The sequence below is a fragment of the Ctenopharyngodon idella genome, chromosome 13 (genome assembly GCF_019924925.1).
Source record: "Ctenopharyngodon idella isolate HZGC_01 chromosome 13, HZGC01, whole genome shotgun sequence".
Classification (NCBI taxonomy): Eukaryota; Metazoa; Chordata; class Actinopteri; order Cypriniformes; family Xenocyprididae; genus Ctenopharyngodon; species Ctenopharyngodon idella.
Genome location: NC_067232.1, coordinates 324,475 through 885,911, shown reverse-complemented (window position 1 = coordinate 885,911; position 561,437 = coordinate 324,475). Strand labels below are relative to the sequence as shown.

At 37.2% G+C, this 561,437-nt stretch overlaps 14 protein-coding genes and 6 long non-coding RNA genes across 42 annotated transcripts in view; 8 read left to right on the top strand and 12 right to left on the bottom strand.

Moving 5' to 3' along the window:
* Window positions 1-72,142: 72,142 nt before the first annotated feature.
* On the bottom strand, window positions 72,143-81,769 carry LOC127525329 (uncharacterized). The gene is made up of 3 exons (XR_007933307.1): window positions 81,305-81,769; window positions 74,943-75,067; window positions 72,143-72,590 (listed from the first exon to the last, which is right to left on the bottom strand). It is a non-coding gene; the product is annotated as an uncharacterized LOC127525329 (long non-coding RNA).
* Window positions 81,770-178,555: 96,786 nt separating this feature from the next.
* Window positions 178,556-197,122, bottom strand: LOC127525561 (uncharacterized). Of its 3 annotated transcripts, XR_007933371.1 has the most exons (6): window positions 195,739-197,122; window positions 192,220-192,425; window positions 190,606-190,689; window positions 181,197-181,280; window positions 180,827-181,087; window positions 178,556-178,643 (listed from the first exon to the last, which is right to left on the bottom strand). It is a non-coding gene; the product is annotated as an uncharacterized LOC127525561 (long non-coding RNA). The 3 variants fall into 3 exon arrangements; XR_007933370.1 differs by lacking the exon at window positions 178,556-178,643 and having other exon boundaries at window positions 178,651-181,087; XR_007933372.1 differs by lacking the exon at window positions 178,556-178,643 and having other exon boundaries at window positions 178,651-181,087; window positions 192,220-192,378.
* Window positions 197,123-197,707: 585 nt separating this feature from the next.
* On the bottom strand, window positions 197,708-207,812 carry LOC127525048 (uncharacterized). Its single transcript, XR_007933237.1, has 3 exons — window positions 206,827-207,812; window positions 199,498-199,581; window positions 197,708-199,407 (listed from the first exon to the last, which is right to left on the bottom strand). It is a non-coding gene; the product is annotated as an uncharacterized LOC127525048 (long non-coding RNA).
* A 29,833-nt stretch (window positions 207,813-237,645) lies between these two features.
* On the bottom strand, window positions 237,646-245,655 carry LOC127525200 (uncharacterized). The gene is made up of 5 exons (XR_007933279.1): window positions 245,493-245,655; window positions 245,172-245,355; window positions 241,984-242,082; window positions 239,947-240,033; window positions 237,646-238,255 (listed from the first exon to the last, which is right to left on the bottom strand). It is a non-coding gene; the product is annotated as an uncharacterized LOC127525200 (long non-coding RNA).
* Window positions 245,656-265,328: 19,673 nt separating this feature from the next.
* LOC127525503 (uncharacterized) lies at window positions 265,329-289,342 on the bottom strand. Its single transcript, XR_007933357.1, has 3 exons — window positions 289,054-289,342; window positions 268,921-269,157; window positions 265,329-265,452 (listed from the first exon to the last, which is right to left on the bottom strand). It is a non-coding gene; the product is annotated as an uncharacterized LOC127525503 (long non-coding RNA).
* Window positions 289,343-289,737: 395 nt separating this feature from the next.
* On the top strand, window positions 289,738-290,552 carry LOC127524437 (uncharacterized). Its single transcript, XR_007933051.1, has 3 exons — window positions 289,738-290,025; window positions 290,125-290,339; window positions 290,435-290,552. It is a non-coding gene; the product is annotated as an uncharacterized LOC127524437 (long non-coding RNA).
* A 9,985-nt stretch (window positions 290,553-300,537) lies between these two features.
* Window positions 300,538-307,450, bottom strand: LOC127525045 (myogenesis-regulating glycosidase-like). The gene is made up of 3 exons (XM_051917231.1): window positions 307,336-307,450; window positions 304,444-304,941; window positions 300,538-304,359 (listed from the first exon to the last, which is right to left on the bottom strand). Exons 2-3 carry the CDS (start codon window positions 304,704-304,706, stop codon window positions 302,565-302,567), a joined length of 2,058 nt encoding a protein of 685 aa, XP_051773191.1. The 5' UTR covers window positions 304,707-304,941; window positions 307,336-307,450; the 3' UTR covers window positions 300,538-302,564.
* Window positions 307,451-308,075: 625 nt separating this feature from the next.
* LOC127525190 (nicalin-1-like) lies at window positions 308,076-326,846 on the bottom strand. 4 transcript variants are annotated; one of them, XR_007933277.1, is made up of 21 exons: window positions 326,774-326,846; window positions 326,380-326,490; window positions 323,859-324,042; window positions 322,453-322,643; window positions 322,121-322,265; window positions 321,143-321,240; window positions 320,953-321,030; window positions 319,698-319,801; window positions 319,514-319,602; window positions 318,895-319,034; window positions 318,609-318,787; window positions 318,005-318,092; window positions 317,854-317,892; window positions 317,147-317,319; window positions 316,825-316,878; window positions 314,617-314,695; window positions 314,373-314,494; window positions 309,936-310,053; window positions 309,643-309,802; window positions 309,212-309,346; window positions 308,076-308,499 (listed from the first exon to the last, which is right to left on the bottom strand). XR_007933277.1 is itself a non-coding variant. In XM_051917557.1 (16 exons), exons 2-16 carry the CDS (start codon window positions 324,013-324,015, stop codon window positions 314,438-314,440), a joined length of 1,671 nt encoding a protein of 556 aa, XP_051773517.1. In that variant the 5' UTR covers window positions 324,016-324,042; window positions 326,380-326,836; the 3' UTR covers window positions 313,298-314,437. The 4 variants fall into 4 exon arrangements, 1 of the variants encoding a protein (XP_051773517.1); XR_007933276.1 differs by having other exon boundaries at window positions 326,380-326,836; XM_051917557.1 differs by lacking the exons at window positions 308,076-308,499; window positions 309,212-309,346; window positions 309,643-309,802; window positions 309,936-310,053 and having other exon boundaries at window positions 313,298-314,494; window positions 326,380-326,836.
* A 149-nt stretch (window positions 326,847-326,995) lies between these two features.
* Window positions 326,996-349,398, bottom strand: fam219aa (family with sequence similarity 219 member Aa). Of its 2 annotated transcripts, none has more exons than XM_051917558.1 (6): window positions 349,151-349,398; window positions 342,003-342,102; window positions 339,053-339,155; window positions 337,304-337,384; window positions 333,321-333,396; window positions 326,996-333,012 (listed from the first exon to the last, which is right to left on the bottom strand). In XM_051917558.1, exons 1-6 carry the CDS (start codon window positions 349,208-349,210, stop codon window positions 332,854-332,856), a joined length of 579 nt encoding a protein of 192 aa, XP_051773518.1. In that variant the 5' UTR covers window positions 349,211-349,398; the 3' UTR covers window positions 326,996-332,853. The 2 variants fall into 2 exon arrangements, with proteins under 2 accessions (XP_051773518.1, XP_051773519.1); XM_051917559.1 differs by having other exon boundaries at window positions 333,342-333,396; window positions 349,151-349,394.
* An 862-nt stretch (window positions 349,399-350,260) lies between these two features.
* Window positions 350,261-361,609, top strand: LOC127525457 (outer dense fiber protein 2-like). 3 transcript variants are annotated; one of them, XM_051918015.1, is made up of 19 exons: window positions 350,261-350,710; window positions 351,447-351,563; window positions 351,728-351,832; window positions 351,984-352,157; window positions 353,295-353,482; window positions 353,569-353,701; window positions 353,835-353,966; window positions 354,078-354,152; window positions 355,190-355,261; window positions 355,408-355,524; window positions 355,685-355,879; window positions 356,534-356,643; window positions 356,754-356,889; window positions 357,060-357,170; window positions 358,053-358,316; window positions 359,566-359,666; window positions 359,938-360,100; window positions 360,201-360,326; window positions 360,406-361,609. In XM_051918015.1, exons 1-19 carry the CDS (start codon window positions 350,708-350,710, stop codon window positions 360,577-360,579), a joined length of 2,496 nt encoding a protein of 831 aa, XP_051773975.1. In that variant the 5' UTR covers window positions 350,261-350,707; the 3' UTR covers window positions 360,580-361,609. The 3 variants fall into 3 exon arrangements, with proteins under 3 accessions (XP_051773975.1, XP_051773976.1, XP_051773974.1); XM_051918016.1 differs by lacking the exon at window positions 350,261-350,710 and having other exon boundaries at window positions 351,441-351,563; window positions 355,685-355,870; XM_051918014.1 differs by lacking the exon at window positions 350,261-350,710 and having other exon boundaries at window positions 351,441-351,563.
* Window positions 361,610-361,715: 106 nt separating this feature from the next.
* LOC127525458 (THAP domain-containing protein 2-like) lies at window positions 361,716-363,385 on the bottom strand. Its single transcript, XM_051918017.1, has 3 exons — window positions 362,478-363,385; window positions 362,223-362,406; window positions 361,716-362,031 (listed from the first exon to the last, which is right to left on the bottom strand). Exons 1-3 carry the CDS (start codon window positions 362,627-362,629, stop codon window positions 361,717-361,719), a joined length of 651 nt encoding a protein of 216 aa, XP_051773977.1. The 5' UTR covers window positions 362,630-363,385; the 3' UTR covers window position 361,716.
* A 1,440-nt stretch (window positions 363,386-364,825) lies between these two features.
* On the top strand, window positions 364,826-399,430 carry LOC127524381 (spectrin alpha chain, non-erythrocytic 1-like). Its single transcript, XM_051915802.1, is given in 57 exon segments — window positions 364,826-364,973; window positions 374,649-374,888; window positions 375,946-376,071; window positions 376,501-376,641; window positions 376,753-377,033; window positions 377,341-377,485; window positions 377,683-377,837; window positions 377,950-378,085; window positions 378,181-378,282; window positions 378,390-378,527; window positions 378,665-378,775; window positions 378,874-378,951; window positions 379,086-379,241; window positions 379,336-379,540; window positions 379,753-379,934; window positions 380,747-380,990; window positions 381,115-381,237; window positions 381,375-381,592; window positions 381,866-381,958; window positions 382,070-382,204; window positions 382,284-382,432; window positions 382,893-382,952; window positions 383,404-383,602; window positions 383,691-383,795; window positions 385,316-385,351; window positions 385,615-385,662; window positions 386,331-386,422; window positions 386,550-386,694; window positions 386,788-386,969; window positions 387,091-387,190; window positions 387,331-387,528; window positions 387,626-387,772; window positions 387,877-387,980; window positions 388,091-388,253; window positions 388,497-388,511; window positions 390,464-390,595; window positions 390,685-390,822; window positions 391,092-391,196; window positions 391,282-391,490; window positions 391,591-391,711; window positions 391,832-391,953; window positions 392,121-392,253; window positions 392,421-392,519; window positions 392,651-392,810; window positions 392,928-393,004; window positions 393,191-393,400; window positions 393,491-393,787; window positions 393,983-394,095; window positions 394,548-394,565; window positions 394,881-394,943; window positions 395,918-395,972; window positions 398,107-398,303; window positions 398,386-398,439; window positions 398,515-398,661; window positions 398,741-398,888; window positions 398,972-398,978; window positions 398,981-399,430. Coding segments are annotated over 56 exon segments (7,497 nt in total). The 5' UTR covers window positions 364,826-364,973; window positions 374,649-374,651; the 3' UTR covers window positions 399,124-399,430.
* Window positions 399,418-404,533, bottom strand: LOC127524382 (cytoplasmic dynein 2 intermediate chain 2-like). The gene is made up of 9 exons (XM_051915803.1): window positions 404,113-404,533; window positions 403,751-404,002; window positions 402,844-402,953; window positions 402,597-402,754; window positions 402,056-402,165; window positions 401,807-401,974; window positions 401,368-401,600; window positions 401,102-401,259; window positions 399,418-399,793 (listed from the first exon to the last, which is right to left on the bottom strand). Exons 1-9 carry the CDS (start codon window positions 404,188-404,190, stop codon window positions 399,555-399,557), a joined length of 1,506 nt encoding a protein of 501 aa, XP_051771763.1. The 5' UTR covers window positions 404,191-404,533; the 3' UTR covers window positions 399,418-399,554.
* Window positions 404,534-405,843: 1,310 nt separating this feature from the next.
* Window positions 405,844-409,298, bottom strand: LOC127524384 (protein SET). 2 transcript variants are annotated; one of them, XM_051915805.1, is made up of 8 exons: window positions 408,976-409,298; window positions 407,980-408,037; window positions 407,753-407,895; window positions 407,545-407,648; window positions 407,350-407,463; window positions 407,075-407,245; window positions 406,854-406,992; window positions 405,844-406,695 (listed from the first exon to the last, which is right to left on the bottom strand). In XM_051915805.1, exons 1-8 carry the CDS (start codon window positions 409,046-409,048, stop codon window positions 406,691-406,693), a joined length of 807 nt encoding a protein of 268 aa, XP_051771765.1. In that variant the 5' UTR covers window positions 409,049-409,298; the 3' UTR covers window positions 405,844-406,690. The 2 variants fall into 2 exon arrangements, with proteins under 2 accessions (XP_051771765.1, XP_051771764.1); XM_051915804.1 differs by having other exon boundaries at window positions 406,849-406,992; window positions 408,976-409,297.
* Window positions 409,299-410,991: 1,693 nt separating this feature from the next.
* LOC127525122 (cytospin-A-like) lies at window positions 410,992-443,229 on the top strand. 5 transcript variants are annotated; one of them, XM_051917423.1, is made up of 17 exons: window positions 410,992-411,188; window positions 418,614-418,794; window positions 418,916-419,060; window positions 419,220-420,871; window positions 421,794-422,001; window positions 423,332-423,405; window positions 423,822-423,997; window positions 424,148-424,311; window positions 425,042-425,166; window positions 429,566-429,644; window positions 429,934-430,023; window positions 430,710-430,875; window positions 431,892-431,994; window positions 439,045-439,161; window positions 439,339-439,398; window positions 441,435-441,508; window positions 441,687-443,229. In XM_051917423.1, the coding sequence occupies exons 2-17, from the start codon at window positions 418,651-418,653 to the stop codon at window positions 441,733-441,735; spliced, it is 3,426 nt and encodes a 1,141-aa protein (XP_051773383.1). In that variant the 5' UTR covers window positions 410,992-411,188; window positions 418,614-418,650; the 3' UTR covers window positions 441,736-443,229. The 5 variants fall into 5 exon arrangements, with proteins under 5 accessions (XP_051773383.1, XP_051773380.1, XP_051773379.1 ...); XM_051917420.1 differs by lacking the exon at window positions 410,992-411,188 and adding an exon at window positions 418,105-418,277 and having other exon boundaries at window positions 429,937-430,023; XM_051917419.1 differs by lacking the exon at window positions 410,992-411,188 and adding an exon at window positions 418,105-418,277.
* Window positions 443,230-445,949: 2,720 nt separating this feature from the next.
* Window positions 445,950-456,814, top strand: LOC127525211 (adenosine receptor A2b-like). Of its 2 annotated transcripts, none has more exons than XM_051917602.1 (3): window positions 445,950-446,219; window positions 449,010-449,717; window positions 453,536-456,814. In XM_051917602.1, the coding sequence occupies exons 2-3, from the start codon at window positions 449,395-449,397 to the stop codon at window positions 454,542-454,544; spliced, it is 1,332 nt and encodes a 443-aa protein (XP_051773562.1). In that variant the 5' UTR covers window positions 445,950-446,219; window positions 449,010-449,394; the 3' UTR covers window positions 454,545-456,814. The 2 variants fall into 2 exon arrangements, with proteins under 2 accessions (XP_051773562.1, XP_051773561.1); XM_051917601.1 differs by having other exon boundaries at window positions 445,951-446,253.
* Window positions 456,815-460,329: 3,515 nt separating this feature from the next.
* LOC127524963 (small nuclear ribonucleoprotein Sm D3) lies at window positions 460,330-462,938 on the top strand. The gene is made up of 4 exons (XM_051917060.1): window positions 460,330-460,487; window positions 461,028-461,161; window positions 461,306-461,498; window positions 462,699-462,938. The coding sequence occupies exons 2-4, from the start codon at window positions 461,036-461,038 to the stop codon at window positions 462,764-462,766; spliced, it is 387 nt and encodes a 128-aa protein (XP_051773020.1). The 5' UTR covers window positions 460,330-460,487; window positions 461,028-461,035; the 3' UTR covers window positions 462,767-462,938.
* An 827-nt stretch (window positions 462,939-463,765) lies between these two features.
* LOC127524960 (calcium/calmodulin-dependent protein kinase kinase 2-like) lies at window positions 463,766-491,006 on the top strand. Of its 2 annotated transcripts, XM_051917056.1 has the most exons (17): window positions 463,766-463,913; window positions 473,916-474,546; window positions 475,899-475,946; window positions 477,860-477,913; window positions 479,170-479,221; window positions 479,383-479,516; window positions 480,984-481,020; window positions 481,168-481,189; window positions 481,287-481,375; window positions 482,476-482,675; window positions 482,766-482,819; window positions 482,957-483,030; window positions 483,111-483,198; window positions 483,907-484,038; window positions 484,220-484,320; window positions 486,737-486,787; window positions 487,578-491,006. In XM_051917056.1, exons 2-17 carry the CDS (start codon window positions 473,959-473,961, stop codon window positions 487,648-487,650), a joined length of 1,797 nt encoding a protein of 598 aa, XP_051773016.1. In that variant the 5' UTR covers window positions 463,766-463,913; window positions 473,916-473,958; the 3' UTR covers window positions 487,651-491,006. The 2 variants fall into 2 exon arrangements, with proteins under 2 accessions (XP_051773016.1, XP_051773017.1); XM_051917057.1 differs by lacking the exon at window positions 486,737-486,787.
* A 223-nt stretch (window positions 491,007-491,229) lies between these two features.
* On the top strand, window positions 491,230-516,998 carry LOC127524961 (dual specificity testis-specific protein kinase 2-like). 2 transcript variants are annotated; one of them, XM_051917058.1, is made up of 10 exons: window positions 491,230-491,982; window positions 492,611-492,677; window positions 503,794-503,987; window positions 504,997-505,118; window positions 507,565-507,613; window positions 507,883-508,032; window positions 513,512-513,685; window positions 514,017-514,100; window positions 515,609-515,695; window positions 515,874-516,998. In XM_051917058.1, the coding sequence occupies exons 2-10, from the start codon at window positions 492,644-492,646 to the stop codon at window positions 515,973-515,975; spliced, it is 996 nt and encodes a 331-aa protein (XP_051773018.1). In that variant the 5' UTR covers window positions 491,230-491,982; window positions 492,611-492,643; the 3' UTR covers window positions 515,976-516,998. The 2 variants fall into 2 exon arrangements, with proteins under 2 accessions (XP_051773018.1, XP_051773019.1); XM_051917059.1 differs by having other exon boundaries at window positions 492,608-492,677.
* Window positions 516,999-531,949: 14,951 nt separating this feature from the next.
* The window catches only part of LOC127525244 (NMDA receptor synaptonuclear signaling and neuronal migration factor-like), a 48,984-nt gene continuing 19,496 nt past the window's right edge, over window positions 531,950-561,437 (bottom strand). For 5 of the 7 annotated variants that reach the window (XM_051917656.1, XM_051917659.1, XM_051917658.1 and 2 more), the window contains exons 4-14: window positions 559,826-559,892; window positions 550,584-550,636; window positions 550,092-550,181; window positions 546,583-546,710; window positions 545,199-545,282; window positions 544,711-544,744; window positions 543,624-543,694; window positions 543,279-543,358; window positions 543,054-543,156; window positions 540,172-540,247; window positions 531,950-538,173 (exon numbers count right to left, since the gene is read on the bottom strand). In XM_051917656.1, coding sequence (XP_051773616.1) covers window positions 538,076-538,173; window positions 540,172-540,247; window positions 543,054-543,156; window positions 543,279-543,358; window positions 543,624-543,694; window positions 544,711-544,744; window positions 545,199-545,282; window positions 546,583-546,710; window positions 550,092-550,181; window positions 550,584-550,636; window positions 559,826-559,892 — 884 coding nt within the window. In that variant the 3' untranslated portion in view covers window positions 531,950-538,075. Of the gene's footprint in view, window positions 538,174-540,171; window positions 540,248-543,053; window positions 543,157-543,278; window positions 543,359-543,623; window positions 543,695-544,710; window positions 544,745-545,198; window positions 545,283-546,582; window positions 546,711-550,091; window positions 550,182-550,583; window positions 550,637-557,114; window positions 557,184-559,553; window positions 559,560-559,825; window positions 559,893-561,437 lie in introns of all 7 variants that reach the window. The other 2 variants (XM_051917662.1, XM_051917661.1) reach the window with 2 other exon arrangements.

The window sequence follows — 561,437 nt, the reverse complement described above, 5'->3', positions numbered from 1 at the left end:
TGAAAGGGTCATTTTACAAATAAACGACATGTTCTCACATAAATCTGGGTGATGCTGTGAACGTTAGCGAGGCTGCGGAGTGTCTGGGGGCGTAATTAACGCTTCCAGCGTGGTGTGCTTTACTTTGTGTTTGCATTAGTAATGTAACTTTGTCTTTTTAGGAGATCTCCCACTGTGCATTTACCCTGATTTGCCTGTGGCCATCAGGAACAGAGTCAGCACATGCAGCGGAAACACTATGAAAATCCTAGCATGCAGCTTTACCTTTACTAAACTGCTGATGTTGTTGCTAACCTGCCCCTTTAAGTGTCATTCAAAGTGCAAAAAGGAAAAATACAAAGAGGAAAAAAATATAAAGAGGAAATTTTTTTTTCAAATGTTTTGCATTTTTGTCACTTATATTGATAGAGGCTGGAAGTAAAGTGAGATCACAAACTTGGAAGGTTCATGTTGGATAACATGTAATCCACGGCTGTTTTAAGAAGAAAAGAAAATTATCTGGGCTATTGATTTTATACAACACTGTAAAAAAAGATTATTGTGATTTTAACAGTAAAAGACTGTAAAAATGCTACGGTAAAAAACTGTTAATTCATTAACAGAACGTTTCCGTACTATATACGGGGAATAACTGTAATAGATCTAACCGTACATTTAATGTAATATTACAGTAAAATACTGTTAAATTGACAGTTTTTGGAAGTGAAAAAGAACAAGTACTTGTATCATTTACAGTAAAAAAATGTAAATTGACATTCCCATAATTCCCTGCGTGACACTCTATGGTGAAACCAAAGCCACTGGAAGGCAAGCCTGCAACCTTTAGCCAAAAAAGCGTAACGGCTAATGCTAACTGGTGGTATGCATTAGCGGTATGCAGGGAGGAGTTTTGAACGACGACACGATAGGCTGAGAGGTGCTGCATGTGATTAAGTTATCCGTTACGCTTTCTCCAATGGTAAGAGATACAGACCCTCTTATCTCCCTATAATAATATGATCTCTGGTGACACTTCACGTTTCTTCTTACGAATCCTGAAAAGTGTAGCCAAAGCATCTCGATCGCCCCCAGGTGGCTGGATGCAGTATAGGTCATAAACACCGCCCTCTCCATGTAATGTAATGAACGTGAGACAAACTAAATTGTCAAATTATAGTCAAATATTTTTTCTTCCGAAAATGGTTTCTGTCATTTTAGACAGTTTTTATCATGCTTATGTTAGTTAAAGTGTTAGTTCTTTAAATAATTTGTTTTAAGTTAGTTATTTGATGCTATAAATATGCGGGTTTTGACGTCATGATTGACAGCTGAGATTACAGCTTCTCTGAGCGAAGTCATCACTGAATAGGGTGACTAGATTTCTCATGGTGGAATATGGGACGGGTGAGCAAGTGGTGGGCAATATGACCATTTTATTTGCAATATGAGAAATTATATTTCATGATTTTATATATATATATATATATATATATATAATTATTATTATAAATTTCTATAAAAAAGGACATTTACAAACAATACGACAAATACAATAGAGATACAAATTAAATAAACTTGTTTTTCAGATAGTTTTTTTTTTTTTTTTTTTTACCATGTACTATACGTTTATTTAACATATTTTGTTATTTGATTAACATTAATGACAGAAAAATATTTAATTAGGCTACTGTCCCTTTAAGACTGAATTCATGGAGGTAATATCTTGACACATATCTGGTTTTCACCCACCTGTTTACGTCCACTTGAGACATAACCGACAGTATCTACATTTTCTACATTTCCAGAACTGTTTATTTTACACCGACATAATGTGTTGTTCTGCAGTATTAACCGATTTTGCGGGAGTGTGGGACCTTGATATCGCGGCTCCACTTCGCGCTCACTACTGCGCAGATTCGGGCTCCAAGTTCATTATGCGCAGACTTGAGACTCAAGATGTCAGCGCCATATTGACACACTGGTAGCTTCAGTTACTACAATGGAAAAGAGTGAAGGTGCTTTGTACATCTTTTTTTACAGTCTATGGTTTTTTTCTAATCAGTTATGTAAATTAGGGTTTTATGTTACATCTAATGTTGTTAAATGAATGTTTATTGCATTTTTTAATTTCATGTGAGTTACCATGATGGTGTTTAGTGTTTGTATGAATGACACTGTGCACCTTCATATATTAGTGTTGTCTTTCTTAGCTGGCTGAAAAGCTGCTTGTGATGAACTTTGATTCATCATGTGACTCTCATTATCACTGTGTTTAGTGGTTGTCACTGTATTACAAAGGTACAAAACAGATATTAGTTCTTCAATAGGATGGTAAATTAGAATTATATCAGTTAATGAAATACAGTATTTTACTGTAAATTTAAGTTAAATTCCCATTCCTAAAACTTAAAATGTTGCTACCGTATTTTTTTACGGTAGATTTCTGGCGACCACAGCTGCCTGTTTTTTTACCGTAAATTTAACGTGAATGCAAAAATCATACAATGTTAATCAGTATTTTGTCGTGTTTTGCAGTAAAAAACATCGAAACATTTACACTATATAGAAGCAAAACTGCATAATATGTTGAAACTTGTTTTTGTCATGGCTAGTCTGGTTGATTTTATTTCTGACTCTTATTTTGTTCTATTTTTTTCCTGACCCTGTTCTAGTTTTCCTGTGTTTGTTTCCTGTTTTCTTTAGTTTCTAAGTTCTCATTTAGTTAAATCAATTATGTATATCCTTGTGTATTTATTCTCTTCAGTTTCTTTAGTTAGTTGTTTGGTTATTGTCTGTTGCGTTTGCCTGTACTGTTTGTATCATCTGGTTTATGTAATTAAAACTGTTGCAATCGATCCTCATCTTTACTCATCACTGCCAAGGCATAACAGTTTTCAGCAAATATATGCACCGCTGTTAAAAAGTTGGGAACAGTAAGATTTTGAAATGTTTTTTGAAAGTCTGTTTGGAAAGTCTCTTATGCAAACCAAAGCAACATTTATTTGATTGAAAATACAGTAAAAATCAGTAATATTGCTACAAATTAAAACTGGTTTGTCTGGAAATAAGAGCGATTGAACCTGTTGAAATGGATTCAAGTTTGGCATGAAGGGGTAAAACATGCTGTGGAACTGAATTAATTCGCCCTACTGTTGCATTTGCACAAGCAATATTTAATAGTCCTTTGCAATTCAAATGTGTCGACTCCTGAGTAGATGCATTGGACTGCAAAGAGAAACCAAATGTGTTGTTTTTACTTAATTGTATTTTCAGCCACAGCATTCATTTCCATTTCTCTTCTTGTTCTCACTCTATTCTCTATTGTCGAGTTCATTAGTATGCTTGTAAGCATGCACAATCAAAATGGAGAGAGAAAGAGAGAAAGTGTGGAAGACCTTTGCGTCCACCCCTCGCAGCGATGGAGGTGAAACGGGGTTCAAGGATGCTGGTGGGCGCAGCAGGTGAGTACGAGACCCCACCCATCCAAATCATCCACCACTCTTTTCAGCCATCCCTTGTCCGCCTTTTTGTCTATCTTTCTCTCTCCTGCATGTCTGCGTCCATCAGCGAAGCGTCCGCTGGGACCGACGTGTTTTGACAGATGCTCATTCTGTCTTGGCACATCTCACAGGATGGTATGGCACTTGTCATCCTGATAAGAGAGAGAGAGAGAGAGAGAGAGAGAGAGAGAGAGCAGAGAGAGAGAGCAGAGAGAGAGCAGAGAGATATGTGATTAAGAAAACAAAAGCTTTTCCTACTAACCAAGGCCAGATCTTTTTCCCTCTCTTGCATCCTCAGGGTTTATTAAATGTTAGCAGAATGGGAGAGATAATAAGGCCATAGTGCTAAAGAAATGGACAGTAGTATTTGTGATCCACCACTCTATGTTGCAGTTATAAATGTGAAATTGCAATTTTTGTGTGCGTATATATGTGCTCTTGTTTTTGTTATTACACAATCAAGGTGGATGGAAATGGTCTCATAATTATTCTAAGATGGTGGGATTTAAAGGGAGAGTTCATCCAATAATGAAATTGTTGTAATCATTTACTCACTGTCATGTTATATTGTTAAATATTGTCAAACAATATGATTTTTAAAGAACATTCTGAAAACTCTTTTTAGTAAAATTGTCAATTCTTTTATTGGTTGTCAAATAAAAAAAAAAAAGTCATAAAAGTAAAAGCATTAAACATAAACACTGCCATTCAAAAGTTTGGGGTTAGTAGTAGAAAAAAAAGAAGAACAATTATTACTTTTATTCTGTAAGGATGCATTAATATATATATATATATATTAATGCATCCTTACAGAATAAAAGTAATAATTGTTCTTCTTTTTTTTAAATATATATATATATATATATATATATATATATATATATATATATTTTATTAAAATAATATTTTACAATATTACTGTATTTACTGTATTTTTGATCAAATAAATGAAGCCTTGGTGAGCATAAGAGACTTTCCAAAATCATTACAAAATCTTACCAACTATATACTTTTGAACGGTAAAGTGTAGGCTAAAGACATGCAGTATGATTTGTGCGAGGACCAATCGGCTTGTGCCAGTAGTTAACACTGGGATATCATCAGTTTGCGTTAAGGACCCCCCAGCCTGCGCCATCTAGAGTCTCATGACAGAACTAGGCATTTGTCCATCTACTACCAGTCAAAAGTTTGTTGTCAGTAAGATTTTTTAATGTTTTTGATAGTATTTTATACTCACTAAGGCTGCATTATTTGATCAAAAATACAGTAAAATCAGCAATATTGTGAAATAGCCATTTTCTCTTTTTTTTTTTAAACATAAACTGAATTTAAGCATCATTACTCCAGTCTTCAGTGTCACATGATCCTTCAGAAATCATTCTAATATGCTGATTTGCTGTTCAAGAAACATTTCTCATTAATATCAACGTTGAAAACAGCTGTGCTGCTTTATTTTTTGTGAAAAACGTGATACATTTTTTTTCATGATTCTTTGATGAATATGAAGTTCAAAAGAACAGCTTTTATTTGAAATACAAATCTTTTGTAACAAACTAAAAGTCTTTATTGTTGCTTTTAATCAATGTAATGCATTCTTGCTGAATAAAATGTTAAAATGTCTTTTTAAAAATCGTGCTGACACCAAACTTTTGAACATAGCGTATTTTGGCTTATAACTCTGACTTTTGCTGTTGACACTAAAGCACTGCATTCAAACTGCACCCTTGGTGAGCATAAGAGACTTTCCAAAATCATTACAAAATCTTACCAACCTCAAACTTTTGAAAGGTAAAGTGTAGGCTAAAGACATGCAGTATGATTTGTGCAAGGATCTGACCAAATTTATGTCCAAAATGAAATGTCAGTGGCATGTACATGTATGCATGTGGCTTTATTCCAAGTGACTTTCATTGTATTTGTGGTAGACAACTTATAATTTTATGCATTCCCTTGGTGTTAAACGCATGATTTTCACTTTGTTAGCGCTATAAGCTACACAAACCTCATTTTGACACCATTGAAGTTAGACACAACTTGTAATTGATTTCAAACCTAAGTGTATCCAACACATTTAGAATATCCATGCAAAACTGTCACCATAACGGGTAAGCAAATGATTCTTTTTGGGTGAACTATGCCTTAAAATCAGTCTATGCTCTGTTTCACTTTCTGTCTTGCATGTCTTTTTCTACACTGTACCGTTGTGCATATGTATGTATGTGTGAACGCGTGTATATGTGACCTCCCCCCGGGTCAGAGTTGTCTGTGTTCTACCTGTTTGCGTGCACCACTTCTTCTAGCCCGAGGCCCATTCACACTCCCCACACAGGAGCATGTGACAGCCTGGCTATACCCGCCTCGACCAATCAGAGTTCTTCACCCGAAGGGCAATACAGGATGTGACAATAGAGTGAGCTGCAGGTCATGCAAGTAGTCTGCTGCATGCAGCCTCCTGACAGATCTAGTATACTGATGTACCTTGGCAGAATTGGGCTCCATCTCACTGAACACTTCCACCAGAATTTGATGAGTAGGCCCCTTATGCATGCAGAAAGCAGAAAGAGCTCTCTGGGCGATTGACCGTGGATTTTTTTTATTTATTTATTTTTAGAACGTGGAATCTTTAGAATGTTTGTTCCGTCTTGTAGTGGCTTTCTTTGCTGTCTTGCGAAAAACAAATACTTGCGTTCCACTTGACCTCAGGTGAAATTACAGTGTACGCAAGTCGGTGCTGTATTAAAATCCCTCCTACTTTCTTATTCTCTTTCTTCTCCCAGTTTTCTTCAATGAATTCCCCTTGAACCTCTAAGATGTTGTTTTGTAGATAATTTCATTCTTATGTGTGCTGTGTGCTATTGGATGAGAACTGAACTGAGCTGGACAATGACTTCACTGTTTTCTACAGAGCTGCTTTATAGCTGACTTGAACTGATTTCATATTTAATGATCTTGTTATTGAATGGAACTGAATCAACACTGAACTGACCTCAGCTGAACAATAACACTATTTTCTTTCTAGAACTGCTTTACAGCAAAATTAAACTCTGTTTGCGTCACTGAATCATTATTTGTGTGTTTATCCCTGACTGTAAAACTGCTTTGAAACAGAATAAAGTACTATAAATAAAGGTGTATAAAGCTTTATTTCTGTATAAAGCTCTATAAATAAAGGTGACTTGACCTGACTGTGTAAAAAAATATAAGAAAAGATAAACCACAATTTAATATGCAAAACTTACAATATCATCGCTGTCATTTAGATTTAAATGGCTGAATTTTATAAATCTAATATATGAAATATAACATTTGATATTCTTAGATTCTTGACTAAGATAATTAAATGTTCAGCATTCAAAACTGACAGTAATGTTGTCATATATCAAATAGTGAATAGTCTTCCTTACATTTATTTCTGTCATTACAACTCTCTGAAGATTTTTTAGCATGGTAATAGATATGTATTTGGTCTTGGTGGAATAGATCTGCTACAATGCTGCTGCTGTTGATTATTGCTGTTGTAGATTATTGCTGCTGCAGAGCAAGTACAGGAACTTGCTACTGCCAATAAATATGCCGATATGCTGCTGTGCATATGTAAGACATACTGCTGCTGCACATATAGCATACAGTATACAGTCAAACCAAAATTCATTCAGACACGTTAAACATTTCATTCATTAATACAGTTTATTCACTATAGTTTAAAAAAATGGTAATAAAATATGACAAGATCTCAGAGTTAAACTGTGTCCGAAAAAAATAATCTTAATTATGTAAGATAACACTTAAGCAAAACATGGTCAGGTCAAAGTGTCTGAATAATTTTTGGTTCCAAATTTTTAGCAATTTTACTGGTAGTGCACTGTAAATTATTTTTGGGTATAATATGTCACAGTTTACTTTATTTTGCTATCCTCACTTACATAAATGAACTATAGTGTCCTGCACCCACTAGGAAAAATATATCAAAAATGTCTGAATAATTTTTGGTTTGACTGTATATCAATAACCCATAGCAGATTTATACAGGTGGAGCTGGGGAAGGTGAAGGGTTTCGAGGAACTCTGAAGCGCACTGCAAACTGTTAGCGAATGCTAACCAGCCATATAATGTTGTGAGCAGCAAGCTCATTGGCTGCAGAAGTGACATGAACCAGTCAGCTTGTGCTAGTAGTTAACGCTGAGATATCATCAATTTGCGTTAAGGACCCCTCAGTCTGCGCCATCTAGAGTTTCATGACAGAACTAGGCATTTGTCCATCTACTACCAGTCAAAAGTTTGTGGTCAGTAAGATTTTTAATGTTTTTGATAGTATTTTATGCTCACTAAGGCTGCATTATTTGATCAAAAATATAGTAAAACCAGCAATGTTGTGAAATATAGCCATTTTCGTTCTTTCGTTTTTTTTTTTTTTTTGGTTTTTTACATAAACTGAATTTTCAGCATCATTACTCCAGTCTTCAGTGTCACATGATCTTTCAGAAATCATTTTAATATGCTGATTTGCTGCTCAAGAAACATTTCACACTAATATCAACATTGAAAACAGCTGTCCTGCTTTTTTGTGTGTGAAAAATTATAAATTTCTTCATGATTCTTTGATGAATATGAAGTTCAAAAGAGCAGCTTTTATTTGAAATAGAAATGTTTTGTAACAAAGTAAAAGTCTTTACTGTTGCTTTTAATCAATGTAATGCATTCTTGCTGAATAAAATGTTAATTTCTTTTTAAAAATCGTACTGACCCCAAGCTTTTGAACAATACCGTATTATGGCTTTTAACTCTGGCTTTTGCTGTTGACACCAAAGCACTGCATTCAAACTACCTCTTTTTTTCTGCTATAAATGTATCTTTCATTCAAATATAACTAATGCTAATTCAGTATTTGGCCTAATGTGTTAGGCTGGTTACAGTTCATCATTGTTACATGAATACTGTACATAACGGAATAAAATTATATATACAACTTACTGGGTCATCCAGTCAGCAATTACTATCTGGGACTGTGAAGCAAAACCAACTGAAAACCACATCTTTATGGAATGAGGATAACTGAGAGCTCAAGGAACCTGTGAAATGACGTAAAAACATTATGAGAGAGACTTTTTCATGGTGTGCAGTAAAGTGCTGTTGCCTGTTTAGTCAGGACCTTTGCCTTTTTTGAAAGGTTTTGTAAAAAACACATGCACTCTATTACATCATACATGCACACCCCCACACACTCTCTCATGTGCAATAGTGTCTCAAGGCGACATGGTCTTGGCTATGAATCAGGAAATCTGACTCACTCTGAATGGTCGACTTCTTCATGTACGTCAGTCCAGGGGCACAGAGGGCTCTTTATGCATCAACACACACACACACACACACACACACACACACACACACACATTGAGTTTTCATGTTTTATGGGGACATTCCATAGACATAATGATTTTTATACTGTACAAACTGTATATTCTATACCCCTAAACCTACTCCTACACCTACCCATTACAGAAAATTTGCTGCATTTTTACCTTTTTATTTATAAAGTTTGATTAGATTTGATTTGATAAGCTGTTTTCCTCATGGGAACCAAAAAAATGTCCCCACAAGGACAAGGATTTTGGATATTGCCATTTTGTGGAGGCATTTTGTCCCCATAATGTAGGGTTTACCAAGACCACACACACACAATCATACAGAGTAAGAAAGAGACAGAGATAGAGAAAGCAGAGAGAGACGGAGGATGAAAAGAGATATAGATGTAAAAAGACTAACTCTCAAGCTCAATGTTAAAAGTACATTTGCGGTGGCGGGACAAAAGGAAGTGCCGTCGAGATGGGAGGGATAAAAAGGTCAAGGTCAACCTCATCTCCACCTCATCCTCTAAAACCCATCTCACTTCAATCTCACCAATTCAAGCCGCAGGTCCCACACTTCCATTCAAATTCCAAAACCAATCTCCAATAGAGAATTCCATCTCCGCAGGTCCGACCGCCCACAAACAGGATTCCGCCTCACGGTGAGGCTCATGTTAAAGGTGGCCTTGAGGAGACGGGGTGAATCTTCAGTTTCATGCCACACCTCTGCCGAACAGGTGTGCAAAACGCAAGGGAAAATGAAAGGAAAATGAAAGAAAATGCATCTGAAATGAGGACGTGTGAAGGATAAATGAAGGTCTGAGTGGCAGAACACTGTTGGAATTATGTAACCCAGCCTTCAACTAATTTAGACTGATTTATATTAACATGTGGCCAAGGAAGAGTTTTGAAAGGTGGAGGTTGGGGACATGCTGATGTCATGAAATGACTTATGAATATTAATTAGATTAAGGTCAAGTATTAGAGTTTAGCTCTTTAATTGGAGAAGCTCATTTAAAAATTCAGAACTGCAGTAAGTGTAGTTTTTTTTTTTCTTAGTATGGATTACTCATTATTATTATTATGATTATAAGATCATAATAATACTTTTTTGAATGTATTAAATGATAAATAATTCAAATTTTGATGTCAATATTTATAATTTTAACATCTCAAAACAACGTGGCGGACATTTTGTGGTGCTATATGTCAAAATTAAAATATGATGTCTATGTTAATTGTTTTGACAGAATTATTAATAGTTTAGAGAAATAGGTCTGATTAGCAGAGAAAGAATGTATTCTACATATCATGGAATAAATAGGCATAATTAAATTTTTAATGCTGTTTATATGTCTATGTGGTGTTTTTAATATGCTTTAAGACAAACCAAGTGCAAATTCATAAGTCAATACCATTGCTGAGTATTTTTTCTTTAAAACTGCTGTGATCTAAAGACAGTTTCAAAAACGTGGTTAGAAATCGCTTCTTACATCACAAACTACCTTGTAACCAATCACGTCAACGTGCCGGCAGGCTTTAGAATATCATTAACTAACCTCTTTGAAGCAAGGGAGTCGTTTAACATTAGCACCACATTATTAGCTGTTTGATAACTAGTCAAGCAAAAGGCTAATCATATCAATTACCGTTATGTGTCCGACGTCGTAAAAAGCGATACCATTGTGCAGTGTTTACACAGTAAGTTAACTGAGTACTCGTGAGTGAGTGATTGGAGTGATTAAAATGAAGCAAGGGTGTAGAGTTACATTCAAGTAAGTTTAATTATTTTAAGTAATTTTTTTTTCATAGGCAAAAACGTTTACATGTGTCATTTTGGTGATCGATGAGTTTTAAGGTTATTTCACTCGGCGGCCATCTTTGAAACACCTCTCGGGCATTCAAGTGCAGCTCCTATCTCTTTGAATGGGGAAACATCACATTCTCCAAAGCTGTTTGCCAAGCTTTCGATTAAATTTTATATTTGAAATCACCAATGAAATCTGACAACAACTGTCTCATAAATTTTGTTTCTAAACGCTCAAATCATGACAAAAAAAACTGTATTTTTCAGGCTGGATCAGGCTAATGCGCATGCGCAGTCCTAAATGCGCGTTTCTTGTGCCTCATTTCGGAGGCGCGCGTCTGACTGTTTCTATAGGAACCGGAGCTTATAACGGCCGCTGCAGTGACGTGATGACTGTACCAATTGGCGATTGGCTCTTATTTAGAAGGCGGGACTTATTCCGCCATATTGCGCGTTGCACTTTCTCCCATTCAAAACAATACAAGTGATGCGTTTTGTGTTATTCTATAGTCTTTGGTATAAATCCCCGTTTCCTCGGTTTATCCAGTATTGTTTAATTAAAGTGAGTGTTCTGTTGAAAGACTATTAAAGATGATACTGAGTTCCATTCCTTCATCATGTACATTCAATACAGACCATTACAGCAAGAAAGCAAGCAAACAAACAAACAAATAACTACATTAATTCATTCATTCATGTATTAGTTCAAGGGTAGCTTAGTTTACCTATTTTATATCATGAGTAGTCTGGCAAGTCTCTCACATGCACAGGACCTTAGGTCACACAAACCCTGAAAATGTTAAGTTAGCACACAAACTAAACATATAAAACGTGTGGCATGCACATTCACACACATTCAAACACCGAAATGAATATTTGATACTCTGATGTATTCAGTAGTCTATGCTGTGCATATGATGTATAGCATGCAAAGAATATTGGCAGCATAACATGAATAGACATCAAAACAATGAGACTGAATAATTTTCCATATTCAATCATGGAGCTGCATTCAGTCACTCACCATCCAGAGACAGACAACAGAAGATGGGCAGCACCTCTGAATGTTTTTTTTTATTTTTTTTATTACCTTGTCTTTCCCAGTAACATTTTATGCCATTTTTTGGCCACTAATAAAATAATTCAGAGCTGCAATGCTGCTACATTTTTTATACCCAATCTTGCAAAACAGACTCTTGACTATTGGCATAAAATATGGCACATAGCTTATTCTGAAGAAAAGACGAAGCTGGCAGCACATTTAAATAACGGGGCAGCGGTCTGTTTTGCAAACAACAACTACAAAAAATTTCTTGGTCAACTGTGCGTATGTTTTAAGCACTAAATATTTTACAGATTTAACTCTGAAAGCAAAAAGGAATTTTGCACCTTTACTACCTGCACTTGTGCTCAAGAATTTTTTTTGGCAAACTGTAAAAACACCAGCCTGGCCATTTGTAGTTCTTGCTAAACTCTTTCATTAAGGCAGGGTGCCATAAGCCTTGAAAAGTTTGGCAAATCCATACTATTTTTTTTTTTTTCTCAAAGAAAAAAACAGCTTTTTGTGTTAGCTAGCTGTAACAGCTAGCTAACATTTAAATAGAACTGCAAAAACCTAACAATCCAATTATATTATAAAACTGCGTCCAATGCATATTGGTCAAAAAAGGCCAAAAGGATCTTCTAAATCAAAATTGCTTGTAACAACCCAGATTTTCAATTTTCCATACACACAGTGATAAAAAATGCACAAATTTTGTCCTTCAGGTGGGTTTGAGGCTGAGAAGGTTAGACAAATCTTTTTTAGTTTTTGCTCCTGTAATACTGAAAGATTTACTTCATAAAAAATGAAAAAGAAAGTGTATCATATTCCAATAATTCAAAGGATGACCCCATATGCACCCACAGATGTCTGAGCTGAGCCCCAAATACCTCCTGATCCTAGAACTTTCCTGCTGCTGAGCACTTTATATACCTAGTCAGTCAAACTTTTATGCATAAACTTGTTGAGAAAGAAAATAATCTTTCCTTCTTGTTCTGCTGTGCAGTGGACAGGGTGAGAGAGCAGTCAGATAGATGGACAGACAGTGGTTGAAGGCAATCTGAAAGCACTTGAGGACAAAATGAGGCTCAGTGAGGGCTGTAATCATGGTCAGTACTGAGCGTGCTCTGCTGTCCGTGGTGCTGAAATGCACAGTGAGGAAAAAAAGCCCTCTTCGCAACTGCAGAGTTCAGCATGTGTCATTTTCCTGGTGGTTATAGTGTGATGTGAGGATAAGAACAAGCGCACAGACTCATACACATAGTCATAGTCTACCTTCTGGTGCTGAAACCCCCTTAAATAGCGCTTAAGAGGACCGTTAAAGGGGTAGTTCACCCAAAAATAAATTCTGTCCTCATTTACTCACCCTCATGTTGTTGCAAGCCTGTATGAGTTTCTTTCTTGATGTGGAAAACAAAAGGAAATTTTGACAAATCTACCCTTTGTCACTCTTGGTATGTTTTTCCCATGCAATTTAAATTGGTCCATTCTACAGAATTGATGCAAACTGCTGTCCCACAACCAAAAAACAATTTTTAAATTTGAGATGTTTACTAAAATCCTTCTATTATCTGTTGAATACCACAATAGTATTTAAAATATCAGTAAGCTTAATATATATATATATATATATATATATAAAATCATCATTTATTACTTTCAATTGGGAGGTGGCTGTCCCGACCCTAACCCCTAAATTTCAACTTGTGAAAATACTGAAATAGTTTTTGCAATTTTATCCATTGTTGTTTTTAAAAATATTCTTTAAAAAAGTGAATTTCAAAAAAAAAAAAAAAAAAAAAAAAAAAAAAAATAATAATATAGATATATTTTATTTTTAAATCATGAAACTTTATGTAAAAAAATGTGTCCCGTATTTTCATGTCACTGCCGAAACAGTGTATGTTTTAGTCCATTGGCTGAGACTGATTTTAACCACACCCTATTTTTGATCAGGAAATATTCCTGTGTACCCCCTCTCATAGGCTGAATCCCAAATCGCACCCTAAACCCTCACGGTCTTCCTGAGTCCGCACTTTTGTGACGTAATGCCGCTTTGACTGCCAGGTAAAGTCCTCTGCGTAGCCTCAGCTGGAGTGCGCATCGGGCGCATAGCAGCCGCAAAGGGGTGCTTGTGACACCCTACGGTCTCTTGGACTTAACGGACACGCGCATGCGGCAGCTATTGTAAGTCCACAAGACTGAAAGAAAGTGCACAGAAGTGTGCCATTTTGGGATTCAGCCATAGCCTCTCATTCATAGTAGTTAAATTCATTTTGAGTTAAATGTGCTCAAAAGTCTGTGAGTAACTTTTAGAAAAGTCACTACCAAACACCTTTTTTTCTGCAATTAAGCAAACTTTTTTGGGTGTTATTCCATAAAATTTAGTTTTTATGTGTGTACAACTGTTCAGAACTGTGCTAGCTAACCATGTGCTGATTATCATCTTTGAGCTAGGCTCAAAAATATCTAAAATTGTAACTACCGAAACAGTCATGACCGAAACATGCCATCATTGTTTTGGTAGTGACAAAAGGAAACATAATCATTTATTTGGGGGAAATAAACAAAGTTTTAGTACAGCCATGCAAATCATTAGTATATTAATAGTGTTTTAGTATGTGAGTTAAAATTCTGTAATGTGATGTGGTCACTACCAAAACATTACTGTCACTACCGAAAATGTGCAGTCACGACCGAAACATGGGATATTTTACCAAAAATAAAGTATATTGAATTATCAACTAAGATGTTATTATAGTGTTTTTTTATGTATATTCATACTAATGAATCCTTAACTTTGAAATCAGTATGATAAACTTTATACCTTTTACAAAGAAAGACTGGATTCAAAATACAACAAATGTCATAGATTAAAATTTAAATGATGTTTTATTAACAAGATTCGGGAGGAGCAGGTTCAGATAATTAACCTAATTAGCACAGGTGGAGAGCATTCAGTTAATCAACTCAACCAATAACAAGAGGTATAAATACAGCAGACTTACCTCTGTTCATCTGAGAGTTTATCAGCATCCCTCCTCCACCCCATCTCCTCACTTCTAGTTCTATCTATTATTACCACACTGGGGGGAGTACTCTGGGTTCGGGCCAAGCTAAGAGTCCTCCCCCCTGGACAGCACGCCAAATTCGCATAACTTTTATTCTTTTGAATTATATGTACATGTGAACTCGTGAAATATTGTTAAAATTGTAATTGTTATCGATTTACCTGTAAAAACTCTTTTTTTTTAAATAGCAAAAAATATATTTACAAGGAAGACGTAAACAAAATCTTAATAGGTCAATGTAACCCTTTTTATTAAATTATTTATTATTGTGTTTCGGTAGTGACAAATTTGGGGGAGAGGAAAAATATTCCAAAACTTTCTGAAAATACAATATGAGAATTAACCGAACAATTACTAGAAATGTGTACCTTGGATACTATAAAATTTGCATACATACAAAATTTGTGGAAAATTCACATTTTCGACTCTGACTTTGAACCCATTCTTGTTTAAATGGCCCAATTATGGAGATTTCACTTTTTAAAAAGACACATAAGCAACTTAAAAGTCATAAGAAAGCTAAAAATAATAATTTATTAAAACAAATCAAATTCATCCTAGCTCTCCTTTGCAGGTCCATGAGAGTGCATCATTATTTTGAGTCAGATCTTTTTGGTGACTCAGTAATTCTGTTCACAAAGCTGGTCTGAATGATTCATACATGAATCAAAGTGATTCAGTTCAACAAATGACTGTGAAAAATGGCATACATTTTAATCTATTTCTCACACTATGACTTCATAGGACTTGGAATACGTTGCACTGCCTATGATGGTACTTTATGGAGATTTTGTATTTTTTTTTTAGGTTTGAAAGCTTCAATTGTTCACTATAAATGCATGAAAAAAAAGTATTTTGTGCTCCAAGCATCGTGCTTTATGGAATCAAGAAAATCTGAACTTTTGTACAAAGAAGTTCACATACTCAATGTCACAAATTAGCTTATTTACATAACATTTTTATTTTACATTTTTTCCAAACTCATATTAAGTCAAAATGGCTCCTTTCACAGCGATTTTGCATCCTTTTTAAAGCTTGAAAGCTTCAGTCCCCATTCATTGTAATTGCATGGATAAGAGCATGGAAAATTGTCTCCTTTTGTGCTGCCCAGAAGACAGAAAGTCATACGAGTTTGGAAACTCCGGACAGTTCCATTTCCTGTTTCTTTTCTGTTTGGAGAAAATATTGTATCTAATGCATCATCTATCTGTTATGCATCTGCCTATGCGTGTATGTGTGTTAAATAAACTGTTGCTGTGCCAACAGCATTGTTGCTTTTGATGAACTGTTGACACACATACACAAACCTCCTCATTCTGTTTCTCTCCCCCAGAGCTTCTGCTCCTCTGATAACATGTGCTAGTCTCTCTCTCTCTCTGATTCTTTTATCTCCTTCTTCTCCCTCTCTCTCCTTCACTAGCAGCGTGTGGGTGGCTGGTCTATGGCGCAGAGCTTAAAATAGATGTTCCCTCTTCGTAAATGGGGGCTGACAAACAGTTGTGGGTTCAAACAATAACGCATATGCATTTAAAGACGAATATTTTAGAGCTAGAGGATAAGGAAAGTGTGTAGTCGCACCGTGAATGGCAGCAACAAGACGTCCATGTTGACAGAATGATGCAGTATGGATGAGATCAGAAGCAGCTCCCTTAAGGGAAGCTCTCAGTTGAATCGTCGTGCAAACAGAGGAGAGGAGGGCTTTACGTTAGACTGAACGCAATCACGAAAATGAAAATGAGTATGACTGTTGCTATTGTTGAAGTCATTACCTATAATGCTCTCATCAACATTATCAAGAGATTGCGCGCGCTCCCTAAACCCCATCGGAAGGGAGGAGAGTGCACGTTATAATCCAGAATTCATTAAAAAAAAACTGTGCACTTTGTACATGTTCATTCACTATGAAAATTGAAAATTAATACTCTGAAGTGAGAAAGTTAAGTAAGAACCTAAAGTTAAAAATGGGAAGTAATAAATAATTAAATGTAATTAGTCGAGGCTGTGAGCGCAATACTTTCAGTGTAATTTGTCAAGCGCTCCAAATTCGCAAATGAAGAGTTGTAAGTGTTGATGCAGCTAATCAAGAACTTGGCACAAAGCTCAGTTTTCACTTCCCAAACATTTTTTTTTTTTTTTTGCAGAACTTGAAAGGCATTCATACTGTGATTCTAGATGTTTCGTCCCTGACGACCGTTCATGAATCCAAGCAGTCAGCGTTTTTCAGCCAGGCTCGGTGTTATCATCTCCTGACACATCTCTGCACTGCTTAAGATAAGTGACAAGACATCCCATCCAACGGTTCGTAATGCGGGAGAGCATCGTGCGCGCACTTGCGTTTGTGTGCATGTAGGTCATATTTCTCACCGGGTGACATCACCATGTCAGACTTCCCATCCACTTCCGACCCCAAGGAGTAAGTATTAATAAGTAGACTGGGCCGAGTTCCAACCCTTTACCATGTTGAAGCTTATTTTGTCTCTGTCACTGCCTCTCTGTCTTCAACACGCACTTACATTTTGCAGAAAATGTGCTTAGTCATCAACCTCTGACCAACTAGTTCATCCTTATCATACGGTATATATTCTCTCTCACGCTCGCTCATGCTCAGGGATGTAATCCACATATTTTTTGAAAAGTACATCAGAGGCAGCCCTGGATCATTTTTGCCATAAATGAGTTAAGATTAAATAAAAGAGAGAAAAAAGAAATTCACTCATTCACTCAAATGATTCATTCAAAACACTGATTCATTCTGGAATGAACAAGTGACTCGCTGTTTGTGAATATACTTCCGTACTATAGTACAGTAGTATATCTTAATTCATAGTATTCATAAAACAGTAGGTGAAAATACCCAGATGGCCTACTTCCGGTGAGATTCTTAAATGTGCATTTGACAGACACTTTACTAACCCATGAGGCCACGGGACAGGATTTGTGAATGGAAGTGAATGACGCAACTGTTGCCATATGTCACATGACAATGACAACATGGCGTAGTACCAAGCGGCAACCTTCCGGTCTCTCTCTTGAATCCAACATGGAAGTGACTTAAACTATAATTCATTGGCTGGCCACTAGAGACAGGCTCCAAAAGGGAGTCAGTCCCATAGACACCCTATGTTAAAATGCCCAACTTTACAGTAGAAAATAAATGTTTACAGACTGGTACAAAAAAGTGGTTTTGGTCTATATAGATAATTTTGCCCTTCATGACAACTGTGAGGGGGGTGAATTTTTTTATAACTCATCCGTTTAAATTATATTAAGCCTTAAAGTTCTGCATAATTAAGGGCGTGGCCACTTGACTGACAAGTGGATTGCCGCTGCTGTCACTACTAGCCATTTGTCTGCAGTATGTTAGCCGTTATGTCACCTCAGCTAATTCCAGCCGCTGAATTTGGCATCTCCGCCGTGTTTGTGCTTTTTTCGGGATTATTTCATTCAATTATCAAATAACCGCTTGCTGTGCGGTTAATTGTACTAACAGACCGTCCAAGAAGTCTGGGTCCCATTTTTTCCGGTGAGTGAAATTCTAATATAATTTTAATTATTAATTTATTTTAAATAATTTATTTATTATTTATAATTTTATTTAAAACTTTACTACACTCCAGAATCCGACAGACTGTGATTAGCTGTAGACTGTAACCATAGACTGTATAAAACAGTCTGAAACGTTGTCAAAAAATGTTACGCCTGCATTTCATAAATTGCGTAACATTTACTAACACAGACTATATTGGAAGTTTTTGTTTTAATTGTTGACATGTCCTCAAAAATATGTGTAGGAAATAGGCCTGTAATTACTCAAGAATAGACAGTACAACGAAACAGAATGAGGACTCTGATGTCCGCCACTTTTTTTTCAGCTAAAATACATTTATTATGACGTTTTGAACACTGTAGTACAATATCTTCCATCCCAACCACCAATGCCCCCAACTAGCCCCCAACCTCTATGTTACCAGTAGCATATAGCATTAGCTCCTTAGCCTGAGCTAACTTGATCACGTTGAGCTAGGCGGGCGAAGTTTCAGCAACCAGGCACATCAGTTCACATCCACATCCCACCTCTTTGCCCATTTTTGGTTATCCGAGAGTGACGCGCTGCCAAGATGGCGACGGCCGGCTCCGCCCACTTTGGGCTTCAAAAATGCTCTTCAGAAACCTACAGGTGATGTCACGGACACTACGTCCATTGTTTTATACAGTCTAAGCATAGTACGTCCGAATTTTTATTCATACAACACACATCCACACTATATAAAACATACTTTTTTTAACAGTCATGAGGTTTCAAACCAAATGTAGTACCTAGTATACAGTATGCAACTGTCTTTATGAACGAGTCATTGAATCATTTCCTTAACTGATTCATTCTGTGTTCCTTAGAGATGCATGACACTGAATTCTGCTAAATTCATGGAACTGTTGTGTCCAAAATGCAAAGTATTTAATGCAAATGCAAAATTTACCTTCGTTTGTTTTGAATAACTACAGCACTTTCACTCATGTAATATTTCTTAAAATATTGAATTCTAAAGCAACTGTTTATTTGATGCTTTTGTCTGCCACAATATTTATGTCCGAATTTTCCTCATTGTGGGATCATATAGCGATATGTGATTCATTTGGTTTATTAGTCTGCATATGATGTAATTAAGTCCAGTACAATTTTTAATCCATTAACAATATAAATAACTATAAATATGAATGAAGTTGGACAGTACAAAAAGCGTAGGCCTACACACATGGCTGTGAGACTATGATCTCCGACTCCATCAATAAAATCATTATGCCTGCTTTTGGGAGAACGAAAGACCATGATACACAAGTCTAAATTATAGCTAACTTCATCATTAAGAGCAGCGGCGTCTCCCCGGTGCAGCGTAAAGTGGCTCTTAATGGACATGTATTCTCGGCCCTCATAATGGGAGCTTGAAGCTCGGCTGGTCTGACTTAATTATGAATCAGTTTTTACTGTGTCATCAGCGATGCTCCCGTCCTGGGCTCTGCTCCGCTACAATGCTGAACTGACTTCGAGGGAAAAAAAAAAAATGCCGTTACTTGGACCTGGGTGATTTTTTTCCCTCGTTGTTTTTCAATGTCAGTGGTTTCTGTAAGGTGTCATCATGGTAGTGATGTGCAGCGTTCGCTTCTCTCTCGCAAAACTGCTGTGCTCGAGTTTTTTTTCTTTTCCTCGCCTTGCCTTGTCCATTATTCTCTATTGGAAATGTTACCTAATACAAAACATTTTCATTTGAATTATATAATCCATGACTAATGCTCCTCTTTCATGTGGAATATTAATACAGCATTTGCATTTTTCACAAATAGTGTTTGGGACTTTAAAAATTTAAATGGAAATGCCAATGTTGCAGTTTGGTGGGAGGCCTTGCATCACAGAATAGATTTTTTTTTTTTTTTTTTTATATTTTATGCATGCTTTTAACAAATACCCCCAAACAAATAACTGAATGCATTTTCATGGGGGATGAGGGGGGTCTCTTTGGGCCCTGCTGGAAATGAAAATGTTAAAGAGGGGAGGAAAGTATCGCTGTATGAGTTTCGCATTAAAATTCAACTGGTGAATTCACATGAGAGCTGGATATGAGATCGCAGTTCAGACGTATCACACGCCTTCCCTTTGATCCTCGTGACTGTATTGGGTCATGAAAGTTCTTTATAAATGACAAATAGAATGAAGTGAAGCGCGTGTACTCTAAATATATCTCTCACTGGAGGATCTGTGTCATTCATTACTTCAACAAAAGAAGCTGGAAACATGTTCATTACATTTATTCACTGATACTTCAGTAGTGCTGTTTGATTATTTACCTTGAATCAATTTAAAGCAATGTTTTGAGTTCAATACCAATAAGACTTTCACAGAAAAAAAAGAGTAGTACAAAAACTGTGTTTACAGTAATGAAAAACAAGCTGCACATTTCATTTAAACCCTTTGAAATGCCTTGCCCAGTAGACTTCCATTTAAAGCGCATTGCGGTAAATATGATTCATTTAAAATGATTAAAGGGATAGTTCACCCAAAAATATTTTCATTACTTACTCACCCTCAAGTTGTTCCAAACTTGTATGAGTTTCTTTCTTCTGTTGAACTAAAAAGATGATATTTTAAAGAATGTTGGTAACCAGACAGTTGATAAATAAACTGCCTGTTTACCAATATTCTTTAAAATATCTTATTTTGTGTTCAACAGAAGAATAAAACTCATACAGGTTTGGAACAACATGAGGGTGAGTAACTGTTGACAACATTTTCATTTTGGGTGAACTATCCTTATAAGTAATAATAATTATGTGGCAATCAGAAGCATATTTATATGTAGGCTATATCTAGTTCGGTCATGAAACTCTAGAGGGCGCAAGCTGATAAGTCCTTTACATCATTACCTCATGGCACAAGCTGATTGGCCTCTGCTGATCCTGCAGCCAATGAGATTGCTTGCTCAACAAATAGTCTGGTTCAATGTTTGCTGTAAGCTAGTCCTCTGAAACCCTTCCACCTCCCCCAGTTCCACCTGCCTAGATCTGCTACAAGGTTTATGTATGTCTATTTATGCAGCAGCAGCATATATTCCTTGCTCACAGCGGTGTTTCTGTGTATCTATTAGCAGTAGCAGATCCATACTTGCTCTGAAGCAGCAGCAGCAGCATAGCAGATCTAGTTCGCCAAGACCAAAAACATTAACATTGCCATATACAATGCTAAAACTATTCCAAGAGTTGTCTTATTGAAATATATTTTAGACAAACACTATTTGCCAGCAATAATCATTAATACAATAATCTTGGCACTTGGCACAAAACAGATTCTGTGCTTAGAGTTTAACCCAGAAAACCCTTTAGATATATATTTACAAAATGCAAAACCTAAATTTAAACTGAGGATATGACCTGCATGTTTGGTTAATGAAAAATTCCAGCTGAAAATGCCAGTGAAATTGGATACAAGTCAATGCTTTATTACTGAGGAAAATCAGCAACGTCTTCAAAAGCTTTCAAAATGGTTTAACAAATAGTTGGGCAATTTTCCTCTCCACCAAAACAAGCTATGGCAAAATTGTCCATTCTCCTTCTGAAATATTGATAAGGGAAATAGAGGAAGGGAAAAAGACAGCGAGAAAGAGACGGCAACCCAGAATGTAAGAGAAAAGCGCCGTGGTGATGGGGAAGAGACAGCAATTGACAGCACACCGGAACATTTCTCTATCCTTCAGATAATGACATCGCACCCTGTCAGACAAAGAACGACTCAGAAAAGAGTGAGGGTGGGGGGTTATGAAGAGACAGGACGGAAGCGGACGATATACAGGGGGAAAAAATTGAAGCTGAAATTGCTATTTTGTAGGTTATAATATTCTGCAAATGATGTGTGTACATGTGTGCACATACAATTCTTTGTCGTCACCACATTGTTATACATGTTTTCGACTATGTTGTGTGCAATGCTGGTAGGTACTAAGGTAATGTACAGAACAAAGATGTTACTAACTATGCCACATTTTCAGTATGGCAATTTTCAAAACAAAAATATTTTCATAATTTATCAACATTTTTTTCTATTGTCAAATCAACTTAATTAATGTGGTTCACATAACATAATATTTTGAGTTTCTGTTGATTAAACCAATCACCTTCATTGTATTAACTCAAATTTTTAATTTCAATGAACTCAAAATTTTAAGGCAACTTACTATTTTTTTTTTTAAGTTAAACCATCAATACTTTTTTACAGTGTAGCTTTTCCAGTAATTTTCTCCAATAATACAGTGCAAAGAAACTCTACATCTCTGTTTTTACTGCATGCTACTTTATAGCCATACGAACTGAAGATGTAATTAAAAGTGCTTGTGTAAAATGTCCATCCCTTTGCACCTAGCTCTGGGAAATCTGATTCATTTCAGAGAATCAGACAGGTCCAAAAATCAATTCACTGATTCATTTGCGGTCCCATGCATTTGTAGTGATAAACAAAATGAAATTAATTGCAACAATTGTATTAAATGATATAATATTCAGTTAAATTATTAACACTTCACAATAAAGTTCAATTTGTCAACATTAGTTAAAGGCACAATATGTAATTTTTTTATATTAAGATATCCAAAAACCACTTGCACAGTGTTATATATTGCGTTCAATTGTGTACTTACATTATCCTAAATGCTTCCAAGAATTTATAAATTCAGAAAAATTCACAATTTAAAAATAGTGGCCGTCCCTTGTCACTTGTCGCCTGTCAATGACGTAATATCTGCGTTATCCCTGGTTTCTGCTTGTACTGCATAGCAACTATGGCAACAGATGTGGACAGCTGCATAATGTGTAGCGGCACGCTGTTGTTGTTTTATTCAAACATTATGGACCATGGCAAGCAAACTTTGGGACAAAAGAAGAAATAAAATGAGGATCAATATCGGCGTGGAGTTTTCGAGATGGTGAGAGCTTTGCGACAAACTTTGACTTGACAGACGCCGCTCTTGCACGTTATTAGACAGGTAAGCAAATGCACATAAGACGAATCAATGTTATATAGCTAACATTATAACACGATGAAATGTTATAATATCATCAGTATGATATTCTAATGTTGATCTAGCTTACTGTTAGTCTCATACAGCCAACAAACTAATACACAGAATATCATTACAACTTTCAACGCACTCAAATGCAGTTTAGTATGATAGTGTAACGTGAGACCAAGTGAAACAGTGCTGCGTTACCTCACAATTTTAATTCGTCAAATAAACTGACCTGAATAAGTAGTATTTCAGCTTTGGGAGTAGTTCGGTATGAAATGTCCTCATTCCTTTTAAATCCCCCGGGACTCGCGTGTGGCACTGATATCTGTCTCTCCCGCGATTCTCGGCCACGCCCTGCTTCATACCACAGTCATGTTAAAAACATGAATGCATTCACTCATCCATAAAAATTATTTCCCCATAAAGATTATTAGATCCATTGGCATGAAGACAAGTTCACGCTCTTCACTGCGTAATCAATCTACGCCTTTGTTATTGTTTTGAAGAGGTTAGCGAAAAAATACAGATTGTGAATTATGTATCTTGAACTAACAATGAACATTTAAATACACAGTTCTTATAAGTAATAACTTGAAATGTTAAACATGTATTTGCATATGTATTAGCATGAACCAATATTAATAAATGCTGTATTGTTTATTCTTAGTTTATGTTAACAACTGTATTAACTAATATTAACAATATTAATAATTGTAATATGAGAAATATTTATATTATTAATACTAATATTGCCTCCTACCTATTGAAATGCAGTTAGCTACTCAGTTATACTTTATTATAGCATGTAGTTTCAATAACTACTTTTTCAAAAGGGTATAATTGAACTTTAAAAGTGTAGTTTGTGAAGTGATATGTGCCAGGATTTTATAACATAAATAAGCACATCAAGTTATGAACACTGTAGTGACTTCATGTGTTTGTGTGTGTGTGTTTGCTCTTATCTGTCTGTGTTAGTGTATGTGTATGCAATTGTCTGGCCTTGTGTGTGTGTGTGTTATGCAATAGCTGACCTCCTGTGTGTGCATTACTCATGTCGACCTGCTGTGTGCAGTCTGGTCAGGTTGGAGATTTGGCCCCAGACTGAAGAGAAGTAGAGCAGATGTTCCTGTGTCTGGAGTTCTGTCCAGTAAAACCACATGATCCTGCTCAAGGGAGGTGTGCGTCTGTGTTTATAAGTGGGCAGTAGAGATACACATAAGCATGTACATTGGTACATCTCACTAAAAAAATGTCCAGGTCATAGTAATGCATCATATTCGACTGCTCATTTTCTCAAGTTTTCTTTGTTAAAGAGGACCTATTATGCTTTTTTTTTTTTTTTTTTTTTTTTTACATTTTCAACTTTCTTTAGTGTGTAATGTTGCTGTTTGAGTGTGAAAAATGTCTACAAAGTTACAAAGTCACTCCAAAGGGAGTTATATCAGTAAGCACTGTTTCTGAACTCCCTGAAATGCCTCGATTGTAGTCTTGAGCTTTCTTCCAGGAATGTACACATCACAGCATTCCTCATTTAAAGTACCCCATTATGTTTTTAAATGTTAGACAGGAAATAACACATGCTATTATAACTATCAAAGAGACTGTCGTTATATACTTGCATGAATAAAATCAAACAACATACAGTATATATGGTCTTAAAAGTTTTGCAGCCCATCCTCAACCTAACCACAGGCTCTACTGTTCACCACAATGGTAACCCTACAAAACTAACATAACAAAACCCCCTGTAAATCCCAACATAACACTACATTAAACACTAACTTATGTATCCCTATGTTAATCTTGTGCAAAAATACACAAAATAACACTTAATTTCAACACGTATTTTCCTTAAACAGTTTGATGCAAAGCATGCTGGAAATTACAAATCTGCTGCAACTTAATCATGTTAAGTTGTATACTACATTGTGTACATATACTATATTGTATACTACAATCAAATTTTGAATTCACGCAACTTTTTTTTAAATTTTTCTATTAAGTACAATTAACTTTCATTATTATTTGAATGAAACAAACTCATTTTATTTAATTAATTTCACTGTTCGGTTTTACAGTGATATATATATATATATATATATATATATGAATGTTTGGAAATGAAAACTGATATTTCCTGCTGACACACTACAGCAAAATATATAAATAACTTAAATCCTTAAATAAGCTTAAATCCATTTTTTGGGGTGAAAATACTAATGTGCCTAAGACTTTTGCACAGTACTGTATATGTAAGCAATAAGGTACGAGAGGCTGTGCTGTATCCGCTTCGCGTCGTGCCTAATAACGCCCTTCGGCTGTGACTTATTCACGATACAGCACTAGCCCCGAGTACCCTATTGCTTTTATAAAATGGTTATTAAACAATACAAATATTAAAGCCAAAAATACATATCAGTGCAACTTTCATTAGGTAAACTTTCAATAAAAGCCTTCCTTCCACCGGAAAAAATAGTCCCTGACCGTGAATAGCAACAGAAGTTACATTATTACACCATTAGATGGCAGCAAAGACTGTCTTTATGAGTGTGTCAGTCAGTAGCAAAGACTTGAAAAGTACATTGAAAAGACTGAATTGTTGTGAACACGGAACAAGACGCAACTGACAAATGCTTTGACTAGCGCTGTCAGTCACGGGAAAACTCCTTAACTGTTAAAAGGACAAGATAATACATCGGACATTTAAACTGATTTTTTATTATGAACATAGGACAGACCTGAAGGAAAATGCTAAATCTGAATGCAGGTAATAAACTCGCTTACTCGATTTCTTTCTCACAATACTCTCCTACATAATACAGTACGTTTCAATGAACAATATCAATTGAGAACATACAGTTTACGTTGTTAAGAGTGGTTGTTAAGGGTGTTGTGTAGTGATACACAGAACTGTTGGGTGAAGCGGTCATAGCCATGTTTTATCGTGAATAAAACACAGCTATTGACCAATCAGAATCAAGGACAGGAACTAACCATTTTATAATAAGTTGCATACTACATTGTGTACATATACTATATTGTATACTACAATCAAATTTTGAGTTCATACAACTTTTTTCTATTAAGTACAATTAACTTTCATTATTGTTTGAGTGAAACGAACTCATTTCATTTAATTAATTTAATGAAATGTAAAAGCAAACAGTGATATATAAATATATATATATATATATATATATATATATATATATAAAATCCTTAAAATAGGCTTAATTTTCTTAATTTTGGGGTGACAAAATTATAAATTCATTTAAGCACTGCAGTCATTCATCAACGGCTCAGAAATACTTGATGTAGGAGTGCGCGTGTGTCAGCGTGAACTGAGTGAACTCGTTTAAACCCTGAGTCAGGCGTAAAGGTCTGAAATCCCGCAGAGGTAAAAACTCAATCAACACAGAACCTTCTTATCAGGGAACATTCAGACTATGTAGGAGGCAAAATGAAAAGCCACTAGAGAATCTGTTATTGAGCTGCAGATGGCGTGAACTGTAATAATGTTTGTTCTTAAGGCACATCGAAAGTGCAGATTACTCTTGAAGTATGAAAAACTTAAGATGCTGATGTACACTTCAGATGTGTACAAGTAGTACAACTTTGCCTTACATGCTTGCCTCTCTACAGTCAAAATATTAACCTTTTTTTTAACAGCCAAATATCCAGGAGGAAAGTCTTGCAATAATCTGTAGTTAAACATCATAGCAATGATACTAAATTAACACTGGTAAACACCGACAAATAACACTGGCAAATACTGCTTACTTTTGTGAATAGTGAACGTGATTTCACCAAGTACAACATGTTCGTGGATCAGCGTCTTTGTTGATCCTGGAACAACATTCCAATCAACCAATCAGATTTGAGGGGCAGGTTTACAGTTTATGTTAAGTTTAGACAAGGGTTAGGTGCTTCTACATCAGTGTTATTCACCTATATAATTTCTCTCTGATTTTAGGGATAAGTTATGGGTAGTGTTAGGTTTAGGGTTAGGGATAATGTTTAGACTTAAATTTCAGACAGGAATGTTGTTCCAGGATCAACAAAATAATTTAACCCATGGAACATGTCTTACTTGGCAAAATCAAGGTGACCTCACTTAATTTAAACACTCACAATGCTATCTAGTGCATTACGAGCATTGCATTGATTATTAAATACAACAGGTTTTTGCGCAGAAATACTGGCACAACTGTTTAGTGAATGGTGGGAAAACAATGCAAAAACCTGAGGACTAGATAAAGATATACTGTATGAAAATATCACAGAAAAAAAACTCAGTATATCGATGAATGTTAATCAAAGTAAATATGCCTAGAAGAAATGAGAAATGCATGAAAATGAAAAAAAATCAGTTTAAGGAGATGGTCCATAAATATCACAGACAATATAAGGTTGTTATGGAGACAGTTAGATCTTTATATTGAGAGGGTGGTCCACATCACCAAGACAACTAGCGCTGCACCCCCAGATCCTAGCTGAACTGCAGACTGCTTCATCTCGGTTTCTCCCTCTCTGCTGTGTTGTGAGTTCATTCCAAAGTGCTTAGCCTCTCGTTATAACGCTGTCATTAGGAGGGGCATTAGAGAATGCCTGCCAGGCATCTCTCTACAGAGGAATTGTACCCAAATAGTCAGAGTGCTTAGACTCACTCATGATCTAATGCTCCACTAGCACTGAAGATATTGTTATCTGAGAGGTCCCACAGAGTAGAGCGAGCATAATGGTTTTAGCTCTTTGGGTTGCAAACATCAGTTATCTTTATTAGGGACAGACAGGGAACTAAACTGCAGAGATGTTTATCATTTAATTGTCGCGTAGAAGGAAGAAGCCCGTTAAAAATCTTCAAAGTGGCTTCTTTGGGAGAAAAGAAGTAGTATTGTTTTCTTGTGTTGTGTTTGAAATGTTTTCTCCTCTGAGCATTTGCAATAATATGAGATGCCAATGTCGGAAGTATTCAATGTCTTTAAAATAAATGCATCACTAGTGACCAGCTTAAATATTTCATAGCCAATCACTAAAAAAGAAAAAAAGAAAAAATAATGATTGGAGTTATTAGTCTGAAATTAAACTACTCATTACATTTAATTGGTTAGGAATGAGTAGCAAATGTCTAATTAAAAAGCCTTCGCTTTTGTCAGGAGATAAAAATGCATGCGTGACCTACATGCTCCAAGAACTCAAAAGCATGATGCTCACAAAACTGGAAAGCATCTGGGAAGCTCTAATCTGATTGGCTGACTTTATGCAATTTCCGGGAAAACGTCTGGAATCAAAGACATGTTTACAAGGTACTGGGATGATACAACGAGCACTTTTGAAGAACTATTCACTAGATTTGCCAGAATTTACTAGTGACATAAAATCATAAAAGACAGTTAGGAAACTATGTCAATAGCTACACTCTAAAAAATGCTGGGTTAAAAACAACCCAAGTTGGGTTGAAAATGGACAAAACCAGCAAATGGGTTGTTTTATCCCACCGGTTGGGTTAAATGTTTGCCCAACCTGCTGGGTAGTTTTATTTAACTCAACTATTGTTTGAAAATTACGGTATAGCTTGCTTAAAATGAACCCAATGTATGTTGGAAATAAACATTTATTAAAAGTTTAATGAATAGTGATTAAACAATAAACATTTATTAAATTGCTTATTAATAAATGTTCACATTTTGATTATTATTGTTGCCTCAATTAATTATGTGTCTGATTTTTAATTTCCAACCTATTTTGATTTCATTTTAGGCCAGCCATATAGTAATTTTTAAATGACAGTTGGGTTAAATAAAACATTTAACCCAATCGCTGGGTTAAAACAACCCAGTCGACTGGATTGTCCATTTCTAAACCAAATTGGGTTGTTTTTAACCCAGCATTTGTGTGTTTCCATGCACCTATTTTAATGCACATTTTTGGAGCATGAGCATTAAACTATCGATGGAAACACATTTACCGAGTAAATCCCTCGTTGCGCAACAAAATCACGTGACTTTGCCTCATCAGTGGATGTAATTGGATAACTTGACTAACCAGCTGATCTGTTTCATTGCACAGCATCTCAAATGTTGGTTTGGTCATTCTGAAATGCCTAAGCCAAAGTCTGTCATCAAAATGGTTGGGTATAATGACCTCCCAGAAGCATCTAACACTAGGTTATTGCGTTCTCAAATACCAGGCATCCGCCTCCAAACGCAAGTTAACATGACAGCGATTATTATGTTTCATCTGCGCGCTCTGAGATGCAAGTCATTTATGATATAGGAAAAAAGAACAACGGTGCTTCCCCGATTGCAGCAACTTCCATTTATTACTGATATTTTGTGCCAAATTTCCCAGGAAGTGATGATTTTGTTCTCTTGAACACATGGGATGGAAACACTTTACTCACAAATGTTTTGTGATATTCCAATTTTGTGCAAGTTAAATTCACAAATTTGTATGGAAACATAGCTAATTATTACAATGACTTTAATATACAAATTTCTGAATATATATATATATATATATATATATATATATATATATATATATATATATGAAAAAACGTTGAAACTACAACTCAAAACAAACCATGAGTAGCTTGAAATGTCAGCCAGAGGGTCTCTTTTTGGCGGTTCTCGGTCAGAATCAGAACATTTAGCTGTTAAGTCAAAGGTCTGACTACACAAGACTATCAAACTCAGTGTCCTCATTCCAAAAAGATTCATCAAACCATGTGACACTTTCAGTTGACAAAGACAGCATTTACCGTGAGGCGGTGTTAAAGTACAATCCATAAAAACAGACCTAAAAGGCTTCGGTGACAAAAGTAGGAATGGTGCCCTCCGCTCAGTCGATAAAATCATCTTTTGCCTCCAGTCACTTTGTCAAATGGCAGCCATAAAGAGGGAATCTGCTCTGCTTTTTATTGTTTTTGAATTGTGGGCACTTTGCGAGCCCCCTGAACCCCCTGTGTCCTGGCTAATGTAAATATTTCAGAGATAGGTGCATAAAAACAGATATATAATTCTAATAAAGAGGCATAAATGTTTTGCGTGGCCCCACCGAGACCCCACTTCTGCCAATGGGAGAAAAGCATTGAAATCAGATGTGTATTACTCTAGCAGCCATGCAGGGAGGCATTTTATCCTTGTTTTTGCAATCTTCGGATAGAGGGACAACCTGCGTTCTCTATTGATAAAGAGACTATTGACTCAATCTAAATGTAAAATTGAAACCGAGAAAATTAACAGCGTAATTGACCTTTGAAACCACCATCTGTTTATTTTTCGTCGGGTAGATGAAATGGATTTGTCTTGTTCAATATTAACATTTCATAGCGCCTCATAAGCCAAGGATTTGCCTTGTTTATCATTAGCACCGGTGGTTATACATTATTATCGCCATTTCTTAAGGTCATCGAGAGGCTAAAGCAAATAATAAACCCAGAGAAAAGTTTGAAATCTGAAATAAAAGTTGACCATGTGGAAGACCAAAGCAATTTCTGATTATGAAAAAAAAAAAAAACTTTTATTAATAATAATATTAACAGTTAATACATATTAACAAAAAATATTCATAATTAATAAAATATTAAAATATTAATAAATAAAATTAATTTAATTAAAAATAAATGCAATTAATTTAATTTTAAAAAATATTAATGTTGTTTTTCAGCATAACATAGGAATAACTCACCCAAGAATGATAATTCTGTCTTTACTCACCCATATATCATTCTAAACCTCTATACTGCAGCAGAAAAAATAGACTCATATAAGTTTGGAATGACATGGTGAGTAATTAATGAAAGAATTTTAAATTTTTAGGTGAATGATTCCTTTAATGTGCATTATTCAACAACTACCAAACTTTAATTAATGTGTCCTTACCTCAAGTTCATCATAAAATATCTTTTTTCCTTTCAATTTTTTATCATGATTCATGTTGGGACTGTTATGTCCTTGAGGTGAGGGTCAGGGTGATTTCAGAGCCTTGCTGGGGTCGAGTGCCTCACATTTTATCTACTACAAACCGTCATTATAGGACACACCCTATGAGAGAATTACAGATGTTTATCAACGGTCCTTTCTGTCACTCCTGAAACAGCATCAGTTGAAGGCCTAAACATACAAATCTATTGCAGGTGTATATATACACTCACAGAACTGTTGTTTGGTCACACTACACCGCCACAGGTTGGAAAAGTAGCTTGTTACTGGAAAAGCTGCATTATTTTGAAAAGAAGCATCTGTAGTTAGTTACTCAGCAGTACTGGAACCATCCAGAAGTCTGGAGCACAATGACAAATAACAGATATCAATGTCCATTACATTAGTTGCCTTCAGTTTTCAGCTGATGAAGGGGAAAATGTGGATATTATGAGAATGATGATTGATTAGAGGATTATTATGAAAGACTGAAATGTCTAAACAAACATTATGAATGGGAAAAACAGGGCTAGGTTACAACACTTTTTTTCTCATCGTCTTTTTTTTTTTTTTTTTTTTTGGCAAAGTGTCCCATTTTGCTTGTTCTCCTTTGAGCAAACTGAATAAATTATGTACACTCTAACATCCATTACATCAGCTACATTAGAGGAAAAATGAGAGCAAGCAGATGCAAAAGCTGCATTTTTGATTGTTCACTGAGGCTTCATTTTTCAGCACATTCTGAAATTGAAACAAATGGGGCAAAATTTTTCATTGAGATTGATTGAACTTAAACATCTTTAACGATGAGATGAATTCATCTATCCAAATCTTTCAGTAAAAGAAAAACAGACAGTATAATTCAACAAAAAATTCAACCAAATTTAACAATAAAGGGCACAAAAAAATTTATCATATTCTTTCACCACCCATAATCCAACTTACAGTAAAAAGGCAATAATGCTGAGTACACATAGAACAGTGGTGTTGTTACCTAAAAAATGAAAATGAAAAAATGAAATGTAGAAATTAGAAATATTTCTAACTACTAAATCTAAAACTGAAATAGCTAATTAGAAATATTTAAAATATAACAAAATTACTAAAACTTAAACTAAAATCAAAATGAAAACTGAAAATATAAAAACATAAAAGCCAAATCAAAATAATAATAATAAACACTAATTAATATTTATAATAAAAACCAATACCCACTACGCCTGCCTCACTTGGCTGTGAATATGCACAAACATAGCATAAATTGTCTTCTCAGTTGGAGTCAGAAGCATGTCAACACCATAGGCCCATCCCATGTGACTCATTTATGGACGCTACTCCCTAAGCCAATACTGCCCGATATTAGGAAAGATGCCCAAGCTTCTATGCTTTTTAGAAAGGGAAGTCCCGGCTGTTACATATTCCTCCCTCTCTTGCAGGACAGGCCTCAGCCCTATATGGCACCAATAGCACCAGTGGGGAAAATACCCAATATAGACTCAACTATGTCAGGCATATCTCACCAGTATTTGAGAGGGCTCTTAGGGAGCAGCTTATCGCAGGGGAGCTTCTAAACGACCCTAGAGTGATCAGGGAGAATAGCTCATACTCTGACTTGAGAAAAGGCACTTCTCCAGGAATCACTATATAGTTAATGGCTAAACTATAGACTAATGCTACAATGATGAGGAGGGACACCATTGGCGATCCACCTCTACTCATCAGTTTGTACTCATCATCCCTATAGAAGCACCCCACCAATAGGGAGCATATATCCCTTCTTCAAGACCCAACAACAGTTGGGGAGGGAGGTAAAGGAAACAGAGTGACTCTTGTTAATTACTCATCATAGTTCTGTTCACCTTGCTCTACCCTAAGGGGTACTTGAGAGCTTGCAAGGTGCTAAAAAACATTGGTAATTAGCACCTCCCTTCTTCCCACTAATCCAAGGGAGAGCATACATTTTAACCCTTACTCAGAAAAGGGAGGCAAACGAGAGCAGGACATAATGCAGTTTGCCCAATAACTCTCATCACCCAGGCTCTAAACCCCAATGAAGCCACAGGGGTGGCCTAAGGTCTGCTTAAAGACCCCAGTGTATTTGGGGGAGAGCAGCTTATACTGTGCCTTGAGTCAAGACACTCTACCTAAGTCCCGCTATAGCATAGCGCTTCATCATTTTCTTTTAGCCCTAGAACATAGTATGCAACAGATAACAAGGAGGGATGCCCTGCAGGCAAACTTCCTCTACTTATTAGCATTGTTGAACAAGGGCTATAGTAGAGCGTCCATCAAAGCACCCATCCCAAAGGGGAGAATACTGTATATCCCTACTTCAAAACCCAACAGTAGTTGGGAAGGGAGGTAAATGAAGTAGAGGGAATCTATACATAACTGCGCACTTTGCATAAACACTAAGGGGCCCTCACAGACCTCCAGAAAGGGATATATCTCCTGAAAGCTGCTTGAGACCCCAGTTCTGTAAACCTCTGTACAATTGCCTCATTGGCAGACCGAAGAGGTCTGCCAAGAGATCAAAGCGTCAAGGAGAAAGATTTTCCCTTTCTCCTTATCACAGATGCCCCTCCGTGGCAATTATAGCAACCATAGAACGGCAGTGTGCTTTGTGGCATGGATGACTAGATCTGTGGCTCATGATCCTCCGGCAGTTATATGCAGTTAAATGCTAAGCAGAAATTGGGTGCTTTCTTGCCTCCACATATGCCTTGGCATGGGCCGCAAGGTCGTAGGCATAGGAGGCAGACTTATTGGATAACATCTGCCTCTACTCTATCGACCTGTGACCCCACGATCAAGGATGCCGCGCTGCTTCAGCAGACAACCACAAGGCCTGAACCACAAGGTGCAAACACCTGACTTTCATATCAAAAGAAAAAAGTAGAGTGAGAGGGGAGCTCCCTCACCACGGCTAATCACAGGGAATGCATTCAGTTTCATTGAGAGACTTGCGAGACTTGCGCCATCGGAAAGGCAGGCAAGTCTCCCACATGCAAGTAATTCGACTTCCAGAGAAACTATATGAGCCAAATATAAATTCCTCCATTATCTAGACACCTCAATGTGGAAGGAATAAAAGGCTCACAAACTTATATGCGGGACAGAGGAGGAGGCGGATTATTAATAACACCTGCCTCAACTCTCTCTGCATCTAATTCCTCAGAATTAGACACGTCACATTAATCAGACACGTCAGAAGCGGCCACAGAGCAGTTTCCTTAACCGACATAAAAGCAAAAGGGAAAAATTCCTCGGTGGCCACGAAACCCAAACTGCGAGGTGCAGATGCTCGACTCTCATCCCTCGAGAGAGATTCAAGCATGGGTGGAGCATCCCACAGCGAATACATCACATTGAATGCATTTAGCTCCCTCGAGAGGTGAACGTAGAAATGCTAGATTTTTATCCCTTGGGGAAAAAAAAATTAAACAAGAACAGAACTTTCTAAGGTGAATGCAATGTAATGAGTGCATCCAGCTCCCCTGAGAGTCGAACATGCTACAGCAGACTCTTATCTTACATACGTATACAAACAAGCGGCTCCTGAAGACAAAAAAGCTGATGACGTGTGACTCAGGCAGCCTTTTATACTCACAGGCACTCTGCGTGTGACGTCATGGACTGCCATCTGCCAATGACTTTTGGCATTTGTTTACATGTGCCTTAGACACCAGTCACGCTGATGGCATTCCCCATAGCGTCAATACCAAGACGCAGCTTCGAAGTTCCACTTCCAGGTAAACACAGTCCCGGGTTATCTTGCTTTACATTTCACACTGCTCATAATTTACCCGGGGTTAACAATTAATCCTGGTAATTCATAAACTACTGTTTCACACGGTACATTCCTAAACCCTGGTTTAACATCTTTATTTGCATGTTTGCGGTGTTAGTGTCAGTGTCATTGATTGTACGAGCACAGCACGTAAACAGTTTATATAAAAGCTCATTGCGCATCATCATATTATACATTGCCGACTGTACTATCATGTTTTTCCTGAATGGACTTGTCGGACTATAAAGTTAAGAATGAAACAGTCTACTCTTCACTCCAATTGACACGTTTTCTGTCAATCTTTGCCATTTTGTCCAATAAAACACTGAAACGACTGTTTATACAATGTGCTGTGTTTCCATGACTGTCCAAAGAATATGAATACGCGGCATGTGATTGGGTGTCAGTTTCTAAGCATCTAGTCGTATCATTCTAACACCGCATCATTTCACACCGCAATGCATGGTTAATAGTGCAAAGGCAGTGCTAACCCTGTGCTATCTAAATTTAAGTGTGAAATGTTCTTTTGCCTGGGGTTAAAAGCAGGGTTTAGAACGATGATAAACCGGGGTTAAGCACAGTGTGAAAAGCCTTAAAACAATGCATACAACATAAATTTTTCTGTGTGAAATTTCCTTTCATGCTGATAAAATATAGGCACCAAAGTTGAGCAATCTGATCCTTACCCATCCTAAATTCACTTTAAGAGAGATGAAACGATACTGTAAACCTCTGCTGACAGCGACTGGCTCATCATCCATCCCCTCTAAATCTTAGCCCTTGTTGTGTGTCTTAAATGATGAGGAAAAGGAAGACAAACAGGCAGGGGTGGATTTACAAGTGTATGACCTGACCTCCTCTTCGCTTTATCCAGCGTCCTGCCCCACTGCGACCCTGAAATTGGCAGTATTGGAGCTCGGCGGGGAGGTTGGGGGGGTTTTAGCAGAGGAACGGGCTCGGGAAAGCGAAACAGCAAACGCTTGTGTTCTTTTTCCCTCTGTGAAAAAGAGAAGAGAAAAAAAATCCTAATCTCACGCCGTCTGACGGGGGGCTTAAACGCTCGATTGCTTTGCTGCTCACGTCCCGCTCCCATCATCTTCCCCTCTGCATCTAAGAGAGAGGGAATCTGGGCGATGCAGGCACACACACACACACACACAAGCGCACATATAGGCCTCCGCGGCATCTCAGTGTTGATGAATGACGTCCCCGTCCCATTGGGTCCCTGTCGATGCATGTTCAAGTGGACAGGATTGAATTTAACCATAGAAATGACAGACCATTTTTTTTGGCAGGACCACATTACAAGAATGGGTTATGGTGACGAAGACTTTGTGATTTATGGCATTACGAAGCGTTAGGAGGGATTTGTAGGGAAAAATCATGGAGTAAGAGAGAGAGAGAGAGAAAGCTTGAGTCATAAAAAGGATCACACTGAATATCTGCAAACCTTCATTAAAAGGATGGCAAGATTCTTCTATAGCGCTTTACACACTCACATTTCATGTTTGCATGCTTGTCACATTCTCTGTCCACTGTATCAAATCCAGCAGAAAAATGCTATAAAGGAAGGAATGCTCAGAATGGTAATAAATCCGCCCGTGAAAACAAATTTACAACAATGTCGGTAATTGAGTATGATTTAGGCTGTACAGTGAAAAACTGCTTATTATGCATAGGTACTACACCAGTGGAAACAATGTTTTCTTTTTTTTTTTTTTTTTTAGACCACTAAACCACAAAAAACAAATGGCATAATAACATTTCACAATGCTAATTTGTCTTCCGGAGAAAATTCTCAGGAGAATGTGTAAACATATCTGAGAACATATCAATAAAACAAGGCAGGCGTGTTTTAATTTCCTTAAAATCTATGAAAATCATTAGGATTGACTACATAAATTAGATAGGGAATTACCCAGGTTAATGATGTATTTGTAGTAATAACTGAGGGAATCTCACAAAAACATGTCCAGGGCACAATTAATCCCACAATCCAATAAAATAAAACAAAATAAATAAACAACCAACCAAACAAATATGTTTTCTTTAATTATATTTGGGAATATAAATATAATTTATTATATTATATATAATAGGATGATTAAGTGTTTTCAATTTTCAATAGTGATTCTCATTACTGTAATACAGACACTTTATACAAAAATACTGCAATATAATTGTTTTTTAAGTCAGCATATATTTAAGGCAGTACAAAAATACTACTACAATGTAGAATTGCTGGTTTAACTTAAAAAAGTAAGTTACCTAGTTGGCTTAAAATGAGTTAACACAATGAAGGCAACTGGTTTAATCAACAGAAACTCAAATTATTATGTTATTTGAACTATATTCATTATCTAAGTTGATTTGACAAAAGAAAAAAAATGTTATAACAAATCATGAAAATATTTTTTACAGTGTATGATGTATAAATACTTTGTTTTATTGTATTACACTATTATGTTATTATGAAAATATTTACTAATTAAAAAAAAAAAAAAAAAAAAAAAATCTTTTGATTATGGGATGAAATATAACCTTGACAGGTTCTGTGAGATTCACCCAACCAGTAAAAACACACTTCAGGATATAGCTGAAAAGAAAAACGACAGGAGGGACGAATGAAAAAGTGGATCAAAAAAAGAGAAAAAGAATCTGACAGGCAGAGCCAACGTTTCAAAAGAAATCTGTCCTGAGAACATTGGACCCGGCCCTTTTGGAAAGGAGCGAATGATGCAATCATCCCTGCAGGAATTGGGTCGGCACTGTAAGCCATATTCAGCTCTCCAGATGCCCAGGCTAAGACCAAAAAGGGTTTAAACCATTCAATGGTGCCAGTGATTGAGGACCTAGAAGTGTCATTAGATCCACAGTAATCCTGAGGGGCGGAAGGAGGAACAACAGAACCCTGCCGTGGAATGGATTTAAGGGGAAAAAAATAAATAAATGAGATCAGAGTGCTTCGGATACAAATAAAGTGATAAAAGAAGTCCACTGGAGAGATGAAAAACGTATCACATTTGTCAGAATCTACCTGCTCCCATGCATCCCAGCCTGGGGCCATTTGTAAAATACAGTTTTTGAATGAAAACAGTGCTTTGTAAAGTCGCTTTAGAGAGAAAGTATCTGTAAAGAATGTGCATTTAAATGCAAATTTGAGTGATTTACATACACACAGATGCAAAGTGCAATAAAAATAGTTTGCCTGGTTATGTTTCAATGCTCAAGATATTATAATCATTAGAGACATACCAATATTTTAAAGTCCTCTGTGGTAAAAATCTAGTTTTTAATGTTGTTTATATGTCTATGTGGTGATTTTAATGTGCTTTAAGACAAACCATGTGCAAATTCAACATCATTGCTGAGTATTTTCTCCTTAAAACTGCAGTGAACCAAAGACAGTCTCAAAAACGCAGTTTGAAATGGCTGGTGTTTCTGTGACGTCACAAACTACTTTGTAACCAATCACGTCAATGTGTGATCATCAACATGTGGATCTCTGAGCTAGTGCGAGTGAGTGGAGGCGGGGCTAATTTGCATATTCATAGAACCACATATACTAAATGAAGCAAGGCTGTAGAGTTACATTCAAGCTATTTTAAGGCATGAAGAATTTTTTTTTCAAGGAAAAAACGTTTAAATATGTCAATTTTGGTGATCAAAGATGAGTTTTAAGGGATAAAATTATTGAATGGGGGATTAATATTTTGTATCATCAATATTTACGTTTGTTCTAATTAACTGGTTTTCAGTTCTTCAATGATAATTATTCAAATAATCAAAAATAAAAAGCAAATAAAAAACGAATAAATATTGTCGTGATTTTTTTCTTTATAAACGTTTTGTAATCATTAATAATAATAATTATTATTATTATAGCATTTATTATTATTATTATTATTATTATTATAAATTATTAAAAAATTTAAAAAGAAATAACAACAATTATTTATTTATGTTTATTAATGAATTATTGTGGAAGAACTGATATTATTATTGCTATTATTATTATTATAGCATTTATTATTGATTATTATAAATGATTACAAAATAAATCAATTTTAAATAAAGAATAACATTATTATTATTATTATTCAAAATGCAAGTTATGCTCATGACAACATGTATATCAGTTGATCTCGAATCATTTCCACGGATGATGAGATTACACGAAGGTGGTTCCTCTTCCTCCACCTTCCTGCATAATTTCCCTTTGAATTTATGGGATATCTGAAGCAAAGTCACTTTGAGCTCCATGTAATTTAATAGAGCCTGGAGAGAGAATCTGATGTACCGAAATGCTCAAGAAACAAAAGCCTCATGGTTTCAGCATTATATACTACGCACCTTCTCACCCACAATTCCCTTTCATCTGTCATACGCTTCGCATGCAGAAATCAAATCTCGAGATCTCACGGTGACACCCACTCTATTGTTCAATCTCTGGTACACGTCATCGGCTCGCGGATATGTCGGCGTGACGTGTTCATGTGAAATTAAGAGTGATGTTGCCGTGGCGGATCTGGGGCTTCTCCTTAAACGCTCCTGATGCAAAAGCCCGCGGCCCGATACAGATACAGAGCTGAAAGAGATTTCGGAGAGCAGGTTTGATGCAATAGAAAGTGATTTTAACATCAAGGTCACAGTTAATCACCTGATGCAGACATTTACAGTGCATTAATTAATGTGGTATAAAAGACAGAATGCCTTCGATGTTAAAAAAGCACAAATGAAAGATGTAGTCAATCGCTTTTAAACTTTCGGCCTTCGGACTGATATCTGACATCATTTGTCAGTGGTGAAAACTGCCTGGAAATATTGTATAAATGGGAATGAGGATTCAAGGCTGGTGTTCATGGTGAAAAGAATAATCCAGCAAGGCATTTAAAAAACATCAATGCGGCTTTGTTCGTTTTTTTTTTTTTTTCTGCACGGTAGCCAAAATAAACCCAGCTGCACGTCAGAAATCCTGCCGTCATTCTAACCATACACAGCCAGTAAATATGACTGAGCTTTTGTAACACTCATGGATGGAAGCAAACATTGCTCTATCTATCATTACCCATAAGCCTCTGAGAGGCTCTGATTTCAGAAACTCATTATTTTGAACGTTTCATAGCCAAGTGCCGATTTCTTTTTAGGTAGATTAATTTTATCAATATATAATGAGGGTCTTGATGTCAACTCAACAGGAAATGAGGATGTCAAGGCTGATTTTTCAGCAGCAGAGAAAAACTAATCTCTGATTTTATTTTATTGTCCCACTGGATGCGCAGCTCGAGTCGGCACGGTCATCCTTAGCCTTAAATCAAATCCTAGCAGCTCTGTGCAAGTGAATGAGCTTTGGGAGGGAATTAGACGGGACATTCTCGCTCTTTAAGCCTACTGGGTAAAAACTTGTTTGATTTTCATTGATTTCAGCGCTAGTTGTCAGCATGTTGTGACATGTAATCAATGTTCCTTGCCAAATTAATGATGAAAATCAGTAGGGTTGTGCGAAGCAAGCGTCAATTAGCTCCACGTTCTCTGAGGTGGCTGAAAATAGGTTCAAAAATTTCCAGGTTTTGGAAATGCAAATCAAATCTGACATACGGATTTGAGTAGATCAATCAAAAATCAATTTCACATGAGCAGTGAAGTTAAATTGCGCCAATGAGACTTTGACCTCTCTCGAGACGAGCGCCGCTCTCCATCCTTGTGCTGTTTGACTGAATAACCGTCAAATCCGCCGTTCTTGTCATCGTCATAATAACTTGTCTTACACGTCTCTCTTGACGTACCGCATCAGATGTGCCGCTCGTGTTTAAAAAGGATTTAACTGGAGAGAAGAATTTGATTAGATATATAATGCAGGATTACTTACTGTATGTCCATGCCAAATAAGTTAAATTGTAATGTGTTTAGCAGTCTAATATGCAGAGGCTTATAGGCAGATAGCATAGGCGGCATCCTTGGCAATGTGACAGAACCGAAGGGACAAAATCCTCCTCGAAATGAAGTACCTGGAACACAATGTACATCACGTATTATTTACAGAAGATTACACATGTAGAGAGGTAGATCCTGGGTTATCAGCACACAGCAGAATTTTGCTCGGAAAGGGAGAGGAAGAGAGCGAGAGTGAGAGAGAAATCGCATTGCTTCTGGCTCTGCCCAAACAAGCGGGCTCATGGGAACTTCCCACTGCTGGTGAGTGGGCTGAAATGAAAAGCTAAGAGAGCACTTTATCTCATATAGAGAATGTCACGAGTCCAAAAACACAGTTAAGATTAAGGCTGAAACAACTGAAAATGCTATCACTCCAATTGTTTACTTGAAAGGTCACAAAGTGTTGCCAGGCCCCTGAAGATATCTTTAATCCCACCGAGAAGGAAAACTACAAGATTACAGTACACCTGCAAAAGTTTCTCGGAGATGCTATCAAGCTAATACCCAAGTGCTGTATGTTTAATCTGAACTACTAAAATATAAAAAAATGATAATGATCGGGCACAGTCGGAAAACAGGAATGTATGGTCAATTACTTTTCTAAAGCTGTCATTCAAGCTTCTCTCACAAGCTTTTCAAAAAGTTCCCTTATGCTATTTTAAAGGTTCCTAATTTTGTTTTGGCGTCTCCAACTATAGGTTTACATGCATCCAATGTCAAAAAACACTTTTCTCATAAGATACATTGCACATTACCTGAGTCTGAAAATAATTAGTTCCTCCTTTCTGAGAGACTACTCTGCTCTGATTGGTCAGATGGCCAAGTCTGTTGTGATTGGTCGACCGCTTACAGCATGTGTCCTCATCCTTTTGAAGTGAATGCAAAGTGGATTTGCACCTCAGAAAACTGTCTTCTCAACATGTCGACAACATAAACCAAACTCTTCCAGTCTCAGCTACAACTGCAGTGTTTGAGGGCGGGTCAAAGTTGACGTTGTTGTTCGTGGGCAGCCAATGAGGACCGTAGACTGGCATTATGCAAATGTGTTACATTGTTATGTAGGTATGTAACAGAAAGTGAGGGGCGATTCACACAAAACGTGTTTTTCCATTCCATTGTGCGCTACTTTTCCTTTTTTTTTTTTATGTAAGCACGAGCTAGATGGACAGCTTTAACCACTGCGCTCGCATCTCGTCTCTTTTGCAATGTCTCGTCAAAGTCCCTTTTAAGGAAAGTCTGTTCAGTCGGCGGCCATATTTACAATGCCTCCAGGCAGCTATTTCAGGCATCCAAGACCAAGTCCTATGTATTTGAATAGGGGAATCCTGAAATCTCAAAAACTGCTTGGCAAACTCACAATTAAATAACATATTTCAAATCAGCAACAAAATCTGACATGTACTGTTCCATCTTATGCTCAAATAGCATTAAAAAGCTTATTTTTCAGGCTATACGAGCCAGTGAGCCTCTATCGACAGCTGCAGTGATGCAATGACTTTATAAATCAGTGATTGGCTCTTTTACTTAAAAGGCAGGACGTATTTTGCCATATTGCGCATTGCAGTTTCTCCCATTTATAACTTTGCGCATTGCAGTTTCTCCCATTTATAAGTGAACCGTTTTCACAAAGTCTTTCTATATTTATAGTCTTTGGTCTCGTGCAAGACACAGCATTCTAAAAATGTGATGCTCAAGTAAAGGGAAAATCAAGTAAAGAAACTTTTAACATCTCTAGACTTTGCACATTTTTTCGTTCCACTGACGTCTCTTGCTTTTAGCAGCAAAAACGTGTTCTGTGCGAACCGGCCCTGAGACTGGAGTTGCTGATGACTCATTTCGGCAGATCAGAATCGATTTTTTCTTTTAAGAGATACTAACTGAATTGATTTTTAAAACTTTGCAGACAGTTTTCATTTACAAACACCTATAGAGGGTATGCATAGACATCACTTTCCCGCCGGAACGCGCTCCCTCAGCTGGACTGAGTGGCAAAAGAACCTGCTGCATGACTGGATTTAATAGGGGAAACTGTGAAAACGCGAGTAAAACAAACGATTACAACTAAAGGTTGGGCTCGATAGTGTTCCTTATGACATGTCAAAGAAACCTAATCCATGGATATTGGCATGCAGCCAGGAATCATTTATATGTGCCTGATTTCGACACCAGGGAAATACATAAAGCAAATCTGCCAATGAAAGCCTTATATAACTACAATATAGGTAGGTCTAAATTGGAGTGATGACTTCTATCAATATTATATATTTCGTCATATCGTCCAGCCCTGAAACTTAGGTAGTTTTTGTCAGTGTTTATTTAAAAACACCCAATTATGCAGAATATAAGATGGTTAATATTTAATTGATGAGTTGTTAACACAATATATAACGATACAATATATAGGGTATGATTTTACCCCAAAATTCAACATTTTGACACAAAATGAAAACATGTTTCTTTGCCTGGAGTTCAGCTGTTTCTGTGAATTGCAGCGACCTATTTGCTTCTTTTTTCTGTAGCTTTCAGCAGTCTGTAAAAATATACCTCAGATTTTGTGTCAAAGCTATTTGTACAGTTAGTCGCAAAGCTTTTTTCCGTTTTGGATGTGTTTTGTGTGTTTTTTGCGGCATTCACACTAAAACAATGCAGCCACTCAGTCTTTTGCCACTTAGTGGGCGTAACCGCAGTCATAACGGTCGACGGTGACGTCACGTGCATACCCTCTATATTGTGAATTTAAAACATTTGAACAGGACCATTAAAGACCAAAATTGATTCACAAGAATGGATCGTATTTTCCAATTATACATCTCAGGGAAAAACATTGGTTTAGTAAAGCTGTGTGAGCAATACAATCTGACATTACAAGCCAATTTGACATTACAAACATCTACCACGCTGCACTGTTTTGAACAGCAGAACTACTGTCATACCACTGAAAAATATACTGAAGTTAGCAGTATCACTACTTTTAAACAGTTACTTTTACTACACTGCAAACCATGCCAAGATATGCTCTGTAATGGAGCCATGTTTTCACATTTGGTTCGACTGCTTGGCCAAAACCCAATTTCGATTCCACCCTCCTCCCCCGCAGGTCTCTTTTCACATTATATGATTTGGCTCCAAACCGTGGTACATTTGCGTCATCAATACCAACGTGAGTACTAGCAGCAGCTGTTTACCACTGCCTACTCAGAGGGAGAAGGCGTCAAAAATGTCTTTTATTCATGTAAATCTTCTGGGAAATGATGATTATGTGCCAGTCCAAAAAATGAAACATTATTATTAGCAGTTCACTTCTGCGAATCAGACCGGATTGGTTTCATACCAGTTGCTAACTGTACTGAGGTCCATGAACAGCACCCTAATACCCTGTTTTCAAGCATACTCAGGTTTGGTGCAAAGTCAAGTTCAGAAAATGAGTTTCACATATGAACCAAACTCTGATGTCAAACTCACAAGCCACTTCAAATACCTGATTTGACCACAACACAAGACGTCAAAGCTCCTCTTAAAGTGATAGTTCACCCCAAAATGAATCATTTAAATCATTTATTTACTCTCATGTTGTTCCAAACCTTTCTGTGGAATGCAAAAGAAGATTGTGAAATACACAATGAAAGTCAATGGGGTCAAAAACAACACTGGACCCTTTTGACTCATTATTTACTTAAAACTCATGTAATTTTAAAGCTGTGTTACATTCTTTTACCTGTGGAACAGAAAATATTTTGAAAAATGAATGGAGTCCAGTGTTGTTTTGGACCCCACTGACTTTCATACAAATAGTTATTCAAAAATATTTTCTTTTTGTGTTACATGAGGTGAGTAAATGATGATACAATTTTCATTTTTGGGTGAACTATCCCTTTAAGGTGCCTGTTAAATCTTTATATGTTTTTTTTTCACAACCAATAATTCTAAACTCCATCAATGCATCAATCAGCTTCCTTAATTGGTCTTCAATTCTATGACTTATATCTGTAATTCATGAAATTTAATTTTCCACCAGGACACATTAAGTTCCGTCAAATTTAGCTGCAATTAGATTGGCATCAACGGGCACCATAATTCTGCTAATTTGGAGGGAAAAAGAGAGCTTTGTGTTTTTGGCTGTGTCAGCACTTTTGAGTTAAGGCTTTTTTCTTCTTTTTTTTTTTCTCCTCACAGGGTGCCTCATTTAGCCTGCTTGATTGTATAGGGCCCCAGGAGCCCTCGGTCCATTTAACCATTCTGATTTTTCAGTGCATGAACCACAGGACAACTCTACTAATAAGGTATTTAGTCAAAGTGCATACACTTACTGACTGACAGACACACATGACCTGCTAATGTGCGTGATATTGCATCTGAGTTCCCTGACCTGATTTGAATATGAATAACCTGAGCTGAAACGGGTCACGCCACGGGATGGGCAGGAAGGCATGCAGCCGCTTTGGGAATTTATGTAAGTATGTTGGGGTTTAGACACAGATGTATAAGCGGGTAGATGATGAAGTATATGGAGTTGTTATCAGACAGTAAGGATGGGCTGACACTCATAACCTCTTATACAGACCATTTTTTGAATAAATCATTAATATTATGAGTAGATTGATTGATAATTTTCTGTCAAGAGTCAATTCCGGCTACATCACCACCTCAGAAAAATGCTGCAGGGAAAAACAATAAGACATCTAAGAAGAGAGATAAGCAATCAGTTGATGAAATAAAGAAAATCTTGATGCTATGCCAAGGAACAAGATAAAAGAGGGTTGATCTAAAGAAAAAGGAAAGATAGATTGTGCAGGCCGATGGCTGAGGGCAAAAACTGTCAAAGTAAGACCTTTAACTGGAGGCTGCCAAAACAACCAACAAACGCTCTGACATCTCGAGCCAGGACTGAAAATAAAGCTTCTGTACAAATAGCATTTCTTTACACACCTCATGAATCAGAGAATCACTGTTTCATCTCTGCTAAAAAAAGAAATGCATTAGTGTACACTATGCAATTTTTGGTATTATATCAATATATTTGGTAAAATATTTACAATTAAGACCCATTTTGTTTGTTCCATACACATTGCTTTTAATAAATAAATGAAAAAATTAAATCACATTATCAAAGATATCAAGCTACAACAAATGCCCTTATTTCTAATTATCAAAACTTAAGAGTGTAATTTCTGCCAATTAGCAGAAATAATTCTGGAATCAGTACTTTTGTCTTGTTGTCCAGTAAAAAAAATATCTAAACAACCTTAAAACAACCTAAAATCACACATCACATTTGGCTGAGAAATTACCCCCAAAAGATCATTTAAAGTCATCATTGTGTTAAATGAGAAAAGCTTCAAATAGACATTACAAAAGTAGCTTTAGAAAGAAATATTTTATTTGATTCAACATAGAATTTTTTACACATAAACTTTTAGGCTATATTGGCCGTGATTTATTTTATATAAATATAATTTTTTTCTTTTTTTTTTTTTTTTTTCTTTTCAGGATCTGAATTGGTATTTAGATATTACAGACTAGAGCCTGCACTATTCTGGATAATTAGAGAATAATGATTTTTTTTGTTGTTGTTGTTGTTGTTTCAAATAGAGATCACAATTCTGAACAGACAACTACAAAAAATAACATTTAACTTACTAGAGGTTCTGACAAAATATTAATTGCTGCAGTCTATTTAAAACAGTTGAATTAATTTGAATGAATTATTTTTTTTAAATTGGTTTGAATAAATGATTAATAAATACTTCACTTGTTTCATTAATGGATGAATCAGCGTTTTTGAACAAATCTCTTGAATGAATGATTCAATGTCAAATAATTTTATTTTTTTTTTAACAGTCACTTGTAACAATATAATCGATACAATCTTTATTTGAATCACCAAGCTACTTTCAAAAGGTGATTTGCTCTACACTGTAAAAAAGAATTGTTGGTTTAACTTAAAAAAGTAAGTTGCCTTAAAATTTTGAGTTCATTGAAATCAAAAATTTGAGTTAATACAATGAAGCGACTGATTTAATCAACAGAAACTCAAGATATTATGTTATCTGAGCCGCATTAATTATCTAAGTTGATTTGACAAAAGAAAAAATGTTGTGATAAATCATGAAAATAATTTCTACAGTGTATTTTGATCGCTATCGTAGACATCAGTGTTTATATCTGAACTATAAACTTTTATCTCAGTACTTCTGTGATAATATGAATATTTGTAACACAGAAATAACGATACTGTGTGGTTGAAAATACTGTTTGTGAAACTGTTTCATACCTAAACATGACAGCTGCTCCCTCTGAATCGAGATCGCAATCTTTTAACGATTAATCGTGCAGCTCTAATACAGACCATTTATTACAGCTCAGAGATGGCATAAATGCATACACTGCAATTACAATTGCATAAATAATGCAGTCACATTAATGGGTTTTAAAAAGTATTAAAAGTAGCCTATAGTTAACCCAAACATGAAAATTCTGTCATCATTTACTCTCCCTCATGTCGTTTTAAATCTGTATAACTTTCTTTTTTCTGTGGAACATAAAGAAGATAATTTGAGAAATGTCTCAGTATTTTGTTTGTTCATACAATGGAAGTTAATGGTAGCCAAAACAGTCTGGTTACCAACATTCTTCAAAATGTCTTCTTTTATCTTCCACAAAAGAAAGTCATACAAGTTCATTTTGATGTGTAAAATTTCCGTAATTAATTATTTAAATTAACATGTTAACTCATTTATTTATTATTACTCATTTATTTAACTCATTTATTCGTTATTAAGTAAATGAAATAGGTCTAACAACAAAAATACATGTCTTATGGTTTTTTTTGTTTTGTTTTTTTTTTATCGCAAGGAAAGACATGAAGACATGAACATGATAGGTTGAAGGTCTCTAATGAGCCAGATGATTCAAACTTGGTGAAACTCATGCAACTCATGCTCTTATACTTTACAGGGATTTAAAGAGAGATAATAATAAAAAAAAAAATAAAAAAAAAAACAGATTTAAACTTACATATTTCAAAATGTGTGTTTCACCAAGGTTTCATCAAGATCTACCAGGTAAAACATGAAAGAGATCAAAGTATTGGGTGCTTCAGATGAAAATATTTGTCTTGAGAAGTGTTACATAATATTAACACCATCATATCTATAAAAAAGGAATAATGAGAGGGAAAAAAACACTTTAAATAATACAAATTACTCAAAATATGTCCAAAACAAATATGTGTAAAAATGATTAATGAATGAGAACTTCTGAATCTATTATTAATGAAGCAGTTTGTCTATTTAAAAGGTGTCATAGTGCACAAAATTAGATAAATATCATAATCCAAAAAAGTGACAATTTCGCAAATCACCTATTTGACCTGAGACTGACCATGTGTATGCGCTGGGAAATTTGCCAATGCCCACCTGAAGCTCCAAAATGTATTGGCAAAATAATTTGTCCTTAGACAGACTGAAAATGCTAATGATCCACTGGAAATACACATAGTTTCTTTTTCAGAGAGGGAAATAAAGAGCCCTGGAAATGTCTGATAAGGTTCTATAATAACAATGACAACAGTTTTGGGAAGCTCATTAATTGAGAGTCTCAAAGTAATTGCTTTACATCCTGCGGGCTGACGCCATCGTTAATGCGGAGAGCTGTCAAACTGACAAACAGCAAGTTGTGGAATATGGATTTTTTGTGTGTTTTTGTGTTAATAACCATTATCAGAGTGTTGCCGAGGGAGACTGTCAAGATGGCACCCGTGATAAAACGGCAACACGTGACAGAAACACCTGCCTGCGAGAATGACTTATTTTATTGGGATGTGCACCGCTACAACTTTCACAAGGTTCTGTTTGGCTCACCCGGAAGGAGAACAATATTGATTGGTTGGAAAATTAGAATAATAATAATAATACCACTAATAAAATAGGTTGAAATATTTTATATTCCCTGCTATACATCCTTTCCCTCCAAAACCAGATGGGTTTTCCTTGTTATGTTGTACATTTTCATCGTAAATGTCTTAATTACACAAAACATAAATATATTTTATACATTTATACTACTTTTATAATATTAAACAATTTTATAAATTAATACAATCTATTTAAAGGGGACCTATAATGCCCCTTTTACAAGATGTAATATAAGCCTTTGGTGTCGCCAGAATGTGTCTGTGAAGTTCCAGCTCAAAAAACCCCACAGCACCAGAAGCTAATTATAATAGCTTGTATCAAATTTGCTCCTATTTGGGTGTGAACAAAAACACGCTGTTTTTGTGTGTGTCCCTTTAAATGCAAATGAGCTGCTGCTCCTCTTTCCAGAAGAGGGCGGAGCTTTAACAGCTCATGCTTCAGTTGCTCAACAACAACAAAGCTGGAGAATCTCACGCAGCCAAAATGACGATTTTCAGTAACAATGTTCAGGCTTACATTGTTCAAACCAGAGTCGGACACTGATGTAGAGACTCAGGAAGAAGTTACAACTTTAAAAAAATAAAAAAAAAATAAAAAATAATATATATATAATATTTATAATATTTTGTCCAATATATTTCTAACATGAAAAACAAGCAATATATTAGTACAATATAAAAAGTGTCTAAGATTGACTAGAGCTTATTTCCGAAAGTCTGCTGTAGTCTACACTTTTATAGAAATATATTCTTAAATTACAACTCGAGTATATTAAATTATTACAAGTTACAGAGTTCATAAGGCCCTGAAATGTCTGAGACCACAGAGAACGCTTTCCCAGAAACTCTTCCTCTGAGATATAACAACACTCAAGGGCATACAGTATAACTGTATAGTGCTCTTGGGTTTTCTGGAAATTTTATACACAGCCACTCACCATTTGCCCTTGTCTCTAAGATCTCAAATTAAAACAAAGCGCTCAGTCAAAACAAGACGAAGCGAACAATTCCACTGTCATAAAGAAACAGTCTAATGCCATTCTATTCTCAGACGTTTCTTTCACGGTGCACTCAAACCCCAGACACCAGGTGTTGTGGAGGCAAACCAGAGAATGCAAATAGGCCCAACAAATGCGCCGGATGCGAGCGTTCACCATTTGTCATAGAATATGTTCATTACCCACTGCTCTGGACCTAAAATTAGTGTCAGAACAAGACATCCTCACTGGGTGATGAATTTATTTGCAGCACGTGTTGCGAGCTTTCAGATTGAAGGCACAGATACCTCCTTTGCCCCCCTTCTTTCCCTCCATTCATCCCTCCTCTCCACCTTCCACACGTCCTTCACATCTCTATGCCTGTGTTCTATATTTTTCTTTGGAGAAATATTAGTCAACAGTGAAGCCCCGACCACACAGCAAAGGACGGCACCCACCAGATGGTGCGCTAATATTGCTCTCCGTATGAAGGTGTTTCATCTCATAATCCAAGGAGGAATATTCGGATCGGGTACCGTCCCGCTCTCTCACCTTGTCTCTGACACACAAAATAAAACAGCTCATTGTGATTTGAGATGGACAGACTGATATACTTAGAGACTTTATTAATTTAATATTTAAAAGGACATATTACCTGTTAAACCCAATAAACCCCAAACAATAAATTTCCTTAAAAAGTTAAAAGCTCCAAAAAGAACACATTAAACACAATACACATTAAAGATTTCACTTTAAATAAGTTTTAAGTGTTCTCAAAAAGAGACAGAGGTTTTGGAAAGTTTTGATTCTTCGACTAGAATGCCCTTAAAATACAATATATAAATATAATAAAAAGAAATATATATTTTTTCTTGTCTTTATACTTTCCTGTATATCATGTGTGACAAGTATTTATGAAGCATTGTCCCTCAAAAAACGTCTCCAATAAACACAAAGTCAAGCCGCCCAGATTGACTGTCGCATGAAGGCAGACGTCCCGCCTCCCCACTTTGGGCCATTCGCTAATGATATCAGTGACCTATGAGGGCACATTCTCACCTGCTTCCTTCTACATCACATATCCAACAGCCACACTAATCAAAGTATCCCAGCATCCATCAGTGCCACTGATGTCAGCTCAGAAAGAAAAAGAGAAAGGGAGGAAAATATAGCTATTTTTATTCAAAAGGAGTCCACACCCATTTTGCTTCTGTAATGTGATATAATTCCTAATTCACTGGGGGGGAATATGTAGGGTGGGACTTGACTAAAATAAAATAAAAGGCTTGGTGATAGACAGAATAAGTTTCTACATTATGATGAAAGATTAAAGAAGTCTTTTCTTTGGAATAATGTGCACAAATGAGACCAGGGATGTATATTAAGAAAGTAAATAGCATCAGTTTTGATTTCAAGTCAACTTAAGCAATTAAAACACCACAACAAAGCAGTTATGCCAAGAATTATTAACTCTGCAGACAAAAATGCAACATTGTACTGTGATTTCCAGAGGGAAATCAAAGTTCTTTTTTAAATTGACCATTCTCTAATTCACCAAAATATAGTCTCTGAACATTTGCCCAAAGATAATGTTAACCATTACATCTTAGCTGAAATAATAAGATGCTTAAAATAGTTTATCTGTGCTTTTCCTTGGTTCTTGGCAACAGTTTCCCTCCTCAATGATTGTTTTTGTTCCTTTTACTCTATTCCTGTCCCTTCGTTAATTATTAAAAGCCCATATCCCATGTCAGGGAGCAAATAACCACCAAACTCTGTGTCACTTTCCTGAGCACTTGGGCCAACTACCGTTTGCAAACACTTTTGTCCGTCTCAGATGTTTTTAAGGCCTTAGTATGGACTTGCACATGCAAAAATCATTATCTTAGCAGCTCTGGGGCTTATCTAGAAGAAGTTGCTCATATGAAGAATCAATAGAAATTTATTGCTGGCCAGGCTTCGGTAATAGTTTTCACCTTGAGTAAGTTCACGAGGATGTGCTTCCTTGTAGTTGGGACTGCACAAGTTCTTACATGTGTTTAATCTTGAAGACTTCGCATTATCCTCTGGGGGGTACGGAGCATGCCAAAATAGGCCCAAGAAAACTGGCTGTAGGCTCAATTGTCTCATAATTAATTCATTTATAATCACCTAGCATGGTTGTATGATTCAATAAAATTACTATTAATTACTAGGGCCTCGATTTAAGGAAGAGAACAATGGTCTATCTTAGTAGGGTTGCTTTTATGGGATCAAGTATTTTTGGACGCTCATCAGACCATTAAGTGAGGTCTATCTCAATGCCCGGTGAAGCATTCAAACAAATAAATCTACATTTGACCCTGCCATACCTTCAAAAGAAAGGCTCTGCTGCCCGGTATTATTGCAGTTAGATGCACGGCATTGTGATTTTACACTAAGTGATGACACGCACACACAGAGATTAGCGCTTACCGTTTTCCTCATTCATTTCCAATGACATGTTGGAGCCCTATGCTCTGCTACTTTCATTCCCGCTGAAGACCCTTATCCCTCCATTCAGCGGTGGGAGATGCTCCTCAATGGCTTCTTTCACACCTTTCGCCCTCTTGTCACTGTGTGAATGCCAGTCGGGCTCTGCCATTTCCACAGACCTTTATCTGGATGGCACAAAGTACGCTTTGCGTGGGTGTCTTTTGTCCTCTGCCGGGTGAATGGCTCTTTTTGATTTGTCCTTACAATCTCCAGTGCAAAAGAGATGGCTTTTCTGCTTGGGAGCCTTCGCCAGTATGGAAAAAGGCAATAGCCTACCAGTTGGGTCCACCGCACCTGCTACCTCAAATCAAAGTTCTGTGAAGAGTCAAGACTAAACCGTCAATGACTATTCATGCAATCTGAGACTGAAACCCTTTAGACTTATTAAAAACCAATTAAATATGGAGCAAAGGAATAGTTTACTCAAAAATGAAAATTCTGTCATGATGTACTCACCCTCATTCATTTTAAATCCATGTTACTTAATTTTTTTTCCATTGAGATCATTCACATGGCTTCTTACCTTACAACAAAAGGATAAAGTGACCAGGGATTGTCAAACTGGCCATATGTTATTCATAACACACAACCTTAAAGGGATAGTTCACCCAATAATGAATATTATCCCATGATTTACTCACCCTCAACCCATCCTAGGTATATGACTATCTTCTTTCAGACGAATACAATCGGAGATATATTTAAAAAATATCCTGGCTCTTCCAAGCTTTATAATGGTAGTGAATGGGGGGGGGGCATGATTTTGATGATCCATCATAAAAATAATCCATACAGCTTCAGGGGGTTAATAAAGACCTTCTGAAACAAAGCGATGGGATTTTGTAAGAAAAATATCCATATTTAAAACTTAATTAACTATAATAACTAGCTTCTGGCAGACGGACGTACTCTAACCTTAGACTAGCTTTTACATGTCAAACTCTTTGAGAGCTGACACAGGTCTGAGTCCTGATCCACTGAACTCTGAAGTGAGGAACACTTGAAATTCAAGCAATCTTGTTATGTCTACGGGCTCTTTTAGTGCTTTCTTTTTAGCCGTGGACATACCACACAAGCGCTTGCATGACAGGGTACATTAAGATCTACATCTACATCATCTTTTGAAGCAATTCTGCCTCACAATCCATGACTGAACTCAAAGATAAAAAAAGCTTTAATTCCAGGCGACTTGACGGAAGCGAGCGAACAAGCTTCTTTATTCCGGACCCAATTTTAGAAGTCACTGGCCTGGTGGTTGAGGAACAAGTCTAACATTGCAACTTCCATGCCTACTGTCTTCTGGAAAAGAGGCTTTTTAAAGAGGACCAGACAGCAATCTTCTCTGCCCCCAGTGAGCAGTAGAGGACAGGATCAGACTTTATATAGATTGTAATTGTTTCTCCACCTTCCATCTCTTTTTTCTTTTTGGGCTGGATTCAACGGTACAAGGTCATTGCTCTTAGGCAGCTCCAAACCTGCTTTATTGTTTCCCCAGGTCACAGGGGCTGACATGTATCACAGCTATTATTCCTCTCTAACAAATGGCTGTCTGCCGCTTTGATGTATGGCTCCCTTTTTGAGCCGCTTCCATAATACCCTTGACAGATTTTTTCTTCTCTTTTTGTGACGATCCATCTTCTTTTTCCGTCTTTTCTTTTCTTTTCTTTTCTGTCCGCTTCCCTTTAAATCTGGAAATTTTATGACGGCATCATGATGGATAATTGCAGTTTTGACAAAGAGTCTGTTTCAAATAGCAACCGAAATGCACATTGATCTTGCGCCTGGATAATCTGTTTTGGACAAGAAAACAATCTTGTTAGACGTCTCATTGCCATTAATAAGTGCAGAGATGCTTTTTCGTGGGCATTACCCAGTACAGTCAGCACCGTAGAGATGTGTTGGCACATTTTTGAAGCCTAAAAACTTGGCTTTCAATGTGCTACCATTGGGTAAAATGTTTCATTCATTAAAGGGCTGTTTCACCTCTGGCTAGGATTTGAGACCAGACCAAATTGCCACCGTGAGGGACATTGTGTGGCAGGCTCTTTAATGAGCTCCTCGTGGCGAGGTTGAGAGCGCCGTTGTCAGACTTTCGCTGCCACAGTTGAGTCGAGTCAGAGTTTTACATAAGAATTAGGGCTTTATCGGCAGCTGCACCGCAGGTAGCAGGCGTTTCGCATGGCTTATGTGGTGGGACAAACATTTGGAATCCTGTACCTTCCATGCCAAGGTTAGGCCTCTCTGATGAAGCGCTCGGACGAGTTTGTTTAGCTCCCCGCGGCTAGCTTTCAGCTCATTACAGAAAGCCCAAAACCGTACCTCAGCCTGTGAATTATTTATGCAGGGTGTTGCATGGTCGTGCTTCACTGTGTGTGTGTGGGTTTTAATTAAACGGAGCCACTCACCCTTAGACGGGCCACTAGGATGGGCAGATCTACTAAAATGCTACACACATATTCAGGGCACAGCTGACAACAGAGGAATACCGCTGGCCGAGGGCGTGCGTGGCATTCTAGAAAAGCTCAAGCTGGGTTAGTGTACGGCATATGGATATTTTCATGTAAATGCACTACAACAACATCCTTCACCAGTCGAGGACCTCCATCACTCGTGGTTGAGCAAAATATTGAAAAATATGAATGAGATTTACGCATTTGATAGTCGCTATAATTTACCCTATCCAGAGTGCTGCGTTCCCTCATTAGAAGCCATTCGTGAAGCTAACTATATAAATAAATGTAAAAGGAGCAACAAGTGATTAAATATTTATTGCTACAGTAATTGGCAAACATCTGAGATGCTCAGCCTTGGAGAAGCACAAAGACTTGTTTTACATTCAAACTATCATCTGGTAAATTACTGATGTCACTTAAGTCACCGCACTTGTTTGACAAATAAGGAGTAATAAAAATGCAAAAAGAACATCTGTTTTACCTGAGCTGAGAGCAAATCAGAAAAAAAAGGTTATGTTCTATTCAGAACTGAATTGCAAATTTCAAGGCAAAATTAAAATGATTTAAATGTAAGAAAATGCAAAGTTACGAGATGAATTTTGAGTGCTGATTTGACATATTTGAAAGTTTTGAAGTTTATAGGTTTGAAGAACGATAGATCGGGACTCAGTTCGATTCAAATTTCCACCTATGAGTTTTGCACAACCCTCAAAACCCTCACCCCCAAAGTGTGATAAGCAAAGGTACGGTATAAACTGGCAAATTCCAAAACTTACTAGAAGTTCCCTTGTCAAGATTATTGAAAAACACGACTTATATGATAGTCCATGCCATAACAGTGAGCTCTCAGAGCTCATCTATACACATTTAAAAACACTGAAAGTCACCAGAGAGGTTGTAACATTTGTTTAGCGCAGGGTGACGCTGAAGCCTGTTTGAAACTACCAGAGACCTTATCACCAGTCGCTCCCTTCACTCCCGCTTCACAGACCTCTAAGCATCTTTAATTCCATCTCCAGACAAAATATGCATACCATTACTCTACCACAGATAAGATCTTCAGAGACACTTCCATCTAAATTATTGCTGATAATTTTTTCATAGCAAGGCATGCCATGTGGCAGCAGGGTCACTTTCAAGTGTGGAAAAAGAGTTTAAACGGTATGTGCCCGAAAGGATCTGGTTTGAACCCAGCCTTCATTAAAATTCTCCTGACATCTGTCATGCGGCTCAGGGGCTGGACAGAGGGAAGGAGGCCAAGAAAGTGCCATTCTATTTCAATTGACTTTATTTACTCTATTAATATGTTTACCAAATGAGCCACACAAAATAAACACCAGGCATTCAAAGCTAAATTAAGATAAAACTTCATGACATAATTCATACATTTACATTTGATTTGAGGTACACAGGATGCATAATTGTAATATTTAGTATTATACATATTTTATTCAAATATGTTAATTATTTGTTTATTTAACATAATAAATGGCACTTAAAATATTAACATTGAATTACTTGTGAATTGAATTTCTTTGCAATTTAGTAAGTTCTTCTTCCTGTCATTGACAATTCAACATCCTGTGGGTGTGGCCAATTCACTTCGAATTGAAAGCAAGTCAATTCTTAAAGGGTTAGTTCACCCAAAAATGAAAATTCTTTCATTAATTACTCACCCTCATGTCGTGCCACACCTGTAAGACCTTCGTTCATTTTAAGAACACAAATTAAGATATTTTTGATGAAATCAGATGGATCAGTGAGGCCTCCATTGCCAGCAAGACAACACTTTCAATGCGCAGAAAGCTACTAAAGACGTATTTAAAACAGTTCATGTGACTACAGTAGTTCAACCTTAATGTTATGAAGCGACGAGAATACTTTTTGTGCATCAAAAAACAAAATAACGACTTTATTCAACAATAGTGATGGGTGATTTCAAAACACCACTTCATGAAGCTTCAAATCTTTTGTTTCGAATCAGTGGTTCGGAGCACTATCAAACTGCCAAAGCCACATGAGTCACATTGAAAGTGTTAAATGTCTTGCTGGCAATGCAGGCCTCACTGAGCCATCAGATTTTATGAAAAATATTGTGTTCCGAAGATGAGCGAAGGTCTTACGGGTGTGGAACGACATGAGGATGAGTAATTAATGACAAAATTTTCATTTTGCTTGAACTAACCCTTTAAATTCTGATTTTTGGCCGGCCCTCAAACACATCAGAGCGATAACATGCAGTGTGTGTGTCGAGCAAGTGCTTGCAATACTCACCCAAGGTTAACACTCTACACCAGAAATTCCAAGCCCATAAAGGAGGGTAAATGGAGATCAGAAGTCAAACGCTCACAAGCGTGCTAAATTATCTGCGGAAATCAACACAGTCCTCATTAATTACACAATAGGCCGTTCGTCATTTTCCCACTCCCTCTCCGCCGCCTCCCCTGCCACGTGTTGTGATGAAGAGGCCCTCAGGATAAAGGGAGGATGCGTCTTTGCCTCTGACATTGCTGCCAAACAAGCTCTGATAATGTAGGAGAATGACTCACGTTCACCTTCAGCTCTTCTGATCTCGACGGCGGGAGCGAGCGTCGCATATACACGAACGCAGGGATATTTGTTGCTGTCACCTTCCTCTTGATCATTGCAATAATTTTTAACGGTTAAAGGAAAGCGATGCGCTGTGCACTTAATTGTCTCGTGAGCACCTGCCGATGCCCTTTCGGTTACCCACACTGCCTGTGACATTCCCATTGATGCTGTTTTATGCCTAGGGGAGTATGACACTTCATCCATCTCATCGGCGAACTCTTTGTTAGACTTTCCCGCTCGCTCGAGAGAGGTACACTGAGAGGAAGTATGCAAATGCTAAGGAAGATTTATAGTGTAATCTCTGACTCTAAAGATTGATCTAACATTACCGCTGCAGCAATATAAAGTTGGCTTTTGTCTCGTTCTCCAGTGGAATACTCTGAAATAAGCCCGGAGACTATCCATTATTTCCCAGCAGAGGTGGATTACTCCTAGCCTGCCTCTGTTTGACATTTACAATATGCATTTTATTATTGGAACTGATCTGTGAATTAACGCTGGTATTGCAAGCCCCGCGCAAACCTTCACAATCGAGTCGAGCATCCGCCCTTTCTGCATCTCCTCTGACCTTTCTGCACTGCATTATTTAACACACACAAAACCGGCACACCGGCGCACGACGCTGGCAAATGGAATTGACAGTGACATATGGCAGCGGGTGGCTACCGTGCATAATTGACGACCTTAAAAAAAATGCGCAGTTCTCGGCCCGGCCTCTCCTCTCTCATGGTGCTCACCCTGTTGAAAAGACCAGCACATCTGGTCACCGGTATGCTGAGTTTTGGATGCTGGTACCTGATAAGTGGTTTTTGGTTGCCCACGTTACCAAAAAAAAAGTAGAAAAAGTTTTATATAATAAAACAACAACATTTAGATGTATGAATTTAGCTAGTTAAATTAGACGAAAACAGCCTATATTAGCAGTTGTCAAAAATGATGTGAAATTTTTTTTCTTCATTGTCTTTCAGCTTACTTTTGTGACTAAGTGACCATGATTTGAGAACCAATGGTTAACTAACTTGACTTCCTTGGTAAATAAGAATCATGAGAAAGTTAAAGGGGTCATGAACTGTGTTGTTTTGTTGTTTTATAATGTTTCCTGGGGTGCACTTATAATGTTAGTATGCCTTTTACATCAAAAATTGCCATAATTTAGAAATAAAAGGATTTTCCTACCTTGATTTTAGCCCTCTGATTTGAACGCTCTGTTTTAAGGGGCGTGTCTGCTGTGAGACTTCAGCAGGGTTGCCAGGTTTTCACAACAAAACCCGGCCAATTGCTCCTCAAAACTAGCCCAAAACTAGCCCAATCTCATATCAGGGCGGTCCCACAGTAAAAATCACGGTCTGGGGGGGTAAAATTCGCATTCCAGGGATTAAATATCACATTATTTGGGTCTATTCAACCCACGGACACGAAAAACAACCTGCGGCAACAGTGTAAAAGTATCTCAGTTCCGCGGGAAAACCATGGACTTGGCAACACTAGACTTCAGTGTAAACACCCACTGCTGTGATTGGCTAACATCTTTGCATATGAAATAGCTAAATGTTACTCTCTCGAAAACTTTTGTCACATTTTTACTATTACAGCTCTCAAGGTTAACTAATCATGAAAAGTGATGATTATAGCATTACATTTAGATGGCATTATATTTAGATTGTGGCATGAAAGATTGCATTGATGAACACTGTAGCCGATCACAGACATGTTGTTGAGCGCATGAAAGCAGTGATCTCGTCAAACACGATGTAACTAAGAGATTCGTTGAATAAAACGACAGTTTTGGCGAGCGTCCAGAACTCAGTCACTGATAAACTCACACTGTTTGATTGACAGCTCCAGCGATTGTAAAGGGAGCGTTCTTTGATCGCTTTCTATATATAATTTAATCAACGTTTAAATAACAGATTATTTTCATCCTACTAAGAGAAACAACGTGAAGTTGACCGTTTAGTCACTGGTTTGATTTACTGACACATAGACAAAGTACATCTGAATGCACATGAAACATTACATATCAGATCAGACATTAGAATTAACTCAGTTACTGACATGTTGTTGCATTACTGTCGAGTCCATATCGTAAAAGTCTGTTTGCAAAGCCTACGCTGAAATGCGACTGATTTACCAAAGAATCCACAGTGAAATGTACCAAATACAAATAAGTAATGCTCAACTGAGACATTCACATTGTTGAAAATAAATAACCATATTCCTAGCGTTAGGATCCTTTGAAAAATAATGTTATTTTTAGTCCTGTATCGCTCTTCTCTCCTCGTCATCTCACTAACACGCCAGTGGGCGGGCCTAATGTTGCCATGATGAAGTAGGCATCACCTATAGATAGGCACATTCCAGGACAAGTCGTTCGCTGGGCCTGGTGTCAATAAAAGCTTTTATTGGACTAACAAGGAAGTTTTCAGTTTTGAAACTTACAGGATATTTTTATTGTACGATGACCTCTTATATTTCAAAAGCTCAAGGAAAAGTTGATTTCTCAATTCATGACCCCTTTAATGCTGGTTGACCAAGTGTTCCAGCACCAGACATGCTAGTCAAAGGTCTTTTCAGCAGGCTAGTCTAAACCCTTCAATCAGAGCAAATATTGGAGATCAGTTTCATCTCAATTAAATTAGTACTCCAAGATCCTTTCAATAGAAGTGGAAAAATGAGGAAAGGAGAGATTCAAAAAGGCCCCTGTGGTCTATAGCAGGACAGTTTTGGCGATAAGATTGTACTTTTTAGTGCTGTAGAGCAAGAAAAGCAATCAAATTCAAGGCAGGTGGTGCTGGTACTCAATCAATGCATTACAAGGCAGCACATTTAATGTTCACGATGAAAAAGTGTCAGACTTCTCAAAAGTTGTTCCACTAAAGCTGCATTTACACTGTCAACCAATTCCAAAATTTTCAATGGCACAGATTGGATCTTGTTGTATGTGTGTAAACGGCAAAAACAAGACAGGATTTTCCCATCTTATTCAGCCTGTCTTTCAAATATATTTAATATATCTAACCGTCTAACACACTTGTACTTATTTTTTCTCTATTTAAATTTAAGTGTAAATCATGGAAGATATCAATATTAAATGCGTGTATAAAATGTACAGATTAAAAAAGATGTCTCTCACATCTGTATGTCATAAGTTAATGTAAACATATGAGACAAAAACAATTATTGGATCTGTGCATAAAGCCTTGCAGTGTAGATGTAGCTTAAGAGACATCTTCTGCTCCAAAAATCCAGGAATATTGGTTCCCAATGCAAATTCAAAGCACCCAGGCAATTTGTTAATGAATTGCGAGTATAAAGTACAAGAAACAAATATGAATGTTTACCTAATAAGCTTTAAACAAATCCAGCATGCGAGCTGATGCAACAGAAGGTAAACGCCACAGCTCAAACTGCCTCCTCATACCCTGTAATTCCAGAGCTTTCCACAGAAACTTCTGCTCCCCCTACAGCCATGATTAGTTTGCTGGGCTAACCGGCAAGATCACAGTCCAGTCAGTTCCTCACAAACGTAGCTCGTGCTCAAACATCAGGCTGATGTCATAAGAAGCAACGTCCTCTCAAGCAGGGAATGCTCTATGAACATTTCGATCCATTGTAGCACATCAATTTTGAAATTTGAGTCAAGAAAAACAGAACAGTGTTGAAATTTAATTTCCCAGCATGTAATGCTGTTCAAATGCTGAATGCTGTAATCCTGCAGTGGTGCAGTGCAAAATGAATCTTATATGTAACTGGCAGTAATACTTCTGATTATTCCCTCTACTCCTTTGCTCTGTCCAGCATCATACAGAAAGATCCGGATTCATGAATACAGTTAAAGTCAGCATGAAATGGAGGTTGCGATAGTCTTTTCTTCCCTATTGTGACGTGTAAGTGGCCCTGTCCCAAATGTCACACTTCATATGCAATTGTGGTCTTGTGGACTTAAAATGGCTGCCTCGTGATCGTGAAATCCACAAGACTGTAGGGCGTCCCATTTCTCATTTAAGGTTTCAGAAGTGTGCTTGTGAGCGCCCCCTTTGTACCCGGATGAACTACTACTCGGGGCGAGATTCTGAAGTGGGCATACGATGGACACTTTAGTATCCCATGAGGCCACAGGAGAGAAATTGTCAAAGGCAGTGAAGCGACGCAGTTGATGCTGATAGGTCATGTGATAATGACAACACGATGAGTGTAGTACATCCAACAAATTATATTCATACTTCACACATTCATACTATTTAGATCATACTTTTTGAACAGTCGTATCTATAAAGATAACAATAAAGATATAGTTCTAAAAATCATTCTAAATATACAAGAATAGCACTGTCCACACCACAATTATAACGATAACGATATAGAGAAACAATATCGTTGGGATCACTTTCGGAACAATTTTTTCCAGATGTTGAACGATAAAACACTGACAGCCAATTAGAATCCATTCTAATTTAAGGGCCCGTGCTTTTAAAATGGCAGACAACATTTCGGAGAAGTTAATCGCCGAGGTCCAGAAAAATCCACCACTGTTTGACAAGTCAAAAGCCGCTTTTCAAAGATACTTTAAAGAAAATGGATATACGGAAAACAATTGGTCATATCCTCGGAATAAATGGTGAGAAGTATTAACGATGAGATCATAATGTCAGGCTAGCAAACAGTGTAAAAATACATTTTCCTCAGGTATCCAGCGCTAGTTTCGACAACATTATTGTGTAGCTTCCTTTGAAGTTGCAGTGAAAAAGACTAGGCGTTGTTTTTGTTCCACTATATTGATTTCGTCAGCTAAATTCACTGTTAGATTAGATCGATTGCACGCTCGAACTGAAGTTTCTGGAGTTGAACAACATTTTAAACATAGAAAAAGTCAACATGAGATCAAAAGGGATCTCATTCACGTTTTGAATATACGTTCCTGGTCATATTTTGAGAAAATCACGCTTCACTGTAAAAAATTATTTTCATGATTTGTTATCACAACATTTTTTCTTTTGTCAAATCAACTTAGATAATTAATGTGGTTCAGATAACATATTTTAAGTTTCTGTTGATTAAACCAATCGCCTTCATTGTATTAACTCAAATTTTTAATTTCAATGAACTCAAAATTTTAAGGTAACTAGGTAACTTACTTTTTTAAGTTAAACCAACAATTCTTTTTTACAGTGTAGTCCAGAAAAATTGTATACCTCTTGCATACTGTATAGCCTGCTCTTCTCCAGAAAACTTTCATTTTCGGCTGATGTCACTTTCAACACTTCCAACACTCCAACAACCTATCATAGAGAGACTTTATGACTTTTCACAATCTAATCAACTCTTATGGTAGGAAAATTCCATATTATGAAATTTGCATATGGGTGCAATAAGCATGATTGTTTACATTTTTAATTGCATTATACTCTTATTATTATTATTATTTTTAGAATTAATCACACTAAATTATCATTCAAATCACTAGCTTAAGCTTGACATTTCTTAATATTCTTAGGATGTCTTGAATCGAAAAGCTATTGAGTCGTAAAATAAATGTGCACAATTTATGCACTTATAGATGTAACAGGCAGCGGCTTTAATTTCAGTCAGGACTGTATGAGAGCAGAAACAAAACTGGAGAATATAGAGATCAATGTTCTGCTTGGTATTCATTGCCCTCAGGACCACAGCTCCCTGTCCTCGCCTGTGAAACCCCTCTGATAGTTATCCACAAAGTGTCACCGAGGACAAAAAAAAAAAAAAAAAGAAGACATTTAATAATTAACAAGAGTATACAAGAACAGCAAAGAAAATAAATGATAGCGGTGAAAAGGAGGACAATGAGTCGACATTAACAATCAGGTCTGCGGGTGACTAACGAGCGAGCCCCACAACGTTTTAATTAGCAGCCTACTGGACGGCAGAGTGATTAATGAACACAATTTTATTTAAGCTTTGCTCTGAATTAATACCAAATTGACATTTAATGAAAATTACTTACCACCATCAGAATTAAAGCTGTTTTCAGCCTTGAAAACAATACCCTGCGAGGTAAGCGATCTCGCCACCATTAAAACGAGTAAAGAAATATACTAATGCACGTTAACCATGACAAACGTTTTCCGGCTGGATCTTATTCATGTTACCTAGGTTTTTATTAGAGCTATTTTTTTTCCTCCCTGCTAATGCATATGCATGATGTTTGAGAGTATGTAAATGCCTAGTAAATGCCTGCATAATTTTAATTGACATTGCACACACTCTGTTGCATGTGGTTCATAGAGTAATCACATATAGCAATTTCAGAGAGGTAGGACAGACTAGAATGAGATTTAGATATTGAGATGGTGCCGTCATGTCCTGTTTTTCGTTTAATCTTGCGCTTATTATTCATACCAGAGACCGTTTGAAGATAAAACACTTCATTTGTCTTGGTGGGGGTGCTGGCGTCCTGCAGCGTGTGCGAGGCCGAGCTATACCTCAACACACCTGGGCCACCTGTTGCTTTCACTGTAGTCTTAGGGAATTTTCCCTGCAGTTCTGAGGGTCCATGTGAACTGATGCCTTACGGCCCATACTTATTATGAATCACATTCTCTTTGGGGTTTTGCTCTAATCAGTAGCTTGATTACTCTTCTCAACTATCCTTTATTATGACTGTAGTGTTAAAGCTGCTGTGTGGAATTTTTCGATGTTAATACTTTCTCCTATCCCTACTTAATATGCAACTATAAGTCAAGCCCTCGGTATACTTTGTTTTTTTTTTACGTGTATGCTAGTAAACGCGCACAGTCGAGCGCACAGCCTTGCATTCTGGTCTGTTCTGTTTATGCAGTTTTTCTTTGACTACCTTGTGAATCTACGCCCCCAAGGCACGGTTGCCACCTTGTGGATAAACTAATTACTGCAAAAACAATTAAATGCGCGTGTGCGACCTGCACATACAAAGTGACAAAATTCTCGTCTCGCGCGCTGTACACTCTAAAAAATAATTGTAAAAAAAAATGAAACAAATTTACACAGTAAAATACCGTTTTTCATAGAAACAGTAATATACCATAAAACAATGCATTCTGGGTAATATTTGTCATTTTAAGAAAAGAGGCCTATAGGCTACTTTCTCGAAAATGACAAATAATATTACCCAGATTTTGACAGTATATTACTGTTTCAATAGAAAGTGGTATTTTACTGTGTAAATTTGTTTTGTTTTTTTACAGTTATTTTTTAAAGTGTATGCTGACCTTTGTGTACGCGTAAAAAGTAATCTATACTTTGGGCTTAAGCCATCTGGAGGTTGATTTCACTGAGGAAGCCTTTTCTTTCACTTTCTGGTTCAACAGCTTAACATAAACCCATGGAGAGTTTTAAAAAATAAAAAAAATAAAATAAGCATTGTAATATTTAAAGTGGATGTCATAACAAGTGTCAGTAGACCGGGAACATTTTAAAAAGAGCGGTACATTCATAAACCCGTAAGATCTTGCCTTCATGCTGTGGAAATACAAACCGGAAGACAGAACACAACAAGTGCAATGCTGAAAAGGGGTGGGGCTACATAAGGTCTATTGAGAAACGCACTTGTTTTGGGTTGGCGCATAGATCATCTCTTCTTCTGCTCCTTTTCCTGTTGTGGCGGTTAGCAAACAGCGTTGCATTACCGCGCGCACTTCCTTCTGGATTGGAGTGTGGATTGCCTGTGACTGACTGTGTTCTTCATCTGACTATATGCACCAAACCGTGATGTCTGTACCGTGACGAATACATGTACTGTTACAGCTCTAATATATATAATTTTCCCCACAGTTCTGAGGATTCAAGCAAACTGATGCCTTACGGCCCATGCTTATTATGAATCATACTCTCTGGGGTTTTGCTCTAATCAGTAGCTTGATTACTCTACCCAACTGTCTTTTTTTATGACGGTGGTGTTAAAGCTGCTGTGTGCAATTTTTTGATGTTAAAATACTTTCTCCTATCCCAGCTTAATAAGCAGAGACAACTATAAGTAAGGCATCCGTAGGATGATTTCCCTGAAGAATCTAACACTCTGTGGCACTGACAAAATATCGCTTATGTATATTTGTTTGAGTGGTCTGACTTGTCAACTTCTGCCTCAATCCAAGCCTTCTCTTTCACTTTCTGGTTCAACAGCTCATCATAAACCCATGGAGAGATTAAAAAATGAAATAATAAAATAAAATAAAATATTTAGCTTTTCAATATATATGTTATATATACATTATATATTATTTTAATATAGTATAACAACCAACAAAATGCATGCACATTGTGGGATATCATAGGTAGAAAAGGATACATCTATGCTGCCTTGAAACTTGATGGGGGAATCTCATTATGTAACCATTCAAATCAGACTTGTATCGAGGTCCTCCTCCCTCTGAATACTGTCTGATAAGGCGATTTTAACATTTCAGATGAATTCTTATTGTTAAATCTCCCCGAACTGTCTTGTCAGTAGTACATTCAACGGAGAGTGAATATTTTAGTGTGGGTTTAACCATCCTGTTTATGACCACATTACACCCATTACACGCTGATGACAACACCAGGAGCACCACTTAGCCCTCACATGTGCTTATCGCCGCTCTCTCTGTAATCAATAGAGAACTGTGGGGCAGAGTGGATGGAGGGAGAGGGCATCAAGAGATGGAAGCAACAAATCACGAGTGTTTATTCAGCTGCTGTTGTATATGTGTGAGTGTGTGCATGTGATAAAGCCTCTCGAGATGGCCGTTGATGACTGTGACCACAGGGTCATCCACACGCTCAGCTAAAGGATTGAAGGATTGTAAACGCTCATCATATTTGCACTGGCGAACTCTATTTGTGAGACTGACTGACAATATGAGCACATCAAGCACCAGCTAGCTCATGATTTGGTCTCACCCATTTTAGACATAATAAGCTCGGGGTTATAAACCAACATAAAGATGATAAATGGATAAAAACATAAACAAACATTTTCTCTTATCCCAAGTTAATATGCAGAAACAAGTATAAATCAGACATTTGTACAGTCTGACTTAGTGCCAATAAACAACACACCTCAAGAACATGCACAGGCATGCACTATATACTCTATACACACATACACAAACATTGGGCTAAACAAATATTGGCACTCTTGGTAAATATGAGCAAAACTGACTGAAAATTTATTGCAATTTCTCCTTTTAGTCTTTCATTTAAAATATGCACAAAAATCTAACCTTTAATTAAAGGCAAAACAGTTCAAAGAAAAAAATTCTTATCACAAAACATTTTTTTTTCCTGAAATATATGTATTCCACAATTATTGGCACCCCTTCATGTAATACTTTGTGCAACCTCCCTTTGCCAAAATAACAGCTCTGGATCTCCTATAATGCGTAATAAGGTTGACAAACATATGGCAAGAGATGTGAGACCATTCCTCCAGACAGAATCTGTAAAAGATCCTTCAGATATCAGAGGTCCATGCTTGTGGGCTCTTTTCTTCAGCTCATCCCATAGGTTTTTATATGGGATTTGGGTCAGGGGACTGGAATGCCATGGCAAAACCTTCATTCTGTGGTCAGTGAACTATTCTGCTGTTTATTTTGATATGTGCTTTGGATCATTGTCATGCTTGAAGATCCAACTACGGCCCAGTTTAAGCTTCCTGACAGGGTCAGCCAGGCATTGATTTAATATCTGCTGGTACTTGATGGAGTTTATGATGCCGTGTATCCTAAGTTGTCCAGATTGTCCAAAGTTGTCCTGGGTCTTTGGAAGAAAATTAGTCCCACAGCATTAAGGATCCACCACCACACTTCACAGTGGGGGTGAGGTACAGTACTTTTCTGTCTGACCATAAAACCCAGTGTTAATGCCTGGCAAACTGCAGGTGCGTGAGATTGAAAATTCTTAATTTTATGAAGCCACTAGAATACTTTTTGTGTGCAAAAACAAAACAGACGTTAGAACGCTGACTCGGTATTGGCCGACGCTGTTCACGTGAGCAGCACGAAACATGCGTGTGATGCTGATGCAGGAGCCGGCCAATAACGTCAAATAATAGCTTCATAAAATTAAGGTTGAACCCTCAGTCACATCGACTATTTTAACAATGTCTTTAGTACCTTTCTGGACCTTGAAAGTGGTGGTTAAATTGCTGTCTATGGGGATTTCATCAAAAATATCTTAATTTGTGTTCTGAAGATGAACGAAGGTCTTACGGGTTTGAAACGACATGAGGGTGAGTAATTAATGACAGAAATTTCATTTTTGGGTAAACTAACCCGATCACTAAGGTGAACTTAAAAACATACAGTATATACCTCATACTAGAATAGAATATACTTAAGTTAGATTTTTAACCATTAGAATTTGTAGGGAAGTTACAAAACATTTTTTTTTAAAACTATACTTGAACTTTGTTCAAATATATATCCTGAAAAAAAAAATGTATCACTGTTTCCACAAAATTATTAATGTATCCTGAGCACCAAATCATTATATTAGAATGATTTCTGAATGATCATGTGACACTGAAGTCTGGAGTAAAAAGGCCGAAGAACATTTCATCACAGAATTAAAATACATTTTAAATCGTATATATACATGTATTGCATGCTTTAAAAAAAAAAAAAAATAGTCACTGAAGATTAATGAACAATTAAATGTTTGCAATTTATTTTCTGGCATGTGACCCTCCGGAAGTACGCAACCTGCTTGCAGCCATTTATTTTTTAATAGTTTTAATTCTAGGAGATTAACGAACTGCTACTCCAGGGGGAAATCATTACGGTTTGCTCAAAAATATCCTTCGCAAGGTTGAGAAAAGGAAGTAGCAGTAACTATAACCAAAGTGTATCCAGACTTGAGCTTTACCATTACAAAATGTTCCAGTCGAGTAATTTCACTGAACCCATTTAGGCTCCAAGCTATTCTTTTTATTCCTTAATAAAAACACAAACAAAGGCTTTAATTAATTCCTAGTGAGGAGTTGAAAAAAATAGGACAGCTGGGATGCTACCTACTCTCGTAAAATATCTTGAGACGTGATGACTCGAAGTTAGCATGTTGAATGTAGCTCTCTTCCTGCCTGTCAAACCAGACCGCCTTCCTTTGAACTACAAATCTCTCTATTTTTATTAATCACTGGTGTCTTTTCGTCTCACATTGTAAGCTTCCGCACTTTCACTGTCATTTGTGACAAAGCCATGCTACTTTTTTTTGTGATATGCCATTTACCGGTGGATCAGGCCGCCATATGCAAAAGCGTCACTATCAGTAGTGGCCCTGGGGAGAGATGTTCCCCAGAATAACAAATTAGCCATTGAAATAAGACAACTCAATAATACCACAGACTAATTGCATACGCCTGGCAATGCCCATTAATTCCCTCACTGTAGAATCTTTAGCTTCATTGATCATCTCCTCCATTTGTTTAAATAAATGTGAATGGAAACGGAGAAGTGATGGTGGCTAGGCATTAGCCGCCTGTCCCTTGTCGCTAACCTGAGGCTAGCACTGCCGCATACAAATCAGCGGAAATGAGATAAACTACTGTGTAACAGCCTATGTTGAATTCGTGCTTTTACAGCGAGTAACAGCTGAATTATGCAAGCCATGTCTGATCAATATGGGCAGTGTTTACAAATGTTAATCGTGATTCACGTATGTGTACATCCATAAAATCGGATACTTAATTAGAATCTGTACCACTAACACAGAAGGAAAGTCATAGTATATAAAGAAATGCAACTATTAAGCTCTGAGGTGTTATACTGCCCACATAGGGAAGCTGCTTTCTAAGGCAGTACCCTAACCAGTGACGTACCACAAATCTATAAGTGTTTGATTTGGAACACTCTACATAGGCAGCAACTCTGCGTGCTACACAAAAAGTGCTCTACATGACCTCACAATTGATTTCACTAGACTTTGATGATAGCATGTTGCTATGCTAATGCCAGTAAACTCAAATAGGCAACTCACAGAAATACTAAGTAGAATAATCCATTTTTTCATTACACTAAACTATTTTCTAATCAATACTTATCAGTACTAAATGAAATATAATTCAAAGGTAAATGATTTTGAACACTACATAGGCATTAACTCTACACAAATACGCTCCACATGAGAGACGCATGTCACAACTGATTTCAACAGTTTGAGGTTTCATAAGTGAACAAATTTGAGCTTTCTACATAGCAACTGTGTGCACCACACAAATATAGTGTAATATGCATACAAATACACAACTGACAGAAATAGTGAGTAGAATAATCCATTTTTCATTACACTAAGCTATTTTTCTAATCAATGCTTCTCATTTCCATCTATGCATTTGGCAAAGACTTTTATCTAAAGCGCATTGAGGCATTCATGTTAATATTCAGGTGTATTTAAGGTGTACATGCATTCAACCCATGACCTTGGCATTGCTAGCACCATGCTCTACTGATTGAGCGATCAGCATGAAATAAAATAATTCATAAGTAAATGATTCTGAATGTACACTGGCAGCAAATCTACACAAATAGACTCCATATGAGAGACATACTTCATAACTGATTTCAAAAGAATTTGACTTACACATAGATAGCAACTACGCATGCCACACAAATAGTGCTACGATTGAACAATTCATTCATCAGTTTGATGATGGCATGTTGCATTAATAAGCATAAAAATCTTTAATTCAAACAAATAATGAGGAGAATAATAAATTTTTCAATTGAATAAACAGCCTTTTTTAAACATATTAGTAGTGAATGAAATATAGGTTGAAATATACAGAAAAAAATGTGTTGCAATTTGCACTATTTGCATTAAATTGTGTTTAAATAAAACAGAAAGTGCCCAGAAAGAGAAAATAAAGGTTCCAGTGATACTGTCAAAATTCCTGTCTCGTTTCCCGTGTCTCAACTCCACCCCCATAGGATGTGGGGGAGGATGCAAGGAAAGAAAACGAGGACGGAGGAATCGAAGGAAATGTTATTTGTATATTGGAATGTTCTTGATCACTCGAGCGTCACTTTAAAGCGTTTCGTTATTTAAAAAAAAAATCATAATAAATATTAATAATGCAAGATGTCCCGTTAAAATATGTGAGATGTAAAGTTTATTTAAACTGCAAAAGTAATTTATACGTGCGTCAGGTTTCTCGATGACAAAGACTTCTGCAAAGGTTACACCTGTGTATCCTCGCTCATAGCTCCTCAGGAAGCTTCCTCCTCCTTCCTCGCCTCCTCGCGGTGCAATTAGAGAATTGAGATGTCCTACAAGATGGCTGAGCTTGATCGGTTTCCGGGTCATAGGATGGAGGACGGAGGAGCGAGGAAACGAGGAGAGATATTGAGAAGCACCCCTTGTATCTCCCAATAATAAGACCATCTCTGTTCACTTCCTGTACTTAGTTCCTGTTTTCCTTTGTTTCCATTGTTCCCTTGTTTGTTACCATAGCGATTCATTTCTGACACCTGTGCCTTGTTTAGCCTCTTCTTATTCTGTGTACCCCTGTGTTTCAGTAGTCTGTTGTTGTTCGTTGTGTTTGCATGTTTGTAAAGCTGTTGTGTTATTCCCTGTCTTATTATTTTGTTCCTGTTCCTTGTTTGGATTATCTTTGTTGTGTTTTTGAATAAATTTATGCTGCACTTGGATGCCATAACAGATGCCATAGAAGAGCCATTTTTGGTTCCCCCAACCAACCTTTCAGTGAACAGTTCTTAAAAGAACCTTTTTTTCTTAGTGTGAAGAAGGGGACCTATAATTCCCCTTTTACAAGATGTAATATAAGTCTCTGGTGTCCCCAGAATGTGTCTGTGAAGTTTCAGTTCAAGATACCCCACAGATCATTTATTATAGCTTGTCAAATTTGCCCCTATTTGGGTGTGAGCAAAAACACACAATTTTGTGTGTGTCCCTTTAAATGCAAATGAGCTGCTGCTCCCGGCACGCTTTCCAAAAGAGGGTGGAGCTTTAACAGCTCGCGCTTCGGTTGCTCAACAACAACAATGCTGGATAATCTCACGCAGCCAAAATGACGATTGACAGTAACGGTGTTCAGCCTTACATTGTTCAAACCGGAGTCGGACACTGATGGAGAGACTCGGGAATAAGTTACAACTTTTAGAATGCATTTGGACATTTCTGAATCGTTAGTGGACAAATTTATGTAGTTGCTGTGGAGTTGATTCAACTCATCGACTAGCATGTGCCGTCATGTTAATCTTTTGTGCAAATCCAGCGTTGAATTGACCCTCGTTTGTGAAGCAGTCCGGTGTAAAATGACGGCAGGGCAATAACACTCTACTACAACAACTCTTCCTCTTCTCTAAAGCAGCCCAACATGGCCTCGCCCCCTTTGTTGCGTGTTCCCGGGGGCAGGGTTTATGTAAATTTTGGGGTTAGTGATGTCACCAACCCGGGAAGAAGCTCAGTGTAGTCCCTACCAGCCGTTTGTTGTAGTCCTTAAAAAGTGATTTCTGTAAAAGAAAATATCTCCCTTTGCTTTGAACTTCGCAACTTTGCAGATGTTGTTTATCCTCAAACAGCAACATTACACACTAACTAAAGTTAAAAAAGTGAAATCAGTGAAAAAAGCAAAAAGTCTATTGAACATTTTGAACATTTTGAATATTTTCTTGCTTTTTCTGCCATCTTTAATATATTTATTAATAGGCGTACTGAACTATGGGATTGTCTTCAATTTGCACAAAAGAAGTGTTTAGATAAAAAAAAGCTTAATAATTAAACTATTTTTAATTAATTGTCAGTATTGAATGAATTAGTGACATTGAATGTACAGTATAATTAACATTTCTCTGCACTGGATAGCCCCGCCCACAATGAAATCTCATTGGCCCGCTTCACATAGCTGTACATTGAGCATCAAATATCTTATGATTGGCTGTGACTATGCCGCATCATATAGCAGTTTCGCTTTCAGTATGAGAAACAAATTGCTTGTCGCCGGAACAGTCACATCTTGCCTGGTTAGGACACGGTGAAAGTCTGCTGCATTTTGTGTACATGAGTGAGAAAGAGAGAGAGGGGGAGAGAGCAACACCTCTGACAGTAATTTATTTGGAGCGAGATCTGCCAGCGGCAGTAACGCCCCCCTCTGCATGCCTGGCATCTGTGCTGCCACCCAAAATGTCAGCACACAGAAGCGGGCACTCACGGGTCATTAGGGAAAGCTGTCACAGCCCACTGTCACCCCATCCCTGCAGAAAGATAGAGAGAGACACACTTGTTAGAGTAAGCAGCGCCCAAAACAGCCTCCTTCACCTCAACTACTCATAATGGAAACAAACTCAGGGGAAACTGCGCCCACCAAACACATACCTGTCATAAAACATAAGGAGGTATGCTCAAAGAGAAACTCTTGCATGGATTTTCCTTGCCTACGGTGATCAATGCAGATAATGTATACATTTTATGATGATCCAAGTACTTGTGCAGACAGGTAGGTGTAGTAAGGAAGAGACTAGATGGTGTGTTTCGACACTAGCTGCTCTGTTTCAGTGCCGTGCAAATACACATCTATAGCTCTGATCCAAACCCTAGTGAGCAGCCTCACTGCCTATAGGTAAAGCTATAGCAGCATCTTCACTAAATGGCTGATTTGAATGCTGTACAAAGACAGGAACTTTCCACAAACGGTGCTCCATATACAAAGCACACAGGAGACTAGATTCCATCATGACAATTTAATAAGCATAAATAGTACACTGAATTCTTGGTTAAAACAGTTTTATATTTTATTCAACTTTTTAATTGCTGGTTTTCATTTAATTAATTTAAGTGCATTTATAATTTATTTTATCATTGGAGTGCATTATGGGATAGTTATCTTCAGATCTTTCAGATTCTTTTCAGTACTGGATGAATTAGTACTTTTGTAATCAGTATTTTTCTTGCATCATAAATCTTTTTATTTATTTATTGACACGTTGCAATATATGGTATTGTTTTTTTCTCGATTTTACGATTATCTTCTTTGGCATAAGTTTGACCAAATGAAATTTTGGGTAAAAACTGTTTTTAATCAATACTATTTCAAATGAATTAAGAACATTTATTCTCTTGCATCTTGGATTTATTTATTTATTGTCACAATGCATTGTGGGGCAAAATAATTTTTTTTTTAAATATTTTTTTTTAATACATTTTAGTACTGAATGAATCATAAGTCATTTTGTAATCAACATTTCTATCGCATTGTCCATTTTTATTCATTGGCACAGTGCATTATGGGATTGCCTTCTTCCATTTGGCCAAGAGAAATTTAGGATAACATAGTTTAATAATTATATACTACATCAAATGAATTTCGGACATTTTCATCCAATCAATCATCCATTGTTGCGTTGTGGGATTGTCTTAATCAAGTTGGTCAAATGAGATTTTGGGTAAAATATATATATATATTTTATTCAATACTATTTTAGTTCTCAACGAATTAAAGGATTAGTTCACTTCAGAATTAAAATTTCCTGATAATTTACTAACCCCCATGTCATCCAAGATGTTTATGTCTTTCTTCAGTCGAAAAGAAGGTTTTTGAGGAAAACATTCCAGGATTTTTCTCCATATAGTGGACTTCAACAGGTCCAAATTGCAGTTTCAGTGCAGCTTCAAAGGGCTCTACGCGATCCCAGCTGAGGAATAAGGGTCTTATCTAGCGAAACGATCGCTCATTTTCTAAAAAAAAAAAAAAATTAAATACTTTTTAACCACAAATGCTCGTCTTCCACTAAGCTCTGCAATGCGCCATGCATTACATAATCATGTTGGAAAAGTCACGTGTGACATAGGCGGAAGTACCGCAGTAGGGCAAAAAATTCCATCTCATTTTCTCCTCCAACTTCAAAATCATCGGACTTTGTTTGGGCGTTTGACTTAGTTTTTGCATGTTCGCTTTGTAGACACTAGATCAGATCGTGTGACCTTTCCAACGTGATTATGTCATGTGTGGTGCATCGCAGAGCTAGTGCAAGATGAGCATTTGTGGTTAAAAAGTATATAATTTTTTATTTATTTTTTTTAGAAAATGAGCGATCGTTTCGCTAGATAAGACCCTTATTTCTCAGCTGGGATCGTGTAGAGCCTTTTGAAGCTGCGCTGAAACTGCAATTTGGACCTTCAACCCATTGTACCCCAGAGAAGTCCACTATATGGAGAAAAATCCTGGAATGTTTTCCTCAAAAACCTTAATTTTTTTTTCGACTGAAGAAAGAAAAACAAACATCTTGGATGACATGGGGGTGAGTAAATTTTAATGCTGAAGTGAACCTATCCTTTAAGGATATTTATTCTCTCACGTCGTCCACCATCTTAGATTTATTTATTCATTGTTGCAGTGCATTTCTAGTCTCCTGCAATTTGGCTAAATGAAATTATCTTAGGAAGTAGAATAATTAACATGCTCACCTTTTGGAACAGCCATCATGTTATGAGCATGCCAGTGCATTAAAATGTTGTGTAAAGAGACAGCTCGCTTGGGTTTTGGAACAGAGCGTGTGTGTGTTTTTTTTGTGTATGCGTGTGAAAGTGCAGATAAAGATATACAGTACCTGCTGAATAGGTAGAGAGAACATCTGCAGAGAGTGAGAAAGAGAGAGAGACAGAACGCTATGGTGCCTGGTATCCGACATGCGCGCTGACGGCCGATTTGTCGCTTCAAACGCAGAGGGCTGACCTGGGGGCGGAGACACACACAGCGCACAGTGAGACAGCAACTGAGTCTGAAAAGCTGTGACACTTCAAAGAGAAACTCACACACGCACGCCCATACACCCACAAACAAGCTGTCATCTCCTGAGAAAAGATACACACCACGCTAACCTGTTTACTGTGTGTGAGAGAAGGAGGCACACAACACATAGGTACGATGCTAAGAGTGGAACAGAAATCAAACTCTATAAAATAACCCAGATGAAACTGTGGCCTAAAAACTGTCATCTTGTGCACATTCTCAATTACTGCAAACCTGTTCATGCTTCACTATTAATTAACGCTCCACTAAGCTCCACCTGCACAGTTGGTTGAATTGCAAATGTAAATCTATGGTAGTTTTAACATATTGCCTGCATCCAAAATCGCATACTAGTAGGCAAACCTGGTGAGATTCTGAAGTACACATCCAGTGGATACTTTACTATCCCATGAGGCCACAGGAGAGGTTTTGTGAATAGCAGTGAAGTGACACAACTGACGCTGGTAGGTCACATGATAATAACAACATGATAAATATAGTATGTCATGATTACATTCAAATTCATACTACACAATTTCATACTATATAGAACATACATTATTAAAGGTGCAGTAGGTGATCTGGGAAATGCTAACATTAGCCTGCTAGCATTGAAAACATACTATCACAGCTCCCTGCAAATTGCCGTCCAAAGCCACGCCTCCTCTAAAACACATGAACGCACACACACACAGCTGCTCTCGGCAAAGCATCACAAGAGATGGCGACTACCCCATGTCTCAAAGCACATATCATTACAATAATAATGAACGTAAACAAGCTTGTACCTAACTGCTGCAGATTCATTTCGGTGTTGATACTGTTGACATGGAAACGCATAATTCCAAGTCTGAGGACATGAACAGCTCTGGTTAGAACGTCACGGGTTGCCATCTCTTAATTACGGTAGTTATGGAGTGAACGCAGCATAAGCTTGTAGTTTTGATTCGGTAAGAACTGTAAAAAGTGGCTGCTGTTTGTTTGTGGTGCTCTGTGACTGACGTCTGTCTACATAAACTCTGCATTGCATGAAATGCGCTGATGACCTGTGATGTCTGCGCGAACAGGGTGCATGAAGGTATGTAAAAACATATGTTGACAGGCTACCTGCCTGGACATCGTATTATTTCATTCGGACCAAATATAATAATTGAATGAACATTTTATGGTCCTGCGCCTTCCACAGACCATTTAACATAGTGATTGCTATCAGGATATGAGGAGACTTTCAACCAGTGTAACAAAAAATGTCTCTGTAGAGAATCACCTATTGCACCTTTTAAGGGTTGTGAATGAATTACTTAGTCAAAAGAACTACCTAGAGTATGCGATTTCAGACACAGCTGTAATTTTTTGTTTGTTGAAATGAAATTTTGGGTAAAATTGTTTATTTGAAACTATTTTGAATTGAACAAATTAAGGACATTTATTTTCTTACTTCTGCCATCTTGGATATGTTTATTCATTGGCACATTGCACTATGGAATTGCCTAAATTTTGTATAAAATAATTAAATTAAACTATTTTTTTTTTTTATCAGTACTTTTTGGTATAATTTCTCTCGCTTTGTCCGACCATTTCTGATTTATTTATTCACTGTCGCCGTGCATTATGGGACTGCCTTCTTTAATTGGGCCGAATGAAATTGGAGGTAAAATATTTCATATTAAACTATTTTTGATCAAAACTATTTAAAATAAATTAAGGACAAGATTTATTTATTCATTGTAACAGTGCGTTGTGGGACTGCCCTCTTCAATTTGGCAAAAAGTAAATAAATAAAAATAAAAGGTTAAAAAAGTTTACTTGTATTACACAATTTTGTAGTTTTAACTACTCATTTTTGGCCTTGCTTTTTTCTGGATAGGTACTGTAATAGGACAGGTAATAATTGAGATCAGAAAACACCACAAGTCCTATTTAAACTTCCGTCACCCACATGAGAGCCACAGCTCAGTGCATCAGTAAATGTATAGTAACTAGGCCACAGCTCTGACAAGATTTAGTAATAAAGATTCTGTTCTTCCACTGCTGGGATTTAATGGCACTATTGAGCACTGCATGCAACATTTAGACATGCTTCTTTGCATGTGACCCTGCTTGGTGTGTGTATGTGTGTGTACGGTCAGCGTTATGTTCCACTAGCGTCTCCATTGCCTCAGGGCTTACCTGTGACTCACTCTACTGCTGTAATCATGCTGCTCGCTGCCTGCTTTCTAAACTTGATTTCCAGATTGCCTGTGTGTGTGTGTGTGTGTGTGTGTGTGTTTCCTGGACTAATGTCAGCTGATTGATGGAGTTTGTTTGGGTTTAATTACACTGTAGGTGACTGACTATGCCTGTGCACTTCACTGAAGCAGAAAACTCAACTTGGTTAGGCCAGAAATTGGATTTCCGAAAAAGAAACAACATCGAATGGGAGGTTCTCTGGACAATATCAATGCCTCTCTCACCATAGTTCCGCAATGAAAACAGACTTGTAACATAATTACTATGATATAATGATCGATTCCCACCATAGAACAAAAGATGTGCTGGACCAAAAAGACAGAATCTATATTGTTGAGACAATAATTGTGATGTGTTCATCTTCCACATGATAAGAGAAAGATGATAACAAGTCATTTACCCTTCCTCTATAGATTTGGGTATCGATGACATCCAGACTCAATAAAACAGCCAGCAATGCATGTAAACGTATCGCCGTTCCAATACGCCGTCTCGGTAGGTGTCAATCATTACTTTGAGCAAAATAACCAGAACTGGAATAAAAAATGAAATTTAGAGCACTTAACATCTGAGAAAGACTTGGAGAGTAAGATATATGTGAGGGTCAGTTCTGTGGAGAGATTTAATAATACAGGGCAAATTCTGTAGGGAATAAACGTTCAATTGAAGCGCGCGGCTGCTGGACTGCTGGAGTTCTCTCATCTGTCAGCTTTCCTAAATCAATTTAATTTCTTTGCCTATTTCCACAGGGGGAAATTGCAGTGCTTAACGTACACAGTGTCCACAACATAAAGAATTGTCAAAGATCGGCCTTTAACACAGCAGGTCTTTTTGCATTTTTATCACTGTAGGGGGTGGGTGCTATTTTGGTTAAACCTGTAAAAATTTGTCAACTGGAAAAAAATCATGTCAGAAATTAACTTAAAGGGGTCCTTGATTATGATTTCACTTTCAATGCAAAGGGAGATATTTTCTTTTACAGAAATCGCTTTTTAAGGACTACGACAAATGGCTGGTAGGGACTAGAACAAGTTTCTTCCCAGGATGCAAACCCCAAAATTTACATAAACCCTGCCCCCGGGAACACGCAACAAAGGGGGTGAGGCCATGTTGGGCTGCTTTAGAGAAGAGGAAGAGTTGTTGTAGTAGAGTGTTGTTACCATGTCGTCATTTTACGCCAGACTGCTTCACAAAGGAGGGTCAATTCAACGCTGGATTTACACAAAAGATTAACATGATGGCACATGTTAATCGATGAGTTGAATCAACTCCACAGCAACTACATACATTTATCCACTAACTGTTCAGAAACGTCCAGTTGCATTCTAAACGTTGTAACTTCTTCCTGAGTCTCTCCATCAGTGTCCGACTCCGGTTTGAACAATGTAGACTGAACACCGTTACTGACAATCGTCATTTTGGCTACGTGTGAGATTCTCCACCTTTGTTCTTGTTGAGTAAGTGAAGTCTGAGCTGTTTAAGCCCCGCCCTCTTCTGGAAAGCAGCCGGAAGCAGCAGCTCATTTGCATTTAAAGGGACACACACAAAAACGGTGTGTTTTTGCTCACACCCAAATAGGGGCAAATTTGACAAGCTGTAATAAATGATCTGTGGGGTATTTTGAGCTGAAACTTTACAGACACATTCTGGGGACACCAGAGACTGAGACAAGATATTACATCTTGTAAAAGGGGCATTATAGGTCCCCTTTAATCAGCAGGATCAAGGCCATCATCAGGGGAGAAAACCAGGAACATTGTCCCAACCCTCTGACAATGGATACTCAAAAAATGCACCCAAATGATCGGAGGTATGTCTATCAATAAAAAAAAATTGTCTATTAAAATGTGTAATATTTCATGGTTAAAAAATGATTTGATAAAATGTACATGACTCTGCATAAATATTATATATATATATATATATATATATATATATATATATATATATAAGAATAAACAAACTGTTCAAAATTACAACTGCCTATATCCACTAAAAATTACAAATTTAGAAATTCAAAAATTACAATGAAATTCAAGACATATTTAACTGTCCAAAAGTGTCAAAATACTTTTCTGCGGTTTAAAATCAAATCAAATCAAATCAATATTATTCTACTATGTGGTAGAACAATTTCAGTACTTAAAAAGTAATAATGAGTACACTGGGGTCTACAATTCTGTGACTACATTGTATTATTCAAAATGAATAGGAAAATCAATAGAAAATATTAAGATTCTGCAATATTTCTTGGCTCAAATAATCAAATATGTGATACTGATAATGTGTACAAATGTTAAAATGTTCTTGCTTCAAACCTGATGATCATGTTTTCCAGGCACAGTTCATGCAGCTTGAGTAGTGTGCTCCAATTGTCATGCAGATACAGTAACACTTTAATTTGTAATGAAATAAAATCCATTAAATTAGAAAAATGCAAAGTAGTTATGTAAGAAATTTGGATCCCACTGTAAACTTGCTGTCTGCCAAAATCGAGAATATTGTGATTGAGAAAATTTCTGCTTGTATCACCCACCCCATGTCACTCATTAGCTGTAGATTGTGAGTGTTCAGCTCTTGTACTGGGTGGGCGAATTATTGCAGTTGTGTCTCCATGGCAGGGCTGGACTTTATGGAGTGCTGAGCCGTGCCAGTCTGCTGGCTTGGTGTGGTGTGGTGCGGTCCGATGCGGGGGAGGTGATGAGCTCTGCAGAAAGGAAACAGGCTTTTCCAGATGGCAGGACTGTGATGATCAGCTCAACTGCCACAGACCTGGTCCAGCTACAGCATTAGTCCGGCCCGCCAACCTGTCATTACCTTATCTCTGCCTCTCTGCTATGCCATCCCTGACCCACCCGCCGTCTCTGGACTCATCTCCCGCTCTTTTTCTCTCCGTCTCATTCCCTCACTTTCTTTGCTTGCCAAACCCATCTTTCTGTATTCAGTTCTCTCTTCTTTTCCCCACTCCTCTGCTTACAAGAATACTATGGGGTTACTTTGCTACCATGACAATGTATTATTACCATATTCATATACCATAAGTTACATCTGGATTATGTCCCATTCAAAACTGAATTAGGAATGCCTTTTAATTCTTATCAAATTCCTGAATATATAAAATGTTCAAACTTTAAAGGGGACCTATTATGCTCCTTTTCACAAGATGTAATATAAGTCTCTGGTGTCCCCAGAATGTGTCTATGAAGTTTTAGCTCAAAATACCCCACAGATCATTTATTATAGCTTGTCAAATTTGCCCCTATTTGGGTGTGAGCAAAAGCATGCCGTTTTTGTGTGTCCCTTTAAATGCAAATGAGCTGCTGCTCCCGGCCCGCTTTCCAAAAGAGGGCGGAGCTTTAACAGCTTGCGCTTCAGTTGCTCAACAACAACAAAGCTGGAGAATCTCACGCAGCCAAAATGACGATTGACAGTAACGGTGTTCAGCCTTACATTGTTCAAACCGGAGTCGGACACTGATGGAGGAAGTTACAACTTTTAGAATGCAACTGGACGTTTCTGAATGTTTAGCGGATAAATTTATGTAGTTGCTGTGGAGTTGATTCAACTCATCGACTAGAATGTTAATCTTTTGTGCAAATCCAGCGTTTTGTCTATATATTAATAATATAATTAAAATCCAATCAAGTCAAAATTATTTCCAATTCAAATTCTCAGGAACTGTAAAATTCGAATAGCACCCATCTCTGAAAAAACATGGTAACAGGATGGTACTTTTTGTAAGTGAGTCTCCACCACTCTTTCACATCCCTGATCCTTTTCTCACCTCTCTTTCTCACTTTCTCTTTCTTACCGGATCTACATTTCCTTGGGTCAGCGATAGAGACTGTAAATGAATTCTGAAGCCGTGTCCAGCTGACTGGTTTTGCTGTGCAGTGAGAGGTGTTGGGAAGGGGGTAGCTGCCAATACAAGTGACAGCCCTTAATGCTCACCCTGCCTGGTGTGCTTCATTATGTCCTAGCCGCTGGATCCAGCCTTTCCCCAGCACTCCGACACTTCTCTCTCTCTCTCTCTCTCGTCCCCTCCATCCTCCTCCTGCCACCCGTGTCGAGACAGCCCCTGCCGCTGATGCATTTACCTCATTCGGTGGGTTTTACCCTGAGCAAAGACAGTCAGGCCAGATTTCTCTAGCTCCTATCAAACCCACATTTCTTTGTCAGCTTTCTCCCCTCAGCCTGTGGCATGTTTGGGGAGGTAAACTACTTGATGAAATTTAAAAGTATAAATGTGGATGTGAATTATCACACCTCTGCTGGGCTCGGGCTGCCACTTCGGCTGGCTTGTGATTTTCTGTGTCCCGGGGTGGGAGTGAGCAACGGGCGTCCATTATTGATGACATCCATCAGGTTGAAGGGGCATCTAGAGAGGGCTGGGGTAAGCAGGGGGGGCTTCTGCCATGTGACCGTACTGGCTGTAGTAGAAGAGCAGAGTCAAATGGGTAATAGTCATTTAGCACCAACTGTGTCAGGCATCAATGCGAAATGAATGCTGAGATGTACCCAGGGGTGTAGCAATGGCCTGAAATCTAGGGTTGGGGGGGCGTTATAAATCTCATTAGAAGCTCTTTGAAATGGTTGCCAAGATACACTATCTATGAAATTATTTGAAAGGTTAAAAAAAAAATCTTTAAAGAAACAACAGTTGTTTTACAATTCTAAATGTTTGAACAGCATTAAACTGCATGACTGTTGCTCAAAGGTGGACTTGGTAGGTGTGTGCTAGACGTAGTGGGCTACGGTTTACCGCTTGAGCATTCATCTAGCCCACTGCTTAAGCAACATATTGGCGGAGGCTTCTGCCTTGTCTTAATGCAGTCATTATTAGTAGGCTGAAACTAGTGTGACCTTAATGTCTGTTTGAGTAAGAGAACATGATCCTGCTAGACAATCCAGATAAAATCAGCTTTAGGTGGGAGCCAAGGAACAATGTAATGATATACAGTAACAGTAGAGCAATGATAGATAGATAGATAGATAGATAGATAGATAGACAGATCATTGACGAATAAGGTTTTTAAAAGTGTAAAAATATAATATATAATTAATTTTAAGTTTTATTAAGTGTTAACAATGTATTATGTGGTTTTTATAATCAATTAACACTGCTTTTGTCATTTTTTACAAGATGGACAAAATTTGTCACCAAAAAAGTCATTCGGTTTAACCAAAATTTCGGTTTTACCAAATTACACTTTTGGTTATACCGAATGACGATATTTTCAAACAATGCTAACAGGCTGATATCTAGCTAGCTAACTAGTTAACTTGCTAGCTAGCTAGCAAAAGAACAATCAAACATTTTATATTTAGTACAAGTTTTTTAAATATCACAACATTTTCCATGTTTTATAGCGGTTCTACCAAATGACCTGATGTTTCGGGACAGGCGTATCAGCAAGTGAAAACATGAATTTTTCAAATAGTTAAGAGAGAGGTAGTTACTTTGCTTCACGCCCATGTGGTCCTTTGCAGGTGTCTGAATGATGTCACATCCTGTCACATGATATTGACTGCATGACTTTATCCAAAATGGTCCCTTTATATTAGTTACTCCGAATAACATCAATGAAATGTATTTTCTGCGGACATTCTTTCTCATAGCAAAGCAACGACTTAATTTTAATACCATTTTGCACTATGTTGATATATGATGTTATACAATCATGCCAGAATAAAAATATATATACATTTATGACATTTTAAGATATTTTAATCACAAATGAAATGGTTGTATTGGCCTTTGGACGGTTAAACCGAATGACTTTTTGACACTTCAGAATCTTTAAAATACCTTTATATGTAACAAAATATAATTAAAACCTTTTGGATTCAATAAAAGAGATCTAGTTGTACTACCTTACATACTTTGGATGACATATCTTTGTTTTTTTATTATTATTAAGGTCTTTGGACAAAAAAATGACCCATCACGTCATTGACCCAGATAGATAGATAGATAGATAGATAGATAGATAGACAGACATTTATACAGTTCAAAATCTGAAACCCATTATAATGTTGTGATTGTTTTGAATACATGTTTGCTGAGCATGTTATCCAGTCTATTGTGCATAAAAGTTGAGGTTAGCAGCGATTAATCAATGTCTTTCAAATTGTGAGTGATCAATGCTCGACATTTGTGATCACTTTCTCTCTGTCCCTCCTGCGTCTTTTGGGAATCACGCTGAGTAAACAACACACACTCTCAATGATGTTTGATTTATCTTCATTTACACCACTGACAGCTGCTCATCCTTTTCAATTGTTACGCACACACACGCACGTCATGCGTGTCACAGCATGAGCGGAGACATAGCAGCATGGTGCAAGAACACACACAAACAAATACACGAGCGCACACGCGCTGACAGCGCTGGAATGATCATGTCTAATTTTTATTAGTGAGTTGATGATCAACCAAAGCATTGTTTTCACATTTAACGGCAGGAGTCGGGTGGCGAGGGATATGCTCACTGTCTCCCGGGTGATGGAGGAGAGAGAAAGAGAGAGAGAGAGACAGAGGCTGGGGTGGTAAGGGTGCCAGGAAATCAATGGCAACACACTGAAAGATGCGGGCTGGAGGGTAATTATTGGTCATTCTGTGTCTTCAGCACGGGATAGCAGAAATTGTGACAGATAATTAGGAGGTGGTGATTTCAGAGTAAGAAAAGCACGCTCCCGCTGCCGGCTACACGCTCAATGGACAGGATAAATAAATCAATGACATAAACAAAGCAGACATGCATGGAGTGCATATGCAGCGCTGAAATGCGGCCCGCACGGAATTGCAGGCGCGCTGAAAGGGTGGGCTTCTCTAATCTACATAGGAATATATGAAAGAGAGAAAAAAGAGCTATAGACAGGCCATTATCACACTGATCTTCCCGGTGAGTTTGGGGGTGGTCTTAATCTTACATAGTCAGACATAAATAGCACAAATTTTAGCTTACTCTGGCCAAGAAGGTAGGTAGGTAGGGCTGTGTATTGGTAAGAATCTGTGATACAGGGGTTACAATACGATATATTGCGATACTGTAAGCAAGGCGATATGTTGCAATATTTCCTTTTTTTAGGAAGAGGATCTAATTTTAAAAAAACTGTCATAAAGAACACACATATGCATGAAACATGCAAAATTTTATTTAATCAAGGATCTGCATTTGCACTTATCAGTGCTTGCAGGATTCTTTATGGAAACAAATATAATGCAAACCAGGCTGGAAACCACAAAAATAGATTGGCATGGAAAATTTGTTCAAATAATGGCATGGCAATTTCTTTAACATTTGTATAGAAAATGCTAAAATAAATCAACAACTCAAATGAATAAATAAATCGATAAATAAATAAATAAATAAATAAATAGTGAAAAATGTGTTGTGATACGAATTTTTGTCTGTTCCAACAGTAATAAGTACTGAATATTCCAGATTTAACTCATTTAACAGTCATGCTCATGGATCTAGAAACTTGTTAATTAACCTGGAAAACTTTGGCAAATCCACTTACAAATCACTCATTATACAATGCAACTACTGTAACAATTTTGCTTACAAACTAACTCGGACATTGAGCCAATCAGATTTGATCTTACCAGACTGCATTATTTTAATATTCTTTGCATACTATTATGATATTAATTTATATTTTGAATTAGCTTTTATTTTTTATATTTTCAGTTTTTTTTATTTTAATCTTATTAAAATCTATTTAGCTTTACTCTTATTTCAGTTTTAGGCCACGTTCACACAGTCAGTTTTTGGGATTGACAACCGCATTTATTTACAGGTGTGAGTCTTGAAATGTCTCGTTCACACAGCAACTTACAGTAGCGTCTGTCTGTAACACTATGGACGTGCTACGAGAGTCAAGCCCGTATTCTATAACTAGTAACCATAACGACAGTGACCAACGTAATATTAGAGATGGCGACGTCCATAAAACTGGAAAATCTTATCACTTTTGACATGAAAAGAGGTAAACTGAACCGCAAATTCATCAATCAGAACTTCATTAAACTTCATTAACCAACAGCAACATGCGCTACAACAGCAAACACGCGCTAGCTGGAGTCTATAACCGTTGCACACGCATGTCACGTCCTTTGCGACGTCTCGCGCATGACACGACATTTGAATTTGGAAAAGAAACACAAAACTGACGGGAGCCGCTCCGGTGGAGAACAGTGACTGGATCTAACACCTTTAGATGATACACAGCTCACATCTCTGTCATAGTAAGTTACCGAAAGCGAAACCACACACAAAACACCTTAGCAGAGCGGCTCTCTCACACTGTATGACATGACAGACAACTAGATGTCCAGTACGGTTCCGTTTACACAGCGCGAATATTCCGAGAATGCGGTTGTGAGAACTGAAAATTTACGGTTGTGAGTTCGGTTATAGAATGCGGTTGTCACTCCCGTAAATAACCGTACTGTGTGTGAACATAACCGTATTAAGGACTCAAATACAGGACTGACAACCGTATTCTGCTGCTGTGTTAATGTGGCCTTAGTAATTTCAGTACTTAAATGTATTTATTTCAGTTAGTTGCCAAAGCAACATTTGCAATTTTCATTAATTTTTTCAGCTTTAATTTCAATTAATACAAATTATTTTTAAATTATGTTTTATTAACAAAGTTTGGGAGGAGCACATTCAAATGATCTACCCAATCAGCATAAGAGGAGGCCTAAATACGTAGCCGACTCATGTTCCTCGACAGTTTTTCCTGCATCCCATCTCCACCCCGTCTCCTCACACTTGCCCTCCTCCAGACAGCGCGCCAAATATGCATACTTTTTATTCTATCTAATCATTTGTAAGTGTGAACTCGTGAATAGTTTGTTTTCAATAACAACACTGTTGCCAGATTGAGAAAATGCCTTCCATTTGTATCAGGCTGTCATAGTCTGGTTGGATTAAACCAGATTAAGGTGGTACAGTAGCTGTTTTACATGGTTTTTAGCTAGTAAAACCTAGTCATTATCTGCCCCATGCTTGTTTAGGTGGACTACCAGACTACCTACAACTAAGGCCACTTAGTTAGCAAAACAGTTGGAAACCTAGATCAGCACCTTAACCTGGAATGGCTGTCTTTTCCAGCAGGGAAAAGAGTAAAAGAAAGAGAGAGAGAGAGAACAGGAATAAGTATTCTCAATACTTGACATCTCTATTCATAGTTTTCACATGACGTCACACCCAGGGCAAAACAAGGCTTTCCTCCATTGTCCGCCAGTCATTTTTTACCAGGTTTGTGCTAAGTACTAATGTAGTAAGACAGTGATATTAAAAGACCAAATTCAGTATGTACCTTTTTTTGATGATGCATACTATGTACACACAAGCAAATGAACCCAGAATATAAACGCAGTTTCTCATTAAGCGTTTTTCCAAAGAAAACCATTATAAAGAATAGGCTACGCTTAACCATTTAGCATGTTGCGTTCATATTCTGGGCTCATTTGCTCACCTGTATATTAGTATGCATCTTCAATAAGGTTTATACTGAATCTGAACTTTTAATATCACTGTTTTAGTAGTCTACATTAAGGGACTGTGTTTTTCACATTAAAAACGTCCTGCTGTTTTTAGTAGTTGAAATACTGCAGCAGTTGCTGAATATGGATCACACCCAACTCTTGCATTTTGTTCACACTTTTTTGGTTTTCCTCTTTTGAGATGGAAAATTGACAGGTCTGTAATTCAGTTCTATGCATGTTTTGCCCTCTAGGTCTCTGTGGCGGTCACATGACTGAAAACTGAATAGGATCCTGAAGTTCTGTTAACAATGTAACTCATATATTTCAGCCCTGCAGACTTGATCTACACCGTAGTCAGGTTAGCGTCACTCTCGAGACCAGCATAGCCTTGCAGCCTTGGACAGATTTACATAATAATTTACACTTCGTGCATCTCACTTCACCAACACGTTCGTAAATTTCACTTTCTGTGAATGAGGACGCTGCGGTAGATCTTACGGAGGTCATGCTGCATTTCCCAACACGCCGCGTCTGCAATACTTCCATCAGAATTTTGAACAACATTTTTACACAAGAGAACTAAATCTGACCTGGGGCACGTTTTTCTTTAATAATGTAGTTTGCATGGTTATTGTGTTGGGAATAGCGCTGAATGGTCTTTGGTCCGTCTGAAGTGCTGCGTCTCTCATATTTACACGTGCCGCTTCTCTTCCAGGTGATTAAGCGAGAACGGGCTGAGAGAAAAATTGATTTGAAGTGGCCTCCAAGTCAATAAAAGATGGATGTTGGGTGCCGAGTGGACCGCCTCCCCTTATACCCTGAGATAAAAAGCAGAGAGATTACTGGACATAGTGAGGAGCGTTAGCATGATGGAGTGGGAGAGTTTAGCAGCTAGGAGGGCAGTCGGCACGAGACAGGTACCTGAGTGGCTTTAGATAAAGATTTGTGTTATATTTTAGAGTCCATATAGCTGCCTAGTCACACACCTTTTAGAGAGAGAAGCTATTACAGCGCTGCACTGACAGACCCCCAAGAGAGAACCGCACTGTTCCTGGGTAATTCCAGGCAAATAGAAAAAGCCAACAGCAAAATTATTTAATGGTAGGGTGGTGGGAAGAAGGGAGACGGAATCAGAGAAAGGAAGTGAGAGAAAGAAAGAGAGAGGATGGGGCTGCAATGTTAACATTGTTGCAGTATCTCTCAAACTGTGCTAGTTTTATCTTACAACATCGGCTTACGGTGTAAGTATTTTGTGCTTTTCCTTCAAATTCACTATAAAAAAACATTTATTTTCCTAACCATAACAAATGACATTAAAGATGTGTAAAAGTTCTTCTAAGTGCATTTGTAAAATATCTGCTATGCGTTTTTATTATTTGCACACCTCATAACTTGAAAAAAGAATTTTAAATCTGTCCTTAAATATTGCTTGAGGATACTGTAGCTAATATGTCATACACATGAAAACAAATGAGATATGATAACAGGCTGGCAATATATGCTAAAATATATGTTTTTTTTGTTGTTGTTTTGTTTTTTGGTAATTGAAAAAAAGCTGATAAATATTAGATGATAATTACAAACGTTACTTTGACAACTAACTGAAATAAGTTAAAATATTAAAATTGCTAAAGGGCCAATGACGTGACAGATCTTTTTTTGTGTGTGTGTGTGTGTGCAAAGTCCTTAATAATAATAAAAAAACAAAGATATGACATCCAAAGTATGTAAGGTAGTACAACTAGACCTCTTTTATTGAATCTAAAAGGTTTTAGCTATATTTTGCTACATATAAAGGTATTTTAAAGATTTTGAAGTGTCAAAATGTCATTTGGTTCAACCGTCCAAAGGCCAATACAACCATTTCATTTGTGATTAAAAATCTTAAAATGTAATGTTTTTTTTTTTTGTTTTTTTTCTGCCACGATTTTATAGCATCATATATCAACATAGTGCAAAATGGTATTAAAATTATGTGTAGAAGTCGTTGCTTTGTTATGAGAAAGAATGTCCGGAAAAATGAGTTTCACTGATGTCATTTGGAGTAACCAATATAAAGGGACCATTTTGGATCAGGTCATGTGGTCAATATCATGTGACAGGATGTGACATCATTCAGACACCTGCAAAGGACCACATGGTCGTGAAGCAAAGTAACTGACTGTCTTGTAACTATTTGAAAAATTCATGTTTTCACTTGCTGATACGCATGTCCCGAAACATCACGTCATTCGGTACAACCGCTATAAAACATGGAAAATGTTGTAATATTTAAAAAACTTGTACTAAATATAAAATGTTTGATTGTCCTTTTGCTAGCTAGCTTGATATCAGCCTGTTAGCATTGTTTGAAAATATCGTCATTTGGTATAACCAAAAGTGTCATTCGGTAAAAAAACGAATGACTATTTTGGTGACAAATTTTGTCCATCTTGTAAAAATGACAAAAGCAGTGTTGATTGATTATAAAAACCACACAATCTCATTGTTAACATTTAATCAAACTTAACAAAATTAATTATATCTCCATTATGTTTTTTACACTTAAAATCCTTATTCGTCAATGATCCTAAAACAAAAACTGAAAAAAATAAATAAATTGAAGCTAGAAATACTTACAAAACCTAATATTATGTATATAATGCTTTAGCCATCAACATTTATAAAGGCATGCCTAACATATCACTTATTGAGAGAATCAAACTAAAAATGTTTTCGAAAAAACATAGTCTTGTAAGGGACAGGAGACGGCCTGGTGCGGCATCTTAAGTGAACATTAATGGGTGATTATTCCCGCCTGAAAATCACAGCAACACAATTGAGCACAATGCAATCAACCCGTCTTTCTGATGACATTTGAGACAAGCCCAACCTTTTCCTCAGCAGTTTTTACCCTGAATGCGCAAATCATCTTGACTTGTTTGGACTGCCATTTCATAGAAGATATCAAATTAGCCCAGTGGAATTTGACTTGGAAATGAAAGGCAAAGGAATAAATAACAACAGGGGTGATATTTCTTACGAGGTTTTTCTGATTGCTCCAATTTGCATCACGGAAAGTGAAATGGGCGCTGGCTAACTCGTCAGCCTTCTATTCATGTTTGAAATGCGCTTTGCCTCATCTTCCCATTAGCAAGGGGTGGGGGGGCGGAGGAGAAGTCCTTCATTTTAACTTTGAAGATAATTAAACACATAATGGATATCACTGTCACCGAGAAACTCCATAGCTCGTTTATCGGAAGCAGTATTTTGTATGCTAGCCAAATTAAAAGGCTAGAAATGTGCTTGTTACTAATTCATTCGGCCATTTAAAGGATGGGGAGTGATGCGCTGGAGTGGGTGAGCCAATCTGTTAGACAAAAAGTGCTGCATTTCCTCCCTGATTTATGAGCTCTTTTCTCTTTTTCCTTTCTGAATGGGCAAAGCGACTCCCTCTGTGATTCGACTTGACGGAAAAAGTCAGAGATATACGTCTTATTCACGCTCGCTGTCTTTTTTTCTTACATTGTATATCATAGGAGAGCTTCGGCTTCATAAACGTCATCACTTACTATTTTGATAATGGCAAAAAAACCCACTGTGATGCTAATGCAAATGCTAGTGACATTGCAAATTATTAATTTATAATTTAATCTGTATGCGTAACTCAATGCATCTGCATTCCCACGTCCTAACCACAAAATCATCCTCTGTACTGCATTTATCCTTCAATAATAAATGTTGTCTATTTTATAGCTTTTACCACAACGGCATTAGCCTGTACTTCATGCTACGCATTAGCTTGCCCTGTTTTTATTTACATGTCAAATTTCTTAGCTGATTTGTTTAATGTGCTTTTGAACTTGACAGGATAGGCCTCAGACACGGTAATGATCTCCATCATGGACTAGTAAAACTTTACTATCCCCATAACCTGCCTTTCAGCAGGAGTAAGATAGTGTTCAGCACAGTGGTCTTAATGGTAGCGTAAAAGCTTCACATTTGTCTGTTGATGTATGGGCTTGCCTCCAACTCTCTTTTACTCTAATTTAATGTGTAAAAACTAATGGAAAAACAGACTGTTTTTTTTACCCCTCCCTTACCCATGGTGAAAAAAACAACATTTCAGACTTCAACTCACAATATTTGAAATATTTAAAAAAACACTGAAAGATTACAATGAAATTTTCCAAAATGTCCAATTATTTTTGGGGTTAAAAAAAAAAAAAAAAGGTTATTGAGAATGCTTCTTCCTTCAAGGAACTGCTGAATCAAGTCTCCGGAGAGGTGGTGCCACACCATCAACTACAAAATGGCCATTACATTGTCACATGCCAGTGCATTATGCAGTTAGAGCAATGATGTTCTTGTCATCACATATCGAAGAGAACAATGTATATCGTACGGCTAATGTCAGTTGCTCCACTTACCAATTATATGGAATGGTGGTTCACGTGTTTGACTAATATAGATGCATAGTACCGCAATTTCTTTTGTAGAAAGATCCCCAACGAAACATCCCCAACTGCACTCTCTTACACACAGAGCTCCATTTTTAGAAAACTGTGTGCAGGTGTATCAATAACTGCTATTATGATGCTGCCTGTAATTATTCATAATTATTGTGACAAATTGTTATGCAGGCATTTTTGCAGGATGGTTCTGTCGGACTCCCTCTCCCCGTTGTCCTCTTAATTGCACATTGTCGTTTACCCTTGACTTCTTCCATAACGTCTGTGGTGGGGTGAAGACTGCCACATGCCTTATTAGATCTGTATGAGATCATCCACCATGTGTGCAAAAAAAAAAAAAAAACCTTGAGAAAATGAGAATGCTGGTCTTCTTTCAGTCATCTGGACTTGTACATTTAATTTATTCTGAGTACACTGGGTCGTCAAGAAAAAATTTAAAAACATACCACATGCAATACACGTGCAGAGCATTACCTGTCAAATTCGTCCACACTTTTATGAGATTGTAACTAACTGTGGATTCACTGAGACATTTAATAATGTTATCAGGAGATGACACGCAATAACATGTCTATGAAACCCCTGTAAATGGGCGGTTAAGAAATGGACTTAGTCTATGTCCTTTATATGGAAGGGGCTTAACATTTCTAATGGTGAGAAGCTTAACATATCTAATTAATCAGTGTCTCAGCTCCTTGTCTCACAGAAACAGATCCTACATGGCCTTTTAGGCAAAAGGAGCAACATAATGGAAATGTAATCACATCAATCAACTCATTTTCTTTTCATTTTGGTCATGTTTTAATGAGATTTAAACCTTTACATTTCAAAAGTGCTTATCCCTGATGCCCTTTCCTACATTTTAAACTCTTCACTCACTAAAAAATGTGAAAAAAGTGCAGTTACCCTAAAAACCAGTGAAGTCATTTGACAAGCACAGAAAAAGGAAGAAAGGGTGGAACGAAGGGCTTGTCCCTTTAAAATGAAAGAAGTATAGAAATTCAATAGGTTTAATTTACGTCACCGCTGTGAACCATGATATACTTGCTATTGCTAGTTAGAAACTGGTATTTAGAGGCAGGATATTTTCCAGAAAGAAAATTTAGACATATGATGTTTTACAAAAACATTAAAAAAAAAATCATACTGACCCCAAACTTTGTTGTGTGTGTGTCTGTAGAAGAAGTAAATGTAATAGAAAATGTATTTGTGTACACATACATACACACACACAAATACATTTTCTATTTCTTCCTATTACTGTACATTATACAAATCTTAGTTGCCCGCTGGCTGTTATTACATTTGTGACTTGTGTGTTTGTTTCGCTTGCATTGATTCGCTTCAAACGCTGGAGGCGTAAGCGACACAAGCCTGCTGATCCGTTCATCAGGGCACAGAATGCCGGCGTGGAGCATCCAAAAGGTAAATATTGTTTCAGTGGCACCGTTTTTAATGTGGAAAAAAAGTTCTTAATTATGTTCTGCACGGATGAACCTATCAACTTCCCACAAAGCTTACCTCCTCCTTTTCCTCCTGTCTGGTCATTCCTCTCTCCCTCTCTCTCTCCGGTCCCTCTCCTCTGCCCCTCCACGCCTGGAGGAGCAGGGAGATGCGAGCCTCAACGTGTCTGACTGATTACTGTAATTCATACACTTTAATTAGCTGCACAAACCATTAGCCACAATTAGACTATTACAGAATGCTTTGTGGCAGGAGCAAGCCTGAGGAGTACGTTTATCTGCTGGAGGGAGAAAATGGAGAGAGATACAGAGGCAGAGAAAGGAAGAGAGGGGGAGGACGAGCTTTCAGTTGAAATTCACACAAGCGTGAAAATATTAGCCCGAGCACTGATGCAGGGGTGCTAGCGAATTCAAAAGAGCTAATAATTTGAACGGCACCTTAAATGCAAACATTAAAGTGTTGGGACAGCCAATCAATTTGTTTGTTGTCTGTGAAGTGAGCTTTATTGTTAAAGATGGCTCTGTTTCAAAACCTAGTGAGCTTTCTTGCTATCTAGTAGGCAGACTATTTCTAAGACTACTCCCTAACCGAAGTAAAACAATTAAGTAACAGTTTAGAAAGCAGGCAACTATGTGCAGCACATGCATGCACTTTAATAAAAAGTCACTTCAGTGGAGTTTGCCATTAGCATGTTGCTAAGCTAATCCATGTTTAGATTTCATTCAACGCCAAAAAGTGTTGTTAAAGGGCATTTTTTAAAATGATAATGTTCTTTGAGGTCCACTTATAATATTAGTAAGATTTTTTACATAAGAAACATCCTAATTTACAAGTAATAGGCTATTTACTATCCTGTTTTTGACCTTCTCTTGCTAATGTTATACACACTTATGTAAGAGCTCATTCTGTGGTCGCATGAAAAAAGACATGGAAGCTGGCCACTTGGCGGCGCTATAACATAAAAAAAACATGAAAAATGGCTATAACTACTTCATCGTTAGTCCGATTGACTTAAACATTGGCATGCGATGTCTTTGTCCGAGGTGCCATGATTGTCTATGAGGACATTTACGTATCTCAAAAAACATATCCACAAATGGCCAATGAACTTTGAGCAGCTATCAGACAAGGTTAACGGAGGGCGATTGGAACGAAACTCGCTGGGCCTGTTTGACTCACGGCCTGTGAGAAATTCTAAAGAAATCGGCCACCGGGGGCGCCTTCGCGTTTTTCATGTGCGCAAAGGATTGTGTATCGGTCAATTTTTCGCACACGCCCACGACATTCATAACACATTGTTTAACTCCTCATTCTGAGCAACTTTGCCTCTAGGACCGCCTCTGTCCATCAAATTGTTCATTAAATATTGGAGATTATTTCAAAAACCAACTTTGGCGAACTAGTCCTAGGTTTTTGGCTCAACCTCAATAACTGTTAAAAAGCTTTAAAAACTATATATTTCCTATGGTAAATTGCCTGTATTGGCTGTAAGTGGTCTTTTCCATTAACTTTTTTTCAAAAAACAAACACACAAAAATCTTACTGACCGATAATAAGTATAATGCCTTAAAATGCTGCCTATGTAGGCAACTCCATATAAGTTCTAGAACAGACCTAGTGTTTTTTAATATTATAATTGTAGCACCATCACCATTATGATCAAATACAAAACTAATGAAGTGTTTTAACTGAGAATATTTACACAAGAGTATTAGTTTTAACAATAGATTGTACCTGTCCCTTAACTCTGTGGAAAAACAAAAACTAGAACTAAATTAATATACAATATTAAAAAATTCCTCCCTTGGTTCGCTCAAGAACGTTTCCTCCACCGCTCTCTCTGTACTGTGGTGTCAATGGTGACATTCTTTTATCTATCATGTCCTATTTATGGCTCTGAGCTCATTTATGAGAGGTTGTTTACAGTAGAGATTGTGTTGGACCACAAAGGCTTTTACTCAGACAGATATGAGGGGGAAGGGTTGAAGCACTGGGCATTTCACCAGTGTCACTAATAAGCTTCGGCAAGCGGGAGAGAGGAACATTGAACAGGCGCAGCGCTGCATTCAGAAATCTGAACCTGAGGCACATGCCCCAGTGCTCTTATAAATTTTAAAAACCGATCGAGACCTTTAAAGGGCAGGGCTTGGCCCACTGTGGAGAGAAGCTTTTTCTCTGTTTCAGGCTTGTCAGAGCTAGTGAACTCAGTCATCAAAAGTACCACTATACGTCACCTCACTGTGAAACTATGAGTTTCCCCATGTCTCAGTGTTCTTTACAGGTAAAAGAGTTAGGTGACCTGACTTTGAGGAGAAAAGTCAAAGTAAGGTTATCGTCAATCACAGAGTCTGTCAGAAAAGTCTCTAACTGCTATTTGCTAATGGTCTGATTTTTAATGGATTGTCTTCTAGTAAGACATATATCCCAAGTGAGTTACACAGGGACAACTATTGATGGCAAGTTTGACTCACTTTCACAAATTGATTGGGAAAAAGTACCAGGATAGAAGTACACTACCATTCAAAAGTTTCTATTTATCAGAAACATACTGATTTTATGGTATTCTTGATCAAATAAATGCAGCCTCAGTGAAAATAAAATAATTCTTTCAAAAACATTTTAAAACACTTACCGAACCCAAACTTTTTAACGGTAGTTTAAGTACTTCCATATCACTTGTACACTGTATATCCAAGTCTTCAGAAGATATAAAAAGGCTTAGAATGAGGAAAAGACTGTAATTTAAGTCACTATTCACTGAAAACCACCATTAATGCATCAAACCTGCCATGACACATCCTCATGCTATATTTTAAATTTGAATGCAGATTTCAGAATCTATAAACCTTCAAAACTGTCTAAACGTTATAAAAAGAAGTTGTCAATCCAACGTTAAAAGTTTGTCTTGGCACATGGCACACTCAAATTCATTGGATTTAAAGGGAGTTCTGAATGGCACGAAACCTAGTACACCACTCTCATGTTATTCACAAATAACACATGTATTTTAGAGAATAATGAAAAATATTTGAAATGGAAACTGACAGAATTTGACAGAACATTGTATATAATTCTGATCCAGCTCAGACTTACTATGTTTAAACTTTCATAACACAATGTGAGTGATGCCTACATACAAGAACAGTTTGAGCTGAAACAGAAGTCTCAAGGAGGGCAGAGTTAAATATTTCAGCAAGGTCTGAGTGATGGTTTTGGTTGGTTATTACAGGCAGCAAAATCAGTTGGTTGATAGTGTCAGTTACCATTAGCATCACAACAGGCTATAGATGAGCTCCAGTCTGTTGTTCAGCAGGAACCTTTAGTGAAATCACTGTCAGGCAGAACCGCAGGGCTGTGTGTGCAACGATACCGCAAGTTTGCTTGGCGGTTTTGGCTATATGCTGACCCAGCGAGAGCTCTGAGAGATGCATCACATGCACAGGTCCATGTCAGCCAACCTTTTACTCTCAGCACATCTACAAGGAGTGGAAGGAGGGGCCCGATTCTCCAACGCTCCATCAAACAAGCACTTCATTCCCTCCACCCTGAAGGACAGAGGTTTAATAACATAGCTAAAGGGCTGAAGCCTACTATACGGCACAGCGGATTATATGAACGTAAAGATGCTGACGGACCAAAGAGCTGACACAGAGCCTGAGAAGATAAGTAACGTTATCTGTAAGTAAAGATAAGTAAAGGATGCCATGGAAAAGAAAAGAAGGGAATTCTGAAAAATGCTTCTTGAGCAGTTTTCTAATCTGGGAGAAAAAGAAGAAAAACATTGTAGCACCAGTTCTGGTTGTAGTAAGTCAACATATCCTGAAGTGCTCCTAAAAAGGGCTTGACGCTAATAATCATTTGCACTCAGATGTGAATGGGTCTATCCACTATAAAGATGGTTATTTGCACTCTGACTCCCTCCCCTGTTCGACCTTGAGTGATGGTAGACGCCGCGAGTGGGTGTATGCTATAATGTAAAGTCATTTCTTTCTGACTGGCTGGTTGTTAGAGATCTTCTACGTTCAAAGCAGTGGCATCTGCAGTGGTGCTTTCTGGAACAACTTCAGTGGCTGAACGTGACTCCATCTTGCCCTGTTCTCACATGGCTACATTGCAATTGTCTGGTTCACTAGAGCCTGTCGCTATGTGGGAAAGGTCTGCTTTTTGATGGACAGACACTCTCGTGCATCTGGCTGATCTCCCCCGCTGAAGCCGGCAGATCCAGCCCTCAGTTTATCTAAATTTATGAGACCATCCGCAGCTCCAAGGCTAAGCCTGGGCCTAAAGCTCTAATCGGAGCCTTCTGGCTTGCTTCTGTCAACGCCAAGGAAAGAAATGGACTACATTTGTCTGAATTAATTTAGATGCAGTGCAAGTTTCAGAGTTTTTGGAGTTGGAGAGGGAGGTCAACACAGTGAGTGCAAGGAAAGGAAGCCATAAAATACATATGCATACAATGTGATTTTCTGACATCAAATAGATTTATATATATTTATGTAAGCAATAAGGTATGAGAGGCTGTGCTGTATCGTGAATAAGTCACGGCTGAAGGGCGTTGTTAGGCACGACGCAAAGCGGAGTGCCTGCAACCCCTTCAGCTGTGACTTATTCACGATAAAGCACTAGCCTCGAGTACCTTATTGCTTTTATAAAACGGTTACCACACAATACAAATATTAAAGCCAAAAATATGTATCAATGCAACTTTCATAAAGTAAAGTTTCACTAAAAGCCTTCCTTCCGCCGGAAAAAATAGTCCCTGACCGTGAACAGCTACAGAATTTACATTATTATGCCATTAGATGGCGACAAAGACTGTCTTTATGAGTGTGTCAGTCAGTAGCGAAGACTTTTACATTGAAAAGACTGTTGTTGTGAAGAATTGTTGTGAACACGGAACAAGACGCAACTGACAAATGCTTTGACTAGCGCTGTCAGTCACGGGAAAACCCCTTAACTGTTAAAAGGACAAGATAATACATCGGACATTTAAACTGTTTATTTATTATGAACATACTGTTGGACTGACCAGAAAGAAAAATGCTAAAACTGAATGCAGGTAATAAACTCGCTCAAATGATCTCTTTTTCACAATACTCTTCTACATAATACATACACACCCCTCCCTTCATTGCTCCGCCCCCAAAATGCACAAACACGCAATGCAAGAGCAGACGCCTCTTTATCATAGTAGAAGCGAAGAAAAATAAAGTGAAGATGATGAGCGAATGACAAAGAAGAACAAAAAATGAACAGTACACGAGTATACACAAGCAAGAGTTGGTTGTTAGTCGCCAGCAGCACACGCTCAAAACTAATGTTACTCGATGTTACAGAAACAATGCAACCTCTGCATCCATTTTCAGGCCTTCCTGTTAAGGTCTCTTCAGTGCTGGAAAGCATTTCTGATATTAAAGCTCTTGCCTGATCATAACCCTTCTTTTTCCAATGATATTCCTCTGACCTTTCTCTTTTGTAATGTCTCTCAGCCATCTCTCTTTCTACAGTCTTTCTTCAAATCTTTCTCACTCGCTCTCCTCCCCTACTATGAGTGTATATGCCCCCTACTGCTGACTGGCAGTAGTTTGTTGTGGTGCTCGGTCCGATCCACTTTCAACAGCGTTTTTCAGAAATCGCTTACTGCACCTTTAGCAACAACATCTAATTAAGGAAAAAAAAAAACATAAAGAAATGTTTTTAATGGAACAATTAGTTGAGCAGTGCAGCAAGGGTTTTCCCTGTATGGACTCCGGTGGAGTATTTTTCAAGGGAGGGGGAAAGAATAAAAAAATATCACAAGGTCATGTGACTTAAAACAAAGCAGTATATTATTGGTTATACTTTAAAGACTGCTCTGTTATTTCCAATAATGCATTATGGCTACACTGTTCAAGTTTTCTCCCACTGCTGCCACAATTTTCATAAAATTTTTAAAAACCAACATTATTCTGTTGCAGAATCCTTTCTGAAATGAAGCTGTTCACACCAGTTTGAGGTGAAAAACAACACGGCCTGTTCAACATTTGTTTGCGAGTCATAATTCACCATGTTTACTCTCTTTATTCATCCACCCACCATCCCAGGAGGGTTGAGAACAAAGTCGGGAATTTCATGAATTATATTTTAGCTCTGGGCACTCTCTCAAAATGCTCAGAGCAAATACGGGTTACCTTAATGGAACAGCAGTGTGCCACCTGCATGGTTTGAAATTCAGCTCCAAACCTTGAGAAGAGGCCCGGGAAGAACCGCAGCTTCCTGCTTCCTGAGAGCGGCCCACAGGTGGCCTCAGGCAAGGACAGGCCACACATCCTCTCCGACCCCCTCTGGAGGTGACCTTGTGACATTACCTGCTGTATAAAAAAGCTTTATGGGATGCCAAGACAGTGTGTATCAAGGCTTCAAAAAGCCACCCTGGGGGAGAATCGTTTTGAGAAAAGCCCAGGTTTAGAGGGCTCTTTGAAACACAGAGATGGTGGAAAGGGTCTGCATTTTGCCTCACAGCTAACAAGCAGATTTAATGCTGCTGTCACCTTAAAGAAAGTCAGCATTAAAAAAGCAACCTCTCCGTGGGACTTCAGACTTAAGAGCGGAAAAGGGGGTGGAAAAAAAACATGCTTTAGGTTTGAAAAAACAAAAACACAACAAAAAGCTGATGTCCTCGCAGCATGGTTATCACTTCTTTTATGAGCACAGAAGAAAACATGAACTCAGGAGCATGTTTTTTTTTACCCAGACTGCAGCTCGGCGGTCATTGAGAAGGGCAGATGCTACTAAGGGGAGGATAATTGGTCATGAGCTGTCTGAAATGTGTAATTAGACAAGATGAGATACTCCCAGTTTTTTCATCCCTCTCTCTCTCTTTTATCACCCCTCCTTTTCCAGTTGGCAGTCTGAGCGCCTTAGTGTCAGCTTTGATCTCTGTTAAGGTTCTCTGAGCCCTTTCAGATAGGATCAATTTGCTGTTACACACATCACTCTTGGCTCTCTCCCCTGGCTACTCGCTTGTTTGTGACAGGCATACGTGCATACAAATAATTGCGGATCTCAGCTTCGCTGGATAAAAATAAGATGCACAGATGTGAAGTGCATCCTCCCTTCAAAAGAATACAGAGCGAACAGCTTACAAGAGAGAACTTTCACTGCATATACAGGAGATTTAGTCACATAGGTGGAATTCGGATTCCCAGTGCTCCACAAACTCATTTAGTTAACATTAAGCACATATTAAATAGTCTATACGATATATGTTTTCTTACCCTTGCTATAAAAGAGGATAGTAATAATGAAAAAATGTTTACAGAAACTCAAATGATGATATTGTCTAGCTGAAAGACCAGTTCAGTTCAGCATGAACTTCCATTCTGGTCTACTGTGTCTCATGACAAACAAAATGCAATTACAAAAATAACATTCTGGTGGACGTAAGTCATTTACTGATGAGAAGCAGAGCTAAAACTTAGCTGGTCAACCAGTTCAAGTACCATGGTCAAACCTGCTTGGCCAAAGAAGCTTATTGATCAACCAAAAACCTATTCTCATGTCGTTCCAAACCTGCATCACTGAATTTCTTCAGCGAAACACACAAGAAGATATTTTCGAAGAACATATTTTGGCGGTTTCCCAGACAGGGTTTAAATTAATAAAGGAGTAGGCCTAAATCTAGAAAAGTTAATCAGTTAATAATTTCCGAAACGCAAATTAAGTACAGATAACACTTGGACTATGGAGTCCTGAACTAGATTAATTTAAAACCAACTGTGCTAATCTGAATTAGCACGAATGGTTGCCTATAAAACATGGAATGAACCAAGTAAAGCTTAAAATTGTATGGGACTGAAGAAGCAAATCCAAGGACAACAATAGCAGCAGAATAAGAATACAAGAGAAAACTCTTTTAAAGGAAATGGCTAAGAAAAACTGCAAATGCCTGGAAACTTGAAATTAATTCAATGCAAATGAACACATCTACAAGAACAACAACTTCAGGTAAGATTGAATCATCAGCTTTATTACCTTACTCAGTACTGTTTTGTGAAATCTGTGGGTGGACATTACAGTAGTTATTCAATACAGGTGTTGTGAAAGAATATAAAATAAAACAAAAAAACAAAAATCACCAGAAGAGAGAGGTTTAAGACTGGCAGAGGACCTGCACATAAAGATTTATGAATTACTGACAGGAATAATTGAGAGGATGACTAGAGCTACTCTAGGACTAAATCGAGGTTTAAAGTAAACCTTCCATATATATATATATATATATATATATATATATATATATATATGACACACAAGCTGATTGGTCCATGTTGCATCTTAAGCCAATAAGCTTGTCACATTTAAATGGCTGGTTACATTCACTATAGCAATTTGCTGTGCGCTTCAGAGTTCCTCTAAAACCCTCCACCTTCCCCAGCTCCACCCGTATAGATCTGTTATGGGGTTATTAATGTATGCTATTGTGTAGCAGCAATATGTCTTACTCACAGCAGCTTATGTATTGGCAGTAGAAAGTCCAGCAGCAATAATCAACAGCAGCAGCATAGAAGATCTATTCCGCCAAGACCAAATACATTGTCATATTCATTACCATGATAATATATAGATCTTAACTGACATAGTTTGTCTTTGAAAAACAACATTAATCTGAAGTTAAACCTGCCTCCTTGTAGGTTTAATTTAAGCCTCAATTTAGTCTTGGAGTAGCTCTATTATTCTTCGTCCAGGAAATCAGCTTATTAACCTCTGGACTAGACTATTGGTGCTTTTTCACTGCGTGGAACGACTCGGCTTGGCTCGGCTCGTTTTACTTTCAGTTTGCTTTTCCACTGCAGTTTAGTACCACTTCAAAGTGGGTGGGATCCTCGTCTACTGACCACGATACAGCCATTTCTTTTTTCAAGTTGTGTGTGACCGTTGTTTAAAGCAAGTCATTTTACGAACAAATGATACTGTGGTGGCTGTTACCGACTATTTAAATCTAACGGGTTTGGTGTCTCGTGTTTCAAATCCAATGACGGTAGAGACGATTCTCTCTGACCAATCAGTGATCTGCAGTGTTTACACGTCATATTTAGGATCGGTACGGCGGGCTTGGAACCTCAACTGAGGTGGTACTATTTAAGCGAACCGTACCGTTCCATACCGAGCTGTCCCATGCAGTGGAAAAGCTCCATAAGTCTAGGACTATTAAAAACCATGACAGAGAAAGCAGATTTCTGTTAATCTGGTTTAAAAGGCCAATTTAGTCTAGGACTAGGCTTAATCTCTGTCCGGGAAACTGGCCCATTGGGTCTAAACAACATTGGACAAAATTTCAGGAACCTTTGAATCAGAGTAATGCAGATCTACATGAACAAGTTGCCAGTGCCCATTAGAGGCTGGCCTGCAGCCAGTTAAGACTTCCCTTGGTATCAAGAGACAGAGAAAATGATCTAAAGGTCTAGTCAGATTCCAACCAGGTACTGGGATGTGTTCGGGAAGCTGTACAGACAGGGCTAAAGCCAAGGGCTCTCTGGAGGGATGCTGCCGGGTTCAATGACAACTCTTTAAAGCATGACTTTTGTGTTTTCCAGAGTGCTTGTAAATGCTCTATATGGCTTTTGTTGCAAATATGTGATTTTAAAATGCTCTTTAAAGTCTAATGTTGATGGAATTCCAGCTTCTTCACTGTTTAACAAGCTCCTACTCACCTCATGAATGTCTGAGAGAGAATGGCAACCAATAATGCAGTCTACGCATGGTGCCAAATAATGTTAAATGTGATGTAGCTTTGAAGAGTGTGGCCCTCCAGCACGGGTTCACATCAGCAAACACACATTTTCTGACCGCCCAAAGTGGTCTGCTCTCTCTCCGTTATGGACACACTGCTTCTGTCATATCTCCTCTCTTTTTCGCTCTCTCTTCCCCTGCGGCCTCTATCTCTACCTCTTCCCTTTCTCCATCTGTTTTCATGCTCAGCACAGTCCGACCGTGAGCTGGAACAAGTCTATCTGCAAAACCAGACTTGGATGTGGGTCTTATGGCAGGAGAAGCTCTTTCCCTGGTCCAGATAATTCCTCGTTTTTCCCAGCCCCTGCAACAGAATAATACCCTTTTGTCACACTAGATGACAATCCAAGCTTTGACTCATCAGCCTTTATTTATGACACTCATATTTCCGCCATTGTGATGCCGCTGCAACAATGAACCATCCGAGAAGACTCAGGAGGCGGCGAAGGAGAGAATTCTGCATTATGCAGAATGGAGCATATTTGCAACTATTCCTTGATAGGTTCGATGCCAATATTAAAATGTATTCTCATTACCCAAAACACCAGAAGAAAGGAGAGGTGAGAGGTCGGATGATTACAAGTCTTTGTGGTGCCAGGCAAGTGAACTCAACAAGAAGCTAGCTGTCAATCAAGATTGTTTGCCATGCATTTTGGTCAGTTCATCATCTGCAGCCTTGACCTTATGCAAATCTGCAAGATGAAATCTATTTATGATGATGTGGAACAACTTATTGAGATGCAGAAAGCAAATGCTGCCTGCCTAAAGAATGGCATCGTTCAGCCTCACACATATATTGAACATGGACATGAAAGACGTAAGAGATCGCTCAGAATTCCCTACAGACAAATGTAAAAAATAAAAATATGATGTGTAAACAATTATGCTCATATGTACAATTATTCAATATAATAATAATTATTATTTTTAATGATTAGGAAACATTATTTAAAAGAAAAAAAACTAATGAATGTCACAGATTTAAATCAAAATTTAATAACTCTGCCTCAGAAACTTTTCTTTTTTGCTGGTGTATCCAACACTGCATGCCAGGGATTTGTTAATTAATATTAACAAAACTATTATAGCAATCCAATAGTGAAACAAGATGGATCATGAATTATTTTGAATTTGTGCAAGCTTTTTTTTTTTTTTTTTTTTTTTTGATTCTTCTCTTTTTTTGACACTTGTTTTGAAGCCTAGGCAGAACTCATACAGAATATTGTTAATAACTTCCAGCCTTACAGTGAATCTCAGCTATAGCAGGATGGGTTATGGGTTGATGCAAGAGTATTACTACTTAATTTTGGCCACATGCTGACAGTGCAGACCTGTAAAGATGTTTACAGGGTTTATAGTGTATGAACTACAGACCAATTCAATCAAAGCATTTCACAATAAAATCCTCCGACCAAGTTATTTGGTCAATGGAGAGCTAGAAAAATGAAAGAAAAAAAAAGGCCTTCTGCTATAACCTTGTCCTCATAACTTGCCATGACAAAGTAGTACAAAACAATACAGCAGCATTTTTAGCCATGTACGTACAACAGAAGTTTTAGAGTCCTCTTCAGCTATATGTTTAAAATAATTTAAGGTTATTTACAGTTTTGAATCTATGGACAGAATCTGTGGCACGCTTTCGATTTCCAAAGAAAATTATTTTGACCGGTCCTTGCCGACTTGTCCATTCGTAAAAAAGAATGGATCAGTAATTTACAACAATGCAATGACAATGAAATCCTAGAAGACAAGCAAGCAGAGCTATAAATGAATGCTTAAAGTGCCCCTATTATGTATTTTTGAAAATGACCTTTCATGTAGTGTGTAACATAGCTCTAAGTGAATGAAAACATCATGCAAAGTTTTAAATCTCTAAGTGCACTTTATATAAAGTTATTGTCTCTCAAAAGTAAGAGCCGACTCTGAGTCAATTAAAGGAGTCGTTTGTAAAACGAATGCCAAGCCGTTTCGTTGATGTCACATATTGCCCGGCCACTTATTGCACGTGCAGATGCCAGGGAAAATTCATTTTTTCAACAATGCCACAGCAGTACAATCTTTTGTTGTGTTCCCGTCATTTTACTGACGACTGCTTCTCAAACCTCAGGGAGTTTAACGCAGGATACACAAAACGCTTGGTCTTAAAATATGGATCAATGCCCAGTTTCTTTGGACCAGCTTGCTCCTCTGAATCTCAACCTGTAAGTATGATTAATAATTGATGTTTATATTTTCTAGCGATCGTTAAAAATTTGTAGTTTTGTATGTTATGTTGTGTAACGTACACCCTAGTCTGTATGTCTCCTGCTAACCGGCTAACTCACGTTTCTGTAGTCCTGCTATTCAGATGTGGGTCCAGTATTATATAAAAATGTGTCGATTAATGCAGCTTGTCTGTTTTATTACTTGGAGTAATGATCAAGGATGGAGCACGACTTTGGTTTACAAAGTGCATTGCATTTAATGCATTATCAGCTATTCACGTTTGTGCTCGGCTAACGTGGGAGTTTACAACATACAAAACAAAGGGGTTTTTTTCCTCTGCGTTTTTATTATTACAGTAGTATGGAGCTCTATCTGTATTGTAATAGGATGTTAAGATGCTAGTCCATGCGAACTAGTTGAAGTATTCTCTCTGTAAACAATAAACACCCATTGTAATGTCAAACAATAATATAGCCATTTTTCTTTGTTAAAAGTTATGACGAAAAAGTCTGTGTACACATCTAGCCTAAATGTTTATCTTATGTTTAGAGGTTTTCAGCTTCGCTTGGCACTCTGATGCAGTTCCCACAGGTGCACCTAACATAAGTATAACAGTGACGCTGCTATCACGTCTTATAAATAACTAATGTGACACTTACCATAGAGAAACGTCCTGCTCCAGTTGTGATTGCGAATCAGTTTCTAGTTGATCGACTACTTCAGACGTTTCATCGTCGGACTCAGGCTCGAATTGATACGGTAAAATTGATGCTATCTTTCCTGTCCATACATTGTATACAGTGTCTTGTGAATTGATAGCTGTCATTCAGTTATAGCAATGGGCGCGCGATGCGCGCATTAGACCTATTACAAAGGATTGTGCCATCTGACCAATCAGAGCAGTGTAGGCTCACGGAAAGGAGGGGTTTAGAGAGACTGATTCATTGAACTGCTTCAAACAAATTTTACAAAAGATTGAAAACTCAGGTGAAATTAAATGTATATTATGATTTAACGACAGTGTTTTTTGACCTTGCATGCATGTAAACCTGTTGTAGGAAACTCCCAAAACAATATTAGAACCTTAAAAAAGGCATAATGGGGCACTTTAAAACACGTAACTATTGCACCATTTAGTAGTGTAAACAAAATACCAGGAAGAGCCATAACTATCTGTAAAGCACTGTTTACATGGTCTGACTACTTTAGACCTCATCCAGAACCTCTTCCCCATGGGAAGCCTTAGAGATTAGCTCAGAAAGGTTTTATGCACCGCATGATGACCAGAGGCTCTTTTGTTTGAATGGAAGTCAGTGGAGGAGATAATTTAATATGCTGAATAAACTCCTTTTGTATAGAAATCACTTAATAACTGACAATGGCAATACATATTCATTTTGGAGTGAGCTATATGTAGAGTTGTTTTTTTGTTTTTTGTTTTTTAAAAAAAAAAGAAGTTATGATTCACTTATGTCTTATGTTAATGGTTTAGAAGGTACAACACTACCAGTACTGGAGGTTTACATATCACCCTTCTATAAGAAAATTTACAGCTGACTTTGCTTTAGAACCTATAATTAATTTATTAAATAGACATAATTACATAAAGAACATTAGCCGAAGTATTTCTGATTGTGATCAGTCTTTGATATCAATAACAAAACATATGGGAACAGTTTTCTCCTTCCTATTTAAAACTGGAAAACCTTTTTATTTTGCTTTACTTACTATGTACGGTTGCATTTTATTATATACATTTAGTGTTGTTGTTTTTTTCCTTGCCAATTTTGGATTACCTTTACAGCTCACATAACTCGTACAACAAATTATTTACTAAAGAATTCATATAACAAAATAACAAAATAACTTCAAAAAGCTTCATATTCCTGCATTATGACTGTCTCTCAATTAAAGAATATATACTTTACTGCAAACATTTTTTAAATAAATGCAATAAAAGAAAGTAAATAAATTCTAAATTAAACCACTCAACTGAGATATTCTCAACTGATTATTCAGACTAACAGCTGCTGACTGTCTTTACAACTGTTTATTTTAGCAATTCCTAGCAAGGTGAAGGATGGCTGAAACTCTACTTTGGCCAGCAGTCAGTGAAGCTATTGGGTCTGTTCTACTTGACCTGCCATCCGTGATGTAACATAAAGTGACTGATTGCCCCCTGATGCTGTGCCAACCGAGTCAGACATTTTAGATTTTCTGCTTTTACCATTAAGTCAGTGAGGGAAAGTGAAGCTCAGAGGAGAGACAAAGCCACTGATGAACTGATTGACATTTCCTAATGTGATATTTGAGTCCGGCCGCACATACACGGGCTTTCAGAGGGATATACAACAGTCTCCACACTGACCGTCCATCTCGACTGCTGCAGGTTAAGAGAGAGAGATTCACCTCGGGTCAGATGGGAAAGCATGTGCGTCATGAACAACACTCACGGACTGGAAAGAAAGAAAATGACTTTCAACGGCGATACCTCGTTCATCTACTCTCATATCTTGTCCATTCCACATTCCGCCCCATCTTTCCACTTACAGCGTCATGGATTGGCACCCTTAACCTCCTCAGTCTGATTCGCCTGAAAACACAAGATGCAAACAAGCTGTGAAGATCAGCCCATACGCTGTATGCCTTTCCCCTTACACATGGTAAACACTTCTGTGTGTCCACGGAAATTAACATAGCTTCGAAAGGGCACAGCAATCCAATTCTTTAAGCCCAGGAATACCTTTTGACATAGGACGAACTGGGCATGCATACAGAATCATTGAAAGCGCAGCAATGAGCAGGAAACAAGGCATATCGGCCAAACATTATTTACAAGGTTTCACTTCCAATCATGTTTTGGCCTTTTAAAGCACCTTGTGAATCAATTCTTGCCTTCAACCCACAGAACCTATATTAAATGATTCATGTAAGATCAAATAGAGATTTCAGGAAAAAAATGACCAAAACCCTTCACTCAAACAGGGAAAAATGTGTTAGGATTTCAAACCACAGTGGTTGGTAGAATCTGTATACAGTTTGCGGGTTAGCAGTTGGCTAACAATATAACTAAACTAGTTGTGACTCCAATGACATTCAATACAATAAGCACTTTAACTACACACACTACTGGTGTGTTTAAGTCCTCCCATGGGAAGTTCATATTTATGAGTTGGAAAGCAAAATTACGGCTCCAGGAACACACCAAGCCGACAGTCGGCCGTCGGGCAGTTTTTGTTCGTTGGCCATCTAAGTTTTCTCAGTGTGTTCCGTACCGTCAGCTTTCGTTGCCACTAGTCGGGTTGGTGTGTTCCGACCTTTATAGGTTCAGCAACGTCATTGCACCTTTCAAGGCCTAGAAAGGTATAGACATTGTTAAAATAGTCCATGTCACTACAGTGGTTCAACCTTAATGTTATGAAGCAACAAGAATACTTTTTGAGCTCTCAACTTCCCACTCATAATTACGACTTTGTAGTGGCATCCATGTGTGCTCAATATGTAAATATAATCTTTCCGAATGCATAAAATCTTTTAAATGCATCATATGTACTTTACTGGTAAGTTTGATAGCCCCTCCTACCCCTCCTCTACGTAATTAAAGTTGCGGACGTTACTTGCATGAGTCGTTTAAATATGTGTATCATCCGGGTATTTGAAGTGCACTTCTTATTTTTGGAATTTCCAGCGAACACACTACTCACACTATTCATACTACAAAGTACACGAACTGGGATGCAACCAAGTGATCAGTTAGCATGGCATTTACAGCTCAGGTAAATGTCTCAATATTCTTTTCAGAACTGAATGCCCATGAAGCAAAAATGTAGGTTGTGTACTTCTGGGGTTGAATGGGCTAGCCTAGCAACAGCCATGCTAATGGCTAGCAACAGGATGCTAACAGATAACTTTCTCCAATTATATTAGAACCTGCTGGTTTGTCTCAAACTACTTCTAGCAAAACATTTCAGTACATACTACAGCACAATGATGTAACTACCCCATCACAGTGGGCTGTTAGACAATGAGTTTTTCTTGAACAAACGCAGCAATCTGTAAATTGTCAACATGCTTGAGGGCAAACTCTCTATTGCTTACACTTTGAAATCGTTCGATCAACAAGGTCAAGCTGAAATCTTTACCTAAAATGTACTGGCTTAATCAGTCGGCAGGAGAATTGGAAAAACAACAACAACAACAACAACAACAAAAAAGCAGGGCACCAGATTGGAAATTTAAGGAGACAAATAGCATCTGAATGATGCCATGCATTATTGTGTCATCTCCATAGTCATCTAATGGCTGTATCACATTAATAAAGTGGAGAACGTTATACTGTAACAGATGGTGAGACTACATCAGCGGCTCAGGAGCTATTTATTAAATGTGTTATTAATTATTTTCAACATGATGAGCTTCACGGCTCCTTCTGGCCTGGGTGAAGGCAGGAGTGTGCCGTTTGCTTTAATTCCAGTTACATGGCTGCCTATCTTTGCTAGAATTGAAATCGCATGGAAGGAAGCCATAACCAAACTACATCCTATTTTTAAAGATAACTAACAATTAAACTTGCCTTATTTAATAAAACCAAAGCAGGCTATGAATATGTCTGTGATTTATGGCTGTGCTTGACAAATGCGACACCTCACTTCGCAGTAAAGCTAACAGTCTGTGATGGAACTCTTGCTTTCCAGCTGAGCCTTTCGCTATGGGTCTCAAGGCCATCACCCTTCATCCCATCCCAGTGGGACGCAGGTGCAAGCTGGTAGAGGAGGACCACCGCGCACACCCACCTTTCCCCCAAGCCTCCTCTTCCACCTCTCCTCTTCAATCCCTGCAGCCCTCTCTGGGCCTGGGATGCCAGCTGGAGGTGACAGTTTCCTCACCTGCCACAGGCGGCCCGCCACCTGCCAACACTCACCCCGTTCCCCCACACAGGTGGCGAGGGACAGCGGAGTCACGACTCCATGCCGCCCAGCCTGTCTCCCCTCCTCCCGCCCTCCTCCCGTAACCCCCACCCGTCTGGGTTCACGCTCCAGCACCCGCACTGCAGAACTCTATCTCCCGCAAACACCTTGCACACTATCTCCAGTCTCATTTGGTGATTTATAGAGGCCAGGCGTCTTTCCCTTTCAGCCTAGGCGTGGCACGTGTTGGCCTCCAGACAAATGAACACGGTATTCATTTTTTACTCATTCAAAATGAGAAGGAAAAATGCGCTCGTTGATTTAACACGTCAGAGGAACCTCCATTATCTGCTGTGCTTGTGAAGGTAGCGCCACATCCAAAAAACAAATGAGGATGAAATGGTTCCAGAGCAATGGATTGCAGTCGTGTTCTGAAATGAGAAGGCAAAGTCCTCACTTTTTTGGTGTTGTTGTTTTTATCCATGTTCCAGTAACACTTAAAATTGACACATTTTCCAGGTTAAAGGGTTAGTTCGCCAAAAAATGAAAATTCTGTCATTAATTACTCATCCTCATGTCGTTCCACACCCGTAAGACCTTCATTCATCTTCGGAACACAAATTAAGATATTTTTTATTAAATCCGATGGCTCATTGAGGCCTGCAAGATAATTAACACTTTCAAATGCCCAGAAAGCTACTAAAGACATATTTAAAACAGTTCATGTGACTGCAGTGGTTCAACCTTAATGCTATAAAGCGACGAGAATACATTTTGTGCGCCAAAAAAAACAAAATAACAACTTTATTCAACAATATCTAGTGATTTCAAAACACTGCTTCATGAAGCTTCGAAGCTTTACGAATCTTTTGTTTCGAATCAGTGGTTCGGAGCGTAAAAGTCATGTGATTTCAGTAAACGAGGCTTTGTTACGTCATAATTGTTTTGAATGGTTCACATGACTTTGGCAGTTTGATACACGATCCAAACCACTGATTCGAAACAAAAGATTCGTAAAGCTTCGAAGCTTCATGAAGCAGTGTTTTGAAATCTCCCATCACTAGATATTGTTGAATAAAGTCATTATTTAGTATTCTTGTCGCTTCATAGCACTAAGGTTGAACCACTGTAGTCACATGAACTGTTTTAAATATAAGTAGCTTTCTGGAAGTGTTAATTATCTTGCTGTCAATGGAGGCCTCATTGAGCCATCGGATTTTATCAAAAATATCTTATATTTGTGTTCTGAAGATGAACAAAGGTCTTACGGGTGTGGAACGACATTAGGGTGAGTAATTAATGACAGAATTTTTGTTTTTGGGTGAACTAACCCTTTAAATAAGCATCAGTGTAAGTAATGCTTATTTAACCTGGAAAATTAAACAACAACAACAACATCAACACAATTATTCTGTTTTGTATTACAAAATAATTAATGTTTTATTCATTGAAACAAAGTATATTTCTCATCAAGTTAGTGCCTTTTAAGCATTTTTACACTTACATATTTACATTTATTTCAAAATAATAACAGTAACAGAAACAAATTCATTCAGCAAAATCATTTCCGGGTTGATTTTGACATGACAAAGAGGTGTTATCTAAGTGGGTGAGTTGCTTACTTACTTTTTTTTTTTACATTAACACCATTATTTGTCCATTTAGACTTGCAGACACAAAATGCGCACAAAAACAAGAGGCGGTATTTATTGTGTAAACAGAGTAACAGGCAAATCATAGCGCAATGGAAGCATTGCCTTCTCTAACGTGACTTTCCCCTATTCATTCTCAGTTACCCCCCACCAAACCCACAGCACGCTTTAGTTTCTCATCAAATTTTTTTGAAGAGGCACTGCCACTCTTGCCTCCTCATAGTTCCACAGCCTATGTTCAGATCTGTTTGAATGGCATTACAATGCATAATGTTACTGTCATGGGCTTATTTGTGTGCAAAAAAGGAAGTTTTGCAATCTGTAACCACAGTAAAATAGGTGTAGGACTAAATATGAACGTTTACAACACCCTGTAAATAATAAATCCGGTACAAATTGTGCTGGCAGCCCACTTTGAAGTAATTATCCTCCCCTATGTAGACATAAATAAATAAAAAATAGGTCTACTAGGATGAATGGCCAAATGAATAAATATATAGCCGCACAATGCCCTTATAAATGGCGTGCTGGCATCATCCTGTCACCCACGCCGGGATTTATTAATGGATTTATTGAGGAGGGAACGCCAGGTTTCATATTTTTATTGTGTTTGATGGAAACGTCTGAAACGAGTTGACAACAAAAAGCAGTAAGCAAAGCTGGATGGCTAAGTGCGTATCAGTGAAGATGTCACATTTTCCAGAACTCTTCTTTACGGTTGCAACCTAAAAGGCTTTCATCATAGAGCTTTGAAATGTGTATTCAATAACCCACCTTGATAGAATACAGTATTTAAAATGAATGCTTTGATTTCCCATTAATCCACTGAGACCACAACTACTGTACTATTTAAATTAATTTCCAATCAGCTGTCAGTTTGTTCTGACAGATCAAGGCTACTCACACGGCAAGACTCTTTGTAGTGAATCATGTTGTAGTATTTTTAAGCAGGACTTGTTTTGTTGGTCTTTTTCTCCTCTTTCCCCATTGTGAGCTGGGGTCTGAACTGTGTTTGAACCCCCCCTGTGGGAAGGCCATGGCCCAATGGATCGTTAGCTGTCTGACCCACCCAGAAAGAACAGAACAGAGGAAAAGAGAGATAGAGAGCTCTATATCATGTGTAAGCACTTCCATAATCCTCTGTAGTTTTTTTGGTTTTTAGTTTAGTTACGTTGTTCTTTTGACCTTTCTATGAATCAAAATATCCTAGAAAAAAATTATCATAATTTCCACAACAATAAGAAGCACCACTGTTTTCAACATTGATATAATAATAATATGAAATGTTTCACCAAATCAGCATATTTAAATGATTTCTGAAGGATCGTGTGACACTGAAGCCTAAATGATGCTGAAAATAGGAATACATTTCTATTTAATATTGAATTTAATATGATTTAAAATGTAAACTATTATTTTAAATTGAAATTGAAAATAAATTAAAAATAGTTCACAACATTACTGTTTTACTGTATTTATTTTAATAAGTCAAATAAATGCAACCTTGGTGAGCATTAGAGACATTCAAGAACATTTAAGAAATCTTGACAAAACCAAATTTTTGAAGGAGAACCAAGATGTAATTTCGATGTGCATTTGGAAGATGACATTTTTTGAGTGTTTGCTAATCAGATGCATTTTTAAAAGCATATTTGACAGCTTAATTAGCGCTACTTCTGATGTGCACAACATAAAATATGGACTTTTCCAAATGGGCCGTGCTGTGCCATTGCAGATTGGTGAAATGTGGAATACAAAACAGTGATATTGACCAGTGACAATTATGATGTAAAATGTATGAAATATGTTATTTAAGATGTTTCCCTACTGAAAATAAACTAGCCAAAGGTGGTTTGCTGGTCTCAAAGATTTGTTCACAATATTTTGTTCAGACACCGAATCCCAAAATCCCTAAAAAATAAGCAAAGCAGACAGCAGTCTAGCCAGCTAACCACTTTAGGCTTGTTTTAGCAAATGTTTCAGTAACGTTATCAGATGTTTATGGCACTTTTATAGAAAGTGAGGCTTTCCAGATAAACTCATCCACAAATATAATAGCAATAACTGTGTGCCGGGCTGTGATCTTAACAGATACAGATTACTTTAGCATTCACTTCTCTTTCCCTCCCATACACATCATTTCTAGTGTTCGTTTCTTCACGCCATACAGTTTTTCAGTAGCTCTTTCAAGTAAACACTGGTCTTGAAATATTCATGAATTACTAACAGATGTCTCTTGGCCTGGTTTACTGAGCATACTATGCTAAATAAGTAAATACAATTAGCTGTTTTACTCTGAGAGTTTCAATTCAAAGCAGTAGATCTAATTTGGTAGGCTAGTTTTGCTTGGAGCACACCTCTTAGGGCTATCAGAAAACTTTTCTCTGTTTTTTTCCTCCTCCATACAGAACTAATGTTAGCCTCCAGCCTGCTAATGTGCTGCTAGGGAGCAGTGAAGCGCTTCCAAGCTCTCGACTATTCATGCCGTGCAACCATGCTTATCAAAACCTGGCCTCCCAAATCAGCCAAGTTTTCTGTTATTCCGAATGCCTCAGGGCCTTCAGTCATCCGCTTTGTGCATAAAATTCAGCATCTGTTTATGGATACATCACGCGCCTCTTGAATTTAACACCAATGGATTCTGTTTTTTCTAATTATTTTTCTCTTATAGGCAAATTTGCAATATTACACAGCCACTACCTCACCTAAAAACCTGTAATCCTGGTCATTTGTGTTTCTATTGATGGAAGTTTAGTGAATTTAGTGCTTGGTATAACTAGCAGCATGGAAGCTGTTTTGGTGGAACTCAAACGCCGGGCTCCAGGCCAAACTTTCCTCAAACATGACAGCTCATCCCCGGTGAGGACAGACCTGCTGCTGCCATATTCCACTTCTATTACCAGGAGAGTCACACTGCACACACGGATGAAGACATGAAAACCATTTTACGGCAGACCGGGGCCAAACATGTGTGCTGTGGCCCACTGGTTGCCATGTTGCTTTTAAGCCCGCAAGTAAGCAAAGCATGCATGCACGCCAAGTCAGCAGTAATAGATGGTTGCGGTCTCAAAGGAACACGTCCTCGCAGCCACCAAAAAAAAAATAACATCTGTATGCACTGACTGCCAGAAACAGTGGGGTTCTAAATTAAATGCATTTATTTTGCATTCTTTTAGAATTTAATACAAATATTTCCATTACCCTCTGTGAGAAATATCTGCTGAAAATTCAGTTTTGCCAGCACAAGGTTAAATTACATTTAACATTTTTACTGCTCTGAGTGCGATTTGGACTGGCGTTTCTGGCATGGGAGGCGGGTGCGCTAACAAGGACGCTAAAGACCACAGCCTCTCGCATCAGTCACTAGTGCGCCTCTAGAGGCCAGGGGAGTTAGCTTTACTCACAGAGCTTTTACTTGCTGGCCTCCGTTACACTCACCTACATCCGGGTCACAGGACCAATGTAAGCCCCCCAGTTATACTTGCACTGCTCCAAACCGGCATTTCCGGCATGGGAGGTGCTCACGCTAACAAGGACCGCAGCCTCTAGCGTTCCTCTTGGGGCAGTGGATTGAGGTTTACTCACACGGCTCTTACTAGCTGGTCTCCGTTACACTCACCCCCCTACACCTCACTCACATACGTGTGGGAGGGATTCGAACCAGCGAAACACTTGGAAGGCGTGCATGCTTACAAGGACTCTAAACATGTTATAAATATGCATACTTTTCATTGGTAACAGAAGTGTGTATTATATATACAAATTAATACTGTTAATTTCCAGTGATTTTCTTGAACAGCAAAAAGAAAAAGGCCAGCTGAACTGGGGGAGGGGGGGGACAGGTAAGGCTCTGAGAAAAGAGAGACAAGTGAGAGACAAGGTCTGACTGAAAATTAAGCTTCGGAGAGAAAGTATGACACAGATGGTGGAGGGTGAGAGAGAGAGAGAGAGAGAGACTAGAGGACAAAGAGAGGGCCAATGAAGGCCAGGAAAGAAGATGCAGCCAGCATAGAAAGGCAGAAAATGAAAGGAAGCTGGACCGAGAGGACTGAGTGAAGGACAGTGAGTGCTAACGGCAAAGGAAGAAGTCGGATGAAAAGGGCGAGAGGGGGTGTGGGAAAAGAGAGAGAGGCAGAGCAAGAAGAACTGGAGGGTCTTGCGGGGTAGAGCTCCCTCCCTGGAACACAGTCCTTCCCTGTCAACCCCCCACACTCACTCTTCTGCTTCACAGGTAATTAAATGGATTTCCTGTCTTGTACTCAGCGAGAGAACATGACCCAGCACTCTGCGAGAGCGTGTCGAAAGGCACTCCAGGGCTGCTCTTTGCGCCATCTGCATCTTTGTGTCCGAGCAAGGCCCTAAGCAAACAAGAGCTGTGCTGGGACTCGGAGGGCAGGGACGCATGCCTCAACACACAATAGAGCCAAACAGGGAAGGGGCCACTGAGCTCTGGCCTGTGTGGACACTACCTGCCCTACATCTGCAGGAGGGAGGGAAGGAGGTCTGGTCTCAGATTATGATGTTGAGATGGGGTTCTTCTTGGGTAGTTCTTAAGCAAACAGGTGATCATCTGTGCCAAGTATTTGTTAACCACAAAAGACAACCATTTTGAATGTCTAACTGCTTCAGGATTAGAAGATCTCAGGGTTAAATCTGGGTAATTGCAAATAGAAACATCTAAAGTCAATTTGAAATGTTCTCTACCCATTTCGTATTGTAGGCAGTATGAAACAATAGTGTGAACAATGTAGTCCAAATCAGAAACAAATGACTCTTTTGATTCGAAAAGTGCAAATCCATTCTCAAACAAATGACTCATAAGAACTGATCCTTTAAATGAATCATTCAAAAGACTCATGAACTTAGGAGTTACTGTTTGAATCAGTCCGATTGATCCTGATTGAACCTCACTGAATCCATCAGAGCAGTTACTGATCATCATCAAGTAATTACTTTCAATGATAGAATATTTCCATAAAGTACATAATTTTTTTTTAGAATAACAGTTTGAACAATTTAAATCTTACTTACATTTTTTATGTCAAAAATATTATTTAACATCACTGAATCATCCTAAATACATCAATTTATGCCAACAAAATTGCAGGTTACCACTTTTTACAGAGCAGTTGCTTTTGAGATTAATTACTTTCTTTGTAGATTAATTTCTTTCACATGTAAACAAAATGGACACTATAAATGAATTATACCCAAATGAAATGGAATCAAATCAAAGTTAGAATTAAATCAAGAGCTTTTGAATTGGAATCAACTAGGTAAAGTAAACAGGATCAATTATGATTTCATGTTGACTTTAAACGAACATGCCACCATGACGTCCTTACGATTTTTGCAGAAATATCCATTCATAAACTTCACAAACTTGAAGTAATTCTCCTCTTGTCCCCCACTTTGCATTCTGAGCATTTGCCCAGAACATAACAGACCCGTCAAGCGACTGTGAGAAACAACCACAATTACAATGCCAGAGGTGGTGCTTGCAATTTCACAGCTCTAACAAGCTTACCATCAAGTAGCAATCTCAATCACTGCTCAGGTTCCTGTATTCATTAAGGGCCAGTTCCAAATGAGAGCCACTATATTGAAGGAAATGCCGAGCAGTGGCTGATTGGCCCATGCTGAGGGAGGGGCCATGTTGCCAGATTGTGGGTAAATAGACATGGGAGGCTGCTGCCACACACACTTGGAATTTCTATGGGGGAACAAAACGTATGCAAATGAGGACCTTGACCCGAATCAAATCCCCGACCTGTTCGTTAATTGCAAATTACAGACTGCGGCACCCCAATCAGTGGCCTTTTAACGTAAGATTCTAGACTCATTCTTCGCACACGTTGGGAAATAAAGGAGAAGAACGTTCTGCCATCAAGCATGGGATTTGTTATTCACGATGGTAGTGATTAGAAAGGGTTGGTCCTGGCCGGTAGTCTGAAATGTTGAAGCAGGGGTGGCAGAGGCTTTTGATACTGGCAGCAGCCACAGACTGAAGCTCAATGGAGAAATGGAGCATTACAAAGGCGTGAAGCGTCTAGTCAGGGATTATGGCAGGGGGAAGTTTATGGAGTAGGATTTTGGTATCATCATCAATCCCAAGGGTCAAGGTTTGGCTGATTAGCATGGACCTTGCTAACTACACCATCTGGCCCAAAAAGCATCATCTCCCATTGGCAGCCATTATCGAAATAAGCAGTGAAACATTTTGCTACACTGGGTTATTTCAAAACACTGCTTCATGAAGCTTTTTGAATAATTTGTTTCGAATCAGTGGTTCAGAGCGCCAAAATCCCATGATTTCAGTAAACGAGGCTTTGTTACGTCATAAGTGTTTTGAAACTTCAATAGTTCACGTGACTCTGGCAGTTTGATACGCGCTCCGAACCACTGATTCGAAACAAATGATTCGTTAAGCTTCGAAGCTTCATGAAGCAGTGTTTTGAAATCGCCCATCATTAGATATTGTTGAATAAAGTCACTATTTTGTTATTTTTGGCGCACAAAATGTATTCTAGTCGCTTTAATGCAAAATGTAAAAATGGGGAAATGAGCATGCACTATTAAATATCCAGTAGTGACTGATACTAATAAAGCAATAAACTCCATTGGCCAATAACCACTATTGTACAATATCTTGCTCATCCCTAACAGCTCAGGAAGGGTTTGGGACTGGGTGCGTTCTTGTGGTGCCATCAGCCAATCAGCATTGGCACAAAATTATTTTCCTGCGGTTACAGAGTGATTAGTCACATTTACATGAGCAAAGATGGCATACTTCAAATCTCATACTTCCAGGGTGTCCTTATCCAGATGAAAGGGAATGCTATTGGATTGCTTTCTCACAGACACATCCTTGTCGCTCTTCCACCAGGAACCTGATGTCATATTAAAGCATTAAAACCAGGAGAACGCCACAATCTAAATATTACATGACAGGCTGGGAAGCATCAGTTTGTTAAATGCAAATCGCCCTGACACCGCTTGTATATCCATCACTGCTTTATCAAGCGCCTGTAGGCCTTAACAAAGCAAATGAGCTCACATTTTGATTTTTTTTTTCTTTCATACCGCAGCCGTTTCTGCTTTTATGCATGTTCTAAACATTGTCTTTTTCACACCTCCCCTTTTCTCTCTCTGCCTTTTTTCAAGTCTAACGGGATGTTTCTTAAATGATTTTCTTTTGAGGTTTCACATTAGAGAATGCTCCCTGTGGCACTGTTTTCCACAGAGACTAAGAAAGCTTTCTTAAAATGGTGCACGAGTGTACACTGTCTCCAAGTTGTGCACCCAGTTACTGTAGCACCCATGCACAAATTCTCAGTCGCACACACCCACATCTTCCCACTCACACACAAACACACTCTTGAGACGGCAGAGCTGTGAATGAAGCGATATTGTAACCTTAACCTATACAGCACTTCCCCTCTGTGAGTTCAACCAATGAATTATCCTCTCAAGTAAATCCTGTTTAGAGGATAATCCTTTTCCCATCATCTGGACAGACACTTTCCGTAATGAAATGCCCTGAGGGTGTCCCTGTCAGTCGCCTCTTTGCCCCACTCTGTCACATCCCCCATCAGAGGAAGGTGGAGATCTCTACACACTTTCACACACACACTTCTATTTCCACTACACATTCACACACTCTTACATCAGTCATATTATGGACACTATTGCCCCACAGACATTCCTATTGTATACGAGCACTGTCCACTCACCTCCTCTGGATTACATCCTTGATACGTAAGAACATTTAAAGGGGTACTACATTCCAAAATTAAAATTGTGTTAAAATTTCAACATTTATTCACAATTATTGGACTGAGGCTTTCAAGAAGGACAAAAAAGTACCAAAAACCCTAACACTGAAAATAATTAAATGATTTGAGTAGGATAAACTTAAATTAAACAAACAAGTTCATTTATGAGTATTTGGCTCTTTCTTTTTATTTAGAAGAGTTTCGGTTAATGTGGGTTTTTGGAGAGTTAACATCATGGTGACAAGTGGTGTATGCGACTTGGTTTGAGAGCAAGTATGTTAAATGCTTTATATTGCTGCACTCATTCAGAAAGTGCTATATACCATGCTATTGTTAACATGTTAGCAAATTAGCAAGTTAGCGTTTTCTGACTTAGCTTGTTATAGCTAGCTAAGTTTACACTAATAAAAAGGTTCACATTGTTACATGAAATTTTTAAGTTAAATGTTTGAATTAGTGTACTCAAAACTGATTGCCTCAAATTTTTTGAGTTTTGCCAACTTATTCGTGTTTACTAGTGTACCAAAAGCAATGCATATGACGCATGTAGTCAAGTCACTATTTAGTAATTAATAAAATATAGAACAGAAAACAACAGGGTCAATGATGAAACTTCATCAAATATGAGACAAATTCAAATTATGCTGTAAAGCAGCTCTCAAAAAAGCAATAGTGTCTTTATTCAGCTCTTTAAGTCAGTTCAGCGTTGGTTCAGTTCAGCGTTAAGTTCAGCTATAAGCAGCTCTACAGAAGACAATAACAGTGCCAAAGTTGCAAAAATTGGTCAATTATGAAACTAATTTGATTCAGCTATAAAGCAAATCTGCAGAAAACGGTTGCATCATCCGGTTCAATTCAGTTCAAGTTTTGTTCTAATCCGATAGTGTCAATGTAGTCAAATCAATAATATTACTGAAAATTAGGTGTCTCTTAAACCCCAAATGCAACAGCCAAAGGCAACAGTGGCAAGGAACCAAAACGCCAGTTCTCCTCTGGCCATAAGTCATCTTCTGAATAGCTTTGTGTGCTCAATTCCTAATGAATAAAATATCATCTAAGGTTTTTGTTGTTGCGGCTGCTGCTGCTGTTGTTGTTAAATATTTCACTCTGAAATGTCACATTATGAAAGTAAAATGGGTTGTGAATGTCAGTTTTAGGTTAAAATACAAGAAGATGGCAAAGGTGAAATGCATAAGATGAGGCATTGCAGTTTATTTTTTTATATTCTACATCATAGATGCACAACTATATGGTTTAGTTTCCACTATCTGCTCTAATGCCAGTGTGACAGGCTCAAAAATATCAGTGTATCCTGGAAATGTGATCTGGAAAAGAGGGAGTAAATATTTCTCCAAATGTCTTGCCACAATGAAACAAGCTGTACTCTGACAATGGCAGAGTGACATTATGAGACTTGCTGCGGGCAAAAGTGCCGACTGGAGGCCTATCTGTGTCTGTGTGTGGACTGGGGTGGCCACAGGGTGTCGGATCTGAGATATGATGGTGTGATAAAAAGCCCAGGGTGAAGGCTGCTGCCACTTCAATCTGCCATAACATCATCTGGCCAGTCGCTTTCCTGCTGCACTGAAAGCCTGTAAAGGCTTTACACGGGCTCCGATTTTCACTCTCACTCCCACTGAGAGATTCACCACATGCCCTTTTTGTTCTCACATTATATATCAGTATAACTATGTGTATATCTATATCTATGCCTACGTATCTATCTCTATAGATACAACTATTTTTTATATCTATGTCTGTCTATATACATCTATCTATATTTGTTTCTATATATTTCATATATATATATATATATATTATGAAATGTGTAATATTAATAATATAAATTATGATTATATAATATAAATATTAAAAATGTAAAATGCACTTTATTTCTTTAAAATAAATGCTACCTGCAAAGACACACAGAAGCTCTTTTTTTGCTATTTGCCCCTTTGACACTGCTGCCTGCTTGCTTGGCATAACACAATTCAGCTCAGACATCATAAGGCAGCATCCACAATTTTAATCTGCTTCACAAAGTCAAGGTAAATATCAAGGCAGAGGATTTGCCTCCATGAGACAGTAACCTGTCAGGTAGCTTTGGTGTCCCCTAACCCTGCTCTTCTGCTCAAACCAAACTCATCTCCCTCGGTGCCCCTAATTTCACTGGGTCAGGGGGCCAATAGTGATGGGTGCCATCAGGCCGTGAGCTGAGACTACAGTGACATTCAGGACGTGAGGAAGAAGCATGGTGTAGTCAGAGCGAACAAAAAAGTGAGAGCGAACAAAAAAGTGTTTGAGAAACAGAAACCTTGAGAAAGTAAGGAAATTAGAGAACGGGACAGATACAGACAGATAGAGTGGCTGTCAGGCCCTCAGGCTGTTCCATGCTTTCCTATAGTCTTCTCCTGGATTAGATGACTTTCATTCGTTGTGGTCCCCAGTGCCCTGAGCTTGGCAGCCGGCGCTGCCTCACCTGTCATCTCTGCTAGTCACCGCTCAGATCTCTCCTGATCAGCTGTAATGTCAGTCCAATAACCACGAAAAGCTCGCTTTTGCTGTATGCTAATATCATAGGCTAAAATGAGTGCTATAGAGTCAGGCCATGATTCACATTTCAGCAGAGACACTATAAGGAGGAGATGGACCACTTGTAGAAAAATTAATGAGAGAAACTGTAACACCCTTTTTTTCTACTGTAGAACTGGACTAACCTGGATTTTTTTTATATAATATTATATAACATTATATATTATTAATCCAGAATGATAATAACAATTTTATATATATATATATATACACACACACACACACACACTGATCAGGCATTATATTATGACCACCTTCCTATTGTGTTGGTCCCCATTTTGCTGCCAAAACAGCCCTGACCCGTCGAGGCATGGACTACACTAGACCCCTGAAGGTGTGCTGCGGTATCGGACTTGTTTGTTCAGCACATCCCACAGATGCTTGATTGGATTGAGATCTGGGGAATTTGGAGGCCAAGTCAACACCTCAAACTCATTGTTGTGCTCCTCAAACCATACCTGAACCATTTTTTGCTTTGTGGCAGGGCACCTTATTCTGCTGAAAGAGGCCACAGCCACCAGGGAATACCATTTCCATGAAAGGGTGTACATGGTCTGCAACAATGCTTAGGTAGGTGGTACGTGTCAAAGTAACATCCACATGGATGGCAAGACACAAGGTTTCCCAGCAGAACATTGCCCAAAGCATCACACTGCCTCTGATTGCTTGCCTTCTTCCCATAGTGCATCCTGGTGCCATGTGTTCCCCAGGTAAGCGACGCACACGCACCCGGCCATCCACGTGATGTAAAAGAAAACGTGATTCACCCTGACTGGTCTGTGGCTATGCAGCCCCATACGCAACAAACTGTGATGCACTGTGTATTCTGACACCTTTCTATCAGAACCAGCATTAACTTCTTGAGCAATTTGAGCTGCAGTATCTTGTCTGTTGGATCGGACCACACAGGCCAGCCTTCGCTCCCCACATTGGCTGCCCATGACTCTGTCGCCGGTTCACCACTGTTCCTTCTTTGGACCACTTTTGATAGATACTGACCACTGCAGACCGGGAACGCCCCACAAGAGCTGCAGTTTTGGAGATGTTCTGACCCAGTCGTCTAACCATCACAATTTGGCCCTTGTCCAGCTCGCCCAAATCCTTACACTTGCCCATTTTTCCTGCTTCTAACACATCAGCTTTGAGGACAAAATGTTCACTTGCTGCCTAATATATCCCATCCACTAACAATGGTGCTGTGATGAAGAGATAATCTGTTCACCTGTCAGCGGTCATGTTATGCCTGATTGATGTATGTACTGTATTATATAATTTGTTGATTAAAAATAAAACATTCATTCTTGATTCTAAAACTATTGTGGTTTATGATTTGAAAATAAATGTAAAGACTGATAAAACTAATGATTAAATAATAACACATGACATATTTTATGTTATGGACTTACAAACTTTACAAAGGCAGTTGAATGCAAGCAAAATCCAAAATAAAATGAGTTTCCTGGAGCAGTATTACATGATAAAATCAAGCTCTTTGCTTTGCCTTTGGTAAAAACCAAAAAATAATATTGTTTGCTCCATTAGTGCCAATCTTTGAACTGATTTGACAAATGGAAGTCATATCCATCATGCATGTTATTAACCAGTGTACAATGTAAACAGCTAGGATTGCTGGAAGATTTTCCCCAGAGTGAGATTGTGCCCCCTAGTGGAAGAACACTGACTACTGCACTTGCCCTGTTTGTATGGGAATCTAACAAAATATGGAACATTTCTAACAATGTGCAACCATGCCTTCTGCCCTGTATACAGCTCACACACAGAGCAGCGCCTAAGACCCTCGCTCCATCAGTACGGCGGGTTTTTTCCCGAAGCATGACGAGCTCAAAGTGTGCTGCAATGCTGATGGCCGTTAAATGCGTGCCATTGAACTTGGGTTGTCCTCGGGCCAAGCCCTGGGCTGCGTTGATGACATTCTGCTGGGTAATTGCGAACACGACCATCACAAGGATATGTCTGCAGCGGAGATGATTATAGCAGCTACGCTGATGATGTCCTGAGTACTCCCCTCAACCAGTGGGAAGTAGGTCGCTATGGCAATCTCTGAACATTTGGTCTCTATGGCAATGTTAGAACTCTAGGGAGTCAGGCTAGAGCCTGGAAAAGCGCCTTTGTTAGACACGTTCGCTTGGGGAACAACATTAGAGGTGTTTGATCACTGCGAGTTTATAATGTATTCCAGTTGATTATGTTTCCTAGTCCCCTCAGTACTTAACCTGTGAATGTATCTGCTCTTAATTAGCATGTGGAATTCCTGATGACAGCGGGCCTCTGTTTGTGCTTTGATACGACAGACGGGATGACACCAAAGTCAAGACCCCCCCCCCCCTTCCCTTGCTGTAGAATGCTAATCCTTGAGATTTGCTATATTTTCTTTTAATTGGCATCATTAGCAAAATAGTCGACCTGACATACAGATGGAAATCATGAACGGTAATGCCAAAATCATGGTAAAAAAGGAGAACACACAGACCTTTAATTAGCTAAACAGCCATTTAAGACTAAAGAGAATCAAAGCTGGTCAGCTTCCGCCCTGATCCCCAGCCTCACATTACACCACGGTTATTAACCCTTATGGCCACTTGCAGACAGACAATATCAGTTGGTTAAAGGTCTAATGGCTTTGTTTAATAATACAGCACACTGTGGACTGAAAATTAAAGAACCTAAAATTTCACCTTTAGAGGATGCTATGGTGATATCGGAGTTATGATTTGGATCTAATTTCACACTGTTACTTGTTATATTCCATACATTCTTGTTTTCCAAAATATCTTTACATTTATTTGAGAAAATTAAATTACATTTAGTAAGATAAAATACTTTTTTCAGAATATAAAGTATGAATTCATGAGTTTATGTAACTTATCCCACTTGCATTTTTTTTAAAGCACAAAATTACATTTTCGCATTATATACACACAAAGAAATAATTTACCAGTGGAATTATTTTAAAAAAGTAAAGGCACAATATGTAAGATGTTTATATTAAAATATCTAAAAACCACTTGCACAGTGTTACATATTTCGTTCAGCGTGTACTTACATAATGTTTCCAAGAATTTGTAAATTCAGAGAAATTCACAATTTTAAATAGTGCCCGTCCCTCCCTTGTCACTTGTCGCCTGTCAATGACGTAATATCTGTGTTATCTCTGGTTTCCACTTGTACTGCATAGTAACCATGGCAACAGAAGCGGACAGCTGCGTAACGTCCAGCGGCACGCTGTTGTTGTTTCGTTCGAACATTATGGACCATGGCAAGCAAACTTTGGGACAAAAGGAGAAATAAAACGATGATCAATATCGGTGTGGCGTTTCTGAGATGGCGAGAGCTTTGCGACAAACTTTGACTTGACAGACGCCGCTCATTTCACGTTATTAGACGAGGTAAGCAAATGTAGGCTACATAAAGACTAATCGATGTTATGTAGCTAACATTATAACACGATGAAATGTTAGAATATCATCAGTATGATATTCTAATGTTGATCTAGCTTACTGTTAGTCTCATACAGCCAACAAATTTATACAAAGAATAACATTACAACTTTCAATGCACTCAAATGCAGTTTAGTATGATAGTGTAACGTGAGACCAAGTGAAACAGTGCTGCGTTACCTCACAAATTTTAATTCGTCAAATAAACTGACCTGTATGAGTAGTATTTCAGCACTTGAGAGTAAATCGGTAGAATGAAATGTCCTAATTCTTTTATATCCTCTGGGACTCGCGTGTGGCACTGATATCTGTCTCTCCCGCGATTCTCGGCCACGCCCTGCTTCATACCACAGTCATGTTAAAAACATGAATGCATTCACTCATCCATAAACATTATTTCCCCACAAACATTATTAGATCCATCGGCATGACGACAAGTTCCATGATTCCACGCTCATTCACTGCGCCATCAATTTACGCCTTTGTTATTGTTTTGAAGAGTTTAGTGACCCCTAGCGGAGAAAAAAAATACATATTGTGCCTTTAACTTAAAATTAATAATTAACGTAATAAACATTCAAAATGATTTTCTTTGAAAACAAGTGTTTATACTTCATGCAATTTTGCTTCTCAGGTAAAATGATTTAGTGTTAAGGATATTTTTGCTGGAAAACAAGATAAAAATATATATATATTTTTCAAACTATTTTTCAATATTTTTCAAACTATTTGACAGATTTTGCTCAGCAGATGCTAAAACAGGTGAAAAAAATACACACTCTAAAAATGCAGGATTAAAACCAACCCAAGTTGGGTTGAAAATGGACAGTCCCCATTGATTGGGTTGTTTTAACCCAGTGGCTGGGTTAAATGTTTGCCCAACGTGCTGGGCAGTTTTATTTAACTCAACTATTGTTTAAAAATTACTATATGGCTGGCTTAAAATGAACCTAAAGACACATAATTACTACAGGCAACACTAATAATCAAAAGGTGAACATTTATTAATAAGCAATTTAATAAATGTTTATTGTTTAACCTGTTTGCGTTCCACTGTACCGCCTACAGTTCACATTCCTTTCAAAAGAGACCAAACCATGCATATACTCCAAATGGTTCACGAACAGCATGCAATTTACTTTGGGTATGCCTTTTTTAGGTGTTTTAGGCAAATTTTACAGGAATGCAAAGGGGTTTGCTAAACATATTCATTTGCTAAACATATTAATAAATGTTCATTTCCAAAATATTTTGGGTTCATTTTAAGCAAGCAATACAGTAATTTTTAAACAAAACTATCCAGCAGGTTGGGCAAACATTTAACCCAACTGCTGGGTTAAAACAACCTAATTTCTGGGTTTGTCCATTTTCAACCCAACGGGTTGTTTTTAACCCAGCATTTTTAGAGTGCAGGGAAAAGGGTCGTCCCATCTAGGGATCATCATAGAGACTTGAGGTTGGGCTCTTCTGTCTGAGGGCCTAGCAACACCCTAGTAACCATTCACAACACCTAAACAACTGCATAGAAATACCCTAGTAATCACCCAGAACACACTAGCAATGCCATTGGGATATCAGGCCAGTTTCAACATCATGGCTAGCACTACTCGCATTTGCCAATACAAAAATCTGGTATTATCAGAATTATCTCAAAGTCCTCAAAATAAAACTCAAAATAACTGCAAAATTAGGCCATAGCAAAAACCAACAGCACTGTCACAGTTACCCACAGAGTTGCACGATCTAGGGAAACAGCTGATGTTCTCCTCGGCAGCATAATACAGTGATGATAGCTGTAGTGATTTATACAGGGCTAATAACCTCCATCCTAGAGGAGCATACGCTGAGATCTGTCTGATATATGAGACTCCGGTGCTGAGGAGAACGTAGGAAGGCAGCATCAAGCCATTGCATGCAATTAGGGTCAACCGCCAGCTTCCTCTTTCAAAATCAAACCCGCTTAACCCCTTAAATAACAGCGTCTATCAACTGCGATGGAGTTACACATAATGACTCAACAATCTGCACTGTGCTCTTTTCTATCCTTTATCATCTTAGAGTGGTTAGTTACTGATTGACTATGACATGTGGGTCATACGCTGTCAGAGTCTATGCATATTGATGCTATGGACTGTTACGGTTGAGGTCCCAACAGAAAAAATGTAGGGAAAGCGAAAGAGGAAGACGAGCCGGGACAGAGTGACTGGCCCGCAAGCTGGGACGACAAGAAGCACAATGTCTCTGGATCCTTTTCTGACGATCATTAATGCTAAGCGCCTGTCAGGCCCTTCTGGCAAGGTTAGGGGAAGGCGGGTGCTATAAAATCTATCCCCCCGCACTTTTACAAGTAACTTTTACATTTAATTTACAAGTGTGAAACGCTCCTTTACCTGGGGTTAAAAGCGATGTTTAGAACGACAATAACCCGGTGTTAAGCACAGTGTGAAAAGCCCTTGTGAAACGTTCTTATAGTGAAAAAAAAAAACATTTAAAATACATTTATTTCATACTAAGTGTAGTACAAATCCATTAACATTAAAACAAAAGCTAATTCAAAATATTGATAAATACTTTAATAGTATATAAAAAAAATACTAAAATAACACTGTAGCAATAGACTGGTTGCTTGTGTTTAGGTGACCTCAGCATAGCTTCTTGTATGAAAGAAAAATCACAAACAAGCTCTCTTCAACATCTTGACTCTTTCTACAGTGCGATTAAATGGAGCTTACTGTAAACCTTTCAGATGTTTCTCCTACAAAAAGACCTCAGTAATCTCATGTATGTCTCCTTTAGAGTTTCAAAAGTGATCTCAACAATGTCTCACATATCCAGATCTGCCAAAGTCTGCAATTAAATATCACAGATTTCAAAATAAAGTCAAATGTAGTTCTTCCAAATCAAATGATCTTAGCTGCATAAATAATACAGCTCTGTGCAGAAACATCAGCGACACCTAAATGAGACCTATAACTGAGAACTTCAAGTCTACTGAGCATGGGAAAATATATAAAAAAAATCCTCAGCTTGAAATGAAACAAACTAGATACATACAGAGTCAGTAACATATTCTCCTGAAAGCTCGTGCTGTTCGTAATTATGTAACCTCCCAGTTGATTCCGATCCACATCAATGATTTAACTAATTCATTTTATCTGTTAATATTTATGCATTAATAGATAATGATTCATTAATGAAATGTCAGAACTGAAAGCTTGAACATTTTGACAGCACCTCTTTGAAAATTCAGACAGTACGAGGATAGGTTTCGGAGGAACAAGCTGCATAAAAATTTTGTAATTAAAAAATGTTCTATCCGTCACCACTGTCTTGATGCTCTGACAACTTTGTATCTTTTCTTTCTGTTATTGCATTCCTTTACCTTGCAATGGCTATGGCGTCCTTAAAAATGACTGCAGATGTGAGGCATACATATAGCATTTATCTTCATGATTTTTGTGATGTATGGACACTGAGATAGCTCACACTGTCATACGGGATCTGCATCTTGGGACATTTGGATTGTCATTCTGTTGCTCTAGATGCAGACCATGTGCGCTGGATAATGTATGCTCTCTGTCTTTTGAGGAAATATGGCTCTTGCTCAAAGTTCAGCATTCAAGATGTACACCAGAGGTGTTCATATTTCTTATTTTGACCCTTGATCCATGCTCAGTAACGGCTGCCAAAAACATTTCTTTTCCTCTGACAGTGAGGACGGGTAAAACAAATCTGCACCGTTTTGTGAAAAGTAAGAGAAGCTCTGCTGGTTGGCTCTTTTGAATACTTTTAAAATACTTTAGGGTATTTTGCACAAATATAGCAAAGCTCTAAGGGAAATAATTGGGTTGCTTCGGAGCGCAGGTATATAGAAATTAAGCGTTTGCATAGGACCCTTCCTTCCATGCTCATTAACAAGCTGACCTGACCCTCCAAAGTCAGGGGGATGGAAAAAAAAAACACCAAATCATTAAATACCAAGATGGCTGGCATTAGCAAAATCATCTATGTGTGTGTGTGTTGCAGGAATTTTTATTTTTTATTTTTTCAGCTGAGTTTGCAGATAAAAAGTCCTTCAGGCTACCTCGGGGTACAGCAGAAAAGTATGTGGATGCTTCAGCCACACTTAAAAATGAATGAATGTCATATAGCATATAACAAAATGTCAGATTATTTTTTAAAGAAACACAGCACAAGCACATTCGCACAGTTTGTTAAATAAAATAAAATATAAAACATAAATATGTTTATGGTTTAAAAATATTTAAACCTTTCTAATCTTATCACTTGAGGGGAACTGCCTCGCATACTTAAATCATCTTGACACCATTTGGAATTTTTTTTATTTAATTTTTTTTTTTTTTTTTTGAAAAATGGCTCAAAAAAAAGGCGAAGTATAAATATTAGATGAACGTAAACTTAAAATCTAGTGCTGAGAAAAGCCTGTGAAGCATTGATTTGCAGATGCCACGGTTTAATATTTTATAACTAAATTGATTCTGTTGCAAAAAAAAACAAACATTGAAGTCGAGCGTCGTTCGATGACAGCCAACTGTAGAAACATCTAAATCGTTCTTTAATCACTGCTCAGTTTGAGTGATTATGCCTTATTAAATGTGACGCATATACATACACACTACAGTATTTCCTTTTGAACGACGCTCCGCCTCCGCCGTACAAACGTTTGCGCTCGAGACTAGACGGGTGAGAGCTACAGTCATGCCATAGAGAGAGAGGGCGGCGGCACGTACGGGAACAAACGTGTGCGTAGGGGGGTCTGACAGTGAGGAAGAGTGTAGTCATTTATAGTGTAGCGGCCACGTTCGCCTCCTCCACTGCCGAGCAGAGCCAAACAGCACTGAGCCTGCTGTAGCCTTGAGGGAGAGCACAGACAAGGACAGAACTGCTGCTGTCGCTGATGCATTAGTGGAGGAGATACATCTTGTTGCGCAGCATGGTAAATGACAAAATGATATCTCATCAGAGAGACAATCCGTGTGTGACTGTGTGTGTGTGTGTGCGAGAAAGAGGGAAAAAAGAACACAAAGTCAGTTTGTTGATGAGAAGCCAGTCTCATTATACTTTCATCATGTTTCACGGAATCACAGCTGGATGTTTTTGTCAGGCTGAAAGATATGGCAAAATTGTTTCTATATGTTTTGGTCATAGCCAAAAGTTTGATTCATCAAAAGTATGATAGCAAAGACTGGGGAGTGTTGTAACACATTTTGTTTCAAAGTCTGTAAAAAGTTCTCTAAAAGAGTTCTCTAAAAGGTCTCAAATCTATTATAAACTAATGTATTACTTATCCCTAAACTGTGTAAATCAGTGTCATTTCATACTGGTATTTTGGATAATAATTTCACTACTGAAGTGTAAGAGGCACTTGAAAGTCAACATGAAATAATACTTTAGGGACATCTACTTTGACCCACCCTCAAAAACTGTAGTTGTAGCTGAGGCCTGGAAGAGTTTGGTTCGTGTTGTCGACGTGTCGATAAGATGCCGTATTCAGAGCTGTGAATCCACTTTGCATGCTGGAATTGGTACGTAGATATAGATATCACTGTGTATCAAGTGCTGAAGACTCCAGAGTTGAAATTACAACCTGATCACACAGCAATTCATACGTATTTTACGAGGTGGCTAATTCGTATTAACTCACTTGTATGAATTTGTATGTTTTTTGCTAAATTGTACGTATTTTACAAGTTGCCAAATTCGTATGAATTCGTACGAACGACCTACCCTTAACCCCACCCATAAACCTACCCGTCACTGGGGTTTAGACAAATTGTATGAATTCGTACAAACTCATTTGTACGAATTTATGCGTTTTTTTGCTAAATTGTACGTATTTTACAAGTTGCCAAATTCGTATGAATTCGTACGAACGACCTACCCCTAACCCCACCCATAAACCTACCCGTCACTGGGGTTTAGACAAATCGTATGAATTCGTACAAACTCATTTGTACGAATTCATGCATTTTTTTGCTAAATTGTACGTATTTTACAAGTTGCCAAATTCGAATGAATTCGTACAAACAACCTACCCCTAACACCGCCCATAAACCTACCCATCACTGGGGTTTAGACAAATCGTATGAATTCGTATGAGTGAGGTCGTACGAATTTGCCACCTCGTAAAATATGTACAAATTGGTTGTGAGATAGCATTGGAAATTCAGATATAGTAACAGGCATTTAATTTCCGACATGCTGTAAGCTTTAGACCAATCACAACAGACTGGGCCATCTGACCAATCAGAGCAGAGTAGGCTCTCAGAAAGGAGGGGTTTAGAGAGACTGAATCTTAAACCATTTTCAGGCTCTTTGATAAATGAGGTGATGTGCACTGTATATTATGAGAAAATTACTTTTAAAATAGCATAATAGGGGAACTTCAAGAGTCAACATAAAAATTCATACACACACAGATCTTGGTAAAATTCCATCAAAATGTAACAACTAACTTGACATCATCAAGCCATACATCCACTTGTCACATAGAGTCCACCTTTCCCAATCCAGTCTATTCCCGATGAATAAAGTGCCACCCCACATTGTTAATTGCTTAAAATGCTGCTTTACTCTTAAATATATACGTTGCAGAAAATTGAGAATTCACAATACAGTAGCTGCTAAAATAAAAACATGTTGACTTTAAAGGCCTAAGAGCTCACACATACTGTAGACTCACAGGAACAGCACAGATTGTGAGGTCTCAGCATGAAAGAATGACATTCTGGATTTTGACAGCATGAGATTATGATGGCCATCAACCAAACACTCAAGGGCAGCAAGAAACTTTAGAGAACGCTGATATGAAAAGTGTGAAGAGGCTTGAGAAGTGAATGTAATTTTCCAACTACTTGGCTTGGTAGACAAGAACCTACTTCAGCTGTGTATACCTGACAGAAGTAGCTCATTCAAAAGCTTTAATTCAGTTTGGAGAGGTTTGCAGGTCAAAGGACTAAATGCTTTGTTTTTTTCACACTTGCCAAGAGGATAGCTGATTTCAAATGTTGAGCAGAAAATAAGCCCAAACTTGGGGTCACGTTTCAATATTTGGACAAAATTATGAATATCATGGGTGCAAATAAATGAATTGAATGCAACGATTTAAGAAAGAATGGTTTTAGTTAACGATCAATGTACACAATTGTTTTCTGCTTGGTCCAAATCAAATTTTTATTCACTCTGGCCACACAGAACTCTTTTCAAAATAAACTATTTGACTCTAAACCACACTGTACATTTGCGCCACAAGACCACAAATGTACAGGAGCACTCATATTTTTGTCCCTGAGCCATTTTGAAGTGCAGTTTCCAGCTCGGAAAACAATTTCCCACCAACCAATGAACCAAACTCTGACATCAAAAACCACTTGTGTCAACACTAGTGTGAAAACGCTACTAGACTTCATATTGAACCACTGGCACAAAGTTGCAAATACACACTGATTTGAATTTGGTTTAAAATGTGATACATTCAACAGTACTTTATATCTGAATGAACTTAAATGCAAGTGAAATTCAGGTCACAGAATCACCGAGTCAAGAGGTGAAGTCAGGGCACACAGGCAGAGACCCAGCCACTGGCGCTGAGGAACAACGGCAGTCTACTGCCAACAAAGTCCAAATAAAGCTTTTAATACGTTCACTATTGATCCTGTGCTGAAATAAACTCAGTGTATTGGCAGGGCTGGAATCCTTCTTTGAAGGAACTCCATAATGCAGCTAGTCAATGATAAGCTGTCTGCAATCAATCCCAAATAACAGTTAATTACAGCTCACGTCCACTTTGAGGAAAGACTGGTGGAAATAAGAGAAAGACTCAAGGCAAATATAAAGCTGAAAAGGTGCTGAACAGAGAAAATGAAGAAAAAACTTTGAAAAGTTGATGAAAAATGCCTTACAAGGCTATCCCTCCATTAACCCCGGAGTACTAAACAACTGAACGCTTTAAAAATGAAAGCACATCTATCAAGCAACCAAGGGCTCTGAGTTGTGTATTGTGTAATATTGTATGCTTCATCAGCAACTTGTAATGAGGAATACATATGGAATATAACATGTGAAACATTTTAAACCAAAACCAAAATGACTGCTGCTATCCCTCTTATCAAAGTCATGGCCTTCTAGCATTCACATTTAAAAGACTTTTTTATAAACAGTATGACATTTCTTTTCATTTTATGTGACAGGGATATACTTAACAAATCTTGTAAAGTTAAAAAAAAAAAAAAAAAAAAATACAGCAAATAATGAATGTTAAACAAAAGAAGAACTTTTCAAAATGGCTCCTCTGAAGACTCAACAATGTCACTTCCTCATCATCATATCATTTAAAGGGGCAGGTCAAATAAGTGATGAGGTTTTAAATATAAAATGTGACTCTGGACCACAAAACCAGTCATAAGGGTCAATTTTTTGAAATTAAGATGTATACATACAAATAAATAATAAATAATCTTTCCATTGATGTAAGGTTTGTTAGGATATATATAATATAACTATTTGAAAATCTGGAATCTGAGGGTGCAAAAAAATCAAAATATTGAGAAAATCACCTTTAAAGTTGTTCAAATTAAGTCCTTAGTATAATTTTTTTAATATATACAGTAGGAAATTTACAAAATATCTTCATGGAACATGATCTTTACTTAATATCCTAATGATTTTTGTCATAAAAGAAAAATCGATAATTTTGACCCATACAATGTATTGTTGGCTATTGTTACAAATGTACCCATGCGACTTATGATTGGTTTTGTGGTCCAGGGTCACAGATATATCTGGAATTGATATATTTAAGCATGTAAAACACTTACAATGGTACCATAATATGTAGCAACTCTGCATACTGTAAAAAAAGACATCCAAACTTTGGGACACTTTATATATGTTAGAAACTGCAGCCAACTGGACTCAAGGAAATGTACTGAGATAAAATATTCATAAAGTCTTTAGGTAACAAAAGAGGTATTACTCAGAAATGGCTGAGCATCAACTTAATAGCGTGTCAGATGTTTGAATGTTATCATCTGCCCATGATATATACACTTTCAGCTTGAGGGCGCAGAGCAAACTGTCCGTTTCATAGCACAAGCATTTCAGACTCCTCCGCTGATGGCAGCCTAATAGCGTTTATGTTACCAGAAAGTGCAAAGCTCTTCTTTTTCTGGTTACATATCATTAATTTAAAGAGTTTATACAGCTGCATATTTACTGAGGCAAGTAGGGGTAAGTGCCCCACTTAAGGTTCTGCCATATCCCGCTGTGTGGATGTTGAGTGAGTGTGAATGTGACCTGAAGTGCTCTCGTACGGCTCCACACCGACTTCCCACCTGCAATGACAGCCAAACATTAGACATACAGAACTGAGATGTGGTCATTTGTACAATAATTTTGTTTATGTCTTTTGACGAAAATGTCCTCTACGATTAATCAATATAATGTCATGTCACATTCACTTATTTTATCCATTTTAGTAATTTCTGTCATCAAAAGAAAGTTCTCTCAAACTTAGGTTAAACTGTAACATTTAGAAAAATGTATAAACATATTAATTCACATTCACAATGCTACACATTCTGACTAGCATGCACTGTAACTTAGTTTAAGTTCACCTGTGAATTAATTTCTGTAAGTGGGAATATCACAGTGGCACTGTTGTTTACCCAGCATGCTTTGTGGCTGAGGTCAAATCAGAGTTCATCTATAAGGATATCGATATCTATAAGGATAACTATATTAGCATGCACACCAGTGGATGATATTTTTCTGTTACTATAAGCGCACACTGCAGTTTAATACCGTGTCCTAACCAGACATGCTGCGATAAGATTCCAGCGACGAGCAATTTCCACACTAGATGCGACGCGACAATAAGAAGCGATAAAATCAATCAAAAACCACAGCCAATCAGAAGAGAGTGTGGGCGGGCTCTCTCTGCAAGAGCACAGCAGACACAATGAAATCGGCAAGTACATAGTAAAATTAATAAATATTTCACCTTTTAAACGTTATTTAAAGTACATACGGAGTGACTGAACCAATCTTTTTCATAGAATACACTTGTTTGTTCGCATTAAGTTGACAGTTTGAATGTTCTTGTGCCCATTTATTTATTTGTTTATTTGTTGTTTTCATTACAGCTAAAAAGTTGGGAAAACAGAACGATATTCAAACTCACGTTAGACGCCTTTTAACATTAAATAAAGCACATAAACAGTACCTTATATTATAATTGCCATTCTTTGTGTTGCTGTTCCAGCTGCAACGTCGCAGAGAAATAGAAACCGTTTCTAAAATAGAAGTCGCGGCTGGTTAGGACAAAAAATCATATTAACATGGAAAAGATAACTTTTATCTCATGTTGCGGCGTCGCATCGTGTCTGGTTAGGACACGGTGTAAAGCAAGATTCTGATTGGCTGTCAGTGTTTTGATCGTTAATCAGATGGAAAAACCCAATAGGACTACTCTAGTAGTTTCTTTTTTTTTTCTTTTTAAAGTCGGACATAACAGAAAAGCAGACTTTCAACTCTTTCTGTAGTTTTGATTTGGTCATTTCGAACTGGTTCTTTGGTTTAATAACTTGTCTAAAGTGCTGCGACTTTGGATGTGCATCTTGCACATTTAACCTGGAACTTAAGTTCAGTTCAGTTTGATTTTACAAACCAGCCCGACCAATTACCAGCTTAAAAGAATGATTCGTTCAAGAATCGAACATCACTATTTGCCAGTCAAATTTTGATAACTATGCTCATGTGCAACAAGGCCGTAACCATGAAATAATCATTTTAAACTATTTGCAAATAATATTAGCATCAAAATATGCAGACATACTTTTATTTGAATATCTAATATGTTCAAAACGGCCTTATTTGAGAATAAATTTGAGTAGTTTGCATCACTGGATGTTACAGTCAGTCGTTTAACATTTCTATTGCAAAACATTTGACATGTATTAAATGTTTCGCTATTTACATCTTACCCCACTTTCTTTCAATGTTAAACTTCAGTAAACCCCACCTACTTTGATTTGATTTCATTTTGACATTGACGAGAGCTGGTAGACTGCTGAAGCAGACCAGTCTAAAAATGTAACTTTTTTGTCATCCTAACAACATACAGAGCGCTGCGTAATGGAGTGCAGCAGAGCAGTGCAAGAATTTCAAATATTGGGGGGGACAATTTGGCCATTTCTAATTATTGGGGGGGGATGGTGGTTACGGCCCGGATTTGCCATATGTTATTTAAAATAGTCTATGCTTGATATTTCATTTTAGAGTAACAATAACACAAAAAAGTAGTGTTGAATATTGTGTTTGAGCTGATTAACTTGCTGAACTGAGTTAATCAATTCTTTCTTTGTCCAATTAAGGCAAGATGAGAAGGTGAATAAATGTAAAAATTAAGCTTTTTTAAATAGGCCAAGACAAATTTTGTCAGCAATTTAGTTGTAAAAAAAATAAATAAAAGACCACTTGAAGCCATCTGTCACTGATATACTTCAGTTCATATTCACTTCGAACTAACGAACGAAGTAAGACTAATGTATCGAACCCGGTTTCCCTTCTTTCTTTATTTGCACGTCTCTTTTTCTCTCTCCTGCAATGGCACACTAATAGATTTAGCAAAGATTGCACGGGCATTTATTACCACATGTAATTGAACGTGATGATTATCGTTGTTGTGTAATGTGATTTTAATGTGGCGTGATGGTTATGTATAAGCCCTAATGACTTGCCTCCAAGGGTTACATCTCACACGAAAAAAAAAGCGAAAAAAGAAAAAGAATTTGATTTAGATTTCCCCCCATTTTCACTTGACATATAAATAAAGGGGTTTAATTAAAGCTTTCCTTCGGCAGCTTGCTTTCGCAAATAATCGTCCGTTTTATGAGTTTCCTTTTGGAGATGAGGGAAGTGATTGATAGAAGTGTCGTCTTTTCGTATGCATGTGTGTTTGCGACTGTCTGCTGGCACAGCGCAGAGAGAGCGCCGTGGTTATTTGTAAAATATGAGTTATAGCCGAGCAGGTCTGCGCTGAGCCTCTGGTTCAGACGCCTGAATTGCTGTATTTAAATCAGAATGAATCTATATTTTCTGATGTTCAGAGAGGCCATGCCGTACAAGGCCAGAATACTCGTTTTCTCCTCATCACCTTTTGAAAGCACACACTCCTGAATATATTGGTCGACAAATGCCTGGCTTAACATAAACTTGTCCATTAAGGCCACATTTCATGAGCAAACTCCTTCAAAATGGGGCCAAATTGGCTTCGGAGGGACTATAACCTGTTATTATTGTTCAGTGTTATCGACCTTTTTATTTTAGTATGCAGCAGGCCACAAAGAAGAGGCCAGTCTTTCTAAATGGCCCAGTGAATGGCAGTCCGCTGTTGAAGCCCATTATAGCGCGGCTGAAGACGGCGGCATACACACAAACATGTTACAGCAGAGAGACTAGACAAACAAGCACTCTGAACATCAAAAATGCATGCAAACTTTGCCAGGAAGGGTTGCATAGTCAATGCATATACATTTTCTCTGTCTTTTCTTTATCTCACTTCTTCTCTCTCTCTCTCAACACACACACACACAAAGTAAAGGGAAAGCCAGAGCTTTGCTTGACATTATTAGTTTTGCATTTGGGCTCAGTGCCCGGAGTAACGCTATGGATTTTCGTCTTACTTTCCTATAATTGGATGAGTTAAATTTCTCCATTCATTACACAAGCACATGACCTTATGACCTCTGCTGCTCTCACGTTTTATTAGCACTTTCATCCCCTGTTAATATGGACCTCTTGTCCCCAAAGACCCTGTTTTATACAACACTTATTCCCATTCTTATTTCCCCCAGTTTCTATTTTCCTCATTTTTATCTATGAAAAACAATAATTAAAGATCTATTGTTTTACCGATGTCACATATAAGCCATCATGCAAAGGAACATACATGATGAAATGGTTTTGAAAATGATTATAAAAAATATTGTTATTATAAAAAATAAAACATACATTAAAATGATGTATTATAATTTTTTATACACTTATATAATTAAATGAATCACAGATACTATTGCTCATAATTAGAAAACGCACATATTAGCAGGACTCAGATGTGTGATTTACCTACCACACCCACCCACACACACACACACACAGAAATAACCCAAACCAAGCATACACACACATACTCTGGGGATATGCACAAAGACATCTTCTACAAAGACTTCCCCACACAAGGAGTGCATGCATATTTTATGAAAAGTCAACAGATTGCCGTGTTTCGAGCTTGATGTCTCTTATTGCTTCTCCGTCCCCCAGCTGTGTCCCAGCAGCCCGTGTTAGATCACTATGTTCACAGACGAGTCGGACACAAAGCCGCACAGAGGGAGTCATCCAGATTGCAGCATTAGAGCGCCTGCAGAGACGAATGAATCAAGCCTCCTTATTATAAGACTGGCCACAATGGGCATTTTCCATAGAGGATTCACTGTAATGCTGGAGAGGGTCATGGGATCAGTGCTATCAAAGCTTGCAAGTGTACTGTACATTGGAGATTGTGACCAATTTGAACAAAAGAGTTTTCTGTCACATAAAATGTAAAATCAGTAAGTAGTAGGCTACTCAAGTCTTGATTTGCCTATTTTGCATATTTTGTTGATCCTGGAACAACATTCCTGTCTGAAAATTTAGTCCTAACCCTTTATCCCTAAAATCAGAGAGAAATGACAGGTGAATAACACTGATGAAGCACCTAACCCTGTTTTAAACCTAAACTTGACATAAAATGTAATCTTGTCCATCAAATCTGATTGGCTGATTTGAATGTTGTTCCAGGATCAACAAAGATGCTGATTTGGGAACATGTTGTACTTGGTGAAATCACATTTTACTCCATTACTTCAATGTTACATGATCCTTCAGGAATCATATGGTGCTCAAGAAACATTTCTTGTTATTATCAGTGTTGAAAACATTGTGCTACTTAATATTTTTGTGGAAACCGCAATACTTTTTTTTCAGGATTTATTGAAGAATAGAAAGTTCAAAAGAATTGTAACAATAAAATTGTCTTTACTGACACTTTTGGTAAGTTTAAAGGGTTAGTTCACCCAAAAATGAAATTTCTGTCATTAATTACTCACCCTCATGTCACTCCACACCCATAAGACCTTCATTCATCTTCGGAACACAAGTTATTTTTGATAAAATCCGATGGCTCAGTGAGGCTGAACACTTTCAGAAAGCTACTAAAGACATATTTAAAACAGTTCATGTGACTACAGTGGTTCAACCTTAATGTTATGAAGCGACGAGAATACTTTTTGTGCACCAAAAAACAAAAACAAAATAACTACTTTATTCAACAATATCTAGTGATGGGCGATTTCAAAACACTGCTTCATGAAGCTTTATGAATCTTTTGTTTCAAATCGGTGGTTTGGAGCGTGTATCAAACTGCCAAAGTCACGTGATTTCAGTAAATGAGGGTTCATTACATCATAAGTGTTTCAAAATTTCAATGGTTCACCACTTGGGGACGTGACTTTGGCAGTTTCTGGCACACAATTAGTATTCTCGTTGCTTCATAACATTAAGGTTGAACCACTGTAGTCACATTCACACATATGTTTTGTTCATGAATGAATCTGTTTTTGAATCAATCAATCAATCAATAACTCACTCATAAATACAGCCTCTTGTTGCCACCTACTGCCATAACAATGCAACCTGCAGAAAGAATTCCTAATTAGTAATGCACAGACTGACAGGTTTTTTTTTTATACCAAGTGATTAAACTACAGGACACATCTGTTAAGATTTGGTTTATGATGTGATAAACCTTTATTGAGGCTTAAGAACTAAATTTAAAGTTACTTTATTGAGGATTTAGAACTAATTTACAGATTAGGTCTGCATGTAACCTCAAACAAACAATGCGAATGTCGATGTTGGTGGTGTTTATTAAAAACCAAGTCACAGGCTGCAGGATTAGCGTAGAATTCTGGCAAAATAATTTTTCAAAATATACAAGACATCCTATTTTGCAGCTGATCAGTTACTATTTTGCAACAGTGGTATTTTAAAACAGCCAAATGCACCAGACGGCTTAATAGCGTTCATTTAGAAAGACTGATGAATGCCAGCAAGGAGGGAGATTTTGAGACTCTTGTTCTAAATTAACCATGAACAGTTTTGAGATGAGAATAAATAGAGGAAATAAGAATCCCAAAAATAACATCAGGACATATTTCACAACCAGTCATCTCAAGCTAATTCCTCTATAATTAAACAGGAAACAATGCATGTTGTGTCACGTTATCGTTGTCACCATGATATATGTGTTGAAATGACCTTAATGATGCTATGATTTCCTTTCTGAAATGCCATTTTTTACAGCATGAAGATCTTGATCTTGTTGAAGAAAAGTTCCCTATACCTTAAAAAGGATTAAATATTAACTAGTTAAAGAGTTAGTTCATCCAAAAATGAAAATTCTGTCATCATTTATTCACTGTCATGTCGTTCCAAACCCGTAAGACTTTCGTTCATCTTCAGAACACAAATGAAGATCTTTTTGATGAAATCTGTGAGCTTTCTGTCCCTCCATAGACAGCTACGCAACTCACACTTTAGTTTTAACGCTTCAAAAAGTTCAGTTTTTGACGCACACATGGACGTCAAAAGTTCGACGCACACATCAGTTGAGGTAAACGGCATGTTCGCCTGATGTGTGAGAACAAATGAGGTTCCTTCTCATGTGTTATGCAACACGTTTGAGCTTCCGGAACAGGTTTGCTCTCGTGCATCAAGCAGGTTCTGTTGAGCTTCTGTTTATGTTTGTTGATCAGTGATTATATGTGAATAAAAGCCTAAATTAAATCTGTTCATAATGTCTTTTAAGAAAATTTGGACTAAACCGCTCAATTCATATGGATTAGTTTTACCATCTCTTTATTAAATTTTTTGAAGCGTCAAAGTGGTAGTTAGCTGTCTATGGAGGGACAGAAAGCTCTCAGATTTCATCAAAAATATCTTAATTTGTGTTCCAAAGATGAACGAAAGTCTTACAGGTGTGGAATGACATGAGAGTGAGTAATTAATGACAGAATTTTTGGGTGAAATAACCCTTTAAGTGTAAATCTTTAACCCTGATGTTTTGTCATTTTAGCATCACATAAAACTTTGCATTTAAGTATTGATAACCACAGAAAATTCACAAAGGAAAACTAATTTAATGGCAAATTAGGAGGTCCATTTTAAAATTACTACTATTTTTACACATAAATCAAACATCAAGACAAGTAAATGGCGGTTCAAAACTTAAAAATTCGCTGCTCAAGTGATTTATATTTAGCATGCAATTAATCTTTTCAGTCAATGTGTAATCAACAAGAACAAAGCTCTTTGCTAGTTATTACTCATTCCTTCCTGTCATAGAATGACAAGCAAACAAACAACCACACCGAATATCTCTGCAGATGTAATGATCCCCATCTAAATTTCAGTCAAAAACAGCCATCCTACACATCGCCATCCAGCCACAAACAAAGCCACTTCTGTCACGATGATATCAGCGGAGTGGGCTTGGAGTAAATTGATCATTATCTTGGCACACCCAGAGAGCCTGTCTTTTGCTCAAGTGTACCATTTTACCCATTTCTACAGCTATTTTCCTCTCCCTCTCCGATGGAATCTTGCTTTCTGTCGCCATATTTACATACGGGTTCCGAAAGGGCCACTTGACAGGATAATTCTACCTCTAGAGTTGCGTCAGCTTCTGTCAGGATGTGGGGAGCGGATTACTGTGATTTCCTTAAGCAGGATGCACTTTGCTTTACCGCAGACGGCACAGCTGTTTTTTGGCATGCTGATGGAAAACAAAAGCTCGAAGCCACGAGTAGTGGTCCTCCGTGCTTCCCATAATAGGAAGGCTGAATCTCCTTCGACTCAGCCCGTTCGCCTCGTATTGGCAACCCGCACCCCTCTTCTCTAATCCACCCCCTCACCCTCGTCAGCCCAAATGCATCATTACAGTCAATAAATCAAGACGCCTCCACCGCACAAACTACAGGATGCCATGTGAGAAAAAAAGCGCCAGCTGTTTCTCTGCCCTTTGTTGTCGTATATATCCAGTCGGCAGAGGCAGCGCTGACTAGTTGCTACAGTGCTGTTTTCTTCGATTTCTCGTTCCTTGCTTTCTCTTCATCTGGATTGTGTACTGGGAACATTCCACAATGTAGCAATGAAGTTACGAATCCTTTAGGAGTTTATGCCCTACAATAACTGCTTATAAAGGGTAAAGTTGACATGGTTTAATCTGCCATCATTGTAGCAATAAACCACTTAAATTAAGGATCTTTTTTGTTGTTTCAACAAAAGAGTCTATGCAAAGTGCCCCCCTTATTTACACATTTTAAATGTTTTTATGAGAAATTTATGTAACGGAGAGCAAAGGGACTATATGCATGGAGCATTCTTTAGAACTACGGCAATAATATAAGCCAGCTTGAAAACTTAAGGTGAAATGTCACTTGTTGGTGTGTTGAGTATCAATAGTGTTTATAATCAGAATATATAATAATTTAGTTATTCAAACGTAAGATGACATAAAAAATAAATGAATGAATAAAGATGTATCTAAGTGTTCCTCCTTGGGTAAATTCAATTCAACCATCAGTTTTCACACTTTCGTGTAAGACACTGTAAATTAAAGGTTTATTGTGCACTTTAGTTAGATTCATTGAATAAAATATAAGTTTTCACAAGTGTGCCAAACTCATTTACAGCTGCTGTGATTACAAAGGGAGCACGGTGCTTGCTTTCTGTGTAATTCATTCTCAAGAAAAGTTATTGTTTTTCATGAGATTTTGTGAGTACTTCATACTTCACCTTGACAAAATGTATTTTTAAACCTAGTGATTTTATAATGTTTAATATTTATTCAAGAGCGAAACTGAGTGAAACACTATTACTGGAAATGGCTAATATATGCGCAAATAAATGCTACTCTGCCGCCATCTGCTGGTTATAGTGGTAATTAATGTCTTTTTTATTTTTAAATGCAAGTGTTTTCTATCAAATGTTGGATTTCCTACATCTTGAAATGTTCTGTTTTACAAATCTCAGAAGGATGAACAAATAATGTTTGTGGTCATCACATTAAAAATAACATTTGAAGTGCTGGAAAATGCATGTGCGTGTCTAATTACAAACACGGCGTTTCTTATTAAAATGTTCCCATTAGCTTCGACTTTATTGCAATCAATAAAACTGGTTTATTGGCAAATTAGGCAAGATAACTGCATTAAAATATAAATACAACATTAAAAAGTCAACCATAGTTGGTTTTGTGTTGATGTAGAGCGAGTAGGCTATATGACAGCTAACAGTTCACCGGAAATGCCCAAGCTGGCTTTACGAAAACCAGGAAGTAACTGTGCATATAGTCAAGTGATTGTTCACAATTCATTCTGAATAAGCTATACTAGGGACACGCCAATATTAAAATTCTATGCGATAACCAAAATTAAAATCTGATATTATTTTGTCTAAATACAGTAGTCAACATTTGAAATGGATCAAAAAAGTTCACCAAAGTTGTCCTAAGAAGGTTTTAGGACGACTTTGATGAAGGGTTTTGATCCACTTCAAATGTTGACTACTGTAAGTTTAAAAACACACTAAAAACTATAAATGTAACAAATTTCTAATTGATTTTAGGCATCACAACATTTAAAATTGTTATTCATTTTGAGATTTGCTAAAAAATTACATTTAACAGTGTTATTACATTATTACTGTTTTTAAAAATTAACTTTAAGTGAGAATTAGAAGACAAAGTGTAAAAATAGAGACAATTAGCAAGAAAAATTTAATATACGATATTGCTAATATCAAATAATTAAAAATCTCTAATATCTATAACATTATGATGTGATACACATTTAGATAGGAAGAAACTAAATGTGACAAAATCAACAACGACAATGTCAGGAAAACTGGCAAATAATCAAGCAATGGAAACATATATGCTGCGTCCAAAATCAAATACTTCCCTACTATATAGTATGCAATAAAACAGTACGCCAAAAGAGTAGTATGTAAGATACATATAGTATTTGAAAAACAACAGGTGAAAACTACTACTACTTTCGCCAAGATTCTGAAGTGTGCATTCGATGAACACTTTACTATCCCATGAGCCCACTGACACTGGTAGGTCACATGACAGTAACAACATGGCAGACTGTAGTATGTCTGAATTTCATTCATACTACCTGTATTTATACTATATAGAACAGACTATTTTAATGGCCCTGAATGAAGTTCAAATTCAAATGTACCTACTCGGACAGTATGTTTGTTAGCTTGACTTAATTTACAGATTATTTTAGAATAAAAATGTTCTTGAAAGTTGTTAGAACTTCAGAACATTAGGTAAAGCAGAAAAAAAAAGCATTTTTCAGCATAATTTACTTGATGTAAGAATCATTTACAGAGTACACACTACATGCATGAGAAGATTGCTTTCATTGTTGATGCTCACAAATGCACAAAACCCTCGACCGCAGCTTACACGGTGAAATGCACGCTCTTGATGAAAACTACGGCTCGGTAAATTGCACACACATTCAGGTCCATGGTGCAAAAATCGAAAGTTTGAATTGCGACACAAGGTCATCTCCATCACTGGCTTCATCTTGCAGTTTTTTTTTTTCATCACAGTCTGTGTGGCGATGACAGGCTGTCGATCCGTCCATATCTAAATATATATTTCTGAAGGGGAGGACATGAGCGGCAGACCGGCCGAATTAGCAGGCCTGTCACTTGCCGACTGACAGCAGGGGGCTTTCCATCTGGCCTTGGATCACGCTCTCTCTCATGCACTTAGCAACTTAGCAATGCAGCAGTTTCCTATAAAGGCCAAGTGACAATATATTGATCTCCTCAGGCCAACAACTTCAAGCTATAGGCTTGCAGGTTCATTCAATTACCTGTTTGTTGATGCCGCTTCTTGGGCCCGGTACGCTCTCTTTCTCTCTCTCTCTGTCCCTGGCGTGAAAGAGCAGTGGGCGGAATGCTGTCTTGGCACAAGGTGACAGAAGGTTTCTGACAGCTGTGAGAAAAACTTGCTAATGACCGCTTTCTGTTGTACCAGCCAGTGTTTTAATGCTAATCATAATTTGCAATGGACGTGGCCCCTGTTTAAAACAATAATTTATGCAAACATGAACTTCATTTATTTAAAACCGTGTCCCACGAGGAAGGTCCTAAAGTTGCATTGCATATTCTCTCACATCAGAAATTATTCAGTGGCTCTTAATGCATTTTATACAAGTCATAATCCTGGTGTTCAACATTAATTAGCTAAAGCTGCCTGACTGCATATTTTTCTTCATTATTTGTTCTCGTGATTTTTCTTTTTTCTGTCTCAGCACTCTGGGGTAACGTGTACTTTGCATGACTTTCCCCCCTCCTCCTATCAGCAAATATTTACCTCAGACAGTGTGGACGAGAAAAAAAAAGTCAACTTAGCAAGGTGGAATTCCCAAGAAAAAACCTGACCATATCTAAATTCCAATCCAATTAAGTCCTGGTTATGTAGTGAATGTCCAGTCACCAGGTGTGGCCTATTAACCCAACCAGCCTGGGTATTGAGGCAACTTACAAAAACTATATGATCTCCCAAGACCAGAAAGATTAATTAAATCAATTAATGTGCATGCATTCAATCAATTTTAATAAATGTTTACAGTTCCTCTTTGAGGACAAAATGTATTTTGGCATGGTAATGGGTATGAATTCATCAGTTTCTCCCGAAATATATGCAAGTAAGTGGCTGGTGAACTGGAAGAATAATAGAGTAAACTTTATAGTTACTTAAGCCCATTATGTGTGTCTGATATGAATAAATGTCGGCAAATGACATTTGAACGGATTGTTATTGCTGCTTCCACTGATGTCTGACATCAGTGTGTATTTTATAAACTCTAAATGTATTGTTTGCTGGTGCTTATGCATATTTAAATGTCTGAAACCTTAAAAAAACAAAAAAACATTTTGTTGCTGAAAACACTGCATAGTTGTGATATATGACAAACGCTGAGCGTGTCCGTCTCGCAGCCAAAGCGCGAAAGCACAGTTTGAATCTGGCATTTATGTGACGTCACTGAACGTTCTAAATCCCATATGTGGGACCGTACTCTCAGGGGCACAGAAATAAAAATCCCATATGTGGGACTGTAGCACTCAAAAGGTTAAAGGACCTATAAGCCTGCGCCATCTAGAGTTTTATGACAGAACTTTGTATATGTCATGGTGTTAGTTGGATTGTCCACATTTGAAATTTTCGTGGCAAAACTCCGTTGTAAATAGTGTAGCCACGTATGAAGCACAGATCACACAGAAGTCACTTTCAAACCAAACAGCTTTTTGTTGGGCAACATGGCAAATTCATGTGACCAGTTTTAACCTTATGCGAAATCTGCATTCAAACTTTTTCGACCTCAAATGAAACTCCTGATCGCACAGATTCCTATTGAAATGACTCATTTTGGACTGTGAAAAATCTCTGAACAATGGCCAGTGTGACTGCACAAAGTACTGCAGTAATGACATTTTCTAGGCCAACCCGAAAGTTGGCATCATTCTGGTTCCCTCGACAAAAACCCAAAAGAATTTTTCCATTGGCTTTTGGATTACTGCAGAAAATAAGTTTTGTGACCAACTAAAGTTTATGATTCCTACACATTTTGTTCATCATGATAATCTTCACAAATGAACACAGCTTTTATGCATTTTGAATTGGCAGAAGTAAAAAGCTAAATGTATGCTGTAAATGAAATACACCACGGTCGCATGAATTCAATGTCACCATCACTAAGCTTCTGACAACTCTTTCAGTCTTTTTTAGATAGAATAGTTTTGCAAGAGCGTGATTATAAACAAAACGAGACTGTGAAACACCTGTTTGGTGTGATGATGTTTAATGTCCCCGACAACCTCTGTAGTCCCATTAATCACTTGTTCGCAACTGCCTTTTTCAAGACAAGTAAAAGCTTTAAAAAAGTCACAAGGGGGTATTACTGATGTATTTTATGTTGTAGAATAAAATGTAAAATTATCTTGAGCTTGTGTTAACTACAGACCTTATTTCAAGCATTTAACCAAAAACCCATTCAAGGAATGCTAAAATACTCATGCTAAAAAAAAAAACTGTTTGGCCTACAAAAATAAATCATCCCTCCAGCACTCTATTTAGATCAAGATAAAGGGTGAGAAAATAATGACAGATCTTTTTATTTCAAATTCTAATAGAAAATAATCCATTGCTCAAGCCAACAACTAGAATTCTTTTCAACTCTAAATCAGTGTTCTATTAAAGAAAGTGTGAGTTGAACTAATCATATTTCCATAATTCTCACTCCCAGACCAGTTATAACATCTTTGTGGAAGCCTGCACATACCAAGTCCTTGAAACACCCATGGTTGGGAAAATAAGTCCCAGCTGGGTCCAATTAGGGGACGACCAGGAGCGCTGTTTGTGTTGGCTGTCTCTCACCAGGCCATAGGGACTCATCAGGTTTTCATTTGTCTCATTTGTGAAGGCACACAATAGTACAGTGCTATCCACAGTGGTCTAATTTGAGCGTTCAGCGCCACACGCTCCCTTACCACCGGCTTCATCAACACAGCCTCTCCTAATGCGATGCGGCCCCACGTTCCACAACAATGCCTCTACGCTACATTCTTCTGCACACGCTAACTTACAGCACGATTATGCAGAGAGTTGTTAGCATTCTCTGCTAGTCCGTATTCAGAGATATTTTCTGTTTTGCATTCTAATTGTTTTGCACTTCACCGTCATAGCTGCAAAGTTCAATACTGACATGCTAACACGATGCTAACACGCACATTTGCCGTGCAAACGGCATGTGCCTGCAAAACACATCTAGATTTACAAGCGGAATCCCGTGGATGGTGGAGCGTTTTTGTGAGGATCTGGGAACAGTAGGGAACATCAGTAGGGAGTCTAGTGGAGCTCTGGCACTAAAATTGAATTCCACCCCCAGCTGTTTCCAAAGTTTCTCTTATTTGAAAGGCCTTAACCAACAAGAACTGAGTAAATCTACACAATTAATTTGACATGAGCTATGAGGTGAAAAAGGTACCAGTTCTTTTTTTACTGTCACGGCAGTTGCTGCATGTTTACAACATGAACACTACCAGTAAACACACTTGACTAAACAGATGATTCTCTTGATCTCAAAAACATTCTGATCTTAAAGGGCTAGTTCACCCAAAAATGAAAATTCAGTTATTAATTACTTACCCTCATGTCGTTCTACACCCGTAAGACCTTCATTCATCTTCGGAACACAAATTAAGATATTTTTGATAAAATCCGATGGCTCAGTGAGGCCTCCATTGCCAGCAAGATCATTTCCTTTTTCAATGCCCAGAAAGATACTAAAAACATATTTAAAACAGTTCATGTTAGTACAGTGGTTCAACCTTAATGTTATAAAGCAACGAGATTACTTTTTTGTGCCAAAAAAAAAAAACTAAATAGCAACTTTATTCAACAATATCTAGTGATTTCAAAACACTGCTTCATGAAGCTTCGAAGCCTTATGAATCTTTTGTTTCGAATCAGTGGTTCAGAGCACCAAAATCACGTGATTTCAGTAAACGAGGCTTTGTTACGTCATAAGTGTTTTGACGCAACTTCACGTGAATTTGGCAGTTTGATACGCGCTCTGAACCACTGATTCGAAACAAAAGATTCATAAAGCTTCAAATAAAGCTTTTTATTAAAAATATCTTAATTTGTATTCCGAAGATGAAAGAAGGTCTTACGGGTGTGGAACGACATGAGGGTGAGTAATAAATGACAGAATTTTCATTTTTCGGTGAACTAACCCTTTAAAGGGATACAGTAGTTCACTCAAAACACAAACATCTCAAAAATCTTTACTCACTGTCATGCCATTCCAAACTTTCTTTCTTCAGTGGAACAGAAAGATATTTTGAGAAATGTGTTTTTTGTCCATTCAATAAAAGTCAGTGGGCTCCAGTGTTCTTTAAAATGTGTTGTATGGTGTTCTGCAGATAAAATAAATAGAAGGTCAGAATTTTAATTAATTCTTTCCTTTTAAGTCTGAGGCTTAAATGTTTGAATTAAATTCATTCTAACTCGTTCTAACTCATGTTGACTGCTCTCAATAAGGTAGTGTTGTAGTCAAGACCAAGACCAGTGTGTTTAGACCAAGCCAAGACTAAGACCAGATAAGACAGTAGAAATTCAGGCAAGACCTTGACCTTCAAAAAATAGTCTCAAGATCAAGACCGGCTCGAGTACTACAACACTACAATAAGGGTCGTATGGCGAAGCACATTGCCTGTAGTAGCAGCTATAGGGCTGCGCTGACTATGCGGACTTGCATTTAAAATTTTACGTCAAGCTTGAATTGCTCCAATGGTATGTACATTTAAGCCTTATTAAATGTGCTAATGCATTATTTTTTGCCATAATTAATTGCATTAAATTAACACATTCAACTGACAGCCCAATTTAATACTTGATAAAGACACATGCTGCATAGCTTCCTTCAATCATCTGCACAATGTACATTACAATATCCTTTCATTACACAGCAGAATAAATGTATGAAACTTTTATAACTCGTATCAAACTAGTGTTAAGCACACATATAAATAACTGCATACGTTTGCCCACAGGGCTTATTTGTCACATCTATAATTGAATGCAAGCACATGCACCATGTGTCTTGAATAATGCATGGTCTGTCTGAGACATTTTCCAAATGCTGAAATATTCATGAAATTTCTATAAATTAGAAAGCACCTGTCCCCCATGTTTCAAACATATACAAAATGAACAATGTGCTTCATGGATATTCAGTGCTACAATAAAAATGGCCAAATTGAATCAATTAGTGGCGCATATTGGTCATAAACCGGCCATTATTAAGATCAATGTCCTGCACTATTAGAATCGGAGCTGTAAAGGCCAAGGATGGATGATAAAAGTTCATCTCCTTCCAGCATTCTGCTCCAAATATCAGCATTCGTCTTTGAAATAGGGCTGTCATGATATGCAGATTAATTAATTGCAATTATTCACAATTAAACACATTTATCTCTATTTGCTGAGAACCACAAAATAACAAATATTCAAAGCCTGCATTATAATGGCAGACAAGTAAGTCATTGAATTTAAAAAAAAAAAAAATTAAATATATGGTAACACTTTAGTTTAGAGTCCAATTCTTACTATTAACTAGTTGTGTATAAGCATACTGGGATATTGGTCAGACGTCCCGTTTTTCCCGGGACAGTCCCGTAGGCTATTTCAGCTCTATTTTTAAAGAAATTTTTTTTTTGTTTTAAAAATTAAGAAAAAATCATGTTTTGTCCCGTATTTCATTTTTCTTAAAATTTAGTTACAACTGGTTGATCATAGCACGAGTAGCCTAGTACTAGTAGTAGTGTTCTGTCACGCAAGAACAGCCCAATCAATTCGTCGTAGAACAAAATTACCATCCAATCACAATTCGTTATCGATTAGTGAAGGCGGGAAAGGCGGAATCGCGCTGAATGACACACACCAGAAGCGCTCTCGCACGCGCGCGATCAGTTCTCCTCGCGCCTGAATGGTCAAATGCACACATAGTTGTCAAAATGTCCATCGTGTGGAGTATCTCACGTAAATACAGTCGGTTATGTCTTAAGTGGACGTAAACAGGTGGGTGAAAACAGGATATGGATTCGGTCTAAAAGAGACAGTAGCCTAAATAAATATTTGTCCGTCATTAATGTTAATAAAACAACAAAAGATGTTAAATAAATGTATATATGGTAAAGAATCCTACTGCATCTGAAAAACAAGTTTATTTCATTTGTATCTCTAACGTATTTGTTGTATTGTTTGTAATTTGTTTGTAAATTTCCTTTTTTATATAGCCTAACAACAATTATATTTATCTCGAGATATATATATATATATATATACATATATATATATATATATACATATATATATATATATACATATATATATATATATATATACATATATATATAGTGAAATAAAAATATCATGGTCATATTGCATGCCCACCCCTTGCTCACCCGTCCTGTATTCCACAATGAGAAATCTGGTCACCCTAATTATAACTTATATAGCATATATTCATGCCTTGTTCTGCTTGACCATATTCCATATCCCTTAATCCTACCCAATACCTAAACTAAACAACTATCTTACTAACTATTAATAAGCATTAATTATGAGGCAAAAGTTGTAGTTAAAGCTGCAATATGTAACATTTTTGCAGTAAAATATCCAAAAACCACTAGGCCAGTGTTATATATTTTGTTCAGTTGAGTACTTACAATATCCCAAATGTTTCCAACTATTTGTAAATCGTGAGAAAATTACTATTTTAACCAAGGCTCCGGGACGTGTGAGGAGTCGCCTGTCAATTGTGTCATACTCGCGTTACCCTCGGTTTCCATTTTATTTTGTAGAAACCATGGAAACAACAAAGACGCTTTAATATATTACATGTTTTAATAGACAAGGGAACAACTGTTTGGTTACATTTATAGACAGAAAACTATTGTTATATAGCTCAACACATTTAGTCTTGTTGTTTAAATCTAATTTTCTTGATTTTTTGTGAGTACCATGCCTCAGAGAAAAACACTATTTTGTCAAGTAGCATAGCATAATCAGATGCAGCTTTATTTTTAGTAACAGTAATACAGCATTTTCTTCATCATACAATACGTTTTAAAATGAATTGCATTATTGTATTTGTATGATGAAGAAAATGCTGTATTACTGTTACTAAAAATAAAGCTGCATCTGATTATGCTATGCTACTTGACAAAATAGTGTTTTTCTCTGAGGCATGGTACTCACAAAAAATCAAGAAAATTAGATTTAAACAACAAGACTAAAATCTTTGTTTTGAATAGGCGCCCCCTAGCGGATGTAAAAACTACATAGTGCACCTTTAATAGTTAGTTAATAGTGATAATTGGACGCTAATCTAAACTGTGGCCAAATACATATATATACACATATATATGGTTAATATTATTTATATTTTATTTATGTTTTAGGCATGAAGCTTTCATTCACTCCAACTAAAAGCACACCCTCTTCAAGGCTCAAATTGCAATATAGTGAATGTTCAACACAGCAGGGATCCATCCATCTCTTCAGCTGAATAAGGTCAAACACTACCTCACATACATGAATGCAAACAACTCGAAGGTCTTTGATTTATAGTGGCTAGATACAAACACCCTTCACTTAGAATAGACGTTGGGCTATAATATATACGTAGCCAAATGCCTATTGGTCGATATGGAATTTTAAGGGCCCCTTTGAAGCTCGGACCGTTTACATTTGCATTTCATTGAGAGAGAGAGAAAAGAAAATTTATGTGGGAGGACCATTTCATCTCTTTCCAAATCTCTCTCTCTCAAATCCTTCACCCTCGGCCCTTTTCGCTCTGTCTATCTCCATCTCTATTTCTCTCCTTCTTCACTACTTGCAGAAAGCTCACATGTTGTATTTGATTAGTTTTTATTCCGGCAGTCGTCTACCTATATGTCTGTGGTCCAAGAAGAGGGTAGTGGTTTTGGATCACTTCCTTATTCAAACACAGCCGAAGGGGTCAAAAAGGCAGACCTGTCATCTCCAATGTATTAAACTGCAAAAGAGAGCAACATCTACAATATATGAACTGCAGATAAAAGGAAATGAAAAACGCTGGGTGGGAACTTAACCCCTTGTCTGCTGAAACCTCAGACGGCTCCTATAAAGTCATCGGATATCTCAAGTGGAATGGGTGCTCATTGTGTCTCTTTTCTCGCAATTTAGTGCTGGGACAGTGCAAACATGACATTAATTGGTCATTTTCGATGACCCTAAATGGGTAGACGTGGCCCCATCTGGTATTATGAGAGGTCTCTCATTGTGAAGGGTGCAGGAGACATCGGTGACCTGTCGGGCAGTGTTGAATAACCTATTGTCTCCTCGATCGATCAGAACACAATGCGTGACAATGTCGCACCAATGATTTGTGAATGCTGTTGAAGGTCAGCCCTCCATCCAAACCAAAGCATCCTGCCCAACACACACACACCTCTAGAAACCCTCCATCTAGTCCTGTCCAACCAGTACCGTTAAAGATTAGTCATGGACATGCATTGCATGCCAAAAAAGAGCTTCTCTCCATTTTCAGTCCCAGGTTCATTTACCTCTGTAAAATATAGATGTAAAGAATTTAAAATATAGTCAATGGGAGATTTAGATATATGAATATTGAGTAAATTAATAAATATAACATTTAAAAAAAGATGGACCCTTTTCACAGACAGGTATTAACATCATAAATCTAGAGAAGTTTTTTATATTTTCATTTTTGAAAAATATAATGTACGTCTATAACACAATACTTTGTGTTATATTACCTTGGCATTAAATAACAGAAAACTAGTTAACACTGCATTATAAGTTTTTCTAATTTGTCTGAGGGAGTGACGGCAAATTTGACATCTATCTCTATTCTGACCACCGTAATTAAGCTCTCAATACTTTTTTTTCCTCTTTTGAAAAGGTATAGAAATGCTGTTGTGGATTTTTCTTTTTCTATTGGAATGCAAAAACTATATTTTAAACTATATATTATAAAATTATATATGTTGTACATTCAGTTCATCACTATACAAGTTTACCCAACTATGACAACTTCCACTTCTGAGAACCCCAGAAAATGAGAAAATCTATTTTAAAAATAGATTGCATGTCTAAAGCAACTGCAAATACATACATTTCCAGCAAGAAAGCAATTGCTCTGTCCAGATCAAACGTGAAAATGACACGTCAATCACAAAACACCACCAATTAGAATAAGAGTAAAATGTAACCAAGTAAAATATAGTTTAAAGGATTAGTTCACTTTCAAATGAAAATTAGCCCAAGCTTTACTCACCCTCAAGCCATCCTAGGTGTATATGACTCTCTTCTTTCTGTTGAACATAATCGGAGAAATATTAATAAATATCCTGACGCATCCAAGCTTTATAATGGCAGTGAACAGGGGTCACTAGTATGAGCTGAAGTGTCTCCATCCATCATAAACGTACTCCACACGGCTTCGGGGGGTTAATAAAGGCCTTCTGAAGCGAAGCGATGCGTTTGTGTAAAAAAAAAAAATCCATATTTAACAAGTTATGAAGTAAAATATCTAGCTTCCACCAGACCGCCTTCCGTATTCAACATACGAAGAAAGTGTAAAACTCCGCTACGTCCTACGCCTTCCCTATTCAACTTACGGAAAAAGTGTAACTGACGCGACGCCAGTTTACACTTTCTTCGTAACTTTCATACGGAAGGCAGTCTGGTGGAAGCTACATATTTTACTTCATAACTTGTTTAAATATGGATATTTTTTTACACAAACGCATTGCTTCACTTCAGAAGGCTTTTATTAACCCCCCGGAGCCGTGTGGAGTACACGTTTATGATGGATGGATGTAGACGGAAGCACTTTCTTCAGCTCATACTAGCTTGCTATTGCTAGCCTCTCCAAAACTGCCTACCCTTCCTTTGATGATAGCAAATTATTAAAAGGGATAGTTCACCCAAAAATGAAAATTCTGTCATCATTTACTCACCCTCAAGTAGTTCCAAACCTGTATGAATTTCATTGTTCTGCTGAACACAAAGGAAGATATTTAAAAGAATGTCAGTAACCAAACAGATCTCGCCCCCCATTGACTACCATAGTATTTATTTTTCCAACTGTGGTAGTAAATGGCGGGCGAGATTTGTTTGGTTACTGACATTCTCCCTAATGTCTTTCTTTTCATTTCTGGGTGAACTATCCCTTTAATCTTTACATTAATACATTTCTATATGCTCTGGAAAATGTTTAGGAACAAAGAAAGTGCAATAAGTAACACTAGCTATAATATAACAACCTATCAAACAAACAAAAAAAATACTGTAGAGGTACGTAACTTAATTTTTTTTGTAATAATTTACAACAGTGAAAGAACATGAAGCGGTCATCAAATTCAGTTTCTTGCCAAAAGCCTTACATAAAGACATAAACAGCATTTAAACAAACCTCTTACCAGAATATTTAAGAAATATCAATATGGTGCTCTGCAGTGTGGGGCCCTACGTGGTCAGTGTGAAGCATGGGTGAATAAATACCCTGTCCGTGCGGGGTAGGGAGCCCCTCACACTGACACAGGGGATCGCATGCATAAAACAAAGGGCTCCAGAGGGAGATTAATAACCTGTAGATCCAGAGACAGATACTCCAGACAGCCCAATGTGACTTTAAAACCTGAATGAATAGTGGATGGGCCGGGTCAAGGGCACGGAGGCACAGGTTAAAGAGTCTTTTATCAATCAGCCGGCATGGGGAATTTGTTTGGACAAGCCGTTGACTCCCAGCGGGACGGAGGGGCCGCACATACGGTGGAGGTTTCACGTGAAGAATCGAGAATGGATGCTGGTGTGAGTGAAAGAGGAATGGAGGGAGGAAAAGGGAAATGGAATATAAATGCGCTTGGGCATTCAATCCCATTTCCCTCTATTCTTTCTTTCTAATTTTAGAGGTTTCTTTTCACTTTTAGACGCGGCGCCGGAGCACCATTCACCGCGGGATTTTGTTCAACATATAAAGCAAAATCGATGTGCTTTGCTACAAATGGCTCCCGCTTCCTGCGCGCTCTTATCCCACGTCCCAATCGCACGCTATCGAGAGTGTTTTAAATCCCTGATTGCGTTTAACCCTGATGAGCCTCGAGCCGGATCAATGGCCAAGCCGTTGCAAACACACACCACACAAAAGGCGGCTGTATGCGCCCACACGCTCCCCGGCAATATTGGTGTGGAGATTAAAGCCATATAAAAGATGGGAGACAAAGGTGACGCCACCTTCTTTCAAATGGCAAGAGCATGGCTTGACAAAATGAGCGGGTGAGCTTCAGGAGAACAAAAGGAGAGGGCGCGGGAGCGTGTGGCGGAAGCAAAGCTCGGGGCAGCGCGGGTGAGGAGCAGGGCCTTTAATTAAAAGGATTATATGAAGGCACACGGCGCGAGGGAGAGGCTGTCCGTGTCCTGAGATGGAGTACAGTAATGAAACCCATCACTGGCAGCTGAGGGAAAGTGAGAGAGAGAGATAAAACCAGAGCTGAAGACCAGAGATGAAAAGAGGGGATGGGTCTAGATTGAATACTGGGGAAAGCAAGTTTGAATTAATGAGACAATGAAACAATGGATAGATACGGAGGGCTGGAAACCTGAGGTGTGGAATATGATGCAGGTGTGCTGTGTGCAAATCAGCCTTAAGCCGCGGTCACACTAGACTTTGAACGCGCAAAATTTTATCGGATGCTGCAACGGTCGTGATATGACGTCACGGTCTACAGTGTCTTTTTTTATAAACATGAATTCAACATATAACATATAGTAATACATTCAAAATGTGAAAATATACAACCTACTCGACTTTGCTGCAAAAATATCATTCTTTTAATTCAGCCAAAGAGGTCATACCGTAACGAATCGATCTTCTACTGGTCGCACGTCTTCACCATAGACTGTAAAAAAATATGGACGTAGTGTCCGTGACGTCACCCGTATTTTTGAAGCGAAAATGAGGCCACTGCCATCTTAGCAGTCAGCGTCACCGCACGTCACTCCTGAATGGACAAAGAGGCGGGACTTGGTTGGAACTGAGGCGCCTGGTTGCAGAAACCACGGCCGCCTAGCGCGACGTGATCAAGTTAGCAGGCAAAGGAGCTATCTATCTATCTTAGACACTATCTAAAATATTCATAAAGATAACAAGTTATATCATTTGAACGTTCTAAAGGTTTACTGTCAATCTACTGTGTCTTTTTCACGATATAGATGCTCCAGCACCAGTAATTGTAATTTGTTTTGGGTGTGCAAATGACAACACGCAAAATCAAAACGGGACTTTATAATGAAATAGCGATCGCGAGATGAATCTAATCCGTCGACACTTGGTTAAAATGTCCATGAGTGTCCATTGAAAAACAAAAAAACAGTACTTTTTGTCCACAAAAGCGTTAAATCCATGAAATATTGATATATTATCCATTGTTTGCATCACATTTCTTCTGAATGATCTGCTCTCCATCATCGTTCTTCAAGAAATTATGCAACCTGAGCAGCGTTTATGTTGTAAAACTGTATATGATCGTATATATCTCACAAACAAATGAGCCCACGTCCAAAGTATAATTTTTCAAAATGCAGCAGTTTTAGTTATAATATCCAAGCAGTGCTATCAGAGTTTTATATCCTCCTGCCATTGTCATTATAGTAAATCTCACAAACAAAACTTTAAGCCAATGCCACGATCCAACAACGTGTGTTCTGTTTATCTTCCGCACGCGTGCACATCTGTCTCGAGTCTCGACCATTAACGCAGCAAGCCATATTATTTTATAATTGTATAAAATAATCCCGAAAAAAGCACAAACACGGCAGAGATGCCAAGTTCAGCAGCTGGAATTAGCTGAGGTAACATGACGGCTCACAGACAGCAGTGGCATTGACCTGTCACTCAAGTGACCACGCCCTTAATTATGCAGAACTTTAAGGCTTAATATAATTTAAACAGATGAGTTATAAAAAAAATTCACCCCCCTCAGAGTTGTCATGAAGGGCAAAATTAGCAATATAGACCAAAACCACAATTTGTACCAGCTGTAAACATGTTTTTTTCTGCTGTAAAGTTGAGCATTTTAACATGGGACTCAATGAGATTCTGCTTTCTTTTGGAGCCTGTCCAATTGCAGTTTAAGTCACTTCCGTATTGGTTTCAAGAGAAACTGGGGGAGGTTACCGCTTGGTCTTCACATGATGCAAATTCGCAGGTCAGAGTTCACCAAACTTGAATTTTGGAACGCAGCGAAATGTGAAACTTTTCGCACAAGCTTGCGTTTCCGGTCTGACGCATTCGCATGCGTTTGAATGGAAGTCAATGGAATGAAAAGTGCAGTGTGACGACCCTTTACTTTCATGTTCCTCTTGGAGAAAGTTTGGAGAAAATTAGACAGTATATGCATAACATTTTATAAAATGATTAGTACTACTGCTGTTATTAAGGCACACGTGTATGGCATAATCTGTACCAAATTGCTATGAATAATAATTTTTTATTCCGATAATTATTTAATCATTTTAACAATTAGGTTTAAAGATTCTTTATAATCCAAAAGTGTTCACAAATCATCTGACTTGATATGTGGCTATGAGAGACGCTCTGTGCTGAAATGTTCCTCAATGAACGACATACTGTTATGGTTGGTTGTTTAAATTGTTTAATATTTTAGCAATACAGTTTTCATTACGCATCCAACTTTAGTGTTTACCTTCGAGCAACAAAGACGAATTTGGCATTTAATATAAACATGAGCAGCAGTGCCTTGAGATTTCATTTACGGCACTAAATGACAAAAATGCTGCCTACAATACAGAAACCTATAAGCCACTGGTCATTTTCTTCATTTGCCTTTTTTATGATGTTATTAAGAAGAATAAACTGTTTTGTGATACCTAGGGGGGGAATACTGCAAGAAATGTGCAGGACAGAGATGGGAAACAGTCCTACACAGACCACTGGGTCAAATACGTTTAGTGAGGTAAAGGCCTGTTCAAATCAAATACAAAGTTTTGGCATGGAAGTCAAGCACTATAAGATTTTAAGTTTAGGGTCAGTAAGATTTTTTTGTTTTTAAATGATTATTAGTTTTATTCAGCAAGGATGCATTCAAATGATCAAAAGTGACAGTAAAGACATTTATTATGTTACAGAAGTTTTCTATTTCAAATAAATGCTGTCATTTTAAACAAAACTGTAACAAACAATGGTGAGCCTTGTTGAGCATAAGAGACATCATTCAAAAACATTTTGAAAAATCTTACCAACCCTAAACTTTAATGTGCTTGTTTTCATAAAAATGTCAAAAAGCGCCATAAATGCTTCATAAAAGTGTTCCATTCAACAGCTACTGTGAGAAACAGATGATATTTAAGTCATAAATCAATTATATTTGATGACAAACCTGCCTAGGATGTGTTTTGATGGGCTATATTTGAATACCTTTAATACTGTCTCATCCTGGGCCGCCTTCTTGAAATCAATGACATCCTGATGGCCTGTTGTCTCAGTGAGATCCCACAGGCCTTGCAGTTCTGTAATGGATGAATAGCTTCTCTGTGTACACCTAGGACATATGCACCTCAATGCATGTGTCTCACATAATCAATGAACAAGCATACATCTCATTGCATTGGTATATTCTGCACAAACTGACACGGAGAGATCATACACATGCGCAGACAATCCACAATCCCACCTGCATACGGCATCGGCTTGTGTGCGATAAAGTCTCCCCATTTCCTGGCCTGTCCGGGCTAGTCTCCTGTTATCATGCGAGTTGGAAGATTCAGCTCCGCAGCAGGCCCGTGCTGCACACTTCACTTGTTCTAGATTAACACTTATCTCCCAGTGCCACCAAAGTGCCAGACCCACTAAATGAATTAGATGGGAAGGAAGCCATCTAGACACAAACCTGTGGCTCATGTCATACCAAAAGTATCCATACAGTGGCAGTTTATCTTCTCTGGGCACAGCCAAACTCGAAGTCGCAGTTCAGACCTCTACCTCACTCAATTAAAGAGATGGGGAAAAGTTTAAAAATATGTGAAAGACAAAGGTGAAACGTAGAGTCCAAATGACTTGTGAGACATTGTGACATGGGCACACAGGGTGAAAGAATTACATCTAATAATACCATAGATCAATGATTGATTAGGAGTATAGGGATGAAATTTTAATGATCCAGGACCTTTGGGCACTTCAAGTAGCCGGTCCACAGAAAGCTGACATATGCTGTATAATTCATCTGAGGGAGTTTGTTCCTCTCTCTCTTTCTCTGACTCTCACTCCAAGTAAGAGTTTGACTCTTCAAAGCGCTGGATGGGTGCTGGCTGTATCTGTTGGTAATGTAGACAGAAAAAGACAGAGAAAGTATTCAGGCCTCATTTTAAACATATGTACTCATTATTCTTGGGCTTATTCTTGTTTAATTGACAAGAGGCCAAGAGAGTTCATATTAAAAAGAAAGGTAAAAATCAACCAGCACATAATTGTGAGATAGTTTAAGAAATAAGAAACTAAGTCACAAAGTCATATTGCAGTATGTTATATATCTATATCTGTACACACATTATAAATCTCATGAACAAAACTTTTAGCCAATGCCACAATCCAACAGCGTGTGTTCTGTTTATCTTCCACATGCATGCACATCTGTCTCGAGTCTCGACCATTAACGCAGCAAGCCATATTATTTTATAATTGTATAAAATAATCCCAAAAAAAGCACAAACACGTCAGAGATGCCAAGTTCAGCAGCTGGAATTAGCTGAGGTAACATGACGGCTCACAGACAGCAGCGGCATTGACCTGCCACTCAAGTGACCACGCCCTTAATTATGCAGAACTTTAAGGCTTAATATAATTTAAATGGACGAGTTATAAAAAAAAATTCACCCCCCTCACAGTTGTCATGAAGAGCAAAATTAGCAGTATAGACCAAAACCACAATTTGACAAAGTCATATTGTAGTATGTTATATATCTATATCTGTACACACATGTTATAAAGCCACAACTCAGAAGTGGAAACAAGACTGCATTAACAGATTTCATTCCACATAGTGATACTTTGGCTTCATATAATGATACAAAAATAGAAAGATACAAAATATTGTTAATACATAAAGCACTGGTAATGTGCTTGGGCCAAATACTAATAAGTACAGTGATGTTGTGGCCTAGCGGTTAGCGGTTATGCTCCTACACACAAGCCATTATGTTCATGTGGGCGCAGTGAGTTCAAAACCAGTTTGCCACTAGCAGTGGGTCAGGATTGTGAATTAATGAGATTGACTAGTAAGATCATGTTGATTTTTTCCTTAGTGATGCTTTAAAACAGTTGAATTTAAAGACATTTATGCTTCTTGGAAAAGGTTTTAGCTTGTAGCACGCTAATAGTCGTGTTTACACTGGAAGTGATTAGCATGTCACATATGATGTTTGTTATACTTGCTTTGTAGACACAATGTGACACATGCTAAAATGCTTTTAACAAAGTTGCTAAATTCATCCCCTTCAAAAAGCGTTCAAAAATTCATTTCAAGAACATTGCCAGACTATGACAGTTTTGTACAATAAAAGGTTATAATTATTTAGCCTACTTATTTAATTACTCCAAAGTCCCTTTAAAGGGTTAGTTCACCCAAAAATGAAATTCAGTCATTAATTACTCATCCTCATGTCGTTCCACACCCTTAAGACCTTCGTTCATCTTCAGAACACAAATTAAGATATTTTTGTTAAAATCCGATGGCTCAGTGAGGCCTCCCTGTTGAAAAAGCCAGCATATGCTGGTTAGGTATGTTTTGAAGCATGGAAGCTGGTTTGAGCTGGTTTATGCTGGTCGTGAGCTGGTCAAGTGCTGGTCCTAAGCAACTAGCTCCAGCTTAGGACCAGCACTTGACCAGCTTAAACCAGCATAAACCAGCTCATGACCAGCTAAGGAACAGCATAAACCAGCTCAAACCAGCTTCCATACTTCAAAACATACCTAACCAGCATATGCTGGTTGCCAGCAAGATCATTTCCTTTTTCAATGCCCAGAAAGGTACTAAAACATATTTAAAACAGTTCAAGTGAGTACAGTGGTTCAACCTTAATATTATAAAGCAATGAGAATACTTTTTGTGTGCCAAAAAAACAAAATAAAGACTTTATTCAACAATATCTAGTGATGGCCGATTTCAAAACACTGCTTCATGAAGCTTCAAAGCTTTACAAATCTTTTGTTTCGAATCAGTGGTTCGGTTTGCCAAAATCATGTAATTTCAGTAAACGAGGCTTTGTTACGTTATAAGTGTTTTGAAATTTCAATAGTACACATGACTTTGGCAGTTTGAACCAGTGATTCGAAACAAAAGATTCGTAAAGCTTCGAAGCTTCATGATATTATATATGTTATTAAGGTTGAACCACTGTACTTAAATGAACTGTTTTAAATATGTTTTTAGCAGCTTTCTGGGCATTGAAAAAGGAAATTATCTTGCTGACAATGCAGGCCTCACTGAGGCATTGGATTTTATCAAAAATATCTTAATTTGTGTTCCGAAGATGAACGAAGGTCTTACGGGTGTAGAACGACATGATGGTGAGTAATTAATGACAGAATTTTCATTTTTTGTTGAACTAACCCTTTAAAGAAAATCTATTCACTTGGCACTGTCAATATTTGTAATAAAAAGTCAGTTAGCTCTTTTATTTGAAAAGCAAGACTTTAGTTGGCATTTTAGGTGCATGGTTTTCTGGTAATGCTGGTTGACTGGAAGCTTTGCTGTTGGAACACCATCAACCAAAACACAGCATATGCTGTTAATGAATTTCTGTATTCTTTTGTTTTTGTTTTTTTCTTTTTTTTTATCAGAGACGATTTAAAGTTTCAAAAGAGTGATCTTTTATCCATAGCCTATTAAAGGGATCTCAAAAGTCTGGGTAATTTTCAGGACATTTCATGGTTCAGCAAAAATCTCAATCTCTGAGCATTTGCAAAAACAGCCACGATTCCAGAAAATTGCTTGAAACTCATGAATCTCATAATTGAGCAGACCGCTCTCAGCGCTGCATACAGAGAACCCTTCAAGTTGCTCATTCTCCCTCTGGAAGGGAATGCTTTTGGGTGTTGAAGACCCAGCAAGGGAAATGTTACCAAAGGTTCCAGTCAGTCATTGGTGGAGAGTCTGTGCGGAGGCTTTAGAGAGGTTTTCTCAGGGTGAGGGCAAGTGTGCTTGAGGAGCTATGAAATGAATTTCATTTCCTTTTTCTATCCCTTCCCCTCATTTGCCCACAGTCTCTGAGTGAAGCTCGCAGACTCAAGATATGTGTTCCACTATTACAGGACTAATCCATCCATGACAGCTTTCAATTTCCTTCGGCAAATTTTTGCACCTTCTCAAACGAAGGTTCAGTACTGTCTGGATTAGAAATCTCTTTGAGTTCTTACACATTTCCAGGGACCCCACCCCATAAAAAACGTCATCATGGACATTCAAATTGAGGGTCTCGTGCCCCCTCTGATTTTTGATCTAAGTGTATATTGAATGCAATTTGCAAAGAAAAGTATTTCTTATGGTGCATGATTTTTGTTGGTAAAAAATCTTTTTTCTGTGGTTTCTGCCACAGTGTTTCAGACATCACATGTCTAAATTTTTATATATAGGCTATATGCAGTAGGAGAACCGTTTTTGGTTCCCCAAAGTACCATTCAGTAATCAGTTCTTAAAAGAACCATGTTTTTCTTAGTGTTAAGAACATTTTAATAATCTAAAGAACATTTATCCACTATAAAGAATCTTTTGTGGGATGGAAAGGTTCCATTGATGTTAAAGGTTCTTCATGGAGCCATCGAACCAATAAAGAACCTTTATTTTTAAGAGTTTACATGTCCTTGATGCCGTGTTATTCAGAAAAATATGGAAGTGAAAAATAGAATCATGACCAAAGAGCTCTGAATCAATTTAGTTGGCTAATGGAGTGGTGGTCTGGTAATCCAGTCTATCAGAACAAATCATCAAATCGCTCAAAAAGCAAAATGGAATCAAATAAAATGCTTTTACAGGCCAGAAACAGCAATGCACATCTGTATGCTAGCTAAGCAAATTTGAAGTCATGCAACATCTCAGCGTCTGCAAAAACACGAATGCCTCGAAAAACCTTTTGACACAGACATGTTGATGCAATTTCGCACGCTGCACCTACAGTATTACATCAGTATATATATGAAAACATCAGTATGTATAAAACCTTGTGTACCTGAATAACGACATTACCCATCAAAAGACACAACATCCAGTGACACATAGCTATTATTACATAGCAATCACAAAAACACTTTAATAACTGGCAAGATAAGCTGTCATTGCACATAAAACACCTCTCCACTAAACCTATTGGAGCAAAGAAGCATTGTGCATTCCTTAACCTGTACTGATGCATGTAAATTATTGATCATCCAGACTTCAAAAGGGGGTTGCGGTGAAGATGAGAAGCGGAAATTGATTTATGTCTTCTATGTTTATGATGCTTTACATGTCTTTACTGTGTCTATACCACTAACCGTTAAAATATTTTATAATAAAATATTTGTTTCTCTGAAAAACCAACTATATTTTCTCGAATGTGATTCAAACCTAATATATCACCCCTATCACATTTCATCTGTAATGAAAAACACACATTTATTCTGAATTAATCGAGATGTTAATTAACCATCTGGACATGATCTTATTCATTTCGGAATCTACATGTTGGTTATCTTTAACAAGGAGAATAATTATATGTAATTTATTTTCGGAACTCTTAAATAATTCCATTCACACTGTAGTATCACCACTGTGGACTGTGAGCAAACCCAAAATAATTATACACAAGAAAACAGTCTTTGTCCATGTGGATCCTCATGCAGCTATATCTAGTTTGCAGCTTTTAAACTGATATCAAACCTTTTAGTTGATAATCTACGTGAAAGCCACATTATGCAAGCACTGGCCTTATAAACTGCAATCTTTAAGGGGGAAAAAAATCACCCCGATGCTCAAATGAACATCACTACTACATAAATTCAATTTTTAATGTTGTTTCTTCAACATTAATGGGGACTAGTCATTTAGAATGTGTTCTTGATTTACATGGCTCTCGAGGATAGCTCGAACGCAAAGTAAACTGCTTAAATAATAATACATTTTAATTGGCTTTAATAGTAGGTAATATGTTAAACTAATGCCTTCGACATTTGCAGAGGAAAATGCTGTTTGCTCGAGAGAAGATAACAAATCCACAAAAGCTGATATTATCATATTACTGTCAAACACGCACATGAGTTGTCGCATGCATTTCTCTGCTGTAATGTGATAACCTTCCAAAAAAGGAAAATTACAAAAACAATCTACAATGTCGTTACTGTTTCAGTTTAGGGACAGTTCTGTTTGTTCAGTTCTTTGACATTTTTTAGGCCGTATTTACACCTAATATTAAGATTCATCTCGGATGATCCCTTCACAAGTGGTCAGGTGAAACATCGCCATTTACGCCTGGTAAAATGCATTTCCTGTGACCACTTGTGATCAGTTTCACTAGTGAAAAAGTTATTTAAAAAAAAAAAAGGGGGGGGGGGTAACTGGAATCAAGTACAGGATTTGCTAATGCCAATTCATACACAACATGCTGCTGTGAACAAGTAAGACATGCTGCTGCTGTACAATGTAGCGTACATGAATTACCCATAGCAGATCTATACAGGTGGAGCTGGGGAAGGTGGAGGGTTTCTGAAAGCACGCTGCAACTGCTACAGCAAAAGCTGAGCAAGTATTTGAAGGTTGAGCAGTGAGCTCATTGGCTACTGATAGAGCAGAATCCAATCAGCTGTGCCCTATAGAGAGCGATGTGATTGCAAGCAGATTGACTTAAGGACCTATCAGCCTGCGCCATCTAGAGTTTCGTGACAGAACTTTGTATTTCAACCAGATGTACATGTTTATCTGGGTAAATTTGAACATAATCACAAAGTATCATTTAACCAATAAAATTTTTAGCACATTTGTTGATTGACAGATGAGTAGGTAGTGATTTGAAATTGTCCAGGATGTGTCAGATTAGTGTTTACACTACAAATGCGAAATTGTGTTATGCCTTTCTGACTACTTCCTATCAAAAATGTTCATCCTCACAAAATGTTTTGGACTTAGTTTACACCTGTACTTAGCATTAAAGGATTAGTTTACTTCAGAATTAAAAATTTCCTGATAATTTACTCACCCCCATGTTATCCAAGATGTTTATGTCTTTCTTTCTTTAGTTGAAAAGAAATTATGTTTTTTGAGGAAAACATTCCAGGATTTTTCTCCATATAGTGGACTTTAACAGCTACCAACGGGTTGAAGGTCCAAATTGCCGTTTCAGTGCAGCTTCAAAGGGCTTTAAACAATACCAGACGAGGAATAAGGGTCTTATCTAGCAAAACAATCAGTCATTTTCTAAAAAAAAATAAAAATGTATATACTTTTTAACCACAAATGCTCGACTTGCACTGCTCTGCGATGTGCCACGCATTACGTAATTATGTTGGAAAGGCGGATGAACCGAGGTAGGGCTAAAAACTTCTCCTCCAAATTCAAAATCGTCTGACATCGCTGTTTTACCTTTTTTTTTTTTTTACTTAGTCTTTGCACGTTCACCTTGTAAACATTTGCTCGGTACTTCCGCCTACCTTTCCAACATGATTACGTAATGTGTGGCGTATCGCAGAGCTAGTGCAAGATGAGCATTTGTGGTTAAAAAGTATATATACACACACACATTCAGTATATATATATATATATATATATATATATATATAGCCTTTTGAAGCTGCACTGAAACTGCAATTTGGACCTTCAACCCATTAGTAACTGTTGAAGTCCACTATATAGAGAAAAATCCTGGAATGTTTTCATCAAATCCATATTTTTGACTGAAGAAAGAAAGACATAAACATCTTGGATGACATGGGGGTGAGTAAAAGCTAAAAATTATATTAATACCAGGTATATGCAGTGACCTAGTGGGTGGAGTCAGCTCTACTCACAACACGAGATCACAATATGTTACATATAAAACTACCCCGAAACATGGTACAACACAATATTGGCATTACAATCATTTAGCAATCACGTACAACAGGCTTCATTTATTAGTCGTCATTGATTTTGTCATTGTTGTCACCGTGAGATGAAAGGGCCCAGCGCGCTCCGGTCTCCACGGCGATGAGTTCAGCAGCCGGGTGCTACAGAGACCACGAGGACCAGAATTCAAACGTAATATCACAGCAAAACTTTCTCCAACCGATACTCGGATTGATCCCATGGCACAGTTTAATACCTACTTAAGTTGATCAGAGACCTATAAATAAGAAATTAAAAGATTTCAGTCATATTTTAGAAGTGTGCTAACAAAACAATATCAAAACAGCTGCCTAGGAGAAATCCACAGTCTGGGTTCAAATGCATTGCACGTTGGCGTACTCAAACGTTCATATATGTTTAGAAACGCACACATAGATACAAAGTCTATAAGTCATATATCTTCGGTGTGTAGAAGAGGAGCTCTATGAATGATAATAGATGAGGCTGGGATTCTCCAGCTGCGCAAGAGAGTGTTCAAATACCTTCTAGTGCTTCTGCCATCAGCTCAAGGTCGGCCCAAATCAGCCATAGATTGCTTCATATCACTGCCATTGAATCTTCAAGCACTAGCCGCTTTCTTCTCATCAAAAAGGTCGGAAGATTTATTATTTTACCCTTCCTTGGTGAACAAATGGTGATTTCTCCTTTGAAACTTTGTTTTAGCCCAAGAAAGGTCTTTGTGTGTGGTTTAAAAGGATTTTAATATTCCGTATTTTGCCCAATTTATACTTTAGACTGAAATGGGATGTGCAAAAATGGAGAGACAAAGCAGGATTGTGCTTTTCCTGCAGAATTGGGCTACTTTTAAACTGTTGCCGATTGTTAAAGGTTTGACATATTGCATAATTATATTTAACTGAAATGCTTGTATTGAAATATTTTATATTCTACCAAAGATAAATCTGTGCCTGATGTTAAGGGCCACCGGGAGCCTTAATTTGAGTGGTGTTTATGATCATTATGATATAGTGGTTTTCAATTCAGTGACTGTAAAATATGTATTTTAGGTATGGGAGTGCCAAATTTTGAGTTTTGATTTTTTGCGATATGGTCATTAGGCTACTTTTGGGGTGTTTTTGATTGGCCATTGTGCTAGTTTTGTTACGCAGACCTGGCAACCCTGAGACAAAGGCTATGACACATGACTTAAAGACAAAATGTTGAAATGTTTCCAGAAGCACAAGAATACGTGAACAACTAAGTAAGAAAAAATATAACTGGCTTCATAAAATGGCGGATTTAGACCAAAGATAAAGTAATTAGTTAGAACTAATAGGCAAATGTAATGTCACCTAATTATTCTTCATAAAGAAGATGACTATGTAGATGTCTTTTTTCCCATAAACTATGAGTAAAAAGTATGGGTAAAAAGAAGGATTTCAGGTAAAAAAATAAAGCAATTAGCTTTAGCATGCATAATGCACATTTTCCCAAATGTAATGTATTGTATACTGCACATGGGTTTGAGAATGAATAAACGACTTTTTTACTTTTGTCAAGTGGTCTTTTGAGTGCTAATTTGCATTTGTATTTTTCTGCAGATCCCCTGGGTTGCTAGCTAACGATAGCCAACTCCATGCTGACAGGATACGTTCTGCACTAAGAGCTTGTGTGTAATTGCAAATCAGGTTTAAAAGAACTGCAAAAAACTTAAATCACAAGGATGTACAGACCTATAAAGCTGAGAGGACTAGATAAACATCAGAAGTGAAATTCAATAGCATGACTAAAGGCTACTACAATGAAGTACATAAAATACTAACATACCTGTCAACCTAGGATGAGATATGAAGGGGCAAATTTGCTAAATAGTCGCACAAATTTTGCAAGCAATATTTCAGTGTAGAAACCTACATCTTATTTAATAACCATCTGCTATTCAGCTTGTGCTAGTGCTATCTGCACTACAATAGAACTGTGCCATACATATTAATCAAGGTAGTTTTTTTTTTTAGTGTGAATACACCTCCTTTCTGTGCAAATGAGGGTTGTGTGCCATTTGGAATTGAACAGAGAATGCCTTTTAAATTCAACTGAATTTTTGAATTTCAGTCAAATTTGAATTGACATAAACAGGATGTAGAATTGCAATTCGAATTCCAGAGCAATGAAGAAGAATTAATTTAAATTCAGAGAAATTATTTTTAAAGCAAACTTTGAATAGAGGCTTAACAAAGCCTTAAAAACTTTTCAACTAAAATAAAAAATAATTAAGTAAAAATAAATAAAATGTAAAAAGCCTTAAAATTTAAAGGGTTAGTTCACCCAAAAATGAAAATTCTGTTATTACTCACCCTCATGTCGTTCCACACCCGCAAGACCTTTGTTCATCTTTGGAACACAAATTAAGATATTTTTGATAAAATTCAATGGTTCAGTGAGGCCTCCATTGCCAACAAGATAATTAACACTTTCAGTGATAGGCGATTTCAAAACACTGCTTCATGAAGCTTCGAAGCTTTACGAATCTTTTGTTTCGAATCAGTGGTTCGGAGCGTGTATCAAACTGCCAAAGTCACGTGATTTCAGTAAACGAGGCTTTGTTATGTCATACATGTTTTCGAAACTTTTCGAAATTTCAATGGTTCACGCGACTTTGGCAGTTTGATACACGCTCCGAACCACTGATTTAAAACAAAAGAGTCATAAAGCTTCGAAGCTTCATGAAGGAGTGTTTTGAAATCGCCCATCACTAGATATTGTTGAATAAAGTCGTTATTTTGTTTTTTTTGACACACAAAAAGTATTCTCGTCGCTTCATAACATTAAGGTTGAACCACTGTAGTCACATGAACTGTTTTAAATATGTCTTTAGTAGCTTTCTGGGCGTTTGAAAATATTAATTATCTTGCTGGCAATGCAGGCCTCACTGAGCCATTGGATTTTATGAAAAATATCTTAATTTATGTTCTGAAGATGAACGAAGGTCTTACGGGTGTGGAACAACATGAGGGTGAGTAATTAATGACAGAATATTCATTTTTGGGTGAACTAACCCTTTAATTCATAAGTTAGGTTTATAGTTTATAGGATAGATTGATAGTTAAATTAACTGATTTGCATAATTCTTTAGCGAATCACTAAAGGAATGTGCAGAATTCATTCCCCCAGTATTTTGACTCAATTCAAAATGTGTCTAGTGATGTTAATGCTAGTGCTACTGCCCATTTTCCACACCATCTGATGATCCAAATCTCTGAAATGAAAATTACAGACACTTGACCGTGATTAACGGCATCCCTGTCAATTACCAGGGCTCAGCAAAACTGCATGCGTCCTAATTAAAATCAATTGAATGAACTGAATTAAACTGAATTCATTTGTCACATAGAAATGACCAGATGCTGTGGAATCTGGCGTTTGTTTGAAGCTGCAGGAGTGTTTGATTACAGTCACTCTTCCAGGAGTTCTTTGCATCACCCACAGGAACAGAGGCAGCAGAGGCAAGGCAGGAGCGTTTGGCTCACTGTAAATGGCGCCATATCAATTCTTGCGTTTTCTTGAGAAAAGTCGATGCAGCAGTGCCTCGGGAAGACTGACTGGCTCATTACTCCATTGATATTCTCTGACCATGGTCTCATGCTGAATGCTTCACTCAGACAGGAACAACATTAAAGAGCCTCAAGTTTCTCTCCAGCTGCCCGGGCAGAAGAAGCCTGGTACGGTAAGACTGACTCACTCCTAGATGGTGGTCTGAAAGCCTGTGTGCCACCTCATTAAAGGTTTGGTCATCAGACACAGCTCATAGATACAATGAATACAGAATGTTAGCAAGATGTTGCAGCTGATAGTGAACGTTTAATGTAACCAGTACAATACCTTTGCAGTATCTGATTGATATTTGATACGCTCCCAACATTTTTTTTTAAAAAAAAGAAGTTTTTTTTTTGTAAATCAGTAGACGACTGATTAAAAAAAAGAGAAAAGGCTTTTAATTATATATACGTCTTTAAAGGGGCTATATGTAAGAATTTTTATGTATTAATTGCTTTTTTATTGCCAATATGTGAACAGCTTGTAATGAAACAAAAAACAAGACGTTCCCTGACTTCCTAGGTTGTCTATAAAACCCTGTACTGATTTTTATGTGGACTCGGGACGTTTTTGCCTGGAAAACTAAAAGGATGTGATGTTTACACGCACGTCCGAGAGCCTCTCTTCCGTTCTATGACACATGAAATTAATGCTTATACAATGTTCTGGAAAATGCAGAAAGACCTATTCTTAATGTGTCATGCAAAGAAAAGGGATTAATTCAAACTATACTATATTCTCACATAGCCTTATATAGTTTATAGTCTCAAATATACTTTATGATCAAACTATAATAACAGTGATACCAGATTATCACATCCAACCTGGTACTTTTGCATCAGAAAATGTTTTCTCTATATGTTCATCTTTAAAAACAAATTAAGAAAAAAATAAGAAACAAAAAGTGAGATGTATTGTGATCAAATGTGTAATTTCTGTTTTGTATGTTCATATTTATTCAAAACTATTTCTACGTTCTGAACTTTCAAATGTTTATGGCCAAATAAAAAAATGTGTGCACCTATTCAAAATTTCACAATATGAAAAATCACGATGTACTAAAATGTTTGGCAAGTGTGGTGAACTTTTGCAGATAAATATTAAACTTAGTTCAGTGGCAAACCTATAAAAATTTAAACTTTTTTTGTATGGTTTGTCTCTTAGTGAGTATATATATAAAAAAACCTCAAACATATATTGTTAACATAATGTTATATTGACATTTTAAGCCTACTTATGAAAAATGTTTTCCAAAATGTATTTTTTGTTGTATAAAACTAAGACATATTTGCAACTAAATCGAAACTTTCCTCAAAGTTGTAGCTTGTTGCCAATCATTATTGGTAATCCAAATACGTAAACTGCTCAGCTTTTTTTTTTTTTTTATCATCTGTATTTTCTACAAAAAAGCCACAAAAAACTTTGACACTTTAAAGAAACCAATATGCAGATCAGAAGAATCTGCATAATGTAACATCAGTAACCAAAGACCAATATATGCAACTCATCTTTTTAGGGGCTTTCACACCAGGAACACAATTATAGGAACTAGCCACCAGGGGCAGTCCCCCGAGAACGAAGGCTGCATCCGAAATCACATACTTTCCTACTATATAGTAGGCGAAATATAGTGTGACAAAAGAAGTATGCTCAAATTCACAGTACTCATAAAAGAGTAGGTAAAAAGTACCCGGATGACCTAGAAGTGTGCATACGATGGACACTTTATTATCCCATGAGGCCACGGGAGAGAATTTGTGAATGGTGGTGAAGTGACGCAACTGACACTGGTAGGTGACATGATAAGGGCAACATGTTGAATGTAGTACGTCCAGATTACATTCATACTACACACATCCATACTATATACAGTAGAACATACTTGTACCTACTCATGAGAGTATGCGATTTCGGAAGCAGCCCAGATGTTCCCTTAGGGCCATTTTCCTGGTTGCATTCGTAAGCCGGCTGACAGTGACGTCATTTAAGCGCAGCATTTAAAAACGTCTGGAGGATGGAGGACGCCATGATCAGAGCTGTTTTTTTTTGTTGTGTGTCATGGGTTTCGTGACAATGGAGATGGAATGTAGACTTGCAAGTTATGTGATTGAAAGAGCAAAAAGGAGGCGATGAAATTTCCTACAACTTATAGTGCTACATTTTGATCGAGGCTGAGAAAAGAACACAATATCGCAAACAAAGGCAACAGGTAGGCCTAAATGCTATCTATCGCTGTTTTCCATGTTCATGGAGTTAGTTCCTGGAGTAAGTAATGTATATGTATATGGAAACTGTGTGTTTACACTGCTTTTTAAAAATGGCGGATGTCAGAGTTTCGTTTGGCATGCATTCGGCCCATCAACATAAACTTGCTATTGTGCTGGATTAGATCCTACTCTGAAGTAGGAGCTAATTTAGTCCCCCAAAATGCGTTCCTATAACTGAAATCATTCCCAGTTGTTGCGGTGCGCACACGCCAAAAAGCAGGTACTTCTGCCAATAGTTATAGGAATGTTCCTCCGGTGCGAAAGCCCCTTCTGACAGAGATGCTGAACCTAAGATGCTTTGAAGCACCTATATTTTTAAGAGTGGAAGGAGGCAGTTTGGGTTTCCCCTCCTCCTTTTGCTGCACAGCAAAATCCAGCTGACTGTTATAAATACAGCATTCTAATGGTAACTTTATGATGTTGCCTGTGTGAGTCTATGACCCTCCGGGGGCCACTTGCCTCCAGCCCTTCTCCTCCTTACCCTTCTTACAACTTTCTCTCTCCCCCTTCCTTTCGTCTGTGGATTTACAGCCAGTGTGTAGAAAGACGGGAGCAGTAAATTTTCCTCCTGCGTTGAATAATTCATAGCAAGGCCTATAGCACATAAATAACAGATGAGGACTCTGGTTTAGGAGATAAAAGCTGGAAAAGTGTCGGGCTAATTGTCCATGATGGCCATGTAATAGTGAAATATTTGATTGTGGGTTTTTTTGGTGAGTAGGACACATAAACGTGTACGTATGTCTACATATGTGAGTCTGACAGGCATGCTTGTGAATATATATGAGCTTGTGTATATACCAACCTTCATTTAGATTCAACCCTCGGGGCGAAGAGCGAGAGAATGTTTCTGTGTTTTGCGGTTTATGAAAATACATTTAATTGTCTCTCACACAACTTTCAAAGTCTCCTGTTGTGGCGTAAATAGATTTGTTACAAGCTTGCCCTGGACCGCATGGAAGTTCCTGTCTTGTAATTGTTTTATCCTGCGGTCTGTACAGCCGTTCAAATGATGAATGGCGATAAAACAAGGCCATTAGCACAGTAAAAAGAACCTTGGAAAGGCCACAAAAAGAGTGTGATTCACCTAAATTGTCAATTTTCATTAGCTCACTGTGAAATCTAGCTGTATCAGAGCATGACCTCTGAACTTTGTCCTCCTAATGTGGTTTAAATGCAGTTGTCACTGGAAAAACTTTGAAGTGTGGCCATACTGGAATCATAGATTCTCTTCCATTTCACCTCTGGCATCCCTTGAGGAAAAGAAAGACAGAGAAAGAGAGTGAGAGTATCTGGCCCAAAGTCAGATTCCCCTGTGAGGGCAAGGAAGGCAGGACGTAAGGAGGGAAAGATCTGCAACAACAATAGATTCTTATCTGACTCTCACCATTGCCCTGAAAAACACCACGAGCAACATGTCCACCAAGATAAATAAAGGAGAAAAAGCAGCACGCAGGGCCTACGGATCGATCCCGGATTCTGGAGCCCTGCTCTAACCTTTCTCACTGATAAGGCGACCGTGAAGGTCAGGAGCGGGCGCGCTGAGGAATGGACCTCCCTGCCCGCTCGCAACCGCTCTAGGGACCATTCTACAGATCGGCAGAAACGGAGCCGCCCACTTGACAAAACAACGTCTGTCGGCTTGACCTTTTTTCCAATGCATCTTGGGTCAAAAGTCAGAATATTCTCTGTCCTTAACCGAGTATCACTGTCTTGTTTCCGCTAAGGCACTCGGGGGAGCGTCAAAAGAGCAAAACTGAAATTATGTTTACTTTCAGTCGTAGCTCTTGCAAACATTTCTACATATAATGTACTGAAAGATTTCCATCTCTCTTAAGCATCCTTATGCATATACAGCTGTGCTTATAAGTTTACATGCCCGTCTTTTTGTATACGTTGATTTTTATATTATTATTTTAAGAATACAACCTGCAAACTCTAAAACATGTTCAGTATTTTAAAAAGGCCTAGACCAGGGGTGTCCAAACTTTTTTAAAAGTGGGCCAGATTCGATGTTGTGGACACATCTGGGGGTCCAGTTCCTTTTCTATTAATTATATATATATATATATATATATATATATATATATATATATATATATATATATATATATATTTATATTACATGTTTTGTTTCTTGAAAACATGACAGATTTGACAAAAGCTTGAGCTGACAGTAGACAGAGCTGACAGTAGCTTGAGATAGGACAGAGATGTAAATTTATTACACAAACAATATCTGTAAAACTTTTAACAAACTCGTTTTAAAGGGTGAAATTTAAATAATATTACTGAGTTAGAACTCTACTCTTATTTAAATTAAAAAGTACTCCAATTAGATCACTGCAAGTAAAAACACACATGGCACCTCACTACATGGTAAAAAGTAAAAATATTGTTTCTATATTTAGAATGGCTTTATGGTATTTAGTCTATAAACACATTTAATATAAATACAAATGCACAAAACTGCAAGTTTATGACAAAAAAAAATAGTCTGTAATTTGGCCTTTATTACTCATTTAATACATGTCTACATTAAAAATGAAAATAAAATGAGATATTAACCTACATTTCTGACAAAATACCACGGTTAGTTAGTGTTACCACAGTAATTGTGGTATTGTTGGTTGAACAGTATTCTAACGGGATCGGCTCGGTGTTTCTCCTGATTTTTACGTTAGTGTTGTTGATTAAGTCAGCGCTCCTTCAACTGGCTTTAAACTAAATTAAATCAGAGAGAGATTTGCAGCTTGTACCTGAGACCTCTACTCCGATCTCGAACACTTCTCACTGGCTGTTTAGTGGTCGTGTGATCGAGACAAGTAAACACATTTGTGAGCTCGTGAGCCGTGTGCTGCGCAAAAGTAGCGCTGTTTCGTTTCGCGTTGTTTCCCTGACCTAAAATCTAGTACTGCCACCTTGTGTTGACATTGTGAAACTGCACGATTTGTAAATTATTCATGGCGGGCCACATATAATATATTTTAATAGACAAGCTGCGGGCCGTTTGAAATTCATCCGCGGGCCGTAGTTTGGACACCCCTGGTCTAGACTATACAATCATAAAGAATACCATTTTGACTATTAAATTAATTTTAATTACTTTTATTCGTTTATTATTTTCATTACCACCTGCAGAATCTGAAATATGTTTAGTATTTTAGCTAGTCAGACAGACAGACAGACAGACAGACAGATAGACAGATCCTTTTGTTTTATATCATTAGTTTGTCTTGTAGAATATGGACATGTCAAATTGCAGAATCAAGGTCTTTGCACACTGAGTCTGAAATTCGCATCCGAAATTTCCGCACGTTAAAAAATGCATGATCAGAATATGTATAAAACCAAGAGTTTAGAATAAATACAATATGAAAGGCTAAAGAAAACAAGCAAGCAAAGTACTGAAAAACAGAGATGGGAGAGAAACTCCCTGTCTCCCTGACCCACCTCAGCAGCGTAACCTTGAAAGAGCAGATAGATAAATAAATAAACAAGTGCATTTTTTCAGTAAGCCAGATTAGACCTTATCTTGAGTAAAGTGTTCCTATATGTCAGCTAAGAAGCAGCTGATCAAGATAATAAGCTTTTTCCCCCCTTTTCTTTCTCTCTGCCTTCTCTTTTTGAGGTCTGGGAGGGGGGGTTATAAAGCACTCATCTGTTTTCTCCTCTCTGGCCTGGCCTCTCCCCTGGAGAGCAGATCTCCTCTAGGCCTATCTTTGCTATCACAATCTTTATTTAGCAGATAAAAGACCACATCTCATGGCTATATATATATACATATATACACACACACACACACACACATTTATATTTACATTTATATACATATACATATATAATGTGCACATCTCTGGTGGTACTAGAAGTTGCAGGCAGTCATTAATGCACTGTGGGTGGTTGCCAGGATTTTGCAATGGAGCTGCTAAGGTGTTCTAGCTTTAAGAGTGTTGCTATATGGTTGCTAGGGGATTCTGGGTGGTTCCCATGTGGTTGCTTGCTGAAGTCTTGATATTCCAGTGGCTCGGATCCTTCTGTCAATACAAATATAAGGGATATAAATATCATGCAAATGAGAAGACTGGGGCTGCACTGTAAAAAAACTATATGATCAGATTAGATCATTATGAGTCATGGCAACGTATGTTTTTACATTACTTTAACTCATCAAAATAATTTAAGAAATTTTAACTGTTACACGAGATGCAGGTTTTTAAGTAAGTTTAATATAATTTAAGTCGAAATGACTTGTACAGCCAAGTTGATTATACTTAAAAACTTAAAAAGTGTATCTGCTGCCTTAAATTTTTAAGTTGAAATAGATTTTTTTTTTTTTTTTACAGTGTGGATTCACAAAAACAGGGGTTTCAAAACTGGGTTCCAGGGACTGCTAGGGGGTCCATAGAATAGTCTAAAGAAAAACAGTGTAAAAATGTAAAAAAATAAATAAGATTAAACTACGTAAATAAATAAATAAATAAAACATTTGATTAACATTGAATTAAATTAAAAGTCCCCCTATAGTCAATAATTTTATCCCTTAAACTCATCTTTGATCACCAAAATTACATATTTACATTTTTTCCTCTGAAAAAAAAAAAAAAAAAAAAAATCTTAATGCCTTAAAATAGCTTGAATGTAACTCTACACCCTTGCTTCATTAAATATACACAGAACTATGAATATGCTAACTAGCCCCGCCTCCACTCACTCGCACAAGCTCAGACAAGATCCACTCGGTCAACTTACTGAGGTAAACGCTGCACAATGGTCTCACTTTTTTAAAACGTCGGACAAATAACGGTAATTAATATGATTTGCGTTTTGCTTGACTACATTATCAAACAGCTAATAATGTGTTGCTAATGTTACACAAACCATGTTCACATTCACGAGTCAGACAGCTGCCTTCAAAAAATCAGCATCATTACAAACGCTTTGAACAACTCAGAACGTCAGTGGAGAAAGGCATATAGGTTATCATAACATAACATACACCCGCCATATTGCTAAATCTACCCGATTTTTCATGTCAACAGAAAAATATAACAGGATAACCTTCTTTTAAAACTCCCTTGTGCGATCAGTTAATGATATGCTGAAGCCCACCGGCACATTGACGTGATTGGTTACAAGTTAGTTTGTGACGTCAAACACCAGCGATTTCAAAGTCAAACCGTGATTTTGAGACTGTCGTTGGTTCAATGCGGTTTACTCAGCAATGGAGTTGACTTGTGAATTTGCACATGGTTTGTCTTAAAGCATGTCAAAAACACCAGATAGACATATAAACGACATTAAAAACTTGATTTTCACCACAAGGGGACTTTAAATAAATAAATAAATAGTACATCTACAGATCAGCACAGTAATCGGCTATAGTGAATAGAAAAAATAAAATAAAAAATTCCAAATATTATTTTATGCATATTTATAATACTAATGTTTGTAACTGCCTTTTAAATTTTAGGGGGAGGGGGTAAATTTAAGGATAAATTCTTCTGCTATTTTCTTTTTATTATTATTATTTTATTTTATTTTATTTTTTGAGACTGTTCTTGTCACAAAACTTAAGAAATAAAATTCTTAAAAATGATCTTCTTCAACATCACTGTAAATAACTTTTAAAATTAGATCCATCTTAGAAAAAAAGATGTTCTTAAGAAAATATTTTAGAACTTAAGATTTATTTTCAAGAACTGCACTTAGAACATTCTAAAGAACTTAAGCACGGCTTGAGGCATCATTCTTGTCCTTTTAGTCTGAAAACAGTGCCTGAAAAAGAAGAAAAAGAGAGACATAGTATCAAAGTTTCGCAACAATACTGGAATATGAAGCATTTTGTTGGGTGTGTTTTATTGTTTGAGTGGCATTCTCATGTTTAATGGGGAAAAGAAAATGTTTGTTTGTTTGTACAAGAGTATCCGTGCGTGGGCTTTTATTTGGGTGAAAGTCATGCGGCGTTCTGTGCGGATGAGCGTGAGGACACAAGCAAACAGAAGTTGGAGAGTAATTGGAAAAGACATCGGGTGTATATAAAGACGGATCGGGCTGCTATCTGGGCCTCCTCCCCTGAGCTTTAGTCTATTAACACTGCCACTCTTATCATCTGTGCTGCACCTGACAGGCCTTAATCACACTCTAATGGATTTAATTACCTTACACAGGTATCCTGCATACAAGCAAGCCTGCTGTCTACATGGTTAAAGAGACACAAACCAGGGAGATGATACAGGTGGCTTTGGTGATAGGCTTGTTTTGTGTTAAAAGGTCATAAAACACTGAACTGGCCAGTGTCTCTGGTCACACACACACACGTTTTCATGTTTTATGAGGACATTCCATATTGCTGTACAAACTGTATATTCTATATACTAACCCTAAACCTAAACCATTTAAAAAAAAAAACATAATTTTGTGTGATTTATAAGCTGTTTTCCTCATAGGGACCAAAAATGTCCCCACATTTTTGTCCCCACAATGTAGGGTTTACCAGAACACCCCCCACACACACACACACACACAAAATGTGGGAGATAGCAACGTAGATGTTTAAGATTAATAGTTTTTATGGTATGTGTGTATGCATTAATTTGATTTTCCTCTAGGATTCATAGACAGGAAGAATGTCAGACTTTTATTCAGGCAAACGTAACTTATATTTTAATGTGTTTATGCTATTCAGGCTGTTGGCTGCATAGTCTTTTATCTGTCACTTTAGACATTTGACACATATTCTACAATTTCTGTAACGCTTCAGGCAGATGAATCATAAAGGCGCTGTAAATATTTATATTAAAATGTTTGAATTTAATGCTTTTTATATTCAGACAAAACAGACCGTTTGTTTTGTCATATATTATTAGCTGTCACTTTTCTTAAAACTCTTATTTTTTTCAAGCAGGGTTATTATAACTAAAACTAAAATGATCCTGTTTCTTAAAATAAAATTAACTGAAATATATATAACTTTGCCAAGACATTTCCCATTTTCATTTATTGTAACTTGATGTCCTAAAATAACTAAAACTGAAATAAAAATGAATAACATCTATATAGACATACTAATACTTTTAACTGAAATTAAAATGAAAACGGAAAATATAAACATAAAACTGAATAGTGATGTTAACAAATCCCTTATGGATGTCCATTTCCAAAAAATAATTGTGAAAATAACAATAATAAAGTCACACTGCGAAGTGCAAAATATAAAATTGCTATTACGAGAAACAAAGTTGCAATAATGTGAAATAAAGTCACATTTGTAAGATATAAGGTAACAATTTTAAGATATAAAGTTGCAATTGAGAGAAAAAAAAACTGAGGGAAAAAACTTTGCAATTACGGCAAATAAAGTCACAACTTTAAAAAAATAATAATACAGTTGAAAAAAAAAAAAAGAATACAAGAAATAATTGTATATTGTTTACTCTGAGACACGGAAACAAAACAAACAATATAAAGTAAAAATGTGTGTGTGCATGTGTGTGTGTGTTAAGAGATAAAGGTTAGGTTGAGAAATATCATTAGCTCGGCATTAAATAGAAGTCCTCTGACAGAAATACAAATGTCCACATGCTTGTTTGGGTGGATTTGGAAGGAGGAGGCTGATGTAAAGAAGCCAGACAGAAAAGAGAATTCAAAACACGACCACTCAAGCTAGCGCCAATGACAGCAAACATCATGAAAAGATATGGAGAGAGGGAAAAGTACAGAAAGGAGACAGATGAAAATGAGAACTGTAAAATAAATGACATCTGAAGCCATTTCCTGCGGGTCTTGCCATGCTGTGCAGATTTGAAACTTTATGGAGTTATATGGCGACTTAAATTTCCATTAGCTGAGGAAGAAATATAAGTTTTTTGTGATGAGAGATTTTGGCATACAGTGTCTTCTATGATGGATGTGTGCAAACCTAGTACCAAAGAAGGACCCATAATGGTGAAAAAAATTACCATTGTAAACCTCTTCCATTCTGTCATGTACAATAAGCACCGTTCTGTATTGCTGAATATGTCCTTCGCTTGAACAAAACAACTCCGGATACATGGTTGCATTTCAATGGTAAAACGGTAGTCTGCAGTCAGTGGGCAGCTGTTGAAGGAGCAGTTTTCATCAGATCCAGCTTTCATCACTCGTCCAGGGGTGAGCTACCGCTGTTATTGCCTTGGACATCAGCGCGCATGCAATAGCATGGCCTCCAGAGCACCCTACAGCTTTAACCAAGATAATAAAATGCCTTTGCGAATCCCTCACACACTGAGAAAAAGGATGCTAACATCAGAGAACTCAAGCTACATCTACCAGAGCTTAGCTGGAACTTACCTAGCGTTGGCGTTTCGTTTTTGAAGCAAGGGATGATTGAGATGATTTTGGATATCATTTTCCTCACTGCAAGTCTCAGGTGATCTAAATAAAATAAATAAATAAATAACATAGCAATGCAGCATGTGACACTATGGGCCCTATCATACACCCTATCATACATGTTTGCAATGCGACGCCAGGCGCAGCACAAGTATTTTTTGCTAGTTTCAGCCCGACGAAGTTCTCATTTTCACATCCAGTGCCACGTTGTTTAAATAGCAAATGCACTCGCGCCCACCTGTTCGCCCATGTGCATGCTGGTCTGAAAATTAGGTATGTACAGGTGCATTGTTGGCGTGTTGCTATTTTGAGGCAACTGAAAACGACGCAGTATTTTATTTATTTATTTGTTATTTAAAAGGTGCGTTAGTAATATCAAAGACTATAGAATAACACAAGATGTATTGTTTTGAATGGGAGAAAGTGCAACTCGCAATATGGCGGAATAAGTCCCGCCTTCTAAATAAGAGCCAATCAGCGATTGGTAAAGTCATCGCGTCACTGCAGCGGCTGTTAGAAGCTCCGGTTCGTATAGAAACAGTCAGACACGCGCCTCCGAAATAAGAGACAAGAGACGCGCATTCAGGACTGTGCATGCACATTAGCTTGATCCAGCCTGAAAAAGACTGTTTTTTGTCATGATTTGAGCGTTTAGAAACAAAATTTATGAGACAATTGTTGTCAGATTTCATTGGTGATTTCAAATATGAAATTTAATCAAAAGCTTGGCAAACAACTTTGGAGAATTTGATGTTTCCTCATTCAAAGAGATAGGAGCTGCACTTGAATGCCCGAGAGGCGTTTCAAAGATGGCCGCCGAGTGAAATGAATTTGGTAATATGCGCCTATAGGCGGGTGCACAATGCACGTACCCTCTGCTTGTTACACACACAGGGACACGCAGCAGCACATATTTAAATAATGTATTTATTTATTTATTTATTTAAATATTAAAAATAAAAGGATTCCTCTCTGGAGAAGAGTTCAGTCTTGCAATTTCCGCCATGTAAATAGCGAATCCGCCATGGCGCAAACGCAACTGGCTTTTAAAGGGAATGGGAGATGAGACTCTGAATGGTTTATTGCATGTTACGCCCAAAACACACCCATAACTCTTTAAGAGAATAGGTACAACCCTTTTGGATCATGCCAACGCTGACCATTTTTTCCGTTAAACCATTAAACTAGCAAAAGAGGATTCGGACACGCCCGGACACGGCCACCATGTGCTTAAATCATTAAAATAGGGCCCTATGTGTTATCGTTAACTAAAACTAAAATTGTTAAAAATCAAATTAATTTAAAAAATATATATATAAATATTAGATGAAAAACAAACTGAAAAAATTGTTTAACTGTCGTCTGAAATAAGTTGAAGTACTAAAATTAGTAGACTGAAACAAAAATATATATTAAAGCTAAAAAGAAATATTAATAATAATAATAATGACAAAAGCAAATAAGAAATGAATAAAAATTAAATAAACTAAATTTAAAACTGTAAGTATAAAAATAAAAGCTAATTCAAAATATTAATAAATAGTCTGTAAATAATAGTAAAATACACTGGTGACACTTTATATACATGACGATTAAAAAACATAACTTCTGCTGAACTACTGAGATAATGGATCATGTTTTGTGAAATTCAGTTTAGAGATCAGTTTACAAGACCAGGCAAATTTTTAGCATTTTTTGTATTTTCTGGCATTAGCCACCTATTTTATTTTTGCACTGTGACATATTTCAGTGTAAAACTGTACATTCAACAGGGAAAACAATTTATTGTGGCACAGCGATTTGAAATTTATCCATTGGGAAATGATTGGATAGTAAAAAATGGGTGTTACATATACCAGAATGAAGCCAAAACTATTCTGAGTTTGCTGAAACAAAGCCTAAGTTAGTTATTGGTTAATGTTATCCAATAACCTGTGGGCTTACATGACGTCAGCAGAAAAGGAAAGTAGTTTCAGATGAAGAGCGATTTATTAAATTTGATTGAAGGTTACAAAGACACACTTTTCTTTGGAATAACGTGCACCAGTGAATTGTTAACAAATAAGACCAAGAATGTGCATTAGGAAAGTAAACAGAGACAGTTTTAATTTCATGTTGACATTTGTGTGTTGAGAGCCACAATGAGATTTTTTCCCTTTTGTTTGGGTGCAGCACTAGTGTATGTACCAAGAGGGGCCTGACGTTGATGGAGAGGGTGATTTCAGGCCTTGCCGTTAGCAGGAGGAGATAGAATATCTTCTTAAGGCCCAAGGATAGCACTTTTTATGAGATGTTCATTGCAGAAGCTACATCAACCTGTCTAGAGCTACTGCAAGCCCATCGCCTCCTTCTCTCCCTCTCTTTCATCACTCCCATTCTCTTGCCCATATCCACTACCTCTTTCCTCTGCCTCTTTCATTGAACTTTTCATGCTCTGAAAAAAATAAATAAATATATGTATACAGATTTTTCCTCAAATCATCAACAGGACTGTAAATGCAGGGAGAGTCACATCAAATCAGTGAGAGGAAGTGGAAGCCAAACACAGGCTTATTACTGCTCAAAAAAATACTCTTACAAAAGAAGTACAGTATTACTTTTTGTTTGCCATGATATTTATATTCATTTTAAAGGGTTAGTTCACCCAAAAATGAAATTTCTGTCATTAATTACTCATCCTCATGTCGTTCCACACCTGTAAGACCTTCGTTCATCTTCGGAACACAAATTAAGATATTTTTGAGGAAATCTGAGAGGTTTCTGAACCACACATAGGCAAAGACATTGTTAAAATAGTCCACGTGACTGACATGGAAGAGAAGAAATTGTTGAATAAAGTCATTATTTTTGTTTTGTTTTTGCGCACAGAAAGTATTCTCGTCACTTCATAACATTAAGGTTGACCCACTGTAGTCACGTTGACTATTTTAACAATGTCTTTTCTGGGCCTTGAAAAGTGCAATGACCGTGCTGCCTGTGTGGTTCAGAAACCTCTCGGATTTCATCAAAAATATCTTAATTTGTGTTCCGAAGATGAAAGAAGGTCTTACGGGTGTGAAACGACATAAGGGTGAGTAATTAATGACAGAAATTTCATTTTTGGGTGAACTAACCCTTTAAGTATTCATATAGTACCATGAAAATGCTATGATATATGAATATTAAAATCATAAAGTACCGTTATACAGATCAAATACTGCCATCAATTTAAAATGAAAACAAGTAAAGATGTAATAAAACATTAAAATGTAAAAAATTGTTATCAATTAGGTTATTCATTCATTAAATAATTATTATCAAATATTTACATAATAATTATTAATTAATCAATTATGTTAACATTAGTTACAATAACAATGAACAATATTTTACAGCATTTATTAATCTGGGTTATTATTAAATTCAACATAAACATCTACATTAACATCAAGTTAACATTACATTAATTAAAAATAAACAATATTGTATTTATGAATATTATAGATTAATAACTGCAGTAAAAAAATATGTTTCCATATAGTGCATGATACCTATTGCATTAACTAATGTTAACAAATTTATTATTATTATTATCAGTAGAAGTACATATCAATAACAATAGCAAATTGACATATCACATTAACAGAAACAAAATGGATAGTGATTCTAGTTAGTGTTCAAATTCTAAATGTCAATAAACACAATTTATATGCACAAAATTTCAATTCTTCAATTCGAACAGGATTAAAGGGTTAGTTCACCCAAAAATGGAAATTCTGTCATTAATTACTCACCATAATGTCATTCCACACCCGTAAGACCTTCGTTCATCTTCAAAACACAAATTAAGATATTTTTCTTCGAAGCTTTACGAATCTTTTGTTTCGAATCAGTGGTTCGGAGCGTGTATCAAACTGCCAAAGTCACGCCCCCCAGTGGTGAACCATTGAAATTTCGAAACACTTATGATGTAACGAAGCCTCGTTTACTGAAATCACATGACTTTGGCAGTTTGATACATGCTCCGAACCACTGATTCGAAACAAAAGATTCGCCCATCACTAGATATTGTTGAATTATTTTTTTTTTTTTGGCACACAAAAAGTATTCTTGTCGCTTCATAACTTTAAGGTTGAACCACTGTAGTCACATGAACTGTTTTAAATATGTCTTTAGTACCTTTCTGGGCATCTGAAAGTGTTAATTATCTTGCTGTCAATGGAGGCCTCACTGAGCCATCGGATTTTATCAAAAATATCTTAATTTGTGTTTTGAAGATGAATGAAGGTCTTACGGGTGTGGAACGACATGAGGGTGAGTAATTAATGACAGAATTTTCATTTTTGGGTGAACTAACCCTTTAAAATATTATACACTCTTAAAAATAAAGGTTCTTTTTGAACATCTATGGTTCCACAAAGAACCCTTAACATCCATGAAACCATGAATTCCATTTCCAAAAAAGGTTCTTTTTAGCAGGAAAAGATTATTAAAATCAAATAAAATGGTTCTTTTAAGAACTGATCACTGAAAGGTTCTTTGGGCAACCAAAAATGGCTCTTCTATGGCATCGCAGTGAAAACCCCCTTTTGGAACCTTTATTTTTAAGGGTGTATGTGAAATATTCAGGGCAAACTAGTCCCACCCATGTTTTGTCTCTTTGTTAAACCATTCAACTCATTTAAACAAGTGTGTTTCGAACTAAGCAACAACATCCATCAGCAACTTCCTCCAAACCACTACATTTTATAACACACAGCAATCTAAGAGTAGTGTGTGTGTGAGGGAGAGATGGAGAGAAATAGAGATAGGATGGCAGGTGGCTGTCGACACAGTGAAAACACAGCCCTGCGGAATTGTTGTGCCTCACTGAGCACTACCACCCCCCACCTACCCCCACCCAACAAACACCCTTCATCACCACCTTCCTCTTCTCCCTCCTCCTCTCCTAGCCTTCATCAGAGAAGAGCCGTCAGCATTTACATTTCCCATCAGCCCCCGGAGACTTGCCATCATCACACAGCTTGGCTCAGTGACCCCCAGCTCCTATCTGCCATGTTCCTCTTCCATGTGAGCGCGAACACACACTCACACACGCATTTGGATGGCACAGGCGATGGGGGATGGGGCGGCACAGGGTATAGCAACTGTAAAGCTAAATTATTGCCAATCAGATTTTGTTCACAGCTCAACTGTTAGACAAATTGCAGCTTGTGCTATTTGCCATGGGTCAGAGAGCTGAGTAATTTCATTTTAATAAGTCATATTTGACGCAAGATGACACTACAAATACACACAGATATGTACACGTGTATCCATGTATCCCATCCACACTAACGCAAAAACAAAGAATCCTCTGACTTACTTCCCCTGTATAAGTTGTATTTTGTACACCAAAAAAGTGTTGATGGATGGTTTGCACTCTAGTCTTTTCAGAAACTTTTCCAAAAACTAGTAAAGAGCACCTACAATTCTGGACCTTTTCGGAAGCCTTTGTTTTATTTGGCATATATTATCTGTCTTCCGTTGTCCTTGAAAGGTCTTTATAAACCCAACAATGCACGATCAAACTCATTTCTGCCTCAGACATAAATACCGCTGTTGAATTTAAATAGCTCAGCTGGTAGCCATCTGATTTATTTCATTTTATTTTAGAGAAAATGCAGTCTCTCCATCCACGCAGCCAATCTAAATTCTGCGCTGGCTGCACAGGAGGCAAGTTGATTAAATTAATATATATCTGAGCAAATAAACAACTTCTACCTTCAGGGCTTATGGTCGGTATTCCTTTAGAACTCCGAAGAAATCAAAGCGCTTGATATCCACAGCTGCCAAAATGGCATCAAAATCAGCCTCGGTATAAACACATCAGCCATTCCAGGCAACGGCAGCACAGATGTACAGTAAAAGGAAATCTCAGATGATAAAAAAAAAAATAATAATTTGGAAATAGACAGTAAATTTCTCTCTAAACTGGAATTGGTCTCAAAGGGCTCGGCGTCCGCGGCCTGTCATGTTGTGTAGCGGTGTCTTTGAAGTCGCCCATCAGTGGCGCTAGCAGAACCCACTTCTGAGGCCGGCTTCCCTTTCAAGTGTTCATCAAGTGTCCGGGTGTTGCTACATCTGCTGTGAAGCAGATAACCGGTGTGCCGTCATGGAATTCTATTAAATCCAACAATATTTTCTATGCTAAAACCATATTCATTAAAAGGGTTCAAGATTCCCAGTGTAAGGTACATTCAGATTATTACTGGTAACTAGGGCTGTGTGATAGATTAAATATTCATGATATATATTTTATGCTTTTTTATATATATATATATATATATATATATAATGATGATTGTGCAGGCCTGGCAGTATAAAAAACATTTATAAGAAACATTGTGAATATGACACAATTTTAATTTGACCTTTATTCGCCCATTAAGTTTCCTATAGACCATGTCATTGTTTTGTGATCCCTCTTTGTCTTGGCTTTTGAGAGTATAGAGCATTAAGCGGCTTTTCTGACTCACAGAAATGTTCACAAAAGTCTTTATGTGGCATTTTTCATATATTTTTATTTAATAAATACATTTAGTTTGGGGACAGTAAGAAATTATTACGTTTATTTAGCAAGGATGCATTAAGGGTGCATTAAATTGATCAAAAGTGACAAAGACTTTGATAAAAAAAAAAAAATTCTATTTCAAATAAATTCTTTTGAACTTTATATTCATCAAAGTATCCTAAAAAAAATGCATCACGGTTTCCACAAAAACATTATCACGATGATTTCTGAAGGATCATGTGACACTGAAGACCCTGAAGCCATTTACACCACATCGTTTCCACATAAACATTTGGCCATTCATTTGAAAACGGCATTCAAATTGCAAGTTTTTTTCGATACCGTTATTGTCACTATTGTCACGAATTTGTGAAAACGGTGACGTCATGCGCATGGGTATAACGTGTTCAGTCTATAGGCACGTAGTGTTACGTAGTCGCCAACTACTGGCCTGGCATGGATAATACAGCGTTTTTAGTCGTTTTCGTGGATCTGTGAACGGGGATTGTTTTGACAACATTGCCTTCTGTATGTGAAAAACTGCAAAGGAAAAACTTTTCCGTTTTTAGTAGTTGTGTAAATGTACCCTAAGGGCTTAAAAACACAACTGCAATAGAAACAGGTGCATAGCTAATCAGAAACCATAGAAACAGACTAGTGGTGGGAAAAAGGGAACAAAGGAAACAGGTACAGGAACTAGAACTAAACCAAAACAGAACAAACACATGACAGTCCTAAGAGTTCAAGTTATTTACATACAGTATAACACATCACAAATGAAACACAGACCTGTACAACAGTGCTCAACCCAGATCCTTCTGTTTGCCAAAAATTTAGCCCTTGACAGCCTATTACCGCTTCTCACACAGTATAATTACACAAAGCGATTCCAAAAGGGAAGGAGTTAGAAGGTCCAGGATCTCGCAAAAATAAAGACAATATTATCTTTTAATTAAATTCACATCGTTTCGCAAAAACGCGTTACTGTATCATTTGGAAAGTCCTTCTGACACTTTCTCCGGCGCCGAGCGGGTTGATCGGAAAGCTAATTTTAAACTTAAATGTATTTCTTTTAAATAATCAGATCAAACCACAGATAATCAGTTCCACACTACCTGGTAATTGAAAAACTGTTTAATCTGACGCTTTAATAGATTATTTCTTTGAAGCACCATTAAACCTGGTCTTTCAATCTAAAACTGATGCAAGAACTGCAGCAGCAAAATTTCACACACTTTTATCCCGTTCTTAAAGGCATAGTTCACCCAAAAATGACAATTCCATCATCATTTACTCATGCTCATGTCATTACAAACCTGTATGACTTGCTCATGAATGTGCTGGTTGCTCTTTTCCATCCAATTACATAAATTGGGAAAAGATGCAGAGGCAGCATACAAGTATCATAAAGGTGGTTGAATACCTTTTACAAAATACATTATTTTGATGGTCCACTTTAGACAGGGTGGCCACAGTCCCATATTTCAGCTCTATTTTTAGTGTCCTGTCCATCCCATCCTGTATTCCACCATGAGAAATCTGGTCACCCTAACTTTAGACATTCTAGGGTTGTCAAAAGTACCGACTTCGGTACCAAGTCGGTACTGAAATTGTAAAAATGTGAGGATACCAGCATTTCCCCTTAGCATCTTGAGCGCTGTTGAGTGGATTCTTAAACACCTCTGACTGGCCATTGTGTTCATGTGCTCAACAGATATGTCCGTCTATCAGTTACTTATAGAATATCTAAAGTGGTCTGAAATAAAGTGTTAGCTTTTAGTGCTATATTCCAAGTGTACAGATGTCATAAATAGGTATGTTTGAGAAACAGACCCAAAATTTGACATTATTAAAAAAAAAACTCAAAAACGGAGTCAGTCAGTTTCGTAAATGAATCATTCAGACCATGCATAGAATTGAGATATTTTCAGTATTGCTTCTTTTTTCCACAGAATAAGTTTTTATTTTTTTAATGTTTCAAATTTGGTTTAAAAAATGTTTAAAACTATTTCTTTAAATGCAGTTCAAACACAGGCTGGGCCAGATGAGGTAGGGATTTTAATGGTAAAGGCTTACAGTAATGATGATGTAGATTTTACCGCTCCATGCCGTGATGATGAAGATCGGAGTCAGGCCGTGTAAAGCCAGCCCCCGCTCTTGTGATTGATGGCCCAGGTGGCGAGTCAAGGGGCTAAACACCACTAAAAATGCATAGGCACTACACCTCACGCCCACCTCTCAGCAGTCATTCAGTGAAGCATACATCACCTTAATGAAAATGAGATGCTAATGCACTAATTAAAGAGCGGAGTGTAAGCCGACCCACTCTGAGGAGTTTCACTAGCTTTGGCTTGCCATTGTGCCTCGGTTCTGGTCTAAAGAACCCGAAATGAATTCCACAGAGGCACAGCCGCGAGGACAGGATAGAAATTCAACCTCTGATTCAACAAAAAAATGGCATTCAGCGAAGAGATGGACCATTGTGGGTCTCAAAGTAGCTGATGAGGTTAGAAAAAAGGCATTTTTGCCTTTTATTATGATAGGATATCAGGAAGGAGAGGGGGGGCGGGATCAGGAAAGGTCCGCGAGCCGGGACTAGAACTCAGGTCACAACGGCGCTATATGTAGGCGTGTTGCCCACGAGGCTATCGGTGCCGACAAAAAGAAATTTGCCAAATTTCAAAAAACAAAAATTGGAAAGATTTAAAAAAAAAACAAATATACCAAATACTAATTTAAAGCTCAATAAGAAGTAATTAAAAGTAATTGTACTTTTTTTTGTTCTGTAAAAAAAAAAAAAAAAAGTTTTCTCGAATATAAAAATTGTGACATTACCTTCACATTGTTCCAAACCCACTGGCTTTCTTTTTTCATGTTTTTCCCAGAAATCCACTGTCTGCATCCATTCCGATATGGAATCTGTAAATGCAACAAGTCAGGTTTGACATCAGTGGCATCATGACATCATTGACAGTTGCATGTCACATGGTCAATCATAACATGGCAATATGTGGACATTTAAATTAATGAGATATGAGAGCCACAGCTTCACTTTTGGTTGAACTGTTGCTTTTAAGAATGTTTTAGCTGCATTTCTTCATATAGCACAGCCATAATGTACACTGCTCAAACCTATCTTTTGTTCATCTACAAATAATTTAATCAAGTTTAACAAAGTAAAACATTTTCACATAATCTGAAAACATAGTCTGAAAACTGGAATGCAAATTGTCTCTCTTCTCACTCTAAAGTCTCTGTATGGAGAGAACCACTCCAAGTTCTTCAAGTCATAATCAGGTTCTGTTATGGGAGTAACATTATTGCTTTCTCTCATCTCCACCTGACCACAAAAGGTCAATGGTGTGCAAATAAGTGCGATTAACATGAAGCTTGCAAATGAGTCTTCTTTTAGACTGGTGAACAAAACCGAAAAGAGGCTCAGTTGATGCATACCGATGTTGCAGGAATACGATGACTCATTTTACGAATATGAGAACATTCGTTATAATATATCTTGACCTATGCAAATGGACTCCTGCAGGGACAATAAGGACAGGCTCTGTGGGGGTCGAGACTAAATGGAGAACCTCTGATATGGAATCATGATTGGAAGATTTAGTACAACTAAAGTTATAGCAGAAGTTTCTGAAGTTCCCAAGGCATGTATGGCATTTAATACCACATCTATATTTAAATTTATTTGCATTTATTCATTTGGCGGATGCTTTTATCCATAGCGACTTACAAGTGAAACCAATGAGTCGTGCCCTACTGATGTTTGGAATGCTGCAACAGTTCGCTTTCTCAACTTATGCACTCTATATGGATGCTGTAGGATATTTATTTGAATCTTTAAAGGTGATGTGTGTAATTATTCATTAAAATACCTTCTTCTTTCCCAGTTTAATGTACAGAGATAACTACATTGGCAAGATGATTTCTGCAAAATGTGTAAACACAGCGGTTGGATCAAAATATTGAAGGACGTTTGAGCATCCTGACCAGCTAATGTCATGAGATTGGGGTGGGAACATCAGTTTGTCCAACCAACCAAGATGGAAAACTTGCTTAAAAACAAATGGAAGCGAATTCACGAATTGATGATGCTTCACCTTCACCTCAGTCAGCATGATATGGAAGAAAATTGCGATAGTATTTTCTACCCTATTGTGACATCCTGAAATGGCTTTTGCCCCCTCTTGGGCCTGGCTCAAGTCCTCCTTGGAAGTTCATATTTCCTACATCCCACATTTCCTGTTACTAATTACGGCATTGTGGTGGCATTCTTTCGTGTTCATCTCGTAAATATGATTTTTCCAACATGCTTTAACACACCATAACAGCTTGCTGACGAATAATACTAGTCCAGCATTAATATAAAACAGCCTGATCTACTGTACCAGGTCATTTCAGCAGGCAGAATTGGACAGATCTGGAGTGCTGGAGTACCTGCTGGAGAACTAGAGTGAAGACTTTGTGTTTTGCCCAGCCACCTTTGTCTTCTCCCTCCAGCGTTCCCCCACATGAGAGCCTGTGGAAAGACAGTGTTGGCTTTTCCTCATGGACTAGGATGTGCTCCGGCGAAGACCCCCTACATATTCATGATGTCTGTGTGTGTGAGAAAGAGACAGTTTCCATCCTGTAGAGAGCCTCCACTTCAGTGATCAAGAGCAGGGAAGAAAGAAACAAAAGGAGGGAGGGAGACAGATAGGAACGGTGAGAAACAAGGAGAGAGGGAGAGAGAAAAAGCTAAACTCAGGGAGAGAGAGCAGCCATCCAATTCATCACCGAGCCCTCAACATGACTGCCGGGCCGTGAGATTGGGAATAAAGACGCTCGCCAGTCTGCATCCAACACAGACGGCAGCACTTCAAAAGCATTCAGTTTCACACCTCTACATACACATGACTGCAAACACTCCCCACTAGGAAAAAAAGACATTCAAACAAACACCGAAACTGGAAAGACAGAGAGAACAAACTCAGAAAGCTCACTGAAGCCCCGCCCCCTTTCGACTACCATCTGCAAATGACTGCTCAGATATCTTTATGATTTGACATTGCTTTGTCTCTTTCAATAAAATGGGCAAAAGCCCCTTTGCTAATTAGATTTCTTGAAATAATTATAGTGGGTAATGAAAATGACCCAGTGGACCTTGGTCATATGAGATAGAGGTGATGCTTTGATTGCATTCATCCACACCATTAATTGCAGTCAGATTCTTCTGAGCGTGATTTCATTCCAAGCAAGATTTTCACCTCGATTCTGTATGATCAGACAGAGCGATTGCCAGAATTTTCTCTCTCTCCATCTCTCGGTGTCTGATTCTGTCTGATTTGCATGCTAGTTGGGGAGCGTGCACACGGATCAATCCCATATCTGCTTATTTAGCCGAATCAATAGGTGCGGATGGACCAGGTGTGGGGTTAGAATGCCACCGGACCTGCCAGACTGGCGCTCTCTTCGTGCCAAAACAAGGTGATTAGATATTTATCCGTTCCTGTGCCAAAGCTACTGAGGATGTGTTTCTGGCTTTCTACTTCAACAAAAGCCTCACCACTGAACTGTTGTCATCTCCAAGGTCAGAGAAATACAAGATGGGGTTAAACTAAAAGACTTTTGCTATTTGAAAAGGTGCAGTTTGTTTTTCTTTTGTAAAACTCACTGCCACAATGGTAAGGCATTGCTATGTAGTTGTTGAAGTGTAGTGCTTTTAGTGCATTGCTAACCAGTAGGGTCTAAAAAGCCCATCACAAAAGCTGCGTTTCCACTGCAGGAACTTTCCCCAGGAACTAGGGACTTTAAAGTGGTAATCGGTGTGTTTCGACCGCAGGAACCAGGGTCTAAATTAAGTTCTGGGTAAAAATTTCCCCCTCAGAAAGTACCTGCTCACTAGGTAGTACTTTTCCAAAGTTCAGGAACTTTCGGGGGTGGGAAATGGGTGCTGAACATGTTGATTGGTTGAGTTCACGCAGCATTTTGATTGGTTGAGTTCACGCAGCATTTTATTTCAACCACCATTTTTAAAAGTCTGTTGCGGGGCGTGCAGCAAGAGCTGTTTGCTATTCGAATTAACAATGGAGTTTAAAAATACGACAGATGGACTGACGACGAGGTCAAGTCAAGTCAAGTCACCTTTATTTATATAGCGCTTTTTACAATGCAGATTGTGTCAAAGCAGCTTTACAGTGATAAATGGTATATAATTTTGGCTGCACAGCAGCTCTTAAAGAAAATGCGGTCAATGTAGGCAGATGCAAAGCACTGTTGAATATCAAATGTCAAGTGTCCCCAACTAAGCAAGCCAAAGGCGACAGCGGCAAGGAACCCAAACTCCAACAGGTGTCATCAGGTGGCAAACAGGTGGCAAACAGGTGTTAAAATGGAGAAAAAAACCTTGGGAGAAACCAGGCTTAGTCAGGGGGCCAGTTCTCCTCTGGCAAACAGTGCTTTGTTACGATTCAGGTAGCTATCATAAGCCCGATAGGATCGCAACATTCAAAGTATTTATTCCAGTTCAATCCAGTTCAATCCATCATATTCATCACGCCGGTATGGATGGTGTGAGGTTCAGGCTTTATTAAGCTTATATGCGGAGGACGAAATCCAGCTGAAACTGGAAAGTTTCGCGCAGTCCTACGTCACCGGACTTAATCTTCACGGTACTTTAGATCGCGATGGAAACACAGACAGCAACAGGTCTGGGGGGAAAAAGTTCCTGGGAATAAAGTTCCTGGGACAGATTGTTCCAGGCAATTTTGGTGGAAAAGCAGCTAAAGTGTCTACTGTGGATATCTCTCAAGTCCCTTTTTAATTCAAATCCAAGGGATTTTGCAACCAATTTTATCTACAATGAGACAAATCTGATCACTAATTAGCAATAGCACACCTCTCCTCAAAAAGCCACATGGTTTAAAGGATCATTTATGTCTGCTCTAGCTGAAAAACGTTCTTAAACTAGTTTTTCATCAACCAGATGATTTGATGGTCTTAGTTGGTCTCCCATGGCTGGTCAATTGGCTCTATTATATTCTAGTCTCTAGATATCACTCAAGTGCCTTTTTAATTCAAATCTAAGGTATGTTGTTACCAATTTTATCTATAATGAGACAAATCTAATTGCTAATTGGCAATAGCATACCTCTCTTCAACTAGCCACATGGTTTAAGGTATTATTTATGTTCATTCTTACTTACAAACACTTTTTTAAACCAGTCTGAGATGAGTTGATGGTCTTAGTTGGTCTTCCAGTCTGGTAAATTGGCTCTATGAAATTAGGTATCACTCAAATTCTGTTTTAATTCAAATCTAAGAGAGTTTATCACAAATTTGATCCATGAGACAATTTTATTGCTAATTAGCAATAGCACATCTCTTCTCAACTAGCAACATGGTTTAAGGTATTGTTAATGTCCATTCTTGCTGAAGAACTTTCTTAAAACAGTCTGAGATGTGTTGATGGTCTTAGTTGGTCTCCCATGTTGGTCAAATGGCTGGTTTTAGAATTGTTTTGGGCAGTTTTCAACCTGTCCAGACTAGAAGGCTAGCGGGCTCTGCAGCTAAATGAGATACATGTCAGTTTTTACCATGCTGAGAGACAAGCTAGACAAGACCCAGGTTTGGAGACCAGCTAAAAAACAAAGAAACAACAACAAAAAAAACCTGGTCTTAGCTGGATTAAGCAGGGTTTTTTTCCAACTGAGGTAGCCTTAACAATGCATTTACATTCTGACGTTTAGGGTTTGGAGTTTGTTGTCCATTCATCTGACAACCAAATCACAATTTTAAAATCAGATACAAGAATCAATAAATGAATGATATTTTAGTAAAGTGACTGAAATGAGGTTCCCATAATTGTTTTTAAAGAACACATTATAAAGCAAAGAGTGCACTATATTTCTTACTGTCATTCTAAACTCTCTTGACTTTTTCTCTTTCACATATACACATGCATGGCAACTCACTTACAGATCTGTGATGCCCTTGCAGAGGTCAGTGGTGAGAGAGGTACTCCTCAGGAAAGGGCCAGCAGGTTGGGTTTTAGTGGTCTGATCTGTGCTTATTTAGAGGCTGTGAATAATGCATGAGACGTCGGTGTGCATGGCTCTGCAGGGATAAAGTGGCTCTCAGCCCGATATCCCAGCATTCCCAGGCCCTCCCAGTCGGCACCGCAGGTGAGCTTCAGCCGGCGCTCCGGAGGTAACTTTCATGCTCTGCTGGGCAAACATTTTCCAGGTCACATTTTCAATTACTCTGAGAGCCATGCCGACTCGCATCCCTCAGGCTCCCTATCACACACGCACACACACGGCCGACGCCCACTCTAAACAAGCTTTGCTTGAGGAGGAAATGAGGAGCGCGAGAGGACAAGGATGCGGGACTCTCGTCGTATGACACCTCTGACAAACAACGGGTTTGTTCTGAGTGTCTGCCAGTGTTCTGCCAGCTTTCAGTCAGTGCCAAACCTGCGGAGGGGGAAAAAACAATCGTGTCAGTGAAATCTGTCAAAAGCATCAGGCTTCAGGGAGGAAATGAACGGACTGTTATCCGGGGTTCACTAAAAGACTTCACGACCTTTTCAAGGACCTAGACTTTTCAACAAGTCTTGAATTTAAAGGGATAGTTCACCTGAAAATTAAAAAGTGGTCATCATTTACTCACCCTCGTGTTGTTCCAAACCCTTTTGACTTGTGGAAAATGAAAGAAGATACATAACAGAATGAAAAGTGAAATTATTTAAATTTGACCATGTGTTATTTCAGGAAATCACGTTTTCACAAGGACAGTTTACACAAGATGATTGGGTTAAGTATTGATACATGTTTAATTTATAAAATGTTTGAATATTTGGTTTCATTTCTTTTTTGTCAAATTATGTTTTTTGCTGACAAATTAGATCTAATAAAAAACTATGAATACCTAACAATCTACAAATACTCTAATTAGAGTTAACTGACGTAGAGGCAAAGGAATGTCTAAAGTGGACTATCAAAATAAAGTCTAACCTTAAAAGTAATTTACCATAATATACATTTAGCATTCATTTTTGGCTTATTTCTGCTTATTTATCTTTCAAATGTTGTAAATAATGCTAATATGCCCTTAATATGTGTTCATCGAATTATTAATTACTGGACAAATAATGCATAATATATGCATAAATAATGTTTATATATATATATATATATATATATATATATAAAATGGCCTTTACTACTGTATATGTTCAGGTAATCATTCAATTAGCAGTGTGTTAATGCTTAACTACTGCATAATTATGGACCCTTAAAAAGATAGTTCACCCAAAAATGAAAATTATCCCATAAATTACTCACCCTCAAGCCACCCGAGGTGTATATGACTTTCTTCTTTCCGCCAAACACAATTGGAGTTACTTTAAAAAATATTCTGCCTCTTCCAAGCTTGATAATGGGAGTGAATGGTGTCATTTTTTTGAAGCCCAAAAAAGCACATTCATCCATCATAAAAGTAATCCACACGGCTCCAGGGGGTTAATAAAGGCCTTCTGAAGCGAAGCGATGTGTTCTTGTAAGAAAAATGTCCAAAATTCTAACTTTATAAACTAAAATCACTGGCTTCCACGAGTAGTTCCGGCGTAAGAGTGACCCCTGACCTGATGTTTGACATACTGATAAACACAGAAGTGCAGAGGTCACAAATTACAAATCTGAGTTGCCCAGCCCTATTTGTTTGAACCGCGAGAGGCGTCTACTTTCACCTAAGCAAAATCACACCTTTATTAACCCCTTGGAGCTGTGTGGATTACTTTTGTGATGGATGGATGTGCTTTTTTGGGCTTTCCATTCATTCCCATTATAAAGCTTGAAAGAGCCAGAATATTTTTTAATATAACTCAAATTGTGTTTGACTGAAAGAAGATAGTCATATACACCTAGGATGGCTTGAGAGTGAGTAAATTATGGGATATTTTAATTATGGGATCTCTTTAAAATAAACTGTTATCTAAAATTCTTTGCTGTCACTCTGTCAATTTAACACATCCATGCTGAATAAAATTATCAATTTAAAAAAAAAAAATACATCTCAATGACCCCAAACTTTTAAACTGTAGTGCACGTGGAAGAAAGCAGCTCAAACACTCTGCCAAACGTCTCCTTTTGTGTTCTACGGAAGAAAGAAAGTCATACAGGTTTGGAAAGACATGAGGGTGAGTACATGATGACAGAAATTCATTTTAGAGTGAACTATTTCTTAAAATGTAAGACTGCCTGTTCTCCAGATCTGCCTTTGTCTCTCTTTCCCCATTTCTGGGTGTACATGGCATGTGCTCCTGCTCTCTCCTTCTTCAGTCTGTTCTTTCTGACAGGGTGGTGTCACAGAGGGGGATGTCGAATGTCAGTGCACGGACAGACTTACACTCCTCAGCCTGAACACAGTCTTTCATTAAAGCTAGCATCTCTACTTCGCCATCACGTCATCTTCACACCCACTCCATCACCGGTTTTCACACTCGTTCCTACTCACTTCTCTCTCTGGGATGAACTCACTACATAGTTGCACTATTTTTGTGTGTAGTATTTCAATGCAAAAAAAAAAAAAATGCATATTGTTCATAAGCCCTCACAATCTATTTATTGAAAGGCATAGTTCACCCAAAAATAAAAATTCTGTTTTCATTTCCTTACCCTCATGCCATTGCAAATCCATATGACTTAAGAAACACAAAAGAAAATATTTTGAAAAATGTCCAAACAATGAGTCCGATGTTGATTTGGATGGAGAAAAATCGTTTTTCAAAATTTCTGTTTCACAAAACAAAGTTATACAGGTTTGACACCAAATGAGGGTGAGTGAATGATAACAATTTTCATTTTTGGGTAAACTTTTTAATATAAAAATAAAAACCTTCAAAATATGAAAAACTATATATCAATGATACTAAAATAACACTGTTTTGCACCTAGTGGTCCAATCTGGCTTGTGCTATCATTGTACTCTGATCAATAACAAATGTAATTCATCACAAAACAACTTCGTCTGCTATCCAGTCTGACTCAAACTTTTCCTCCTTGAAAGTTTGTGATTGGCCTTGTCTGTATGGGATGTAACATGTGTCGAGTGAGAGGAAAGAGAGAGAGATACAGCGGCACATTTCAGCGATGAGGCTAATGCTGCTTGTGTAGCTAATAGTCCAGAAAAGGCGGCGTCGCATGCCCGAGCTGGCACTTTAAATTATTCATTCTGTGCTGTGGCACGGGCGCAGGCGAAAGCAGCGGCGCTCAGCTGATACACTGCCGCTCATAATCTCTTGCTGTCCACGGGAGCAGAGACGAGAACTGGATTTGAGCAGCCACGGTGACTCCCAGCAGGATGGCGGACTGAAGGCTGGAGCGCAGGAGGAGGAAGTGTGAACTCAATAACTCAATTTGTGAGAGGATGAGAAGGCTGCTTCAAAACAGAGGGTGGAAATGAAAGCTTTGTGTCTGCAGGGTGTAGCCTACTTGAGTGAAATGGATTTGTGGGTATAGGCAGGTGAGTTAAAAGTTAGACCAAAGGGAAACTGAGGTTATGAAGAAGGTTAAATCAAGGAGTCAAGTCTTGGCTGGTTAACGTGATCCCATTACTCCCCACTAGCTGATGTCATAACTATACCATCTACAAGAGAAAACAGCATCAGTCACTTAAATGTAGCAGTGCATCACATTCTGACTTATATATGTACCATAGAGATTTTACCAGTCTTACCACCGATCTTCAGCCAGTCAGCACTGTGAAGACATGATTTTCCTATGACTCCAGAATGAGTAGTCACATGGCATTTGCATGGTTCTGAAAATGAAAAATTAAAACATAATGTTGATGAAAATATGATGAGAAAACAATTACCAATGCACTAACAATGATTTTTTAAAGGGGTCCTTGATTATGATTTCACTTTTTTAACTTTAGTTAGTGTGTAATGTTGTTGTTTGAGCGTAAACAAAGTTACGACGCTCAAAATTCAATGCAAAGGGAGATATTTTCTTTTACAGAAATTGCTTTTTAAGGACTACAACAAATGGCTGGTAGGGACTACAACAAGCTTTTTCCCGGGTTGGTGACATCACAAACCCCAAAATGTACATAAACCCTGCCCCCGGGAACACTCAACAAAGGGGGTGAGGCCATGTTAGGCTGCTTTAGAGAAAAGGAAGAGTTGTTGTAGTAGAGTGTTGTTACCATGTCGTCATTTTCACAAACGAGGGTCAATTCAACACTGGATTTGCACAAAAGATTAACATGGCGGCACATGCTAGTCGATGAGTTGAATCAACTCCACAGCAACTACATAAATTTATCCACTAACTGTTCAGAAACATCCAGATGCATTCTAAAAGTTGTAACTTCTTCCTGAGTCTCTCCATCAGTGTCCGACTCCGGTTTGAACAATGTAAATTTGAACACCGTAACTGACAATTGTCAATTTGCTGCGTGAGATTCTCCAGCTTTGTTTTTGTTGAGCAACCGAAGCGCGAGCTGTTAAAGCTCCACCCTCTTCTGGAAAGGGGGCCAGGAGCAGCAGCTCATTTGCATTTAAAGGGACACACACAAAATCGGCATGTTTTTGCTCACTTCTTAATGTCGTTCAAGAGTTATTGTTTTCCAGTAATGTGTGTGTGACAAAGCAAAAAATCCTCTAAAATATATTGAAATAAATGTATAAAAATAAGTAAAATTTCTACTTTATATAGGACACATATAAACAGAGGATTTTTTGTGTGATTAAGTGTGATTAAATGAAGGAATATGATATGGCAATATACTGAATACATTTAAAGGACATTTTCATCAAAAGACAAAAACTATAAAAAAATAAAAATAAGAAAAACGTTGTAAAAATGAAAGCTACCCAGGACGACAGATGGCAAATGCTTAAATGCTCACATGCTTCTGGGGGGTCTTGCCATTGAGATAAACAGGAATACTAACAATCTCCAGGTATAGACCATCTTGTATTAAACAACCTATAGAAATGAGCTTCAACACATCAAAAATCTGAAAAGATCCAAAATGGAAATATTATTTGCACCACAGGGTCTTGCCAAGTCTCTGAAGGTGTTTAAAAGACCAGGTTGGTTGGCAGTGGACAAAAAAAGAGGGTCAAGAATGGCTAATAATACAAGAGAGAAACTCATGAATAAAAAAGAAAAATACTGTAGCGTTTCAATGTTCCCAAACCCAGCAACCCCCCAAGCCTTTCTTTCTGCAATGGAGGAAACAGCAGAAGTGTGATGTGTGCTTCTCCTGTTTTTCCTCACCTCCTGCGCTCAGTATTTCTGTTTATCACTCCTGCTCAGACACAGTAAACAACACCATAAAGCAAACAACAAAAAACAAAGAGCTTTCATGCGGTCCAGCTACCACCTCCGCTCCCTGGTACACTTATGGGTAACTTTCTTCTCAGACTTACAAAACTTAACAAGAATTGTACGGATTCAAGTGTGATGACCATCTACAGTACCACCCACCCACGCAGACACTTCTGTATATACACGGACACATTACGGGGCTGACAGCAGCTCTAGGAACATGGGGGACAGGTGTCTGGGTCTCTGGGAGCCAGACACACACAGGTGTTAATTAGACAGACAAAAGTGTGTGCAGAGAGCGCCGGGTCTGACGCAGCAACCTCAGGTCCACCGTTGCCAAGATATAGCAGAGTGTCAATGCCTGCCAGAACTTTCCATCTCTCGATCAGTCACAGGCAGACTGAGGAACTGCAGACAAGACAAAAAGTTGATTGAGTGAATGCTAATAAGCTATCAGGTGCTGTTCTACTCCATTTTAAGCAAGTCAATCCATTTGATGGCCATCTTGGTGCTGCCCCAGGGCAGCTTCTTTCTACTTGATTGGGGAAAGACAGATTTCGGTCTTTCCCCAATCAAGTTGAAAGGAGCTGCCCCAAAGCTGCCAAGCATACATTTAAATAACATAATAAATGTAGCTTATTTAGCTCAAAAACACTGTATCTTTCAGGCTGGTCCAGATAAACACTCGCACATTCTAGAATAAATTGCAGATGATGCCTTTTCCAATAAAAGCCATTTCGCATGACTCGTGTCAGAGTTGCCCGATGTTACTGTATTAAACTATGGAGTGAAGCGGCTGCTACATAGTTACATGGCGGTCAAGCAACACAACACAAAAAAAGTTCAAGCAGTTTCTAACTTGGACCCTCCCTGCTGGAAAAGCCAACTTAAACCACCCTATGTTGATTTACTAATCTAACCTAGTTTTATAAAGATTTCACAGCAAAAAAGACTTGTACCAAGACCTGATTTATACTAAGTCCTTTAACTTGCTAAAAAAAAAAAAGTATAAACTATCAATCAGTATATTGTGTACAACGGGTTTTTAACTTTTGATCACAATGATAATGTAGAAGCCTTAAGCTGGGTGCACACTGTGCGATTTATAATAGTCCTTTACGATGGTTGCTTGTCAGACTGTACGAATATGATCCTCATGTCACACTGTGGGATCTCAGCTGTCATTTATGTCAGACTGTACGACAGTCAAGACGCGTTAAAAACGGACGCGCGCATGAAAACATGTCCGGAGTTTTACATCATCAACCCATACACGTTCGGTGACAGTGAGCTGCATACACACGGGACTGAAATGGTGGCTAACAAAGACATCTCTATTGATAATTTTGATCACGGCTTGTCTTGAAAAACTAAGACAATTTGACGTTCGTCGTAAGAGAAGTCACACTGGAGGATTGTGCGCCAAATCTTCTGACACTGCCAGAATTTCGTCGGAGGTAAAATCTGATCGCAATGGTCACTAACCGGCTGTCTGTGAACATGTCAAACTAATGATCAAAGACTACAGATTTTAGGCTAGGATTATAGGAATCTTTTAGGATTTGCAAAATTTGTCTCAGACGACCAAAATCACGTGGCCAAAATCGCACAGTGTGAACCAGCCTTTAGAAATTTGCATGTCAAATATGAGCAGGCTTTATAGGTCTCCTAGCCTAGCCAATCCAGGGTTTAGCCTGCCGGCCATAGTTCTTCCAACCTGACCAACTGCAAAGTGACTAGAATCCTTCTAAAACTAGCCAACAGACTAGCCTGACCAGGCTGGGAGGACAGCAAACCAGATTAAACTGGTTTAAGTTGATTTTAGCATCAGGACCTTTCAAAGCACAGTTAAGATAAATTATAAAAATATAGTTCTAAAAATTGATCTCAATAATAAAGAATAACAAAGTCCACACCACAGCTATAACTATAATGGCACAGAGAAATAATATAGTTGGAATCACTTTCAGAATGATTTTATCCAGCTGATGAATGATAAAAAACTGACAGCTGATCAGAATCCATCCTGCTACAATGAGCTCGAGCATTTAAAGCGGCAGACAACCACTTGCTTAGAATAAACAGAACAATATCGTCCACTCGTGTGGATGCTAATAAGTGACCCTGGACCACAAAACCAGTCTTAAGGGTAAATTTTTTTAAATTGAGATTTATACATCATCTGAATAAATAATCTTTCCATTGATGTATGGTTTGTTAGGATAGGAGAATATTTGGCCGAGATACAACTATTTGAAAATCTGGAATCTGAGGGTGCAAAAAAAATCAAAATATTGAGAAAATTGCCTTTAAAGTTGTCCAAATGAAGTCCTTAGCAATGCATATCCACTCACAAAAATAAATTTTTATATATATTTACGGTAGGAAATTTACAAAATATCTTCATGGAACATGATCTTTACTTAATATCCTAATGATTTTTGGCATAAAAGAAAAATGGATAAGTTTGACTCATACAATGTATTGTTGGCTATTGCTACAAATATACCTGTTGCGACTTATGACTGGTTTTGTGGTCCAGGGTCACATATAGTTATCGTTGTTGGTGTGAATGGGCCTTTACACAGTATTACTAGAATTTGCATAACATACACACCCTGCTAAATCTTAAACCAATGGCTTAAACCAGCCTAAGGTTATTTGCTGGTGTTAGCTGGTTAAACCGATTTAATGTATTTCAGACATGCCTAACCAGACTGACCAGGCTGGAAGACTTACTATCCATCTTAGGCTGGTTAAAGAAGCTTTTATTTTATTTATTTTTTTAGCTAGGTACTGTATGACTGGTCCAGCTTGCAACTAGGCTTGTGATTTTTACACGACTTTAGCTCACTAATGATGTCTTTTTTACAAAGCAACAAGACACAAGTTAGAAACAAAAGGAGCAGAAAAAGTTCAAACCTGAAAATCTCCGGAACAAGACCTTTGGAACCTGTTGTCATGGTGGCTCCGTTCTTATTTACAGAACTAATTTACATTTAACAAAAAAGCATGCTGAGGCAGTAAAGTTTAGTACACCCACGTTCAACAAGTCCTTTTTTCTTTCTGTGATGTATCTCAGCCAATGCTAGGACTTTTTTAATGGCTTTTTTTATGAGATTTTTAATGGCTCCCTTTCAATTTATGAGCTGAATTTGGCAAGTTGGAAGTTGGAATCTGAAATAGAATGACAGTAAGAGGAATTTACTGAATTACTATTCAAAGAAATTCAACAATAAAATGGTCCATGAAAAGAGTTAATTAATTATTAAATATAAAGAAATACATATAAATTAAGTACAAATTTCTATCAAATTTGAATGGCGTGAGTCACATGAAAAGGCCTAAAATTGGACATTATTTCCTTCACAGTCATGTTGAGCCTTGCAATTTCTCCGTTTCATTTTTCAACAGGTTGCATTTTTCAGCAAAACCAAAATACTCTGAAAATGTTAGTTCAGACTCTCCATGTGAATTCATTCATAAGCAGGTAATACAGATTCCCTAATTACAGATAATGGTAAATAAGTGTTCTGAAAGTTACGGCAGCAGCTGTGGCGATCGGTTCCTCCTGTAGAGAGGCTCAAGAGAGGAAATTCACCAGAGAGTAATTGGAGCATGAATTCGCTCATTTACTTTGACTTAACGAAGCAGGGCCGTGTACAGCAGCACAGCGCCGGTCCTCTGATAATAAATAATGACCTGTCAATTATTCACAAGACTTTCAGAGGGATCTGCGGTGCATTATAAAGACTATGTGTCCTGCAGAGATACACACAAACACACACACTGTGTTCTACCTCTCACTTACATGTACATGTACCGTAGACACGGGTGCACACATTGTCTCGCATTGTCTCAGCCCATCTTGCTGCTTCTTTCCCACTAACCCAAGCACGGATACACAAACTAAAAATAGTTCCCCTTTCTCTGTCAATGCCACATCTGAAAAATCCACATCCTCTCTCACATCAGTGTGTACAGATGGAGCTGTGCTTCCTAATTGAAGGTGTTAAGTGGACAGCTTCTTGCCGGAGGACACGTTTAATTAGACAGTGGATGCCAGGGGAGACATGGAGGCAGACAGAGACAGTAAAACGCGGATGCAGAGGGACACTTAAACGTCGCTCGCGTCTCACTCTGTGACCAGACACAGGCTGTTCACTCTCATGTACACAATTATCTCTGCACTCTGTTGACGGGACTCTCATTCCACAGTCCGGCCCTCCATGATTGAGCACCAAATCCGGTCGTTCACGCTCTTGCGCACCAAGGAGCGTGCCCATTCATTTCAATGGCCCTCTGGAAATACATGATTTGAAATCTTTGCTGATGGGACCGCAGAACTTTTTAATATCACAATATATGGCAAATATATATAAAAATTGTGACTCCAAAACTAAAAAACGTTGGTCACAAACAGTGTTGGGGAAAGTTACTTTTAAAAGTAATGCATTACAATATTGCGTTACTCCCTAAAAAAGTAACTAATTGTGTTACTTAGTTACTTTTTATGAAAAGTAATGCGTTACATTACTTTGCGTTACTTTTTCGTATCTGGGCTGAGCTTGTTTGTTTGTTTCTTAATTACAACTAAAAAAGTTCTGTTTTTGGCAAATGTTAAGGCCCTTTCACACCAAAAGTGAAATGTAAAGTAATTTTTGCTTATTAGTATGGTTGAATTAGATCATTGAAGGTCAGCAGCAAAGACATTGGTTCATAAAGTGAAATTAAATACATAAAGTATATTTGTGTAATTTAATATAGTTGATTATTACAGGTTTGTTCACATTTGTGACCCTGGACCACAAAACCAGTCATAAGTAGCAAGAGTATATTTGTAGCAATAGCCAACAATACATTGTATGGGTCAAAATGATTGATTTTTCTTTTATGCCAAAAATTAATGATATTAAGTAAAGATAATGTTCCATGAAGATATTTTGTAAATTTCCTGGTATTTTTGGTAAATATATCAAAAATGTATTTTTGTGAGTGGATATGCATTGCTAAGGACTTCATTTGGACAACTTTAAAGGCGATTTTCTCAATATTTTGATTTTTTTGCCCCCTCAGATTCCAGATTTTTGTAGATTTTTCCAGATAGTTGTATCTCGGCCAAATATTGTCATATCAAACAAACCATTGATCAATGGAAATCTTATTTATTCAGCTTTCAGATGATGTATAAATCTCAATTTCAAAAAATTGATCCTTATAACTGGTTTTGTGGTCCAGGGTCACATTTAGTCTAGAACTACAATAACCATCATGTTCACACAGCGCACACAACGCCCTGCACTTTATTTCTTTCAACATGGAGAGCTGTCAGTCAGTAAATGTGAAAAAGTAACTTGTGTTACTTATTTGAAAAAGTAATCTGATTACATAACTCAAGTTACATATAATGCGTTACCCCCAACACTGGTCACAAATAATTTCTGTTATATAATTATATAATTTTGAAAACCCACTTGCATTAAAACATGAAAAGTAGATAGCAATAACACTAGACTGTGCAGAAAAAAATCTAATTATATAAAACATTACAAAAGACATTTAAAAAAATTCTTGACTCTAAAATACTAATTCAAAAACTAAATAAAAAAACAAAAACTGAAACTAGAAAACAGATAAATGTACAATTATAGAGTAAAAGCTAATAAATCTAAGCTTAAAAAAAAACAAAACTATAATTACTCTGCATGGAGAAAGATCATTTTACCTGCAAACCATGTACTGTAGTTACCCAGCAGACAGGGCCATGCTATAAAGCCAAGCCTTGACCCTTTGCCAAGCACGCTCAGACTGATGCCCCCTGCATGACTGACTTTATTAGAAGATGGCAAGGGAGATAGTGAGGTGCTCCAGCCAGGCCCATGTCTCCAGAGTCTGTACTTTAATCAGGATGGGTCGCCGTCTGCTCATCAGAGACGCGTTGCAGGGTGCCCTGATGGAACATAAAAGTTTTGTACTTTATCTTATTGTCTGACAGATTAGGAGGGAAAGACAAACACAAAAGAAAAAGGGACAAAAGCAGGTTCTTCTGTGACAAGAGGTGCAAATTCTTTGACTCGTGCTCCTGATGATAATCCTCCATTGCGGAGCTAATGTGTGAAATTCACTGCCGTGAAAGCTATTATTTTTCCCCAAACGTTATCTACCTTTCAGCGCAACGGTGGTCTCAGCAAGTCAGTATTCCCCCCATTTTTTTTCCATGGACGATTGGAATCAGAGATGGGGAGACAGCTGTTTGCTCCGATCTGTCGGCCACTGGGATAAATTTTCACATTCCTCTTAACCATAAAATTGAAGCTATCAAGGCTTCATTGGCCTCCCATTACACTTCAACCTGCAGGAGTTTTATCGTATGTCAGCATCGCTCCTTCCCATCACTGTCTTCACCTCTCCTCCTTTCTTCTCTCCTCACATCTGCATATGTCTTGATTTTAACTGGATGGGATCTTATCTTTGACAGGATCCCAACTAGTCTGACTCAAATCAAGGTTTCAAATATTTGAACTTAAAATAAATCTGTCAACTGTGAATTTCTCAGACCCCGATAAGCTCCAAGTGATATAAAAGACTATGACTATAAATATGATCTAATCATGTCATTCCACAAAATTTCAGAGTGAAGAGCAGAGATCTTTGAACTTTAGTGAAATTGAAAAGATTCTGGTCTATTATTTCATAGCTAAATTTGAGGAACTTTTCTAAGAAAGTCATAAACCTCATGATTCACAATTAGAGGAGGATCAGCTTTATTTACCAAGCAACAAGCTAAGCTGCTTAGTTTAGCTTTTACCACCAAGCTTTACAGACAGAGAGAAAGGCAGATAGCCAGATAGAAAGATTGATAGAAATAGAAAAAAATAGATAGATAGATAGATAGATAGATAGACAGACAGACAGACGGACAAATTGATTGATTGATTGATTGGTTCGTTGGTTGGTTTTTTCGTTCGTTGGTTGATTCGTTCATTGATTCGTTCTTTGATTCGTTCATTGATTCGTTCATTCATTCATTCTTCCTGTCATTCCAAAGCTTCCTGTGTGCTGTGACCAATTCAATTTATTGTGGAAATCAGATAACTTACAATCAATCTGAAAATAAATGAAGACTTTAAATGGTTAGTTCACCCAAATATGAAAATTATATCGTCATTTACTCACCCTCATGTCGTTCCAAACTTGTAAGACTTTTGTTCATCTTCGTAACACAAATGAAGATCTTTTTGATGAAATCTAAAAGCTTTCTGTCCCTCCATTGACCGTCCACAGAACTACTACTTTGTTCATCATATAAAGCGACCGAGTCTCTTCAGAAAATTTGGACTAAACCGCTCAATTCATATGGATTATGAATTCATATGGTTTTACGATCTCTTTATGAACTTTTTAAAGCGTCAAAGTGTCAGTTGTGTAGCTGTCTATGGAGGGACAGAAAGCTCTCAGATTTCATCAAAAAGATCTTCATTTGCGTTCCGAAGATGAACAAAAGTCTTATGGGTTTGTAACTACGTGAGGGTGAGTAAATGATGACAGGATTTTCATTTTTGGGTGAACTGTCCCTTTAAGTATTGTCACATGATTGAGACCACAATGACAAGAACACCAAATGTCCTCTCTGCCATCACAACATCACAGAGGACATGCTGGTTGATGGTTTACGCTAACCCTCAAAGGTACAAGGATCAAGGAAAGCCCCCCTTGATGTTTCATCATCTCACTCCCCGTCTCTTCATTAAAAAAAAAAAAAAAAAAATCATCTTGGATCCATTCCTCAGGAACGGGAATTTTTAATGACATCTGCTTCTGGAGCAAAATGCCAGGGGTAAAGACGAATCAAACAAAGGTAGCAAATAAATCTAATTAGAGAAAAATATGCTTGTGTGCCTGTAGGTCGAGGATTAGCCAGATGTTGTTATGTAATCTATACTCATCAGAAACTACATTTTGACTTCTGTTGCTAAGAATCGTGGATCGCACGGTAAACCTGGGGGTTTATCTTGTGACGGGTGACAATCTGTTGCCTTTATTCGTTCTGCCTCTTTTGCATACTTTTGGTTACAGGCACTCGTTTGAGAAGGTCAACTGAAGAGGGATGCTGGTTAGAATGTTGTCGATCAAAAGAAAAAAAAAATTACTTTCATCTCCTAGAGGGACTGTGTTATAACTGCAGTCCTTCTCATATTCATATGGCCCTTAGTTCTGGATGTCATTTACAAGGAGTATATTTAATAACAAACCATGGAAATGTCACAAAAGTCACAGTCACTATACTGTAGGTGATTGCCAAGGCATCGCTAGTCTCTATATATGGCTCAGGTGCCTCTTTCAATGTAAGTTTATTATATTATTTCATCTCTTTTATCATCTGCCAGGCCAAAATAGTAAGACTTATCATTTGAAATAGTTATATGCCATTTAAAACTTAGGGTTAGGGTTTTGTTAAAATACCCTAAGTATGAGCAGTAAAAGTGTTGCTTGCCTTAGGAAGCACCATTAATGAAGACTTTACTCTAGATTGTAGAATATTAAATACCTCTACAGCCACTGGGGGAAAAACAGTGCTAAACTAAAATTGAGCCCAATGAATTCCAGATATAATAAGTCTGAAAATTATTTCATCCTTTGTATTAGCACCAGAAAATCATATCTTAAGGTAGAAATAATAATAATAAATTCCTCACCCTTTTTCTCTCTCATTTACACTCTGTTTTATGTTGAACTTCTGCTAATGAGCGATAGAGAGACTTTGAAGAGATCCATTACCATTTGAAAGGCATGAAAACAGAAATCCCTAAATAGAGTTTGAGTTTAAATGAAAATAGGGAACCTTTCAAATAACTGCAACAACATGTGCGAAGATGCCCACCTGACACGTTTGATCATGTTCCTGTCATTGTCCATGCTGAAATCTTTGAAGACTTGGTGTGGTTTTAGATTTAGAAGTTTAAAACGATATACCTTTGAGTTTTGATCCTTAAATTTTGCATGCTTTAATTTTCCATTATTTAAACATTAATGAAATATTCGCCCTGCTTAAAAGATTAACATCATCAGTAATCGCTATGTACATTTAATGAGATGTCACCTAAATCGACTTTCTCTTTTGAGTAATTGTCTTTTAATCATTGAACAAAAAGACTGGAAATACCTTTTTTGTACTTTCAAAGGATTAGTCCACACAAAAATGAAAAATCATTTACTCACCCTCATGTTGTTCCAAACCTGTATGGCTTTCTAATTCTGTGGAATACAAAAGGATACATTTTGAAGAATTATACTGAAATTAATGGGAAGTGGAGCTTTCAAGATTCAAAAAGATTCAAAAGCACCATTAAGGGATCATTCAGTATTAGTCAAACATATAATTTTGTGTAAGGAAAAAAAAAAAATTAAGTTATTAACTGAAGCTCCTAACTTCAGCATGTTTACAGTAAGTTGAACTCAAGAACCGAATAAGTCTGATTCATGACGAGTTATTCAAAACTGGGTTTGAAATCTGGTTAAACTGATTCATTGAAAAGATGTGACTCAAAAGAAACGATTCACTCAAGAATCAGACAATGGCTGCATCCGAAATCGTATATTTGAGTAGGCCTAGGTACTTATTTTGAACAAGTACTTACTTTGCGAGCACTAAAAAAGTATGTTCTATATAGTATGATTGTGTGTAGTATGAATGTAATGTGGATGTACTACATTGGCCATACTGTCTTTATCATGTGACCTAACAGCGTCAGTTGCGTCACTTCACTGCCATTCACAAATCCTCTCATATTATCATATGGAATATTATAGTGTCCATCATATGCACACTTCAGAATCTCACCGGAAGTAGCAAATTTTCCCTACTCTTTTTATGAGTACACTCTAACAAATGCTGAGTTGTTTAAACCCAAATTTGGGTCAAAAACGGACAAACCCAACCACTGGGTTAAATTTTTACATTACATTTTTAACCCAATGGTTGGGTTTGTCTATATTTGACCCAAATTTGGGTTGAAACAACCCAGCATTTTTTAGAGTGTACTGAATTTGGACATAGTTATTTTGTTTTTTGCCTACTATGTAGTAGGGAAGTATGCGATTTTGGATATAGCCACTGTGCTAAGATCATCTAAGGTGAACGTCAGAAATAGCGACTTTTGGTATATTTGTCAAACAAAACTATCATATGGCTTAAAGGTGCAATGTGTAAAATTTGGGAGGATCTACTGACAGAAATATGTATGATATACATAACTATGTTTTCAGTGGTACATAAAGACCTTACATAATGAACAGTTATGTTTTTATTACCTTAGAATAAGCCATTTCTATCTACATACACTCGCCATTATGCGCCGGCATATTTCTACAGTAACCCTAAACGGACAAACTGCTCTACAGAGTGTGTTTCGTCACTATGCTCATTGGTGTTTTTAGAGGCAGCTTGCATTGTCACTACATTGAATACACACAAAGTATTAGTAGTAGTAGTCGTCTGTTTAGAAGCAGAGACCGTTCTTTATTAGAAGTAAGGAGAAACCTCTGCTGTCTCAGACGACGACATCTTTGTCTTGTATCAGCCAGACGGCTGAGTGTGCGGCGTTAGTTGTTTTGTTCACAACCTCACCGCTAGATGCCGCTAAAATTGACACATTGCACCTTTAAGACGACTTGGAAATTGTGCGGAGTGCTTTTAAGATACTTTTGTCTTTTTGGATCTCATTTCTTAAAAATTCACCAAATTTAAGAAATGTAATGACATGAGGGAATTTTCATTTTTGTGTGAACTATCCCTTTAAGACCATTGTGAAGCTGATCCCTTTCCACATGAATTACAACATGCCTGACCATCAGCGGACGGGTGGGCGTTCTTTATATGGATCTGACTCTATAAACTGAAGTCTCTGAGATTACAGACCCCAGAGATTTCTAGAATAAGAGGAGAACAAAAGCTATACATTTTAAACAGACGGGTGTAAACAGGAGGCGTATAAATTATCTATAATTGTAGGAAGAAGCACATCATATAGATGAATGCATTTCCTCTCTGATGGATCTAGCCGGAGTGTCAGACAGCGCCAGTGGTCATCAGCTGTGCCGTGCCGACACCACTCAATAAAAGCAGCCGGTCTTATATTTACATTCAAATATGCTTAGATCAAAATGGACCCCAGGGAGACACGCGCCGTCAGATTGAAGAAGTTTCAATTCTCACTTTGCCTCGGTCTCTTTCCTCAGGCTTTCTTCCTCCATCACTCCTTTTCTCCCTCCCCCTTTCAATCTTTTTTTTTTTCTTTCTTCAACCTTCCAGAAACTCCTCACATTATTCATTCTTCTTTAAAAAAGAAAAAACGTTTCCCCTTTCTGTCATTTCTCTGGCTACTAGAGGGACCTGATGATCAAAATACAAATCGGGACAAGTCGGAAATGTGGCCTGCTTGGTAGGTAGCCCAAGTTAAGGGAGTCACTTCGGTTCTATGTGGTTTTCACTCTCAAAACTAACCAGACTGTATGTGAACATGATTGTATTTACAATCATGGACCATATCCAACTTAGCCTCTCCCTCACTCCCTATTTCTTCTTCAAGCATTTCTTTCTTTCCCTCTCTCTGAATATTGAACACTCTCGTTCAACATGCTCCAAGAAAAAACTCTTTGCAGTCATAGGTCAGCAATAGCAGAATATTTCCCCCCTTTCCTTCAGTATTGCATTCAGGCACCATCTCCAATAGCTGTCATGTTAAAATCAATAATTTACACCATTGAGGATATGGTTGAGAACGGTGTTCCTGTCAGAGGTGTGTGCGCGTGGTCGGCGCCAGGTTTGACTGATGGACATGTGGGTTTATCAGGCGGACCGGCCTCAGCACCGTTATCAATTCCTTAGGCAATTAACTGCTGAACCGGGTGCTTGGCATACTGGATTTGCACAGATAAGGAGTGATACAAGCCCTGTCTCATTAAACAGGAAATTGTCAAAACACTGCCACTGTCCTGGCATGCTCATATTTGCATGCTTGATTGAAAAAGACAGGTAAAGTTTACTCAGGAAGGACTGACCAAGATACTCATACCAATATTGTATTTTATTAGAGTTCGCCATATTGGTATTATTGTTATTAGTCTTCATATTACTCTTAAAATAATACTGAGACTTATATTAATTCTTAGATTAAGACAAACACTTATATGAGGATTAATAAGACCAATTAGTATTGAGATTAAGATTAAAATAATACTAATATGAAGACTAATACTACTTTACTAATACTACTTTACTTGCACTACCGTTCAAAAGTTTGGGGTTGGTAGGATTTTTTTTTAATGATTTTGAAGTCTCTAATGCTCACCAAGCCTGCTTTTATTTAAAAAAAAAAAAACAGTAAAAACTGTTGTGAAATATTATTACAATATTAAATAACTGTTTTCTATTTTAGTAATATATTCCTGTTATGGCAAAGCTGAATTTTCAGCATCATTACTCCAGTATTCAGTGTCACATGATCCTTCAGAAATCATTCTAATATGCTGATTTGCTGCTCAAAAAACATTTCTTATTATCGGTGCTGGGTAATAACTGATATGTAATCTGGATTATGTAATTAGATTCCAAAAATGAAATACTAGTAATTAGATTATATTACGTTTTAAAATATTCATAATCAGAATACAGCTACTTTATTGATTACATGATTACTTAATATTCACAAAATGGCAGTACATTATTATTTGGAATTCATTCATTCTCCCTAATTCTTCATTTTCATATTTTAAATGTTCCTTTCTCAAAAGTTTTGTGGAATTGCACTAGTCAGGCGATTATAATTAAATGGAAAATGGAGAGGCAGCAAAGCATAAACAAATAAAATATATATATTTTTGTTATTGTTTTATTTTGATTGTTTTTGTTTATGTATTTATTATAATTGAACTTTTTATGATTTAATTAATTAAGCTTTTCATAAATGTATGAAGTCCCTGCAGTTTCTCCCCAAACCCTAGTTAAAGAAACCCTGACATAATGAAATGTTTGTATTTTTTTTTTTTTATCAATATGGTACAAGATTATACTTCAAATCACTTTCAAATCAATGTTATAAACAAGTAAGGTCAAAAGTAATCAAAAGGTAGTCTCATTATATTACCTAAAATGTGTAATGTAATAGATTACATTACTAACTACAATTTTTATCATGGACTACAATTTGTAAGTAATCTACCCAGCACTGCTTATTATTTTGAATGTTTAATGTGCTGCTTAATATTTTTGTGGAAACCATGTGCCTTTTTTCAGGATACTTTTATGAATAGAAAGTTCAAAATAATTTGAAATAAATGTAAAAGTCTTTACTGTCACTTTTGATCAATTCAAGGAATAGTTCACTTTCAAATAAAAATTTCCTGATAATTTACTCACCCCCATGTCATCCAAGATGTCCATGTTTCTTCAGTCGAAAAGAAATGAAGGTTTTTGATGAAAACATTCCAGGATTATTCTCCTTATAGTGGACTTCAATGGTCTCCAAACGGTTGAAGGTCAAAATTACAGTTTCAGTGCAGCTTCAAAGGGCTTTAAACGCTACCAGGCGAGGAATATGGGTCTTATCTAGCGAAACGATCGGTCATTTTCTAAAAAAAATAAATAAATCAAAATGTATATGCTTTATAGGCACAAATGATCGCATCACAAGTGCTTCCACCAGAACGCGATTCCGTATTCTTCAAAAAGCTTACGCTAAATGTCCTACGCCTTCCCTATTCAACTTACGGAAAAAACGGAACTGGCGCCGCGCTCGTTCCGTAAGTGGAATAGGGAAGGCGTAGGACATTCAGCGTAAGCTTTTTGAAGAATATGGAATCGCGTTCTGGCGGAAGCACTTGTGATGCGATTATTTGTGCCTATAAAGCATATACATTTTGATTTTTTTTTTTTTTCGAAAATGACCGATCGTTTCGCTAGATAAGACCCTTATTCCTCGCCTGGTAGCGTTTAAAGCCCTTTGAAGCTGCACTAAAACTGTAATTTTGACCTTCAACCGTTTGGATGTTTTCATCAAAAACCTTCATTTCTTTTCGACTGAAGAAAGAAGGACATGGACATCTTAGATGACATGGGGGTGAGTAAATTATCAGGAAATTTTTATTTGAAAGTGGACTAATCCTTTAAAGCATTCTTGCTGAATAAAAGTATTTATTTCTACCAAAAAGCGATAGGAAGACTGACCGCAAACTTTTGAACATTAGTGTATTAGAATATTAGTCTCAGTGTTAATCGTAATCTTAGTATTTAACTTAGTATTTTTGTTTTTATTCCATTTGAAGTGAAGATTCAATTAAACTGTCGACACTCTAAGGATTATTGGTATTTTCAGTTTTCCATGCAGACCAAGGTCTATTTAGCTTCCAGCTGAGTTAAGATAAGAGCGGAGACAGCTGGCTCCACAGCATCCGCAGAGGGACGGCCTTGTGTGATCTTTACACGCCAAGTCCTTCTATAACCCCTATATCCAATATAACTTGGTCACCCTGCACTGCACTTTATAATGAACATAATAATCTGCACGCTATAGCCGAGTTGTATGTATTTTGCTAGACAATTCCCTTAGATTCACAATGTGGCAATGCGCAACGCAATTGGACAGTTGCGAAGCGGATTAATATTCCACCCACAAAGCGGATCGCATTTCCAACATTACCATTAGTGAAGGGGAAAAAAACAAAACAGACCATCGCCACCCATTTCCAAAATGGCCCTTGCACATAGCTCTGGATGATCATATAATTTGCAGACTTAATTGGAAATATAAATCCTAATGCACACAACATTAGGGAGAGCTTTAATCCACACCTCTGCGCTTGATGCATGATGACACATCGCAAATGTGCAGGGTCAGACATGTCACTTTTAAATATCACAACGTCCTGAGGGGCCCAATTGGAACCGGGAGACAGCAAACATATTAAAATCCTGCTACAGCCCCCTGTCTCCAAACAATTACTCTCTCCCTCTCTCTTTACCCATCTCTCGCTGTCTTTATATCATTCTCACACTCTCTCTCATCGTTGGCATGTTGGTCCAGCATCTCCAAGTCACCAGCAGACCATGCAGTCTCACAACACAGATGTTGTTGTAGCGTTGCTTTCTCATGCATCACTAAAATGTAGGGGAAAAAAATTTAGGTTTGGTCATAATTCTATTATAGTTGTTATTGTTAACTAAAACTAAAAATTACTTTATTCATTTTAAATAAAATAAAATATAAATATTAGATGAAAAGGGTGACACTTTACAATAAGGTCTCATTTGTTAATGTATTAACTAACATGACAATGAGCAACACATTTGTTACAGTATTTATTTATCTTTGTTAATGTTAGTTACACTCTAAAAGCTGCTGGGTTATTTCAATCCATGTTTGGGTTAAATATGGACAAACCCAACCGGTGGGTTTAAAAATGTAATTAAAACATTTAACAAGGATTAAAAAAAACAAAATTTTTTAGAATGCAATACAAATAGTCATTCATTAGGGCTTTTCACACTTGAAATAGTTAACTCTGGGTCATTCTAAACCCCTGGTAAACGGAATCCTGGGTTATCTTGCTTCACATTTCACACTGCTCATAATTTACCCGGGGTTAACAATTAATCTTGGGTATTCGTTAAGATGAAGTTTCACAAGGGCTTTTCACACTGTGCTTAACCCCGGGTTATCCTTGTTCTAAACACCGATTTTAACCCTGGGTCAAGGAGTGTTTCACACTTGTAATTTAGATGCAGGGTTAGCACCGCTTTTTACCCAGGGTTATGAAACCCTGCTCTGGGGCAGGATTAGCATCCCTTTTGCAGTGTTAACTCCACATTGCGGTGCCAAACTTGTACAATGCGGTGTTAGAATGTTACAACTAGATGCTTAGCAACCGCCAATCAATCACGTGCCTCATATTCACGCGCTTTGGGCAGACACAGAAACACCGCACAATGTATATAAACAGTCATTTCTGCGTATGATAGGAAAAATGTCAAACGGCGATGGAAAACTCAACAATTTGAGTAAAGAAGAGACTGTCATTCTTACCTTTATAGTTCGAAAGTTTAGGAATGTGTAGTGTCAAACGGCAGCTTATAAATACCCAGGATTAATTGTTAACCCCGAGTAAATTATCAGCAGTGTGAAATGTGAAGCAAGATAACCCAGGATTCCGTTTACCCGGGGTTTAGAATGACCCAGGGTTAACTATTTCAAGTGTGAAAATCCCTACATTGTATATTCCTAAACCCTAACTTTATTTGCATATTTGTGGTGTAGGCATGTGACGGTATCAAATTTGCATGTTGCGATAATTGCTGAAGCTTTTATCACGGTATACGGTATTATCACGATATTGAAATAAATTGCAAAAAAAGTGTCAGTATAAAAGGTTTAAGTCTTTTTCTTATAACAAAAAGAACTTTGAACATTATTAAAAATATTACAATAACGCAACAAAAAAATTAAAAAGTAAAATTTTTCAAACAGATTAAAGTGCAAAAGGATGATGAACAACAGGTAACACTTTATAATACATTAGTTAATGCATTAACTAAGATTAAGAATGAGCAATAGCTACATTTGTTACAGAAGGTATTTTTTGTTAATGTTAGTTAAGAAATACAACTGATCATTGTTAGTTTTAGCTCAGGTCCATTACAACTTGATTTTAGTAATGTTAATAAACATTAATTAAAAAATTAACATTAAGATTAATAAATGCTTTATGAGTATTGTCAGTTTGGTAGTAATGAATTAACATGTTAACTAATGAAGCCTTATGTCACTAAGTGTTACTGAACAATAACAAATAATCAGAAAATTTTCAGTCATTATAGGGCATGTTGTAGTTCAGATTAAAATGAAAAATGTTAAAGTTTGAAAATAAATAGCCTATTAAGTCTTTAAGTATTAAGTATTTGGTGCTGTGATGAACAACATTGTGAATACAAAAAACTGAATGGCTGTTTGAAGCATTTGAAATACTTTTCAGTAGAGCAGCTGCTTTGTTTACTGTGTTTCTGGGGTAACCGCTTCATTTCTGCTGTTCCATCAGCGCCCTCTGCTGTCAGAGAGTGAATGTGCACTTTCATTCAGCGCGTCTCCTTCACTCGTTCCGCCATGTGCTTCTCATGCACGTTGGGCTTGTTTACATGCGCATCTCTTTGACGCAGCTTACAGGGGTGCATTGTATTATTGATGCATTTTATACTCTTAATGGGGAAATTATTCTTAAAATGCATTATAAAAATTTGAATAATTCATAATAAATAATTATTCACGGTATTTCAAAGTGCCCGCGATAACAATATCGTGCATATTCATTACTGTGATATATCGTATTACCGAATATCGGCACGTCTATTGTGGTGTCAGTGTGATTGATTGGATAAATGCAGCACGCGACATGTTTACACAGCTCTAGCGCTGCACATCCTGTATTGCCAACTGTACTATCGAGTTTATACTGTATGGACATTTTGGACTATAAACATAAGAATTAAACAGTCTCTTCTTCACTCAAATTGTAGCGTTTTCTGTCAGCATTTGACATTTTTCCTCTCAAATGCTGAATTTACTGTTTAGATACAATGCGCAATGTTTCTGTGACTGTCTAAAGCAAGTGAATATGAGGCACGCTATTGGTTGTCTGTTGCTAAGCATCTAGTTGTAACATTCTAACACCGCATCGTTTCACACTGTATAAGTTTGTCACCGCAATGCGGGGTTAACGCCGCAAAAGTGGTGTTAACCCCGCTTCTAAATTACAAGTGTGAAACGTTTCTTTACCCGGGGTAAAAGCGGTGTTTAGAACGACGATAACCCAGGGTTAGGCGCAATGTGAAAAGCCCCATTGTTTGTTCTTGTTAGTTAACAGTGCATTAACTAAATATTAACAAATACAACTTTTGATTTTAATAATGTATTAGTAAATGCTGAAATTAACATTAACTAAGATTATATGCTGTAGAAGTATTGGTCATGTTAACTAAAATAGTTAACTAATGATAGCTAATGAAACCTTATTGTAAAGTGTTAGAGATGAAAATAAAGCCTAAATAAAATATAAATATTAGATGAACAACTTAAATTAAATGAAAATTATAAATGTTTGATTGGCAATTAACTGAAATAAAATAAGTTGAAGTACTAAAATGACTAAAAACAAATGAAAAAATAAAGCAAAATGTAACAAAACAAATTACTAAAGCACATAAAAACTGAACATAAAAACATAAAAAACATAAAAAATAAAAGCTACAGTATGGATCACAAAAGTTATACTGGAATATACATATTATGCACACAAGGTCATGAAATGTTTAATTAGTTAACCAAAAAAATGCTGTTTTTAAACAAAATATATTTGTTTTAAATCAAAAAATTTAGCATATCTGATAGAAATAAGTCTTTAAGTTTAACAAATACATATTTTGAATTTTTAGCATTGCAGGCAGGAAAATCATAACGTTAACATTGCTCTAAAATGTTAAAGACTGAGATGTTTTGTTGGTGCACGCGAAACGCTTCATTGACATTTCACTGTAGCCACTAGCTACTGCACACTCCCTTACTGAACAGCTGTTCTCCCGTCCCCTTTTACATTAATATGTTTTTGCTTCCTTGTCATCAAAGCTGGCGAATTACAATGTTGGACCATAATGGCATTTAATCTGGATAAAGGCCTCTTTTTTAAGGCGCAGGAGAATCTATCTGATGTGCCACCAGCCCTGTGTACATTTCCACACCTCCACACACGTAATGCCTTATCAATAAACCACCCAGGCGTTGGCTGTTTTTATAATGGACTTGCGATTGCACGCTTTGGGTCCTAATTATCAAGGCAAACAGAGCTTGGCAGCCTTTCAAATGGAGGGTAGAAAAAGAGAAGGTTACAGGGAGGGTGGGGAATAAAGAGAGAATGGAGGGAGTGAAACAGACTAAAAAAAAAAACTAAAAAAAAACAAAACAGCCCTTTATTAATAACTCAAGAGGATTCTTTGTTTGGCCACCAGCAAAGAGTATTTTTTGGAAGAAATTCCTATTTAATTCAAGGGAGGGGGGCAAGTACAGGGTCTTAGGATATGCAAAAGTGACATTGTTGTCACTTTTACCGTGAAAACAGGCTTCAAAAATGTTACGCTGAAACATTATAGGATTTTATCTACAGAGATATGTCCTATTATCTATGGAGATACGATTGCATGTAAGATGTATGTGGATTAGCATCAAAGCCTCTAAAAATAGAGAACATTTCCCATTTGTCTCATGATAATTCCTGCCACAAAAACCAAAAGCAGATTAAAATACGATATATATTTCCTTGCCAGTTGTTTTCAATCATAGCATCATGCGAGTCCCAAAATGTGGTTTTACTTTAAATTAAAGCATGGAAGGCACATGGACCTTTTAATACCATGAATCAGAGTTAACCCTGAGTCTTAGACCAAATCTAGAGCCCCCTGACATGCTTGATCTTGTGTCTTTCAACTAATTCACTCTCAAAGGAAGCGTTGGCATTGCTTTAGCTTAGTGCTGCTATCTGCAAATGCCCTTAAAGACCATCGGAGCGTGTTTACCTTTGAAGATACGTTCACGCTTAAACCTGGGGGGCTTGGTGTCAGAACATGTTACTTTGTGTTTAGCTCTCACCTGATGAGTCGACCTTATTTACCCTCCTTTCAGAGATGATGTACACACATTTGTAGAAGCACATTTCTGGCTCAAGGTACTGGAAGCTGTTTATGAAACAAAACAAAAAAAGATGAAGCCACAAGTTCAAGGAAACTTGAAACATTTAATTTTCTTGTGGAAAATGATTATGTATTTTGCAGTGTTAGTGACATTATTCTATTATTTATTTCTTTTTCTCTCTCTCTCTGGAAACTCATGTTTCCAATATGGCACATATTAAACACCCTATGAAATAAAAAACTGGATACCGTTGCAGTTAGCTTTAATGTTATGTACTGTGTATGCTATGCTAAAACCTTAAACTGATTTTGAAGTTTATTTTAAAGGGGACCTCTTATGCAAAATTCACTTTGCACACTAATGTGTCTGCAGTGTGTGAGAACAACGAGCCTACAATGTTAAAAATCCACTCATATAATTTTTTATAATTTCCATAAATCAAAAGCAGTCTCTTCAAACAAGCTCATTCAGATTCCCCCCTACGATGACGTCATTGTGGGGAGAAGCCCCGCCCACAGCCAGTGACGATAGGCCATAAAACCTTTCTGAGTGAGAAGACACAGAGTCCTCCATTTCTGTATCCCCGCTGTAGCAGCTGGAGTTGTACAATGTCTGCACCAAAGAGGCATTACAAATGTTGTGTTTTGGGATGTACCAATGCACATGAGAGTCTCCATAGACTCCCGCCATCTAAGTCACTGAGGACATTGTCGCTAAATTTCATTTTCGAAGGAAATATCCTGAAGAAAATCGGTAAAGTCTTCTACATTTGTGCCAATCATTTTGCCCCGGACTGCTTCACAAACGAGGGTCTTTTCAACGACTCTGGTTCGAACGTATAAGGCTGAACACCGCTACTGACAGTTTCTGACATTTTCAGTGCGTGAGATTGTCCTATTTTGTTGTTGCCGGTATGCCAGAGCATGAGCTCTTCAAGCTCCGCCCTCTACTTGAAAGGGGGCCCGGGAGCACCAGCTAATTTGCATTTAAAGGGACACACACAAAAACAGCGTGTTTTTACTCACACCCAAAAAGTGGCCATTTTAACATGTTATAAAAAATGATCTGTGGGGTATTTGGAGCTAAAAATTCACATACACACTCTGGGAACATCAGAGACTTATTTTACATCTTGTAAAAAGGGGCATAATTGGTCCCTTTAAGTAATTTTTTCTTGCATGATGGGGTTTTACTGTGCTGAAACCAAATAAGATAAAATAAAATTACGCAAAAAACAAACAAAAGAAAACAGCCATTTACTACTGGCCCTTCATTATTAACATAAGAGGATTTTTTGTTTGCCACCAGCAAAGATACATATTTGGAATAAATTCCTGTTTAAAACAAGAAAAAAAGCTGGATAAAACAAAGACAGATGCTGCGTCTGAAATCACGTACTAAGTATTACATTTGAATTAGAATTTACTTCACGACCGTTAAAAAAACTATGTTCTATATAGTATAAATATAGGTAGTATGAACGACATTTGGACATACTACATCCACCATGTTGTTACTGTCACGTGACCTACCAGCGTCAGTTGCGTCACTTCACTGCCATTCATAAATCATCTCCCGTGGCCTCATGGGATAGTAAAGTGTCCACCATATGCGCACTTCAGAATCTCGCCAGAATTAGCAAGTCATACTTTTCACCTTCTGTTTTTCGAATACTATGAATTCGGACATACTACTCTGCTGGCGTACTGTTTTTCGCATACTGTATATAGTAGAAAAGTATTCGATTTTGGACGCAGCGAGAGTGTTGGGATATGCAAAAGTGACATTGTTTCCACCGTGAAAATAGGCTTGGACTATTGTGGCTTTTAGAACATATCAGTTAGCTTTAATGCTATGCATATGTATATGCCAGACTAAAACTTGAACTGATTTTATAGGAAATGACTGGAACTTACTTTTAAGTCATTTTGAGTCTTCAATGCATTCTTGCAGGGTGTGGTTTCGTCATGCTGATGAAAAATAAAATAAAACAAATTACAAAGCAAAGTAAAATAAAAACAAAAAGCAAAGCCAAACGAAAATCAAAGCAAAGCGAAATAAAAAAAATAAAATGCAGTTCTGTTATTCTCACTTCTTTTCAAGCTTGCTTACAGTAGATGGTTTTGGCAACCTCTAAAGTGTCTGCCAGTAACACAAGACCCCTGTTGTTCAATGAGGCTCTCCAGCAGTCTCTAGTGGTGGATTGTGGGATACCTCAGAATTTGGGGTATAATAATATTGTTAAAAAAAAAAAAATTAAAAAAAAAGACATAAAAATACTACAGCTAATGGCTCCATTTGCACTCAGTTTTCTCTTCCAGTTAGTGCCTCAAAAACAGTATCCATGTCAGAGAGAAGATTTAATGATTCACACAAACAGAAGGAGTGAGAGAGCCCAGAGGAACCACCCAGAGGACAAACCGCTATATTCTAGAGTTTGGCAGAGGGAGGGAAAGATGGATTTTAAAGCAGGCATCCCTACAAAGCCAGCAGCTAAGAGAGGAATGAAAGACACAGCTTCTTCTAATAAAGTTTGCCTGAGAGGATGGGGAACAGGAGTGAGCTAATTTTGAACAGAAACATGAGAGCTGTAGAATGAGATTGTTTTGAAAAGCGTGCAGGTGATTATGAATTTTTTTTCTTTTTCTTTACAAAACTACTTCCAAGATGCTAATAAAAAAGAAACCTTACACTGATAGCACATGAACAGTGATAACATCAGTGTGTGCATTTACTAGATGAAATTATTCATTTTCTCATCTGAAACACATTGTTTAAAAAATATCAATTTAAAGTTTCCTTGCTGAATAAAAGTATTAATTTCTTTAAAAAAAAAAACATTGTATGGTAGACACATATGGCGGTAATGTGGGTGTGAAAACGCACACACAATCTATGCATTTAGATACAAATACAGTAAGCGGTTATGCTAAAAGCCTGCAGGATGTGTTTTCAGGCGTAGCTGGACGATGGGGGGACGTGGGCGGACAGGCCCCGTTAATGGAAACTTAATGGGAGCCGTGTGAACGTACAACCAGGGTGGCATCCTCAGCTCTATAGCCATGTGACAGAAGGTGCAGAGAAGTGACACATAGCAGCAGGGAAGGATGGGGCGACAGGGAGTGAGGCGCTAAAAAAAAAAAAAGCAATGGAAAAAAAGTCGACATGACACCTTTGACAGTGACCACGGAGCCCGGCCTAATCGTGACGCACTTCGTTTGTTTTGTGTAAGCCGTGGCAGGCGGAGCAGACTGCGCCCCTCCGCCTCACCACAGCCAAGATCTGATGGCATGCGTCACTATTCTCTGTGTGTGTGTGCCTGTGTTTCTTCTCCACAGCTTTCAAATGAGGTGGAGGTAGATAAAGGGAGAGGGAAGAAGGAAGCATAAACACAAGAAACTCTGGGGGAAAAAAACAGCTCACACCTCTGTTAATTAAGAAACAGAGAGACTCAACCGATGAGAAGATCCAAGACAACAACGTGCCAGCCATTGGGTGACAAACATCTGAGGAGCTATTTTAAGGACGGATCAGAGTGGTGTTCCCTCCGAGTCGAGCGAGTAAGGGCCCATGACACATGCAATTAAAGTTTCCTCAGAAGAGGAAGAAACTTTTGTCTCCTTTGTAAGAGGATCTCTCTTAAGTTTGTTGAAAAGGGCCTTTTATTTTATTTGCCTTTCATCCTTATAACTCCGATAGCTAATGGGCGACCAAAAGAGCACCGAAATGTTTCAAAATGCATCTTGATAAGGCTCAATTATAGTAATGGAAGGTTGTGCGGTACAAATGTAGCTGGGCCTAATTATTGATTTTTTTTCTCTCAACATGTTCCTTTTAATTCATTCTGAGTGTGGATATATAACTAGACTTCTACATTTCCAGAAGAATATGTGCTATTTGCCCACACAAAACTCGTCAAATCAATACTGGGAGTTGAGGGTGGTTGCCAAGGCTTTGCTAAGGGGTTTTAGTATGTTGCTATGTGGTTTCTATGACATCCTAGGTGGTTGCTAATGTACGGCTGGGTGGTTGCTTACTCTAGATCAGGGATGGGCAAACTCGGTCCTAGAGGGCCACTGTCCTGCAGAGTTTAGCTCCAACCCTAACCAAACACACCTGAACCAGCTAATCAATTCATTTAGGATAGAAGGTTTATCAGGGTTGGAGCTAAACTGCTAAACAGGACAGTGGCCCTCCAGGACCGAGTTTGCCCACCCCTGCTCTAGATACAGCTTGGGTCCCGCCTTCAATGTAACCCTGCTGAAAAATCTTTATTGAACCGGCTTAAGCTTGTCAAGTTGGTCTTCCACCCTGACCAAGCTTGGGTTTAAGTTGGTTCATGCCTGACCAGAGGAAAAGTGCCCACAACTAAACCTAATTTCAGTAATTGAAATAAAGCTGAAGTAAAACAAATAAATATTAGAAAAAATAAATAAATAAATAAATAAACTTTGAAACTTTGACTGTCAAAAACTGGAAAAAAAGTTCAGGTTTAAGTACTAAAATTAATACACTTAAAAAAAAAAAAAACAATTAAAGTTAAAGTTAAAGTACTAAAATCACAAAACTAAAACTATAATTGAAATAACAAAATGCCCTGGAAAAAAGTTCAGGTTGAAGTACCAAAATTAATAAAGTAAAAAAAAAAAAAAAAAAAAATGCCCTGACAAAAACTAAAATTGAAATAAAAAAAATGCCCTGGCAAAAACTGGAAAAAAAGGTTCAAGTTGAAGTACTCAAACAACAACAACAACAACAACAACAAAACCTAAAACTACAATTGAAATAAAAATTCCCTGGCAAAAAAAGTTCAAGTTGAAGTACTCAAATTAAAAAACCAAAACTAAACAAAAAAACTAAAACTAAAATTGAAAAAAAGATAAATTAAAGCTATACAGAAATGTATAAAAATATAAATAAAAATAACAAAAGCGCATAATTACTTAAGCTAAATTTAAAATGAAAGCTGAAAATGTAAAAACAAAAGTTAATTCAAATATTTTAATAAATATTATAATAGTATATAAATAATACTAAAATAGCACTGGCTGGGAGACCAAGAAACCATGGTCATTTAAGACACTCACACACACAACTTATTGATCCACACTTATTGTATCCAAGAGATACAAGTTGAGAGTATTTTCAGAAAGGAAATAAAAAAATGGTTGTTTTATCATTGATGTTTGAAGTTTGTGTTTGCTGAGTTTCTGAACGTGATGTGAATTGCACTCCATTAATGATTTGTTCGTCCATTTTTTAAGATACCGAGGACCACAATGGAAATAAGCCGAAGGCTTTTTTGTGTATTTTATCCTCGACAATTTTGAAATGTGTATGAACTAGTCTTTTGAACTTTTATTTTGACAAATAAAAACAAACAAACACTGTATATACACACACAAAACCATGCTTAAAAAAACAGCCTAATTTGCTGGTTTGAGCGGATCTCCCAATCTGACAAACTGAAAAGTACCCAAAACCTCTCTAAAACCATCCAATCAGATCAGCCTGACCAGGTTGGGAGACCAGCAAACCAGTTTAGTTTTTCTATTAAGCAGGGAAACATATACACCAAGACAGTGGATAAAACAAAATTGGGGCAATGAATCTGCAGGGTAATTAATGATGATAAGTCCGATGAGTTATAATGATGTGTTTGCTGAAAGATAAACCTTCAAGTTAGTAACAAAGCATTTAGTGTGTGTGTGTGTGTGTGCTTATTTGGTACAGAAGAAATGGAGAAACAGAGAGGAAGGGGTATGAGTAAAGATAGAAGACTAAAAATGATATCAGTGAACGTCTCGGGGGGCCAGCACAATGCCACCGTGATCGAGGATGACAGCTTCCTGTTTTTAATTGCCATGGTTGCTGTTGCTTAGCACCTGGGGGGACAGGAATGAGGCTAATACAGATAGTCTCTAATGAGTATTAATCTAATCATGCACAGACACAAATAGAGCCAACACTCGTAATCACGTAAACCCCCCCAAACCCTGACATTTAAGTGGGGGGTTATTAACGGATCTTAAAAATCATACTGCTAAAAAAAGTGTCCCTTTGAAATAGGGAGAGAAGAAAACAAGTTGAAAAATACAATATTTACCTAATGCAGTTCAAAAACATCCAATTATTGCAGGTTCATTAAACCGAGGAGAGAGAAAACGTCATAGGTATCGTGTGGGAGAGAAAAAAAGCTGAGTTTGGTTAAGTCAAGCCATAATCCAAAACATAAGTCACCAGAATGCCATCCTCAAATTCACCAGTGCAGTATCTAATCAAAGCGGGAGACATTTAGCATCCCATATTAAAAAATAAACAGCAATAGATATGAGGTATTCGGTGTCTGCGGCGGCCTTGCAGGTCTTTTCACATTTTCTGGCAGACTGTAAATATCCTTTCACAGCCACAATGATCTAACGGAACAGCGATCTCCAGCTTTGAGCGCAGCAGTGCATGCTGGGGTTTTTATTTCTTTATAAGTCTCATTTAGCCGCGTTGGTTTATTCATAACTTTCACTCTCTTGATTTTTATGAGAGGACAAAAAGCCAAACAACCAGGAGGAATAGCACCCCAAATACCCGCCGTGTGTTATTGAATTGTAAATAAACCAAGAAAAAGCCCATCATTCTGAAACAAGGGTGAGGAGAGCACTGGCTTCTGAAACCGAATGAATGTGAGCTCAATTTTTGACCTGTCAGGATTGTTTGTTGTGTTTTTTCACACTGTTAATTCATTTACAATGCAGATTGAGAGTCTGGTCATTAAGGTGCTGACTATACATGAGTAATGCACCGCATCTGTACCTGTTCCCGTGTCACAGAACTTTGGAAACGAGCCGCCTAATTATAGCGATTAGTATTTTGGAAGCAGTTCCGAGCCCACGGTCCGGCCTTAACAAATGAAGGCTGGGATTATCCAAACAAATAGGATGCCTGCCATCTTGTTTTACATGCCAACACTGTTAGAATCACAATGAAAGTGCTGGTATGTGTTTGTGATGCTTTTAAAATTCGGAAATTTGCAACAACGGTGACATTTGACCCTGATAAAAATTGTTAGATTTAAGGGCGCAGTCCGCCATTGAAGACTACCATTCACTCTAGGGTCAAAGGAAAATTTGTGCAGCAATATATTGATATATTTAAATACAGTATCCTGTGGTCTACTGTTTCATAATAGCATTTATATTTGAATAAATCTACCTGTACGGTTACAAGTTTGGTGAACTCCAACTTGCAAATTCACATAGCCACAAGACATTAGACCAACACATGATCTAAAGGTCACAGTGAACAGTTATTTTAACATTCTGAATCAACAACAGGATATGATGTCACTCTAGGACTTTTTAATAAATAATAAATGACAAAAAATAAGCAGTTAAAAATGTTTAATTGCACCAAAGTCATTCAATATGTGCAGTTTTCCTAAACAGTTTTCAAATGTATGAGTAGTCTATCTACTCAATAAAATTGTGGCAACAGATTACAAGCAATATTATTAATTAAATTCAACATATAAGAATTGAGTTAGAATTAACTAAATTAATTCTTTAAAAGTCAACCATTTAAATGAACAAACACCATTACAAAAACCACAAACTGACATAAAAAACAAAGTGTCAAACTGCCCAACTAAATGGAACACTGATCACCATAACGGTGACCAAACATTTTAAATACAATTAACATCAACATCTAAACATCTGTTAATTCATGTGTTTCTCTTTCCTTCAGTGATTCTGTTATCATCAGGTATCTACAATGTTGGCAATTAAAAATTAAGAGTTCTAAATTTATCTTTGACGTCTGTCTGTTATTCAGATATTTTTGTTTAAATTTTACTTGTTTTAAATGGTTGACATTTAAGGAATAATCTGATTAATTCTAACTCAATCCTATTTGTTAAATTTAATTAATAATATTGCTTGTAATCTGTTGCCAAAATTTTATGGAGTAGATAGAGCGTATTACTTTTTACAGTGTAGATAGTCCCACCCCAAACTCACACTATTGGTTAAAGGGTACAAAACACACACAGTTTCTGCCAATCTCATGTTAATCTTGAGTACCTAGTACTACATCCTTCATATCTCCGAAAAGTCTTTAGTTTTATCATATTTATAAAAGATAGATATGCTGTAACGACTCTTTCTGAAAAAAGCCGAGCTTCTGGAGGCGTGCCGTGGGCAGAGCTAAAGAGTCACGAGCATGCGCAGCTTTTGTGTAGCGATCGTCTGCAAGCTGTGACATCATTATAAATAAAAAGGGAACAAAAACGTTCGTGTTCGATTGCCAACAAAACACAGACAGCTCTAGGTGATGTGTTGCCACGCTTATCAGGGAGACAAGGAATTCCGCCCTTTATTACGTAATACAGGGCCATACACTTTCCAAAACTTATCCGAATCTGCAAGGAGTGTATTTGGCGCAGATATACTCCGTCATACGTCCAGCTCGTGTTTTGAAACTTTGGCCATGTTTAGCATTAGAATGCAACTCTATAACAGTGTAAATAAGTCAGAATGCATGAAATAGCATTAGACCCCCCCTTTAAGCCATCCCTTACGAAAAAGAAGTTTATTCATGTGTGTTATTAGTGACACAATGCTTCTTGACGGAATTTTCCAGCGATCCATTTTTCCACTGTTATACTGTAGTGGACGCTATTATGCATCTTCTGAAAGAGTACAGAATCCCTGGATCAAAACACAGGCGAAGAAGAAGCAGAAACAAGAAGCACTGCTTACACACATGCGATCATCAAACATTACACAGCATATAAATCAAAACTGCCTACCATTACCGAATGAAATGTTGACCCTGGGAGAGGTGTAGCATTGTGCAAGCTTAGGGGGTGTTGATGGACTCGATCTACTCAGTCTGTGTTGTTCATCATTCTGGATCAAAAACGCAACAAAACTTACAAGTATACTTGTAAGAAAACTATGCTACTAGTATTTAAATTGTAACAGTATACCTATAATTTCACTTGTAGTATAGTTACTGTACATTCGAAAAACGTAGTTGTAAACTAGTTGTGTACTCAAAGTTAACTACGTTTCACTTAAATTGTAATAATATTTCACAATATTACAGTTTTTACTGTATTTGTGATCAAATAAATGCAGCCTTGGTGAGCGTAAGAGATTTCTTTTAAAAACAAAATCTTACAGACTTTTTGAATGGTAGTGTTGCTACTTGTAGTGATCTTTACATATTATGCTAAAATAAGATAACATATTTTAACACAAAAACAATTACACACTTTAATGTATATTTGCACTGTTTTTTAACATATAATGAGATAACCTGGAACAAGGAACTTCATTTTTGTGCAGCCAACAACCTCAATCCATGGATGCTCCTATTAGCACTAACTATTTAGCAGTTAGCAACTGTATCGTCACTTGTTTATTGCCTCTCATTTTGCTTCATTTCCGAATGTGCCTTTTACCTCATATTAAAAAGATGCCTACCTCCCTTCCCCACTTTTTCATCCTTACACCTCACCATCATGAGCGAGTGGCTAATTGGTAAAAACCACCACTAAAGAGGCTAATCTTAGCAGTGTTTAGCATGAAACAAAAGGCACCATTAGCGAATGATTGGTTAAAATAATAGTCACGTAAAGTGCCCAGCTTGCTTAACAGGTGTATTTATATTGATTGTGCAACCTCAATTTCCTGGAGTGAAAAGAAAGAAATAAACAATAATTGCTAGCGGGTTTCTTTAGCATTTGTCGCACAGGCAATTATTAAAAAGCACTTTAGCCATTCGGTTAAAAAGAAAATAGCACTTAGGACATCTGTTTGGTCACCACAATGGCCCCTATAAGGTTGGGATTATCTCTCAGATGAGTCTTGTCTATGCGTGTAGTTTCATTCCGTGGTCATTTCGGTGATGTGGACCATCCATTTGCCTCTTTTCATTTCCATAATTGTTTTCAGAGCGCGAGGCTGTCCCGCTCTTTGCCGAGGACTAGGTGTGGACTAATGGACGCTAGATTGGATTCTGCCTTTATACATGGTGAAATGATTTCTTCTTCATTCTCTGTGCTGGATCACGTCTCTCTTTTGGACTCATGAATAATGGATGGGTTTAAAGCGTTGCCCTGCCCAGGCTCTCTCTTATTGAAATCTGTGCTCAGAGAGGTGCTTATTTACTGAGACTGATCCCACATCATTTGTGTCAGTTTCTATGCTCCTCTGCTCTGGCTTTCTCACGGTTGGTCTCTCGCTCTCCCTATGCTGCCCTCCATCTCTTTCTGTGAGTCTCTTTCTGTTTATGACCCTATTCATTCCCTTACAGTCTCCTCATAGGCCTCTCTTGCTCATCTCTCTCTCTTATTAAAGAGCCACGAGTCTTTGAAATGTGTCCTATCTTTGGTAGCACTATTAAAACTGCATGAAATCAAAAGAGCTTTGTGGCTTTTAGTCCATTGCTGAGTTCGGAACCGCATACTAGCATACTACTCTTACTATTTCTGCATAGAAAGATATGATAAATGTAGTATGAGTGGTATACTAGTATGCGGTTCCAAATTCAGCACATCTATAGCTTTGAAGCCTCTACTATACATACATATATATGACTATAAACCCTCATGTTGTGTGATTTTACTCTCTTTATGTTCAAAGTCAAATGATGTATGTGTAAAATAACAATAGTAGGCTAATTTCAAAATTTGACACTTTTTCTAAGTTTCTCTGACTAAATCAAACTGCCATTTAAAAGCATGTAGCACATCATGACTCATGGCTCTAATGTTTTGCTATTTTAAAATAAGGGACAAGCCCTTCAGTATATATCCCACCACAACTTCCTGTTTTAATACATAAAAGAAAAAAACGCACTAGTAAAGCAATTTCTGTAATGCCGTCTTAAGCTGTTGCAACTAATAAGCTTTATAAGCCTTGCATTGGATTTCTTCTAAGCAAAATATGTCAATACAAGTTGTCCCTTTCCACAGCAGCATGACGCACAATGAACGCTACAATTACCCTTTGCTCATTGTTGCTTTTCATAACCACATCCAGCGTTTTATGTGACAGTCCCTGCATTGTCTTCACTGAAGAGCCTCTGCATCGAAGCCTCACATGTCCTTTCTAATCATGCGACTGCGTATTTCATGCTCTACAAATATTTACCACACTGACTGAGCCATAAAAGCAGACCCCATATCAATGAATGGAACTAGTCTTGTTCCCCTGAGAAGCCATTGTTATCAAGTCACCTTCCTTGGGCATCTCCCCTTGAACTTTTAGTGTAAATGCACCACGCTAACCTGGGAATTATCTTCTGAAGAAATGTACCACAATACCACGAGTCCTATCTCTTCATGGCTGAAGCTTTTACTGCTTTTTTCTTCCTTTCTTTCATCTTGTCCCCTTCATTTTCCCTGGAAATAACAGCTTCCATTTAGTCTGCCCTGCTCTTATGCAGAGTCGATCAGACCCAGCCTTAATGAAATGCTGCTACCCAGAATCCCTCTCACTGGTGGAATCAGGACCCAGGGCCATTACTTGGCTGTCTTCGGGAAAAAGGCACATCTACATAAGTTATTTCATTATCTCCCTAGGCTGTGAAAGAGGTAGCGGCGTACTCACTCGCTCTATCTCTCCGCGTAGATTGCACCATAGGGAGGTCATTGGAAAGCCGGTGGAATTATCTGCAAAATAAGGGGAGGCATTCTTTAATGGTGTCCCAGTCCAAATATTTAAAATGATCACCTAAACTTCCATTCGGCTCTTCCATTTCGGCTGATAGAGCTCAAGTGAGTTTGTCTTCATCTTGCCAGCAGCTTACAGAAGAAATTGGTGCGAGTGTGTGTGTGTGTGTGTGTGTGTGTGTGTGTGTGTGTGTGTTTTGCACACTGCCAGCAAGAAAATAAGGAAAACTCTGCATTGCCTTTCTCTTGAGACTCGACCATAACAATATAATGGAAATCAGCAGTAGCCTGTTGTGAAATAAAAATAAATTAATAATGTACAAAATGGGACACATGGCAAAAACAATATTCGTAATCTTTATTTTTGTCTTGTTTTGGGGATGTTTTTGTTTGGAAAAAACATAACATTTACTGCATAAGATGTTAAGACTTGTTTTCAGAGAATATCGCTTGAACTAAATTTTTAAAAAGTACATTTTTTTGTACTCCGTTGCCAAATTGTTTTGTTTTGTTTTGTTTTTTTAATAAGCATAAATCTGACCAAATTTACCAAGGTTTATAAACTAAAACGGATTGACTCTCAAATTAGTTTTTTTTAAATGTTTCAATAGTTTTTATTGGAAAACAAGACAAAAATATTGAATGAGATGTGATGTTTTAAAAAGTTGTCAACTTCAGGCAAAGTCTTAAAAACGCAAAGCTCATGGGACGAGGTGATAAAAAAACATTGCAAGATGCAGAATAATGTATCAAAATATATCAAATGACCAAAATATCGCAAATATTCAGGGTGATTGTAATTTTGCCATTGAGATGAATTGGAAAAAGTGCCCCAATAAGCCTGATTTCACCCTATCTATACTTTTTTTTTTTTTTTTGCAAAGGCAATTTGAAGTCTAAAAGAAATTATCTTGAAATGTTTTATTGAAAGTGGTGATTTTTATTTTTTTATTTTTACAAAAGTCAGTGGTGGAGCTTTTAAGTGTCGAAGATTATGCCCGGTTTAGACTACACGATATTTTTGTCGGTTACGATAGTCACTGTGTCAGATTATGCGATTTTGACTCCTAAAATCTTGTAGTGTCGTGGACAAGAAACATGTTGCTACCCGACCATTCATCGCTTGCCGTCTTTAACGACATGCGTGCTGTCATCGAGAAGGCGGGACTATCGACTGACAGAAGGTACCGTGAGCGTAAACAAACAATCGCTACCGAACTGAGTATTTTGCTCTCTTGTCGTCAGAAAAGCCCAAAAAAGAAAGAAAACCTGACAGTGGACACATATCTGGATTGCATGAAGAGGACAGTATGTACCCCATAGATGCAACGGGAGGATGCAAGAAAAGAAAATGAGGATGGGGTAATCGAAGGAAAACTTTTTTTATTGGAATATTCTTGATCCCTCGAGCGTCAGTTTAAAGCGTCATCAGCTGCGCTCAAGAATCGAGTGATCTTATGTTATTGAAGTTTGACATCTAATACTAATAGTATTAATCAATTAACAATTAATAATTAACATAATAGAAACTAATAGTAAATGTCTATGCACCTGTGCGTCGTTGCTCATAGCTCCTCAGGAAGCTTTCTCACTCCATGTTCCTCACCTCCTCGCAGTGCATTTATAGAACTGAAATGGCATTTATAGAATTAAAATGGTGTTCGAAATTTTATTTGATCGGTTTCCAGGTCACAGGCTGGAGGATGGAGGATTGAAGAAATGAGGAGGCATCCATTGGAGTATTGAAAAGCACCGAGGGATGAGGGAGAAGGGCTTCCAGAAGCCGTGGCAAATATGCTCCAAATAAAGCTCTCAGAAAGAAGTATCTTTTAGAAAATGACTTATCACGATAGGAAAATGACTCATCGCGAGAGTTTTATTCGCATAACATCTGTTAATGGAAACGCCGTCATTTCGCAATAGTTTTTTATCGCCATTTAGAAAATATCGCAAAAGTTTTGCACGAATCTGTAATGGAAACGCGACTATTGTCTCTCTTTCATTTCGGCATGTTTGAAAGCATGTACCAAGGCGCTTCTGTGCTCCTATTGGCCAGTGTCACACATGTGATGGAACAATTAAACAATTAAACATGCTAGTCTTTCTGTTGTGACGTTATGAAGTGTTGCAGACTCGACATCGGTTGTCGTCCAATATGACACACTACACAATTTGAAATGATCAAATCTTGCGTCCTGACACTCATTGTTTAGGAATCAAGCAGTTTGTGCCAAAATCAGGCTAAAATTGTGTAGTCCGAACTGGGCATTAGAAAGTTCATCACACTGACAGTCTAACAGCATGATATATTTCGACACTCTTTGAGAAGATACATCTCCAAATTTCCCCTTTTAAAAGCACCACCACACACACACACACACACACACAAATCAAAGCTAAATCCAAAACTACAAGAAAATCTCGACAAGCTAATCAACTAGTCAGCCTCCAGACTCAATAGTACTTCGCTAATAAAACTACAACATGAAATGGTGATCAAAATACCATTTCTGAAGTGTTTAGTCATAGCTAAATCTCTCCAGGAGGATTGAGCCAAGCACAGAGCTAAAAGACAATCCTCCTGGTAGCAGAGAGAAACAGCATGTTTTGCACTACGGAGCGTGGAGGCTGGCTCCGCGCTGCAGTTGGCTTTACAGATAAGTGAGAACAGACCCATCAGATACCAACTGCCAAGAGCAAGTTCTGCCGTGAAGCTGGCACTTTCTACATGTACGCCTGAGGAAAGACATAGAAGGCACAACCTATGCAAATGAGGATTCATTAGTCAGTGTATGGGGAAGTGTTTGTGTATGTAGAACAAGCAAAGGGTTTGTACCGAGGTAAACGCATGCACGAGTGGGTGATCTTTCTTGCCTGAGCGAGCCTGTGCATCCTCGCATGCGTACGTCTTCCATTTCCTCTGATCTGTGACCATTCCCTTTGATTCGGACACGGTGATCCGGCTTAAACGTGAAGCAAACACAGGATTAGGCCTCAGCCGCGCAGATAACGCGCTGATCAAAGTGCCCTCTGAGCGCCTACAGAGGGAGCGAAAATATGTTAAAGAAAACAGCGGGCTCGCCTCAATCCGCATTTTATCTCCACTCAGACAGGTGGAGATCACCCCCACCCCCTTCATTCCAGAACTTTCGGTGGCTGGCGGAGAATATACTTCCGCAATCAATCTTTTTATGCCAACTCTCTGGCAGCTCGAGATGAAACAAAACCAATGTGATTTCTGATGAGCTTCTATTTTAGCCTTGTTGTCTTTGCTTTTCTCACACTCTCTGAAACGTGGAATCGCACGTTCGACTGTGTTACACGGCCCTGTACAGTACAGACTGCAGTTCCTGCTGGGTGGTTTATTTCAAGACGTGCCGCTAACAGCTCTTGTCATCTTTTCTATCTCTACTCATATGGTTCTGGAGGGGGGTCTTGGCCCAGGCCCAAAATTGCACACTTTACTGTGGACAAGTGTCCTGTGGCACTCATTTGTCTGTATATTTCGTTATTTTATGACTCAAAAGGGTTTTGTGTGCCTGCAATGGAAGCCTGTACTGGTGTGAACTAACAGCTGTTTCGCTAATCGATTCATTTTTCAATTATTTCTTAATTTTTTTTTATTTTTATTTTTTTTAAGTGCGTTATTCCACATCTTGCCAAGTGCTTTACTTCAAATAAAGTGCAAAATGAAGCCTATGAAAAACAAGTGAAAATGTATGAATGTTAAAAAGAATAATTTAAACCTTAATTCAAGTTCTGTCAAAAAATATTACATCAAAGTGAATAAGTGCGCTCCCTTTCTCAGTGGCATTCTGTTAGATAGATACGAATGCGCGCACATGCTCCACAAAGTCTTTGAAATTTAACATTGACTCGTTTGCCATGAGGACAAGCAGTTTTGTGAAATGGAAATACTTGCGTGACTTCAAATGTATAATATTTACTGTTGGGAAACTGTGGAAAAACACCTATAAAACATAATAAAAAGCATAAGCACCTCTGTCAAAGCACTAGGTGCATCAACCTGGCCGTATAAAAATAAATTCTTATGAACTTCTTCTTATGAACTTCTTCCTAAGAGCTCATATGGTTGGACTTTTTGGGTCATGGACTTTTTCCCTCTGCAGATTGCTGTGGCTATGGAAGTTTTTAAAGATTTCTCTTCTACAGAAATGCAGTTTTTCAATAGCGTACTATGTACAAAGACCCAACTAACTGACAATGAAATTCATTTTCATTTTTTATCAACCTGTTCCCAACAGTCTATGTGACATTGCGTCACCAAAGTGAATTCTGAAGTGGACCGCAAGGGTTTTGTACCCTTCAGGGTCCTTGATGATTCATTCCAGGAGGTCGCTGATTGAATGACAATACTTTAACTGATTTATCCCTAAGCATCAAACTGCATGAACAGACAAGAGTCTAAATCAAGGGTTGACGCAACCAAATGAGTCAGACTGTGCTTACAACTGTTTTAAAGGGGTCCTTGATTATGATTTCACTTTTTCAACTTTAGTTAGTGTGTAATGTTGCTGTTTGAGCATAAACATCATCTGCAAAGTTATGATGCTCAAATTTCAATGCAAAGGGAGATTTTTTTTTTTACAGAAATCACTTTTTAAGGACTATAACAAGCGGCTGGTAGGGACTACACTGAGCTTCTTCCTGGGTTGGTGACATCACAAACCCCAAAATTTACATAAACCCTGCACCCGGGAACACGCAGAAGAGTTTTTGTAGAGTGTTGTTACCATGCTGTCATTTTACGCCGGACTGCTTCACAAACGAAGGTTAATTCAACGCTGGATTTGCACAAAAGATTAACATGACGGCACATGCTAGTCGATGACTACATAAATTTATCCAATAACCATTCTGAAATGTCCAGATTCATTCTAAATTCATTCTCTCTAACAGTGTCCGACTCTGATTTGAACAATGTAAGGCTGAACACCGTTACTGACAATAATCATTTTGGCTGTGTGAGATTCTCCAGCTTTGTTGTTGTTGAGCAACCGAAGCGCGAGCTGTTAAAGCTCCACCCACTTTTAGGAAAGCGGGCCGGGAGCAGCAGCTTCTTTACATTTAAAGGGACACACACAAAAATGGTGTGTTTTTGCTCACACCCAAATGGGGCAAATTTGACAAGCTATAATAAATGATCTGTGGGGTATTTGGGGCAGAAAGTTCACAGACTCATTCTGGGGACACCAGAGACTTATATTACATCTTGTAAAAGGGGAATTATAGGTTCCCTTTAAAAGGACAGTTCGCCCAAAAATGTCACTTTTTACTCATGTGGAAAAAAGGCAGGATATTCTTCAAAAAATAATCTTTGTGTTTAGAAAGACATTAGAGTGAGTAACTGATGACAGAATGTCCATTTTAGGAGAACTATCATGTTAAAATACATTTTAACCAACCATACGGTCAGACTTCCAGGGCATGACATGGGCAGTCCTTTCTCCACCTCGCTGATTGATGTGTCCACCGTTGATGTATACTAGTCCTCATTTATGCTGGTCGAGTCAAGCCTAATTAAAATATTTCCTTCGCACAGCTCAAACGCGTTTGTCGATGTGGAGATGAAGTGGTGCGTGACGACATGCTCTGCAAGTGCTTGTGACGTCTTGACAGGGAGCCTTGGATCCATCCATGCAATGCTAACTTTCACTGAGTTCTTTGATTTCAGTACTTCTTGGAGCAGTGGCAAGAAGCTCAGCTAAAAATCAACTCCGATCTGCATCAACCTAGACAGAGTTTTAACAAGAGAGAGGTCTGAGATTTAAATCATCCTGGTGATATTATATATATTACAATAATCTTTGTTATATTGTACATTTGCATTACATTATATCAACAACTACATCATGATTATATAAAGGTTCAGACTGTCTATTCTTTGTCCCAGTCTTGGACTTTATATTTGCATGTTTTACTGTTGATATTGTTTAGAAAACTGCTGCCATTTTACTTCAATTCTTTGTTCTGTTTCTTTTCACCTGTTCCTTAAAAGTACTATTTATTTCTTCTGGTGTAAAACTAAAATGACCGAGTAGACCTTTAAACAAAGATGAAAACTTCAGAGTTTGCCAAAGGGAGGGTATTCATGAGAGATCATGGGGTCTAGAGATATAAAAACTTGGATGTTTTGTAGAAAACAAAAACATACTGTAACATTTCAACTAGTCTGAACCTCAAATGACACACATACAAACTGCTCACAGTCTGTGCACTGAATGTCCAATGCATTTTGCACACGAAACTTGAAGACACTTGTAAAAAAAAAAAAAAAAAAAAAAAAATCACAAGCTCCTATCAGAATGCACAGGTTTTATCAGTCAGTCTGATAACAAAATTGTGTTCGTAAGAAAGCGTTTGGCAGGTTAGGTAAATTTACTAAAGTTTGCCAGGTTAGTGGTATGAGAGATTAATCTCTGGTTTTATGAGGTAATCACAACATGTCGCTAAATAAAACCTTCACAAAATATCATGCAACAACAAAACAAACTCTAATTGGTCAATGTGCATCAGTGGGCGGTTCTTAGCAAGAATAAGCTACAGTGAGGAATAGACTTTATGCCAAGTAAAAATTCTGGCCAAATGAGACTGCATTTCCACTAAACTTTGATAAACCACAAGAGAGCAAGAATCATTTGAAATCTTACCGGAAGCAAAGCCCACAAACATTGTTTATCACCATAATAATCAGAGGAGCTGTATATTTATAACTATATTCAATGCTGGTCACAGCTTTCTCTTTCTGAACAATTCAGTTCTCATTATAAGCAATATGAGACAAAAGCTGGAGACACGGAGAAATCGAGGGAGAGAGAGAGTGGCCACTGTGTGATATCTTGGGCTGCAGAGCCACTTAGCAGACAGAGAGGGAATAGCAGAAGCTGAATCAGAAGAAAGATGGAGGTGATCATCATTTTGGGACCCCAGTTTTCTTAGAGGTGATTTTTTTGTTTATACTGTACCTGTCTTTTGTTGCTCAAAGTAAAACTGTCAGGATGGATATCAGGATGGAAAGAAAATGAGATGCTTGTTTGATTATCGCTAAACTTATCAAATACATCCCAAAGAAAGTGTATTAAGAAAGACTAGCAGTCATTATTACCTTCCCTTCCCAACTTTCTATATTTATTACCCCACTATTCTAATCAGTCCTGCAATGCTGCCTTCAGATGAATCACCGAATCCTAATTCCACAAAATAAACCTAAAGCAAGCATCACTATTATTATGATTTGTTCTTATTATTATCATTCTGCACAAAAACTTGGTGCTGTTTTGTGCTACGGAGATGAATGATACCTAAAATCATGTGTGCTTATTGAGGAGAGGTGTGCTATTGCTTTTTGAAATGTTCAGATTTATGGTTCTCATAAAATGCGCAAAAATATCTCATAGATTTATACATAAAAGAGGCCACTCACACATCTAGGGATCAGAACAACAGAGCAGGGGTCTTCAACAAGTGGTCCATAGTGATGCTGGGGGGAATCTGCCAGTTCTTTTTATATCTTAAACAAATTTTGGGTGAAAAATGAAAATGTGTTAAACAAAAATACAATGTTAATTTTTTTTTTTTTTTTTTTTTTTTCACATTGTTAGAAAAAAATCAAATCTTCTTCTTTTGAACTATATTCATCAAAGAATGCTGAAAAAAAAATCTCAATATTTTGTTGAATTTTTTTAAACATTTATAATAAGAAGAAATGTTACTTGAGCAACAAATCAGCATATTAGAATGATTTCTGAAGGATCATGTGACACTGAAGACTGGAGTAATGATGCTGAAAATTCAGCTTTTCAATAACAGAAATAAACCAAATTTTAAAATATATTAAAATAGAAAACAGTTATTTTAAATTGCAATAATATTTTACAATATTCCTAATTTTACTGTATTTTTATCAAAATAAATGCAGAATTGGTGAGTCTTCTTTCAAAAACATTAAAAAACCCAACCCCAAACATTTGAAAAGTAGTGTACATATACTGAACTCCTTATTGGACAATATGTCTGGCTTGGTGTGTCAACCAACCAGCTTTTTTTTTTTTTCCTACTCAAATGGTTATGAGCTAGTCTTGATCACTTAACGTTACAACGACAATCATTTTAGCAATCAAGGCCCAACCACCACTTGGCATTTACAGATCTCAGTTAGGACCCCTCCTCCAAGCCCCTCAACTATATTTCTGACCTGGTTTGCTTACAAATTGAGCGCTGACTCAACCAGATGAGTCAGACTGTGCAACAGCACAGTGTATTTATTTGTGACTGCTGCTGCGCTGCAGGGGCGATGCAGAGAGGTTGAGAACGTGGGCGTTGTTTGTGCGTATTTGTTTATTATTCATAATCACTCTGTCCCACAGAGTCGTTCATGGGTACCATACTCCACGAGGGCATGTACTACTGGTCAGGAGAGGACGTGACCCTGACAGCACTCTCTAAATTAGGAATCAATAGGATCAAATTAACAATCAGCCGGACAAGGGAAAATGAAGTCTTGCAGTGGAGATTTGTTTTACTGCCTACATGATCAATCGCAACCCTAATGTCATTCCAAACCTACGTGACTTTCTTTCTTCCGTGAAACACAAAAGGAGAAAGTTTGGGAGAATATCTTTTATATATAATATAAGCAGTCCATAGACTCATTCGGTATATGAAGGCATATGATAGATTTGGAAACAGACGCTATTCACTGTTTAAGTCGCTATTCACTGAAAATCTTGCAGGCCAGTGAAAAAAAAACGTTCTCAAATCTCAAAAATTCTTGGAATCAGGAGTTCAAATCGTTTCAGAAATTTAGAATAGAACTACATGTTTGTTTAGGTAGCAACATTCTGAAACATCAGACGGGTGTCAGACGGGTTGCAGGTTTGATCTTGATATCTTCTTTAACTTTCTTTGCATGTTCTTGAGAAAGTAACAATTCCTGAATGAATAATTCTTTTGAGACAAAATGAGCATGTTTACATGCAAACCAGTAAACTGACAACGCAAGTAAACCGCATTTACAACTTTATTAATAAATCGGGTTATTTTCCTGTAATGGCGTCAAAAATAATAATTTGCGTATCTGACTCTGAGTATTTCATATGTTATATCAGTTGTGATGTTAAATAAAGCTTGCAACATGTCAGCGAGAAACTTACGGCTCATATAGGCTATTATTTTCTCATGCAGTAACAGATGCAGCATTTTGACTGAACCACTTCTACTTCTGCCGCACGAGAGATGAGAACACATTTTTACAATTTTCTGGGTCTTGAAAGAGTCAGCGTTTGCGGTATATTTCCTTCTTCCCTTCCTGCAAAATGCTCACTCTGTCTGGATGCGTTTAAATCTGCACTAAGGACGTGTTTCTGTCATGTATCACACATGCGCACTTCAATAAGCCGACAAAAAGAAGGTTAAAGGGATAGTTCACCCAAAAATGAAAATTTTATGTTTATCTGCTTACCCCCAGGGCATCCAAGATGTAGGTTTCTTCAGTAGAACACAAATGATGAATTTTAACTCCAACCGTCAGTGGTATAATGCATGTCAATGGGATCACAATCTATGAGAGTAAAAAAAACATGCACAGACAAATCCAAATTAAATCCTGCAGCTCGTGACAGCACATTGATGTCCTAAGACACGAAACGATCGATTTGTGCGAGAAAACGAACAATATTTATATCATTTTTTACCTCTAATACACCACTATGTCCAACTGCCTTGAGCGCACGCACGGCATCCGGTGCGTGAGGTGTGTACGCGCTCTGGCGTAGTTTAAAGGATTAGTCCACCTTCAAATAAAATGTTCCTGATAATTTACTCACAAATCATCATTTGTGTTCTACTGAAGAAACAAAGTCACCTACATCTTGGATGCCCTGGGGGTAAGCAGATAAACATAAAATTTTCATTTTTGGGTGAACTATCCCTTTAATGCATTTACATGCCGCACAAAATTGGGGTAAGAGCCAAAAAACTACCTGTTCCGACCGGTTTATGCTTAAGCCGTTTATGTCCTTACTCCGATAAAAGAAAACGTGTTACCGCGTTTACATGACTACGTTTGTTATCGGCTTATTAAGAATAATCGGCTTAAAAATTGTGCATGTAAATGCTCTCAATGAATCAGTTTATCCAGTTCACAAACTTCACATTCATTTACTAATCAGCTCATTGGGTTTTCTGATTCAGTCATCCAATTGTGGTAGTTTTGACATGTTCCTTTCAAAAAGCTATTTTTCCAGAAAACCTGGAAATATAGTGCATGAGTCATATGAACAATTTTATGGTGTTTTTTTGGTCATTCATTTGAGTCCCAGTCTTCATTCTCTTTCATTTCAATAAGAAGAGCAGCATGAAGAAATCATGAACATTGAAAGTCCATGAAAAAGCCCTTAGCTGAGAGATGTCAAAGCAAAAACATTAAGCCCAACGTCAGAAGAATCATTTGAATATGCTGGAAATTCAGGGTTTTTTGGTCCACTTGAAATGTCAGTATTTTTGTGTCAAAAACAGTCAAAATTTTACATTTTGATCCCTTTAAAACACTATTAGCATCAGACTGCACAGTACTCGACAAAACTTGGAGACGGATCTGCAGTAACCACAAAGCCATGAGAACAATCTCTACTGATGGCTTTGAAAGCCATTAACTGCTGCCTTTCCATCCAGAGAGGAAGTTAAGATGGTGCTTTAAATAAAATATACAACCCATTCTTCAACAACTAGTTAAGTAAATTTATACAGAGGCCCAAAGGCTTCTGCGATTTGTAATGCGAAGTCTATTTAAGGCTGAATGCATGGTCTCGCTGCGGACGCCATTAACAGATTCCCAGGCCGTTTGAACAGCAGCTGATGTGTATGTATAGATGGGACTCAAGCAGATAACTCACGTTTACTGTCCGGCCCACACTATTACAGAGCTGCGCAGGGAACGCACCCGAGGACGAGAACGAATGTTGAATCAATATATAGGAGAATAATATGTCTAAGGGAGGAGATGAGTACAGAATGGCATTTCATTACAGATCGATGCAAGAGTGCTTTTCATTGCCTTGATGCTATAGAACGTCCCACTGGGTCCACAGAACCAGACCAGCTCCCTTTCGCTACAATGAACGCAGAATGCAGTGATGCTATGGACAGACTGTTGTGGGGATGTTTATGTATTGAATAAGTATCACAAAGCAACTTGCCCTTAAAAAATTAGCCATAAATCTATGATTTTGTTAAAATGTTACTATTAAGTTAGTAAATGTTATTAAAATTAAACTCTTGAAACTTGGTGTTAGCCACACTGTCATAAAAACAGAAACAAAATTATTCTTAAATATTGTGGTATAATATTAATTAATTGCAATAAATATAATAATTTAAATTTAATATTTATATATATACACACATTTATTCATCAAGAAAACATTTAAATTGATCAAAACAAAAGTGATTGAGTGTGTGTACATGGTAAATTTACGGAATGTTACAAACAAATTAAATAAGATAAAAAACCCATCTAAATTACATTTATTTTCACATTAAAAATCACAACACACAGTTTAGCACTTTTAAATATGACAATTTATATTAAATTAATAACCTAATATTTATATAAATGTACTTGGATTTATTATATAGTAGGGGTGTAATGGTACATGTATTCGTCCCGAACCGTCAAGGTATGGACGTCACAGTTCAGTGCATACAGTCAGACAACGAATACAATCAGTCACAGGCGATCCACACTCCAATCCAGAAGGGGGCGAGCGCGATAATGCAATGCTGTTTGCTAACCGCCACAATAGGAAAAAGCACAGAAGAAGAAGAACAGACGATCTTGTTTACGTGTAATTTCTCACAACCAGTGTTTCAACCACGGAAAGACATCAATAAAACAGCCTGAGAATAATATCTCACAAAGCATTACATTTACTTCAGGGAAGTCATTTAGTGTCCACAGCATGTTAGTTCACTAGAGAAATGAACTCTAGAGGGGAGCACTTCACTAAATATATGCACTATATTAGCTTATATATTAATTATATTTACTTTACCTGTTAGTAATGTCTTAATTATTTAATATGTTTCAATAAATTTGTCATGAAAACAAGTTATGACAGTAACTGTGTAAATTATCATATTTCAAAAATGAATTGGAGTAGAAAAATAATTGAAAAATATTTATAATTATGATATATATTTATAATTATAATTATGTGCAATTTACATGTTTTGATGTAAGTGTTTATAGTGTTATTATATCTAAAAATAAATAGCAACTCATTTTAATAGTTTGGGCTCTGTTGTTAATTGTAACCTTTAATATTATAGTAATGTGCAAGAAAGGGCTCCCTATATTTAGCTTACAGCATTCGCTGATATAGATTTTTTTATAGATAGATTAAATAGAAAATGTTAATTATAATTGAAATTATATAAAAAGAGAGACACAATTTGTTCAATAAACCACTGTTAAAGAAAAAAAAGAAGAATTTTATGTTAAGTTTTCAATACCTGACGATGACCGAGGTACGTACCAAAGCATCATGTTTGTGTACCATTACACCACTACTATATAGGCTACACATGCATACTAAACAAAAGCATGGTAACGTTTATTGTATTTATTTACAAAAGTATATTATATCATACCTCAAACTTCTATAATAAGCCCTACTGGAGTCTGTGTGTGATGATGTTACAGGCAGTGGCGCAGTGAAAATCCGCAAATTAATGTTCCGAAGTGAACTTCAAGTAGTAGAAAGTAGTGAACACTGTGTAGGGACCCTGTCAATCGGAAAGCAGTTCATGGTGCTCTCTCTCTCTCGCTGATGATCTGAAACAGGTGTGTTAAATAAGAGAGACATACAAAATATGATCATTTTGACTGACATGTTCAGATCATTTGTTTCTTGCTTGGTGTGTGTTCTCCTCAGCTTTCCGCTGCTGTTTCAGAGGTGCTTTTCTTCCTACCTTGCTTTAATTACACGCTCAGGCCCTCCTGCCTTCTCAACCCCTGCCAAGCCTCTCTTTCTCCCCCCATAGCCTCCAGGCGATGGAATGGTCCACAGTTATGAAGCTTCCTCCTTTACCAGCCTCTCTCATCGCCTTGGCCTGGTACAATGAGAACGACAGATAAGAGTTTTCATTATCTGGCCTCTCTCTTGGGACTCTCCCCACTCTATCTCTTCTTCTCTTTCTCTCTCTATCAGACTCAAAGGGCTTTTTAAATAGGGAGACAGTCCAGTTGATGGCCATAGCATCTTTTTGTCTTTTGTTTTGATTTCCCACTCCCTTCATTTCTTTTTCCCCCCCCAAACAATCACAGCAAGAGGGCCTCTAAAGTCCATTGCTTGTTCTCCCTCGTTCTCTTTCTAATTTTTATCCTGCTTTTCCTTTCCATTTTCAACAAAGTGGTGAACGTGCGAGTGTGATAACTGCACGCAAAATGGACAACTCCCCTGTTTCTGCTCCTTTGAAATTCACTCCATTGTCTGGGCCGTGGAGTGATAAAGCCAAAGCAAAGGCAGCCTCTCTTATCTCGCTCTCTCAGTGAAAGGGACTTTCCTCCATCGCCACGGTTGTTGCGCATGTTTGTTGTACGTGCGACGCTATGTGAGGATAATAGCCTCAGACAATGTCTCTCTATTCAAAAGACTGTTCGGACCAGGCTCCACGTCTCCCGCTTTGAAACGGCCTGTCCTCGCTCTAAGAGCAAACAGACAATCAATCGCAGCCAACCTTATTGCAAGCATTTTGTCTAATCAAGGTATTAGAATAATAATGGGAGGCTTGTTTCTGAGAAGTTTATTGAATTCGATAACGACAGCAGGCGAGTTGGCTCAGGATGGTGAAGGTGGCATCTGCTGTCAGTTTAGTTGGCCTTTTTGTCATTGATGTGACAAAAATAGAGCCTTCTGCCATGAAATGCTTCTCGGAAATTTGCATCATTGGAAAAAAATGTCAAGAAGGTTGTGCAATACTGGGTAAGTAAGTGACCACCTACTTTTAGCAGTATTTTTTGAATTCATTTTCTCCATAGGAAATAAAAATATGTTCAACTAACCAATGAAACAAACCAACCAGTTGCAGGATTAATCTCAACAAATTTGAAACAAAAAATTACATAAAAATGTAGAAAAAAAGACCAAGATACAAGACTAAATTAAATGAATTTAAGAAGAAATCAACTACTCATCCCATAAAGCACTGTGAATTATGCAATTGAATCCAAAATAATGGTACTACTTATTTAAAGTCATTAAATATAAATATAAAAAGCAATATATTTTAAATGCCCCACTAATAAATAACTGTTATTTAAATAACTTATAGTTTGCTAATGGGACAGAAATTAAATACAGTATTTCACCTTTACATTTATTGCAAAGTATTTAAAAAATATATAATTATAATACACACACACACACATATATATATACACACAGTATCTCACAGAAGTGAGTACACCCCTCACATTTTTGTAAATATTTTTATTGTATCTTTTCATGTGACAACACTGAAGAAATGACACTTTGCTACAATGTAATGTAGTGAGTGTACAGCTTGTATAACAGTGTAAATTTGCTGTCCCCTCAAAATAACTCAACACACGCGGGAGCGGAATAATTCTATCGTCTTTGTGAGCTGGGTTTGCTAATGCTAACACTAGCGATGCACCTTGCGCTTCTCCGGCTACGCGTCAGTTTACGTTCTGAGATAATGCTGACATCTAGCGGTTGGGTTTTATACAGTCTGTGGTTTAAACCGAACACAAAGCCACGAATCTTGGATGTAAGCAAGTAAATAAATAAATATTGATACAGTGTTTTTGAGAATCGATACAGTATCGCCAAACATAATATCACGATATTCACGTGTATCGATATTTTCTTACACCCCTAGATACTGTAGCTATATATAAGTAGTAGTAGTAGTATAGGGAAAACTGAATAGATTACGCAATTCACAATGCTTTATGGATTGAGCAGCTGCTTCTGAGCTCATGTTGTGGATCTTTCTTCAGGAAAATGTATTTTTTCTGGTGTACATTTTTTAAAACTGAAATCACACTGACATGTGGCTCTTAGAAAAGCTTAACAACACTCATGGTAGGTCTGTCTTGAAAGGTTATGTTATCATCAAAGTCAGTCTCTCTACGGAGAAAATCAATGAACGCAACCCTACCGTAGAGCCCTATTGCATGATACTCTTCAGTTCGACATACTGTAGATAGTCATTCAGCTATCAGTTCAACATTTAAAAAAAAAAAAAAAAAAAGGTTTGATTATGACTGGAATATCTAAAGTTCCAAGAAATCCCATTTTAGTATCTGAGGGTCTCTGTTTATTCTGGTACACTGGCTTTAATGGAATACTCAGTGATCCCTGAAAGAATGTTCGAGAATTCATCCGAAGCACAACAGCAAACAGTGAGAGATAACAACATACTGTATGTGAACTTCAAATGAGCTGAGCTCCGCTGGAGATGGTCACGTGAGCAACCTTCTGTCATTAATTTCATGTTTGAAAATGTCTCAGTGGCAAATGAGAGACGTCTTCAGCCCTATCATTACATCCGGATATACAGAGGAGTGTCAGATTTTGTCATTTATTAGCGTCTGAGCTGATTCCATCAGACAAATGTTATATTATGGAATCAGCTCTAAATTATTAGGCCTTCAATCGTTTCCAGAAAGCTGAGAGCATGAGGTGATTAAGAACAATTACCGAATACAGCACTGATCATGCAAACAAGAAGGTACGGGCCTGAGGAGCCGTACTGTAGCATGTGCGTGTGAGTGTGTGTGCATGTGGCACACAGTCTGTTACACTAATGAATCTCTGTGCTGATAGGTCTGGAGATGCAAGGTGACAGATCATAAATAATCATTTATGCCATTGTGTCTCTGTACTGCATAGCAGGCCACCAAGCACCGACACACAGCAACCAAGCACAGCTGCTCCGCTAATGCCACCACACTAGAGAGAGAGATATGAGGGGGAAAGACTGACTTAAAGTCACTGAATATAAAAATAATTATATTGTATTTTTTGCCCCACTAGCAGCATAAAATAGTGTGTTCAAAACAATCATTATTTTGTTAATTATTTTTAATAATTTATAGCCTGCTAGTGGGACAGAAATTAATACATACTTCACCTTTTTAAAATTAAAATTACATACTTCATGATTTCACCTTCACCTTTGCAAAGTTTATTGCAAATTAACAAATAAGTTTGTTGCATTTTAACAAATAAATAAATATAATACTTAATATACAAATAACTTATTAAATATATATACATTTTATTGTCTTTCTTCTGTGGAGCACAAAAGGAGATGTTTATCACACTGTTCACGCTGTTCTTTTCCATACAATGCACAAAGATGGAGACTAATGGCTGTCAAGCTCCAAAAAGGATGAAAAAAGTAGTCCATATGACTTGTGCGCTATATTGCAAATCTTCTGAGGCCATATGATGAGTTATTCATTGAAAATCTTTTTCTTTTTTTAACTTTTAATTACCACAGACATGAAAAATTATGATGTTCTTAATTTGTAAGTCGCTTACACTGTAAAAGTTGCTGCCTTAAATCTCCTGTTCAAGTCATTTCAACTTAAAATATATTAAACTGACTTAAAAAATGAGTTGAATCTTGTATAACTTGTGTAAGTTTAAAATCGCTTATCTTATTTTGATGAGTTGAAGTAATGTAAAAACACACTGACATTTAATTATTGGTCATATGTTTTACAGTGCATAAATATATGTAAAAATGCATCTGCTAAATATATAAATAAATGTAAATGACTGAAAGACTGGATATTATTTATCACATAAAAATCTAAGCTCTATCACAGCAGTCTCATGCTAATGCTGTGTAATGTTTTAGTGTTATGGTCAAAGTAATTTTGACTTAATATCTCCCTTTGTGTCTTTTGTATCTCATAGTGTAACTTAATTTTTATTTTAAACCTTATCTACCTTGTTTTAATTTTAATTCTGGGCATAAAGGGGCTTCCATATGAAACAGTGTGTGATGACTGCATATTTTACACATTTATTCACAGAGCTGCCCACTTGCACACTGAACTTCCATTATGAGTGTACTCACTGTAACACTTTTGAAGCATATACTCACTTAGGGGTGAGTTGAAATGAGTGTTAGTGGTAATTGACAGCAGGACTTGGATGCCGTCCAGAGACAAAGTTTAAAAGAGCCCAACATATTCCTTTAATCTGAGGTGAGAGGACAAAAACTGTAAGAAATGTCAATACACAGCACAGCAGGAGAGCGAAATCTTCAAAGATATTCTCTCCAAAATGTAAAATATTTCTACAGGTCGAAAAGTATCAGGCAAAACACCTGAGAGAAAAAGAGTTATAAAAAACAAAGCAGATGAGTGTAAAAAAAAAAAAGAAAATGGCACCATAAAAGGCAGCTAGAAAAGAGGTGTAATGAGAGGTAAAAGAAAATCAAAGGCCTCTGTATTGTAATGTAGGTTATTTACACTATAATCAATAGTTGACATCCCATTAACGTTTAATGTGGACCTCCGGTAGATGGCAGAAATTGGAGATAGCACAGAGGATTCCCCAGCGCTCGGTCATTAAGCAAAGAGATGCGCTTCTCACTACCACAATTATTAATTAAAAAAGGGAAATAGATTTAAATGCTAGTTTCTATCCCGCAGTTTATAAAAGTGCAGCGCTGATTTCTCAGAGGAGGTCAAGGAGACAGTACCTCACAAAATTAAGATGAAATTAATCAACAGTACAAAAATAAAACTAAATAAATATGACAACAAATTACAACAGCAAAAACAGTGAAAACAGGCTAAAAGTGCCTCCATGTTACTGTGATTGACAGATTACCCTGTGAATGTTAATAATGACCGTCTTTTATGTTCACAACTGGTTCACAAATCTGCTCTAATGGATCAAACTTGTTGAAATTAACAGATTAAGTATCAACAAATCACCTTCTTGGAAAATTACTTTTGCTCATGTCCAAATCTAAGGGAACAAGTAAAAAAATAAAAAAAACTTATAGTGTTGTGAAGTGTTTAGCGTAACAAAATAAAACACAAAAAATTATGAATTAGAATATTTGGTCCCATCTTATATTAGGTATCTTTAACTACTATGCAGTTAAACTAGGTCTGAATATTTAAATAAAATAAAATAATATTCAACATTTTGTAACAGGATTTCCTGCATTTGGAGGAAAAGGTCAATATCACTATTAGCTAAGCTAATGGCACAGCTTACCCCCAAACTATCTTTTACACTTCACCCCACAGCTAACTTTTTAAGAAAAATACTCCCTTTTAGTAATTTACAGCTAGTCTTTATCCAAATCATTTGCATGGTTTTACACATCGTGGTTCAGCACGATTTATAATTTTAGATCTGGAAAATTTGCTTTGGCATTAAATTAATTTTACCTGTCATGTAGAAAATTGACTTTGACATGCAAAAACGGTTTTAGCATTAAAAAAAATACAGACAGCTGTAAATGATAGGAATATATGGTGACATGACAAAAATTATGCACAGTTTGCTAGATTTAGGGGGCGGCACATCTTACCCCACTCTTTACCTTTTTATTTTTCCTTCTGTCTCAGGAATAAATCGCAAGCTCATTCTTGGTGAGACGCTGCAGTATGTGGGTATGATTCATTCGTAAACTGGATCACTCTACAAAGAGATTTTAAATGAGAGGAGTCACGCTATATGAAAGAGAATCATAAAATTAAATGCAGTCAGGATTCATGAATATATTATGATGAGAGTCACAGAGTCTGTATTTGGAAAGCCAAGTTTTTGCAACAGATCTCCTATCTCCCTCTTCATCTCCATTCTCCTTTATTCATTTTGAAAACTAAGCACCATCGTTCTGCATTAATAAGTTTCCGTTGTTCTCCCTCACTTTTCACTTCCTCTCCATCTAAGTGAAGTGAATAAGGGGGGAAAAAAAGGGTTCAGAGCAGAGAAAACGTTCTTCTTTAATTTATAGCTTCCGCCACAGTGGTGGAACACGCCTGACTACAGAGCTCACTGCCGTTTATGATGTATAAAATTAAATTACACAGTAACAGCAGCACGCACAAAACCCAACACACCTTCTTTCTGTCTTCACTTCGCTACCTTTTAAAAGGTATCTTATTATTGCAGTGGATTATCAAAGTCCTCACACCCCCACCTTCTCTCTCTCTCTCTCTCTCTCTCTCTCTCACGCACACACATTCACTAACCGTGGATTTTCACACAGAAATCATGATTCATTACCAAGTCTTACTTATTTCAACAAAGTTGATGTGCGTTGTATAGCCCTATCTGAGAACAGGCATAAAAAGCTGCCATATAGTATAGGCCTACAGTGTTTATTAAGCTTTGATAATACAAGATACTTTTGCAGAGAGTGACTAATGGAAATGGAAAGCATATAAAGATTGTTAAAAGACCAAACAGCAGATGACCTACAACTACACAATGCTGAAATGTCCTTCCACACAGTGCAGCTACAGTTTTCAATATCTTTCAGGTTTTTTTACTCACTACTATATCAATGAGACCTTCCGGCAGGGTGAAATCTCAAACCACAATCTAATAAAAAGGACCATGATGGATTGTAAATATTTTTGATTGGGTGACTACAGGACAGGGAAGCCCCACAGGTCTCAGAGACTCAGCTTCAAGTAATATAGCAAAACATCAATTGACAGCTCGTATCGATGGGAACGTGTGCACACATCAAACCTGAGCTGTGATTAGAAAGAGTGAAAAGCAAGATCCCATCTTCTGTATTGTTATTTTATTAGGGCTGACAAAGTTACCATATTAACTTATTTAACACTGTAAATGTGTTAAATTTATTTGACATTAGAAGAAAGAGATGTATTTTATGTGTTATATAACTAGGCCCTATACATATAAATCAGAAAGGTACTGTAGTGTCTCCTCAAAAAACATTGGATGAGAAAATAATTGCTATTACAAAAACACTGTCCTACAGCGACACCCGTGGGTAAAGTTACAGCGGGAGGCTTGCCTCCCCTGATCCTATCGAGTTTCAACAGACCCCCTAAAGAGTGCGGTGAGTTTGATGAGGGGTAATTGAGAACAAATGGGGGAAAGTCACATGAGAGAAGGCAACGCCTCCATCGCGCTATGATTGGATATGATCTTGTTCATTTTTAAATCTTGTTAATTTCAACAAGTTTGATCCATTAGAGCAGATTTATGAACCAGTTGCGAACATAAAAGGCGGTGATTATTAACATTTACAGGCTTCCTTGTTTACGTCCGAACACCAACTCAGTATTGGCCGAAGCTGAACATATAAGCAGCACGATGCATGCATGTGATGCTGACGCAGGATCCGGCTAATAATGAGCCGGCATTCGGACGTAAACAAGGAAGCCTGCACTGAGTTCACTACATATGAGAATGGTTCAAATTGTTGAGAAAAGTCGTTATTTTTGTTGAAACTTTCCAGTTCCAGCTGGATTTCATCCTCCGCATATAAGCTTAATAAAGCCTGAACCTCGTTGTTGGTCCATCGTCGTATTTTTAAACTCCATTGTTGATTCAAATAGCAAATAACTCTTACTGCATGCACCGCAACAGACTTTTAAAAATGGTGGTTTAAAAAAATAAAACCCTGCGTGGAATCAACCAATCAAAATGATGCAAATGTTGTGTGAACTCAACCAATCAGCAAGTTCAGCACCCATGTCCCACCCCCAAAAGCTTCGGAACTTTGGAAAAGTACTACCTAGCGAGCAGGGACTTTCTGAGGGGGAAATTTTTACCCGGAACTGGTTTCTACGGTCGGAATACCACCCCAAAATCCCTAGTTCCTGGGGAAAGTTCCTGTGCGGCTATAGTATTTTTTTTCCTACTATGGTAGTTAATGGGGGGCGAGATATGCTTGGTTAGAAACATTCTTCCAAATATCTTCCTTTGTGTACAGAAGAACAAAGAAATGTATACAGGTTTGGAATAACTTGAGGGGGAGTACATGATGACATACTTAATATTTTGGTGAACTAGCACCTCTTTTCATTGACTTTCTTTTTTCTTTTCTTTTTTTGAAAAATACAAAAGTATTTAATTTTTTAAGAGTACCATGCCCTATTTTGTACCCATTTCATGGAACATCGCTGTTTCATTCTGTTCTTTGTCAGTGATGAGATAAGCCATTTTGACAGCTACTTTTTTTTATCTACATTGAACTTTTAAAAGTGCAGTATTTCTACATAAAACTTGGTTCATTGAAAGAAACGGTACTTTTGACAAACATGTAAAGTGAAGTATGCACACATGAGATGAAGACTTCTGCCATATCAGCAGCCTAGTAAAAGCTGTTTTGCTGTTTATAAGGTGCTCTTTATCCTTTCATGGTGGCCACCATGTTAAGATCACATGACCAGCTGAATTCTTCTCACTTTATCTTGGTAATCTCCTTTTCAATTACAAAGCCAGCTAAACATGAACAAAAAATTACTTTGTGCACCTTTGCATTTTTTGCATGGCTGAATTTAATTATTATAATGGAGCTCAACAAGTATGAAATATCAGCTACGAGCAAATCAAAGGTTCATTTAATTCCTGGTGATATCAATAAAATAATCTCTGTTACATATAATGTTGTTGTCATCGATTCAAAAGGAATTAAAAGTGTATAAGCACAGTGGTTGTCAAACGTTTCATGCAGAGCAAATGAAAGCATCCACCTAGTCATAACAATATTCATTCTAATTGTATTAATTCTACCATTGATTTTTGATGAATGGACAAAATACAATGGAAGTCAATGGGAACTGAAACCGACATTATTCAAAATATCTTCTTTTGTGCTTCACAGATGATACAGATTCGAGGGTGGGTAAATAATGACAGAATTTTCATTTTTGGGTGAACTAACACTTTAAAGACTTTGAACATCATATAATTTATTGATTAATATTCCTTTTCCTGTAGTTAAGATAAATAATGTTGCTATCAGACTAACCCTTGTCAGCATCTGGTTAAAACACATATTAGAGACATAAAACAATATTAAACTGTAAATAAAATATTGAAAATTGTAAATAATTAAAGATAATAAATAAAACCACAAATAAACAAAACAAAACAAAAAAAGTATTTCATTTTTTTAGGGGTTTCAGGCCCTATTTTGTACTCTTTTCTTGCACCGTTTTGTTCAGTTCTTTGTCAGTGATGAGAAAATACTTTTTAACAGCTAATTTACTTTTAAATTAAATCTATAATACTTGTTTAAGTGCAGTTTTCCTACTTTGTATAACATGTAAAATGGTAAATAATTAATGATAATAAATAAAACCACAAATAAAATAAAATAATGGTAATTTCCAGGGGCAGTGCACATTCATTAATTACAATAGAGAGAAAAAAATCATTGTGGTTATTTTAATCTACTGGCATCCCTAATAAACTATTTCACGTTTAAGTAGTGGTGACTGTGGACCATTGGTGATTTACAAGACGTGTCGTGCTCATGACACTTGCGTGGGTGGATTGTAAAGGTGGCTTTGGGCCATAATGTCTAAGGTGTGAAGTAGACAGCCCATGTCATGCACTGCTGCTGTAAAGGCAAGGGATAAGCTCTCATCTGGCAAAACCCTGTCTGATTAACACCCTGTCTTATCCCGTCACCCTCCCCACTCCTCCTCCATCTCTCCTCATCTCGCTTACCGCAGGCCACTTCCCTGCCACTCTTTCAAAAATCTGCTGAGTAATTCTCCCTCCCTCCGGTGCCCAGTTGGAGAGTAAAACAGAGAGAATTTGAAAGAGACAGAGAGACAGTGAGCGAGAGAAAAAGAGAGATCGAAGAGGGAGGGTGGATAAGGAGCGGACGGCGCTGACGTTACCCTTCTCGCAGGACTTGTCCGTAAATGAACTCATTTTTCATCCTGCCTCCGCCGTTAATGACTGGCACTTTCCTCACGCAGAGCGCGGGCCTCTGAAGAGCGGCCCAAGTGACAGAGTTCCATTCATCTTCACGTGACGGGAGCAGAGGGCCACAGGACACAACGCCACGCCATGCGGCCAGACACACACTCACATGCGTCTGGACACAGACCCGTTGTGGGACCGCGGGGACAGTTGGACACGGACCGACTGGCAGGGATACTATCGCTGAGTGCAGCTGCACCAAGACAAGAGGAAGTCTGTCCAGGAGGCTGCCACTTCCTGTTTTCAGTGGTCATTTATACTCTTATAGAGCATAAATGCTAGGAAAGTGTCAAGATTAGGGACGACTATTTTGAAAATATAAATAAAAAAAATGACAAAAATTAAGTATTTTTATTTAGTTTGTCATTTTTGATTTACATTACAAATATTTTTGCACCAGTGCTTTAATAGCAATTTCTCTGTGAGGATTTAGCTTACTAACAGCGTTTTGTGCTTTAACTTGCTATAAAACTCTCTCTAAATTCATCCTCTTTAAAAGGATTTTACTTTTAAAAGTAAAATTTTAAAACTGTCACTACAGCCACCAAACATTGTTTGTGAAAAAATCCACTGTATTCAAAAATTTATTTATACACATAGTAAATACTGTTTGATAACATAGTGGCCACTTTAAACAATGTTTTTTTTAAAGTCCCCCTGAAATCAAAATTTAAGTTTTTTAGCTTTTATTATGAATATGTTAGCCTTAATGTTATGAATAAGCTGGTGTGTTCCAAAACAATGACAAAATTTGCATTTAGGAGATATAAGCATTCAAAACTTCTCACTTCCGCTAAAATGGATCACAGATTTTCATAACATCACCGCAGACTTCAGTTTCTCATCAGATCTTCTGTCCAATCAAATGCTCTCTAGAATCTAAAGCATCCCGCCCCCTACATTATAAAGTGACGCCGAAGCTGCGGCTGAAATTGGTCACTTGTTCACACATTTACCATTTTCTACATGGTGAATGGCACATAGTGCACTATATAGGGGATCGGAAACGATTCAGACAGTGTAAATATGCTTTCCATTGAGGCGAATGAAGTCTAGTTTCATGTTAGTGTCACGCGAACTGCAGCGCGCACAGTCTGCTCTGGTCCAGAGACATGATAGCACAGAGCGGATCATGACAAAAGAGTCAGCGCAGACCCCAAAACGTATCGGACCCATTTGAATTCTGCACAGACTGCTATATTTTAAAGTGATATGGAGGAGATTAGGAGGAGAAATGGTTAGAGATTAGAAGGAAACTGAGTTTTTGCCGAGCTGTGATATAAACAAAACGCTATTGGCTATTTTAAAAAGGGGGAGGAGCTGTTCCATATGTTCCGCCCTAAAACAAAACAGTTGTTTTTGATTGTAATAATATTTGAATAATATTACAATTCACATTTTTTTTATCAAATTATTGCAGGCTTGGTGAGCATTAGAGACTTTTTTCCCCCAAAAACATTAAAAGAAATCTTAAAAATTCCAAGCTTTTGACTGGTAGTATACCAAAATTAGATTACATATTTGACATCACTAAATGAATCAATTGTTTTTTAAAATTTACTGACTTCGGAAGAAAATCCCACAGACTCGCAGACTATCAGGGGACACCAAAGCCTGACCCAGGACTCTTAGCACATATAGAGTATAGAAAGTTAATCATCAGTTAGCAAGTTATTATTTTTAAGCAATTATACAGCATACCAAAACACTATTTTCATAAAATTTTTTAGCCAAATCACTCACTAAAATTAGAATAATGGGTTCTCCAAAGATGTGAGCTGAGAAGCCTTGCAGGACCTTGATTCCATATGCATACCATTAAGCATATTATGAGAAAAATATTAAGCATGCAATAATAGTAATTCAAAGCTGATGACAACAGAACACGTTCTTGTTTGAAATATTATTAAAAATTATTACCAAACTGTAATATCATGTTTTGAGATTTAGTATTAACAACATTGACTCATCTGAACCCTCTCAGAATAAATGTTTCATCCGTCTAACATTTGCAATTATGCATCATTTAAATATCTAATAAATGCTAATGGCAAGGTCAAGCACTGATCTTATTTTAGACCATCCTTGACTTAAAAGTGCAGGCTGAGAGTTTCAAAGACGTCGGTCGGAGTGGGAGGGGAGCTTGTATTAAGTATGCAAGTGTGCGAGGGAGACAAACATCTCCCACTGTCAAACACAAACTTAATTGTGCCGCCTGTAGGTCCTCAGTATTGTATTACCTTTTGGGTGAGTGATGAATCACTGCCATAAAAACAATGTTATTATGGGATGACAATAGCATAGGTCAGGGTTAAGGAACGACAAGAAAAACAGCATGCAATTCTTTAATTTAAGAGCTGCACTCATTATAAGATCACTTTATGTTTTTTTCTTTCCGTTGAGCTCTGATGCCGCTCCAGTCTTTCTAGGCATGTTGACACAGAAAGACCTTACATCTGTTCCTACAGGACGCTCGTAACAACAGATGACAACAACAAGGGCTTACCGTGCACTTGTAAATGATAGAGATCTGCAAATGCAAATAACAGAGGCGAAAGCAATGCTGTACTGTGGACTCATGTCATCATAAAAACGATGCAGTAATGATGCTCTTTTATCAATTTCTTTGCCGATTGTGTGTATTTGCTTTGCAAATGCTTTCTAACCAATGAAACAGCAATTCTTATTATCTCCCCAGGTTTTAGGACCATTTCACCATGCACACAATTGTTCGTTCATAGCTCAGGGGACTTTATAAAAAAAATATAAATATAAACATAAATATAGCTGCGAGCAGCAATTATCGGCTTTAAGGCCTTTAAGCACTTGCGTAAAAAGGTATTATGTTTTAACTGGCAAGCCTGTAACCACCTCGATAGATGGAAAAGACCATTTACAGCAAATACAGGCAATTTACCATAGGAAATATATAGCTTTTAAAGCTTTTTAACAGTTATCGAGGTTGAGCCAAAAACCTAGGACTAGTTCACCAAAGTTATTTTTTTTTAAGCTATATTTATGGGCTTTTTGTGCCTTTATTTGGTGAGGACAGTAGAGAGCAGATAGGACAGCATTGGGCAGACAGGGGGGCAGGATCGGCAAAGGACCTCGAGACGGGAATCGAACTCGGGTCGCCATGAACGCATTTGCGTCATATGTCGGCGCACTAACCACTAGGCTATCAGTGCTGACTAAAGTTATTTTTTAGTAGCCCAGAATGAGGAGTTTGACCATGTGGTACGAATGTCGTGGGCTTGTGCGAAAAAAATTGTGCAATACACAATCCTACACACGTGAAAAACACGAAGGCGCCCCCCGGTGGCTGATTTCTTTCGAATTTCTCACAGGCCTCTAGGGCCGTGAGTCAAACAGGCCCAGCGAGTTTCGTTCCGATCGGCCTCCATTAACCTTGTCTGATAGTTGCTCAAACTTTGGCCGATGGCGGACGTTTTTTGAGATATGTCAATATAATCATGGCACCTCGGACAAAGACACTGCATGCCAAGTCAATCGGACTAACAGTGAAATAGTTATAGCCATTTTTATGGTTTTTTTTTGTTTTTTTTTGCTATTATAGCGCCACCAAGTGGCCAGTCGCCACATCCTCTTTTTTTTTTTACATAGGTGTGCCGAGTTTCGTGAAATATCTCATTTCGTTCAGGAGTTATAGCCATTTTAGTAAAAGTGGCTCCACCCACTTCAAACATTTTGGCAGCCCTTAGGGACCGTAAATTGAAATTTCAAATTTTGTTTGATAATTATTGACAATCAGACTCCGCAGAATCTCGCTGCACTGGTTTGGTTCCAATCGTGCCAAAAACCTACAATAGGACTAGTTCGCAAAGTAGGTTTTTAAAAAAAATCCAAAATACCCACAAATTTTGAGCAAAATTGCATGCATTTTGTCCATCTTGAGCTACGTACTTGAACCCCTAAATATAAATTTCCTATTATTAGACTATTTTGATGTTCATTAAAAATATGGTGCTATGGAATTAATGTGAATAGCATATGTTATATAATTTGGTCTTGAAATATTTGAGTTTATATCGAGATCTCCATCCTTAGACTGCAGATAAATTTGTGCACGGTTTGAGACATTGTTGAGATGTCTTCTGCGTCTTGTTTTCACATGTGAGATTACTGGGGAAATAAGAAATTAAAGCAAATAATGAGTTTTCCACCCAATCTCATTGCTGTCAAAGAAGCAACTGAGATTTTAAAAGAATTCCAGGTGACATTTCTTTCGGATTAAAAACAAACAAACAATCTAGTAGTGTATTTAGTGTACAACTGTTTTATATCCTGTCTATGTGCTAAATCTGGTGGATAAACGGGCACCATCCCTTGTATAATTGTCACAACAAGAGAAATGAAAGATAGGAAGAAAGCAGACTGAAGAGGTTGGGATCTACACGACTTTCCACAGCAGATGGAAGCTTCTCAGAGTGACACTCAACAGTGAGGTTACACCTGGAGGAGAGAGACTGGCCACAACTGCACCTGTGGCCATCAGGAACGGCCGCTGTCATGCCAGCCGTGCTGGCACCGGGGCCCGGTAGGGCCATGCCAACCTGGAGCGGGTATGTGCCAGAGCACATGGCAAACAAATCAACACTGAAATGATGTTTGAAATACATTAACAGCTGTGATAAGGGATATAACACACACAAACACACACACACACACACACACACTAAGAGTTGAGGTGCAAAACCATTCAGACAGGGTACACATTACTGATATTTGCTCTTTGAGCACATGTGCGCAATTATGATTAAAGTGGAAAATGTGTTTCACAATGGATTATGGGTACTGGTCACCGTGACTCACAGCTGTTCAACGATCAGTCACATCATGCCAGAGAGGCTTTTGAATCATTAAAATTGTGATACCTATTTACTGAATACAACACACAGAAGCTATTAGCTGAGATTACCTCAAATATTTTTAGCTGAAGTGTTTTGACCCCTTATCCTACTCCTTACATTTTGCTTAATACAATTTATGATCATTATTTGCACTTTATTCACTTTAATGTAATAGGTTCAGTGCAAGTTAAGCTTACTCCAAAGATGCGCATCGATTAACAAAGAAAATAATTTTGACTCGTCCTTTAAGTTGTAAAAACAAGCAAAGACTGTATGGAAAGCAAAGTAATGTAGAACTAAAGTCTATTGAAATGAGCTGCACAGGAATAAATGTTAAAATACCCACAGTTTTGAAAATAATCATAATTATTAACTTAATGCAACCCAATCCATATGGAAGATAAACACTTCAACAAAAATATAAACTGCTCTGCTTCTAAAACTTCTGGAAAACTCCATCCCACTGCAAGTGCACTACTGTAAATATAAGGGGTGTAACGATACCCTCGCGAGACTCGAGTCACGATTCGATACATATCACGATACTGAACTCACCATACGATATTATTGCGATACTTCAAGACATATGGTAAAAGGTTAACAAAAAATTAACTGCTGATTAAAATGCTAAATTTGGCATTACATTGGGAGTGGAAATGAATAGGCTTGGACTTGGTGCTGGTAACCCAATGCACAGGACAATGGTGATACCAGAATAAAAACATTCATGATTCTGAAGATGAAAATACAGAAAAATATGAATATGCATGCACTCTGTCATTGACTAGATATATTTAAAATAATGTAGGCAACTTTTTACTGGTAACACATGACATTTGGCATTATCAGGACCCACACATTTTACCCCATTGCATTATTATGCATTATATTCAACATTATATATAGTACTTGTAGTACTGATACTAAAACTCTTTAAACTTGAATTTTTTCCTCACACAGTAATTTTTATTTTGAGTGAACTACACACAATACATATTGTTGCATTTTTATATTGCGATATATTGTGACACGATATATTGTTACAGCCCTAGTAAATGTTTAAGTGCGGAATTTTTGCACAGGATCCTTAAAAAGCAAGAAAATATGTTCACACCACATGCGTTTTGTAGACAATACCTGTAATCTTTTCATTACTACAGTGGTTTTCCTGAACTTTGCCCTTTAGTGCTTATCTAAGAATGAGTTTTCCTTTGCTTGTATTTCCTGTGTGATTTAGAGTGGCTGATCTGTGTTTAGATGGCTGTATCTACACAGAGGACATGCTGCTGACAATCGAGTATATCCACCACCTGACTAAACAGACAAAGTGTACCGAATACTCACAAAGGCGTCCCTCTCAGAACAAAAGACCACATTAATGTAGACAGGAATTGCCATTTGATTTCTTTCAGGTCTCTTTCTCCTCTCACAGTGGGTCAGATAGGTCCCTGAATAAAAACAGACAAAGGGAGCTTTTCCTCTATTTTGAAATGGAAGGGAGTGGAGAGAAAGGTTACAGGCAATGATAACATGTTTAATAAGACAAGGCCACAACGGCAAGCTCTGTTATCTCACAAAAGACAGCAGAGAGAGGCAATGGGAGAGAGCGAGCGAGCGAGGAGCCGTATGGTGTGCGTTAACCCCTCCCCACCCCTGCTCCGGTGGCCCAGCCCGTGGTCCACTCCAGAGCCCGGTCAGTCAGAAGCCATTACACCCACTATTAACTCCTGCTCAGCATCATTAAGCATGCAAATTGAAGGGGGACGACGGCTCGGAAAACTTTTTACTGCCGCCTTCCCCCTCCCCATCACGCCGTCAGACCTTCTCACGTCGTCTGGCGCGCCGCAGAGCCGGGGATCTTAACGAGAGGTGCCCTGATCACTGTCAGTCCAATGTTATCCTTAATTTAACTCCATTCCCTCCCTCCTTCTGCTTCACCCGTGCACTGTCTGTTCTTCTATGAGAGATCTGACCTTCTGCGATAAACACAAATCAAAGCATTGAGTGCACAAAAAAGTGAAACGTCAGAACATTACGGCCTTTTGAGAACAAATATATTGATTGCATACACGCTTGGGTCTCTTTTTTGGGTTGGCATTTACTTGAAAGAATCTAAGCTTGTCTGGTGCAAAAGGGGCTCGTAAATTCAGCAGAGATAGAAAAGATCGAATTTACCTGTTTGAAATGTTCTAGTTGTGTGCAACTACACAGTTATGAAATATCACCCATATCCTTCTTTAAAAACATGCTTATGATAGTTTATCAAATGCTCAGTTAAAATCTGTGCATCTAAAAATATGTGTAGAAATACTGAATATTTTTTGTTATAATAAAAGAGTAAATATTCTTTATTAAGTTCATTTTAGCTTGTTATATATATATATATTAGTTGTCACATTAAACGTTTTTGATAGACTGGTTGAAATATAAGGCAGAAAAAATGAAAATCAATAAAAATGAAATATAGCTCAGTCATCAAGGGCTTTTCACACTGGGCTTAAACCCGGGTTATCGTCGTTCTAAACACCGCTTTTAGGATTTAGAAGCGGGGTTATCACCGCTTTTAACCCGGGGTTATGAAACCCTGCTCTGGAGCAGCGTTAGCTGTACAAAACTTGTACAGCGTGAAACAATGCAGTGTAAGGGGCCGTTCACACAGAACTATTTCTATTATTTCCGTTATTGTCGTTATTGCATCACGTCTCAAAAGCGCATCTCGAGACCCTCGTGTTTTACGCTGCGCTTTTTTTAAAACCATTCCTGAGCGCTGCGTCTCGCGTTTTTAGACGCAAAGACGCGTTCTGTATGAATGGCCGCTTAGAATGTTACAACTGCTTTATATTCACGCGCTTTTGGGCAGTCACGGAAAAACCGCGCGATGTATAACTGCGTATGATAGGAAAAATGTCGGCGACGGAAAACGCAACAATTGGAGTGAAGAAGACTTGATATTACAGTCAGCAATGTGTAATATGAGGACGCGCAATGCTAGAGCCGTTATTTAAACAGGTCACGTGCTGCGTTTGTCCAATCAGTGACACGACACCGCAAATATGCGGTATATTTTCTGAATAGAAATATCTGTCAGTTTGTTTTTAACATAACTCAGTTATTACAGTTACATAACTCTTTTTGAGTGCTATAGGCATCAAGAAAGGCATTCCTTGTGGTTCAACTGGACTTGTTAATGATTTCATTACAGCATATTATTTCATGGCTGTTGTTAATACGTTATAGCTCAAAAAACACAGGTCAAAGGAAAATGCCCACATGGGAACCTATTTATGCTACACACCACCATAAATACACAACATACATTATCAACAGTCAAGAAATAAGGACTTCATCAACAATTTCTGGACATACTATGAAAGTATGTTAGCAGTTTTTGAGCAGGGGAAACAACCTTATTGGCCCATTCATTCCATTTAGCCTCATAGATGGAGAGAATGCATGCATTTCATGGGACACATCGCCCTCCGTTGGTGGCTGGTGGAAATGTTACATAATACTGTAGGTTTGAAATTATAACAATAATGACAGATTATGCTGTATTGTAATGAAGGCTATTTAAAATGCATTTTTCTAATTAATTTTTATAATGGACAATAATAGGCATTTACAGAGGTGAACTTTAGTGGTTGTCCAAGTTGGGATTTCATCTTTGATGAAATTGTTTTTTTGTTCTTATCTCATGTTTAAATCATTTCCAATCTTCTTTTCAGCATTCGTATTATAATTGAGCTTAATTATTTATGGCTTCATTAAGGCAAATGACCTTTTAATATTTCTGTGCATGTTTAATTTTGACGATAAGCAAGACAAACAGAGTTGATTGGAATTGCAGACGAAAGATAAACAGCTTTCAAGGCAACAACGTAGATAAGTAGCATTTAATTTACTTCACTGACAGGTAGAACTTCCTTTGAGAGAAACTTTTTAAGATAGAAGACAATTGATGTCGATGGCCACACCTTTTACTGATTCTTGAAAAAAAGAACCCACTTTAATTAAAATGGTTTAAATAGCACCTGATTCATCTTAAAAGTAATTTTCACTTACTAATTAGTTATTAATTATCTGCTTAAACTATCCCAACCATTCTCAAGAAACTTTATTTAGGATTAGTTCACCATCATTTTGTCCCAAAGCTGTGACTTTTCTTTTGTTGAACACAAGAAGAGATGTTAAGCTGAATGTTCATGCTGTCAAACTCCAAAAAGAAAACACTATAAATGTGGTCCATACGAGTTGTGTACAATATCTAAAGTCTTTTGAAATCATATATGGGAAGAAATTAAAATCTGGCCCTCCATGTCAACGAGTTCAACATGACTCCATCCAGATAAATTGCAATCTCCTTATCTTAACTGTAACCTGATAACACACAACACCTAGTGCTTTTAGTTTCATTGAGAAACAAGTGTAACTTTGACAAGACCATCTGTCTCTGCTTGAAAAAAAAAGGGCTACGGTTGTTCTCCTTTTATCGGTTTTCTTGTTTACCATGACACAAATCAGAATGATAAGACTAAGAGAATCTACAAAAGTGTTTTGGCACTCCTAAGTCGTGCCACTACAACAGGTGTCACATTTGCAACAATGAGGGCCAGCCAGATTATTTGGCTCATTGGTTCATTTTACAGGGGTGAAATTAAAGGCCTGGCGCAGGTCCTTTCATTCTCTAGTAATTTGGTTGCGGGCCAAAAGATGCCTAAATGATATTTTGGCAATACGAGGGTTATTATGCATTACATGGACAAGTTTCAATATCAGATTAGTCAGAGATGAAAAATTACCAAATGCATGTTTACTTGAAAACAACAAGATTAGAAAGCCACCATGTTTACAGTTGAAGAAAAGATTTTAATAAATGACACAAAAAGTGCAGTACATATAACTAAATGAATGCATTGTTCTCCTACCAATCGTTCAACGTCATATTTTAATTTCATTCTCCCTGACTTTTCAGTTTTATTTTGATGTGACTCAGCTAAAAACTTGCTCATGTTAATTGACGGTGTGTTCGAGCCCAGGCGAGGGCCAGGGGCCAAGAGCAGGACAGGTGGAGGCCTAATGAGTCTAGTCCTCAAGGTTATGATTATCGACACAATGCCCGTCAGAAAGGCAAAGGGGGAGGTGTTGCTGTAATCTATAGTAATATTTACAGTATTAGTCAGAAGTCTTTCAAATATAATTCCTTCGAAACTATGGTACTTTACGTAACATTATGTAAGTTGACATTTGTGCTGGCTACTGTATACAGGCCACCAGGACACAATACAGACTTTATCAAAGAATTTGCTGACTTTCTATCAGAGTTAGTACTAGCTGCAGGTAAAGTCCTTGTTGTTGGTGATTTTAATATTCATGTAGATAATAAAAAAGACGCATTAGGATTGGCATTTGCAGATATTCTAAACTCTATTGGTGTTAGACAACATGTGTCAGGACCCACTCATTGTCATAATCATACTTTAGATCTAATATTGTCACATGGAATCGATATTGATGCTGTTGAAATTCTGCAGCAGAGTGACGACATCTCAGATCATTATCTAGTCTCGTGTATACTACATTTAGTCAAGGCGGCTAAACTGCCTCCATGCCATAAATATGGTAGAACCATCACTTCTACCACTAAAGATTGCTTTATAAATAATCTTCCTGATCATTTTCATCGCCTTAGCATACCAGACAGCTTAGAAGACCTCGATGTTGCAACAGAAACTATTGCCTCTGTCTTTTCCAGCACATTAGACTCAGTTGCTCCTTTGCGTTTAAAAAAGATTAAGGAAATTAATCCAATGCCATGGTACAATGACCACACTCGGTCCCTAAAGTTAGCAGCCAGAAAAATGGAGCGCAGCTGGAAGAAATCAAAACTAGAAGTATTTCGTATTTCGTGGAGAGAGAGAATGATTGAGTACAGAAAGGCCTTAAAATCTGCTAGATCTGCCTATTTTTCAAAACTCTTAGAAGAAAATAAACACAACCCTAGGTATTTATTTGATACAGTGGCTAAATTAACAAGAAATAAAGCTTCAACTTCTGATGTTTCCAAAGAGCACAGCAGTAATGACTTTATGAACTTCTTTACTTGCAAGATTGATAATATTAGAGAAAAAATAATAACCATGCAACCGTCTACTACAGTATCGTGTCAGATAGTGCATTGTAGTGTCCCTGAGGAAAAATTCAATTCATTTACTGCTTTAGGAGAGGAAGAATTGTCTAAACTTGTTAAATCATCAAAATCAACAACATGTATGTTAGACCCTATACCGACTAAGCTATTGAAAGAAATGCTTCCAGAGGTCATAGACCCTCTTCTCAATATCGTCAATTCATCTTTATCATTAGGATACGTACCAAAAACTTTTAAGCTGGCTATTATTAAACCTCTTATTAAAAAACCACAACTTGATCCTAGAGAATTAGTCAATTACAGGCCGATCTCAAATCTCACTTTTCTGTCAAAAATACTAGAAAAGGTAGTATCATCACAACTATGTTCCTTTTTAGAAAGAAATGGTATCTGTGAGGATTTCCAGTCAGGATTTAGACCGTACCATAGTACTGAGACTGCTCTCATTAGAGTTACTAATGATTTGCTCTTATCATCAGATCGTGGTTGTATCTCTCTATTAGTGTTACTGGATCTTAGTGCAGCATTTGACACTATTGATCACAATATTCTTTTAAATAGACTCGAAAATTATGTTGGCATTAGTGGAATTGCATTGTCATGGTTCAAATCATACTTATCTGACCGTTATCAGTTTGTAGTAGAAAACGAAGACATGTCATATCGATCACAAGTTCAATATGGAGTACCACAAGGCTCAGTACTAGGACCGTTACTGTTCACTCTGTACATGCTACCCTTGGGAGATATCATTAGGAAGCATGGCGTTAGTTTTCACTGTTACGCTGATGATACTCAGCTCTATATTTCTTCGCGCCCTGACGAAACTTACCAATTCACAAAATTAACGGAGTGCATAGCTGATATAAAAAATTGGATGACCAGTAATTTCCTACTACTAAATTCAGAAAAAACAGAGATTCTAATTTTTGGACCAAAAACTTCTTCACGTAATAACCTAGAATATTGTCTAACACTTGATGGCTGCTCTGTTAAGTCTTCGTCGTCAGTTAGGAACCTAGGTGTGCTCTTTGATACCAATCTTTCATTTGAAGGCCATGTTACTAGCATCTGTAAAACCGCATTCTTCCATCTTAAAAATATATCTAAACTACGACATATGCTCTCAATGAAAAATGCAGAACAGTTAGTTCATGCGTTCATGACCTCAAGGCTAGATTACTGTAACGCTCTACTGGGTGGTTGTTCTGCTCGCCTGATAAATAAACTACAGCTCGTACAAAATGCAGCAGCTAGAGTTCTTACTAGAACCAGGAAGTATGACCATATTAGCCCAGTTCTGTCAACACTGCATTGGCTTCCTGTTAAACATCGTATAGATTTTAAAATCTTGCTAATTACTTACAAAGCACTAAATGGTTTAGCTCCCCAGTACCTGAGCGAGCTCCTAATTCATTATAGTCCTTCACGTCTATTGCGATCTCAGAATTCAGGCCAGCTGATAATACCTAGAATATCAAAATCAACTGCAGGTGGTAGATCCTTCTCCTATTTGGCACCTAAACTCTGGAACAATCTTCCTAGCATTGTTCGGGAAGCAGACACACTCTGTCAGTTTAAATCTAGACTAAAAACGCATCTCTTTAACCTGGCATACACATAACACATTACCAATTTATATTTCCAAATCCGTTAAAGGATTATTAGGCTGCATAAATTAGGTCAGCCGGAACCGGGAACACTTCCTATAACACCTGATGTACTCGTTACATCAGAAGAAGAATGGCATCTACGCTAATATTAGTCTTTCTGTTTATCCCGAGGTTCACCGTAGTCAACCGGATCCGGGCCGTATCCAGGTGAGACCAAGGACCTGCACCTTGACACGACCACAACGCAGCCCTGAAGTATCAGCAGAGATTGAGTCAACTAGATCATCCCCTGTGAAGGCCTCATCGACACGACAGCCACGACACAGTTCCTCAACAACCGTCCATACCGGCGTGATGAATACGATCCTCAATTGGATGGAACTGAAATAAATACTTTTAATGTTGCGATCCTATTGGACTTATGATAGCAACCTGAATTGTAACAAAGCACTGTTGGCCAGAGGAGAACTGGCACCCCGACTAAGCCTGGTTTCTCCCAAGGTTTTTTTCTCCATTTTAACACCAATTTGCCACTTGTCTGCCACCTGATGTCACCTGATGGAGTTTGGGTTCCTTGCCGCTGTCGCCTCTGGCTTGCTTAGTTGGGGACACTTGACTTGACATTTTGATATTCAACAGTGCTTTTGATCTGCCTGCATTGACACTATTCTTTAAGAGCTGCTGTGCAGTCAAACAATGTACCAGTTATCAATGTAAAGCTGCTTTGACACAATCTACATTGTAAAAAGCGCTATATAAATAAAGGTGACTTGACTTGACTTAATCATGCAGAAAATGAGGCCTTTGGTGGAATGGAGGAGGAGAACGAGGAGGAAGAGAGGAGTAGACAGATGAAGGGGTGACACACCTGGGACCTGACCCGACAGGAACAAAACCAGCTCCACTGCTTCATATCCTCTCATTTCGGAGATGAGCCCAGGCCACCAGCATCCAGAAGTCCTCTTCCATCCGTCCACTGGCCAGACCATCTGACGGAGGCTGATTCAGCTAATTGCACTAAAAAAAAAATGCATAACAGTCAATAATCAAGAAACAGAATTATGCCAACCAACAAATAATGCAGATCACTTTTGAATCAGCAGATACATTTACTGCTAAACTAATAGTTGCAACACAACTTATAAACTTCAGGCTTTTAACATGACTTTATCCATTTGTTTCTGCTGGACCCACAAAGACTGAACAGTACAGTTTCATCACAGTGTATATTTGACCCTTCGCCAGGAGTTTGATTGACAGGCGATCTAACCAATCATAACGCCGAATCTGCCATTTTGTCCGACAAAGCAGTCAGAAGTTAGTAGATTAACATTGGTGGACTTGAACTTGAAAAATGGCGTGTACTGACGTCTTTCCGCGGTTGAAACAACATTCCTTCTGATGTTCATTCATGTTTATTTGATGCTATAAATTAACTAGTAGGAAGAGATCATCGGATCACGAGCTGATTTGCGAACAATCAGTGTAAAATGTTTAATTTATTTACCTTTAAATTCATATTTGTACCTTTAAATAACATGCTTAAAATTAAATGAGGTAGAGTTGGGGGAAAGGGTTGATATATTAATTTACAAAGCTTTGGGATAAGTTATATTTCTCAAGTCAACCTTTGTAGCAGACAAATGTGGGAAAATTTGAACAAACATTGAGTTGCATATGTTACAGTAAAATGTGTTGCAACCATCCGCTACTGTTATTTAATGTTATAGACTAATACTATAGCACTTTCAAAATGACCCTGGCCGTCTGCAATCCTGTCACGTTCTGCAATTCCTCAACAGCTTGTTTAGAGTGTTGTACATGACATCATATTAATCAGAAAACTAAAATTCACACCAGCTATTGGGCTCTATTACATTAGCTGAGAGAGCACATTTCCAATATGTAGAGAAATATTCTCTGAGATGGCATATGCATTGAGAGAATGTCCTTATTGGTGCAGAGATGGAAGTTGACAGCGGTAAATTGGTAATCAGCTTCCTGGATATTGAAAAATTTCTCATTTATCAGGTGGCAATGGTAGAAATCTTTTCGCTGCATGTTTGTTAGTGTCTTTCAACCGTGGGTATGTGCAAGGGGATATTGTATTATCCTGATAAGGTCTCCCTTCACACGCTTTGGATTTTTTACAATGAATATGAAAGTATTGATTTTTACAATACATAATATGAAAGAAGATCTTTATCCGTGTGAAAGGCCCGAACGTAAACACACAAGATGACACATTAAGACAAATGTGATAATGTTTTTGTAGTTAATGTATGCATAGTCAACAAAATAAAACCTCACACATCTTGGGCTGCCAAGATGAAGGATTAAGAAAAAAATGAATGCTATGAAACACTTGGGGGGGGGAGAAAAGACTGGAGTTATAAAGGACGACAGAAAGGAAATCAACTTCCTCAGCTGTGGCCATATGTTACCAAGGTGATGTTCCATGAAATCGATCCCAGTCTTAATATCTGCCAGCTCTTGGGCTTCCAGAGTCTTAGCTGGCTCTTTGCATGCTGATCTGGGCATGGCTGAAAAAGTGAGAGTAGGTGTTACAGGCTACTGAGAAAAGAAAATATGCAGCTCTGGGGGTGTTTTTTAATACTTATTTTAAGTTGTGTTAGATGTATTGATATCTCACTTGAACTGTCTTCTGAAGATCATTTTATATGTATCTGAAAAAAGTTCCTCCAGTGTTTTTGTAGGAAGAATCGTCTGTCACTGTATCATTGCGTATATACACAGAGATAGTCAGAGTAATTTCCTGCCTCACCCAAGCCAAGCTAAAACACATTGGTTTCCTTTGGTACACCTCTTGAATTTTATCACTTCTATTGTAACAATTGCACAATTTAGCAGGAAAAAAGGCATTCATTCTGCAACCTTCTTTGTCATGTGTACAGAAACTACAAGGTTTACACAGGAAATTAATGCTTTTTCATTGAATAGGGCTGTTTCACAGATAGGGCTTAAACTAACCCAGGATTAGGCCTTAGTTAAATTAAAACATTTAAGTAGCTTTTATAAACGTGTCTTAGAAAAGAAAAGAAAAAAACCTGTGTGCATCTTGAGACAAAACAATGGCACTGACATATTTTAAGATATATCAGTTCAAGTTGCTTTCAGTTAGAACAGCTCAAACATGTATTTTAGTCTGGGACTAGCTTAAGCCTTGTCTGTGAAACCAGACAATAGTGTTTTACACCTGAATTCTTGTTATAAGAAACCAACTCATTCCTCTTTTTATGGGCCAAAAATGAACCGAGGAACAAAGAACCCAGTTTTGTTTTGTTTTTTTGCATTCACACTATCCCTGTCTGAGTTTTGAAAGTGTTCAGTTGTAAGTGTTAGCACACAATGTTGTTGTTGGTGTTTTAAAGGGATAGTTCATTTAAAATGGAAATTAAGAAAGAGCAGGCAAAAAAAGGCCTTTTGTCCCTGTCCCTCTATTAATTCTGTGATACTTTTGCATTTTTTTAAAAAAGCTTGATGCTGGTCACTATTCACTGCCATTAAATAGACGAGCATGATCAGGACATTTTTTTTTTATTCTCCTTTTGTGGTCCATAAAAGAAAGAAGTGCATATGGCATTAAAAGAACATCAGGGTGAGTAATTTGACTTAATTTTCATTTTAGGGTGAACTATACCTTTAATATTCCTGTCATTCTGTAATCAACAGAAAATGCAATCTCATTTTGTGTCATCATTACTTCTGTTCCATCAGCTTTGAAAGTGCTACATAGGTGTTATGAACGGGCGCACAAAACATTTTTGCTCTGGTTCTCAAGGGAGCACCTGGAGATGTTGCTTGGTACTCACACTTTGCTCTCCTCACTATCTTCTTTTCTCTCGAACATGGTAGATGATGATGATAATAATGTTTTTTTTGTTAACATTAATGACACAGACAACAGCAAGAATATTAGGCTGCTGTCACTTTAAGACGGAATGCACACACACACAGACTGAATATACTGACACACATCCGGTTTCTTTCTCAACTGTTCGCTGATGACATAACCGAGAGAATACTTGCCGAGACAGGTATTTTGACATAACTTTGTGTGTATGCGTCCGTTCAAGCGAAAGTAAATGCGAAAGAGGAATCAATTCGGTGTTCGAGCGCTGTCTGAAATGCGCCTCTCTCTCTCTCTCTCTGCGTGTGCACACTTCGGGTGTGGCACAGATAACAGCTAACAAGTCCCGATTTTCGCCTCTTTTTCGCTTTTAAAATCGTTTGAATGTGTTAATTGGCGAGACAAAACACGTCCAAATGATAAACTTTCACTATATGATGGTTAAATTTAGCAGTTAATCCGCGAATCACATGCGTGCCGAACCGTTGGACATTATCCGTACGGATCACGGATTAACTGCGATCCGTTGCACCCCTAATAATTAAAGAACACACTTATCATCATGATTGCTATCTTACCAGAGATGTAGAAAAATCCTACTCCAGTAAATAAACGTGTCCCTGTAAGCCGGTCCCCAAAAATGTTGGTACTCAAAAGCGTTTCCCTCCATGTTTTCTGGTGCGCATTGTTTATTTTTACCATGCATGTGCCTGCGCACCACTTATGTGCACCCCTGGTTATAAATAACCTTCTTACAGGTGTATCTTTACAGTTACAGTGTGTCTCTTCTATTTGTTTATGTAAAAACAACTACGTTTATGAAGGCAAAAATGGACAGTGAGCCCTTTACAATGTTAAAAGGACTGGGTGTCTATGAATAAAGTAATAATTTAGAAAAAAAATCTAACAATATGGATCATAAATTCAATATCTCTGTTACTTAATGGAGAAGAGAAGATAAGTATCCTTAACTGAACAGAGCAACTCACACTTGCATGTTCTGTTAAACTAAAAAGAGAAAAAGAAATGACTGGTAAGAAACCACTAACATCTTGAAAGTTAAAATTTATAGACATTTTAAGAAAGAAATCATTTACCTGTTGAGTGTGTAGAGTGACAGTCTGTACATGGATGGCTGATCTCCAGAAAATCAGTAATGAGGTGGCTTTGACAGTTACAGATTTGAAAAACAAAAAGGCGGGAAAAAAAAACCCTAAACACTAACTAACACAAAGAACCATTTCAGCATATAAAGGGTTCTTCAGGAGGATACAGTTCTAAATAGAACGGTTACTACATGTAAAGAACCTTTAAAGAACCATGTTTTTTTTTTTAGAGTGTATTAAAGATTCAAGTGTGAGAATAAAAAGAAAACTTAAAGCATTCTGTATTCACAATACACACTATAAGTGTACTCAGATCCCCTTCCCTCACACATTCCCCTGGAATGATCAAAACGGTCAGTTGGATTACACAGCCTCAGGAAGTTACAGCCTCATTCCTTTATATTGCACCTTCTTTATCAAATTCAGCAGATATCCGACAGTACATCTCATCACAATGCTAATACGAGGAGCTTTTCGATGCAAGTCTGTAGGAGGCATGAGAGACGCTGTTGGGGAGGGCCAGGGCCTGGAGACATGCAGCCAGACAGAGCAGGAAACAGCGGGCAGGAAACAGCAGGCAAAAAAGGCCTTTTGTCCCTGTCCCTCTATTAATCTGAAGACTGTAGAGAAATCCCAAAGGGATTAAATGTGTTACTCCTAAAGCTTTTTTGCTCTTGCCAGTCTGACTGCAAATTAAAAGATGGGGAGGGGGGAATAGTGAAAAGGGAGGGACTGTTAATTGCTCGCCAATCGATAATTCTATAATTACTTTGTGACAAATGGCTGGCTTGCAGTGTTGGAACTGTTGAGGAAAGGGAGGGTTCAGGTGTCGGTGGGGACGTGTAAAGAGGGTTGGGTATGACCAGAAACGGAAATATTTGCTTTTGTGCCTGCAAGCGCTGTCACTCTGGGCATTGTGACATGGAATTTGTGTCAGGTTTAAACAAGAAGCGAAAGTCTCCAGGGAGCTTCTGTCTGGGGCTTCAGTGAGAGTGAAAAGGGAAAGAACTGCAGCAGGCCTGCATCCCTGATGAAATCACAGGTTGAAATTCATTCACAATGAGAAACCAGGTGGATTTAAAAGGTATAGTTTAGGCATAAAAGGAAAATTGTGTCATCGTTTACTCACTAGCATGACGTTCCAAACCTGTATGACTTTTTACAGAGTTTTACAGAGCTATTCCTTGCAATTAGTCCCCACTGGAACTGAGGCTTTCAGACTAATAGACAATGCAGAAGCACCATGGGAGTTTCATAAAACTGGTCCACATGTCAAAGGTTTGGGTTTTTTTTAAATCCGAGGTCTATATTTCACCGGTCAGCTTGCCTTTGACACCAAATCCATTTTATTTCATGTCACCATTAACCTTGAAGCAATTAGATTTATTTACCTTCCCTTCAATCCGGACACCGACCTTTGTCCATTGTTACCAAATCCCTGTGTGGATTTTTATGTCTGCCTTTTTTGCTTTCAGGGTTACATTTGCATAGAAACAGAATATATTCAATGCAAAAGCATTTAACTGAATACATACTCTTTCAACGAACTGATTTGCATTCCTCTTATGCATCTCTTATGTTTCTCAGCAGGTGAAAGAGCTTTTGTGCACCTAAAATCATCTCAATTTCAGATTTGCTGGTAGCCAACTCTTTTGAAAGAGCCTGAAAACAAGGAAAGACGTCAAATGTAAGATGCCAGCGTGGGCCAATTGATCCTGGACTTCTACAGACCGTTCAGATGCCCCCGCCCTCACAGAGCTGTTTTATTTAGAGCTACTGCCAAGCCTGTGTGTTTGCGCTTAAGTATCACAGGGAACTAATGAAGTGCGGTGGGAGGCAGCCGCACACACTGTGGCATAATAAAGCCGGGCATGGACCACCGATCACCTGACTGCCGGAGAGCTGCAGGAGAGTGGGGCAATGCTTGTCATTTAGCGCAAACCCTTTCTGGAATATATTAGCCATATTCTTAATGCTCAGACAGCAACATAAACCTTCCACAGATTCTGAAGCAGTGACTACATTTTGAGAGACTTTTTTTTTTTTTTGCACCAGTCAATCAATAATGTGCAGTTATGTTATGTTGTGTGTGGGATATTATTTTAAAGCTTCCACTAAGCATAAATACTCCATTACAATCGACAAAATAATCTGCCTAGCAACAACACAAGCACTGCAATAATATATTAATACTGATGTTCTGATTAATACTGAAGACAAGCACTGCATTAATATCTTAAAACTGATGTTCTCGGTGGTCATTTTCACTACAGTTTCAGTTACTCAGATGAACAGTCTGATACACAACACTGCCATTGACAACAGTGAATATTAAGAAATATCTGACCACTGGATGCCGCGATTGACCAATCAGAACCATCAGAACCATGTGCATTAGTGCCCATGAGTATTTTTTCCATTCATTTTTCCCATGGGGATTTTAAAAACATCTAAGTTAAAGCGTGATAAGCCATTAACCAAGCCAACCAGCTACAGTGTGAATCATTCATAACATTACAAACTTTTATTTGAAGCAAAAACATATTTTTATATATTTAAAAATCTGACAAAAAGGTATAAGACTGTACTGAATGGCTTTAGTGAAGGAATACAATACCATGAAGCATTGCGAATGACAGCTGAATTAAAAACGATGTTAATAAAAACGAAGTTGATAATTATATCAATAGAAACCATATATTTGAAATATATTGAAAAATATGCATATACAAGCATTTAAGTATATGAGAGTGTAGGGAGACACAATGCTTCATGTGAGTGGGCGGAGCTAAAAGCTGTTTTGGAACAATTTTATTGGTGGAATCTGATTGGTGTCATTTTTTTATACATGATCATGGGTAATGTAGTTTTTCCACCAGGAATTCCACTGTTAAACATTATTATTTTAAAAATAAATGAAATAATAATAGCAGGTTGCTTTAACAAAAGCATATACCATCTATCATTTTGTCTTTAAAGGTTTAAGGGGCTATTTTCACAACACCGTTTTCAACTAAAAACGGAAAACTTTTTATGCATTTTGGCTGTTCATTAACATGACAACGGCGTTTTGGGGGCCTGAAAATGCAAACTTTTGAAAATGCGTTTTAAAGTGCAAGTTTTTGAAAACGATGGTATTATTGTCTCTGTGTAAACTACAAAAACGCGAATTTGTGAAAGCGGTGACGTCATGCGGATGCGTATTACGAGTTCAGTCTGTAGGCGTGTAGTGTTTCTCTGGCACACAAAATACAGCGCTTTAAAGCGTTTTTGTGATCCGTGTGAATGGGGATCATTTTGACAACGTTGTCGTATATACATGAAAAACGTTTCCATTCTTAGTACGTCATTGTCGTGTAAATGTACCCTGAGTTATTGTTAAAAAATCAATTTTCCTATGGAGAAAATGAATGGAGTTTTTACTTACGGAAACCGACTGTTCCGTAAGTATCCAATAACAATGGATGAATTAATAATAGCATACTAGCATAATACTCTTCCAATTTTTTACCAAATGGCAGAAACAGAAAAAGTAGTAGTATACTACTAAATCATTTTAAATTCAGCCAACATGTTTTGAGTCCCAGTACACCGTTTAAAAAAAATTAAACAAATATTATTGGAGTACGTTTTAATAGAAAATACTATTTCAGTCTTTCTACTTCAATATTTCACATTTAATTCAGTGTGTGACTTGCCATTTCTTTGTGATTATTTGTGAAATTTACTAGCAGTAAGCAATTGTTTTCAGTGTAGGATGTTTTGGGACAGAAGTTAGGAGAGAACAACTTGTCCAACAGTAGCAGCTCTGTGGCCTAAAACCAAAACAAAGGAATTGCAGTATTGATAGAAAAGTTTACATTGGTCATTTCAAAGCCTTAAGGACACCAAAATGTTGAAATGTAGGCAGTAACAGTATCGGAAAACTGAAAAAGGTTTTTTGAGGGCAGTAGGTTGTGTGCTTAGTGAAGCAATGATCAAAGACCCTACCTCTACCTCTACCAGCGATTCCAGTGAATGAAACCATCTCACGGAGCAAAGAAGCCAGCACTGCAGCTCCAGGCCAGCTCTTGATGGATACTGATTAGTGTGAGCGTAAACACTTCAACACTCCTGGCATGATCCCTTTGTATCAAACCTAAGATGGAATGATTATCTCCAATTTTTGCCACTCCTTTGATCCTAAATTGCGCCACCTTTGGTGCCTTCTGTCCGATTATTGGACATTATTGTATCTCGCCTGTCGTAGTAGCTCCTTTGAAACGTCTTGGTTTGTGTGACATCTTTAGAACTCTAACTCGCTTCCTCCAGGAAAGCTCTAGAATTGCTGCATGCATTTGCACATCCCTCCATTTTTGTAGCCCCTGTTCTTATTTTTTTTCACACATACTGCTCTACATTTTTTGCTTGTCAAAGTTACTCATGAATAAATGGGTTCTGGCTCAACTTGTTAAAGCGAGCGAGCTGAAAAAGTAGTGATTTTGTTTCTTGCTGAACAAGAGACTAAACATCCTTACAAGTCCTTGTCTGCTTGAATTAATTACACATTTACATTAGAATACAGTGTATGAGAACTGTAGCTAAACACTTAGTAATCAAGAAGTGGAGGTGTTCAGGGTAAACAGGCTAAGTGGTTTCTTTCTGTTGCAAAATCTAATTCGGTTACATTTTGAACACATTACTACTACATTTCTTGGCAAAGAGTGCAAAAAGAAGCAGAAGATTTATGTGCACAATTAAAATACAGTGGGGTCCAAAAGCCTGGGAACACTAGTTAAATGTTTTAACCATTTTTTTTCATTAGAAATTATATAATGAGTTAAAAATTAACATGAATTATGGAAATCTTTAGTATTCTACTATATATATATATATATATATATATATATATATATATATGGGTCATTAATGAATAAGGTTTTTAAAAGTGTAAAAAAACATAATGGAGATATAATTAATTTTGAGGTTTTATTAAGTGTTAACAATGAGATTGTGTGGTTTTTATAATCAATTAACACTGCTTTTGTCATTTTTTTACAAGATGGACAAAATTTGTCACCAAAAATGCAATTCGGTTTAACCAAAATTTCGGTTTTAATGAATGACACTTTTGGTTATACCGAATGACAATATTTTCAAACAATGCTAACAGGCTGATTATATAGCTAGCTAGCAAAAGGACAATCAAACATTTTATATTTAGTAAAAGTTTTTAAAATATTACGGCATTTTCCACGTTTTATAGTGGTTGTACCGAATGACCTGATGTTTCGGGACATGTGTATAAGCAAATGAAAACTTGAATTTTTCAAATATTTAAAAGAGAGTTAGTTACTTTGCTTCATGACCATGTGGTCCTTTGCAGGTGTCTGAATGATGTCACATCCTGTCACATGATATTGACTGCATGACTTGATCCAAAATGGTCCCTTTATTTTGGTTACTCCGAATGACATCAATGAAATTCATTTTGCGGACATTTTTTCTCATAACAAAGCAATGACTTCTACACATAATTGTAATACTGCACTATGATGATGTTATAAACTCATGGCAGAATAAAAAATATATACATTTATTACATTTTAAGATATTTTAATCACAAATGAAATGGTTGTATTGGCCTTTGGACGGTTAAACCGAATGACCTTTTGACACGTCAAAATCTTTAAAATATCTTTATATGTAGCAAAATATAATTAAAACTTTTTGGATTCAATAAAATAGATCTAGCTGTACTACCTTACATACTTTGGTTGTCATATCTTTGCTTTTTATTATTATTAAGGCCTTTGGACAAAAAAATGACCTGTCACGTCATTGACCCATACACAATATTCTTAGCATTTTTTAATAATAACTGATGATTATGTTAGCCCGCATGATTTAAGAATGATCCGAAGAGCAATAAATAAATAAACAAATAAAACTTTCTGTACAAAGAATGCTCACAAAATAGCTTATATTAGTGACCAAGAAATAGTGTAGAATCTTAAATATACTCCTTTTATACAGTGCCTTTTAAAAGTTTGCGATTTTGTTAAAAGAGTGTCTCTAATGATCACCAAGGCTGCATTTATTTGATTAAAAATACAGTATTATATTAGTAATATAATTAAAGCTGCTGTCCGTAACTTTTTTTGGTTAAATCAATTTTTTAGCAAGTACATAACCAGCCAGCGTTCAAAACTATCTCCTTACCTTAGCCCGATTCACAACGGTAAGCTTGTAATAATGTTTTATAATTCTGGTGGTACTGGTGGGTTTCCGTGGGAAATTCAAGCATGTCTTTGCGTCACATCTGTTTACATAAAGAACGAGTCCCAGCTAGAAGGCTATATAGCACGTGAGGCGGATCATTTATAGCCTTTTCTCATAGCAGCTGCAATAATTAAACTTATCATTTGGATGGTGGATTGTATGGTATGACAAATTATTGTTAGAGATTAGACTGTACAGAAATTGAAATCTACAGGTAACACTAACACACACTAAATACACATAGTCATGCAGTGCTGATGTTGTTAACATTAACAATTTGAGAACAAAGCTTAACAATAATAATAATTTGCAGTTTGACGTGATCCGAGCTAAGCGATCGTTAGATTTAATCACCATTGGCAGCGCGATTTATTGTAATGCTTTTTTTTCTCAGTTGGTCAGAACAAAAGTGGCAGATTTGTTACTTACTTGTTCAGATGACATTTTCCGGTGAAAATTCTTACTTTGGTCATACTTCAAGACTACAATCTGTGATTCCGAAGTACAGTATCCACATTGACAGCAAATATTAGATTCATCCGCGCTATGGAGCCGTGCCGAGGCACAACTCACGAAAAAATGATAATTCCGCAAACAACTGCAATTGCAGGTTTCAAACAGAGATGGCGACAAAGAGGCAAAACTTACGGAATGCAGCTTTAAATATTATTACTATTAAAAATGACTGTTTTTTATTCATCATGAAGAGACAAATGAACACAAGAAGTGCTCACAATTTCAGACATTGCTTAGAATAGCATAAGCTAGAATAGGGAGGGATTAAAAGAAGTGAAAACATTGATTTTTATTTATTTTATTTTTTTTTTATGAGATGAGTTTTCAGCTGTCTTTTGAATGTTGCCAGGGATTCTGCATTCTGGATGAAGGCGGGAAGATCATTCACCAGCAAGCAACAGTGAACAAAAATGTTCTGCAGAGTGATTTTGTGCCTCTCTGTGATGGTCTTTATGCAGGTCAATATTCCCTGCATAGCTTAACAAGTGGTTGCGGCTGACCTAGCTCATTAATGTCAATAGTCTATTCACTTTCCTCCTGGAAAACATAATGAAAAGCAAATGTTGTCTGAAGTAACATCTGTCTCCTTTTATGAGTCAGGATGTACTCAAAGACCTCAAAATTAAGCAGCTAAAACGTAATGTGCAAATGCAAACCCAACAACCTCAGCACTGTACATGCAGTATATTTAGAACATATGCAAATCAACCTTATCTTCCCCTACCTGGTGTCTTTTCTCTAGCACTCTCTAAATGTAATATACAGATCTGAGTTTCCTATGAAGTTTTAATTGGAGCCCCAAAAGCTTCTTAGTTCCCTAGCAGAGTCCTTCTGCAACACATCTTTGGTGCAACTAATTACTTTTCCAAGCCAGCATAATCCCCAAGACAGATTCTTGAGCATTTCTAAAGATATTTATGACCTTTTTGAACTCGTGAATCACAAAGTGTTAGGTCACAGTGCCATGGAAAGGTATCATCTAAATATTCAACATCTTCGGAATTAATTGAGGAAGAAAGTAAGTTCTACAAAAAGGTTATTTGGAAGGCTTACTAAAACACGAGCGCGAAAAGTCGACGGAAACACCCGGCATCTCTCAACAGAGAAGTCCTTTGTGCTGTACAATTTCCATTTTCTCATTTATCTTTTGGATACATCTTGCAGACTGACATGACATTAATGAGCAAAAAATTCTCTAAAACTAATTTGAGCCTCAAAGTTATGGGGGGTTTTATGCTAGATTTAGATAATGATGGAAAACCAGTTTTGAGTGGCACATCAAACTTCCCCTGGCTCATTTGTGCTCAGATCAGCACAGAACTCTCATTAAATGGCTTGCGTGCTGCAGACCGGAGTCTTTCATTGGCACGGGCGGCCAGCAGACAGCCTGGAAAATAGCTGCTCAGAAACTGAGCGAGTGTTGAATTCTGGCAATACTTACTGTCGGAGTCACTCACTTTAACTCTGGAGATGATATGCTTTGCTCTGACACAAATAATGTGTCTGGATTCACGATGGCATGAATAAAGAAACCCTCTCAATGAGGTTTCAATTCATTTACAAAGTATTTGAATTTTCTATTCGCCCTGATTTAACAACATCAAACACAGCCAGTTAATGTGAACCAAAGCCACTGCAAAGTACCGTATCATCAATAGTCTATTCACTTTCTTCCTGGAAAACAGGACAAATCCCATTAGATCATTCTATGCTGAGATCGAACCAGCAACTGTGTTCAGCAAGGGCCATTGGCACCACAAGGACGTACACAGTCCCAAATCCTTTACAAGCGACCATCATGAAATGCAATATGAAAGACAGAAGACATACACTACTGTTAGTGGACTGACGGCTGCTGAAAATTCAGCATTATCATCACAGAAATGTTATATTTTAAAATATATAACAGTAATTTTAAATTGTAATTTTACTGTATTTTTAATCAAATAAACAAAGCCTTGGTGAGCAGAAGAGTCTTCTTTCAAAAACAAAGTAAATTTCAAACAGCACATTTCATAGTTCACTCAAAAATAAAAATTCTGTCATCATTTACTCACTTGGATGTCGTTAAAATACAAAAGAGGATATTTTGAAGAATGTCTGTTGTCCATACATTGTTGTTTTGGACCCCACTGGCCTTTTTTAAGATCTTATTTTGTGTTCCACAGAAGAAAGAAAGTCATACAAGTAAATAATGATATATTATTGGTGAACTATCCCTACTTTGGTTAAACCACCAACTACGACACACAACATGAAATTTAGAATTTTGAATGGCCATCAATGGACAATAATGCTACTTACTTCCCAGATGGTGTAGTTATTGCATCAACCAGCAAGGGCCACCTCATCAGTCAAACCTAGACCCCTTAGGCTTGTCTTCAGGACCACAGGTGGGCAACGTTCAGGAAAGGAGGGTGAGATATATTCTGCTCAATGCAACTTAGGCAATGTGGCACAACGGGAGAGGAACTGAGCTTGGAAAGGCTTGTTCGATATGTAATGCAGTCATGGGAACCATAGCAAGATAAGTCTCTGGGTGCAAGGTGATATCTCAGAGGGTCCGAAAGCAGATGGATAGGGGGGTGGGTTGTGCAGGGAGGCCTGGCAGACAGACAGAGAGCTCAGGCTGTCACACACGCAGAGCTAAGTGACAGCCACCAGCGTGCAGGACCAATTGCTACAATATGGCACCTTGGCCCAAGCCATCATGGGCAACCTGGCAGGCCGTTCATCTCTAAGGAGATGTATGGCGAGACAAAACAGTGCTTTTTCTCCATCTTTTCCTTTATAGAACAACAAATGCAATCCTACTTGGCCTCCAACTCGAACCTCCATTATCAACTGTACATATTGACCACTTGTGTATCCTGCACTCTCCCTCACTCAATAAGCAGTTTTAATTATGTTGAGTGAACAAAAGCAAACTACAACAGATGTTTGCGTTGTGTAGCAGGGGTCTGAGTGAGAGCAGGAAATTGAAAGGGGAAAAAATCTCTTGAAAACAAACAAAAATTACATAAACTATTTAAAAAAATATTTTCATTCAATAAGCCTAATTGGAGAAAACTTTCCAATGCAATTAAATAAAACTTTTCTAATAAACCTGCTTAATATGCTGTTGGTCCTCCGCGTGCTGCCAAAACAGTACCGACCCACAGAGGCTCCGACCCTCCACCAGCTTGACGTCAACCCGCAGTGCATCCTGATTTCATCCTCCCCATTTAAAGGGGACCTATTATGCCCCTTTTCACAACATGTATTAACATTTATTATAGCTTGTCAAATTTGACCCTATTTGGGTATGAGCAAAAACACGCCGTTTTTGTGTGTGTCCCTTTAAATGCAAATGAGCTGCTGCTCCTGCCCGCTTTCCAAAAGAGGGCGGAGCTTTATCAGCTCAAGCTTCGGTTGCTCAACAACAGCAAAGCTGGAGAATCTCACGCAGCCAAAATGACGTTTGTCAGTAACGGTGTTCAGCCTTACATTGTTCAAACCGGAGTCGGACACTGATGGAGAGACTCAGAAAGAAGTTAAATCTTATAGAATGCAACTGGATGTTTCTGAACGGTTAGTGGATAAATTTATGTAGTCGCTGTGGCCTTGATTCAACTCATCGACTAGCATGTGCCGTCATGATAATCTTTTGAGCAAATCCAGCGTTGAACTGACCCTCGTTTGTGAAGCAGTCAGGCGTAAAATGACAGCATGGCAACAAAACTCTACTACAACAACTCTTCCTCTTCTCTATAAAGAAATGGAAACTGGTACACCGTTGTCGCTTGCGAAAACAAAATGGCAGCGCCGTGAGTGGAAACGTCCAGGTTAATGGGTGGTAATATTGTAATAAGATCCCCTTCCTACGTCACTAGGGGAGCAAAATCTAAGTGGCTCGTTTTTTCACATGGTTGCAGAGAAAGGCTTACCAAAACAAAGTTACTGGGTTGTCGTTTTTCATGTTTTCTGGGTTGGTGGATCCACCGGGGACCCGATTATAGCACTTAAACACGGAAAAAGTCAGATTTTCATGATATGTCCCCTTTAAATGGTGCCAACGCACACAGCCGTCCACGTGATGTAAAAGAAAAAGGACTCATCAGACCAGGCAACCTTCTTCCACTTCTCCAAGGTCCAGCTCCAACACTCGCATACCCATTGTGGTCACTTTCGACAGTGGACAGGGGTCATCATAGGCACTCTGATTGGTCTTTGGCTACACGGTCCCATACGCAGCAAAGTGCATTGCACTGTGTGGTGACACATCCCTCCCATAACCATCATTACAATTTTGTGTGACTTGTGCCACAGTAGACCTTCTGTTGGCTTGGACCAGACGGGATAGCCTTCACTGCCCTTTTAAAATTAGATAGTGTAGTTACGGTGTCTACCAGCAGGGGCTAACCAGGCCATGCTAACAAGACTAACCCTGACCCCTTGGTAATGGTAATGTATATAAAAGTACAGTATGTACAAACTTCATATTGAGACCAGATGTTTAATGGTTTCTGAGGCCTTGGAGATGGCACAAAAACTGGCAGAGTGCTATTCTAATGATTAATGGTGGGCAGGTGGGGTCTTAGTGGCACTATGGCGTTGCTTCTGCCTGTTTATTCACCCTCTGCTTTCAACCAACCTCATTCTCTCCAGCATGTCATTCCTTAAATTTACAGCCATCCACAGAGCCGGTATGCTAATGAGATTTATCCACAGGCTCTTTGGAGGAAACTCCCACATGGTTCATCTTTAGTTTTAATCCCTCTGACAACCGTCATTCCATCAGCATGTGATTCCCACCCATTGGCGTTTACCTAAAAATAAACAAGGTGGAGAAGGGGGAGCGAATCAGACAGATGGATGCACGATGGCACGTCATACATTATAGGGTGGGTACCACTGTCCAACCTGATATAATCAGTTTGCAGACAGGACATCCATGTTCTGACTTAATCACCTTCACATACTGGCAAAGGAGGAAATGGGGCTGGTCACAATGTGATATAGCACGGTCTTATTAGATATAATATTAATATAAAAACACATAATCCTAGCCATCAGAACGACTGACTCATTCATTAAACTCAGAGTGTTTCCAGACTGCTTATTAAGGCCTCATCAAATCAGCGTATGCCCACGGAGGGCGCCGTCTCAGTTGAAGGGGGTTGAGAGATGCTCACTCAGTATGCAGCACTGAAGTCATTGCTAAGTCTGTTGCCTTTTATTTTGTGGCTTGCCCATCGATCCCCTGTGCAGCTGAACCTTTGTTTGGCCTGAAAAGCCCGAGACATAAATCAAGGTCTGGCTACAGAAAGTTTCTCCACAGGAAGTGGAAGAGGGAGTGAACTGCATGGGGCTGTAACTAGGATGGAAACAAAGCAACCACAAGCCATTTTGTGGAATAATACCATCAGCTTTTTATAATGAATATGAAAAAATGCTATGTGCTCTGACAACATCTGGTGAGAGCTGTGGAATGTTTTTTGTTTTATTGGTTGAATCAAGGCAACCTGTCAAGAACACATTCTGGTCATATTTCACTCAAATATATATTACACATAATATATATAAATATAAATAATATATAAATATATATAAACACATAATAATAATAATATATAAATATATATAAACACATATTTTACTTAAAGGATTAGTTCACTTTCAAATGAAAATTAGCCCAAGCTTTACTCACCCTCAAGCCATCCTAGGTGTACATGACTCTCTTCTTTCTGATGAAAACAATCGGAGAAATATTAATAAATATCCTGACGCATCTGAGCTTTATAATGGCAGTCAATGGGGGTCACTAGTATGAGCTGAAGAAAGTGCTTCTATCTACATCCATCCATCATAAATATGTGCTCCACACGGCTTCGGGGGGTTAATAAAGGCCTTCTGAAGCGAAACAATGCATTTATATCCATATTTAAACAATTTGTGAAGTCAAATATCTAGCTTCTGCCAGACCACCTTCTGTATTCAACGTACGAAGAAAGTGTAAAACTCTTGCAGTTCACAAAGCTTACACTACGTCCTATGCCTTTCCTATTCAACTTACGGAAAAAAGTGTAACTGACGCGAAGCCAATTTACACTTTCTTTGTAACTTGAATACGGAAGGCAGTCTGGCGGAAGCTCGATATTTGCCTTCATAACTTGTTTAAATATGGATATTTTTTTACACAAAATAATATTAATAACATAATATTTTGACTTTATTAACCCCCCAGAGCCGTGTGGAGCACACACTGTATTTATGATGGATGGATGTGGATAGAAACACTTTCTTCAGCTCATTCTAGTGACACCCATTCACTGCCATTTTAAAGCTTGGATGCTTCAGGACATTTATTAATATTTCTCTGATTGTTTTCATCAGAAAGAAGAGAGTCATATACACCTAGGATGGCTTGAGGGTGAGTAAAGCTTGGGATAATTTTCCTTTGAAAGTGAACTAATCCTTTAAAAAATATATTAGTAGTAGTAGTATAAATATAATAATAATTATTATTATTATTATTATTAAAAATTAATTGTAATTGTTTAAAGTTGTATTTTAAAAATGTAGGATCATTAAAAAGTTAAAATCTCATTACTGAAATGCAAAAAAAAAACATAAGTTATGTGACCTGGACATGATTTGGTGAGAATTATTACTAAAATAAGTTGTTCTAAACACCTATCACTTCAGTGGAACACAAAAAGTATAGAAATTCTGAAGACTGTGTTATCCATGCAATGCAAATGATTTTATTTTATTTTTTAAATGCAAAAGCCCCATAAAAGTATCCTATGGTGGTTCATACAGCTTGTGTGCTACACACCAAGTGGCAGCCATATGATTGCTTTCAGGGAGGAAAAACAAAAATTTAAAACATTATTAAGACTTGTGACTTTCTACATTTGCTGTTCTAAAATATTGGACTATATGCATGACTACAAACAACAACAGCAGTACCAGTACTCACAGAGAGATTGCACATTTCCCCATTTACATGAAGTTTCACAAGCAACCTGAGGTTTTTATCTCCTGGGCACAATCCGCAACACAATTCACCACTGCTGAAGCTCCAGGAGCTATAAAATCACCATTATGGCACAAGTTGAGCTGATAGGAAATTCATTTGAGAAGCACATTAAGTTGGAATGGTATGCATGTGTTCCCTCTCCCCGCAACCCCCTTCCTGGTTATCTTCAGCTTTGCTCGGTAGGAAACTCATTAGCTTCTTGGAAATAAAACTCTGGCACACTTTGTCTCCATTTCTGAGAAAATTAATTAGAGAGAACAGACACCATCGCCGATGTGCCAGCCTCTATTCTGACAGTTGCTCCTTTTTTTCCCCCCCAAGTATCATTATTTCCTGCTGTTGTTGTCGCTTTAGAAATGCTCTGTGCGTCTAAGGGATTGCGGTATCGATCCACTCAGACCTGTTAAAAAACTCTGGATTAAATTTGCTTGTCTCTGTGTTTGCTGGTCATGCTTTTAAAAAATACTGTTTACTGTGTGAGGGGAGATGGTATTGAATTTTAGTGTCTTGGTAGTATATTGGGCCATTTACACAACGTGCACGCTCCATCTCTTTAACACAGGCGGGCAGAAAATTACATGGGATATCTTGGATCTTTTGTTTATTTATTTATTTATGGGTGTTAACAGAGAAGCTTGCGGCGCTACACAAATTGTGCTACACCTTATCTTTTTGGTCTGTAATATTCCTTACTGGATACTCCAACTCTATCTGTGAATGCAATACATGTTTTTCCCGTATCGCCAAAACCAATCACATTCCCTCCCTCCTCACCGTGTGTGTGCACTTGTTAACAGATAAGGCCAAACTCCTTCACCAAAGGACAATCATAAAGGAATAACAGTGTCATCTAAAAATGCAGATACCATAAAAGTTGGTTCATATTGGGCTATCACTTTACAGTAATATGTTCATATAATGTGATTAAAACATGTTCTTGCATTCAGAAACAGAGCACAACAGAATGAAACCGAATGAAACTTCATACAGCATCTGAAAACCACACTGTTCACGGAACAAGATGCTGCAGAACAACAAGACAAAGCAATGGCCAAAGACTTCTTTCTGCATGTGAAAGTATTTTGTGAATAATACACTCAAAAATGAACTTTCACTGTTGTTAGTTTTACTCAAACCATCCTTGTTCACATTACTTAGAAACTCATGTACTGTAACTACATGAATTTAATTTAACTGAGTTGTTTCTACTAAAAATGGGTGCAACAGGCACAATGATATTACGCAGCGCCTGTGACCCCCTGCTGCTTGCACAGGGAGCGTGCCTTGCAACCATTTGTGAGAGACGCTGCACATTGTGCCTGCTACACCCATGGTACGGCAGCAAAGTTCCTTGATTATTACGACAGAATGAGAGTAGTTCCTAGCCATATCGGCCTAGAAAATCACAACTTTTCATTTTCCGTCGGTCTTAGTATATGATGTAACTACAGAAGTGTCAAGTTTTAAATAGGAAAAATATCGAAACTCTTTGGTCCTTTTTGAGCTAGATGCTAACGGTCTAATCAGATTCAATGAACTATGCTAAGCTATGCTAAAATTGGTACCGCCAGACCCGGAGATCGGCTGAATGGATTTGAAAACGGTAAAACTCAACTGTTTAAGCCTATTTTCAAAAAAAGTGGAGTGTTCCTTTAACACTTTCAGATGCCCAGAAAGGTACTAAAAACATATTCAAAACAGTTCATGTGAGTACAGTGGTTCTACCTTGATATTATAAAGCAACGAGAATACTTTTTGTGCGGCAAAAAAAAACAAAATAACGACTTTTCAACAATATCTAGTGACGGACGATTTCAAAACACTGCTTCAAAGACTTAGGAATCTTTTGTTTAGAATCAGTGGTTCGGATCACGTAAACGAAGCCTCGTTTACTGAAATCACGTGACTTTGGTGCTCTGAACCACTGATTCGAAACAAAAGATTCGTAAAGCTTCGAAGCAGTGTTTTGAAATCGCACATCACTAATCATCTTTTGCCATGTCTACTCAATGCTTTACCGATCTACACACATAATTTAAAATCTTTTATTTCATCATGTTTTGAGGGCTCAGAATATATTGATATATGTGATTCACTGACACAGCATATATTTAGTATTGGTAACTTTGACACACCTTTTACATGCCTGTTGAGTGTCCTCAGCTTCTCCTTATTGTTGTCCTCTTTTCTCACTCTTGATTGAGGGTGGAGTAGGTTATTGAACTCTGGGTAAAACACCAGAGGGACTTGACGCCCTCTTGTAGGAGAGGTGATTGGGAGGTGTTTTTTCCAGCTGGAGCAGGTCGAGAGGAGCAGCATCTTGGTGATATAAAACATTGATCAGCATTGATTTTGTGTGTCTGCGAGTGCACCACCCTCTCTGTCTCTACTCGCTCGCCTCCTTCTTCCTGCCTTTCAGGCTAAGCTATGAAACGATGTTTACTCCACGGTTTCTTAGTGGGCGGCATTTTATCTGAACAGAAGATGGTGGAAAAATCTATACAATAGATAAATAAAAGAAAAAAATGTAACTTTCTCAGGGAATGAAGGAAGAAGAGGGTTACCAGGGACAAAGAGAGGGAAAAAATAGAACAGGTCCATTTTCTGCCCCGTGCCACAAGGCGTGCAGGTGTCCTCTTAGCATCGGTCTGCAATTCATCCTGCAGAATGTATGAGTTTCATCGACACCATCCTAAACTAGACATTAATCAAAACAGTACTTCATCCGAATGTCTGCTGCTAAACACGCAGCGGTTTTCCAGCTGCAGTGGCATTACTTCTAAAGTTGTTGTCTTAAAGTCAACAGGTCACTCTGAAAATGCTGGGGGATTTTTTGTTTTTGTTTTTTACCCAAATGCTGGGTTCAGCCTGCTGGGTAATTTTATTGGGTTATATTTAATATTTTTACCAAGGTGCTGGGGTAGTTTTTCTGTATCTCAGCTGCTGAGTCATTTTTAATGTACCCCCTCACATACCTACCCGTTGGGTAAATGTAACCCAATGTTGGGTTGTCTGTGCCAAACCAGTTAAAACTGGAACTTAACGATCGTTTTGTTTTCTGTTCTGAAAGAAAACTTCCTGAGGGGAAATTCCTGAATGAAATTAAGGTTTGTATTACATTGTGTTCCTATCAAATTATTACTGTACAAAGAGGAAAACGTCTGTAGTCTCACATTTTACCTTTTTTGTTTACATGTACGCCGCAGTCAGCTTGGAACGCTAGCCTTCTACAAACGCAGCATACACCGGATCTATTTTCGCCTGCGCCACCATGAAAGTTTCACGGCCGTCAAACGAATGCTCGACCAGGGCTGAAACACGACGTGACATCGCTGTCATGTATAACTAAATTGCCGTGAGCTCCACTGACTGTAATAGTAAGCTAGCGTTGCAGCTGCGGTCGCGCTATGCGTTTGACAAGGTAACGCTGTTTTTATGTAATTTTGTAAAAAATTAATATATAAGATTGCCATTTAATGAACTGGAACAGCCTACTTACCAGTTTTCTTTCCACAGATTGGCTGCTGCTTCTGCTCCTGTCACTTCCTAAAACATTTACATTTACTAAATGTTTTGGAGTATTTTATGATTGTAAAAGACTGACTTGCCATTGAATAAAAATATTGTATATGAACTGTTCCTGTCCTATATGTATAGAGAGATTTTAGAGTGCATTTTTATTATTTAAAATTAAAAACCATTATCAAATTGATTGGCCCAAAATGGGTTAATGTATGAAACCCAGCATGTGTTCTGTTAAATATTTACCCAGCGCTGGGTTGCCAAATAACCCAAATCGGGTTGTTTTTAACCCAGTATTTTTTTTTTTTTTTTTAGTGCAGGAATTGACTGGATTGTGAAAAAAGGGTGTTGCATACCGGAATGCAGCCAGATTCAGAAGAGGTACTGATGAAAGATTATAAAGACTTTTTTTCCTGAATCTGCAAGGAACTTCAAATATCTGTCCTACTGAACAACTGCACCAAAAACTTTATATACTTAAACTTCATGGTTGTAAAAACACTTGTATCTGTTCAACTGAACCCTGGTGGAGGTTGGCTAGGTAATTTGAGTTTTAGACCCAGGGTTACAGCCATGCTTTGGCATTCTACAAGCACAGAAAATCTGAAGTTGCATTTCATTTCTCACTCTTGCGTAGCTATTAAATCCTGCACTCTGGATTTTCTTCTGCAAGTTCAGGCAAAGGTGGCGCAGTGTAAAGAGAGTCAGCGAGGGCATCAGCGCCTTACCGCAGAGCTCGGGCGACTGGCCTTAGGCCCCCAACCGATCGCCGGCGAGGCATGGAGGCCACAGTGCTGAAAATCCCATCAAGCCGCAGTTCCAGGTCCACGCGCAAGAAAGATGAAGCGTGCTAGCTCATCAGGGGACACGGCCAAGCCCTAATGCCTCTCCTCTTCTTGTCCCCCACCCCAAAACTCTCTCTACCTCTCTTTCACATTCACTTCCCACCACTTCCCTTCAGGGAGAGTGTTGCAAGGCCAACAAGCCGGAACCCCATGCGCTGGCCTCAGGGGCTGTCGCTCGCTTGTTGAATAAAGGAGCTGACTAGCTGATTGATAGACCTGCACCAGTCCATGCCCCTCGCACGTTTCCTGGTTCACTGCCTTAAATAAGAATCCTTTGCCGGGCAGCCCGGTTTCTGCGTTCGTTAAATCTGGTTCTTGATGGATGGCACCAATTTTCTGCCAAACCCGGATGAGCCACCTATGCATCCCCCTTTCCCTTCTCTGCCTCAGGTAAATCCCCCGGAGCCAGAGTGAACAGGAGTATTCTAAAACGGTATCAATCACACCAAAGGCCACTCTGCCACGGCGCAATGTTTCAATTATACCTCCCGCTCCCTCCCGACTGTATCGCCCTGTCCCGACACCCCCGTTGTGCCCTCCGGCCAAAGCTGAGAGCTCTCCGTCTCCTCGGCAACAGGAGCCTCTTTATCTCTTTTAATTCATTTCAGGGTTATTTATAAGCAAGTCTATCATCCCCCCAAGGGCTGTACCAACCCCAGAGCTGACAGATGCTGCCAAAGCCATGAGTAAGCCGCTCTAGCCTACTAGCACACTGCTCGGTCCGAAAGGTATCGTCTGGAGCCCACTGGGCCCTGAGCTTTGTCAGTCTGGCGCGATGGGAGACAGACGGGTGAGAAAAGTTAAGCAGGTGCAAGCTCAGAGTCTCTGGTGTGTCAGGGTCATTTGTTACTCAGCAAGGACAGACAAGTTCCCCTCAGACACGACTCAGCAGATGGGAGGTCACTCTTGCGATGGCTGGAAACCTTCAACTGAGAGCGGTTTTAGCAGCTCTGCGACGTTATAAGTCTAACCGTATCAAACACAGAAATTGGATAGTGAATCATCAGGATGAACAATTCTGGAATTGGCAGTTTATTCAAAACAGCGTTTGTTCTTAAAGGGACAGTTCACCTAAAAAAAAAATAAAAAATAAAAAATGACTAACTCAATACATTAACAGTCCATTCCATCAAAACTTTGTTTAAACAAGTTTATAAAACGAATCCATATGAGTCAAGCAGTTTCATCCAACTCTTAAGAAACACAATCACTTTATATGAAGAATGGAAGTCTTACGGGTTTGATACGACAAATTTAATTTCCGTATTTATTTATAAATATGCCAATGATGCCAAACACCATTGTTTCTTATGCTTTTCATAACCAATTGAGAAGATTCTGTCTTTTCCCCAAATACAGCGGGCTTCAAGACTTGGGAAATTACGCACAAGTCATATGGTTCCCAATCCCGGTCCTCACGCCTCTGCACATTTTGTATGTCTCTCTTATCTGACACGCTCAGCTAAGGGGTGGGTTCCATTCAACCGTAAGTGAGCTGCGAAGTGGACTTAAAGGATTAGTTCACTTCAGAATTAAAATTTCCTGATAAGGGCTCTTCAGATTCAGATTCAAAGGGCTCTACACGATCCCGGCCGAGGAATACGGGTCTTATCTAGCAAAACAATCGGTCATTTTCTAAAAAAATAAAAATATATATACTTTATATACTTATATACTTTTGTATATACTTTTTAACCACAAATGCTTGATCGTTTCGCTAGATAAGACCCTTATTCATCGGCTAGGATCGTGTAGAGCGCATTGAAGCTGCATTGAAACTGCAATTTAGACTTTTAAACCACTGGTAACCATTGAAGTCCACTATATGGAGAAAAATCCTGGAATGATTTTCTCAAAAACCTTAATTTCTTTTCGACTGAAGGAAGAAAGACATGAACATCTTGGATGACACAGGGGTGAGTAAATTATTAATAAATTTTAATTTTGAAGTAAACTAATCCTTTAAAAGGGTATTTCGCCATCTTAAGATTCCAATCCAAAGCAAGTGTGTTTGTATGCGGCTGATCACGGGTGTAAAGTGCATGAGATGCGAGAGTTACAAGTCAACTATCATGATTACGCATTAAATAAAATAAAAAGACATATTTTATATACACAAATTACATGTATTTTCATATTAAACATCGTAACATACATTTATCATTCAGTTTAGGGCTTTTGAATTTGACATTAGATTAAGTGGAAATTTATAATTAATTAATATTTATATGAATTTTTTATATATTAAAGGAAAGTATAATCATTTATTATATATATATATATATATATATATTTACATAAGTTTATTATGACATCAAACCTTAAACTCCTCTAATATGTGCGACTTGAGTTTCATCTGTGTTTGATGACATTGCATGGTGTTCTGAATGAGCGCATTTTGTTAAGTGAAGTGAAGTTCAACAGATATCCTGTGCTCAGGGACACTGTCAATCGGGATGCAGCCGAGTTCATGGAGTTCATTCATCTAATTCAGGCGTGTTAGATAAGAGAGACATACAAACTGTGCAGAGCGGGGAGGTGCAAGGACTGGAATTGGGAACCCCTGGTTTAGTACAATGTGAGGGCAAGTAAATGATGACAAAATTTTAAGTTCTGGCTGATCTATGCCTTAATTACAGTACATGGCCAGACTTAATTAAATTGCATCAGTAGAACTGTGCACCTGGTTGTTATGAGAAATTAAATGCTCCCCACCCCACCATCTGCATCTACCTAAAAATGAATAAAAAAGGTACATTTACTTGAATGATTTATAATCCACCATCAAAAATAAAAAGAAAATGTTATGCATTCAATCAAATAAATTGCACTTTTACATCAGTGTAATTCTGAATGTCATAAAATTGTATAATTAATGAAATAGTCCGTCATCTTTTCCATTGCTCCCTTGGCTAATCAATGTCACATTCAATAAGCACCCATTTATGACATTTTGAAAGTTTCAGCTTCAGAAATTACGGCTAATTTTTCTCAATCTCCTCATTTTTTTCAGACACTGATTTTGAGAGGTATCGCAGTTGGTGAACCAGAGTTTCACTTCGGCACAGTTCATAAAGTATGACATTACTCAAGGTCAAGTAGCACTCGGAGCGGCCAAGGTCCTGTTTCCAGCAGTAATCCCCTCCTTCTATTCCTTAGTATCAAAGCTTAGCGTGCTCGTCTATCAGAACAGCTGGGTTTTCAAACATGAATGATCCACTGTGGAGATCCTGCCCATTACCAGTCTCATTAATTAGCCCCATCTTTATTATCTCCTTCCGGCCATGACTATTGATTAAAAATTCAAAACTAAATGAAGCTAGATCGATGCACATCTCATTAAATCATCAACCATTTACCAGAACTTCAGTTTACCTTTCACATAAGGCCCGACATACGTCATTGCTCAAGGAACTTGTGGATATGTAAAGATGCTAAATGTGGCATTTCTGCCACAGGGGATCTTCATCTTTAACTGTGAAGCAAGAAAAGAAATCTATTAAAAGCATGCTTTTAACCACTCATTAGTATTTCAGAAAAGAGTGCATGTATAAAAATGGTTTGGCAGGGCCACAGGTGCTCTAAAGTGTCTCTACACAGGAGTTATCATTTAATGTTCTATTCCACCAGATGAGCTTTTTAGATAGAGATACTCAATTTTCATTAGCTTGAGGATATCATTCATGGCTGCTCATTTCTTTTATTCGCTATGCACAACCGAATGTTCATTGATTTTGAAATAAACAAAAAAAAGAATTAAATTGCTACAATTTGGAGGTTTCCACCCTGGTTTTCCATTATGCTGATGAAAAAAAAAAAAACAGCCTAAGGTTTGTTAGCTGCTGTCTCTGCCTGGCCAAGCTAGACTGGTCTGCTTTGATGGTTTTCGAAGGTTTTTGGGCACTTTTGGGCCAGCTGGTCTGGCTGCAAGACTAGCTTACCACCTACCTAGTAACTGTTCTCAGTACTTCTAACTCAATGTATGGCACTTCTGACTCTCAAACATATGGGACCAAAACACCTAGTTAAAGCCACAATATGTAAATTTTTGCCACTAGAGGTCACTTATACAAAACAAAGCTTGATGATGCCTTGATTTTGCGGAATTATGGGATGTGTTGTCTTCACGTCTACAGCCGGTGGAAAAGAATCGGGACGGGACTCGGGCAGAAATCATGTTCATGGATGAGATTATTAACGTTACTGTAGTATGAAGCAGAGCAGGACCGAGTGCTGTGGGAGCAGAAACGAGGCAGCTGGAGCGATTGCTAATGAGAGACAAGCGAGACACACGGTTTGAGAGCAGAGGAGCTTTTATTTATTATTTTACTATTTTATAATGAAAGTTGTTTTAATGCTACTTTGTGCGTTCACTCGGCAGCTACTATGAGACACTTGTTGCACACTGAGGTAAGCTAGATCGATATTAGGCATGGTAAAACATGGTACTTACAGTAAATCAAGAGATTTAAACATTAGACTTTCTGTGATGAGCTATATAACATGAGTTTTCTGTCGATGAATGTATCCATCCAAGCAATTGCTCACCTGACTAATAAAACACATAATATATTAAAGCGTCTTTGGTGTTTCCATGGTTTCTACAAAATAAAACCGGAAATCGAGGGTAACGCTGGCATGATGTCATTAATAGGCGATGCACGGACACGGTCCTGGTTAAAATTGCTTATTTCTCTGGATTTAAACATTCTTGGAAACATTTGGGATACATTTAAGTTAGGGCTGGGAGATATGATTACTCACATGAGGGTGAGTAAATAATGACAGAAATTTAATTTTTGGGTGAACTAACTCTTTAAGATAAAACATTCTTTTTTTTTTTTTTTCCTTAAGAATAATATGCACTACTAAACTGTGCACAATATCAGGAAAGCATTAAAGTAAATAGGGCCAATTTTGATTTCATGTTGACTTAAAGGTCAGTTTAGACATTTACTGTAATCACATGATATGAAAGCCAATTTGTTTTGGGGGAAAACAAGGAGATGTGACACAGCAGCTGTCACTGCAATCTCTCAAAACTCTCATATTGTACATACAGATATATGATATAAATACTGCAAACATTAATGAGTATAAAACCCCACCTCTGCTTCTCTGACAGAATACAAACTCAAAGGTTTGAAGCCAAAACAGCAGTTGGATCAGCCAGCACACAATCTGGTTCTATTCCTTCTCATAAACTACAATACAGCAAGTGGACTTTTAGACATCTGATCACTGGTTCCTCCCAGGAAGACTAGTAGTATGCTCTCAGGGTGTTGGGGTGGGGGGGACACAGCCAGATACACACCTGGGAGTGCAGCCGATGGGCCTGATTCACCCTGGCACAAAAACAGAACAACTGGTGGGACTCTTCTGCAGATGGGCACGCAGGTGGGCATAAGGCAGGGCAGGAGGGAGTGCAGGGGGCCTCTGCCAGGTTTGTGTCGTCCTTGTAGCTCAGAGTAGGTGCACTTCTCTTTTTTTTCCAGTTGATCACATCTGGGCTGAGGTCCACAATGCTATCAAAAGGGGAATCAATGTGAAGCTGTACTGCCCCCTAAAGGAGCTTCTTGGAACTGCCAGGAATATCCAACTAGCAAACACTATATTAAAATACATATATTTCTCCACGCAAACTGTACGCCTCCAGATACCTTGAACTTAGAGGAGAATATATACAGCTCCACGGCAAACAAATCCATTTATAGTGGATGAAAAAGATATGAATGCACAGTTGGAGTAAATGTTGAACAGATTTCGTCTAACAGGTCATTCCATCACCAAGCGGTGGAACGAGCGCTTCAATTGGGTCTAAATGAGAACAGCCGCGTTGTTTGTTGTTTTTGGGCACAAGTGCGCTTACTCACAATGTGTCATCATGAGTCATTGAGCTTCTGCTGGTATAAACAACAGCCGCGCAAAAACAAAACTATTTATCAGTGACGGACGCGATGGCACGTTATCAAGCGTAACGCAGACTCCGCCCACCTCATTAAAAAGACCCTCCCACGACGCGTTAAGCCTAACTTCAAACAATATTAGAATGCTGACTTTAATCCCAATCACTTTACAAAAAAACTATATCATTGTAGACCGGCAAAGCCACAAACAGCATTGATTTCTGAGGAATGGAATACAGACAGCTAATCGATACGAGTGTGTGTCTTCTGCGCAGGCCGTGAGTGCAAATCAATGTCGGGGAGGCGTCATTGACAGGCAAAGTAAACCTGCTTTAAAGCGCAGCTAGTGACCTGGTTAGCGCTAACATTTTAAAAGGGGCACATGTTGTCCAAATCACTCTGGATACTTCAAGTAAAAGCACGCTCCATTCACAACAAAATTGCTTATTTTAAGCATTAGACCTATGATTTAGACCTAATAGCTCAAGGGGTTGGATCAGTTTAAACATTTCACGAGACTTTCTTTCTTCTTTCTACAAAATATCTCCGTGTTACACATGAGGTTGAGATATGAGGGTGAGTAAATGATAATAGAAATGTCATTTTTGGCTGAATGTCCTTTCAAGTGGGCTAAACGTTCATGCTGTTCTACTATTTTGCTTCTTTAGTGTGCATTTCAAATGGAGATGAAATATTCAATGCAAGATAATGCAGGGCTGGACTTAATTTTATCCTGAGGCATCATGCACCTATTTTTTGTGGGGGCAGCACTGGCTCTGCTGGTTCACCTGGTGCCCAAGGCAAGAAAAGACGTGACCAGAATAAAAAATAAATAGGCCTACTTGGTAGTTCTTCATATTAGCCTTTAGCGGGGTTGTCTAATGGTAGTTTTTGTTTAGCAGCAAATTATTTTGGCGGAAGGTGCGACTCAGTTGGACTGAGCAAATTTAAACATGCAAATGTGCTGGGTTTTTTTTTTTTTTTGGTTTTTTTTTTGTTGGTTTTTTTTTTGTTAGTTTTTTTAAATGATGCAATGATGCAAGTTAAAGGGTTAGTAAACCAAAAAATGAAAATTCTGTCATTAATTACTCACCCTAATGTTGTTTCAAACCCGTAAGACTTTCGTTAACCTTTGGAACGCAAATGAATATCTTTTTGATGAAATTTGAGAGCTTTCTGTCCCTAGACAGCTACGCAACTGATATTTTGACGCTTCAAAAAGTTCATGAAGAGATTGTAAAACTAATACATATGAATTGAATGGTTTAGTCCAAATTATCTGAAGAGACTCAATCACTTTATATGATGAACAGATATAATTTAGGCTTTTATTCACATCAGCAAACATAAACAGAAGCTCAACCGAACCTGATTGACGCGTGAGAACAAACTTCTTCCAGAAACTCAAACGTGCTGTGTAACACTTGAGAATGAACCTCATTGGTTCTCGCACATCAAGCAAACATGCTTGAGCTTCCCTTTACCTCAACTGATGTTTGAGTTGATCAATGTTTATATGCGAGTAAAAGCCTAAATTCAATCTGTTCATCATATAAAGTGATCAAGTCTCTTCAGATAATTTGGACTAAACCACTCAATTCATATGGATTAGTTTTACAATCTCTTTATGAGCTTTTTGAAGCGTCAAAGTGTCAGTTGCGTAGCTGTCTATGGAGGGACAGAAAGCTCTCAGATTTCATCAAAAAGATCTTCATTTGTGTTCCGAAGATGAACTTAAGTCTTAAGAGTTTGGAAAGACATGAGGGTGAGTAATTAATGACAGAATTTTCATTTTTGGGTGAACTAACCCTTTATCAAGATGAAATTTTTTTGAAAGCTGCATTTAAAATAAACATGATTTAAAAAAAAAAAAATCTGAGGGGGCAAGTAGGCATTTTTCTTAATTTATGCATCAGAAATTGATTGAATCGTGCAAAGAAAGTGAAAGAGGTGGTGATGGGAAAAGTAGGTATGAGATGGGAAGAAAAATTATATTTTAATGCTTTTGCTGTCTCAAATGTTTTGCGTTCCCCTAAGCGCAAAGTTTCTCTAAGGAACGCAAAAACTGAATTTCTTTCCTCCCATCTTATATTCTGATAAAACAAAGATTAAAAAAAAATAAGAGTGCTTGGAGAGGAACAAGTTATTATATTTTAATAACATTATAAAGACAAACATTTTTTTCTTTGCATCAATGAATCATACACAACAAATAAAAAAACATGACTTTCTTTATTTTCTAATTAACATGTTGATTCAAATTTATGTAATATGCTAATGTATTCAATGTATTAAATCTAAGATTAAAAATGTCATAACAGAAAAGAAACTCTAAACTCTTTTAATGTGGTATTGTGTTGCAAGTCTTGTCCAACGAATGGCCCAAACATATTACTGTCAGGCCACCCTTGGTCTTTGCCCTTTCCTGCTCATCAAATCACTACTCCACCTCTGTCCCAAATGCAACTAAATGATTTATTGATCCAGGGCACCCTCCATATAACCTGTAAATTACCTCAACACTGTGTCATTATCTACCAATGATGAGCAGGGCCCAAAAAACCAAGATGCCGCCTCTCAGAGGAGACTTCATTCAATGCTGGACCAAAGTCTGATTCAAACTTTGATCAGGCTTAACCTGCTTTGCAATAATTACTATTCCTGTGAGAGACTAGAGGAGGCTGGAGGTTCAATGAATCCATGGACCCATGACCGCCCTGTCTGAAAGCCTCGTTTGAACTTAGCGAAGAGATGCGTCCCGATCCGCCAGTAAGAAAAATTAGATGGAGACTGAGCAAAACGGCATTCATACTGCTCTGTATAACCTGTAGACTCCGCAACTAACTATCTAAATTATAAGTCACGGTCTTATGTTATCATGGCACATGTACATACAATTACAAGACATACCGTAGCATGTAGATGAAGATAACCATGTCACAATTAATTAAAATAAAACATCTGATATTACTTTTAACAACGAGTTATAATTTGAGTGACAAAAGTTAACAAAATCATGCCAAAAACCCTTCATTAACACTTTCATTTATGGTCAACAAATTAGAAACACAATAGAAATCCATACTGAGCTACACAGAGGGCTGAGGCTGGCAGAACCAACTGCATAATACCAAAGAAACTAAACTAATAACCACTGGAAAGACAAGCCAAAACTGCAGTGCATATCAGTGCCAAAATCCATGTGCTGCTCAACACTATCAAATGGGAAAATAGTGAACTGAATAGTGAGTGGGTGGCATCATTCGACCACTGAAGACACAGTCTATTGCTAATGTAGGGCAGTACAATTAATGCAAAGGAGAAAGTACAATTAATAACTCATAACTCTTGAGAGAGGTCAAAAGTTTAATAGTACCATTTTACTTCAATATCAGGCTAATTACACTCAGTGAGAGAAAAATACTGAAATAAAGTACAGGATTTTCTTGTCATGCCAACACACTTCACAAGCTTAAAGTGGAGGAGTAGAAAAGCAGGTGAACACTGCCCTCCTGTGACACTCTGGAGAAAAATACTTTCAGGGCAGCTGGTCAAACAAAATTCTGAGACATGATTACCTTCAGCATGGCTTTAGAGGAACATATTAATAAAATTCAAATACTGTCCAGTCATGCCTGAACTCAGATAAGCACTGGTTTAAACAGCAAAATGCATAGTTTAATGCACAAAATGAATAAATACATTCATTCACTAACATTTGTTTTAAAATAAAAAAATAGAAATTAGTCACACACATACAAAGTCTATGAGATGTACCAACAGCGTCTTTGTTCCTGGAAATTTATGTTCACGCAATGTTTTTATGACAAAAACAACAACAAAAAAAAGCATGAAATTCCAGTCTGAAAGCTGACGACGGTTTTGCTCTGGTGAGTTTCTGTAACGTCAGCAGTCTAGAGTCTGACTGGGTCAACCAGAATCCCACACTGTCAGGAACCTATTAACAAGATCTCCCCAGGGTAGAATCCACAAAAAATACAGTCCTCATGAAGAGAATTAGCCCATACAGAAGTTCTCTCTCTACAAGCAAGTTATTAAAATACCATGAAGCAACATTCTAAACTATTATTTGAGGTACACAAGTACTGGAAAGGCAGCTGCCTCATGTCTACGTACTCTGCAGCTTCTTTTAGATCAGACATATCGCTTGACAGATTCATTGTATCACCAGAGTGGATGAGTGCGCTTTTGCAGTTGTGTGGGAAGAGCTAAAAATAAGCTTGAAGGTCGTAGATTAGAGAAAGCTTGCAGTGTGAGTCGATTGCTGGCATGCTGGAAGAGCGTTAAACAAACACAACAAACACAAAGGTGACCCTTGCGCAGCAAAAATATAATCTGATAAAGATTAACTGACTAAGATATTAGCATTGTGCCATTATTGCAAAACACAAAAAGTAGGTAGAACAGCATAATCAGAACAAGATGAGCAGCACACTTATTAATTTTATATAAACAACAAAACTAACTTATGGAAACGTTTCTGTAAATGTGGCAGTAATGGAGTAATGCTTAAACAAGGCCTGTTGGTGATGTATTTGGCACTACATTATGAAATATTATAGTATAGCAGTAGAGTAAAAAAAGACTGCTGGTCATTTCCAATGCAGCCACAGAAACCCATTACTCATACAAACTTCTAATGTGATTATTTCAAGTATTGGTGCTTATGAGACATGAGCATGGTAGATTATGCTCACAAAAGCATGCACGGTCTAACTCTACTGTAATGTATATAGGGGTTGCAGCATTGCGATTGCTTGCAGTTAAAAAAGCCATACATTAATGTTATATATACATTTGCAAAATCGTACATTTCAGAGAAATCAATTGATTTGCTCTGTGGATGACATTATAAAGTAATTCATAAAGTACGCCTTGTAAGATGAAGGCTTTTGTACAGTACTGGTAAAGTTTCCCTTTTTAAAAATGCAGATGAGAGAACATGAATCAAACATTGTGCAAAATTACCTGTCACAGCCCATCAATAAAGCCTTAACTTCCTTAAAGTTTGTTTATTTGGCCAGATGCATATCAGTGCTTCATTTTGTTAAGGTTTTGGGTCGGTCTCTTGAAGACATTCACTGTTTAAATGCAAGGCACGGATTAAGACATTAGCCTTAGATATGTAATGCATGTGTAATTATTGTAATGGCACTAAACATATCACAGCCAAGCTGATGAAGAATCATAAATGTGCAACTGGGAGCTTACTTCTTAAATTAACCTCATTTACTTTGTAGAATTTAAACCCTGGATAAATAACTTTAGCTAATTCCCTGAAAAAAATAAATCAACTTTACAAACACTTTAAATGGAAGACATGCTCAGAACTCCAGATGCTTTCCATAAATCTTACTGAACCCATTCAAAGTAAGCAATTTCATCAAGATCAACCGGATAATCTGTTAGATGTATTGGTTCTTTGTTGTCAAATCGTTCTCCTTTGTAACTTTTCCAGCGTCCGGCTGGTAAGTAGATATCCCTTTCTTGCTTGCCCGGCTCCAGTACTGGTGCCACCATTAGGTCATCCCCTATCAGAAACTGTGAGTCAACTCTATAAGCCGTTTCATCACTGGTGGCGATCCACCATAATGGGCGAATTATGGGGTCTCCAGTGTCCAGAACTTCTCCAGCAAGTTCTATGACCCTGGGAGCCACGAGTGTCTCGTGTAGCTCGGTAAACCGTTGAGCGATAGCCACCACCTCATCATCGTACTCCCATGGAGGAATGGAGAACTGCATGGAGGGCATGAAAGCAGACAGCTCCAGCCACCGAATATAGAGCTCACGGTCTGGTAGCTTGCCGTTTCCATCTGTACGGTTAGGATAGGCATTGCCTCCAATCATGTCTGGCAAGATGAACTGGTAGCCCAGGATGCTGATGGTGAGGACGGTTGGGATCAGGGACTTCAGGCCAAGTTCGTAGCCCCACACGGAGTCCCGGTCGATCAGACGAAAGAAGCAGGAGATGTTCTGAGAGCCATAGCCAGACCGAAGCTCAGCACGTTCGTTGAAAGGGATGGCCATTTCGGTGTAGCGGCGAGTGAAGGTGCTTGGGTCAGGGAGGTGGGCTCGGGTTCTGAACTGCCAGGGCAAGTAGTTGGTCTCGCCTGCATCCAACTTGAAGGAGGAAATGGCGTATTTGTGACGTAAAGAGCGAAGCTGTGACGTGAACCAGTTGCGAGCTTCTGGATTGGTAAAATCTAGGATTCCACCAATGCCATTCCACCACTTAACCAAGGCAGGAAGTTGTCCTGTCGGCTCCATCACAAACAGACCTTTCTGTACACATGGCCCAAAATTAGCCGAATCATAATTCACAAAGGGATGTGTCCACAGGGATACTAGGAAGCCATCTGCCTTGAGCTTTTGAAACATGGCAGAAGCATTTGGAAACTTCTGTGTGTCAAACTCAAACTCTCCATACTGACTGGTGTAACGATCATCAAGTTCTAAGTGGCTACAATTAAAACCATGTTTCCGTATGTTCTCTGCATAAGTTAAAAACTCTTCCTGGTTGATGTTAGTCTTGTGTAAAGCCCAGGTCGACCATATTGGATGCCGGAACATTTCTTTGGCAGGAACTTTGTTAGGTTTGGGGAAGTATCGGCGAACCATGACCTTGTGGATGGAAGTCACATCTGGGCCCACACAGACTCTGTAACTAAGTTCAGCATAGGGAGGCCTTCCAGGTGCAGGTTTGTACGGACTGTCCTGATATCGTGCCTGGAAGTACATGGTTTTCTCTGTATCATTCCAGCCCAGGTGGAAGGGCACAGAGTCATTGATCTTAATGGCAGTTGCATTGGATGAGAGCCAGTAGCGTTCCAGGATGCCACCAAAGTCATGGCGATTGGAGTAGACGTCGCTGGTGACAAAAGGTTTGGGTGCCTGCTGACCTGAAATGGCAATAGGCCAATGCTGAACAGCAGTCTCAGCACCACCATACCAGTATGATTCATTGTAGGACATGGCATGTTCCACTGGCCGATCCGACTCCAACTCTTCCCAACGCACACGGTAACACACCACTGTCTCTTTTGGCTTCACCGTCATAATGAAGAAGTTCACATTGCCAGCAAACGAACGTGAGCAGCGAAGGATCACACCCTCCTTTGAGCAGGAGTCAAGATCGAGCGTGCCAGACCTGAAATCAGCAAGAATATTTGAGAGGTTATAAAACAAGGAGAGCTTTTATAAGTGGAAAACTCTAAGCACCATGCATACTGACCTGAAGCCCATCTTCAGGACAATCCCCCCAGCCTGGTTGCGGATGAGAAAGCCATCCTTATTGAGATCAAGCAATTCTGTCTTAAGCAGGTCAGCTTTACGTAGGGAGGCAATATAGTAACACCATGCAGTCACTGCTGCAATCACCAGAATCACACCAATAACTCCAGCCCCCACCAGAGGGCGACTGTCCTTGTTTATCTTCTTGATGGGCGCACCATCAGTGATTGTTCCTCCTGCACCTCCTGGGACTACTTGGTACATTCTGAGTCTTAGTTTTTGAATTCACAGTTGTATAGGTGAAGTTTATTTGATAAACTCAAGGTTAAAATGTTATATGCACTAATATACAAGATATCATTTGGTTGACTTATGTGAGAAACTGAAGCTAAGAGAACCAAAGTGGATATCTTGCTAAATATGTGCAAAATGGAGTCTTGCATCCATTTTTCCTTCTCTCAATGTAGCATTTTCCTCTTGTTCATTATCCTTTATGAGCCTGAGGGGAAAGGAGTGGCAAAGAGCGTCAATGTAAAAAGTTGAAGCGAAGTACAAACAGAAATCTACTTGTCATGCAGATGTAGAAATCATAGTACATATTCCAGCATTAAGTATTCAAAAAAACACTATAGTTTTAGCTTTGATATCGCCCTGAATTGGTCTGTTGGGAGGTAAAGGCATAAACAAAAGTAGTTTATTCATGCTGCCAAGGTTTCTCACTGTGGCAGTGTGTGAATTGCCTGCACCAGAGGACAACACAAGGGCCTCTGGGTCTGCAGTATGCAACGCCACCTGCAGAACTTTGAGCCTGGCGAAGTGCCACCAGACACACTTGGTTCAAATGAAAAGCACAGTTAATGGACAATGTTTTCAACTGAAGAAAGGCCTAGAAGAGCTGAACTGCTAATGCAGATGGTCTTACTTTCTGTTTTTGAGGGAAATGTACAGCACATTAATAAGGCACAACAGTGACTGCCCACTTTTTCCAGTGGCCTTCATTCTGAAAGGGTCTCAAAAAAATAATAATAATAAAAAAAATCTAAAGACATTTGAATCAAATCAACTATACGAATTTGAACATTACAACATTTTATAAGTAAAAAAAGGTTGTACTTGTAATCATGAATTTATACTATACTTATCCCATGAAGCACTATGAATGATGTAGCCAATTCAAATCATAAATAATGATACAATATTAAGTTATTCACTATAAATCATTAAAAATAGATGTAATGAAATATATATTTGAAGATTATAGCAAAATACTCATTTACAAGTTGTGTAAGGGTGTACGGAGACTGGCTCAATGTTGTTTGCAATGATTTATGGAAGTGGACAGTCACTGTTGAGCCTTTTGCTAAAAACTTGCTAAAAAAAATTTCCATGGTAGGGTTGACTTTGGTAAGTGCCATCTGACTGGCAGATCGCTCATTAGGATTATAGGTAGTTGGGGTGTGCAGGCAAAATGAAACAGAAGTAGCGTCAGATGTTTTCTTCCATATTGTGACATGATGACTTATGATTATCAAAAAAGAAAAAATGTGGGATAGGGACTTTGTTCTATGCATCGGTTTGTTGACTGGATTTTGGTATGTGGGCGTTGCAATTAAAAGTGGAGGCAGATGAACGTGAGCTTGTAGGTGCACGGGTTAAGCAGAAAAATATGAACAGAGAAGTCATGCATACTTCACCAGAAAGAAGTTGCAGAGAACTACACCGGAAGATGCCGTTATGGCAATCATTCACAATAAGATCTATAAGATGCATTTAGAAAATCGCGTCAATTTTCATTTCAGACTTTAACAGACTTCAACTAGTTGGTTGCCTGAATGAGTTGTAATTAGACATAGTATAACTAGAATGGCTAGACTAGCATAAGCTGTAGCAATAATGCTTTAACAGGGATGAAATTAGAAGAGGCGAACGTACAAAACTGCTCCCAAAAATAATATAAACATAAAATATAATTTAAAATATTCTCAAAATTTCTTCTGGAATGGACTGTTCTGCTCTGTTTAGTACTGCTGATAATGCACATTTTCACTAGTAACAAGAGGCATGTGATTCTCTTCCCTAAATGAAAGAAGATATTGCAAAAGCAAGTTTGTCACACACTGCAGAGAGCATGATTCAAGAAGAAACGGTGATTATTTGACAACAAATGGAAATGTTTAACAAGGACACTTTGCTAGGCAAATGAGTCAATGTAAGTGTTAAAACACGCTGTTGTCAATCTTGTCAAGATAACATTGGAGGAATGAAGCAATCATGTACTATCTCACAGCACTCAAGTAAACAACATTTTGCTGATTCAGAACATGCGGCTTCAAAAAAACTGGTTCTACAATCTCTTTGCACTCTTATTTTATTCCAAATAGAGGCTCAAAGGGGCACTAACTGTACATATATGGACATAAATAGATCAGAGAGTTGTATCAGATTTTGTAATAAGTTAACTTTTACTAAAAATAGCCACAGCACTGGAAACCACAAGATTAATATTGGCTGACCTCCTAAAGATGATTGCATGCTCGTTTTATTACTCAGGAAATTTGAGAGCTAGCTCACAGATATTACATGGATCAAAGTGTAACACAAGTCCTGGGACATGTAGTAGTAGCCACTACAATAACATTGAATTTGGTCTAAAACTCCTTAAATGGTCACATTATTATGGGACGACGACAAAGAAAACCTTTTAACAAAATAGTTCGGTATATTATCGCATAAGGAGACGCATGAAACAACAAGACAGCCGTGTTCGATTTATCAGGTAAGGGGTGTCGACTGTAAAATACACGCAGGGTATTACATAAAATCTTCGGCTAACAGGACGAATTTGCTATTTAAATGCCTAAACATTTCTAGTTACATGAGATAAAATACTTACCAGCTTGAGCACTGTTGGTTTCGTGTGCTGTTTGCTCAATGCTCTCTTGAACAATTCAAGACGCTGAACTCCGTGTCTTGTTATGGGAGGAGTTTATTGGGCGACTCGCTGTTCACACAAACTCTGCAACTCTGGGAAATTGAGTTTTATACTCAGCGAAAGATAAAGTATGAATATTGTGGTTTGGTTTGGCTTTGTCTGGCTGTCAGCCGCCGAACATATAGAAGATATAGTTGTTTGAGTGTGTTTATTTCTTGTACTTGTATTTATTAGTCTAACAAAGAAAACAGAGCTTAACAACATTGTTCTCTGTCAGTCTCTTACAAAAAGAACCATTGTAATCATTCCCGCCAAAATACCAGATACAATACTTTAAAACATTACTTTATTTTAATAAAAATTCTGATGACAATGGTGGCAAAAGTTTATATTTTTTTGCTTTGTTTTGATATAGCACTATAGGGTGCATGGTTTTGAAAATAATAACTATTTTTAACAGTTGTCAAAACAGTATTTGAAATCAACTGATCGACTGGTGTGAGTTTGCAAATTTAGAATGGAAAAACCTGAAAATTTCAACTTTTCACTTATAAGGTAAAATTCATTTTTATTCAAATGTAACTAGGCTATTGAACAGCTTTAAGATAGTTTAAATTAAAATGGTAACCAAAGCCATTTTACCTATTAAAAAGAGTTTTCTACCCCATATCAGCTAAAATGGGCCACAAAGTTTCAGCTAAAATGGAGCTAAAATATTGTGATTGTTCTAGTTCAAGCTTGAATTGTTGTATTTACATTGTATGAAAACCATGGTTACCATGTTAGTAAGCCAAATATAACACATTTAATGGGCACATCATAAACGTTGTTTATTTGTCATGGTAATGCACATTTACATCCAAAAGTGCATTTTACAGTCATTAAAATGAAGTTGCACCCAAGCATATTTTACAAGGCAGGATCTCCAAACACATAACATACCTCAATTATACACTATAAAATGACATTATCAAACTGACAATAAATGAAAAAAAAAAAAAAACATTATAAAAATGCACAAACACTGACTTTTAGTAGTGCTTTGCTTCTGACACAAACTCTGGGTGGATGATATAATGTCCAACTTTATATGGCTTCACCACTTGGAAACAGCTGTGTCCTTCACTGCAAACCAAAACATCTAGATTTAAAAGGGATAATCTCAGACATTCAAATGCATTAACAACTGAGCATGTTTATGCTAAAACACATACAGCTTAGCAGAATGACAAGATTACATTACAAGCACAGAATCAAAACATTGAGTGTGACATATATATATATATATATATATATATATGTCAAAAAAATATATTTTTTTTTAATCATGGCAGCTCTGACAACTTTAGCATGGTAATGGATATGACAATGTTAATGTATTTGGTCTTTGCGGAATATATCTGCTACGCTGCTGCTGAATTGCTGCTGCTGTAAATTATTGCTGCTGCTGCAGTGCAAGTACAGGAACTTGCTACTGCCAATACATACAGCAATACGCTGCTGTGAGTAAGACAGTGCTGCTGCACAAAAGCATATATCGATAACCCATAGCAGATCTATACAGGTAGAGCTGGGGAAGGCAGAGGGTTTTAGAGGAACTCTGAAGTACGCTGCAAACTGCTATAGTGAATGTAATGTGTGAGCAACAAGCTCATTGGCTGCAGAAGTAACATGGATCAGCTTGTGCCATGTAGTTAATGCTGTAATTATCATCAGCCTGCGGCATCTAGAGTTTCATGACTGAACTATATATATATATATATATATATATATATATATTATTATTATTATTATTATTATTATTATTATTATTTGTGAGCAGTTGGGAATAAAATACCTGTAATCAGCAGTGGATTTTGAGCGTGATCTCCTGTGATGTTGGGTAACCTGGTGTTTGAAGGGTTTTAAAGATGGCATGATGTCCATCTGTTGGGTCCAAGCTGATCTGATACGATCTGTGCCTGAATATTTCCTGAGTACAAAGATGAAATTATGCTAAGCAGTATGCAAGATATGAAGATAACGTACTTCAGGACAAAATCATAGCATGATCTCATCAGAAACTCATAGTATAGTATTCAGAGAAAATGTTCAGGTAGGCCTATTCTATGCATTGGATTGCATTTTATTTTTTTAAAGACACACTACTGCAGTACAGGGTAATATCATGTTTATTAAGATATATAAAGTCATGAAATAGCATTTAAGTTAAAGTAAAACTAGTCATTCAATGCCTAAGAATGTTAAATATAATTGCAAAAGTTTTACCCTTGTGAGTTTATGATTGTTGCATGAGCAAAGTTGGTTCGTTGTGGTTTGAGAAGCCAGGCAGCAGGTGGCAGTGTACAAACTGCAGAGGAGACCTCAGGTGCTTTGGAGTCTTTTTGCGATGAGCTCTGCATCGTCGGTTGGTGTCCTGTCTGCACGTCTTGAGGTCAATGATAATAGTTTTTCAATTATAATATATGCAAATACATTTTATATATTAGTCTGAAGCTGCAACTGATATACTACACTGATTTAATCAACCTCAGTTGTAGTGACACACACTGCATTGGTACCTGGATACTGGACAGATATGTGTCTGACTGGAGGTAGAAAAGAGGCAGGAGCAGCCGTGGTCTGGAAGTGTTTTCTTGATCCATATCCCGTCTGCAGCGTTCTTGGCATCAGGAAGTCCTGGGTGGGAAGAGGATTCAGAAACCAACCCTAAGTGGCACTTAATAGCCTGTAACACTGACCCTGCAGAGGTTAGATTGTTTTGCTAACATAGTGAGAGTCGATCCCAACCTCTGATCCCTGTTCAGTGGTTTGGAAACAGTGTAACCGGAGCCTCCTGTACAAAGCCCCCTACATGTAGGTTGTTTTGCAGAATCAAGCAGCTACAATGCTCCCAGGCCTGGTGAATTATTAATTATTTGTCAGGTCAGTTAATTGAAAAATGTTGGCTGTTGTTTACAGCATATTTCTTACCTCAATACTGCATTTTAACCCAATTGTTTTGCTCATACAGCTAAAACTGTCATTTTCACATTAGGAATAAAATAAAGCAAACCAAGAGAATGCAAACAACCACCACACAAAAGGCAAAACAAATAAATAATGAATGTAACACACTGAATGAGCTACACTGCTGTGCACTATACATCCTTTACTATATACATTAACCTCAAAAGACTTAATTCTCAAATTTCTTGTGGTTAGAGACTTAAAGAAAAAGAATAAGGTGTAAATGCTTATCAGTATCACACATCTCTAACCCCTAAAATATGAATGCAAAGATTTATATCTCTGATCTGATAAAAAATATTTTAAATTTTAATGCAATGACACATTAAACTGATCAAAAGTGACAGTAAAGACAATGTTGTAAAAGATTTTTATTTTAAATAAATGCTGTTCTTTTGAACTTTTATTCATCAAAGTTTCATTAAAATAAAAATGTATTACAGTTTCCACAAAAATATTAAGAAGCAAAATCGTTTTCAGCTGTGATAAGAAATATTTCCAGAGCACCAAATCAGCACATTAGAATGATATTTGGAGGATCATGTGACACTGAAGACTGGAGTAATGATGCTGAAAATCCCGCTTTATCATCACAGAAATAAATGTAATTTTTAGTTATATTAAATTGTAATAATATTTCACAATATTACGGTTTTCACTGCATTTTTGATCAGATAAATGCAGCCTTGGTGAGCAAAAGAGACTTCTTTTTTAAAAATATAAAAAAGTATGACTTTTTTCCCCCATAAATTTGGCAAATAAAAATATCATTGAAAAGTTAAAATAAGACCTATATAAATAGAAGAAATGTTCATTTATGGTGGTGATCATGTGCTATAATTGTTTAGGAAGCTCTTACCGGCCGTGGATGAGGATTGTTCCTGCGATACGCAGAGGACGGTCTGGGCCGGGTGGGTTTGACCCGAGCTGGATAACTGAACTCCTCTGAGTAGGTGCTGCTGAAGTGTAGCTGAGGACCCATTTCCCCTGTGTACAGTAAGAGTGTGTCCGCAGCTTCTTGACTGCTGTCAACCCGACCTCACCCCCTCCCTCTCTTCAGCACCTCTGCTCTTGTGCTCACATGCTCCTCTTCCTCTCTTTTGTATCCTAAATCCTTTCATTTTTCAATAAGTTGCCTCAAAAGTGAACATTTTGCCATTGTTTACAAATACTCCAGGTTTGAAACTACATAAAGTTGAGTAAATGATGACAGTATGTTGCTTTCAGCTCTCATATGTCATCCATTTATCACTCTGTCCCTTTTTGAGACATTTTGGCTCAAACAAAAGGTTAAAATCACATTTGAAATTGTAGTACACACAAAGCACATCTTATGCAATCATATGTGATGTCATTCTAGTATTCTGGCCCTGTTCTGTATTAGATGCTGCAGAGAAGAGAGAAAAAGAGCTGGCAATCTGCATAGACATCCGTCTGTCACCACGATTGAGCTGCCCTTGGTTTCATTCCCCCCTAAGCCAGTGATCAATAATTCAAGCCTTAGATCCTGTGTGTCTTTTGTGGCCCCTGTTCAGCAGAGCCTGACTGAGAGTTAAACAGGTGAGGTTAGATCTGTTTTTCAGACAAATGCCAGAAATAGAGCTGGAAAAAAAAATAGGTGCAGAATGATACTTTTAGTACTGATTATAATAAATAAAAATGTTGAAAATGAAAACTACAGAATCTTTAAAAGGGATAGTTCACCCAAAAATGAAAATTTGATGTTTATCTGCTTACCCCCAGGGCATCCAAGATGTAGGTGACTTTGTTTCTTCAGTAGAACACAAATGATGATTTTTAACCATTGCGGTCTGTCAGTCGTATAATGCTTGTCAATGGGAACTCCATCTATAAGAGTCAAAAAAACATGCACAGACAAATCCAAATTAAACCCTGCGGCTCATGACGACACATTGATGTCCTAAGGTTGGTGAGGTCTGAACGCGCTCTGACAACGGAAGTGATGTCTCGCACTCATTGAAGTATAAGCGCGAGACATCACTTCCGTCATCAGAACGCGTTTTCAGACCTCACCAACTGGATGCGCAAGGCAGTTGGACATAGTGGTGTTTTAGAGGTAAAAAATGATATAAATACTGTTCGGTTTCTCGCACAAACCGATCGTTTCGTGTCTTAGGACATCAATGTGTCGTCACGAGCCGCAGGGTTTAATTTGGATTTGTCTGTGCATGTTTTTTGACTCTTATAGATGGAGTTACCATTGACAAGCATTATACGAGTGACAGACCGCAACGGTTGGAGTTAAAAATTATCATTTGTGTTCTACTGAAGAAACAAAGTCACCTACATCTTGGATGCCGTGGGGGTAAGCAGATAAACATCAAATTTTCATTTTTGGGTGAACTATCCCTTTAAGCTAAATAATGATGGATAAACATGACATTTTTTAAGTTTATTGAAATTAAAGTAGTTATAAGATTGATGATTTTCTTTACTTTAATAAATTACAGTAAAAAAAAATAATTTGTAGTCTAGGCCTTTAAGAATTATGGCTTAAAAATGTAATGTAATGCTACAGTTACCTATTTTATCCTCAGGAACTGTATAAACATTCTGCTTCATAGTGATGCACTTGTTCAAAAAGTCCAAAATGTACACTAAAAACAGTAATATTGTGAAATAATATTACAATTTAAAATAGCTGTTTTCTATTTTAATATACTTTAAAATGTAATTTATTCCTGTGATTGAAAAACTGAATTTTCAGCATCATTACTCCAGTCTTCAGAGTCACATGATCCTTCATAAATCATTATAATATGCTGATTTGCTGCTCAAAAAACATTTCTTCTTATTATCAGTTTTGCAAACAGTTGTGCTGCTTCATATTTTTGTGGAAACCATGATAAATCTATTCTTTGAAGAATTGAAAGTTTAAAAGAATAGTATTTGTTTGAATTAGATTTTTTTTATGAATTTGTGTGCCTTTACCTTCACTTTTGATCAATTTAATGTCTCTTTGCTAAATTTCTTTGGTAGTCTGGTAGTGTGTTGATCTTTAAATTGTCTTTATTTAAGAATTTCTGAACATAAGTAAATTTCCCTTTCTCTGTGAATGAACCATACCACTACAGCCAAAACATCAAAATGCTAATGTTCTGACATTAGACTCCACAGTAAAAAATAACAATGTGATAAATTAGGGGAATCTACTCATGTCATTGTAGCTACAATATTGTGGATGACAGTAATGAATGTCTAATCCTGTATGAATGAAAGGAGTTCTTCATTCATAAGAGATAATCAAGACAGCCATCATTTAACCAAGCATTTGGCACTTATCCACAGTCCCTGTCAGCACCACAAAAAATCCTCCTTGTCTGTGCCAACACAAGTAAATCAATTATGTCTTCAGCGACCTATTATGGACAGGACAGCTTTCAGGTTACTCAGATAGTTCAACAGGGAAAAAATGTTCCACACATTCGGTCCAGGTCTACTTTTTAAATACACACTCAAATGGAGAAATAACCTAATTATGTGTGTGTGTATCATTAAGCTCCAACTTACTTTTTGTTGTTATTTAACAAAACACAGTTATATTTATCTTAAACATTATCGACTGCTGTTCGTAAGCTTCTCTTTCATATAGGTGTTCAGTGACCATAATTCCACTACATAGCCTATAGGTGACCCAGTGCCGCATTCAACAGATCCGCTCACTCTTACTTGGCATCAGGTTCCTTTTTAAGTGACTCATAATTTATCCATGAGTTCCGTTCTACTCCCGACATATCTTATTTGCATGGGGTAATCATCTAATTTAGTCTTTTTCCCCTCTATCATTAAAGTGTAAACATACAGTACAGTTCCAGAAGGATTCCAGAATGAGCAAAGTAGCTGATTCTAAAAGAGAGGGGCGATCTTTAATTTAAAGAAAGAAATCAAACAGAAACAGAAGAGACAGCAAGGGAATTATAAAACACTTTAAATTCAAGAAGTGAATTCCAAAATTTTTCAGTCCTCACAGGTATTACATTGGCCATGCTGTAGACTTCTCTGTGCATTGGTCGTTTGATGTGTTCAACCCAGCTTATTGGTGCTTGGCTTTCATGGTTGCTTTCAGTTTTGTGTAGATGTTCCCAAAGTTCTGCAAACAAAAAGCAATGATCAAAACAAATTAAGCAAACCTCTGGGATTACATATTCAATTCCAGCCTATACAGGTATAATATTGACCTCAGCTCTCTAGTTTGGTATACACACAGCTCACCTGGACTGCATAATAGACTATTCCAAGGTATCCAGCTATACAGCCACCCAAAAACAGGTCAAAGGCAGCAGGCTTCACCCTAAAAAAAATCAATTTAAAAAAATTCAAGGATCAGTGTTATTTTTGATGAAAATTGAATGAAAACATTTTCGCTAACTATACTGTTACAGGAAAAAAAATTGAAACTAAAATACATTTTTGAACATTTTTGAAAATGACTCCAAAACTAAATCAAATAAAAGAAAAATTACCATGAATTAATTTTAGTTTTAGTTCTTAAAGGGTTAGTTCACCCAAAAATAAAAATTCTGTCATTAATTATTCACCCTCACGTCGTTCCACACCCGTAAGACCTTCGTTCATCTTCAGAACACAAATTAAGATATTTTTCATAAAATCCGATGGCTCGGTGAGGCCTCCATTGCCAGCAAGATAATTTATACTTTCAGATGTCCAGAAAGCTACTAAAGACGTATTTAAAACAGTTCATGTGACTACAGTGGTCCAACCTTAATGTTATGAAGCAACGAGAATACTTTTTGTGCACCAAAAATACAAAATAACGACTTCATTTAACAATATCTAGTGATGGCTGATTTCAAAACACCACTTCATGAAGCTTCGAAGCTTTACGAATCTTTTGTTTCGAATCAATGGTTTAGAGCACGTATCAAACTGCCAAAGTCACATGATTTCATTAAACCAGGCTTTGTTATGTCATAAGTGTTATGAAATTTCAGTGGTTTAACACTAGGGGGCAGTTTGATACACGGTCCGAACCACTGATTCGAAACAAAAGATTCGTAAAGCTTCGAAGTTTCATGAAGCAGTGTTTTGAAATCACCCATCACTATATATTGTTGAATAAAGTCGTTATTTTGTATTTTTGGTGCACAAAAAGTATTCTCGTCACTTCATAACATTAGGGTTGAACCACTGTAGTTACATGAACTGTTTTAAATACGTCTTTAGTAGCTTTCTGGGCATTGAAAGTGTTAATTGTCTTGCTGCAATCCAGGCCTCACTGAGCCATCGGATTTTATCAAAAATATCTTAATTTTTGTTCCGAAGATGAACGAAGGTCTTACGGGTGCGGAACGACATGAAGGTGAGTAATTAATGACATTATTTTCATTTTTGGGTGAACTAACCCTTTAATACTTGGGTGTATTAAATAATAAATAAATAAAACTAATACACTGAAAGTAGAAAACTGAAAATACTAAAACTAAAGTAACCAATTGAAAATAAACTATAATACCCCTGAGTGTGAATCCAACTAGCACAATAAGGGATTTAAAGTCAACCTTATTTACTTTATCAATACACCGCCAAAAAAAAAAAAAAAAATGCTTTTCTTACTTAGAGTTTTTGCCTTGTTTCTAGTCCAAATATCTAAAAATTCTTAAATCAAGAAGCATTTTTTAGACAAATAAAAATTATTGTCTTGTTTTCAGAAAAAAATAAGTCAAAATTAAGTGAGTTTTTCCTTAAAACACGCAAAATAATCTGCCAATGGGGTAAGCAAAATAATCTTATTTCAAACTGAAAACAAGGTTATTTTGCTTACCACATTGGCAGATTATTTTGCTTGTTTTTAAGGAAAAACTCACTTAATTTTGACTTATTTTTTCTGAAAACAAGACAATAATATTTGGACTGGAAACAAGACAAAAAAATCTAAGTAAGAAAAGCATTTTTTGCAGTGTATACATTCATGTGCTGCACATAAAATCAAATACTTCCCTACTATATAGTATGCAAAAAGCAGTACACCATAAGAGTATGTCCGAATACATAGTAGAAAAACAGAACGCGAAAAGTGATGCGACACAACTGACGCTGGTAGGCCATGTGACAGTAACAACATGGCGGATGTAGTATGTCCGAATTTCATTCATACTACCCATATTCACACTAATACAGAACATACGCAAAGTAAGTTCAAATTCAAATGTAGTACATACACAGACAGTACGCAATTTAGGACGCACCGACAGTCCTAATCATTGGTGCAAATTGCATGTGTAATTTTGGTATTCATAATCTTCCGCTCCGCCTCTGATTTATTTTTTTTAAAATTCATCCATACATCTTTTTCTCGCTGAATATCCTGTTTCATTTGAAAATGCATCACAAGGGTTGTTAATGCTGTTTCATGTTGACTTTAAAAAGCTTCAAAACCAACCAATCACAAGACTTACTCACCTGTACATCATCATTGGTTGTCTCATTTGATCAAAGAACGTGATTTCAGGATCCCTATAAAAGTCAGACAAAACAAGCTTAATATGTCCGTATCTGTTTATGTGTGTGTTTGGGTGGGTGTAAGCTGTTGTTTTGCTTTTTGCAGAAAGTGTCAGTAAACATTGTTTGAACTTTTTTGCTACAGGCATGATAAAAAAATGAATTCTGGCTCTGTGAATGTATGCGTATTTGCATAAAATATGCATCTGTAAACCTGCTACAGAAGTCTTTTGAAGTCTTGCTTCAGGCCATTGATGAGGTGAAATATTGTGTCTGTGTGTACCTTCTGTCCTGGTGGAACGTGTGTCTATGGACCTGCTTTAGATAGTGTTTGAACTCCTGCTGCAGGCTGCTGATCAGGAGCACGTGTCCTGGTTCTTTGTCCAGCAACTGAAAGGCTCGGGGAACAGACGTCATCATGGTCATCAATGCAGACAAATGACTGTCTTGAATATCCTGCAAAGCACATAAAAGTTACTTGATGAACTTCAAGTTTGAGGTCAGTAAAAAAAAAATAGTTTTGAAAGAAATTAATACTTTTATTAAGCAAAGATGCATTCAACTTATCAGAAGTGACAGTAAAGACGTAATGCTACAACAGATCTCTATTTTAAATAAATGCTGATCTTTTGAACTTTATATCCATCAAAGAATCCTAAAAAATATATTAGAATTTCCACAAAAATATTAAGCATATTAGAATGATTTCTGAAGGAGCGTGTGACACTGAAGACTAGAGTAGTGATACTGAAAATTCAGCTTTGCCTTCAAAGGAATAAAATTCAAAATATATCAAAATAGAAAACCGTAAATTGGAATAATATTCACAGTTTTTACTGTATTTTGATCAAATAAATGTGAGCATAAGAAAATCCCCAATTTTTAAATGGTAGTGTATCGAAATTGTACCATGATACTGTTCTTTTTGTGCAAAGTTTTAGCTAGATTAAGCTTGATAAAATGAAAAACAGAGCAGAAACAAAATATTACCAAACTGCCCTTGAAAACCTGCATGTCCTTAGCGGAGCCCTACAGCACAGAAAAGATGGTATTTATTATTAATAAAAAGTAGAAACAAAGATGAAAGTGGTCTGTGTGTGCTTTCAAGGTTGTCTTGAAACACTCCAAATGTTTTCCTCACCTTGTCTGAAAGATTGTACATGAATCTTGCCAAGGACTCAGCAATAATAACAGCGTTCCGCTTGAGCTTCCTGATGTCCACCTGTGCCCTAAATATACAAGAAAAACTGTGAGATGAGAAATGGTGCATCTATCATTTAAAATGTAGCCTGAAATGTCTGCTATGACAGCGCTGCATTTTCAGTGTAGTCCAAAACAATTAGATAAGAAACTTGAATCATGCTGGTTTCAAGGATGAAAAATTAGGTCCAGAAAGAGATTATTATGTTGAATGAAAAATATTCATATAACCTGACAGATGTCACTGAATTAGTTGCAAAAAAGTGACTTAACACACTCAGAAACTTTGTTCAGCCAATTAATTATTTTGCACATTCAAAAGGCAGCCAATATATGGGAAGCAGGAAGTCGAGTTGTAGTTGAAGCAGGTCATTCAAATTTACGGTTTAATCCAGCTTTATAAGCAGGTGTCAGTTCTTAGTTTGTTGTGCAAGAAACTGTGGGTTTCTTTGTGGGGTGTTTTTTTTTTAAGAGACTTGTCGCTAATTCAGATGTTTCAGAACAGGACTTTAACTTTGGAAAAATTTGGTAGATTTTTTTCTCACATGGTGTCCAGGATAGATCCTCTCAGCTCTGATTTAGGGTTCTCAATATGCGACAGAGTGAATCCTGGGATGTGTTTCATCCCATAGCGCTCGTGCTCCCAAGCCACATTGGTCTCCAGCAGGTTGATCTTCTTATGGACAGTTCCAAATCTCACCCAGGGGAACCTAGCAGAGATTATCTGTAAACACAGAAAGGAAAAGATGTACAAGAGGGTCAATTGCCAATCACCAAAGTTTTTTCAATGAATATAGACTGACTTCCACTCCATGCATAATTCAACCTAACCTGCTCTAGCTGCTGAATGAAGCTGTACTGAGGCGTTCCAGGCTTAGGTGGCCGTGAAACGTGTAGGAAAAGCTCATCTCCGCTGCCAAGAGAGTCCAGACATATAACGAATGCCACATTGTCTTGCAAAAGGCTGGATTCTGCATAGAGTCATAAAAAATTAATGCAGTCAAGATTCTGTATTTCTTCTGTTTAAATGCCTCTTGCTTTGATTGACAATACTTGAGATATTAGAGATATTTTTAGGCAATAGTTATGATGAGAAACTGAATAAGAGATCATTTTATTCCTTGTCATGAAGGAAACATGAAAACTTTTTTAATATATCATGTTTTATTGTATGAGGGCTCATAATTCTTACACTTTTAACATAGAAGAAAAGTTTTGGGTTATCCAATGAATCAGTGAACAGTTCTTAAAAGAACCATTTTTTCTTAGTATAAAACAAATTTTATATAATCTAAAGAACTATTTTTTACTATAAAAAATTTTTTGTTTCCATGGATGTTAAAGGTTCTTCATGAAACCATAGATGCCAATAAAGAACCTTTATTTTAAAGAGTTTTGATTGGAGAGTAAAATGTTTGTCAAGTATACATACTAGCGATAATTTACTTACCAGCATTGTCAATATTTTCCTCCAGCCAACGCTTGGTGCCAAGGAAATTATATTTACCACCACCGGTCAGGGAGAATAAGAGGTGGTATCTAAAAGATTTTGGAAATGTAATGCAAAATTTAAATGCAAAAACAACATTCCTAACACAAACATTTTTAGGGTGTAAAATACAGAAAGAACTAACGGAGCCTGGCTTCGTGGATCACTGTAGAGGTGATGAAAAAGTCGAACCAGTTCGAGAAGAATTGTGACACCACTGCCATTAGAATCCGCACCATACGCCAGCCACTACAGCACACATACACAAATCATCAACACATACAATTTCATAGTACACACTGAAAAAAAAACCTCATAATTTCTCTGCCATTCAATACACAAAATTTCAAAATGATCCCTGTTCTTTTGGGCAAAAGAGAGATAGATTAAGTATCAATGATATGCTTAGCATACAGCCAAGGTCATTGTTTTCATTGTATGAAGCACCAATGGATCTGCCAGGTGGTGACTGTAAAACCCATTACCAGTGGGAACATACCATCTGAAGCCGTAAAACAGTGGTAATGAAAACGTACGAAAAAAATCAAAAGTATAGGTCTTTAACAAAACATAAATTCAATTAGGCATGGGGATCATATGGAATTTAACAATTTTGGTTCCTGTTAAAGATTCTGGTTTCTTAGTGGTTCCATTAAAAGGATAGTTCACCCAAAAATTAAAAGTTTTGTGTGTTCGATTCACTAAAAGGAACCAGCTCTCATAAGTTTGAGAATCAGTTGAAAGTATATGCAATTTATCAGTTCATACATTCCCTGGGAATCAAACCTATCACCTTGGCGTTGCTAGTGCCATGCTCTACTCTTTGAGCTACAGGAATGTTTTTGATTCACTAAAAAGTACAGACTCATAAGAGTAATTTGTTTGAGAATCAAACTACACTGGTAACACTTTATGGTTTTGTTTCACTAAAAAGAGCCGGCTCATAATAGTCATTCTCGTTCAGGAATTGGCCTGGTTGTACTGCATGTTTTTGATTCACTAAAACGATCCGAGTCATTAGAGTTGTTTCTTCTGGTACCACAACGGCAACAACACTTGCATCGCTTTTACACGATGAATAAAGCTTTGAAAGTTAAGAATTATAACCAGTTGTCAATTCCCAACACTAATTCAATGCAATTTTTATTGGTGGGGCTTTGAGAGGCCAGTTATATGAATATGTTAATTTCTGACCAAGGTGTTTGAAAAGGTCAGTTCCCACAGCAAATGAACCATGCCAACTGACAACATGCATTAATCATTCTGAATCATGTTTGAGGGGAGTGTGATGTATTATGTGACCAAAAATGATTAAGCATATATTAATATACACTTAAAAAAAAAGCAGCTTATTTCAATCTTGATGTGTGTGTGTGTGGACATTAATGAGGGTGACTTACAGGAGCAAGACCAAACGTGTCATAATGGGCCGTAATTACAATGGTGGGTGGGTCTTCTCCAGCTCCAGGAAGCACTCCCTTGAAATGAAGCAATAAATCGACTTGACTGACAGGTTTAATTATAGCTGAACACTATTACGTTGTACAGAAAAGGATAGAGTTGTCGTGTGTGGCCAGCTGCCATTCTCACCTCTAAAGTAATGATGGTGGTATCAGTGATAGGCTTGATGGGGGAGTTGTTGCTTACTAATATTTGGAAGGCTGTGGCGGTGATGATACTACGGAGAACTGAGAAAAAGAGAAAGTTGATTCACATGGCTTAAAATTTTCAGTAAATCTGCTTACATGAATGTTTGCTTAGTACGCTTTAGCAATGAGTACACAAAAATATTTAGGCCTAATTTTTTTTAAGGTTTATGTATTTGAATTGCATATAAATTCCATTCATTTGGATTATTAGTTATGTTAAAACTGTGTAATGTAAAAAAAAAAAAAAAACTAATAAACTTAATGTGATACATACGTAAAAGAAACAGGTAAGATGCAATGTGTAAAATTTGGGAGGATCTATTGTCAGAAATGCAATATAATATACATAACTATGTTTTCAGTGGTACATAAAGACCTTACATAATGAAACATTATGTTTTTATTTCCTTAGAATGAGCCATTTCTATTACATACACCGCTGGTGCCCCCTCCATGTCAAGTCGCCATTATACGCCTACATGTTTCTACAGCAGCCCTAAACGGACACTCTACAGAGCGCGTTTCGTCACTATGTTGTTGTTCTTCTAAATCATGTTTTAAGAGGCAGCTTGCATTGTCACTACGTTGAATACGCACGAAGTAGTAGTAGTAGTAGTAGTGTCGTCTGGTTTATTAGAAGCAGAGACCGTTCTTTGTTGGAAGTAAGAAGAAAGGTTTGCAACCTCACCGCAAGATGCCGCCAAAATTTACACACTGCACCTTTAACCAAGCAAGTCACTTAATCATTTTAAACAAAACAAACAAATAGTGCATCTATAATGCAAAATATATTTTATATATTTTGCTAAATATATTATATTGTAATGCATAATAATACATTTGACTGTCTTCAGCTTTTACAGCGGAAATGTTATTTTGTCATTTTTACGTCTGCTGGCACTCGGCAGTTCCCTCTCACCTCTCACTAGTACAGAACCAGACTTTGTTGCTGCAGCCTGACTGACTTCTTCATACATATAGAGCAGCTGGTCATCCTCTGGGACCACATACACAGGCATGAGGGTCTCGTTCTGCAGGACTTGAGATTCAGCCACCATGAAGCCCTAAAGACAGTTGGGGAAATTAATTTTCTGACCTTTAGCTAACCAGGTTGGGGAACTGAGAGGTATCTAATGTAATCTACTTCCTTCACTAATCACAAATAACCTACAGTTACTGGAAGAAACAATGAATCAGCAGCAATATATCAAGTGTAATTGTGCAAATCTGTGGTAGATGTTCCTGAATGACCTGCACTATATCCTCTGGTACAGAAGAGATATTTCGGGGTAGCAGTATCAAAACCGCTGCTGCATTCTGCTTTTTGGCCTCTAGGTAGCGCTCTGTGGTGAAATCAGGCAGCTTCATGATCACACAGCGGCGAGTCAGAACCGCCTCCGCAGCCGATCGCGCCTCTGCCACCACAATAGCTCCACGGCAACCTGATGGTCAAAGGTCAGAGTCTAAATGTCATGATCACCCTTGCACAGATATAATGAAATGTGTGCATTCTTAATTAAATCAGGAAAGATATTTTCCAGTGGTGCGTTTCAAGTCTTACTACATCAGTAAGGAATTCAGAATTGGTTCGGCATCTTTTTAAAATGCCCCTATTATGCTTTTTTGGATATTACCTTTCATGTAGTGTGCTATATAGCTGTTTGTGAATGTAAAAGGTGACAAATAAAGTTATTGGGCCCTATTTTAACGTTCTAAGCGCATGGTTAAAAACGCACGGCGCAAGTGCGCTTAGGCCGTGTCCGAATCCACTTTTGCTATAATGACGGGAATGGTCTAAAAAGGTTGTCCCTATTTTCTTAATGAGTAATGGGTGCGTTTTGGGTGTAACGTGCAAAAAACCAAAGAACTAATTTTGAACCGCCTGAAACGAGTCGTCAGTAATAGAGTACCTCAGAGATGACATGTTTTTGTATGCAAAACCCAGAAACAAGTTAGCATTTTAGGACTTCCGGTTCCATCGCCCTAAAGTCTATGGGTTTTTTGAATGGGTTTTTGCTAAATCACCTGAAATAAGGTCTGTGGTTAACAAGCCTCTAAATATTTTCACATTTTGATCTATGACATAAAACACACCAGTTATAACCTGCTTGTGATTTTTTTAAACCTTTATTGTGTCTTAAAAACGGCGGTTGCTAACAAGTTGCTAAAAAGGACTACTTCCTTTGGCGGGGACTTTAGATGTCATCATGACAAACAGGACATTTGGACAGCATTTCTCATAAAAAAGTAGATTCATACACAGCGCAGATCATAATCAGCGAGCATGTTTTTAAATAAAGTTGTTTTTTAAATAAAGTTTGAGGAAGCTTGGTGGTGGCGACGTTGATCCGCGACCATAGTGTGCTGTAGTTCGTTTATAGCCTACTGTTAGCTTTTTATATCTGATGACTTTATTTAGGCTTCAAAATGTATAAATGTTGTGTTAACTTGTAAAGATTATCTTGATAGACAAAACATGTAAGTGTCATAACCCTTTGTTAAACACAGAGCTTATTTTAGAGCTTATTTAGCTTATTTAGAGCTTATATATAGAGCTTATTTAGAGCTTATTTTAACAAGTTTGGAATAGCATGAGTGTGAGTAAATGATAACATAATTTTCATTTTTGGGTTAACTTTTAAACGATTGTGTGTTACCATGTTTGTCCTGATGTAAGTTGTATTGCTGCATCCTGTAGGCATTGAACTCATAGGAGGATGCTGCCGGCAGGGCAGATGCATGCAGGAGATGGATTGACAACAGCAGCAGAGCCACCACTTTAGAGGCTATAAGAGTCATGCTGACACCCCACATTTGAGTTCGCCAAAAGAACTAACACATCTATGAAAAATGCAAGATGGAATATTAAAGACAGTAATAAACTTTTTTTTTTTTTTTTTTTTTTAAAGTGTGTGAATCCTTAGAATCCATTGATTCTTGGGGGCCCACAAAAACATTACAGGAGGTTCATAGACACATATAAAATACTATATACAGGTGCTGGTCATATAATTAGAATATCATCAAAAAGTTCATTTTTTTATTATAAATTATTTTTAAAAATGAAACTTTCATATATTCTAGATTCCCTACATGTAAAGTAAAACATTTCAAAAGTTTTTTTTTTAAATTTTGATGATTAGAGCGTACAGCTCATGAAAGTCCAAAATCCAGTATTTCAAAATATTAGAATATTTCCTAAAATCAATCAAAAAATGGATTTGCAAAACAGAAAAGTTAAAGTTCTTTAAAGTATGTTCTTTTGTGCACTCAATACTTGATTGGCAGGACATATTACAGCAAATGACTTGCTCCTAGCCCAAATTACTGCATCAGTGAAGTGTGGCATGGAAGTGATCAGCCTGTGGCACTGCTGAGGCACTATTGAGCCTTCAGATCATCTGTATATTGTTGGATCGACTGTTTCTCATCTTTCTCTTGAAAATATCCCATAGATTCAGGTCAGGCATATTGGCTGGCCAATAAAGCACAGTAATATCATGGTCAGCAAACCACTTGGAAGTGGTTTTTGCACTGTGGGCAGGTGCTAAAGTTCTGCTGGAAAAGGAAATCAGCATCTCCATAAAGCTTGTCAGCAGATGGAAGCATAAAGTGCTTCAAAATCTCCTGGAAGATGGCTGCATTGACTTTGCACTTGATAAAACACAATGGACCAACACCAGCAGATGTCACGCCCCCCCCAAATCATTATTGACTTCAGAAACTTCACACTAGACTTCAAGCAGCTTGGATTCTGTGCCTCTCCAGTCTTCCTTCAGACTCTGGGACCATGATTTCAACATGAAATGCAAAATTTACTTTTATCTGAAAAGAGGACTTTCGACCACTGTTCACTGTCCAGTTCTTTCTCTCCTTAGCCCAGGTAAGATGCTTCTGACGTTGTCTCTGGTTCAGAAGTGGCTTGGTAGTCCTTTTCCTGAAGATGTCTGAGTGTGGTGACTCTTGATGCGTTGACTCCGGCTTCATTCTTCTCATTGTGAAGCTCTCCCAAGTGTTTGAATCGGCTTTACTTGACAGTATTCTCAAGCTTGCGGTCATCCCTGTTGCTTGTGCACCTTTGCCTACCCAATTTCTTCCTTCCAGTCAACTTTGCATTTAATATGCTTTGATACATCACTCTGTAAACAGCCACCCCATTCAATAATGACCTTCTGTGACTTACTCTCTTTGTGGAGGGTGTCAATGATTGTCTCCTGGACCATTGCCAAGTCAGCAGTCTTCCCCATTAGTGTGGTTTCAAAAAACAAAAGATACCCGGATTTTATACTGTAGGGATGGTCATTTAATGAAACTCAAATGTAAATATTCTAATATTTTGAGATACTGGATTTTGGACTTTCATTAGCTGTACGCTCTAATCATCAAAATTTTAAAAAAAAACTTTTGAAATGTTTTACTTTACATGTAGGGAATCTAGAATATATGAAAGTTTCATTTTTAAAAATAATTTATAATAAAAAAAATGAACTTTTTGATGATATTCTAATTATATGACCAGCACCTGTATATACACTCTTACAAATAAAGGTTCCAAACGGGGGTTACCATACCAATGCCATAGAAGAACCATTTTGGTTCCCCAAAGAAACTTTCAGTGAACAGTCTTAAAAAGAACCTTTTAATAATCCAAAGAACCTTTTGTGCAGTGGAAAGTCTTCAATGGATGTTAAAGGTTCTCCATAGATAACTTTATTTTTAAGATTATACAGTATAGACATTTCTAATTACTTGAATAAACTTTAACGTATATAAAACAGACTTTAACTGTAACACAATTATTTTTTACATATATATATTAGCCGACAAACATTCTTTTATATTGGCAGTCCATGGGTTGGCTGTAAGTCTGAATAAGGGGTACCTGGGCCTTTAAAATATAATCAGCCATATAAAAATTGCAATACTGTACATCTAAAAGCAAAAAGACTCATTATGCATGGTATCACTTCTGTAATAATGCAGAATATGTACACAATGTAATGAGTATCAATGGCCACCTTTGCACTTCACATCAATACACTTATTATATACACTTTTTATAGAAATTTGCTGCAGTGTGTAAATCTTAATTAAAAGTACAGCAGATGGAATTACATATTAGCAGAATATAAAAGGCCCGAGCCACCCTACACGGCCCTAGTTGAGACAGTAACTCACCCAAAGTCCACGTTAGATCTTCCGCAGTGTCTTGTGGTTTGAGCAGGATGTGTCCAAAGCATGGCCGGGGACAAGGCTTAGAGAGGCCCGCAGGTAAGCCTAGTGTACCATCTGGCATAGACGGGATAAAGCCAGGCTAATCAGTCCTCCCCTCCAATCCCAGACAACCTACAACACTTCCACACCCCTCTCTCCAGTTATTACTACTCTATATCACTTAAATCTAAACCCTAAAATTGGAAAAAAAAAATATGGCTGAACACAGGGAAAAACACATCTACTCATTCTTTTTAATCACTTTTCCCTTTATTTTATTACCATATATATGTATACTTTGTAGATAATTTATATAATGAGAATTATTAAATAAATATGCGTTACCAAAAATGTTTACCTTCTTCAGAGTCATCACCTTTTTGTTCACATGAGCTGACATGTTTGACAGACACTTTGCTCTTTTTCTTCACTATCTGCTCCTATTTCAAAAGAAATTTGTAAAATAGTAACAGTAATAATATATAAAATAAAAATACCATTTTATTTTATAAACATATTTCTGTTAAGTGTGTCAATTTTTTTCTGGTAGCATACATATGCATAAAAATACACAGGACAATTGTATATTTCAGATGTATTTACTGGTTTGATTTACTACACAGAACAACGAACATTGTTAAATACTGGTATGGAAACTGTTCACGTCTTTACAATCATATTTATTGACAGAAGGGGAAAACAAAAAAACTTATATCTATAAATGAAAAACATACCACTTGCAATAAATAACATGACCCATTGTATAGCTTTACTTAAGGCATACTCTACTTCAGTGTAGTAACAGAAAATGGACAATGATTTAGTCATTACACAACGGAGTGTTTATCTCGAACCAAAGCAGAGACACAGAGGATGACAGACATGTTCATTCATCACATACACAGATCAGTCAGTCTTATGGCACGACTATAAGTACCATGACAGCTTAGAAACGGCGGAAAGGGGGCTTAAGGGAACTTGCCATCAAATTCTTTACTTACATATCTATTGAGAAGCATTTTGTTGGTTATCTATTGCTACTCTAAGGGTATTACCACTAAAACATGGCCAAAAGTGGGCATTTTCCCTTGTTAAATAAATTAATGGCATTGGCAACTGAAAACATTTGCATGATGTTCAAGCCACTAGGTGACACCATAACATACAAAAGAAAATACTCAGTGAATGCACCTTTTTTCCCATATCCACTTGAAAAGCAGTAAAAAGTAAAAAAAAAATAAAATAAAAAAAACTGTCCCTGACTGATGTCATCGTACTGTTCTGAAGGAGTTTAAGTGTGATATAAAAATCACAATATTCAAAACAAAAAGACTGCCAATTCATACATTAGATCTACATTATTGTTCAAAAGTTTGGGGTCGGTAAGATTTTTTTTTTTTTTTTTTTAGGTTTTTGAAAGAAGTCTCTAAAATACAGTTAAAAAAAAACAGTAATATTGTGAAATATTATTAGAATTTAAAATAACTGTTTTATATGTTTATGTATTGGCAAAGCTGAATTTTCAGCATAATTACTCCAGTCTTCACTGTCACATGATCCTTCAAAATTATTCTAATATGCTGATTTGTGCTGCGTTCACGCCACCTCGTATTTACCGGAATCTTGAGATGACAACATGTGACGTTGTATTCGGAGCTGTTCATGTCCGTTTCTATAGGTGCGTTCACGCGGCCTCGTAATTCCTGTAGTTACGAGATTCTAGCTTGTAAAAAGCGTTCACGTCCTCGTAGAGCTCGTAATTACAGCTTGTAAGCTGGGAGTTTTCTGAAAGCTCCCAGATGTACCACGTGGCTGCTGTACCACCTGACCGCTGTAGATTCATTTAGGCGTTGATAGTGGTGCCATGGCAACGCATAATTCCCAGTCCAAGGACTTGAACAACTCTGAATATAACGTCACGTGTTGTCAAGATTCCAGTAAATACGAGGTGGCGTGAACACAGCGTTGAAAACAGTTGTGCAGCTTAATATTCATTGTGAAAAAAACATGAAACAGGAAAAAACAAGAACAGCATTTATTCAAAAAATGAAACCTTTTGTAAGGATGTAAAAGTCTTTACTGTCACTTTCAATCAATTTAATGCATCCTTGCTGAATAAAACGTTTTCTTACTGACCCCAAACTTTTGAACGGCAGTGTGCAAAACATAAAATATTAGATAATTATACTATTACAATCTCCCTTCTTATGTTCTCCTAATTTACTACATCAAATAAAATCTGGAGTGTTACTAAGGTAGGTGCTTAGTGCAAATGGGCATCTAATTACAGCTGGCAACGGCGACTGGGTGGCAATGTACACACGACGATAAGGTGCTCTGAGAATTGTACAAAATCAACAACAGTTGCATGACACACAGAAGACACAAATACTGTAGGGAACAGTACAATCTTCAAATCGAAACAAGGAACTTCATACTCTGAATGTTCGATGTTGCTTAACAGACGTGATAGCGATTTGGCCAAACAGCTGAGATGAATTTATAAAGATGTTTGCATTAAATTGAAGTGAAACAGCAAACGCAGAGTATCCTGTTCCAGGGTTCTACACTTAATGTCTGACAAAATGGTATTGCACTTTAAAATTACTATAAAGACGAGAGCACTGAAGTGTAAAATTGATTTCTGGCATCATTTTCAATGCTGGCCAAAGGCTTTTCATGCCTGTTCCATCTTTAAAATAAAGAAACAATGCGTTTGATGCATTTTGGCACAAATCAGATGAACAAAATGTTTTGTCTCGCTAATGACGGAGATTATGGGATATGTATCTGGCAGCTGCTATTATCTTCAAGTAAATAAATGCAACCTTCTTCCACTCCAAATAAATCTCAACAATTCTCAAAACAAAGAGCTCTCAATAATTAAATGCACTGAAAATTGTACCGAATTATCTTGTTTGTCTTATCTAGATACATTTTTGAATTCCCTTAGTCCAGTTTAACTGTGTTGGGTTTGTGTGCAGCAACACCGACTGAAACCTTATGATAAAAACAAAAAATAACTTCTATAAAGATTGTTCATTAGTAAACACATCTAGGCCCGGTTTCACAGACAAGGCTTAGCCTAAGCAAGGATTAGGCCTTAGTTCAATTAGGATATTTAAGTATCTTTTATAAACGTACACTTGAAAAAAACATTACTGGTGTGCATCTTGAGACAAAACAATGGCAGTGACATATTTTAAGATATGTCAGTACAAGTTGCTTTCAGTTAAAACAGCTCAAACATGCATTTTAGTCTAGGACTAGCATAAGCCTTGTCTGTGAAAGCGGGGGCTAAAATATTCAATGAGATTCCCTGACTTAAGAATTACATCTGCTGTCAGTATCGTAGCAGACTGGTATCTTCTGTATGGATTTCTCAATTTCAGGGTGTGTTCACACTTGTACTTTGGTTCTCTTGGTTATTTTGGTCCGGACCAAAACAGAACATGATACATTTAGTCCTGGTTCACTTAGCGTTCACACTGTCATTTTCAAGACCGAACCAAAAGATACAAAACAAAAACAAAAAAACAGCTTTTATGACATATATTTTGTGACGGAACTTACTGAACATCCAAAACAATGCTGTGTGCTGTGCTAAGTGCGCTCATTATATGTGCGTAGATACATACAATGGTATTTTTACCGGTTGAGAACTCATGAAGAGCTTAGAAAATGTATAAAGGACTCAAATCACCAGTAATTTCTTTGTTACAAACACAAACTAAGATCCGCTTCAAGAAAGAGCGGTTCTGATGCCTGTACCGAAATGTAATAGGCAACATCATGAATATGATGAGAAAAACCAGGTGTGCTTGAGCATTCTGTCCTTTTAGGGTTGCATCCTGTGACATCACGTCCTGTTTTTGGATCGTTTAGATGCCTTTGGTCCATTTTGCGTTCATATTTAAGTCGAACCACACAAGAGTTTGTTTGGAAGTTCGCTTGTCAGAGGTCTCGGACCAATTGTTGGGTGCGCACCAGGTTTGAATGGCAGTTCAGACTTATTCAAATTCAGAATTAATTGTGTTCAGACTTATTCAAATGAACCGCACTAACAGAACAAATCGCACCAGATTTTGTTTTAACTGAACCAAATCTGCCAAGTGTGAACACACCCTAAGAGTATTCCCTTTTTAGTGTTTGCTACAAAGCTACTGATAATATATTAATACATATGTTTGAAATGTAAATTATCAAAGAAAGAAATTCAGCTGGTCACTATACACTCCCTTTCATTAGAAAACAAGCACATCTGTCCTTAACAACATCAGAAAGCATCAGCTAAACAAAGGCAGATATTTTAAAGCAGTGATTCCCAAAAATGTATCCAAGAGGGTTCTTGAAAAGATGTTGATTTTGCTTGGTTAAACCTATAGAACAAAAATTACGATTTAAAATAAATTATAAAATTATGAGGTCTGACAAAAGATCAAAATTATTCTTTAAATTAATATATATTTTTAAATAAGTATAAGTTAAAAGGAACACATTTCTGGTTTGCTGTAAAGAGGCCCTACCTGATGGAGTGTGGGGGTATTTAAAGGGGTCATGACATGAGAAATCAAATTTGCCTTGATCTTTTGACATATAAGAGGTCTTTGTACCATTAAAATGTCCTGCAAGATTCAGAGCTTAAAATGCCCTCCTCATCATAAACAAAAACGATTCGTTTGGATATTGGTGGACTTGTGACGTCACACGGGCAAACACATTTGCACATGCCTGCCTCCAGACCAAGACATCGACGAATTAGTATATATATGTGATGCGATCTGGGAAAACCCGTCGGATGTCGCGATGGAACGTTTTCAGTAAATTCAAAAAATAGGTCGAATGTCATTTTTTTTTGTCAAAATTGGGTTTTCATTAAATTATCATTCTATAACATCTTGTCTATCATCTCTGAAAATATCTTGGCAAAATTCACCTGTTAAGTGCAGAAAAATAGCAATTTATAGTGGCAAGGCTGTCTTTCTCTAACATTACTGTTTAAGAACACACCCAGCGGAGGTTTTTAAAAAAAAAAAAAAAAAAACGCCCATAGCTTTCCTTATCTTAACACTACAAAGAGAGTTCACCTATCAAAATAAACTACAGAATGAAGGTGTATTAATGCAAATTTCCCGCCAGTCCTGTATAAACTACGGCACGCAAAGATTTTTTTTTCCTAATACAACATTATCGTGAGAAGGCGGAGAACAACGGAGCTATAATGAACACACGTGTTCTAATTATGTGTTTATTAGAGGTTGAATTCAAATCAAATTCAGCCAAACTGCCCATACTACTTCTGAATAGGATGTCTGCTTCATAAAATATATGAAAATATGGAAATATATGGTTCAGATTACTCAAATAAATGGATGCACCCTTAAATGGTCAGATATGGAGCTTGGGTGTCATCTAGTGAAAAAGTTTGGTACTGCGCCCAAACAAAATCTTACTGAAAGCTCATTTTTTAAATATTTCAACATAAAATTTGTAATGTTGATATTTTTGGCTTTTATTTTCTTGCAGTTTAAGAGTAAAACATGCTTTGTAATATATTATTATAAAATATAAATTATATTTTTACATTTTCATAAACAAACTTCTATAACGTTTTTTTTTTTATTTCACTTTCACAATTTATTTCACTTCTACAATAATCTGACAAGTGCATTCTTTAAAACCTTAGGTATATATTCTAAAGCATTCTTGAACTACAACCATTTATGTTTGGATAGTGCATTTTCATGTCTATGTGGAAAAAGGGGGTGACAGTTATTCAAACCTGTTTTTCTCAAAATTCCGTTCCTAAAAATCAGTGCGATCAGCCGACTTCAGATAATCATAACTTTTGTTACAGACAAGCTATGAAAGAAGTAAAAACAGATTTGGAAAGGGGTCGAATCTTTCGTATGGCATTGAAACCTGTGATAGGTTTCACAATGTGATGGATTTTCGCAGATCACATCACATATATACATTATATATATATATATATATATATATATAGTGCAAAAAAAAAAAACTATAAGTGAACCTCAAATCCGTCATGACCCCTTTAAGACTAATTTCCGTTCCATAGAAGGGTACTGAGAAATCTGTAGTGTGAACTGTTCATTTTTGTTCTGTTTTAAAAGATACTTAAGCAGCTGTATCATTTTAGTGTTGCACCATGCATTTCTATACACTTCAACGCATCTTACAGCTATCCACACCTAAGTCTAGTGCCCTCTGGTGATGATGCAAAGACTCACGTCCTACCATAGGAGGAACCAATGACAGTTACATACTTCTTGTGCATATTTTTTCCCTATTTTATACTAATTTTAATACACCCATTCTATTGTTTTTAACTTCTTTAGCAGTTAATCTATGCTGAGGATACTAACTGTGAGCTTAAGTCACAGGGTTGGGACAGAAGGGGTTCAAGGGAGGGTGGGGTTACTGAATTTGACAGGCTGTGGAGGAAGTGGCTTGGCAGCACATGCAGGTAGGGTTGACTGATTTGGGGGGGATGAGGTCCAGGTCTTCATCATCTGGGATTTCGTCCAATCGGTAGCCATCCTTCAGGAGCTGGATGTTTAAGTCTTGGTTTATTTGCTGTGGGAAAGGAACAGAATTAAACTAAATTGTTAGTTAACAGAGTATTTATATTATTTTGGTAAAATTATAATATAAAAATTATATAATTTAATAATAAAATCTGAATTTTGGGGTGAATAAACCTTTAAGGAGATGCTGTATGACATGATGCCACTTTAGAAAAGATTCAATAAAATAAAACATAAAATTAAATAAAAATGTATTTGCCATTGAATTAGCAGTCAATTTATTGTAACTGTGTACTGTAGAGATGAAATGGCAAAGGGTTCGAATGGTTAAGGGACTTTATTTCAGTGCATAAATACCTGGTCCCTCAGACATCTCACCTCGGCTGAGGAATATCCAGACGATGAGTATCTGGACATATCGAAGTCATCGTCACTAAAAACAACAGGAAGTACACAGTCACAATTGGAAAGCTTGATTTCAGATAAATGGTAACAGACCAATTAAATCAGCTCTTCTGCAGCAAACCTCAGAAGAAATTGCTCACATAAACTACACATAAATTACAGAATATATAGTTGACCTTATAATTCAAGCTTAATGCTAAGATCCTCAAATAAGATCCTTTTAACAATTCCCCGAGTGTGTCTCAAATCGGAGGGTGATTACGCTTTTTCTGTCGCTAGTCTAAGATTATGGAACAACCTGCCAATTGAGGTTAAATCTTCCCCAACTTTAAATACTTTTAAAGACCGTTTAAAGTCATACCTGTGCTTGCTGGTATTTTGACACATTATAATGGTTTTTTTATTGGTTTGATGTTTTTTTTCTTTTATATTGTATTTATTGTTGATTGTTTATATTATTTGCACTGTACATCACTTTAGAGTTACTGAGTAGCCTGAAAGATGCTTTATAATAAATAAATACAAATACATAAAATGAAGACTGTATCATTTCTTTGGATCAATTTGAGTCAGCAAACTTCATTTGAGCTATATACAGATACAGCCGTCATATTAATTTTTTTTCAGGATGTGGACGACTCTAACGTTTCTAGTAATATTAGACATTTTTATAATGACAAATGATTATTTAGTCACAGTTGAGCAAGAGAGAGAGAAAAAAATATGAAGATGACATTTCAGCCAAATTAATTTATCAGGAAAAGTCAACAGCGACAATCTGGAGCCTTCTGTTGATTCCTGCTGTAATTACAGGCATGTTTTAATAAAGCTGAGCTCTCCAATAAACGAACAAGTACACAAGCGAGAACAAGCGTTGGAAGAGTCTGTACAAGCTTGTGATGGACAAAACGTCTGAGCATGTGACAGACAGTGGGTGTATGTACTAAATGTCAGGGAATGAGTGTTACATACAGCAAGGCTGAAATTGAAAAACAGAAAGAAAGAGACAATGAAGGACGGGTGACCTAAAACATGACTTAATCACAAGTGCAGGCAGCTGAGGTCACGGAGATCCAGCAGACAGCTGGCAGCACAGAAAGCATTAAGTTAAGAGACCCATCTGTGTGAGACGCTGCACGCTGTGCCTGATCATCTGAACTGAACAGCAACCACGCTATTATGGCTGAACACATACTGTGACACATCTCATTACAGAAGGGTGTAGGCCACACAAATGATACAGATGATTTCAAGTGCTTTGGACTGGTGTCAACAAACATGTTTTCTTGCTTTTTTTCCAACTCTCAGGGCTGGAATCCTAGACAGAAGACAAATCCTGGCCAGAATTGTACTGTTAATGGTGATTCTGCACTGAGAGCATGTCAAAGTCCAGAATGCTTAATATGATGTCATTATTAGGGGTGTGATGAAATCTTAAAATGTGAAAACATTAAAATGTGATAAGATTTCTCGTCGAGTGCCCACCACGGCACCGCATCTGCTGTCGTTTTGCTTTTTTATAGGAATAAAAATCATTTAATTCAGTTGGATAACGATCGCTTCAATTGTAAACTATTGTAAACGTCTGCTCTGCTCATCCAGCACAAGCTTCAGAGTCACACACAGTGCAGCAGGAATCACAGTTCACTGATCACGCGAAGAGAGTAAGACGAGATGACTGACAAGACCATGGCAGAGGATTCATTGCGCAACAGAGCCTAAGCATCTGATAAATGTCTTATCTTGTAGAATGCATGCACAGCACCGCTGCTACCTATACACAGAGTATGTGTGATCGCGAATTCGAAAGCGAAAGTAAAACGCGAGCTCCCTGATGAGCGCAAATTAGGCTACATACAATAGCCTGTCTCCCAATATCAAACCTATATTAGGCTGGGCTGTGTAGTTGCTCTGGTCTCCGTTTGCACTTTGAATATTGAGAGAGTAGCCTACTTTGATAATGGTTGCACTTATTGTTTGCACTTAATAAGAAAAAAAAAAAAATTGTTAATTTATACTGTTTTTATTTCATGTTCAATTTGTGGAAAGGAGTTCAATTAGGAGGTCACACACAGCCTCAATCAGAAGTTCTGGAAGCTCATAATTCATGTACAGTAAGGTCTGAAAAGATGAAAATTAAACAGGAGAGAAGCCAGTCAGTTGAGTTTGCGGCAAAACCTGTATATTGTTGTCTTTCAATGAATATGATAATTCAAACATTTCAAAATGCACCTGGAGACTATTTTTCCAGTCATTTTGTCATTGAGGATTTCTTAAAAATACTGTGCAAAAATCTTGTCTCATCTCATCCTTGTGAACCCAATCTTGTGTCTCATCTCGTGAGCAAAGTGTCTTGTCACACCCCTAGTAACTATGTTTCCATTCAAAGTTGCAAATTTAACTTATGCACAAAATTGGAATATCGCATAAAACATATGCGATCAGACGAAACGCAATAAACGCTATCATGTTATATTGCATTCGGATGCCTGGTGTTTGAGAATGCAATCATGTGAGACGCTTTTCGGAGGGAATTAAACCAAATTATTTTGATGACAGACTTTGGCTCAGGAATTTCAGAATAACTAAACCAACATTTGAGATGCTGTGCAATGAAATTGGTCCACTGGTTAGTCCAGTTATCCAATCACATCCACTGTTGAGGCACTGTTAGGTTTTTTGTTGGGCATCAAGGGATTTATTCGGTAAATGTATTTCCATCATAGTTTGTGCACGTCTTCTTATTGGATACAACATTTATCAGCCTCAATTGAGCGCGTACGTTTTTTTTAATGCACATTATTAGAATTTATGCGCATCTTGGCATTTCCATTTAGCGTTTTTTTTTTTTTTTTTTTGATATCCCAAAATAAGCATAAAAATATGTGGATGGAAGCATAGCTTGTGTTAAAGGTAATTTTTCACTGTTTTTTAAATAAAATAATTTATTTGTACTAAGGAGACACACATTTACTTATGAAAATGAAACTGTAAAAAACACATCATTAAGAAATTGTCATGTTATAACATCACAATGAGCATGTTTACATAAGTTAGAGCAGTTTTTTTTTTTTAAACAAGTTTGGGGTCAGTACATTTTTTTTTTTTAGTTAGGAATTTTATTAAGCAAGGATGCATTCAATTGATCAAAAGTGGCAGTAAAGACATTTATAATGTTACAAAAGATTTTTATTTCAAATAAATGCTGTTAAACTTTCTATACCTCAAAGAATCATGGGGTAAAATGCATCACGGTTTCCACAAAAATATGAAGCAGCACAACTATTTTTAATAAAATAGCTAATAATAATAAAAAAATTTCTTGAGCCCCAAATCAGCATAATAGAATGATTTCTGAGGGATCATGTGGACAATTGACAATCAGGTGGACAATGGTCAAGTGAAACTACATTATTGATAAGTTAAGTTAATAATCAATGATCTCAGAAAATGCTACAAAAATGTAGAATATGTCCACTTGAAGTGAAAGTGCTCCTTAAAGTTTAATGTATGATGTAATGAGACAGTTTTGTTCATCTGTTGTTGTTGTTGTTGTTGTTGTTTTACAAAAGCAAATGTTGATTCATTTTGCCAAGTTGAAGGGTCTCGCTTTGCCTTCAGGAAAGCACATTAATTTTAAATTCTTTATGCTTTGCCATTTTCTCACACCAGTCTGAAGGGCACCAGCTTTAGTCGGTTTAAAATTAGCTGGTATTTTGATTAAATGTCAGGTCCTTTTCAGATGGAGATGTCTGGCATTGCGTCTGCTAGGAAAATGGCATAAAGCTTTAATTAGAGGATTTATTTCCATCTCATCGTTTGATACATTCTAATCCTTCCCTTGAAGTGAAGCCTTCTGAAATACTCACAAAAGATTTCTAGAACATTTCCCAGAGAACAATAGAGTGAAGTTTTTAGTGTGAAGCATGTCATACCTGTCAGTGTCCAGTGCTACGAGTGGCTTTTCATCTGGACTCTGGTCTAAGGAGGAATAGCCTTTATTAGGTACAACCAACCTGTAATAAAAGTAGGAAAAATGGAAGAGGCTGTCAGACCAGTGAAAACAAACCTGTATAGCCCCATGTCTATACATATACATATGAATGTACTTATACACATTGCTTTGATGATGATCGGCCAAACTTGTGATTGACTGGAATGGGGATATGGGTTTTTCAACAGCCAATATCTATTCTAGAAAGTGGTGTTGCTGATGGTCAATATAATGGCAATTTGAACTGCTATAAAAAAGGTCTAAGACCACTAGAGACAATTATATTCTTTATTATATTCTCAATTATATCAAATTAAAATTCTTTTATTCATTTTTTTATTCAAAGGCACAATACCATTAATATAAAACAGCCAAATATTATCTGATATATCTACCTATCACTATCAGAAACCCTCAAAAACCAGAGGCAGTATTTTTCATTCTTTAGGTTATTTTTAACTATTAACCTTTAATTTTAAAATCCAATTTTCCCAAAACATTAAGTACTAGGACAAATCTAGCAAGGGAAATCAAATAAATTAGGGGCATGGCTGAGTTTAACATTATCAAACCCTGTTACATTAGCCAGAGCTGGAGCATCTTTTGTTCCTCCTCTCAGGAACGAAGGCTCAAGTTAATCTCTGGCCCTCAGGCTTTTAGAATAAGCAGGCCTGTGTGCAGCTAATCTTCAGGCCTAAAGCTGTGCTCTAAACCAGGCCTGCGGAAGGGGGCTCACATTTGCGCTAATCCTAACAGGGCACTAGGGACCGGTGGGATGGCAGAAGCCCTCAAACGGACTGCACTAACACTAATTAACATTCACAGATTGTACAGCCTACATGTAAAGCTGCTGTTTATACGATTTGATGTTGCTGCTGTTCATATTTTTGATGTACTAAACAAATCAACCATTATTATGAGGCCATTAATTTGTTTTATTGAAAAATGTTCCAGTAATACAAACATACATGGTGTTTCTCATGCACAAATGTTTCTTTTGAGAGCCATTTGTTGGTTTGGTAAGAAAGTAGTTAGGGTGTGTTCACACTTGGCAGGTTTGGTTCAATTAAAATGAACTCTGGTGGGATTGCTCTGTTGCGGTTCGTTTTTATAAGTGTGAATTCTGCCATATGAACTTTATAAGCTAAATAAAAGCTAATGATTATAAGCTAAGGATAAACACAGCAGCTCTCAGCCGAGCTGCTAAAATTGGTGTGCACCAAACAAGCAGACCGAGACTCACCTTTTATATGAACTTTGGTGTGGTTTGATTGAATGCAACACAGACCAAACACATCTAAATGAACCAAAAGCAATGTCACAAGATGTGACCCTAAAAAGGACAGAATGCTCAAGCTAAAAGCTATGTTGACCAGTACATTTCAGTACAGGTGCTGGAATCATTTGTATGTGTAACGGAGGAATTCCTGGCACTGTTTTGTCTCCTTTACACATTTCATAAGCAGCACATAGCATTGTTTTGTATGTTCCGTCTTAAATATGCGTCATAAAATCTGTCCAATCAGGTTGTGACCTTATCCTTATTCCTTTTGTTTTGTATCTTTAGATTCAGTCTTAAAAATGTATCACTTTCTTTATTTGTCTGGACCAAAAGAACCAAATTACAAGTGTGAATACACCCTTAAAAAAAGTTATAACTCATAATAAAAAAAGGGTGGAGTAGCCTCACCTTGTTCTGGCCATAACATTATTTTTCTTGGGTTGCTGATTGACTGGACTACCCACAGTTCCATTCTTCACCGAGCCCTTCCTTGCAAGTTCTCGTTGTTTCTCTACCAAAAGAATGGATTAAGAACAAATTAAATTATGAAAACCTCCCATTGACTTGCACTGATAAGAATGTTCAACATTCAAAATGTAACAAACAGTAATAGTGTCATCATAATTTTTGGTCTTCATTCTTAGGGCCAGCTGCGTACTGAAGACAGATGCGGTGTCCAAAATCGAATACTTCCCTATATAGTATGCAAAAAACAGTATGTTAAAAAGAGTAGTACGTCCTAATACATAGTATTCGAAAAACAGTAGGCGAAAAGTCCCCGGATGACCTACTACGTCCGCTGAGATTCTGAAGTGCGCATTTGATTTGACACTTTACTATCCTATGAGGCGACGCAACTGACGACGGTAGGTCACGTGACAGTAACATGGCGGATGTAGTATATCCGAATTTTATTCATACAACCCACATTCATGTGTATAGAACATACTTTTTAATGGTCGCAAAGTAAATTCAAAAGTAATACCAACTCAGTATGAAGCATGAGTCTTCCTTGCATACATATGTAACCACAATTACACTGTGACTGTGTTCTTTTAAATCCAGATCAATACCATGGCAACACACTAAGTTTAATTATACATTGAGACTACAGTCTTATTAATATTCCCTGTTCTGCATGGTTCTCTGGCTGGAGAACAGTTTCTTCAGGCGTGAAGTCTGAAGTTGACTTCTGCGTGACTTACACACTAGCCTGCATGTGTGTGTGTGTGTGTGTGTGTGTGGGAGATTTCTCTGTGGTGCCATAAGTAATAAGGCTGTCAGAGAGAGGACTGTAAAGTGAAGTTTAATTAACAACAGCAACTGCTGTATTTCAGGAAGCCTTATCCGAACATCTGTGAACAGAAAAAGGTGTGAGATACAGACGCAGAACAAGAGAGAAAGACAGTGGAAGAGCGGGCTGAGCAATAGGCAATGCTGTTTTCCTTTCTGCAAAAGAAACATTAAACTTAAGTCTTTTAAGGGAGGGAGGAAGAGATTTTTTTGAAAAACATCCAGGATCAAAAATTAGACTTTCAATTGACTTATTTCTATACCTCAAAGCTTAATTTTTGTTGACTTTTCTTTTTGTACAATACCGATAGCTAGTAATATCCTTAATATTAAGGTTGCAATGTTGTTATTGTTAATTAAACTAAAACTTTTAAAATCTTAAACAAAAATTAGAAATGTTGCCTTGGCAACTAACTGAAATAAGTACTAAAATTACTAAAACTAAAATTGAAATTAAAAAATAGAATAGAAATAGAATAGAATAGCTAAATAGAAATATAAAAAACTAGTGCTGCCATGCGATTTATCGCATCCAAAATAAAAGTCTGTGTTTACATAATATGTGCGTATACTGTGTACATTTATGATGTATATATAAATACATACACATGCATGTATATATTTAACAAAAATTATATATATATATATATACATAAAATATATATTTTAGTTAAATATATACTAGTAATATTATAATAATAATAATAATAATAATAATAATAAAATTATATATATATATATATATATTTTTTTTTTTTTAAATATATACATGCATGTGTATTTATATATACATCATAAATATACACAGTATACACATATATTATGTAAACAAAAACTTTTATTTTAATTGCAATTAATCGTTTGACAGCACAAAAAAAAACAAATTAAAAAAACAATAAATAAAGCTTAAACATTAAAATTAATTTAAAATATAAAATTAAATTAAAAATATTAATAAATACTAAAAAGTATATAACACTGTATGGTTGATGATAACAGTTTTATTTATTTATTTATTAATATTGGCCAATATCATTTTAATTTATGGCTGATAACTGATGATGGCTATCTGTATTATACATTTCACATTAAATATAAATTACTACCATTAATAAATGATTAAATTATTGCCATTTACACATAGTAAAGCAGCATGCTTCAAGTTAAAGGATTAGTTCACTTTCAAAAGAAAATTAGCCCAAACTAATATTCAACATACGAAGAAATTGTAAAACTCCAGCAGTTCAAAAAGCTTACGCTACGTCATACACCTTCTCTATTCAACTTACGGAAAAAGTGTAACTGATGCGACGCCAGTTTGCACTTTCTTCGTAACTTGAATATAGAAGGCGGTCTGGCGGAAGCTACATATTTTACTTTATAACTTGTTAAATATGGATTTTTTTTTTTTTTTTTTTACACAAAGCATCGCTTCGCTTCAGAAGGCCTTTAATAACCCCCCGGAGCCATGTGGAGTACGTTTATGATGGATGGATGTGGATGGAAGCACTTTCAGCAGCTCATACTCATGGGTCCAGTTCACTGCCATTATAAAGCTCGGATGCGTCAGAATATTTATTAAAATATCTCCGAGAGTGTTTATCAGAAAAGATTAAAGTCACATACACCTAGGATGGCTTGAGAGTGACTAAAGCCTGGGCTAATTTTCATTTTAAAGTGAACTAATCCTTAAAAATGGGCATTAAAACATTTTTTTTTAATTCAACAGAAGATATTTTCTCCCAAATTACACAGAAATTAATTTTATTTGTTTCAAATTTCCTTGTAGAAAAGGAAAGCCCAAAAAAGCTCCACAATTATATTTAAAAGACTGCAGTTACATTTTCTGAGAGAAACATTTAGACTTGAAGACTCATTACACTTCTGCTTATCGAAAACCATAGCCATCCATTTCACACGGCCGCTTCTTAGCTCTCGCTCGCTTCACAATCACAGTATCAGCTGGAAAATCAATACAGTCATTTTTACACCCAAATGGACAAATTACACCGGTGACGATATGGCGTCTTAGTCAGCTCACTGGCTGAATGAGAAAGTGGCTTACCTATCTTTACTTGCAGCGGGGAGGGCTTGTAGTTGAGAGTGACTGACTCTGGTTCTCTCGTTCCTGTTTCAGCCTCTAAAGTGGACGTTGCTGCAGGATCCTGGAGAAAAAACACAATCATACACAATCAGATACAACACCACATTCCCAAGGGCAGACGCTAGTAATTAGCAATGTGCAAAACTACACATTTCCAAAATTGACCAACAAATGGATTTTGAGGAAGTGGTTTCAATATGAGTTCAAAGTGTAAATCTAGAAAAAACATCCAAATCTGAAACAATGTACAGAAGAAGGGCTATCTCTGATGCAAAACTTCATCCATTCCAAGCATGCTCAGTGTGCTGATTAATAACAGACAGCAAAATCGGACTGGTTGTAAATAATGGTATCTGGTGAGGCAGAGGGTGTATAAAGAGTGTTGATTCTATTGGTAAATAATAACACGAGTCAGCACAATGTCACCATGCTGTCACTGGAATGGGCCATTTTAACACATCTCTCTCAAAAGGTCTCAGATTTGCTTTCACAGCTATGCTCCAATGACTTATTGATTCTGAGACCAGAGATATATGTAGGGCCTGTGCAGTCGAAAACTCTGAATGTACTGTGTTAAACCAATTTACTGGTTAGCAGATAAATTAAACAATCATGAATAAATCTGGATCCTACCAAAATAATTATTAAATTAATATTAAACAAATATTTCAGGCTATTTAGTCATGGCAAAAAAAATGTAATTAAAATAAAAAAGACAAAATACAATTAAACTTCTTACAACATTACATTACCAACAATTGCCCTCAGTGTGAAAATATGGATCTCAAAATCATACAGTCACTATTGTAAAGGGTTCAAATATGCAAAAGATGCTGGAAAAAATCAAAGAATTTGCAGGACCTGGGGAGATTTTTCTGAATAACGTTGGACAGTTTAACTGCTCAGGACAAACAAGGGACTCAGGAACATCAATCACAAAACAAAAAAACAAAAAAACAGTCATGGATCACCTAGTTCAATCAAAAATAAAAATTCTGTCATTAATTTCTCATTTCGTTCCACACCCGTAAGACATTATGATATTTTTGATAAAATCCAAAGGCTCAATGAGGCCTCCATTGCCAGCAAGATAATTAACACTTTCAAATGCCCAGAAAGGTGCTAAAGACATATTTAAAACAGTTCATGTGACTACAGTGGTTCAACCTCAATGTTATGAAGCAACAAAAATAATTTTTGTGTGTCAAAAAAACAAAATAACGACTTTATTCAACAATATCTAGTGATGGGCGATTTCAAAACACTGTTTCATGAAGCTTCGAAGCTTTACGTATCTTTTGCTTCAAATCAGTGGTTCGGACCGTGTATCAAACTGCCAAAATCACGTGAACCACTGAAATTTCGAAACGTTTCGAAACACTTATGACGTAACGAAGCCTCGTTTACTGAAATCACGTGACTTTGGCATTTTGATACAGCTCCGAACCACCGATTCGAAACAAAAGATTCGTAAAGCTTCGAAGCTTCATGAAGCAGTGTTTTGAAATCGCCCATAGATATTGTTGAATAAAGTCGTTATTTTGTTTTTTGGCGCACAAAAAGTATTCTCGTCGCTTCATAACATTAAGGTTGAACCACTGTAGTCACGTGAACTGTTTTAAATGTCTTTAGTAGCTTTCTGGGCATTTGAAAGTGTAAATTGTCTTGATGTCAATGGAGGCCTTACTGAGCCGTTGGATTTTATCAAAAAATATCTTAATTTGTGTTCTGAAGATGAACGAAGGTCTTACGGGTGTGGAACGACATGAGGGTGAGTAATTATTTTTGGGTTAACTAACCCTTTAAGAATCAAGGGTATGTAAACTTTTGAGTGGGGTCATTTTTATAAATTCAGCTATTTTTTTTTTGTGTATTGTGGACTATATGTAAACATCTTTTATGTAAAATATCTTATTCAGGACAGTACTAAATAAAAAAATAACATGTTGTATGATAAAATAATAAACATTTCGCAGATTCTGCAAGGGGTTCACAAACTTAAAAGCAGCACTGTAAAGTCAGACAGACTGATGATGAATATATCTTACCGTCTTATTGTACAATGTAAAATTTACAAGCCTTCCTAACTAGTCTGAGCCACACCCTCCCTTCTCCACAGCCTTCTTTCTGCACAGCTGCTCGGATGAGAGACGGATGAAGGGAGGGAGATTCTAGCTGTCATAGTAACCGAATGGTACTTCCTGCATAGCTGGCTTGCATGACACCAAACATGTTTTGTTGCTTGAGCCTTTAATATGTAGGGTCTGAGTGCCCTGTGACATCACCAGGAACTGGGAGAGACAGAACAGAGGGAGCTTGTTGGAGGAAATGTTGAGAGCACACCCAAGCCGCCTCTGCCAACAGAGAGCCTATTGTGACCTCAGAAAGCCTGCCTTCATTGGATGTGGCCCATGTGGCCACTTGAGACTCTTTAGACCATCATTGTGTATTTTTAAATAAAATATAGTTTTACATACATATATACATTAGAAAATAAAAATACTACAGTCACTAAAAGGCTATATAGAAATATTTACTATAAAACTTAAATTAAAATTAAACTGAAAAAAAATTATAAATACATACTATATAATATTGTCAAAAGTGCCGACTTCAATACCAAGCCCAAGTCGATACTGAAATTTTAAAAATGTGATGCTTTGAGCACTGTTGAGCGGATTCGTAAACACCTCTGATTGGCCATTGTGTTCACGTGCTCAACATATATGTCTGTGATTGGCTACAATGATCAACGCACGGGAGCATTTGAAAGCACACCCAAGTGTTTGAATTTGAAAACATTTTGAAAGCAGGAGCGTTTGAAAGTAGGCATCCACTGATAGACGCCTGCTTTCAAACACTCACGTGTATATCTGTGTAAGCGCTTGGTAAAGAGCTTCATTGATGTCTATTTACAACATGTTTTTGAAGCGTTGATCATTGTAGCCAATCACAGACCTGTCTGTTGAGCGCATGAACACAATGGCCAATCAGAGGTGTTTATTTTTTTACATTTTTAAAATCTCAGTATCAACTTGATATCAAAGTCGGTACTTTTGGCAACACTACAATATAAATACTATAATAGTATATAAATAATACAAAAATAACACACACAAAAAAAATTTCACACTATTTCTGAACTTTTCCACTAACCACCTATCAGCAATATCAAATATCAATATCAGAAGGCAGTATGAAATGGCTGGATCAACATGACCACCATAACTTCATGTTAACGGTGACTAAATGATGCTAAAACCTTTGAAGGGATCACTGGATGTTAAAAAAAGAGCCATATCATAGAGAAACCCATTTGCTTACCAAACATGGAGGAAGGAGTCTTGTTGCTGAAGGAAACCTTTGCTCACTTGCTCAGCGGTGGCATAGTGCCAGCTGTAGGCCTGGCAGGGTTCTCACAAACCCTTTAGCCCAGCACCAGCTAAAGAGACCAGCGGGGGATTGTGGGTAATAGCCCAGCAGGATACCATCAAACTCCTGAAGCATGTAATCATATGCTGGGTATAAAGTACATTGTCATTCATCTCGATATGAAGCTGTTGCTGGACCACTATATAGAATTGTCATATTTTCCAGCAAGGAACACAACACTTTCAAAGCAGGGGTGTAATGTTTCACGTCAGCGTTAATTAAAAAACACTATCTGTCTTTGGACTTTGTGGTCTACAAAGGACTCTGTTGAGTAAGCCAATGTATTGAGCTTTCCAGACAGCCTTTGTTAGACTACACAGGCTACACAACTCTCAGAGCAACACCACAAAGCACAACATCAAAGTCACACATATTCCACCGGCTACATGTACAACTGCCCGTGAAATTTATGCAACATCTGCTAGAGAAAACCAAGAGGAGTGATGCCTTCAAAGCACTACAGAGTCATATCTGATGCAAACCTAATCTCTGTTCTCATGTTCTAAAGCTGATTTAGTATGTTGTCACAAGATTAAAGTGACCAGAAATCTATAGAAATTACTGAAACCATTAAGTGAGTCATTGATCTAGAGCAATGCAAGACTCACAAATCCATAGAAACACATCAAAAACAAGACTGTGGCTAGTAAAATTAGGGCGAATCCACACTGTACACCTGTAGGTCTTGTGTTAGATAAATCTATCACAAGGACTAACGTTTGTCTTCAAGGACTTCAAAATGGGTGTCAATGAAAAGGTCAACTTTTAACATCAAGAAAACATAGATTAATGATGTCATGTGGGATCTTATGATGTGAAGACCAGGATCTTTATGCCCTCTCTGACCCCATTTCATGTCAATATGGCATTTTGGTGATCCAGGTTGATGAAGGAGATGAAGATGAGCGAATGCTGACACAGCTGAAGTGATAAAAAGGATTGGTGGGATTATATAACAAGATGTACTTGGGACCAATCACAGCAAAGCATGATCCATAAGGTGACTAAAAGTTGCTGGTGGTTGTAATGTCCCCATATAGAATGGATAAGTAAATGCCTAAAGAAAATAAATACATAATATGTATATTAAATATCCCACTCGTTTAAAGGGATAGTCCACCCAAACATGAATATTCTGTCATTATTTACTCACCTTCATGTCATTATTTCTGTATGACTTTCTTCTGTGGAACATGAAAGAAGATATTTTGAAGAACGTAGGTAACTAAACAGTTTCAATTCCCACTGACTTCCATTGTGAGGACAAAAAAATACAATGAAAGTCAATGGGAACCAAAACTTCTTGGTTTCCAACATTCTTCAAACTATCTTCTTTTGTGCTCTGCAGAAGAAACATATAAGTCATACAAGTTCGGAATGGCATAAGGGTGAATAAATGGTGAGATTTTACATTTTTGTGTGGACTATCCCTGTTAGTTTGACAGGATTGTTGCTATAGGACTAATAAAAGATCCAGGAAAATGCACTAATTGGCAAAATCATAGTCACCAGAAACTGGCATGCAAGGACTGTGGCAGCTTCCTGTTATTACTGACCTGCTTTTATCTAAGCACCATGGCATTCTGAAATTAAAATTAGTGCTTCTTGTTTTTTTGCTACTCATTTATGAGGCCTAATAGAATGTCATCTTCATCTATGTGTAGACAAGACATCTTAAAGGTGTGATGAAATCAGAAAGCCAATAACTAGTATATTCCTAAAAGGAATAAGCATTGTTCTTTGAAAAGCTGGTGCCATTTTGCAGTGGGCCTGTCCTTTTCTGCCCACAGAAGAATGAATTAGCATGAGAAAGCACAGTTTGTTGTATAGGGTAACAGCTGGGTCTTCAGCTCTATGGGAATAGTGAGGCGCCAATGAAAAAAAGAATGACAATATCACTCCAGGCCATATTGCACCATTCCAGCATATTCTAAGGTGCACATTTCAGTCCGGAGTCCGCCCAGAAAATACAGGCTACTAACTAAATGAAAACATACTTACTTAAATGGAAATAAATGTGTTTACAAAAGCTCTAAAACAAATAAGAAATTCAAGAAATCCAAGATGTGTCTGCTACTACTCTTTGACTGTGCAGATGAGAGCAAATCCGTTCAAGTCAAGTCTTTTCAGGCTTGTATTGTTTGTAACTATCAACCTTGTGTTTTTCTTATATATGTTAAATTCTGCAGTATCTTGTTCTCCTAACTAATTATTTTTTAGTGCTGTGTACTTAATATACAAATTGATAATGATACTTAAAAGAATCAATAATTCATGTTCAAAAAGGATTTAGCGACTTGGCAACGTTGGGTAAAATTACTTTTAAAAAGTATATTGCGTTACTCACTAAATGTGTAACACGAAATTAATGTGTTACGTTACTTTTGTGTCACTTTTCCTCACCTGGGCTGAGCTTGCTTGTTTGTTTGCTCATTGTTTTTGCCAAATGAAAGGTCCTTTTCACAAAAAAAGTGAAATGATGCAGGAGAAGAAAGTTCAATGCTCTTACTTCAGCAATAAAAAAAATAAATAAATAAACAAATTTATCTAGTCATTTTTGCTTATTTGTATGGTTGACTTGGATCATCAAAGGTCAGCAGCAAAGTCATTGAGACAGTGAAATTAATTAGCCTACATAAAATATATTTGTGTTATTCAACATATTTAATTACTGCATGTTTGCGTAGTATTCTGAGTTTGCATTTCACTCTTTTAATTAATTTTGAGGAATAATGAATCTGTTTTTGTGCAAGTAAGATGAGTAAATGCATGCTCACATTTAGTCAAGAACTACAATAACTATTCTGTTTACACAGCGCACACAATGCCGCAACACCTTACTCCCGATTTCTCTCAACATGGGGACAGAAGAGGTGTAAGTCACTAATGGAAAAATAAAATAACTTGCATTACTTATTTTAAAAGAGTAACTCATATATTTTGTTGTAAATTTTAAAGTAATGCATTAATTTATGCGTTACTTGATAAGTAATCTGATTACATAACTCACGTTACTTGTAATGCATTTGGCTACCCCAACACTGGCGTCATCATGGAACCATCGCGTGGTCCCTCACATTCAATTTAAGGCACAAAAAGAACCTTCCAGTAGTTAATTTAGAAATTTTACTATTTAGTTTTGTAAAGTGACTAACTTAATCACAGAAGTGATACAAGTATACGCTTAATCAATTAGTTCTCAGCAAAACCAAAAGAGATTAATTTGAACCAAACCGACTTTACTGGTCCAATTCATAGTGAGTCGGACCGATTCAATCCGATTCGTGACCGAACAGCGCAGACCGCTTCAATTAAAAGATCCGATTCAAAAGAACAATACGTTCACGAATTGGACAAACAGGCATTCCTGTCAGGTAAAACAATATCACAGATTTAACTTATAATGCGAGATAATTTATTTTGTCTCATTAAAGGCCGGGACATATTCTGTTTACTGACTGAGTCAATATTATAACAACGGGAATAGTATTAATCTATTCTAGACAATTCCATATGTCGGTTTTGTCTAAATAACCGATGCTTTGGATGACATCTGGTAACGCACCGGCGTTTGTGGGATAGGTTACAGAACTAATGTCTTTACACACAGTGTCATTTACCACGACATATAAAGGTACACAGTGTTATTCTCCATGAAGTGAGAGAGTGGCACTTACCAGCAGCTTCATCTCTGGATTTACTGGTGGCACTTGAAATCGGTCAATTTCTTCCATCATTTTGATAAAACGTCAGTCTTATAAAGTGAAGCACAAATGCTCAAGGCGATATCCTAATTGAAACCCGCATTTATTCACTCTCTGGTTCGGTTCAAAGATGCCGAGCTCTCCAGCATCATCTCTGGTTGTTTTCCGCTATCTGGCTGTTACCAGTCAGGGGTGACTCAACAGCAACATCTGACTTCCGGGTCCGGAACCCCTCACATACTGACGAGGAGCTGAATAATTAATGAGCCAGAGAGTTCGATCGATTTGATCGTGCCGACAAAACATCACAGCTACTGTAAGATAAGGTCGATTTGCAGATCAAAAGCTTTGGATTAATGGCAAATGAAATATAACAATCGGGCAAATATTGGTATCATAATAAAATCATACTGAGACAATATTACAGTATTACAATATTATTTTTATAGTTTATTATTATTTATAAATTCAATATTTTGTTTTATTGTGGTTAAATACTATTGTTTTATTTTATATTTGTGCATCAGGTAAGAATTGCAGATGTCGACATTGCTGTTTTTATATACTATGGTTTATTTTTAATTTGCGCATAAGGTAAGAATGGCAAATGACAACGTTGCTGTTTTTGTTGTTGTTTTTTGCAGATTTTTGCATTTTTCAGCTTTTGTGAAACTTTCAAAGACAAGTGCAAAATAAAAAAATAAAAAATAAATAATGCGTGACTTTTATTTTGAAACAATCTGCTCAAGATTCCAGTCAGCAAGCCTTGATTCCGTTCATGCCAATAATGTGAAATGAGCATTATTTATATTGCGGAAAACATATAGTCAAAAGAAAAAACAACAACACTGAACGATACCTAGATCTTTTAGGAACAGTTTGTTTTACTGATATGTTTTACTGTGGATTTTAATTTTCACTTTAAAATTCATTGGTTTTTATTTAAATATCTATTCCTTTAAACAATATCAATCAGTTTTCATTTTACATATAAAAATAAAATAAATAATAAATATTATAAACCATTCCTCTTCCTATTTTCAACGCTTTTATTTTGAAAGCCAACTCTCACAGACATTGGGCTACTTCCAGGCTACTTCTCGTTTTCTCATGTTGCTGCTGTTGTGAGCTCTCCAGCTTCAGTTTATTAACGGACACTGAAACAAAATAATAGATAGCACTTCCAAGACATGTTTGTAGTTTATTGTCTGTTCGCCAAAGATTATCACGGGAATGGTATCCTTGTTATGCTTGACAACAACTGTAGCTTGGGCCTTTGTTAGGCTTGGTTTCTAGGGACACCGTTGCTATAGACAGCGTACTACATAAAGTTGAGCAAGGTCAGGCGATTTCCTCCAATCACGATCACGCACTGGCTACGAAACCTTTTGAATCAGCCAATCAAATGAGAGACTGATTACCCACCGGAAAATGGTTTGAAGACTCTGGGATGACAAGAAAACTGAAGTAGCTCGCAACTATTTTTATGTACATTTACCCATATCGACGTTTGAATGTTTGTAGTTTCGCATGGTAAGATGGTTTGCAAATAAATACGTTTTACTTCATGATTTAACGACTTTGTATTGTAGACAAACTATAGTTCTCCCGATGTATGGACAATTATCCTGCTGTATTTGCAGCTTCTCTGTTTTATTCATGATTTCTATTTCATTTCTGTTTCGGTGTCATTGTTTTTACGCTCTGTGAAAGCTAGCTTCTGCTTCCTTATCAGCTCAGTGTTCTATTTGGCGTTCATTCACTTCTGAATCCATTGATGGTGCTATATGGTTATGTACATATAGATACTTTAGTATATTGAATTTGCTGTCATCTTTACATTAGCCCAGATGTCAGTCATGATTGTAAGAAGGTCTGTTGTGGTAGTCTCGGTTTACCTCTGATAGTCTTGAGTACTGTACTCTGAAACATGACCTGAAGATGTGTGACCAGTAAAATGATACTTCAACCATATGTTCCTGATCCATAAACAAAGACCCGATGAATTTAAAGATAAATATTTTTTTATTTAGTTTTTTTTTTTTTTAATTTTATTTTACAATATATAGGCTATATATATTTGTACTTTTTTTTTTTTAACATGCATTTTTAAAAGTACAAATATTACGTGCAGCCTTTTAATTAAAATATGATCAAATCTGGCATATATGTTAATAAATACAACAATGCTTTTCATACATATGGATAGTTGACCTGATGTGCAGGATTGTATGTTGCCTTATTATTGTTATTTAACTTTTTTATGCAGAAAAAATCAAGAACAAGCTCATCCTCCCCACCTCTGCACGTGCATGTGAACGAGACCACGCCTGTGCACGTGCATGTGAAGAAGAGCACAAAATGCAGCCCTACCAAGACAGCCCAGGTATAGCATCATCTTGTAGCCTGTGCATTGATACCCATCCTCAAAATACACTTCAATTTATAGTAATTATTATTATAACACAAGTCCAAAGAGGTGTGCAACTGAGAAAGCATCCAAAGTTCCATAAGACCTATCATGCACCTTGTATGTCTTTTATGTTCCAGGTTAAGACAAAAAGTGGCTTGCATCCTACTGCTAAGGTAAAGACGAGGGTCCCATGGATCCCACCTGGCAAGGTCTCAACTCGAGAGGCCTCATATAAGTGGGAGGTCAGTCAAATATTACATATACATTCCCATTTGTGCTTGTGCACAATTCATTTAAAATATTTCACACTGCTGTGAGTGTAGTTTTTTTTATGTATTTTGCAGAAGAAAACCATTTTGTTATTTTAGATGTTATAATGTTTATGTATTTTAGGGACCAAGTCATCGTCTAGAGATAACGCCTCCACAGGAACCTGAACGCTCCCAGTCTCCTCTCCGAATTGAAGATCTTTCCACTGATGAGGAAGAAGCACTGCATGGACGCATAAATCAGTATGAGAGGAAGATCGACAGCCTGATGACAGAGGTCAGCTCTCTGAAAAATGAGGTGAGAATAGAGAGATTGGAAAAATAAAAAAAAATTGTTTGTCATTCTTTTCTTTTTGAGAGAAAAAAATTACATTATACCTGAACTACCGTACAGTTTGGGGTTGGTAAGATTTTTAATGTTTTTAGAAGAAGTCTCTAATGGCAGCCAAGGCTGCATTTTTTTTGATCAAAAATACAGTAAAACAGTAATATTGTGAAATATTATTGCAATTAAAAATAAATGGTTTGTTTTTAAATACTTACAAAAGTAATGTTGAATTTTTAGCATCATTACTCCAGTCTTCAGTGTCACATGATCCTTCAGAAATCATTCTAATATGCTGATTTGGTGCTCAATATACATCTTCTATTATTCTAATTGTACAGTTTCTAAAGTTTGCAGCTTAATTTTTTTGTGGAAACATTTTTTTCCTAGATTCTTTGGTGAAAAGAAAGTTTAATAGAAGAGAATTTATTTGAAATAGAAATCTTTTTTAACATTGTGTCTTTCACTTTTGATCAATTTAATGCGGCCTTGCAAAATAAAAGTGTTCATTTCTTTCCAAAAAATCTTGACCTCTGACCCCAAACTATTGATTGGTTTTGTGTGTGTGTGTGTGTGTGTGTGTGTGTGTGTGTGTGTGTGTGTGTGTAAATTAGAGCTGCACGATTAATCGTTAAAAGATTGCGATCTTGATTCAAATACCCACGCAATCTCATTTCTAAATGAAAACGATTCGCCAGTGTCTATTAAACCTTTGACAAAATCACACCGGAACATTCAGATCTGCATTGGCACTGGCGCTGAGCCAGAGAGAGCAGCTATCATGTATAAGTATGAAACAGCTTCACAAACAGGCTTTTCAACCACACAGTATCGTTATTTCTGTATTACAAAAATTCATATTATATTATATTATCATATTACACAGAAGTACTGGAATAAAAGTTTATAATTCGAAGATAAACACTGATGTCTATGGAAGCAAGCAAATCACTTTTTGAAAGTAACTTGCCGCTTCAAATAACAATTGTATCGATTACATTGTTATGCCACCAGGTGGCGACAAGTGACTGTTAAAAAATGCATTTGTCATTGAATCATTCAAACACCCATGAAAACAAAAAAAGCAGATGGTGATGTTTGTGTTTGCAGGTAGAGCTTCGTAAGAAGGAGCAGCTGCTAGAGCGTCAGTCGGAGAGGTTGAGCGCATCGCAGCGTGTCATTGCTGAGCAGGAGGAGGAGCTTGCAGAGGTCGCCCGGGAGCTGGAGGCCACAGAACAGGAGAACTCCCGCCTACGGGAGTCCATGGAGAAGATGCTGGTGGAGAATGATTTTGGGAGGTATGATGAAAACATTGCCGTTTAAACATTTTGTTATTACGTATAACAGCTTTCAAATATAATTTGAATCATTTCTTCTGGTCTAGACTAGAAAGGGACAGTATGCAGCTAGACAAAGATGTTCTACTCAGAAAGCTGCTGGAAGCAGAGATGGACAGCAGTGCAGCCGCCAAGCAGGTGTCGGCTCTCCGTGAAACAGTCAGCCATATGTCCAGGAGTGTGAGCAAAATACACCTTTCAGAACAGTTCTGGGTGGATTTTTCTCTACAGAAACCATTTTGAAACATACTGTACAGTATCATGTACAATATCAGATATGCTTTAAAAATATTTTGTTTATATATTTGTACAGGAGAAAAAGATGTCAGGATCAGACTCAACACTCTTGACCCGACAGAAGGAGCTCTTGCTGCAGAAACTGGAGACTTTTGAGAGCACTAACAGAGCCCTCAGACATCTTCTGAGAGAACAACATAGTCGAGAGGTACGGCTTTGCCTCTAACAAGTAAATTCAAAGTATATTATTATTAGACAGTTACATTTCACTGTACAAAAAACTAAAGTTTATTAACCTTTACTACTTGTTTTGTAACAGATGGAGTCACTAAGACTCTTGGAGCAGAAAGACACGCTTTTGAAAAGACTTTCTGATGTGGAAGAAGACAATTCGGTTGGTGTCGTTTGCATAAAGTATGCTGGGTAGGAGTGTGACGAGACAGTTAGCTCACGAGATAGAGTTCACGAGAACATTTGCATTTGAAATTGTTTAACCAATCATCTTGTAATTGTCATTTCAGTTAGACTTTCTGAGTATGAATTATCATATGCAGTATAAGACAACAATACTCAAGCACTGTAAAAGGTTTTGCCACAAACTCAACTGACTGGCTTCTCTCCTGTATGATTTCATACGAGCCTCTTCAGAACTTAGAACTGTACATGATTTATGAGTTTCAACAACTTTTGACCTTCTCTTAATTGAACTCCTTTCCACAAACTGATCATAGAAATCAATAAAAATGAATACGTTTTCTATTAGTCGTAGTGCAAACAATATGTGCAACCATAACAAAGAATTCTTAATATTCAAACTTATACAGAGCTGAGAGATGGTTACAACTACCCACACAAGATAGCTTTCATATTGAGAGATATTTGCATTTTCATCAGGGGGCTGCTTTCAAAATGCAGGGTATTGAAATCTCGTTTGAATGTGCACTCGCGTTTTACTTTTGATTTCGCGAAAGCATGTACTCTGTGAATAGGGAGCGGCGGTGCTGAGTGCACATTTTACAAGATAAGACATAATTGTGCTACAAATCTTCCGCCATGGTCTTGTCAGTCATCTCGTCACTTACTCTCGTCACGTGATCAGTGAACTCTGATTCCTGCTACACTACGTATGACTCTGCAGCTCGTGTTGGATGAGCTGGATGAGATTGAAGAGACCGTTATCCAACTAAATTAAATGGTTTTTATTTCTACAAAAAGCAAAAAGACAGTGGAGGAGTAATGTAAATGTAGAGGTTGCATATTCTATCCTATTTTCACCATCACACTCTGTCATGGCAATATCACGAGAAGGCTTTTCACCTAAATGAGAAATCTCGTCACATTTTAATCTCGTGGCACAAGGTCTCGTCATGCCCCTATTTCTGCGCTATTTTTGATTTCTTAGTTTTAACGCTGAACTCTTCTGTCTACCAGCGTATTCTTGTAAAGCTTCAAGACAAAGAGAGAGAGGTCAACCAGCTCACTTCCTTGTTAGAGAGTGAAAAGGTAAACTATATTATTTTCTAGAATGTTTTAGACATGATACTGTCTTTTATTTTTTCCTTGGCGGGTGAATGAGAGTTGTACGCATACAATGACAATAAGGAAATTCATTTCAATTTGCGAGCCCTTATCATTTCCCATTGTAACAGGAGAGTGCAAAGACCACCAGTGAACTCTCCAAAGTTTTGGAGTCCACCCGAGCACATCTTCAGGGTCAACTACGCAATAAAGAGGCAGAGAATAGCCGCCTTAATGTTCAGATCAGGGTAAAGCATACAGCATCATTAGTATTTAAGCAACATCTACCACTGTCTTATTTTATAGTGTTTATTCTACAAGACATGTCTAGAGGATTTCAAATATTGTCTTCATATATATAATGCGGCATAAATAATATATAAAATGTATAAAATCCAATTGGTTCAGAATCTAGAGCGATCCATCAGCCAGCAGCAGGGGGAGGTAGATCACCTGCAGAATCAGTTGCGAGACCTCAGGCAGCAAGCGGAGGCTGACAAGGACGCCCTAAAGAAAGCCACGAGGGCACAGAAACAGCGGGCCCAGCGCAGTGAAGACACTGTGGGACAGCTCAGCGCCCAGCTCATGGAGATAGTGAGTGGAGTGAGCTTAATTCATACTGCTACCAGGTTTTTAAAATTACAATTTGCTATGATAAATGTTTCAAACAGTGGTATCCTGCAGAAAACAATCGCATCTGACATCACTTCTGGTTAATTTGTTACTCTGGAAATGGAAGAATTTTTAAAGAAATGAATACTTTTATTTAACAAGTATGCATTAAATTAATCAAGAGGGAAATATATAATATTACAAAAGATTTTATTTGAAATAAATGCTGTTCTTTTGAACTTTCTATTAAAAATCATCTTGAAAAAAAAAAATGTATCATGGTTTCCACAAAAATATTAAGCAGCACAACTGTTTTCAACATTGATCATACAAAATGTTTCTTGAGCAAATCAGCATGTAAGAATGATTTATGAAGGATCATGTGACACTGAAGACTGGAGTGATGATGCTGAAAATACAGCTTTTTAAATAAAAATAGTTCTATTAAATTGTAATATTTCTCAATATTACAATTTTTACTGTATTTTTGATCAAATAAATGCATTCTTGGTGAGCAAAAGAGACTTCTTTCAAAAACAAAAAAATCTCACTGACTGCAAACTTTTAAAAGTTCTTGTAGATTTTGTTTTATTTTTCTATGCCAATATATAATATAAAAATATGAAATAATTTATCTTTTCTCAGGAATCACAGTTGGCAGATGCTGTGTCAGCTGCAGAGAACTGGAGCAGTCGCCACGCAAAAGAGATGAAGGACAAAGGACAGTTAGAGATGGAGATCACATTGTTGAACAGGTCAGCAGGGATTTGTGTCCCTTGTATGATTATGCAAATCCTAATTATGAATAATTGTAAACAAGGTAAAAAAAAAATTGTTAAAAGCCACTATTCTTGTGTTCTTTTAGCCGTATTACAGACCTGACAGAACAGTTGCATGGGCAGGAAGAGAAAGCCCGAACTGAGAGAGAAGGACTCTTAGATCGCCTTCATGAGCTCAATACCGAGAGCACTACTATACGCCTGGAGAACCAGAGCCTTAAGGTTTGTCCATTTGCAGCTGTATGTACAAATCTGATTTGTTCTTTTTTTTTTTTTTTTCTCCAGTTGATTGCCAGTCTCATTTTACCCATAATCCCTCAGTTGTCCTCATGCCTTTATAATGAATATGACAAATTAATATAAATGAAAGCTGAACTGTTGTGCTTGTGCAGGCCACTTTGTCTGCCTTGGAAGAGAAGTTGTCATTGTCCCAGTCTGAGGTCCAGCAGGTCAAAGTTTCCGTGAAACAGTACGAGAGCTTGGTGGACAGCTATAAAGCCCAGGTGTGATCCTTACCAAGTCTGCATTTATTTGATCAAAAATAGAGTAAAAACAGTAATATTGTGAAATATTATAATTTAAAGGAACTGTTTTCTATTTCAGTATATTTTAAAATGTAATTTATTCTTATGATGGCAAAGCTGAATTTTCAGCATCATTACTCCAGTCGTCAGTGTCACATGATCCTTCAGAAATCATTCTAATATGCTAATTTGCTCAAGAAAACATTTATTATTATTATCAATGTTTAAAACAGTTCTTAGTGCTTAATTTTTGTGTAAACCGTGGTACACTTCAAAAATTTTGGGGTAAGATTTAAAAAATAAATAAATTAATTAATTAATACTTCTATTCAACAAGGAAACATTAAATTGATCAAAAGTGACAGTAGATTTCTATTTCAAATAAATGCTGTTCTTTTGAACTTTCTAATCATCAAAGAATCCTAGAAAAATAAACTAGGTATATATATATATCTCATGGTTTCCACAGAATCCACAGAAATATTAAGCAGCAAAAAAACTTTTCAACATTCATAATATTAAGAATCACTATTAATAACTGAGCACTAATAATAATTGTTCATAATTGAGCATCAAATTAGCATATTACAATGATTTCTGAAGGATTGTGTGATCCTTATGATTGGAGTAATGATGCTGAAAATTCAGCGTTGTCATCACAGGAATAAAGTACATTTTCAAACATATTAAAATAGAAAACAATTATTTTAAATTGTAAATATCTTGTAAATATCCAAATTTGGACACAAAACAGTTGTTTAATTCTACTCTGTGTATGTGTCTGTTTTTGGTGTGCGTTTTTTTTTTTTTTGGGTGTGTGTGTCCGTCTATAAACTCTGCTCTGTTTCTTTGAATTCATAGGTTCAGAAGACGCGTGCCGAAGCAGACGAGTACTCTGCACGCCTGCAGGTGGCTGAAAGTGAAGCTCAGACTGTAAGAGATGAGCTAGACCAGGAGATCCAGCAGGTCAGGAAGCAGCTCCACGGTCGTCTGGCGGAACTGGAGCCCCTTCCTGAAGCTCTAAGACATGCCGAACTCCAGTTGCAGGAAGCTCACGAGAAAGAGCGTTTGCAAGAGAGAAGAAACACAGAGCTCAGCACCTCCCTCTCAGAGCTACGTATTAAGGTGTGTTTGTTCAGCATAAGTCCTTGAATGTAGTTTGCATTTAATATTAAAAAGACGGCCAATAATTTCAGGAAAGACACTGGAAGAACATTGGTGGTGGTGCAACAAAAATGTCTTACAAAAAGCTACAAAAGTTCTTCATAGTATTGACAACACTACTATGAGCACATGTGACCAGTGTTGGGGGTTATGCATTACATGTAATGTGCATTACGTAATTAGATTAGTTGTAGATGTAACAAGTAAAGTAACTCATTACTTTATGAATTTACACAATATTTAAGTTAACTTTTTTTTTTTTTTTTTTTTAAGTAATGCATTTTACTTTATGGTTTAATTAATTTGCTTAAACATTTTTTTTTTTTAAACTACTGATTTAATATTTTCTCTCTTTGCCATAACGTTGTCATTTAGACATGCACACTCATGCATGCACGGGAACAGAAAAAAGTAAAAAACGCATAACTTTCAACTTAAAATAAAAAGAATTGTACAGTAGGTAATATAAACAGTAATGTTAAGAGATCTTTTGTTTGGCATGTAGCTCTAGGGGTCAGGAAATATTCTAAGTGGTCAGAATATAACAATATTCTAAATTTGTTTTTAAAAGAAAATGAAGGCTATGTTGTTGAATGCTTTACTGGGCAAAAGTACGCAAAAGTAAAATAAGATTATCTTGCATAAAAAGTAACTAGTAATAAGTTACTTTTTTAGAGAGTAATGCAATATTGTAACATTACTTTTAAAAGTTACTTTCCTCAACACTGCATGTGACTGCTTACATTTACCATATCAATGGCTATTCAGTATTCAGCAACTTGGAAGGGCCGTTGTTTCTTATTTCATATGCAAATAGGTTAGCCGTTCCTAACAGAGGTTGTAAAATTTACATACAGAAGTATTGAAGGTACAGTAGGAAGAAGAGCCCGTTTGATTCTAAAGGGTCAGTGGAAAGGGTGGAAAATGATTGTGTATAGCTAAATTATGAAGTTTTTGTTGTAAGAAACCTTTACTAACATAAGTGGGGCAATATGAGTTGCTTCAAAAAGGTAGAATATGGTTAGCTTAAGTTTTTTTTTTTTTTTTTTCCCACAATTTTTGTGTTTTGGTGTTATTTTTTTCAATAAAAAATTAAGTAATAGTAAAAACAAACTGTAACAGACAATTTTATTTCTAGTGATCTTCAGTAGTACAAAAATGATGTTTTTATTGATATAAATTTTTGTTTTCTCTGGTGGATTGTGTGTAGGTGGAGCAACAGGGAAGTCTGGCAGAGATGTTGAGACACAAGAACATGTTGTTACTGGAAGAAAACAAGCAGCTTCAGCACAAAGCAGAGGGCCTTGAGCGGTCTGTCACTTCTTCCTTTTATCCCTCGTTAATTGTCTGTCATTCAGTTTAAAGTATTTTCATCTCTTAAATGGATAGTTCTGTCACTCATGTCATTCCAAAACTGTATGACTTTCTTTGGTTCCAATGTTGTTTGGTTCCCAACATTCCCAAAATCTTCTTTTATGATCCAAAGAAGAAAGTCATACAGGTTTGGAACAAGATGAGGGTGAGTAAATAATGTCAGAATTTTCATTTCCCTTTAACATGCTTTATCCCACATTGTCAACAGGAAGCTAGAGGAGGTTAACTCACAAAATCGAGACCTCATCCAGGTGATTTCAAAACGTGAAGAGACTATTCATAGCAACCAGGTGCGTCTGGAAGAAAAGTCTCGGGAGTGCAGTATTCTGACTCGACAGCTGGAGGAGGCCCTGGACGATGCTCGTCGGCAGGTCTGGCCCCAACTGCCACGAACTCATGGATTCAATTATCTCTGTTTTCATCTTGCAAAGCTTTTATTTGTTTCATTGAAGATTCCCTGCTGATTGACAGGTCACCCACACCAGGGAGCGAGCAGCCTCTAAAGAGCGTGTTACACAGTCCAAAATTGTCGACCTAGAGACTCACCTGAGCAGAATAAAAACTGAACTGAATCAGCTACAACGAGCCAAAGAGGAGGTCAGTTAAATTTCTCCATTTGTGAATTTCTTTCAAATATTTTTGTCAAATTCTTTAAAACATCCATGAACTTTCTCAGGCTGAACGGAGGTACCAGAGCCGTTTACAAGACGTCAAGGACAGACTGGAGCAGTCCGACAGCACAAACCGCAGCCTCCAGAACTATGTCCAGTTCCTAAAATCTTCTTACGTCAATGTGTTTGGAGATCCAGCTCTCACTGGGTCCTCGTTCCGCACGCCTTCACCAATCTGAAAACTCTTGCAGGTGTATTTTAAGACTTCCTTTACATGGACTGACATGTATTAGTCTACTTGTCACAACTGATGACCTCTTGACTTTGCTGTGCATTGTACTTTACTCTTAAAAGTCTTATTTATTGGACATGGTCATTCTGGTGAGTACTAAGAATTATCTTTAGTATTACATATCCATCCTAGAATGAGAAGTGTGGTCTTATGGACAAATTCTTGTCTTTTCATATTTTGCCCTGTCTCAAGGTGGTCGTTATGCAATAAACAGACTTCAAGCTATTATCTTCATACAAAACTCTTCTTCCTTAATTTACAAGGCAATAATGAAGGTTTTTCTGCACTTACAGTAATATGGCTATTATGGATTTAGTCTTGTTTGATCTTATACTTTTTATCTGGTTATAATACATACAATTTGCATCTGACCCTCTGTACTATCTAATTGCTTTTAGTTTAAATAATATCAGTATCTACAGTATGATGATGGTTGTGAGAGGCACAGTATAATCTCTTATATCCACAAAATCCCATTTAAAACATGATCACCTACTCAAATCTGAATTTTCTTAGTACTTGAATTGGTTTAAGAGACAAAATGACAACAAACTCAGGATTTCTCATTTTATTTTTTTAGCCAAAGTTGTTTTTGTTTATAGCAGGGCCATTATGTGAATCTTTCTATATTAAAACAATATAAAGCATCTTTTGAGTCAAGATTGATGTTGAATTTTTGTCTTCAGTAGGCTGAGAGCATAGAATTCCAGTAATGTTTATTGGTGCTATACATTTTTACATTACTGTAATTATTCATCTTTTTTGTTGTTTAAAGTCATACTTGCACTTGCACTTGTCTTTTTGTTTTGTTTATCTGATGTACCATCATGTAAAAACAACAAAACCATAATGCTTCACTGTTGTTTGTGCTTATATGAAATGCAATGGTACATGTATTTTTTAATTGGTAAGAATATTTTATATACATATCAAATGTATTATTCTGTACTGACGTGTATAAAGTCTTTCGAAAGATGCTTCAGTATCCCACATTGTGTGATTGAAGAAAACTGATTCTAATGCAGTTGCAACCAAACCAAAATATAATTTGTTTCTCTGCGTAATCCTCAAAGTCCAAATGATTTCAGTCCAAATTATTAGTTTTAGGTGTAGATGTTTTTCTTGTTGCAGGTATTGACCCCCTTTGTTTCATTGCTCTAATTGCACTCTGCAAAACTATTGCTCTCTTCTGCCATTGCGTTGCTTTCCGTGACTCTTCCGCTAGATTCTTTTTGTACTCTTTTAGCTGAAGCTGAGCAGCAGCTAATTTCAGATGGTAATTTCTTTCTGTTGCCTGCAGATGTTTAAAAGAGTCACAGCAGGGTGATCTGGATAAGTCCAATGATTCAGGTGGTCCTTGGTGTGGAAGGATATTTTCAGTGTCCTTTAGAACCTGATTCTGAAACACAAAAAGTGTTATAACTTGTGTATATAAGTGTATATAGTTTGTTAAAACTCGTTTGTAGAATATGCTGTATGGATAGAATATTACACACAGGGAAGGCCGGGGCTAGTTGTCACAATATTTCAGTCAATTAAACCTATAAATTACTTAATTACCCAAAGTCTGTACTTCATAGATAGACTTACCGTGGTCTGTGTAAAATTAAATACAGTCGGAATCGCGTCTGAGTGTAAACGCGAAGATCCAGATTCAAAACAATCCGGAGTGAAATGCGCGGAGCACAAAAATGAGGAGTCAGATGGCGTCCATTCAGCGTCCCTCCCCATATTCACTATCCAATGGCGGCGATGCTCTTCTTGTAATGGGAATCTGAGAGAAACAGGATAATCAGTAAATGAAAGGTTTTGTTTTACCATCAGACAACCTAATCACAAACTTACTTGTAGAATGAGACGATATTCTCATCCGGTCCGTATCCGCAGAAATCACACGATGGCATCTCCTCAACTCTGACGGTAGCTGAAGTACAGAGACCAGAGTAATGAAGGCCTGTTGAGGAATCGCGTGCTTTATACACGGTGTGTCTATTCATGGTTCTCGTTCATGAAGGTGTTAATGGGCGATTTACACAAAACCCTTGAACAGAGAGAGACATTTGTGTTTTATTTACATAATGGCTGTAGGTTTTTTTTTTTGGTTTTTTTTGTTTTTTTTTTCAGCAGCATTTAGGAACCACAAACCAGCAAAATAGTTAAAAACGTTAAAACTTCTAGGCTATATATTTTTACAAATCAAGTAGCATGTAAAGTAGCCTAATATAGGCCTATACTATGGGTTATTTTTCAGCTAGGGAAACTTATCTTAGTTTTAAAGGGTTAGTTCACCCAAAAATGAAAATAATATCATTTATTACTCACCCTCATGTCGTTCCACACCTGTAAGACCTTCATTCATTTTCGGAACGCAAATTAAGATACTTCTGTTGAAATCCGATGGATCAGTGAGGCCTGCATAGCCAGCAATGACATTTCCTCTCTCAAGATCCATTAATGTACTAAAAACATATTTAAATCAGTTCATGTGAGCACAGTGGTTCAATAATAATATTATAAAGCGACGAGAATAAACAAAATAATAAAATAAAAAATAAATAAAATAAAAACAAAATAACGATTTCAAAAACTGCTTCATGAAGCTTCGGAGCGTTATGAATCTTTTGTGTCGAATCAGCGGTTCGGAGCGCCAAAGTCACGTGATTTCAGCAGTTTGGCGGTTTGACACGCGATCCGAATCATGATTCGACAAAAAAGATTCATAACGCTCCGAAGCTTAATGAAGCATTGTTTTGAAATTGGCCATCACTATATAAGTCGTTATTTTGTTTTTTTGGTGCACCAAAAATATTCTCGTTGCTTTATAATATTAATATTGAACCACTGTACTCACATGAACTGATTTAAATATGTTTTTAGTACATTAATGGATCTTGAGAGAGGAAATGTAATTGCTGGCTATGCAGGCCTCACTGATTTCAACAGAAATATCTTAATTTGTGTTCCGAAGATAAACGAAGGTCTTACGGGTGTGGAACGGCATGAGGATGAGTACTAAATTACATTATTTTCATTTTTGGGTGAACTAACCCTTTAACTTACTGTCATCCTAAATTTAAATAGGCCTAATAAATTAGCCTAAATTGATTTAAACTTTTTATTGAGACTCTTTAATGATTTCTCTTATTGTTAACATTTTATTTAAATGTTACATTTCTTGGAGTTGTTTTTCTTAAGGCAGATTTTGCAACTATACATACATTGCTCCTCCTTGCTAAATTCTCTGTACCCTCCCTCTAGTTTCACACATATTCATGACATTAACATGCTTAAAAAGCCTTTTTAGAAACAATTGGTCCAAGAATGACTGTTAAACAGCATTTGTCTCCAAAACAATAGGCAAAATTGGGCCTTGAAAGAAACCGGGCACCACCTTGAACGACTTTACAGGAAGACTTGAGCGATTTGCAATTTATAAGGTTGCAAAAGATTCTGTTTGAATAGGCCTTTGAAAAAAGAGGTTGAATTTAATTTCAAACATGTATTCTTAATGATTGTGTGTCATTACAATTTCTTTTTACAAGCCAAAGCACTCCTTGCCTCTACCAAAACCTTCTTTATGATATTTCTGGCTCTTTTGAATGTTGTTCTCTGTTTTCCTCCTTGAAATATAATTATATTGACAAAATTTTCTCCTTTAATACCGATAGTAGCTACTCGCTTCCATGAGGTTCTACTTGAACATTGTTCTTTAGACAGGAAAGAAAACTGTCATCTGTCCTCACTTCTGACCAAATACATAGCTGTTTTGCCTCAGAAACTAATGGATCTTGGATTTTTTTGATTGTTGTCCTTGTTTTATTTATAGCCATTTCTCACAAATTTTATTGATGTGCCAAGGCACTGTGATACAGCAGAAACCATAGACCAAATTTATTATGGCAGCATTTTCCAGACCAGTACTGCAGTACTGCAGTGCCAGGAATTAAAAAAAGATGCATAATCAATTAAATTAATTACAGTCAGGAAATTCACCAAATGACATTGATCAGATATGCAAACCTGACTTTCAGAAAAAAAAAATCAACTTTTATATCTGTCATATCTATGACTATAAAATATAAATTTATTATACATGTGTATTTTGTTTAATATAGAACACAGGGCTTTGAAAATTTTAAATTGTATCTAATCAGACTGGAAGGGGAGCACTATGGGGCTTCGGCATTTTCCGTCAGCGTTCGGCTAGTTGCTGCAGTGCATGATGTCACTGTCTCGCACAGCTCGTCAAGTACGATCGCTCGGTCTACGCTGCTATTTCATTCGTTGAGGTCGCCACCCGTTGCCACCCAGTCTCAGAAAAACAGCAAATCCTCCAGCAAGGTAGGCTAATACACAAAATTTCAGTTGTAAAATTGTGCATTTTTATAAACAACGCACAATTCCAGGACGTTTTATTGTAAACTAAAATAATGGTTTGGTTTATGTCGCGTTTGCTATGCTGCGGGCCGTGCTGGGCGTTTCAGCGACCATTTTCATCTGTTTAATGTTATATAGAACAGCACAATTCTCTCATTGTGCTGTAAATATACAGTTATTACATTGTTGTGCGAACATCACGAGTTAAATACGTTTTCTCAGACAATCTTTCATTGCCCTGCCTAAATGCAGTCGTTAGCTGCAGAGCTAACCTATATTCACGGCTAGATTATAAATTAAACATTTTACACGAATACAGTACAATGTGCAGCAAGATTCGTTTAAATCTATAGGACTATGTAGGGACGTTTTAAATTATTAAATAAAAACCTGATTTAATTATATTAATTAGGTTTATATGTAAGGCATTTGTACAGAAACCAGCAATCTCCTCCAATTCCAAACGCTCTTCCAAACAAAGACATTAATTTCGACGAAGTACCTTGTTCTACCGATACAGAACACGCAATTTGTATATTTTCATTGGGTTAGCGTAAATGTATAGACATATACATTCAGGCTATAGAGGATCCGCCCAGCGCCTGTTTCTTTCTCGGTCTGTCATTGGATTAATGCTTTGAAATGAGGCCTGGGCTTTTGCTTGGCTTTTATTATTTTCTGATGGTCTTCTTACATGAACAGTGTTTATTATAAACACAGCTGCATACTTATCCATAGCTGTGTGTTTTTGAGTAGATGATGGTTAATTTTCTATAAAAATGTGAATGTTGGCAAACAGCTAATAATAACAATGTTTGAATTATTATTATTAATAAACTAAATTATGCTATATAAACTCTTAGAAGTAAAGTCAGATATTTTAAAATTGCACTTATCTGGCTAAACCGTGTGAATGCATATAAGCAGGCAAATATATTAATATATTGTCAGTATATTAAATTCTGTACTTCATTGTCTTATGCAAAGTGTTTGGAAAAATATTTCAACCTCTGAACACGCCTGCAAGGTTTTAACGATTTGTACCGTTGCTTTTTGAACTCATAGACTTTTATGGTTGAAACACTGACTTAATATGCACGCCAACTGCTGATATGCCAACAGCCCTGCTGCGCAAATGAAAAAGCCCCTGAAGCCAAAAGGATGAATGTTTTTGTGTTCAGACATTAGCATGCATTGCTTATAAACTGTACAACATTCATAGTTTCACACTGGGCCCTTTATTCATTATAATATGTAGAGATAGACTGATGATTGGTTTGATCTGTATTTTTTTGAACTGATATTTGGTTATTGGTTGTTTTGGTGTAATGATTTTGGTGTAATGGTTATCTAAAAATTGTCATATATCGGTCAATCTCCACCAATAATATGACTTTTCAAGTCAGGTTTTTAGTTGCACTTAATCAGCACTTGAGGCCTATTTTCTATTTTCAGACCTGGTGCCTTAGTGAAATTACGCATTATGAAATAATCTTGCACTGCCTGTCGGCGTCTGGAATTTAGCACTTTTAACAGTGTAGACAGTCCAGTAGAAAAAAATAACAGTGTTCATTGTACTCCCCATCCTGTTTCCTCAAAGGCTGATGGCATGCATGTTGAAATTGTTGAGAATCTTTCAAAGGGTGTGGTCTCCTGTCTCATAACGTAACTCATAACATGCAGGGTCTACGTAAGGGTGGGTGGGGGTGTCCTCTGGGACGCGTTGCATTTGCAAGTGCAGCTGTGTAACTATTTTAGTTGTCCTCTCCCAAGTGTCAGGGTCCCATACTTTGTCTGTGGATGCTTTAGAATTTCTGTTTTTGAAAATAAATGAGGTAAACAGTTGTTTGACACCTCCATATTTTAGAGACGTTAAACCAGTCCTGAATATTTTTGCATTTCCTTATGACTATTAGAGAGAGATTTTGAGCAGGTCATTAGAGTGCCACTGGAAAAAATACTTGATTATTAAATTCATAGCAGCTTTGTGTCCATAATGATGCAGATTATTACTAAGTGACCAGTCACTGACTATGTTTACATGCACCCTCATAATGTAATTATAATGAGATTATACTTCGACTGATCGAATCAAATTGATGTGATTACGCTCATAATTGTAGCAACCATAATTGGAGTAAAACGTGCCGTATTTTAATCAGGCATGTAAACACTTTAATCACGTTTATTCCACTCTGACCAAAGTGCGCATGTGCATTTTTGGGGTGCTGAAGAAACCGAAGTCATGTTGCAAATGTTGCACGTCAAGATTCTGATGGTCGAAAACATTGAAATGGAGACATTTTTAGGTGCGTCACCGAAAAAAATGACTGAGGCTAGATACCAAAGAACTGGCGAACAAATCTGTGTGCTGGAAGAGCTTGGCCAGTATGTGAATAATGGTGGTAAAAATAACCACAATTCTTGGAGAGTAATCAGAATAATAAAAATTGCATGTAAACGAGAGTGAAAAGGTTTGCTCGTGTAAACAACTTCCTCGATTAAGTCCTTACTCTGGTTATTGGAAATAATCACATTATTGGTGCACATTTAAACATCGTTGGCTTAGGATGGTGTATTTTAAGGCTGTACATGATAGAAAGCAGACCAAAGGCTGTGTGTTGTGCCATTGTTCTGGTTTCAGGTTGCATCCTGGTGTAACACAAACCTGAAGTGTTCTAAAGCTCTAAGGGACACCCTTATTTCGTATTCATGTCTATGTTGTCACTTTGATATGTATCAAATGGCCACTTTCCTGTGGTCTGTGATGTGTTATTGCATTGCATGAGCTGCTATAATACTGCATGCTCTACTTTGGCTCACATAACCAGTGATTTCACAATATATTAAATGGTTCATGTGCATTTTCCCAGTTCCATTTTTATTAGCCTAACCAATCTAAATGTTTAACCAATAATGTTGTTTTACATTAGGCCTTGTAGCCCACCCCTGAGACATCTGTTACCATGTCCAAGTTTCTTAAACCCAAACTGAAGGTAAAAATACGCAAGTTTGCATCTCCAACCTGATCTCACAGGAAAACGTAACTATTTTATGGCAATTTCATATGAATTTGAAAACGTATGATTATTAGGAAAAAGTAAACATGAAGGTCCACCCCTAACCCCACCCAGTCATACCTGTCACAGGACCGTAAGCAGGTTATATGAAAATGTACGAATGAGATTATACGAATTCATACGAGCCACTAATTTGGCAAAATGTAAAATAGTTACGAATTGCCTTGAGATTGTGTTGGTGTCTTTTGTGTTCTGCCCTGATTTGCTGTGTAGTAGCCATGAGAAAATAAACTGAAAGTGTTTGCATTGTCAGTGTAGGAAGGAAGAAAGTAAGCGTTTTTTTCCTTATTCTCTTAAAAAGTGAGACGCATAGGCTGGGCTGTACCTTGGCTGTCTCCCCACACAGGCCCGTCACTGCAGCGCTGATGCTTTTGTCAGCACTGCAGCGAGAGGAGAGGAGATGGTTAGACAAATGCAGTGAAAGTGAGCTTTTGTTTTCTGCGTACTCATGCACCCATCTTCATCTTAAGAAACATCATTGCATATAGTACCTGGGCTTAAAGTAAGTAACAGGATAGGATATTATGAATTTGTAAGGTCTGTGGGTGCATTTTTACATTTAATGCATGGAAGTGCTGATTTATTTCAGGTTTTGTTTGTTTGTTGCATGGTTTGCGTGGGTGTGTTCTGCATGATTTAGCCTAGTTGACATGCTGGCACGGATTAAATCTCATGAAATCCGCCTGCGTGTGATGTTTTGATCCCTGGCAGCTGTGATGAAAGGCTGCAGTGTACCTTTTTTTTTCCTGCAGCTCAATATATTCATAAATATTATCTATAATCATAAATATTGCATGCTTAGGGTGGGCTCAATTTGAGTGCATCTTCATTCTCTGGGTTCATGGAGCTTTCAGATCTCAATCAATAAAGTAGCCTTTTTGAAATGAGTTAACAGGATTCAGGCCTAAGGAATTTAGAGGAAACGTGTGGGATGTTTCCAAGGATTTAGTTTGGCTAATAGTAACTGTTTCGAAGAATCCAAAAAGCTGAAATAATAGCAGTTTTGCATGGAGATACACAGAGATACCCATATTATTTAAAGGGCTAGTTCACCCAAAAAATGAAATTTCTGTCATTAATTACTCACCCTCATGTCGTTCCAAATAAGTAAGACCTTTGTTCATCTTCGGAACACAAATTAAGATGTTTTTGATGAAATCCGAGAGCTTTCTGATCTCCCTATACACAGCAACTTCATAACAAATTGGAAGACCCAGAAAGATATTAAAGACATCGTTAAAATAGTCCATGTGACTACAGCGGTATGAAGCAATGAGAATACTTTTTGTGCACAAGGTCTTACAGGTTTGGAATGACATGAGGGTGAGTAATTAATGACAGAAATTTAATTTTTTTGGTGAACTAACCCTTTAAATAATACGGGCATCTCTCTATATCCATGCAAAACTGCTTTTATTTCAGCTTTTTGGACTCTTCGAACACTTACTATTAGCCAAGCTAAATCCTTAGAGACATCCCACCCGTTTCCTCTGAATTCCTTAGGCCTGCATCCTCCCATTCAGATGTCAGCGCCCCTCAGATACAGATGTGTTACCATAGAAACTTCCAGGCTTTCAGCGTGACCTCACTTAGTTCTCCATATTCCCAGCTTGATAGTGGGAGTGCGTTTAATGATAAGTGCTTCACTCTTGCTGAACACTGATGTTTCGAGTATGGGATCCATCCATGTTATGAAAAATGAATGCTTGAGGAAATGGGTGTCTTATTACATCACTGCATTTTTTTTTTTTCTGTCACCTTGTGATCTGATAAGAATCTTGTTGTCTTAGCAGTGTAACCTTATGCTTGACTCACTTTGGTGTTCTAGTTTTACCTGATTAATAGTTCAGTCTCACTCACCATCACTGTTTTCTGGATACTGCTTTGGAAATCTGTGTCACCTTCAGGCTTGTGGTTATTAATATCCAATCTCTTCTCTGAGAGAATCTTAAGAATGTCTATCAGAGGACAACCTCATTGTCAGGAGAGTGCGAATAGGGGCCTTGTCGCTATTAGAGAGTCCTGATTGTCTGGGTGGAGTGGGAATATCCTTAAATGGTCAAAAAGGATCTTGAAGGCTGCAAACATTTAGTTAGGAGATGCACTGATGTTAAAGGGTTAGTTCACCCAAAAATGAAAATTCTGTCATTACTCACCCTCATTGTCGTTCCACACCCGTAAGACCTTTGTTCATCTTCGGAAAACACAAATTAAGATATTTTTGATGAAATCCGAGAGCTGTCTGACTCCTCCATAGACAGCAATTTAACCACCGCTTTCAAGGTCCAGAAAGGTACTAAAAACATCGTTAAAATAGTCAACGTGACTGCAGTGGTTAAACCTTAATTTTATGAAGCGACGAGAATGCTTTTTGTGCGCAAAAACAAAACAAAAATAACGACTTTATTTAACAATATCTTCTCTTCGTTGTCATTCTCCTGTACTGTTTATGTTCAGCGCTTCCAGGTTCTACGTCAGAATGCTGACTCATTATATTATATGTCATTACTCATTTATATGTGAATAAAAGCCTAAATTAAAATCTGTTCATCATATAAACGACCATGTCTCTTCAGAAGGCTTAGATTAAATTGCTAGATTCATATGGATTACTTTTACAATGTGTCATGTACTTTTTGAAGCTTAAAATATTGATTGCCAAGAATTTCAATGAATGGACAAAAATTATGAGATGAGAAATGCTAATGAATATCGATATTTTTCAAGATGATATATCAGAATTCCAGTATTGTGACAGCACTAAAACCAATACATTTTTTAAAAATCACTAATATTCATAACCAAAGTGATCCCAAAATATTGTAAATACATATATTGTGCATTTCTAAAATCTTTTTTTTTTTAATTCCATTGGCTGCTCATACTTCCCTTTTTTGGTTTGTGGCGTTGTGGTTCTGACCATAATGGTTGTACAACAGCAAAGATGGTTGTTTTTATTACACAAACCTCAAGAACATGAAATGGTTTTCAACATGTCTAAAGCTCTTATAATGGTTGCCTGTTCATAAATCATAAATGGCCACTGTATTGCAGGAGGGCGAGAGGTTGGACTTTGCCTGTGTCATCATGTGTTGGGAATGTGAGAGGCAGTTACTGAAGAGCTGTGCTCACTGCTCAATGAACGAGCGCATGGGAATAAGAGGGGAACATTCCAGAGTGCTGCTGGTCTGCCGTATTCATTTGGATTCAGAAGCAACAGACTAAGACAAATGATAGAGAGGATCGGGGAGGGAGAGGGACGTGTGAGTTTGTGTTATCACTTGTACGCAGTCGCATTTAGAGGCGCTATCTGTTGCTACAGCTGGACTGCAGTGAGGCTCTCGTGAACGCGGAGCTTTGTATCACAGTGAGTTTTTAATAAATGTTTTTGTGCATTTAACTTTGTAACTCTTATTTCATGCTTAAGTATTTTGAAAATAATGTCACAACTTGGATACTGAGATTGCATGGTTTTTAAAGACATATCACGGGTTGAGTGTACATGTCTGTTGACTTTTGATCCGCACATGGGTGTGGCCTATTGCGTTTTTTCCCATGCACATTTGCCGGCTTAATTTAACCGTATAGATCCCCACAGAGCTGTCAGACTGAAACCAGGCTGAGCTGGTCGTAATCCTGTGTCTGATCTGAGCGGACATTGAGATGGGATCGTTTTGGGAGAGGCTGGGAGGGGGAAGGGCGGCACGCATCCAGCTGATCTGGACAAAAACAAAATGTTTCCACAGTAAAGTGCAAGCTGTGCATTAGATTGTGAGTCGTTCATCACATTTCTCTTCTGGATGGGTTTATGTGTTATGAGAAGTTATGATTGAGTCAAGGACCTCACTAATGGATCAGCCATTAGCTAATCACTTCCTTATCTGCTTTCGCTTTTCTATCTCCGGTCATTATATCAAGCAGATGTTTTGTACATGGCAGCCACTGATTGGGCTGATCTCCTGCGGTTAATTATCAAAATAAACCTTTGCCGTTCACGTCTCTTTCGTATTTACCATTATGACCGCCATCTTCTCTCCCCTCCCATTTGGGCCCCCATTCCACTATCTTCTCCTTTTTTTGCTCATTTGGGGGGTTATATAAAAAAAAAAAAGATGGCAGTTCTGGCCAGCATAACAAAAGACTATATTGATCCAGGCTGACAGTGCATTACATTGCTGACTCCAGAGTCTGGCCACTCTTCACATTGTTTAAAATGCTGTTTTGTTAGTTTCTCTGGCCTTGCATTAGCCTGCACCCTCCCCAAACACATCCTATAATGGATTCACTTCAGAAAATGGAGCACACAACCCTCAGATGATCTTAGCATGTGATGGCTGACAACATCCACATGCAGTTACACTACAATCCTATTGTCGAATTTAGAATTTGAATTAAGCTTTTTTTTTTTCTTCACAGAAAGGAAAGATTTTATACAGAAAGTTCTTTAATTTATGTTTAAGTAGAATAAAAAGGAAAAGTTTTACAACTTCTGTCAAATATTTAAGCTTTTATAGTCTTGTAAATGCTGGAATGCACTACATGACTTTTGCACAGATTTTTGCCCCAATTTACACTCTGGATGAGCTAACGCTATTTGCCGAAAGTCATCACCGTCTAAAGATTTTGGGCAGTTGGAATTGACAGATTTCACAGAAAATTGCTTTTTAAAAGACTTTTTTTTTTTTTTTAGCTTCAGACTTTGATTCCATCCAATTGGAGGATATAAAACAGGTTTGATATTTTGAGTGATAGCTGCTTTTCCAATGTCGGGCCAAACCGTTCTGATTGCCTAACCATTCATTCCGTGCCAATCCGGCCCAGCCGGTACGGATATGGTCTCATTTTCCACTGTAAGGGCTGATAACAGAGCTCTTTGGAATGTAATACAAATGCGTCAGTCGTTTCTGTGGTAACGCAAGAGTTTACAGACGATGTAAATGGCGACCACGTTATTAAGAATGATCAGATATTCCTTTTAATTTTATTATTAACTTGCGATAAGTTTGCCTAAATAGTGCGCTTGGTCATCTACAGAGAAACTGGCAGCCAGACAAGGGACAAGTGACCAATCCCTGAGTGGTGACGTCACTACACACATTCTGACAGCACGTATATGCACGTCATTTTCTATGTAACAATTTACAAAGTCGGCAAATGTATAATGCCTAGTCTGTTAAAATCTGTTCCGGTTTTAAGTGGTGTTGTGTATTCCAGCCTTAAGAGGTTGTTTATTGTATTTTAAATGATAATGTTCTTGCCATGAAAATAGCATTTAGACTTAAAATAATTGAATAAATAAAGAAAGAAACACTCAGAAAGGATTAATATATAGCCGTGCTATTACTGAAACGGATAAAGAATGTTTAGTTGTTCACACATCAGTGTGGAATGACTCCAGATGTTCACACCTGTGTGTAAAGTGAATTCTTCTACTCTTTGTCCTCGGTTAGCTTTTTATCACTTTGAACTCTTCTGAAATGGATCGACAGCAAACCCTGCATTCCCAGAAATACAGTCAGTCTGAACCTCTCTGAAAATCAGCACTCAATTCCAATGACCTAACAGCTTTTGTCATTATATTAACTAATTACAAATAAACATGACACATCATTGTCTTTATGAGTATAGAGATTTTTGAGAACATATTGTCCAGTGTTTCCAGTGTCAACAGCAGCCTAGTTTTGTTTCACATCAGAATGAGCTGCTGTTGAGAATATTTCACCACCCTCGACCTCTGACATTAACGGTTCCTGGTTCTAGAACAGCAGATTTGCGGGCTGATGTGGAGCAGTTTCTCTGGCCCAGAGCTGCATTTTCTGCAGTGGAAACATTTGGAACGGTTCTAGATCAGCCAACGTCATGCTATTGGTAGAAAAAAGCTAGAGACATTTGCTGGGTGTGACCCATATTTTCCTGCCCTTTGGTTCAGTCATTCTGGACACTGACATCCCCTCCACCCTCAAATACAGCTGAAATCACACCGCCCCCTCCCTACTGACAGTATGGGACAGATGCAGTTGGATTGGGCTTTGGATTGGTGGGGGTTGTGTTCAGAGTCAGCGGGGGCTGATGGCAGCACTCTCTTTGTGCCGGTTTGCTCAGAAGCGTGAGGAATGTCCGCCTGGCCCCCCATGTGCTCAGCTGTTGGTCGTTGCTGGGGAGAGTTGTGTCTTTTAACTCATAAAATGTCCGCTTGGTTTTAGGTACATCCCTCGAGTGAATGTTTGTTTCACACAGACTTAGTGGTGTAATTTTTTATTAATTTGCATAAATATAGTTTTAATGAAAACATTGTTATAATGTTATAGTGAAATCTTTTTTTTTTTTTTTTTTTTTTTAAGTGGTCCTTTTTTGCTTATACCTGGAAGTTATTCCCATTTACTTTTAGAGAACGCTCTTGCTGTACTCTTGTTCCTTTCTGATCAGGAAGCCACACTGAGGTTCTTCAAAAATGTATTCAGATTTTTTGCTTAAGCCCAAATTCATGTGAAAGGACATTTGGCATTGACGTTTGGCATTAGGAGATGCGTTTATTAACAAAGTCTTTGCCCTCTTTTAGAAAATGGATGTCAGTGGAGTCAAAGTTCTGGAGTCGGCTGAGGACATCCAGGAGCGCCGACAGCAGGTTCTGGACCGGTACCGTCGCTTCAAGGAGCTGTCTACTGTGCGCAGACAGAAACTCGAAGACTCGTACCGGTTCCAGTTCTTCCGTCGAGATGCAGATGAGCTTGAGAAATGGATCCAAGAGAAGCTACAGATTGCTTCTGATGAGAACTACAAGGACCCTAGTAACCTACAGGTGAGAGAAAAGCAATTTAGGCCCTGTTAACACCTGGTATTAAGATGTGTTTTGGTTGATCGGATCACAAGTGGACAACGCTAAATACAGGTGTAAACGGGGAGTAAAAAATTGAGCTTGTCCACTTTCGACCGCTTCCAGAGGTAGCCAAAAACACATTCGACCAGTGTTGCTGTGTAAACGCTCATGTGGTCAAATGTGTTTGAACAGACACAAAAGTCTGCCTATTTTCCACCTACTGACCTAATTCGTAAACATTATGGAAAGCACTAGCCAGACGGGATTTAATCTTTTTCGGCTAAAGACTCAAGTTTGGTATGAAGACAAAAAATGTACCAAGCACAATGTTCTCTCATCATTCCTTATTTCTAACACGCACTCACCGCTTTTGGCCGGCCTTGCAGGTGTTAGAGCAGAAACGAAAGCACTCCTGCTGCACTCCGTATGTTTTTCCGTTATCATGGGCATGCTCATATGTAAACTGCTTTCTTATTTTGTCGATTAGATCGAAAGATCTGAAAAAACCCATACATTTACCCGCCCATAGACCCTCCCCACGAAGAAATCAGGACAGAAGTGGTTGAAAGTGGACAAAATACCAGGTGTAAATGGTATGTGTCTCCCTCGTCCATTTGTGATCCGATCGACCAAAACGCGTCTTAATACCAGGTGGAAACAGGGCATTAGAAGTTTCTAAAATGACTCCTCTACTCGTGTGAACACCATGTAAGTCACTCGGGGAAACAATTAAAAAATAAAGTACTAAAATGTGTTATCACCTCTGTTCCTGAAGTGACTCCACCCTTAAGTTGTAAATTCCTTGACTGGGTGTCTGCTGTAATCAACAGTCTGTGTAGAGTTATCAGATTATAATAGCTTGAATATATTGAACATGCATACAATGACTTTGATCACAAGGTTTATGTTGTGACATATGCAGATAATTATGCAGTTGGTTGAAATTACTTGCAAAGTTCTCTAAAGAAATGCATTTTCACAATATACATTGTTTACCATTATTTTCTTCTCACAGAGCTTTCTGTTTTCCATCTCTTAGGGAAAGCTCCAAAAACATCAAGCCTTTGAGGCAGAGGTGCAGGCTAATGCTGGGGCCATCATCAAACTGGACGAGACTGGCAACCTGATGATATCTGAGAGCCACTTTGCATCTGAAACCATCCGAGTAAGAGACTCTTTCTTTTTAATACCACATGTTAGATTTCCATAACGGTGAAAAGTGCAATTTATAGATTTTTAACATAATTTTATATGGATCAGTCTTTTACGCCTTACCGGACCTCTCAGCGACCAATAGTAAAAAGTGTCAATTATGGCTCTTTTATTCAAGTAGGTACTTGAGTGCAGTGAAACATGTTTCATTTTAATTTCTTCTACTACTTTTTACAGTGCATGTCCCTTGAAAGAACCGCGTGCAGTGTTCTGTCAGCCTTTTTTCAGCCTTTCTATTACACTCCAAGCTGACTTTATATTTCAGAAAATGACATTTATAGACTTTAACTGAGCTGTCCTAGAAAAACTTTGTTTGTGTGCGACAAGGAGAGCATTTTGTTTTGATCCTAACCGTCTATCTTTGTCCCCATTTTAAACTCAGACCCGTCTAGAGGAGCTTCACCGTCTGTGGGACCTGCTGCTGCAGAAGACTAAAGAGAAGGGAGTCCGTCTCCTGCAGGCCCAGAAATTGGTGCAGTATCTCCGTGAGTGCGAGGATGCTCTGGACTGGATCAGTGACAAGGTGAAAAATTATTGTAGACTTCATATATTGTGCTATAGGCATGTTTGGTCAATTCTGAAAAATAATTTCACCCAAGATATTTGAACACACACTGACAAAACTTTCTTGCAGGAAGCAATTGCCACCTCAGAGGAGCTTGGGCAGGACCTGGAGCATGTGGAAGTTCTACAGAAGAAGTTTGAGGAGTTCCAGACAGACCTGGCAGCCCACGAGGAGCGTGTGAACGAGGTGAACCAAGCAGCCGGTAAGCTAACCCAGGAGAACCACCCAGAGGCCGAGCTCATCCTGAAGAAGCAGGAGGAGGTGAATGCTGCCTGGCAGAGGCTGAAGGGCTTGGCTCAGCAGAGGCAGGGCAAGCTGTTTGGAGCTGCTGAGGTGCAGCGTTTCAACCGGTAAGTTAAGGACTGTGCACACGATAACTATTACTGTAAAGTTTTAATTATTTTTCAATTTCAGAACGATAAAAACATTGGCAGTCAGTTTAAACATTTAAAGGGCATAGTAAATGCAGCACATGCTTTATAGTAAACGGAATGTTACTATGCTTTGGAGTGGATGCTAATATAGATATCTTTTAAAGTTATCTTTATTGGTATTTTTCAAGACATTTTTACAGTATTCAGCTGTATTGTATGAATCTTTCTTTGGGCTTTCCTGATGTAATCTTTAGTTACTGAAATTTTCTGTTCTGGCCTACAGGGATGTGGATGAGACAATCAGCTGGATTAAGGAGAAGGAGCAGCTGATGGCGTCTGATGATTTTGGTCGTGACCTCGCCAGCGTTCAAGCCCTGCTCCGGAAACACGAGGGGCTAGAAAGAGACTTGGCAGCCTTGGAGGATAAGGTCAGTCTTAGCATATCCACACACTTTTTTTTTTTTTCCTTCAATTCCTCAATACAGACCTGCCCAGTCACATTTATACATTTATTCTCTCATTGTTTTGTTTATGTACATTCAATGCACGTTCTGTTATACACCTATGTTTAAGCAATGTGCAATCATTCTTTGTGTATGATATAAACATGCTGTCCTGTCTTCAGGTAAACACTCTTGGCGGCGAGGCAGACCGTCTGCAGCAGACACACCCCCAGAACGCCTCTCAGATCCACCTGAAAAGAGACGAACTCATTACCAACTGGGAACAAATCCGTACCCTGGCAGCTGAGCGACATGCTCGGCTCAATGACTCCTACAGGTGGGTTAAAACACACCTTTCTGCTTTTGATCGCTTCAAATTGAGATTTTAGTGTTAAGCTCTGTTTACACAGTGCTAGCTTGTGACCTTGTGGTTTTTGTTTTGTTTCTAGGCTGCAGCGCTTCACTGCAGATTTCCGTGATCTGACCAGCTGGGTGACAGAGATGAAGGCTCTGATCAATGCAGATGAGCTGGCCAACGATGTGGCTGGAGCTGAGGCCCTGCTCGACCGCCACCAGGAGCATAAGGTATTATCCTTTGAACATCTGAACAAGTAGAGCAACATGGGGAAATTATGTTTGGATTGAATATTGAATCTACAGCCTCTCTTTCTTTAAATCAGGGTGAGATTGACGCTCATGAGGACAGTTTCAAATCTACTGACGAGGCTGGGCAAGCTCTCCTGAACACTGGGCATTATGCTTCCGAGGAAGTCAAGGAAAAGGTGTGTCTGACCTCGGTTTTGTAGACTATTTGCAAACTCATCATTAAAGCCTTTGTAAATCTAAAGTGAGCACCTGAATGACTCCCATTTTGTGTTTGTTGGTGTAGCTGGGCATACTCTCTGAAGAAAAAGTGTCTCTTCTGGAGCTGTGGGAGCTACGCAGGCAGCAGTATGAGCAGTGCATGGACCTGCAGCTCTTCTACAGGGACACCGAGCAGGTTGACAACTGGATGAGCAAACAAGAGGTACGAATTTATGTAGAAACCATTCATCTTATATTGTGAAGATCAGACTTTCTCTCAAACGTATAACAAAAATTTGGTTTTAAAAATTTAGTTTTGGTTATAACTGAGAGCAAAGGTCTCATTCTGTCTTTCCCAAGGCTTTCCTGCTGAATGAAGATCTAGGTGACTCTCTGGACAGCGTTGAAGCTCTTCTGAAGAAACACGAAGACTTTGAGAAATCCCTCAGTGCACAGGAAGAGAAGATCACTGTAAGAAATCACACAGTCTGATGTACAATTCAAGGCCTGGTACAATTTATTTTACAAATCTTACAGTTTTCCTTTTAATTGTGCACTGAAATGTACAGGCCCTGGATGAATTTGCCACCAAACTGATCCAGAACAATCATTACGCCAAGGAGGATGTGGCCACCCGCAGAGATGCAGTAAGTGGAGATTAGCACCCTCAAACGTCCTTCATTTCACCCTCGCAAGCACTTTCCTCCTCTCAATTATTGCTGACAGAAGTGCTGATTCACAGGTAATACTATGATTTAAACACCTTTTTTTTCTACTTCAGCTGCTGAGCAGACGCAACGCTCTTCACGAGCGAGCTCAGTTTCGCCGTGCCGCCCTGGAGGACTCTTTCCATCTGCAGCAGTTCTTCCGAGACTCTGATGAGCTCAAGAGCTGGATCAATGAGAAGATGAAGACCGCCACTGATGAGGCCTACAAGGTATGTTGTCCTAGAACTACTACAAGTTGTTTTGCTGTATTTCTTTCTTTCTCTCATCCTCTTTTTCTCCCCATCTCGGTTCCTTCTTTTTTAGGACCCATCCAACCTGCAGGGGAAGGTACAGAAGCACCAGGCCTTTGAGGCCGAGCTCTCTGCCAATCAGAGCCGCATTGATGCACTGCAGAAGTCAGGCCAGGAGCTGGTTGATAGGAAACACTATGCCTCCAGCGAGGTGTCCACCCGAATGGATGAGGTCAGCTCTCAGTGGAAGAAACTTCTAGAAGCGACTGAGCTCAAAGGTGAGAATATGCTCAGAGTGTATATATAGTGTGGCCAAGAATTGCTGGAAGAGACCATCTGACTGACATCTAATGCAACAACCACTGTTCATTTACTTCTGTCAGTGTGTTATGAAACACTAACTTTTTTGGTTCTAGTTCAAAATTGTGGCAAACATGTAACACAAGTAAGAAGTTTTTTTTAATGATATCCCATCCTTTTACCCTTGTAGGGATTAAGTTGCGTGAAGCAAACCAGCAGCAGCAGTTCAATCGTAATGTAGAGGACATCGAACTGTGGCTGTATGAGGTGGAGGGACACCTGGCCTCCGATGACTTTGGAAAAGACCTGACCAGCGTCCAGAACCTTCAGAAGAAACATGCTCTGCTGGAGGCTGACGTGGCTGCCCACCAGGTAACAATGTCTGAACGATTTTAAACGTAACTGATATACGATATGAAGTGTTCAGATGCAAAAATCTCTTAAGTCCGTCTGACATGTTTTCTTTTAAATGAGCATTTTTATCAGGCTTCTATGTTTAGATTCAGTAATTTCACTTTAATGACAATGAAATGGTTATTAGTCAGTTATTGAAATGCTGTATTTTAAAAAATGTCACTTTAGTCAATTCATTGGTATTTGACAAATTTTTCAAGTCCATGTGTCCTTTTTTTGCAAAAACCACTAAGTCCACCTTTTTGGACAGCAAGACAACAAGAAAAACGTCTGTTTCTGTCAGTTTTACAGCAACAAAAAGAACACTGTTGTGTTTACTTGCTGCTTGCAAAATCCTGTCATTGCCACTGTAACGATGGGCAAAACATGTTAAAAATTTGCAGCTCGGAAATTAAAAGCCGCACATTGTCATTCATCTTGAAGTTATATGAATCGATTTGTGTCTTCCGATTGGACTTAGAGGCTCTTGCTGACAAAGGAAAGTGGCATTTAGCGGTTTCTGCCAATGAACTGGTATTTCTGAATGGGCTGACGCTGGGATTTAGCGGATTTGAAGCGAAAGTTTTTGATGAACGTCTACTATGTGTCTACTACTACTGTTCACTCAATATCATTATCTAATTTTTGACGGAGGTGTCATTTACCGGCTTTTGCATCTGAACTCTTCATATGTAGACTGTTTCATGTATGAATCTATACAATTGGCAGTTTTTCTAAACATCTAAACTTCTTTCATCTTAACTGACAGCTTGTTTCTCTCCTCTTGACAGGACCGTATTGATGGCATTACCATCCAGGCCAGACAGTTCCAGGAGGCCGGCCATTTTGATGCTGATAACATCCGCAAAAAACAAGAGGCTCTTGTTGCACGCTACGAGGCCCTAAAGGAGCCTATGGCCGCCCGTAAACAGAAGCTTTCAGACTCTCTGCGCCTTCAGCAACTTTTCAGGGACGTAGAAGATGAGGAGACCTGGATCCGAGAGAAGGAACCTATTGCTTCTTCCACCAACAGGGGTCAGTGTAGTTAAATTACATGAAATGAGGTCTTAGTCAAAAGAAGTTGGCATTCTACAAGCTATCTAAAATAACTATAAACTGTTGATATTCATAAAACAATGATCTTCTTGTACCCTCTCAGGAAAAGACCTTATTGGAGTCCAGAACCTTCTGAAGAAACATCAGGCTCTGCAGGCAGAAATCTCTGGTCATGAGCCCAGAATCAAGGCTGTTACTCAGAAGGGAGAGGCCATGATTGATGAGGGTAGGATTTAATTCTAGCATTTTCATAAGACACTGACTTTGTGTTAGGCATCGTTTCAGAATTAACACCTTTAGTCAGTGTAGAAACAATAAATTTGTATTTATGAAAATAAAAAAGCTTTTTTCCTGCCGTTTTAGGTCACTTTGCAGCAGAGGATGTAAAAGCTAAGCTCCAAGAGCTGCACAACCGCTGGGACGGACTAAAGGGAAAAGCAACCCAGCGTAGACAGGATCTGGAGGACTCCCTTCAGGCTCAGCAGTACTTCGCTGATGCCAACGAGGCTGAGTCCTGGATGAGAGAGAAGGAGCCCATTGTAGGAAGCACTGACTATGGCAAAGACGAGGACTCTGCGGAGGTAAACAAGGCGGGAATCTTTTGGGTTTAGAGGCCTCAAATTAGTTATAACCTCATATTTGAGCAAAACATGCAAAGTAAGGGGGAAAAAGTAATTCAGTTACTGTTCTGATGTTCGTTTCATATATCATCTCTCATACATAAGATGTTTAAAGTGCTTAACTGGCAGAACTAAAATGAATTGCTTTGTTGTGTCTCACATTGCAGTTTAATGTTAAAAAAACAAACAAAAAAAACTGGATAGACTCTGAAATCTTACTGTTATCATTTACAGGCTCTTCTGAAGAAGCATGAGGCACTGATGTCTGATCTGAGTGCATATGGCAGCAGCATCCAGGCCTTAAAAGAACAAGCTCAGGCCTGCAGAGTAAGACTACATTGCAACACTACTACATTAACCATCAGGAAATAACATGTGCACCTTTGTTCATTTCATGTCAATGAAAATGTGGTCCTTTTTCATGGATTTCATCAACAGCAACAAGTGGCCCCCACTGATGATGAGACCGGTAAGGAGCTGGTTCTTGCTCTGTATGACTACCAGGAGAAGAGTCCCCGTGAGGTCACCATGAAGAAGGGCGACATCCTCACTCTGCTCAACAGCACCAACAAGGTGATTAATAGGCATGCCAAATTGGATCTAAATGACAGTTTAGACTCATGCAAGTGATATATATTAATCTTGTCCTCAGGACTGGTGGAAAGTGGAAGTGAATGACAGGCAGGGCTTTGTTCCCGCGGCGTACGTGAAGAAGTTGGACCCGACTCAATCTTCCTCTCGTGAGAATCTGCTAGATGAACAGGGCAGCATCGCTCTGCGACAGGAGCAGATTGAGAATCAGTAAGAGTCATTCTGCCTTCAGTTATCTTATAAAATGATTGTGGGCAGATTTCTCACTGTATGTTTAATATGCATTAGGGCTGTCAATGTACAATGTCCAAATTTTCTAAAAGATCTGGTGACTGAATTTTCAACAGCCTTTACTCCAATCTTCAAAGGAATAAATTCACTAAACAACTTTAATCAGTTGAAAGCCCTAATGTGAACATTTATTTGTAGTTATTTTTCTACCTCACATCTTACATTCCAACAAAATCATTTCTTTTTAACACAAAGCCTCTTAAGATCTTTGCAGCTTTATTCTTCCTGTATCTCAGAAAGTGCATCTGTTCAGAACTAACTCTTAATAATGTTTCTGACCCCTCATTACTCCTCTTTTTCCTTTATTTTTTTTCTTGTTTTCTTTCTTTCTTCTTAATTTGAATGCTTGCATGTGTCTGCTTGCCCTGCCCTGTGGCAGGACTGTGGTCACCAAGGAGGTGTGCAGCGTGTCTGTGCGCATGAAGCAGGTGGAGGAACTGTGAGTATGGGCCCAACCAATATCATTCCTTTGATCAAAGAAGCCTTTGATCAATCGTTGCAAAACTCTCATCCTCATTCCTCTCATCCATTTTGGCATTTCTATCACACTTTATGTCCTCTATCATTCTATCCTATCTATTATATATCTCTCTATCTATCAGATCATTCTCATTTCTCCTCAACTCTTCTATTCCATCAAGGGATAGAAGTTCACATCTCTTCTGAGGATTTTGTCATTCTGAGCTTTCTTCATTCGTAGAATTGGTGTCTAGATTTCATTCTGCATTTTCAGTGGTTGACTATGCAGATTTCGTCAGTAGTTGAACCCCTGTCTGTTTCCACCTCATTTCCTCTCCTAGAGGAAATTCCTTTTCCAATCCCTGTGTTGAGGTGAGAGTTGCATTTACGGTTCTGACTTCTCTCTTTATCTCTCTCTCCTTCTCTATCAGGTATGGTACACTGCAAGACTTGGGAGAGAAGAGGAAGGACATGCTGGAGAAGAGCTGCAAGAAGTTCATGCTTTTCCGTGAGGCGAACGAACTGCAGCAGTGGATCAATGAGAAAGAGTCAGCGCTTACTAATGAGGAGGTTGGCTCTGACCTGGAGCAAGTGGAAGTGCTGCAGAAGAAGTTTGATGACTTCCAAAAGGTATGTTTTTCCTACACCTCTGAAACATTTATCAATGGATACTAGCATTTGTTTGTACATGTTTCCTAATTTTAAATTTGTTTACTAGGATCTGAAAGCAAATGAGTCTCGGCTGAGGGACATAAATAAGGTAGCATCTGAGCTGGAGTCTGAAGGACTGATGGCGGAAGAGGCTCCGGTTGTGCAGGCCCAGGTGAGAAGAAAACCCTTTATACACAGTGAATTTGATTATACATACACATACATACAAAAGTTTGGGATTGGTAAGATTTTTTTTAATGTTTTTGAAAGAAGTCTCTCATGCTCACCAAGACTGCATTTATTTAATCAAAAATACAGTAAAATCAGTATTATTGTGAAATATTGTTACATTGTTATATTGTTACAAATATTGTTAATTTAAAATAGTTGTTTTCTAGTTTAATATATTTTAAAATGTAATTTATTCCTGATTATCAAAGTTTAATTTTTAGCATCATTACTCCAGTCTTCAGTGTCACATGATGCTTCAGAAATCATTGTAATATGCTGATTTGCTGCTCTAGAATCATTTATTATTATCAGTGTTAACAGTTCCTCTGCTTAATATTTTTGTCAAAACCGTGATACATTTTTTTCAGGATTCTTTGATGAATAAAGTTTAAAAAAAAAAACAGCATTTATTTGAAATCAAAATCTTTTGTAACATTATAAAAGTCTTGAAAATCAAGTTTAATCAATTTAACACATCCTTACTGAATAAAAGTGTTAATAAAAAAAAAAACCTTACTGACCTCAAACTTTTGAATGGTAGTGTGAATCATGATGTTTTCTAAATTAGTCCTCCCATTCATCAGTTTTATGTTTACATCGAAACGTGGGAGTGTACATCCAAAGGTCGCATTAACCGAATATTCGCATTAACCAAGTTTTTTTTAGCCGTGACGAAAAAATATGAAGGCCGTCCGTCATTTTTGACAGATTACACTGCGATCTGATATAACTTGTAACTGTAATTCCCAGCCCTGTCCAGTTGGTGGCCAGTGCGCTCCAGTGTGACAGCAGAGCATGGCTGCATACACCAGAACAAAATTAAAACTGCCATGAGAAGTTGTCTGTCTGAGGCAAAGACACAAAATCTAATGACATTTGCCTCTGCATCAGTCTCATTTGAAGTGTTTGATGTACAGAAATCACCCAGTTTAAATCCATGCAGACCAGGAGGAAGGTTTGAGTTTAGGCAGATACAAAAAGTCGATTGAGTTTAGTTCAGTTCGTTTTATTCATATTTTTAATCATAATTGTGTTTTGTAATATTGTATTCATATTTGCCTCAAAAAAAAAAGTTTAAATCACGAGTAAGAATAGATTATGACATAAGTTTTTTGAGCCTGTCCATCTAAATGAGAAGCAATGAGAAAGTCTAAGGCAACCACTGTATACATCAGAGTAGTCTGCTTATTTGTATGCCTGAATTTATGAGCATTATAGATGTGATGATCTTACCTATTTTTTTTTCCCCCTTTCTCCTTCCGACCCTACATTCCCTCATCCCACCACCCCTTCATCCTGCCATCAGCAACTAGAGATGCTGGGCTCAGCTCCTGGCAAGGTCATTATTATTTTATATCATTCATCTAGTCTCTACAACAGAGTGTCTGCATGAAACAAATGCAAGAATATCATGTGTTGTTCTTGTGGGTTGAACTGATTGTATTTATATTTATTTCACAGGATGAAGCTGACTCTAAAAGTGCATCTCCATGGAAGGTAATATAACATGTTGAATTTGAATGGCTTTAGACATATAACCTAATCCTTGGTCTTTGAGATTGATGCATGTGTAGTTTTGATGCAGGGTCTTGTTTGACCTGTATGTCAGTCACAGTGTTGTTTGGTGACTGTGGTTACAGAATGACAAGAACAGTCTGGTTCTTTTAATTCACATGATGATACTCTCTTGATTGGTGTGATTTTTGTCTGTTCTTTTCCTGTCTGTTTTTTGACTCTTGAAATTTTTTAACTCAATATAGTCTGTTCGCTTGGCTGTTCAAACAACGGCCAACTTTAATACTATTAAGGTAAGATCCTAGGACTAAATTGCAATCTTTAAATCGTCCCTCAACCCATCCCACTAAATCATGCATTGTGGCCTGTGTACCTGGAGGACTAACTCATTGTGGTGGTTTTGTACTTTAACCATGGTCTCTGGTTCCTTATGTCCTGTTACTGAACCATCAACTGTGCAGTTGCATCCCACCCCCCTTTTCCTTTCATGAGTACATGTCGACCATTTGAAATAACTCCTTTTATGTCTTGACGCCATCTGTTTTTGGTGGGGGTAAAACAGCCATTCTAGAATGCATTGACGCTTCTTTTTTTCAGTTTGTGGCAGATGCATCCACCCAAGTTTCCATATTTGCTAACTGTCATCACTCATCCAATGTGCTTAAATGTTGTAGCCTTTCTGTTTGTGCCACTCATCCATACTGTTGCTTTTGCTGCTGATATGAAAAGCAAAGTATGATGCAAAGGATTTAGAAGCATTAATGTAGTGCTTTGGATAGTGGATTGGCATGTTTCCGAATATACATTGCCAAAAAATGTTTGTTTCTCAACAGTCGTTTTATATCATTCAAGATGAATCTGCTGCCTGCTGTCAAGGATCACATCATTCTTGTAATCAGTCTTATGTAGACCAGTAAAGTGAGCTCTGATTGGCTGCTAATGGTTTTATGTTTGTGTGTAGGAGCTGAACAACCGCTGGAGGGCCCTGCAGCAGCTGGCTGAAGACAGAAGCAACATGCTGGGTAGTGCTCATGAAGTGCAGAGGTTCCACAGGTACATATATGCCACTTATAGCACAGATCAAAACTATCTGTCATTCATACTGTTATGTTCTTGTTATACTTGTTTGATATGAGCCACATGAAGTGCTGAGAAATTCAGCTAAGTGTGTGATTTACAGGGATGCAGATGAGACCAAGGAATGGATTGAAGAGAAGAACCAAGCCCTGAACACTGATAACTATGGCCATGACCTAGCCAGTGTGCAGGCTCTGCAGCGCAAGCACGAAGGCTTTGAGAGAGACCTGGCCGCTCTAGGAGACAAGGTAAAATGGTCATCTTCATTGGTTTAGTTTAAGTTTTCTTTGTTTATTCCTTGCCTAGAACATCGGCTAAATATCATCTTTTCCCTGTGGCAGGTGAATTCACTGGGTGAGACTGCAGAGCGTCTGATTCAGTCTCATCCTGAGGCTGTGGATGACATCCAGGAGAAGTGCACTGAGCTGAACACAGCCTGGAGCAGCCTGGTGGGTCGTGCTGACCAACGCAAAGAAAAACTGGGCAGCTCTCACGACCTGCAGCGCTTCCTCAGTGACTTCAGGTGAGAAGGATAAATAAAAAAAGATGAAAATAAGAGATGCAAAAGAAAACTTAAAGAAGCTAGATGGCATCAATAGTAGCAGTAGCAAGTCTCTAGACAAATCTGTGCTTCTTTCTCACAGAGATCTCATGTCCTGGATCAATGGCATCAGAGGGCTCGTGTCCTCTGACGAGCTGGCCAAAGACGTCACTGGAGCTGAAGCCTTGTTGGAGAGACATCAGGTATTGAATGCTGCCAAAAACATCTGGGATCTGTATTTTGTCACATGACTGTTTCCTATTAATAATACTATTTAGTTGTTCATGGACTAAACTGGGATTTGCAAAGAATTTTTTAAACACTCACACCTCAAATCCTGTAGGAACACCGTACTGAGATCGATGCTCGTGCAGGCACCTTCCAGGCCTTTGAGCAATTTGGACAGCAGCTCCTTGCCCGTGGCCACTACGCCAGCCCTGAGATCCAACAGAAGCTGGAGGCTCTTGAACGGGAGCATGAAGACCTGGAGAAAGCCTGGGTTCAGCGCAGGATAATGCTGGACCAATGTCTGGAGCTGCAGGTCAGCAAGGACTCTGTTTACTTTTAACACGCAAAACTTTGACATTAGGAAATGTTACAGTCAAATAACATTATATGTTTCTTTTTGTCTTCTGCAGCTATTCAACCGTGACTGCGAGCAGGCTGAGAACTGGATGGCAGCTCGCGAGGCCTTCTTGGCCAGCGATGACAAGGGAGACTCCCTGGACAGTGTGGAGGCCCTCATCAAGAAACACGAGGACTTTGACAAGGCTATCAATGTGCAGGTCAGCAAGCGCCATTGTGATATGATAATGTAGTCAATCTCAACATTATTTGATTTTGAATGTGGAGTTTTTTGCTAATCACTTCAATTTGTCTGTCTTTGCAGGAAGAGAAGATTGCAGCACTGCAGTCTTTTGCTGACCAGCTCATTAGTGCTGACCACTACGCTAAGCCTGAAATCTTCAATCGCCGCAATGAAGTCTTGGACAGGTCAGGCTCCTTCTGTTTTATACTGCGCAGACTGAGTGAATCCGTCCCATGTGAATATTTGTGATTTTCGTGCGGTTTAATTTAAAACAGTATGTCCTTCTAACCTCCAGGTGGCGCCGTCTCAAGGCTCAGATGATTGAGAAACGCTCTAAGCTGGGTGAGTCACAGACTCTGCAGCAGTTCAGCAGAGATGTAGATGAGATTGAAGCGTGGATCAGTGAGAAACTCCAGACCGCCACCGACGAGTCTTACAAGGATCCCACCAACATCCAGGTAACGTCACACTTCAGGCATCAGTCTCAGAACAGATCTTATCAACATTTTTGCAGACATGCTAAAGTTCTAAAGATGAATGTCCCGCTTAAGTCTAACCTTGTAAATCTATTAATACCATAATAAATTAAAGTGCAAATTAAAATGTTTCTCTTGTTATCCCCGCCTCAACCAACCCCAAGTGTTTTATTATATAGGAAATTAAACTGAACCTCTGTCTGTGTTCCCATTGTCTGTTTCTAGCTGTCCAAGCTGCTGGTAAGTGCAGTAGTGTGCCAGAGCTAACTAACCCCAGTAGGGTCTCTTCACTTGTCCGTTGTCTTGTATTGTCTGTAAATGTGTATTTGAGTTCCATATGTCTATTATGTGTCTTGCTTTGTATAGCATCATTAGTTGTTTGTCATTGTTCCTTCCCGTGCCCCATCGTTGCAGCCTTTAATTTTTTTAATTGCTGGGTGTGGCCTCCATTTTTCTTGTTGTGTCATTGAAGTTGGGATGTCTTGATTTAAATTTGTTCCACACAGAAAACCTGTGCATCTCACAGAGTTATGGATCTAAGAGCAAACTTTGACAAAAGGAAGTATGTCAAGAAATTTTTGGCTGTGTTTGGAATAGCATACTATTCATTATGAGATTTTAATGAGTACAGTCAAAGCAAAAATTATTCAGACAGTTTTGATATTTTTGATATTTTTTTTACTAGTGGGTGCAGGACGCTATAGTTCATTTATGTAAGTGAGGATAGCAAAATAAAGTAAACTGTGACATATTATACCCAAAAATTCTTCATTCAGTGGACTATCAGAAAAATTTATAAAAATTTGGAACCAAAAATTATTCAGACACTTTGACCTGACCATGTTTTGCTAAAGTGTTATCTGACATAATTAAGAGAATTTTTTTCTGACACAGTTTTTAAACTATAGTGAATAAACTGTATTAATGAATGAAATGTTCAAGGTGTCTGAATAAATTTTGGTTTGACTGTGTATATATATATATATATATATATATATATATTTTCTTATTTTAATTTATTATTATTATTATTATTATTATTATTATTAACAAACAAACATGAAAATCAGAAAAATATATTATCAGAAAAATACAATTTAAAAAAAAAAAAATACCCCCAGATCATGCAGTCCTATTGTCACGTGACCTCATTATGTTACTTTCCAGTTATCATCCCAGAAATAATTTTGTTTTTTAAGTTTAAATTGTTGTAACCCTTGGTCATCCAATCAAATCGTCAAGAATAAAAATGTTAAATGTGTCGAGTTCACATTAAAGGTCAAGTTGACCGCATTATCCACAGTATCCAACACAGTGTGCTCAAATTGCTTAAAAAATGTACTTAATACATCTAATATGCATGCTGCAATAGTGGTATGTTATAATATGGTTTGTTGCTTTTCCGAACATAGCCACAATACTGTATCAACCCAGAGAGAGAACGCTGAAAGGTGCTTTCAAAACAATTAATTCTGCTTTGCTTTTTGTGGAATACTGTGTTAAAACAACAGAATCCGTTACATGTGTGCTTCGGCCAGAATCCATATGCAGTTGCAGTACCAGCAGCCCGGCTTCTTTTTAGTGTATCGGCAAATGCTTTAGATGAGCCTTTTGGAAGTGCTTTTTTCCTTCTCTCCATCTTTCTGGGTGAAATAAAATGTGGAATGATCTTAAACAAAACACCCCAACTCCTAGGTTCTCCACAGAGTTCACTGTGTGCTGGATCGTGTCCAGTTCATTTATTGAATGTTCCATCAGGCTTTGAATGTGTCATGTTTATAGAATGAGTTCCACGTTACGTGTTTGGTCCTTGTGGTTTGTAAATTCACAGTCACTTCACATTCTGTGTTTTTTTTTTTTTTGTTTGTTTGTTTTTTTGTTTTGTGTAATGTACACATTTTCATTTTTATTTTGAAAGGTGTGCACTGTTGTGACTACAGATAAGACATCACTTTTCACAAACAGTCTAAACAAAGTCATACACATAAAACACACATATAGGTTACAGTAGCGTTGAATATGCACTGCTTTCATAGACATTGAGTTTTTACACATAGATGTTTATATATCAGTGTCCTGTACACCTACAGAGGTAGATACAAAACCAGCTATTGCTTTTTCACACCTGCACTCTTGCATGACTTCACTGTGTGGCTCAGTTTAGCTGTATTTCGCTTTCTTGCCACTTTCAGAGCAAACACCAGAAGCACCAGGCTTTTGAGGCTGAGTTACACGCTAATGCTGATCGTATCCGCGGGGTGATAGACACGGGCAATGCTCTCATCCAGAGAGGTGCCTGTGCTGGAAGTGAGGATGCTGTCAAGGTAACTTTCAGAAGCATTTCAGAAATAGGGAGCTGGTGAGTTATGGTCTGTGCTCATTTTGCTGTGGTTGCGCTCATATTTGCTCTCAGGCTCGTCTTAACGCTCTGGATGAGCAGTGGCAGTTCCTCGTCAACAAATCTGCTGAGAAGAGTCAGAAACTAAAGGAGGCAAACAAGCAGCAGAATTTCAATACTGGCATCAAGGACTTTGACTTCTGGCTGTCTGAGGTATTTATATGTGATTGAATAGCAATTTAGGATAGTTCTTGGTAGTTCTTTACTTAAATCCTGACTATTTAATATTTTAACCAAATAATAATGTTAATAATAATAATCAAAATAATCATTATTATTATTATTATATATAAGTGATATTTATTCTTATTATATTATTATTGATAATAATAATACTAATAAAGAGACCAATATTAATGTAGTTCTACAATTTCTAACTAGAATAATTCCAAAAATTCTTACATTTTTCCGTCTGCCCTTAGGTCGAGGCTCTTCTTGCCTCTGAGGATTATGGGAAAGATCTGGCCTCAGTCAACAATCTGCTTAAGAAGCACCAGCTTTTGGAGGCTGACATCTCTGCTCATGAGGTAGCTCACCGACTGTAACTCCAGACATACTCATCAGTTTGTTTTCAGTTAGCATATTCTGATAGCTCATTGGTGTCTCTTATAGGATCGTCTGAAGGATCTTAATGGCCAGGCTGACAGCCTGATGGCCAGCAATGCCTTCGACACTTCCCAGGTCAAGGACAAGCGTGACGCTGTTAACGGACGCTTCGTCAAAATCAAGAGCATGGCTGCAGGGCGCCGTGCCAAGCTGAACGAGTCGCATCGTCTGCACCAGTTCTTCAGGGATCTGGACGATGAGGAATCTTGGATCAAGTATGGTTTACATCATTCTGAGTGGTCTAAAATTGATTACACACTAACCTTTTTTTCTTTTAAGGCTGTATACTAGATCTAATTCATTCTCGTCCATTAGGGAAAAGAAGTTGTTGGTGAGCTCGGAGGACTATGGACGTGATTTGACAGGAGTACAGAATCTGAGGAAGAAGCACAAGAGGCTGGAGGCTGAGCTGGGAGCACACGAGCCAGCCATTCAGGTGAGGAGGCATCTGCGATATTGTTACATATTGATCCACAGAAGTGAAAAAGTCTTGAGCGTATTAAAGGTCTAGTGAATTATAATTCTGAATGCTAACAGTATTTTTGTGGCCTTGCAGTCTGTGTTGGAGACTGGGAAGAAGCTTTCTGATGACAACACCATAGGACAGGAGGAGATCCAGCAGAGGCTGGCCCAGTTTGTGGAGCATTGGAAGGAACTGAAAGATCTGGCTGCTGCTCGGTGAGAACTGTATTTTGCTATTTTACTTTTTTCTGGTCTATTTTTTTTGTAATATTATTACTGTTTTTACTGCATTTTCGATCAAATAAATTCAGCCTCTGTGAAATCTTGTCAACCCTCAAACATTTGAATGGAAAATTGTTTGGTTTGCCTTTTTTTTTTTTTAGCGGGCAGAGGCTTGAGGAGTCGCTGGAATACCAGCAGTTTGTGGCAAATGTGGAGGAAGAGGAAGCCTGGATTAATGAGAAACTGAACCTGGTCGGAAGTGAGGATTATGGTGATACTCTGGCAGCCGTACAGGTGTGAAAAACTATAATTCACCTCATTATTCATTGGATGAACTTAAGGAAAAAATAAACCACATTTAGCTGATTATAGCTTGATTTTGGACACAGCGTCATATTGCTGTTTTTTTTTTTTGTGTATGTGTGTGTCAAAACTGTCTTAATTTGGCTCTTCGTTTCCAGGGCTTGCTGAAGAAACATGAAGCGTTTGAAACCGACTTTACCGTGCACAGGGACCGAGTGAATGATGTGTGTTCCAATGGAGATGAGCTTATCAAAAAGGTATAGTTCAACTATTAGAAAGTCCATATACTGTAAATTTGGCCTGTTGACCCTTTAATGCTTAATCACAGACAGTTTCTTTGTTCATTACAGTTTCAATATCATTACATCATATTGTTGCTTTTGTGCAGGAGAACCACAATGTGGAGAACATCATGGCTAAAATGAAGGCCCTGCGTGGGAAGGTGTCAGAGCTTGAGAGAGCCGCAGCTCAGAGGAAGGCCAAGCTGGATGAGAACTCTGCCTTCCTGCAGTTCAACTGGAAGGCTGATGTGGTGGAGTCATGGATTGGTGAGTTAATGATATTTCATGCAAATGCGATGAAACTTTCATTTAAAAGAAGGATTGCCAAGAAATACAGTGTTATTTTCTCTTTTCACCCTTACAATCTGTCTTTGGCTTGATCAGGTGAGAAGGAAAACAGCCTGAAGACTGATGACTATGGTCGGGATCTCTCCTCGGTGCAGACTCTGCTCACCAAACAGGTGTGATTATTGCATATGACAAAGATATCTACAGCACATTTGTAAACCATATTCTAGATATAGTACTTTAAAATGTCTCAGTTGTATATTTTTTGTAGTTACATGGCTGTTTTTAAACATACCTTAAGCACATCAAATCCTTTCAAGCTTTACTGCTAAATCTGACTGTCTTTCTTCTACCCATAGGAAACCTTTGATGCAGGGCTTCAGGCTTTCCAGCAGGAGGGCATCACCAACATCACAGCCCTGAAAGACCAGCTGTTGGCAGCCAAACACGTGCAGTCCAAGGCCATCGAGGCTCGTCATGCCACCCTGATGAAGCGCTGGAACCAGCTGCTGTCCAACTCAGCCGCCCGCAAGAAGAAGCTTTTGGAAGCCCAGGAGCACTTCAGAAAGGTGTGAAGAATGGAATTTTGCCTAAAGTGAGGAAATTAAATTCTGTTTTGAATGTCTAACTCCTGTTCTTATGTTCGCCACTCCATCCAGGTCGAGGATCTTTTCCTCACCTTTGCCAAGAAGGCCTCAGCCTTCAACAGCTGGTTTGAGAACGCTGAGGAAGATCTGACGGACCCCGTACGGTGCAACTCTCTGGAGGAGATCAGGGCCCTGCGGGACGCCCATGACGCCTTCCGCTCCTCGCTCAGCTCCGCAGAGGCCGACTTCAGCCAGCTGGCAGAACTTGATCGCCAGATCAAGAGTTATCAAGTGGTATCCAACCCATACACTTGGTTTACCATGGAGGCTCTAGAGGAGACCTGGAGGAACCTTCAGAAGATAATCAAGGTGATGATGGGATCCTGAAGCATTTGACTTGATTTGCATAATACCTGAAACAGAAAATGTGCTTTGTAAATTGTAATGTTGACATGCGTTTTCTGTAAAGCTGCTTTGAAATGATATGTATGGGTGAAAAAAAGCATTATAAAAATAAATGTGAATTGAATTGGATAACTGGTTTAATTTGGCTTTGCTTCATAGGAGCGAGAGTTAGAGCTACAGAAGGAGCAGAGGAGACAGGAAGAGAATGATAAACTCAGACAAGAGTTTGCCCAACATGCCAATGCCTTCCACCAATGGCTGCAGGAGACCAGGTACAGGGGACCAGCATGCACTACTTATTATTGCGTTCTCTTTCATTGTAGTTGAGTTAGCTGAGGATTAAACATACGTCGCATGCAACACATTTGATTCCAATGCATGATGTCACACACATCTGTTTGAATTTAATCAAGCTTTCCTGATCTCCATGTAAATTTCTTAGACAGCCATTTTCATAAAGTCATTGCCTGCTTTGCCATGTTGTCTGTTTGGGTGAAGATCTTCACATGGTCACACAGTTTAAACCCATTTGGGCTTGATATTGCTACAGCAGTGCTTTGCGCTGGTCACATGTGCTTTCATGTGAGTGTTGAGAAGTGGCTTTAATGTCACCGCTCAATGTTTTAATGTTTCTTTCTCTCTCCCTCCCTTATTTGTCTCTCTTTCCCCATTCCTTCGGCCTACTTGCTGCTACCTTGATGCTTGGAATCATTTCTCTAATCAGGACATACCTTCTGGATGGGTTAATATCACAATTTTTTTCTATTTTACTATAGTATGTTTGTGTCTGAGTGTGTATGAATTGTTACATATGTCAGCCAATGGATGTCTAGGGATAGAAACAATAAGATAGGCGTTTGGGAGTTTCAGGTCAGAATAGACCGATAATTTGGTTAGAACTAATACAAGGTGTCATTAAGAAGAATCTCACTTTACATATATTTTGCAAATTTTACCGTATGTTTTGACTATATATTTCCAGATGTATTCCTTTCTGTTTTTTCACACTCTTTTTTCCATTCCCTTTTCATCTCCCACCTCCCCCGTCTCTGAATAGCATAGCCTATCGGAGGGTAATCCGTGTCTATCAGTATGAAGTCGATGATGATCTTTCTGGAAGGTCTTCTCCCTTTTTTCCTCCTCTGATTGGCCTCTTATCCCTCACCCCACACCTTTTGGGTTTTCTTCTCATGCACTTGAGTCTGATCCCCACTGTAAAGGCTCTGTGTGTGTGTTCAGTCCCTTTTACTAACATTCACTGCGATGAGGCTTTTTTTGAGATGAACCCTTCCAGCTTCTTAATCCAACAAGCCTGGCTACATTCAGCACCGGTGTTGAGGAGTGTGAACACTTCATCTCATTCTTTAACCTTTTTGTTTTTTCCTTGTTTCAGTTATTTACGTTTTTCTTTATTTTGAGGAAAATGTTCATGCACCAGATTCAGGGTGGAAACTGCGATGTGATTTCCATGATTGGAAAATTAGACATTTTCAATATCCTGATCTGAATTTGAACAGCTGTGCATTAACATTTTTGGACTCCTATATTTATAATATGGCTAGTAACTTGGAATCTTTGATTTTGCACATTTTGCAAGATCTGTACTTCAAACTAAAGTTAAGCAGTGGTACGAATATAGCAGTTTCTAACCCTGTTGACAGCAGCCCTAATCAAGCATGGTCTGGATTACCATGGATATAAGTTGGCTTTGTTAGCATGACTTTGGTTATTGTAGTTGCATTCTGGGGTGGCTTATAGTTTGTACTCCATATCTACTACAAAACAATTGGTAAGTCCTATTGTCATGTACAAGAAATTCAGGAAGATGTAGGTTACCGAGGTTGTGCAAACCCATTTAAACAAAATAGTATAGTCATATAAAAATAGACCTCTTTAACTCTCTGGAAATGATTATATATGTTTAATGATAGTTGAGCTGATAAATAACCTAATTTAGTGAAAGCTGCTGTGGTTGGAGCCACTCTTGTAAGGTGTAGACTGGCATGTGGAGTGAGTGAGATGTTTTTGGGTGGATGCGTCATGTGCTCTCGGACCCCTGCTGCTGGTTTCATCGCTTTGTGTGTGGCTGGGCAGGTCCTGCATGGTGGAAGAATCCGGAACGCTAGAGTCGCAGCTAGAGGCCACTAAGGTGAGTTTGGGACAAGTGAATGGATAAATGGTGACGCTGATCAGTTTTGAATAACACAAAATGAATCAGTTATTAGTGTATTAAATCATGCTCACTACTGTTCAAATGTTTTGGGTTGGTAAGATTTTTTTTTTTTTTTTTTTTTCCAGTGTTTAATGCTCACCAAGGTTGCATTTATTTGATCAAAAATACAGTAAAAACCAAAGCTGAATTTTTGGCAGTCTTCAGTGTCACATGACCCTCTAGAAATCATTCTAAAATGCTGATTTGCTGCTCAAGAAACATTTTCTTCTTATCAGTGTTGAAAACAGTTGTGCTGCTTAATATTTTTGTATTTATTAAAAAAAAAAAAACAGTATAAATGTCTCTTTTGATCAATTTAGTGCATCCTTGCTGAATAAAATAGTAATTTCTTTAAGAAAATCTAGTGAATACATTCTTTTGGTAGTGATGAACTTTTTTTTTTTGTTCTTTTTTTTCTTTTTTCTTTTTTTTGGAAGTGTTTCATGTACACAATTGTGAACCAGTCCTGGGGCTTCATTTATAAAGCGTGAATCCACACCAACGCTCATATTTATGAAAACAGTCTTTGACGTGGAAAAGTGCTTAGCGCCACGTCAGGGTCTGAGCAGACGTATTTTGCGCTTTTCCTTGTCAGATTGCTGCAGGTTTTTGGAAATTTAACCTATTCTTGCAGCTCACCATTCTAAATTAAAGAATTTGGATGGTGATTGGTGATCTTTTATATGTAAATGACATTAATTAGGTGTCGTTTACAACACGGAGAACTGAAACCATTCAGCTGCGCGCAAGTTCAAGATCATTAGCGATTTATAGATTTCACATCTGAAAGAGAGGCGTATGCTTGTTTTCTGTGTGTACATTCATTCTATGAATCGCACGTACGCACATCTGAGAAATGATCGTAAGATCAAATTTAGGACCGTTTCTGCGCAACATTTTATAAATGAGGCCCCAGGTCATGTAAAAAGTCATGCAAACTGATAAAATCTTAAAGGGTTAGTTCACCCAAAAATTACGTTTCTGTCATTAATTACTCACCCTCATGTCATTCCACACACGTAAGACCTTCATTCATCTTCGAAACACAAATTAAGATATTTTTGATGAAATCCAAGAGCTCTTTGACCCCTCCATAGACAGCAATTTATGTCAGAATGCTGGCTAGTTATTGGCCGGCTTCTGCATCAGCATCACACGCATGCATTGTGCTGCTCATGTGAACAGCGTCGGCAAATACTGTGCCACCGTTCAGACGTAGAACCAGGAAGTGCTGCACTGTGTTTACAATGTCAACAGCATAGGAGAATGACAGGGAAGAGAAGAAATTGTTGAATAAAGACATTATTTTTGTTTGTTTTTTTGTGCACAAAAAGTATTCTCATTGTGTCATAACATTAAGGTTGAACCACTGTAGTCACATGGACTATTTTAACAATGTCTTTGCTACCTTTCTGGACCTTGAAAGTGGTAATTAAATTGCTTTCTATGGAGGATTCAGAGAGCTCTTTTGGTATTTCATCAAAAATATCTTAATTTGTGTTCTAAAAAAATGAACGAAAGTTTTACAGGTGTGGAACGACATGAGGATGAGTAATAAATGACAGAAATTTTCATTTTTGGATGAACTAACCTTTTAAGTTGTGGAAATTTCCATAGTGAGTTAAAAAAAAAAACTAGTTATATTTGGTTCTAAATGATTTCCTCTGCAAGAGCTTTTTGTGAGTGCAGTCTTTGATAAAATTGTTTGTTAAAAAAGTTATTTATCTGATAGTCCATAAGTAAATGTGTATATTTCAATATTCAGGGTTTTAACAGTCCTGAAAAAAAATGTCTATAACCTGTATCATTTTTTTCTTCAGCTAGAAGTTACTCTGTGTGTCCTATTTATATAAAATGGTTTCCAAATATCCCTATTCATCCATCACAAATAGGAGTAATAGAAAAATCATAGAAATTTAATATTCCATAAAATGTGTGAACACTTCATTATGCAGAAAAGAGGACATTAAAATGCTTGCATAAGCCTCAAACCTGAGTAACAAATAAATGGACACACTGAACTATAAAATGCTCTGCTCTAAATGTCTTTTCCCTCTGGGTTTCTCTGCAGCGCAAGCACCAGGAGATTCGTGCCATGCGCAGTCAGCTGAAGAAGATCGAGGATCTGGGAGCTGCCATGGAGGAGGCGCTGATCCTGGACAACAAATACACAGAACACAGCACCGTGGGCCTGGCCCAACAGTGGGACCAACTCGACCAGCTGGGCATGAGGATGCAACACAACCTGGAACAACAGATCCAAGCCAGGTGACACCTCACCCCTAACTTGATGAACATTGCGATTGGATCAATTTACTTTGACTGACTTGTTCTCGCAAATCTCTTCTAGAAACACTACAGGAGTAACAGAGGAGGCCTTAAAGGAGTTCAGCATGATGTTCAAGTGAGTTTAATAAAAAACATTACAATGCTAAACTTTAGTGTTCTTGAAAATGTAATGCAAGTCTTTGTTTCTCAGGCACTTCGACAAAGAAAAATCTGGACGTCTAAACCATCAGGAGTTTAAGTCTTGCCTGCGGTCTTTGGGCTACGACCTGCCCATGGTTGAAGAAGGAGAACCAGACCCGGAGTTTGAGTCCATCCTGGACATAGTGGATCCGAACAGGTGAGAAACATCTTCTATGGATGTGCTAAATACTGTGTTGTTTCTGTTGATGAGCTAACATCAGTTTTGTTTTATTCAGGGATGGAAACGTGTCCTTGCAGGAGTACATGGCCTTTATGATCAGCCGAGAAACAGAAAATGTGAAATCAAGCGAGGAGATCGAGAGCGCTTTCCGTGCTCTCAGCGCCGAGAACAAACCTTACGTCACCAAGGAAGAACTCTACCAGGTACAAAATCAGTACCAAAAGTTTGGCCTGTTTCACGTTTGGTGTTAGAAAGATGATCTTAATTACCTTTTATGTGTTTACAGAACCTGACGAAGGAACAGGCAGACTACTGCATTTCCCATATGAAGCCCTACCTGGACAGCAAGGGCCGCGAGATCCCGTCAGCATTCGACTTTGTGGAATTCACCCGCTCGCTTTTCGTCAACTGATTCCCCGCCCCCCTGCCTGCCAGTGACCAATCGGGATGCGTTTTCCCCCCTCACAACACAAGGCCAAACTGCATGGATCTGAAATGAAAATTCTCTATAGCATCCAGTATAGCAATATCTGTATCTTGCTATCACTCTTAACCCTGCATATTTATCTGACACTTCCTCATGCTTCACTGAGTATAGTGTAGTGGATCTGTCTGCATTTTATTGTGATTGTTTTAGCTGTTAAGTGCTTTGCTTTGTTTAACAAACCTATAGAGAGGATATGCTGTAACATCACCCACAAGACTGCAGTGTGCTTAAATAAACGCTACTGGTTATAACTGGAAAGCGTTGTCTGTGTGTTTTTATTTGGAGTAGAAGCATAAATACATGTTTCAACATGAAATGCATTTATACAAGTTACAATACATGTGTTTTAAGAAAAAAAAAAAAAAAGAATTCTTGAGCGGTCTCAGTCCGTCACCTCATTGGCCAGCTGTTCCAGTATTTCCATCTCCTTTGCACCTTGTTCTGTTAACTCCGCACTGAGCTGCCAGATGTTGACGCTAGCATCTGCATTGCCCACTGCCATCAGACTTGTGTGTTTGGGGTTGAACTCCAAGCAATAAGCTGGCTGACCTCCTGTGTTCTGGTCAATTGTGGCGGTTGGCCTTAAAGACCTTCTACCCAAATCAAACATTTGGACCAAACCTGCCAGAGTTCAAATTAAATTTGAAATTAAACATTTTTGTTATATAAACAATAATTCAAGACCATGCTTTCATTTCACTAAAACAAATTGCAAAAGAGAAATGTGTTATTACAAATATGTACAGGGTCAATGACATGACGTGCATATTTTTGCATCCAAGTGCGTTATTTCCTTTTTAAATAATTTGATAAATTCAGGACATATCACTTTATTCTCTAAAATCTATTCATTTTTAGTACATTTAAATAATGCATATTTTATGTTTTGTTATCTTGAACCCCCAAAATGTCAGGTGGTGCAATTGTCCAAACAAATTAACAGATGAGAAAACTATTTATATGTTGTATTAATAATAATAATTTTTTAAAAAACTAAATACTATGGCATCATTTTAGGTTCGAATCCTTTCATATACACAAAATATTATAAATATAAGTAGTTTTAAAGCTGTTAAGATAACTGAAAAACTTTTGTCCAGCAATTTGTATATTCTCAAATGTCAGGGTGGCACAACTGCAAATCAATAGCTACAGACCTCCAAACTTTGTGTGGCCTTCAGATTAGCTCAAGAACAGTGCGTAGAGCTTCATGGAATGTTTTTTTTTTTCAGGGGTTGGGCTTGGCCCTTTAGTTCCAGTGAAAGGAACTCTTAATGCTTCAGCATACAATGCTTCAGCGGACAATTTCATGCTCCCAAATTTGTGGGAACAGTTTGGGGATGGCCGCTTTCTGTTCCAACATGACTGCACACCAGTGCACAAAGCAAGGTCCATAAAGACATGGATGAGCGAGTTTGGTGTGGAGGAACTTGACTGGCCTGCACAGAGTCCTGACCTCAACCCAATAGAACACCTTTGGGCTAAATTAGAGGAGAGACTGCGAGCCAGGCCTTCTCGCCAACATCACTGCCTGACCTCACAATTGTGCTTCTAGAAGAATGGTCAAAAATTCCCATAAACACACTCCTAAACCTTGTGGAAAGCCTTCCCAGAAGAGTTGAAGCTGTTATAGCTGCAAAGGGTGGGCCAACTCCATATTAAACCCTACGGATTAAGAATGGGATGTCATTAAAGTTCATGTGCACGTAAAGGCAGGCGTCCCAAAACTTTTGGCAATATAGTGTATTTGGTTATACCGCCTGACATAAAAACAATCAAAAGATGACTGAAAAAAAGAATTCTTTGCATATATGCATTATATCAGTTTTGAAAAAGGTTTTTAAAAAGCACCTTTTTTGAAGCCTTGTTTGTCAATGTCCCACGTATACACGCGCGCGTGTGTGTATGGGAGTATTACATGCATCTCACCTTGTCCTGTGACTGCAGCAAAGACTAGAGGGCGTGTCGGTGACCACCTCACCCAAAACACATATGAATCGGACACCCGTAGAGACAGCAGGGGGCGGGGCTGGAGCACGCTGTGCAGATGAGCTAAACCATCTGTCCCGACACTTACAAACAGATTCCTAATGTCAGAAACACCAAGAGATGTTACAATTACTGCCAAATAGCCTTCAAGTAGATATTACACAACGTAGAAAGCATACAATACAGGAAAATAGCACAAAGCTCACCTGTGGAAGGGTGAGAAGTGGACTGAGTGTATAGGGCCCCCTCGTGGTGAGAAAGAGAATTGCATCGGGGCACGCAGTGTCACACTCTCACAATCAGATGGCACTGCTGCTACCGTCTCACTGCTGAAGGAGCATTTGAGCACAAGGCCTCCTTCTGAGCCCACCAAGAATGTGTCCAGGTCCCATGGGGAAAGTGCAACAGAGGTTACTCCTATAGTGGTGCTACCTCTGGTCTTCAGGGAGAGAAACAAAAGTATTGCATTATTAGGGTGAATTGTACAGAAATATGTCAAGGTCATATTTCATCCTAAAATCAAACAATTATATTACATTATTTTTTTAAAATCTGCATGAAGATCTGCATCTTTTATGATTTAGCTAGGATTCATATATTCATATATACTGAATCAGTTTGCCAAGACCATATTATGACTCCCACCTTGCTTGCTGCCCCATTCTGAGGCATTTGCTGTGGGACAAGGGCATATCCAGAACTCAAGGTGAGTTTGGCTTCAGCTCCATCAATAGTCCACAACAGAACCCTTCCTCCTGAACCGGCGCTCAGTAGAACAAACTCACCTCGGCGAGCTGCTGGTACCCAGTTTACCTGTTTACACACAGAAATACTGTGCTTTTATATATCACTGAATGCTTATTCTTCATGCCTCAGTCATAAACGTTTCTATACCTGATAAACTGGTTCACGGTGGGTATCTGCAGACATTCCTGTATGAGCCAAAATGAGGTCCTGTGATCGGCTTGTGTCCCAGACCACCACCTCTCCACTGTACAGCCCCCCTAATGCCACAATAAAGAGGAATGGAAATTATCTTGATGAAATGAGCCATTAAAAGGTATTTGTCCCTAATAACTGAGGGAGTGGCTTTACGTTTTTACACTTAGGACAAGAAACTTTTTGCATTATTACAAGAAACCATTACTCACACGTTACAGTTTCCGGGTTTATGTATTCAATAACCTATTTCCTTTGTGCGTCACTGCTATTTTACTATACAGAAAATGAGAGTATAGATGCGCGTGAATTAATAAAAATCTATTTGCTCAAAATTTAACATGAAAAAAATTCCTGTGCACACAATAGTTTCTTGTGCATGTGAAAGTCTGTAAATTTTTTTATTTTTGTAAAGATCCCTTTAAGGGCTCCATAGATTAACACTTTAAGGGATCTTAATCTTAAAAGCATTATTTTTTTAAATGTGTGCCCATACCAGCAACTACAGACGGTCTCACAGGATGGAAGCACAGACACATGATGGGAGTGGTCACATCGATGATCACATCCGGCCGCTTTGAGTTCAAGTTCTGCCGGTCTAGGTTCCACGTGCACACGTAAGCCTTCTCATTGCTCCAATCACCATCATCCACACTAACCCCAGAAATACATCATTAAAACTGCTTTAATTAACACTGCAGGTGAGGTGGTTTTATGTGTTCGTTTGGTGAAAGGACTGTTACCGGCCAAATCCACAGGCTATGACCGAGCCAGTGCAGTTCCAGGACACACTGGTGACTTGCAGACCCCTTTCCTGAGCATCAGCATGCTGAAGGCGGTACATGCAGGACACCTGTGCAAGAAATCACCAGGAAGACATAAACTGTAATATAATTAAACCAATTATTAATACTATTTACTATGGAAGCTTGTTTCCAAAAATCATGGAAGCTTGTTTCCGCCAATTAATTAAAAAAAATTTAATATAATTGCGGCTTTTTATCTCGCAATTCTGAGAAAAAAATTCAGAATTGTGAGATAAACAATTATTAATTATCTTATAATTAAGATTATATGCGAGTTATGATGTCAGAATTGCAAGATTTGACTTTAGCCATTTTTGAACTGCAATTCTGACTTTTTCTCACAATTCTGACTTTATAACTCGCAATTGTGTGTCAAAAGTCAGAACTGCAAGTTTATAAAAATTGCGAGTTGCGAGAAAAAAAGTCAGAATTGCCTTTTTTTTTTATTAAGTGGCGGAAACAAGCTTCCATAAAAAAAATAAAACAGGTCATTTCGACTTTTTAATCTCTTTTTTATGGGGTTCATGACTCAATTCGGACTTATTTCTCAGAATTACAAATTTATGTCTTGCAATTCGGACTTTATAACTCGCAATTGCAAATTTTTATCTCACTTTTTTCTCAGAATTGTACGATATAAACTAAGAATTGTGAGGGGAAAAAGTCAGAATTGTGAGCTATAAACTTGCAATTGCAACTAAGAAAAAAAAAGTCAATATTGTGGGATAAAAAGTTGCAATTACCTTTTTTATTTTTGATTCTGTGGTGGAAACAAGCTTTCATAATTTACTATCTAATACTTTTTAATCCATTATTAATGCTATTTTGCATTCAAGGCTCTCACCGACTCATTCTGATCCTCCCAGTTCACTTCAAACCCATCAAAAGCGTGACTCTTGGAGTTTTTCACTAGCTCTCTGATAACCACATCTTCTACTCTATGCAAGAAGTCCACCAAACCAGGAAAGTCAGAAATGTCTCGATCTAGGGAGAGTGTTTGGCTGATCTGGTCTTGTGTCTGGGTGCTGTTTTCCAACACATCTTTGGCTTGTGTTTCAGCCTCTGCTGTGTGAACTGGACGAGTTTGACAGCTTCTCTGGACAGGTATAAAACAAACACGATAGATACATAACACAAAAAGGACTGATATTTCATCAAGCGCATGAATATTCTGGTTATAGAAGGTAAGCAAACCTGTTAACTTACTGATTCTTGTGTTTGCTGATGTGACTTTCTCCATGTCGATTCAGCACCAATTAAGTCAAGCGTTTCATCCGTAAACATGTTCAAACTTTGCCAGCAAGCGAGAATAAACTATTTTTTATCTTTACCTCAAGACAAAAAATGTGTATTTATATATCTACAAAGTGCTTAGTCTCAATTAGACGTCAGAGTTAGCAGGGAGCTAGCGAATATTTGTATATCAAGCAAACGATTTTCTGGTTTTTCATCATATTTAAGGGACTGTTTATGTTCGACGAATCAAAATCTGCTTCTGTGATGGGAAAAACAGCAGCATCGCTAATTTTGAACGATATTTTATTGTATTTTGCTACTGCACAGCGGAGTTCTTTTCCTCCATGATTATCCTGGATGTGACATCCGTGACTGCGCTGCCATGGATACCCTAAGCCAATCAATGGTTGGCTGTCCACCGGACGTCACTGGTGTTAGCTTCTGATTGGTCAAACTATTTTCCGCACTTTCATTTTGATATTATTAAAGGCCCTTTGTACTGGGTCGTTCGTACAATTCGGTGCCTTTTGGGCTTTGAACATTTTCAAAAAAGAAACCTAGTTGAGTAATTATTTTTGTTTCAAAAAGGACGTGAACATGTCGATGACTGCTGTGTTAGTTCGTAATAAATTCTATTGGTTTAAAAAATATATATTTAAAAAAAAATGACTGGCACAAACCCTGTAATGAATAATAGCCTCAGACGTCTAATAAAAACTTTTTTTCTTTCTTTTTGCATTAATCATGTGATTTATGTTTACTTTAAGATAAAACTGCGATTAGTAGAACTAGATATTTTTGAGTAGACACACCACTTCTGTATCAGTTCATTGACAACAAACACATCTTTGTTTATATTATTAAACTAGGATTTATGTATAAAAACATTAATACATGAGGGTGGACAAGACACTGAATTGTGATATATGGTGATTAAAGTTATTCAAATAAATAACATTTAAATCGTAGATTTTTCTCATAATTTTGGATAATGTTCATGGATATTTTTATCTTCTAAAAGTTTTAACTGAATGCACTCAAGTTACAAAATCGTAAAACAACATGAAAATTGTTATACCTATAGGATGTGCATAACAGTCAAAAACATTACATAAAATAATTTCATACTTTCATGAATACACAAAGTAACATTTAATTTTTTGCTGAATGGCTGTTCTATTCACTGTGTGGTGTCAATACATAATGAGGTGGACAATAACTCTACACACAAAATAGAATTATGATTGATCAACTATAAACAATTAACCACACAAAAATGTAGATAAATGTAATACATAGGCATAAATTTGCTTTCACATACCATTCATGAAAATGTAATGAGTTTAATAAACCGCTCTGTATAATCAATCTGTCTAATAAATGAAAATGACTTGCGTAAAATCTTGAGTTTTAGGCCCAAAGCAATTTAGAGCTACAAGCAGTTAAAAGGTAACATTATAAATGTGCCATGTAAAAAAAGAATAGGAACTAAATTGTATGAATGACTTTCTAGCAACATTAGCCCTACTGTCAAGTCTTTGAAGAAATACCATTCAACAGTACACTAAAAACGGTTACATATAAAACTTTCAAAGATGTCCCAAAACATCAAACAAAACTATATAAAAACATTGTACTCAAATGTGTTCATCTGTATATCTCCAATAAAGAAAACAGATGGAGAAAAGACAAGTTGTAGAGTTCTTTAAGATTCTACAGGCTTTATTATCTCATTTAAATAATCCTTTAATTAGCCAAGCTCAAAATTACAAGAGGAAGTTTTTTTGTGTTTTGTTTTTATTAAAAATGTTTCAAACCTCATGGGTGTCTGTAAAACATTACAATGAAAAGTCAATCAACATAAACCCAAATGTTGATGTGTCAAATGCCCGCTTGCCCCACCCGACCCCACTGAACTGTCAACAATAATAACTGCCATACCCTGATATTGACCCCAAAATCATTTACAAGAGGTGACAGGAGCTAGCTGGTGCTTTCCTTTTGTCCAATATATCACATAGGAAAAACAGTGTCAACTCTTTGGGGCCCACCTCTGCATTAAAGAAAATATACAAAAAAGAAGAAAAAGAAAAAAGTGGCTAGGTATGTACGCTATGATTAGATCACTGCACCATGGCTTATTACTTCAATTCACAACCATTCACAGAAAAAAAAAAAAATTCATTTATATACTTAATATATAAACTGCTATTTACTTCGGTTTAGTCTACAGAGGATGACGTGCAGATTGTTAATATTTTGTATTTGTCTTTGGAGATGGTTGTAATTAAAGATGACGCAAGAGGCTTCAGCAACGAGATGCCACTAGTTTTCCAATGCAGGTATTGTATGTCCAGGGAATTAACTGGGTTTAGACATGGTCAGGACAGGAGAGGCTTCAGTAGAACAGAACATGGAGCACAAAATAAAAATAAAAAAAAATAAAAAAGCTTTTTTTTGCTCCCATGGTTGGAGGATGACTTCAAAAAGGAAATAACAGGTACAAGTGATGGAATATGTCCTTATCAGCCTTTAGTCATCCTCCCCATCATCCTGAAAAAGAGAGGTCAAAGAAGAAAAAAAAAAAAAAAAAAAACATTAAAATTTATGTTCTAACTGTGGCAGTTTCTGAAGTTTATACAATACAGATATACTTTAAAATCAATTATTTTGAATAAACTTTCAAAACTTTGAATAAACTCTCACCTCACCATCTTCTCCATCGTCCTCCTCTTCATCTTCCTCTCCTTCATCCTCATCCCCCTCTTCATCAATGTCCTCCAAACCCTCCTCCTCTTCCTCATCATCATCCTCTTCACCCTCACCCTCTTCATCATCCATATCAGGGACCTGAGCAGATACAAAAAGTTAAATAAAAGTTCTGACTCTCAATACAGCAAGTGTTTCAGCGTTTCACAATTATATTTCATACCAGGTAGTACTGCAGGGGGTTGGGCCAGATGTCATCTTTAATGACCTCCCCGAGTTCATCAGCCCCTGCGTCAGAGTGATCAGTAAACCAGGTGAAGAAGCTCTCTGGCTCTTCATGTTGCCGTTTCTTCCCTGCCTTGTTCTGTGTCTGTCCAGTACGCTTCGTCAGGTCCTGCATCATACATAATCAGTTAATAGACACCCAAAAACGGAACAGCATTACTTCAAAACTGACCCAAAAAATTGATTTAAACAAAAAATAAAAAGTTAACCCACCTTTCCAGCCTTCCATTTGATTTCAGTGGATTTTGAAGATGGGTCACCACTCTCATTCAAATGGAACTCTTTTGAGAGGACTTTGTTTTCAAAGTATGGATTTTCATCAAAGTACTGCACATAAAATTACAGGTCAGACATTTGATTTTGTCAGACATTACTTTTACACTGGACCAGGCGAAAAGGGTTACTTACAAAATCTATTCTGTAACCTGATTTGATGTCCTCAAACTCTGTGACCTCCACTCTGGTCAGGTAATGAAGTGCTTCTTCATCCTCCTCACCGAGCAAGGCTGAGACTATTAGTGAAAAACAATATATTACAAGTGAATATATAAACAAACCAGCAAAAGCACAGAAGTCACTCATATTTAATAACAGAGGAAGGGTTTCAGTTTCTTACCTTGTGGATGGTTGACAAATGTTGTGACCCAGAAGTTTGGAATTTTGGCTATGAGTTCTGATCTCTTCTGGAAGAATGGCTGACGTAGCTTATTGTACTTCTGCTCTACTTTTAAAATTTCCTCACTCGCCTGCTCATTCAATCTGTGAAAGCAACAAAAGCAATATAAAACAAATGCATCAAATGTGCACTTACAAATGATACTTCAGAGGCACTGGCAAACTCACCTGTCGATTTCATTCTGTACTTCATCAATGTGTTCAATTGCCTCCTGTTGCTCTTTTTCTGAAATGCAATAAAATAACGATTTATTCACGCGTTATAAAATGTAGTAGGATAAAACTGCACGCGTATGCAATCCTTATATAAACTAACATAAAAACATGACTTTTAAAAACATGACTTTTGTTATTACACACAAAGTACTATATATAAAGGAACCATGTAAACACGACGCATTGCGTATATCATAACAGAACAAAAAGCAGCATTATTTTAAGCTAATCTGATCCGATTCAAAACCACAATAGAAAGGTTAAAGTGAAAGCGATGTGTAAGACCGGACGACCAGCTCAATCCGGTACAGTTTCAGCAGCAGCTGCGCAAGGCCGCGAGGTTTAAAAGGAGGAGGCCACGCGCTGGGCCACATTTACCGTTCTCCTAATGAATTACACATTACTGCCGTGCATTTAAAGTATCAGAAAGTCATTTCGACCTACTTGAGCGTCATTAAAACAAGTCTACTGTGATGTGTGATGGAGTGGCAGCATGGTTTTGTGACACATGTGGGAATGGCTCGTGATGGCGGGGGAGACACAATAACCAGTTAGCCTATTAGCACACAACATGGGCTCAATACAGCGCACTAATTATTTTCGAGTCACTGTGGGTTTAAAACGACTCACCTGAGGACATAAGTGAAAAGAATAAGGAAATGTGTGTTTTGATAAACTAAATGCCGCTCGAACGCAATGTTCGTCGCGCGTGGCACAATAAAGCCGCCGCGCGAGGAAACATCATGGCCTCCGGTGCGCGCGACAGCCTTTTGCTGAAATTACCCTGCAAAAATGGACTTCTGCTCGAATAAACGGTCACAGGCTCAGGCTTTACTTAAAGATTAAAATAAATGCTCAGCGAATAGTTAAAACTGATATTCGTGCTTTAAACGCAAGAGGTGTAAGTTACTGAAAATGGCGGTGCGCAGGAGGCCGCCATTACTTTACCCGAGGTCTCGTCCGCTCCGTCGTGATTCGAGTTCTGCTCCTTTCGGCTCACTTTCGCCGCCGACGCCGACATTATTCCCCCACAGCCGAGGATTTGCCTTCTTACTGCTGAAACAAAAACTCCGGAACGTCCTCCTCCGCTCGAGGAAAGCGAAAGAAGGGGAAATAAAGTTGGTTCTAGCTCAGTTTAGAAGTGCGAATATCACAACGTGTGTTGCGCTTCCCCTCCACACATACAACACACTCAAATGAGAGATGCGTATCACACCACGCACCTCCTCTTTTCTGACACTCGCCACTGTGCTCGCATGCGCGCCCCCTCTGGCAGTCCCGAGAACGCGCTTTAGGAGAATAAAGAGCCACGCCTCCTCCTGAGAATATAATATAATATAACAATTCTTAGAATAAGTATATTTTGATGTTGGTAAGGTTTGTTTCATTGTCTTTGACAGGCTGCATTTATTTGATCAAAAATACAGTAAAACAGTAATATTGTTAAATATTATCACAATATAAAACAACAGTTTTCTATTTTAATATATTTTAAAATGTAATTTATTTCTATAATGGCAAAGTTGAATTTTCAGCATCATTACTCCAGTCTTCAGTGTCGATCCTACAGAAATCATTCTTATATACTGATTTGGTGCTCAAGAAACATTATTATTATAAATGTTGAAAACAGTTTTGCTTCTTAATATTTTTGTGGAAACCGTGATACATTTTTTCCCAGAATTCTTTGATGAATAGAAAGCTCAAAAGAACCGTATTTATATGAAACAGAAACCTTTAACAACATTATAGATGCATTTTCTGTCTTTGATCAATTTAATGCATCTTTGCTGAATAAAAGTATTAATTTCTTTTTAAAAAATTACTAAATAAACTTGTCCCGTCATACTGCTGAGTGACAAGACTAAGATTAGACAAGCTTTCTAGCAATAGAGTTGAGTCCTGCATGTGTTAGCTATAGCTTTGTTGTCCTGTCTCTTTACCCACATTTTACACCATATTTCATATATATATTCACATCTTTTACACCATATTTCATATTTAACCTATGAATTTATCAATTTATGAGATTTATAATCCAAAATATTGAGCTGTAAATCAGTTTGAAATCCTGTAATATCAGTTCCTTCATTCATTAATTGACCTGAATGTCAGATTTGTTAGTGCTTATATATTTATAGATATTTGACATACTTTTTTGTATCTGATGGTGTTGATTGTGTTTTGGCAGAATAATGAACACAAGCCTATGGATTTTGAAGAAAATCATACATGCATCAATGCTTATACATATTTAGCTTAGCTAAACTTCAGCCATAATAAACTCAAGAGTTACACTGATTACACTTTAATGCTGCTTTCAATATGTCAGTGATGTACGTTTTACAAAGTGCGCGGCTGATATCACATAGCTACGTCACGCAAATACCTTTGTGAAGCCAGAAATCATAAACAAAGGAGATGAGTGTTTTTAAAGGTAAATTCATATATCACCTAATACACTTTTTTATTTATTTTACTTTATTTATTTATTTAAAATACAGTGATGCAGGACTTTAGCTATATCACTTGATGTTTGTAGTTTCTAAATTACAATCACAAATTAGGCAAGTGTAATTGCCTTTAGTTAACTGTAGCTAAGCTTTTCATTTAAAGTGACAGAATAAACTAACTGAATTATAGCTTGAAGACTGTAATACTAGTCCTGTGATCTGGACCTTCTAAATTTGGGAATGTCCTGCAACCTTTGTTTTAGTTGCTTTTTTTTTTAACTATTAAGCTACTGCTACATACTTCTACAAAGAGCAATTGTTTTTGACGTTTCTAAACACTCCTCCATTTATTTCCTCTTCTTCCACCCCATACCCCTGCTTCACGTTTTTAGTTATCAATATAAGAAAGAATAAATAAATAAATAAATAAATAAATCAGATTTTGTCAAGGACTTTTATTTTAAAAAATAAAGCAAATTTACTGAAGAAAGGCGTGGCCGAATATTGTTTCCTGCTTCACATCGCGTTCAGCTTCGGCTTGGTAGGAGGATTGGGAAACACTAGCATCACTTCGCTCCCGGGGAGTCGGGAAACTGAGATTTTTTTTTTTTTTTACAAGATCAAAGCGTTTATTTCATTTTCACGTTATGATTACGTCAACTTGCGTTTATTTGGATATATCCTAGGAAATTCTCCGAGGAGCGCAAGGTAAAATGTCATTTAAGTTATTGTATTCTCCTCGATCAATCTCGCTTTTTCTTCTGGATTGTGTCAGTTTGATTTGTGTGGGGAAAGTGTGATTTAGACAAGTTTATGTCTTGTTGTAAATAATGTTGCATTTATCATAAGAGGAATCATAACTTTTATGTATGTTATGTTAATTATAATTCCTAATATCAGCTGGCAGTGTCATAGTCAAGTTACACATAAAGCACATGACACATTACATGAATACACTACACACTTTGGTTTTCCATGACTAATTTTTTTAAGTTTAAAAGCCAGAAATCCTAAGTTTTTTTATAAATATAATACAATAGATTTATGTTTGACAAACTAGTATTGTCATCCACTTAAATGGTGATTTTGGGCCTGTCCCACATCGAAAGACTTCTGTCAAATGTCATCAAATTGATTGAATCTATTGAATAGATAATTATTTAACTGTATTTAAATTGATTCATGAATCAAATTTGTACTATACAATTCTATGCAATGCTGTGTGAAGTAGTTTTACGTGTAGGGTGATTTCAGATTGATTGGGACATTTTTTCCAATTCTTCTCAATGGCAAAAAGTGTCCCAATCACCCCGAATTCACCCTATAGCATGTCACACCAACTTCTCAATATATTTTTTTTCCATCTACCTATATACAGAGTTAATAAGAAGTCTGTATCAAAGGTTAGAGTTATTTTTAAAAATAAATTACAGTCCATCTTCAGAATGTGTCATTCTGGATTTCCTAGAGGATTTCCTTTAATGTTGTTCAGAATAGTCTCTGCTGAGTCTATGGCATCCATAGCTTTTTCCCATGAAGGCATTTGATGAGCTGGTTTGAATTGATTCTAGCAGGCAGCAGCACATTCCAGTCGACCCAACGCACCCAAACATCCAAAGCATTTTGGGGAGTGCTTCAGGGTAGAGTATATGGGTAATGGCAAACCCTCATTTTGCATTCGGTTGTAAAAAGGTTGATTGCAGTAGGAATAATCATATTGTAATAGTTACTTTTTTTTGCTTTGCTTTATTTATTGAGCATTTCTGTCAATAAAAATCGGCCGATATATGTTAATTTTTAATGTTATCGTTATCTGCCCGATTTGGCCGATATATTAAAGCCGATAAATGGCTAATTTCCTTCAGCTGAGACACTTCAGATGCGCACTGTCCACCATGATGGTTTTGAATTGCTTGAAATATGATTGGAATGACTTCAAGAAGGAAAATACATTTAAGTTCAACATGTGCAGCGCAAGTCTGTCATATAAGCTAAATAAAATTAAAATGAGAACATTATAATTGTGTGTTTTGGACATGGCTTTTAATGGTGAGACTTCTGTTTTTGTAATCAGGTTTTTTTTAAATTATATAAAAATTTGGATTTAGATTTATCGGCTTTCAAATATAACGAATTATCGTTATCGGTATCAGCCAAAATTTTCATATCGGTGCATCCCTACTTGATTAACTGGGCTGCATGAGGTGCTGTATGTGGATTTTTTTCTGTTTTTATAGGGGAATGGCACCTGAGGGATATTTTTCTTGGTCTGTAACAGATTCATGTCAGTTTTATTGCTTTCAGATTCAGAACTCAACATTTCCCAGCCCACAGCTCAGCAGTGATTGGTTAGTCAGGCATATTAAGGTGCTGAGATTGTCAGGTTTAGCTCAAAATATGTGGCCTTTTGCCAATCATCTTCTTTTAAAGTCAACAAGAAATCAAAACCAGCCTTATTTGCTTTTAGAATAACTGTTCCTCATCATATAACTGAATGATTTATCAGTGCACATTATTCTAAAGGAAAAAAGAGTTTGTCTAGCTGCGGGCAGACGTTTTGCTGTGGCGCCGGGGAGTGATTGGGGGGTTAGGTGCCTTGCTCAAGGGCACCTCAGTCAATTCCTGCCGGTATTGAGAAACGAACTCGCAACTTTCGGGTTACCAGTCTGACTCTCTAACCATTAGGCCACTACTGACTAGAAAAAGCTGTTTAGGCTGAATTTTTTTGGTTGCCGAAATTTCACTGCGTCACTTCTTTATAATCTCAAAGAATCAAAACATACCTCCAACCTTCTCGCTCCATGTAACGTCCCTTTTCGCAGTCCAATCAATTCTTGATGAATAAAATCATATCCCGTTTTACTTTTTTTTTTTTTTTTCTCATTGAATATCTTGTATCAGAAATAGGGCTATGAAACTTGTTTCCTGTTAGCTTTAATCATTTCAAAACATTATTTATGAAATCAAAGAAACATTTATAGCATAAAATGCTGTAAAGTTTTGCTTATATGCATGCTCAACTTTCTCATATGTTTTGGTCCTTCTGTGAGCTCTTCATTATAAATTAGTATTGGTTTTAAGAAATTTGGGTGGAAGCGACTGCCTGCATACCCAGTGGGACGTCCTGTGGACCGGGCAGAGACACTGACCCAGTTGTACCTCTCTTGAGCTGACTGCACTCTGCTTGATCACATTAGCAGCTCTCAGAGGAATGATTTCATTGAATGGAAGCTCTTATTAGTAGCGTCATGGTTCTTATGTCTCAGACCCTTGGCAAGGATTTGGACTGATGTCTTACTTGATGGTAAAAAACCTTTAAAAGTAGTGTTTCCTAACTATGTGCTGTTTAGGGATTTTTTTTATAGGCTTATTTACAGGTTTTGGCCTCCTGCTGTAATAATTGCAGACTGTTCAGTGTGTGTGTGTGTGTGTGTGTGTGTGTGTGTGTGTGTGTATAATCAACTGTCCAAACAAACACATTCCTCCCATCAGCCTTCATACTGATGCTCAATTAACAAGCGGCTGCTGTGTCAGGTCTGCAAGGAATTTCCATTAGATGTGTGACTGAAATAGCCCGAAGAATATTCCAAACACTGAATTCATAAGTTTTTGGTGAGATACAGTGAAGGAATTGAATCCCTTGAACTTCACAGGACCATCTTGCCTGTTTTGCATATCAAACGGTTTGTTTAGGCAGAGCGTCAGTAGGTCAGGACTGTGGTCACCGTTTAGTGGGCCATTAGAGATTCCTGGACTGTTCTGTCCTGCTTGGATTCCCTCTCGAGAGAATTAGTTCTTGTTTTTGTTTTTCAAAAGCTTCGAATTATTCCCCACAAGGTCCTTTTCCCTTTAATGTTTGAGAAAACTTCACTGTGGACTTCCTGTCAGACCAATGTCTTTACCACATGTATCTACCTCGGCAAAACAACATCTGTTTTATTTGTGTGTGCACTGCTTTCTGGTTTTTAGGATTGTAATCTTCTATTCCTATATTCGCACATTTATTTTATTCCGAAGAGAGGGTCCATTTATTTTTTTTACCCACAGCACTGGATGCATTTTCTCATCCTACACTACATGAGCCAAATGACTTTCCACTATGTTCCACATATTTAAGGCATCGTCACACTCTGTCACTTTCACAGGCAAACTGACCACCCAGCAGGAAGTTTAAACATGGCCATGAAGTCCAAAAGCTCATTCACACCAAGAACGATAACTTTAACGATAACTACTATAGAAACATCCACTCAAACAGGTGATAACATTCTGTTTATTATTAGCACGTATTGTAGTTAGGGTTGCAAAATTCCGGGAATTTTCAAAGCTGGAAACTTTCCATGGGAATTAACAGGAATATATGGGAATTAACGAGAATTAATAGGAATAAACAGGGAATTTGCAAAATTGCAGGTTAGCTTATAACAGGGTACTTAGGCTAAATGTAGTTGATAAAAACATCTTGCAGCATAATTTTGGTTAAAACAACCAGATTTAATGCAATTTCAGTTGAATTTTTACCCTGCACATTCCTCAATCACATTCACACAGCACACTACTTACTGCAGGGCTATTGAGGCCACACCCCCTGCATGCACTGTGCCTTCCCCCAGTCCATAACATGCACATTTGATCAAAAATACAGAAAAAACAGTAATATTGTAAAATATAACCACAATTTAAGATAATGGTTTTCTATTTTAATATACATTAAAATATAATTTATTTCTGTGATGCAAAGCTGAATTTTCAGCATCATTACTAGTCTTCAGTGTCACATGATCCTTCAGAAGTCATTCTAATATGCTGATATGATACTCAATTATCAATGTTGGAAACAGTTGTGCTGCTTAATATTTTTTATAACCTGTGATACTTTTTCAGGATTCTTTGATGAATAAAAATTTATAGAACAGCATTTATTTAAAATAGAAATATTTTGTAACAATACACTACCATTCAAAATTTTGGGGTCAGTCATTTTTTCCTTTTTTTTTTTTTTTTTTTTTTTTTTTTTGAAAGAAATGTATACTTTTATTCAGCAAGGATGTGTAAAATTGATGATAAATTATATTAAAGTGATATTGTTAGAAAATATTTCTATTTTGAATAAATGCTGTTCTTTTTAACTTTTTATTCATCAATAAATCCTGAAAAAAGTATTACAGGTTCCAAAAAAATATTAAGCAGCACAACTGTTTCCAACATTGATAATAACTGAGTATCAAATCAGCATATTAGAATGATTTCTGAAGGATCATGTGACACTGAAATAAATAACACATAACAATTGCTGCAATAAAAATATATTTATTTTACATATTTACTAAAATTAGAATTACTTGAATAAAAAGAAATGTCATGTTATGACCAAACAAAATGTTTATATTTATGTTTGTATATGATACATTTTATATAAATATTATAAATCTATATAAATTTCCCTAAATTTCCAATAAATTCCTGTTAAGTTTCCAAATTGGAATCTTTCCCAAATTCCCCAGGTTAAGTTCTCGTGGAAAGTTTCCGGAAATTCCCCGGAAACTTTCCGCCCCTTTGCAACCCTAATTGCAGTTATGTCTTTTACTGCTTTAAACTCCTTAAAGTCAGGTGGATTCTGATTGGCTGTCAATGTTTTTATCGTTCATCAGCTGGAAAAAAATCATTCTAAAAGTGATTCCAATGATAGTTGCCTCATGATAGTTGTGGTGTGGACTTCCTATACTATATATACTATATATTCCTACAAATTAGAATGATTGTTCAGACTTTACAGTTATAGTTATTATAGTTGTTGTTTTTTGTTGTGAACAGTCAACCCTCTACAATGCGAGTAAACCAGCTTCAGTGTGTCCATAGAGGGTTGGAACAGGCCCTAAAGAAAAAAAAAAAAAAAAATTATGTCTCTCCCTACGCAGGTTCTGGTTTTATTTGTACATCTGTGTTGTGGACTGCCATTATAACAGATGCTTCTTTATGTACCTGAAATGACCCTTGACCCCAGTAGACACAGAAAGTCACGCAGTTCCTCTGCATAGTCTGAGTTGATTTGAAAGAGAAACCTTCCCCCATTCTCAAAAGCTTTGAAAGCATCCTCTATTTCTATAACCTCTTTCCCAATTGACCAATGCTTAGACTGACTCATTTTAGAGTCATAGAGTGCATATGATTCATAATGTTGTAACCTCAAAAATTTAATATTGCTTTCACTTTAAAGACTCACTTCAAACAGAGTTTGCACTTTCAGCTCAGATTCCACTGGCGATCATTGAGTTTGTCCTGTTACCCGATATGAATTTGCTTGTGTGGTCCCGCATGTTTGAGGCTGTGTGTCTATGAATTGTTTTTAGAAGCGTGTTGATGGATATGTCTATGTATTGAAGTGTAAAGTGTTGAGGCACTGTGGTTCAGTGCGCTCAGATTTGTGCTAATGCCCGGTAGCCGTTTTCATACTGAACGCTGAAATCATGTCTGATAAAAAGTTGGCCGCCATGACCTCTCAAGTGGGACGTTAACTCAGGCAACTAACTCTGCTCAGCTGAAGAATTTTACTGCAGAGTGTCTTCTCTTTCCCTCAGGGCTTGTACAATTACATTTTTTATGACTTTACAGTTTCTGAGAAAGAAAGAAAATTGAAGAATCTTACCATGGTGCCCAGCTTCATTGCTAACACTTAGTATATTTTCTGTGATTTTATTTTGATTTATTTACTTTTGCACATTATGGAAGCTAGAATTAAATAATGTTTAGAACTTTTAATTTTTTTTAGATGAATTTAAAGATGCCTACATTTTACGATACCATCAGGTTTGGCTTAATGTGTCTATATTCTTTTAGTCAGCATTAGGACTGTGAGTTGTGGTCTGGAGTTGGGTGTGGTGCTTTTTGTTTTGACTCCTGTTCAAACATATCAACTTAAAAGGCTTGTTGGGAAAAATAGGGGTGTTTGGGCTGATGTCTATCCGGGCATGCCTCATCTGTTTGCCATCAAAGTATCCAAATCGCCTTAGTTTTCGATTTGCAAAGAGAGGCCACATAGGGTCAAGGAGAGTGTCAGAGTTCACAACTGCTTTAGCATGCACAGGAGTCTCTAGTTCTTGATTTTTTTTTAAGAAGTTACATCAACATGTGAGTACACTTATACTTGCACAGACCTTCCTTCTAGATCTCTGTTGTTCATACATTTTTGTAGCTACCTAACCCTCATAGAAGGGCTATGGCAATTTTACATATTTATTAAGACATATATATGTAAATACATTTATATACACACATAAACATACACTAGTGAGGACCATCTTCACAAGTATGCTATGAAGGAAATTTACTGTACTTAAAGAAATTAAGCATTTTGACCTCACAATTGAAGTGAAATTTTAACACACACAAACAATTTCAGTTTTCAAATAGCTTAAATTTTGCCTCTGTAGTGTACTGCATATAGCTGTTGTGTTTTTCTAGCCTCAGGCCTAGCCCTGTTGCTCTTGACGTTTAAAGCCTTTTAAGGCTAGACGCAGTTGGTCAGCTCTTCCAACGGGCCTGGCCTCCACCCATGATGATGTGATAAGAAAGGCAGTTCCATCCTCTTCTGACTCTCCTCCAATCACACAGTGTTGTGTGCATTCAAACACTGGCCAATGACTGTTTTCCCCTAAAGTGTCTGAGTTTACAGTGTGTGTGAAGCTGCATAAATAGAGTCCTCTGGGACCGTAATGTTACATTCCAGCTGTCTCCAAGCAAAAACATAGACTTGTACACAATGTGTTCCCCGAGGAAAATAACCAGTGCTGGAGTAAGGTAATGAGATATTTCGATTAAAGCTGTGCATGATTGAATGCGATTGAATGCTATTGAATGCTAGAGGACAAAAAGATAGGTCTGAAGAATAAATTATGTTGCAGCAATGTCTTTGTGATGTATATTTTTGTTTATGGCTAGGTTTACTTAGCACTGCATGCCATACTGTTCAGAAACTTCTTTCTCTAACACTGTTTTGTATTTTCTGAAGGAGTGGAGTATTTTAAATTGTCATTCAATATTAACTTGTTCTGCATTTTTGTTTGTTCCATTTGAATCTGCATAATTGCAGCCAGTTTAATCCAAATGACTTATCATCTGCTTCCCTTTATTTAGATTACGCTGTAAATGTATCAAAAACTTGGAGCCAAGCATGAAAAAGGCGACCAAGCCCACGGCCGCCACCTCCAGAACCTCAGCGGGCACTAAGGCCCCAGGCAGACCTGAGGGAAGCAGCATTATGGGCACAGGTGGCAAGATGACAAACAAAAGCCATAGTTCAGCTCCACTGTCTAAGGTAACTCTTTAATATGGAGAAATCGGAAACATTTGTTAGTTAGTGCTAGCTAAGAATGTTGCATTTAACTTGTGATTTGTCTGTAGCAGATCATTAACTTAATGTTTTGCATGCTAACCAGGCAAAGAGCAATGATGATCTCCCAGCAGTCAGTGCAGGAAGTGGAGCAGTATCCATAAGCAACAGTAACACTACTGCAAGAAACAAGAGAGGAACCTTCTCTCAGAACACCAGCAGCACTGAGACCAGGTCCAAGACCAGTTCAGGTAGCGCTAAGCATTGCATTGATTCTAAAGATGTTAAAATCTTCTGCTTGTGTTGCAAAATTACTTTAATACCCACAACACCACTAATTAAATGTCCATAAAATATTATGTAGTTATGGAAATGTTTCAACTTACAACCATTTTTTTTTTCTCTTGTAGGTCTTTCAGGAAGGCGTGCCATGACATCCACAGCCAAGGATCCAGGCACGACCCGAGAGAACTTGCGAGAACGAACCAGAGCCAGTGCTGCCAAAAAGCTCGCCGTACCCAATGATGCCTTGCCTCAGAAGCGGTCACGATGCCATACTGTAGCCGAGACTGATTCTCGGATGAGCAAATCTCGCTCAGACAGCCAGATAAGCCATAAAGCAGTGCTGGAATGTCAAGTGAAGGACTTGCTGGGCTTAGCCAAGAGCAAAGACCTGGAGATCCTCCATCTCCGCTCTGAACTTAGAGGTATGAAGGCCAAGCTTGGTCTGGAAGAACTTGAAGCCCCTGATCCAGAACAAGGTTCTCAAGAAAACAAGCAGCCTCAGGAGAAAGAGGTTTCTCCTGTGATCAGTGCCACTGATGTAGAGTCCACTCTCCTCCTCCTTCAAGACCAGAACCAGGGTATCCTTGATGAGCTAAATATGCTCAAAAGTGAAAACCGGATGCTGAAGGATCGCCTCAATGCTCTTGGCTTCTCTCTGGAGCACCGTCTGGACAGCCCTGACAAAGGTCTGCGTTGCCCGTCCCTTAGTCCTGAGCCTGTAGCTTCCGGCAGCAGTGGAGGTCATCGTGAAAGCAGAGGGGGTGGCATGCGCACGTCTTCCGCAGAAGGCTCCACCCAAGGCTCTACTGAGGACCTGCTGTCAGAGCCGAGACGTGTAGGCTCTCCTGATGCAGTGGACAGTGAGTGCAGTGAGGCCTACCAGCCAATCACCTCCAGTGATGATGCTTTGGACGCGCCCTCAGGTTGTGGATCATCTTCTGAATCAGAAGGAGGGCCACCAAGCCGGGAACATTCCCGCAGGGGCAGCAGCGGGAACACCAGCGAGGTTTCCGTGGCCTGCCTGACTGAGCGAATCCATCAAATGGAGGAGAACCAGCACAGCACATCAGAAGAACTCCAAGCCACCCTGCAGGAGCTTGCTGATCTCCAGCAGATCACACAAGAGCTGACCACGGAGAACGAACGCCTGGGTGAGGAGCGTGCCATTCTTGTCGACTCCCTCTGTCAACAAGGGGAGCGTCTAGAACTGTACGGAAGACAGCTGGACTACTTCCGTGGCCTTCTTGACGAGCACCGGGTGGCGTATGCCAAGGATGACGAAGATGCCAAAAGTGGGCGCTATGTGGAGCTGGAGAGGCGCTACGCCGAGCTGAACGAGGGCTCGCGTTTTGAGCGGGAGCAGCTGCTTGGTGTGCAGCAACAGCTAAGCAGTGCGCTCAAGATGGCGGAACAGGAGAACGCAGAAGCCCAAGGCCTGATGGCAGCATTAAAAGAGCGTGTCCACATGGCAGAGAGAGCTGTGGAAATGGAGCGGAGGGAGCGAGCCGTCGCCAAAGCGGAGTTGGAAGCGCTGATGGTGGTGTCCGAAGGGGAGCAGGTGGAGCTGAACCGCTGCAGAATCCAACTTGAGCAAGAGAGACAGAGAGTGGCCCAGCTGCTCTCCATCCACAATGCAGGGGATAAGACCGACATACGCCACCTGCTGGACAGCGAGAGATTAGACAAGGAGCAAGCCGAGGCCAAGGCAGCTCAGTTACAAGAGGAACTGGGGCACACGCGCAGTGAAGCTGCCCAGCTCCAGGAGGCAATTAGCAAGGTGAAATTGACAAACACACTCAGATAACTCATATCTTTGATTATTTTAAGTTGTCTTAAGCTGCGTCCAAAGTCACATACTCTATGAAAATGTACTACATTTGATAAAGAACTTATTTCACAACTGTTAAAAAAAGTATTTTGTATGTAGTATGGATATGTGTAGTAAAAATGAAATACATCTGCCAAGTTGTCATTGTTATGTGACTTATGCTGTCAGTTGCGTCGCTTCTCTGCCATTCACAACACCTCTATCGTGGCCTAATGAAATAGTATGACCATCGGATTTGCTTACTGTTATGAATACTATGAATTCAAACATACTCTTTTCACATACTGTCTATATAGTAGGGAAGTAGGCATATTCGGACATAGGGGCTGCGTCCAAAATCGCATACTCTCGAGTAGGTACTTATTTTTAATAAGTAATTGCTTAATGACCACTAAAAAAAGTACATTCTATATGGCATGAATGTGTGAATCCAAACGTACTACATTCACCATGTTGTCATTATCATGTGACCTACCAGCATCAGTTGTGTCGCTTCACTGCCATTCACAAATCCTCTCCCGTGGCCTCATGGGATAGTAAAGTGTCCATCGTATGCACACTTCAGAAGTACTAGGTCATCCGGGTACTTTTGCTTACTCTTTTATGAGTACTGTGAATTCGGACGTACTTTTGTCACATACTGAATTCACATATTGAATCTCCAGGTTAACTAGTAGCAGTGTACTGTACATTTTCCAACATGTATCGCAATAGTAAGATATTTCTTTATTGATTAAAATATATATATATATATATATGTATTTGTAATAATAATAAATGGGGGGGGATAGTCAGGTTTTTCTTGTTTTGTCTTTAGCTGATCACATGCCTGTTGTATCCCTGCTAACGTGTATCCTTGTGTTCGCTAAAGCTTGAGGGTGAGTTCCGAGCATTTCGTGACGATATCCAGGCACAGTTAGCGGAGCAGAAGCGGCTCCTGGAGCAGCAGTGCTCTGAGCTAGAGGAGAAGGATACAGAGATCGCTGACATGAAGGAGACCATCTTTGAGCTGGAGGATGAAGTTGAGCAGCATCGTGCTGTCAAGCTCCATGACAACCTCATCATTTCCGACCTGGAGAGTAAGTCACATGACAAAATGGTTTCCATGGCTCACTAAATACTATTTATATTTAATTGACACATTAAATATATGTACAGTCAAACCAAAATTTATTCAGACACCTTGAACATTTCATTCATTAATACGGTTTATATAATATATTTAATAAAATATGACAAGATCTCAGAGTTAAACTGTGTCAGAAAAAAATAATCTTAATTATGTCAGATAACACTTAAGCAAAACATGCTCAGGTCAAAGTGTCTGAATAATTTTTGGTTCCAAATTTTTATCAATTTTACTGGTAGTCCGCTGTATGAAGAATTTTTGGGTATAATATGTCACAGTTTACTTTATTTTGCTATCCTCACTTACATAAATGAACTATAGTGTCCTGCACCCACTGTAAAAATATATAAAAAATGTCTGAATAATTTTTGGTTTGACTGTATATGTATACATTTATATTTAATTAATACATAATATTGAATATATTTATCAAAATAATATATTTTTTATAGTTATTTTTATCAAAAATATTGTGCCAAAAAATTCTATAGAGCTAAGGCACTTTCACACCAAGGATGATAACTATAAAAATAAAGATATAGTTCTAAAAATCATTCTAAATATAAATGAATAGCAGAGTCCACACCACAACTATAATGATAACGGCACACTGGAACGATATCATTGGAATCACTTTCAGAATGTTTTTTTTTCCAGCTGATGAATGATAAAAACATTGACAGCCAATCAGAATTCATCCTGCTTTAAAGAGCTTGATCATTTAAAGCGGCAGACGACAAAACTGCAGCACGTGCTTAAAATAAACATATTGTGCGTTGGTGTGAACGCTATTATATCATTATAGTTATGTTTGTAGTTATCATTCTTGGTGTGAACGGCCTTTAGGCTGAAGATAAAACTTGCTATATCCAAGGTTTGTATTAGTATATACTAATGCATAATGTAAGATAGATCTCAAGTAAAGAATTGTACAGAAAACTTTTTTCTATGTATATAACAAACAAATTTGTCTGGTGTTAGCCAGATGTTGACCAGACAGTTTTGTTTTCATTATTTTGTAGTTATGCAGGCTTCTGTCCACATAGAGGCGTCATCGAGCTATCTTGAGTATACAATACAGACATTTTCTTGACTTAACATGTCTTTAGCTTTCAGTTTCATTTTATTGGCATGATAGTTTTACTGAAAAAAATAGCTTAATTGTATAAAAATAAAATTAAAATTAGGCATTTGAATAAAATAAACTTTCAGCAACACATTAATGAACATTTAACTTTCTTTATAAATCTGTATTTATTTCTGCCATTTTCCCTCCTCAGATTCCATCAAAAAGCTTCATGATCAGAAATATGATATGGAGAAGGAGATTAAGGTTCTTCACCGTAAATTGCGGGTAAATTTCCCCTTTTTATGTGCTGTGTTTGCACTGTGTATATTAGGATTATTATAGTAATTCTAATCTTAAAAATGGTTTGAAATCAGTACTAACAATTAAAAAGGAATTTATACCTGTATGATATTATGCTTTAGCCACATTGGACCAGCGGTTTGGAAAATGGATTCATTCAGCGTGTGATTTACAGTGCATTATGGGTATTCTCTAGCCATTGAGCGTATATCGGTTGTAAACTCGTTATTGTGGTGCATTGTGGGATTGAATGAGTGCACTCGATAATGTCCATTATGGTATCGGACACCACTGCAAATGGCTGTCCCCTCAAATAGTGCCCTATTTAAGGGTATAGGGGGTGATTTCAGACACTGCCCATGATTCTCCAAATTAATTTAACTGACACCTGTCACTCACAGGAGGAATCAGCTGAGTGGCGTCAGTTCCAAGCTGATCTGCAAACGGCTGTTGTCATCGCCAATGACATCAAGACGGAAGCTCAGGAGGAGATCGGAGACCTACGGCGTCGCCTTCAGGAAGCTCAGGAGAAAAATGAGAAGATGAACAAAGAACTGGATGAACTAAAGAGCAGAAAGTAAGAGATGTAATGTACATTTACAACACAATGTAAATATGTTGTGACTAGGGTGTTGACACTCAGACACAGGATGTGTGATTGTGTTTGTAAGGGCAAATATTTGCATATGCTGGAGACTTGAGTGTCAGTGTGTGTCTTGTGCTACAGGCAGGAAGAGGAGCGTGGCCGTGTGTATAATTATATGAATGCCGTGGAGAGAGATCTGGCTGCGCTGAGGCAGGGGATGGGACTGAGTCGACGTTCCTCCACTTCCTCTGAACCATCGCCCACCGTCAAAACACTCATCAAGAGCTTTGACAGCGCCTCGCAAGGTTCACAAACACATGCAGATTATGCAGATACATGCTCATATTTGGGGTGGTGTGGCCTAGTGTTTCTAGATCTAAGCTGGTAATTAAAAGTTTGTTGGTTGTTCGAACCCCACAAGGGCGATTGACTGACCATTGTGCCCTCAGTTTTCTCAAGAGGTTTGCACTTGCAAGTGTTTTGCAGGTCACTTTTGATAAAGATAGGAAATTACAAATTAGCAATATGACATACTAGCATGTGGGGCTGCATGATATGTTGAAATTAAATCAATGTTGCAATATGATTTAGTGCAGGCTGCGATTAAAATTTAATAAATGTATGAGCTACCGGTTTGAGAGTGATGAATGGCGTTTACAAATGCATACAAATGAACACAGTGCTGCATTTCACTTCATTTTTATTTGCCAGCAACCCGTCAAAATAAAGCTTGATGGGTTACTCTTTGAAAATGAAGTATTGTAATTTTACAGTAAAATTAAATTATTATGCATATGCATATTATTATGCATTTTTTTCTTTTACAGTAAAATTGTATTATTATTATTATTATTATTACAATATATTTCATTTTTTACAAATTATATTGTTTATTTTTATTTACTAACAATATCACAATTAAATCAATAATAGTTATTATTTTATAGTGCATATTATAGTACATATTTTTCAAAGTGTATGAAACCTTTTCCTTTTACAAGTCGCATCTTTTTGTCCATCCGTCTTTCTGTACAGGTCCTCTTCCAGCCAGTCCGGCTGCTGCTGCTGTTGCTGTTGCTGCTGCTACCGCCATTTCCAGAACCCCCCTCAGTCCCAGTCCGATCAAAACTCCTCCAGCCGCTGCTGTCTCTCCTATACAGGTATAAACAATCAGGATAATAATGAATGGATGGATATAGTCTTATGACTAAATGACATGAGTAATTTACAGTCAAACCAAAATTTATTCAGACACCTTGAACATTTCATTCATTAATACAGTTTATTCACTATAGTTAAAAAAAATGATAGTAAAATATGAGTTAAACTGTGTCAGAAAAATTCATCTTAATTATGACAGATAACACTTAAGCAAAACATGTTCATGCCAAAGTGTCTGAATAATTATTGGTTTCAAATTTTTATCAATTTTACTGGTAGTCCACTGTATGAAGAATTTTTGAGTATAATATGTCACAGTTTACTTTATTTTGCTATCCTCACTTACATAAATGAACTATAGTGTCCTGCACCCACTAGTAAAAATATATCAAAAATGTCTGAATAATTTTTGGTTTGACTGTATATCAGGTTATGAATATATTACAATAGTAGTGTTATATATATCACAGTAAAGTTATTTTTGCTGGCTGTTCAATCCCCAAATGTTTTATATATTACATAATTGTGTAATATTGTCTCTTTTTTAACACTTATTTTATGAACTCCAAACAAAAAAATAAGATTATTCATAATAAAATAAGTTTACAGTTTGACATCAGTGCAAAAACATTATTTAACCTTCAACTGAAAACAAATTAATCAAAACAGTTGCACTACGGTTCACACTTTGGGGTCAGTAAGATTTTATATTTTTGTCATCATATATATTGTCATCAAGGCTGCATCTGTTTGGTTAAAAAATACAGTAAAAACAGTAATATCGTAAAATGTTATTACAATTTAAAATAACTGTTATCTATTTTAATATATTTTTTAAATATAATATATTATATGTAATATATAATATAATATATGTATTTTTTATATATATTTTCAGCATTATTACTCCAGTCTTCAGTGTCACATGATCCTTCAGAAATCATTCTAATATGCTAATATGCTGCTTAAGTAACATTTTCTTATTATTATCATTTATCAATGTTGAAAACAGTTCAATATTTTGAGAAAACTGATATATTTTTGAGTATTGATGAATAGAACGTTCAAAAGAACAGCATTTATTTGAAATGTTTATAATGTTTTGTAACATTATAAATCAGTTAAATGCATCTTTGCTGAATAAAAGCATTAATTTCTTTAAAAAAAATCTTACTGACCCCAAACCTTGGACCGATAGTGTATGTGTCGTAAATATGACTATATACATATGAAGCTGTTGTATAATCTCATGTTAAAAGGTAAACTGACTTTGCCATGGGATAGATGTGTCCGTGTTTGATAGATGCATTAGGACGGATCTCTGATCACTCTAGCAGATGTCTGCATTCTTCTCTATAGGGATTTTTTTTTGACCTAACACCCCTGTCTGTCAGATGAGATCTCCAGATCTGGTGTGTATAGAGCTGGAGTGGGGCTTTCCTTCTTTTTCTCTCCCTCCGTCCCCCGCGGATGTCCTTTGCCGTGTTGCTCTTTTTGAATAGGACATAGAAGTCTCCTCAAAATGTGCCAAAACAGGATGTTTTTGTAAGAACAGAAAAAAAAAAAAAAAATCAGACAGTTTGATGTACTTTGAGTGCAAAAAGTTTGAGGCACAGAGATTTTGTTTGTTTATTTGTGGTGAATTTGAGTTTCAGAACATGATGTTCTATGGACATGAGATCAGGCAGCTTGAGGAAAAAGTTTGAACATCCAATTTTAGATAAAACAGGTCCTTGAAGGAGGACCAGAAAATCACATTCTTGGTGACTTGGCCAATCACATTTATGACTTGGGCCAATGAAAATTCGCCTTGCAATAGATCTTAGTCAGAGTAGCGCCATATTGAAATTTTGACAGGAATAAAAATGAGGTTGTGAGAGATAGAGAGACAGAATACTGTGCATTCAATGGATTGTTGTTTAACAACATACCGATTGTTCAGCTGACGAAAGATCTTCCTGGGGAAAAAAAAATTTCAATACACAAAATCTCCATAAAACAGTTTTAAAGTTGTGAGTTATGAAAATTACATGATCTGAAATCTTTATACAGTGTGTGCCATTGTTAAGACTGTACATCTGTCCCTCACAGCCTCATTTTCATCTGGTGTTTAACCTGACTAAGGTCTATCACCAATAACATCATGGTGGTGAATTTTGCTTGGCAAGCTCAACTTCTCTAGTTGAATTTTGAGATCCATGATTGGTTATGTGGCTTTAGAATGAAATTGTAAAGATGTTCAAGTTCAGAGAAGGAGGCGGGAACTTTTAATCACCAAAATAAACAAAACCAACCAAAACAAGCGTCAGCCCCGCATGAACGACTGCCACATATAAACATTATAAAACACAACATAAATTCCCAAGACCGGTCCTTTCTCGTCTTACACTGTCATCGTGCCTCCTTTTATCCTTCCGGAGCTCCATTAACATTCGCTCCACGAGGATCTCCACCCCGTTCTCATTCACACCACAGAAATATTTAGTTTTCGATTTCACATTTTAAATTTAGGTTTGCAGGTTGATGTAGAGTTGATCATAGATTATATTGTGTAGACAATATGAAATAAACTCTCATCATGTGACCAAATGGGGAATTCAATATTTTCTTTACTCATTTTACTTTCCTGAAGGTAAAGAGTGTCAAAATTATGTCATCAGCGTTTTTTCTTTTTCTCTGTGACTGCCAGCAGCCACCGGCAGAAATAATACTGGCACTAGAAAAATTGTTGTAACAACCCTGTCCCAAAGGATCACAGAGAAATGAGAACAATAGATGTAACTTGCATAAGGTTTTTGAAATTGTCAATTGTGTAACACAAAGCTGTAATGTTCTTCCTGCAGACAGCCAATGTTTTCTTGCTTAAGCACGATTGTATTTGTAAAATTGTGTTATTGGGCACAAGAAAGAGCCTTGAATTTTTCTAGAAATGATAATTACTGAGTATTTGTCTTTGCCAGGGCAGGCTGTTTATCCAGTTAGGCTATGAAAAACAAAAGTGCTTTAAAACATCAATAATTCACACCTAACTGTATTGACCACCTGAGCTCTAACATAACATCATTGAATTTATTAAAGTTGTGCTGTGAGCTAGGGCTGGGTGATGTATTGTATATTCATGATATTTTCAAAGTGATTTTGCTGGTGATATAAAATACAGCAACATCATGAACATCACACGGTTTTAATGCCTACAGACTGTCATGAGACTAGTCTTGCAATCCTTACTTGTCTCATGAGATGTATTTTCAATAGTGTTTGTGTTTTAAACTTTTGTAACAAAAAGGGCTTTTGAGTTAAGTTTGATTCATTTCTTTGAGTTGAAACTGTCTATTTTAAAGAATCACTTGAAAAAAAAAATATTTATTTTTAAATGGTTAGTACACCCCAAAATTAACATTTCTGTCATTAATTACTCACCCTCATGTCATTCCAAACCCGTAAGCTCTCCACGCTGTAAACACAGTGCAGTGCTTCCAGGTTCTACGTCAGAACACTGACTCAGTTTTGGTCGACGCTGTTCACGTGAGCAGCACGACGCATTCGTGTGATGCTGATGCAGGAGCCGGCCAATAATGAGCTCTGATGTAGAACCCGGAAGCACTGCACTGTCTATACAACATAAACAGCGTAGGAGAATGACATGGAAGAGAAGAAATTGTTGAATAAAGTCGTTATTTTGTTTGTTTTTTTGCGCACAAAAAATATTCTCGTCACTTCATAACATTAAGGTTGAACCACTGTAGTCACATAGATTATTTTAACGATGTCTTTACTACTTTTCTGGGCCTTGAAAGTGGTAATTGCGTTGCAGTCTATCAGAGATCAGAAAGTATTGTTAAATTGGTGCATACTGTCAGTGTTGCTATTGTGAACTAAACTATTTAAAACCTTTTGTATTAATTGAAATAAAGCTGAAATAAAATATAAAGATTAGAAAATGTTAACTTCAAAAACTTAAAAATTAGGAATGTTGCCTTGGCAAATAACTATAAATAAAATAAGTTGAAGTTATAAAACATTTTGAGCGAACGCAAAGTTTCTCGGGGAAACGCAATGTTTCTTAGGGGCACGCAAACATTTTGTGAGTGAATGCAAAGTTTCTCAGGGGAACGCAATGTTTCTTAGGGGCACGCAAACATTTTGTGAGCGAACGCGAAGTTTCTCAGGGGAACGCAAACATTTTGCAAGCGAATGCCAATTTATTCTTAATTTAGTAACAGTTTTTTGGAAAAATCCCTAGATTTTTTTTTTTTTTTTTAAATCTCCTTAGCAAAAAAAGGTTTGGTTGACATGAAGGTTCTTTCAAAATCACCCTGGTCAGCCACTTTATATTAAATAATACTGCCCAGCCCTATTGTGGCCTTTTAATGTATATGTCCCTTCCCTATTTCACAGCGACACACCATCAGCTCTGCCAAACCTCTGTCATCAATGCTGGACAAGAGGCCGAGCTACACGGACCTGAGCATACCAGGTGGGCTGACGTTATTCACACTGGAAATCTAACTCCTTGATCTTTTAGTCTTCTCTCACACCGGTTTGATCTGGTTATTTAGAGGCGAACTCAGAGTTAAAGGTCAAGTGTAATCGTGCTGTACCATTTCCCTCAGGCTTAACGTTTGCAGTTAATGACCAGAGATTGTGTGCCAAGCCTTGAGAAGGAAGCAGGATATTTATTTTAGAAGAGCACAAGCTTAGTCATGCCACATAAAGCCTTTTATTCTTTTTCATGATTGAATATGTGATTTCATGTAATCCAATAGCAGACCACCTCCTCCGGACCTCACCTGTAACGCGCCCCGGCTGCGGCCTCCAGAGGGTGACAAACATGGACTCGAATAAATCCATATCGGGTATGATTAGACCTTGAGTACTCGTTCTGCAACAACTAGTCAAGTACTCGACTATACAGTTGCTCACTTAAAGGGATAGTTCACCTAAAAATTTAAGTCTTTCATCATTTACTCACCTTCAGGTCGTTCCAAACCCATAAGACTTTTGTTCATCTTTTGAACACAAATAAAGATGTCCCTCCATTGAATGTCTAGTCACACAAAACTCTGATGGTTCAAAACGTTTATAAAGAGATCATAAAATAAATCCATATAAATCAAATGGCTTAATCCAAGTATTCTGAAGATACTTGATCGCTTTATATGATGAACAGATTTAATTTGGGCTTTTATTCACATGTAAACATTGATCAGCGAACACAAACAGAAGCTCAACCGTACTTGCTTGACACGTGAGAACAAACCGCATTGGTTCTTGCATAAGAATGAACCTCATTGGTTCTATGGGTTTATTTTGTGATCTTTTTATTAACATTTTGTAGTGGGTGAACATACTTTCAATGGAGGGACAGAAAGCTCTCAGATTTCATTAAAAATATCTTCATTTGTGTTCTGAAGATGAATGAAAGTCTTATGGATTTGGAATGACATGAGGGTGAGTAATTGATGACAGAATTTTTTTTCTGGATGAACTGTCCCTTTAACAGGTATTCAAGGTGTAGTACTTATCTTAATGTCCTTGTCAGTTTCTGGCAGAAGCAGCGATGAGTTAAAGAGAGATTTGTCGGTGACGGACACATCAATGTCATCGTCAGTCATTGCGTTGGGCTCATCTTCTCCCCAGCTTTCTATGTCTTCAAACTCGTCCTCCCCGACCGCCTCCGTCACGCCCACCACACGAGGCCGTTTACGGTAAGCGGCGGACCTTCCTTGTTTGTCTGTTTGCCTCCATTTCTTTTATGTTCATCTCTGTTCTGGCTCTTCTTTTGTTGACTTTCTAAAAGACTCTTTCTCACTGTCATGTTTGCCAGATGTCTCTCTGTTTCACACTCTATCTCTGTCTGCTCACTGCGGTGTTGACAGGCCAGTGTTTCGATAATGGATGTCATTCGTTTACCTGTCCTGAAACCTGACCGTGGGTCCACCGTGGCTTTTGAATAGACCATTGGAAGAAGACGAATCATTCTGCACTTTCCTTTATTATCAGAGCATTTCCTTCTGGTCATAGCATTAACTTCCTTGCTGGAAAAATCCAGCTAGAACCGACTTGTGATGGTAGCTGGTTTAAATCAAGTGCTGGCTGGTTGAAACTGGACATTTGTGCATGGAGGAAAAATATAAATATTTAATTATTTAAATATTTAATTAATAATATAATATAATATTTATTTATTTTTGTTGTGTATATATTATAATAATATATTTTTGTTATTATTTTTATATAGTTTCAATTAAATCCAAATCAAGTGCTGGCGGATTGAAACTGGACATTTATGCTTGAGGAAAAAATGTTTTATTTTTCATAACTTTAATTTTTTATATGTTATTATTATTATAATATAGTGTTATATCTGACCTAAAGATCGAGTCATTAAAGGTTGTGTGCCATGTATGTCAATGGGACATTGTCAATTTGCTAATTACTGCAAATTTTAAAATAATTATACACTTATACACTTTCTTTCATATTATAAACCTTTATAATAGCTTCCTTCTTTGAGTCAGGTTATCTGTTTTTACAATACAGAATCATTGATCAATTTATAAATCATTACAGTACCAGAAAGGTCTTAAGAAAGTTAGTGAATCTATCAGGTCAATGCAGCTTGGTAGAATTTCCATTCAAAAAATTGAAGGATTGTTTTTGCTATTAAAGTTGAGTGTAATACAAAGGAACTGTGCTGTTAAAGTGATTGATGTCTCTCCAGAGAGGAAAGGAAGGACCCTTTGTCTGCCTTAGCCAGGGAATATGGAGGATCCAAGAGGAACGCTCTGCTCAGGTGGTGCCAGAAGAAGACTGAGGGTTATCAGGTACATGTTGTTTTTGTATTTACATTTATTTGAGTCACTTGGGTTATTAATAGTCATATACAATATATATTGATGACCATACCGGTATGAACTAATTTTAGGTTCTTTTTTATTATTGGTCTGATTAGGCAAATATTAGACGTATTATTATAAAATAAATATCTGTATTTATAAGATTGACCATCATATTGGTTGTCAGTCAGAACATGAAATTATACAGTGCTGCTTGAAAGTTTGTGAAGAATCTGTGAAAATGTGAATAATTTTAACAAAATAAGAGGGATCATAAAAATGCATGTTATTTTTATTTAGTACTGTCCTGAGTAAGATATTTTACATAAAAAATGTTTAAGGTCCAAAAGGCAAAAAAATAGCTGAATTTATAAAAACGACCCGCTCAAAAGTTTGTGAACCGTTGATTCTTAACACTGTATGTCGTTACCTGGATGATCTATGACCGTTTTTTTGTTTTATGATGGTTATTCACGAGTCCCTTGTTTGATCTGAGCAGTTAAACTGCCCAATATTCTTCAGAAAAATCCTCCAGGCCCCAAACATTCTTCAGATTTCCAGCATCTGTTGCATATTTGAACCCTTTCCAGCAGTGACTGAATGATTTTGAGATCCATCTTTTCACATGGAGGACAACTGGGGTACTCAAACACAACTATTAAAAAAGGTTCAAACATTCACTGATGCTTAAGAAGGAAACACGATGCATTAAGAGTCAGCGGTGAAAACTTTTGAAAAGGATGAAGATATCCAAATTTTACTTATTTTGTTTAAATATATATATTTTTTTTTCATTTAGTAATGCCCTTCGGAAGCAACAGAAGACACTTAAATGTTTCCCGGAAAACAAGATCTTCAAATTCAAAAGGTTTTCACCCCCCGAATCTTAATGCATCGTGTTTCCTTCTGGAGCATCAGTGAATGTTTGAACCTTTTTTAATAGTTGTGTTTGAGTCCCTCAGTTGTCCTTAATATATATATATATATATTGGCCTGAGATGAAAAAACAAAACTCCCACACACTCTCACACACAAGTGATGACCACAAATTGGAGAGCAGTGTATATACACTACTGTCCAAAAAGCTTGGGGTCAGTACAATTTTTATTTTATTTTATTTTAGATTAAAAAAAAAAAAAAAAATCAGTTTCAATAAAAAAAAAATGAACCTGCACAACTGTTTTCAACATTGATAATAATAAGAAATGTTTCTTGAGCACCAAATCATCATATTAGAATGATTTATGAAGGATCATGTGACACTGAAGACTGGAATTATGATGCTGAAAATTCAGCTTTGCCAACACAGGAATAAATTACATTTTAAAATGTATTAAAATAGAAAACTTTTAAAAGTTGTAATAATACTTCACAATATTACTGTTTTTACTGTATTTTTGATCAAATAAGTGCAGCCTTAGTGAGCATTAGAGACTTCTTTCAAAAACAAAAATAAAAATTAGTTGATAATGTATATACACACACACACACACACCTTCTTGCACATTATAGTTTTCAAAACTCCAAACTTTGTTTATTACCAAGTTTAAATTAGGCTTTGACTGTATTAATGTGGTCTCAATCTCATCTTGTTAAACAATAGAAATAGTTTCATTATTTCAGTATTGCTTAAAATTCTTAAATTCACTTGCCAATTTCACAGTTATCAGCATTCAGGTATTCTTGTTTGAGTGTGTTTGATTTTTAAACAGAACGTGACCATGCATAATCCACAAATTCGTCTTCTATCACAATGACTCTTCTGCCGTCAAGCATACAAATTGTTTACCATTCAGAGAGGGTTTTGGACCATGATGTTACCATGGTTTCCCTCAAGCCAGGATGTGTGCTACATTTCTCCTTCTGCATAAAACCTCTCAGCGCACAAAACCATTGTGGGCACAGATTTGTGAATTTGATGACCTTGTGATTTAAAGTTGTGTTTTCTTTATATTTTATGGATTCTGAAATTTGCAGTTTGGATTTTTTTTTTTTTTTGTCCATTTTATCACCTCAGTACAAATACGACTTTCCCCTTTTCAGTTTTGGTAGTTCTTTTGTCTTTTTGACACCACACTCCCATAACCCCACAGTCTCTGTCTCCTCCTTTCTCTCTACATCTTTGTCTGTCTCTCTGTAAGTGTGCGTGTGATTGATGGTTATGTCCACTAGTGGATAAAAGCCATTTTTCACTGCAACTCTAATGTGTTCATTACAAGCGGCCTGGCTTTACTTGGAGTGCACTTTTTGCAGAGAGCGCAGCGAGCGGGCTTCTGTTTCTCTGTTTTCAATGTGATTAGCCTAATGCTCTCTCCCCTGGGCCTTCCTGTTTTTTGCACACAAGACCTCTTTTCATTAGCTGCTCACTTTGAACACTGGCACACAAACGAGAGAGGACACGGAAAGGATGTCTCGATGTCTTCGTAACCCTGTCTCTTCACACGGTTTTGTTGTGCTGACATTCGTTTGGCTGCAAACAACATGGCTGGAGTTTGTACACATAACTGGACATAACTGGCTACAATGGTATTTAAAAGGATAGTTCACCCAAAAAAGAAAATTCTTTCATCATTTATTTATCCTCAAGTTGTTCCAAACCTGTATGAAGATCTTTCTTCTTCTGAACACAAAAAAAGATATTTTATAGAATGTCGGTAACCAAACAGTTGATGGACCCCATTGACTTCCATAGTATAGAAAAAAATGTCAAAGGAAGTCAATGGGGTCCATCAACTGTTTGGTTACCGACATTCTATAAAATACTTTTTTTTTTTTTTTTATTCAGCAGAAGAAAGATCTTTATGCAGTTTTAGATGAACTTGAGGGTGAGTAAGTGATGTCAGAATTTTCATTTTTGGTGAACTTTCACTTTAAGGTATCTACAGTAAAAGTGAAAACAAAACTGACCTTTATTTACTTCCTCAGTACATGTTCCTGGTCTTTTTGTATTTATGAAGTCAGTTCCTCTCAAGTTCACACATGTGTTTTAGGAGAGTAACCAGAAGTGTAGTTCATCACTTACATTTGACACTTGTATTTAACTGTTTTAATATATTTTAAAAAGTAATTTATTCCTGTGATATCAACTGAATTTTCAGCATCATCACTCCAGTCTTCAGTGTCACATGATCCTTCATAAATCATTCTAATATGTTGATTTGCTGCTTAAGAAATATTTCTTACTAATTATTACAGTTGAAAACAGTTGTGCTGCTTAATATTTATGTTGGAACCATGATAGTTTTGTTCCAGGATTATTTAATAAATAGAAAGTTCAAAAGGACAGAATTTATTTGAAATAGTGACCTTTTGTAAATATCTTTACTGTCACTTTTGATTAAATTAACCCAAGTTGTATAAATTAACCTAGATTTATAAATGTGGTAAAAGTACTGTCCGCTGTTCATTGTTATCATTGTCATGATATCTAATGCAACTAACGTTAACAAATTTATCCTTACGGTAAAGTGTTACTATTTCTTGTTATTTATTTATATTTTGATATTTAAATTCATACATCTTTGAGTGTGGCTTAAATGTCCAGATATTTTTTGGGACACTGTATAATAACTATAGCCAGTGTCTTTTTAAGTTGGTGGTCAGTGTGCTAGCACAGATCTCTGGATAAAAAACAGAGCATCATTATCAGTGTGAGACCACTTTGGTGCTCCACAGACCTTGGTCTTTTCCTCCCTCTCAATCTCCTGCTGCTGTAGCCCCCTCTGATGAGCTCATCACTTCCTTCCAGTCCATTCTCTATGGGTTACCAGAAAGTCGAGCGTGCTCTCTGCCAATTTACGCCATCCCTTAGCACGGTTACACTGGCCTGCCACATCTGATAAAGGCTGTTACTCTTTTCTTTTTTTTCTTTCTTTTTTTTTTTTTTTTAAATCTAGGGTCCTTTTTTACTAGAGGAAGTGGGTGATAGTGTAATCTGAAAGGGTGCTTTTGTTTCTTTCGGAAACTCTTGAATACACATCAGATGAATTGCAACGGGTGAACAAATATCAGTTCCAGTAAATTGCACCGTACATCCTACGTATTTCGTTCTCGTTTCCAGATATAACAAGCAAGACAAAGGATTAAAAAAACTAAAATACAAAAAAGCACTAGTTAGTGATACTTGCTAGCCTTGCTTGCTGTATTGTGACTATTTACTTTAATTATTGCACCTGCATTACCATTCAAAAGTTTTTTTTTTTTTTTTTAAGTCTCTTATGTTCACCAAGGATGTAAAAATAGTAATATTGAGAAATATTATTACAATTTAAAATAGCCGTTTTCTATTGGAATATTTTAAAATATAAGTTATTCCTGTGATGGCAAAGCTGAATTTTCAGCATCATTACTCCAGGCTTCAGTGTCACATGATCTTTCAGAAATCATTCTAATATGCTGATTTGCTGTTGGGATTTTTTTTTATTTGTAAATCTTATGAAAAAATGTTTAAATAAAACATTTAAAGATTAATTATATAAATTACAGTTATTATTTATTAGTAGGTTAACTAAGGTTATACTGGTAAGGCACTATAATTGACTACTCAGAAAATAATAGATAGATTAAATTAAGAAAAAAAAGATCACACTTTATATTAGGTGTCCTTATGTAATTATAGACTAACTAAAGCTGTAGGTACATGCAGGTATTTTTAAAAATATAAGTACAATGTAAAAACATGTATGTACACAATAATTAAATGATTAATTTAAATGTTAGTACATAGTAGTTAAAGACACCTAATATAAAGTGAAAATGATCAATAGATTAATCGATCATCAAAATAAATTATTTATTTATTTATTTTGTGGTGGGGCCAGCTCCAGTACACCAAACAGACGTGCTTTGGCTCTTTTGACTCAGGCTGCCCATTAAAGGGTTAGTTCACCCAAAAATGAAAATTCTGTCATTAATTGCTCACCCTCGTGCCGTTTTACACCCGTAAGACCTTCGTTGATCTTCGGAACACAAATTAAGATATATTTTTTTTAAATCCGATGGCTCAGTGAGGCCTACATAGGGAGCAATGACATTTCCTCTCTCAAGATCCATAAAGGTACTAAAAACATATTTAAATTAGTTCATGTGAGTACAGTGGTTCAATATTAATATTATAAAGCGACGAGAATATTTTTGGTGCGCCAAAAAAACAAAATAATGACTTTTCAACAATATCTAGTGATGGCCGATTTCAAAACACTGCTTCTGAGCTTTACGAATCGAATCAGTGGTTCGGAGCACCAAAGTCACGTGATTTCAGCAGTTTAGCCGTTTGATAGGAGATCCGAATCACTAATTTGAAACACAAGATTCATAAAGCTCAGAAGCAGTGTTTTGAAATCAGCCATCACGAGATATTGTTGAAAAGTCATTGTTTTGTTTTTTTGGCGCACAAAAAGTATTCTCGTCGCTTTATAATATTAAGGTAGAACCACTGTACTCACATGAACTGTTTTAAATATGTTTTTAGTACCTTTATGAATCTTGAAAGTTTCAGTGGCTTTGCTCTCAATAGTGGCCTCACTGAGCCATCGGATTTAAACAAAAATATCTTAATTTGCATTCCGAAGATTAACGAAGGTCTTACGGGTGTAGAACGACATGAGGGTGAGTAATAAATGACATTTATTTTCATTTTTGGGTGAACTAACCCTTTAATGCTTCCTTGCTGAATAAAAGTATTAATTTCTTTAAATGTCTTATTGACTTTTGAACGGTAGTGTATATTATGTGAATGCAACACGTGAGAGCTGTAGATCTGAGAAGGAGAGCATTAGTTGTGCAAATGCTGACGCAAATAATGAACGCAAACCCTCTTTCTCGGTCACAACAAAACCATAAATGGCCTGCAATCAGTCGAATGGCTTCTTCCGTGTATGGATTAAAGCATGTATGAAGTATGTTGATATAGATAAGCAGGGCTGTTGAACAAATACTTCAGCATGAGGTGAGACTGTCAGTCTGTGAATGTGTCATGAATGTGAATAAGTAGGTGAATGTGAATACATAAGTAGGTCTCTGTCTCTGAACAGCATGAAAGTTACTTTTTGTGGAAGTGTGCGTGAAAATAGTTAGTTGCATAACAGTGTACCCACAATACATTTCACTCAAGTTCTAGAAGTAATGGAGTATTTATTGTAAACAAATGCACTATTTTTGAAATTATAATACATGTATCATGTAATGAAGCAAGCCTGCACAGAATGTGGCATATGTTTTCACAATTTCAGTGCTGACTGTTGAGAGGAAAAAATGCTAAATTTCGCAAGATAATTTTAAATTCGCCTTGAAATGGAAGTTGCGATAGTCTTTTCTTCTTTGTTGTGATGTATATCCAAGTGTAACGACTTTTTGAACAAGAAATACATGATTTTGTCCATTGGAAATTGATTGAATGGTTGTGGTTTGCTTTTGCTGTGATGTCATGTGAGTGACAGGTTGTCCCGCCCTCACGCCATGTCATCAGAGAAAAGATGTTGCTCCACGAGGAGGGGATGTTACTTTTGATTAAAGATTATGAGGGCACATGAATTGAAAAAATGATGTGCACAGATAAATCATTTATAATAAATACTGCAATATTCCATAAAAAATTTAAGAATTGTCCATTTTGATTTCATGATTTTAAAACATTGTAAAATGTGTTCGTTCTCAGTAATATGGTCTTATCTGTGGCTGAAAGCACTATTAAATATTTACTAAACGAACAATGTAATGCTTAAGTGTAATGTAACGAATGTAGCAAGATGAGAGTTTTTGGTCAACATACACTTTGTTGAATCTACACATCTCTAAATAAGGGAGGTGTGTTTTAATTGTATGAAAAGCAGCGTTTGCCACTGTTTCTGTAAACATTGAAAAAAGACATTATTTCTGACAAGATTTACAGTTGTGGCTCTTAACTACAACCATAATGTCACAGGAGCACCGAAAGATTCACTGCTTCATCAGTCCCTCTGAATCACGCACCCAATCCCCTCAGTTCATCTACTGAAATTGTAATTATTGATCTTTCTCTCCCCCTCCACACAAACACAGAACATTGACATCACCAACTTCAGCAGCAGCTGGAATGATGGGCTCGCTTTCTGTGCCATTCTTCACACCTATCTACCGGCACATATCCCTTACCACGAGCTCAGCAGCCAGGACAAGGTCTGTACGCGCACACACGTAAGACACAAATAGAGGGTGAATTCAGGTCAGTTGGACCACTTTTGTCCTAATGTGGCACAGTTTACCTGAATTCACTCTATATGTTGCATTCTTCAATATCATTTAGCATAAAAAAGTCATTTATTGACATCAATTCTTCCTGGTTGTCTTTTGCAGAGGCGAAATTTCACTTTAGCCTTCCAGGCAGCAGAAAGCGTGGGAATTAAATCAACACTGGTGAGTTTAATATGAACGTCACAGCTAATTCATATATTCATCGTATTACAATGCCTCAAAACCTAATATATATTCAGAATCCTGAAAAAAATGTATAATAGTTACAACAAAAATATTAAGCAGCACAACTGCTATAACATTGATTATAATAATAAATGTTTTTGAGAACAAAATCAGCATATTAGAATGATTTCTGAAGGATCATGTGACACTGAAGACTGGAGTAATGATGCTGAAAATTCAGCTTTGCCATCACAGGAATAAATTACATTTTAAGCTATATTAAAATAGAAACCGTTATTTTAAGTTGTAATAATATTTTACAATATTTCTCTTTTTATTGTATCTTTGATCAAATAAATGCGTTTGTGAGTAGTTTTTAAATGTGTCTTTCTTATCAGAGGAGGCATGTGTTCTCCATGTCTCCAGGTGCTTTTTTTATCTTTCCTAATGAAATTCTGTTGTAAACAAATGAAATGATCTCAGTAAGCTACAAATCTGTCTTCTTTTGCTTTGAATTTCCCTCAACATTAGTAGATGTTTTCCAATTTTGCCATCCTGTTAGTAAATACTAATTGCTTAGTGCAATTATGCAACTATGACATCACTTTCCCTTTTTATATTGAGGAAAAAAATTAACTATGAAGACTTCATAAGCCTCAATGATCCTCTTGATTTATGATCTTTTGGATGTTTTATTGTCATAGCCCGCTTGTTTACAGCTAACTTAGCCGTTCCTCACAGGAATGTTATTAAAATGCAGGTTGTTAATTTCAGTCTTTCTTAAAGGGATAGTTCACCCAAAAATGAAAATTATCCCATGATTTATTCACCCTCAAGCCTAGGTGTATATGACTATTTTCTTTCAGACAAACACAATCAGAGTTATATTAAAAAATATCCTTGCTCTTCCAAAATTTTATAATGGTAGTGAATAGCGCTTCTGATTTTGAAGTCCAAAAAAGTACATCCATCAGTCATAAAAGTAATCCATACGACGCCAGGGGTTAATAATGGCCTTCTGAAGCGAAGCGATGGGTTTTGTAAGAAAAATATCCATATTTAACACTTTAAAAACAAAAATAACTAGCTTCTGGCAGACGGCCTACACCAAAAGAGTAAGCGATGTATGACGTAGAACTCTCACAGTTCAAACAAATAGGTCTAGGCAACAAACTCAAGCTCCTCTTCTCTTATATATCGAAATCCTCCAACATTTCTCTTTAAAAATTCTCGTTTGACTGGTGGTTTTTTTTTCTGTTCTATCCTCTGCGCTTCCGCGTTCGTCATTACATCATGCGTTGGGTCAGAGTCAGAGAACTCTTCCGGCGCAGATCGATGCGTACGACCGTCTGCCGGAAGCTAGTTATTTTAGTTTATATAGTTTTAAATATGGATATTTTCCTTAAAAAAACCCATCGCTTCACTTCAGAAGGCCTTTATTAACCTCCTGGAGCCATATGGATTACTTTTATGATGGATGGAAGCACTTTTTTTAACTTAAAAATTGTGAGCGCCATTCACTACCATTATAAATCTTGGAAGAGCCAGGATATTTTATAACTCCGATTGTGTTTGTCTGAAAGAAGATAGTCATATACACCTAGGATGGCTTGAAGGTGAGTAAATCATTTTTGATTCCCTTTAAGATGCATTTTTAAAGAAATATTCCTTCCACCCTGTTACGCCATTTCATTGCCATTAATTTTATATACATATTCTACCCAGCTGTTTGTTGTTTTGTCCTGTTTCAGTGTTAAGAAATGTGAACAATTGTTGTTTTGTTTTTATGGTTTCAACCTGTCATGCAGTCAAAGAATTACCCAATTAAGTTTGTATTACATAAATAGATGTGTAATAATATGACTATATTTAGCAGTTTTAGTGATGAAAACTGTGACTGATAGCTGTGCTGTTTGCTCAACAAGCTGTCGCAAGATGTGTGTGTAACACCGCATAGTTTGACGCAAACATCTTTTTTTTCAGAGCAAATGCTCTTGCCTTCCCGTTTCTGACTCCCTCTCTGTGTCTGACAGGACATTGGTGAAATGGTGCACACAGAAAGACCCGACTGGCAGAGTGTCATGACCTACGTGACGGCCATCTATAAGTATTTTGAGACCTGAGAATCTTCTTGAACAGGGCTGTATTGGCAGCTTACCTCAGTTCGCCTTGCTGCAAAATGCTACTTCCAAGATGCTACAAATTTCCCAGATGCCTTAGCTGCGCATGGGGGAAGCTTGTTCGACCCACACAACTTACAGTTCTCTCCTAATGTGTTTTCCCAGAGTCCTCTATGGCTACAGAAGCAGGCCAGATCCTACTAAGCTTCTCTGAGTGGCAATGCTTTGGAAGAGGAGTGGGACGTTTGCGAGATCATGAGCCAGTGACTTCCTTTAATAACAATGCAACACGATTTAAAGTGTATTATGCCGATGAATCAACAAAAATATGTATCTTGGAAAACAGTTGCCTTTGAAAATTGTTGTTTTGTCATAAGGATGCCCTCTTTATGCCAGTATTGGTCTTAGATTGTCAGTATTTATTCCAAAGAGTGATGCCACAACAGGCTTCGCCCACAAAAAAAAATGTTTTTTTGTGTTTCCCTTAGCCTGAATAAGCTCAAACCTGATTTATTTAGCCTTTTTTTTCTAATAAGTAAAACAGGGCTCCTTAACATCCAACCTTGTTTTGTTGCTATTATAATATTGTACTGTTTTCATACACTAAAAGAAAACTAATATGTAATTTAAAATGAAGCTGTTTGGCCAGAAAGTGTTTTTTCCTCCTCAATACTCATTCCAGCTGATCACTGAAAATGCTGCAAGAAGTTTTTTGTTTGAAATATCAGCACAAATGAAATGCATGGCTGCTTGTTTTCTATTTTATTGAATATTTTTCAGCATTTCAGTCCTTTTTGTCTACGCACTACTAATCCTTATTTGACACATAAAGCCAGCTGGGTTCTGGAAGCTTGCTGATTCAGATTGAGTTTGTCTTATGGGTGTAAAAGCACAAATAAAAATGGCTGAATGTGTATTTACTTAAATGAAATGTGAAATAAGACGACTGCAATCCATCCACACTGACAGCTCATGGTTTACTCATGCTTTATATACTGTACGTCTGTCAAAGATAAGCCTCCGCACACAAAACCGAAGCCTTACATGGAAAAAAAATTGCCAAGAGCACAATTTTTGTTTTAGGTAAACTTGCTCTGCTGTCTTCAATGCACTGCTGTTTTAATATGTTTGTTTCATGGATAATTTGTCAATTCGAGACCTCTTTGAAGGGATCAAGTGTGTTGCAGCAAGCTTTATGCTGCTAATGACAGCAGTTCAAAATGAATTTTATGTCAAGGGCAAGTCATGTTTGTTGCAAAACTAACTTATTCTATTTACGCTACAGAGAGCTCTGTCGTGTTTTAAATGATATATTCTGTTTATATGTGGAAATGCCATTGACGCTGACATTGAATTTCCTAGAAAAGGTCAGTAGTGACAAGGAGTATTTTTGTTTGGATCTTCTTGTGAGATGTAACCTCTGTTTTGCTACCTAGTCACATGGAGTTTGATATGAACACTTTGATTTGAACAACATCACATCATATCTTGCTGTGCTGTTCTTTAAAACTTGCCATAATTCATATTTGTATAAATCCTGGATCGTATGCCTTGTTGACACTACAAATACCTTATTGTTTCATTATCAAGATTCTTAGAGCACTGTACAATAAGGGGAGGATTTTGAAAAAAATAAGGTTTCCTGTAAGCAAGGTTTTGTGAGAACAATATTTGTGTGCACAAATACAGTTTGATATTTTCAAATGTGTTCAGTGTGTGTTGATTCATTTGTGTGAATGGGCTTTTGCATGGTTTTATAATGAGACTTAAAAGGGTTAGTTCACCCAAAAATGAAAATAATGTCATTTATTACTCACCCTCATGTCGTTCCACACCCGTAAGACCTTCGTTCATCTTCAGAACACAAATTAAGATATTGTTGATGAAATCCGATGGCTCAGTGAGGCCTCTATTGAGAGCAAAGCCATTCAAACTCTCAAGGTCCATAAAATTATAAATATTATAAAGCAACAAGAATACTTTTTGTGCGCCAAAAAAACAAAATGACAATTTTTCAACAACATCTTGTAATGGCCGATTTCAAAACACTGCTTCATGAAGCTTCTGAGCTTTATGAATCGTTTGTTTTGAATTAGTGAATCGGATCTCCTCTCAAACGGCTAAACTGCTGAAATCACGTGACTTTGGCGCTCCGATTCACTGATTCGATTCGTAAAGCTCTAAAGCAGTGTTTTGAAATCGGCCCATATAGATATTGTTGAAAAGTCGTTATTTTGTTTTTTTGGCGCACAAAAAGTATTCTTGACGCTTTATAATATTAAGATATAACCACTGAGCTCACATGAACTGTTTCAAATATGTTTTTGGTACCATTATGGATCTGGAGAGTTGGCTTTGCTCTCAATAGAGGCCTCACTGAAAATATCTTAATTTGTGTTCTGAAGATGAACGAAGGTCTTACGGGTGTGGAACGGCATGAGGATGAGTAATAAATGACATTTTCATTTTTGGGTGAACTAACCCTTTAATGACAATAAAGTCTCATATTGATTGAAATATTTGTGGTAACCATTTTTTCTTTTGTCAAATCAACTTAGATAATTAATGTAGTTCAGACAACATAATTTGAGTTTCTGTTGATTAAATCAATCGCTGTCATTGTATTAACTCAAATTTTTAATTTCAATGAACTCAAAATTTTAAGGCAACCAGGTAACTTAAACCAACTATTTTTACAGTGCATTGTTATTGTAATCTAAAATTATTTAAAAATAATTTTCTTTATTTGAAATAAAGCAGAAGTTAAATTAAAATATAAATATCAGATGAAAACCCTAAAAAATTAAACAAACATTAACTGAAATGAAGTACTAAAATTACAAAAACTCAATTGAAAATAAAGCTAAATAGAAATAACTAAAATATAACCCAATTCAAAAAATTATAAATACTTTAATAGTATAAATAATACTAAAACGACAGTAGTTGCAACTCTCTTCTCAAACTATTTTCTTCCCAAATATCCCTCATGTTTATTTAAACATTATTGATATATTGATCTCATCTTGGTCCTTAGGGCGTCATTGTGTCACTGGTTAACAATTAGTTTTACGGTACATAAAGTCAGTACATTTCCAGCTTGAGTAGGTTTGACCTTTTAGATCCATAATGTTAAATCAAAGACACCTTTCTGTAAACATGAGTTAAAGTTCTACAACAAACACGACTGTTTTAAATTAACCTGGTAGTATGTAAATTACATTAATCACGTGATCCTGAAACTGTACAGTGGCTGGTCATCAAGATTTCTTCTTCTTCTTTTTCTTTTTAAGTAGCCTACATCTTTTCCTGGAAGTCGTGCATGGCACTTAAGGGAAGGAACAGAAATGTGGAAAATAAATAAATAATCTAAACTATACCCTTGTCTTGTGGAAAGAAAGAATTGAGCCAGCAAAAGGTCTATTTAAACAGCTGTACTCAAGAACTTCCTCCTTCTACGAAAATAACCGTTCATTTTCACACCGATTGTGTCTGGAACTCTGAGGTAAGTGTCTATTTGTGCCGAAGGTTTTTTTGTCCAAGCATAAACAAGGCTGTAGTAAAGGGTGAGCAGGGAGGCTGTGATTTGATTTACTGAAGGGCCACAAAAAGTCTTCGGCTTATGTATTAGATCCAAAACATTAAGAAATGTCATTGCAGTGTGTGCTGCGTGCTTTAATGAAGTCCTTGGTGGGTGGACCTCAGCCTCTGGTTTGCTGATTACATACATTTATCTTCATGTGGCCCTGAGGTGAAGCAGGATGTTTCAGCTGTACGTGAGAAACCACACAACCTCACGGTACCTAACAGGTCCCTCACTTCCTTATCCTCACGTTCACATCAGCTGGCCCATTGTGCTGGCTGAGTATGTACATTTCAAAGCGGGCTTACAAACGATAAAAAATAGCATAGGCTACAAACTAAACGATTCTAACTAAATTCCTCTGATAAAATATCGTTTGTATAAATGCAGTCGTGTTTTGTTGTATAAACATTAGATGTCATATTATTGTAAAACAATATTATGCAAGATTATCTTAAAAAACTAACTGCATAAAAGTTAAAAAGTTAAAAGTCCTCACATATCACTTTTTAAGCCTATATATATATATGTGTGTGTGTGTGTGTGTGTGTATATATATATAGGCCTATATGTGTGTGTGTATAGGCCTATATATATGGTACATAAATCAAAACCGCACTCATTTAAATAAATAATTTTAAATGTTTTTTTTTTTTTTTTTTTTTTTGTTGCTATTTTATTTATTTATCTACTTATCATGCGCTGGCTAATGCCTTGACTTTTATTGTTGTAACTATGACAAATGACAGTATGACAGTATGATGAAGAGGTTACCTCCCCAGATGTTGTAGACGTAGTGAGGAAAACATCATGTTTAATGTAACCACGAAAACCAATCAGGAGTGCCTCTCTTTCTCTCACAGCGCGTGTCACTGTCACTGTGAAAGCGCGCGCACTTGTCTGTGTCCACCACACAACTCCACTGAGCGTTGAGGGAAGCTGCAACTCGCCTTTTCCTCGACCAAACACGTTCAGAGTAGTCTGTAAGTGTACTTTGTCAGGGTGAGGAAAACGTTTGGAATGATTTGATTTGTATCCCTCTTACGGACATTCAGCAGTTTTGCGGTTGGACCTTCAGAAGCGATAAGATGTCAGCGGAGAAACTTACAACTCAGGTGCGTGGCGGAAACGCGCTTGTACACAGCCAAAGTGAGTAACGGAACGAAAGTGTTTTTACCATGTAAACAGTTTATACATGTATTTGTTTACTAATAATGTTTGAGATTAGTAGAACTGAAAGTATTGACTTTGGATTTAGATTAAGTGACTTTGTCAGTTTTGGAGACAAAGTGACACCTGTATTATCTCGCTCTTTTTAAACTATGTATTCGTTATTTTTGATAACATGTCACGTATTTTGATAATAACGTTACGTTTTCCTCATTTTTTTTCCTACTTTTTATTTTACAATGTGAGAATAGTAGTTCTCAAGACAAGGAGTGACAGTAGTCTACTTTTGCAATTCGTTATCACAACTTAAAATTCAACATTAGAATAACTAATAATATGTTCTTTCAACATAAAACAACTTAAAACAGTAAGTGTAGGTGTTGCCTTAATTTTAAGTTTAATCAACTTGGATTTTTGAGTTATCGCACCAAAAAAACACAAAATTTTAAGTTGTGATAACTAATTGCAACAGTCATTTTTTTACAGTGTACAATGTGACAAGTTAATGTGCTAAAAACTACTTTTAATAGCATTTTTTTCCTATTTTCTTTTATCTTTTACAAGTATTATGCCATGTGTACACGTTTTATGACCTCATACTATGAGCCTATTTAATTTTTTTTTTTTTAATCGTTTGTCGCACCTCGTGGCCATAAAAGCTGATTAAAGGGACAAAAAAATTGAACACCTTACCTTTTAAATTATAATTAATACGATTTCTTAATGATTTTAAGTAAGAATTTAAAGCTAAAATGTTAAAAAAAAAAAAAAAAAAAAGTCCATGTCGTTTGCCAGCTACCTATCTACATATTTATGGAATGATTTACAGAAAAGTGATGTAATTTACAAGCTGTGAAAGACATATCTTCTCTAACAGTGGGCAGGTTTAAAATAACTACTAAAATTAGAGATCTGTTAATGACAGCATCATTTCCTCTCACGCCAAACACGCTCGCTGAGCATCTGTTACAGTACTGAATACTGTACAATATTTCCACATTTCCACCCCTTTTTTAAATAAAGACGTGCATGACGTGACGCATGAGGGACCTGGTACATTCTTTTCAGTCCAGACATCATGTGCTTAATATTATGATACTTCATAACAGTTCAACAAGTTTTGGAAAGTACCTTGTCTTAATGCACAGGAAGCATTTTGTAGAACAGTGCTTGCTGAGGTAAAAGTTGTTAAAACGCAGCGTGATTCTAGACCTGTGCATTGGAAACAGTTTGTCATTTTTTTCACTTGAGAGAGTCAACAGCCATACCTCAGTCACACTGTGCTATAAAAAGCAAACCACAACACTAAACCCCAGAAAGATTGACTGTGACTTTAATCATAGCATTTTTGTGCCTTATCAAACAGAGCTAAAAGATAAGAAATCTCTAAAAAAAATAAAAGATAATGTGGTCTACCTTGGAAGGAATGCTGCTGTTACTCAATTCTTTCTAGATAGGCCTACACAAAACCACAATAAAGAAACCAAAAGAGTCAAAGGATAGCCAGAATGATTTAATTACACATAAAGACAGAATTTTTTACACGAACATACTGTATTTGAACAATTCAGACTGAGCATTATCAAATACTAAAGAAGTAGAGCTGAAACTTATACTATCGTTTAAAAGTTTGGGGTAAGTAAGATTTTTTTTAAACAAATGAATAGTTTTATTCAGCAAGGATGTGTTAAATTGATCAAAAGTGACTGTAAAGACAATTATAATGTTAAAATCTATTTCAAATAAATGCTGTTCTTTCATCAAAGGAATTCTATACATCCTGGAACAAAATATATCACTGTTTCCACAAAAAATATTAAGCATGCCGCACAACTGTTTCAACATTGATAATAATAAGAAATGTTTCTTCAGCAGCAAATCAGCATATTAGAATGATTTCTGAAGGATCATGTGACACTGAATACTGGAGCAATGATGCTGAAAATTCAGCTTTGCCATCACAGGAATATATTACGTATTAAAATAGAAATTACTGTATTTTTAATCAAATAAATGCAACCTGGGTACGCTGTAAAAAAAAATATTTTCACAATTTAACACATTTTTTCTTTTGTCAAATCAACTTCAATAATTAATGTGGTTCAGATAACATAATATTTTGAGTTTCTGTTGATTAAACCAATCGCCTTCATTGTATTAACTTCATTGTATTTTAATTTCAATGAACTCAAAATTTTACGGCAACCAGGGAAACTTACTTTTTTAAGTTAAACCAACAATTCTTTTTTACATTGTGAGCATAAGAGGCTTATTTCAAAAACAGTTAAAAAATCTTACCGACCCCAAACCTTTGAATGTACATTTGATTATGATACAAAAGAAATTACTACCAATAATTACCATTTATTCGTTTAATAAAGGGGAAACTGATGCATTTCTAGTAGAAAGTCCATGTAACATGAAAGCAGAATCACATGAATGGGTACAAAAGAATACTTGTTCACGATTCTAAGCCAATAATAGCAAAGGCATTGCAAAGTTCAACTGTATACATCCTAGAAACTAATGGAGGAAGTGCTGACCGGGTCTTGTGATAAATAGAAGGCATGCACAAATATTTCATTCGTACTTGTGGAGTCTTTCTTAAAATAAAAGCTTATTGTTGGATTTGGTCTGTCTTCTTTTGATGGAGACCTCCTGTTTGAGAGATGGATTGCTTTTGTGACCCAGAGATGTTGATCTTTTATTGTGCAATGTGATTGTTCTTTCTACAGGGTAAGAAGTCCCATTGAAGGTCTACCGGAGCTGCTTCATGCAATTTAGCATCTGTTTCCTTTAAGACTTTCAATGAAATGCTGAAGTGAGCTGGACCTAAGGGACAGGCTGGGGAACGGGTAAATCAAGATTTATGGAGGGGTGTCTCTATTGACCCTGCAGTTACCACAGTTACCCCCAAAGTGGCTTAGCAGCTGATACCAGGTTCTTCCTATCCCCTCTTTCCCTTCAAAAAGAGAGTTATTTGGTTAGAGCAATGGTCGGATTGGCTCGTCCTCACACCTACTGCAGGAGCCATTGAGTGGCAGAGTCCCACTGAGCAATTATCTGGAGCACAACTATGTGTGTCCCTGAGGATGTCCTTTCATATTGGTTGATGGAACCATGTCTTCTCTCGTCTACATTGTTCTTGAGCTGCTGATTGCGGTTTTGGCCGTGGCAGGGAACGTTCTGGTGTGCTGGGCCGTCTGCCTCAACAGCAATCTCCAGAGCATCACCAATTTCTTTGTGGTATCACTGGCTGTGGCGGACATCGCAGTGGGACTCCTGGCCATTCCGTTTGCCGTCACCATCAGCACGGGCTTTTGCAGCCATTTTCATGGATGCCTCTTCATCGCCTGCTTTGTGCTGGTCCTCACGCAGAGCTCCATCTTCAGTTTGTTGGCCATTGCTGTGGATCGCTACATTGCCATCAAGATCCCATTGAGGTGAGTGAATGGTTGTGTTGTGAATTTCAGGAGTTAAAGGCAAACTTTTAGTAAGAACAAGATTACTGATCACATGGTTGCTTGAAAGAACAGATTACAGAGTCGCCCCATAGCAAGAACATAGACAAAGTTTCCTCTTTCACATTACCAGTACATTCATAATTGGTTATTATTAATGGTAAAAACTGATCAAAACTTGTATTAAAGACAAAACGGAATTGTTTGGCCAAATAATGGCAAATGGGGGCAGGGTTATTATAGTAACAAAAACTAAAACTGAAACTAACACCATTTAAAAAAAAAATCATTACTTGAAATAAAATAAGCGTTATAATTAACAAACTAAAAAAATAAATATAAATAAATTAAACAAAGTAGTTAACAAGGTAACATTTCTCATTTTAATTTAGTTTGACATCATGTACTACAATAACTAAAACTAAAATAAGAATTAATAAAGAAAAGATAGACATTTAAAAACATTAAAAAAAAAAAAAAAAAAAAAATGATATTGATGGAAATTATGGAAGCTTTTTTCCGCTACTAAATAAAAGATAAAACCTCACAATTCTCACTTTTTTACATGTTTACATGTCGCAATTCTGACTTCTTTTCTCAGAATTGCGAGATATAAACTCACAATTGCGGGATATAAACTCGCAGTTGCTAGAAATAAACTCACAATTGCAGGATATAAACTCGCAATTGCTAGAAATAAAGTTAGAATTACTTATTTTCTCAGAATTGTGAGATATAAACTCGCAATTGTGAGTTATAAAGTCCAATTCTGAGGAAAAAAAGACTTTTTTCTAAGAATTGCGCGTTAATATCTCACAATTCTGACTTCATAACTCGCAATTGCATGTAATAAAGTCAGAATTGCGAGATATAAACTAGCAATTCTGAGAAAAAAAGACAGAATTGTGAAATAAAAAAACGCAATTACCTTATTTATTTTTTATTCAGTGGCGGAAACAAGCTTCCATACGAAAGATATTTAAAAAAAAACAAAAACCCAATTAAATTACTAAAAAATTTAACTAAAATTTAAATGAAAACTGAAAATATAAATATTCAAAATATAAATACAAACTATAATAGTGTCTCAATGATACTAAATTGGATAGGGATACAGTCCTTTTTTTTTTATATACTGGTTTGGAATGCAGACATACACACAACCCAATATAAATATATATTGTACACTCAAAAATGAAAAGTCTGTCATTATTTACGGTCACGCATGGCATGGGGCATAAAATATATTGAAAAATGTCTATTCAAAATATCTTGTTTTGCATTCCACAGAGGAAAAATGGTTCATACAGGTTTAGAATGATATGGGAGGCATTGTGTGTTTGTGTGAGTGTTTACATGTATATTTAATAAAACGTGTTTGCAGATGTGTAATCTTATGTAATCTTTATTTATGTGTGTTTTGCAAATGTTTTGATATGAGGTTAAAGGCTCCTAGACTGAGTGACTCTCTCTGCTTTTCTCCTGATAAATGACTTGATAATGGGCACAACATGCACTGTAATTCCCTCAGATACATGTAATTTCCCCTGTAATCACTCTTTACCTGCCTGCAATGATTTTTGCAGTAAATAGGAGTCATGCAGCTTTACGCTGTTGACAAATGTTTCAAGAATAGTTCATTTCAGTGGAGCCAAATCAATAATCAATACTTAATCTGGCACCATGTTGTAACATAGTGACATACAAAGGAGGAGCAAACAAGTCACACCCCACAGGAAGTAGAATTGGAATTTAATTTGAAAAACTTTTAAACAGCTTCAAATATTCAAAGACAAATGTTGCTTGTTTTTTTGAAAATCAGTTCAGTTTTGTTCTTTTTTACACTCAAATTCGAATTGAAATTCTGCTACCTCCGTTTAAATTATGGAATTCATTTGTAATTCAAAAGCCATTCTCAATTCAATTCTAATGGCACACAACCCTGGTTGCTAGATGCTTTTTTTAACAGGCCCAAGTCTCTAGATATGACTCAGGTCCCTCCTTCAGTATAAGCCTAGGGGATTTTCAGCCGTTTTATTGTCCGTTAGGTGTAAATCATAGGTCTGATCCTTTACAAAAATAATAGCACACGTCTGCTCCACAAGCCACATGATTTGTGGTATCATTCATTGTATGTAGCACAAACAGTGAGGGAGTTTAATGAGGTTAAGGGTTTCTCGGAAGAAATAGTGTATATACACACTTTAATTAGTGATTAAAGTATGTATCATAAAGAGTTATACTTATCCTAGTATTTTTTTTTACTACTAATTATATCTTGGTCCAATGATATAAACTTAATTTACTAAAGATGTGAAAGTGTCTGGTATTAAACCTGGGACATTTTGCGCTCCAGTTGAACATCGTAATTATTATTCTTAAACCCTCTGGCCCAGCAGTTCTCAGCAGCACTTTTCGGAAGCTGAAAGGTGTGGGACTTTACCACCTGCCTGCATACAGGGTGTGATGCACATTTCTGCTCATGGTGTAGATTGAGCTGCCCAAAGCATTGTAAGAGAACAGCAGTGACAGCAAAAGCCCGGGCAAGTGTTGATTACATAAGGTCTGCCGGCTTCCAGTCTCTGTGGGTGTGTGAATGAGGTACCAGTAGTACTGGAGCCCAGTAAGTCCTCTGGGTTTAATGAAACAGCCACTGTTGTTCTCTATGGGCCTGATATAAGCCCAAGGATTTTTGGAACAATTGACATTTGACCACCGTTTCCAACTGTTGCCCTTGGCAAAGGAAACATATAGCAGGGCTGTCTGTGTGACGGGATGTTTGAAATGCGTAGCGGCGGTGGGTTTTGCACAGCTGTATTCCAAACTGTTTGTAAACTGATGCTTGTACGGTTGCTGATATTCTTTGTATAATTTATTTTAGTATCTGGTTTTTCAACCAGGGGTCTGCGGGGTCTCAATATAGTAGCATTCTTAATAAAACCACAAGAGTAACCCCTGACGCGATGTATGACGCAGGATGTAGGAGTTAGTTATTATAGTTAATAAAGTTTTAAATATGGATTTTTTTTTATTTTTTTTTTACAAAAACCCATTGCTTCACTTCAGAAGGCCTTTATTAACCCCCCAGAGCTGTGTGGAGTACTTTTACGATGGATCAATGCACTTTTAATCCGGCCCTCCATTCACTACCATTATTAAGCTTGGAAAAGCCAGGGTATTTTTTATTTTTGGTTGAACTAACCCTTTAAATCAGTGGTTAATGAGTAGTTTGTTTGTTTGTTTGTTTAGTATTGTTATTTAATATATAAGGTTGATAATTGGATTTTGCCACCTCTCAAAGTAATAATCTTTTGCAGTTGAAACCCCCTGGTTTAATTTAACATTTTAAGTCTTGTTGTTTTCTAATTATATCACGGAAAAGATCAAGTTTTCAGCCTCATTGAAAGTTGTACAAAAACAAAGCCTGTAAGTATTATTTTAAGACTAGGCACAATACAGGTGAAATATATGCTTCTTATTTGCACATATCCTGGTATTTTCCACTTTGGCAGCAATTACCAGGACTTAACACCTAAACAATAGACATTTCCCAGGAGCAAAGTCAGTGCATGCTTGTGTGGATTTGGGAAAAAAAATGCCATACCCTTTTCAAGCCCTGACAGTGAACAATACACAACAATACAGCCCACTTCAGGATGGACTTCAGGAAACATCAACATATTGTTTGATGCAGATTGTAATATATGACCTAATTTGGCATGCTTATCACCATAGTGCTTCATAGCATGCTTCCTTCCAAAATTGCTGTTTCATGTCTGTTTTTGTTTTGTTTCGCTAAGGTACAACAGCCTTGTCACAGGCCAAAGAGCCAAAGGCATCATTGCGGTATGCTGGATACTTTCAGTGGTCATCGGCTTGACCCCCATGCTGGGCTGGAACAGTGGCATCGCCGCAGAAACCAACAGCTCCTGTCCTCAAGGTATGACGGAGTGCTTGTTCGAGAAGGTCGTCACCATGGGTTACATGGTTTACTTTAACTTTTTCGGCTGCGTCTTGATTCCGCTATTTGCTATGCTGGCCATCTACGCGCGGATCTTCATGGCTGCCCGTCGCCAGCTCAGACAGATGGAGCAGAAGCTAGTGCACATGCATGGACACACCCACGGGGAAGGATCCTCATCCCGGTCCACACTACAAAGGGAGGTCCACGCCGCCAAATCCTTGGCTATCATTGTGGGCCTCTTCGCTATTTGTTGGCTCCCATTGCACATCATTAACTGCTTCACATTGTTCTGCCCTCAGTGTGATCGACCTCAGGACTGGGTCATGTACCTGGCCATCATGCTTTCGCATGCTAATTCAGTAGTGAACCCGTTTATATACGCCTACCGAATACGTGACTTCAGGCACACCTTCCGAAGGATCATCCGTCAGCACTTCCTGTGGCATGAAAACAGACTGGCCATTGGTAACAGCAATGGAGGGATGGCTGCTTCTTCTGCTGCAGTCAGTGTGATTGACACTTCTTGTACGATGTCCAATGGCTTTGTGCTGGATCCCAATCCCATTCGCAGCATGATTTCTTGCGATGAATTTACAAAGCAAATGCCAGCAAAAATCAGGCCAAAAACGGAATTCCAAGACTTAGGATACAGTTTAAATGGAGCTTTAAATGGAGCCAGTTCAACACAGATTTTTTCATTACATACCAGGGAGGAAGTTCCCTCCATCAGAGACCATGTAGAAATCATGACGGTAAAAGACTGCAATGCTATTACTAATGTGCATGTCAGATGTCTGGTGCCCATAAGGACAAGCAACTCATCTGATCTTGCAGAAGTGTCATGACACACACTTCCATTACACAACAAGAGTAAAATACCCAGATGAGGCTAGTTTCGTTCTTCACGAAGCAATTACTGATCTGAGCTGTTGTGCAAGTGAGGGTCACTTCATTTACAGTACTATCCAGGCCAGGGTCAGGAAAGATAAAGCTATGAGAGGATCACATAGCTCCTGTGGGAACCCTCACTGCACAAATTCCAGGAATTTTTACTTGTCTTTGCAGTCAAACACCCCTGATGGTGTTTCCAGATTTTCTGACCTCATAAAGAACTAGTTTGCTGACATTGTAGAGCATTTTCAAAGCGATTTTAAGGAGCTTTATTGTTGTTCCCAGCCAAAGTGGGAGAGGCCTAATGGATTAAATCAATATTCTGGATAAACCTGTTATAACCGTGCCATAAAAGACATTGATGTGTGGCACATTTTAAGGAAGTATCATATTTCTGTGCTTATTTAAGTAGGAGTATGTCCAAACTGAAAACATGTACCATCAGTACACTTTCCAGAACCTCTGTAGTGCTTTAAAACATAAGGCTGCACGATTTCGGGAAACAAATCTAATTGCAGTTTTTCTGATTTAAAAATTGTGATTGCAATTTAAAATGTGATTTGAAAAAAGCTCCAGGTTTGCTGTGTGTGCTTGTTTGTAGGGCTGCACAATTTGTCCAGAAATGTTTTGATTATATATTAATATGACTATAAAATAATTTATCATTATTATTACTTAAATTAAAAAATAAGAAATTTTACTATTATAATATTTCACTGTAAAATAAAAAAAAAAATCAAGTATTTAAGAAAAATGTTGTAATAATAATTCCAAATGCACGTTATTTTTTACTGTGAACCGAACCACTCTGAGACACTGAAAACACCACATCATGAGCTGTTAGCTTGTAAAAGAACACAGCGCCGCTCTTCACTCTGAAACATGCAGCACACATTTGTCAAATAAAGGTCCAGTGTGTAATATTTAGGAGGATCTATTGACAGAAATGCAATATAATATACATAACTATGTTTTTAGTGGTGTATGAAGACTTTACATAATGAACCGTTATGTTTTTATTACCTTAGAATTAGGGCTGCACAAATAATCGCGATTAAACCGCATGCGATTTGGCAAAGGCTGGGAATTATTTTATGCGCAGCTTGTCAGAGCTGTACGGCTCAGTGATCAGTAGTAAATGCTTCTCCATCTGAAAGCCAGAGGGCGCTCTTGCGCAGAAACTCCAAATATGCCCTGCCGCAGAAGATAACACACGTCATTCCATGAAATCACTATGGGCATCATACTATCCAATAAACAGAAGATTGAAATGCTTTGATTGATTAAACATGACTAATAAACTGCCTTATTCTGTGTAAGAAGCCACATCATCTCACAGAAGGATGCTCAACTGTCGTTATGAATTGAATTTGGAGTAAAAACTGAATGTTACTAAATGTTGTCTTTTGTTGGACAAGATGTTAATAAATGCTTCTCATGTCTGGAAAGATTATAAGCACATTATAAGCGACTCAAACTCGCAGTGCTTTCAGATGGATTAGCATTTGGAGCCATACTTCATTGACAAGCTGCGCATAAAAAAAATAATCGCAGCCTTTGCGATTTCATAATCGCACTAAGCTAAATCGCTTAAGCGCAATTTCGATGTTTTCGCATGTTTCTTTTTCTTTTTTTTAAGTTATATTTATGGGCTTTTTGTGCCTTTACTCAGACAGGACAGTAGAGAGCCGACAGGAAAGCATTGGGCAGAGAGAGGGGGCAGGATCGGCAAAGGGCCTCGAGACAGGAATTGAACTCGGGTCGTTGTGAATGCATTTGCGCCATCTGTCGGCACACTAACCACTAGGCTATCGGCGCCGATTGCCACCATGTTTCTACAGTAGCCCTAAACGGACAAACTGCTCTACAGAGTGCGTTTGCTTGACTGTCTACTCTCTGTTGTCTCAGATGACGACATCTTTGTCCTGTGTTGGCCACCGTAGGTTCTCTATGTGTTTCGAAAGGGAGGTATCAGTGGTGGACTGAGCCGTTGGTTGCAGTTTGCAACCTCACCACTAGATGCCGCTAAAATTTACATACTGAAACTTTAAATCGCAGCCTTTGCGATTTAATAATCGCACTAAGCGATATTGTGATTTCTGTTTAATTTCGGTTAATTGCGCAGCCCTATTAAAACATGACCAAACTGAATTATACTGTACTGATTGTAAGCATGTGTTAATATTTAAGGAAATGTACTAAATAAAACAAAGCTATAACCAAATTTGCACAAAAAGAGTGTTATGTATAATGATGTACACTCTCTCAGGAAAAAAGGTACAAGTTGTTACTGGGGCGGCACCCAGATACAAAGAGTGCAAAAGCTAAAAGGTACACCTTTCTATCTTAATTACACCTAAAGGGTAAATAAGGTACCTTAAAGGTACATATTAGTACCTAAATGATACATATTAGTACCATTTGAAAGGGTATTGCCCTAGTGACATCTGTTGCACCTTAGGGTTCAACCCCAGTGACAACCTTTTTTTTACCCGAGAGTGCATAAAACCTTGTGTGTTGATTAGAATCAAATGCAGACATTCATCATGATAAGAGTTTAAGCCATATACTGTCTGTGCACCATCAAGTGGACTTCTTGGTGCTTAATAAAGTGGACTTCGATTCCAAATTTCCCAGAAGAATAAGTATAAACAGTAATGATTCACAAATAGTATATTAAGCATTCGTCTGTAATAGATTTATTTATTCTTCAACACAACAATGATTAGGGATCATAAAATTCTCAGGATGTAGGACAGTGGTGTATAATCCTCTCTTGCGACATACGGATACAAACACAAACATGGACTCCTACACAGACCAGCTATGATTGTATTTACAGAGAGACTGCTGACGCCAGCGGCCGGCTTAATGCAATGGAAATCAAATGATGGGGCATTTGATGATCCCTTAAACTGTACCATTACACTTCTCTTTTCCTCATTAAAAAGCTCTAGAGTGGGAAAGATCTGCATGATACATGTATTTGGCACATGGGAGTTGACATTTTTAGGTGTTTGTGGTGTGTAACGGTCCATTTATAGGAGCGAGTATAGAGTGACCATTCATAAAAATGGAACAAGTGAGCTAGACTTCCCAGAATTTTTACATTTTTTTTTAAATTATAACTTTGATTAATATTGCCTCTGTATTTGGCTTACGCTGAAGGATCATAGACCTGGGTAGTCGGTATATTTACATTTGTTATAAATCAGCAGACATCATATTTTCAAATATCACAGGGGAAAAAAATGTATATATGTGTGTGTTTGTATATGTCCATACATATATATATACATATATATTTTTTTCTATTTTAATATGTTAAAATAAGACATTTTTTTCCATGTGATGGCAAAATTGTATATTTGGTGAGTAAATAATGATATTATTAATAAAAATATGTATTATTAATAAGTAAATAATTTATATTATATATATATATATATATATAATATAAATTATTTTTAATTATATATATGTATATATAATATAATATAATATAATATATATATATATATATATATATATATATATATATATTTTTTTTTTTTTTTTTTTTTTTTTCCCTGTGATGGCAAAATTTTATATTTGGTGAGTAAATAATAATATTATTAATAAAATAAATAATATAATATATAGGCTACACAATTACTTTAATATTTGTTGAGTAAATTTCAAAAATGCACATAAATATATTAAAATAGAAATATATGGTAATACTTTACAATAATAATTATTAATAGAACAGTTCTATTTTTATTAACTAACATTAACAAAGGTTAATAAATACTGTAAAATTATTTACTTATTAATTACATAATATATATATATAATTATAATATAATATATACACACATATATATATATATATGTGTATATATATATATATATATATATATATGTATATGTATATATATATATATATATATATATAAATTACTTTAATGTTTGTTGAGTAAATTTCAAAAATGTACATTAATATATTAAAATAGAAATATATGGTAACACTTTACAATAATTATTATTAATAGAACAGTTCTATTTTTATTAACTAACATTAACAAAGATTAATAAATACTGTAGCAAATATATTGTTAGTTAATACATTAACTAATGTTAAAAAATTAGACCTTATTGCAGTGTTATGAAATATATTTATATATACATATATATTTTTTTTTATTATGAAAATGAAGTTATTGAAGCTGTGCACATACAAATTTTATTATTATTTATATTATTTTAATGGCAACTACCCAATTATACTAATTATAATCATTATAACAATAAAAAGCAAAAGTCAAGAAAAGGATAGAAGCTCTTTCCATTGTTCAGTTCGATGTGTCCAGCACTTGGTCAGAGTCTATCAGTTCAGATCTACTGGTTTGTTGATTCTAGCTGAGAAATGTCAGTCAGCGCAGCAGTGGCATGGTTTGATTTTGTTTTGAAAGCACTATTTTTTAATAAGACAGATGCCCTTTACAAAAACGAATCTCCAGGCTTACGCAGTAATTTATCTTATTCCATCATGGATGTTTGTTGTGTAAATCAGATCGGAGTGAAGCTAACAGACTGTCAGCATGTCACATAGATCAGTAGCAAGCTGGCAGGTTCATTCTGCTGGTAAAATGAGGTTTGAAGACATTGCTGAGTTACTGTGTAATCAACAAACATGCCCCCACCTATTCCACTGTCACTGGTTGTAATTGGTTGAATTGAGTTTTTTTCTTTTTCTCTTTTGTGGATCCGATGCAGGTGAAATCAGGTTCAAGCTCATGGGGGCAGTTTCAGGTCACAGAAAAAGACTGTTGATTTTATTTTATTAACACATGTTCCTGTTAATGCTTTCAAAGAAAGGTATTTTTTCATTTTCTTACCTCCATTGACAAAATTCCTTAGATAACATCTGATAACATCAAAATAAAAGAATAGGTTAATAAATGCCTATTTTAGGAGGGGAGTTTCGATGTTGCAACATTATGTGGTAAAATTAAATAAACCAATTGTTTAATGTTCTGCACTTTGACAAACAATATTTCAGCCAGTTATTAGATTTTACTACTTGCGTTTATTTCTGGAAAACAGGAACATTCAATTAATAAACAATCAGCAAACGTAATGGTTTTACTTCCTGTCTTGGCTCAGTTCAGCCCATTTTGAACATAACATCTCTTGTTCTGCAGTGATTTACAGACAAAGAGGAAAAGACTATGCTAAGAATAGACACAGAATCAGTCTATCAAGCAGCAGGATGACAGAACACATTTAGACTCTATATTGCTGCCTTACACAATTCCTGAGAGTACAGCAATGAATCTCGATGATGCCAAAACCAGACAAATGACTTCTCCAAGCATCTTCCATTGTTTAACAATCTTTTGACCTTTCTTGTTTTATATGTGCCATATAATGTATCATATATATAAAAAGTAATGGTTTAAAAGTAAATATATAAATGTAATCATTTATAAAATCTGTGTCAAAGATGGATTTCATGGACAATAAATATATCGTAAGATTAATAATTATTTCTTTTAAATAATTAATAACACATAAATGATAACCAACAAGCATAAGTAAATGCTGAATGAAAATATCAAAGGGACACGTAACATTTTATTAAAATAATTGATAACCGTGACATTAAATTGAACGACAATGTTTTTAATCATATCCACAATTCAATACCGCCCTCTTCTGTAAATCTGAAGTGTCTTCCGCTTGTTCACACTGACCTGAATTTTACATATTAATAGGACTTCAATTCCCAAGATGCAACAGGGTTTCAGGAAAAGGCGGGGCTTCTGCTTTCAGCTGCATTGTGGGAGCGGGAAAACGCCGCAAATACTCACGTTGTTCAATAGTGGAGATTTCAACGAAGCCGTCTACTCAAGGTACTCTAACGCTTAATGGCGAAAATCTACTACTTGTAGTTTGTTACTTGGTCTTTCACTAAAATACACAGTCGTGTTTGATCTATTTGATTCTTTAGCGGAGAAACGTCCATTTTAGACAGTCATTGTTTGCTTGGTTTATTCATGCGACTCGTTTGAGATCAGTCTAGATATTAATTGTGAATTTGTTAGTTTAGCTACTGAAGTCAGTATAAGCGAACTAGTAAATACCAAAACTGAATGATTTTCATGACGTTCGTTTTACACCGTAGATTGTGTCCTCCAATATGCACAGAACACGATTCCCGAACGAATGGTTCTTATGAGCCGGTTCTTTTTAGTGAATCACAACTATAAAGCGTGACCAGTGTCGTCCGATTGCCGAACGAATCGTTCCAATGAGTCGGCTCTTGTTCTAATGAGTCGGAACTGTGGCACATTCTCACTGTACTGCTGTCCACTAGTTATTACTTTCGTCATTTTTGATTCGAAAATAACCTAAATTTATTTGCTGATAATTAACTTGTTTTTCTCTCCTAGATTAAAACATGTCTATTGGTGTTCCCATCAAAGTCCTGCATGAAGCAGAGGGTCACATCGTGACCTGCGAGACAAACACGGGTGAAGTGTACAGAGGCAAACTGATTGAAGCCGAGGATAACATGAACTGCCAGGTACTTCTGAAAATGAGTTGATCCCACAAAAATCACAATTCATTCTTGATACGTTGTCTCTGTTACCCAAACAATTTCCATAAACTTGTATTTACAATGAGTCGTGAATAATGCTACTAACTGTACTTATGTTGTGTGAATCAGATGTCCAACATTACAGTGACCTATCGAGATGGCAGAGTGTCCCAGCTGGAGCAGGTGTACATTCGCGGCAGCAAAATACGCTTTCTCATTCTACCTGATATGTTGAAAAACGCCCCTATGTTGAAGAGCATGAAAAACAAAAACCAAGGGGCAGGAGCTGGAAGAGGCAAAGCTGCTATTCTCAAAGCACAAGGTTAGTCAACGAACATCCTTTTTATAGTATTGTTGATTTCTGCATATGTATTATTATTATGTATTATTGAGTAGCTGCATATGTATTATTCAGTGGTTGCAATATCAAGTGCTCTTTAGCTACATAAATTATTTTTATGGTCCCAAATATTTTTGCTGGGGGAATTTAAGTAGTTGCATTCAAATATAAATACTATGTTTAAAATTTTACAATTCGTTTAATTATTCTCAAAAAACAATAGGAAAGATAGTGGCTCTGAGCACTGTTTGTCATTTAAAACATTATCAAGTGGCTGAACAAGTTAAAGGATTAGTTCACTTTCATATAAAATTTTCCTGATAATTTATGTCATCCAAGATGTTCATGTCTTTCTTTCTTCAGTCGAAAAGAAATTAAGGTTTTTGATAAACATTCCAGGATTATTCTCCTTATAATGGACTTCAGTGGTCTCTCCAAATGATTGAAGGTCAAAATTATAGTTTCAGTGCAGCTTCAAAGGGCTTTAAACGATACCAGATGAGGAATAAGGGTCTTATCTAGCGAAACGATCGGCCATTTTTGAAAAAAATGTAAATGTATATGCTTTATATAAACAAATGATCGCCTTCCAAGTGCTTCCGCCAAAACCGTACTTTTGTATTCTTCAAAAAGCTTACGCTTTATGTCCTACGCCTTCCCTATTCTACTTACGGGAAAAAATGTAACTGGCGCTGCGTTCGTTCCGTAAGTTGAATAGGGAAGGCGTAGGACATACGGTGTAAGCTTTTTGAAGAATACGAAAGTACGGTTTTGGCGGAAGCACTTGGAAGGCGATCATTTGTTTATATAAAGCATATACATTTACTTTTTTTTTTTTTTTTTTTTTTTTTTTTGAAAATGACCGATCGTTTCGCTAGATAAGACCCTTATTCCTCATATGGTATCATTTAAAGCCCTTTGAAGCTGCACTGAAACTATAATTTTGACCTTCAACCGTTTGGAGGCCATTGAAGTCCACTATAAGGAGAATAATCCTGGAATGTTTTCATCAAAAACCTTAATTTCTTTTTTGACTGAAGAAAGAAAGACATGAACATCTTGGATGACATGGGGGTGAGTAAATTATCAGGAAAATTTTATATGAAAGTGAACTAATCCTTTAATGCTTTTCATGGGAAAAGCACAAGATGAAACCACTAACTGTTTATTTTTCCCTTGCAGTCGCAGCAAGGGGCCGAGGTCGAGGAGGACCAGGAGGAAGGGGAAATATTTTCCAGAAAAGGCGATAATGTGAATCCTATTTTAATCACAGTATCATTTTGTACAGTTTTATTTTTCTTTTGAGAAATTGTGTTTTTTGTTTTTTTTGGATTGTTGAAATTGGTGATCTTGTAGTTTTGTTGATTTTGCAATAGTTTTATTTCACTTTTCTCATGTAATAAAGCTGTTTAATTACACAAAGTGTTTTATTAATTAAGTGAAGGACTGATTTAGCAGCATGTCATTCCATTTATTAACAGTCAAATATCTAAACACCTCAGCACGCACTTAAAGTTTGCACCAAATTATTGCTTTAATAGAAAATAACCTGTTTAATCACAAGTTTCTCAGTGTCCTGATTATGTAATGTGTTTTTAATGTTTTAGATTCCATGGTCGCTAAATATTATCATCCTCGTGCGAGGGACCCCAATCCTTAAATTTAAAAGATGGCAATATTTTTTTTTTTAATGTTAAAAGACCCAATTTATACTATAAATTTGGGAAATATTTCGTTTCTGTTAAGTTCCTTTTCTACTCAGTATAGTACTTTACTGTTAGATGTATTTTTCTTTTATATTAAGTTATCTAAATACATTTTTATTATTTTTATTTATTTAAAATTCATTTTAAATCAAACCTCCTGCTCTAGAACACACTGGATGTTTAATTTAAACCTGTTTAATAATTTGTCCACCTTCAGCAAATTTCTTTAGGTCCAATATTGTGTTTACAAGAATAAATGCCTATAGATGTGTCCAAATACAATTTGCACTGAAATTCATTGTCATTGCCTATGCAAGTTCAGCCAGGTGCATCATTGTATTGGCTTGTAAGATCAATAAAATAGTACTTTGGGGCTTTACATTAAATTGTAAGAATCATAAGTTTAATTTGTAACATTAAATTGCAATTGAGTAAGAGTGCAGGTATTCGAGAGAAGTACAGCAATGAAGTTCAATTAATCAAGGACTAATAACCCCCTGCGTGTCGGTTCAGCATTAGACGCAGTTCCCCTTGTGGCCGTTAGATGTCGCCACTCTTCTCACATTCACTCACAGCAGAAGCACCTCCGTCCCCCGCTGCCTGCACATCATACCATATCATAAACCGCTACCATTACTGCCAGCGAGCTAACAACATACCCTTCAAAAACAGGATCTTATAAACGGCCGAGGTAAGGACATAACACTGAACTAACGATTTGTATTATAGCTCTATATAGCGACATGCGTGAACATACTTGATCACAATCATTTTAATCCTCGGCTGGATTTTCCAAACATCTGTTTCGTAAGAGATGCGTTAGCCAGCTTTAGCAAAATAACAACCTGCCTTAAAATTATTCTCCAAACGGCATCGGCTCTTCGAGCCAGTGTCAGTGTTTACATGACGCTTTTACAGATAATATGCACGAAATTGCGTTGCATGTCAACTGTAAAGCAGGAGTGATCAAAGCCTTTACACATCTAAATATTCACATAAGATGAGAAGTTGGGTTATTCTACGAAAAAGGCGCATTTTCCAGTTTGATAAGGTGATTTAAAGTTACATTTTGTAAGATTCTTTACATTCAATGAGACAATTAATGTTTTAAGTGTTAATGAATTGTACTGTGCCATCTCAAGTGAAATTAATACATTTAATGTATGATAGGACAGGATTGATTGTAACGGTTTTTTAGTTCAAGTTGAAATTACAAGGTCGTGAAACTAGGAAGTGCTTATTAGGAGGAGAAATTAATACTGGTATTTCAACATATATACATATTTTAATTTTCAAGTATTTACATGTTCAGGTAAACAGGATTGACATTTAAGAATTAACTGACAAAGCTGGCAAAAAAGAAAAGATAGTTTTTAGTTTTTTTCTCAGATATTTTTTTATTTATTTTTTTTAAATGTATATTTATTTAAATATATATTTTAGATTTGATTTTATTCTAATAGATAGCAAGAAGTTAAACAGACAAGAGTGGGAACAGGCCAAAAAGGACTTTGCTTTTGCAAAAAGCAAAACTTGCTGTATTTTTGTTGCTGTGTTTAAAGTTGGCATGGCATCATCTATTGATTGTTAAAGTCATTTTTTCCCACAGACAAAAATGGCACCTGTTTTGTACAATGACCCAGTTACCAAAGAATATAGCATCCTTAATTCATTTTCATCCTGTCTGTTTGACAGCTGACAAGTGAAACCCGTAAAATCACTGGCTGTGTATCAGTGTCTTGTGAGCTGCTTGCCTAGACAGTATTTTTGGGCATCAAAGGCACATTTGAAAGGTTCACATGTCCAAAAATTCTGTCTAGTTTGATAGCTTACTAGGTTTTGACAGATATTGTGTGATGCTTTAATCCATATAATATAATGAAAGGAGAAGCATGCATGCAAGTACATTAGATGTCAGTTGTGCTGTATTATTAACGAATGATATTTTGTATCCACTGACTTGTGTTTTCGTGTTGCATGGGTCTAAAATAGTTTGCCTTGTTTGGAGAGGGTGACATAAGAAGGTCCCTGGAGGGCTTTTCCATGTGGAATGAGCCATTTGGGTATGATTTGAAATGTAGCTTTGGGTGAGCTGGATAAAGTTGTTTATTTGTCAGGCTTCAAGCGCAAAAAGTATATGATTGAGGTTGCCGTAATTACTTTTCATTTCTTCTTTCATTTCTTCATTTCTAGTTTATGGAACTTGATCAGATGTAACCATATCCACAGCTTTTTATGTTTTTAAACTGCTTCCAAATTCAATATAATCTATTACAAGAAAAAAATAATTCCGACTAGTCCCTAAGTTTGTATAAACAAACAGAAATTGTGTTTTCAGTAATGCGCTTGCTATAGGTGTCTATAGGGCAAGTCATTGCACTAGGAAAAACGTTAAAAAACATATAACAATACAATTTTACAGTTCCAATAAAAATATAATTTTGTACAGAAGTTTTAATATAAGCACGAGAATATGAGCTGCACATTTCTGCTTTTTAAACCCTGCCGAATATTTTAAACTGAGTAAAGAAACAAAATCTGTGGTGATCGACAGCATGTCACAGATGTCCTCCTGAGAAGTTCGTATTTACGAGGTGGGAAGTGGTGTTTACGACGTCAGGTGCGTTCAAGTCATTTTTGTCAGAGTAAGATGGTGGTGTACCTTCTACTACACAAAAATACAGCAAGGTTTTAACTCTATACTTCTAGAAAATGAAGAACAAAGAATGTGCATCAGGTGTGCTTTGCTTTTTTATGTTTTTAATTAATTTATGAAGCAACTGTAAACTTTACCGTTACATATTATATTGTTATATTAGAACGTTATCATATTTTAATCGGGCAATTAGCTTACTTCGTTGTAAATAGAAAAACCTGACAATATCACTGCTAATACCTTTAGGCTAAGTATTGTGGTATTCCGCCATGTTTCTATGGGGTCAGAATTGTTTCTTTGCTCCAAATAAATAGACTGGGATTCACAGAAATTAATCGAATTCACAAATAAATAAAATGAGATTTGCTAATACAAAAAAATATATTTACAAATGTGTTTTATGTCACAAACACAACTCTGCTTGGCATTCATTTGTACATCCCTGCACGCATTTGTATGGATTTTGAAACACTTCTAGCATTAACTTGCAGACAAATCCACAAATAAGTGGACTCTACCCACCGTCTACCTAAACCAATCAGATAACAGCAGCAATACGCTGACCATTCGTAGCACGTTCTCGCTACAACCAATCACGTTTGGCTTTACAATCAGGGTGGTCTTGCCCTGAAATAACTTTGCTCATTCATCTACAGTATTATATTTTATGAACCTTTGAAAATGTCAGAGATTTTGGAATAATGCAACAATTCTAACCCCATATATGTATCTCACTGACACGCCCAAACTCGTAAACTCTGGGCTTAAAGAAATTTCCAAGCTTCCTACGAGTTAAACTCGTAAATACAATCTTTCCAACATGTCTTGAACGCACCATTTATTCATTTTGAACCCAGAACTTGTGTTTAAAGTGTTAGGTATAACATGATAGTTTAACGTTAAATCACACTTTGAAAAAATCTGTGAAATTTACGGTAAAAAAAAAACAAAAAACAGATGTATTACAATGAAAAACCATCAAATGTGTCACAAAAGTGTCACACAGGGTCAATTTACAGTTTTCAGTGAAGATTTTAAGATGGCTTGTTCATTTTCACTTCCAAAAACTCTTTCCAAAAAAGATTTATTACAGTTTTTTCAACTATAGTAAAGGTAACTTACTGTTAAACCGGTTTTACTATAAAAATGACAAAAAAAAATTTACACTTAGATTATTCCTGATTATTCTCTTGTCATCCTTGCTCTTGACCACAGATTAGTACTTTATTTTTCCCTGTTAAAGCGAACGTTTCAAAGAATGCTAGGCTGCAGATTGTCCCATACGGTCAATCCTCTGACCCTTTTCCCTGTGGACGCCCCGTGTATCTCACCATAATAACGACAACCAGGGAGTGGAAAGTGTGTGTTAAACTCAGAGTCATCTGGTGTAAGGCTGCATCTGTTTGTTTCTAGGGTAAGATTGGTTTCTTCCGGGAGGTCATCTTGGGTAAGGGCTTGATTGAAAACGGTGGATCTTTTTATGCGTTTGATGTTGTACTTTGTAGAAGCCCTTTAATGTAGACCCCGTTTGTTATACATGTGGTCAGTGGGAGTCCAGTCCCCAGGGATTGTTTGCTTGTGAGTCTGAGTCTCCATAACAAATGAGGTTTGGATGTGTTTGGAAGGTTGAGCACATGGAGGAGAAACACTTGGTTTGCAATCCATCAAAGATCGAAGTAGGTCACAGAGAATGTGAAAACTGCTTTCAGATTAAAATAGCTCAGTCTACCATTGCAGTCAGGCCACATCTTGCCCGCATCTACTGTGTGTTTCCTGTTCTTGAAAAGAAGGCGTGATACTCTGTATTTTTTGTAAAACTTGCAAGGTACTCGCAATTCTGCCGCATACGTTTTAAAGTTGCTTGACGCTCGGACTGTATAATTTCACATCAATCCCTCTGACTTTCCGCACACTTTCATCATCCTACCATCGGCACCTCATCTGACAAATGGGTCGGACATGCCTGGCCGCTCTGTGCTCAGCTGGGCTGTCTCTTTGTCATCGAGGTTGAGAGATGTGAGGATGGGAAGTCACATACGGCGCCCACACCAGGGACTGGCCAGTGATTAAAATCTGATCTGACGTTAAAAGGGTCTCATTGTGGGTTATCACAAAATTGGCCTCTTCTGCTCTGATGTCTTCAAATAGATGATTCATTTTGTTATGTACTACTTTATTAGCCAACAGGTACTAATAATAGTTTACAAGAAAGTTAACCATTAGTGCTGTGGAGGTGCTATGGTATAAAGGCATCAGATGTCAATATGATACTTTGATATGATACTGAATGATTATCATCAGAGATAATCAATTCTATTGATTTTATTTACTAGTAGTTACACTTTTCAACACAATCAGTTTCTTTAATATTTAATAATGTTTTTGAGATAAGTCTCTTATACCAACCAGGGCTGCATTTATTTGATTAAAAATACAGTAAAAACAGTAATATTGTGAAATATTATTACAAGTTTTTTTTTTTTTTTTTTTAAACAATATATATATATATATATATATATATATATATATATATATATATATAATTCTTTTATTTTTATATATATATATATTCTATATATTTAATTAAAATGTTAAATAAAATAATTATATATATATGTATATATATATATATATATATATATATATATATATATAATTCTTTTATTAATATATATATTTTACATATTTATTTACAATGTTAAATAAAATAATTATATATGTATATGTATATATATAATTCTTTTATTTAACATTTACATTTTAATAGTCATAAATTATTTTTTAAATATTATATAAATATCATGCAAATATATTTTGAGCGTAATTGCAAAAAAAGAAAAAAAAAATAATTCTCATGACATTTACAAGCCCTATTTAAAACTCACTGATATTTATTTTGTGGTATTTGAATATTATTAAGTAAGAAATGTTTCTTCAGCATATTAAATATATATTTAAATATATATAAAGTGCTGTCAAATCAATTAATCACATTTAACGAAAGTTTGTTTTTATATATATATATATATTTACAAACGTTTATGTTAAATGTGGTTAATTGCGATATATCTATATATAGATTAATCACAATTAACTGCAATATTTTAATAATCACACTAATATATAAATGATATATAAGCTGTCCATTATAAAATATTGGGGGTTGCTCTTTGCGATCTCTATATTAGGGATGGGCAATATCAGTGTTGAAAACTGCTTAATATTTTTGTGGAAACTTATTTTAATTAATTTAATGGATCCTTGCTAAATAAAAGTATTAATTTCTTTCAACAACAATAACAAAAAAAATCTTACTGACCCCAAATATTTGAATGGTAGTGTAAAATGTTCAAAGTACAAATTTAACAATAAAATGTACATTTATAATTTAAATCTTAAATTTTATAATAAATAGAAACTGCATAAATATAATGGCAGTAATATATAGCTTATTAAAATGTTTATAGTTTAATGAGCATAAAGGTACTTTTGTCTGCTTGACTGATGATTCATGATGTATGTTTTAAAATGTTTAGCCTATAACACAGAATGCTGCAAATATCATGTTGCGTGACGTTATAATCACTTGGCTGTCGCTTCTTGTCATATTGTTGTCATGAAGAATCCATCATTCATTCTCCTGCTGGCAGAATTTCTCAGTAGGTGATGGATGGAGAGAGAGGCAGTTTAATAAACAAAATAAACTACATTTGGTGCTTGCTTAATACAGAGGTTGACACGTTGTGTTCTGAGTGGTTCTAGAATGTTGCTATGTGGTTGCTAGGTGGTCGCTAAGGTGTTCTAGGTGATTAGAAAGTGGTTTAAATTAAGAGTCTATCTCTAGATATGGCTTCACAAACTTTTCAACCACACGCACACAGTATCGTTATTTCTGTCTTACAATAATTCAAATTTTCACAGAAGAAATTACTGGGACAAAGTTTATAGATCAGATACAAACACTGATGTCTACGGTAGCGATCAAAATAGAGCAAATCACCTTTTGAAAGTAACATGGCGCTTCAAATAATCGATTACATTGTTGTTACGGCACTAGCCACTAGGAGGCGACAAGTGTTCAAATATATTTGTCATTGAAGCATTTATTCAAGAGATTCGTTCAAAAATGCTGATTCACTCAGTAATGAAACAAGTGAAGTATTTATGAGTGAGTCATTGAATCATTCATTCAAGTGATTTGTTCAAAAATGCTGATTCACTCAGTAATGAAACAAGTGAAGTATTTATGAGTGAGTCATTGAATCATTCTTTCCAGAGATTCGTTCAAAAATGCTGATTCACTCAGTAATGAAACAAGTGAAGTATTTATGAGTGAGTCATTGAATCATTCTTTCCAGAGATTTGTTCAAAAATGCTGATTCACTCAGTAATGAAACAAGTGAAGTATTTATGAGTGAGTCATTGAATCATTCATTCAAGTGATTCGTTCAAAAATGCTGATTAATCCAGTAATGAAACAAGTGCCCTCGATTTCAGTTTTTTTTCTAAGGCACGTTTATAAAAGCTATTGAACTAAGGCCTAATCCTGGCTTAGTCTGTCTGTGAAACTGGGCTGTGAAGTCTTTATGAGCGAGTCATTAAATCATTCATTCAAACCAATTTTGAATTATTTTTAAAAAATATTCATTCTAATTAATTAAACATTTTAAATAGACTGCAGCAATTAATTTTTTGTCAGAACCTCTAGTGATTCACACGTTATTTTATTTAGTTGTCTGTTCAGAATCATGGGAGAATCGTGATCTCTACAGGTGCTGGTCATATAATTAGAATATCATCAAAAAGTTCATTTTTTTATTATAAATTATTTTTAAAAATGAAACTTTCATATATTCTAGATTCCCTACATGTAAAGTAAAACATTTCAAAAGTTTTTTTTTTAAATTTTGATGATTAGAGCGTACAGCTCATGAAAGTCCAAAATCCAGTATTTCAAAATATTAGAATATTTCCTAAGATCAATCAAAAAATGGATTTGCAAAACAGAAAAGTTAAAGTTCTTTAAAGTATGTTCTTTTGTGCACTCAATACTTGGTCAGCAGCACATATTACAGCAAATGACTTGCTCCTAGCACAAATTACTGCATCAGTGAAGTGTGGCATGGAAGTGATCAGCCTGTGGCACTGCTGAGGCACTATTGAGCCTTCAGATCATCTGTATATTGTTGGATCGACTGTTTCTCATCTTTCTCTTGAAAATATCCCATAGATTCAGGTCAGGCATATTGGCTGGCCAATAAAGCACAGTAATATCATGGTCAGCAAACCACTTGGAAGTGGTTTTTGCACTGTGGGCAGGTGCTAAAGTCCTGCTGGAAAAGGAAATCAGCATCTCCATAAAGCTTGTCAGTAGATGGAAGCATAAAGTGCTTCAAAATCTCCTGGAAGATGGCTGCATTGACTTTGCACTTGATAAAACACAATGGACCAACACCAGCAGACGTCACGGCCCCCCCAAATCATTATTAACTTCAGAAACTTCACACTAGACTTCAAGCAGCTTGGATTCTGTGCCTCTCCAGTCTTCCTTCAGACTCTGGGACCATGATTTCAACATGAAATGCAAAATTTACTTTTATCTGAAAAGAGGACTTTCGACCACTGTTCACTGTCCAGTTCTTTTTCTCCTTAGCCCAGGTAAGATGCTTCTGACGTTGTCTCTGGTTCAGAAGTGGCTTGGTAGTCCTTTTCCTGAAGATGTCTGAGTGTGGTGACTCTTGATGCGCTGACTCCGGCTTCATTCTACTCATTGTGAAGCTCTCCCAAGTGTTTGAATCGGCTTTACTTGACAGTATTCTCAAGCTTGCGGTCATCCCTGTTGCTTGTGCACCTTTGCCTACCCAATTTCTTCCTTCCAGTCAACTTTGCATTTAATATGCTTCGATACATCACTCTGTAAACAGCCACCCCATTCAGTAATGACCTTCTGTGACTTATTCTCTTTGTGGAGGGTGTCAATGATTGTCTCCTGGACCATTGCCAAGTCAGCAGTCTTCCCCATTAGTGTGGTTTCAAAGAACAAAAGATACCCGGAATTTATACTGTAGGGATGGTCATTTAATGAAACTCAAATGTAAATATTCTAATATTTTGAGATACTGGATTTTGGACTTTCATTAGCTGTACGCTCTAATCAACAAATTAAAAAAAAAAAACTTTTGAAATGTTTTACTTTACATGTAGGGAATCTAGAATATATGAAAGTTTCATTTTTTAAAATAATTTACAATAAAAAAATGAACTTTTTCACGATATTCTAATTATATGACCAGCACCTGTATTTGAAACAAACAAACAAAAAAACATGATTTTCAATTTATCCATAACCGTGCAGCAGCTATACTGTTTGGAGAGGTTGTTTCCAGTATGACTGACATTTTTGCTAGAAAAGCTCGAATCCTCATCAGTGTGTTCTGATTTAGAGTGAAAATGAGTGTCAGGGATGTAATAACTTGAGAAATGGATGCGGGAGGGGTCAAAGATGAACGCTGAGAAAAATATGCTTTTTTTCCCCGCACCGTGTTCTCGAAAGTAGGAGGGAGAACACCATCTTCCAGCTGTGTGGGTGTTTTGACAGGAGAATGCATGGAGGCCAGGGCCCCAAGATGATATTACAGCAAAAACATAAGTGGAGATTCGATCGCAGATGAAGAAATGACAAGGAACGAAACAGAGACGGCGAAGAAAAACTAAGCTGCATTGAATCACTGTAAATGTTAGAGATAGAAATGAGGACGCACAGAGGGGGTGGGCCAGCCCACACAAGTTCTCCTTTCTGAACCCCTCAGAGTAATGAATGTCTTTTTATTGTACCTGCTTATATTTCTCTCATTCTGTGAGACCCACACCTCTCCCACACACACACACAGTTAGAGTCTCCGATGTTCAGAAAATCTGCTTTCCAAAGAAACTACAGCTTTAGTTTGCATGTAAATCAAGGCCATAAGAAACGGAGGCTTAGAGCAGAATGGAGATATGTAATCTTTTTCGAGCAGGCTTTACTTGAGTAATGTTTGAAGTGACTGAATACAGCTTATTAGCTTATTGTGTCATCTAATCTGTACAGGTAAACCATTTTTCAATGTAATATAATTTTATAACAATGAGTTGACTTAAGGACAAGCCTCATACTAAAATGGAGATCAAGTATATGTAGGGCAAAGAGTTTTGAGTCGATTTCCATTTAGGCCTTGTCCTAGAATCAGGGAAGACCTGGAAATATAAAGGAATTTTCAAACTGGTGATTCTGAAGGATTGTAAAAGATATGGAAATATAAAAAAATTGTATTTTATATATATATATATATATATATGTGTAAAAATACATAAATAAATATACACACAATGGTAAAAAATAGTAAAGTACATTTTATAATATATATATATATATATATATATATTATAAAAATTATAAAATGTACTTTACTATATATATATATATATATATATATAATTATTAATTTAAATTAATTATTTATTATATATAAATAATAAATATTTATATAGAAATTGCTCTGTGATCTCCATATGGGAGTTGCAATATTAGAAAAAAAATGATCACAATATTCATAAATACATTAATAATTAAAAATTTTAAAACAGCAAACCTTAAAATTTTACAATTTTTTTTTTTACAAAAATGTATTTGTATATTATTTACATAATATTTAATATTATAAATTAAGACCAATTAATTATCATTTAAATTTTAAATATAAGTATTAAATATTTATATAATAAATATTAAAAATATATAATGTATAAATTGTATATTATAAAATATTGGGGGTTCAAATTGCTCTTTGTGATCTCTATATTAAGGGTGTGCAATATCAAGAAAAAAACATGAAAAAAAATACAGAAAATATAATGAAATGTCCTTTTGACTTGACTTCTCCTTCACTCAGAATGTAAATTGATCATACCGCCCATTCCCATATACTACTCAAAGTCAAAGAAATTCATTTGTCAAAAAAAACTGTGTCCTACATTTACCAAATCTGTTTTTCTTGCAAGGTGTTGATGGAGGGGCTACTGAGAGGTGTTTGGGAAGGACACTATGTTTCCCTGTGTCTCCTCCTGGCCCTCTTCTGATCCCCCTGCAGCTCTCGGCCATGCTCCGCCCATTCCCTCGGTACAGCCGCCCAATCAGCCACTGCCTGACCTGCTGCGGAGCTGCGTTGTGCTCCCTTCCCCATCCACGCGCCTGAGCCCTTGCACCATCGAGATGGAGTCCATGATTGTGGTGACGGAGTATGAGCCCAGTGGTGGCTCAGGGCAGGAGGGCGGAGAGGAGGAGGAGGTGGAGGACATGGACAGCTCGGAAACGCCAGAGCCGGCGTCATCAGGTCCGGTACCGCCCTTCCGGATGGCCTCCTGTGATCTTTTATCCCACACGATGGCCCGCCCGGAAGCGCTCTTCCCAGAACCACAGGAGCACAGAGGTAGGCTCAGCCTCTCCGACAGGAAGCTGTCACTACAGGAACGCTCACAAACACTTTCGTCGCCCTGTGGTTCACCAGGGCTGAACGGACGATATATTTACCCATCACTGCCCTACTCGCCAATCACCTCCCCTCACTCGTCTCCACGCCTCCCTCGAAGACCAACTGTGGAGTCTCATCGTGTGTCCATCACAGACTTGCAGGTAGGTGGCCGGAGTTAACGCCAAGTGTGTTTGGAATTGTTTGGAAGTCCCTTACAAAAAAACAGCTGTCTGAACAACACAATCATGTCTAATGATTATGCACTACCGGTCAAAATTTTGGAATAATTAAAATGAATTTTCTGTAAGAAGTTATGTTCACCAAAGCTACATTTATTTGATCAAAAATACAGAAAAACAGTTATATTGTGAAGTATTATTACAAATTTAAAAGCTGTTTTCTATTTTAATATATTTTATTCCTGCTAAATTTTCAGCATCATTACTCCAGTCTTCAGTGTCACATGAAATCATTCTAATATGCTGATTTGCTGCTCAAGAAACATTTATTATTATTATTATCAATGTTGAAAACTGTTGTTTTTGCTACTTAATATGTTTGTGGAAAACATATATTTTTTCAGAATTCTTTGATTAATTGAAAGAACTTTTGTAATATTATAAATGATTTTACTGTCACTTTTGATCAATTTAATGCCTTGTTGCTCAATAAAAGTATTAATTTCTTTCTTTCTTTTTAAAATCTTGCTTGCTTGCTTGGTAGTCTATCATGTTTCTTGAGCAGCAAATCAGCATATTAGAAGGATTTCTGAAGGATCATGTGACACTGGAGAATGTGTCACCACAATCCAGCTTTGCCATCACAGGAAAAAAATACATTTTAAAATATATTCACATAGAAAACAGTTCTTTTAAATTCTTTTAAATATTTCACAATGTTACTGTTTTTACTGTTTATTCAAATAACTGCAGCCGTGCTTCTTTCAAAAACATTAAAAAATCGTAATAATTCCAAACTTTTGACCAATAGTGCAAGATTATATAATTGTACCACCAAAAACGGGACAATCCGATTCTGTGGCCTGAGATTTGAGCTGCTTGTGTGAGAACTGATGTTGTCTTTGAGAAGAACATTTCCTTTTCTTCATTCTCTGCACTGGCTTCAAGTCTGCGAAGTCAAGGTTGAGAAGGTGTGTAAGGTAAGGTTACTGACAGGAGCAATTACCTTCCTCTTAATGGTGCTTGTCAACAGAAAGTTCCCCAATAGATGCTTCTGCTTTTCCATTAGGACATGAAATCAGCAAGAAATGTGTGCAGCTTTAGCTCTTGTGCCTTTCTCGACTCAAGTACTCCCTGTAGTACTTCTGGTGCTAATGCTTTTGATTCTTTGAACCTGGAATGTTGCAAGCATCATTCCTAATGAGAGAATCAAGTTTGCGTTTGCTGTGATCTTTGGCCACACTGGCTGAAGTAGTTGTCCTTCAGTAACTAAAAGTCCCTAAAGAAGACCTCAGTGTCATTGATCGATGTAATTTGTTTCTTTATTTCAAAAGGACTGCGTGCAACTCAACCAGTACAAGCTGAAAGATGAGATTGGAAAGGTATGTTTATTTTTCATTTATTATTTATGCATAGATCATTTCCTGCTGAGAGTCTGAGATGAATGAACGCTCTGCTGAAATAGAATTGCGCTGTTGTTCTTATTTCAGAACAAACAAATATCTCACATATTTGGTATAGTAAATAAAAAATGCAAATAATGTCCGAAGGATTATGTGACACTGAAGACTGGAGTAATGGCTGCTGAAAATTCAGTGTTGACATTACAGAAATAAAAAAAAATCTTTGAAAAATATATTAAAGTAGGAAACAGTTATTTAAAATTGTAATAATATTTCACAATATTACTGTTCTTATAGTACAAATAAATGCAGCCATGGTGAGCATAAGCAAAGTCCCTTTAAGACAAGTAATTTCACTCGGCGGCCATCTTTGAAACACCTCTCGGGCATGCAAGTGCAGCTTCTATCTCTTTGAATGGGGAAACATCAAATTCTCCAAAGCTGTTCGCCAAGCTTTCGATTAAATTTCATATTTTAAATCACCAATGAAATCTGACAGCAACTGTGTCATAAATTTTGTTTCTAAACGCTTGAATCATCACAAAAAATGGCATTTTTCAGAGGCTGGATGAAGCTAATGCGCAGTCCTAAAGCGTGCGTCAGACTGTTTTTATAGGAACCAGAGCTTCTAACGGCCGCTGCAGTGACACCCATGATGATTTTACCAATCGGCCATTGGCTCTTTTTTAGAAGGCGGGACTTATTCCGCCATATTGCGCTTTGCACTTTCGCCCATTCATAATAATACGAGTGCACCGGCTTTCTATATATAAAGTCTTCGGCATAAGTAACTTCTTTCAAAAGCATTAAAAAATCGTACCAATTCCAAGCATTTGAACGTTTGAGCGGGAGTGTATGTATCAAATGTTGAAAAAAGACCACATATTGACCATTCAGAATCAAGTATTTCACAGAGACTTGCATAAAAAATTATCTTTTTTTAAAAATGCTTTTATGGAATAGAATAGAATAGAGAATACATTTTGTAACAGTTTGTTCAATGTTGTACACTTCAAAAATAATTGAATTAGTATTTGAGTAGAATTTTTGCTTTTTTCCAGTATAATATTTAACATTCTCAAAACATGGTAAATATATTAAAATTAATTCATGTTTTTTTATGAACACGCTACTATGGTAATGCCATGGTGTTTAAAGTATCTTGGAATACCATAGAATAGAATAGAATAGAATAGAATAGACAAAAAGTACCATGTTTTACCACATTTTTTGGACATGGCATCATGGTAATGCCCTGTTATTCTTTGAAGAATTCAGATTACTATGGAATATGAATATGGTGATTATAATATAAATGTCAGAGTACCATGGTATTCCCATCTGATGCCATCATTAAAGCATAATACCACCACAGTACTTTATTCTAAGAAGCATAGAGTAGGATAAGAGCAATGGAATGAATTTACTATAGTATTTATAGTAATACAGTAATACAATTAAAAGGAGCAGTAAAGTGTTTTCACTGTTGCTGTTCCACTAAGCTTCATCTTGATATGAGGGCATGGAAAACTGTCAGCTTGGATGGGGAGATTCCTGCTCTGCTCTCATCTCTGTGTCTGAGGGTTGGATTCCCTGCTGGAACGGCAATCTGCTCTCCCAGCTGGGACCTGTGTGTGTGTGTGTAGGTTTGAGTGAGATAGAGACAGAACAGAAGTGGAATTATGCCTGTCTGTGGAGTTCATCATGACACCGGCTGTTGCCTACTGGCTCGGTTTGGTTTACATGTTCTCCAGTTAATCAAACGGCACAAATGCTTGGACACTTTTGCTTCCTGTTTCCCTCAGTTATTGCATGTTGCTGAGTGTGTTTGCACTGCAGTTTGATCCATTTACAAGTTGTCATGACTGACACACCTTGTTTTCCCGATAAAGGGCTCCTATGGAGTTGTCAAGCTGGCGTATAATGAAGACGACAACACATACTATGTGAGTGATGCAATATGGTCTCTGTACAGATACACACATATATTTACACACTTCATCTCAGTTTTATTTAAGAGACAAGGAGTGTAAAGAGCTAACATCATAGTGTTATCAGCAATCATTGAATTACGGTTGCCTAGTTTGAGGTCACCTTCAGCAGCCAAAAATGGTCCTGTAGACTATTCACAGGCTGCCTTCCTCTTGGGAAGTTGCTACTTAAAGGGATAGTTCACACAAAAATGAAAATTATCCCATGATTTACTCACCCTCAAGCCATCCTAGGTGTATATTTACAGTATATCTTCTTTCAGACGAGCACAATGTGAAATATATATTAAAAATATCCTGTTTCTATCAAGCTTTATAATGGTTGTGAACGGGGGGCCTGTTCACTACCCCCCCAAAAAATTCATCCATCCATCATAAATATAAACCATACGGCTCCAATGGGTTAATAAAGGCCTTCTGAAGCGAAGCAATGGGTTTTTGTAAGAAAAATATACATATTTAAAACTTTATCAACTATAATAACTAGCTTCCGGCAGATGGCATATGCATCGATTTGCGGCGAAAGAGTGACCCCTGACCCGACGTAATGATGAACACAGAAGCTCAGAGGATAGAGCAAAGCAATGGATGGATGCATTTTTTGGGGCTTCAAAACAGGCTGACATTCACTACCATTATAAAGCTTGGAAGAGCCAGGATATTTTTAAATATATCTCCGATTGTGTTCGTCTGAAAGAAGATACTTGGATAATGGATAATTTTCATTTTTTTTGGGTGAACTATCCCTTTAAGGGTTCCTTTCATATATATATATGTATATATATATATATGTATAATATATGTATATATATTACAATTTCTCATCTTTCTCCTCTTCTCTATTAATTTTTGTGATTTATATATATATTTTTCATATTCTTGCCACTCTGTATTGTTATGATTTGATAAATAGTTTAATTTTAATTTGAGATAGAATATCCTTATCTTGATGATATTATATTCTTCTTCTTATTATTTTTATTATTACTACAGCATGGTTAATAATAATAATAATATGTTGTAATATTTTAATATTAATTTAAATTTGCTCCTTGCTCTGATTAGTTATTACTTTTTTTAATCCCATTTTTTTGTTGGTGTAGTTGTAGTTCTCACACAGTGCTGGTTGTAGAATGGGGCATATGTCACCCAGCACCAGTAATGACACTGGATATCTGCTCTCACTCTCTCATTCTCACTGCTCTCCACAGGCCATGAAAGTGCTGTCCAAGAAACGACTGATGAGGCAGGCTGGGTTCCCGCGTAAGTGTCTGCTTTAAAGCAGATGGAACGCACAGCGGGGTTTATGATTGAGTGTATGTGTGAGTGTATGTGTGTGAGGTTGGGGGCGCACTTTCATCAGCTAACAGAATGCCTAATACTTCAACCTTTCACATGATTTCCTTTTGTGCTGGTTTAAACAGGCAGACCTCCTCCTCGTGGGGCAAAATCTGTCCCTGAAGGCCCCCCTCAGCCCAAAGGGCCGCTGGAGCGTGTTTACCAGGAGATAGCCATCCTCAAGAAGCTTGATCACCCTAATGTGGTTAAGCTTGTGGAGGTGGGCGCTTCTATTCTCAGTATGCAGCCATTCAATATGCAGTATTCTTACAGTGTGAAGTGTGTAAGTTATGTCCCACTAACGGAAGTGGAATTTAAAAAATAATAAATGTTTTCGAACAGGTTTCCCAAACACTTCCACCATCAGACAAACAAAAAATGCAATTTATTAAACTGGGATGGGGAAAGTATTTTAACCTTGAAAAAATAATTAATTAAAGGCACAATATGTAGTTTTTCGCCGCTAGAGGTCACTTATTCAAAACAAAGGTGTAACTTGATTTCGTGGAATCATGGGAGGTGTTGTTTTCACGTCTACGTCCGGTGGAAAAGAATCCGACAGGACTAGAGCAGTAGAGCTTTTATTATGCCGCAGACGACCTCTTCCGCTTCTTCCAGTTGAGCGTATGTGGGGTAATGCAGCGCTGTTGTATCATATTAGATACATTTGTGTGTTGAAAGTTGTTATAGTACTACTCTGTGCGTTCGCTCGGCGGCTACTATGAGACACTTGTTGCACACTGTAGTAAGCTAGATCGATATTAGGCATGGTAAAACATGGTACTCGCTGTAAATCAAGAAAACGAGATTTAAACAATAAGACTTTCTGTGTTGAGCTATATAACAATGATTAGTTTTCTGTCGATGAATGTATCCAAACAGTTGCTCACCTGACTAATAAAACACATAATATATTAAAGCTTCTTTGGTGTTTCCATGGTTTCTACAAAATAAAACCGAGGGTAACGCAGGTATGATGTCATTGATAGGCGGCACACGGACACCATCCGTGTCCTGGTTATAATTGTTTATTTCTCTGGATTTAAACATTCTTGGAAACATTTGGGATAATGTAAGTACACAAGTCAACAAAATATATAACATTGTTCTAGTAGTTTTTGGATATTTTAATCCAAAAATCTTACATATTGTACCTTTAAATTTGACATGAATGAATGCGAAACAATGAGGGATAGATAAACAGTTTACTGCATGTTATACACTGCAAAAATAAACTTTATAATCAGAATCTTTGCTTTGTTTTCCAGTAAAAATGTATAAACATTTCTTAAAACAAGATAAATGTACTTTTAAGAAAAATTGCATAAAATATTCAAATTAATTGAAAGTAATTCAATTTAAAGCAAAAAATAAGAAGAAGAAGGTGAAGAAACTGTTTTTATGATTAATTAATTAAAATTAATTCATTTGCAATGTACTGTACAACTGTCTTTAGTCAATAAAACACTAAAAGTAAGCCTTTCCACGAATTTCCAGTGGACAAAAAAGTCAGGAAAACTGGGTTGTCATAATTAGACATGACATGAAACGTTAATGCAGTCCGTTATATTGAATTAACTGAAGCCTTGTTTTTATTTGCATCAAATTAGATGTAGTGTAATAGAAGTTCTATGCTGACCGGTTTCATTCTCTTTCTAAACAGCTTTGGGTTGTTTTTTTTGTGCAGGTGCTGGATGATCCAAGTGAGGACCATCTGTACATGGGTAAGTCTGGCCAGATACTCATCGTCTTGGCAGATGCTACACACGTGCACATGCACAATGTATTCTAAATTTTCTGTGATAAATGTATGTGAAGTCAGAGAATGTAATGCACAACACCTTAACTCTGCTTCCTCTGTGCTTTCACAGTATTCGAGCTCGTCAAACGAGGGTGAGTAAGCACGTTATTTCTGATTGTAGCGCCGGCCCATGCTGTGCTAGTGTCACTTTGCTAGAGAAACTGTGTCTCATTCCCCATGTGTTTGCAGAGCAGTGATGGAGGTTCCTACTGATAAGCCCCTGGATGAGGACCAGGCACGCTTCTACTTCCAGGACTTGTTGAGAGGAATCGAATATTGTGAGTGTGGGAATTTAGCTATTGCTTTACACTGTCATCAGTACTCATGATTGGTACTAATACATCCAGCTAAAAGGGCACGGTACCTTGCAATTGGCTAGGCTCTGATTAGTCTCATGGAGCCTAACTTTTAGATTTAGACTATTAGTGTTGTCCACAAAGCTTATTCTGGCCAGCAATGACCCACTTAGTAGTGTTATTTTAACATTATTTATATACTATTATAGTACTTATTTTTATATCTTAAGTTTTTTTATTTAATTTTTTTTTTTTTTTCAGTTTTTTATCTATTTATTTTTTTTAAGTTTGTGATTTTGTCATATGGTTTTAACATTTTTATATTTTTTTTATAAAAAAAATTATATTTTTTATAATAATTTATAGCTTTATTTGTATATACTCTATTATAGTATTTATTAATATTTTGCATTAGCCATTCAGTTATTCAGTTATATATTCAGTTTTTTATTTTTATTTTATGTTTAAGTTTTAGTCACTTTGTCATGTTTTTCTCATTTTCATTTTATTTTAGTATTAAAATAAAGTATATCTTTAATTTTTTATACTATTTTTTATAGCATTTATTAATATTTCAACTTAGCCTTTTTTAAATACACTTTTTTTCCAAGTTTGTCATTTTGTCATGTGCTTTTGTAATTTTACTATATTTTTAATATTTATATATTAAAAATATAAAAAATATATATTTTTATATATTTCTGATTTTTTTTTATTTTAGTTTGTCATTTTAATTCTTAGTCTTATATTTCAATTAGTTACCAATATAAGGTTACCAGTATAATTTTTTATCTAATACTTATTTTTATTTCCGCTTTATTTAAATTACCAAAAACATTTTTTAATAGTTTTAGTTAACGATAACAGCACTGCCACTTATAAAGGAAGAAGCCATCTAACTGACATTTAAATGACAGTAAATCTGGGTACCAATAGCATTAAAGCTTTGGTTTTCAGAAAGTTCTTGACATTTTTTTCTGAAATATGCATCAAATAGCGAGACTAGATACAGTTCTTGTTGCTAGTCTTCAGAATGCATTAAATAATGATCAAAAGTGATGATAACTACTCATCCTCAACAGTACATTATCAGAAAATCATCCATCGGGACATCAAGCCTTCCAACCTGCTGGTGGGAGAAGATGGCCACGTTAAGATTGCCGATTTTGGGGTCAGTAACCAGTTTGAGGGAGCGGACGCCCTGCTGACCAGCACAGTGGGAACGCCAGCATTTCTTGCCCCAGAGACCCTTTCAGAGACACGCAAGAACTTCTCTGGAAAGGTTAACAGATCTTTTTTTTTCTTTCTAAAATAGCTGGTCCGTATTGCTGTTAATTTTTGATTTAATCAAGTTAACATCATGTTTCTATAGGCTCTGGATGTGTGGGCAATGGGAGTCACCTTGTATTGTTTCATCTTTGGAGTGGTACGCCCTGTTTTGACCTTTATATTTCTCATTAAAAATGCAGTGTTAAAAATAATCCAACATTCAATTCAGTAAAACTGTGCAAGAAAAATGTGTAAAACAGACGTTGCCTTTGACTTTACTTCCTCTCTCCACAGTGTCCTTTTATGGATGAGCGTATTTTGAGCCTCCATCAGAAGATCAAGACCCAACCAGTGGAGCTTCCTGAGAAGTGAGTATTTCTCCTGAGCCTGAAAGACCTTCCCCATCCCACAGTTTAGACATTGATAGTGTTTTTCTACCACTTAACAGCGCGGACATATCAGATGACTTAAAGGACCTTCTTTTCAAAATGTTGGACAAGAATCCCGAAACCAGAATAACCGTCCCACAAATCAAGGTCAGTATGACTCTTTTCTTCACCAAGGACTTCACCCTCATCTGTGATTGGTCATAAAAACAAGCTGTTTCACCCCAGAATCACTCTATTGGTTGATGGTTTGTTTTTCCACTTATACACACTACCGTTCAAAAGTTTGGGTTGGTAAGTCTCTTATTCTTACCAAGGTATTTATGCATTTATTTAATCAAAAATTCAGTAAAACAGTAATATTGTGAAATATGATTGCAGTTTAAATAACAGTTTTTTATTTGAATAATTTTAAAGTGTAATTTGATGGCAAAGCTGAATTTTCAGCATCAATACTCCAGTCTTCAGTGTCACATGATCCTTGATCCCTGATTTGGTGTGCAAGTAACATTTCTTATTTTTATCAATATTGAATATACTTGTGCTAGTCTTAATAAGTCTTTTTCACATTAATAATGTTTTTTACTTTAATTTTTGATTAATTTAATATATCATTGCTAAAAAAAAGTATTAATTTCTTTACTTAAAAACAAGTTCTTGTACACGGTAGTGTCGTTTTTCTTATAATGTTATATTTAGCCTCCGTACTTCAATTGAACCAAAAATAAAACCCTTCCTTATTCTTAAAAGATAATTTCAAAGCACTTTCTGGGTGAATATAGGACACTCCAGCAGCCTAGACAGTCTTGAGTTCATTAATGATATCAAAGCAGGATTTTTGTTCCGTTGTTGTTGTAGGTGCACCCATGGGTGACGCGGCACGGCGCTGAGCCCCTCCCTCCCGAGGACGACAACTGCTGCAGCCTGATAGAAGTGACAGAGGAGGAGGTGGAAAACTCTGTCAAGCACATCCCCAGCCTGGCCACCGTGGTGAGTTCGCAAGCCCCTGGTGGCCTATTAAGACAACCTTAATTCTGTTTTATGAATACACATAATGTATTCAATGCTAATGACAACATCAAATGAATAAACAGATTAATGACCCACAAAGATTACAACCCAATGCCTGTTTTTGGAGTTACTTATACTTGCTGCATGCTCTCTGCTACAGATCTTGGTTAGGACTATGTTGCGCAAGCGTTCTTTTGGAAACCCTTTTGATTGGGGCCGCAGGGAAGACAGAAGTCCCGCCACACCAGGACACGTGCTATCGTAAGTCTTCCTCATTAGGGATGGGCTATAACTGGAACAGACTTCCTGAACATAGACTTGGATTTCTGCAGTGGTTTCAGTGATCATTGAAATGGTTTGTGTAGCTGGTTTGACAGTAATTTAATTGAACCTACTAGTATAGATGTACTTTAAACAATGCTATGTCACTACACTAGGTCCTACTGTAATAGTATAATGATAAAGCGTAAATGTATTTTCAGGTTAAATAGAGTTTAATATCTATGTACAGCATTTCCACAGAAAATAATTTCGACTACTTTCTCAATTCCTTAAATACAATCGAAAAATGTGTTTATAGTAATGCACCTAAAATGTAAGCCTATCCTTTAAAATATTTTTATTCAGCAAGGATGCATTTAAATTGATCAGAAGTCACAGTAAAGACATTTATAATGTTTCTATTTCCATTTCAAATAAATGCTGTTTTTTTTACTTACTATTCATAAAAGAATTCTGGGAAAAAAGTATCAAATATGAAGAAGGACAACTGTTTTCAACATTGATGATAATAATAAGAAATGATTCTATAAAACACAAAATCAACATATTAGAATGATTTCTGAAGGATCATGTGATTTCTGGAGTAGTTGCTGCTGAAAATTCAGCTTTGCATCACAGGAATTAATTAAATTTTAAAATAAAAAAATGGTTATTTTCTCAATTAATAAATTAATGGCTTTCAAATCATATGTCACAAATCATATATCACATTTTGAAAACCAAAGCTATATGTTAACATTAAAGGCACAATACGTAAGATTTTTGGATTAAAATATCCAAAAACCACTAGAACAATGTTATATATTTTGTTGACTTGTGTACTTACATTATCCCAGATGTTTCCAAGAATGTTTAAATCCAGAGAAATAAGCTATTTTAACCAGGAGAGGGGCCGTGTCTGTGCGTCGCCTATCAATGACATCGTACCCGCTACCCTCGATTTCCATTTTATTTTGTAGAAACCATGGAAACACCAAAGACACTAACCATTGTTATATAGCTCAACACAGTAAGTCTTATTGTTTAAATCTCGTTTTCTTGATTTATCGCGAGTACCATGATTTACCATGCCTAATATCGATCTAGCTTACTGCAGTGTGCAACAAGTGTCTCATAGTAGCCGCCGAGCGAACGCACAGAGTAGCATTATAACAACTTTCAACACACAAATGTATCTAATATGATAAAACAGTGCTGCTTTATCCCACATACACATGACCGGAAGAAGCGGAAGTGGTCGTCTGCGGCATAATAAAAGCTCTACTGCTCTCGAGCTGTGTGTTGCGCTCGTCTCTCATTAGCAATCGCTCCAGCTGCCTCGTTCCACTCCACCGGCTTTCAGCCACACCCTGCTTCATACTACAGTAATGTTAATAAATCTTTAATACATTAGCTCATCCATGAACATGATTTCTGCCCGAGTCTCGTCGGATTCTTTTCCACCGGCTGTAAATGTGAAGACAACACCTCCCATGATTCCACAAAATCAAGGCGTCATCAAGCTGCGCCTTTGTTTTGAATAAGCGACCTCTAGCAGTGGAAAAATACATATTGTGCCTTTAAACACTTTTTTTTGTGCTTTCCGTTAGCTAACTGATTAGCCTGTTAAGCTAAAATGCTTCACGCAAGATGCTAAAGGCTCTGTCCAAATGACACTTGATGTGGACTTGTGGCCTTCACTTGTGTGCATCCATAAAATCCACAACACCATAAGATGCGTTCAAAATTGCATACTGTTTGAGTATTTACTACATTATTTTTTTTTTCTCAAGTACATCCTATATGTCTGTAGTATGAATAGAATCCGGACATATTACATTTACCATGTTGCCATTGTCATGTGAGCTACAGCGTCAGTTGCGTCACATCACTGCCACTCACAAATCCTCCCCCGTGGCCTTATGATATAATAAAGTGCCCATTGGATGCGCATGTCAGAATCTCACAAGTAGTAGGTCATCCGGCTACTTTTCACCTACTGTTTTATGAATACTGTGAAGTTGGATATACTACTTTTTTTGCCTACTACATAGTAGGGAAGTATGCATTTTCGGACACAACTATAAGGTCACCCTTATGTCATTTTTTTTTTTTGACTCATGAGCGCCCCCTTTGCAGCTATGCACACTGTTGCAATGCTATGCTAGGTTGATTACTACCTAGCAAAGTAATATTAGCTTTGCTAAGCTTGTTACTTTACCCACATTTTTTGTTGGTTTTCAAAACCCTAGGAGCAAGTATAAATTATTTTCTGTGGTAATCAATAGCATGTTCGAGTAATATTTAGCATGAAGTATTCTTTTAAGCCTTTTGTTTAGTCACTTTTACAGGAATATTTGATAGATACACTCCGATTTAAGAATTCTCACATATCCGCATCTCTCCTACCGTCTAGAAAAGGGAGAGCAGGGAGTTTGAAATACTGCCGCAATCTCGGTACCCCCAGGTAAAGCTCCGCTAGCCTGTTAGCGCTCCACCTATGTCCTGTTCACTCTCCTCCACCTGTATTATATGTATATGTAAGATATAATGGTCATGCCCATATTGAATGATCTGCACTTAAAATGAATGACATGGTGTTTTTAGCATGCTTTTAAGATCAAAACAATTAGCATTCAGATGGCTTAAAGAATAACAAGCTTTTCCGCTTGTTTTCCTACCTAATAAACAACATTTTATGCATGTAATATCTAAAATACTCATGATATTCCCTCCTAAAAACCTCTTGTATGTATTTAACTGTACAAGCTACTTTTAATAATAGTACATCAAGCATTTATATTTTGCATGTAATGTTTTAACAGATAAATATAAGTTCATGGGCAGTTCAGGATGATGTTTTTCAGGTCCTTCTAAATATCTGCATGCCCCTCATGCGTAATCTCAGCAACGAAAAGAAAAGAGCATCCTGATTTGCCACCCAGCCATGGTATTTTTTTTTTTACGAGGATTCTAATTGGTTTGTTGGACTGGGTGCATTTGCATGTGGCGCCGCAGTCCTGGCCTCCCCGGTATAACCCCTCGCAAAAACATGGTAGTCAGTCACTCTCATGTGCCTCCATCTGACCCCTAGCATATGACTGATGCGATGCCATGTGCTCCCCCCCGCGCTGACTTAATTTCCCCTCTGCCTAACAATTCTAGCCACACTTAACAACAGTCTGCATTGCTGCAGACAGGTTGACGCGCCTGGAATGTGCGGTTATTTTAAACCTCCACATTTGTCTGTTTCCTAGGAAACAAGAGAGCGAGGAAGGCATGCGGAGCATGGAGCTGCCCTTCGTGGGCGAGGATGAAGTTCTTTCCTGATAATTGTGGGCGTCTTACTCGGGGGAAATGCATCAGGATGAGGCTGTTGTGGCTTCCGGAAGGCCAGGATATGGACCTGGGGCGTGGATGAAGGAAGTTGTTGATGTGGAGGGTGCCCACCCGCTCATGCATGCATTTGTACAGTCCACAGCAGCATGCAACGTATCTGTCCGCCCAGGTCTCTGCTGTCTCTCAGGACCTGTTTTCTGTGTGCGCGTGTTTCTACTCTCCTCTCCGGCACGGAGACTCTACTTTACTCCTCTACTTCAGCTAGGGGGCGCCACTGAAAGCTAAACGGATAATTACCTTTAAGAATTTTACGACTTCAGTTATTAATTAGCGAGTCATTCTGCTTGATTTCAGTTTTGCAAGTGAATTTGAAAATAATAATTAATTTAATCTTCTCAAAAAACAGGTTTGACAAAATTAAGATTAAATAATATACTGTATATATATTAATTTAAGGCAAATAAAATAATAAATGGCCTTTAATGATTAAACCTCCTCAAATTTGCACACAATATTCTCACTAATAATTTTTTAGAAGAAATTATGATTTCTTAGGTTTGTCCATCACTCATCAGTTGTTAGAGAGACATGCTGCTTGATTGCAGCTTTACAGATCTCATTAGATTTTTTTTAGAACTGAATTTGAAAATAATAAAAGAAAAATAGAAATTCATTTCAACTTGAAAATCTTCTGAAAAATCAGGTTTGTTTGAATGAAGTATGATAAAAATTTAAACATAATAATAAAAACATAAATAAAAAAAAAATGAATTTAATTAATTTTAAATGAGTTTTTAAGAATTCAAATTCTTCAAATTTTGCAGCCAGGAAATGTGTATAAATATAGTAAGAACACACTTCAGGGTGTGATTTAGGGAAAATACAGATATGTTTGTATGTGTGTGTTTGTTCATATATCAAATCACACAGCTTTGTGTTTGTATTATAATGTCTGCGCTGTAGATGGTGAACAGGACCAGACCTGGAAACTATCTGGAAACTTCTTTTTTAATACAACAAGTTCCAAATCCAAGAGATCAGAGTATTATGCATAGCATGTTTTTGAATAGTAGTTCAGTTATTTAGGGCACAACGAACATCTAGGGAATGCCACTATAGGCATTGTGACCATTCTTCTCCTTGTATGTAACGTGACCCTTTTAATCATGAAGGTAACAGTCTCTTACTGTAATTTCGCTTCCTTTTTCCTGTGTAGAATTACCAAAATGCCATGTTGTAGTGCATTTCTGACTTCGTCATGATCAGAGTGAATTAGTTATCGCCATTTCTATATTAGACACATACTCTAACGTTCTTGAGGAAATACAATAACTTTGTGCAATCTATGCATGACTTTTCACTTAAGGAATCAATGTTTGTCAGTCTGTTTTGACACAAATGTATGCCTTACATTTTCATACTCATAAGTGTAGCATAGATCATCAGTACATGTGTAGAGTTTTTTGGTACAATAGAATTGTAGATAAAGTAGAATTTGGGATTTTAAATAAGCTGTTCTAGACAGTGTAGAAATAAAGTAACTTGCTTAAGCTCAGTTTAAAGTTAGCAAAAATAGTCCAAAGCCCTGTTGAGATTTTCTCAATGTGCACTACGGTCATGTATCTCCTGTGTTGATTATTTTTCTATGATTGTTTTAGCTGTAGTTTCAAAATGTCTGAGTGATGGTGCTTTTCCACCACTGATTTATAACATAGTTCATGCTTCCATGTATCAGGGGAGTCTTTTCTGCACAAGTAGGTTGAATGTATGTTGTCGGTTTACCTTGTAGCTAAAGTCAATTTTCTTTAACTTTTTTTCCCTGCATGTTAAACTTTGCTGTATTTTATAGTACTTGTTTTTTGTGAGTTCTTTTTTCTTCTCTTTTAGAGATTTATTTTTTGTGTAGGTACTATTACTATGCATAAGAAATCTCACATTGTGGTGCAGTTCTGGACTTTGTAAGTCAGTCGGTTGGTTCTTTGTGTTTGTTCTATTGGATGTTGATTATTGAAAATTGAAGCAAACTTGTAAAATTAACTCAAATATGCATGTGCACCGACAAACCGAAGCTGGTTATACAATGTCGCTACATGTAAGTGGACATTTTAATGATTTGCTGAACAGTTTTTGATGACCTTTAAGGGTGCTGTATGTCATTTTTTGACCGTACTAAAGCATAAAAATACCATAATATGTCTGCAGAGATTCTAAGTTCAAACACTTGTTTCTCTGAAAAAAACTGCGACAACCCGTTATTCTACTTTGAAATGTGCGTTCCGTGTCGGAATGTATATTTTTGTTTTGGTCTGTGTGATCCCGCCCACTGCCGCTTTACCCAATAATATTGCCAGTTGGCGGAAAACACAGCGAATTGCAGCCATGGACAGTGTTTAACACTGTTGCCGCGGGTTGAAGCAACCCCAAAATAACATGATATTTAGCCCCTGAAATGCGATTTGACCAAAAACTGATTTTACCCTCCAGAACGCGATTTTTACCGGGGGGGCCCACCTGAAACGCAATTGGGCTAGTTTTAAATAGCAGTTGGGCGGGTTTTGTTGTGAAAATCTGGCAACCCTGGTCACGGAAACCAGCAAACGAACTGGAGATCGCAGATTCCACCACAAAAAAGCAATAAAATATTGCAAACGTATATATTCTAGCTGATCAACTTGCAGTGTAAAACTGTCAATATTACATACTGCACCTTTAAATAATATATTCAGGACCAGAGAAGCACCGTTCCCGTTTTTTTGAGTAAATATTTATAGAGAAAATCTAAATATATAACGTTATATGGAGATTTATAGGCTATTTGCACATTGGAATGGTTAGCAGAATTCAAAAGATGCATGTTTATTAACTTTAAATGAAGGATGAGGTCTCTGTAACCATGTTTTATTCTTCTGTACGATCAAAACTAGGAGCAAAAATTACCAGCTGAAATCAAAGACAGCATTTTTCAGTTTCTTATGTATAACCACTTTCTCAAATACTGACCACGCGAACGGTACTTTGAATTGATTGATTGTAGAGGTGTATATTGAAAGGGAACGCTGTACTGTATATTTCTAACTTCTCAATATCATTCCTCACTGTATCTGCCCAGTATTTCCTGAAGGGCTAGGGTAAATGTTTGCATCCATATCACAAAAGCGATTGCGTTTTGAGCACTGTTGAGAGGGCTGTTTACATGTTACATAAATGCATGCCGTCACAACCACGCTATTTCATTCAGCATGTTTTCGAAGCATGTTTGAGCTCTTTACAGCATCCTCTGATCTCATTACTGATCATTCTATATATTGTATCCAGTTGATTATTTGAATAAATTGAAGTTGCCTTTAGTTTTGCCTTTTTCTTCTTATTCTTTTTTGAAACATATTTTTAATAATATTTGCTCTCTCTTTTTTTTCTTTTTTTTTTTCAAAAAAAGAATCAGGCAGTTTTCAAACAATAGGCCTACATAGTATAGTAATAATGTAGATTTAAAGGAATAGTTCACACAAATTATGATTTTTCTGTCCTTTCGGGGTTTTTTCCACAGTAGGTAGAATGCCATTTAGGTTTGGGAAAGCATGAGGGTGAGTAAATGACAGAATTTTGAATTTTTATTTTTCTTAATTTTCTTTTTCTTTCCCTCGAGTTTACTGTTCCTTTCAGGAAAGAAATATTCCTTTAAATTCCATGTATACTTCACTAGAGGGCGTCAGAGGACAGTGGTCAGGTGACAGATTGTTCATTCTGCAAACAAAAAATATCAGTAGACTTAGAATATTTAAAGTTTTTTTTTTTTTTTTTCATAAGATTGAAAGATATTTTCATAGACTTAAAAATAAATCCGACTGGGATTAAGACACGCATTTATATAGGTAATTTGGTATTTCGTGACACCTCTGAGGATATTAAACACGAAATTGTAGAACGTAATTGCCATATTCACACATTCGACACCAAAATATGAAAGATACTCTGCGAGATAACTAAAGAAAATCTATTGCGTGTGGGAAGCGCCACAAATTTGCAGTCTGAGAACTGTATGCGCAGATAAGTGGAGCCTATGATCAGCATGAAGGCTTCGTCTCGCAGGTTCCTATGGCAACTGATCAAACGTGTATTGACTTGAGCTGTGCGCGCGTTCTGTGGTTGTGAACGGCGGAACGCAGTAGCGCGCGGATCAGCGGGAATGCGCACTGAATTGCGCATCTGTCCGAGAAGGAAGCCTTCATAACAGTGTGGATTCACGATTTAATCTGTCATTAACATCTAAGGAACATTTTCGCTGGAAGGTGCCAGAAAGAATTTTGAGAGGCAGGTGGTTTTGTAAGTATATATTTTCCTTTCTTGTAATCAAATTAGAGATGCTATTGAGATGCTACCGTTTTGGTTAATGTTTAGATACTGAATATTAGGAACTATGGAACTATTTAGATATTTTTTATTTATTATGTAGGCTTATTTTAATATTAAATATCTCACGCATGGTAATTAATTGAATAATATATATATATATATATATATATATATATATATATATATATATACACACACACACACATACATATATATATATATATATATATACACATGCATACATACATAAATACACACACACACACACACACACATATACATATATTTTCATTTTAGGGTTTTCTGTTTCTGTTTCAATTTAAAACTTTTAACTCAAAAGATGGTCTGAACAAATCAGTGTCCAAACTCCAAATGTATAAGTAAATAATCTGTTATCTAGCAAGTTTAGTTAAGAACACTTATCTAACACTGTTTCTTTAGCTTTAGAAGTATAGACAAGATCTAGCTTTACAAAAAAGAAGTGTGGAGAGAAGAAAATAAACCTTGGTCAATCACCACTTCATCTCTTCACTTCAATGCATATTTTGGTATCATTTGCTCCGCAAATATTTCACACTTGTGTGGTCTCTCTTAGAAGAAGTCACAGGAAGCTGACCATCAACATCTCCTCATGATGCATATGAACAGCTTATTGAACCGATGGAGTAAGTAGCCTATTTATAGTTTTACTTGTAAAAATACTTTCCTTCTCTTTTTGTAAGAAATGACCATGCAGAATTTATTTGGCTACATTCATGTGCAGGCTATAAGTCCATGTCTCCGATATTTTGTATGGACTGAGATGGATATGAACCTTCTAATAGCCTGGGTTAAAATTAGTTGCAAGTTAGGTCAGAAGTTTGGATTGTATTGCAGCGGAAAATGATGGGTTAGTCTACCGGTCTGCCCAGCTGTTACTGAATGACATCTGACGTTTACTGCAGTTGGCAAATATTCAATTACAAATGCTAATAAATACAAATATACTGTCAGGTTTTGATAGATGTTGTGTTTTATGTCACTGGGTGTTCAAACCATGTGTGCGTGACTTTAAAAATATTCTTTCTCTCTAATTTTTTGCTTATATCTATCAAGAGGATTTATAGTATATTTTGTGACATTGTTTTACACATTACGTAGGTTTGTTGAGAGGTTAGAGAGTACGAATGGAAATGTAAAGTAGGTGGTAAATCAGATATTTATATCTACCGAGGTAACAGACTGCAGGGTATCTACCAGCACTGTCAATTTAGCACAAACAGAAACATTGCAGAAGGATAAAAACACAGACATTTCAAGATCAGTGTCATTTGCAGTCTAAGCATCATGTGCAGGATGTAGGAAACAACTTTTATGAGGTTTACACTAAAATCTGTTGAAAAAAAAAGACTTTTTTTTTATTTGCTCTGCTATCAGTTGCTTTAGAGGAAGCAAAACGATGAATGATTTCCCCATAGACTTCTATTGAGAGTGCATTTGTCAATGCATTTTTTGTTTCTTTTTTACAAACTGAGAGACAAACTGAAATTAGTTTCTTTGCTCACATGCCACAGAAGCTGTCGAACAGAAGTCTCTTATACTGTGAATATTATTACATTTTAAATTTCTTTAATTTCTTACTGTGATGGCAAAGCTAAATTTTCAACAGCTATTACTCCAGTCTTCAGGGTCACAAAATGTCTAACTATACTGCAGTCAGTTTGTATAAATTTCATATTGTTGCTTATGGGTTTTGCCAAACTAGATACATCTCAGACCTGAGGTCAGTGACCTTTCTGACAGTTCTGTGATGTTATCCAAGAGGGAATATACCCAGTCATGAATGATTTGGACAGCATGTCCATCAGTTAGTTCAACTTGAAAGTTGTTGGAATCACTGTTGACTGTCCCAGTTGTAGTGGAAGGTCTCAATAGAAGGTTAAAGATCATCTATGTGGGCTAAACAAAGAGAACAAGGGCTTTGATTCATTATGACTGCTGTAGTTGGGCAAATCAGCAGCACGCAACCTGCTAATGATCTCAGGCTGTAGCTAATCTCCCTTTTTCTTGATGTAATCAGAATAAATTCCCTCTGTGGAAAATCAGATGACCTTTTCTCTCACGTTTTGTATATTACCAGATGGAGCCGGTAAGTTTTAAAGAGTCGTTTGGAGCTGCGTCGTGTTAGCTGGTAGATCCGTCCGTACACGTGCAAATGGAGATCAAGTGTCTTAAAACCCTTGTACAACGGAAAAGAGTCTCGTTTTCATAGGTGTCGGTGACTTTGCTGGACAGCCTAAGATTTTCCAATCATATCAGTTCTTTAGGCCACACTTGTGGATGTTGCATTTCTGGGATTTGACCTTTCTGAATTTGGATTATGTAGTTCTCTAAGGCTTTATTTGGTGTGTCTCTGTCCTCTTGATGTTGATTTCTAGTCTGGTAAGACTAGCAGATATATGCTTTTTGTCTCATGTCAGGTGCTACAGAATCCTCACAAAGTGTGGAATTTCACAGAATGGTGTCTTGGTATGAACCGCACCCTGTGTGTGTGTGTGTGTGTGTGTGTGTATGGTTCGGGTAAACCCTACGTAATGGGGACAAAAGGTCCCCAACAAAGATGGCAATATCTGAAATCCTTGTCCTTTTGGGGACATTTTTTGGTCCCCATGAGGAAAACTGCTTACAAATCATAATAAGTGATGTTTTTGAAAATGTAAAAATGCAGAAAGTTTTCTGTGATGGGTTAGTTTGAGGGTTGGGGACAGAAATATACAGTTTTTACAGTATAAATTTCATTATGTCTATGGAATGTCCACATAAAACATGGAAACCCAACATGCAGTCTGAATTTCAAAGAACTGCATTTATTTAAAATGTTTTTTTTTTTTTTGTAATAATGTAAAAGTTTTTACTGAAACTTTTAATCAAATTAATGCATCCTGATGTATTTTTTTAATTTCGTTCTTACTGAGCCCAAACTTATGAAGGGTATAATGTACATAGCTTTTTATCACTTTACTCAAATGCCTGACCTCCCTGACTTCACTGTACCAGCTTTTTCCAGTGTTTGCCTGAGCTCAGCTATCCGTGTCCTGCAGGGTGACTCCTTTACTCTGTTTCTTTTTAATGAAACCGATAACCTGTGATTAGACGTCTGTTTGTTGTAAAACAATCAGTTGTTGGACCCCGTGTAGTTTTGACATTAATTGATACTTACACTTGACAACATTCGAGAGATGTACAAATTATTTCATTAATGTTTTCTACAGAATCATTTCACTCTGGTTGTACTGTTTTCTAACATTTCCAAGCCACTCCAACAATACTTTTTCTGTATTCAGTTTGACTCACACAGTCATAGTGAAGTATTAAGGACAAAGTGGGATAGAAACAATTAATCCTAAACACCAAAAGAAGAAGTAACTATGACTACAGTACAGTTTGTATATAACTAACATTAAGTAAGATACTCTGCCAAATGTTTTTCTGTTTCTTGCTGTGAGACTCCACATACAGCTCTGCATAATGTCTGGAAAGAAAATTTATTTTCAACAATCTTCCTTATCACGTCCAACTGTAACTGTTGCATCACATTTCAGTGTGGATAGTTGTATGAACCTGTCAGAATGTAATGCAGGCCTTGCAAAGAGTTTGTTATGTAAATGCATGGGGCAGTGTCAACTATATAATTCATTTTAATAATCATTTCACATGCAAAGTGCTAATTTACATATAGAGTATCTACGTAAAGGCACTGCAGCAGAAAAGAAAGCATGTTTAATTCTAATCATCAGAGAGGCTGGAAAATGGTCACGGTAAACAAAATTACTACTGTTTTTAGTGCAATAAACTTTATTAGCATTAAAATGTATGACTGGACCCCTTTAAACAGTCTAGAAAAATAAAAAAGCCTATCATTTTTGTTATGGAACAAACTGAATCAAACCGGATAATTTTGATTGGTATAAATATGGATAACACTTTAGTTTAGGGTCCAATTCTCATTAACTAGTTGCTTATTAGCATGCATATTACTAGGATATTGGCTGTTTATTAGTACTTATACAGCACATATTAATGCTGTATTCTGCCTGACCATATTCTACATCCCTTAATCCTACCCAATACATAAACTTAAAGGGATAGTTCACCCAAAAATGAAAATTTGATGTTTATCTGCTTACCCCCAGGGCATCCAAGATGTGGGTGACTTTGTTTCTTCAGTAGAACACAAATGATGATTTTCAACTCCAACTGTTGCGGTCTGTCAGTCGTATAATGCTTGTCAATGGTAACAAAATCTATAAGAGTCAAAAAAACATGCACAGATAAATCCAAATTAAACCCTGCGGCTCGTGACGACACATTGATGTCCTAAGACATGAAACGATCAGTTTGTACGAGAAACCGAACAGTATTTATATCATTTTTCACCTCTAAAACACCACTAAGTCCGGTTGGTGAGGTCTGAACGTGCGTTCTGATGACGGAAGTGATGTCTCGCACTTATACTTCAATGAGTGCGAGACATCACTTCCGTTGTCAGAGCGCGTTCAGACCTCACCAACCGGACGTAGTGGTGTTTTAGAGGTGAAAAAACCGATCGTTTCGTGTCTTAGGACATCAATGTGTCGTCACGAGCCGCAGGGTTTAATTTGGATTTGTCTGTGCTTGTTTTTTGACTCTTATAGATGGAGTTCCCATTGACAACCATTATACGACTGACAGACCACAACGGTTGGAGTTAAAAATCATCATTTGTGTTCTACTGAAGAAACAAAGTCACCTACATCTTGGATGCCCTGGGGGTAAGCAGATAAACATCAAATTTTCATTTTTGGGTGAACTATCCCTTTAACAACTACCTTATTAACTATTAATAAGCAGTAATAAGGAGTTTATTGAGGCAAAAGTCAATAATAGTGAGAAGTGGACCCTAATCTGAAGTGTGACCTAAATATGACTACTTTGCAGTCTGGTTTAATGTTCATTAGCTGTACTGATATTTGACCCACATTTATAGGAGTGTCTCTGTCCGGAATGTATTTGAATACTCATCACACCCGTCCTGTATGTGTAAATTATGCATGCGCCATCTGCATTACCTATGATGACTGAGACCTGCTTAACCCACGCTTGACTTCAGGGTTATTATCGGCCAAATCAAAGCACTTAGAGATGGTTACCGATGTGAAATGACAGATTTTCACAGCTTGTGTTTTCAGTAACCATCTGTGAGACGACATTGCACTGAATATTCTAACATAATATGGAGCTTTGGGATGAATGTAGCCAAACTGTAATTCTTCATCACCTCTTTCGGGTTTTTTTTTTTCTCACTCTTTCTGTCTCATTCACACGCTCCGGAGCTCACGTCATAGAAAGCAGAGGGGATGTGACCCAGGGAGCTTCAGTTGCCACACAGACAGAAGGAAACTCAATAGATCTCTAAAGGAGAGCATCCAAAGAGACTCACATGAGAGTTCTCGCCTTACACTGAATTATTTACTGTGGATAAGGCCTGTTTTAACCCTTCAGTTGTTTAACAGCACAAGCCCATGTTTTTTAGTTTCTTTTTCCTCTGTGGACTTTGAAGAGTTTTATCACAGTGAAAGCTACCTGAATGACATATAGGTTGTGTGCCCACCAAAGTATTTCCATATGGTAGCATATTTTTTCAGTTGTTTTCAAAGGGAGCGCCAAATGCCAGCAGCGTGATGAGGCACTGAGTGTTTATTTCACGCTGAGTGCTTTTGTTGTTGTTTTTCTTGTCGCTGAGAGTAAAAAGTTGAAAATGTTTTGGTGGACACTAAATGCTAAAGACTATCTGATTTTGCAGATAGTCTGTTTCTGAATATAAGGCCTGGTTTCACGGACAGGGCTTAAATTAAAGGGTTAGTTCACCCAAAAATGAAAATTATCCCATAATTTACTCACCCTCAAGTCAAACACAATCGGACTTATATTAAATAATGTCCTGGCTCTTCCAAGCTTTATAATGGGAATGAATAGTAACCATGATTTTGAAGCCCAAAAAAGCACATCCATCCATCACAAAAGTGATCCATACGACTCCAGAGGGTTAATAAAGGCCTTCTGAAGTGAAGTGATGCGATTTTGTAAGAAAAATATTCATATTTAGAACATTATAGATCATAATCGGTCGATTCTGGTGATTCCGTGATTCTCGTACTTCTCGATCTAACAGCAGCGTTTGATACTGTTAATCACTCTATCCTTAGTTCCCGCCTAGAACACTTTACTGCAGGGAAATGTTCTAAATTATATCCTATTTGACTAACCAATCTTTTTCAGTTAATATTGCTAATTTCACTTCTTCTACTGCACACCTTGCTTGCAGAGTTCTGCAGGGTTCCATTCTAGCTCTAATCTTATTCTCTTTATATATGCTCCCATTATGTGATATTTTTGAGAAACATGGGATATCATTTCATTGCTATGCTGACGACACACAAATTTACATGCCGATCAAAAAAGGAAATGCAAAGTCTCTTGACACTTTGACAGCCTGTTTTCAAGATCTTACAAAGTGGATGTCCTTATATTTTTCTTCATCTCAACGAATCCAAGAAGGAAATCATCTTATTTGGGTCAGTATCAGCAATCCTTAAAACGAAACATAAACAATTTGAACCAAATATGAGATTGTGTGTCAAAAACTTGGGCATCTGAATCGACAATGAGCTTAAAATGGATAAACAAATAAACTCTGTGGTTCGGTCTTGCTTTTTTTTATTTATGTCAAATTGTGAAAGTTAAGCCATTTTTTAAATTTTTCAGATACTCAGAAAATCATCCATGCGTTGATATCTTCCCGCCTAGACTACTGTAACTCACTCTACTATGGTATTAATAAGTCAACTCTGGCTCGGTTGCAACTAGTACAGAATTCTGCTTCTAGACTCCTGACACAGACATGAAAATATGAACATATTACTCCTATACTTGTCTCGTTGAATTGGCTACCTGTAAAATACAAAATTGAGTTCAAAATCCTGGTTATCGTTTTCAAGTCCATCAATAACCTTGCTCCTTCTTATCTCGCAGACCTCCTCGTAAGTCATGTTCCTCCTAGATCACTTAGATCCACTGATCTTGCACTTTTAACAGTGCCAAGAACTAGATCTAAACACAGGGGTGATCGTGCGTTTGCTTAATCTATGGAATAAGTTGCCACTAGTTATTAGAACGGCACCGGCACTGTAGAATAAATCACCCTAAACCACATTTTTACAATCTCCACAACGTTTGCTTTACTTTTCTTCAGAGTCAGACCCTAAGTGGATGAAGCTGTGCTGATCACCATTTCAGTAGGAGCCTTGTGTTAAGACTGTCTAATTTCTTCCTCTCTTTCCAAGGTACAGATCAAGCAAGTGCTTTGCGTCACACCACATCTGAATCCATTCTACACTTGTTTGAACTGTTTGTTCTTTCCATGTCTCATTTACATTATCATAGCCACATACACTGAAAGAGACACCCGGGGTTGCTGAACCCCCTCAAAGACCACGTCAGTCGATCCTTTGTCCACCATTGTCATGTGCATGTGAGAGAGGCTTGGTACGTCTGGCGAAGCAGGTTTCAAGTGTCACGCGTAACGACAATGACATTTGAGGATGGCGTTAAGAGTCAGTGCATCTGTGTGCGTGCATGTGCATGGGTTTGTGCGTGATAGTACGAGATATCAAATATCAGCCAGTTATGCATTGGCAGTAATCACTCTTTCTCTCTCTCTTATCGTACAGGATTAGTGAGTTTCTTATCTTGTCTCTCGTTGTATCTCTCTTTGAGTGCTGTTTACTTTAGATAATTCTGGAAACGATCCCTTTAGATGATAACAGAAATTCAAGATTTAGACCCCGATGGATCTTATTACATCTTATGTACATATGCCATCATAAAGTATTCAAGAAAGTTTTTGGAAAAATGCTTTTGTTTGTTCACACATGCAGCCAAACACGAATGCAATGCGGCAGCATTTAATATTATCCAAGCGTGAAAAAGAAACGTTTCAATCAACACCTTTTGTTAGCATATGTGTGCTCAACATATGCCATGTTTTTCCACAAATCATCCTTACATGCAGTATTGTGGTGGTACTGTGATACAGTAATGGTATCAGATGGAAATAACATGGTATTTTGTTTAACAATATTAGAAAGTTGTGGCTCATTCTTTATTGTTACTATTTTGCACATTTAGAATAATAGTAAAGTTATCAAAACTATTAAATGACTTAAATGAAGGTATGGAAAATATGTAGTGACCAAATATGTGAGGGAAAGTGTTAGGGGTAATGCATTACAAGTAACTTGAGTTATGTAATCAGATTACTTTTTTTAAATAACTAGTAAAGTAACACATTACTTTTTCAATTTACAACAAAATATCTAAGTTACTTTTTAAAATAAGTAACGCAAGTTACTTTTTCACATTTATTGACTGACAGCTCTCCTGTCCCCATGTTGAGAGAAATAAAGTGCAGAGGTGTTGTGTGCGCTGTGTGAACATGATGGTTATTGTACAGCCCGAATTCCGGAAATGTTGGGACATTTTTTAAATTTGAATAAAATGAAAACTAAAAGACTTTAAATCACATGAGCCAATATTTTATTCACAATAGAACATAGATAACGTAACAGATGTTTTACAATTTTACAATTTTATGCACAAAATGAGCTAATTTCAAATTTGATGCCTGCTGAAGTCTCAAAATAGATGGCCGATTTCAAAACACTGCTTCATGAAGCTTCGGAGCGTTATGAATCTTTTGTGTCGAATCATTATTCAGATCGCGTGTCAAACCGCCAAACTGCTGAAATCACGTGACTTTGGCACTCCGAACCGCTGATTCGACACAAAAGATTCATACGGTCCGAAGCTTCATGAAGCAGTGTTTTGAAATCGGCCATCACTATATAAGTCGTTATTTTGTTTTTTTGGCGCACTAAAAATATTCTCGTCGCTTTATAATATTAATATTGAACCACTGTACGCACATGAACTGATTTAAATATGTTTTTAGTACCTTTATGGATCTTGAAAGAGGAAATGTCATTGCTGGCTATGCAGGCCTTACTGAGCCATCGGATTTCAACAAAAATATCTTAATTTGCGTTCTGAAGATTAACGAAGGTCATACGGGTGTGGAACGGCATGAGGGTGAGTAATAAATGACATTATTTTCAATTTTTGGTGAACTAACCCTTTAACATTTGTCCAAAACAGAACTTTTTTTTGTTGTTATTTAAAAACAAACAAGCAAGCCCAGCCTGTAACGCATTACTTTTCATAAAAAGTAATGTAATTAGTTACTTTTTAGGGAGTAACGCAATATTGTAATGCATTACTTTTAAAAGTAACTTTCCCCAACACTGATGAGGGATGTATATAGTGACCAAAAATGTTAAATATATAAAAACTATCTTATTTTTGAGCATCTTCTTCTTTTTCTAATATTTTAAATATTACATAATATTACAAATTACATATAAGAGGTTAAAGTGATTTATTTTTGTAAATACATTAGAATGCAGCCACAATTTATATTTTTCTAAAACACTATTGTATTGAATAATTACCTTATTCATATACAATATTCATATCCATGTTACTCAAAAAGAATCCCTTGGTATTTCCATTGTCCAAAAAAAAAACAAAGTAATCCTGATATTTTGTTGGTTAGTGCATTGTAATTTGTAAAACAACAACAAGCAGTAACAAGCACAAAAACAAGGTCAAAACAATTTTAATAGGCAGCTACAGTTTAAAAAAAAAAAAAACTTGACAAAAACATGTTGATGGAATAAATTGTGTATCTTGTAGACAAACATCAGAGCAGTGATCTAACCCATACAGTTATTTTGTCTCTTTCTCACTGCAAATCCCTTCTCTAATGATTATAGTCTTTTCTCCATATGTGCGGCCAGTTAGTTATCTAATTGCTGTTTATGCTGAGGTAACACTGATATTATATGGATTTTACTTTCCAGATCTTTCCAGTGCAGCAGCAATGCGTCATCACCTTTGGGATTATTGCAACCGATACAGAGCTTTGAATATCTAAGCAAACACATATCTAGTACAGTGCGAGGGGGTGTGTTGATGTCAGTAGCCTGGGGTCATAGGCTGGTGTGTTGGTGGCAGCTGATGGATAGAGGTTGTGGCACGATCATCACTGAGAAACCCTTTAGGATGTTGCGTGTGAAAGCCAGTAATCATGTTATTGGGCAGTTAGGACACCCGGTGCTCTGGGCACCAAAGATGACGTGGTTTCAGTCGAGCAATGATGTCATCTCCAGCTGACACGCTAGTACGCAACTCAATAAAATGTCCAGACTTATCTACACTATGCACAGTTGCACATGTACAGTTTTTATTTGCAAGCCGTGGTCTGTATAGATCTCATTGTCAGACACAAGTTTGTGCTAGTGTAGCACATAAAGGCTTGCATAGTACATGGCATTATCTACACCAAGCATCAGGAGAGACATAAATGAATATAACTTTGGCTGGCCCTGTTTTATTTAGACCAAAGTCTACATTTTGACCTCATGTTGTGAGTTCATCCTGTGAAATCATTAAGAATCTCTTAGGAAATGGTTATGTCATATCTTCTTGGCCTAAATAAAGCCAAGCCATCTTTAAAGTCACGGACTGTATCCGAAATCACATACTTTCCTACTATATAGTAGGTGTAAAAAAGTATTTTTCACCTATATAGTAGGTGAAAAAAAGTAATTACTTTTCGTGAAGTAATTACTTATTCAAAATAAGTAGCTACTCAGAGAGTATGTGATTTCGGACACAACCCCAATTCAAGGATAGCTTGCATAGCTAGAACTTTAACTACTGGTGGACTTTGTAGCTTATTTAGGCCAAAAGCTACCAACTTAGATAGGAAGACATCTGGCCAAGATCCAGAGGTTCTTTTCAAGATGGGTAAATTTGAAATTGGATATAACTCCGACAACAAAGGAGAATATGCAGGTGTGCTCAAGGGTATCTCCTTTACTTGTTTCTCAAACAAAACTGAGTATGTTTTAAAGATTTTGTCATCACAAACTCATTGAACTGTATCAACCTGCTATCTTTTATGGAACTTTTTATGCACTTTTATGGAAATGTTATTAAAAATACTGTAAGAACTGAGTACTGAAAAAATAAAGTACTGGAAGTAAAGTACTGAAATGAAGTACTGAAAAATTAATGGAAAAATTTGTCAAAGTAATGGTTGACCTATATCAAAAAATTATGAATTTAAATTTATATTTTCTATAGTCATAAACACTGCAACAGCGATATAAATATATTACGCAATGCAAATACATGGTTAAACAGTAAAAAGTTTTTGTTGTGAATCTGTCTTATGAACCTGCAGGTTTTGTTAAGTATGTAGTATGATAAAGATATTTGTAAAGGATTTGCAAATATGCACATATTTTATATAGAACCATTTTGTTATTTGAGGTTACAGCTGGAGAAAAGAAATGGCAGTCATTTTTCATCTTTTTTTTGGATTATCCTCTGTAAAGATGCAGAGTTGTGCATTAGGATTCATCCCAAACAATGCTGGCTTTACTACAAAACTGGTCTTACGTCATATGTTTAAGGCTGTATATGATGAATTGTTGGTGTATTTTATGTATTTATTTTGTATTACAAAGCAGATTATTTCATGTCCTACAAATAAATCTTGGTTGCTTTGATTGCTCTAGATCCACTTCTGCAGTTTAAAACTAAGCTTTATCTCTCTTGCTTCTGCTTTTTCTGTTGCAGATGAGATATCTAAGATGTGTGAGGTAGATGAGACTCCGGAACCGGTCAGTCCCACGCTGCTCAGCGAGTCCACAGACACCTACTGCCAGGCCGACTGCTGGCAGCCACTCCGCACCACCGTCCGCAAGCTGGAATTCTGGGATGACTTCAGCGCAGAGCTTATCGGAACCGGCTTCTTCTCGAAGGTCTACAAGGTAAGGGTTTCCTCTCAATAATGGAGGAGCAAAAACAAATTGGAGATGGAAAGTTTTAGTACAAAAAATGTACTAAAGGCAGCATGTAATAATGGACGCAGCTGCTGTATCACTGATATTGAACAGCACAGAATCTGTTTAGATAATCTGCCCTTTTAATCAAACCTGTGAAAATGAGGCACATCGAGATCTTAGGCACTCAAGACCTTCAATGTTTTCGTTCCACCACTTGCTGCCTTCAAAGAGCAAAGGTTTTGTTCCATACCAAATTCTGTTGCCAAAATGTTAAATAATCCTCAAATCATTTTGTCTGGAAGTCACGGCCCTGTTAGTCCTTACAACAGAACTGTACAGACATGGCGTGTCTGTAGTCTTCCAAAAACAAGCTACATCCTGCAGACGGTTTTTAACCCAACAAAGAAATACATGTTTAACGTCATGTACCGTCACCACCCAGTCAAGCTTAAATGGTCTTGAAAACCTTCACAAACAAGAAAATAACTATATGTTTTTAAAAAATATTTGAGGAACCACATTTTGTTTATATGCCATGCCTCATCTTGCAAAATATCCTCCCTGCTGCGTTACTTTACCTTCATAACTCAAGTTGAAAGAATCTAAAGGGCATTTTGTTACAAGTAGACCTCACAAAAATGCCAATGTGTGAAACTCTTAGTGCTTGACATTATCTTGAGTGATTGACTTTGGTGAGGACTCGGCTCACAACAGAGCTTTACAATAGCAGAGTGATGGAACGTAGATGACGTGTTTAATATCAGTGCACACGGAACATGAAAAACTGTGCCACATGCCTCCACTGTGACCATTTTATGTAAAGAACATTGTGTACTAAAGGAGACGTGTGCTGTAAAGGAATAGGATTACCTCAGGGGAAAATGAGAGAGATGCTTCTTTTTGTTGTGAACGTGTTTAGAGAATCTCAGTGAAGGAAATCCCTCCTGTTGAAACTCCCACTCTAGTCAATGTGATGTTGTTCTCTACCACTCAGGTGATGCACAGCACTACAAAAAAGGTGATGGTGGTGAAGATCTATAAGAATGACGTGGATCAGAACAGCATTGTGAGGGAGATCAGTCTACTTCAGAAACTCTCCCACCCGAACATTGTGAGGTGAGCCGCCTCTGCGCACGCGATTAATCACTTCCATCAATCCCACGCCGGCCTGATGCTCATAGCGCCCACTCAGAACATGAGAAGAAAACAACTCTGACTCTATTTGCCTAATACTGAATAACAAAACCTGACTGGATTAAAATTTCCTGACCTTGAACAAAAGTAACTAGTGATTGACTACAGATATTCTGATATTAAAAGCATCAGCCTGGGTGACTGTAATGCCTACACACAGCCCTTGTTTTAGTTACTAAGCTTTAGTAATGTTTGCTAAAACAAGCATAATTATTAGTACTGCTTGTAAGGATACATATCTACACCTTATCAATTTTCGGCCAGTATTAGAGATTTTTAGTTCATTGGTATCGGCCATTATTGGATATTTAATTTGTGCATGTTAAATTCTAATATGAGTTAGATCTTCAAATCTTAAGGCCCGTTCACACCAAGAACGATAACTATAATGATAACTATATTTGCCTCCACACCAACAAACAATAACGAGTGTGTACGTCATTGAACATGTTTTTGCTGTTCTTATTGCATTTACACAGCTTTAACCAGCAGATGTCCTCAGCATGCTGTGTTTCGAGTGAATAGCTAGTGTAATCGATCTAATCCAACAGTGAATTTAGCTGACAAAGTCAATATAGTGGAATAAAAACAACTTCAACGGAAGCAAGGCAATGTTGTCAAAACTAGCCCTGGATGCCTGAAGTAATTTTATGTTACACTGTTTGCTAGCCTGGTATAATGATCTCATTGTTAATACTTCTCACCATTTATTCTGAGGGTATGACCGATTGTTTTCCATTTATCCATTTTCTTTCAAGTATCCTTGAAAAGGGGGCTTGGATACTATTGGACCTCGACGATTATGTTCTCCACAATGTCGTCTGCCATTTTAAATGCGCGAGCCCTTGAATTAGAATGGATTCTGATTGGCTGTCTGTGTTTTATCATCCAACAGCTGGAAAAAAATTGTTCTGAAAGTGATCCCAACTATATCGTTCCTCTATATCGCTATAGTTGTGATGTGGACTCTATTCTATTCTTTTATATTTATTTAAAATGATTTTTAGAACTGTCTTTATCGTCATCTTTTTAGTTATCGTTCTTGGTGTGAACCGGCCTTTAGTCTTCAAATTTTAATGACACTGTTAAATGTAATCTTTAGAAAAATTTTCATATGAATATCAATTTTTCATACTGTACAATGTTGTGATACATAAATTCTTTTGTAGAATTTGAAACAATTGACTTGCCATCAGACATTTATTAGTCATCATTCGTAACATGAAAATAATGATCGATTATTATCTCTATTTGCTCATACTTAGGGAAAGAGTAAACATTTAGGCTAACCTTTTATATTCAGGCCATAGTATCATAGGCTACGTTCACACTGTCAGTCCAAATCCAATTATTGGTGTATCTGATTGGAATCTGATCTGAAATTGACTGTCCACATTGTGTATCGCAACTGTTCAGATCTGATTTGTGTGTCCATGCCACTCTTTCTTTTCCAAAATATTTGCATTGGTTTCTTTGTCAATGATGTTGCATTGGTAGGTATACGCCAAAAAAACAACAACAACAACCGCAAAAATGGAGGGGTTTGCAATACAGATGTTGTCTTATTTACAACATGACAATGTGTAGCCGCCGCTCTGGACTACCGTGTCTTATGAGGCAGCAGCTGAAATGAAATACATACGCCGGTTTCAAAACATATCTCCGTTTTATTGTCATTTTTTGTTGGCCTGGCAGTTTGCAACAACACAACCTTGTTTCTCAGCTTGTTTCCTATAACAATGTCTGACATTTATGTATTACATGGCATGAGAAAGTCACATAAACCACGCAAAATCCGATAAGCTGTCAGACTGAAACGGATTTCAAGAAATGCGATTTGAATAGGATTTTAAACCACATATGAATGTAGCTCGAAACGGATTTGTAAAAATCGCATTTCATGTGATTTTTTTTGACATTCACACTTGCTAAATCTGATCAAATTTCAGTTGGATATGCACAAAAATTGGATTTGGACTGACAGTCTGAACGCAGCCATAGAAAGTTGGGGTGGCATTTTGACTACCCTAGCAACCACCCAGAACACTACTAACACAACTAAAAACTACTAGCACCTAGTATCTGCATAGCAATGCCATGGTAAACACCTGCAACACCCTAGCATTAAGGCAGTGAACTTTAGGCACTCACATTTGGTTGAAAATGTAAAATCTAGTTTAATTTGCACTTCTAAAATGCTTGAAATTAAGTTTTATTTCAATTACGAGTTTCAAGTCAATTTAAAAGGGTTTACACAGATTGCAGGTGATGATTAGATGATTTCGCATTGCCAATAAATGTTCTAAACTTTGCATAATTCCTAATTTCCGGATGGATAAAGTAAATTACTCTGATTTTCTTGTTGTAGGTACATGGGGATCTGTGTCAAGGAGAATAAGCTGTACCCAATTCTCGAGGTGGGTGGCAACTTTTAGGATTTAGTATTCACAATTCACTGTTTCCAGTACAAGCAATCTTTGCTTTCTCAACGGGCCCAGTAAATCTCATGACACAAACCAGTGACTCACCATCATGTTCTTCTAATGTGTCAAGAGTATATCATTTTCTACAAAGCAAAAGTTTTCCTGACTTGACATGCTGTAAAAGTGAGTTGTGTTTTCACTGTATAAATCCCATCAGGACTGGAAGCGTTTTATAATCTCATGTCCTTCCCTCCTCCACCTAGTATGTTAGCGGAGGCTGTCTGGAGGAGCTGCTGGCCAGGGATGACGTCAGCCTCTGCTGGAGGGAGAAGATCGAACTGGGCTGCGATATCAGCCGAGGAATGACCTACCTCCACTACAAGAACATCTACCACAGAGACCTCAACTCTAAGGTGTGTTGGCAGCCTTTAGGGATCAAAGTTGAGCAGTTATGGCAAAGATATATTATGAAATATTACCTTGCAGCGTTCAACCTTGATTTGAGGGTATGTGCCAAGAACACGCCTTGCATTTATAGATAATTACAGACATCTGTTAACGTCACTCTAATGAAATATCGGCTAATGTTTTTTAGCTCTAATGTTTTATTAACTTGCCTGACTTGACCTGAGTCATGTTTTGAACAAAATGATTCAGCGAACCATGTATTCCAGTGTTTAAGTGGTAGTTAGTGTCCATTTCCTCCTTTCCCATATAACATAGCTGGATGTGGCACAGACTTTTTTTATTGCTTTGGCAAAGTTTAGTTTCTGATATTAGTTATGAGATAACCATACTATTATCTCATATAATCTTACTCAAAATCAAAGTGAAGATTGGCATACTTACACAATGACACCAAAGTTGTCTGGATGCTTAAGTCACACTTAAAATCTATTAAAATAAAATTATTTTAAATAAGAATTAATTGCATTGCATTGAATATATCAAAGTGATATCTGCAAACTATTGCTAGACATTTTCTCAGAACTCACTCTTTTTACAAACTTTTAACCAACTGAAGTTAGTTCTGGGAAAAGAGCTAGGATTATTTGCTTACAGAGGCTGCTTGGTTTGAAATCTACATTTTGCAATGAATTGAATGGATTTTAAGTGTGGTATATATGCAAAAATGTCTATTTTGCTCTTATTTGCTTTTGGATTCTTTTAATTTACAGTTGAAACTATAAAAAAAAAAATGGAAAGGCATTTTGTAACAAATAGTCTTCAATGTGTGAAACTCTGTGAGATTGATAGTATCTTGAGTGAAAGGCTTTGGTAAGGTGTAAAGTCATATCTGAGATTTTTGACAGTTACAGTTTCCATTTGTCCATTATGAACACAATAGCAAAGTGATGGAACGTAGATACCAAAACACATGTGACCATTCTCACACCATGTGCCAAGGTATTTCAACATTTTTTGGTAAAGAACATTGTGTCCTAAAGAAGACGTGTGCTGTAAAGGTACAGGATTAACCCAAGGGAAAATAAGAGTGATGGTTCTTTCTGTTTTTCTTTTGAATGTGTTTACAGAATACCATATACAGGTTCAGTGAAGAAAAAACACATCAGGAAACCCTTCATGTTGAAACTCCTTCTGTAAATACACTGCCGTGCAAAAGTTTGTTTTTGTTTTTTGTTTTTTGAAAGAAGCCTCTTATGCTCACCAAAGCTGCATTTATTTGATCAAAACATTAAAGGGTTAGTTCACCCAAATATGAAAATTCTGTCAGTAATTACTCACCCTCATGTCGTTCCAAACTCGTAAGACTTTTGTTCAACTTCGGAACACAAATGAAGATCTTTTTAATGAAATATGAGAGCGTTCTGTCCCTCCATTGACAGCCTATGCAACTACCACTTTCAAGCTCCAGAAGGGTACATCATTAAAGTAATCCATGTTAATCCATGTTAACCTCAGTTTTATGAAGTGACACGAGTGCTTCGTTTGTTCAAAAAAACATAATATATTAAAATATTAATCTCCAACGCGCGTTCACAAGAGCACCACGGCATTGTGTTGCAGGGAAGCAGACATTGTTGCGTGCACACAACAATTTTTGGACAAACAAAGCACTTGCGTTGCTTCATAAAACTGAGGTTAAACCACTTGAGTCACTTGAAAGCTGACTTGAAGCTTGAAAGTGGTAGTTGCATAGGCTGTCAATGGAGGGACAGAAAGCTCTCAGATTTCATTAAAAAGATCTTCATTTGTTCCGAAGATGAACAAAAGTCTTACGGATTTGGAACGACATGAGGGTGAGATGACAGAATTTTCATTTTTGGGTGAACTAAAAACAGAAACAGAGAAATATTGTTAAATATTTTTATAATTTAAAAGAACAGTTTCCTTTTGAAATATATTTTAAAATGTAAATTATTCCTGTGATTGCAAAGATGAATATTCAGCAGCCAGTATTCTTCAGACAGTGTCGCATGATCCTTCAGAAATCATTCAAATTTGCTGATTTGGTGCTCAAGTGTTCACTGTTATTGTGGAAAACATGATATATTTTGTCAGGATGATGAATAGAAAGTTCAAAAGAACAGCATTTATTTTAAATAGAAATCTTTTGTAACATTATTTAATTTGTCACTTATGATCAATTTAATTCATTCTTGCTGAATAAAAGTATTGATTTCTTTAAAAAAAAAAAAAAAAACTTAATGACCCCATACATTTGAATGATAGTGTATATGACGCCATCACTAATATTGTTAGTGAGTTAGACAAAAATACAAAAAAATTGCTGTTTGGGAAGGGATCCTGCAGTCCTATTTAGTTCTAAGCCGTGAAAAGCAGTCCTGGTTTTGACAGATTTAACTGTGTCAGTTGCCAGGCTGCAGTGCGCAGCGAGCACAGGACTGTGTGTTTGAACAGAGATGAGGAGGTCAGACCTTTATTATGCTAATGTTGTACCCAACATTCACCATTCCAAAAACACCAGACCTGAGGCTGCTTTTCACCTCTTTATTCTCGCTCACTATATATAAAATGACCTGCTGACTCCTGTCGACTTGCAAGCTTTTATCATCTCACCCTGCTCACACGCACACAACTTCACTAAAAACAGACAAAGCCTTAGCCTTGCTTGTCCGTATTATAGTAACTTACTGCCAAAATGTTTTTGGTTTCTAGGGTGTTGCTATGTGTGTACTAAAGGGTTCTTTATGTTGTTGTCACATTGCTACATGGTTGCTAAAGTGTTCTGGATGGTTGCTAGGGTCCCAGCTAACAAAAATGTTCTAAGAAAGTTTTGCTAACATTACCATTAAGGTCCCGTTTACACTAGTGCATTTTCGTTTTAAAACGCATACGTTTTCCTACGGTTACGCCTGTTGTTTACCCTACGCCGGCATTTTCGAACCTCGAAAACGCTGCAGACCCCGTTTTAGTTTGAAAACGGCGGGGTTGCGTTTCAGTATAAACGGACCAAAATGGAGACTTTTGAAAACGATGGCATGGCTGCCCACATTCGCTCTGCGTATCCTTGACGACCGTGTAAACAATAACATGGAGACTGAACTGCAATCTTTGCTGGCTTTGTTGTCATTTTTAGCAGCCATTGTGCAGTTAAACTCAGCATTTTTTAAATACTGCGGCTGCCTACATGCGCAAGAGGCAACTGTTTACACGTGTACGCGCATGAACAGTCATGTGACATGCGTTTTCGGTCATGTAGTGTAGACGGAGATCATTTCTGAAACGCTGTGGAAACGCCAGTGTAGACGAGGATCGTTTTCATTTTAAAACGCCATTTTAAAACAAAAACGCACTAGTGTAAACAGGGCCTAAGTTACGAAAACGTTATTTCTGAATGTTTTCTGAACTTTGAAAACATCTTCTTTTTTTATGTTTTAAATACATTTTTCTTGATTATGTGAACGTTAGAGAAAACATTAAGTGGATGTTAAATTTGATCATTTTGCAAACCGTATGGAAATGTTATGTTTGAATGTTCTCTGTGTAACAGACATAGGCTAGTAAGAGCTGTGCATGTAAACCTCACTCCCCTGAACTCAAGAGTTGCTCTAGCGATTGAAGCCCCGTTCACACCGCCAGCGACTTTTTCGCTGTATGTCGCTAGTCTCTGTAATGTGAAGTCGCTTGTGGGCGTTCCTAGTGCTGTCGCTCTAATATCATTAGTAGACTGCAGGTCTGATCATATCTATAGAAAATGCCATCATAAATGATTTATAAAACTAAGAAATCATTCTAATTTGACTAGGAATTAGGATTAAAATAATTAAAAGTAACATACTGCTGTTGTAGAGTGTTGTGACTGCAGAGCTCAGTGCTAGAGACTGCGGTCTTTAGCCTCCTTGTTAGAGCACCCAATTCCCATGCCAGTGGACCCGGGTTCGAGTCCCACTTGTAGCGGAGGGTTTAACCAGGAGGGGTTACATCTGAGATGAAATAAAAACAAACTAACGTCCAACTAAAATGTTTCAGGAAAATTCCATGGACGATGTATAAGTAACGTTGTTGTTTTTTTTTGTTTTTGTTTTTGTGCTAACAAAGACCACATAACTTTGAAAGAACATTCTATTAACATTACTAAAGGAATGTTTGTTCATAACTTTGAGAGAACCTTTCAAGAATGTTAGCCAAAGTTCTGAGAATGTTCCCTGTTAGATGGGGCATAGCTAGGGGGTTGTTTACTGGCACAATATAAGGCTTTTTATCATCTTCCAGGAAAAAACATGAATCTGATTAGTTAGAGAAGTAATACCACTCTTGAACAAGCCACATGATTTGTGATATTTAAATCCATAGCGCAAAGATTACTGCTATAGTTTACTACAGATTCAGAGTCTTTTTAAATCAGTACACAGCATTACTTATGTTTGCTTTTATCATGGTGGGTACATTTCCATTGACTATTGAGCTAATTATATTATTATACATGATTTTATTTTATTATTATTATTAATAATATTAATTACACTTATATTTTCTATCCCCTAACCCTATGCTTAAACCTATTCCTAACCATGAGCACACTCAGACACATACAACCTTTCCATACCACGCAATCACCCACCTCAGTGTTGTTTTCTTCCACGTTTCTGTTATCTAAGTGCATTAATTGAAGCAAAGATGCCATTATCAGCGTGGAGTTGAAGCATAACTGGCTTGCTTACATAACACGACAAGTTCAGGTTTCTTCCTGGAGGTGAAGTGTGGTTGTATAGCTGCCTTTTGTCAGTGGGTGTATTTAAAATACAGGGCTACTGTTACTGTTACTGACACACATGAAACCTCAGAGCATGATACCACGCTCGCAACTGCATTGCACATTCTCATTGATGTCTTACTGATGTATAGCTCTACCTGATGTTCTGCTGAAAGATTACTGTGTGAAGTCAGAGAGAAGAGGTTGGTCACTTGTGGGTGCCTCTCGTTTACTCTCACCATTTATTTTTCATTAATGTATAATATTAATATAATAATTATATATTTAATTATTACTAAATTCAATTATTATATTTTATCTTATATATTATTAGTAGTAGTAGTATTAGATGTGCTGGCCAGGTGATGACTGAATCTTTCTTCATACTCTAGTTTAAGGGCCTTGTGAAAGAGAAGCAGAGTGAAAGAGTGCTCAATCCTATAGAGCAATACTGCCATCTTGTGGTGTAATACTGTAATTGTGCTTTGTGGTTCTTTTTTGAAAACTAAACAGGTTTCACTCATCAGCCAACTCTGTTCTGGATATCGTTTTGGTAATCTGAGATAGAGAGAAATCTTCCTTATTGTTTTATGCTTTACTAATTTCCTTCTGCTTTCTTTCCTCATACCGCAGTGAAAGATGTGAGATAAAGATCTCAAACCGTGACTCATGCATCATATTACATGTGGAATCTGTTGTTTTTGTTGATGCAGAACTGTCTCATCCGTGTGACCTCACGTGGCAGAGAGGCCGTGGTCACTGACTTCGGGCTGGCCAGAGAGGTGGGGGAGCTGCCCGCTAATGACCCAGACAGGAAGTTGTCTCTGGTGGGGTCGGCCTTCTGGATGGCCCCTGAAATGCTTAGAGGAGAGCCGTATGATCGCAAGGTACTAAGAATCAAATACAAATGACGACTTTGAAAATAGACGTGTAGGAAAATTAAATTAGTATTGATTTACTGACAGATTTCACATTAACCCACATAACCTTTTGCAGTTGCTTCTTAATTAAAATGTAACCTTCTGATTTGCTGCCAAACTTAATAGGTCAGGGCAGAGGAACCGATTTGGAAAGTCATTTATAATGAGTAGCACATACAGTAAACTGTGTCTTCCTCACTGTCAGGGATAAAGAGAGAGCCAGCAGTGCTGGTGCTGATGTGATTAGAGACTGAACTCAGCCTCTGCTGACTGGCCGTTTTTTCCTGTTTAATCATAGGTTGATGTCTTTTCTTTCGGGATCATGTTGTGTGAGATCTTAGCAAGAATCCCTGCCGACCCAGAGGTGCTGCCCAGGACGCAGGTAAACACTCAAACCCATCAACCTTCTATCGCATACATTACGAAAGCAATGCTAAAAACAAAACATGTAGTTCACTTTTCTTGTATAAAATGGCCATCAATGATAAAATCAAAAACAAATTTGTGTGGCATGTCATGTAGGAAGAAATAAAAAAATTAATTTTTACAAATACATTTAAAACAGTACGAGTTTTTAAGTTTTAACCCATTAGCGGACCAAAATGTATTTGTTCATTTACATTAAATCTTTACACAGAATGCATAATTTAGCACTTGCATGAGCTCTGGGATGGTTACATATAACCTTCAAGAGAGGCTTGATATGTGGCATTAATTAATATGGTTCTGTTCCCTGCACTGGGGATGAAAGGAAGGTCAGACGGAGTATTTGCCCTCTGGTGTACAGCAGTGTGGTCATTTATGCTTCATTAATGTTGATGGACAACCGATGATGTCTGGAGGGGAGAGAACAGATAGATCAGATCTAGGTCAAGGGAACCATCGCACGGACATTTAGATTCTTTAGTATGGAATTATTCATCGTGTTCTTCTATCACATCGAGGATAATGATTTTCTGGTCTATCTACTTTTTCAGTGTAGTTATTAATATGTGTATGGGGCTAAACCATTTGGTATATACACCTCCAGTCAAAAGTTTGGAATAATTAAGATTTTTTAAGTCTTTTATGCTCACCAAAGCTACATTTATTTGATCAAAAGTGCAACCTTTTACTGTATTTTTCATCAAATAAATGCAGCCTTGATGAGCATAAGAGACTTTTTTCAGAAAAAAAAATTAAAAAATCATAATTATTTCCTACTTTTAACTGGTAGCGTACAAATTATGTACCAGGATTTTACTGACACTAATTATAAATGTTGTGTATAGTTTGTTTGTAAAGTGTTTCTTACAATATTCTGGTGAAATATAGTTTGTGAAGTTTTTCTTGCAATCTTTTGGTGAAATAATATAGTTTGTTTGTAAAGCGTGTCATACTTTTTCTAGCGAGATACAGTTTTTGGATCTTTCTGATGAGATGAATTTTGTTGGTAAAGTTTGTCTTACAATTTTCTGACAAGTTTGTAAAGTTTGTCCTGCAATCTTCTGGTAAAATATAGTTTATTTGTAAAGTTTGTCTTGCAATCTTCTAGTGAAATATACTTTGTTTGTAAAGCGTGTCATACTTTTTCTAGTGAGATACAGTTTTTGGATCTTTCTGATGAGATGCATTTTGTTGGTAAAGTTTGTCTTAAAATTGTCTGACAAAAAAGTTTGTCTTGCAATCTTCTATTGAATTATAGTGTGTTGGTAAAGTCTTTCTTACAATCTTCTGGTGAAATATAGTTTGTTGGTAAAGTTTGTCCTACAATTTTCTGGTAAGATAGGGTTTGTAAAGTTTGTCTTAGACTCCTCTGACAACGGCACATCTTTTAGTATGAAACATTTTCATGTTCTTTCGAAGGAAAGAGTGCAAGAAAATTGACATCATTGTGTGATCTGTCCACAGGACTATGGGCTAAATGTGGAATCGTTCAGAGAGCTGGTGCACGGCTGCCCAGAGCGGGTTCTGGAGCTGTCGGCCAGCTGTTGCCAGGTATGAAGTGGTGTGTTTAATATGGAGTGACCGTAAATAGCAATCACACCTTCCAAGTGAGAGATTTCACCTTCAGCGTTCACAATATGGCAGCCCAAATCACCTGGTTAACTGTTTTGAAGATGTGTATAGATTCAATGGAACACCAAAGCCTATCCTGTTTCTTTCCTTCTCTCAGATGGATGCATTTCGAAGACCTTCCTTCTCTGAGCTGCTGGATGAACTGGAGGACATCGCCGAGACCCTAGAGCCACCAGACAACAACCTAACCACAGGGTGATTTTCACAAATCCCTCCTAACAAACCCCTGGACTGAAGGATTTAAGGGACTTTACTGCATAAGAGTCTGCAGCGGTGGACCATGACTGGCACTCTGTTCTCCCAAGAGTAGAACATACAGGGGAATGTCTGGTAATTGAGGACAAAACCACTCAACTGAATGTTCACTCAATAACCAGTTCTGGACGCCCTGCCTGCAGAGTGACACTGAACGATTGCGAGAGGCTGAATTTTGCCAGATAGATGAAAGTAACATGATTCTTTATGGACCAACTTGTCATCTTTTTTTAAAAAAGACCAAATTCCCTTGATTCCTTTATTGAAGGTTTCAGGAAAATACAATATGAGCTTACTTTTTTATACAGTTTAATATAAGTATATAGCAATGGTTGCACAAACCTGGAACAAACCAAACTAGAGAAATTAAGGTGTGCTAGATTAGAAAAAAAAAAAGCATATCCCGTCAGTGCATTTACAAGTACCAAGTAATTCCTTAGTTGATGTCACCTGTTTTTTGCCTTGTTGCACTTTCCATGTCACTCATTTTCCCAGTGTTAGCATCTGTCAGATTGATGGAGCTCTAAAATTAAACTCAACATTGTGGTCGTAGAACATGCATAGAGATGCATTGCTTACACATAAATACATAGTGTATTTCTGAATAAAAATTCAGTTCATTTAGGCGTAAGAGCTGAACAATCATACTTAAAACAACAGTACCAGAGCTGTTTGTTATTGTACTTTAGTAAGGGCTGTGGATCACTATTTTCTCAGGTCACACAGGGGCTTTAAATATGTGAATATTCTCATATTAGTGGTGTCTTGTACTTTGTCCTTGTAGATATGTTTGTATAGCCCTTTAACTAGTGTTTCTACACCAGAATCTATTTTGTTTACTGAATCTAATTGAGCTGTTTGTATTATTCCTGACTATATTTGTGTATATGGTGTTTGGTTACATTCAAATATGTGTTCAGTTATATTTCTAGTTTATTAGTTACACCAATAAAAGTATATTAATTCATTTTTAAGTCTTTTGACATTTATGAAAACACAATTGGTTGAGATCCATCAAAAAAAAAAAAAAATCAATATGTCCTTTTTAAACTCCTTTAGACCACAAAAAGATCTATTAAAATCAAATCACGACAATAAATCAATATGAGAAGTTCTTGGACAAATCTGATTTGTGTGAATGGATGGAGCATTGCTTATTTTTGTCATTAGTATTCAGGTACAGTTCAGGGGTCCTGCTTGGTTTCTCTGATACAGGCGTCTGCATTTCTGCCCTGTACTCTTCTCTGTAATTGAGGTGACTTGGAGGCCATGGATTTACCGTTCTGACAATGGTGTGTGTGCTCGAAAGTTCGATCCTCGCTGGGCCAATCCTGTAAGAGACATGGCCTGTGTGATGTTAATTTATGATCAGGGAAAATCCATTTGGAGGCCACCAGCGGTGTGAAATGAGAGCACTTGGTGGTGGTAAACAGCATATATGATTTGTGACGGAAGCGTTTACAGCCAGAGGAATACTTGACAGGGCTCCCTGCGAGGAAATGTATGTGGGTGACGGTAAGTGGGTGTCATTTCTGCTGGGAAATATGTTCCTATGGTGGTTGTAAATGACTCTGGTGTAAATGAACATGGCAAATATATGGACGCAGGCCTCATTATATGGGAAATGCAATCAGTGTCTCTCAGTACAAGGCTGTCATTCAAGTGATTCACTGAAACACATGCTGAGCAAAATTTTATTATACTAAGACATTTAAAAATAATATCAAAACTTAATACACTGATAAAAAATTAATCTGTGAGGCTGCAAGTGTAATATATAAAAATGCATGAATCGGTTAACAGCTGTCTCTGATTGTAAAACCTTAAGTCATGATGTTGCTACAGGGATACATTTCTGAATTTATGATCTAAAAATGTATTTATGAGATATGAGATAAAAATGTTTTTAATTTATGAGATAAAAATGTTTTTAACCGCTATTTTGATGACTGCCCCTCCTGTGGGACATTTATAACTATAATATCTTAGTCTAAACCTAAAGTAATCTTGACAAACTATATATCATTTGAAAGCTTTCAGACTCTAGTTTTCATATTTGGTGACTGATTTTCAAAATAAATGACAGCGCAATAGATAAATAGCGATAGATTCTTTATTTGTGATGTGGTGCCAAACTATAACACACTCCCTAGTTCTTTCTGTGTTTTTTTGTGTGGGTTTTAGAGATTGAATTCAAAACAAATATTAACATTACAGCCCAAACTACTTCTGAATAGGATGTCTACTTCATAAATATTATGAAAATTATATGGTTCAGATCACTCAAATCATGTATGAAAATCGAAGAGTCCTTTTATAGTCACCGGTGGAGCATGGATGTCATCTAGTGAAAAAGTTTAATAATGCACACAAAAAAATCTTACTGAAAGTTCTTTTTTTGAGATATCAACCTAAAATTTGGCACAGAACTAGTTCAGATATTTAGTTTTGATTTTCTTGAAGTTTTAGAGTTGAACGTGTTTTGTAAAATACATATTTTATATAAATATTTTTATATTTTAAATTTTCATGAATGTAAACGTCTACAGGTGCTGGTCATATAATTAGAATATCATCAAAAAGTTGATTTATTTCACTAATTCCATTCAAAAAGTGAAACGTATATTATATTCATTCATTACACACAGACTGATACATTTCAAATATTTATTTCTTTTAATTTTGATGATTATAACTGACAACTAAGGAAAATCCCAAATTCAGTATCTCAGAAAATTAGAATATTGTGAAAAGGTTCAATATTGAAGACACCTGGTGCCACACTCTAATCAGCTAATCAACTCAAAACACCTGCAAAGGCCTTTAAATGTTCTCTCAGTCTAGTTCTGTAAGCTACATAATCATGGGGAAGACTGCTGACTTGACAGTTGTCCAAAAGACGACCATTGACACCTTGCACAAGGAGGGCAAGACACAAAAGGTCATTGCAAAAGAGGCTTGCTGTTCACAGAGCTCTGTGTCCAAGCACATTAATAGAGAGGCGAAGGGAAGGAAAAGATGTGGTAGAAAAAAGTGTACAAGCAATAGGGATAACCGCACCCTGGAGAGGATTGTGAAACAAAACCCATTCAAAAATGTGGGGGAGATTCACAAAGAGTGGACTGCAGCTGGAGTCAGTGCTTCAAGAACCACTACGCACAGACGTATGCAAGACATGGGTTTCAGCTGTCGCATTCCTTGTGTCAAGCCACTCTTGAACAACAGACAGCGTCAGAAGCGTCTCGCCTGGGCTAAAGACAAAAAGGACTGGACTGCTGCTGAGTTGTCCAAAGTTATGTTCTCTGATGAAAGTAAATTTTGCATTTCCTTTGGAAATCAGGGTCCCAGAGTCTGGAGGAAGAGAGGAGAGGCACACAATCCACGTTGCTTGAGGTCCAGTGTAAAGTTTCCACAGTCAGTGATGGTTTGGGGTGCCATTTCATCTGCTGGTGTTGGTCCACTGTGTTTTCTGAGGTCAAAGGTCAACGCAGCCGTATACCAGGAAGTTTTAGAGCACTTCATGCTTCCTGCTGCTGACCAACTTTATGGAGATGCAGATTTCATTTTCCAACAGGACTTGGCACCTGCACACAGTGCCAAAGCTACCAGTACCTGGTTTAAGGACCATGGTATCCCTGTTCTTAATTGGCCAGCAAACTCGCCTGACCTTAACCCCATAGAAAATCTATGGGGTATTGTGAAGAGGAAGATGCGATATGCCGGACCCAACAATGCAGAAGAGCTGAAGGCCACTATCAGAGCAACCTGGGCTCTTATAACACCTGAGCAGTGCCACAGACTGATCGACTCCATGCCACGCCGCATTGCTGCAGTAATTCAGGCAAAAGGAGCCCCAACTAAGTATTGAGTGCTGTACATGCTCATATTTTTCATGTTTATACTTTTCAGTTGGCCAAGATTTCTAAAAATCCTTTCTTTGTATTGGTCTTAAGTAATATTCTAATTTTCTGAGATACTGAATTTGGGATTTTCCTTAGTTGTCAGTTATAATCATCAAAATTAAAAGAAATAAACATTTGAAATATATCAGTCTGTGTGTAATGAATGAATATAATATACAAGTTTCACTTTTTGAATGGAATTAGTAAAATAAATCAACTTTTTGATGATATTCTAATTATATGACCAGCACCTGTATAACTTTTTTAAAACTTTACTTTTACAGCTTCTTTTTACTTCTACAATAATTGTTTCGCTTTTAAAAGATACCAAACTTAAGTCTGTGCTCTGAAGTATTCAAGATTATTAACAATTTAAGTGGGAAAAGTCATTTTATAACTATGCTCAAAATGTGGGACAGATAGTTAACAGGTAAAACAACTTTATATTTTCACAAACTATGAAAATGAAAAGTTGTTAAACTCAGCAAGAGTTGAGGAGTTCTAACATACAAAAAAAAAAAAGTGTTTTGTATTTTGGGTTACTCTTGAATAGCTGCGTCAAATTGACCCACAAACAGTAAGATTGTATAAGATTTCTATGTGAACATTTCACAACACATCAGCGTGTTGATACTTTGCATGCATGTTCATGATCTAAATGAGAGAAAGTCACAATATTTCAAGAAAAACAATGTTGGTTAGAAAGTATTTCAGATAGCTTGAAAAAAGAAATGATAGCTAATTTTTACAATCTGTGGCTGACAAAATATTTTTCATTGAAATAAGTAGGAAAACTATTTTTTTACCTTCATAAGGGTAGTTAAAAATAAAAAACCAACATAAAATATAATCAGAAAAATATTATTTTGGGTCTGTACAGTTGTCATACATTAAAATATTCGGGTCAAACTGATCCGCGAACATCACAAACGTAACAGTAATTTTGTGTGTATACATCTTGTACAGAATTATTAGGCAAGTTGATTTTCTGATCATATTTTTTTTTCCAAGCAGATTTTACCAATTCCAAACCACATAAATCTTAATAACTACTATTAATTTTGTATTTAATCATTTATAAGTGATATATAATTGTTCATTAGGGCTGGAAATGAAAAACGCCTTATATTCAGGTGTGCAGAATTATTAGGAAGGTTTTCTTTTACAGGCAAAATGAGCCAAAAAAGACATTTAACTCAAACTGAAAAGTCAAAAATTATTAAATGCCCATGAGAAGGATACAATACTAATGCAATACTAGAAATTGCAAAGTTAAGGCATTGACCAATGGACAGCAAAATGCTCATTGGGTCAGCAGGGTCAGACAAAAAGAAGAAGATCAGAAGAAAAGACACGTTAACTGCAAAAGAATTAAGAATTAAGGTGAAGGATTAAGTGTGAAACCACCAGGAACCCTTTAGTCTCCAGCGCCACCATTTTCCAGAACTGCTGCAACCTACCTGGAGTCTCCAGAAGTGCAATGTGTCAGGATCTCAGAGACTTAGGATAGGTAAAGAATCCTAAAAAAATGACCCCCACTTAATAAGAATCACAAACTGAAGTGTTGTAAAATACATGAAGACTGATTTTTTTTATAGGCTTTATAGACATAAATTGAGAGTGATTCTTGAAGGACCAGCACCACATCCTCTTGTACGCTGTTTGAGGAATTTATCTTCCAGAATCTGGCAGTAAGTTTTGGAAGATCATTTTTATTCCATATCTGCAATACAGACTTTTCAGGATAGGAGATGGACTAAAAATTAACTCCCACACCTTACTGCCAGATTCTGGAAGATAAATTCTTCCAGAAAAAAGAAAAAGAAGAAAAAATAACAGGTTAGTACGTTTATAGCCTGCGTTTAGCTTTTAAATTCTGGCGATTGTATGTAGACTGTTCATTTGTGAAGATTATCATGATGTGTAATAAGAATCATAAAGTTCACCGAGATTATTTTCTGCAATAATCCAAAAAGCTAATGGAAAAATCCTATTAGGATTTGTTGAGGGAATCAAAGTGATGCTAACGCCAGGTTTCTGGGTTGGCTTTCAAAAAAAAAAAAAAAAAAAAAAAAATGTCATCACTGCAGAACTCTATTAGCAAGATCTTAATTAGCTTGTTCAGGTGTGTTTGTTGGAGTCAAGCTTCGCATGAAATGAGGAATGAGGAAATGAGACTGAGCACTGATGTGGTAATTCGTCTATTTATTTCCCTTGTGTTGCTTTCAGTGCTAAATGACGTGTACTGTTTAACTGTCCAGCAGAATTAATATTAGTGTGCTTTAACACTTTCCTACTAAATAAAACTATAACTCTGACCTATCAGCAGTTTTCATTTATCTAAATCTGTTGATAACTGAGCTGTTTCCTGCCTCAACATAGTATTCATACAAAAATAATTTACAGTATCTAACAGAAGTGAGTACACCCTCACATTTTTGTAAATATTTTATTATATCTTTTCATGTGTTAAACCGCTGTATGGTCTTGGCCACCGTGCTGCAGCTCAGTTTCAGGGTCTTGGCAATCTTCTTATAGCCTACGCCATCTTTATGTAGAGCAACAATTCTTTTTTTCAGATCCTCAGAGAGTTCTTTGCCATGAGGTGCCATGTTGAACTTCCAGTGACCATGAGAGAGTGAGAGCAATAACACCAAATTTAACACACCTGCTCCCCATTCACACCTGAGACCTTGTAACACTAACGAGTCACATGACACCGGGGAGAGAAAATGGCTAATTGGGCCCAATTTGGACATTTTCACTTAGGGGTGTACTCACTTTTGTGGCCAGCGGTTTAGACATTAATGGCTGTGTGTTGAGTTATTTTGAGGGGACAGCAAATTTACACTGTTATACAAGCTGTACACTCACTACTTTACATTGTAGCAAAGTGTCATTTCCTCAGTGTTGTCATGTGAAAAGATATAATAAAATATTTACAAAAATGTGAGGGGTGTACTCACTTCTGTGAGATACTGTACCTTAACTAGGGGTTTCTAGGCTACTCAAACAGTAACACTTACTAGAGCTATGCAATTATCAACTAAGTCAACTAAAACGTGTTTAGGACATTTGTTAGGTTTTGCAGTTTACAAAACTGTTTATTATCATGAAAATATTTGAATGTGGCCATTAGGGATGTCCCGATCAGGTTTTTTTGCCCTCGAGTCCGAGTCATTTGATTTTGAGAATCTACCGATACCGAGTCCAAATATAAATATATTTGTTTTTATATTAGACTTTGTTTTTATATTATATAAATACTTTGCCGGCATTTAACCAATAGCGTCTCTGCAACAAAGTGATGTCATGCCGCACGCAACAAAGGGATGTCATGCCGCATAACTATAGATGTGTTAAATATAATGAGAATATATATATACATATCCGAGTCCTGATCGGGAGGTAACGTCCGATTCCGATCGAGTCTGAAACCACGTGATCGGGCCCGATTTCCGATCACGTGATCGGATCTGGACATCCCTAGTGGCCATCATTCAATATCATGGAAAGCTGCTTGTCAAATTACCATATTACATATTGTCACAGTACTTTTTTGTAAGAACATGATGCTTGTATGATTTCTTGGTCGCTTAAAAGGTTTTATCTCCTTGAAGCTGGCATCATCTCAAGATGCTCTAGAACATCTGCACGATTTTCACCCATCATCTTGTCAAAGACCATCTAATACAGTATATGCTTCATTTATTAGGAATTAAAATACAGAGAATCAGGATATATATATATACAGGTGCTGGTCATATAATTAGAATATCATCAAAAAGTTCATTTTTTTATTATAAATTATTTTTAAAAATGAAACTTTCATATATTCTAGATTCCCTACATGTAAAGTAAAACATTTCAAAAGTTTTTTTTTTTAATTTTTATGATTAGAGCGTACAGCTCATGAAAGTCCAAAATCCAGTATTTCAAAATATTAGAATATTTCCTAAAATCAATCAAAAAATGGATTTGCAAAACAGAAAAGTTAAAGTTCTTTAAAGTATGTTCTTTTGTGCACTCAATACTTGATCGGCAGGACATATTACAGCAAATGACTTGCTCCTAGCACAAATTACTGCATCAGTGAAGTGTGGCATGGAAGTGATCAGCCTGTGGCACTGCTGAGGCACTATTGAGCCTTCAGATCATTTGTATATTGTTGGATCGACTGTTTCTCATCTTTCTCTTGAAAATATCCCATAGATTCAGGTCAGGCATATTGGCTGGCCAATAAAGCACAGTAATATCATGGTCAGCAAACCACTTGGAAGTGGTTTTTGCACTGTGGGCAGATGCTAAAGTCCTGCTGGAAAAGGAAATCAGCATCTCCATAAAGCTTGTCAGCAGATGGAAGCATAAAGTGCTTCAAAATCTCCTGGAAGATGGCTGCATTGACTTTGCACTTGATAAAACACAATGGACCAACACCAGCAGACGTCACGCCCCCCCCAAATCATTATTGACTTCAGAAACTTCACACTAGACTTCAAGCAGCTTGGATTCTGTGCCTCTCCAGTCTTCCTTCAGACTCTGGGACCATGATTTCAACATGAAATGCAAAATTTACTTTTATCTGAAAAGAGGACTTTCGACCACTGTTCACTGTCCAGTTCTTTTTCTCCTTAGCCCAGGTAAGATGCTTCTGACATTGTCTCTGGTTCAGAAGTGGCTTGGTAGTCCTTTTCCTGAAGATGTCTGAGTGTGGTGACTCTTGATGTGCTGACTCCGGCTTCATTCTACTCATTGCGAAGCTCTCCCAAGTGTTTGAATCGGCTTTACTTGACAGTATCCTCAAGCTTGTGGTCATCCCTGTTGCTTGTGCACCTTTGCCTACCCAATTTCTTCCTTCCAGTCAACTTTGCATTTAATATGCTTTGATACATCACTCTGTAAACAGCCACCCCATTCAGTAATGACCTTCTGTGACTTACTCTCTTTGTGGAGGGTGTCAATGATTGTCTCCTGGACCATTGCCAAGTCAGCAGTCTTCCCCATTAGTGTGGTTTCAAAAAACAAAAGATACCCGGATTTTATACTGTAGGGATGGTCATTTAATGAAACTCAAATGTAAATATTCTAATATTTTGAGATACTGGATTTTGGACTTTCATTAGCTGTACGCTCTAATCAACAAATTTACAAAAAAAAACTTTTGAAATGTTTTACTTTACATGTAGGGAATCTAGAATATATGAAAGTTTCATTTTTTAAAATAATTTACAATAAAAAAATGAACTTTTTCACGATATTCTAATTATATGACCAGCACCTGTATATATATATATATACTTGCAGGTTGGCCTTCACAAGCACTGCTCAGGGGTAAAGAATGTGGGGTTTAAGAGTCAGCAAAATCATTTCATTCTCTCCGGTCAGCATGTTTCAGGCAGAAAGAGTAATGGCCTTTTGTTACAGATTATCTATACATAGAAAGGTGAAACATCTCAAATTATACACAACCTGAGTCACTGTGGAATTCACTGTGCACACATCAAAACTGAATCTGTCATTATTTTGTTGATGCAGCCATGTTTGTTACCTTGCACCATTTGCTAATGTAGATAATGTCTTAACTAAATTACATACATTGCTATGCTAAGAGCTTTTAGAAAATGCCACGGTTGTGGGAACAGACATCATAGTCTCGGCTCGCTCGCTAAGAAAGTGACATTAAAAGCTCTTGGCGCATTTGAGGCAAGTTGAACCAAGCGGCACATGTGGGGTTCAGATCCTTGAGTCAGCACACAAGATTTGCTGATTCCAGGGGAGGTTTGTATCCAGACGCCATGTTTAATTGTTTACTCAGAGAACAGGTGCAGCGACAAACAGCTCCAAACTCCATAATGAAGGATTATCGTCAGCACTCTACACTCTTGCAGGTGCAAGGCCGTGTTTTGTAACTTTGTTGTTTTCAGAGATTCTTTTCCCTTGTGTTCAATCACTCCTATTCTGGTCTGACTCAGCAAAAGGACAGAACAAAGAAGAAAAGGACAAATGTTGTTTCAAAAAAGGCTTTTGTAATATTTGTGCTGATGTTATTTCACATTATAATATTGCTTTATTATCCCTTAAATCTATTGTTATTGTTAATTTTCACACATTAAAGGAACAGTTTGCACCAATGAAAATTGTTGGCACGAAACGGAAATTGCGCTAGTCTTTTCTTTCCGTAGGTTTAAGTGAAATGGCTTCTTGAACAAGAAAAAATGTAGGGCGGGACTTGATATTGTCCATCGGCAGGGGCGTAAATTTCATCAGACAGTTGGGGGGACAATAAACAAAATTTCTCAAGAGCAATTTTTGAAGGGGACACAAATAATACAGACAACATTTTACTTATAAAGGATATATGTAATGTTACACAGAAGAAAACCTTACCACTATTATTAGTGTAGCATGGAGACTGTGCCATTATGCTCATTGTTTCTCTTTGGTTCAATGAAAAAACTGACTAAATTGACCAAAATATTCTTCTTCAAAATCATTTATTCATTGGAATATTTTTGAAGTTGTTTACAACCAAGTCACCAAAATGCGATGAATACACATTGAGCAAAACCCAACACACAACAGTAAATCTATTAGCCTTATTACAGTTCACACTTATGCTTATCACAATGTTAGTTGTTGGTATGGGTGACTTGCTATCGTAAACATGCTACCAAACAAGCTAGGTAACATTATATTCGCTAACATAGCGGACTCACGTGAAAAAAAAAAAATCAGTTACCTTTTTTTATGACTAATTTTTCAGCATCGTCTGTATTAAAGAGAAAATAATAACTTCATCCTATGTTTTTGAATAAAATAGCCTTGACAGCCTACTTACTGGAACTCCTCTCAACTACTACCTGAAGAACTGTGCTCTCCCGCCGGCGCCGCCGGATTTGTACATACACAAGTGTGAAGTGCGCGGTGGACCAAACCACTGTGGGGCAAGGGAGGGGTGACTCAAAATGTTTCTAAACTTAAAACGTCCGTTTGCGTTTGTATTGCTTTACTACTTACACAGTTATTTTAAGTATATGTCATTTATTTACAATACTTAGCGTGGTTTTTAATTATATTTTTTTTGGGGGGACAGCACTCAGATAGGGGGGGGGGGGGGGGGGGGGTCCTTTCTCAATAGCAAAAAGTGTCCCAATCACCCTGAACTCACCCTACATGTTGAGAAAATATCTAAAGTCCCAAACGATTTCTTTTAATTTTTTTTTTTTAATGTTTTATTGTTTTATGATTGTGCTCATATTTTATCACAACTAATGGCTAGCCTAATATATCTTGGTTATTAGTTGTGACAAAAATTAGCACAATCATAAAATAATTATAATAATAAAAAAATATTAAAAAAAACTATTCATTTCACCGGAGCTATGTGATCTTCAACTGGAGACAAGTGAAATATGAAAAGAAAATTAGCCTATTTTAAAAAAAAATTGAGTAGGCCTAAAAAATGTTTGTTTTAAATGCCTGATTGAAATATTTTCTTCATTTGAAACTAATTCAAATACGGTGAAAAAAAAAAAAAAAAAAAAAAAAAAAAAATTAATTAAATGCAATGGCAGGTAAACTAGTGACGCGTTTTCTCTCATTGTGTCGTTCTCAGCCTGTCCTCTGGGTGGCGTTCGAGTCGAACCTTCCGTCAGACGGATTATTACTGAGCAGAGCAGCTCTCGGATCTATAGAAGAGAAAATATCACGTCTCATCTAGGTCCGTGGATGATGGAAGAGAAAACACATACATTACCACTACTGTCACAGCTGAAGGTTTCCTGGCACATATGGCTGTATGGATTGATGTTCTCTGCGCAAGGCCAGTCTATCCACTGCATCATTCTCAAGGCCCATATGTGCTTTCACATAAACGCAGGCCTTTCCACACAACTTTACAGTAATGTAAACTTTTTCTTATTGTACAGGCCTTAGCTAGTTGTCACCGTTTTTTTAAGTAACATTAAAAAGTAGCTACACTACAACATGTTCCTGGAACACCATTCAAGTCAACCAATCAGATATTTGAGGGACAAGATTACAGTTTATATCAAATTTAGGCTTACAACCAGGGTTAGGTGCTTGTCGTTCACCTATCATTTCCCTCTGATTCTAGGGATAACTTATGGGTAGGATTAGGTTTATAGACCCTGTTATGACTACTTTTTAAGACAGGAATGTTGTTCCAGGATCGACAAAATTGTGTTGATCCATGAACATGTCTCACTTGGCAAAATCATGGTGTCCACCACACAAATGTTTGCACATATATGGAGTAATTAACCAGCCTAAAGAAAACTAAAGGGATAGTTCACCTAAAAATGAAAAGTCAGTCATTATTTACCATGGTGTTTTTCTAATACCCCTACTTTTTTAGACTACAAAAGGAGAAATTTTGAAAAATGTCCCGCTCACACTTGTCAGTATAATGGCAGTGACTAACAACCAGGCTCAAACTTAAAAAAAAAAAAAAAAGATAATGTATTATTTAGTCAAAATATTAATAATACATAACCTTTCTGTTTCTGACTGAATTTTAATTTTTTGGGTGAACTATTCCTTTAAATAGTACAATTATGAACCGCTAAACAGTGTAACAGTATTTTGTGATTCGGTGTTCACTCAATCAGCCAGTAACTTTTACAAAAAATCAGTTTTTAGGCTAAACTCACAACACTGGCTGCTATGGACATATATATATAAAAAAAATGTATGGACATATATAAATATTTACGAGCTATGAGAACTTAATTGATATTGCTGCTTTTGTTTTTGATGCTCAATAAACACTTGAGTCTAGCCTCATTAGAAATAATGAGTGTATTATACAACTATTCTTACATAATGCCACCAAAACAAATATTTCATCAATTTGATGCAAGTTAAACCACAGGTGCTCATTTAAGTGAATGAATAAAGTAGGCTAATAAAGAGGGAAAAAGGAGAGTTCACTGGTCCAAACCTCTCGCGGTCTGCTGCCCATGAAAGTCAACAGACACACAGTATAAATGATAAATCTCTGCAGCTCAAGCCTGGAGGGCTGCAAGACGCATGTTGTGCTCTGACAAGCCATCAGCGTCCTCACCGCAGCCTTGAGCTCAGCAAGGTCACTAGATCACGACACGGCCCCCTCTTCTCATGATTGCTCCTGTCCGCTCTCACCTCGCCTGTCCAGATGGCCTTCTGGGTAAGAGTGAAACATGGTGCACTGTATATCTAGTTTTGAATAAAAAGAAAAGATTTTCTTTCTGACAAAAATTGTAATTATCCCTACTAACAGGGACTTACACACGTTTATCAAAGTTATCTAGTCTTTAAAGGGATAGTTCACCCAAAAATGAAAATTATTCCATGATTTACTCACCCTCAAGCCACCCTATGTGTGTTACTATCTTCTTTCAGACAAACACAGTCAGGGATATATTTAAAAATATCCACAACCATTATTCACAATCATTATAAACCTTGGAGGACTAAGGATATTTTTAAATATATCTCTGATTGTGTTCGTCTGAAAGAGGATAGTCATATATACCTAGGATGGCTTGAGGGTGAGTAAATCATGGGATAATTTTCATTTTTGGGTGAACTATCACTTTAATAATGTTCTCAAAACGTTAGCACGGAAATGTTATTTATACATCGTTCATGGAACGTTTCTTTTTCTGAAACGTTTTAATTAGACGTTCGTTTTTTAAATGTTACTACGAGAATGTTCGGGGGACATTTAAAAGTAACATTCCTGTAATGTTTGCGGAATGATAAAATGGAAGGTTCTCTTTATGTTTGCTTAAAAAAAAAAGACGTTTTTGAGCATTCAGGGAACATTCAGAAATAATGTTTTCACAACTTAATGGGAACGTTAACGTTCTTAGAACGTATTCTTATTAGCTGGGATACTACATTAAACATTCAAGGTACGTTAACACATCAACGATGTACTAAAAACGGAAAAGTTTTTCCTTTGCGTTTTTCATGTACAGACGACAACGATCCCCATTCATGCTGATCTGTGAAAACGACTAAACGCTGTATTCTGCTGGCAGGCCAGTAGTTGGAAACACTATGCGCCTATAGAGTACCTCAGAAATGACGTGTTTTTGTATGCAAAACCCAGAAGCGAGTTAGCATTTTTAGGACTTCCGGTTCCATCGCCCTAAAGTCTATGGGTTTTTTGAATGGGTTTTTGCTAAATCGCCTGAAATAAGGTCTGTGGTTAACAAGCCTCTAAATATTTTCACGTTTTGATCTATGACATAAAACACACCAGTTATAACCCACTTGCGATTTTTTTTAAACCTTTATTGTGTCTTAAAAACGGCGGTTGCTAACAAATTTGCTAACAAATTTTTTAAAAGGGACTAGGCTACTTCCTTTGGCGGGGACTTTAGACGTCATCATGACAAACAGGACATTTGGACAGCATTTCTCATGAAAAAGTGGATAAGTATTCATACACAGCACAGATCATAATCAGCGAGCATGTTTTTAATTAAAGTTGTTTTTTAAATAAAGTTTGAGGAAGCTTGGTGGTGGTGACGTTGATCTGCGACCATGGTGTGCTGTAGTCCGTTTATAGCCTACTGTTAGCTTTTTATATCTGACGACTTTATTTAGGCTTCAAAATGTATAAATGTTGTGTTAACTTGTAAAGATTAACTTGATAAACAAAACGTGTAAGTGTCATAACCCTTTGTTAAACACAGAGCTTATTTTTTGCGATTTTCCAAAAGTCTATGGGAAAAATGCATAGGCTTTCGATCGAGGGAACCGTGCGCCGCCAACTTCCGGGTTGGCCTACAAAAACACATCATCTGTGAGGTACTCTATAGACTGAACAAGTAATAAGCATGTGCATGACGTCGGCATTTTCACAAACTCGCATTTTTGTAGTTTACACGGAAACAATACCGGTATCGTTTTCAAAAACTTGCACTTTGAAACACATTGTGAAGTTTGCATTTTCAGGCCCCCACATTGTCATGTAAATGAACGGCCACAACATAGACTAAAAAGTTTTCTGTTTTTAGTTGAAAACGGTGTTGTGTAAACGACCCGAGTTTACTTTTTTAATATCTGTTGTTCACTTCCAACAATTCCTGTTTCCACATATCAAAATATTAAGTCTTTAAAATAATTTTCAATCAAGAATAATCAAGGTTTTAAATCCAACATGTAATTAAAACATACAGTATTAGCTACATGTTACATAATACATATTCATATCCTTATTGTGATTCATCAGTGCACAGTACTACAAAGAATATTTTCCAAATTGTTTGTTTTTGTCATTTTTAATCAAAATGTAGTAGCTTGCTGTTTTTCTGAAATGACTTTCCTTTTCCACAGATGTCACATACAGGCCATGAAAGCTATTACCCAGATAGCACACTTACGTCTGCAAGATGTCTGTTAAAGATCACTTCATCTTCTGTTTACAAACATCTGATAGATGTCTTTACATACATTCTAAATCATAAACATCTTAAAGACATTTTCTAAAGGTCTATTTGACATCTGACAGGAAATGTCCTATAGACATATTGCAGATGAGTGAACACAAAATGACATCTTCCAGACGAAACACGCACATCAAATAGACGTCTCAGAGATGTACGTGTGCCATCAGGGTAGTTGTGTTGATTTTTTATTTTAGGTAACACTGTGCATTTAATGAATTAATAAACTAACAAAATGACATTTGTGATATTAATAATATTGAGTAAAATTAACTATTGATTGTTTAATTAACTTTAGTATTTTTAATGATGCAAAGGAGATATTACCATGACAATACCATGGTAACTCCATTGTACGTGGTGCCTAACGATGCCCTTTAGCTGTGATATTCTCATACTTTATTGCTTAAGCAAATACACATACAAAAATAAACCTTTATCTTTAGCCTCATGCACTCCATTGCAAAATGCAATTAAATTCTCAAAGGGGACGTGACAGGTATGAATAGCATTTGTAAAGAAAACAGTTCAGGAACAATTTGAAAGGGTCCACAAAGGATGGTCGAAACAACATTTTATTAGAAAAGAAAAGCATAGAAACACTTTGCACCCGTTCAGTGCCAGCATGTTGGAATATCTCGTATTTAAGACGCTGCGGGTCCAGCGACCGCATGAGTTAATCTCCAGCACAATGATTCAGTTACACCATGAAATGCACAAGACACAAATCTGCAGATGTACTGTAGATATCTCAATGACATAATCAACACCAGATATATCTGTTATGTAATTCATATCTACAATATCTACCTCATAAAAACAATAGCATGTCATCATTATTCATGGGTGCATCAAAAAAAAAAAAAAAATCAATTATCATCGATGGTACACTCTCCACCTCTCAAGTGGCACAGAGAACATTTTCATTCTCTTCACTGAATAACAGATGATAAAGGATGTATTTTTGTTGAATATTCATACTCTAATAATAAAACACAATCTCATATGACGTGAAGAGGGTTGGAGTGTAATGCTCTGAAAACCAAACCATCCATCAAGTCTCTCATAAAGCTAATGAGCTCTGGCGCACCTGCGCTCCTGCTAATCTTCCAGCACACATGAATGGGACATGGTGAGATGGGCAGGAAGGAAAAACATGAAAGTTTTTGGATAGATTGTAAGATATTTATTCTACTCAAGAGCATTTTGAGTGAAATGAACGGCCGGTCTGTAACTGCACCCTCACTTGAAATTAATTCGGTACATTCTCAACCGGAGAACCATTAAACTGCATTAACAAGCATATTGCATGATCAAGGGTTGAAATATATTCACAAGATAAAAAAATGATACTGTGTATACCGTATCTCACAATACGCCAATGGTTTTCATTTTTCTTTGTGCTCTCACTGGAAGCACCAGCTTGATTTGGCCATTGTAGCCGACCAATGCAAGATTTATGTGTGTAAATACTGTACTCAGCAGGTTAAGGTTCAGCTAGTTGGCATGACCAGGTTAATTCCACATGGTAGATGCCATTTCATCAGGGCTATAGCATGTAATGAACGTTTTTAAAATCACATAATTCCGCACAAGTGCAGTTGCGATGAATGGAAATGCTAACAGACAGAGACTTCCTTGACTGTAATGCCTAATAAAGGCTACTAAAATTGTGAATAAAAACAAATACCAACATACTGTTGTCCATAAAGTCTCATAAAAATACCTTGTATGTTTGAATAAATAAATCATTTATCTAAAAAAATTACAGCACCGCTCCTTTAATACTTTTTTTTTTTTTTTTTACACATAATTAGTTTAGGCCCAACAACAAAGGAAATACATTAGATGGCTAAACACTGTTAAAGCTGAGGCAATCTTCTGATCATGTAGAGTGACAGCAGAAACCGCCCATTCATACACGTCAAACAATGTCAACAAACAATGCCAATTTAAACATATGAAGGGGTTCTGTTGGTCATCTGGTTTAGAATCAAACTCTACCACCAAATGTTTAGGGGTTAGGGGTTGGGTTGACATTTTAGGCGTTAGTTTTTCTTGTCAGCCTTCTATCAACCATCTCTGTTTACATCAAATACAAGCAAGCTGTCATTAAAGGGTTAGTTCAAGAAAAATATCTTAATTTTTGTTCTGAAGATGAACGAAGGTCTTTGGAATGACATGAGGGTGAATAAATAATGACTGGGTGAACTAACCCTTTAAGTGAGATCAGTAACACTTCACAATAAGGCTCAATTTATTAACATTATTGTATTTAATGTATAGGGTACCATAAACTAACAATTAACAATACAAATGTTAATTTCTACATACTTGTATATAAGGAGAAATGTCATATGATTGCATAATATTTTAATGTTTCACAGGCTATTTCAGTTTTTTCCTACTGATAAAGTATGTTTACGAGCTGCTTAATTCATTATATTTAATTAAAAATAAATGAAAATGAATACAATTAAGCTAGATTAATAACAGAGTTGTTAATGTTATCTAAAACTATTAAAATCATTTTCATTAACTGCAATAAATTTGAAAAAAATTAGATATGTTGCTTTGGCAAATAACTGAAATAAGGACCTTAAATTACTAAAACGGAAAACAAAACAAAATGAACAAAATCTTAAAGTAAAATGAAAACTTAAAATATAAAAATAAATGCTAATTCAAAATATTAATAAATACTACAATAATATATAAATAATACTGAAATAACACAGATGAATAAATGCTTTGCGTATTGCATTAACTAATGTTAACGAATTGACCCTTATAATAAGGTGTTACTTGTAGGTAACTTTTGAGGCTAATATTATACAAAGATCAATTTAAAGACATTGCCAAAGCTTTGTGTACAGAAGAAGCTGAGATTCTTCCATAATTAAATGAATGCTTTGCACAAACAGCTATTACTGTCCAGCACAAGTACAAAATAAATAGCATAAATATATAATAAATTAGTAAAAAGATCAAAACATTAACATCATAGAGGAGGAGTTACATATATTGCTACATCGACATACAGCTTTAAAACACTATTTATTAAAAAGTAAATGAATAAATGTGTAAACATTCTTACAGGACGGTGGTTATAAGTGAAATGAGTGATCCATGTGATATGACTGCCCTCCATTTGATGCATTCTGTTCAAATTGGACATCCCAAGACGACATTCACTCTCGCCACCCAATGTTCCCGCTAACGTGATGTTGCCATCTGTAGAATAGTGAATGTGGATTCTCTCTTGTTCCCTCTGACATGCCAGGCTCTCTGACACCTACTGCGAGTCACAGATGGCCCCATAATGACTGAAATTGCTAGAGGATCAGTCCAATTCATTTGCAGCCTATTTTCTGGCTGGGGTGCAGCCCTTTAGGGGAAGCGGTGTGCTCATCTGACTGCACCGACCACCAGCAACATCCCCTATGATAAGACAACCCTACTGTATTCTATATCCAGACACACTCCAGTGGAACTGGAAACTCTGTAGACTATTTAAAGGTTTATTCACTAGCTTTTATGTATTGGATTACTTTATATACCTTTAAAGCAAGGGCATGACTGGATAATATATCTTGATAGTACATGTACGTTGCCAAGATGTTCATTCAATGTGTGGATTTTCATCTATGGGTACATTTACACGACAACCACTACACTCATACTACAAAAAATGCTTTGTTGTTTCGACCCATTTGACCCAAACATTGGTTGAAACAACCCAGCATTTTTAGAGTGTAAAAACAGAATTTTTTTCTTTTGTATTTTTTGCATACAGACGACAACGTTGTTCCCCGTTCACACAGATCCACGAAAATGACTAAAAGCGCTGTATTCTTCTGCCAGGCCAGTAGTTGGCGATGTTACTTTGTAAAGAAACACTACACGCCTATAGACTGAACACGTAATACACATGCGCAAGACATCACCGTTTTCACAATTTAGTGTTTTTTACACGAAGACAATAACAGTATCGTTTTCAAAAACTTGCACTTTGAAACCCTTTTTCAAAAGTTTGCATTTTCAGGCCCCCAAAACGCTGTTGTCGTGTAAATCAACGGCTAAAACACATATAAAGTTTTCCGTTTGTCGTGTAAATGGCCCCTCAGATGCATAATAAATGTTTTAACATTTAAATATGTTGCTAAATTTTTTCCTGTAAGACGCTAAAACTTTTTTTAATGGCCAAAAGTATCGACAACCCTTTCTAAATTACTTGTTTGGCCAGGCCCAAACAGACTAGTCCCGCCCCCAACTCAAGCCATTGGCTTAACCACAGTCTTTACACTTTTCTGGGAAATAAACCTTATTTTTAGTTCTGTCATCACAATAAATTATAGTAAAAGACGCCATTTTAACATTAAACACCTTTAAATCACCAGATGATGCACATCTTGGCACGGTAACGTTCTAATAGCATGTTGTTGGAGTTTCTTTCCTTTCATTCTTATATCTAAGACCATTTTATACAGTGTACTGACTGCTTCACTTATTTCCATGGGGCAAGACCTCATTCTATCTATCAGTTAAGTTAAAGATTGCCTGAACAACACCAAAAGAGTAGCCAATTAGCATTGTGGATGCATAAAAAAGCAAAACAAAAGAAAAGATTCCATCATTCAACCAGCTGGAAGTTCATCATGAGTGCCTGAAGCCATCCACATCAAAGAGCCATCAGTCTGAGCAGCTTGCTAAAGAGTGTATGGCTTATTAGCTGAGTACAATAGAACATTCATAAAGATAGACATGAAAATCAACTCCCGAGTTGCTCAAAACCTCTGAAAGCTACTAATGGAAGAAGAATGCATAGAGATTACACCTGCAAGCTGCCGTAAAACGGTCTAAATCCTTCTATTATCCACATATGGCCATCAAATACCATTCCGCCCCATAAGGCAATAGTGACCTTCAGAATAATGCCTGTTCATGACCCACAACACCAATGGCTTCAAAAATGGAGAGAACAAATAAGGCTGTTTTCACACTAGAGCCGATGATGTGAACCCAAAACCATTTGGTTGGAACTTTGAATTAGTTTTTGACATCATGGAAACACCCAAGTCAAAAAACAGCAGTCTGGGGTTCATGTGGAGTCAAGTATGATTCACAATTGCTCTAAAAGCTACCCAGCCTCATTTGTGGATGTGAACAGCTATTGTTTACATATTAGTATGCATACACTACCATTCAAAACTTTGGGGTCAGTACGGTTCTTTAATGTATTTGAAAGATACTCATTTGGTGCTCAAGAAACATTTCTTCTTATTATCAATGTTGAAAACAGTTGTGCTGCTTATTTATTGTTTTTTGTATTTTTTGTCTTTATTGTCACTTTTGATTAATTTAAAGCATCCTTGCTAAGTAAAAGTGTTAATTTCTTTCAAATAAGAAATCTTACTGACCCAACCCTTTTGAACTGTAGCATATATTTAGTACAAAAGGAAGTGCCACAAAATATTGAGTACTAAAACCAAAACGTGTAAAAAAGGTGAACTAGACATCAAATTTCCTTTTTTGACAGCTACCGCATGTACTGTACTCATGGAGGTACACACGATGAAGGCCTAAATATACTGCCATTTGGAGCCTAATAATACGTTTTTAAAGACTGACAGGTTCAGACTAAGCAATCAAACCGAGAGTGAAAACATCCTAATTGTTATGAACACATTGACACAAGCGCTTATTTTAGCAATTCTGCAACATCTCCCTGCAATGCTATATTCCTGCTGACACTTCAGGTGCACCTGGTGTAGATGCCTGGCTATATTGAGGTCAGAGTTATTATATGACTGGAAGTCATGATTTCCCAGTTTGGAGACTGTGTATGATTGGTGTTTTGCAATGAGTCTATATTTTCAATGGAGAAACAAATGCCGGCATATAATGAGAAGACACAAGTTATGTCGAAAACGAAAAGTGATAAAAGATTTATAAACCTCTGAAACAAGCACATATAAATATGTTGGCAGATGTACATTCTTTCCACCTAAATGACTTCCACACATCTGGATAGGGGAGTAATTAACATATTTGTAAAGGCTAAAACCTGAGTTATTCAAAATAGTTCATTAGAAAGACCACAACAATAAACACTGAAAAAGTAATTTGTGTACCATTGACATATAGATTATTTGCATGACTATAGCTACTCTATATACTCATGAGATGTATATCCTGTATGTATACCAATATATTAGTTGTTATTTCATATATGACCATTTCTGTGTGTTCTGGTAGGTAAGTTTCGGCGCGACATGATATTGCACGCAGGACTCTGTCATAAGCACAACTGTCTAGGCTAGTGTTCGGTAGCGCTCGGCGATATGTTAGTTTAAAAAAAGAAAACAGTCGACAACTTGTTTGTCAACCAGAGAAACACCCTCACTTTTCTCCATTAGAGAACCGAAACATCCACGTATCCGGATTTCTCTTGCATTTTGAACCATTTGCTTTTTGTTTTTGTCCCTTGTGTGTTACCGTTCGGAGGAGGTTGAAGTCCGCAGAGACGAGCTGAAATAAACAATAGTTGTGACGCAGCGAGGTGGCTGTGTCGGTCTCCACTCGTTTTCCTCTTCCTCCTGTTCTCCGAAATGAAAGCTGGTAGAATGGAGTTTTAAAGTGGGACGTCCTGCCCGCAATGCTACACGCTGACCCGCGCGGGGTCACAAGAGATCTTCGTAGTCGAGGAGTTTTGAGTGCTGCCGGGTTTTCCAAAGTCGAAACAGACGGAAGTCGAAGTACATCTCAATCATCTCTTTGCCTAAAGGAGAGGGGAATAGAGAGGGAGATATGATTCTGGAATACATTTGATGAATTCAATGTGAGCCTGTGTCTCTATGATGAACAGACACTTCCATATAGATTCTCTCAGGCGGTAATTGGAAAACAGCATGCACTGAGAGACAATATAGATAAAGAGAGATGACAGAGAAGTGATAGAGAATGAAGAGAGGAAATTGAGAGTCAGTGAAAGAGAGGGGCGGGGTGGGTTGGTCGGCCGGCTCAGGACAGGTTAAAAAAAAAAAAAAACGGAAGGAAAAAGACCTGTAAACTTGCATTAAATGGTTTACTATGAAAGTTATGTCAGTAAAGCGACGAGAATACTTTTTGTGCGTTATTTTTGTCTGTTTTTTGCACACAAAAAGTACTTTTGTCCCTTAATAACATTAAGGTTGAACCACTGTAGTCACATTGACTATTTTAATGATGTCTTTACTACCTTTCTGGACCTTCAAATTTGTTATGACATTGCTGTCATATCTTAATTTGTGTTCCAAAGATGAACAAAGGTCTTACTGGTTTGGAATGAGGGTGAGTAATTAATGACAGAAATTTCATTTTTTTGGGTGAAATAACCATTTAAATAAAATAGTTCATCTAAAATGTGAAAATCTGTCATCATACTCGCCCTCATGCCATTCCAAACCTCTCATAAGGGTATGGTACAACATGAGGGTGAGTATATGCAAAATAGCTATACAATAGCTTGGTATGAAAGAAACAACAGTGTACAAGTTTGGAATGACATGAAGATAAGTAAATGTCAGAATTCACTTTGGCTGAAAATCCCTTTAAATAACATGCAGTGTATGTATATCAGTATGCCCATACGTTTCCTCCATTAAAAACTCATAGGGCCCTGTTTACACCTGGTATTAAGCCTATTCGTCAATCCGATCACAAGTGGACAACGCTAAATACAGGTGTAAATGGGGTCTAAGACATTTTAAGCTTGTCCACTTTCGACCACTTCCAGAGATAGTCAAAAACACATTTAACCAGATTGTTTTCTAGGGCTGGGACAATACATCGAAATATGATTTGCAATATGAAGAATCTGGAGCGATTCTGATATTTTCCGATGTATAGCGATTCTCTCTCGAATCGATTTTGAGCTTAGTTTTTAAACAGTAGATGGCACTACTATACGTGCTTTAGAAACACTCGTACAGTACCTGCTTCCAGTTCCTTTACACACACCAATTAAACCTAAAATAACCATTCATAAAGTTTGAAAAGGTTGAAGCGAATTATCTGCTGTTAAAACTAAGCTCAGAATCGGTTAGAGAGAGAAAATATCAGGATCGATCCAGATTCATTGTATCGATCGAGAATCGATGTATTGTCCCAGCCCTATTGTTTCATGTGGTCGAATGCATTCAAACAACCATAAAAGACCACCTACTCTCTGCCTACTGACCTAATGCTTAAACATTATGGGAAGCGCGCTAGCCAGATGGATTTAAACTTTGTTGACTGGAGACCCAAGTTTGGTTTGAAGACAAAAAATGTACCAAGCACAATGTTCTCTCACCATTCCTGATTTCTAACACGCACTCACCGCGTTCGCCATGGTCTTGAAGCTGTCAGAGCAGAAACGAAATCTGACGCTCTCTGTATGTTTTTCCATCATCTCCGGGCGCGTTCATATGTAAATTGCGGGAGGTTATTTTGTCCATTAGATCGAAAGATATGAAAAAGCCCATACATTTACCCGCCCATAGACCCTCTCCTTGAAGAAATCAGGACAGAAGTGGTTGAAAGTGGACAAAACAGACGGAATAAAACACCAGGTGTAAACGGGTATGTGTCCCCCTCGTCTACTTGTGTTCCGATGGACCAAAACGCATCCTAATACCAGGTGTAAACAGGGCCTAGATTTCAAATTATGCAAGAAAGAGTCTGTTTGTGTGTGTTTATATGTGTGTAGGAGTGTGAGCATAAGCACATTTCAGCAGTTTATTGCAGGCAGTCTTACCCTGAGCAGAGAGCTCCAGCGGTGACTCAAATGTGACAGAATAAGGCCTCATCAGGTTCTTCAGTTTCTGGAACAGCTGTTGGCACATGATAAGCCAAGACATTAATAATCCCTTTTTTTCTCCCCCCTCACACTGCTCTCTCACTCTCTCCTTCACTCGCTCTTTGACTCGAGGAGGTTAGTTAGGGATAATGGCAGTCTCTCTCTTTGTGGCTCTGGGTAAATCTCACACGGGAGACTGGAAGGGCAAACGGGAACCTTCAAAAGAACCCAGTTAAGATCTTAACATCCATGCACCACTCCGAGAGGCTTCAAACCCAGACAGAGATTAAAGATGAATTTACAGACACATATTTTCTATTCCAGCTCACACACTGTGAAGGAAACCAGTGCCTTACAGAGCGAATAAAGATGAGAACGTGACCACAACGCTAAGGAGGACGCCACAAACAAATGCTGCAAGATTCCTAGAGCTCTACTTTGAGATCAACATACATAGATTTGCTCTTGTGAAGGCCAAATTCTGTCAGCAGATAACCCAGCATGCATTCACAAACTCGCACAAGTCAGTCATCCGTGTGTCGATCACAAGCACGCATAAAAACGCAATTCTCAGGAACGGTGGCACCTCTTGGGCAATGACGCATGGCGAATGAGATTTACGTCGAAATCCATCACCATAGAAACGCATTTGTACATTAGGTTCCAAGAATGCCATAAATGTGTCCTTGGGGCGTAATCTCGGGGCTCCTGTCATATAACACTTGTCAGGCTACCAAACAGACGGAATGAGCTGAAAGTCAAGGCCGATCCTAAAGGACAGACGCAGATGTCACAAGTCCAACAATTAGAGAGTTTCAGATCAGATGTTAATGATCACAGAAACTAGTCTGGGTGTTACACAACTGTTTAAAAGTTTGGGGTTAGTCAGATATTTTAATGTTTTTGAAATAAGTCTCTTATGCTCATCAAGACTGCACTTGATTGATCAAATATACAGAAAAAACAATAATATTGTGACACATTATTACAATTTAAAATAACTGTTTACTATTTAAATATATTTTAAAATTAAATTTATTCCTGTGATTCAAAGCTGAATTTTCAGCATCATTACTCCAGTCTTCAGTGACACATGATCCTTCAGAAATAATTCTAATAAACTGATTTACTGCTCAAGAAACATTTATTATTATTATCAGTTATTTTAGTATCATTAATAGACTATTTCAGTTTTTATTAATATTTTGAGTCGTTTTTATTTTTTATATTTTCTGTTTTCGTTTTAATTTTAGTTAGTTTTAGTAATATTTATTAGTGTTTTTTTTTTTTTTTTTTAAATATGTCTGTGTAGTTCTTATTCATTTTTGTTTTAGTTATTTTAGTTTAGAAAATGAGAAATGATGGCTTGGCAACTAGCTGAAATAAAAGATTTTCAAAAAAATCTATTACAGTTAATGTTTATTTAATGTAACTTTTTTATGGTTTTAGTTTTAATTTTAGTTTTTTGTTTTGCTACTTAATATTTTTGTGGAAACCATCCTACATTTTTTCAGTACTATTTTATGAATAGAAAGCTCAACAGCATTAATTTGAGTCCAAAGTCCAAATAGTTAATAACCTTTTGCAATATTATTAAAGTCTTCACTGTCACTTTTGGCCAATTTAATAGGTCCTTACCGAATAAAGGTATTAAAGGGGACCTATAATGCCCCTTTTACACGATGTAATATAAGTCTCTGGTGTCCCCAGAATGTGTCTGTGAAGTTTCAGCTCAAAATACCCCACAGATCATTTATTATAGCTCAAATTTGCCACTATTTGGGTGTGAACAAAATCATGCCATTTTTTTGTGTCCTTTTAAATGCAAACAAGCTGCTGCTCCCAGCCCCCTTTCCAGAAGAGGGCGGAGCTTTAACAGCTTGTGCTTCAGATACTCAACAACAACAAAACTGGAGAATCTCACGCAGCCAAAATGTTGGAAACTGTCAGTAACGGTGTTCAGCCTTACATTGTTCAAACCGAAGTCAGACACTGATGGAGAGACTCAGGAAGAAGTTACAACTTTTAGAATGCAACTGGACGTTTCTGAATGTTTAGTGGATAAATTTATGTAGTTGTCATGGAGTGTCAATTGATTCAACTCATCGACTAGCATGTACCGTCATGTTAATCTTTCGTGCAAATCCAGCATTGAACTGACCTTTGTTTGTGAAGCAGTCCGGCGTAAAATGATTTGCACAAATATATAACACTTTTTTCGGCACATTTCCCTCATAAATGAAATTCAACCATGGTGTCCTCATTGGTACATCCAGTAACAGAACATTTGTAATGTTTTTTTGGCACAGACATTGTATATCTCCAGCTGCTACAGCAAGGAAACAGAAATGTCAGACTGCTGCGGCTCATCCAGGGCAGGATCTATGCTAATCGGGCAGATCATCACCAGTCATGGGCGGAGCTTATGTAAGAGTAAGGGGAAATTCTGGATCTGCTCGTTTGGAGAGACTGTTTGGGGATTATAAAAAAAGCAGTGGGTGGATTTTTACCATTATAAGCTGGCTGTTTACACACGCTGTGGACACATCTGTGTTCAAACACCTTATAAAAGTGAATTTTGCATAGTAGGTCCCCTTTAAATTCTTTATACAGTGCTGGACAGGAAAGAGTTATTTTAAGTTACATAACCGAGGGAAAAATGCTGTCAGGCATGATGGTGACAGACGGAGAGGTGTTATATAGAAAAACGGCAAGATGGAGTTGGTGCATGTGTGTCTTAAGAGATGAGAGCTGAACATGGCCACAGCAGGCCCCAGAGGGACCATTTCTAAATATAATGCAGAAACTCAAGGTACAAGCATTACGTGAATTTGATGTACCTTCTCTCCATTCGGATTGCCCAGGACATAGCAGCCCATGATGTGGATCAGGTTTGGCTCTGGATTCACTTTACTCATAAACCGGCTAAGTCGTTTCCAAAACCTGCATGTACACCACAAACACACAAGCAAATCCCTCTGACAATAGCTCTCTCTTTGAAGGAAGGAAGTTCTCTCGCATTGAAGGAATATTGTGACAGAAACAAAAGCATGGATCTCACTAACTGGCTCATGTCTTCTTCTTTCTCGACCTTGGCAAAAGTGGCCACTTTATTCTTCAGCAGGTACAGGTGTCCTGGGCCGCCCTGAAAAATTACACATTTAAAACCTTACATAACATCAAACTCAAAGAAACAGGAGATCAGTACTACCCTCTGAACTGACAGAGAGAAATTCCTTTCCATCTGAACACACAACCATTACACAACATCAAACCCAAATCATCAAACTGAAGAGACAGTAGTTCAGATTATTCCTACAGACACTGCTGATTCACTCTGGTGCACTTACAGTCTCATTTCTTTCTTACAGTCATTATGTGTGTGTTTGTTGGCCTTGTTTTTCTCTTACCTGACAGAAGATCAGCATGCGCCAGATCTTGGAGCCCTTCCTGTAGGCTGTCAATCTCTTCTCAATCTCCTCTGCATAAAAACAAATACAGGGTCAGGATGACCAGCGCTGGTTGCATTTACACGCACAATCTTGCTCTGATTATGCATACGTTGACATTGTCAAAGGGCTTAAAAATGTTCTTTTATTGGGAAAAGATCATGGCAATTTAAACAAAACCAGATCGAAACCTAGGATTCGACTATTACCCTGGTTTTACTTTAAATGTAAAAGTCTAATCACCGTTCTGCCAGCTTATTCAATATATAACAGCTTAGACATCAAAATTGAAGAAAATTTGCAAAATCTCAAGTAACCACAATTTTCTTGCATTATTGGAATATTGATTTTAATGCAAACCCTTAAAATAATATTATTTTAATTATTTATTTTATTCCTGAGGTTCACTTTTTTATATTATATTATATTATAAGCCCTTTCATCTTAAATATTAATTTACAATAAAGTTCATTTTAATTTCAACATTTACCAATACATTATTAAAATCAAAAGCTTTATCTTAATATTATTAAATGGACCTGAGCAAACATGAACTAACAATTAATTAATATTAACAAAGATTAATAAATACTCCAACAAATGTTATTTTTAGTCAATGCATTAAATGACGCTAACTAATGGGGCCTTATTCTAAAGTGTTACCAATTTTTTAAAATAATGAGCTCATTTTTTGGTAGTTGTATGTTGTATGCAAATACAAACTGACAATATAATTACCATAATTACATTCATTCATGATTTATTATGTGACTTTAACACACATTGAATAAAAGTTGATCCCTACAGATTTTAAACAGTCACTGTTGTAAAACAGTCACTAAATAATATTGGCGCTTCTCTGATCCAGAGTCATTTATCAGGAATCCAATTGTTTTTGTGTTTCTCATGCTGGCTGGTGCAAAAATCAATACAGGGCCCACTGTCATTCCACAATGAAACAACCAGGCAAGGGGTAAAGTGCCCAAATACACAAAAGAGCACACAGCAAACACACAACAAACAATACACAAACCATGAAGCTACATACCCAGAATATCATCAAACGTGGCATGCTCATGATCCTGGAGATAAAAAAAAAATAAATAAAAGCAATCAATTCAAACACACAGATTAGACTTAACAACATTCCAGGACTAATTCTGAAAGGAAAATGTTCTTTGTATAATGCTTAATGTCAGTAATCTCTAATATGCACTCGTCCGGTCCAGATAACATTACTGGCTCCTGTTTTTCTTTGTGCTGTTGAGGACGTGTCATTTACTATTGTGTTTGCTATCAGTTTGGTTATCACTTGTCTGTCTAAACCTCTAGACAGTATTTTGCGACGTATCCAGCAGTATCTCATCCTATACAGTGTCTTGGCTCTATTCCACAGGGCATTATCCATGTGTTTCAAGTGTCTATGAAAATCCATAATCTTTAAATTGATATCCAGTGTTTGACATAAAATCTTGATATGTTATCTGTAATATCTGGATGATGCGTCATGTCATAGTAAAAACAGGTTTGACTTACATAGAGTATGGGTATAATAGAAGGATCATCCTTTCGAATAATATTGGGAACATATTCTGCTTTGGGGACTTTAGATGAAATCAGCTAAAAGATACAAAATCACAGAGATAAAAATGATCAGTTACATGAAAGATTTTTAATTAAATGTAATTAAAGGAATAGTTCAGACAAAAATGGAAATTTCTAGATTATTTACTCACACCAAAGCCATCCAAGATGTATATGACTTTCTTTCCTCAGCCAAAGAGAAATTAAGGTTTTGAAGGAAAACATTCCAGGATTTTCTCGATCTAATGAAAGTGAATGGTGCTCAACGTAGACCATTTTTGACAGCCCAAAATCCATATTTAGGCAGCTTCAAAGGGTTCCACACGACCCCAACGATGAATAAGAGTAGCAAAATGTGTTTACAGTGTTGGGGAAAGTTACTTTACTAAGTTACATTACTAAGTAATGTGTTACAATTTTGTGGTACTTCCTAAAAAAAGTAACTAATTGTGTTACTTTTTATAGAAAGTAATGCATTACATTACTTTCCCAATACTTTTTCTTACCTGGGCTAAGCTTGCTTGTTTGTTTTTTAATAGCAAAAAAAAAATTCTATTTTTGGCAAATGTTTAAATATTTAATGGCAAATATTTTTGGCCCTTTCAGACCAAAAGTGAAATGAATAGGTCTCAGGTCGAACAAAATGCAAATTCACACATGTACAGTAGAGGGAGCAGCTCAAAAAAAACCTTTCAGTGTTGCTGCCATTCTGGATTGCAGAAGAATAAGACATAGGAAAAAGTTCAACACTTTACTAGTTACGAGACAGCTGAGTTAATGACCTCTCACATGATGTATGCACGTGTGGAAGGTTACGCGTAACGTAGGCGGCAAGAACCGCCAATTGTTTACGAGAGAAGTTTACATCCAGTATACACACAAGAATGGACCATTTTTAACAATAAAACGAAACAAATACTAATATACAGCAACGATTCTGGACAGAGCTCCTTCTTCACACTTGTAAACAATTCTTCCTGCCTACATCACGTGTGACTTTCCCAACTTGCATATATCAAGTTTTGCAGTGCTTTTTTCTGAAATGACTGATTGTTTTGCTAGAGAAGACCCTTATTCAGCTGGGGTCGTGTGGAGCCCTTTGAAGCTGTCTAAATATGGATTTTGGACCATTCACTTACATTAGAAGGAGAAATCTTTTCCTTCGGCTGAGGAAAGAAAGTCATATACATCTTGGATGATCTTGGGGTGAGTAAATAATCAGGAAATTTGATTTTTGGATGAACTATTCACTTAAGTTAAATTAGGTATATATATATAAAAAAAAACTATTAAATGAAAACTAAATGAAAAATGAAAACTGAATAAACAAATGTACCATAATTTTAGGAGGGATAAAGTCATCCCCTTCACATGCCAGTCTCTCCATCTCTCTCTCCTCCTCCCAGTCCATGTCTTCACATCCGCCCTCGTCTGGGGTACAGCAGGTCGTCTGCAGATCCCCACCTGTGGCACCAGACATCACAGCAGAGATAGACAGTTCAATGACGGACACGGACAAAGCAGAATAAAGACAAAGAGAAGAAAGGAACAAAGAGACAAGGCAGGAATGAGAAGACGAAAATGGTGGTGGAGAAAGAGAAAGGTTGAGACAAAGATAATGGAACAAAGATAAGATATTAGAAAAGATATATATATCAATATTTTTTTTTACATGGACTGCAGTAATTCAGCTGTGAAATTTAACTCTTAGTTTTGTTTCCATGTAAGGAGTCATTATCCTGAAAAAAGGAAAAGTTCACCCAAAAATGTTATTCCAAACCTTTATGCTGTTATATTTTAATGTGGAACATAAAAAGAGAATTTTTGAGGAAATTCCACAGAAGGATAATAGTGACGCAGCTCCAAAATATATCAAAAACAAACTCCACAAAAAGCATAATAAAAGTAGTTCATGTGACTTTACCTACATTTCATATTCCTTGGAATTTCAATTTAAGTCATCTGCAGTGTTATCGTTGTTAAATAAAAATATTAAAAATCATTTTTGCTAAATGAAATAAAATAAGACATACATATTAGCTGAAAAACTTTACAAACACAAAAATTAGAAATGTTGCCTTGGCAACTGACTGAAACATAAAAAGTTTAAATTTAAGTACTAAAATGACTAAAACTAAAACTGTATGTATAAATAAAAATGTACTGAAAAAAAAAATGAATGTAGAAATAAATTAAAGCCAAACAAAAATATAAAAAATACATAGAAATTACTAAAACAATTTAATTTAAAACGAAAACTGAAAAAATAAAATCTAATTTAATATTTAATTGATAAATACTATAATAGTAAATAATACTAAAATAACATTGGTCTATGATCATATGTTAACTTTGTGTGAACAGATCAAAATTCCTTTATTTTCCACTAAAAAAATAACAGACTGTGGGTTTGGAATGACATGAGGGTGAGAAAATGATGACAGTATTTTCATTTTTGGGTGAACTATCCCTTTAACGGGATTTATCTCTTCGGGATTAACAGGATTTTATCTCTTCACACCAAGTATGATGTAACTATACAACACGAAAACAAAAAAAGTGGAATCCTGAATCACTTGTTTGACTGCAGTCCATTTAAATATACAATACACCTAACTAGAGTTACAAATATAAAACTCTACATGAGAGACTGTAGTATCGGTAGTGTAAAAGGGAGAGAAAAACTCCACTAGAAAATCAGCACCACAGAAAACCAGGCAGCTATAGAGAGAGAAAACGGACAGAGAAAAGCAAACATACAAATATTACAACTGTAAGTCAAACGTTCGCAATCGTTCATCAGGCTCCCCGAAGACACAGGTGTAAAGAATAAACGTGATGACAAAAATAAGTCCAAAGACAAACTACACACAGAGTTAACATGCTGACACAGTAGTGCACACACACATACACACACATACGTCTCCAGAGTCCAGACGCTCCAGGCGGGACAGATACTCACAGAGAGAGAAAAAGAGGAGCACATATTCGGGACAGAACCACGCTCAGAGGAAGACAGACAAACAGGATCAGCATCAAGAGCAGAAGAGGCACGTCACTGTGAGACTGTCTATGTGAGTCTACTGTATGTGTGTGTTATACAAGTGTTCCACAGGGTCTTCTGATTGTTAGGTAATGATTTTATGTACACTAACATTCAAACGTTTGGTGTCAGCAAGAATTTTTGGTAACACTTTACATTAAGATCTCATTTGTTAATAGTAGTTAATGTATTAAAGGCACATTATGTAATTTTTCGCCGCTAGAGGTTACCTATTCAAAACAAAGGTGTAGCTTGAAGATGGGAGATGTCGTCTTGACCTCACAGCCGGTGGAAAAGAATCGGGATGGGACTCGGGCAGAAATCATGTTCATGGATGAGATTATTAACGTTACTGTAGTATGAAGCAGAGCAGGGCGAGTGCTGTGAGAGCTGAACGAGGCCGCTGGAGGGATTGTTAATGAGAGATATTTTATAATGCCGCAGACGACGCTTCTGTTTCTGCCAGTCAAGCGTATGTGAGGTAACAATGTGGGGTTGAAAATTATGTTATAACATTACTCTGTGCCTTCGCTCGGCGGCTGCTATGAGACACTTGTTGCACACTGCAGTAAGCTAGACCGATATTAGAATATCATATTAATATAATCTAGAAAACGAGATTCAAACAATAAGACTATGTTGACCCATATAACAATAATTAGATTTCTGTCTATAAATGTATCCAAACAGTTCTTCCCTTGTCTAATAAAACATATAATATATTTAAGTGTCTTTGGTGTTTCCATGGTTTCTACAAAATAAAACTGGAAATCGAGGGTAACGCAGGTATGATCTCACTGGTAGGTGAAGCACGGACACAGTCTGTGTCCTGGTTAAAAATGCTTATTTCTCTGGATTTAAACATTCTTGGAAACATTTGGGATAGTGTAAGTAACATAACACTGTTCTAGTGTTTTTTGGATATTTTAATCTAAAAGTCTTACATATTATGCCTTTAATGTTAGTTCATAAAAATACAACTGGTCATTGGTCAACTAGTCATGTTAGTTCACAAAGCATTAACTAATGTTAACAAATACAATTTTTGATTTTAATAATGTATTAGTAAATGTTGAAATTAACATGAACAAAGATTAATAAATGCTGTAGAAGTATTGTTCATTCTTAGTTCATGTTAACTAAAGTAGTTAACTAATGAAACCTTATTGTAAAGTGTTACCAATTTTTTTTTTTTAAGAAATAATACTTTTATTAAGCGAGTATGCATTCAATTGATCAAAAGTGACAGTAAAGACATTTGCATTGTAACAAAAAAAATATTTCAAATAATTGCTGTTCTTTTGAACTTTCTATTCATCCAAAAATCCTTAAAATGATCATGGTTTCCACAAAAATATTAAGCAGTATGACCATTTTCAACATTGATAATAATAAGAAATGCTTCTTGAGCAGCAAATCAGCAAATTAGAATGATTTGTGAAAGATCATGTGACACAGAAGAATGGAGTAATGATGCTGAAAATTCAGCTTTGCCATCACAGAGAAAAAGTACATTTTAAAATATTAACAGAAAACAGTTATATAAAATTGTAGTAATATTTCAGAATATTAGTATTTATACTGTACTTTTGATCAAATAAATGCAGCCTTTGTGAGCATAAGGGACTTCTTTCAAAAACATTTAAAAATGCTGACCCCTAACTTTTGAACTGTAGTGTAAATAATTAACTTCTGTCAATCATTTTATATAGTGATCTATGGGAATATGCTAAGTGTGTCAACGTGTCATGTAGGTGACTGTGTGTGTGTGTGTGTTTGTGTGTGTGTACAGGTGGACTCACTGTCTTTTGAGTCGGTTAGGGAGTCTTGTTTGACAGGGGTCGGATCGCTCCAGGATCGGTTGAAACTCTTCGCCCTGCGCTCTGCAAATGCTAGTGAAGTGGAGAGATGGTCACACGCACACGCACGCAACGCCCCATGATCCTCACAGACTGTGGGCCGCAGCACATACAGTACACTCAAACACACCAACAACCACAACACCATCTACACACACACTTTTCTCATATGCTTCAATGTCCATTTCCTCCACTGCCCTTTGCTACACTTGAAACACACACAGAAGCAAAATCGACCAATCCTAAATCGTTTTATTGGTTACAATGACACAAAACTGTCAATCATCCTCCATACAAACACACAAACATTCCCAATATACACATGCACATGCTAACCTACATTCACAAAGCAATGCATCACATGCAAAAACACATGAAAGAAACACAAATGGAGCTGTGCAATCATTCATACTGTATATTCACACATTGACTCACTTTGTGCTTTCATTCTTCTGCTGCCCACCATTCTTAAATGCTTCCGGAAATTCCTAGAAATTAGTTGAAGACAAAAAAAGAGTGGAAGAAGAAGTGAGAGGATAAATCAGGTCGTCAAGACATTTATTTTATTTTTTAGATAAAAAGACAAGAAAACAGCTTGTGTGTGACATTAAACCAAAAACCCTTTGCTCTGCAGTTAATAAATCATATCATATCCATGCTTGAAGATGTGAAGAGATTTCCCTAGGGTTATTCAAAAGAGCAAACATATTTTGAAAGCCATATGAAACCCAAGTGCTTCGCTAAATATTTGCACCACGTAGGCCGTCAGAGACACGAACAGACGTCCTTGCTTGTGTGCACTCCTGTTTAATATTGAACCAGCAAGTGTGTACTTTCTTTGAGCTATCTGGCATCTCTCCAGCTGACTGAGAAAACAGACAGAGAAAAATGCCACTGCAGTAGAGTCTGTCCCACACATCCAACACGACTTACTCTACGCACATCCATGACAACTGTACACTTAATTATAATGGATGAAACTTTAGTAAGGGGTGAACAAAGGTGACAGAGACAACAACAGATGAGAACAACAAATGAGAAGACAGAAGCATTCTTAAGTCAGAAACATACTCTATGCAAGTATACAGATGCAAATGCTAGGCTATCACATTACAAGCATGCTGTCCTGTTGTACATACTGTACACGCAGTGTGTTCTTGTGTTACTGTGGCAGAAGATAGTTACCTTCAAATGTCCATTAAAGAATCTACCAAATTAAAATGTGAGTTTTGAGGAATTTAGTGTGTTAGCATTGAGGCTAGCTATATGCTGGTATATTGTTGACAAAATATCTATGCATTAAAAATGCACAGTCTTTCTAGATGCCGATTTCAAACTGCGCAAAATGGCATTGAAATGAATGGGAACGCTAATGGAATGCTAGCTTTCTCCAGGTATTCATGCTTTTTTAGTCACATTTAGCCACAGAACTGCATCACAGGCCTGTCAATTTTTCATCTGTTTCAAGCCACAAATATTTAGATCACCTCTCAAAAGAAGAAAAACAAATGTGAGAATAAACTGCAAATTTTATGCACTTGTGACTCATATACAGCTCTTGCCGCAGGATTTAATTTACTAAAAACATTCAAAAATGTGTCTAATGTGCCAAGACAGTGATATTAAGATCAAATTCAGTAAACACCTGGATAATATACTATACACAGGCAAGCAGATGAGCCTTTAAACGCAATATGGCATTTGCACTGCGTTCATTATCTGGGTTCATCTACTTGCCTGTACATAGTATGTTTTATTAATAAACTGAATTTGGTCCTGCAATATCATTGTGTTAAGCATTTTCTTTATGGTTTTCTATCCTAAAATGCTTAATATGCAAATTATGCATTATTAGTAAGGTGTATACTGAAAGTGATCTTTTAATATCACCGTCTTAATACAGTAGTAGTTAGTACAAACCTGGTAAAAAATAACTGCCTGTATTGTAAACCCGAATAAGTTGGCAAAACTCAAATTTTTAAGTTAAGAAATTCAAAGTTTAAAGTAAGCAGAACTGGCAGATTTTTATTTTGTACTCATACATTTAATTGTACTTAACTTGAAATGATTGAGTACACTAATTCATACATTTACCTTAAAATTTTCATGTAACCTCAATGTGAGCATTTTTATTAGTGTAAACATAGCTAGCTATAACAAGCTAATTCAGAAAATGCTAATTTGCCAACATGTTAACAATAGCAAGTTATAGCACTTGCTGAATGAGTGCAGCAATATAAAGCATTTAACATATGTGCTCTTCAAACCAAGCCGCATACACCACTTGTCACCATGATGGTAACTCTCCAAAAACCCACATTAACAGAAACTCTTCTAAATTAGCATAACACAACATTAATCACTACTAAATCACCCACCTAACAATAATCTTGCACAAAAAACCTTAACACTTAATTTTAGCATTTACTATCCCTTTCGAGTGCCATGGGCAAACATGCTGGGAAATAGAAATCCCAGCCAGTTTCAGTTAAACTTAAGTTTGTCTAAATTAAAAGAAATAAGTTCATAAAACTCAAAACAATGAAGCAGTTCAGTTTCCTTAAAATATATCAGTTCTGTGAACTTGAAAGAAAAATAAAGTTCTAAATACTCATAAAAGTTAATTTGACTGATTGTTTAATTTAAGTTTGTCCTACTCAAACCAATTAATTATTTTGAGAGTTAGGGTTTACAGTGGAAAAGCTTTGTTTTGCCCTCCACGTGGGAATTCCTGTAAGGATGTGATGTCGCGTGAAAACTATGAATTGTAGGACTGAATAGCATACTACTTTTACTAATTCTGCCATATGGTAGAATTACTAGTGACATGCCACTACACTATTCTGAATTCAGCCAACTTTCATACACAAACACTGCATCCGAATACGCCTACTTCCTTACTATATAGTATGCGAACATGTCAGCACAGACACGTGACAATGCCAACATACCAGATGTAGCATATCTACAGTGCATTCATAATTACACACATGCATACTTTATAGAATATCCTTTTTTAACTGTCGAGAAGCAGGTTCATCATCAAAGGTGATATATGATCTAACAGAATGCAACATTAGATACACTGTATGTTCCTTTAGAGCAACTTTACTCCTGAATTTGTTAGCAACAAATTTGAATTTCATGAGAATTCTGCTGAATGTGTATCTACTAAATAACAACCTGAATGAGTAGACTGACTATAAAAGACAGTTTATGCTAATGCACACTTATAGCACCCATTTTGGCAATGCTGAGATTGTAATGCATACTTGTATTATAAACTGCCTTCGAACACATTTCAGAAAATTTCCATCTACACTTGACATCATGCATTTGGGTTCATTGCGTACTCATGCATTATTCTAAGCCATTTTGTAGTATAAACAGTAAAAGTAATGTGTTCACACTGAAAATTTTAACAAAAAAATGTGCACTTTTAACTGGTTGATGCACTTATTTAACTGAAAAAATGAAGCGTGGAATGTTGTACACCTTATGCACTCAACAGTCGCAGCTTTACTTAGTTAGCCAAATGGGAGGGGCTATCTATCAGACTCTGATGGATGACAAAATAACATTTTATACCTCATATATAAGTGCATAGTACATCATTTGGGATGCAACTTATAATTTGGGCCTTATAGTCCTTGTTCAAACAAAAACAAACTCTTGGCAGAAATGCAATGCTACACATGGCTAGCACACTGGGGAAGCATATTCTCATTAGCCTGTGCACTGTGTATGAAAATTTAATTTCGGAATTTTATCAAGTCTGTTTCAAGGTTTTTCCTCCAAGTGTCCTGTTTTGTGACATAATTGCATTGTTGATCATGACTAATTGGAAGGGAAGTAATGAGAAAACAGAAAGAGTGAGGCAGAAACAGGAGAGGAAGAGAGAAAAAAAGCTCTGTTTACACATGTGACAGAGCTGTGCCCACCTGTGAGAGGAGGGAGATATGGAGAAATCTCCTTTTTCTGTCTGTCTTACGGCTTATTTACACCCACGTGCATTAGAGAGAGAGAGAGAGAAACCTCCTTCGCCCCCGCAGCTGAGGATGAGTCAGAGCCTTTCTTCTCCATTGTCTCTTTTCATTCTCTCACTCTCTATGTCCCATGTCTGCAATCACTGCTCCTCTATTAGCTCTTTAATTTCATCACCACCTCTCTTCGGCTGTTAAATAATTCTATTTCCTCAATCATGCCCCTTTCCTTTTTTTAAAAGTAATATTTCACCAAAAATGAAAATTCTGTCATCATTTCTTTACCCTCAAGTTGTTCTAAACCCATACGGCTTTCTTAATTTTGGAGAGGCTGCTCATTGCAGAGCAAACGGGTGGAGCCTGACATTGTCCAACCACACCCTAACCCTAGCCATAACCCTATCGCTACACATAACTCCACCCGTTAGGTTAAGAGAGGAGGAGCTGGACATCATATGGATCTGCAGTGAGCACCACTTGTTATTTTGTGGATCACAGAAGGGTTAGGATTTATTGAAATACATTTATTAATTATCATTATCTTGGATGCTCTTCTACATACTCTATAATGAAAGTGAATGATGACTGGAGCGTTTGCACTTCAAAAATCATGAAAAGCACCATAAAAGCATCGTATAAAGTTGTCCTCCGGTGTAAAATATATTTAAAGAATCGGAATATAGCGAGCAAATTGTATGAGTTAACTTTATATTGCTTTCCATGCCTGTTTTGGAGCTCGACAGCTCCAGTCTCCATTCACTTTTATAGTGTGAAAAAGAGCAGCTTGAACATTCCGCAAAGTATCTTTTTTTACGTTCTACGGAAGAAAGTCATACAGGTTTCGAACCACATGAGAACTTAAGGTTATTGATGATTATTGAAATTTCTATTTCAGGTGAACGACCCCTTTAAGTGGAAGGTCAGTAGGGTCTGACTATGTGTTATTTCAGGTCACCTCAGCTTTCAGCAATTACTCAGGTGTTTTTCCATACCATATTGTCTTTCCCCTAGAGCAGCTGTGCATTGTGGGAGACATCTGGCTGGCTGCTCCAGAGACTGGTGTCCAATATGACCTCTCCAGCTCCCATTCGTCCCCACAAACTAGAGCAACTCTGATTATGTAATTGTCTGCATGCCTCGTCTTCCACTCATTCAGATTCTCACTCTCCTCCTTTCATCTCTCTCTTTTATTATCTCTCTGTCCTTCCCTCCTTCTCCTGAATGCATGATTGCAGTGTATCATCAGTCTCATAGGGTTGACTTTCCAGAGACGCATCACACCACCCCTGTCCAACAATACACTCCTGAATCATCTGTTACTGTGCTGCTGTGACCATCTGGTCCTGTTTCAATTATCCCTGTTCCTTAGAGAGGACTTTGAATGAAACATACTGGCTAAAAAACAAAGGCCAAACAATCTATATATAAAAAACAACAACAACTTTATTGATTATATGAAGAATATGCTAATAGATCAGATCAATATGCTTTATGAAATATCTGTACTATTATGCAATATATGCTACCCTTTTTCCTTTTTTTCCCCTGTGGCTTTCCAGAGGCTTAGAAATTATAAAATTTGTGTGGAGGGGATTATAACTCTTATCAGTATGACTCATGAATATTAATTAGGTGACATAATGCTCATCCAGTAGTCATAACCGATTTGCTGAAAATCAGCCAAATTAGGATTACTGCTTACTGATTCAATCAAATGCTGATATAACCGGCTGGCAGAAGCTGCACTATGGTGTAATTTGAAAAGCACAGATTTTAAGAAATACATTCAATATAATTTTAATTCAAATCCACTTGTTTTACTGAATTAATCTGAACATTAGTGACATTGTTTAGTGTTGTTGGGAATGTCTATAATATCTCTTGTGGTCATGTTTACATCGGTTTGGTCGTTTTCCAATCTGTTGAGGTTACAAGCAATTGCATTTTTCTTAGTTCAGTCAACACACAGAAAGTTGGTTTGTGACTGCAAAACAAAAAGCAATGTTAAGGTTTGCTGTAACCGTGGAGATGAGACATTGAATCTCAACCCAACTGCACAGAAAATTAGGGGGTAAACTGCTTAAAGACCCGCTGAAGTGTCTTGGAACGCGCAGCATTATTCAATGTGTTGACGTGATTTCAACTGAAACAGGAAGACAGGGCGATATATTGAACAGCCCGGCCCCTTTTTTTAAAATCGCCAATAGCGTTTCGATTTTATTACAGCTCGGCCAGAGCCGTTAAACTCAGTAATAGCGTTTATCCTCCTAATCTCCTCTATATCACTTTAAAATATAGCATTCTGTGCAGAATTTAAATGGGTCCCATACCTTTCGTGGTCTAAGCTGACTTGTGGATATGATCCGCTCTGTGCTCTCGTGTCCCTGGGCCAGGCAGACTGTGCTCACGCTGCGGCGGTTCACGTTATACTAACGCAAAAACGGACTTCATTCGCGTCAATGGAAAGCATATTTACACTGTCTGAATCGTTCCCTATCCCCTATATAGTGCACTATGTGCACTTTACCATGTAGAAACTAGTAAATGTGTGAATAAATGACCGATTTCAGCCGAGGCTTCAGTGTCTGTTGATAGTGTAGGAAGGGGCGGGACTACAAATTCTAGAGAGCATTTGACTGGACAGAAGATTTGATGAGACGCTGAAGTGCGATGTGATGTCATGAAAATCCAAGATCCATTTTAGCAGAAGTGAGAGACTGTAAGTTTTGAATGCTTATATCTCCTAAATGCTAATTTTGTCATTGTTTTGGAACACATCAGCTTATTCATAACATTAAGGCTAACATATTCATACTAAAAGCTAAAAAAATTAAATTTTGATTTCAGGGGGACTTTAAGGTGGTTCTTGCCAAAGAATAAAAGATAGAGATGGATGGATGAATGGATGGCTGTACTGCCAAAGCTCTTTCTCTGTCTGACAGGAATAAAGGCAGCGATAAATGACAGGCCTGCAACAAAGTACCTCTGGATGATGGCGACTGACTCCACCTCACTCTTTCTCCTCTTTCTCTCTGCTAGACTCCGGAAAACCCTGCCAGGAGGTGACACAACTTTAATGGCAGAGAGGGCAAGGCTCACTTGAGTGCGGTTAGAGGTTAGAGCCATGCTCATGAAGGGGCAGTGTTAGCCTGGGGTTAAGCAGGAAGAGCTCCTTCTGGGCAAATAAAGGTTCAGACACGAGCAGAGCCCTGAACTGGATTAAAGTATAAATGAACGGGGTTTTTGCCAAAACAGGCTTGCGCAGGAAATAAAAAAAAAATATTTCTTTATTGTTGATGTGTTGTTTTGCAATGATAAGAGAATATCTTGACCTTCTGATAACATAACCAACTGCATCACCTACGGTTTGAAATTCAATTCCAAGACTTAATGTCTCCTTACAATTAAATAAAAGAAGTAATTAAGTAAATAAAATTTAAAGCTGCAGTCCTTAAGTTTTGCCTCTTTGTCGCCATCTCTGTTTAAAACCTGCAATTGCAGTTAGTTGCGGAATTATCATTTTACATGGGTTGTGCATCGGCCTTGGCTCCTCAGCGTGGATGAATCTAATGTTTTGAGGAATGTAGGCCATCAGTCAAAGCACTGGTGTGGATACTGTACTTCGGAATAACAGATACTACGTCTTGGAAGTACAACTAAAATAATAAGTTTCACCGGAAAATGTCATCTGAACAAATAAGTAACATGTCTGCCACTTTTGTTCTGACCAACTGAAAAAAAAAAAAGAGTTCTACAATAAATCTAATGTTGATTAAATCTAATTGGATCACATCAACCATGCAAATTAATATTATTATTGTTATACTTTGTTCTCAAATTGTTAATGTTAACATCAGCATTGCGTGACTACGTGTATTTAGTGTGTATTACCGTGCGTTCACACCGCCGCTGGCAAGAGCGTCAAAGTGACAGGAAGTCATTCATTTTCAATGTGAGCCAGCGGCGAGCTCCGGCGAGAGCGGCGCGGCGCGTCTTAGACGGTGAGAGCGTCGAGAAGAGTTGAAGTCAGGTCAACTTTATGGTAATGAGCTATGACGCGGTTCAGCAGCAACCAATCAGAATGTAGAGGTCCTCTCTTGAGAGGATTCCGATTGGTTGTCGCAACTTTTCATTTACTTTGACCCTCCTGCCAGCGGCGGTTTGAACGCACAGTACAGCGTTGATGGCAGGGCAGCCAGGGCGAATTTTGACGCTCTCGCCGGCGGCGGTGTGAACGCACAGTTAGCGTTATCTAATTTGCATTATTTACCCAATGAACCATTAAAATGTCTTATCTGTCCAGCAGAAAAAAAGCAATCTCTGTGTCCATTTTAAACCCGTTAAAAACACAGTTCACACCACCTTTCAAAAGTCCTGCCGATATTTTTATTCTTGTTTTCACACGGGTCTGGTCGCATTCCCTTTTTTGCTGTTAGCCACTTCAAAGTCCGAAGTCTTTTTTTACTATTGGTGATTCACCAGTTGTCGATGATGATGGTCGTCTTTACCATTCTTGATTACAATCCGCCATCAAAATGACAAGCTTAATTATTACAGCTTGCGCAATAATTGATTTTGGATCATTTTTAACCAAAAACAGTTACAGACTGCAGTTTTAAATAAGTAAATAAAAGCTTAAAAAAGAAATTTCATACACCTGCAATACAACATGCTTTTTTATGACTCAAAAAACAATACCAAATTATCCTGTGGGGTACTTAACATTTCTAGATTATCAACTCAAGTCAAAAGATGATCAGCATCAGCATCTGTCAGCATTTCTAAATCATCCAAGACAACTACATCTCTGTCTCTGGCTGAGGTAATCAGAATTTTCCAGACCAGCCTATCAAACGTTTCTCTAAGCTATTTCCTGAATCAAAACGCATCGCTGCATTACACACCACTAAAGCAACATCATCAGTCTTTCCCTCAGGTTTTCAAACCAAGTGCAATGTGATTCTTTTATACATCAAGGTAAAAAATCATTTTACTTCAGTTTCATCATCTTAATGGTGGTGAAATGACAGTTTCCTCTGTAACTTCAAACACACAAGCCCTATTTGAATGAGACCAGTGACCCTGAGAAGATTCAATAAATGTTTGTTTCATAGACGTTAACGTGTGATTTTAAATAGGTTTGTGTTTTCTCACACAATGTGAAACTACAAAGCAACTGCAGAAAAAAAACACCTCAGAGATCCTTAGAAAAATCTAATCCTGTCCAGATAGAAACATCTGTGATAGCATTTTATTTTTCCCCTTCACTTCTTTTCATTTATTTCAAACACTGAATATTGTAAATAAAGCTGAAGTGGTGGGACTGGAGGGATGGTGGGGTGGGCCGTGGTGCAGAAGCTAGCGTTTGACATCACACACTGTCATTTTGTGACATTTAAAGGGTACAAAAAGGGATACTCACGAAATCCTGTAGAGCAGAGAGGCAAGGCAGACAAAAAGGAGAGAGAAAGATAGACAGAATGCTTAGATAACAACCACATTTGAAGAAAGTGTGTGTGGTCATCATGTACTTGTCGGCTCTCTGAGTCAGTTTGACAGTAAATGTCACTAAATGAATGTGTGTTAGTGGCGAGACACCTGTTGTGCCATCTGTACTTGAGGTCAACATAGGGCTCAAACTTTTGTGTGTGTGTGTGTGTGTGTGTCTGTGAGAGAGATGAAGTGAGTACTCACGCCTGCATGGTCGTGGTAGCAGTCTGAAAGCTGAACATGTTCTCTTTAGGGAACCAACTGTTATCGTCTGGTTAGAAACAGACATATAGGGACCACATTAGTATGGTTTAAATGATGCATCTGAATGTATGAATTGTGTCAAACTGAACAAACATATACAGTGGCCCCAAAAAGTTTTTGGATTTGTAAGCCACACTCAGTAGGAATGTAGGAATTTCACTGCACTAGACAACACAATATCAAAGCAAATTAGTGCCCAAATAACTAAGGCTGGGTAAACAATATCGATTTCTCGATTTTAATTGATTCTCATTTTTACGAACCGATATCGATTCTTAAATCCCAAGAATCGATTAGTCTAGTCTGTTTTCAGTTGATGAACGAACAGAACATGTAGCGTGCCTCCCATCCAATAAATCGCAATAATCTTTGTGCTTTGTTACTTTTGATATGTAGCAAAGTCTCAGATTTCAAATGACGTCCATCTTATTATGAGATTCAAAAAATAAATACCGTTTTGGTGCTGTTTAATGTGACGTGACAGATCGCTGTAGCTCCTCAGTTAAAGAGAAGCGGCAGCACGGAGCGCATGTGAACATCCTCTCCTCCGCTTTAATACCAGTTACAGCGCGAAATAAACATGGCTAAACATCTGAAGGTATGTTAAAATATACAGTACAGCTTACCGAAATCCATATCATGTCTCGTGTAATAGCTCAATCAGTGTTTCAACCTCGGAAAGACGTCAATAAAACAGCTTGTCATGTAACGTCACATTTACCTCAGAAAAACAAATTCAGTGACCATAAACTCATAGTCAGCTAGAACAATGAACTCTAGAAAGCAGCATTCTGATAAATATAACTATGCACCGTTACATATTCATTATAATGTTCTTCAATATTTAATCCATGTTTGAATAAATCAGTTATGACAGCCACGATTTAAATGTTTATATTTAAAAAAAACAAAAAAAAAAAACGAATTGGAGTAGAAATATGATTATGTAATTCTAAACTTTATTTATTATAAAAAAAAAACATAATTGAGTGTAATTTAAGTCTTTGTATATAAATAAGTTAATTTTAACCTTCAATATTATAGTAAAGTAGTACCAACTGACTCCCATGTGTAGTTTACAGCATTAGTTGAGATTTTTTTCCTCTAGAAAATTTGCCATGTACTGTAACTGATATACTACATCCAAAATAATCGATATTGAATCAAATCGAAATCGTAATCGAATCAAATCGCAAGCATGTGAATAGAAATCAAATCGAATCGTGAAAATTGTGTCAATACCCAGGCCTACAAATTACTATTGTTGGCTATTTTTGCTATTACTATTTTTATTTCTATTACTATTGCTATTTTATAATAAATGCAAAAAACTGTTTATGTTACAGATATGTCTATCTGCTGATTCAAGACTACTGGAAAACTACCTGCTTAACTTGATGCTGAAAGGTTCTAACTTTGCTCAAAGTTAGTAAGCTATTCCATAACACAGTATTTAAGAATTACAATGGCTGTACTTAAAGGGTTAGTTCACCCAAAAATGAAAATGATGTCATTAATTACTCACCCTCATGTCGTTCTACACCCGTAAGAC

Coding starts and splice junctions, on each gene's coding strand:
- LOC127525045 (XM_051917231.1), bottom strand. CDS start 304,706: ATGTACCAAGTAGTCCCAGGAGGTGCAGGAGGAACAATCACTGATGGT. Junction 304,360..304,443: donor GTCCTGAAGATGGGCTTCAG/GTCAGTATGCAT, acceptor TGCTGATTTCAG/GTCTGGCACGCTCGATCTTG.
- LOC127525190 (XM_051917557.1), bottom strand. CDS start 324,015: ATGTGGGGTGTCAGCATGACTCTTATAGCCTCTAAAGTGGTGGCTCTG. Junction 318,788..318,894: donor TCATTCAGCAGCTAGAGCAG/GTTAGGTTGAAT, acceptor CTGTGTTTACAG/ATAATCTCTGCTAGGTTCCC. Junction 317,320..317,853: donor AGGTTTTCAAGGGCAGTTTG/GTAATATTTTGT, acceptor TGTGCTTTGCAG/GATATTCAAGACAGTCATTT.
- fam219aa (XM_051917558.1), bottom strand. CDS start 349,210: ATGATGGAAGAAATTGACCGATTTCAAGTGCCACCAGTAAATCCAGAG. Junction 337,385..339,052: donor AATGTTATGGCCAGAACAAG/GTGAGGCTACTC, acceptor CTTTTATTACAG/GTTGGTTGTACCTAATAAAG. Junction 333,397..337,303: donor GTAGCACTGGACACTGACAG/GTATGACATGCT, acceptor TGTTGTTTTTAG/TGACGATGACTTCGATATGT.
- LOC127525457 (XM_051918014.1), top strand. CDS start 351,441: ATGCAGAAAAAATCAAGAACAAGCTCATCCTCCCCACCTCTGCACGTG. Junction 355,880..356,533: donor TCATGGAGATAGTGAGTGGA/GTGAGCTTAATT, acceptor ATCTTTTCTCAG/GAATCACAGTTGGCAGATGC. Junction 360,327..360,405: donor TACAACGAGCCAAAGAGGAG/GTCAGTTAAATT, acceptor GAACTTTCTCAG/GCTGAACGGAGGTACCAGAG.
- LOC127525458 (XM_051918017.1), bottom strand. CDS start 362,629: ATGAATAGACACACCGTGTATAAAGCACGCGATTCCTCAACAGGCCTT. Junction 362,407..362,477: donor AATATCGTCTCATTCTACAA/GTAAGTTTGTGA, acceptor TGTTTCTCTCAG/ATTCCCATTACAAGAAGAGC. Junction 362,032..362,222: donor TTAATTTTACACAGACCACG/GTAAGTCTATCT, acceptor TTTGTGTTTCAG/AATCAGGTTCTAAAGGACAC.
- LOC127524382 (XM_051915803.1), bottom strand. CDS start 404,190: ATGTTTACGGATGAAACGCTTGACTTAATTGGTGCTGAATCGACATGG. Junction 402,755..402,843: donor ATAGCCTGTGGATTTGGCCG/GTAACAGTCCTT, acceptor TTCTGGGGTTAG/TGTGGATGATGGTGATTGGA. Junction 401,601..401,806: donor AGAATGGGGCAGCAAGCAAG/GTGGGAGTCATA, acceptor CTCTCCCTGAAG/ACCAGAGGTAGCACCACTAT.
- LOC127524384 (XM_051915804.1), bottom strand. CDS start 409,048: ATGTCGGCGTCGGCGGCGAAAGTGAGCCGAAAGGAGCAGAACTCGAAT. Junction 407,464..407,544: donor CAGGTTACAGAATAGATTTT/GTAAGTAACCCT, acceptor TTTTATGTGCAG/TACTTTGATGAAAATCCATA. Junction 407,246..407,349: donor TCAAATGGAAGGCTGGAAAG/GTGGGTTAACTT, acceptor TGTATGATGCAG/GACCTGACGAAGCGTACTGG.
- LOC127525122 (XM_051917419.1), top strand. CDS start 418,240: ATGTGTTCCCCGAGGAAAATAACCAGTGCTGGAGTAAG. Junction 418,278..418,613: donor ATAACCAGTGCTGGAGTAAG/GTAATGAGATAT, acceptor CCCTTTATTTAG/ATTACGCTGTAAATGTATCA. Junction 430,024..430,709: donor CTCGAATAAATCCATATCGG/GTATGATTAGAC, acceptor TGTCCTTGTCAG/TTTCTGGCAGAAGCAGCGAT.
- LOC127525211 (XM_051917602.1), top strand. CDS start 449,395: ATGTCTTCTCTCGTCTACATTGTTCTTGAGCTGCTGATTGCGGTTTTG. Junction 449,718..453,535: donor GCCATCAAGATCCCATTGAG/GTGAGTGAATGG, acceptor TGTTTCGCTAAG/GTACAACAGCCTTGTCACAG.
- LOC127524963 (XM_051917060.1), top strand. CDS start 461,036: ATGTCTATTGGTGTTCCCATCAAAGTCCTGCATGAAGCAGAGGGTCAC. Junction 461,162..461,305: donor AGGATAACATGAACTGCCAG/GTACTTCTGAAA, acceptor TGTGTGAATCAG/ATGTCCAACATTACAGTGAC. Junction 461,499..462,698: donor TGCTATTCTCAAAGCACAAG/GTTAGTCAACGA, acceptor TTTCCCTTGCAG/TCGCAGCAAGGGGCCGAGGT.
- LOC127524960 (XM_051917056.1), top strand. CDS start 473,959: ATGTTTCCCTGTGTCTCCTCCTGGCCCTCTTCTGATCCCCCTGCAGCT. Junction 477,914..479,169: donor AAGACGACAACACATACTAT/GTGAGTGATGCA, acceptor TGCTCTCCACAG/GCCATGAAAGTGCTGTCCAA. Junction 484,321..486,736: donor ACACCAGGACACGTGCTATC/GTAAGTCTTCCT, acceptor CCTACCGTCTAG/AAAAGGGAGAGCAGGGAGTT.
- LOC127524961 (XM_051917058.1), top strand. CDS start 492,644: ATGATGCATATGAACAGCTTATTGAACCGATGGA. Junction 492,678..503,793: donor CAGCTTATTGAACCGATGGA/GTAAGTAGCCTA, acceptor TTTCTGTTGCAG/ATGAGATATCTAAGATGTGT. Junction 514,101..515,608: donor AGGTGCTGCCCAGGACGCAG/GTAAACACTCAA, acceptor ATCTGTCCACAG/GACTATGGGCTAAATGTGGA.